This window comes from Homo sapiens, chromosome 20 (assembly GCF_000001405.40).
Source record: "Homo sapiens chromosome 20, GRCh38.p14 Primary Assembly".
Taxonomy (NCBI): domain Eukaryota; kingdom Metazoa; phylum Chordata; class Mammalia; order Primates; family Hominidae; genus Homo; species Homo sapiens.
Window position 1 is genome coordinate 50,005,252 of NC_000020.11, and position 486,522 is coordinate 50,491,773.

The 486,522-nt window shown below is 50.5% G+C and overlaps 5 protein-coding genes, 13 long non-coding RNA genes and 2 pseudogenes across 47 annotated transcripts, besides 68 other annotated features; 8 read left to right on the forward strand and 12 right to left on the reverse strand.

Annotated features, from left to right (window-relative positions):
* Window positions 10,533–11,260: an enhancer, noted in NCBI's record as "H3K27ac-H3K4me1 hESC enhancer chr20:48632321-48633048 (GRCh37/hg19 assembly coordinates)". NCBI's record gives its function as "activates a minimal SCP1, AML or CMV promoter by ChIP-STARR-seq in naive and primed H9 embryonic stem cells {active_cell/tissue: H9 hESC(naive and primed)}" and the evidence as "EXISTENCE:reporter gene assay evidence [ECO:0000049][PMID:30033119]".
* Window positions 22,087–22,926: an enhancer, noted in NCBI's record as "H3K4me1 hESC enhancer chr20:48643875-48644714 (GRCh37/hg19 assembly coordinates)". NCBI's record gives its function as "activates a minimal SCP1, AML or CMV promoter by ChIP-STARR-seq in naive H9 embryonic stem cells {active_cell/tissue: H9 hESC(naive)}" and the evidence as "EXISTENCE:reporter gene assay evidence [ECO:0000049][PMID:30033119]".
* Window positions 22,927–23,764: an enhancer, noted in NCBI's record as "H3K4me1 hESC enhancer chr20:48644715-48645552 (GRCh37/hg19 assembly coordinates)". NCBI's record gives its function as "activates a minimal SCP1, AML or CMV promoter by ChIP-STARR-seq in primed H9 embryonic stem cells {active_cell/tissue: H9 hESC(primed)}" and the evidence as "EXISTENCE:reporter gene assay evidence [ECO:0000049][PMID:30033119]".
* Window positions 23,840–25,226, reverse strand: SCREEM1 (SNAI1 cis-regulatory eRNA expressed in monocytes 1). Of its 2 annotated transcripts, none has more exons than XR_936829.1 (3): window positions 25,101–25,226; window positions 24,463–24,741; window positions 23,840–24,190 (listed from the first exon to the last, which is right to left on the reverse strand). It is a non-coding gene; the product is annotated as an SNAI1 cis-regulatory eRNA expressed in monocytes 1 (long non-coding RNA). The 2 variants fall into 2 exon arrangements; XR_936828.1 differs by having other exon boundaries at window positions 24,986–25,226.
* Window positions 24,604–25,441: an enhancer, noted in NCBI's record as "H3K4me1 hESC enhancer chr20:48646392-48647229 (GRCh37/hg19 assembly coordinates)". NCBI's record gives its function as "activates a minimal SCP1, AML or CMV promoter by ChIP-STARR-seq in naive H9 embryonic stem cells {active_cell/tissue: H9 hESC(naive)}" and the evidence as "EXISTENCE:reporter gene assay evidence [ECO:0000049][PMID:30033119]".
* Window positions 35,456–36,378, reverse strand: TRERNA1 (translation regulatory long non-coding RNA 1). Its single transcript, NR_051976.1, has 2 exons — window positions 36,126–36,378; window positions 35,456–35,798 (listed from the first exon to the last, which is right to left on the reverse strand). It is a non-coding gene; the product is annotated as a translation regulatory long non-coding RNA 1 (long non-coding RNA).
* Window positions 36,144–36,343: an enhancer, noted in NCBI's record as "active region_18081". NCBI's record gives its function as "activates an Ori minimal core promoter by ATAC-STARR-seq in GM12878 lymphoblastoid cells {active_cell/tissue: GM12878}" and the evidence as "EXISTENCE:reporter gene assay evidence [ECO:0000049][PMID:35858748]".
* Window positions 38,321–39,268: an enhancer, noted in NCBI's record as "H3K4me1 hESC enhancer chr20:48660109-48661056 (GRCh37/hg19 assembly coordinates)". NCBI's record gives its function as "activates a minimal SCP1, AML or CMV promoter by ChIP-STARR-seq in naive and primed H9 embryonic stem cells {active_cell/tissue: H9 hESC(naive and primed)}" and the evidence as "EXISTENCE:reporter gene assay evidence [ECO:0000049][PMID:30033119]".
* Window positions 44,496–45,290: an enhancer, noted in NCBI's record as "H3K27ac-H3K4me1 hESC enhancer chr20:48666284-48667078 (GRCh37/hg19 assembly coordinates)". NCBI's record gives its function as "activates a minimal SCP1, AML or CMV promoter by ChIP-STARR-seq in naive H9 embryonic stem cells {active_cell/tissue: H9 hESC(naive)}" and the evidence as "EXISTENCE:reporter gene assay evidence [ECO:0000049][PMID:30033119]".
* On the reverse strand, window positions 47,764–52,313 carry LOC105372655 (uncharacterized). 2 transcript variants are annotated; one of them, XR_936832.2, is made up of 4 exons: window positions 51,817–52,313; window positions 49,106–49,308; window positions 48,331–48,775; window positions 47,764–47,850 (listed from the first exon to the last, which is right to left on the reverse strand). It is a non-coding gene; the product is annotated as an uncharacterized LOC105372655 (long non-coding RNA). The 2 variants fall into 2 exon arrangements; XR_936831.2 differs by lacking the exon at window positions 47,764–47,850 and having other exon boundaries at window positions 47,981–48,775.
* Window positions 49,355–49,940: an enhancer, noted in NCBI's record as "H3K27ac-H3K4me1 hESC enhancer chr20:48671143-48671728 (GRCh37/hg19 assembly coordinates)". NCBI's record gives its function as "activates a minimal SCP1, AML or CMV promoter by ChIP-STARR-seq in naive H9 embryonic stem cells {active_cell/tissue: H9 hESC(naive)}" and the evidence as "EXISTENCE:reporter gene assay evidence [ECO:0000049][PMID:30033119]".
* Window positions 51,638–51,727: an enhancer, noted in NCBI's record as "active region_18082". NCBI's record gives its function as "activates an Ori minimal core promoter by ATAC-STARR-seq in GM12878 lymphoblastoid cells {active_cell/tissue: GM12878}" and the evidence as "EXISTENCE:reporter gene assay evidence [ECO:0000049][PMID:35858748]".
* Window positions 59,710–59,887: a silencer, noted in NCBI's record as "fragment chr20:48681498-48681675 (GRCh37/hg19 assembly coordinates)". NCBI's record gives its function as "represses an EF-1alpha promoter that drives an FKBP-Casp9 reporter gene in an ReSE screen in K562 erythroleukemia cells {active_cell/tissue: K562}" and the evidence as "EXISTENCE:reporter gene assay evidence [ECO:0000049][PMID:32094911]".
* Window positions 66,069–66,308: a silencer, noted in NCBI's record as "silent region_13012". NCBI's record gives its function as "represses an Ori minimal core promoter by ATAC-STARR-seq in GM12878 lymphoblastoid cells {active_cell/tissue: GM12878}" and the evidence as "EXISTENCE:reporter gene assay evidence [ECO:0000049][PMID:35858748]".
* Window positions 67,805–68,314: an enhancer, noted in NCBI's record as "H3K27ac-H3K4me1 hESC enhancer chr20:48689593-48690102 (GRCh37/hg19 assembly coordinates)". NCBI's record gives its function as "activates a minimal SCP1, AML or CMV promoter by ChIP-STARR-seq in naive H9 embryonic stem cells {active_cell/tissue: H9 hESC(naive)}" and the evidence as "EXISTENCE:reporter gene assay evidence [ECO:0000049][PMID:30033119]".
* Window positions 68,315–68,824: an enhancer, noted in NCBI's record as "H3K27ac-H3K4me1 hESC enhancer chr20:48690103-48690612 (GRCh37/hg19 assembly coordinates)". NCBI's record gives its function as "activates a minimal SCP1, AML or CMV promoter by ChIP-STARR-seq in naive H9 embryonic stem cells {active_cell/tissue: H9 hESC(naive)}" and the evidence as "EXISTENCE:reporter gene assay evidence [ECO:0000049][PMID:30033119]".
* On the reverse strand, window positions 75,873–110,706 carry UBE2V1 (ubiquitin conjugating enzyme E2 V1). 19 transcript variants are annotated; one of them, NM_001257393.2, is made up of 5 exons: window positions 110,579–110,706; window positions 110,234–110,370; window positions 91,421–91,569; window positions 78,878–79,003; window positions 75,873–77,663 (listed from the first exon to the last, which is right to left on the reverse strand). In NM_001257393.2, exons 2-5 carry the CDS (start codon window positions 110,322–110,324, stop codon window positions 77,517–77,519), a joined length of 513 nt encoding a protein of 170 aa, NP_001244322.1. In that variant the 5' UTR covers window positions 110,325–110,370; window positions 110,579–110,706; the 3' UTR covers window positions 75,873–77,516. The 19 variants fall into 19 exon arrangements, 17 of the variants coding, with proteins under 17 accessions (NP_001244322.1, NP_954595.1, NP_001269504.1 ...); NM_199144.3 differs by having other exon boundaries at window positions 110,448–110,706; NM_001282575.3 differs by adding an exon at window positions 91,232–91,283 and having other exon boundaries at window positions 110,234–110,706.
* PEDS1-UBE2V1 (PEDS1-UBE2V1 readthrough) lies at window positions 75,873–148,472 on the reverse strand. Its single transcript, NM_199203.3, has 8 exons — window positions 148,266–148,472; window positions 138,251–138,370; window positions 125,605–125,696; window positions 124,295–124,439; window positions 122,724–122,936; window positions 91,421–91,569; window positions 78,878–79,003; window positions 75,873–77,663 (listed from the first exon to the last, which is right to left on the reverse strand). The coding sequence occupies exons 1-8, from the start codon at window positions 148,384–148,386 to the stop codon at window positions 77,517–77,519; spliced, it is 1,113 nt and encodes a 370-aa protein (NP_954673.2). The 5' UTR covers window positions 148,387–148,472; the 3' UTR covers window positions 75,873–77,516.
* Window positions 94,011–94,674: an enhancer, noted in NCBI's record as "NANOG-H3K4me1 hESC enhancer chr20:48715799-48716462 (GRCh37/hg19 assembly coordinates)". NCBI's record gives its function as "activates a minimal SCP1, AML or CMV promoter by ChIP-STARR-seq in naive H9 embryonic stem cells {active_cell/tissue: H9 hESC(naive)}" and the evidence as "EXISTENCE:reporter gene assay evidence [ECO:0000049][PMID:30033119]".
* Window positions 107,427–107,966: a silencer, noted in NCBI's record as "silent region_13013". NCBI's record gives its function as "represses an Ori minimal core promoter by ATAC-STARR-seq in GM12878 lymphoblastoid cells {active_cell/tissue: GM12878}" and the evidence as "EXISTENCE:reporter gene assay evidence [ECO:0000049][PMID:35858748]".
* Window positions 108,137–108,246: an enhancer, noted in NCBI's record as "active region_18083". NCBI's record gives its function as "activates an Ori minimal core promoter by ATAC-STARR-seq in GM12878 lymphoblastoid cells {active_cell/tissue: GM12878}" and the evidence as "EXISTENCE:reporter gene assay evidence [ECO:0000049][PMID:35858748]".
* Window positions 108,251–108,818: an enhancer, noted in NCBI's record as "H3K27ac hESC enhancer chr20:48730039-48730606 (GRCh37/hg19 assembly coordinates)". NCBI's record gives its function as "activates a minimal SCP1, AML or CMV promoter by ChIP-STARR-seq in naive and primed H9 embryonic stem cells {active_cell/tissue: H9 hESC(naive and primed)}" and the evidence as "EXISTENCE:reporter gene assay evidence [ECO:0000049][PMID:30033119]".
* Window positions 110,670–110,826: a silencer, noted in NCBI's record as "fragment chr20:48732458-48732614 (GRCh37/hg19 assembly coordinates)". NCBI's record gives its function as "represses an EF-1alpha promoter that drives an FKBP-Casp9 reporter gene in an ReSE screen in K562 erythroleukemia cells {active_cell/tissue: K562}" and the evidence as "EXISTENCE:reporter gene assay evidence [ECO:0000049][PMID:32094911]".
* On the reverse strand, window positions 113,003–148,472 carry PEDS1 (plasmanylethanolamine desaturase 1). Of its 3 annotated transcripts, NR_027889.2 has the most exons (7): window positions 148,266–148,472; window positions 145,961–146,064; window positions 138,251–138,370; window positions 125,605–125,696; window positions 124,295–124,439; window positions 122,724–122,936; window positions 113,003–119,928 (listed from the first exon to the last, which is right to left on the reverse strand). NR_027889.2 is itself a non-coding variant. In NM_001162505.2 (6 exons), exons 1-6 carry the CDS (start codon window positions 148,384–148,386, stop codon window positions 119,807–119,809), a joined length of 804 nt encoding a protein of 267 aa, NP_001155977.2. In that variant the 5' UTR covers window positions 148,387–148,472; the 3' UTR covers window positions 113,003–119,806. The 3 variants fall into 3 exon arrangements, 2 of the variants coding, with proteins under 2 accessions (NP_001155977.2, NP_954580.2); NM_001162505.2 differs by lacking the exon at window positions 145,961–146,064 and having other exon boundaries at window positions 125,614–125,696; NM_199129.4 differs by lacking the exon at window positions 145,961–146,064.
* Window positions 133,094–133,781: an enhancer, noted in NCBI's record as "H3K27ac-H3K4me1 hESC enhancer chr20:48754882-48755569 (GRCh37/hg19 assembly coordinates)". NCBI's record gives its function as "activates a minimal SCP1, AML or CMV promoter by ChIP-STARR-seq in naive H9 embryonic stem cells {active_cell/tissue: H9 hESC(naive)}" and the evidence as "EXISTENCE:reporter gene assay evidence [ECO:0000049][PMID:30033119]".
* On the forward strand, window positions 138,478–138,642 carry LOC124904927 (putative uncharacterized protein CCDC28A-AS1; the record flags this gene model as incomplete). The annotated part of the gene is made up of 1 exon (XM_047440630.1): window positions 138,478–138,642. A coding segment is annotated over one exon (165 nt), but the record flags the coding sequence as incomplete, so codon positions are not given.
* Window positions 138,487–139,122: an enhancer, noted in NCBI's record as "H3K27ac-H3K4me1 hESC enhancer chr20:48760275-48760910 (GRCh37/hg19 assembly coordinates)". NCBI's record gives its function as "activates a minimal SCP1, AML or CMV promoter by ChIP-STARR-seq in primed H9 embryonic stem cells {active_cell/tissue: H9 hESC(primed)}" and the evidence as "EXISTENCE:reporter gene assay evidence [ECO:0000049][PMID:30033119]".
* Window positions 148,226–148,905: a silencer, noted in NCBI's record as "silent region_13014". NCBI's record gives its function as "represses an Ori minimal core promoter by ATAC-STARR-seq in GM12878 lymphoblastoid cells {active_cell/tissue: GM12878}" and the evidence as "EXISTENCE:reporter gene assay evidence [ECO:0000049][PMID:35858748]".
* On the reverse strand, window positions 157,516–160,949 carry LINC01275 (long intergenic non-protein coding RNA 1275). 4 transcript variants are annotated; one of them, NR_183899.1, is made up of 2 exons: window positions 160,779–160,949; window positions 157,516–157,844 (listed from the first exon to the last, which is right to left on the reverse strand). It is a non-coding gene; the product is annotated as a long intergenic non-protein coding RNA 1275 (long non-coding RNA). The 4 variants fall into 4 exon arrangements; NR_183897.1 differs by lacking the exon at window positions 157,516–157,844 and adding an exon at window positions 158,084–158,782; NR_183896.1 differs by lacking the exon at window positions 157,516–157,844 and adding an exon at window positions 158,084–158,872.
* Window positions 160,291–161,490: an enhancer, noted in NCBI's record as "P300/CBP strongly-dependent group 1 enhancer chr20:48782079-48783278 (GRCh37/hg19 assembly coordinates)". NCBI's record gives its function as "activates an origin of replication core promoter dependent on BRD2, BRD4, P300/CBP, MED14 and CDK7 cofactors, with strong dependence on P300/CBP, by STARR-seq in HCT116 cells {active_cell/tissue: HCT116}" and the evidence as "EXISTENCE:reporter gene assay evidence [ECO:0000049][PMID:35650434]".
* Window positions 167,017–167,518: an enhancer, noted in NCBI's record as "H3K27ac-H3K4me1 hESC enhancer chr20:48788805-48789306 (GRCh37/hg19 assembly coordinates)". NCBI's record gives its function as "activates a minimal SCP1, AML or CMV promoter by ChIP-STARR-seq in primed H9 embryonic stem cells {active_cell/tissue: H9 hESC(primed)}" and the evidence as "EXISTENCE:reporter gene assay evidence [ECO:0000049][PMID:30033119]".
* LINC01273 (long intergenic non-protein coding RNA 1273) lies at window positions 167,319–171,420 on the forward strand. Its single transcript, NR_109943.1, has 3 exons — window positions 167,319–167,537; window positions 167,672–167,766; window positions 171,030–171,420. It is a non-coding gene; the product is annotated as a long intergenic non-protein coding RNA 1273 (long non-coding RNA).
* Window positions 173,919–174,418: an enhancer, noted in NCBI's record as "H3K4me1 hESC enhancer chr20:48795707-48796206 (GRCh37/hg19 assembly coordinates)". NCBI's record gives its function as "activates a minimal SCP1, AML or CMV promoter by ChIP-STARR-seq in primed H9 embryonic stem cells {active_cell/tissue: H9 hESC(primed)}" and the evidence as "EXISTENCE:reporter gene assay evidence [ECO:0000049][PMID:30033119]".
* CEBPB-AS1 (CEBPB antisense RNA 1) lies at window positions 179,352–186,818 on the reverse strand. Its single transcript, NR_125739.1, has 7 exons — window positions 186,413–186,818; window positions 186,017–186,171; window positions 184,747–185,034; window positions 184,205–184,310; window positions 183,292–183,376; window positions 181,762–181,876; window positions 179,352–181,169 (listed from the first exon to the last, which is right to left on the reverse strand). It is a non-coding gene; the product is annotated as a CEBPB antisense RNA 1 (long non-coding RNA).
* Window positions 181,344–181,433: an enhancer, noted in NCBI's record as "active region_18084". NCBI's record gives its function as "activates an Ori minimal core promoter by ATAC-STARR-seq in GM12878 lymphoblastoid cells {active_cell/tissue: GM12878}" and the evidence as "EXISTENCE:reporter gene assay evidence [ECO:0000049][PMID:35858748]".
* Window positions 185,112–185,521: a silencer, noted in NCBI's record as "silent region_13015". NCBI's record gives its function as "represses an Ori minimal core promoter by ATAC-STARR-seq in GM12878 lymphoblastoid cells {active_cell/tissue: GM12878}" and the evidence as "EXISTENCE:reporter gene assay evidence [ECO:0000049][PMID:35858748]".
* CEBPB (CCAAT enhancer binding protein beta) lies at window positions 185,332–187,439 on the forward strand. 3 transcript variants are annotated; one of them, NM_001285878.1, is made up of 1 exon: window positions 185,332–187,439. In NM_001285878.1, exon 1 carries the CDS (start codon window positions 185,852–185,854, stop codon window positions 186,818–186,820), a length of 969 nt encoding a protein of 322 aa, NP_001272807.1. In that variant the 5' UTR covers window positions 185,332–185,851; the 3' UTR covers window positions 186,821–187,439. The 3 variants fall into 2 exon arrangements, with proteins under 3 accessions (NP_001272807.1, NP_001272808.1, NP_005185.2); NM_005194.4 differs by having other exon boundaries at window positions 185,579–187,417.
* Window positions 185,481–185,775: a silencer, noted in NCBI's record as "tiled region #92; HepG2 Repressive non-DNase unmatched - State 1:Tss". NCBI's record gives its function as "represses a minimal TATA promoter and a strong SV40 promoter by Sharpr-MPRA in HepG2 cells {active_cell/tissue: HepG2}" and the evidence as "EXISTENCE:reporter gene assay evidence [ECO:0000049][PMID:27701403]".
* Window positions 185,481–185,811: a biological region, named in NCBI's record as "Sharpr-MPRA regulatory region 92".
* Window positions 185,602–185,811: a silencer, noted in NCBI's record as "silent region_13016". NCBI's record gives its function as "represses an Ori minimal core promoter by ATAC-STARR-seq in GM12878 lymphoblastoid cells {active_cell/tissue: GM12878}" and the evidence as "EXISTENCE:reporter gene assay evidence [ECO:0000049][PMID:35858748]".
* Window positions 185,952–186,391: a silencer, noted in NCBI's record as "silent region_13017". NCBI's record gives its function as "represses an Ori minimal core promoter by ATAC-STARR-seq in GM12878 lymphoblastoid cells {active_cell/tissue: GM12878}" and the evidence as "EXISTENCE:reporter gene assay evidence [ECO:0000049][PMID:35858748]".
* Window positions 186,812–186,921: a silencer, noted in NCBI's record as "silent region_13018". NCBI's record gives its function as "represses an Ori minimal core promoter by ATAC-STARR-seq in GM12878 lymphoblastoid cells {active_cell/tissue: GM12878}" and the evidence as "EXISTENCE:reporter gene assay evidence [ECO:0000049][PMID:35858748]".
* Window positions 188,286–188,847: an enhancer, noted in NCBI's record as "H3K4me1 hESC enhancer chr20:48810074-48810635 (GRCh37/hg19 assembly coordinates)". NCBI's record gives its function as "activates a minimal SCP1, AML or CMV promoter by ChIP-STARR-seq in naive H9 embryonic stem cells {active_cell/tissue: H9 hESC(naive)}" and the evidence as "EXISTENCE:reporter gene assay evidence [ECO:0000049][PMID:30033119]".
* Window positions 192,687–193,204: an enhancer, noted in NCBI's record as "H3K4me1 hESC enhancer chr20:48814475-48814992 (GRCh37/hg19 assembly coordinates)". NCBI's record gives its function as "activates a minimal SCP1, AML or CMV promoter by ChIP-STARR-seq in primed H9 embryonic stem cells {active_cell/tissue: H9 hESC(primed)}" and the evidence as "EXISTENCE:reporter gene assay evidence [ECO:0000049][PMID:30033119]".
* Window positions 193,205–193,720: an enhancer, noted in NCBI's record as "H3K4me1 hESC enhancer chr20:48814993-48815508 (GRCh37/hg19 assembly coordinates)". NCBI's record gives its function as "activates a minimal SCP1, AML or CMV promoter by ChIP-STARR-seq in primed H9 embryonic stem cells {active_cell/tissue: H9 hESC(primed)}" and the evidence as "EXISTENCE:reporter gene assay evidence [ECO:0000049][PMID:30033119]".
* Window positions 218,946–219,446: an enhancer, noted in NCBI's record as "H3K4me1 hESC enhancer chr20:48840734-48841234 (GRCh37/hg19 assembly coordinates)". NCBI's record gives its function as "activates a minimal SCP1, AML or CMV promoter by ChIP-STARR-seq in primed H9 embryonic stem cells {active_cell/tissue: H9 hESC(primed)}" and the evidence as "EXISTENCE:reporter gene assay evidence [ECO:0000049][PMID:30033119]".
* Window positions 219,447–219,947: an enhancer, noted in NCBI's record as "H3K4me1 hESC enhancer chr20:48841235-48841735 (GRCh37/hg19 assembly coordinates)". NCBI's record gives its function as "activates a minimal SCP1, AML or CMV promoter by ChIP-STARR-seq in primed H9 embryonic stem cells {active_cell/tissue: H9 hESC(primed)}" and the evidence as "EXISTENCE:reporter gene assay evidence [ECO:0000049][PMID:30033119]".
* Window positions 221,301–221,595: an enhancer, noted in NCBI's record as "tiled region #4966; K562 Activating DNase matched - State 8:EnhW". NCBI's record gives its function as "activates a minimal TATA promoter and a strong SV40 promoter by Sharpr-MPRA in K562 cells {active_cell/tissue: K562}" and the evidence as "EXISTENCE:reporter gene assay evidence [ECO:0000049][PMID:27701403]".
* LOC107985386 (uncharacterized) lies at window positions 233,203–242,240 on the reverse strand. Its single transcript, XR_001754718.2, has 3 exons — window positions 242,143–242,240; window positions 237,442–237,596; window positions 233,203–233,474 (listed from the first exon to the last, which is right to left on the reverse strand). It is a non-coding gene; the product is annotated as an uncharacterized LOC107985386 (long non-coding RNA).
* A 5,182-nt stretch (window positions 242,241–247,422) lies between these two features.
* On the forward strand, window positions 247,423–258,995 carry LOC105372656 (uncharacterized). The gene is made up of 3 exons (XR_936835.3): window positions 247,423–248,356; window positions 253,107–253,215; window positions 258,951–258,995. It is a non-coding gene; the product is annotated as an uncharacterized LOC105372656 (long non-coding RNA).
* Window positions 256,967–257,167: a silencer, noted in NCBI's record as "peak4248 fragment used in MPRA reporter construct". NCBI's record gives its function as "represses an SCP1 promoter by STARR-seq MPRAs in K562 erythroleukemia cells {active_cell/tissue: K562}" and the evidence as "EXISTENCE:reporter gene assay evidence [ECO:0000049][PMID:32103011]".
* Window positions 258,996–262,226: 3,231 nt separating the features above from the next.
* PELATON (plaque enriched lncRNA in atherosclerotic and inflammatory bowel macrophage regulation) lies at window positions 262,227–274,537 on the forward strand. 2 transcript variants are annotated; one of them, NR_170991.1, is made up of 4 exons: window positions 262,227–262,412; window positions 270,395–270,484; window positions 272,240–272,362; window positions 272,926–274,537. It is a non-coding gene; the product is annotated as a plaque enriched lncRNA in atherosclerotic and inflammatory bowel macrophage regulation (long non-coding RNA). The 2 variants fall into 2 exon arrangements; NR_170992.1 differs by having other exon boundaries at window positions 270,400–270,484.
* Window positions 269,375–269,876: an enhancer, noted in NCBI's record as "H3K4me1 hESC enhancer chr20:48891163-48891664 (GRCh37/hg19 assembly coordinates)". NCBI's record gives its function as "activates a minimal SCP1, AML or CMV promoter by ChIP-STARR-seq in primed H9 embryonic stem cells {active_cell/tissue: H9 hESC(primed)}" and the evidence as "EXISTENCE:reporter gene assay evidence [ECO:0000049][PMID:30033119]".
* Window positions 269,877–270,376: an enhancer, noted in NCBI's record as "H3K4me1 hESC enhancer chr20:48891665-48892164 (GRCh37/hg19 assembly coordinates)". NCBI's record gives its function as "activates a minimal SCP1, AML or CMV promoter by ChIP-STARR-seq in primed H9 embryonic stem cells {active_cell/tissue: H9 hESC(primed)}" and the evidence as "EXISTENCE:reporter gene assay evidence [ECO:0000049][PMID:30033119]".
* Window positions 272,221–272,758: an enhancer, noted in NCBI's record as "H3K27ac-H3K4me1 hESC enhancer chr20:48894009-48894546 (GRCh37/hg19 assembly coordinates)". NCBI's record gives its function as "activates a minimal SCP1, AML or CMV promoter by ChIP-STARR-seq in primed H9 embryonic stem cells {active_cell/tissue: H9 hESC(primed)}" and the evidence as "EXISTENCE:reporter gene assay evidence [ECO:0000049][PMID:30033119]".
* Window positions 273,761–274,055: an enhancer, noted in NCBI's record as "tiled region #10045; K562 Activating DNase unmatched - State 5:Enh". NCBI's record gives its function as "activates a minimal TATA promoter and a strong SV40 promoter by Sharpr-MPRA in K562 cells {active_cell/tissue: K562}" and the evidence as "EXISTENCE:reporter gene assay evidence [ECO:0000049][PMID:27701403]".
* Window positions 280,616–280,665: a silencer, noted in NCBI's record as "silent region_13019". NCBI's record gives its function as "represses an Ori minimal core promoter by ATAC-STARR-seq in GM12878 lymphoblastoid cells {active_cell/tissue: GM12878}" and the evidence as "EXISTENCE:reporter gene assay evidence [ECO:0000049][PMID:35858748]".
* Window positions 287,022–287,758: an enhancer, noted in NCBI's record as "H3K27ac-H3K4me1 hESC enhancer chr20:48908810-48909546 (GRCh37/hg19 assembly coordinates)". NCBI's record gives its function as "activates a minimal SCP1, AML or CMV promoter by ChIP-STARR-seq in naive and primed H9 embryonic stem cells {active_cell/tissue: H9 hESC(naive and primed)}" and the evidence as "EXISTENCE:reporter gene assay evidence [ECO:0000049][PMID:30033119]".
* Window positions 287,469–309,668, forward strand: LINC01270 (long intergenic non-protein coding RNA 1270). Its single transcript, NR_034124.1, has 5 exons — window positions 287,469–287,579; window positions 292,905–293,162; window positions 306,554–306,763; window positions 307,101–307,179; window positions 308,049–309,668. It is a non-coding gene; the product is annotated as a long intergenic non-protein coding RNA 1270 (long non-coding RNA).
* Window positions 288,872–289,372: an enhancer, noted in NCBI's record as "H3K4me1 hESC enhancer chr20:48910660-48911160 (GRCh37/hg19 assembly coordinates)". NCBI's record gives its function as "activates a minimal SCP1, AML or CMV promoter by ChIP-STARR-seq in primed H9 embryonic stem cells {active_cell/tissue: H9 hESC(primed)}" and the evidence as "EXISTENCE:reporter gene assay evidence [ECO:0000049][PMID:30033119]".
* Window positions 299,729–300,504: an enhancer, noted in NCBI's record as "H3K4me1 hESC enhancer chr20:48921517-48922292 (GRCh37/hg19 assembly coordinates)". NCBI's record gives its function as "activates a minimal SCP1, AML or CMV promoter by ChIP-STARR-seq in naive H9 embryonic stem cells {active_cell/tissue: H9 hESC(naive)}" and the evidence as "EXISTENCE:reporter gene assay evidence [ECO:0000049][PMID:30033119]".
* Window positions 300,801–301,095: a silencer, noted in NCBI's record as "tiled region #5066; HepG2 Repressive DNase unmatched - State 1:Tss". NCBI's record gives its function as "represses a minimal TATA promoter and a strong SV40 promoter by Sharpr-MPRA in HepG2 cells {active_cell/tissue: HepG2}" and the evidence as "EXISTENCE:reporter gene assay evidence [ECO:0000049][PMID:27701403]".
* Window positions 303,283–303,794: an enhancer, noted in NCBI's record as "H3K4me1 hESC enhancer chr20:48925071-48925582 (GRCh37/hg19 assembly coordinates)". NCBI's record gives its function as "activates a minimal SCP1, AML or CMV promoter by ChIP-STARR-seq in primed H9 embryonic stem cells {active_cell/tissue: H9 hESC(primed)}" and the evidence as "EXISTENCE:reporter gene assay evidence [ECO:0000049][PMID:30033119]".
* Window positions 303,795–304,305: an enhancer, noted in NCBI's record as "H3K4me1 hESC enhancer chr20:48925583-48926093 (GRCh37/hg19 assembly coordinates)". NCBI's record gives its function as "activates a minimal SCP1, AML or CMV promoter by ChIP-STARR-seq in primed H9 embryonic stem cells {active_cell/tissue: H9 hESC(primed)}" and the evidence as "EXISTENCE:reporter gene assay evidence [ECO:0000049][PMID:30033119]".
* LINC01271 (long intergenic non-protein coding RNA 1271) lies at window positions 305,460–316,091 on the reverse strand. The gene is made up of 3 exons (NR_109950.1): window positions 315,824–316,091; window positions 307,663–309,105; window positions 305,460–305,998 (listed from the first exon to the last, which is right to left on the reverse strand). It is a non-coding gene; the product is annotated as a long intergenic non-protein coding RNA 1271 (long non-coding RNA).
* Window positions 315,673–316,257: an enhancer, noted in NCBI's record as "H3K27ac-H3K4me1 hESC enhancer chr20:48937461-48938045 (GRCh37/hg19 assembly coordinates)". NCBI's record gives its function as "activates a minimal SCP1, AML or CMV promoter by ChIP-STARR-seq in primed H9 embryonic stem cells {active_cell/tissue: H9 hESC(primed)}" and the evidence as "EXISTENCE:reporter gene assay evidence [ECO:0000049][PMID:30033119]".
* Window positions 316,258–316,843: an enhancer, noted in NCBI's record as "H3K27ac-H3K4me1 hESC enhancer chr20:48938046-48938631 (GRCh37/hg19 assembly coordinates)". NCBI's record gives its function as "activates a minimal SCP1, AML or CMV promoter by ChIP-STARR-seq in naive H9 embryonic stem cells {active_cell/tissue: H9 hESC(naive)}" and the evidence as "EXISTENCE:reporter gene assay evidence [ECO:0000049][PMID:30033119]".
* Window positions 316,844–317,428: an enhancer, noted in NCBI's record as "H3K27ac-H3K4me1 hESC enhancer chr20:48938632-48939216 (GRCh37/hg19 assembly coordinates)". NCBI's record gives its function as "activates a minimal SCP1, AML or CMV promoter by ChIP-STARR-seq in naive H9 embryonic stem cells {active_cell/tissue: H9 hESC(naive)}" and the evidence as "EXISTENCE:reporter gene assay evidence [ECO:0000049][PMID:30033119]".
* Window positions 333,863–334,062: an enhancer, noted in NCBI's record as "active region_18085". NCBI's record gives its function as "activates an Ori minimal core promoter by ATAC-STARR-seq in GM12878 lymphoblastoid cells {active_cell/tissue: GM12878}" and the evidence as "EXISTENCE:reporter gene assay evidence [ECO:0000049][PMID:35858748]".
* Window positions 345,204–345,253: an enhancer, noted in NCBI's record as "active region_18086". NCBI's record gives its function as "activates an Ori minimal core promoter by ATAC-STARR-seq in GM12878 lymphoblastoid cells {active_cell/tissue: GM12878}" and the evidence as "EXISTENCE:reporter gene assay evidence [ECO:0000049][PMID:35858748]".
* On the forward strand, window positions 345,447–363,615 carry LOC105372657 (uncharacterized). Of its 2 annotated transcripts, none has more exons than XR_936836.3 (3): window positions 345,447–345,759; window positions 359,080–359,230; window positions 362,184–363,615. It is a non-coding gene; the product is annotated as an uncharacterized LOC105372657 (long non-coding RNA). The 2 variants fall into 2 exon arrangements; XR_936837.3 differs by having other exon boundaries at window positions 359,094–359,230.
* Window positions 350,074–350,286: a silencer, noted in NCBI's record as "fragment chr20:48971862-48972074 (GRCh37/hg19 assembly coordinates)". NCBI's record gives its function as "represses an EF-1alpha promoter that drives an FKBP-Casp9 reporter gene in an ReSE screen in HepG2 liver carcinoma cells {active_cell/tissue: HepG2}" and the evidence as "EXISTENCE:reporter gene assay evidence [ECO:0000049][PMID:32094911]".
* Window positions 366,928–367,128: a silencer, noted in NCBI's record as "peak4249 fragment used in MPRA reporter construct". NCBI's record gives its function as "represses an SCP1 promoter by STARR-seq MPRAs in K562 erythroleukemia cells {active_cell/tissue: K562}" and the evidence as "EXISTENCE:reporter gene assay evidence [ECO:0000049][PMID:32103011]".
* Window positions 368,286–368,786: an enhancer, noted in NCBI's record as "H3K27ac hESC enhancer chr20:48990074-48990574 (GRCh37/hg19 assembly coordinates)". NCBI's record gives its function as "activates a minimal SCP1, AML or CMV promoter by ChIP-STARR-seq in primed H9 embryonic stem cells {active_cell/tissue: H9 hESC(primed)}" and the evidence as "EXISTENCE:reporter gene assay evidence [ECO:0000049][PMID:30033119]".
* Window positions 373,817–374,245: a silencer, noted in NCBI's record as "fragment chr20:48995605-48996033 (GRCh37/hg19 assembly coordinates)". NCBI's record gives its function as "represses an EF-1alpha promoter that drives an FKBP-Casp9 reporter gene in an ReSE screen in phorbol 12-myristate 13-acetate-treated (for megakaryocytic differentiation) K562 erythroleukemia cells {active_cell/tissue: K562(+PMA)}" and the evidence as "EXISTENCE:reporter gene assay evidence [ECO:0000049][PMID:32094911]".
* On the reverse strand, window positions 380,375–382,419 carry LOC124904928 (uncharacterized). Its single transcript, XR_007067641.1, has 2 exons — window positions 382,173–382,419; window positions 380,375–381,276 (listed from the first exon to the last, which is right to left on the reverse strand). It is a non-coding gene; the product is annotated as an uncharacterized LOC124904928 (long non-coding RNA).
* Window positions 407,881–408,175: a silencer, noted in NCBI's record as "tiled region #2765; HepG2 Repressive DNase matched - State 5:Enh". NCBI's record gives its function as "represses a minimal TATA promoter and a strong SV40 promoter by Sharpr-MPRA in HepG2 cells {active_cell/tissue: HepG2}" and the evidence as "EXISTENCE:reporter gene assay evidence [ECO:0000049][PMID:27701403]".
* Window positions 412,608–412,808: a silencer, noted in NCBI's record as "peak4252 fragment used in MPRA reporter construct". NCBI's record gives its function as "represses an SCP1 promoter by STARR-seq MPRAs in K562 erythroleukemia cells {active_cell/tissue: K562}" and the evidence as "EXISTENCE:reporter gene assay evidence [ECO:0000049][PMID:32103011]".
* Window positions 423,939–424,232, reverse strand: RN7SL636P (RNA, 7SL, cytoplasmic 636, pseudogene; annotated as a pseudogene).
* Window positions 430,381–430,675: a silencer, noted in NCBI's record as "tiled region #10608; K562 Repressive non-DNase unmatched - State 7:EnhWF". NCBI's record gives its function as "represses a minimal TATA promoter and a strong SV40 promoter by Sharpr-MPRA in K562 cells {active_cell/tissue: K562}" and the evidence as "EXISTENCE:reporter gene assay evidence [ECO:0000049][PMID:27701403]".
* Window positions 434,579–435,778: an enhancer, noted in NCBI's record as "P300/CBP strongly-dependent group 1 enhancer chr20:49056367-49057566 (GRCh37/hg19 assembly coordinates)". NCBI's record gives its function as "activates an origin of replication core promoter dependent on BRD2, BRD4, P300/CBP, MED14 and CDK7 cofactors, with strong dependence on P300/CBP, by STARR-seq in HCT116 cells {active_cell/tissue: HCT116}" and the evidence as "EXISTENCE:reporter gene assay evidence [ECO:0000049][PMID:35650434]".
* Window positions 443,273–444,238: an enhancer, noted in NCBI's record as "H3K27ac-H3K4me1 hESC enhancer chr20:49065061-49066026 (GRCh37/hg19 assembly coordinates)". NCBI's record gives its function as "activates a minimal SCP1, AML or CMV promoter by ChIP-STARR-seq in primed H9 embryonic stem cells {active_cell/tissue: H9 hESC(primed)}" and the evidence as "EXISTENCE:reporter gene assay evidence [ECO:0000049][PMID:30033119]".
* Window positions 452,462–452,990: an enhancer, noted in NCBI's record as "H3K4me1 hESC enhancer chr20:49074250-49074778 (GRCh37/hg19 assembly coordinates)". NCBI's record gives its function as "activates a minimal SCP1, AML or CMV promoter by ChIP-STARR-seq in naive H9 embryonic stem cells {active_cell/tissue: H9 hESC(naive)}" and the evidence as "EXISTENCE:reporter gene assay evidence [ECO:0000049][PMID:30033119]".
* Window positions 454,940–455,440: an enhancer, noted in NCBI's record as "H3K4me1 hESC enhancer chr20:49076728-49077228 (GRCh37/hg19 assembly coordinates)". NCBI's record gives its function as "activates a minimal SCP1, AML or CMV promoter by ChIP-STARR-seq in primed H9 embryonic stem cells {active_cell/tissue: H9 hESC(primed)}" and the evidence as "EXISTENCE:reporter gene assay evidence [ECO:0000049][PMID:30033119]".
* Window positions 455,652–455,771: a silencer, noted in NCBI's record as "silent region_13020". NCBI's record gives its function as "represses an Ori minimal core promoter by ATAC-STARR-seq in GM12878 lymphoblastoid cells {active_cell/tissue: GM12878}" and the evidence as "EXISTENCE:reporter gene assay evidence [ECO:0000049][PMID:35858748]".
* Window positions 474,442–474,854, forward strand: COX6CP2 (cytochrome c oxidase subunit 6C pseudogene 2; annotated as a pseudogene).
* Window positions 478,531–478,580: an enhancer, noted in NCBI's record as "active region_18087". NCBI's record gives its function as "activates an Ori minimal core promoter by ATAC-STARR-seq in GM12878 lymphoblastoid cells {active_cell/tissue: GM12878}" and the evidence as "EXISTENCE:reporter gene assay evidence [ECO:0000049][PMID:35858748]".
* Window positions 478,621–478,730: an enhancer, noted in NCBI's record as "active region_18088". NCBI's record gives its function as "activates an Ori minimal core promoter by ATAC-STARR-seq in GM12878 lymphoblastoid cells {active_cell/tissue: GM12878}" and the evidence as "EXISTENCE:reporter gene assay evidence [ECO:0000049][PMID:35858748]".

The window sequence follows — 486,522 nt, forward strand, 5'->3', positions numbered from 1 at the left end:
AGCAACTGGTTCTGGAGCCCAGGAATAGGTTCTTCCTGCAGCCCTCCAGAGAAGCACAGAGCTGTTACTATCATACCCCCATTCAGACAGATGAGGAGGCCCAAGTCCCAGAGGAAGGAGGGATTTGCCCAAGGTCATTCCAGGTGATAATGGCTGAGCAGGGATTCGAACCCATTTCTCAGGGAAGGGAGTGATGTTGCCTGGGAAGAGTGCAGGGTGCTATGGGAGAGCCACGGGGGGCACGAGCTTAGTCAGGGACTTGGGGATATTAGGCGGAGCCTTCCCAGAGATGGAAGAAGTAGGAGTTACCCAGGCAAAGATAACTGGAAGAGGGGGAGGAAGTTGCAGGCAGAGAGCATGACAAGTGCCAAGGCCCTGGGGTGGGGAAATGTTTGGGGTATTGAAGAAATGGCAAGAGGTCAGTGTGGCTGGGGGAGAGAGGTAGGAGGAAGGCGGGCAGGGGCTGGCATCCCCTAGGCCTCATAGGCCACAGCCAAAGGCCAGGCATTTGGATTTTATTCTAAGCTGTGGGAAGCCACCAGGGGATTTTATGCGGAGGAGTGACTTCCCTCTGGCTGCGTGTGGGAAATAGGCTGTGGGGACTGAAGGAAGTGGGAGGCCGGGGAGGAGGCACCTGCAGCTTGTGGCTTTCCCTGGCAGGTCAGAGAGGAAGAAGGGGTGGGAGCTGTCTTTGTGGATGGGCTGGGTGGGGTTGGAGAGTGAGTGAATGCAAGGACCAGGCTGGAGGAGGGTTGCAGCCCTCATGAAAGGGTGGGGGGATGGTGGCACCAAGACTGGGTGCCCAGGGGAAGAGACAGGGAGGAAAACGTAGAAATGCATTTTTCTTCTTTTTTTTTTTTTGAGACGGAGTCTCGCTCTGTAGCCCAGGCTGGAGTGCAATGGCACGATCACAGCTCACTGCAACCTCTGCCTCCTGGGTTCAAGTGACTCTCCTGCCTCAGCCTCCAGAGTAGCCGAGATTACAGGCGCCCGCCACCTTGACCAGCTAATTTTTGTATTTTAGTAGAGACAAGGTTTCACCATGTTGGCCAGGCTGGTCTCGAACTTCTGACCTCAGGTGATCCACCCACCTCAGCCTCTCAAAGTGGTGGGATTACAGGCGTGAGTCACTGCGTCCAGCTGCATTTCTTTTTTTTTTTTCTTTTTTTTGAGACAGAGTTTCGCTCTGTTGCCCAGGCTGGAGTGCAGTGACACAATCTCAGCTGAGTGCAACCTCTACCTCCCGGGTTCAGGCGATTCTCCTGACTCAGCCTCCCAAGTAGCTGGGATGACAGATGTGCCCCACCCTACCCAGCTAATTTTTATATTTTTGGTAGAGACAGGGGCTGGTCTTGAACTCCTTACCTCAAGTGATCCACCCACCTTGGCCTCCCAAAGTGCTGGGATTACAGGTGTGAGCCACTGTGTCCAGCAAAGGCTTTTTAGAAAAATAAAAACATAAAGGCCCAAGGGACAAGAAAGAATTCCTCTAAGTACAGGGTCTTCCACAATCTATCTATCTATCTATCTATCTATCTATCTATCTATCTATCTATTTTTTTTTTTTTTTTTTAGAAATGGGATCTTACCCTGTTATCCAGGCTGGAGTACAGTGGCACAATCATGGCTCACTGCAGCCTCAAACTTCTGGGCTTAAGCTATCTTCCTGCCTCAGCCTCCTGAGACTACAGGCATGTGCCACCACCCCTGGCTAATTTTTTAAAATTGTATTTTAGAGATGGGGTCTTTGTATGTTGCCCAGGCTGGTCTTGAACTCCTAGACTCAAGTGATCCTCCCACCTCAGCCTCCCAAGTAGCTGGGATTATAGGCCCCAGCCACTGTGCCTGGCTCAGAGTATTTTTAAGCATAAATACAGACGTGTTAACACTTGTGTCTGGTGGCCTCTGTGGAGGAAACTTGGGGTTTGTTTCAGGGCGGGAAGGAGACTGACTTGTTACATTTTTTTCTTTCTTGAACTGTCTGGATTAAAAAAAAAACTTTAACGAAAGCATGACAATATAAAAGATGCAAATCAGAAGTGTCCATCCCCAAAAATAAAAAAGACCAGAAGTGTTCATCTCAATGCCTGTTTTCAACGTGAACCCATTTCTGTGATCAGCACCTAGATCAAGAAACAAAACATTTCAGTCCCACACAAATTAGCTTCTTTTTAATTATTATTATTTATTTTGATTTTTGATTTTTTTAGAGACAGGATCTTGCTCTGTTGCCCAGGCTGGGGTGCAGTGGTGCAATCATAGCTTATTGCAGCCTTGAACTCCTGAACTCAAGTGATTCTCCTGCCTGAGCCTCCCATGTAGCTGGGACTACAGGCACACACCACCATACCTGGCTAATTTATTTTTCATAGATACAGGGTCTTGATATGTTGCCCAGGCTAGTTTCAAACTCCTGGGTTCAAGCAATCCTACCACCTCAACCTCCCAAGGGGCCACCACGTCTGGCTTTGATAAGTTTTTTTTTGTTTGTTTTTTGTTTTTGAGACAGGATCTCGCTTGGTTGCCCAGGCTGGAGTGCAGTGGCTGGATCATAGCTCACTGCAGCCTTAACCTCCTGGGCTTAAGTGATCCTCCCATCTCAGCCTCCCAAACTGCTGGGATTACAGGCGTGAGCCACCGTGCCCGGCCAAGAAAAGGATATTTTTATTGCATGCATCTTCACATAGAGATGAGCCACCAGGAAGAATCCTACCAATGGGTGTGGAGGTGGGCATTGTTCTCAAACTCTTCCTCTCTTTTGTCCCTCCCTTGCTGCCCCGGACAGTCCCTGTGCTCAAGGATAGGGGATCAGAGGTGAATCAGACCTGACCTTGCCCGGTCACAGCAATGTACCAGCAGGAGAGACCCTGGTTCAACTCTCAGCTTGGCTACTGACCTGCTAGGGGGTCTCTTAACCTCTTGGTTCACCCTCTTAACCTCTTGGAGCGTCAGTGCCCTCAGCTGGAAAAGGAACATTCCACAGATTCCTGGACTGGCAGAGTGGTTGAAAGGGATAGAAAGAAAGAAAGCATGAGAGGTACCTATAGTAAATGATGAAGGAATGATAGCTAAGCATGGTCTTTCCACAGGGCCTTTGTGCATTCTATTTCTGCTTCTTGGAACACTCTTCCAGGAAGATGCTTTAATGAGGGGACTTCCAGCAGCATCACCAGTGGCAACAGGACAGCAGGGCCTGGCCGGCAGGGTCTAGCTGTCCACAGGACTCCATCCCTCAAAAAGACCTTCTGGCCAGGCATGGTGGCTGATGCCTGTAATCCCAGCACCTTGGGAGGCCAAGGCAGGAGAATCGCTTGAGTCCAGGAACAAAAACAGGCTGGATTCGGTGGCTCAAGCCTGTAATCCCAGCACTTTGGGAAGCCAAGGTGGGTGGATTACTTGAGATCAGGAGTTCGAGACCAGCCTGGCCAACATGGAAAAACCCCGTCTTTACTAAAACTACAAAAATTAGCTGGGCGGGGTGGCAGGTGCCTGTAATCCCAGCTACTCGGGTGGCTAGGGTAGGAGAATTGCTTGAACCTAGGAGGCGGAGGTTGCAGTGAGCCAAGATCCAGCCACTGCACTCCAGCCTGGGTGACAGAGCAAGACTCCATCTAAAAAAAAAAAAAAAAAAAAAAAAAAGGGCCGAGCACGGTGGCTCACGCCTGTAATCCCAGCACTTTGGGAGGCTGAGGCGGGTGGATCACGAGGTCAGGAGTTTAAGACCAACCTGGCCAAGATGGTGAAACCCCAACTCTACTAAAAATACAAAAATTAGCTGGGCGCAGTGGCAGGCACCTGTAATCCCAACTACTCGGTAGGCTGAGGCAGGAGAATCGCTTGAACTCGGGGGGCGGAGCTTGCAGTGAGCCGACATCGCGCCACTGCACTCCAGCCTGGGCGACAGAGTGAGACTCCATCTCAAAAAAAAAAAAAAAAAAAATTAGCCAGGTGGCGCATGCCTACAGTCCCAACTACTCAGGAAGCTGAGACAGGAGAATGGCTTGAGCCTGGGAGGTGGAGGTTGCAGTCAGCAGAGATGGTGCCACTGCACTCCAGCCTGGTGGGCAGAGCAAAACTCTGGCTCCAAAAATAAAATAAAATAAAACGAAAAATAAAAGAAACAAAAACAAAATACCTTCCCTGACCATCCCAGGAGCCATTTCATGCCCACCACCGTCACTTCCCAACCCCCTTCCCTGCATTATTCCCCCCGCCCCGCCCCCCCCCGCCCCTGCACTCACTGGCACCTGACACTTTATTTCAGGGGTTTCTTTGCCAATGTCTGGTTCCCCCCGATGGAATGTCAGCCCCAGGAGGGCAGGGAGGTTTGCATCTGTTCACTGCAATACTCCAAGCCCTAGAGCAGTGCCTGGCACGAAGCAGAGGCTCCACAACGAAGCTGGGCTGGGAGCCCGACTCATTGTAATTGCCCCATTCCTCCTGCACAACCTTGGACAACTTCTTCCAACCCCTGAGCCTCCTCTACCCTCCTGCAAAGGCTCAGAGAAGGCTTTGCCACCCAGGTCGACTAGGAGGGTGCCATGGGTTCTGAAGCCCCTCCGCACCCTTAGCAGGGCCCAGCGCAGGCTGGCTGCGATGTTTGCTCTTTGTCTTTACGGTGTTTCTGAACTTGGAGTTCTGGAGGCTGCGCCTGCCGGGCCGAGGAGGGGGCCCTTTCTGCAGCCGCAGGCGGAGGCCCCTCGCAGCCCGGGCGCCCCTCCAGGCCGCGGCCCCGGCGAGACGAATGCAGCACACGGCCGCCTTTATGGGGCCCGCAGACAGCGCGTCGCCAGGCTAACCCTGCGTGGAAAATTCGGAGGTGGAAGGCGAGGCGCCTTATTGAGGGGGCCGGCAGCGGCGGCGGCGGCGGCGAGGGGGCGGCGGGGGCTGTGCGGCCCGGGCCGGAAACGTGAGCCGGGCTGGGGGCGGCGACCACCCCCGCGCATTCCCCGGCCCTCCCGGGACCACCGCGCGCCCCGGCCGGCAGGTGGAGGAGCAGGAGGCGCCCTCACCGTCCCCGCCCTGGGAGGACGCCTTCAGGGCCAAGCTCCCCTGGCCTCGTTGACCTCCTCCGCTGAATAGGCCCTTCCCTTTTGGGGCGGCAGGACTAAATTGCGGCCTGGGGCCCAGGACACGGGAGCAACCAGCGACACCGGTCACTTACGGATGCTGTTAACACGATGGTCCGCCCCATGGACCACAAATTGAGGCTGAGACACTCAGGAGACGGTGGCACACTCAGATGCCAGGGCCGTGCCCCATGGCCTAAGGGGACACCTGAACCACACTAGAAATTGGAGCGGCCCCTGAAAGTGGAGGTCATTAATAAGATCAAAGTTAAGGGCCCAGGACCTGCAGGTGCCCAGCCCGGAGCTGCCATGGTGGGGCTGGAGCCACCCCGAGGTACCTCTCTGAACCTCAGTTTTCTCATCTGTCAAGTGCGGATGGGCCAGGCACTGTGTCAGAAGCCCAACGAAGAACAGAGGGCAGGAGCCACTAGCTTCTTGACTCCTGGGTTTCCATCCCAGGCAAGGCAACAGACGGATGCCCCTGGCAGAGGGACATAGAAACAAAAAGTCAAGCCCGGCCCAGTGGCTCAGGCCTGTAATCCCAGCACTTTAGGAGGCCGATGCAGGAGGATTGCTTAAGCCCAGGAGTTCAAGACCAGCCTGGGCAACATAGCGAGATCCTCTCTCTACAAGACATTTAAAAATTAGCTGGGCATGGTGGCACGCATCTGTAGTCCCAGCTACTCGGGAGACTGAAGTGGAAGGATTGCTCGAGTTTGGGAGGTTGAGGCTGCAATGAGCTGTGATCATGCCACTGTACTCCAGCCTGGGAGACAGAGCGAGACCCTGCTTCAAAAAAGAAAGAAAGAGCCGGGCGCAGTGGCTCACGCCTATAATCCCAACACTTTGGGAGGCCGAGGTGGGTGGATCACCTGAGGTCAGGAGTTTGAGACCAGCCTCCTCAACATGGTGAAACCCTGTCTGTACTAAAAATACAAAAAATTAGCCGGGCATGGTGATGTGCACCTGTAATCCCAGTCACCAGGAGGCTGAGACAGGAGAATCGCTTGAACCCAGAAGGCAGAGGTTGCAGTGAGCCGAGATCGCGCCACTGCACTCCAGCCTGGGCGACAGAGCGAGATTCTGTCTCAAAAAAGAAAGAAAGAAAGAGCCTGGCACAGTGGCTCACACCTGTACTCCTAGCACTTTGGGAAGCCAAGGCAGGCAGATCACAAGGTCAGGAGTTCGAGACCAGCCTGGCTAATATGGTGAAACCCCGTCTCTACCAAAAATACAAAAATTAGCCAGGCATGGTGGCAGGCACCTGTAGTTCGAGCTACTCGGGAGGCTGAGGCAGGAGAATCACTTGAACTCAGGAGGCAGAGGTTGCAGTGAGCCGAGATTGTGCCACTGCACTCCAGCCTGGGTGATAGAGTGAGACTGTCTCAAAAAAAAGAGAGAGAGAGGAGCGAGGAGGGGAGGGGAGGGAAGGGAAGGGAAGGGAAGGGAAAAGCTGCACAGGTTGCATATATAATTAACACCCTGGGTCCTTGGATTGGAAGGAGAGAGGAGGCATGAGAGGATGACTGGAGGAAGGGGAAGGCAGGTGACCCTCCAGGATATGGGACTTGGGGAAGGGGCAAACCCCTAATTTCTTTTTTTTCCTTTTCTTTTTTATTTTTATTTTTTTTTTTTAGATGGAGTCTTGGTCTGTTGCCCAGGCTGGAGTGCAGTGGCACAATCTCGGCTCACTGCAGCCTCGGCCTCCTGGGTTCAAGTGATTCTCCTGCCTCAGCCTCCCAAGTAGCTGGGACTACAAGGACCCCCCACCATGCCCGGTTAATTTTTGTAGTTTTAGTAGAGACGGGGGTTTCACCATGTTCGGCCAGGCTGATCTCGAACTCGTGATCTCAGGTGATCCTCCCACCTTGGCATCCCAAAGTGTTGGGATCATAGGCATGAGCCATCACACCTGGCCCAAAGGACCAATTTCAGACTCAGACTCAGAGAAGGCAGAAGTGAAGCTCAGGGTAGCCAGGTGTTGATTTTTGCATTTGCCGTTCCCTCTTCCTGGAACACTTTCTTACCCCTGTTGTCTCTGCAGCTGTTTCCCTCACTTCCGCTAGGCTGGGGCTTGAAGATCGCCTCTTTAAAGAAGCTTTCTCAGACCATGTGTCTAAGCCCTGCTGCCTTGGCCCTTCTCTTTGCCCCTGGCAAAGATACTTATTTCTTTTTATTATCTTGCATGCCTTTGGTTCACTTGTTTCTTGTCTGTCTCCTCCACCTGCCAGTGAGCTCAGTGAGGGTGGGACTTCGTTCACAGCTATAGCCTCTGCCCCCAACCCAGCACACAGTAGGTGCTCAAGAAATGCTCAAGCAGTGAATGAATGAATGGACAAAGCCAGGCCGTGGAAGACAAAGAAAGCCTCAGCTTTCTTTCTGGTGACTTGGTTTCTGGCTAGCAGAGGACAGGTTTCCTGAGTTACAGATAAGCAGAAGGTCAGGTGAATCAACGATAAGGGATGATAAGGCTCCAGGACCCACCGGCTGTTCCTGCCTCCTGGGGCCCCACAGAGGAAGCTCATTTTCAGCTTACTGCAGAACCTCCAGCAGAGCCGGGGCCTGGGAGCTGGGAGCCTACTCTGACTGCCACTGCTGCGGGGTGAGAATTCTCACACATTGTAAACGCTGCCCTGGCTCCTTTCTGGCTGGGGCAGCCAGGTGGACCTGCCCTGGGCTGGACAGGAGGTTTCCAGGTCCCCAGGATGGATGGTGTGTGTGACGGGGCCTCCCAGACCCCAGGATCCTCTTCCTGGGGGCGGGGCTTGGGCACTGGGTTCCCACAGATAGAATAGCTTAGAGCTCAAGGGTGAGCCAGCTGCCTGGGTTCAAATCCTGGCTCAGCCATTTAGAATTGGGCAAGCTATTCCAGCTGTACTGTGGTCCTCACTGTAAAAAGCTATAATAGTAGAAGTGTGTAAGAATACAGTACCTGGGCCTAGTTCGGGGCTCTGATCAGCTCCTGTGCCATAGATCCCTTTTTTATTATACATTTAGATTCATGTGTGTGTGTGTGTGTGTGTATATATATATATATATATATATTTTTTTTTTTTTTGAGACAGAGTCTCGCTCTGTTGCCCAGGCTGGAGTGCAGTGGGGCAATCTCAGCTCACCACAACCTCCACCTCCCGGGTTCAAGCAATTCTCCTGCCTCAGCCTCCTGAGTAGCTGGAACGACAGGCACGCACCACCATGCCTGGCTAAATTTTAGTAGAGATGGAGTTTCACCATGTTGGCCAGGCTAGTCTCAAACTCCTGACCTCGTGATCCGCCCACCTCAGCCTCCCAAAGTGCTGGGATTATAGGCATGAGCCACCACGCCCAGCCTTAGATTTACCTTTATAAATGAAATTGTATAGCATTAAAGTAAAACATTATATTAAACTAAAGTCATTAAAATATTTAATAGCTGAATGTTTGATATGGTGACAGCTGTGCTTTTTGGTTTTTGTTTATTTATTTATTTTTGAAACAGGCACTTACTCTGTTGCCCAGGCTGGAGTGCAGTGGAATGATTATGGCTCACTGCAGCCTCCACCACCCAGGCCCAAGCAATCCTCCCACCTCAGCTCCCTGAGTAGCTGGGACCAGAGGCCCACACCACCACACCCAGATAATTTTTTGTATTTTTGGTAGAGACAGGGTTCACCATGTTGCCCAGGCTGGCCTCAAACTCCTCAGCCTCCCAAAGTGCTGGGATTACAGGCGCAAGCCACCATGCCCAGCCAACTATGGTAATTTTGAAATCAGGAAGAGGACGAATGCTCTTTCTATGACACTGTAAAGAGACATGGACAAAGGATTTCTGATTGACAAAGCCACCGTCCAGCTACTGCCACTGTGGTTTCCCACGTCTGCTCGTAAGGGAAGGAAATGCCAAATTCCAGTTGGCGGTTAGTGAAAATCAGGACATCCCTTTTTTTCCCCCAGTCCAAGTTCACAGATCCCTGAATTCTCTTCGAGGGCCCTGGAGGTGGTGGTGAGTGATAGGATCTCACTGGGGATGGTGCAGGTGCCCAGAAGGAGGGGAGTCAGATGGGGGCTCCCTCAGGGGTTTGAGCTGGAGTGCTGAGTGCCCAGTGTAGGTGGCCTGGGTTGGAATCGGTCTCTGCCCACACTCCCTGGAGACCTCGGCCAGTGGCTGCTGGTCTCCAGGCCTCCTCTGAGGAATGGCCTCCTCGGCCTCTAGGGTTGAATAAGGAGGAGGTGGGACAGCGTGTGGCCTGTGTTGGCACAGGGGTCTGGGCTCTTGATAGAGGGGTTGGGGGAGAGGCCGTCCTGTGCCTTGGAGGGGGCCCCTTCCCCATCCAATGGCCTCTCCGAGGTCTGGGCCTGTGTGGAAGTCACCGTTTTGTGTTTGTGTCATCTGGGTAAGCTGGTGTGTCTTTGTGTGTTGGGGTGGATGTGTGTGTGTGTGTGCAGGTGTGAGTGTAGGGGCACATCTAGGAAGGGTGTCAGGCAGTGTGAGTCAGCGTGTTGTGTGTGGCTGTGTGTGTGAGCAGGGGTCCGTTCTGAGAGTGCGTTGTGTACGTGTGTGTCAGGGTTTGGTATGGCGTTCACTGGTGTGTGTGTGTGAGTTGAAAGTCTCTGGTGTTAGTTGATGGGAGTGAATGTGAGACTGTGGGTGTATTTGGGGACGTGGGGGGTGGACTGATGTGTGTGTGTGAGCACACATGCAGCAGGGTTGGTGGGCGGTGTCCAGTGTGTGTCTGTGTGAACGTGTGTGGCCCTGTCACCGCCGGCTCCAGGCCCAGCCACATAAACTTCACACCCCTGCGGGCGGGCTCCAGCGGCCCCGCAGCAGCCGCGTAGGGCAATGGGAAGCAGATGGGCCAGGAAGGAGGCCATATGGGGCTGGGGGTGGGGGCGCATTCCTCCCTCCCAGGGCCGCCAGGAAGCCCCCTGCCTGCCGGCCCCCCCATCGGGGTGGGAGCTAGAACTGACACAGTAACAAATGTCCTGTAGCCAGCGTGGAGTCAGCGTGGAGCCGGCATGGAGGCAGCCCCCGCCCCACAGCGGGGGGTAGAGAGAGAGAGTATAAATGAGGGGGATCCAGGAGATGCCGGCGGGGAAGATGCTGCCCTGATAAGCCACACCTGACCCCACGGCTGTGCACCCTTGGGCGCCGCACATACCCCCTCCGGGCCCATTTCCTTGGCAGGGTGGCTGTTGGGGATGGAATATAGGGACGTTCCCCCCACCCCCCACCGCGCCCCCTCGTCCCCTCCCCCCCTCCCCCCGCCTCCGTTTCCAGACCAGGGTAGGACCCTAACTCCAGAAACCCTGGTAGATGTCAACAGCAACAGGGTAAGGAGCTGCTAACCTGGAACTTGACTGCATTCCGGCGCTGGGGAGTGGCGAAGAGGTGGGCTCTGGAGCCAGGTCTGCCTGGGTTCCAGTCCGTGCTCTGACACTTCCTGACTGTGTAACTATCATCTGGCAAGTCACCTCCTCTGTGTCTCAGTTTCTTCTCTGTAAAGTGGAGGTAATAATAAGAGCACCTCCCTCCCCGCAGGCGGTGATGAAGGAAGTGCTTGCTCATCCTAGGCCAATCCCAGGTTTTGGCCAGGCTTGGGGCTTCGTAAATGTTAGCTACAAGCACCAGCTCCTGGGGGCTTCCCACACCCCCAGGAGGTTGCCTGGACGTACTTTGCAGAGGAGACCAGAGAGGTCAGGTACTCGCCAGTTCACACAGGGTTTAAGGGGCAGAGATGGGTTCAAACCCAGGCCTTCCATCCCCGGCGCCTGCTCTCCTCACCACTCCTCAGGGAGCATGGCTGGCGCCTCCCTTCCCACCCTCTCCAGCTCCGCCCCTGCCCTGTCTAGGGTGAGCTGCTGGGCTGTTTCTTGTCACATCCAGATGAGAGCAGAGGCTGGGGCCCTCTTCCAGCTGAGACAAGGTCCAGGAGGTCGCTGGAAAGGCGGCAGGCTCCTCCCACTGTAACCCTGGCCCCGACGGTGGGAGCCAGCCCTGACTTTCAGGCCCTAATTAGATTTAGGCAGCTCTGGGTGCAGACCCTGGCTCCCCTCTCCCTGCTGTGTGACCCAGGGCAAGGGCCTGGAGCACTCAGAGCCTCAGGGGTATCCGGGGACAGGGTAGCAGGGACTCAGCCATGGGGAAACGGCAGCGACTGTTCTTGCAGCGAGTGTCTGATGAACGGCCCCTATTAGTTCCCCCCTCGTGGAGGTCGAGATCAGGCAGGGCCGGAGTGGAGGGAAGGGCTTAGAAGCAGAGCTTGCTCTGGGTGGCTTTGGCCTGGTCTGTTCACCTCCTCCAAGGCTCCCTTTCCTGTTTCCCAAAGCAACATCATCAGGCAGGTTTGTCGGGAGGCTTAACAGGATCATGTGAAAGCACTTGGCACATGCTAGGTGCTCAACCAGTGCTGTGTTGGCTTCTCTGTCTCTCTCTCTCTCTTTCTCTCTCTCTCTCTTTTTTTTTTTTTTTTTAATTGAGACAGGGTCTCACACTGTCACCCAGGCTGGAGTGCAATGGTGTGATCATAGCTTACTGCAACCCCCACCTCCCAGGTTCAAGGGATCCTCCTGCCTCAGTCTCCTGAGTAGCTGAGATTACAGGCATGGGCCACCACGCCCAGCTAATTTTTGTATTTTTATTTTATTTTATTTTTTGGAGACAGAGTCTCGCTCTGTCGCTCAAGGTGGAGTATAGTGGCAAAATCTCAGCTCACTGCAACCTCCACCTCCCTGGTTCAAGCAATTCTCCTGCCTCAGCCTCCCAAGTAGCTGGGACTACAGGCACCCGCCACCATGCTTGGCTAATTTTTGTATTTTTAGTAGAGACGGGGTTTCGCCATGTTGTCCAGGCTGGTCTGGAACTCCTGACCTCAAGCGATCCACCCACCGCCACCTCCGAAAGTCCTGAGATTACAGGCCTGAGCCACCGTGCCCAGCCAGTGGCTTCTCTCCTATTCTTGTCCCTTGTGGGCCCTTGTAGGGACATCTGTTTTAAGTTCCCACCCAGCATGGACTCTCCTTTCTCTGTGCCTCAGTCCAAGGGTTTTGGGTGGGGCATGCACTCAGTACTGACCAATCAGGACAACTGCATCCTCTCAGCCAATGAGAGACAGGCCTGGGATTTTTGCTGGACCCATGGGGAAAGAGGCACTTCGTTTCTATTGGGGTTGCTAAATGGGCTGGGTGGAATCCTGGACTTGGGGGTTCATCCTGCCTTGTTGAGGAGAGGCTTGGCTGAGTGGAGGCTGCAAAGATGGAGAGGAGGCAAGTCCCACGGATGAAATGTGAATGCCCAGATGCAATCATGCCTGGGACTGTTGTTGATTCCTGCTTTGTGGGAGAGAAACTGAGGCCAAATCCAAGGTCACAGAGCCAGGAAGGGGGCAGAACTGGGATTTGAACCCAGGCCGACTGGCGCCAGTGGCTGTGTCCTTAACCTCCAGACTCTACAGAGGCCTTTGGTATAAATCCCTCCCTGTAGCCTGAAATCCTCACCCAGCCTAGTTTTTGAGCTCAGCTATTTCTGAGCTTCCCAAGGGAGAATGTTTTCTGCCTCTGGCAGAAAAATCGGGAGAAAATGAAAGCCCTGTGGTCTGGCTGCAAACTCAATTTGGGCAAGCTTGGGACAAATGAAAATTCTTTCCTTCTTTCGTTCTTCCTCTTTCTCTCTTTCTCCTCTTTCTTTCTTTCTCCCCCTCCCTACCTCCTCCTTTCCTTCCTCTCTTCCTCCATCCATCCCTTCCTTCCTCTCTCTTCCTTCCCTTCTCCCTCCTTCCTTCCCTCCCTCCCTCCCTCCATTCCTACTCCTTCCCTCTATCCTTCCTCCTAACCCCTTCCTCACTCTCCTTCCTGTCTGAAATAAACCAGAGCTTACTCCAGCCCATCTCACATCCTGGTCCTGCTCTCACCTCTGCCTGGATGACTTGCATCTCTGCCCAGTTCCAAGCCTAGTTGGCCATGTTGGGCCCCAGTACAGCCATCACCAGTGACACCTATTAAAATGCAGATCCCTGGCAGGGCGCAGTGGCACATGTCTGTAACCCCAGAACTTTGGGAGGCTGAGGCGGATGGATCACCTGAGGTCAGGAGTTTGAGACTAGCCTGGCCAACATGGTGAAACCCCATCTCTATGAGAAATACAAAAAATTAGCCGGGTGTGGTGGCACATTCCTGTGATCCCAGCTACTTGGGAGGCTGAGGCAGGAGAATTGCTTGAATCCAGGAGGCAAAGGTTGCAGTGAGCCAAGATTGTGCCATTGCACTCCAGCCTGGGCAACAAGAGCGAAACTCCGTCTCAAAAAAAATAAATAAAATGCAGATCCTGGGGCCCCACACCAGCAGATGCATATTTGTGCGTTTGGGGCAAAGGCAGAGGAGATGAACACCCAGTGGACATTCAGATGCAGGTGGTTCTTGGGACACTGGGTGTCTAGGGTCTTGTAGGGCCTGGAAGACCAAGGTTAAAGGTTGTGCTTAGGGGCCAGCCATGATGGTTCATGTCTGTAATCCCAGCACTTTGGGAGGTCAAGGCGGGTGGATCACCTGAGGTCAGGAGTTCAAGACCAGCCTGGCCAATATAGTAAAATCCCATCTCTACTAAAAATACAAAAAATTAGCCTGGCGTGGTGGCAGATCTCTGTAATCCCAGCTACTCGAGAGGCTGAGGCAGGAGAATTATTTGAACTCGGGAGGCTGAGGCAGGAGAATTGCTTGAACCTGGGAGGCGGAGGTTGCAGTGAGCCAAGGTTGTGCCACTGCACTCCACCCTGGGCAACAAGAGCAAAACTTCATCTCAGAAAATAAAAGAAACTGAGTTTCAGAGTGGTCAAGCTTCTTGCCCGAGACCACACAGCTGGTGGGTGGCAGAGCTGGGACTTGAACCCAGGCATCTGGCTCCAGACTCTGTGCTCTTACTGGTACTGTAGGAAGCTTTAGTTTTGCTTATTTTATTCACTGCTGCATCTCCAGTGCCTGCCTTGTGCTGGGTCTTAATAAAGATTTGTTGAATGAATGAATGGATGGATGGATGAATAGATTGCTCATTGAAGGGAGTTGACTCAATTAGTAGGTGTTCTGCAATTGCTCTTTCTCTCCTAAATATGTTGTCTAGGCTGGTCTCGAGCTCCTGACCTCAAGCCATCCACCCACCTCGACCTCCCAGAGTGCTGGGATTACAGGCGTGAGCCACCGTGCCTGGCCGGGAGATCTTAGAGCAGTGCTAATCCTGTAGCAGAGTCCTGGCCTTCTCTTTCCACTCTGTGTAGCAGGGATAGTAGCAATCCCACTGCTCAGGGCTGTCATGACTTAAGTGAGACAGTGCCAGGGCTGTGCCCAGCACAGGAGTATATGCTCCATGAGCCGTAACAGGTTTGATCAGTTTCCCAGGCTCTTCTTTACTCTGATTTCCTTGTCTGATCCTATCTCCCTCTCAGGCCAAACAGGGCCACACATGGTGCCAGGCACACAGTAGTTGCTCAGGGAAGAAGGATAGCTACATGAGCGCTTGCTGTGCGCTAGGCTCTTTTTAAACACTCATGATCTGATCTACTTCTTCCAACAGCCAACAAGGAATGGACCCAGTGTTTGGCCCAGCAGACCCTCCATAAATGTTTGTTGAGTGACTGAATGAAACAGCGCTGGCTACATTGGCAGAGTGCCTGGCACAAGCTCTGCCAGCCTCCTACCTGCTGCCAGCTCACAGACAGGCCTGGGTTTCTACATCTGCCAGCGCTGCCAGGAGATGAACTGGCCTTGGGGGAGGTAGTTCCCGGCTGTGGAGCCCGAGGGAGCAAAGCTGCAAAGGAGGATTTTCCTCCACGCAGTTCAGCCTGGGCTGAGTAATTGCTCACTGGGTCTTGGTCCAGCGGCGGCCAGGGCAGGTAGGCATGGGGCTGCAGGAGTCACCAGTTGATAGCCAAGCCTGGAGTTCTGCCAGCCACAGCTCTAGGGCCCCTGGATGACAGCAGCATCCCGGAGATGCCACCATGAGCTCAGAGGGGTCCCATCACTTCTCTGAGCCTCAGTCTCTTGGTTGGCAGTTGCCCCAGCTCCATGGGGCTGTGTGAGATTTGAAGGGGTCCTGTATGTGAGGCTGGGACAGGTGTTATGATTGTGTGGAGGGCAGAAGCTGCCTGGAAGTGTGAAAAGGCCTCGACCTCAGATGCAGACAGGCCTGGAGGGCCTTGGGTGAGTCATTTCCCTCTGCAAGCCTCGGCTTCCTCCAGCCTGCTGTCATGAGCCAAAGAAAGGAGAAAGATGGTTCTCAAAAGCAGGAACTTTTGAACCATAAGTGAGAAAAGAGTAATAACCGTAGTAATAATGCCTATAAAAAAGGGCTTTCAATCACTCATTCATTTGTTTTTGTTTTTCTTGTTGTTGTTTTTGTGAGACAGAGTCTCACTCTGTCACCCAGGCTGGAGCACAGTGGCGCAATCTTGGCTCACTGCAACTTCCGCCTCCTGGGTTCAAGCAATTCTCCTGCCTCAGCCTCCCAAGCAGCCAGGACTACAGGCATGCACCACCACACCCGCTAATTTTTGTATTTTTAGTAGAGATGGGCTTTCACCATGTTGGCCAGGCTGGTCTCAAACTCCTGAACTCAGGTGATCCGCCTGCCTCGGCCTTCCAAAGTGCCGAGATTACAGGTGTGAGCCACCGCGCCTGGCCTATGAGAGTCCATTTTTATGTTCTCCATATTGTCGCTTGATGCTGTTTCTCCAGCTGCCTTTTTGGTGTCAGATTCACAAAGAAATATTGGCAATCTTAAAATTTACATTGATTCAATTGATTAAAGTGCCAGAGGACCAAAACATATGTTAGAGTATTTTTGAGTTTTCTCATCTGTCACACTTCTGTTCTTTGCCATATGTGAGTTTAATTCTTTAATATATTCACTAAAATGTTTTGTTTAATGTATCATGATTTTGAACTTATACTCTCTATTTGGGATGGGATAAGCTTCTCACTTGTCACTGATAGATCCATAAGTCTACAGGATCTCTGAATTCCAACAATACTTGGACTTATGTCCCTGGAGTGGACCCTGAAGTTCTATAACTAGGATGTGGTTAGGCCATTTGGAATTAAATGCTCTTTTGTTTTGTAGAAAATATTGATGTGTTAACTTTGTATGCAGTTTTTAAATGGTTTAGAATATTAGTAACTTGCTTTCATACATATTTTATGAAACAAAGTTCATTTTATAGTGAAGAATTCTTTGACTTGTGTGGTTTGGGTGAGAAACCAGTTTTCCTTCATTAAAAAAAATTGTTAAGTTTCCCTAAAATTCTATTTATTAAAAATAAAACTATCAAATTTTACTTAAAGTAAAAAACCTTACATATCTCAATTATATGGTATCAGTGTCCAGTATTTTGGACCTAGTAGACCATATTAGAGTTTACAATAGGGAAGGAAGGAGATACTGCCATTTCTTCAATCACTCATTCATTTTTGTATTCCTTCAGCCAGTACACTTTAGCTTCATTCATTCATTCATTCATTTAGAGAACATTATCGAACATTTATTTCCTGCCAGACTAGGATAGTCAGATTTAGCAAAAACAGGCTGGGCACAGTGGCTCACACCTGTAATCCCAACAGTTTGGGAGGCCGAGGCGGGCGGATCATTTGAGGTCAGGAGTTTGAGACCAGCCTGGCCAACATGGTGAAACCCCGTCTCTACTAAAAATACAAAAATTAGCCAGGTGCCATGGCTCATGTCTGTAATCCCGGCACTTTGGAAGCTGAGGCAGGTGGATCACCTGAGGTCAGGAATTCGAGATCAGTCTCGCCAACATGGCGGAACCCCGTCTCTATTAGAAATACAAAAATTAGATCATGAGGTCAGGAGATCGAGACCATCCTGGCTAACACAGTGAAACCCCGCCTCTACTAAAAATACAAAAAATTAGCCGGGCGTGGTGGCGGGCGCCTGTAGTCCCAGCTACTCAGGAGGCTGAGGCAGGAGAATGGCGTGAACCCGGGAGGCGGAGCTTGCAGTGAGCCAAGATCGCGCCACTGCACTCCAGCCTGGGCGACAGAGCAAGACTCCGTCTCAAAAAAAAAAAAAAAAAAAAAAAAAAAGAAATACAAAAATTAGCTGGGCATGGTGGCATGTGCCTGTAATCCCAGCTACTCGGGAGACTGAGGCAAGAGAATTGCTCGAGCCTGGGAGGTGGAGGTTGCAGTGAGCTGAGATGGCGCCACTGCACTCCAGCCTGGGCGACAGAGCGAGAGTCCATCTCAAAACAACAACAACAACAACAACAAAAGATTTAGCAAAAACAAAAACAAGAAGATCTGGCGAAGCATAGTGGCTCACGCCTATAATGTCAGCATTTTGAGAGGCTGAGGGGGGCAGATCACTTAAGCCCAGGAGTTCAAGACCAGCCTATCAGCCTGGGGAATATGGCGGAACTCCATCTCTACAAAAAAAAAAAAAAAATACAAAAATTTACCAGGCGTGGTGATTTGTAGCTGTAGTTCCAGCTACTCGGGAGGCTGAGATTGGAGGATCGCTTGAGCCTAGAAGATGGAGGCTGCAGTGAGCCATGATTGCGCCATTGTATTCCAGCCTGGGTAACAGAGCAAGATCCAGTGTCAAAACAAAACAAAACCCAACAAGATCAACAACAACAAACCCCAGAATGCCTAGTTAAATTTGAATTTCAGATAAACAACAAACACTTTTTTGGTAGAACTATGTCCCATACTCTATCTCTTAGTGCAAGTGTGTCCTATGCAACACTTGGGCAAGCCCGTGGGAGGTGTTTTGCCCGTGCAACCCCATTTCTTGCTCACATAGCCCTGAGAGGCGAGAATTATTGCCCGTGAGGAAATGGAGGCTCAGAGAAGTGTGTCCTTCTGCTCAGGCTCATGTGGACGGGCATTCTGGCTGAGCTGGGGGCTTCGGTAGAGTCCCAGTGTCATGGGCACTCTGTCACCCCTGCTCACTTCCTGGATGGCAGTTTCGGGAACAGAGAGCCCGTCTTGGCAGCCACCTGACACTTTCCCCTGCCCCAGCCCTCACCTGTTGGGGAAAGTCCCTATGGGTCACCCACAACTGGAGGCTGGTGTAGCCAGGATGCAGGCTAGGGAGTGGAGTGGGCAGAAATCCTAAGCTGTGCGGCGGAGGGGGCATCAGAGGGAAGGAGATAGGTGGGGCAGTGGTCCCCAAACCTACTTTGGCCACATAGCTTCCTGCCTGCCCCACAGCCCCTGGTCAATAATCGGCCTTGCTGACACTCCAGGTGGGGCCTGGGCAGAGAGAGGGCCCCTGGAGTCACCCCTCTCCCCACCTGTGTGTCGTTGGGGGAAGTCTTGGCCCCCCTCAGGGCCTGAGCCTCCACCTGTCTACAAAGAAGCATTCATTCATTCACTTATTCACACATTTATTCACTCATGTATTTGTGCTTTACTTCTATAGATATTTCTTGAGCACCTGTTACGTGTTGGGTTCTAGGCATGAGGCACAGGGATATGCCAGAAAATGAGACAGACTGAAAGCCTCGCTCTCATAGAGCGAGGTCTATGGTCTGATGGGGGAGACAGATCATAGAGACATAAGGAAGATAATTGTGGGTGGGAAAAGTGCTAAGATGGAAACAAGGCAGGGGAAGGTGATGGAGTGTGACTGAGACCGGGCAGTCTGGGAGGGCATCCCTGAGGAGGTGATATTTGAGCAGAGACCCAGATGGTAAGAAGGAGCCTGGCTGGGCGTGGTGGCTCATGCTTGTAACCCCAGCACTTTGGGAGGCTGGGGTGGGCAGATTATGAGGTCAGGATTTCAAGACCAGCCTGGCCAACACAGTGAAACCCCGTCTCTACTAAAAATACAAAAATTAGCTGGGCGTGGTGGCAGGCGCCTGTAATCCCAGTTACTCAGGAGGCTGAGGCAGGAGAATCGCATGAACCCAGGAGGCAGAAGTTGCAATGAGCTGAGACTGTGCCACTGCACTCCAACCTGGCGACAGAGCGAGACTCCATCTCAAAAAAAAAAAAGAGAAGGAGCCTGTCCAGGGGATGCGTAGAAAGGGAGCCTGGTGGGGCTGAGGTGGGAGAGGGGGGTGGGGGTGCATCACCTGGAGCTTCGAAGGTCGCAGTTAGAGATCCACTTGGCTCCTCCTTTGCTTTGTTCAGACTCTGTGTCACCTCCTCTGAGGAGCCTTCCCTGATGACCCTGGCTAAACCAGGCCCTTCTTTACCCCTTACCCTTATCTGTAGATGGCATCATAGTATCTGTTTATTGGGTGTGTGGGGATATCTTGTCTTTCTTCCTCCACAGTTACAAGGCCAGCTGGGTAGAGTTATCATGAGATGCCTATTGACTCCCCCGTGGTGCAGAAAATGTGGCCACAAGGATCCCAGCATGGGTGCTGTTGATGGATGGCAGGGAAAATCAGTGCCGTGTTTTATGGATTGCAGTTTTGACTCAACTTAAGCCTCAGAAGCCAACTCTGGAACCCAAGCCTTGAGCCCCAAAAGATTCCCCCAAAATCACAGTGACAATCATGGCTTTCACTGGATGCTTGCTGCATGGCACGCACTGCTACGCAACCTTTCAACATGTGCGATTCACTGGTATTTAGTACATGTGCAGTATTGTGCAACCACTGCCTAGATCCAGAACATTTCCACCACCCCGAAAGGAAACCCTGGACTCACGAGCCATCACTTCCCATCCCTCCAACACCCCAGCCCCTAGAAACCACTCACTTAGTTTCCATCTGTGTGAATTTGCCTTTCCATATTAATGGAATCATGTACTATGTGGCCTTTCACATGTTCACCCATGCTGTAGTGCATATATGGTATGTAGCATGTAGGTACACATTTTATTTCTGCATCAGTTGATGGCCATTTCAGTTTCGGTTGCCTCCACTTTCTGGCTATCATGAATAGTGCTGCAATGAACATCTGTGTACGAGTTTTTTGTTGGTTTATTTTGAGACGGAGTCTCGCTCTGTTGCCCAGGCTGGAGTGGGGTGGCGGGATCTTGGCTCACTGCAACCTCTGCCTCCCAAGTTCAAGCGATTCTTGTGCCTCACCCTCCTGAGTAGCTGGTACTACAGGTGTGCGCCACCATGCCTGGCTAATTTTAATACAAAAAATAATTTTTGTATTTTTAATAGAGACGGGGCTTCACGATGTTGGCCAGGCTGGTCTCAAACTCCTGACCTCAAGTTGATCCACCTGCCTCGGCCTCCCAAAGTGCCAGGATTACAGGCGTGACCCACTGTGCCCGGCCTGTGTATAAGTTTTTGTTTGAATATCTATCTTCAGTTCTTTGGAGATATACCCAGGAGTGGAATTACTGGATCATATGGTAATTCTGTTTAATTTATTGAGGAACTACCACCTAAGCACTTCAAATATATAAATAGAGATGGGATCTCACTATGTTGCTCAGGCTGGTCTTGAACGCCTGGGCTCAAGCGATCTTCCTTCCGTCTCAGCCTTCAAAGTGTTGGGATTGCAGGTGTGAACCATTGTGCTCAGCTGACCTAAGCACCTTTTAAAGCACTCATGATCCTGGGGAACGCTCACAACAAGGCAATGAGGGAGGCTCTGTGCTGCCCCCATTCTGCAGATGAGGAAACTGAGGCTCAGAAAGCAGAATTCATGAGCCAAGGTTACACTGGTGAGAAATGATGATGTCAGGCCTGTTGGATTCCAAACCAACTTGAACCTAAAGCTGAGAAGGAAGAGTGTGAGAAAAAAGAGAGATTATGAGAGCAGTAACAAGGGTGACTTCGGTCCACACTTAGCCTCTTGAGTTGCCATCTGTGGAAAAGGTGAGGAAAGAGGTAAAAGTCAGTGTTTCTCTATCAAACTTGCATGGATTCCCACCCCCTCCTGCTCCGTCCTGGCTGAGTGAGGTTGGGCAAGCTGGTTCACCTCTCTGTGCCTCAGTTTCCCCAGTGAATGGTGCTAAGGAGAAAAACTCCCTCAAATGGTGAGGATAAGAATGAAATAAGGCCAGGCGTGGTGGCTCATGCCTGTAATCCCAGCACTTTGGGAGGCCGAGGCGGATGGATCACTTGAGGTCAGGAGTTCAAGGCGAGCCTGGCCAACATGATGAAACTCTGTCTCTACTAAAAATACAAAAATTAGCTGGGCATGGTGGCAGGTACCTGTAATCCCAGCTACTTGGGAGGCTGAGACAGGAGAATCACTTGAACCTGGAGGCGGAGGTTGCAGTGAGCCAAGATCATAGCCGCTGCACTCCAGCCGGAGAGGCAGAGCAAGACTCTACCTCAAAAAAAAAAAAAAAAAAAAAAAATTTAATAAGGCTGGCCTGCTGCTATGGTTATCAATGTTGTTATTATCCTTTTCTACACAAGGGTCCCCCCAGCCCCAGAATCCCATGCTCTTGTTTCGGGTGCAGCTCTGGGGCAAAAGGGAGTCAGGGACCCCCAGAATCTTCTCCCCAGGGTTGGAAATGTTGGGTGGCCCAGAAGTAGAAGTAGTGTCTACTTCAAAAGTCCCATGTCCATGCTACAACTGAATGTTCCAGATCAGAAAACAGCACATAGTTTTCCAGAAATGCTGGGACCTTATCTCCTCAGGAGTGAGAGTAGCCTGGACCCATTAATTCACCAGAAACACATTGTATTTTAGGCCAGAAACAATAATAACTGTGGCCTGTTAAGTGGATGTCAGAGAATAAAAATCTAATCTGAATTTGTAACTCTGTCAGAAGGAATGGGGTGACCGAGAATTCCACAGGCGAGTTTTCAACATGGACACAGGGTGGGGGGTCCCTGAGCCTCTCTGCTGAGGTTTTGCACAGATCAGGGCTTGTGGAGAACAATGGGGACATTCTTTGAGCACTTGCTGTGTGCCAAGGCACAAAACAACCCTGGGAGGCTGTACTGTTAGAAGTTCCGTTGTTCAGATGGGAAACTGAGGCCCAGAGAGGTGGAGACGGTTGCCCAGAGTTGAACAGCTAAGAAGCGGCTGAGATGGGGCTTGAACCCAGACAGTCAGGATCTGACTGGAGCCCAAACTCTGAACCACGTGTGTCTTTCTCAGGGAAGTCTGGAAAAATGTGGTTTAGTGTTCTGCACAATGAAGTAACTTGTTCAACTGAGGTCACTGGCTGATGGTGGGAGTCACTGATGGAGGAAATGGGGAGAGGGCCCAGGACCCCCCAGGAAGTGTCCCCTGTCTCCTTTGCTGGGTATTTTCCTTCCCTGACTCTTGGCCTGTTTCTTTCTTGGTGAGTGTATGTGGGGTGGGGTTAGTGAGAAAGGGAGACCCCAGCTCTGGCGTTGCGGGAGTGTTAGGATCCAAGGCCAGGCCTGCAGCCCTGGGTCCCTCCTGCCTGGGAGGTACCTGGGGAAGTCTGCAGCCTGTCTACACTGGTGAAGCCTCAGCCCCAACCAGCCCCCTGCCCTGCACTTGCCAACTGGGCACCGCCACTGTCGGCACCACATCCCCAGGGTGTGTAACAAGTGTCACAGCCTCACCCAGCCTCAGTTTCCTCCCCTGGAAAATGGGGATAGCCACGACACGTGGTGGGGAAGGTTATATTTACATGACCTGGGCTGTTACTCTTATTCCTGCCTCCAGTAAGAAGCCACGTGGAGTGTCTGCCATGCTGAGGAGAGGGCACCCCTGGCCGGAGCCCAGCTGGATGTCAGGCCTGAGGCTGGATGTCAGGCCAAAGCTGGCTCCAGCCCAGCAGCCTGACACGAAGGGGAGGGAGGCCTGAGTCGGCCAGACTCCTGAGTCACTGTTTCCCGGCTCTGCCAGGCCAGGCGGGAAAAGGGGGAGCGGGGCGGAGGGAGGGGAAGGGGATAATCTGGGGGAGGGAGGGAGTGGAGAGTGAGACACCAGTTGTAACCATTGTTGGGTGGGACAGACAGAAAGCCACCTGCCAGGGGGGCAAGGAGATTCTGGGGTGTCAGAGTGGGGTCCTTGCACTTCCCTGCATTATAGGCTGCAAACTCCTCCCTCCCTCGCCACCAACACATACACACACACACACACACACACACACACACACACACACACACACACTGCACTCAGCTTCACAGCTTTCCTTCTCTTTCTTGAGTGTGTTGACCAGGTTCCAGCCTCAGGGCCTTTGCACTGGCTGTGTTTTCTGCCTGGAACACTTCAAGGTTCTTTCTCAAATCTCAGGCTTCAGCTTAAATGTCACCTCTTCAGTGAAGCTGTCCAGGCTGGAGTGCAGTGGTGCCATCATGGCTCACTGCAGCCCCAACCTCCCCGGGCTCTGGTGATCCTCCCACGTCAGCCCCTCGAGTAGCTGGGACCGCAGGCGTGCACCATCATGCCCTGCTAATTTTTGTATTTTTCTGTAGAGATGGGGTTTTGCTGTGTTGCCCAGGCTGGTCTCGAACTCCTGAGCTCAAGTGATCCACCAGCCTTGGCCTCCCAAAGTGCTGCGATTGCAAGCCTGAGCCACCACACTGGGGCCTGCCTGAGCTTTCTTTTTCTTGAGACAGAGTCTCGCTTTGTCGCCCAGGCCAGAGTGCAGTGGTGCAATCTCGGCTCACTACAAGCTCCGCCTCCCAGGTTCACCACCCGGGTTCACACCATTCTCCTGTCTCAGCCTCCCAAGTAGCTGGGACTATAGGCACCCGCCACCATGCCCGGCTAATTTTTTGTATTTTTTTAGTAGAGACGGGGTTTCACTGTGTTAGCCAGGATGGTCTCCATCTCCTGACCTCGTGATCCGCCCGCCTCAGCCTCCCAAAATGCTGGGATTACAGGCGTGAGCCACCACGCCCGGCACCTGCCTGAGCTTTAAGTGTGCTCTTCCTACTCCCCCTCCCAATTCCTTTAGTTCATCCATTCATTCATTTATTTGCCCGGAAGGTATTGCGCACCTCCTTCGGGCAGGGCCCTGCTTTAAACAGTGAACAGAGTAGACAACCTGCCTGCCCTCATGGAGCCATCACTCCACCCAAGGAGATGGCACAATGAGCACACCGCACACTGGGCTGGAACAGGTGTCTCTGGAGGAGCCAGGCACAGGTGGGGGAGCCAGGCGCAGCTGGGGGAGTCAGGACATAGCGCGGGGGCTTTCCCTGTTGGAGGGGGTTGAGTACGGTGTCTCAGAAAGTGATGCCAGGGAGATCTGCAGGACGAATCGAAGGAAGCCATGTGGGTGTCTGCGGAGAGAGAGTTCCAGGCAGAGGGAACAGCCAGTGTGAAGGCCCTGAGGCAGGGGTGTGGTGGGCAGAGTCAAGGAGCAGGCAGGAGGCCAGTCGGGTGGGAGCAGAGTGGGCGAGGCCAGGAGGTGAGGCCAGCAAGGGGACGGGGCGGGCAGGTGGGGCAGGCAATGAGGAGGATGTGGCTTTTGCCTTGAGCCCCTGGAGGGTCCTGAGCAGAGGGGCTGCAGAGACATGGTCAAGTTCCAGGTGGGGTTAGGGCGAGAACTGACCTTCCAGGCAGACAGGCAGGGTCCCCCCACCTTGCCCCTGCCCTGAGATGAAGCGCCAGCCTTGGATCAGGACCCTGTCCAGAGGTGGGCCAGGGCTCTCAAGCCAGACTCGAGTCTGCACTGGGTAGGGACAGCTTCCCACGGCCAGCCTTCCCCGTGGAGGATTGCTTGCGGGGGAGGGGTCCCCTAAGTCTCTTCTCTTTCTCCCTCTCTTTCGTAACCATCAGCCTAGCCAGACCTTTGGTCAGGCCTGGTGGAGAGAGTGTTCTCTGTCATCATCTGGCCATGGGAAAGGTGAAGTAAAAGCCACCAGTGACGGAGAGAAGCAGCCTGTGGCCAGCCCAGCACCACCCTCACCCCACGCACCCGTAGGCTGAGTGCCTCATCCCTTGGCCATGGTCCCCCAACCTCCAACATAATCAGGCCCGTGGGAGCCTGGCCAGAACTGTGGCCAGTGACTCAGCAGGAATCACCCCAGACAGGAGCCAGAGCCCCGGTGTCCAGACCAGAAACCACCCCTGACCTGTTCGGCTGGGCAGGAACAGGGACAGAGCAGGCGGAAAAGCTCTCAGCCCAGGATAGCCGGGGGAGAGGGGCGTGGGAAGACCCCTGTCCAGATGCAGTTCGTGGCCACCCACCCTGATGGTGTCTGCTGAGGTCCAGATCGTAGTTTTAGGAGGGGGTTCGTGGCTGTTCTGCCCAATTCTGTTGAAGCCCTGAGCATCAGCCTGGCTTTGATGGGTTATACTGGGCTGTTGTGGTGTAGCTTGTCTATTCCATTGCATTGTTTCTGTTCTATTGTGTGTTCTGGTCTGTTCTAGAACCTACCAATCCTTTCTATTCTATTGTGTTTATTCATTCAGCAGATACTTACTGACCACCCCTGTGTGCCAGGCAGTCTTCCAGATGCTCGGGTCACAACTTTGTTTATTTATTTATTTATTTATTTATTTTGTGACGGAATCTCACTCACTCTGTTGCCTAGGCTGGAGTGCAGTGGCGCGATCTCGGCTCACTGCATGGAGTTACAACTTTGGATGAAATGAGACCTCTGCCCCAGGGCGTTCATGGGGAGACCAGCAACTGATAAATATCAGGTAGTGGTAAGAGCTGAGAACAGCAGCAGCAGCATCAAAGCAGAGAGCCACAGAAGGAGCGAGGCGCAGGCTGCGTTCACAGTGCGGGGAGCAGGGTCAGGAGCAGCCGCAGCCTCACTGGCAAGATGACAGTCTTTTTTTTTTTTTTTTTTTTTGAGATGGAGTCTCACTCTGTCACCCAGGCTGCAGTGCAGTGTTGCAATCTCGGCTCACTGCAACCTCTGCCTCCCGAGTTCAAGTGATTCTCCTGCTTCAGCCTCCGGAGTAGCTGGGATTACAGGTGCGTGCCACCACACCCGGTTAATTTTTGTATTTTTAGTAGAGATGGGGTTTCACCATGTTGGCCAGGCTGGTCTTGAACTCCTGACCTTAAGTGATCCACCCGCCTCGGCCTCCCAAAGTGCTGGGATTACAGATGTGAGCCACCGCAGCCAGCCAAGATGACAGTCTTGAGCAGAGTCGGGAAGGAGCTGAGGGAGGGAGGCACACAGATATCAAGGGGTCAAGAAAAGCATTCTAGGCAGAGAGAACAGCAAGTACAAAGGCCTGAGGCTGGAATGTGCCTAGTGTGTTCCAGGACTGGCCAGGAGGCCAGTGTGGCAGCCAAGGGGAGCAGTAGGGAAGATGGGGTGTGTGGGGACATGGCTTGGAGGAGGTTAAAGCCAGGTGGGAGAGAGCAAGAGGGACAGAGCTCTCCACGGTCCTCCTGGGGTGTGGGGCCAGCTGGATGGCCTTGGATAGGGGGTACGCGTGTGAGTGTGTGTCTGTGATGTGGACAGATGCATGTGGGTCCGCGTGTGGTGTTGTGCATCCCTGTGTGTCTGTGTGCGCCCATCCATGCACCTGCATTATGTGTCTCTGATTCAGGCAGTTAGTGCTTCTGTATTTGTAGGTGCCTGTGGGTATCTGCAGTGTATTGTGGGTGTGTGTTGTGTGTCTGGAATTTGGTGTGACTGTATAGGAGCAGGTCTGTGTGTGTCACGTCTTTTTTTGGCAGGTGCCTGGACGTGTGTGTGGAGTGTTGTTTGTCTGCCATGTATTTTGTGCATGTGTGGGGGTGTGTGTGTGCATTAGTCTATGTTCCTGTGATTGTGGCATGGTGACAAGTTTTGGGGTTCCTGGGGGTGCAAAGGCATGGGAAGGAGCCTTCCTGCAGACCCACCCCAGGCCAGCAGCAGCCCCTCCCCATGGCAGCAGATACACACTCACTCTGATGCCCCGGGAGGAGGCTGGGCAAGCAGCCCCAGAGCAGCAGGCAGCATCAGGTGGAGAATGAGGGTGGGAGCTCAGTTCAGCCACCTTTTCTAGGCATTTCAGGGCCTGTCAGAAGCTCCCATGGAAGATGTGGAGGTTGGGGAGCAGTAGACATTCACAGGCCTGGGAATGGGGGTGCTTGAGTATCTGGGGCACCCACGGGAAACTCTGGCCTCCTTGGGCTTAATGGGTGGAGCCGGGTTTTTGCACACACGTGGTGGGGGCGACTACATGTACTGAGCTCATGCCAGAGTATGAGAGGAGACAGTGCCCGACGTATGCACAGATGAACACATGTATGGAAGGATAAGTATGTGTTCAAGGGTGGACACATGTGAACACAGACACTTGTATGTAGGGACAAACATTTGCGTGCAGGGACAGACACACACATCCAAATAGACACACAGGTGCAGGAGCAGACACTTATGTACACAAATGGATGTGAGTGTACATGGATAGACACACATGATTGTCCTTTGTGGGCCCCAGAACCTCTCCTGCACACACTTGCACACACATGCACACTGACTCACATGCACTCACGTGTGTGCAGGGCCTGGTCTACCATGCACACCATGCATATAGGGTCCCTATGCATACAGAAAATCCCCAAATGGGCCTGGCATGGTGGCTCATGCCTGTAATCCCAGTGCTTTGGGAGGCCAAGGCGGGTGGATCACCTGAGGTCAGGAGTTGGAGACCAGCCTTGCCAATGTGGTGAAAACTCATCTCTACTAAAAATACAAAAATTAAGCTAGGTGTGGTGGCAGGTGCCTGTAATCCCAGCTACTCCGGAGGCTGAGGCAGGAGAATTGCTTGAACCCGAGAGGTGGAGATTGCAGTGAGCCGAGATGACGCCATTGCACTCCAGCCTTGGTGACGGAGCAAGACTCTGTCTCTCCCCCAAAAAAAGAAAGTCCCCAAATGTAATGTGTGCCTCTCATCCTCAGTATCAGGAGAGTGCTGAGAGCACACACGGCTGACATTCTCTGTGTGGGGAGCCAGCACATGGCCCTGGGAGCCAGGCCTGGCTGCCTTTTGGCCTTTGTGATCGGGTCCTGTACTGTGCGCTTTACTTTCTGTGCCTTGGTCTCCTCATTTCTTAGCGAGGACTGAAGCTGTTAACCCATGCCAAGTGCTTGGCTTTACATCAAATAGTAAAAGTTACTCTTACTCCTGTCTGGTGCCAGCCTAGGCTCATATTACAGACAAGAGGCCTGGGGCAGTGGCTCATGCCTATAATCCCAGCACTTTGGGAGGCCAAAGCGAGAGGGTCACTTGAGCCCAGGAGTTCAAAACTAGCCTGGGCAACATAGCAAGACCCCATTTCTACAAAAAATTTTTTAAAAAAATTAGCCGGGCATGGTGGTGTGTGCCTGTAGTCTCAGCTATTCGGGAGGCTGAGGTGGGAGTATCACTTGAGCCTGGGAGGTTGAGGCTGTAATGAGCTATGGTCATGCCACTGCACTCCGGTCTGGGCAACAGAGGGAGATCCTGTTTCAAAACAAACAAACAAACAAAACTGGGCCCAGAAAGAGTAAGGTCCTTGCCTGGGACCGCACAGCCAGAAAATGGCAGATTCAAGATTCAAGTACCCTGAAAGTCTTCTGTGCCCAGAAATACACACACAGGGCCCACACATCCACTTGGAAGGATACCCAGGACTGTGCATGCACTTACAGCCAGGACCGTGGCCACAGAAAGGCCCTGGGGTCAGCAGAGGCTGGAATGGTCAGTGGGAATGTTCCCTCCCAGCCAGGGCTTGCAAATTCCAGAACCTCCAGTGATAGCTTTCGGGAGCCTAGATTCTTCCTACTCTAACCTCTGCCTAAAATTCCATTTCTTCTTCTTTTCCTTGCTTTAAGCAAGGGTCAGATGATTCCAATGCCTGCAGATGCTAGGCAGGTACTTAAATAAGTTAAGGGTGAAGCAATAGGGGTTGGTGGAGACTGTGATGGGTGTGATTCATTGCCACGTAGGAAAGCCGGCCCGCTGCTGTGGGAAAACGGGAAGTCAGAATTGTAATAGAATTTTTTTTTTTAAAGTGACTGAGTCTTGCTCTGTCACCAGGCTGGAGTACAGTAGTGAGATCATAGTCCACTGCAGGCTGGAATTCCTGGGCTCAAAGGATCCTCCCCTCTCAGCCTCCTGAGTAGCTGAGTAGGTGCAAGCCACCACGCCCAGCTAATTTTTGCATTTTTAGTAGAGACAGGGTTTCACCATGTTGGCCAGGCTGATCTCCAACTCCTGGCCTCAAGTGATCTGCCCACCTCAGCCTCCCAAAGTGCTGGGATTACAGAAGTGAGCCACTGTGTCCGGCCCACACCTGGCTATTAAATTTTTTTTTTTTTTTTTTTTTTTTTTAGAGCCAGAGTCTCTCCATGTTGCCCTGGCTGGTTTTGAACTCCTGCGCTCAAGCGATCCTCCTGCCTCAGCCTCCCACAGTGCTGGGATTATAGGTGTGAGCCCCTGCTCCCAGGCTGATTTTGTGGGCAAGAAATTCCAGTTGTTTCTAACTCTGTGGGGGTCAAACAAGTCTCCTCTGTCCCTCTGTGGGTCTGGTTGGTCCGAGCACCCCCCGTTTGTAGTCTCTGCCTGTTCACTGAGGCCAGAGGCTGGGTGCTTGCTGTGTGCCCTAGGGAAGGGCCTGGGCTTCTCTGTGTTCAATTTCCTCATGGCCAGACCCTGGGGAGGACACACATGGTAGAGAGCTGAGACTCTCCAGGGGAGAGCCAGACCTGGACAGCAGAGGAAGGACCGTCATGCCTGAAAAAGTCATTTCTCTCCTCATCCCTACTCTGCCCGTCTCCTGCTATCCGCAGGGAACTTAATGGAGAAAACACCCTGCCAGTGCCTGTTTTCCTTTCCATCCTGCGGTGGGTGCCAGCTCCAGATGAGTGACTCAGGGCTTCCCATGGCAGCAGATAAACACTCGCTCTGATGCCCCGGGAGGAGGCCGGGCAAGCAGCCCCAGAGCAGCAGGCAGCATCAGGTGGAGAATGAGGGTGGGGGCTCAGCTCAGCCACCTTTTCTAGGCCTTTCAGGGCCTGTCAGAAGCTCCCATGGAAGATGTGGAGGTTGGGGAGCAGTAGACATTCACAGGCCTGGGAATGGGGGTGCTTGAGTATCTGGGGCACCCACGGGAAACTCTGGCCTCCTTAGGCTTAATGGGTGGAGCCGGGTGGATAGAGGGGTAGGGTGTCAGAATTGGCTTAAGAATTTCAGAGTGGGCCGGGCATTGTGGCTCACGCCTGTAATCCCAGCACTTTGGGAGGCTGAGGCAGGTGGATCACGAGGCCAGGAGATCGAGACCATCCTGGCTAACACGGTGAAACCCCGTCTGTACTAAAAATACAAAAAATTAGCCAGGCATGCTGGCAAGCGCCTGTAGTCCCAGCTAATCGGGAGGCTGAGGCAGGAGAATGGCGTGAACCTGAGAGGCAGAGCTTGCAGTGAGCCGAGATCGCACCATTGTACTCCAGCCTGGGCAACAGAGCGAGACTCCGTCTCAGAAAAAAAAAAAAAAAAAATTTCAGAGTGAGGCAGGTCCCAGCAGGCCAGGGTCATTATGGCAGCCTTCCTGGAGGAGGGGGCTGAAAGTAGCTCTGTGGCTGCTAGCCTTGAAGTCAGGATACCTGGGCTCACACTAGATGGTTGGAAAGCATGAAGGCAGTGACTATGTCATCTCAGTCACTTGTGTCCTCAGCTCCCAGACCAGAGTCTGGTATACAGCAGGCACTCAATAAAGATCTATAGGCCAGGCATGGTGGCTCACGCCTATATTCCCAGCACTTTGGGAGGCCAAGGCAGGAGGATTGCTTGCTGCCAGGAGTTTGAGACCAAGCCCAGGCAACATAGCCTGTCTCTCCAGAATAAAAAACAAACAAAAACATTTAGCCGGGTGTGGTGGCACTCACCCATAGTGCCAGCTCCTCAGAAGGCTGATGGGGAAGGATCCCTTGAGTTCAAGGCTGCAGTAAGCTATGATGGCACCACTGCACTCCAGCCTGGGTGAGAGAGTGAGACTCTGCCTCTAAAAAAGTAATAATTAAAAAAATATTTGTAGGCCAGGCGTGGTGGCTTATGCCTGTAATCCCAGCACTTTAGGAAGCCGAGGCGGTTGGATTACTTGAGGTCAGGAGTTCGAGACCACCCTGGCAAGCATGGTGAAACCCCATCTCTACTAAAAATACAAAAATTAACCAGGCGTGGTGGTGGGCACCTGTAGTCCCAGCTACTCAGGAGGCTGAGATATGAGAATCGCTTGAACCCAGGAGGACCTTGTCTCAAAAACAAACAAAAAAAAGATTTGTAAAATGAGATGACAGAAAATAATAGCTTTAGGGAACACTCACCCTGGGCTAAGAACCGTGAACAACCCTATGAGGTAGGTGTTATTATTATCTTCTATTTTATACATGAGGAAACTGAGGCACAGAGAGGTTAAGTAATATGCCCAAGGTCATACAGCTAGCAAGTGACAACCAGGGTTCAAACCCAGGCCTGTCTGCAAAGCCCAGGGCATATCACTTCCTGAATGGTTCGATGTCTGTCACTCCCACGGGGCGGTGAGGGCCATAAACGCTGGGCTTATCTGTTTTGGTCCCTGCTCATCTATTTTGGCCTGGCATATAGTAGATGCTTAATAAATACTTGTTGAATAAATTACAAAAGTCCTTTGGGTCCTCAGACAAGTCACTTCTCTCCAAGCTTTGGTTTCCCCATCTATGCAATGGGCATACTCTAAGTACCAACCTCATTGTGTTGTTTTGACAAAGAAATGAAAGAGTGGAGGAGGATTGTGGCTCTGTAGGAAAAGTTCCAGAGTCAGCCAGACTGGGTTCAGGTCTACACTGCCTACCCTTCCAGCTGTGTGACCTTAGACAAGTTCCCCACCCTCTCTGAGCTGCAGTTTTCTTATCTGTGTGATGGAACAGTTTGGAGGCTGGGAATCTGGGTTCTCTCGGGCCCCTGTCAAGCTCTGCCTCGGGTAACGACTGGCCCTGGAGCCTCCACCCCTCAGATCTCAGGGGCACTAAAGCTTCTGAGGAGGTGGCTTCTGGACTCATCTCAGACGGGGCAACTCACCCCAGCAGGCAGGCAGAGAGGATGGCTCTCTTTGGGCCTGACCTAGGGCTAAGAACCTTCTTGTTGGAGTGGGACAGGGCCTGAGCTCAGAGTTCCAGCTGCCTAGCAGGTTTGAGCTTGCACTGGGTTAAGCAACGCCCTACCCCACTCCACCTCCAACGAGGGAGATGGGAGCTCTTTTGAACCAAGCACCTGCTGAGTGCCAGGCTCCTGCTCTGAAACCCCTCAACCTCCCTCTCCTGTGAGGTGGGGGCCAGGGCCATGCCCATTTCACAGACAGAAAAACAGGTTCCCAGAGGAACCTCACCCAAGATCATAGATCCCAGCTCCTCCAGCTCTGAGCTGTCTCCTCTGCCTGACCCTTCTTAGATCGAGGAGGGAGATGGGTGAGAACGTTCTCTCCAGAGAAGGAAGGAGTCTGATGACTCCACAGCAGGCAGGAATGGCAGCTCCAACTCTCTTTAGGGGTCTGTGTCATTTTGCAGCCTTAGGAGCAGCTTAATACCATTTTCAGATGAGAAAACAGCCCATCTTCTTCTGCGGGGTGAGCGCTCCTTCTCCTTACACTCCCTCTCTCCCTCCCCCTTCCCTCCGAGCCCTGAGTAATCTGCCCCTATCTCTTGCTGTTCCTCAGACATACTGGGCGCACTTCCACCCCAGGGCCTTTGCTTATACAGGTCCAGCTGCCTGGGACGCCCTTTCTCCTCTTCTCCTGGTGGCTCCTTCTCTTCCTTCAGGTCTCAGCTCAAACCTCATCTCTTCGGAGATCCCTCAGCAGCCCTAAAGCGCCCCCAGCTCAGCCCCCTGTTAAGTTTTCTTTCATGTCCTGGTCGTATCTAATGTGATCTCACTGGTTGCTTCCTTTGCTGGTTTCTTCTCTGTCTCCCCACTGGAAAGTGGGCTCCCTGAGACTGGGTCTGTCCATCCCGTTCATGCTGTGTCCCCAGACCTAGCCCAGTGTTTGGCAAGTCCGTGTCTGCTGCAGGAGTCTTCTGAATGAACTTGGGCATAGCTAAATGCCTGGCAAAGTCTCTAGTGACATCAGCTGCCCGAGGGGAGACAAGTTGGAAGAATAGGGAAATCACACAAACTTGGGTTCAAATCCTGCTTGCTGTGTTACCTTAGGCAAGTGCCCTGTGCCCTCTCTGTTTTGTTTTGTTTTCTTTTTCTGGAGACAGGGTCTCACTGTATTGTCCAGGCTGGTCTGGAACTCCTAGGCTCAAGAGATCATCCTACCTCGACTTCCCAAATTGCTGGGATTACAGGGGTGAGCCACCGTGCCCGGTTGCTCTGCCCTCTCTGCTTCTGGACTTCCATTTCCTCGGCTAGATTGAGGGATGACCACAGTGACTATCTCCAGGATTGTTGGAAAACCTAGAGATTCGATGAGAATGGGAACCAGCCAGCCCCAAGTGGTGCCCATATACTGTCATCCCTGCCACCCTCTTCACCTTCCCAGCCCCGAAGTTCCCCAGCTGGCAGGGATGAGTGGAGAGGCCCCTGTCAATGGTGTCTGTGCTGAACAAGTCCCATTTGCTGCTGCCTCCTCCCCAGGCCAGAATAAACGTGCACCTGCCCCAGGTCACAGAGCACACAGCAGGGAGCCGAGGGGGTGGGGCAGGGAGCTGAGGGCTGGAGCAGGGCTCCTGGTGTCTCTGAGGACAAAACAGTCCATTGTGGCCCTGTGGGTATTGAGGGAATCACAGGGCCTGAATGGAGGCGGGTGAGGAGGCAGGGCAGGTGTGGGAGCAGGTGTCCACGGTCATCCCACGGCATCGCCCCTGGGGGGAAGTGCCCCCCTATGCGTGCCCTGGAACCGGCCTGGCTGGTCGGACACCTGTCCCCTGCAGCTTCTTGTCAGGAGACAACATAGGCGTGAGCCAGGCCCCAGGGGTGGGGTGGGATGAGGGAGTGGGGGGTGGGATGAGGGAGTGGGGGGTGGGATGAGGGAGTGGGGGGTGGGGAAGTAGAAGATGGGAAGGATGGGACTGGGGGACAGAGACTCTGGGGTCTAGGGCAGAGAGACCCAGGATAGAATCCCAGCCCTGCTCCTTCAGGCTGGGAACACTGGACAAGTCACCTCTTTAAGCCTGTTTCCTCATTCACAAAGTGGGGCTGAAACTCCCCTCTGTGCCCCAGTGAATTTTCCAGGCACACGCATGGGGCGGGGTATGGGGGGCTTTGATGATTTGGGGCCTCAGTCTGCCCACAGCCTCCCTCCCAGAAAGGGTTCATCATTCTTTTACTGAAGAAACACTTAATTTAGAAAAGGCCGGGCGCGATGGCTCACGCCTGTAATCCCAGCACTTTGGGAGGTCAAGGTGGGAGGATCGTGTAAGTCCAGGAGTTCGAGACCAGCCTGGGCAACACAGCAAACCCCATCCCTACTAAAAATACAAGAAATTAGCAGGCATGGTGGCATATCCCTATAGTCCCAGCTATTTGGGAGGCTGAGGCAGGAGAATTGCTTGAACCCCAGAGGCAGAGGTTGCAGTGATCCAAGATGGCGCCACTGCACTCCAGCCTGGGCAACAGTGTGAGCACCTGTCTCAAAACCAAAACAAAAACACACTCTTATTGAGCTCCTACTGTGTGCCAGAACCATGCTAGGTGCTGGGGACACAAAAGTGAGTGGGACAGACAAGTTTCCCTTACTGGGGAAGAAGACAGAACATCCAAAGGATAAAGAATGAGCAAGAGAATTCCAGACAGTGATGCGGGCACCAGGAATTAAATTGAAGTTGTGCTGGAGGGTGACTCCACAGTGTGGTCAAGGAGGGCTCTCTGAGGAGGGACCTGAAGCCCCGAGGAGGAGAAGCAGAAAAGAGGAGCAGGTGGGGAGACCTGGGGGTGGGCTGCAGGCTTCAGGCAAAGGCCTGTGGTAGGACTGAGCTTGCATTTGCACTTGCAGAGGAAGTGCGGGGAGCACCCCAGCCCAGGAGGTATCTGGCCCGAGGGGACCCTCTCAGCCTACCCCTGCCCCTCCCTGTCCCCGGAGGCTGAGGCTAAGAGGCAAGGTGCGGGCCAGGCTGGAGGAAATGGGGCCAAGACCCGTCTGGCCAGCAGACTCTCCTGGGACTGCTAATATCCCAAGTGCTGGTGACAAGACACAGCCCCGGGTGGCAGGGGGCTGGGGGCCTGAGACTCCGTAAACAGCCCTGGCTCGTAAAGCTGATCAAAGCAGCAGGCCTGTCCCAGCCCTGGCCACTTCCTGCAGGGCCCAGAGCCCTGGCCTGTGGGAGATCCTGGGAAGGGCCTCTCAGCAGAGGCTGCTTTGGGGTCTCTAGGCACTGGGGGCAGGGGCAGGGGCAGGGCCAGGTCCCCGAGCCTGTCCTGGCTTCGGTTTTCCCTCTTGTTTTGCAATGAAGACTGGCTGGAACCTCTGAGAAGCCTGTTTCACTGCATGTCTTTGACAAAAGCTTGGCCTCTGGAACCGGAGGTCTGGGGGTTTGAATCCCAGTCCTGCTACGGTGTGACCTCAGGCAGTGACACCCGCACCTCCCCTACCGCCCAAAACTGTCCTTAGCTCTAAAATGAGGATAATGATGGTACCTATTTCAACAGCCTTAGACTGTGAAATTTTATTGATATGATTTCTAATTATAGTTCATTAATTATCTAATGACAACAGTGACAGTAGCAGGCATCCTGGTGGAAAAGGCATCCCAGGTTGCAGGACTGGCTGAGGTTTGTGGAGCCAACGGCAAGGATTGTTGGGAAGGTCCCGGCTCCCATGTGCTCCTCCTGGGCCAGGTCTGGGCAAAGAGAGGCCCCGAGGTGGAGGATTTCCAGGCGGAGTGGAGGTTGCCAGGGCTACAGCCCCTGGCCTGACGTGAAGTAGCTTTTCCCAGGCCTGGCTCCAAGACCCCAGGGGTCTCACTCTCTCAAATCGGCCTGAGAAGATTTGAGGATGAAAACAGACCCAGGACTCGGCCAAGTCTCCCCTCCCTGTTACCCACTCAGCCTGGCCCCACCCTCTCACGCCCGGACTGTTGCGGTGGCCTCCTGGGCTCCCTGCCTCCCATTCAGTCCCCTTCGGTCCCCTTTTGGCCACAGAAGCTAAGTCAGACAGACCCTGTCCCTCTGCTCAGAGCCCTCCAGGGTTCCCACCCCACTCACAAAGCCTGAGCCCTCCCACAGCCCACAGGCCCAACCAGCCAAGGCGGAGTAGGCCTGTCACCTCCCAACGCCTCCCTGTCACTCACTGAGATACCGCCTCACCACGTAAAACCACCACGGCCCGCATGCCAGCTGCCTCTCCCGGCCTGGTGTTTTCATTTTCTTTAGCACTGGTTCCCTTCTGACGCCTGGTATAAAATCCCTGTTCATCTTCTCCGTCTCTGCCACAGGAGAGTCAGCACCATGAGGGCAGGGATTTTTGTTTTTGTTTTCTTCCATTTTGTTCCCAGCCATATCTATACCCAGTTCCTAAAACTGGAGGCACTTAATAGGTGTCTGTGGGAGGCAGGAACGGGTCCTCACCAGCTCTAGGGGCAGGTACTATCGTTATTTCCACTTTACGAAGGAGGAAGTGAAATTGAGCAAGACCTCACACAGCTGGGAAGCGGAAAGTCAGTGCCTTGATGATCATGATGATGATGATGATAACAACAGCTAAGATATATTAAGCACCTACTGTGTGCCAGGCACCGTTCTGGGTGCTGGAACAATAGCAAAAGAAAAACACCAGGTGCGGCCGGCAAGGTGGTGTGTGCTTATAATTCCAGCATTTTGAAAAGCCGAGGCAGGCAGATCACTTGAGCCCAGGAGTTTAAGACCAGCCTGGCCAACATGGTGAAACCCCGTCTCTACTAAAAATACAAAAATTAGGCTGGGCGCAATGGCTCACACCTGTAATCCCAGCACTTTGGGAGGCCGAGGAGGGAGGATTACCTAAGGTCGGGAGTTCGAGACCAGCCTGGCCAACATGGAGAAACCCCCATCTCTACTAAAAATACAAAATTAGCTGGGTGTGGTGGCGCATGCCTGTAATCCCAGCTACGAGGGAGGCTGAGGCCGGAGAATCGCTTGAACCTAGGAGGCGGAGGCTGCAGTGAGCTGAGATCGTGCCATCGCTCTGAGCGACAAGAGCAAAACTCCGTCTGAAAACAAAACAAAATAAAACAAAAAACAGCACGAAAATTAACCTGGTGTGGTGGCACATGCCTGTAATCCTAGCTGCTCAGGAGGCTGAGGCAGGAGAATTGCTTGAACCTGGGAGGCAGAGGCTGCAGTGAGCCAAGATTGTGCCAAGGAAGAAAAGGAAAAGAAGAAAAATACCAGGTGCATTGTAAGTACGTTACAGCAGATAACTCTTGGAATCCTCAGTGGGGCCCTCTGTGGAGGGGACTATTACTGTCCCCATTTCACAGATGTGGAAACAGAGGCCCAGAGGGATTAAGTAACCGGTCTCTAACAACAACAGCTCCAACAGCAGCCCCCATGTACTGAGCTGTGCTCTGGGCCCTGGCATTCACCCGGTATCCCTCACCTTTCCTACGCTTTTGGTTATCCTCTACAGCAAAGAACCCAGCCTCTGGAGAAGCAGTAAGTCCCAGCCCATTTCCCAGGCTCTTCTGCCCCCTGGGCACACCTGGTACCAGGCATGGACAGGCCCAAACACCGAGGCCATTGCACATTTGCTGCCTCAGAGGGACTCACCTTGGTGTCTCAGTTTCCCAAGACTCTTCGGGGTCTGGGGCCCATGGAACGGGTAAGCAGTTCTTTCTCATTCACACCTGGGACCCCTGCTGTCCCCAGGGAGGGCCTGAGGAAGTGTTGGCCACTCTGCTGTGTGACCTTGGACAAACTGCTGTGCCTCTCTGATCTTCCAGGCTCAACCAACTCCATGGGGTGGTGGCTTGCTGAGAAAACTGTGGGCTAGGATCTGTGAGCCAGGGTCTGGGAGGAGTGAGGACCATTCATAGAAAGCCTGGCAACTGGGAGCACCTGCATCCTGCCTGGGAGGACCACGTGGAGGGAGCAGAGCCACCTTCACCCCTGTCTCGGGCCTGTTTTCCCTTCCCGCTCTGCCCTGTACTTTGCAAGCCCCCAAGAGATGGGGTTGGGTCCTGTCCACTGCTCCCCCTCCCTGTTTTGGCCACACTTTCTCACTAGGAAAGAAAATGACCAGGAGGCCACATTCTCCAGGCCCCCAAAGCCTGCACCAGGGTCTCTCCCAATCCACATCATTCCACCTTTTCCCGCTGCCACTCCACCTCTGTGACCCCTTCTCCTGTCACTCAGTCCTTGCAATAACTAAGGATTCAGCCAGGGTTATGGCTCTGCCTCTTTTTTTTTTTTTTTTTTTTAGACGGAGTCTCGCTCTGTCGCCCAGGCTGGAGTGCAGTGGCACAATCTTGGCTCACTGTAAGCTCCGCCTCCCAGGTTCACATCATTCTCCTGCCTCAGCCTCCCGAGTAGCTGGGACTACAGGCGCCTGCCACCATGCCCAGCTAATTTTTTGTATTTTTAGTAGAGACAGGGTTTCACTGTGTTAGCTAGGATGGTCTCGATCTCCTAACCTTGTGATCTGCCCGCCTCAGCCTCCCAAAGTGTGGGGATTATAGGCGTGAGCCACCGCGCCCGGCCGGCTCTGCCTCTTTTGCCGATTGGGAGACAAGTGCAAAGAGGTACCTGGCATGGTTCTGAGTCCAGGGAAAGACAGGACGCCATCCCCAGAGGGCCATGGTGATCTCTCCAGAGGCCAGCCCTCCCCACTGTGCCCTTGCTTGGGGCAATAATGGCTCAGCTGATGGACCACGCGCGGTGTGCACTGTCCCCCATTTTAAGAAAGAGGGAACTGGGCTTCAGAGGGGACAGCCACCTGCCCGAGGTCACCCAGCCAGGAGGTGGCAGTGCCTGTCTGATGCAGAGCCTGTGAGTATGGTGGGCAGGGGAGAATGAGGCCCAGCGAGAGGAACGGCCCTGCCCAAGGTCATGCCACCGCTACCAGGGCGCAGACCCCCCAGGCTGGGCCAGTGCTGAGAGCACTGGAATCCCAGGCAGAGTCTTCCCATGACCCTGGGTGGGGGTGGGGGCTGGCCTGGCATTTCCTGTTTGGGCAGGACCCAGGGCATGGCCTGAGTGGGGAGATAGGGAGACTTCCTACGGCCCCTCCCCGCTCAGGAACTAGCCCAGGATGCAGTGCGGGGCAGGGTTGGGGCCCGTGTCCTGGGTCCCAGGCCAGCTCTCCCCTTGATATCCTGGTGGTCTTGTTCTCGTCCCCCAACCCCACCTCAGAGTCTCCACATCCTTGGATTTCTCCATTCTGGGAGTTCACCATTCAATGAACAGATCCAGTTCCAGGTCTTTAGGAGAGCCTGAAGCCATGACCTTGGACAATCACCTCCCCTCTTTCAGCCTCAGTTGCCTCCTCTGTCAAACAGGGTGATTGATTGTGAGGATGAAATGAGAAGTCGCCTGCCCAGCACTTCGGGAACCCCACTGCCCCAAGGGAGAAAGTCACCAAGGTCCTGACAATGACCTCATGTGCTTCCCAGACACAGACCCGAGGCCACAGAGGTTGGGGGACCTATGTGAGGACACACAGCCAGCTGAGGCCTCTCCACTGCCATTTCCTGGGACACAGCCATGAAGTACCAAGAGGGTGCACTATTGTGTCCAGTGCACTGAGTTCACCCCAGCCATGCTGCTCACTGGCTGTGAGTGGCACTGGGAAGGTCACCTTACCTCTCTGAGCCTCAGTTTTCTCTTCTTCAAAATAGGAAGAAAACTAACCTGATGGCAGAACTTAATGAGCCGATTAAGTGCACAAGCCACCAGTGGCAGAGTCTGGCACCTGGTAATTCATGGTCTCCCCAGAGGAGGAGGCTGTGGTCCGCTGTCTCGGGTCCCTTCGGGTGGGATGAAGGGCCCCCAGCTGGGAAGGGTCGAGTCCAGCTGAGGTTATTGGGACAGCCAGGAGCAGTGGCTGACCCATGCTCTATGTAAGCAGGACCAAGCTCGTCTGCACCTCAACACTCCACAGCGTCTGCCCTGTCAATGCTCTGGGGTATAGGCCCTGCTGACCTCTCCCACCTTATTCCCCCACCACACTCCTTTGCTAGCACCATTCTCTAACCACGAAGCCCGCTTTGTGTTCCTCCATTCTACAAGCTCATTCCAGCCTCAAGATCTTTGTAGCTAAAGGTCTCTCTCCCTAGGTCACACACCCCCACCCCCATATTTCCCCTATTTTATTTTTTATTTGTATGTATTTATTTATTTTGAGACGGAGTCTCGCTCTATCACCTAGGCTGGAGTGCAGTGGCATGATCTCGGCTCACCACAACCTCTGCCTCCCAGGTTCAAGCCATTCTCCTGCCTCAGCCTCCCAAGTAGCTGGGATTACAGGTGCATGCCACCACGCCAGGCTAATTTTTATATTTTCAGTAGAGATGGGGTTTCACCAAGTTGGTCAGGCTGGTCTTGAACTCCTGACCTCGTGATCCACCCGCCTCAGCCTCCCAAAGTGCTGGGATTACAGGCGTGAGCCACCTTGCCCGGCTCCCCTATTTTATTTTTATCTTCTATCATTGGAATCTAAAACAGGACCTAGAATAATTTAGGCACTAAATAAATGAAAGGCAATGAATAAATGAATGCATTCTGATTTTGAATCTAATGAGTCTTTGTTTTTTAATAGACCCATTTAACTCATTTACATTTATTGTTTAAATGGATATGTTTGGTATTGTGTGATTCTGTATTGTGTTTTCTGTTAATTGACTGATTGAATGAATAGATGAATGAATGAGTGAGTGAAGCAAAGTAAATTTCAGGTTGCTGGGGTGGGCTGAAGATTGGAGCTTTCCTGGGCTATCCAGGGTGAAAAGAGCAATGGCATTGACCCTAGACCCCTCACTTTTGCAATTATTTATTCCACAGCCCTTGATCCCCCAGATGAAGGATCTGTCCATTCTTCTCATCTCCAGCCTCTCCAATGTAACCTTCATCCTGTCCCTCCCAAACCACCTCCCCACACAGGGAGCATCAGGCTTATGATTCTGGGTTGTAAGTTAGATTCTCATTCCCATGCCTGCTCCCCCATTAACTGGTGGTGTGGCCTTGATTTACCTGAGTCTTCATTTCCTCACTTGTAAAATGGGATCATAGTATTTGCTTCCTACTATGACTGTTGAAAGGATTACATGGAACAACTTGGGTCAAAGGGCTTAGCACAGTGCCTGGCTTAGAGAAAGCACTCAGCAAGCTAAGATTTCATTATTATTGTTGTTGTACCTCAGTTTCCTTCCATTGTAAATGAAGCTGATTTTCACTTCCTTTCAGGCACCTTAGGATCCCTAGCCTCAAAATCTGGAGCTGGGGAATCTGTCCAACCCACCTTCTCACTGTGTTCTCTACCCTCAGCTCCCAGAGAGGGAATTTCTGGGGACTCTAGGGGATCCTCAGAGGCCTGACCTGCCACCAGGAGGTGGGGAGAGAAGACAGCACAAAAAATGTGAAAGCTTCTTCAGGGACTGGGTGTGGTGGCTCACACCTGTAATCCCAGCACTTTGGGAGGCCAGGGCAGGAGGATTACCTGAGGATAGGAATTTGGGACCAGCCTGGGCAACATAGTGAGACCCCATCTTTACAAAAAGCTAAAAAAAAAAAAAAAGAGCTTCTTCATGCCATCTCTGTGGCCACATCAGCATTATCCCCACACACAGATGAGGAAACTGGGACTGCACTCGCTCATTTAATTCCACAGACACACCCCCCTGAGCACCTACTGTGTGCCAAACTGTGCCAGGCCACAGGGCAGGCAGACCAGGCCTCTCTCCCCCAGGGCTCATGGCCCATCAGGGAAGACAGGAAATAGCAAGTCAGCCCGGGAGGATTTAAATCAAGCGCCTTGCCCAGCCCTTCAAAGCCTCCTAGAGAATTTTCCAGCATCCCTGCCTGGTGGGCGGCCCTGCTCCCTTGCTCCCTTTTCTCAAAAGAGAAAGCCCGAGGCCAGAGAGGGGCGTTCCCAGCCTGGCTGGAGTCACAGCTTCCGAGGGGTGGTGACAGTCTTCCTGCCTTTGCCCCAGCTGGTGTCCCTGCCGGGAATACTCTTCTCCTGGTGGGCTGCCAGCAGATCCTGCCCAGTGCTGGGACACTGCCGGGCGTCACTTCCTCTGGGACCTTCCTGGCTGAGAGGGCAAGGCGCTGACACTCTTGCTCAGCGCCAGAGGGTTTCCTCTTTCATAATGAGTTTCCTACTCACTAGGAAGGTCTGCGTCCCTTGAGACTCTGAGCTTCACGAGGGGCACAGGCTTTGCCATCTTCCTGGCACCTCTCACCTGCCCAAGCAAGATGGGAACGAGGCGCTGCTGGGTCCCTTTCTCAGGAAGACGCCCCTACCTCCGCTCCAGGCGTGGATGGCACTGAAGGCCTCTCCCTGCATCTTCTCCTGCTTCAATTCTGCACTTGGTTTATGGAGTTATTTCTTTTGATTTTTCTTAAGACCTTAAGTGCTTTTTTTTTTATTCTTCTTGCCCAGGCTGCAGTGCAGTGGCATGATCTCAACTCACTGCAATCTCTGCCGCCTGGTTTCAAGTGATTCTCCTGCCTCAGCCCCCCAAGTAGCTGGGATTACAGGCACCCGCCACCACACCCAGCTAATTTTTGTAGTTTTAGTAGAGACGGGGTTTCACCATGTTGGCCAGGCTGGTCTCGAACTCCTGACCTCAGGTGATCCAGCCGCCTTGGCCTCCCAAAGTGCTAGGATTACAGGCATGAGCCACCGCACTCGGCCAAGTACTTTATTTTTTTAATTTAAATTTTTGTAAAGACAGGGTCTTGCTATGTTGCCCAGGCTGATCTCAAACTCCTGGCCTCAAGCAATCTTCCCACTTCAGCCTCCCAAAGCACTGGGATTACAGCCATGAGCCACTGTGCCCAGCCTGTGGGGTCATTTCGTTGTCTAACTCCCTTTCTAGAATGTTGTCTCTGTGAGGACAGGACTTTTGTCTGTTTGGGGCACCACTGTGTCCCCAGTGCCTAGCATGGTGCTTGGCACATAGGTGCTTAATAACTATCTGTGGAAGGAAGGGAAGAAGAGAGGGAGAGAGGAAGAAAAGAAGAAGAGGAGGGAGGGAGAAAGAAGAAGGGAAGGAGACAGGGAAGGGGAGGTTGCCATTTATTTGTCCAGTTTTTCATTTGTTCATTCCACAAATACTTATTGAGCACCAATTGTGTGCTAGTTCTGGGGAGAGAATGGTGCCAGACACAGACACGATCCTGCCGGCAAGGCACTGACTTTCTGGTTAGTGAGAACCAGTCAGGTTCAGTGGCGGAAAGTGTGGGGAGGCAAGGTAAGGTGGGCGAGGGGCTGCAGACAGCATGTCGGGGGCACCTGGGCCAGGCTGCTGGCAGGAGGGCTCAGCTGGCAGGGACAGGCCCCGGCTCCCCCTACCCCCAGCTGGCAGATGCACAGGGCTGTGGTAGCTGTGGGCAGCCCGGTTGCCAAATGCCACCACAGCTGCGTCACTGAGAGCTGGGAGGGCCCCAAGGCTGAGGGGGCTGGGAGGGGCCCCCACACCCAGGCTGGCTCCAGCCCCGAAGCAGATAGAACTGGTCAAAGGCCTGCCCCGTGCCCACTGTTCCCCACTCTATGTGATGTGGCTACATGGCTACTTCCTGTTCTGGACCATTTTCAATTTGCAAAAAAAAAATGGTGCAAAAAATGTGTTAAAAATAAAATGAAAAAGAAAGAAATGGTACTTGAGCCTCTGTACATGTTCCTACCTCCAAGAGAGAAGTTAACCGTGGCAGTGACCGTGGGATGCTCCTGGCATCCTTCTGATCTCAGCCCCTCCCCGCCCCCTCCAGAGGCGACATCATCCCGAACCTGGCATCCATGACTCTGTGTGTGATTTCATAGTGTAACTTTCCTGGGTCTACTTTAGTGTGTCCCTGGGCAAATCACTCATCTTCTGTGAGCCTCAGTTTCCTCAACTGCAGGATGGGGATAATAGTCCCCACGTCGGAAGAGTCTTGAAAATTAAATGAGTGCGTCTGTGTAAAGCTCTTTGATGGGCACCTGGCACTACATAAGCATTCGCCAGTGTTGCTGCTGGACACCCAGAACAGGGGGCAGACAGGTGTCACTTGTGTCAAGAATATAACTTTTTTTTTTTTTTTTCTGAGACAGAGTCTCATACTATTGTCCAGGTTGGAGTGCAGTGATGCAATCACAGCCCACTGAAGCCATGACCTCCTGGGCTTCCTGCCTCAGCCTCTCAAGCAGCTAAAACCACAGGTGTGCACCACCATGTCCAGCCAATTTTTTATAGAGACAAGGTCTCGCTATGTTGCCCAAGCTGGTCTCGAACTCCTGAGCTCAGGTGATCCTCCTGCCTCAGCCTCCCAAAGTGCTGGGATTAGAGGCATGAGCCACTGCACTTGGCCAAGAACCCAACCTCTTAAACAAGCTCATGCGCGGCGGTGCCAGGATTCACACCAGTGGCTGGCTGCAGAGTGGCATTACAGAGGAGCTGGGTGTTAGCTCTGGTTTATTCTGTTTCACTTCCTGTCAGATTTGTCTCCCTGATCAGTTCTGAAAAACCAGGGTCAGTGCCTGGCTGGTTCTCTGCTGTCACCCCTGCCCCAGCCCTGGAGACTCCAAGGATGGGTTTGTGGAGTGAACGAAGGGGACTCAGTTTCCTCATCTGTGTGATGGGTCTTACAGGCCGTAGGAAGGCGAGAGTGCCCAATGTGAAGTAGATGCTTTATAAACCCTTGTTTGTTTCTTCCTCTTCCAGCTGGACCTCCTCCCCCTCCCCCAGGTCTGGGCCTGGACCCCACTACCTTCAGGGCAGCCATCATGCTGACAGAGCCCTCCGAGGCAGTCAGACTGGGCTCGTCACTGACTCACTCATTCTTTCATATAATCATATATTCATGCACACTCGCATTCAACAACTGTTTTGAGCTGTGGCTCATGCCTCTAATCCCAGCACTTTGGGAGGCCAAGGTGGGCAGATCACTTGGGGCCAGAAGTTCAAGGCAAGCCTGGCCAACATGGAAGAACCCCGTCTCTACGAAAAATACAAGATTTAGCTGGGTGTGGTGGTGGGCGCCTGTAATACCAGCTACTTGGGAGGCTGAGGCACGAGAATTGCTTGAGAATCGCTTGAACTTGGGAGGCAGAGGTTGCTGTGAGCCAAGATTGTACCACTGCACTCCAGCCTGGGTGACAGAGTGAGATCTGTCTCAAAAAAAAACACACAAATGTTTTGAGCACCCACTATGCGCCAGGCTCTGCTCTAGGCTCTGGGGACATGGACGTGAATAACACAGGCCAAAATCTCTGTCATGGTGGGGCTGACACCTGTCTGGGGAGACAACCATCAGACAATGGTTGTGGCACTGGGTGACCCAAGTCAGAGGGAAGGGAGGGGAGGGAGAGGGGGCTGGGCCTTATCCTGAGGGTGATGGGGGCACATGAGTTGGCAGAGGCCAGACTTGATATACGTTCTTCATGCTTCACTCTGGCCCCAGCAGAAGCGTGTGCTGGAGTGAGGCTTAGCACAGATAGAGGTATCCGCAAACCCTGCCGTGTCAGACCTGGTCTGAGTTCCCTAGGAACAGGCCCATGATGTGGGAGCCGGGGCTTCCACTGTCCCACTGTCCTCGCAGGGGATGGGATCAGGTGTCAGCACCTCCCCATGGAGTACAGTTGGGCAATGGCCTTGGGCCTGAGGGCTGTTCAGTCCTGTGACCAGCCAGGCCCCTTCTGGGAATGGAACCACACCCCAACCCCCAGGCGATGACGTCCCACCAGGGTGTTCCCCACACAGTTCCCACCAGCCCCAGATGAAAACAACTCAATGCTGCATCCACCACCCAAGGCCTCATCAAATCCACCAGGATCCATCCAGACGGCAGAATATTCTGGAGTCTCGGACAGGCAGGATGGGGCGGAGTTTTGGACCACAGGCCTGGCCTGAACCTGAGTTCTCCAGTCACTGCTGTGTGGAGTTGGGAAGGTGCCTTGCTTCTCTGTGCTTCTGTTTCCTTATCCTCAAAATGGGGATGATGATAACAACAGACCCTCGGCCAGGCATGGTGGCTCCCACCTGTAATCCCAGCACTTTGGAGGCTGAGGTGGGCGGATCACCTGAGGTCAGGAGTTCAAGACCAGCCTGGCCAACATTGTGAAAACCCATCTCTACAAATAATTAAAAAAAAAAAAATTAGCTAGGCATAGTGGTGCATGCCTGTAATCCTAGCTACTTAGGAGGCTGAGTGAGGCAAGAGAATAGCTTGAACCTGGGAGGCAGAGGTTGCAGTGAGCCGAGATCAAGCCACTGTACTCCAGCCTGGGCAACAGAGCGAAACTTTGTTTCAAAAACAAACAAACAAAACACAACAGGCCTGGCACAGTGGCTCACGCCTGTAATCCCAGCACTTTGGGAGGCCGAGGTGGGCAGATCACAAGGTCAGGAGTTCGAGGCCACCCTGGCCGACATGGTGAAACCCCATCTCTACTAAAAATACAAAAATTAGCCGGGTGTGGTGGCGGGCGCCTGTAATCCCAGCTACTCGGGAGGCTGAGGCAGAAGAATCGCTTGAACCCAGGAGGCAGAGGTTGTAGTGAGCCAAGATCGCACCACTGCACTCCAGCCTGGTGACAGAGCAAGACTCCACCTCAAAAAATAAATAAATAAATAAATAAATAAATAAACAAACCACAACAGACTCTCATGATAGGTTCACTTCACCCTGGGTTAATGAGTTAATCCATATAAAGCAGCGGTCTCCAACCTTTTTAGCACCAGGGACCGGTTTCGTGGAAGACAATCTGAAAGGGGCTGGGGGTTGTGTGGGGGGTTGTGTGTTGTGCATATCTCTCGTATATGCAATCTGCAATAGGGTTCGCACTTCTCTGAGAATCTAATGATGTGGGTGATCTGACAGGAGGCGGAGTTCAGGCGGTAATGCTCGCTTGTCTGCTGCTCACCTCCTGCTGTGCAGCCCGGTTCCTAACAGGCCACGAATGGGTACCTGTCTCCAGTCCAGGAGTTGGGGACCCCGATATAAAGCCTCAGACTGTGTCTGATACAGACTAAGCCCTAGAGAAACTTTGCTGTTGCTATGATTATTATTGACATTATTGATATTATTGACATTATCATTAGGTCGGGCACGGTGGCTCACACCTGTAATCCCAGCACTTTGGGAGGCTGAGGCAGGAGGATCCTTTGAGCCCAGGAGTTAGAGGCCGGCCTGGGCAACACAGCGAGACCTCGTCTCTAGAAAAATAAAAAAACAAAAAATTAGCTGGGTGTGGTGGCATGCACCTGTAGTCCCAGCTACACAGGAGGCTGAGGCAGGAGGATCACTTGAATCTAAGAGGTCGAGGCTGCAGTGAGCTATGATTGTGCCACTGCATTCCACCCTGGGTGACACAGTGAGACTCTGCCTCTTAAATAAATAATAATTAATTTAAAAATAAAAGCATTAGCAGTAGTAGTAGTAGTAGTAGTAGTAGTAGTAGTAGTAGAAGTATGGATTAATCCAAGGGGGAAAAAAGGAGGGAGTGGGACTGAGGTAAAGCAAGCTGCTACTTGGAGAAAAAGGTAAAGAAGATGACCAGATAGATGCGTGTGTAGATGTTCACACCATCTCCAGAGACCCAAGAGACTGGCGGCAGTGGTGGAGGGAGTGGGGACCTGAGGGAGGGGAAAGGACACCGACTTTCCACCCTTTGTCCCCTTCCACGCTGTTTGGGTTGTTCCTTTTTTTCTGTGCACTTGTGTGGATATTCAAAACCAAACACTACAGAAAGAAATTCTGCAAGAGGTTTCCTTCCTTAGCGAAAGCCCCAAATCGTCCCTCTCAGCCCCGCCCCCTCCCACCCCCACATCCCGGCCTGTGGGTGGCCCAGTCTGGTCTCCCACCTCTGCTGGTGTTCTGCGCTCCTGGCCTTGGAGCAGGTCCGAGCTGGAATGCCCTGCAAGAAAGGGGGCTCCTCAGAGTCCCTCAGAGTGGCCCTGGCTCTGGGCAGCCAGGGGTGTGGGGCTTTGGGGAGGGGGGTCCCGGCTGACTGATGAGAACTCCAAATGCTCCCCAGCCCCGGCTGCTAATCACTTCCAGATTGGCCGGGTCAGGGCCAGGGCCGCCGCCGCCTGGCTCCATAAACAGCCCGTCGCTCCAGATGGCGGCTGGCTCCAGCCTGGCGAGCAGGTTCATGGGGGACTGGGGGGTGGCAGCAGGTGGAGGACCCCCACCTCACTAGCCGCCTCAGCTGCCACACCTCCACACCGCCCTGAGTTGGGGACCCTGGGCCAGAAGGGGTGGCAGAAACTGAACCCATTGCTCAGAGGAGGGAAACTGAGGCCCGGAAGGGGCAACGTGGGTGGTGGTCAAGGTGGGGGGAAGACAGAGATGTAAGGGGGGTGCTCCTTGAGGGTTGATGCTGGGTTCACTTTACCTCTGTGAATCCAGCACACCATGAGGATGCCGTAAAGACCCGAGGAGGGAGGGAAGGGGGGCATCATTGCCAGCTGGGTTTAAATTCTGGCTCCAGCTTTTACTCCCTGAGTGAATAAATTATTTCCACCCCCAGCCTCAGTTTTCTCATCTGTAAAATGGGGATGGCTGGAGTACAGGATTGCTGGAAGATTCAATGATTCGGCTCCTGCAGACAGTTTGCACTCCACACACGGCGCAGGCGCTGAACACAGCTTCTCCCTCTTCCTTTTCCGGAAACTCCTTCTATTCCTGCTTCTCCTGCCGCCGGAGAGCACAGTGGCCTCCTCCAGGAAGCCACCTTGACTTTTACTCAGACCTCTCCCTTTGTGCCAGGCACTGTGCTTTTCCCACAGCCTCTCTCACAGGGTCTCTCCTCGACACAACTGGCACCTGACGCTCTTGTCCTTTTGAAAACAAGGAAACAGAGGGTCAGGGAAGTAACTGGTACCTAGTGCTGTTAGGGCCCCGCCCCTTGCAGATGAGGAGACAAAGGGCCAGGGAGGCAGTGGGATGGATATGTTGAGGTCGCCAGGAAAAGACAGCCTGATGTGCACCTGGAGCTGTCTCTGAAGGTCTCACAGAACCTGGCACAGCGTCAGGTAACCCGGCTGCCTCTCCTGCCACACCCACCAACCCCAGAGCCCACACCTTGGCACAGAAGGAAGAGATCCAGGCTGGTGCTGGGTCGTAATATCCCAGGGAAAGGGGTAAGGAGCCTTGACCTGCTCCCATACCTGCCTGTCTCCAAACTGGGCTGGATCCTGGCTGGGTGGCCGCTGGGTGGTAGCCTTGTCCCAGGACACCCGGCAGCAGGACAAGGTGGGGGAGCCAGTTGCTCTGTGAGTTCCCCTCAGGACCATCCCTTCCTGCTCCGCTGAGCAGAGACACAGCTCCCCGAGGCCTGAGTCCCCATTTTTCACCATCTTTATCCTCGTTCCTGGCACAGAAAAGCCTCAGTATCACTTTGTCGAATGTGGTATTGAGTGCATGGGTGAGGCACTCCTCCAAGCAACTTACTACAGTAACTTTTTAAATGTTTACATAGCCCTCTGAGAAGGGGACTATTATTATTGCCCGTTCACAGATGAGGAAATGGAGGCTCAGAGAGGTTAAGTGACTTACTGGAAGTCACACAGCTGGAGCTAGGATTTGAACTCAGGTCTCCTAGCTCCAGCGTGCACATTCTTGCCCACATGTCTCTGCTCCCAGGGTAGCAGTGAGCCTGAAATACGTGCAGTGCCTGGCAGGTAGTAGGTGCTTTTCCAAGCCCTTCTTTTGCTTCACTCAGCCTTGAGGTCAGCGGCCCGTTCTGCCCTGTGCCTGGGAGGAATGTTCGTGGTGGCCCCAGCCTGGATCCGAGAAGAAAGGCAGCCTTGTGGGCGAAAGGTGAGCGGCTGGGTGGGCGCGGGCGTGTTTATCCAGGGCCGGCGTGTGGCTCGGGGTGGCGCCGCTGTCAGCCGCGCCGGCTGCCCCAGGCCTGTGCTGGCCTCCAGATGTGAGCTGGCTCCAGCCGGCCGGGCCCCCCCACCCCACGCACAGAGGGGCTTTATCAAAAGCGGCTGTGAGGAGGCCCAGGAGGCCGCCTGGCTCCAGCCTGCTGGCTCTGAGCCCCGGGCCTGCAGAAGCCAGGCCAGTCGCACTTGTGCTCTTGTGCCCTGGTCTTCGTGTGCTCCACGGCCCAGCTCCTCTGTTCTCCTCGAGTCCCCTGGGGGCCCAGGCGAGGGACAGCCCCTTTGCCAGGAAACTGAAGCTGCAGGAGCAGTCCGGGAGGGGTAACAATGCCAGAACCCTCCTGCAGCGTTTATTTTTCTGCATTCCAGGGGGGTAGAGGTAACCCACACGGAACAAAAGTGCAAAATTCATCAAAATTCAGAGAGTGCTCAGTGAGACATCAAAGTGTAGACACTCGTGGGAAGGAGAAATTGCAGATTCAGAGAGCCAGTTCTTAGCGGGGAGGAGAGTAACTGGGGTTGGGGGGTTTGCAGGGGCTATGTTTTCTCTGCGGTATTTTCTTTTTTAGGTGGGGGTGGGGGTGTTATTCTTTTTCTTTTTCTTCTTTGGAGACAGGATCTCGCTTTGTCATCCAGGCTGGAGTGCAGTGGCGCCATCGCTGGCTCACTGCAGCCCTTGACCTACTGGGCTCCAGCAGTCCTCCCACCTCAGCCTCGCGAGTGGCTGGGACTCCGGGCACGCACCACCACGCCCAGATAATTTTTTAAAAATAGAGACAGGGTTTTGCCATGTTGCCCAGGCTGGTCTTGAACTCCTGAGTTCAAGCAATCCTCCTGCCTTGGCCTCCCAAAGTGCTAGGATTACAGGCGGGAGCCACCACGCCTGGCCTCCAGGGATGCTATTCTGTATATTTTATTCAGTGGCCTGAACTATTTTGTAATAATAAATCATAATAACTGGGAAAAAAAACAGAGAAAAAACCTGAGACATCCACCTGCTCCCGACCCTCAGCCCTACTCCTGTTAAAAATGGCTTCTAATGCTTTCTAGAGATTGTCTGAACACCCACAAGAAAATCCACATACATTCTCTGTCCTCTTTTGTTTTTGGTTTTATAAATAGTATCAAAATATAGTCTGAGCACAGTGGCTCACGCCTATAAACCCAGCACTTTGGGAGGCCAAGGTGGACGGATCCCCTGAGGTCAGGAGTTTGAGACCAGCCTGGCCAACATGGTGAAAACCCATCTCTACTAAAAATGCAAAAATTAGTCGGGCATGGTGGTGAGCACCTGTAATCCCAGCTGCTTGGGAGGCTGAGGCAGGATAATTGCTTGAACCCGAGAGGTGGAGGCTGCAGTAAGCTGAGATCACGCCACTGCATTCCAGACAGAATGAGACTCTATCTCAAAAAAAAAAAAAAACAAAAATGCTGCTCTGCACCTGGCTTTTTTCACTTAGCAGTATACTCCGGCCCTCTCTGCAACTGTCCTTGTTTGCAGCTGTGTGGTATTCCACCATGGGAATGCACCACGTCCAGTTTTCCAGGCCCCTGTTGATGATGATGTAGGTTGCTGCCTGAGGTTCACTACTACAGACCACACTGACTACGGGCACCCGGTGTCCGAGTCTTCGAGGACTCAGGCAGGTGCTGTCTAGACTCTGATGGTCAATTCTTAGAGGTAGAGCTGTGCAGGGTAGACACTTTTCCTCTTCTGAGAGCCATTGCTAATTTGCTTTCCCCAAAGTGTGTGTCCCTGTGTTGTCCCACCAGCACTGCGGCTGAAAGGGAAACTGAGGCACAGGGACAGTTGGCTGTTCAGAAGGGTGAGAGAAAACAGCTTCATAAGGAATCTCTACTAAAACAACATGCTTTCTCGGTTTCGTTTCTTTCTGATTGCAAAAGTGAAACATGTCCATTGAACAAACTTTAGAAAATACAGAGAATTGCAAAGTTAGAAAAGAAGGCCTCCTCCCTCCTCCCCACATACCTACCTCTAGTGGCTGGACAAAGACGAGGGTTTGGGCCGCAGGGCAAGCTGCCTGGTGTCCTTGCTATCCCCATGCCTGACTTGCTGTGTGGCCCCAGGCAAGTCTCAGCCTCTCTGGACCCCTGTGTCCTCATCTGTAACTGGGAATCCAAGGGTGCCAGACTCGAAAGGCTGTTGTAAGGATCAGGTGAGATCACGTGGGTACAGGAGTGGCCCAGCACAAAAGGTTTCATAAGAGGAGGCTATGATAGGTCTTCCTCCTGCCCCTCCGCTTGTGCGGCTGAATCCAGGATTTTTCCCTTGACTTGCCCCGCACAGTGAGGCCTGGCATTTTCTTCCCGCTCCCCATGCTGGCACGTGACACAGCCCCGGGCACATGGGAGGAACGTGATAAATGCTAATGGATGGCCCGGGAACGCCCTGTCCTCCACCAAGGTCCTGAAGTCTGAGCAGTGGTTGGTGACGGAAGACCTGGATGCGAAAAGCCGACCACCAGAGTCAAGACCCAGAGAAAACAGCAGGTGCCTGAGGCAAGGAAGCCGGGATTCCCAGACTCTGGCAGCCTGGCCCCAGCTGTCCCAGAGGGCACCCCGCCAGCCCCTGGGTCCACTCCACCCAGGGTCCAGCCCTGACTGCGCCAATGGCAGCAAAGATGGCAGGGACCCCAAGGGCAACTTCCCAACCACCAGCAGCATTTAGGGAGCACCAACTGTGTACCCCACTCTGGACTGGGCAGCATAGAGATTGTACCGCAGTGAATTCCTGGGGACCAGGGGTGGTGACTTCATTGTCTTCCTGTCCCTAGAGCCCAGCACTGGCTACTCATGGATTCAAACATTTATGGTGCACCTACTGTGTACCAGTGACTATGCTGAGTGCATCTGCCTGCCAAGAGAGGGAATTTCTGGACCATATATTTAGGGAGGGGAGGAAGACAGTGCACTTTCTTTTTTTTTTTTTAATCTTTTGTTGTTGTTGTTGTTGAGATGGAGTCTCACTTTGTCGCCCAGGCTGGAGTGCAGTGGCACAATCTCGGCTCACTGCAACCTCTGCCTCCTGGGTTCAAGTGATTCTCCTGCCTCAGCCTCCAAAGTAGCTGGGATTACAGGCGCCTGCCAACATGCTTGGCTAATTTTTATGTTTTTAGTAGAGACAGGGTTTCTCCATGTTGACCAGGCCAGTCTCGAACTCCTGACCTCAGGTGATCCACCCGCCTCGGCCCCCCAAAGTGCTGGGATTACAGATGTGAGCCGCCACGCCCGGCCGAGAGTGCACTTTTCTATCAAAGTTTTTTTTTTTTTTTTTTTTAACTGAAAGCAGTCTTTTCGTAAGTAAATAAACATAAAGAATTCCCAAGTTAAGCCGGGAGCGGTGGCTCATCCCTGTAATTCTAGCGCTTTGGGAGGCCAAGATGGGAGGATTGCTTGAGCCTGGGAGTTTGAGACCAGCCTGGGCAACATAGAGAGACACCATCTCTACAAAAAAAATCAAAACATTAGCTGGGTATGGTGGCGCCTGTCTGAAGTCCCAGTTACTCGGGAGGCTCAAGTGGGAGAGTTGCTTGAGCCTGGGAGGTCGAGGCTGTAGTGAGCTGTGATTGCACCATTCCAGCTTAAGCCACAGAGCGAGACCCTGTCTTTAAAAAAATAAAAAATTCCCAAGTTAGAAAAAAAGACAACCCTACCACCTACCAGTGATAGGAGGAAGTTCGGGGGCCTTGGGAGCGCCAGAGGAAGCACCTGACATAGACTGTAGGGCCAGGAGAGGCTTCCAGGAGGAAGTGAGTTCCAGGCAACGACCCCAGGAAGCATGAGAGGGAAGTTGGGTGGAGGGAAATAGGCCTTTGGGAGGCCGCTGCCCAGGCCTGGCAAGGCAGGCTGGGTGACTGGGTGCTGATGGTCTCACCCATCCCAGCCCAGCCGAAGGTGAGGGCTCTGTCCGATGCTTCTTGGCAGAGCTTATTGCAGTTGTAACGAAAGCATCACTTCTGTAATTATGTTTCTGTCTTCCTCCCTCCCACCCCACCTCTGAACTGGAGCTCTATGAGGGCAGAGCCCGTCCTGTCTGCCTCATCCACCATACTGTCCCCTGGGCCTGGAGCACACAGTAGGTGCTTATGGTGGATGACCTTCTGTTCCCCTGAAGTTCATGTCTACCAGGAACCTCAGAATGTGACCATATTTGGAAGTAGGGGCATTGGCTGATTAATTAGATAGGGATCTCCAGATAAGATCACACTGGAGTTGCGGTGGGCCCGAAGTCCAATGCCTGGTGGCCTTGTAAGAAGAGGAGTGGGAAGGCCAGGCATGGTGGCTCACACCTGTAGTCCCAGCACTTTGGGAGGCTGAGGCTGGTGGATCACTTGAGGCCAGGAGTTCGAGACTAGCCTGGCCAACATGGTGAAAGCCCATCTCTACTGAAAATACAAAAATTACCTGGGCGTGGTGTTGCACACCTGTAATTCCAGGTACTCGGGAGGCTGAGGCAAGCGAATCACTTGAACCTGGGAGGCGGAGGCTGCAGTGAGTCATGATCACGCCACTGCACTCCAGCCTGGGTGACAGAGCAAGACTCTGTCTCAAAAAAAAAAAAAAAAAAAAAAGAAGAAGAAGAAGAAGAGGAGGAGGATACACAGAGAGGCACAGAGGAGAAGGCCGTGTGAAGACAGAGGCAGGAACTGGAGAGATGCGGCCACAAGCCCAGGGGTGCCGAGGAACCCTGGGGAACACCAGGAGCTGGAATAAGGTGAAGGCGGGTAATTGCCCGGAGCCTTCAGAGGGGCGCACCCTGCTGATGCCCTGACTTCAGACTTCTGGCCTCCAGAACTGTGGGAGGACATATTTCTCTGTCTCTCTCTCTCCTTTTTTTTTTTTTTTTTTTGAGACAGAGTCGCCCAGGCTGGAGGCGCCTCCTCCCGGGTTCACGCCATTCACGCCATTCTCCTGCCTCAGCCTCCTGAGTAGCTGGGACTACAGGCGCCCGCCACCACGCCCAGCTAATTTTTTTCGTATTTTTAGTAGAGACGGGGTTTCACCATGTTAGCCAGGATGGTCTCGATCTCCTGACCTCGTGATCCGCCCGCCTTGGCTTCCCAAAGTGCTGGGATTACAGGCGTGAGCCACCGCGCCCGGCCTTTTTTTTTTTTTTTTTTTTTTTGAGACATGGTCTTGCTTTGTCGCCCAGGCTGGAGTGCATTGGTGCAATCTCAGCTCACTGCAGCCTCGACCTCTCCAGGCTCAAGTGATCCTCCCACCTCAGCCTTCCTAGTAGCTGGGGCTCCAGACACGAACCACCACGCCCAGCTGATTTTTGTATTTTTTGTAGAGATGGGGGTCTCGCCATGTTGCCCAGGCTAATACTTCTCTTTTTCTAAGCCACCACGTTTATGGCAGCCCTGGAAGACTCGTTCGGATTTTGCTGTGTGAATAAATGTGTGAATGAATGAATGAATGAGAGAAGGAATGAATGGAGAGCTCCTTTGAGTTGTGCAGGGCCCGCGGGGTGTGGCCAGATGTCTGCCTAAGGGCCATAGGGAGCTATGGCAGGGTCCCAGCCGGGAGCTGGTTGGGTCTTCCTAGTAGCTGGGACTCCAGACATGCACCACCACGCCCAGCTGATTTTTGTATTTTTTGTAGAGATGGGGTCTCGCCATGTTGCCCGGGCTGATACTTCTCTTTTTCTAAGCCACCACGTTTGTGGCGGCCCTGGAAGACTCGTTTCGGGGCATTTCAGGGCTGTTGTTCAGGCTGTGTTGGGGGCTGGATGCTGTCCAGCCAGTGAGGTGGGGGCTGTGAAGAGCTGTTGAGGGCCCGGCCTCAAGGAGGTAACCAGGAAATCAGGTTCTGTGGAACCCCTAATCCCAGAAGCCCATGTCCACACCCAACGTGGACACCCACAGCCGAGATTTCGGGGGTCTCTCCCCTTCTGGTGCCTTGCAGATAAGTTAGAGCCAATGTTTATCCCCGAGTTCTGAATGCACCTCAGAAGGTCCACCCAAGTGAGTCTCATCACCTTCGGCTACAGCCCAGAGCTCAGGCAGTTGGGAGGGAAGTTCTCCACCTGTCTGCCCTTCGTCCCTCTTGCTGTGACTCTGGAAGTCGGGAGGCAGCAGGATGCAGGGGAAAGAGCCTAGATCCTGACTCTGCCCAGTGACTGGAGTGACTGTTCCTCACTAAGCCCCATTTTCCCCATCTGTAATTGGGGAAAAGTCATCTGGCTTTGTAGAAGCTGTTGTGGAGAGTGGAGGCCAACATGGGCTGGCAGAACACCCAGCACATAGTAGGTGCTTCCTAGGAGAAGTGGGCCCTGGGTCCCCTCTCCAGGCACAGCCCTGAGTCTTAAAGGGAGACTCTGGCTTTCCCAACCTCAGATCTTTTGAAAGCCCTGACACCTTCCCTGTGGCCTGTCCAGTGGCCCCACAAGGCCACCCTATCCCCCAAGGAGCTTGACAACCTCGGAGGGAGTAAGACTTGAATTTCATGCTCATAAAATGACTGGAATCAAAGCAGGGCTTATGACATGGAGCTGTTTTGAAGTTGGCCCAGGGCAGGAGGGGCGTGAAATTCCTGGCTGTTTTGGCCCCTCTTCAGAGAAACTGGGGCCCCTGGCAGGATGTCTGGGGCCCAGGCAGGAGGTTAATGGCTGGCTACCTGAGGTACCTGCCATTTTAGCAATGATCCAAATGCCAACATAGACTTTTGGGGAAAAAATTCTAAGTTTTAGAGAAGACAAATGGGAAAACTCAATTGAAAACCCCCCCCTTATCTGGGGCTGGAGACGGTGAGGACCCAATGGTTGCAGTGTGGGAACTTGGGCCCTGTAGCTAGGCTTCCCATCCCTGCCTTGCCACTTACTTGCTGTGTGACGTTGGGCATATTGCCTAGCCTCTCTGTGCCTCAGTTTCCTTCTCTGTTGAGTGGGCCTAATACCAGTCCTTTCGTCAAAGGCTTGTGGTGAGGGTGACCACATTGACGTCTCCTGCCCTGCTGGCCCAGTCTCTGGGCATCACAAGCTCAGTCACTGATGCTGTTACTAGCATTTTTTTTTTTTTTGAGATGGGGTCTTGCTATGTTGCCCAGGCTGGTCTTAAACTCCTGACCTCAAGTGAACCTCCCACCTTAGCCTCCCAAAGTGCTGGGATTATAGGTGTGAGCCACTGCACCTGGACCAGTTACCAGTATTTTTCCTATAGATATGAACAGCTTCTCCTGAATTGAGGGCTACCTGTGAACCAGCCCCTTCATAGGCCTCCTCTCACCAAATCTTCCTACAGCTGCATGAGGCAAGCCATGCACCCCCCGAGGCAGATGATCAGTGATGTCTGGACACTTGCCCGGGGCACACAGCCGGTGAGAGGCAGGGCCAGAATTCCAGCGCCAGTCCTTCTGGTGGCTCAGTCCACATTCTTGGTCACTTTCCTTTAGGAAATACGGAAAGGCGAGGAGAGGAAAGATATGTCCCCACACCCATACAGGGAGAGCAGGGTTGCTTTTCTTTGATTTTTTTTTTTTTTTTGAGTCAGGGTCTTGCTCTGTTGCCCAGACTGGAGTATAGTGGCATGATCATAGCTCACTGCAGCCTCGAATTCCTGGACTCAAGTGATCCTCTGATCCTCCCACCTCAGCCTCCCAAAGTGCTGAGATTACAGGCGTGAGCCACCGTGCCTCATGAGAACAGGGTTTCTCAATGTCGGCCACATTCTGGGCCCAGTGTGTCTCTGCGTGGGGGCTGCCTGTCCTGTCCACCGTGGGATGCTTAGCAGCATCCTGGGCTTCTGCCTACAGATTGGGAGGCCCCCCAGAGTGTGACAACCCAAAATGTCTCCTCCACGTGTCCCAGAGAGGGGCAACCCCTGCCTGAGAACTGGGCTGGAGTACTGGGGTTGAAATGGTGGAGTGTTTTCTTCTGGATTTTTTCTCTAACTACACACACTGGGGAAATACAGACACACACTGGGGAAAACAGGCATTTCATTGCATGCCTTGCATTTTCTCTTTATTTTTTAATTTTTAAAAATGTTTGTCGACCTGGCCCAGACGTGGTGGCTCACACCTGCAATCCCAGTGCTTTGGGAGACAGAGGCAGGCAGATCATCTGAGGTCAGGAGTTTGAGACCAGCCTGGCCAGCGTGGCGAAACTCCTTCTCTACTAAAAATACAAAAATTAGCCAGGCTTGGTGGTGCGTGCCTATAATCCCAGCTACTTGGGAGGCTGAGGCAGGATAATCACTTGAGAGGTGGAGGTTGCAGTGAGCCGAGATCGCGCCACTGCACTCCAGCCTGGGCGACAGAGCAAGACTCCGTCTCAAAACAACAACAACAACAACGACGTTTGTTGACCTGTCAGCAGGAAGAAATTTTAAAATTGTTTATTTATTTACATACCTATTTAGCATTTTCTCATAAAAAATACAGCTGGGTGACATCACACATGCATTGAACTTAGGCGAATCCATGTTCTTGGGCTGGGATGAAGGAGAGAGAGCAGTACCATGAGTGATAATGGGGTGATGCTGGCATCCGTGACCTGAGCCAGGAGCTGTCACAGGTCCATTGGCTGGGGCTTTCCCCTGTCTTTGCCCTTGTACAGATGGGGAAACTGAGGCTCAGAGACTGGACAGGGTTCCAGAATTCCAGGGGTAAACCTCTGGAACCCAGTGTGGCTCCATAACCAGGGCTGCAGATGTCGTCCCCTCTGGGTCAGGCCCCCCGGTGGCTCCTCAGGGTACCCCCTGTCTGGACCACTTCTGCACCAGGGGCCCCCAAGAGCAGGATAAGGAATCAAGAGGGGTTGAGCAGGTGGGAAGGAAGTGAGGGGTTGGGCCCAGTGGCTTACGCCTTTAATCCCAGCACTTTGGGAGGCCAAGACGGAGGACTACCTGAGCTCAGGAGTTCAAGACCAGCCTGGACAACACAGCAAGACCCCATCTCTACAAAAAATGCAAAATTAGCCAGGCATGGTGGCATGAGCCTGTGGTCTCAGCTACTTGGGAGGCTGAGGTGGGAGCATCACTTGGGCCCGGGAGGTCGAGGCTGCAGTGAGCAGTGATCACGCCACTGCACTCCAGCCTGGGCAACAGAGCAAGACCCCCATTTTTTTTTCTTCAGATGGAGTCTTACTCTGCCACCCAGGCTGGAGTGCAGTGGGGCGATCTCGGCTCACTGCAACCTCCACCTCTTGGGTTCAAGCGATTCTCCTGCCTCAGCCTCCCGAGTAGCTGGGATTACAGGCGTGCACCACCAGGCCTGGCTAATTTTTGTTTTTTTAGTAGGGACGGAGTTTCACCATGTTGGCCAGGCTGGTCTCAAATTCCTGACCTCATGTGATCTGCCTGCCTCAGCCTCCCAAAGTGCTGGGACTACAGGCGTGAGCTACTCAGGAGGCTGAGGCAGGAGAGTGGCGTGAACCGGGGAGGCGGAGCTTGCAGTGAGCTGAGATCGCGCCACTGCACTCCAGCCTGGGCGACAGAGCGAGACTCTGTCTCAAAAAATAAATTAATAAAAAATAAATTTTTAAAGGAAGGGAGAGAGGCAGGGTGAGAGGAAGAGGCCCTGCACCCGCCGTCCCCTGCAGCAGCCACTGCAGGGAGGACTCTGCTGAAGGAGGCCCAGGGGCTGCAGGGCCAGGGCCCAAGGCTGACAGCTCCCTCCCAGGCACACACAGAGGGGCCGCTCATTCCCATTACACAAATAAGGACACCCCTGATGTGGGAGAGTGATGGCTCCCAGGTTGTCTACCCAAGTGGGCCATGTCTGCAGGAGGCGGACCTTTCGCTAATCTGAACAAAGGCCTCCCTTTCTCCTTCCATCCAGAGGTGGGGTTGTTTGCCTAAAGTCACACAGCAGTAAATCACGGGCTGGGATTTAAATACAGACTGCCTGCTCAGGAATCCTTGTTTTACCCATTCAGTATCTTATATGGCTTGTGGACATGCATATGTGTGTTTGGACACACACCTACACACCCCCACACACACACAAACACGCACACACACAGTGGCAGCTGCTCCCCCAGACTCAAGAACCCCTGCATCTGTCTCCAGGGCCCTCCGAGACCTGGGGCCGCAACAGTTGTGTCTGGTTTGCAGCCCAGCTGAGAGCGGATAATCCCAAATCTCTCAGACTCCATTCCAGCCCCCATCAGCCCACTCCCCAGCTGTGCATCTTTGGGCAAATGGAGCCCCTCTCTGAGCCTCAGGGTCTTTGCCACCCCAGCACCCCCGCACACCAGGACTTTACTAGGGGTTCTGTGAGCTGAGGCTGCTTTGTGATTTATCTGAGCAGAGCTTCAGTGGGACACAGAGACCACCACACGCAGCTGGTGTCCATGCAGCCTGGCCGGCTGGTAGGGCTCAGTGGCCTCCCAGGGTCCCTGTTTGGCCAGGCTTCAGGGTCTGGTGTGTATGATTTCATAGGAAGCAATGACCTTGGGCAAAAATGTCACAGGGCATCAGCCTAATGGATTCGGCCTGGCTGACAGTGAGCAGGAGGGTTGGAGTCCTCCTCCTGGGGCTGGGTTCTTCAGGGTGGGGGAACTCAGGGATCTGGGTCATTGCCTGTGGTCAGGGTGAGGAGACAGAGGCCCAGGGGCCAGCAGCCTTCCCAGGGTCACCCAGCACTGCCTGACCTCTTCCACCACCTTGGGGCCTTTGGGAAGGACAGGGTCGGTGGGGGTAGAGGAACCTGCAGGGGCCAACAGACCTTCTCCTGGCAAGTCATTGATGCCTCAGTTTCCTCTTCTGTAAGATCGGTTTGATTAATAGTTCCGATCTCAGGGCTGGGGGAGAGTCCATGAATTGCTTTATAATGAGCTCAGCATAGAGAAGGTGCTCATTACGTCTTTTTTTTTTTTTTTCTTTTTGAGATGGAGTCTCACTTTGTTGCCCAGGCTGGAGTGCAGTGGTGCGATCTTGGCTCACTACAACCTCTGCCTCCCAGATTCAAGCGATTCTCCTTCCTCAGCCTCCTGAGTAGCTGGGATTACAGGCATGCGCCACCACACCCGGCTAACTTTTGTATTTTTAGTAGAGATGGGGTTTCGCCATGTTGGCCAGGCTGATCTCAAACTCCTGACCTTAGGTGATCTGCCTGTCTTGGCCTCCCAAAGTGCTGGGATTACAGGCGTGAGCCACTGCGCCCGGCCGCTCGTTAAGTCTTGACTGTCATTCTTGGTTTGCCTCACATCTCTGACCCCATCTGGAACGCTCTGTACTTAGCACTGGTTGCTGGGTGCTGCCAGTCCTGGGTTCAGATCCCAGCTCTGGTGGGTCACCCTGAGCTAGTGACAGAGACTCTTGGAGCCTCAGTGTCCTCATCTGTGAAATGGGGCCACCAACACTACCAAGGAATGGTTGGGAGCAAAGTGAGATGGTGGCTGTGAGGCACTTCAGGCACCTCAGCTCATCAGGGTAAGTAAAGTCCTCTGTTGACCTTGCCAGGCTAGAAGTAGCTAATTTATCGTCATGGTGGGTGGCAGAGGGGCAGCTAAGGCCACTGGCTCAAGGTCACAGGGATCAGAGTGGAATCTCACTTTGTGGCTCAAAGCTGTGTGATCTTGGGCAAGCCACTTGGCCTTTCTGGGCCTCAGTTTCATCCTGTTGACATCAGAAGACCCCAGGACCATACAGTGGAGGGCTGAGTGTAACTTGGCATCCAGTCAGTGATGTGTTTTGCACCCAATGCCTGGCACAGTGCTGCACCCACCAGGAGAGGTGGGAGGGTGATGGCTCCCAGGTCGTCTGCCCAGGTGGGCCGTGCCTGCCGGAGGGGAGACTTTTCCTAATCTGAACAAAGGCCTCCTTTCTTCCATCCACACCCTCCCTGGGAGTACAGCCTCACACCTTAAACTCCATTTCCACAGGGGCCACTCTGGTGCCTGTCCCCAGGTCACTCTGGACTGGCCAGCCTCCTTGAGCCCCTGATCTGAGGGTCTCACAGGCATCGTAGTTTAACACACTCCCACCCAGCACCGGAAGGCCCCCACAAACTGGCTCTTCCTGAGCCTCCCCTGGGCTAGGCCAAAACCTGGGAGTCCCCCAGCTCCTTTCCCCCTCTTACCCTCTCACTTCTGAGTCCTGTGGGCTCCCTGGTCTGAGCGTTCTGCATTGCATGGAAGTCTAAGAGGCCACAGGAAAGGCATGCATTCCGGAATCAAGGAAATGCGGGAGCTGGAGTCTCATTCTGTTGCTATGTTGCTCAGGCTGGTCTTGAACTCCTGGCCTCAAGTGATCCTCTCACCTCGGCCTCCCAAAGTGCTGGCATTATAGGCACGAGCCACTGTGCCCGGCCACTGATCAGTTCTTACCTCTTCTGGAACACCAGGTCCAGTGCCATCCTCTGCCCCTCTGGTCTACTGCAGTCAACTGCCTGCTTCCAGCAATGCCCCGTGGTCTGTTCTCTGCAGGAAGCTAGAGGGAAGCTAGAGGTAAAAACCTGGAGCACATGCGTCCCTCCTCTGCAATGGTTCCCATCTCCCTTGGAGAAAAAGATGGATCTTTGAAAGGCCCTGTAGGATCTGCCCCACCACTACCCCTCCCCCACCCCATCTCCTAAGCCTCCTCCTCCCTCCCTGACCCTGTACTCTGCTCCAGCCACACTGGCCTCCTGGTTGTTTCTCCAACAAATTAGGCATGCTCCTGCCTCACGGCATTTGCACTGGCTGCTTCCTCTGCAGGACACATTCTTCCCCCAGATGTCCACATGCCTCACTCCCTCACCTCCTGCAGGTCTTTGCTCAAATGCCACTTCTCAAGCATCAGGCACCTGCCCCCATTCCAATTTTCAATGGCACCTCTGCCCCACCCCATCCCCTATCCCCCTCCCTGCCTTGTTTCCCTCTATAGCATTTATCACCATCTCATCTTCTACATGGTTTACTTTTTCATCTGTTTACTGTTTCTCCCTAGTCCTTTGCCCTGACTGTCACCATTCCCAGAACATCCATTTCACGAGGGCCGCGTTTTCTGACTATTTTGTTCCCCGCTGTGTCTGCTGGGCCTAGGGCAGTGCTGGGCACACGGTAGCTGCTCATTAAATATCTGTGGAATGGGCAGCTCTGGAGTGTGGATACCAACATGCCCCTGGTGAAGCGGGAGCTCTAGGATTTGGAATCAGCCTGTAAGCTGTAGAGGGCAGTGCCCTTTGGATGGCACAGCCAGGTAGGCATGTTCCCAGCAGGGGTTTGTGGGAAACGGCTGTGGAGGGTCCTGGTGTCTACAGTCAGATTCCCAGGGCAGGATGCTGACAGATGGGCCATGGCACGATGGGGAGGCCAGGTGGTGTGGCTGGGTCCGGCTTTAAGCCTCTGGCCACCGTGTCAGGTTTGTAAAGCAAAGGGTCAGGAAGGCACCAAGGGCAGTGTGGCCGGAAGTGAACGGCCCAGGCTTCTGGGAAGAAAAAGAATTACATTCCAAGGAACCCATGGCTTGGGCGCCTGAGCCACTGGGGGCAGGGAAGAGTATGAAAGAGGCAGGGCTGGCGTGGGCAGATGGTGGCCTTGCCTGAGGTTCAGAGTGGTCAGGTCTGTAGGTCAGGGTGACCCTGGAGAGCTGGGATTTGGACCAGGTCAGGGGAAGTGTCCCCCAGATTGTGAATGGCTGGGGCGTGGCAGCCAGTCCACAGCTCCTGCTGCTGTTGGGAGGGGAGACCCCCACTCTGGGCTGGGGTGCAGCTCAGGGAGCCCCGGAGCTGACTGAGCCACTTCCTTGTGCCAGGCGGTGTCCATGTCCACCCCCAGGGCGAGATGTGGGCAACCAAGCCAAGAGAGGGGGCTGCCAAGGCCACAAGCTCATCCATGTGTCCATTTATCCATCTGTCCATTTATCCATCTGTCCATTTATCCATCTGTTTACAGAGTGTCTATTGCATGCCATGTGCTGCAGACTCTTTTTTGAGACAGAGTCTAGCTCTGTTACCCAGGCTGGAGTGTAGTGGCATGATCTCGGCTCAGTGCAACCTCCACCTCCCAGGTTCAAGCGATTCTCCTGCCTCAGCCTCCTGAGTAGCTGGGATTACAGGTGCCCACCACCATGCTCAGCTAATTTTTGCATTTTTAGTAGAGACAGGGTTTCGCCATGTTGGCCAGGCTGGTCTCGAACTCCTGACCTCAGGTGATCCACCTGCCTCGGCCTCCCAAAGTGCTGGGATCACAGGTGTGAGCCACTGCGCCCAGCCCCTGTGCTGTGGACTTAATGTGATAATGTGACTTGCATCTTACCGCCCAGGGCCTCTGCTCTTGCTGTTCTCTTGGCCTGGAACAATACCTACCAGACTCCAGGGCTGGCAGCTCCTCCTCACTTGGGGTCACCTCCTCCAAGAGGCCCCCTGCCCACTGCTGCCTGCCTGCCCTCTGTTCCTTTACTTGGGTATGTGCTGAACGCCTGGAAAAGAACCTAGTGCATTTCCTTCTTTGTCTGTTGTCTAACTCCCCCATTCAAATATCAGCTCCACGAAGGGAGGGTTTTGTCTCATCACTGCATGTCCCTACACACGGTATTTGGCACACAGTAAACACTCAATGAATGCTTGTTGAATGAATGAATGGACAAATGAACAAATGGAAGCTCTACTGGGGAAGCTCAGGGATGGAGACTGGCTCCTAACCCAGAGGGAGGGGATGTCCTGGGTAGCGCAGTCCTGGAAGATGCAGTCACTGGTAAACTGAAGCCTAAAGAAGCTCAGGCAGGCAGGTGAAGAAACCAGGGGGATGGTTTTGTTTCAAAACACCTTCCTCCAAGGGAGGAAGAGGTGAGCTACCTCCAAGGTTGCTCAGAGGTGGAAACTGTGATTAAAAATAAAAAAGGCGGCCAGGCATGGTGGCTCATGCCTGTAATCTCAGCACTTTGGGAGGCCAAGGTGGGCGGATCACCTGAGGTCAGGAGTTTGAGACCAGCCTGGGCAATATGGTGAAACCCCATCTCTACTAAAAATACAAAAAGTAGCCGGGTGTGGTGGTGCACACCTGTAGTCCCAGCTACTTGGGAGGCTGAGGTAGAAGAATCGCTTGAACCCGGGAGGTGGAGGTAGCAGAGAGCCGAGATAGCGCCACTGGACTTTAGCCTGGCGACAGAGCAAGACTCCATCTCAAAATAAATAAATAAACAAATAAGGCTAGAAGTGGTGGCTCACGCCTGTAATTCCAGCACTTTGGGAGGCCAAGACGGGAGGATCGCTTGAGGCCAAGGGTTCAAGACCAGCCTGGGCAATATAATGAGACCCTGGCTCTACAAAAACAAACAAAGCCTTTAATTCATTGCTACCATAAAAATCGAGACATTTCACTACATCCTGATGTCCCTGTCTCTCTTGAAGACTTGGAAGATTTGGCCATGTGGGCCAGCATTCTAGAGGCAAAGGTGGTCAGTCCTGTGTTCTCCACAGCCCCTATCAGGTCCTTGAGGTATGTGAGCTTCAAAGCCTTGTATTCACAGCATGACCCCCACTACCCCCACCTGCTGGGTGACCTTGGACAACCCTTTCTGAGTCTCAGCTGGTCCTTGGCAAAAAATGGGTTGGAGGCCAGGCATGGTGGCTTACGCCTGTAATCCCAGCACTTTAGGAGGCCAAGGCAGGAAGATCACTTGAGCCCAGGAGTTTGAGACCAGCCGGGGCAACACAGCGAGACCCTGTCTCTACTAAAAAAAATTTTTTTTTTTTGAGACTGAGTCTCGCTCAGTCACCCAGGCTGCCGTGCGGTGGCGTGATCTCAGCTCACTGCAAGCTCGCCTCCCGGGTTCACGCCATTCTCCTGCCTCAGCCTCCTGAGTAGCTGGGACTACAGGCACCCGCCACCACGTCCGGCTAATTAAAAAAAAAAATATTTTTTAATTGGCCAGTGGCCTGCACCTGTAGTCCCAGCTACTCAGGAGGCTGAGGCAGGAGGATTGCTTGAGGAGGAGGTTGAGGCTGCAATGAGACTTGATCATGCCACTGCACCCCAGCCTGGGTGACAGAGTGAGACCCTGTCTCTAAATGAATAAATAATTAGTTGGGCGTGGTGGCGCCCACTTGTAGTCCCAGCTACCCGGGAGGCTGAGGAAGGAGAATCGCTTGAGGCCAGGAGTTGGAGGCTGCAGTGACCCGTGATCGCATCACTGCACTCCAGCCTGGGCGACAAGAGACCCTGTCGCAAAAAAAAAAAAAAAAAAGAAAGAAAGAAAGAAAGAAAAAGGGTTGGAAGCGCACTGGGGGAAAAAGCTTGCCCACTCCGCTTTGGGAGCCTCCAGCAGGCTCCCGCTGTGCCAAAGGCACACACCCAGATGTCCGGTGGTCCACCCCTGCCCCGGCGGTCACGCCTGTCCCCTCCTCCAGCCCCAGCCTCGGGTCGGCTGAGAGATGACGCGTGGCCCGGCCCAGCCGGAGCGTTGGTCCCTAGAGCGCTAGCGCCCTCTGCTGGCCAAGGGCGGGCGTGCAGGCCCGAGCCAGAACGGGGAAGCCGGGCGCCAGGAGAGCGGGGAGGAGCTTCACTCTTCTGGTCGGTGAGATGGGGAAGAGCAATAGCGAATACATAAGCAGAATACACCGAAAGGAAAGGAAAGAACAATAGCGAAATAACATTTACGGAGGGGTGCTCCGTGCCGAGGACTGCAAGAAGCCCACACCATGTAAAACCACACGTAATCCTTAGAATAACCCGGCGAAATGGCAACGGAAACGCACAGAGAGGTTAAGGAGCCCTCCCGGGGCCACACAGCTGGTAGTGGAAACGGCTGACTCCTGGGCCTGCACTGGCATCCACCGAGGCGGAGAGAGGATGTGAAGGTGTCACCTCCGCTCATTCACTCATGCATGGCCTTCCAGCCAGCCATTCACCCATTCACAAGTATTCACTGAACACCTACTGTATGCCCAACATTGTGTGAGATGGCAGGAACACAGCCGTGAACACAATTGGCCTCATCCCTACCCTCTTGAAGCTGACATTTTAGTGGGGGTGGGAGGGGGCAGATAATAAACATGAATATATCATTAACAGCTGGGCCAGAGGCCAAAGGATAAACCTGTATGCGCTCGCTGATGTTACTCAGGCTCCTACCCCAACATGATTTTTTGCCGCATCTGAGCCCTACCTGTACTTTTACTTGACATTTGCTCCTAGATAATTGGTTTTTACTTAAGTGTATATATATATGTGTATATCTATATCTATATCTATATCTATGTATATGTTTATTTATTTATTGAGACAGAGTCTCGCCGTGTTGCCCAGGCTGGAGTGCAGTGGCACAATCACGGCCCACTGCAACCTCCACCTCTTGGGCTCAAGCGATCCTCCCACCTCAGCCTCCCGAGTAGCTGGGACTACAGGTGTGCAACACCATGCCCAGCTAATTTTTGTATTTTTTGTAGAGAGGGGGTTTTGCCGTGTTGCCCAGGCTGGTCTCAAACTCCTGGACTCAAGTGATCTGCCCACCTTGGCTTCCCAGAGTGCTGGGATTACAGGCATGAACCACTGTGCCAAGACAAAGTTGCTGGGTTTTTTTTGTTGTTTGTTTGTTTTTTGAGATGCAGTCTCACTCTGTCTCCCAGGCTGGAGTGCAGTGGCACAATCTCGGCTCACTGCAACCTCCGTCTTCCAGATTCAAGTGATTCTCCTGCCTCAGCCTCCCTAGTAGCTGGGATTACAGGCACGCACCACCATGGCCAGCTAATTTTTGTATTTTTAGTAGAGTCGGGGTTTCACCATGTTGGCCAGGCTGGTCTCAAACTCCTTGACCTCAAGTGATCTGCCCACCTGGGCCTCCCTAAGTGCTGGGATTACAGGCATGAGCCACCGTGCCCGCCTGCCGAAGGGTATTTTTAAAAGGGAATTTCGGCATGGTGAAACTCTGTCTCTACTAAAAATATAAAAATTAGCCGGGCATGGTGTTGCGCACCTGTAGTCCCAGCTACTTGGGAGGCTGAGGTGGGAGAATCGCTTGAACATGGGAGGCAGAGGCTGCAGTGAGCCGAGATCGCGCCACTGCACTCTGGCCTGGGCCACAGAGCGAGACTCCATCTCAAAAAAAAAAAAGGGGGGGTGGTGGGAAATCTCATATCACCACACCTACCCAACCAGTATCAGTTGTCACCTATCAGACAGCATCCTGGACTGAGGGTGAGGTATTGACATCACTGTTATATTAATCAATGTCCTTGGCATGCCACATCAGTTCCCCTGGTTCCTGGCAGGGGCACTAGAATCTCCCACTGGGAACCCCAAGATGAAGCCAGCCCCAGGGCCAGGCCTAGGGAATGAAGGTGCCATCAGCTTCTGAAGAAGGTGGGTGGCCTCTCCAGGATCCTCCAAGCCACTGTGGCCTGTGCTTTCTCTGGATTCTGCTGGTGACCCTGAAGAATCTGAGGCACAGGCCTTCCCTGGCCAATCAGAAAGCAGTGGCTTCCATCTTAGCTTCCTGCCCACCATGGACAACCCTGGGTCGTGGAACCCCCGTCTGCTCTCTTTCATGGCTGGCAATGGGTGTAAGGGGGACTTGCTCAGATCTGATTCTCAAAATTCCTGCCAGGGAAGGCCAGGCTTCTGAGCCAGTCCATCTGTTGCCCCCTGACCCAGCCACCCAGCTTCCCTGCATGCAGGGCAGAGGGAACAGGAGGCCCCACGGGGCCACTGGGACCCCTCCCTTGTCACTGCCAGTGGCCTCACAGGTCCATGTGACCCACCAAGAGAGGAAGGCCAGGCCCAGCCCTGAGGAGTGATTCATTCATTCAGTTTACACAGTCAGACTTTGTGCTGGACACTGTTTGTTGTTGTTGTTGTTTTGTTCTTTGAGACAGGGTCTCACTCTGTCACCCAGGCTGGAGTGCAATGGTGTGATCTTGGCTCCATGCAACCTCCGCCTCCCGAGTTCAAGTGATTCTCCTGCCTCAGCCTCCGGAGTAGCTGGTATTACAGGTGTGCACCACCACGCCTGGCTAATTTTTGTATTTTTAGTAGAGACGGGGTTTCACTATGTTGGCCAGGCTGGTCATGAACTCCTGGCTTCAGTGATCCTCCCACCTCACCTCCCAAAGTGTTGGGATTACGGACTTAAGCCACCGTGCCCGGCCTAGACACCATTTTTTATTTTATTTACTTATTTATTTATTATTATTATTATTATTATTATTTTGAGACAGAGTTTTGCTCTTGTCTCCCAGGCTGGAGTGCAATGGCGCGATCTCGGTTCACTGCAACATCCGCCTCCTGTGTCCAAGTCATTCTCCTGCCTCAGCCTCCTGAGTAGCTGGGATTACAGGCACCTACCACCACACCCAGCTAATTTTTTGTATTTTTAGTAGAGACAGGGTTTCACCATGATGATCAGGCTGGTCTTGAACTCCTGACCTCAAGTGATGCACCCGCCTCTGCCTCCCAAAGTGCTGGGATTATAGGCGTAAGCCACCACGCCAGGCCTATTATTATTATATTTTGAGACAGAGTCTGGCTCTGTCACGCAGGCTGGTACAATGGCTTGATCTTGGCTCACTGCAACCTCCGCTACCCAGGTTCAAGTGATTCTCCTGTCTCAGCCTCCCGAGTTGCTGGGATTACAAGCACGTGCCACTACGCCCAGCTAATTTTTGTATTGTTAGTAGAGATGGGGTTTCACCATGTTGGCCAGGCTGGTCTCGAACTCCTGATCTCAGGTGATCCACCCACCTTGGCCTCCCAAAATGCTGGGATTACAGGCGTGAGCCACTGTGCCCAGCCTTCAACACTATTTTTAACACTGGGTTCATGGCAGTGAAGAAGCCAGATGAGGCGCCCACCTGCAAGAGGGACAAAGGAATAACTACTGCAATGAATGAGATAGTTAAAATACACTGGGCATGGGAGTCCAAGGCGGGTGGATCATTTGAGGTCAGGAGTTCGAGACCAGCCTGGCCAACATGGTGAAACCCCGTCTACCAAAAATACAAAAATTAGCCGGGCGTGGTGGTGCACGCCTGTAATCCCCAGCTACTCGGTAGGCTGATGCAGGAGAATCGCTTGAACCAGGGATGCAGAAGCTGCAGTGAGCTGGGATCGCAGCACTGCACTCCAGCCTGGGTGACAGAGTGAGATTCTATCTAAAAAAAGAAAAGAAAAAGAAAAAAAAAAGAGGCCAGCTGCAGTGGTTCACGTCTGTCATCCCAGCACTTTAGGAGTCCAAGGCAGGCGGATCGCCTGAGTTCAGGAATTCGAGACCAGTCTGACCAACATGATGAAACTCCATCTCTACTAAAAATACAAAAATTAGCCGGGCATGGTGGCAGGCGCCTGTAATCCCAGCTACTCGGGAGGCTGAGGCAGGAGAATCACTTGAACCCAGGAGGCGTAGGTTGCAGTGAGCCAGGATAGTGCCATTGCACTCCAGTCTGGGCAACAGAGTGAGACTCTGTCTCAAAAATAAAATAAATAAAATAAAATAATAAAATAAAATAAAATATAAAATAAATAAATAAATTAATTAATTAAAATAAATAAAATAAAATAAAATATGCCTGTATCCTTGGATGGAGAAACCTGCTCCTAGAACTGTGTTCTACAGAGGTATGCAAATGCACACACATGCCCTGAGGCCAGCGGGCAGCAGAGCAGCAGAGACCACCTCAGGCCCAGCAGTCCAGGCCTGGCCACCGTGGTGGTGGCCCTTCATGTGCTGGGTGTGCTGCGCTTAACTACGGAGCGGATCCCCAAGGCTGCTCTGCAGGGCACTGGGAAGAATATCCCGGGGAGGAGCTAAGTGGAGATCACATTCCCATTTGCGTAAAAAAGTGGGGGAAGTGCATGAGGGGAGGGGGAAAGAATGCGGAGTGGTGCTGGCTGCACTTGCGTTTGCTCGCGTGCTGCCTGTGCCATCTCAGAGGCTCACACACTGGTGCTTGCCTTGGGAGAACGGGGTCAGAGGTGAGACTTTGCCCTGCACTCTATTCCCTTTATTTTCTTTTTGAGACGGAGTCTCACTGTGTCACCCAGGCTGGAGTGCGGTGGTGCAAGCCCAGTTCACTGCAGCCTCCATCTCCCAGGTTCAAGCGATTCTCCTGCCTCAGCCTCCCGAGTAGCTGGGATTACAGGCGTCTGCCACCATGCCTGGCTAATTTTTGTATTTTTAGTAGAGACGGAGTTTCATCATATTGGTCAGACTGGTCTCGAACTCCTGAACTCAGGTGATCTGCCCGCCTCGGCCTCCTAAAGTGCTGGGATGACAGACGTGAACCACTGCACCCGGCCTCTTTTTTTGTTTGTTTTTCTTTTCTTTGTTTAGACAGAATCTCACTCTGTCACCCAGGCTGGAGTGCAGTGGTGTGATCCCAGCTCACTGCAGCTTCTGCATCCCTGGTTCAAGCAATTCTCCTGCCTCAGCCTACCGAGTAGCTGGGATTACAGGCGTGCACCACCATGCCCGGCTAATTTTTATATTTTTGGTAGACGGGGTTTCACCATGTTGCCCAGCCTGGTCTCAAACTTGTTGGCTCAACGGATCTGCCAGCCTTGGCCTCCGAAAGTGCTAAGATTATAGGCATGAGCCACTGCCTCTGGCCAACTCTGTTAATTGACACATAAATGTAGGGAGACTTCACGTACAAATCTGCCTTCACAGCTTCCTTGGAAAATCAGAAAGATCTGGCATTCACTCAGCCCATGTGCCCAGTACTTAGTAACACCTTCACACTCACCTGTCCCCACCCAGCTGCATAACATCAGACACATATCAGAACCCCAAGGATGTGGCCCGTGTCTTCTTCTCACAGTGACAGGGCCACCAGCAGCAATGAGGTGGCTCTAGCCTAAGGTCTCCTCTCTCCCAAGGTCACCTTGGCCCGTGTGTGACAGCTGACTGCATCTAGCAGGTGACCTTGCCCAGGTCTCACAAGGAAGTCTTTGAGGTTGATCTGTTATCTTCTGGAGCTCAGAGCTCTGTACAATCCACCCACCCCAGCAGCTTGTTTCTTGCAAACTGGAAAGAATGAAGCTTTCACAAGCTGCCTTTTTTTTTTTTTTTTTTTGAGACTGAGTTTCACTCTTGTTGCCCAGACTAGAGTACAATGGCGTGATCTCGGCTCGCCACAACCTCCACCTCCCAGGTTCAAGTGATTCTCCTGCCTCAGCCTCCTGAGTAGCTGGGATTACAGGCATGTGCCACCACACCCAGCTAATTTTGTATTTTTAGTAGAGATGGGATTTCTCCGTGTTGGTCAGGCTGGTCTCAAACTCCCGACCTCAGGTGATCTGCCTGCCTTGGCCTCCCAAAGTGCTGGGATTACAGGCGTGAGCCACTGAGCCCAGCCAAGCTGCCTCTTCTTAAAGGAATTTCCTCCTCTGCCAAGTAAGGAAATCCCTAATGCTGTATCTTGAACTTTGTCATGAGGCTCCGTGATGAAGGAGTGACGTCAAGAAGGGACAGGCCAAGAGAGGGAATGTGACTGTCCCTGGGCTCCCTAAGGTTCTCTGAGGGGAGGTGCAAGAGGCCAGGCAGGGGCCGGGTGCGGTGGCTCATGCCTGCAATCCCAGCACTTTGGGAGGCCGAGGCGGGCGGATCACCTAAGGTTGGGAGTTCGAGACCAGCCTGACCAACATGGAGAAACCCCGTCTCTAATAAAAATACAAAATTAGCCAGGCATGGTGGTGCATGCCTGTAATCTCAGCTACTCGGGAGGCTGAGGCAGGAGAATATCTTGAACCCAGGACGCAGAGGTTGCAGTGAGCCGAGATCATGCCATTGTACTCCAGCCTGGGCAACAAGATTGAAACTCCGTCTAAAAAAAAAGGCCAAGCAGGGATCCACAGGCAGGGTGGAAAGGGGCACAGAGGCAGGGGCCGCTCCGTTTATGTGACGCCATCCACATCGTTATGCAACACCACAGCTAAAGGTGCAGTACAGCCAACAGTGCTCCCACCCAGAGGGCCGGAGAACTTTCTCCAGTGGAGATGCAGTCCAAGGAACTGGCTCTTGCCCCAAGACCAGAGTCAGTCAGAGATCCAGGGCAGTGGGGCCCCATGGCTGGCTTGCTGTTGGTCAGCCAGAAGGGGTGCTTTCTACACCTGCTGTCTCCCCGACCTTTGTCAGGTAACGACAGATGTTTCCCCACACCACAAGTTTCCACACAGTGAAAATTACCAGTGGATGCATCCCCTCCGGTACACAAACCTGGCAGGGGCTGGAGACCAGAGGTGTGACCCAGGGAAACCACCTGGCAAAAGTGGCAACATCTGGCCAGGCGCGGTGGCTCACGGCACTTTGGGAGGCTGAGGGGGGCAGATCATCTGAGGTCAGGAGTTCAAGACCAGCCTGGCCAACATGGTAAAACCCTGTCTCTACTAAAAATACAAAAAATTAGTTTGGCGTGGTGGCGCATGCCTGTAGTCCCAGCTACTCAGAAAGCTGAGGCAGAATTGCTTGAATCCAAGAGGTGGAGGTTGCAGTGAGCCAAGACCACTCCACTGCACTCCAACTTGGGCGACAGAGAGAGATTCCGTCTCGGAAAAAAAACAAAAACAAAAACGTGGCAACATCTGAACCTCAGACAAGCACTTCCTGTGTGCCCTAGGCTTAAACTCTGTCCATAAACTTTAGACCATCTGTAAACCCACCACCAAGGAAGAGCAAATTACACAAACGTGGGACACAGTGCCCACAAGATCACAGATCCAAACAACTGTCTCAGAGGGTTTTGAGTGTTGTTTCACAGGCCTTAAGCCCAGGTCCACCCAGCCCGCATCCCCTCTGGTATATAAACCTGGCAGGGGCTGGGGACCGGAGGTGTGACCCAGGGAAGCCAGGTAAAGTGCACACTCTAGGATTTGAGACAGGATTTGTTTTCCTCTTGGGGGTAACTCAGCACAGAAGAGGCCACCTTTAGATTTAACCACGAATTTGTTCTGGGGTTTTCCAGCAGCATTTTATTATTTATTTATTTTTTGAGACGGAGTCTCACTCTGTCGCCCAGGCTGGAGTGCAGTGGCACGATCTTGGCTCACTGCAAGCTCCACCTCCCGGGTTCACGTCATTCTCCTGCCTCAGCCTCCGGCGTAGCTGGGACTACAGGTGCCCGCCACCACGCCCGGCTAATTTTTTGTATTTTTAGTAGAGATGGGGTTTCACTGTGTTAGCCAGGATGGTCTCGATCTCCTGACCTCGTGATCCACCAGCCTCAGCCTCCCAAAGTGCTGGGATTACGGGTGTGAGCCACCGCGCCCGGCCATTTTATTTTTTAGAGACAGGGTTTCCGTCTGTCGCCCAGGCTGGATGCAGTGGCACCATCATGGCTCACTGCAGCCTCGACCTCTCAGATTCAAGTGATCCTCCCACCTCAGCCTCCTGACTAGCAGGGACTACAGGCGTGCACTACTAACCTTTTTTTTTTTTTTTTTGAGACAGTCTCGCTCTGTCGCCCAGGCTGGAGTGCAGTGGCGCAATCTCGGCTCACTGCAAACTCTGCCTCCCGGGTTCATGCCATTCTCCTGCCTCAGCACCTGCCACCACACCCGGCTAATCTTTTATATTGTTAGTAGAGACAGGGTTTCACCGTGTTAGCCAAGATGGTCTCGATCTCCTGACCTCGTGATCTGCCCGCCTCGGCCTCCCAACATGCTGTGATTACAGGCATAAGCCACCGCGCCCGGCTACACTGGCTAATTTTTTAACTTTTTATAGCGACAGGGGTCTCACTATGTTGCTCAGGCTGGTCTCAAACTCCTGGGCTCAAGTGATCCTCCTGCCTTGGCCTCCCAGTGTTAGGATTACAGGAGTGGGCCACCATATCTGGCCTGAAATAATTTTGGAACCTCTCCTCTCCTCCCTTGGGAGGGCTGACTGAGGATGAAGAACCCACAGCTTTCCCTGGCCCAATGTATGTACTTTCAGAACTGAAGGGCACCAGTCCCTGCAGAGGACTCCAAAGACCATCCAAAGAAATCTGGGCAGGGCTTTCTGGAGGGTGGCCTGTTGGGAAGAACCTGGCCCTTTCCTTACAGCCAGCTCTTCTCACACCTGAGCTGGCCCCAACAGCCAGAGGGAATAGCCTGCTCCTGCCACAGGGCACCAAGATCGTACCTGTATGTAGTTGGGACTACAGCAGAAGTTCAAACTCTGGGTAAAAACTAGACACGTTCCCACTGCATATGCAGTAGATGGTAGACAAATAGTTAATCATCAGATCAAAAAAAAATTTTTTTTAAACATCAGAAATACATGTGACAATCCGATGATTTTTTTTTTTCTCTGAATAGACTACTAAGTCCAGCCAATAAATGGCTTCTAGTGGAGGCTTAATAGCTCAAGACCTGTGAGGCTACTTAAATCAAAGGAAGAACGCTTTTTTAAACTACCATCTTGGGCTGGGCACGGTGGCTCACGCCTGTAATTCCAGCACTTTGGGAAGCCAAGGTGGGTGGATCACCTGAGGTCAGGAGTTCAAGACCAGCCTGGGCACCATAGTGAAACCCCCATCTCTACCAAAACTACAAAAAATTAGCTGGGTGTGGTGGCGGGTGCCTGTAATCCCAGCTATTCGGGAGGCTAAAGCAGAATTGCTTGAATCTGGGAAGTGGAGGTTGCAGTGAGCTGAGATCGCGCCATTGCACTCCAGCCTGGGCAACAAGAGCAAAACTCTGTCTCAAAACAAAACAAAACAAAAACCTACCATCTTTAGGACAGGGGTTGGCAAACTATGATCCATGGGCCAAATCTAGCCCACTGACTGATTCTGTATGGCTTTTAGCATGAAGAATTATTTTTACAGATGAACATTTGCAAGAGGCTTGATGACAGGGAACACTAATGAGTCCCAGTTAAACAACATGTTATCTCCTAAAAGAACTCCAGTCCTCACGTTAGTGGGCCAGTAGCATTATAAATAAACTGAATTCCACTTTGAATTTCACCAATTAAAAATTTGGGAAATCTGTTTTCTCTCAGAATATAAGTACTTACACAATGTCCTTAGATTTTGCCTCTTGGCCTGCAAAGTCTATATATTTACTAATTTAGGCCCTTTTAGAAAGTTTGCCGACCCCTGCTTTAGGATGTCAATTTGAATCCCAAAGCATCTAAAACATTAAATTCTGTCCCTAATATGCCAAGAGGAAGAAAAGTACAGCCTGTTAAATATTAACGCACACTTTTTTTTTATTATATTAAAATCAGGCAATGGTCTGACAATAAAAAGGCTGCTTATGGAATACTGTTATGTTAAACTTCACTTACAGGATGTTAAATCCTTAGAACTAAGGTTTTCCCCCCAGAAAAAGATTAATGGAAACATCAATTGCTTTTCAGACTTGATAGTTGCTGCTTCAAAAGGTGGTTTTACACAAATACTAAATTAAAAAAAAAAAAAAAACCTTTAGTACACAATGAATTGCTTTTATTTCGGTATGCATCCACATTTCAGCATTTAGTGGTCCTGAACAGCAAGTGGAAAGACGCAGCAATTTGCCAGGAGGTCAAGCCCACCAATTTCGGGGATCTGCTGTGCACACCGGGTTCCTTCTTAATCCCTGCTGAGGATCTTGGGAAGCAGCAGCAGCACCAAAACCAAGGCATGCACCGGATTCAAGGTTCTTTTTGTTCCAGTTGTCAGATTCCAAACTAGACCCCAATGGATTGCAAGGATGACCAAATGAAAGCCCTGTTTAAAACTTCTTCAATTTTTAAAAGCAAAAGCAGTTACAGGAAAGTAAAACAATTCAGAGGGATCATGTGTGCTTACAAGTATCTTCATGCGGTCTTTCTCCAAGTTCAACCACCAAGGACTCCGAGAGCTGGCAGGTCTGAGTAACCCTGGTGACTATTCTTTTCACCTTATCAAAACCTGAGCTAAAAACAATGCATCAGCTGATGACAGCAGAGGGTGGCAGGGCTGAGGACCCAATATTCATTTCCCAGGCTGGTGGAGAGTGAGTGAGTATGGTTCCAAAACTAAACAAGGGAGGTCAGAGGCTCTTTCCAACCTTACCTGATGGCTTCTGGCCAAAGCAAGGAAGTGTCATGGAAGGTGTTGGGTGGTGACGGTGCAAAAAGGAACTTGAGGAGGAGGGAGAAAAAGCAGCACCCCTCGATAAAGGTGGGGGAGAGAAGATATGGGGAAAGCCCTGAATTCCTCACCGAAGGCCAATCTCAGAGGGGAGTGGAGGGGTTACAATCTATGCTTCGGCCAAGGGCGGGAGTGGAGGAGCGTGGGGACAGGATGATGGTTTGGAAGGGGCATCACTTAAGACTTAAAGAAACCAGGGGTGCAGGCGAAACACCCCACACACCTAGCAGTAGTCCCACAGGCTGCGACCTGAAACCTTCACATCTACTCTAACAAGCCCCCCAGGCTAGAGGGCTGTTGTTGCAGGGAGGGTGGGAGGCGGGAGGGTAAGGGGAGAAGGCAGAGACCCCAGGCCGTGTAATCAGCAGCAAGGTGATTGTGTGATGTGTCTTTTCACAGTTGAGTTAGATGTGCCCCACCAGTTATGATGGGAATCAATTTAAATAGACTTTCTTGATCCCAGAAGTTCAACTACGTGGACAGTGGTTACACTTGACAGGATGATTTGTTATAGCACAACTTATATATTTCAAATGGACAAAAAATTAGTATCATTTACAGTATCTTAAGATAAATTTCCTTTGAATGGGAGCTTCCTTTCCGGTACTTTGAGGTCTACAAGACGTATCTAGAAAATTTACTACTGTGGAAAATGAAGACTGATTAAATCGAATTGGGGGGAAGGGGAAGGGCCTGTGGTTTTTCTTTTTGATTAATTGCTGTAACACTGTCCTTCGGGCGGCTGAGGGAGTTTCATATTTTCTTTAGACATCATTAGGCGCCGAAGCTCTTGCAGGACAACTTTGATGCTATATGAATTCTGCCATTTTGCTAGCACTGATATGGCTCTTGGGTCCACCTACAACAAGGCAAACAAAAGCAAATTACTCTCAGACTCTCAAACAAAATAGCTATATGCCGGGGTTAAGCTAAGGTGCAAACTGGAGTAAGATGTACTTTTTAAGCTGAACCTGCTGCTAATCCTAATACCTTACATGCGGAATACCTACCTGCTAGAGTCCCTCCCTCCAGTCAGCCTGCCTTTCCCTTTTGTGCCCTGAACCATTACTATCTGGGATAAGGAAACGGTGGTACTGACACTTGGGTGAGACTCAACCCAGCCCTACTTGGCTCTTCAATAATGGCCGCTGCTGGGCTGGCGGCTGCCGGGCTCAGGACCTGTCCTCTTCACTGCGCCCAGGTCAGGGGGACAGATGTGCATGCAGGGCAGTACGGACAGCCAAGGCAAAGGGTGGCCAGGACACCTGCTCCAGTGACAAGGGCCTGCCACAGAGCCAGCACCTCTCAGGTTAAGGCAGCATTTCCCAAAATAAATTCCCCAAAGCACAGGTTGAGCTCTGGGCTCAGGACTTTAGGTGGAACTCAGATTCAGGATTAAACACTAAACACACTGTAACAAAGCTCATCTCTTTTCAATTTTCCAGTCTTCTGAGTATCTCAAAGACGAAGGCTTGGCGTGACGTTAACATGTGTAGCATCCCTTCAACACTTGCTGATCTCCTCTTTGAACAGGAGAGCAGGCCTCAAAGGCTCAAAGCTTTTGGCAAATGACACATGGAGTCAAGATTTATTAACATTGCTCTGTTTTTGTAATATTTACTGTTGCCATTATTGCCCAGTTATGACAACTGAGACAGGTTTTTCATTTATGGTAGTAAAAATAAAAAAGCAAGGCCATTAAAGGAAAAAAATATTACATGCCAGTGGTTCACAAATAAGGCCCAGGGGGGTAAAGGTGTAGCCCTGGGAAAGATCTTCCACGTCTGTGCCTCAGTTTCCTCATCTCTACCTCACTGGGGTGGCATGAGGAAAGAGCTCATATTTCAAAGCGACCAGCACAGAACTAGCCCAGGGTAAGTGCTATATGAGTGATCGCCAGATATAATTGGGAAACAGGCCCCATCCCAAATCTGTGCTCCTATGCACAGTGATACAGTTTATCAACAAATAACCAAAGAACCTAGGAATTGGGCCCAGTCTAAAAGCTCCTGATGTTAAGTACAAAGCAACTGTCAACTCCAAGGAACAAGTGGGACAGAGAAAACAACTTACCACTCCATTAGAACTATTTACTCCATTCATATTAATTTTTGTTACAAATCTTACAAAGGGGGGTGCTTCTGGGTATTTAGGTCCACATTCTATTTTAAGGCTGTATATTCGGTTTTCATAAATTGTCTGGAAAAAAAGAGTACGGAGATGTCACGCAATTACAAACAAAGCATTCAAAAAGGTAGAGCTTGTGAAACCCCATTTATCCCTGACTGTAGAACTGGTACATCTGCTTCCAGCATGGAGTCTACTTGTTCTGTGGTAGGTCAGCAGTTCTATACTAGTTCCTACACTAGTTTATATGACTTCCGGGCCTTGGGGGAATACAAAGAAGATGGAGCATTTAAGCTAGTACCAGTGAAGTTTTTAGTATTAAGTCTAATCAGAGGGACCTGTTTTTATGTTAATTTCTCTACTTTGCAGTCCTTCTCTGGGGAATGGTAAGAGGCATTCTCTATTCTAGGAAGCCGAGTTAAATGTCCACTCACCAGGATCATCAGCCAATCAGTTAAATAACACTATGTGGTATTAAAGCACAGAACAGGTCACTGCTTTAGAGAACCTCAAAATTAAGACAAGACGAGGGAGGGGTGCAGACTCAGAGCTGCTTCCCCCTTCTCCATCACTCCGGGGTTAGGCACTGGGTAAGGGATTTCAACTGGGGTGTTCCATCCCTCCCTGCAGTCTTTTTTTTTTTTTTTGGTAGTCTGACCTGAGAGATTACTGGCATTCAATGGGTGAGGCAGCACAGGGAAAAGCAGTCTTTTTTTTTTTTTTTTTTTTTTGAGACAGAGTTTTGCTCTTGTTGCCCAGGCTGGAGTGCAATGGTGCGATCTCGGCTCACCGCAACCTCCGCCTCCCGGGTTCAAGTGACTCTCCTGTCTCCTGAGTAGCTGGGATTACAGGCATGTGCCACCATGGCCGGGTAATTTTGTATTTTTAGTAGAGACAGGGTTTCTCCATGTTGGTCAGGCTGGTCTCGAACTCCTGACCTCAGCTGATCTGCCCTCTTCGGCCTCCCAAAGTGCTGGGATTACAGGCATGAGCCACCGTACCCAGCCAAAAACCGTCCTTCTTTAAAAGGCTAACTGTGCCTTTGTTGAGAAACACTGAAAAGTCCAACCCCCTATGCCAATAACCTCTTCACTGTACCATCTACCCCATAAGCAGGGAGATGCGCTCTGTTGCCCGGCTGTTCCTTCTGCTTGGAGCGTCCTGCCCCCACCTGAAATGCCTTGCAACCCTGAAGACCCAGCTCAAACACTACCTAGTCCCTAGCTTTCTATCCCATATGAAGTCACACTGCTATCACATGTGTCTGAAGACCACACTGAAGGGTGATGTCTCCCAGTAAAGAGTAACCCCCTCAAAGGCAGGGGCTCCCCTCTCTGTGGGTTCCCCTGTCAGGCATCAGTGCCTTCTCCGGCATCAGTACCCTCTCCGGCATCCGTGCCCTCTCCTCAGGAAAGGAGTCTTGTACTGCATAATTGCTCCCGTGTAAACAGCGGCATCTAGTGGTCTTTGGGGAGAATAAATCAGAGGATGTGATTTAAACCCTTGATTCAGAAGGCATTCATAATATACCCATGGAAACTTTTCTTGTCCACAGGGATCCCAAACTACAACCAAACCAAAACTGTGAATTTCTACCTACCCTCAACCTGCCCTCTTCCTCCTCAGTGAATGACATCAGCATCTACCCAGTTAGCTAAAGCAAAAACTAGCAGGCAACCCAATTCCCCTCTCCCTTACCCTCTACCTGCCAGTGGTCAGAAGGTCCCACTGTTCTACCTCTGAAAGAGACCCCACTGTTCTACCTCTGAAAGAGACCCCATATCCATCCACTTTCCTCCACCACCGTCACCTCTTCTGAACTCCCCCAAGTCTCTTTCTCTCTTGCTCCCGGCACAGCAGCCAGACCAACGTCTTAAAAACAGGAAGCTGTCTCTGCTGGCTTAACCCTCTGATGGCTCCTAGTGACCTGAAGAGGAAGCCAAAGTTCCCAGACTGACCCGGGCAGCCCTAACTGCCTCTTCTTTTACTCTTCTCCCTCCCCTGCCCACCATTCCTCTTCAACCTTGCCAAGTTCTCTCCACCTTGGGGCTCTCACCCCAGCTGCTTCCCCTTGGAAGTGTTCCCGATCCCCTCAGCCCCTCCCAACTGAGGCTCAGTTATGCATCAGACACCCTCACTAAACACAGAAAAAGGAGGGTGGGGGCCTTGACAGGGGCCCTCAACTGAATTGGTACTCAAATGTTTGTTGAATGTTTCTCTTCACACTTTTATATTATAAAATAAACACCTCATTGCAATTAAGGTGTTTCCTCAAAGAAAAAAAAAACCCAGTAAACAGAACAAGTAGGAAGCAAACAAAGGCATGACTCACATACAGATTTATGGAGAATATAACAGATCCATCCTCAGAACCTATCATAGTCTCCATCAACAACTATATACTCAGTGTTGACTGAATAGATCCTGAATGGAGCAAAAATCATGCTCCCTGGTTTTGTCACACAATTCAAGAATGAAATTCCTTACATTTTAAGGAATCAAATTTCTCACCACTGATATTCATCTGGTAATTTCACTGGAAGACAGTAAAAAAAAAAGCCTCAAGTCATCACAGACACACACCTGAAGGGTCATTTAAAAGCCCCAACCTAAGGCCGGGTGAGCTGGCTCACGCCTGTAATCCCAGCACTTCGGGAAGCCGAGACAGGCGGATCACAAGGTCAGTAGATCGAGACCATCCTGGCTAACACGGTGAAACCCTGTCTCTACTAAAAATACAAAACATTAGCCGGGTGTGGTTGTGGGCGCCTATAGTCCCAGCTACTTGTGAGGCTGAGGCAGGAGAATGGCACGAACCCGGGAGGTGGAGCTTGCAGTGAGCCGAGATTGCGCCACTGCACTCCAGCCTGGGCGACAGTGCGAGACTCCATCTCAAAAACAAAAAACAAAAAACAAAAAACCCCAAGCTAAGGCTGGGTGCGGTGGATGACGCCTGTAATCTCGGCATCTGGGGGGGCCGAGGTGGGTGGATAACCTGAGGTCAGGAGTTCGAGACCCATCTGGCCAACATGATGAAACCCTGTCTCTACTAAAAATACAAAAATTAGCCAGGCATATTGGCAGGTGCCTGTAGTCCCAGCTAACCGGGGGGCTGAGACAGGTGAACTGCTTAAACCTGGGAGGTGGAAGTTGCAGTGAGCCGAGACTGCACCACTCCACTCCAGCCTGGGTGACATTGCGACACTTTGTCAAAAAAAAAAAAAAAAAGCCCCAAGCTAGACTTTAATAGAAACCAGGGTTACAGGGTTTCTGGTTTTTTTATTTTGTTCATGAGTGCTCCAGGGACCTGCTAAAAAGGTTTCAGCAAAGGAAATGTGCCTGAAGGAGAATTGCTGGAACATTCTGCGTCTGTGAGAAATACTGCTCTTAAGATTCATTATTTGATCATGAAACAAACACTTTCCACTTTGTTGATATGGCTCATGCTTTGTGGAGCCGTTTGGCAGTGCTCATCAACATGTGAAATGGGCATGCTCAGACCAGCAGGCCCCTTCCTAGCAATTTCCTTCAGAGAGACGCAAACTTGTGCACAAAATGTGAAGCACTGTCTGCAATAGCAAAAATAACTACAATCTACATGTCTCCTTGCAAGGGACTATATGAACATGGCATATTCATATAACCCGGAGACTTCGTAGCCTTCTCAAAGGCCGAGGGACACTCCTTGGGCACACACACACATACGAAAGACTGGCAAAACATGGCACCAGGTATAGACGATACATTGTAGGATATGTATAGCCTATAAAAGCAGACATACACTTTCTTCCAATTCTGGATATATTTGTGTGCACACAGGCTACTTTGTCCATTAGGCACTACAGGCCCAGAGCCTGGAGATTATAAATTTTTCCTGGGCCAAATGCATACATATGAGATAACCCCAGTCTAATCATTAAAAAAAAAAAAAAAAAAAGACAAATTCCAATAGAGAGACAGTCTACAAAATACCTGACCAGTACTCCTCAAAACAGCCAAGGGCATCAAAAACAAGAAAAACCTGAGAAATGTCATTGCCACGAGGAGCCAGAGATATGATGACTAAGTGTAATGTGGTATCTTGGATGGGATTCTGGAACAAAAAACAGATATAAGTAAAAACTAAGAACACCTGAATAAAGTATGGACTTTAGCTAATAATAATGTATCAACGTTGGTTTATTGGTTGTGACAAATGTACCATAATAACATAAGATGCTAGCAACAGGGAAAAGGTAGCACAGGAAGTACTACCTTTGCAACTTTTCTATAAGCCTGTAAGTATTAGAAAATAAAATTTGTTTTAAAAATGTATGAGCTAGGCTAGGCACGGTGGCCCACGCCTGTAATCTCAGCACTTTGGGAGGCCAAGACAGGAGGACTGCGTGAGCCCAGGAGTTCAAGACCAGCCTGGGCAACAAAGTGAGACCCTGTCTCTACAAAAAGTAAAAAAAAATTAGCCAGGTGTGGTGGTGCGCCTGTGGTCTTGGCTACTTCGGAGGCTGAGGCAGGAGGATTACTTGATCCCAGGAGGTCAAGGCTACAGTGAGCTGTGATTGTGTCACTGAACTTCAGCCTGGGTGACAGAATGAGACCCTATCTCAAAAAAAAAAAAAAAAGTATGAGATATGAGAAAAGGAAAAAGGTATTAATTACAAAAATATGCAAGGAAAATTACAAAATCTAAACATACAAAAAGGAAACATTAGGTCAACCAGTCACCTGCTATTCAGTTCCAATCTTACATAGTTATATACAAATTACGTTTAATGTACAATGTGGGTACATGCTATGTTAGAATGCAGATCACAGTAACTGTTGGGGAGAAGAGTGGGGATATGGCAGTTAGGGATAAATCAGGAAAAAAGACTCCACACTAGGTTTTATAACAGAATTTAATATAAGACATTGCTTAAACAGGCGTCAGTGGACTGAAAATGTTCAAAGGGAATCTAAGCTAACACAGATGTAATAACGAAATGAAGCAGGATGGAAACTCTTAAGGGAGGGGGGGATAAGCTGGAGTTTACCAGGGTTGAGTTTACCAGGGTTGGAGGCTAAGGAAGAGGTCTGAAGAGTTGAACTCAGAACTCTGAGGAAGGGGTGCTGCCTGGCTGCTGCTAGAACCTCCAAGGAGGGGGCTTGGCGGGATGTGATGAGGCTGGTTTTGTGAATGTCCCCAGAAAGCTGGAGGTTGAAACACACTGCTGATGCCAGGATGAAGGGCTGTTACCAGGGTGGTACAGACAGAACAAACAGGCAAACTGGATACAGCAAATCCCTTTTCCCTTCCCCATGCCTTTCAGGCTCTCTCTTGTGTCCCTGACTGGTGGAACCTTCAGAGGAAGCCAGCTGACAAAGGAAAAGTGTAGTGTGCAGAGTCCCAGCCCCAGCATCCAAAGCAGAGTGGAGAGAAGTGGGCTTGGAGTTTCCTAGCCAGCAGCAGCAGGCACCTCTCTGCACAGCGACGAGACACAATTATCCTTTGTACAGAGACTCTCCCTCTTCCCACCATTCATGGTATCTTTCTGAGTGAGCACGGGGCCCATCTCTAGGCAATAGTAAGTTTTCACTTCTCTAGTTAGGTTGTAGAATATTTGGGTGGCACTCAAATATTCTTAAGGACTGAATGGTCAAATTAACCACATGATCCTAATAGAAAATAAAAAGTAGGAGGCATTTGACCCTTCACATTTGCTTGCTGTTCCTTTAGGTATCACCCCAGTATGAGCCCCTTACCTCGGCAGCAAGAGCTGGTTCTGGGCTTCAGTGTCTTTTGCACTCCCCCAACCAGGCTTGCCCCTGCCCCGCAGGTGCCAGCAGCAGCAGAGGGGGCACCTTTTCCCCAAGTGCCAGGTTCTGACAGCCCAAGCTTCCTCTGCTGGCCTCCCAAACCCAGAGGGTGGTTACTGTTTCTGCAGCAGTATCTCTGTGTTCTCATATTGTGCCTTCTTTGATTTTTTAGTCCAACATCTATTTGATCAACTTCCTATATTAAATTATCTCTGTTGCCTAGTATTGGGTATCAATCCAAAGGAAATTAAATCAGTATCTCAAAGAGATCATCTGCACTTCCACACTCATTGCAGTTATTCACAATAGCCAATATATGGAAACAACTTAAATGTCCTAGAGAAAATATGGCATATATCACACAATGAAATATTATTCAGCCATAAATAAGAAATCCTGCCAGTCGGAGAATTGCTTGAACCTGGGAGGCGGGGGCTGCAGTGAGCCGAGATGGCGCCACTGCACTCCAGCCTGGGCAACAGTGCGAGACTCTGTCTCAAAAAAAAAAAAAAAAAGAAATCTTGCTAGTCATGACAACATAGATGAGCCTGAAGGACATTATGCTAAGTGAAATCAGCCAGACACAGAAAGACAAAAAGTGTATGATCTCAATTATACATGGAATCTAAAAGTAGAACTCACAGAAGCAGAGAACAGAACAGTGGTTGACAGGGACCAGGGTGTAAGGGGAGATACTGGTCAAAGGGCACAAACTTTCAGTTATGAGTAAGTTCTGGGAATCTAATGTAAAGCATGGTGACTACAGTTAATAATACTGGATTGTTTACTTGAAATTTGGTAAAAGAGTAGATCTTAAGTGTCCTTACCACAGACACACAAGGTAGCTACACGTGGTGATGGATGCGTTGATTAATTTGGTTGTGGTAATCATTACACAATGTATATCAAATCATCACACTGTATACCTTGGATATATACAGCTTTTATTTATCAATTACATCTCAATAAAGCTGGGAAAAAAATTAGCTGGTATGATTTCTCTTTTCCTGACTGACACAGAGTTAAAGCGGGACTAAGTTAACCTCTTATTCTATATACTCTGTATTGTTGGAAAAAAAATTTTTTTTGAGACAAGAGTCTCACTCTGTCACCCAGGTTGGAGTCCAGTGGTATGATCTTGGCCCACTGAAACCTCTGCCTCCTGGGTTCAAGCGATTCTCCCTCCTCAGCCTCTTGAGTAGCTGGGACTACAGGCGTGCATCACTACGCCCAGCTAATTTTTGTATTTTTAGTAGAGATGGGGTTTCAACATGTTGGCCAGGCTGGTCTCGACTCCTGACCTCAAGTGATTCACCTGCCTCGGCCTCCCAAAGCGCTGGGATTACAGGCGTGAATCACCACACCTGGGCTTTTGTCATTAAAAATTTTTACAAGAATATATTCATATTCATTAATCAGTCATATAACTTAAGGCTTTTTTTTTTTTTTTTTTGAGATGGAGTCTCGCTCTTGTTGCAAGCAGTGGCGCGATCTCGGCTTACTGCAACCTCTACCTCCCAGGTTCAAGTGATTCTCCTGCCTCAGCCTCCTGAGTCAGGCATCTGCCACCGCGCCCAGCTAATTTTTATACTTTTTTAGTAGCGACCGGGTTTCGCCATATTGGCCAGGCTGGTCTTGAACTCCTGACCTCAGGTGATCTGCCCGCCTTGGCCTCCCAAAGTGCTGGAATTACAGGCGTGAGTTACCACGCCCCGCCTCAAAGCTTTTAAAAAAGAGATCAGTCAATATGCACTGATATAGAAAGATGTCCACCATCTATTAGGTGAAAAAAAATTAAGTTGTAAAACATTATGCATAGGAAGATCCCATTTTTCTTAAAAAGATATATATTTACGTTTGCATACCCACAGCAAAAGTGGGTAGAACCACACCACACACCAACTTAAGTTTCATTCGATGGTGAGCATAATGAATCAGAGAAAGGATCACTTTTCTTTTACTTCCTACACCCCTGTAATTATGTTCAGTTCCTCTGAAGCATGGGTACCAGTACTCCAGGGTATAAACACACATCCAGGCTCTAATCCACACATAAAACACTTGGCCGGGTGTGGTGGGCTCATGCCTGTAATCCCAGCACTTTGAGAGACCAAGGTGGGCGGATCACCTGAGGTCAGGAGTCTGAGACCAGCCTGGCCAACACGGCAAAAACCTGTCTCTACTAAAAATATAAAAATTAGCCGGGTGTGGTGGTATGTGCCTATAACCCCAGCGACTAGGGAGGCTGAGGCAGGAGAATCGCTTGAACCCGGGAGACAGAGACTGCCGTGAGCTGAAATCACGCCACTGCACTCCACCCTGGGCAACAGAATAAGACTCCATCTCAAAAAAACAGAAAAAACACTATTTTGGAGAACCCCAGAGGCTCAACAGTGCTCCTCGATGAGGGCCATTTTTGCCCCTCTGCTGGGAAGGGGAAGGGAGGATCAAGCGTTGCCTAGACACATTTATGGTTGCTGCAATGGAGACGGGGGTACTGCTGGCTTCTAGTGAGTAGAGGCCAGGGATGCTGCTAAACAGCCTACAACGCACATACCTAGCACTCTCATGACAAAGAAAAGAACCAGCCCTACATGCCACGTCTGAGAAACTCTGCTCTATATAACTTGACTATTGTTAGTACTTCTGTGGTCAAAGTAGAAATATTCCATGTCTAACGCTGTGGACAGCTAGACATTTGCCAGAATTGTGCAAGGAGCAGTTGGCTCAGAAGCTTTGTTTTTAGGTTTGGAGGATTTGCTTTTCTTTAAATAAACAAACAAACAAAAAAGGTGGGGGCACTATTCAAACAGCACACACATATGACTAAAACATTCAAAGAGTACAGAAGGGTATATGGTAAAAAGTAAGTTTCCTTTCCACTCCAGCCCTAGCCAGCCAGCTCCCTTCTGAAGAAGACAACCACTGTCAGCAGCTTCTTTCCCATTCCTCCAGAGGTATTCTAAGCACACAGAAGCAGTGTATGCATGAGCTCTTCCTCTGCACCCAAGGCCCCCCACTCCAACTGGCAGCATACTCTGTCTCCTGTTTTATAATTTACTTTTTCACAATATCATGGAGATCATTCCATTTCAGCACACATAAATCTGTCTCATTGTTCAACAGCTAAACAGGACATAATATGGTATACTCAAAGACAATGATGTTGTTTCCAATATTTTGCTACTACTGACAATGCTGCATGAAATAATTTTGTACACTGCCTTTGGGCAATACATTCAAGAGAAATTGGAAAGTAAATTCCTAGAAGAATTCCTGGATCACATGGTATAGACCTTTGAAATTTTGATGGAAAATGTTCTTTTGAGTAAAACAATAACAAAAACCTAATAGGGAGATGAGTTACTCAAGTGCTCTATTTAGATGCTTTAATAATTATGTGGATATTCGAGTTACACAGCAAATAGCTCATGTGCTAATCATGAAAGATTGGTCACAGGAAGCATCTACACACAGATAGTTCCTTTTATGACTTAGTTTCTGACCTTGGGGAACCAGGATAATAAAAACTACAAGGGTGAAAAGACAATAACAAGTGTTGGTGAGAATGTGGAGAAATGGGAACTTTCGGGCATTGCTAGTAGGAATGTAAAATGGTGCAGCCACTTTGGGAAACAGTTTGGCATTTCCTCCAAATGTTAAACACAGTTACCATATGATCCAGCAATTCCACTCCTAGGTATACACCCAGGGGAATTCAAAAATGTATCTCCGGCAGGGCGCGATGGCTCACACCTGTAATTCCAGCACTTTGGGAGGCCGAGGTGGGTAGATCATGAGGTCAGGAGTTCAAGACCAGCCTGGCTAAGATGGTGAAACCCCGTCTCTACTAAAAATACAAAATTAGCTGGGCGTGGTGGCGGGTACCTGTAATCCCAGCTACTCGGGAGGCTGAGGCAGAGAATTGCTTGAATCCGGGAGGTGGAGGTTGCAGTGAGCCGAGATTGCGCCACTGCACTCCAGCCTGGGAGACAGAGCGAGACTCCAACTCAAAAAAAAAAAAAAAAAAAAAAAAATAATAATAATAATAATAATAAAATATATATATATAAAATATATTATGTATGTTATATATATAATATATATAGGCTTGGAGGATTTGCTTTTATTTAAATAAAAATATATTATATATTATAATTATATATCTTATATATAATTATATGTAATATATATTACATATCATATATGTTATATAAATATACAGTATATATAATATATAACATATGCATTATATAATATATAATGCATTATATAATATATAATGCATTATATAATATATAATGCATTATATAATATATAATTATATATAATATATGTCCATCTTCAAAGGAGGAAAAATTAGGTAGCTAAAAACAACTATGTCCATCTATTCCAGCAGGTGTAGATAAAAAAATAAAAAGAAAATATATGTCCACATACAAACCTGTATATAAATGTTCCTAGAAGCATTATTTATAATAGCCAAAAGGTAGAAACAACCCAAATGTTCATCAACAAATGGAAAAACAAAATATGGCGTATCTGTACAATGGAATATTATTCAGCCATAAGAAGAATAAAAGTATTGATAGATGCTACAATATGCTTGAACCTTGAAAAAATTATGCTGAGTAAAGGAAGCCAGTCACAAAAGGCCACATACTGTAGAATTCCATTTATAATAGATGTTCAGAAAAAGCAAATTCATTGAGCTAGAAAGTAGACTGATGATTGTCAAAGATGGGAAATGGGGGATGTGGGAGGGAGAATGGGGGGTGCCTACCGATGGGTATGGGTTCCTTTTTGAGGTGATGAAAACGTTCTGAAATTAGTGACGGATGCACAACTCTGAATGTAAGACCACCGAACTGTATATTTAAAAGGGTGAATTCTATCCCAATAAAGCTGTTACCAAAAACAAATACATGGAGGACTCCTGGCATACCGTAGCTACGCATTACAACTTCCAAAGCCTCTTTTGGAAAGAGATAAACTGAAATTCAGGGTAGCCCAAGCTGTTTTAGGCAGACAGAATATTTTCAGCAGAATTTACTGATGCATTGTTTTGTGTGTTTTTTTGAAAGTGTACAATTCAGTGGTATTTAGTGTATCGCAATGTTGTACATTGGTTCAATTCTCAGTATTTTAGAACCTGTAAATCAGTAAGTTGATTAACAAATCTACTGAGTACCCCATTCTGAGTCATTTCTAGGTATTCTGGGAAGTAAGGAGGGAAGCACAGTTCTCATCCTCAAGAAACCGAAATCATTCTTAGGAAGAGAAGACATGCAGTGAAGAAGATGTCAGCATATGATGGACCTTCAGAGACAGCAAAGAAAATTATCTCCATGGAGAAACAGGATTTCTAGATTGGGTTTTCCCCGGTATTTAGCAGACGCAGAAAATTCTGGTTTTCACAGGAAAAAAAGGATAAAGAAATGAGTAAAAACAGATCAAATGTATATATTTTTAAAACTCCACAAAACTATAGGGTCACAAAATGACTTAAGAAGCAACATTAAATGGCAAAGCCAATCATTCACCATGAGTGTTGATGACCATCTGAAATGAGCATTAGTGTCCTAACACTTAACGAACATGTCACTTGTCCCTGTTCCAGCCCGGGCCACGCCCTACATGTCTTTCTGCTCTCACAGTGCTAGTGCAGAGTCCTGCACACAATCAAAAGAATGAATGTTGTCATCATCCTTAAACACAAGCAGACACAGGACAGGTCTTGCTACATTCAGGCAGAGGCCCTTACTGCTTGTCTGAAGTGTGTGTCACAGTATGGAAATCAATTTCTTGACTCCTACATCAAGTTACTACTTGATTAGTATCTTCTATAATGGTAACAGATGAAAACTCAAAATGTAAACAAAAGGGAGACACCACAGCACAGTGGTTAAGAGCACAGGCTCTGGAGTCAGATCTGGTTTGGGGGTTACCAGCTATGTGACTTTGGGCAAGAGATCTGACTCCTCTGAGTCTGTCTCCTCATCTGTGAAATGGAATGCAATTGCACCTAACAATGGGGTCTTGTGAGAGTTAAGAGACATTTCTTGAGGGTTTACTATGTGTCCTCAAAAAACGGTTGGCTGGCATTATGAAGACTGGGAACTCTCACAAATCAGGAAGGTCTGAAAGAGGCCACTTTTCCCCATCCTCATTGTCTTCGTCTTCTTTGCAAAGGCCTCTGGGTCTAGTAGTGCCTGGAATAGACCAGGAGCTGACAGGCTTGCCAGGGACCTTTGCTGAATGGCCCAAGGAACTAGGATACAGGTGCACGGCAGACCTGGGAGACAGTGAAGAAAAACCACAACTGGGAAGGCTTTCCAGAGTTAATTTGGAGACTGGCTTCAGGAATGCTGGCTATACCTAGGGCCTAGTTATTTGGTTAGCCCAGAGATTGTTCTGAACGACATCTGATGGTGCAATGACTTCACACCTCACTGTCTACATTGTCATATAAATTCACACTATGAGTCTAAACAGGTTTTTGCTTACCATTTAGAGGGGTTAAACAGCATCAGAGGAGGTTCAAATATATAAACTGAAACTGGTCAAAAAAGAATAGCCACATTTCAGAAAATATACCATTGGTGAGCTTTTTTTCCGTGATAAGGCTAATATTTTTTAAAAGGAGGCACAGTGAATTTAAGACATTGACATTTATAGCCGTAGCTCGACGCTTACTCTTGGAGGCCCAATTATCATCCCTGTCCATCTTGTAAGTGTCATGTCTTCGTCATCTTCTAGACCCCAGCTAACTGTGCCATCTCCTACTCCTTTCTGGCCTTCTTCGAGTTCTTCCAACAGTCGGAAATTGCGAGGGACTTTTACTCCTAAAATAAATGGAAAGAAATTCAAGATACCAGCAACTCCAGGGGAACTTGTAAGCCTAGAGCTAGCTGCTCATTATCTCTCCCTGGGAATCAAGATGCTAACATGCAAAAAAATCACGGAAAGTTATCACACCTCAAACTTGCTACTTATAAAGCTATCAGTATCAACCAGCACAACCAGAGGGAAGGGGCACATGGTTCTCTGACAGGTGAAGTGACTAGGGCTAGATAACCAAACTTAGAAAGATACCCCACCCCTACCCCTTGGACAAACCTCCTAAGGGGCTTACATGTCTAAATGTCTATGAATTGGGGTCAACTAGTATGAGATGAAAACCATCAATATCAGGTGCTAACAAAAGTACCTTGGAAGACAAGAGGCTAAGACTACGCTTATTTGTTGGCATGACTCTCAAACAACCTTTAGGAGGAATAGTCACCATGGATATGGGAAATAAAAATGGTATCCTCTTAATCAACTAAGAGTCAACTGAAGGCACCAAGGATAAAATATTCTATTGTTTTTCAATTATTTAAGTGATAGTTTCTCTTTTAACTTACAAAAAAGCTAAAAGGGAATAGCTGGTTCTCAATTGTTTTCCAAAAATCCCAAAGCCTGGCAAGTAGCTCTTGAAAGCAACGCATGAAAACACCTCACAGGTTCAAGCCACAGTACCGGGTTCAGGCTGAGGCTTGAGCCATTTCTAGGTGTCTTCCAGAACAGAACCTAGGTACTGGGGCCAGACAAGGGAGGGGGCTATGGGAGGAGAGAGAGATGGACTTTCCTTCTGTGCTTGGGGAACAAATCATCTCTCCTAGGGTTGCACTCCCAACCAATCCTGACTGTCTCTCCTTCCTCCATTTTCCCTGGCATATGCACTATTTTCTCTGGAAAAAACTCAGGATCCAGTCAAGTTTCAAGTTCTCTGCCTTGAATGCTGAGCTCTCAATTGGCCAGACTCTCAGAGACAAACAGGACTAACCATGTGACTGTGAAGAGAGGCTCACTGGAGGGACCCCAGATTGTGGGAGGTGTTGCCAGTATATGTATTTCCCAAAGTGTAGGACACACGCCATTAATTCAATTGGAATAAATATTTGAGTACTTAGTATACATCGGGGACTTTTCTAAGCACTGAAGAACAAGCAGTGAATAAAACAAAAATGCCTGCAGCTTACATTCTAGTAGAAGACATATAATGGACAAAAATGAATATGTAAATTATACAGTATGACAGATCCTGGTGTTCCGGAGGAGGGAGTAATACGGGAGGGGCTATACTTTTAAATGGAGGGATAAAGGAAAAGTGTTATTGCAATCAGGTGTCATAACTAAAGACCTAAAGAAGGTGAGAGGGCATGATTTATGGATAGCTGAGGAGAAAGTCTTTGAGACAGAGCAAACAAGTGCAAAGGCCCTAAAATAGAGGCTGCTTAGGGTGTCAAAGGACAGCAAGGAGGCCAATTTAGCTCAAACCAAGTGAGGAAGATGAGAGAGCAAGAGGAGATTAAGGATGCCAACTGTTACTGAGTGACATGATCTGTCTTGTTTTTAATAGGATCCCTCAGACTGCTGTGTGAGGATGAGAGTGAAGGGAGCAAGGGCAGAAGCAGCTAGGAGGCTACTGCAATAATCCTAGCAAAAGATAATACCCGTTTGGACCAGGGTGATAGCAGGAAAGTAGTGAGGAGTGGCGTAATTCTAGGCATTTCAGAGGTCTGAGCTGTGGAGATTTGCTATCAGGTTGCCTGTGAGGTGTGAGAGACAAGAGTCAACTACAGCTCCCAGGTTTTTGGTCCAAGCAACTGAAGGACAGAGTTGGTAGTGGTATGTTAGAGGACTTTCGGTGGTATGTGATTGAACACTTCGTTTTACAGTCACGTATTTATGTTTAAGAATAACTTATTTAGGGTAAGTAATATACTAACTTCCCATTTATAATAATGGTAAAAGTTTCCTTTAAAATAAATGTAAGCAAAAGAGTCAGTTGATTACAAGAAAAATATTAAATAGTACTACATATGGTATTTGAAAGGAAACAGCAAAACCTGCAAGCATACTTGAACTGCTTGTTTGGAAAACACTGGCATTTTCATCTGCACAGCAGCCAACTGGATTATTCAGCTATACTGGATTAAGTCTCCTGTAGCAAACATAAAACTGAAAGATAGTGGTGACATTATAGGCAAAAAGCCAGACAACACAACTATTGTTCAGAAAGGGTTCAATCTAAATCTTTAATAATCCTAATTAGGCTAGCGGGGGAAAAGTCACTACATTACTACTGGTTAATTTACAAGCCTGCACTAATAAAAATGAACATCAAAAGAATCATATTGATAGGAAGGCTGATGACTGAGGTACTTGTTCACAGATCGTGCTATGGGCTGGGCTGAACTGTGTTCCCCTCAAATTTATATACTTAAGTCCTAACTCCCAGTACCTCAGAATGTGACAAAACCTGCTGACACCTTGATCTTGGGCTTCTGGTCTCTAGAGCTGTGAGAAATTTGTTGTTTAAGCCCCACCCAGTCTATGGTATTTTGTTATGACAGCACTAGCAAACTCATATAGATGATAAGTGACATCTTAAGGAGCTTTATAGAGTTGGTAAGGATACAGAACAAGATGTTAACAGCTGTTATCTCTGGGTAAAAGAATTATGGATGATTCCCCCTACTTTCTCTATTTCCTGATTTTTTTACAACAATCCCATGTTATTTGCATAACAAAAAACCAATTAGGAACCATTTCAACTGCACCCCCACGCAAGGACCTACCCAGGGCCTGTGCGACTGTCATTCCTGCTGTCCAGAAGGCTCCTTCCCCTAGGAATCCATAAGCCAAGCTCCCTCAGCTTCTTTAGGGCTTTGGTTGTCCAGCACTTCATCTCAATAAGGATCAAGGGTTCTTCTCTGAGTAGGAATCTCACTTAACGGCATTCCTTAAGTGACTAACTTTTAATGGACAATGATTTTAATGTTACTAAAACTTGGTCAGCTGGGTATGGCAGCTCACACCTGTAATCCCAGCACTTTGAGAGGCCAAGACAATCGTCTGAGGCCAGGAGTTCGAGATCAGCCTGGGCAACATGGAGAAATCTCATGTCTACAAAAAAATACAAGAATTAGCTGGGCATGGTGGTGCCCACCTGTAGTCCTAGTTACTCAGGAGGCTGAGAGGGGAGGGTCACTTGAGCCAGGAAGGCGGAGGTTGCAGTGAGGCGAGACTGCACCACTGCACTCCAGCCTGGGCGACAGAGTGAGACCCTGTCTCAAAAACCAAAAATAAACAAAAAATAATAAATAAATTAGCTGGGTGTGGTGGTGCACACCTGTAGTCCCAGCTGCTTAGGAGGCTGAGACAGGAGGACTGCTTGAGCCTGGAAGGTCAAGTCTGTAGTGAGCTATGATCACGCCACTGCATTCCAGCCTGGGCAACAGAGCAAGAACCTGTCTCTATTTAAAAAAAAAAAAAAAAAAAAGACGGGGCGCGGTGGCTCACACCTGTAATTCCAGCACTTTGGGAGGCCGAGGTGGGTGGATCATGAGGTCAAGAGTTCAAGATCAGCCTGGCTAGTATGATGAAACTCCGTCTCTACTAAAAATACAAAATTAGCCGGGCGTGGTGGTGTGCACCTGTAGTCCCAGCTACTCGGGAGGCTGAGGCAGAAAAATTGCTTGAACCCTGGAGGCAGAGGTTGCAGTGAGCTGAGGTTGCACCACTGCACTCCAGCCTGAGTGACAGAGCAAGACTCCATCTCCAAAAAAAAAAAAGTGTTAAGACTGTCAAATAAATGGCAAAGTATAACAGCTTCTACAGTTAAGCCCTTCATTACTGAATGGAAGCTGTATTACACAAGTGACCTCTATTTTGAGTTGCTCTTTTTGGCAAGACAAAAAAATGTGTTAGTTTCTTATGTCAGGTATTTAAATGTCAGCTGGACTATTTATAGTAGGACTATTCCTCTTGCAAACTTAAGCAAAGAACTTCTCTATGGCTGAAAGGTTACCTTTTCACCTAACAATCAGATCTGATTAGGAAATCCTAACATTCAAATATCACAAGCTTGTTGCTATTAGTTTCAAAACAGTGAATTCAAGTTATAATTTTCTGATATTTAATTTTTACTTGTGAAGTAGGGCAAAATATATTAGTAATTAATCCTATACTTCCAACATACATTTCTACTGGATTAGATATTCGATTACTTAAAAACAAGTGTGCAAAGCCCACACATACAACTGAACCAAAGAAATAAGTCAGGTCAATTTATTTTAGGCTAGGATTTGGAACAGGAATTGAGACCCACAGAGGGAAAGGTCAGCTTTCTTTTGTTCCTGCATTATAGGACAATTTGATTCTGACTCAAGTTGTAAAGCCAGCACCAGAAACAGTTTAATAAATGAAAAACTTTGGACTGGCCAATATCTATCTGTATTGCAACTAGGAGTTGTGATATACATATAAATATCTATAACTGCTATCTACTGAACAATTACAATAAACATTTATTTCATTTGAACAGCAGTTCTCAAACCTTTTGCTCTCAAGAATGCTTTATACTCTCAAAATCATTGAAGACCTCAAAGAACTTTTTTTTTTTTTTTTTTTGAGACAAAGTCTCGCTCTTGTTCCCTAGGCTGGAGTGCAATGACGCAATCTCAGCTCACTGCAACCTCTGCCTCCTAGGTTCAAGCAATTCTCATGATGTTTAATGTGTATAGAACTGGACTTCACATTTATAAGCAAAAAAAAAAAAAAAAAAAAAAAAATTTTACACATTTCAGGACCACAGTGAAAAAAAGTTTGCTTGGCTTTTTACCTGCTTGTCAAAATTTCCCTATACATAAATTATCAGTAACATATAGGCACACACACCTTCTCTCAGTGTGATAGTTATCCAATACCTATCCAGCACTTTGCTAGACAATCTAGGGGCTATGAACAAAATAAAAACTGGGGTCTCCCTAACACAGTCTAAGGTGTCAGTGTGGAAACAAGATATACACAAAGGGCAATGAAATAAAACCATATCAAAGCACGAGAAACAGAACCTACCAGAGGACACTGTTACTTAGCCTTTGAGGGCTCACAGCCTTCTCTGAAATCTGACAAAAGATGAAGAGGTTGGAGCCATGTTACTACTGGACTTTACCTTAAGGGTAATCGGGGGGAGCTGCAAAAGGCTCAGAGTAGGGCAAGAGATAAGGCATATCCAAGTCTCCTAGGTAATGATCAGCTTTGGGGTGTGCTACTGCTAACGTCTCAGGATATAGAGCCAGAAGCATTTGCCTAGAGCAAACACTGTGACCGAACATGTGGCATCAAACTTCTTATAGGCCTGCGTGATGGGAAGTAGAAGAGATGTAGAAGATAGGGTAATTAATTCAACAGCTCATATTCATTTGCATGACTGTGGTGGTAGTTCAAAAAACAACAACAACAAAAAACAAAAAAACTGGCCTGTACCCAGTACTTCAGATAAATACCTGTTGAAAATTTTTTAAATCGAGTAAAAAAGGACAAAAGGTCTGCAAACCTCATTTTCTAAAAAACAAACACAAAAGCAACCTTGTATGCATCCTTGCATGTTCATTGTACTCTCACCAATGATCTTGGGGTGTCATGACCCAGAATCACTAACGTAAGGATACCTGGTCTACCACTCTGTTTTTAAAAGACAGGTCAGAGTAATGGATATATTACCTCCCACATGCGCTACCATGCCTGACTAATTTTGTATTTTTAGTAGAGACGGGGTTTTTCCATGTTGGTCAGGCTGGTCTCGAACTCCCGACCTCAGGTGATCCGCTGGCCTCAGCTTCCCAAAGTGCTGGGATTACAGGTGTGAGCCACCGTGCTCGGCCGACGATCCTCTTAAAGGTAAACTAGGTGCCCTCGCTCTCCTACCAGAAGCCTACTCTTGGCCTCCCGTTGCACCCGCAATCCACCCAAACTTGTCACCTGGCCGAGAGAGCCCCACCTGCTTCGCCAACATCATTTTGTGCCACTCTGCCTTGCTCCCCCATCCTCCTCCAGCTACACCAGTCCTTCTCTAAGTTTCTGAAGAGGCATCCTTACATCCCGCCTTTGTATTTGTGAGTCCCTCACCCTGGAATTCTCTGTCCCAGAGCTGTGAATGGCTGACTGGTTCCCTTGTCCTCAACCAAGGGTCTAACTGTCCATTCCCTTATCTTGCCTTATTTTTCTTCATAGTACTCATTGCCACTCGACATTGTAAATATATTCATTTTCACTTTATTGGTTGTTTCTTGTCTGTCTCCCATCTGAACATAAGCTCCATGAGAGTAAAACTTCATCTGTTTTGTTCACTGCTGAATCTCCAATGTGTCAGGGTGTTTTGCCCTCTAGAGTAAGCACCCAAATACTTATTGAAAGAATTAATGAATGACTAGGTATTAGCTAGGAACAGTATTTCAGAATGAACAACGCTCAATGTCACAAAATTCTAATCTGGTTTATTTTTGAAAATACAAGAGAGAAACATTCACAGCACCATTATCTGGGAGTCTAACATTATAAGGATTATTAAAGGGGCTTAGTATGAATTTTAAAGCCTAAGAACAGTTATATATTAAGAGGCAGAGTCCCACTCTGTTACCCAGGCTGGAGTGCAGTGGTGTGATTTTGGCTCGCTGCAACCTCGGTCTCCTGTGTTGAAGTGTTTCTTGCACCTCAGCCTCCCAAGTAGCTGGGATTACAGGCGCCTGCCACCACGCCCAGCTAATTTTTGCATTTTCAGTAGAGACGGGGTTTTACCATGTTGGCTAGGCTGGTCTCAAACTCCTGGCCTCAAGTGATCTGCCCGCCTTGGCCTCCCAAGGTGCTGGGATTACAGGCATCAGCCATTGCACCCGGCCTGACTATAATAATTTTAAAAGCTATAAAGCTTAATTAGAAGCCAGGCAGTCAGGAGAGGCCCTCTCAGAGACCCCGGTCCCGGTCCCAAACACCTTTACTTCCACACAGGCATGTGTGGTATGTTTTCTTTACATTTGATTTTCTTCCTTTTTTATTGTCTGACTCACTCTCTAAGTTTCTCAAGTCAGAGCTGTGACTCATTCAATCCCGCCTCCCCAGAATCTGGTATGCTGTCTGGCATATAATGATACTCAATATCAATAAATGTTTGCTGGTTGAAGAAATGGCAGTATCAGGCCAGGCGTGGTGGCTCATGCCTGTAATCCCAGCACTTTGGAAGGCTGAGACAGGCGGATCACGAGGTCAGGAGATCGAGATCATCCTGGCCAACGTGGTGAAACCCTGTCTCTACTAAAAATACAAAAATTAGCTGGGCGTGGTGGTGCGCGCCTGTAATCCCAGCTACTCGAGAGGCTGAGGCAGGAGAATTGCTTGAACCTGGGAGGCGGAGGTTACAGTGAGCCGAGATCGCGCCACGGCACTCCAGCCTGGCAATAGGGCCAGACTCCGTCTCAAAAAAAAAAAAAAAAAAGGCAGTATTTCCTATTGTAAACTCTAATCTACTGGGTCCAAAATATTGGACACTGTTGCCATATAATTAACATACCTGGCTGGGCGCGGTGGCTCACGCCTATAATCCCAGCACTTTGGGAGGCCGAGGCGGGCGGATCACGAGGTCAGGAGATCGAGACCATCCTGGCTAACACGGTGAAACCCCGTCTCTACTAAAAATACAAAAAATTAGCCGGGCAAGGTGGCGGCTGCCTGTAGTCCCAGCTACTCGGGAGGCTGAGGCAAGAGAATGGCGTGAACCCCAGGGGGCGGAGCCTGCAGTGAGCCGAGATTGCGCCACTGCACTCCAGCCAGGGCGACAGTGAGACTCTGGCACAAAAAAAAAAAAAAAAAAAAAATTAACATACCTAAGGTTTTTTATTTTGAGATAAGTAAAATTTGGTAACCATTTCTAATTTATTTTTAGAGATGGAGTCTCACTCTGTCACCCAGGCTGGAGTGCAATGGCGCAATCTCGGCTCACTTCAACCTTCACCTTCTGGGTTCAAGCGATTCTCCCGCCTCAGCCTCCCGAGTGGCTGGGATTACAGGCACGCGCCACGACACCCAGTTAATTCTCATATGTTTAGTAGAGACGGGGTTTCACCATGTTGGCCAGGCTGGTCTCAGACTCCTGACCTCAAGTGATCCACCTGCCTCAGCCTCCCAAAGTGCTGGGATTACAGGCATGAGCCACCACACCCAGCCTAGTTTTATTTTTAATAAATGAGAATTTTAGGAAAACTTACCATTTTTTTTAAAATAAGGGAAAACTGGTTTCTCACCCAAATCACATAAGTCAAAGAATTCTTCACTATAAAATGAACTTTGTTTCATAAAGTATGTATGAAAGCAAGTTACTAATATTTCAAACCATTTAAAAACTGCATACAAAGTTACATCAATATTTTCTACAAAACAAAAGAGCATTTAATTCCAAATGGCCTAATCACACCCTAGTTATAGAATTCAGGGTCTACTCCAGGGACATAAGTCCAAATATGGTTGGAATTCAGAGATCCTGCAGACTTCAGGATGTATCAGTGACAAGCGAAAAGCTCATCCTATCCTAAATAGAGTTTAAATTCAAAATCACGGTACATTAAACAAAACATTTTAGTGAATATATTAAAAAATTAAACGTACATATGCCAAAGAACAGAAGCACAACAGATGAGAAAACCCAAGAATACTCTAACATATGTTTTGGTCCTCTAGCACTTTAATCAATTGAATCAACATAAAATTTTAGGATTCCCAATATTTCTGTGTGAATCTGACACCAAAAAGGCAGCTGGAGAAACAGCATCAAGTGACAATATGGAAGACATAAAAATGGACTCTTACAGGCCAGGCGCAGTGGCTCACACCTGTAATCTCAGTACTTTGAGAGGCCGAGGTGGGAGTTTGAGACCAGCCTGGCCAACATGGTGAAACCCCATCTCTATTAAAAATACAAAAATTAGCCAGTTGTGGTGGCACATGCCTGCAATCCCAGCTAATTGGGAGGCTGAGGCATGACAATCACTTGAACCCGGGAGGTGGAGGTTTCAGTGAGCTGCGATCATGCCACTGCAGCCCAGCCTGGGCAACAGAGACTCGTCAAAAAAAACAAAAAACAAAAAAACAAAAAAACAAAAAACAAACAAACAAAAGGACTCTTATAATCTTGCAAAACCAAGAGAACTACAGGCTCTATAATAGCTAGGAAGTACACTAGGAAAATCTATAGCTAATGATAAGTATAATCAAATAGACTATGACTATTAAAAAGTGAATTATGAAAATGCTAAAAAAAAAAACTTCATCAAGGTGCTAAAATATCACAGTAATCCAAGACTTTTTGAAGAAAATATTTGTTCCTATTATTTCAGAATTATTCTTTCCAGAAGGCTTTTTCCTGGACCTGTGTCAGTATCAAAAGTCAGCCGGTTATTCTCTTAGCTAAATATAAACTGAAAAGACAGCAGTTGCAGGATATTACAAAGAAAATATGGCAACCAGGTTGAAAAAGCATGAATATTTGATAGAGCTTTACACCATGCCACAGTAAAACATTTAATGCAGTAATCTGAAACACAGCAACATATTAATATATTTGTGGTACAAAAAGGATTCTGAAGTCGTTTAAAACATCTTTTGGGAAAATCATGGCCACCAAGCAGCAGCTACCACAGCATGTCAATCTTGGAAAACCCTGGCCTAGGTCTTGAATTAAAATGGTAGAGCTGGCTGGGCGTGGTGGCTCACACCTGTAATCCCAACACTTTGGGAGGCAGAGATGGGTGGATCACCTGAGGTCGGGAGTTCGAGAACAGCCTGACCAAGATGGAGAAACCCCGTCTCCACTAAAAATACAAAATTAGCTGGGCGTGGTGGCGCATGCCTGTAATCGAGCTACTCAGGGGGCTGAGGCAGGAGAATCACTTGAACCTGAACCTGGGAGGCAGAGGTTGCGGTGAGCCAAGATAGCACCATTGCACTCCAGCCTGGGCAACAAGAGTGAAACTCTGTTTCAAAACCAAAAACAACAACAACAACAACAACAACAACAACAAAAAAAAAAAAACAAAAAAAAGGTAGAACCTCAGAGGTTTCTCCTGAAAAGAAAGCTGCTAGTTAAAAATGGTTTGGTTGCCCATTCAGGGAAGACAGTGAACTGAGCTAGGAATCTGATGCTGCTCCCACTTCAGAAAATGAGGAGGTATGGAAGGTGATGCACTGGGATTCAACGTCCCTGAAAACTGGACATAGAGCCATAAGCAAGTAACTTTTATTTCTGAGCAACCGCCCAAGTGTAGTCTGGCTGTCTAGTTAGCCTGCCCAGGAGATCTGTTCTTCTCCTTCTCTAGAGCAATGGTTCTCCAAGTTAGTCCCCAGACCTCATCGCAAACTCGCTAGAAATGTACATTCTCAGGTCTTCAGCCCAGAATTCCTGAATCTGAAACTCCAAGGTTGGGCCTAAGAATCTGACAAGCCCTCCAGGACTCTGAGGTATACTAGTTTGAGATCCATTGCTCTAGGGGAATTCTAGGGAAAGAATTAGTAGCAAGCTGTCATTCTTTACAGTCCAGCCACGTGACAACAGCTAGTGACAGAATGCAAGACCCTGTGTTCTGCTGCTAGGGTCAGTGACCAAGACCAAGCATCAGATTTTCTTTGACAAAGGGGGAAACAAGATGTGGGAAATGAGTCAGGACAACTGGAGAAGGGGAGGATGGTTAATTCTACGATCAAGTACCTCTATAAATACCACCAAATAAGGATAAGAGTTTCAGTTTTTTGAAAGGCTGAATAGCCACTTTTGCTTCTGCCCTATCGGATACATTGTTTCTCCACAAATTGTCAAATGTATCCATTTGGCTACATCAAAGAGATTCTGAATTAACTCACTGCAACATTCACAAATATTTACTGAGTACCTACTATTTTGTCCAGAACTGTGCTGGTGCTAGGGACACAACAGAAGTTGAGATAGAATCTTGCCCTAGTGAAAAGGCATAGAAAATATGCAACGAAACAACACTTCAGGTAAGGTTAAGTGCTTTAGAGAAACAGAACAAAACAAGAAGCTGTGACAATGACTAAAAAACTATTGAATGGAGTGCTCAGGGACGGCCTTTCTGGGTAGCTGCGACCTGAAGAACAGCAGTCAGGCCCATGAAGATCTGGGGACAGAGCAAGATCAGAGGTGTGTGACACCACATGAAGTCAAGGCGGCAGGGCCTTGTGGGCCATGGAAAAGGGATGGGTTATTCTGTAATAAGAGCAGTGGGAAGGGCTTGCTGAAGGGGAGTGGCAGTTTCTATTTTACGTCTGTGAAAGATCATTCTGTCTCCTGTATAGAAAATGGAAAGGGCAAGACTGAAAGCAAGAGGCTTTTTCCATCTTCCAGGCAAGAGAAAGACGGTTCTGGTTAGATTAGGATGACAAGAGTGGAGACAGAAAGGAGGATTTGGCATTTAGTTTGGGGTTACACCTACTGGACTTGTGACAGGGTGGATGTGAAGATGAGGAAAGACTACTACTTGAGAGGTCACTGCCATCTACCCATGAATAAGCTAATCAGCCAAGGCAGAAATAACAGACATGCCAATGGCTGAAGATGCTTGCGAGGCCTACCTCAGAGAATAAGAAATGGGGGCTGGAAGAACGATCATCCGGCCAAGAGCACGTGTCCTGAAGCAACACCATCCCAGAGCACCCAGGCTCTGCACCTCAGGCTAGTCACTCCTCTCCTGGCCTGTTTCCTCACCTTCACAATCGATACCTGCCTCAATGGGCTGTTGTGACAAGTGAGATAATGTAGTTAATACAGTGTCTAGCACTTAGTAAACCCAAGAGTGCAACTTAAAAAGAAGTCTGATGGCTTGCATGTAAATAAGGATGAGGTACTACTTTGTACCTGCCATGATGGGGCTCCAAGCCCAAGAGGTGTGAGTCATTCAGTATAAAATATAAGCAAGAGCTTCCTGAAAAAAGGACCTCACTCTCCTTGGACAGCACATAACCCAGAAGAGGACAAACAGTGGCCAGAGATGCTATAAAAAGGGTTCCTGAAACGGGTAGCAGTAGACACTTCTTACTAAAGCCCTTTCTCTCTCCAAGATTAAACACTCCAAGACTTAGGAAGAACATATCCCTAAATCCATGCCTTTTCCATTTCCTGCAGGCTGGTGAGGGAACAGGAGTTAAAAATGCCTGGGCTCTAGTCCGAGCATCACCAGTCTCCCTTGGCTTTTGGCTCCTCCCTCAGTAATGTGGGTGGATACTGCCCCTGGCTGGTGACCAGGCTGTGGAGAGTTAGATGAGACAACATCACAGGTAAGTCGAAGTCTATGGGACACTCTAAAGCACTATCCACAATACAACAGTAATAGTATTCAAACATTTACTTTGCCAAATGTGCTGCTCTGAACTTCACTGTGCCCCTTCAAAATTAAGCAGAGGATTCCTGACTTCATATTTTGTATTCTACTTTTACCAAATTACTGCAGAGCTACAATTTGTGGGGAGGTGGGAGGGATAGAGATATGAAGAGAAAAGAGAATGTGGTGGGGGAAATAGAGTGGTTTTCAGTTAACATGAAGGGGGAAAATCATGATCATCAAAATTAACCTTGGTAATCCCTTAAGAAAATAATAGCTTGCAGCCCGGCACGGTGACTTACGCCTGTAATCCCAGGACTTTGGGAGGCTGAGACGGGCGGATCATGAGGTCAGGAGTTTGAGACCAGACTGACCAACATGGTGAAACCCTGTCTCTACTAAAAATACAAAAATTAGCCAGGCGTGGTGGCGCGTGCCTGTGATCCCAGCTACTCAGGAGGCTGAGGCAGGAGAATCGCTTGAACCTGGGAAGCAGAGGTTACAGTGAGCCAAGATCACGCCACTGCACTCCAGCCAGGTGACAGGGCGAAACTCCGTCTCAAAAAAAAAAAAAAAAAAAAAGCTTGCACTAGCCCAACAAAGCCAGTTTCCCCTCCATCACTGGAGCAGGCTGCTATTTCTTTGGCTGAGCACAATATGAAGCTGTTCTTTGAATGTAGGGCCCATGTTGTACAAAAGGCACTTAATTACAATTGGCATAAGATGCTCACACAGTGAGACATACAGGAACTGAGAAGAACTAAGGGACTGTGAGTTTTCATCCATTTCCAGCTCTCTCTGGGGAAGACTCTTGAATGGAAGGGAAGACTAATCTCTGCTGCCCACATGGTTAAGTTTTTATAAGCTGAATGTGCATATGAGGCCACTCCGATGTATGCAAATTTAAAATCATGCCCCACCAGGGCTTACCCCTCTGGCACTCATTTTCTGATTAAATGTCAGGGAAGCTCGTGGGCTGCTGAGTGAGAGGAAGGGCCTGGCAACCAAGGGCCACTATTTGATGTGCTGCAATCCTGGCCAAGGCAGGAGGAAGTCACCCGTCATAACATGGGGATTCTGAGGATCTGTGGTGGGCTTTTCACAGTTCCACCCTCTAAGACATATGTAGATATCACACATTGCAGAACCAAAGGAAGTGGGAAGGTGGTGTAGCCAAATGCTGAAAGCAGTGACCATAAAAAACTAAGTTCAGCCCTTACAGGAACTCAAAGGCTTCACAGCTGTTTCCTGGCAACCGGAGGCACAGATTAATCAAGAGCCTCACTCTAAACCTGACTAAGGAAGGCCTCTGGGCCCTGACCACACCTGGAAGACTTCTCAGGGTTAGAAAGCAGAGAGGCCTGTACACTCATTTTAGTTTACCCCAAGTAAGGTCTGCTTTACTCTTAGCACCCTGCACTCTTTTCACTGCCTAGGGACGAAGGTCAGATCTTATCATACTCCTCTTTTTAAGACTCTTATTCATTCATTCAACAAATATTTACTGAATGCCTACTTCATACCAGACACTTGTTTGATGGCTTCCCCTCATACCATCTCAAATCCAAAGCCATGTCTCTCCAACTCATCTCCTTAACAAGCCTTGCTTGCACATGAAGGCCTTTTATCCTGTTATTTCAACATGCCAAGCAGAGTCCCACCACAGGGCCTTTGCACTAACAGCCCACTCTCTCTCCTGCCTGTGACACTGTAGGGTTAGCTCTTTCCATTATTTGACTCAGCTGAAATGTCACTTTCCTGACCACCTCTCCAGACACTATCACATCACACAATTTCCTCCATAGCACTTACTGCTATCTGAAATTGTCTTATTTACTCCTTAACAGCCTTCTCTCCCTGACTTGAATGGAAGCTCCCGAAGGATACAGACTATGTCCATTTTGTTTGCTATCCACGATGGGACATAATAGGCCCTCAGTAAATATCTGTTGAATAAACAGACAAAAGAATTTTGGGAAGTCCATTTTAGGGCACCTCAAAGCCTGTCCTATGTTATCTAAACCATGCCAAGTGCTCTTGTATTCCACTAGACAGCAGCTGACATTTTATCTGATCACCATAGCCATTTATGAAGCACTCACTTTTTAACTGTCAGGGTCTGGAGAAGTTAGAACCGGGCAGCTGTTAACCCAGATTGTAGGTAGCCAACCGAGTGACTGCAAGCAGGGCTGAGCTGCAACAGCACCTTATTGCTGGCTACCACCAGCACACTGGGCCCCTTCGTTTATTACGACCCGGTAGGAGTGTTATTCTGGTGAGAAGTTTTACCCAGCAGTCTGGCCTGACTCAGAATCTCTCTTCTGGGAGTGCCTGGGGCAGCGTCATGGTAAATGAATTGACTCAGCACTGTTCCAGCTGAAACCAAAATCGAGTAAAAGGATTCATGGTCTCCGCTATTCTGCAAGAAGACCCCACTGTTTTAAACTCAAAAGGCAGCAGCTTGTGGTGGGTCACTTCAGTCAGATCCCCCACATTCAATTTCTTTTATTCCCACCCCAACCATCAGGCAAGTATGGCTCCTTGAGACCGCAGAGTAGCAACATTTATAAAGAATTCCCCTCACCCTATTTCCCATGGATCACCAATTCCTTCCCAACACTGCCGCTGCTGTGGCCTTAAATATGCCAATGATTGCTGTACTCAGGCTGGTGTCCCTGCAGCCCCACAGTGGGGAACACTGTGGCCCTGTTTGCTTCCTCCATCAGAGAGGTAACCCATTTTCACCCCATCTGAGAGAACCTCCTTGGCCAACTTCACTGCCAGGCACCTGAGGGTGCAGCCTCACCCAAGAGTTCCCATTTCATCTATTCACCTCCCTACTCCCATCAGCCAGTGGGGAACTTCTGAGCTGAACCCACATATCTGTCCCAATTATTAAAGGAGTCGATGAGAGTGAGCGTCTCCACAGAAGAGACACTTCTAGGATATGCTTCCCTCACTCAATTCAAAAAGAGGAGACTTTTCTCCTTTACAGGAAACATCTCCGGAACCCGACCTTTTCCACTCCCTCATTTCAGGGGCTTCCCTCAGTTGAATCCCCACTCCCAAAGAGACATCCTCGGGGCTCCCAATTCATCTGTTCTCCCTCATCCAATATCAGAGGCTTCCACCAACTGCCCCACTCGGACCTTGTCCCCTGAAACCTAACTTGAAGCAATCCATCTGTATCCTCGAACAGGAGACTGGTAATGATGGGGTCATTTCACTATCACCGCTATTAGGTCCCTCTGGCATCTGAATCCTTTTCCCTCCTCTCACTTATCATGCGGAGACCCCCTTCATTCTCCCCAAAAGCAGCTGCTCCAAGGCTCCTCCTTTCTAGTCAACATAGCTATTTCCTCAGCTAACCCCATCTCTAAAACTAACGCCGGAGCCGTTCCCTCAACCGATAGGGGATCCTCTCAAGTCACCCCCTCAGGATCCCGTTTCTTCCATCCAGCCTGAAGGGCTTCTCTGATGTCCCCTCCAGACATCCCAAGGCCCCTCTCAGCCGCACCCCTGGCACCCAGTATGGGACTTCCATCCGCTGTGGGGCGCCTCCTCTAGGGGACCTCTAGATCGCCCCTTAAGAGTCGCCAGCCCCGGTATCCTCAGGAGTGCCTCGGAGCTCGCTCCTCGCCCACTCCGGCTCCCCCAGACAGCACAGAGGGCCCTCACGCCTCCCGGGGGAGCCTCAGGGCCTCGCCGCGCCGCCCACAGGCCCCTCAGCCCCCCGCCCGTGCTTCCGGCCACCGCCTGCTCCTCCTCCCCCGGTCAGGCCGCGCCGGTGGCTGCCGCGGAGCCCAGCAGACAGAGGCGGCGCGGGGACCCTGGCTCCGCTGCAGGAGGCTTTGAGGGTCCCCGGCCCCCGGCCCAAGCCCATGCCCCCTCGGCCGGCCGGGCCCGGCGCCCCCGCTCACCCGAGCCCGTGGTGGCTGCCATCTTGCGTCGCTCTTGCTTGAAGGCCGGCCCCTTCTTCACCCCCCCCTTACCCGTCCCCCGGCCCTGATGCGCAGGCGCGCGCGCACGCACATACGCCGCCGCTGACGCCCGCCCCGGAGACCTGCACGACCCGTGGCCTGGAAGGCTCTTTTCCTTCCCTTTTAGAGAAAGGAAATATCTGCGTGCTCGAGGGCCCAGCAACCTGCAAGTCCCCACACATCGGGTGCGAGGGAGGTTGTGATGTGCTTAGTGAGAAGGGCAGGGGTGACTAGGCTTGGGAAGGCGCGATTGTGAAAGAAAAAGAAAATATAGCTTCAAACAAAAGCGCCGAATTCGCTTGGGGCTTTTTCCTGTCTAGTTCCTATCTAGATCCTCACCACATCTCCGCAAGGTCAGAATTAATGTGAAAAATGCAGCCGAGAGAGATCAAGCGATTTATCTAAACTCAGCTGTTAAGTGGCAGAGACAGGCAGAATTTTAACCTCCAGGTTCAAATTTTTTGAATCATCACCCTCCAGGTCAGATGATCTGGCTCCTAGGATTGATGCTCCCCGGCCAGAGAAGGCTTGGAGTGGGTGCAGCTAAATGATTTAGGGGCATTAAGGTGGCAGGGAAAGCATTTGCTAACCATCTACCCAATTCATTCATTCATTCATTCATTCATTCGTTCATTCATTCATTCAACCAAACAAACAAACATTAAGCACCTACTATGTACCAGACACTGTGCTAGGCGCTGGGGATGGATAGACATCTCTGAAGAAGCAAATCCCTGCTTTCAGGGACTTACATTCTAGTCGTAGACAGCAAGTAAATAAACAGGAAACTATAATTCTGATAGGGTAGAGATAAACCAAGACAAGAGCAGCAGAGGATGGTCAGGAAGGGCCTCCTAAGGTGGTCATATTTCAGCAGAGACCGTAACAATGAGGAGGTAGAGGGAACAGCTTGTGCAAAGGCCCTTGGGAAATATTTTTGCAAATAAATAAACCCAAGAAGGTACTCCTCCTTTATTATAAATTGTCTGAGAAGCCCTTATATGGATGTAGACACTGAGGCTGAGAGAGGTGAAGGGACTGGCTTAAGGTCACAGAGCAAAATACTGGCAGAAGGACCAGGACTCTAAACATAGAGGGACAAGGAAGCTGGAAGCCCTCACCCAGCACATCCAATTCATCACCTTTGTCTGATAGCAGTGCCTACTCTGCATCTCTCCACTCCGTTCACTTCTCCACTCAGGGCAAGCTGCCTTTATCTCCCACTTGGAAGACCCCAGCAGCTTCCATTCTCTCCCCTATGGCCCATTCTCCATATAGACCAACATCTGCTCAAAACACCCTCCAGCTAAAGCCTTCAGTGGCTCCCCATTCCCTCTGGATAAAATACAAACTTTACAAGTTGAGCGACCATAGAATTATCACCTAATGAGGACACACATCAGATTAAAAGGGGACTTATTATAATCTCACCAGGACAAGTGGAAACCAGGGCTCTCCAGGGCAAAGCAGGATGCCTGGACACCCTGTGCACCAGGCTCTGCACCCAGGGCAGGGACGAGGATGGGGTGGTCAGATTTAACGGGGCTTTCACTCAGGTCCTGACTCCGCACTTGCACAGCGCTGCAGGTGAGTGACTCCTTAAAATCTGCACCCTAGGGCAGGGCATGGTGGCTCACACCTGTAATCCCAGCACTTTGGGAGGCCGAGGTGGGCAGATCACCTGAGGTCAGGAGTTCCAGACCAGCCTGGTCAACATGGTGAAACCTCGTCTCTACTAAAAATACAAAAATTAGCGGGGCGTGGTAGCACACACCTGTAATCCCAGCTACTCGGGAGGCTGAGGCAGGAAAATCGAGCGAACCCGGGAGGCAGAGGTTGCAGTGAGCTGAGATTGCACCATTGCATTCCAGCCTGGGCAACAGAGAGAGATTCAGTCTCAAAAAAAAAAAAAAAATCTGCACCCTAGGTACCCCACTTGCCTCACCATAGCCTTGGCACAGCCTGCGCCTCTGAGACTTTCTGTACCTCTGCGGCGACACTGGCCCTTTGCAAGCCCCCTGGAACACATGCCCTCTCCCACTTCAGGGGCTTTGCCTGTGCTGTTCCCACTCTTCAGTTCTCAGATCCAGCACCATCCCCTCAGGGAAGCCTTCCTCGATTCCTCCAACCACATCAAATTCAGCTATAATTAGCTCTCAAAGTGCCAGCACTGGCTACAGGTGAAGCAACTTGACTTTTCGTGTATCACGTGATACAAGTTTGCTTTGGGGAGCACAGAAAATACTTGCCCTGGACTTGGGGTCACTGTAAAGCATCAGTAGCAAGTGGAAGCATTTGGGTTCCTAAGGTGGACTCACCTTTGCAGTGAAATTTTCTAGGTTCAAGTCTTCCTTCATCACTCAGTTTGCTTTGTGACTTCAGGTAAGACGCTTGAACCTCTCCTGGCATCAGTTTCCCCTTCTATGAGGATAGTAGTATCAACCTCATAGGATTGCTGTGGAGATAAAATGCTTTCCTAAAACCCCTTGGGCACAGGGAAGAGGAAGGGACACTAGAAGAGCTCATAATTACCAAGCCGTTACATCCAACTTTTAATCCTCACAACTCGATGCAGCAACTCCTGTGAATATCCCCATTTTTAGAGATGAGAAAACTGAGACTCAGAGCTAACAGGTGGAGAGGATGAGGATTAAAACACAAGCCTTTTATCTATGGTGCCCGTAAATGTTTACTCGCATGGATTCCTTGGCTCTTGTAGGAAACTTCTTGCAAGTAAAATTGACAATAATAATTCCCGTGCCGAGCTCATCGCAGGAAGAGGTTAGGCGGGACAGCCCGAGGCATGCTGGTTGTTGTAGTCTAGCGTTGGCGCAGTGCCTGATGGGAGTTGTAGTACGTCCCGCGCACACGCTCCCTCGAAGAGTTTCTGCCCCATTCCTGGACGTCACAGCCGGTCCCCAGAGCAGGATTCCTTCCGGCGCCTGCGCCTGATCACCGCTCTGCGCTTGAGCTGATAAACTCAGCTGATGGGATAAGAGTCTTGTTTTATCGGATTTTGGGGAAGATTAAAATGGTTAATAGAACTAGAGAATTTAGAAGAGGGCTTGGCACTAAGTGCAATATAAGTATTAGCTGCTATTATTACCTAATCCTCAATGAACCTTGCAAAGTAGCTGTTACCATTTCCATTTGTGAGATGAGAAAACTGAGACTTAGAGGAGTTAGATGGCTTTTCCAAGGTCACACAACAAGGAAGGAGTAAAATCAGTTTTGGAATCCAGTTCTCTTTACCCTGTGTCACCCGCTGGCTCTCCCGTGATGAGGGAGGTGGAGCCTGGGAGGTTTTGAGCTAAATGTGGGCAGGTTTGCCTTTTTACAAAGTGCATCGTGCTGCCATGAGGAGACAGGGCGAGGACACCCAATTGGGCAGCAGCAATATTGGTAGCAGGGAACCCAGAGAGAAGGTGTATTGGGCATGTTTACCGCCATTCCAGTCGCCATGGCCCCACATGGCAAGGTGGGTGTTTGGAAACTTTCCCTCCCCTCATAAAAGCTGAAGAGAAGGTTGGGCGCCCTGGTTCACACCTGTAATCCCAACACTTTGGGAGGCCGAGGCGGGCGGATCACCTGAGGTCAAGATTTCGAGACCACCCTGGCCACAATGGCAAAACCCCGTCTCTACTGAAAATACAAAAATTAGCCGAGCTTGGTGGCTCAGGCCTGTAATACCAGCTACCCGGGAGGCTGAGGCACGAGAATCGCTTGAACCTGGGAGGCAGAGGTTGCAGTGAGCCAAGATCGTGCCATTGCACTCCAGTCTGAGCGACAGAGCGAGACTGTCTCAAACAAAAAAGCTGAAGAAAAAGCCTATTTTTGTCCCCTTTCCTCCTTCCTACAATATGAGGTTGTAATGGTTAGAATTAGAATCCTGGGTGATGTGGCTGAGCTGCTGAAGGAATTGCAGGGCTGCCCAACTGCAGACATCTGAAGACATGAGATAATGTGCCTGTTGCTTAAGTTGTTCTTAAAGGTAGGTTTTTGTTACCTACCACCAAAAAGCATACCTAATAGATACAGGAAGCTGACGCAGTGGTTCGGTTGAGAGGCATGTAGACCTGACAGATCCACAATGTCCATTCGTGAACTCTCTTTTCAAGTGGGAAAACACTAGGGCTGGTTTGGAATCTCTGGGATGTAAAAGGCATGAGTAGTTTGAAAAAGTATATTCAAAAGGTGAAAAAACAAAAATTATATAATGTTATCCACAACCTTCAATTTCCTATTTATAGTTAAGGAACCCCCCCAACCTCGTGCTACAGTTTTTGTAGCATAAGCTGCAGAAAGTAAAGCTGACAAACTGTCGACAGGAAGGACTGTGGACTTGCAGAAGACAGAGAGGAGAAGGGATGTGTGGTTAACAGAGTGTGTGATGAGGCCGGGCATGGTGGCTCACACCTGTAATCCCAGCACTTAGGGAGGCCAAGGCCGGTGGATCACCTGAGGTCAGGAATTCGAGACCAGCCTGGCCAACATGGTGAAACCCCATCTCTACTGAAAATAGAAAAATTAGCCGAGCATGGTGGCTCATGCCTGTAATCCCAGCTACCCGGGAGGCTGAGGCAGGAGAATCACTTGAACCTGGGAGGCAGAGGTTGCTGCAGCATTGCACTCCAGGTTGGGCAACAAAGCGAAACTCCATCTAAAAACAAACAAACAAACAAACAAACAAACAAACAGGATGTGTGATGCATTTGCTAGTGAAATTCTATGGCATTTATGTGGAGTCATGGCTCCCTGAGGTGTGTCTAGCCATGGCGCTGAGACATCTTATTTAATGTCTGATGTAGTTTCCGAAATATACAGTCAAAAAGCGGTGGGGATGGGTGGGCAGGGGGTCTTGGTGTACTTCATTAACTCACTCTATCAATGGACATCTAAGTTGTTTCCATTGGCTTCTTCTGATACAATTTTTGTAATGTCTTAATTTTGTATTATATGTTACTTCTGTGGTCAAGGAAAAAGGAATGAAAACTGGGGTTTGGGGCAGGGAGGTGGGGGGACAAAAAGGATGTTTCCTTAACGTATAAAGAGCCCTTGAAACTCATTAAGAAAAAATAACTCAAAGATGACAGTTACAGCAAATATTTATTGAGCATTTGCCATATTCCAGGAACATGGTATTTTGCATATAATAATGTATTTAATCTTCACACCTATCCTATGAGGTAGGTACCATTATTATTCCCATTTTGCAGGTGAGGAAACTGAGACACAGAACGGTTAAGTAACTTGCCCAAAGTCACAAGCTTGTAAGTGGCAGAACTGGGATTTGAACCCTACACTCTTAACCAATGCTACCCTCCCTTCCAAGAAAAATAGGAAAAGGACATGAACAGATGAGGAAATGCAAATGCATTTTAAACTCACAGTAAGATACCCAATCTCACAAAACATATTGTATTTCAGTGATTTGAAGCTATACGTTTTTACTTTTTTTTTGTTTTTTTTTTGAGACAGAGTCTCGCTGTGTCGCCCAGGCTGGAGTTCAGTGGCGCGATCTCAGTTCACTGCAACCTCCGCCTCCTGGGTTCAAGCAATTCTCCTGCCTCAGCCTCCCAAGTAGCTGGGATTACAGGCACCCGCCACCACACCCAGCTAATTATTTCTTTTGTATTTTTGGTAGAGACGGGGTTTCACTATGTTGGCCAGGCTGGTCTTGAATTCCTGACCTCGTGATCCGCCCAAAGTGCTGGGATTACAGGCGTGAGCTACCACACCCAGCCACATTTTTACATGTGAACTTCTGAAATCAGGATGCATCTTAGAATCAGTGACATCTTAGAATCAATGAAATACAGTAAGAGGAATGCAAATTAAAACCACCTATCAGATTGGCAAAGAACAAAACATTTGATAACACGCTGTGTTGGCAAGGGTGTGAGGAAACAGGGACTCTGAAAACTTGTGAACTTAAACCGGCATGGCCTCTGGAAGACAATTTGGTATGCACTATCAAAATTTAAAACACACTCGTGGTTCAAGCCTGTAATCCCAGCAGTTTGGGAGTCTGAGGCAGGAGGATTGCTTGAGCACAGGAGTTTGAGACGAGTCTGGGCAACAAAGCAAGACCCCCGTCTCTAAAAATAATAAAAAAAAATTAGCTCAGCATGGTGGCATGCACCTGTAGTCCCAACTACTTGGGATGGGAGGCTGAGAGAGGATAGCTTGAGCCCAGGAGGCAGAGGCTGTAGTGAGCTGGGATTGCACCACTGCACTCTAGCCCAGGTAATAGAGCAAGACTTTGTCTCAAAAAAAAAAAAAAAAAAAAGTCAAGTCCATTCCATCCTGAAGGTGGAACACTATGCAGCTGTAAAAAATAATAATGGTTTGTGAACATTAATGATAACACTATCTCCAAAATATATTAAGTGAAAAAAGGCAAGGTGCAGAACTGTGTGCATAATATCCTACATATTGTGTGAAAAGGAGTGGGGCAGACATACCCCTCTGCCTACATAAGGCATTGCAAGTGTCTTGTCAAAATGATGGCCTCTAAGGAGGGGAACTGAGTACCTGAGGGAACATGAATGGGGAGCAATTTACCCTTCATTCTAGACTAGGGAGAGGTTGGTAACTTTTCTCTGTAAAGGGCCAGATCGTAAATATTTTAGGCTGTGTGGACCACGTGGTCTCCGATGCAACGACTCAATTCTGCCACTGCAGTGCAAAAGCAGCCTCGGACAATATGTAAATGAGGGGCATGGCTGTGTGCCAATTCAGCTTTACAAACTGGAATTTGAATTTTCTGTGTTAGGAAATATTGTTCCCCCTCCCCCAGCCATTTAAAAAATGCTCGTGGCTGACATGGTGGCTCACACCTGTAATCCCAGTGCTTCAGGAGGTTGAGGTGGGAGGATCACTTGAGGCCAGGAGTTTGAGACTACCCTGGGCAACATAGCGAGACCCCATCTCTAAAAAAAAAAAAAAATTAGCTGGATGTGGTGGTGTCCATCTGTAGTCCTAGCTACTCAGGAGGCTGAGGTGGGAGGATCACTTGAGCCCAGGAGTCTGAGGTTACAGTGAGCTGTGATTGTGCCACTGCACTCCAGCCTGGACAACAGAGCAAGACCCTGTCTCTAAAAAACAAACAAACAAACAAACAAACAAACAACCCACAAAAGCTTCTGAGCTATAGAAAAGCAAGTGGCTGGATTTGGCCCACTGTCCAGGGTCAGCTTATCCATACTCTAGCCCTGTTTATATTATTTGATATGAGCCACTGTACCCGGCGTGATTCTTATTCTTTACCTATGCAAGCATTACCTATTGCTTATATAGCAATATATATATTGCTATATATATATATATACCCATATATATATGTGGGTAGCTTGAAAAATATTTTTGGTTTATCAAAGGAGGGTTGGCTGGGCGCGGTGGTTCATGCCTGTAATCCCAACACTTAGGAAGGCTGAGGTGGGCCGATCGCTTGAGCTCAGGCGTTCGAGACCAGCCTGGGCAACATGGTGAAACCCCATCTCTACAAAAAATACAAAAAGAAACTAGCTGGGGGTGGTGGCACATGTCTGTCGTTCCCGCTATTCAAGAGGCTGAAATGGGAGGATTGCTTGAGCCTGGGAGGTTGAGTCTGCAGTGAGCGCAGATCATGCCACTGTGTTCCAGCCTGGGTGACAGAGCAAGACCCCGTCTCCAGGAAAAAAAAAAGGCGGGGTGATGGAGTTTCAGTTGGGGGCAGGCGCCCAAAGGTATGTGCCCAGGCCCCTTCTAAAGAACAGTGAGCACACAGGGGTATGCAAGTTCACTACAGCTCCCCCGGTTGAGCTGGAAATCCATGTTTGCCCTGCATGCCACTACCCTGTGCCACCACCAGACAGCAGCACATGCCTACCTGAAACCAAGCCATCCCACAGCAGCTGGGAGGGAGGCTGCAGGCAGTTGGCCTATGCACTCATTTTGTTTTGCCCACAGTACGTTTTAAACACGGAGCCAGCATTTTTAAAGTTTAGATTTCTGGCTCCTGTTTAACCAGCTGCTGTGAGTAGCAGCTGCCCTTTAGGCCTGATGTCTCCAGGTCATCCCAGTCCCCAGCGTCAGCGGCCCTTTCTCAGGCATGCTGCAGTTGCCTCATAGTGGACACATTTCTCACGTGCCACCTGTCTCACCTCCCTCTCCACAATGGGAGCGTTAAAGCACAGGGGCTTTGGGTCAGACGCTGGCTCAAATCCTGATTCTGCCACCTACCAGCTGTGTGACCTTGGGCATATTACATGACCTCTGTGCCTCAGTTTCCCCATCTGCAAATGGTGCAAAGAGTACTCACTTCTCAGAGCTGCAGGGACTGCTTGACAGGACCCATGCCAGAGCTCTCTGCACAGTCTGGTGCAAAGTTAAGTGCTCAGTAATATTAAGTAGCATTTTCCCCTGTCTGGCCCTCATAGGCACTTGTTTGCAAGTCCCTGATCTCACAAGTGGCCCCAACACTCTCAGACCCAATGCAGCGCACCTTCTGGTTTTGAGAAGGATTTTTTTCCAGCCCCCAGAATTCAGAAGTGAAATGGTCTGAGTCTGAGGGCTGCTCTACCCTTACTACCTGTGGGACCTTGGGGGAGTCACTTTACCTCTCTGGACTCAGGCTGAGGGTTTTTTTTCTGTCGGCTCCAGGGGAACTGACACAGATTGGTGGGGCCTGGAAACCAACACCACAGTGGTGAGGCTACTCCTATGGCCTCTAAAGAATTTAGCTGCCTGTCCCATCCACCATTGACTTCTTTTTGTAGTAATGCCTTAGGAAGAGGTGATCACAACCCTGCAAATCCAGATGGACATTTTTCAGCCCTGGGCAACCAGAGCATTTCACCCCACTGGCCAATGTGATTGGTTCAGGGATGGGCACGTGACCCAGTCCAGACCAATGAGAGCCTGCCCTGGGACTTCCACTGCAACTACTGGGAATGCACTTTCCACTGAGATTGCTGAGCTGGTCTAGTAAGTCTCAACTCAAAGAGAAAAACAGAGCTTAGAGAGACCACGTTTTGATGAATCATGTGAGCCCCTGGGTCCTGCCAAACCTTAATTCAGAACACCTGTAGACTTTTCCGTTTTATGAGCTAATACGATTATTTTAGCTGTTTACTTTAAATTTCTGTCATTTATGAGTTGTCGAATTCTAACACCCTTCCTTGTGTGGTCCCCTCAGGCATAGTCACAAATCAAAAGTCTAGTTGGCAAAGGAAAATGGCATTATGGGTCACGTTTTAAAAAATAAATGTCATGGCTGGACGCAGTGGCTCATGCCTGTAATCCCAACACTTTGGGAGGCCAAGGTGGGTGGATCACCTGAAGTCAAGAGTTGGAGACCAGCCTGGCCAACATGCTGAAACCCCATCTCTACTAAAAATACGAAAATTAGCCGGGCATGGTGGTGGGCGCCTGTAATCCCAGCTACTCAGAAATGTCATTATCTGTGACTGCTCTGGAGTCCTTTAGGCATTTCCCTGTCCCCAACAGGCTTTCTTTTTTCTGGCTAATATTGCAGAAACTATCTAGCCTAGACTAGCTATTGACTATGTCTGTAGCGTTCACTACAGAATCGCAGTACCTAGTTCATAGGAGATGCCTTATAATTACTTATTCAACAAATAAACAAGTTACTAATTGGTCTATAATGTCCTGACCCGGTGCAGTGGCTCATACCTAAAATTCCAGCACTTTGGAAGGCCAAGGCGGATCACTTGAGGCCAGGAGTTCAAGACCAACCTGGACAACATAGTGAGACCCCATTTCTTTAAAAAAAAAAAAAAATAGCCAAGCCAGGTGTGGCGGCATGTGCTAGTCCCAGCCACTCATGAGGATCGTTTGTGTCCAGGAGTTCAAGGTTGCTGTGAGCTATTACACCTCACCTCTGCACTTTAGCCTGGGTGACAGAGCATGACCCTGTCTCTAAAAACATAGTAATAAATACAAATAAATAAAATGACCAGCAGGTCCCCACTCACCTCAGCCTATGAGTCTCTGTATACCAAATCCATGTTTTCCCAACCTTGTCTTCCATTTTTCCTTAGCTCACTCTAGTCCAGCCACAGTGGCTGCCTCACCATCTCTTAAAATCCCAAGCTTGTTCTTTTTTTTTTTTTCTAAGCGAAGTCTCGCTCTTATCCCCCAGGTTTGAGTGCAATGGCTCGATCTCGGCTCACTGCAACCTTCACCTCCCGGGTTCAAATGATTCTCCTGCCTCTGCCTCCCAAGTAGCTGGGATAAAGTCGTCTGCCACCACGCCTGGCTAATTTTTGTAAATTTTAGTAGAGACAGGGTTTCACCATGTTGGCCAGGCTGGTCTAGAACTCCTGACCTCAGGTGATCTGTCCGCCTCAGCCTCCCAAAGTGCTGGGATTACTGGCGTGAGCCACTGTGCGTGGCCCCAAGCTTGTTCTTGCCTCAGGGCCTGTGTACTTGCTGTCCCATCAAGAGGCCTCTTCCCTCACTTCTTTCGTGTCTGACCTCCTCTCCTCCCCCAGGTCTCAGCTCAGAGGCCCTTCATGACCACCCTGCCAAAGCAGCACCGACCCTGCTTTTCCGCTGTGGTTCTGTCCTGTTTGATTTTCTTCACAAATCACCACCTGAATTTCCATGTGCATTTATTTGTTTATTGACTCTTTTCCCAGGAGGTCAGCTCCACCAGGATAGGTCTTTGTTGGTTCTTTCACCGCTGTACCTGTGTACAGGACAGAGCCTGGCACACACCAGGTGCCAGTGAATATTTGCTGAAGGAAGTCACAAATAGGGATCAGCCATCATTACTTTATCATCATGATCAACAGGAAAGACCACTGTCCTCACCCAATCCCCTCCAAAAGGCTTTGGAGCAGATGTCAACATTAATTCACTGTCTCAGGTGACAGCTCTCATCCTGAGGCCAGGGTTGGGGGGAGCTGGGAATGGGGCGAGAGTGGGGCCTCACGTCCCAGGCTCCTTGATACCCCCCACCCCACCCAGCCAGGAAACACCACGAGGCAGCCAAGGTTAAGTAGACTCTTGCTGCTTTGTTATAAATATATTATGTACATCCAAAACATGACATTAAAATATTACTCCGTGTTACAGAAAAGATATTAAGGCTTTCTATTATTTACATTAAACAAGCAAGCACCTTTAAAAAAAAACAAAACAAAAAAGCCCTACTCTTCCTTCTCTGACATACTCTGGCCAGAGGGGATACCGTGTCCTCTTCCAAATGACCAAGATGCTCTGCAGGGGCTGTGCCCTGTGAAGACATCTTGGTATTGGAAACATCAGCTCTGGCAGGGTGGGGGCAGCAGAGAAGTAGGGGTCTAGACTTGAGCAGGAGGTTCCAGCCTCTTCTGGCCGGCTACCCTCAGACCCCTGCTGAGCTTCACCATCCTTGGGGGACAGGCTAGGCTGAAGGTGGTGGCTGGGGCTGTCCACCTGCCCAGCCTCCCGGGGTCAGTATGCAGGGCTGTGGCAGAACAATGCTCCACGACGCTTAGGTGTGCCTGGGGGCTCCCCAGACCACTGGGGCCAGACAAGGAGGGAAAGAGGCAACTCACTGGCCCCAACGCCAGCCACACTGAAGGGCTGCCCAGCGGGGCAGGGACGGCAGGCGTGCAGGGAGTGGGTAAACCTCCTCTCTACCAGGGGAGGCTGGCAGAGTCAGGCTTGCAGATAGAGCAACTCAGGTGGCTGAGGAGGGGCCGAGGAAAAAAAAAAAAAAGAAATGAAAAATCAGTGGCTCAAGTATTCTGTGTCATGAGGGGTGGGCTGGGGTACCTGGGCCCAGCCCAGGAGATGTCCTCTCCATCTGGAGGGGCCAGCTCAAAGAGGCTGGAATTTGGCAGATGGCTTCGGTTTGGGGGCTAGGGAAGGTTGGCAACCAGGTAGCAGGCTCGGAGAAGTTATTTGATCTTCTGGGCCCATTTCATGTCATCTGCCCGAGGCTTCTCGCCCGTCAGGCCCTGGATGAGGTCCTCCAGGCGTCGCCAGAAGCCTATCTTCTCCAGAGGGTAGTTGAGCCAGCCTGCAGTAGAAATGGCAGCGGGAGTTTGAATGGGAGAGAGTAGTCAAGGGGACATTGGAAGAGAGCTGACCTTCACTGGGCTGGAGGGGCCCAATGAGGAGTGAGTCAGTACAGGATAGGACACAGGGACCGGCCAAGGAACTGGAAGTGGGGGCCTCCCACCAATGGGCCTGGGGCCACTCAGGCCTCCAACCCCCATATTCCTCTACTTTCTTACTATATACCAGGCACTTACTTATATTTGAGCACTTACTATATACCAGGCACTGTGGTGGCCTTATCACTCAGCTCAAATGCTACCTCTGCCAGGAAGCCTTCCCTGATCATCCACTTAAGCAGCACCCCAGGTTTCTCACATTACCCTTTATCTATCTATCTATCTATCTATCTATCTATCTATCTATCTATCTATCATTTATCTATCTATTTATTTGAGACAGAGTCTCACTCTGTGGCCAGGCTGGAGTGCAGTGGGGCGATCTCGGCTCACTGCAACCTCCACCTCCCGGGTTCAAGTGACTCTCCTGCCTCAGCCTCCGAGTAGCTGAGACTACAGGTGCACACCACCATGCCCAGCTAAGTTTTGTATTTTTAGTAGAGACTAGGTTTCACCATGTTGGCCAGGATGGTCTCGATCTCTTGACCTCGTGATCCACCCGCCTCGGCCTCCCAAACTGCTGGGATTACAGGCATGAACCACTGAGCCTGGCTCTATTTACAATTTTTTTAATGCAGATGGGGTCTTGTCTTATATAGGCTGGTCTTGAACTCCTGGGCTCAAGCAATCCTCTCGCCTTGGCTTCCTAAAGTGCTGGGATTACACGCGTGAACCACCATGACAGGCCACCCTCTTTCATTTCTTTATAGCCTTTATGATAACCTGTAACCATCTTCGTTAATTCTCTATTTTCCTGTTCTGTGTTTGTTCACCCCCCAATCCCCAACTGGAACGTTATCCCCAAAATGCAAAACACCATGTTCTTTCACTGCTGATCCTCAGTGCTTAGAATACAGCCAGGCGCAGAGTAGGTGCTGAATAAATATTGCTCACAATCTTACAGCCTTCCAGCTCACCATGAGGTAGATACTAATATCAGTCCCATTTTCCACATGAGCACACTGAGGCTTAGAGAAGAGTTTCCCAATTAGCAGGTGGCCAAACCAGGATTGGAACTCAGCCCTGCCTAAGTAGTTAACCCATCTCCTAAATAGCCTGAATTCTAATCCCTCCACCTGCCTTCCAAGGAGCACAAATTGAGGACATGAAAAAGAATGTTTTTTTGTGGTTCTCAGTTCTGTTTCCAGAAAGACCTAAAAAAAAATAGTAGCTGTAATTTATCAAGTACCTACTATATGCCAAACACCGCATTTGCCATTCCCACTATGGCCCTAAGAAGGTGATATATGAAGGAGGCGGCTGCAGCCCTATTTTGTAAGGAGAAAAGCGGTCCCCAGGGAGGTTTGTGAGTTGCCTAAAGGCACATGTGGAGAAGCTGAGAGTTAGGCCTGAGTTAGACTTGACAGCACCTGATACACTTAACCTTGAAAGCAGCCCAGCTGGCTCCAGAGAAACTCCCAGTTCACCTCACCTCTTTCGCACTGGCTGCTAACTGAGCATGGCACGTGGGCCTCCTTTCCCTTCCTCCACTGCACTGGGCATGTTCCTGCCTCTGGCCTGCTGCTTCCTGTTACCTTTGCTCTAATCTGTGCTCATCTATCTTCAGGGCCCTCCCACACTTCTCTCCTCCCTCTTCAGTTGCTCTGCCCCCTTCTCTCCTCCCTCTTCCACTGCTCTGCCCGCTTCTCCCTCTTCCATTGCTCTGCCTCAACTCCAGTCAGGAGCCTCTTTGCCATTCCGGAAACACACCAAGCAAGCAAAGGCCAGCCTCAGGGCCTTCGCACCTACTGTTCCTGCTGCCTAGAGTGCCTCCCACAGAGGTCTGCACGGCTTTGTCCCTCAGCTCCTCGGGGTCTTTGTTCAAGTGTCACCTTCCCTGACCACCCGATTTAAGAGGCAAAGCCCCCACTTCCTTCTCCCACCCCTGCTTTATTTTCCTCCATAGCAGTTAGCACCATTAGCCACGCTACACATTTTATTCATTCGTTCCAGCTCCCTCACTAGATGGTGAGTGCCACAAGGGCAAGGATCCGTGTTTTCTGGTTTTTTTTTTTTTTTTTTTTTTTTTGAGACAGTCTCTGTCACCTAGGCTGGAGTGCAGTGGTGCGATTTCAGCTTACTGCAACCTCCACCTCCCAGGTTCAAGCAATTCTCTTGCCTCAGCCTCCCGAGTAGCTGGGATTACAGGTGCCTGCCACCAAGCCCAATTAATTTTTTTTCGTATTTTTAGTAGAGATGGGGTTTCACCATGTTGGCCAGGCTGGTCTCCAACTCCTGACCTCAAGTGATCCACCCGCCTTGGCCTCCCAAAGTGCTGGGATTCCAGGCATGAGCCACTGCGCCCAGCTGATTCATGCTATTTTGTTTGCTGCAGGAGCCTACGCCCAAAGCACCATGGCATGTGGTAGGTGCTCAATAAATACGGGATGATGGGTGGCTGGAATCACAACGCCATGAAGTCGAGGGAGAGGGCTTTGTCAGTCTCATTTACTGTGTCCTCAGCACCTAGAATAGTGCCTGGCACACAGTAGGTGCTCAATAAATGCATGACCTGAGAGACTGTTCCCAGAGGGCAAGGACTGTGTGACCTCCTGCTGTGATCTCTGCCCTCCTGACCTCGAAGATGGTGCAGTGGCTGGGGTGGGGAAAGCCCATTCCACGCCACTGGTGGCCGCACCTGTGGTGATGCAGAAGTAGGTCTCGTGGGGTGAGACGTGGTGGATGCGATGGTGTTTACGTGGCAGGATGACATGCCAGTCCTGCAGGAGGGTGACCCAGCGTGGCAGCCCAAAGTACGTGTGCGACCACTTGTGGATCTGGTTGGTGAAGGTGCCGAAGATGATCAGGCAGAAGACGAAGCACTCCCAGGGGTATAGCTGCTCCAGGGCTTCTGCAGGTTGGGGAGAGGGGGGGCCGGCACAGCTGTCACTCGGGACGGGGAACCCACCCCAAATGGCCCTCACCACCTGCTCCTGGGCGGCTCCTGAGCTGGGCAAGCACCCAGGATTCTCTTCCACCCCCTGCAGGGCCGCAGGCAAGCTCAGGTGCTGCCCTGGGCTTCAGGCTTTCCTCCTGCTCAGGAAGCAGGCGTAATGGTGTAATAGGATAATGGCATAAGCATGGCAATGGCTGGGAATGTAGACCGGAGTCAGCTGGAGCTGGGTTCCGATCTCTGCCGACATTTCTTGGCAGTATGGGCTGGATCGGTGACTCTGCCTCTAAGAAGCTTAATTTCCCCATCAGGAAAATGGGAATGATGCCTTCACCCAGGTTCCCTAGAAGCGGAGCCTGAAACAGGTTCTTGTGCATGTGATTTATCAAGGGAGCCTCTTCAGGAAAAAACCTCGAAGGGAGGGAGGGAAGCAAGACACGGCAGGGGAAGAGCAGAGCAAAGATGGGGTGGGTGGCGTCCTGTCTCAGTCTGTTCCTGCAAGGAGCTCTGAGGTGTTAACGGCTCTTTAGAATTAGACCCACTCAGAGGCAAAGGGACTAGCGTCGGAGGCGTTTCAGTCACTGGCTCCAGCCTTATCCCAAGGAGACAGGTGGGACCTCCCCTCCATCCCTGGAGAAGCTGGGAGCTGTCAGCAGCCACCACTCACAGAAGCAGGGGCTGGGTGCACCCCCAGGGAAGGGGATGGGCAGGGTGCCATAGCACCCACTACACTACACGTCCTCACCACCTCTACCCACCGGAGGCTGCCTGAAGAACAAATGGGTGTTAAGGTGCTGGAACAGGACCGGGCCCCAACCTACCTCCACCTGACAGATAAGGCAACTGAGGCTCAGAGTGGTGAAATCACTTACTTTGGGACCAGTCCCTCTAAAAATAGGCAGGCCCTGTTTTCACAGCCTAGACATTTTCCACTAGGCCACGGTAGCAAAACCCCAGAAGCCCTGCCAGGCAGGTAACACAAATGAACAAGGTGGGTTGGGTGCAGGGAAGCAAGGAATAGTGGGGACGGTGGTAAACTGGAAAGACGCGTCCTGTCAAAGGCAGTGGCTGCAGCTCAGCTCCCACCCAGTGAGGCCAGGTGGGAACATGGACCCAGGGGGGCCAGAGCAGATTGTGCAAGAGAAGCTGGAAACCTCCATCTTCATGTCAGGTTTCCTGATTTTACATGAAGACAATGAATGAAAACTCTTTTAAAATACCATAAGGAGCCAAACACATAAGCCCCAGAAGGCTCCTGGGGGTCGGCCTCTGCCCCCAAGGCCCCCTCCCAGCCCACCACTAGCTGGGTGTCTCACCAGGGCTGTGGGTGCGGAACTTGTAGGCCATGTTTAGCAGCGGCAGCAGTGTCACCAGGCAGTTGTCCCCGTTGGTCTCGATGAAGTCGTGCCGTGTGATAGCTGTCGGGTCAATGTGGTGCTCCCGGAAGGGTCGGATGAAAGCCTGGAGTTGAGGGGGACACAGCCCCAGCAGTCAGCCTAAGGTGGTCAGCTGCTCTCCACAGCCCCCTAAACACATTCACCCTGGGCTCACCTCCCGCCTTTGATCCTAAGTTTCCTCCACCCGGGATGCTTGAACATTCCCACCTGGCCCACTGCCAGACACAGACCCCATCCAGCCTTTGGGGAGATGAGCCGAAATGACCCTGGAAGGGCTTTGGGTTGGCACTGTCTGCCTCTGGGCCTCAGTCTCCCTACCTGTGCTGTAAGGGGGCTTGGAGACAACCTCCGCCCTTCCTCCCCACCCCAAGGCAGTTGAGGAGGTCCCTCTAAGTAAAAGGTGGGACCCTCTGGACCCCCTGCACCTGCTGGGGTAACAGCCTCCCCTCCTTAGTCCAGGCTCTTCTGACAAGGCTGACCTCGCCCCGGGCTGAGAAAGAACACGTGACCAGGCCTGGCCAATCATAGCATCTCCTCCCTCTAGCCAGTGACTGCCTGAGGGCCCAGCACGTGACCCAATCTGGGCCAATGGGAGTGAGCCGTGGGACTTCAGTTGGCGGAAACTACAGGGAAGGAGAAATGCTGTTCTCCTGGAAGGAGAAGGACAGTTCTCTTTTCTTGGGAGCTGGAAGGATGGATCTCTGGGCGGTGAGAAAGCACACTGGCCACCTTATGAGGGGAAAGTAGAGATAGAGATGGAAGAAGACTGGGCCTGAAGAATGTGGTCTGTCGGTCCTACTGGATGCAGCCATTCCTTAATTTGGCTCTAACCCTGAAATCTTCAGTTACATGAATCAGTACCCTTGTTTGCCTAAGCCAGTTTAGATTTTCTGTCAAAACCAAAAAAGTGACTAATACAGGATAAAATGCAGTTAAAACAGCAAGAAGCAGCAGGGGAGACAATGGAAAAGCAAGACACCCCCAAATTCAGGGGTTCTGATGAGGCAGGCACATATCTAAACTCTTGGACCATCCCAAGCCTGATGCTTTTGCTTCCAAAATCCCAAGGGACTCCTGTTCTAGTCTTGCAGCACAGGGGTGAGGGACAGGCTGCAATGATGGTTCCCATCTTTCAGATAGGGAAACAGTCTTAGAGAAGAAAGGGGACTCACTCAAGGCCATACAGCCCAACCTCCTTCTTGAGGACATGGTTAGGTCAACATACTCACCTTCCCCACAATGGGCAGCTCCACAGAGCCCCATGTGTCAGCACCCCAGTGTACCAGGCCAGACAAGAAGTCAGCAATGAGAGCCCCTGCAACTGTGGACAAGAGGGTGAGTGAAGGGACATCCCTGCACCCCCCCAATCAGAATCACTCATTCATTTACTCACTTGCCCGCTCATTCATTTGTTAGGAGGGGAAGGTGTCCCTTCTTCTCTAGTTGGGATGTTTTCTTCCCTGAAGATGGAGCCTCAGGCTTAACACTCCTCCTGCCTGTTACTTGCTGTGCTCGGGGAGATGCCAAGACTCATGTGCTTGGAGAGTCTGGAGAGCATAAACTGGGCATGCTCAGATCAGCTCAACCTTTCCCTATTAGGAGCAGGCTGTGCCCTTCTCTCTGCCCCATATAAGGAAAGCCTGCTCTGCACCAGTGCTGCCTGGAACTGCAGCAATGTCCTTCTGGGTTTGGTGTTAGAAAGAAAGTACCTCGGCCAGGTGCGGTGGCTCATGCTTTGTAATCCCAGCACTTTGGGAGGCTGAGGCAGGCGGATCACTTGAGGTCAGGAGTTCGAGAATAGCCTGACCAATATGGTGAAACCCCGTCTCTACTAAAATCACAAAAATTAGCCAGGTGTGGTGGCATGCGCCTGTAGTCTCAACTACTCGGGAAGCTGAGGCAGGAGAATCACTTGAACTCGGGAGGCGGAGGTTGCAGTGAGCTGAGATCACACCACTGCACTCCAGCGTGGGTGACAGAGTGAGACTCCGTCTCAAAAAAAAAAAAAGAAAGTACCTTACCTGCAGATAGAAGCCTCGCTGCTCCACCCCCACCCCTCCAGCTTTTATCAGCAATAAACATGATCATTTGGTCTCCAGCAGCCTTTTCCTTGTTTCTGTTCTCAATCTGTTCGGAACTTGAGCAGGGTTCCCTCAGACTCCAACACCATTCACTCACTTGAGGGTTCAGTAGATTTGGACTCAAATTCCAGTGCTGGCACTCACTAGCTGTGACGCTGCACATGTTATTTAGCCTCTCTGTGCCCAGTTTCCTCTTGTAAAATGGGAATGATGCGACTGGGCGCCGTGGCTCACACCTGTAATCCCAGCACTTTGGGAGGCCGAGGTGGGCGGATCACCTGAGGTCAGGAGTTCGAGACTAGCCTGGCCAACATGGTGAAACCCCATCTGTACTAAAAATACAAAAATTAGCCGGGTGTGGTGGCACACACCTATAATCCCAGCTACTCAGGAGGCTGAAGCAGGAGAATGGCTTGAGCCCGGGAGATGGTGGTTGCAGTGAGTCGAGATCATGCACTGCACTCCTGCCTGGCCAACAGAGTGAGACTCTGTCTTGAAAAAATAAATAAATAAAAGGGAATGATGCTAACATTTACGAGCACTTTCTCAATGCCAAGCACAAATGCTTTACAGGCTAGATCTTGATGAATTCTCACCATTTGTTTTAAGTTGGTAGCTTTTTTATTCCCACTTTATAGAGGTGGAAACTGAGGCTTCCACCCCTGCTGCCTCCCATCACTCTCCTCTTTCGCTGCAGCCCAGGCCTACTTTATCTCCTTTCCCTTGCATGCCTCTGGGTCTTTGCATTTGCTGTTCCCTCTGCCTGGAACATTCTTTCCTAAGATGCAACACAGCTCACTCCCTCACCTCTTCAGATGTTTACTCAAATGTCCTCCCTGGACACCTGATGGAAAATTGCAACCACCTCATCTTCCAGCATTTCCGATCTCCTATGTATATTGTTCTCCAAGCACTCGGCACCTCTGACTGCTCTTGTGCTGGTTTATTTTCTCCCCCAACAAGGAGGTTGGCTCCACCATGGCCAGGGCTTTAGTCTGGCTTGTGGCTGCATCCCAGCTCTTGGCACCTATTCAGAACTCAGTAGAGCACTACTAAGTGCAGTGTTTGGCACATAGTAAGCCCTCAGGCCATATTACTGTTGCTGTCATTGAGTCAATCAACTAAGCCACACTCCACAAAGGCCTCCTGTGTGATAAGCTCTAGGGACAGAAACATGTCAGACACTGAACACATGTCTATGGGGAAACGCTGTAAAGTCCAGCAGAGGACAAAGGCAGCTGTGAGTGATGACACGTGTGGCCCCCTGGCTCATGGGGCTTCAGACAAACCCCTTCCCAGACTCGGTTTGTCTGTGTCAACTGGTTGTCCAAGATTCTGAGTTCTGCTGGTGCCCTCAACCCCTTGGTGACAGGGGACCAGGGTCTTGGGGGTACTGTGGAGACTGCAGAAAAGCCCCTGGATGCCTCCTGGGTGAGTGAGACTTGTGGTTGAAGGGACAAAAGTAAGCACGCAAGTCACTGTGAATGTGCAATCCTGACGTCCAGGCCTGGGGTGAGGGGCAGCCACTGGATGCCGACTTTCCAGAGGCCCTGTGGTATCCATCACAGGTGCCAAGCACGGGAGGGGTGGTGGGGGTGGGGGCAGCACAGCTTCATGCAGGCACCTGCAAGTTCCTGGGGATAAGGGCGGAAGGGCAGGTGGGGACAGGTGGCAGCTACACCTCCTGGCACACAGACGCCTAAGGACAGGCTGAAGGGTGTCACTGCACAGTGGCTGGGCTGAGGTAAAGGGGTTGGGACTCAGCAAGGCCCCAGAGCCTGTGCACCCAGTGGCCCTGCTCTGGTCTGGGCAGTCTTGCCCATTTGTGATGGGGAGGGTGGACCCAGGCCAGGGGCAGGGGCGGGGATGTAGAAGGCGAGGGAGGTGGAAGCCCCAGAAGGGCTTCTGGATTTTCTGTTCCTCTACACAGCACCCCACCCCCACTCCAGATCCCCTGTGCTGGCTCCTCCTCGGCCTTCTTGCTCAGAGCGAAGGTCAGCCAACCCTTCTGGCTAAAGCCATCCTTCCGGGCAGTTGCTCTCGCTCACATCTCCCTGCTTCATTTCTTTCATGGCACTTGTCATCCCCTGAGATGGCCTCATTTGTCATCCCTTCTTGGATGAAGAAAGAGGCCTGGAGAAGTTGAACCACTGCCTCCCAGTCAAGTGGCCTGGAAATGGCAGCTGTGGGATGGGAAGAGGCCTGTCGACCTGCCTCCAAAACCAGCACCCTTTTGTGTCCTTAAACTGCACTGCAGCAGGTCCATGGCATTATTAGAGCTCCTACTGCATACTTTGGGATGCTGTGTATGCACTGCCTCTGTCTACCAGCAGGGACAAAAGGCCATGTGGCCAAGAGCTATGACAGAACTAGATCAAGTGTTGGGGGCCTCAGCTCTTGCTACCATATTGCTGTGTGACACTGTGCCTACTCTAGGCCTCAGCATCTTTACTTGCTTAATGAGGTCAACTGAGGTATCTCGAGGTCCTGTCCCCATAGCTCGGACTAATGACATCTCTAAATGCTGCCTTCAGGCTGGGCTGGAGCACAGTGCAGAGCTGCAGAGCTGGCACCATTGCACTCCTCCCAGCACTTTGGGATGCCAAGGTGGGCAGATCACCTGAGGTCAGGAGTTTAAGACTAGCCTGGCCAACATGGTGAAACCTTGTCTCTACAAAAAACACAAAAAATTAGCCAGGGATGGTGGTGGGCACCTGTAATCCCAGCTACTCAGGAGGCTGAGGCAGGAGAATGGCTTGAACCTGGGAGGCGGAGGTTGCGGTGAGCCGAGATTTCGCCATTGCACTCCAGGCTAGGCAACAAGAGCAAAACTCTGTCTCAAAAATAAATGAATGAATGAATGCTGCCTTCATGAAAGAAATAGCTACAGAGGAGAAGTGGCTGGATGTCATAAGGGTGGGGCCTCGCAAGGGATTCAGAGTCCAGGTTCCTTGTTCCCCGAGTTCTGGGCTCCTGATGAGATGGGGACAAGCCCCTTCCCCTCTCTAAACCTTGGCTCATTTTATGTTATAATTGAATATAACCTACAAACAGTAAAGGCCATAGGCCTTACACAGCTCACAGCCTTTTTATGCGTAGACACACCTGTCTGACCAACCCCCAGGTTAAGATAGAGATTCTATACCTACACAGAATATAAGAGGTTGGCAAACTTTCTTTAAAGGGTCAGGCAGGCCGGGCACGGTGGCTCACACCTGTAATCCCAGCACTTTGGGAGGCTGAGGCAGGCGGACCACTGGAGGTCAGGAGTTTGATACCAGTCTGGCCAACATGGTGAAACCCCGTCTTTACTAAAAACACAAAAAAATCAGCTGGGTGTGGTGGTGCGGACCTGTAGTCCCAGCTACTCAGGAGGCTGAGGCAGGAGAATCGCTTGAACCTGGGAGGCAGAGGCTACAGTGAGCAGAGCTCGTGCCACTGCACTCCAGCCTGGGCAACAGATGGAGACTCCATCTCAGAAATAAATAAATACATAAATGGACAGTAAATATTTTGGGCTTTGCAGGCCAAGGCAGTCTCCACTGCAGCTCCTCAACTCTGCAGCTGTAGTGTGAAGGCAGACATCAACAGCATTCCCAGAATACCTGTTTACAAGTGTTTTTGGTCCTCAGGCCATAGTGTGCTGACCCCTGATAGAAAGCATTTCCAGGCCGGGCACGGTGGCTCACATCTGTAATTCTAGCACTCTGGGAGGCCGAGGCAAGCGGATCGCCTGAGGTCAGGAGTTTGAGACCAGCCTGACCAACATGGAGAAACCCTGTCTCTACTAAAAATACAAAATTAGCCAGGTGTGGTGGCGCATGCCTGTAATCCCAGTTACTCGGGAGGCTGAGGCAGGAGAATCACTTGAACCCAGAAGGTAGAGGTTGCGGTGAGCTGAGATCACGCCATTGCACTCCAGCCTGGGCAACAAGAGCAAAACTCCATCTCAAAAAAAAAAAAAAAAAAAAAAAAGCATTTCCAGCCCCACAGCTGGCTCCCCTGTCCCACTAAGCTCCCTTCTGACCCTGTTCCATGCAACCATAGAGCTGCCTCCTATCAGCAGAGACTGATTTTGCCTATTCTAGAACTTTATTTAAACGGATTCAGATGGTAGGTGCTCTTTGGAGCCTGGCTTCTTTTACTAGTGTAATGTTTCTAGCGTGGGCCATGCAGTCGTGCGGATCAGCAGTGGTTCACCATTTTTAGGGCTGAGTATCCCACCATCTGGATGTACAATGATGCATTTATCCACCTGGCCATGGTTGGCCATTTGGGCTGTTTCCAGTCTGGGGCTGTTTTGAATCTGCTGCAGTGAATATTGGTGTACAAGTCTATGTGTAGACATCCACCCTCATTTACTTTGGGTTAAGATGTCAACTACTTTTTTTAAAAAAAAAAACCTGATATTTATTGAGCACTTATAACTACCAGGCCCCGTGCCAACGCCTTAAATGTTTTATCTCCTTTAATCCCTGAATGGCATCAAGGCCTCGCTTAGGCCGAATCTTATCTCCTTAATCATTCTAAACACTTAATCCTCACAGATAATGAGAAAGATGAGCATAATAAAAATTATACAGATGAGAAAACAGTAGTTGGGTTAACACTGTGTACTGGGGCTTTGTGAAGTGTTAAGAAGTGCATCACTGGGAGCATAACTTCCCATTCCTTAAGTGTGGGCTGTGTACAGAGACCTCCTTCCAAAAAGAGCACAGTATGAATGAGGACGGAGGCTGGGCGCAGGGCTCACACCTGGAATCCCAGCACTTTGAGAGGCCAAGGCAGATGGATCACTTGAGTTCAGGAGTTCGAGACCAGCATGGCCAACATGGTGAAACCCCATCTCTACTAAAAATTCAAAAATTAGCCGACCATGGTGGTGTAGGCCTGTAATCTCAACTACTTGGGAGGCTGAGGCAGGAGAATCACTTGAACCTGGGAGGAAGAGGTAGCAGTGAGCCAAGATCGTGCCACTACACTCCAGCCTGGGTGACAGAGTGAGACTCTGCCTCAAAAAAAAAAAAAAAAAAAAAGAGGGGAGGAAGGCTGGGCGCATTGGCTCACGCCTATAATCCCAGCACTTTGGGAGGCCACGGTGGGAGGATTGCTTGAGTCCTGGAGTTCAGTACCAGCCTGGGCAACACAGCGAAACCCTGTCTGTATATAAAATAACAAAATTCGCCAGGTGTGGTGGCATGTGCCTGTGGTCCTACTGGAGGCTGAAGTGGGAGGACTGCTTGAGCCTGGGAGGTTGAGGCTCCAGTGAGTCGTGATCGAGTCACTGCACTCCAGCCTGGGTGACAGAGGAAGACTTCATCTCAAAAAAAAAGGCGGGGTGGGGGGAGCAGAGTAACTTTTGTTTGTTGTTTTTTTGAGACAGACTCTCCCACTGTGGCCCAGACTGGAGTGTGGCGGTGCCATTCACAGCTCACTACAGCCTTGAGCTCCCATGCTCAAGCGACCCTCCCACCTCAGACTCGTGAGGAGCTGGGACTACAGCTGTAGAGACAAGGGTCTCACCATGTTGTCCAGGCTGACCAGTGAACTCCTGAGCTCAAGCGACCCACTCACAAATCCTAAAGTGCCTCCCAAAGTGCTGGGATGACAGGCGTGAGCCACCGCACCCAGCCGAGGGTAACTTAACTGTGGAGAACTCTGACATCTGCTACCTTAGTCATGGGATCAGAGTCATCACAGTGATAAGTCATGTTGACAGTCTGTACTTTTGCTATGATGTGATGAAAATGGCACTTCACCTCTGAACTCTTCCTCCTCATAACCCGTAACCCCAGTCTAATCATGAGAAAAACATCAGATAGATACCAACAGAGGGGCAGCCTACAACACACCTGACTAGCACTCCTCAAAACCGTCAAGGTCAGCCAGGCGCGGTGGCTCACTCCTATAATCCCAGCACTTTAGAAGGCCGAGGAGGGTGGATCACAAGGTCCGGAGATTGAGACCATCCTGGCCAACATGGTGAAATTCCATCTCTACTAAAAACGCAAAAATTAGCCGGGCGTGCTGGCGCGCGCTTGTAGTCCCAGCTACTCGGGAGGCTGAGGCAGAAGAATCGCTTGAACCTGGGAGGCGGAGGTTGCAGTGGGCCGAGATTGCGCCACTGCACTCCAGCCTGGCAAGAGTGAGACTCCGTCTCAAAAAACAAACAAACAAAAAAAACTGGACAAGAGGAGCCTAAAGGGACATGACAACTAAAGGCCATGTGATACCCTGGATGGGATCCAGGAACAGAAGAAGGACATTAGGGAAGAACTAAGGCAATCTGAATAAGCCATGGACTCCAGCTCATGATAATGTATCAACACTGGCACACACTGTAACAAATGTGCCCCGCTAATGTAAGATTTAGGATGTGAATAATGGAGGAAACTGCGTGCCCCAGGCATATGGGGACTCTCTGTACTATCTGCCCCATCCTTCTGTAAGTTGAAAACTTGTTCTAAAAAATAAAGTCTGTTTTTCAAAAAGTGGACAATCTCACTTCATGTCCACAGTAACAGGCCCCACCCCATCCTGACCTTCCAGAGGAGGGTAAGAACTCCCCAAGGTCACACGGTGGCAGGGGCAAGGCAGGGCTGCTGGTGAGTAGCCAGAGACTCGCTAGAGTCATTCAGGATGATGCAACCTTAGGGTTAGGGTTAGGGAGACTTCGCACCCAGGTATGGAGAATGGGGACATTTACCTCCCTTAACTATGAGAAGTTAATAAAATGGGCTGCTGGGTAAAGGGCCCGGTGGGTCCCACGACACAGCAAGCATCCCCCCAACGCAGCTCCTGTGAGCTCTCTGCTGAGCCTCAGTCTTGCCATCTGTCCAATGGTCAAGGCCTGGCGCCTGCACGCTGCCCAGCAGGGAGGGATGTCTGCTTTGGACAGAAGTCAGGAATCATCTTAGGAGACCAGGAGCCCTCCCCCTGGCTCCGTGATCTTGCGGCCTCTGCCGGTGGCAGTGACTCCAGGCTGCTGTCTGAGGCTGCTTTAATGGGGGCAGGGGTGGCAGACAGGCACACAGAAGCCTCTTTGTCCCAGCTTTGGGGTGGTGGCAGCTGGCAGCCGGCTCCCCCTGGGGGCAGCTTCGGCTTGGTTACCACCCTTCCCCGCAGAACACTGGGACAAGGAGAGGGATGGGAGACGGCTCACCCCAGGCTACCCTGACTCACGGGGGAACTTGAGGTAGTCGCTGGGCCCGTGCGGGCTTCCATTTCCCCAGAGGTCACCCAGCTGGGACTTCCTCACCCCTCCCTGCCCACCTCAAAGGCCTGGCGTGGAGATGGAAGGCGTGGCTGAGGAGCCAAGTGAATGCACTGAGGGCAAATCCATGGGTTTCGGTCCTGGGTCCCAGTCCTGTCTCTACCGCCTTCCAGCTCAGTCAGATCCAGACTCCACTTCCAGCCACAGGACGGGCCACGACCCGAGCCTGGGACTTCTCTGACCTCATCCCTGACCTCTGGACTCACTGTGCCCTCTGCCCGGAAGGCTTCTCCCAAGGTCCACGAAGGACTCTGCTCCTTTAAGGGCCAACTCACAACCCAAACACTTCCTCCCCCTTCTCCACGTGGAACAAAAGCTCAGGGCTCCTACGGCCTTCACTTGTTCACCCACTCACTCACGACAACGATGTGCGTGTCACAGTGGCTGATGACCTCCACGTGGCTAAATCCAAAGGTCCCTTTACTGGCCACCTTGCTGGTCCACTCGGTGGCTGTTCCCAGTCGACCCCCAAGACTCCTGGAAACACATTCTCCTCTTGGCCCCTGCAAGCCCTCCCTGGTTCTCCCCCGACCTCCCTGGTTCTCCCCCCATCTCCCTGGCAGCGCCATCCCAGCCTCCCTTGCTGGCTCTTCCTCCTCCCCAGCCTGGAAACACGGGAGACTCAGCCCCTGGGGGTGCTCAGCCAGCCTAGGAGATAAGGAGCTTCATCTTGACACAGATGACCCCCGGATTTCTTTCTTTTTTTTTTTTTTTTTCCAGAGGAAGTCTCACTCTGTCGCCCAGGCTAGAGTGCAATGGGGCGATCTTGGCTCACTGCAACCTCTGCCTCCCGTGTTCAATCAATTTCTCCTGTCTCAGCCTCCCCAGTAGCTGGGATTATAGGCGCCTACCACCATGCCCAGCTGATTTTTGTATTTTTAGTGGAGACAGGGTTTCACCGTCCCAAAGTGCTGGGATTACAGGTGTGAACCACCATGCCCGGCCGGACCCCCAGATTGCTATTTCCAGCTGCCTCTCCCTGCCTCCAGACCTAGATTTCCAGTTTCCTGCTCAACACCTCTCCTTAGCTCAACAGCGGCCATCTCAAGCATCTCCCTCAGGCCTGCTCTGCCGATGACCTCTCTCCATCTCTGTGAATGACAGCTTCATCCCTTCCATCTCTCAAGAGAGAAACCTTGGAGTCAAGCTAATTCTCTCTCACCTCCACAGCCAACCTGGAAGCACATTCTGGCAGCTCACCTTTCACAGCTCCTCCAGAATTTGACAACGCATCACCACCTCCACCGCTCCACCCAGGTCTGGGCCACCCTTAGGTCTGGGCTGCCATCTTCACGTGGCTGGACCATGGCAGGCGCCTCCTCCCTGGCTGTCCCCACCCCCAGCCATCTTCCCTGCAGCATCAGATGATGTCAACTCCCTGTGGGAAACTCACCAATGGCTTCTCATGACCCCATATCCAGACCAGGCCCTCATGGCCCCACAACATCTGCTTCCAGTGCCTTGCTGGGCTGCCACAATTTTCCTTTGATCAATTTCCTCCAGCCACAATGGCTTCGCTCTGTTCCCCAAACACACGAGGCACGTGCCAACCTCGGGGCCTTTGCATTTGCTCTTCCCTGTGCCTTGGATGCCCCTCCCCAAGATCTCTGCACGGCCCCTCCCTCACCTCCTTCAGGTCTCTGTGCAAACGTCATCTTTTCAGAGAGGCCTTTCCCGCCTACCCGCTTAGCTTGATTTTGCTTCCCAATGCTGCATCACGTGTGTCTGTGTTTATTAACTCGACATCTTTTCGTGCTTCTGCCTTCCTTGATTTCTGGGACCTGCCTGGGACAGTGGAAGCTCTGGGGAGATAGGGGTAGGGGGCAGGCTCTGCAGGCTGGCACAGTGCCCTTACTGCCTGCATGTTAACACACAAATCGGGGTGGCTATTTAAATCGATTAGGGACTGTGCAAACACCATTATCAGGGGATTGTCTGCTCTCATCAGCCCAGAGAGAAATGTGTGGGATGGGGAAGCTGGTGCTGTGCAGCCTCGAAAGCCAGAGATTTCCTGGGCTGTGGCTGGAAGATCAGATCCCAACCAGGGAAGGGAGATAGTGACCTACCTGGGACATCCACCCTCCCAGCCTGCACAGCACACACCTGGGCTCTGATCCAGCCCATCCTTTACCCCCGTAGAGGCCTGAAACAGCCTGGCCTCCCAATGTTAACTGGAGGCTATACACGCCCTGGTGGGGAAGTCCTCAACTGAGAGCCAGGCAGGTCTGGATTTGCAATCTCAGACTCTGCTGCTGCCTGGGTGAGGACCAATATGTGACTTACTTAGCCTCTCAGATGGTGATGGGAACCTCCTCACTAGGGTAGCACAAAGAGTGAAAAGTGCCCAGCATGGGGCTTGGCACATAGTAGGTGCTCACAAAACATCCGTGATTAAACTGACCAGCGAGGCTGAAGTGAAAGCCTTGATCAGTGGTCTGGCAGGTGCTGTCCCCTCCCCGCCCCTGCTTAGTCACTGGTTTTCTCAGCACTTAGGCACACCTGCATTTTGCCTTCACAACAGCCCTAGGAGGCAGGTACTGCCAGCAGCCTCATTTACACTGTGGTAAATGAGGCTGAGAGATGCAATGTGGCCCAAGGCCACAGAGCCAGGAGGTGGTAGAGCTGGGACTTAAACCCAGGTTTGTAGAGGCCTGCTCGTAACCATCCCCAGATGAGGCTGCAAAGCTCAGACTGTATTCCTGCCCTTGAATATGGGGCTTGAGGCAGAGAGGCTGGGGGTGCAGGTCTCTCCCATCCCTGGGGGCAGGGGACATGCCTGGCTCCTGCCTGGGCTTCCCAGCAATGGATGGGTTCATCTCTCTCCCCTCCAGCTGGTCCGGCCCCCGTCCCCAGCATATACCAACCCCACCCCAGACCCAGATGGCTCAATTAGCTGGCCTGAGCACTATTGGCTTAGGTGGCTAGAACGCTTTTAATGAGATTGTGGGAGTTGAACCCTTAGGAAGGGCCAGGCAGGACCAAGGGCACAGCCGCCCCCTTCAGTCTTGGAGCCGGGGATGGGGAGGGGAAGGGTGGTGCATGGAGAGGAAGGAAACTGAGTCATCCAGGGCCTGGGAGTGGAGATAGTGTATTAACAACTATGTTGTACTCTGCCTTGAAGTGTGACTCTGGACTAGTCCCTTCTCTGAGCCTCAGTTCCCTCATCTGGAAAATGATGACAACCTTAGCGTAAGAAGTGACCGATGGAAAACACCAGGAGGTACTAATAAACAACAGCTCTCTCATTTATTCATTCATCAATTCAAAAAATACTGAGCACCGGCTGTGTGCCAGGCCTGAGGCTTGAGCTAGGGACACAGCAGTGAATGAAACAGACAAAAATCTCTGCTCTCAGAGAGCTGGCATTTGAGTTGGGAGAGATGTTGGGAGAGATAGATGATAAACAAATAAAGACACTGTGGACACAGTGTTAACAACAGAAAAGGGGGATAGTGTGTGACAGGCCTGCTATTTTGAGACGGAGTCTCGCTCTGCTGCCTGGGCTGAAGTGCTGTGGCGTGATCTTGGCTCACTGCAACCTCCGCCTCCTGGGTTCAAATGATTCTCCTGCCCCAGCCTCCCAAGTAGCTGGGACCTACAGGCGCCTGCCACCACGGCCGGCTAATTTTTGTATTTTTAGTAGAGATGGGGTTTCACCACGTTGGCCAGGCTGGTCTCGAACTCCTGACCTCAAGTCATCCGCCCCCCCCCCCCCGCCCCAACGGCCTCCCACAGTGCTGGGACTACAGGCATGAGCCACCACACCTGGCTGGGGCTGCTATGTTTTGTGGGGCAATCACACCTCCTCTGCTGAGAGGAGGTGACCTCTCAGCAGACACCTGGAGTGAGCCATGTAGGTGAGAGTTCTAGGCACAGAGAATGGCACATGCAAAAGCCCTGAAGTAGGAATGTATCTGAGAGCAGGTGACAGACGCACAGTCAGGGGGCCAGCGTGGCAGGTGCAGGGTGACCTAGCATGAGGGTGGCTAGAGGAAGCTGGGGCAGGTACACTGAGGAGCCGGTGTTCTATTCAGCTGCAGATGTATGCAGATGAGAGTGGGGGAGTGGCATGATCTGCCTGGGGCTCTAGCAGGATCCAGCTAGCCATGTGGAGACTGGACGGTGCAGGGCAAAGGTGAAGGCAGGGAGACCAGGAAGAAGGCTCCTGAAACAGCCCAGGCGGGAGAGGATGGTGGCTGGACAAGCGTGGGGACCATGAAGGTACAGAGCCATGGCTGTACTCCTCATGCAGTTTGAAAGTAGAGTTAACAGCATTTGCTGATGGTTTGGATGTGCAATGCAAGAGGAAGAGAGGAACTGAGGATCATGTTTAGGTTTTGGGCCCAAGTGACAGGCTGCAGGGAGGTGCTGCTGACTGCAATAGGGAGGTGGGGTACTCAAGGCACATACTGGACTCAAGCACACACATCCATGCATGTGGACACACACACGCGCCAGTTACCCGGTGGGTCCCTGGCCCCTAGGGAAGTTGAGGCAGGCAGCAGTGCCTCGGGCACTCACCAACACCGAGTATGACGAGGGGTGTGTCCTCCCAGCGGGCCAGCAGCAGGAGATGGACCAGGTTGTGGGCGATGAGGCTGAAGCACAGGATCACAGAGCACCACTCCTGGAGGCGCTTGCCTGCAGGGAGCAGAGGCGAGAGGTAAAGGCTGGAAGGTCAAGGCCAGGCAGAGTGTGGCCCCATGGGAACTTTTCTTTTCTTTTTTTTTTTTCTGAGACAGAGTCTCACTCTATCACCCAGGCTGGAGTGCAGTGGTGCCATCTCGGCTCACTGCAACCTCCACCTCCCAGGTTCAATCGATTCTCCTGCCTCAGCCTCCCGAGTAGCTGGGATTATAGGCACCCGCCACCATGCCCGGCTAATTTTTATATTTTTTAGTAGAGATGGGGTTTCACCATATTGGCCAGGCTGGTCTTGAACTCCTGACCTTGTGATCCGCCCACCTTGGCCTCCCAAAGTGCTGGGATTACAGGTGTGAGCCACCGCACCTGGCCAGGAGCTTTTCAACTTTGTTTAATGCATCTATATTGCCAACCACAAGCTGAGCTTACAGACTCCCGCAAAGGAGTCTGTACCCATTTCACAGATGACGTCACTGAGGCCCTCACCAAGGTCAAACAGTCAGGGCTGGATGCATTAAACCAAGGATGGGGCCCTTCAGAGAGTGGCCCAATTCTCTGACAGACCAATTCTTTGACAGACAGGACCAGAACTCTGGTCTCCTGGGCCCCTCTGGGCTCTCTCTGGAGACACCTAAGGGAACTTTAATGAGCTTCTTTTTCTTTTTTTAAAGTAGAATCTTTGTGGCTTCACTTGTCCCCTTTTGCAGGTAACTATTTGGAGGCAGAGGCTACAAACAACCTTTAATCCTGGTGGCTCACACCCTGCCCAGCCTCCCTCAAGCAGGCTCCAGACAATGAGTCAGGAATTCATGGACAAATAGGGCTCTGGGGCAGTGGGGCTTCTAAAAGTATGGCGTGTGGGCCAGGGAGGCAGAGCTTCTGATTCCCAAGAGGAGCCAGAAGTCAGGCTTTGGGTGTGCAATCTGTTTCAGTGTTGCCACATAGTTTTCACAGACACACGAGCCCAGACAAGCTGATTCACTCGCTGCAGCTTTGTTTGTGGTGTCAAAACTTGGGAAATAACCTAAGTGGCCATTGCCTGGGGATTGGCCAAATGAATTCAGTCCACATCATCTCTGCAGCCAGGAAAACACCTGGGCAGTTGTCTATAAGTGGACGTGGAGAGATGTCCAGGACATCTAGGTAAGTGCAAAAAGCAAAGTGCCAAATAGCAGCCATTTATGTTAAAAAAAAATCTATATAGTTAAGACCGGCTTTTCCCTTATTTCCTTTTAAAGTACTAGCATATTACATTGTTTTCTTTTAATTGTAAATTAAAATAAAAAAATAAAAGGGGGCCATGCATGGTGGCTCACACCTGTAATCCCAGCACTTTGGGAGGCCGAGGCAGGAGGATCATTTGAGACTAGGAGTTCGAGACCAGCCTGGCCAACATGGTGAAACCCCATCTCTACTAAAAATACAAAAATTAGCCAGGCATGTGGCGGGTACCTGTAATCCCAGCTATTCGGGAGGCTGAGGCAAGAGAATCACTTGAATCTGGGAGGTGGAGATTGCAGGGAGCTGAGATGGCACCACTGCACTCCAGCCTGGGCGGCAGAGTGAGACTCCATCTCAAAAAATAAAAACTAAAATAAAAATAAAAATAAAATAAATAAAAGGGGTTAGGCCCAGTGGCTTACTCCTGTAATCCAAGCACCCTGGGAAGCTGAGGCGAGAGGATTGCTTGAGCCCAGGAGTTCAAGACCAGCTTGGGCAACATAGCAAAACCCTGTCTCTATTAATAAACAAAACAAAACAAAAAATTTTAAACATTAAAGGAAATAAGGCCGGGTGCAGTGTTTCACACCTGTAATCCCAGCACCTTGGGAGGCCGAGGCAGGCAGATCACCTGAGGTCAGGAGTTTGAGACCAGCCAGGCCAACGTGGCGAAACCCCATCTCTACTAAAAATACAAAAACTAGCCAGGTGTGGTGGCAGGCGCCTGTAGTCCCAGCTACTCGGGAGAGGCAGGAGAATCGCTTGAACCCAGAAGGCGGAGGTTACAGTGAGCTGAGATCACGCCATTGCACTCCAGCCTGGGTGACAAGAGTAAAACTCCATCTCAAGAAAAAAAAAAATTAAAGGAAATAAAAACACCATGTGGGTGACATAGAACATGTGACTAGGGTATGCCCCAGGCAGCTGCTCCATAAGGCACAGAAGACCTTTAATGACAACAATTTTATCATGGGTGTTTAAAATATACTGAGCAGTTACTACATATCAGGCGCCTGCTGAAGTGATGTCCTTTTGCAGATGAGAAAACTGACCATCAGAGTGGTCAAGGAAGTAGCCCAAAGCCACCCAACTAGTCAGCAGAGACCAGAATTCCATGGCCAGAGGTCTGGCTCCTAAGATCCCGCTCTCGCCCCGCTCTATCCTGTTCCTGCTGCCCCTGGTCCCTCCCTCTATTCCCCATCACCCTATCACCTTGACGACATTCTGGGTCAGGAGCCCAGGCCCCCACTTAAGCAGCGGGGCCAGGCAGGTCCCTGTGAAGGGGTCAGGGCCAGAGCAGGTGAGAAGGGCTCCTCCTGTGTCCACCCTCTCTTCTTTTTAGGACTCTGTGCATGCTGTTCTCTTCACTCCCTGTGCACCTGACACTGTTCCTGCAGATCTCACCCTGGAAACCTCCATCTCCAGGAAGCCATCCATGATGCCTCCTCTGACCCCACACTCCCCCCACACGAGGCCCATTGCTCATGCCTGTGGCCTTGTCTACGTTTGTCTTTCCCTACCTAAATGTGAAGTCGGGAGGCCCAGAACCATGTCTGGCTCACTCACCAGGGCCCTGACACTCAGTAAATGCTTGCAGAATGAGCAAATTCCCAACCACAATCCTAACGGACAACTCCATGGCTTTGTCTCTGGGTGCCGCTCACCGACATACCTTGGGAAGGAAGTACTGGGTTCCCCATTTGTCATGATAGGGAAACTGAGGCTCAGGGAGAGAGAAGGCCTTCTCCAGGTCACACAACAGCAAGCTGCTCCTGACCTACCCTGACCCAGAACCAGGACAGCTGCCCTCCCCTGCCCCTTGAAAAGACCAAGGCTCAGAAGGGGAACGGAACACACCAGGGTTACATGCCCTTGGCTCCTTTTGTGCAGAAGAAGACCGTGAAGCCCAGGAAGGAGAAGGACCTCAACAGAGGTCACATAGCAGAGGTCACAGGGGCCTAGATCTCCTGGTTCCCCAATTCTCAGGCGAGGGCTGTTTCTCTTGAGCCACGCAGCACCCCCACTGCCCCAGCAGCCGCCCCAGCCTGGGGATCACCATGATCAGGCCCAGCAAGGCCTTCCCCTTTCTGATTCTTGTTTGTAGCCAAGGCCCAGGGCTCAGAAGCAGAAAACCCCGAGTGGGTGGGGTGGGAGGACACGGAGAGGCGGTGAGAAGGAAAGAACAAGTGAACCTTCCCGATCGACCTGCCTGCCTGCCCCACAGCATGCAGGGACAGGAAGTGGGCAGAGCCAACTGCAACATGATCAAATAACAGTTACCCTAACAATGGCTGACACACACTGAAGCCTGTCATGCGCTGGGGTGTGGCCCATATCGGAGAGGTTGCAAACTGACTCCCTCTGACATGTTTTGCCCTCAGTTTTAAAAAGTGAGCTAAATTTGAAAATCACGTAAAATTCCTAGTTTCCTGCTTCCCTCAACAACACAGGGCTCTGGCCACCCTAGGCCTAAACAATAAGTAATAGCTGCCCCCATCCAATGGGATATGAGCTCCAGGTTCACCCTGGTCCTCTCCCTTCCCTGGGGTCTCACACTGGGTGGCCAGATTTGGTGGCAGCCCTGGCTGGGCCCCTGCAGTCATCTGAGTTTTTGAGTCTGAGGCACAGTCTCTCATTCAAGTATCAGCCCGTCAAGGAAGGAACTGAGTGATCTCATTTCCTAGACAAGGAAACTGAGGTTCAGAGCTGGGTTTGGATCCCAGACACATCAATGAGACATGTTAGCCTGGACGTTCGGGGCAGTCCTGAAACCAAAGATGATCCAGCTCTCTCCCCACGCCATGGAGAACGTCCTCCAAATCTGAATATTTTTCCATCTAAACTCCATCTCTCTTTGGCCTCTGGAAGCTGGATCCTTCTGCAGACCAAATACCTTAATTCTCATCCATAAAGAATGCATACACAATGGCCGGGTGTGGTGGCTCATGCCTGTAATCCCAGCATTTTGGGAGGCCGAGGTGGGCAGATCACGAGGTCAAGAGTTCGAGATCAGCCTGGCTAACATGAACATGGTGAAACCCCGTCTCTAAGAATACAAAAATTAGCCAGGTGTGGTGGTGTGCACCTGTAATCTCCTAGCTACTCGGGAGGGTGCACCTGTAATCTCCTAGCTACTCGGGAGGCTGAGGCAGGAGAATCACGTGAACCCAGGAGGCAGAGGTTGCAGTGAGCCGAGATCGTGCCACTGTACTCCAGCCTGGGCGACAGAGCAAGACTCCGTCTCCAGGGGGAGAAAACATACACAACTTAAGTAGCTTTCACTGAGCAACTGGAACATGCCAGATACAGGGCTAAGATGATCTCAGCACCCCTCACCACCTCCTGGAGCTAGGGACCCTCTGTCCCATCCTTCAGAGAGAGAAGCTGGGCCTGGAGAGGTCAAGGCACTTGTCCAAAGTCACTTGAGGGTCACCAAAGTCACAGCATGGATCATCAGCCTGGCAGGGCCTGTGGGGTCAACTGGCCTAAACTGTATCACTTAACAGATGAGCAGACTGAGGTGGGGACAGGGAGGGTGGCTGCTCAGGACACAGGAGGCCCGGGCTGTCTTCTGGCTGTAGTGCTGAGGTCCTGCTATCAGAGCCAGCCCCTGGCTTGGCAGGGTTTGAAGATCTGAGCCAAAAGCAGTAGCCACTTATTGGCCTGAGGAAGGGGCTGGCCTCGTGTGGTAGGTATGGGGAGCTAGGAAGAGCAGGGGAGGCCTGGGGTCATGCCTTTGTCATCCTGCTTTCCAGGGGACAGGCTGCAGTCAAAGGCTTGGTGGGCCCAACTCTTCTGGTTCCAGGCAGAGACAAGCCCCAAATAAGCTGGACTTCTGAGGACCCCTGGCCTCCAGCAGACCCTCAGCCTCAGGGAGATGGGGGACAAGAGGTAGAGAGAAGGTGGGGATGAGAGATGGACAGAGGGACAAATAAGAGATGAGAGACAAATAAGGAATCAGAGCCATGGGAAGATGAGAAACAGGCTGAGTGCCGCGGCTCATGCCTGTAATCCCAGCACTTTAGGAGGCAAAGGTAGGAGGATCACTTGAGGTCAGGAGTTGGAGACCAGCCTGGGCAACATAACTAGATCCTGCCTCTACAAAAATAAAAATAAAAATTAGCTGGGCGTGGTGGCTCACACCTGCAATCTCGGCACTTTGGAGGCTGAGGCGGGAGGATCATTTGAGCTCAGAAGTTTTGGGTTGCAGTGAGCTGCAATCGCTCCATCACACTCCAGCCTAGGTAACAGAGCAAAACCTTGTCTCAAAAACAAACAAACAAAAAAACCGAAAGAAACAAAGATGAGAAACAGAGACAAAAGGAGCAAAAAACAGAAAGCCCATCTGGGGGACTGAACCCCTGGGTTCAGCTTTGGGAGTACAGGCCAGGACTCTCACCCAGTACTCCTGACACCCTCCACCTTTCCCTTCCCCCTGTGCCAAGAGCCTCTGTAATCCCCAGGGCAGGGGGCACCCACAGTTGGCCTGGGTGGGGTACAGGTGGATCAAGGACCGTGAGGCTGCACCCATGAAGCCTGGGGCACCTGAGAAGTAGCACACACATGGCCAGATTTCAGCTGGGACCTCCTGGGAAGCTGGACACCCGCCTCACCCTCTGGCCTGCCAAGCTGGCCAGGCCCTTCACAAACCCTGACATCTGGCATGAGGTGGGCTGCTGCTGGGAAACTCAGCCCAGAACAGGACAGAACGGCTCCTGGGTCCTGCAGGACCAGGGCTCAACCTCTGGGCCAGACACTTGGGGCCTGCGAAATCAGGCTGTGGCCGCCTCCCTGCTGCACCTGTCACCATTCCCTCAGCCCCATGCTGCTCTGGTCCAACTACTCACAGCTCCCTACACACAGAGGCCCATTCTCTGCCACCTGCCCTGCACACATGCTGTTCTGATGATCCGGAATACTCGCCCCCACCTCCCACACACTCACCCCTGGCTGGCTGACTTCCATAGTGAAGAGTAAGAACACAGAACCTAGCGCACCCCCACCCGGCCCAGTCCCGGGTTCCAGGCCTAGCCCTACTGCTGCCCGGTGCCCCGCCGTATGACCTCAGGCAGCCTCTCCCATTTTCTAAGCCTCAGGAAATGTTCCAACAAAAGTGGACTGGGTGCTCATGAGGGGCCAAGCACTTTAATCAAACCAAATAGGTTCAGTCCCTGTCCTGCTGGCCTTCCCATCAGGTGAGGGCAGATGCGGGCCTAACCCCGATCAGGGTGAGCTTTAGGAAGAGCATGCCTGGGGTGGGGGTTGGGAGGGGTTGCAGCCTCCTCCTCTGTGAATGCAGTTAATATCAAGGTACAGCTCACACGGTTGTAGTGGGGATGCACGGAGAGCAGGTGAGGAAAATGCCAGCACAGTGAGGCTCAATCACTCGGCTATGTTGATTGCCATGATTATGGCTGTCAACTGTCACAGTGCCAAACCACCTCCAGCCCCAGTAATCTCAAACATTCTGCTCCTAGAACCCAGGAACTTCTTCTACTCTTCCCTCCAGCCTACATGTGTCCTCCATATTCCCTAAACATGCCTGGCAAGCTCCCACCTCAGGGTCTCTGCATTTGTTGTTTCCCTGGTCTGGACCAACCCTTCTTCAAATATCCTCAAGGCTCCCTCCCTCCAGTCCTTCCTCCCTTCAGGCCTCACTTCGAATGTCACCTGCTCAGGGAAGCCTTCACTGCCCCCTCCCTAAAATGTCATTCCTGTCCCCAACATTTCAGATCCCCCTCTCCTGCTATGTATTTGCTCCACAGCGCTTGCCACCACTGGGCACGTGAGACAGTTATTTGTCAAGTTTATGGCCCGGCTATTTACTAAAATGCCAGCTCCGTTTTTTTCTTTTTCTTTTTTTTTGAGACAGAGTCTCGCTCTGTCATCCAGGCTGGAATGCAGTGGTGTGGTATTGGCTCACTGCAACAACCTCCGCCTCCTGGGTTCAAGAGATTATCCTGCCTCAGCCTCCTGAGTAGGTGGGATTACAGGGGCCTGCCACCATGCCCAGCTAATTTCTGTATTTTTAGTAGAGTCGGGGTTTCGCCATGTTGGCCAGGCTGGTCTCGAACTCCTGACCTCAAGTGATCCACCCACCTCGGCCTCCCAAAGTGCTAGGATTACGGGTGTGAGCCACCGCGCCCGGCCAGCTCCATTTTTTTCTGTCTTGTTCACCATTCTGCCCCCAGAGCCTAGAACATGGACTAGAACATAGGTGTTCAATATGCACTGAGCCTGGTCTCTCACTTTTTCAGGCCCAGAGAGGTCAAATACTTCCCCAAGATCACACAGTGAGCAGATAGAAGCAGAGAGGCCAGTGGAAAGGAAGTTGGAGAAACCAGTTTGGCAAGTCTCCTCCCCTACCTCCAGGTCTGGAGGAGATAAAGGGCCTTGATTGCAGATTTGGGGCACCAGGCTGTCTGCAGACTCTGATTCAGGCATGGCTGTTCTTCAGAGAGTGAAGGGCACTTGGGGAAACCAGAAATGGACAAATATGCAATTGATCGTGGTGGAGTGGGGAAACAGCAATCCCTGGGGAGGCTCAGAATGCCTGGGAATGATTTGGGCTGTCTGAAAGTAGGTAGGGTTCACAGGAGCAGGCAGAGCTGGACACTAAAGAGGGAGGCCCTTGAATCCTTATCCCCAATTCCCAGGTGGGGAGTTTGAGGACCAGAGAGGTGAGGCGGATCCCCCACAGCAAAGGTCAGACTACTGTTAACAACAGGGAGGCGCCAGGCACAGTGGCTCACGCCTGTAATCCCAGCACTGTGGGAGGCCGAGGTGGGCGGATCACAAGGTCAAGAGATCGAGACCACCCTGGCTAACACAGTGAAACCCCATCTCTACTGAAAATACAGAAAATTAGCCGGGCATGGTGGCGGGCGCCTGTAGTCCCAGCTACTCAGGAGGCTGAGGCAGGAGAATGGCGTGAACCCGGGAGGAGGAGCTTGCAGTGAGCCGAGATCACGCCACTGCACTCCAGCCTGGGCAACAGAGTGAGACTCCATCTCAAAACAAATAAAACAAAACAAAACAAAAAACAACAAAAAAACCCACACAACAACAGGGAGTGCCTACTGAATGCCAGTGGACGATCTCATTTCCACTTCCTAACACGAAGGGGCAGATAAACTTTAACTTGCAAGGAAACCAAGGGGAAACAGAGACGGAAAGTGGCTTGGACCAGGTCATACAGCTGAATAACAGAGTCAGGATGTTAACCCTGGCCTACCCCCAGGAGAGCAGGAGGTTTTAAGTCCATAGGCTGGGTGTCTTGGGTATAGGCCTGAAGAAACCATAGCGGCATGGACCAGGTGCCCAAGTCAGGTGTGAAAAATCACATACAGAGAATGGAGTGGTCTAGGACCCAGTGAGGAAATGCAAATGGTCCGTGGCCATGCCGCCTTTTAAGGAAGAGACGGCATGGAACCCAGGCCAGTGAGGGCAGAAAGCTAAGGTGCTAGTGACCCCAGGCCCACTCCAGGCAAGGGCTGCATGTGGTGCTTGGTGGCTGCCCCACAGAAAAAGGAAGGATGTCAGGATATTTGACAAACAAAGCTTCATTCCATGGTGACACCCAGGTAGAGGTGCCTCCCAGTCACCTGAACCAGGAGTTCTCAAAGGCACTTCCTTAACTCCTGGGGATATAGGGCCCTCCTGAGGCCAAACAGTAAAATTCCTAGGGCTCACGTAGGAGTCACAAAAGTGGGTGTAGGGGGGGTGCTTGCTGGAGCATATACAGTGAGCAAAGCAGGAAGAAGCTAGGGAGAAACCGTGGCCTGAGGGAAAGGGACAGAGAGGGAGAGGTGAACTCCAACTTATGATCTGGTCTGGGGAATATGGGGGTTCCAGTCCCAAGTCCTAAGGAAGGGGCCAATACATGGATGTGAGGGAGGGGCAAGAGCTAGAGTTGGGGCTTATGTACAGGGGAGCTTACAGTGGGGTACATTCAGTCCCCTCACTGCCTGGGATCCAGGAATATGGGGCAAGGACTGATGCTCACCACTGGAGGGTTGGGGAGAGGATATCGGTCTGTAGCCACTGAAGCTATCACTAGGATGGGGTTTTGGGGGAAGGGTGTGGGGGGTACCGTGCAGCTGGAAGCCCCTGAGTTAGGGTTCCCTGGGCAGAGGGGCTGACATTCCCAGGTTAGGGAGGTGAGGTCATTGTTTGCAGCCCAGGGCCTGGGCTAGGGCACAGAGGAGGTACTAGGATGTAGATTCCAGATCTGGGGAACCCAGGATGAGGTGTGACTTTTAGGGGCCTGAGGGCAGTGCTTACAGCTGAAGGGCAGCTTTGGGCTTGGACCGGGTCCTGGGGGGATGAGGGGGTGGGGTTCTAAGTCTAGGAGCACTCTTCACAACCGAGAATGCCCCGGGGCTAGGATTCCGTATCTGCGGGTCCGATGGGAGCTCCGTTTGTCGCCCAGGGAGCTCATGGTAATTTCTTGATCTGGGGAGTGTCTCTGCAGCCAGGAAACCCCGGGGCCAAGGTTCTGGCTTGGGTTCGGAAGGGACACTGGGGTGGGGTCCCCGAACTTGCTATTTGCAAGTTAGACACCCGGGCTGGAGTTCCGCATCTGGGCCCGAGGTTGGGACTCCAGTCTGGGGTCGCTGTCCGCAGCCGGGGCTGGTGACCGCAGGCCTGGAGGGGGGCCCAGAGGTCTTACCTGGCGAGTAGAGCGCAGCCAGCTCGCGGGCCCCGGCGTGCTGCGCGCCCCAGCGGCAACAAGACGCCTCGTCCTCGTCCAGCTCCAGCTGCTGGCCCGGCCAGTTCTCGGCGCCCGCCATGGCCACTCGCCCGATCGGCCCGGTGCGCTCTGCTGGCGGCGGCGGCGGCAGGGCCGCGGAACCGCGGCGAGATCACGCCGCCCAATGACCGCCCAGCGCCGGGCGCGGCGGCGGCGCGGGCGGGGTCCTCGCCCGGCCGCGCGTCACAGCCAATCGGGGCTCGCGCCGGAGCCGCGCAGGCCAATCGGACGTCGCTGAGCCGCAGCCAACCGCCGCGAGCCGGAGGCTGGGACGCAGCTGGACGCAGCTGGGCGCGGAAGCTTGGGGCGGAGGCGCGTGCCCGCCTTCCCAGCTCAGCCCCGGCAGGGCTCCCGGCTCCAGCCCACTGGGAGCTCGCGGCGCGTCGCCGCCCAGCTAGGCTTCGGTTCACGGGCCCATGCAATGGGCCGAGGCAGGGCCCAGAAATGGGCATTTCTTGAGCCGGCAGCGTTAAGCGCCCACTGTGTGCAAGGAACGCGAGGGCAGGGCGCCGGGCTGGGGCCGAGGCCAGGAAGCATTTGGCGGGTGCTCTGTACGATGCTCCCTAGCGAGGCCGATGGAGAGTGGGCTGGTTTATCAAGCCCTACTGTGTGCAGAGGTTTCGGGTGCCATGTGTTCATCAGCTGTGTGCCAGCTCTGTGCTGTGCGCCCAAAGAGGAGAAACGTCGAGCCTGCCCCGCATCCTCCCCAGCTCATGTTCTCCCGGTGGCGAGGACAGTAAACTAATGAAAATGACAACTAGGGTCACTATGAGATTTGCTGAGCGCTTAATATCTGTCAGGTGCTGGACCAAGAGCTAGACGAGCAACATTTATTTGACTCTTAAACACCAATGGTATTGCCTCCTCAGAGAGCCCCACCACCACCACCCTGCTCAAAGGTGCCCCCTCCTCCAGTCACTGTGACATCACCCTGTTTTGTCTTCACAGCGCTTCTGGTGGGGATTGAGCTTGCAGTCCCTGTCTCTCCTATCAGAGAGCAAGCTCCTGAGGGCAGAGAACAGCTTTGTTTACAGCAGGGCCCCCGTGCCAGGATCGGGGCTGGAACATGGTAGAAGCTCAATAAATGCTTGATGAATGAATTAAGGCTCAGCCAGATGCGTCTAATACTTCGGCAGATAAATGACAGCAGCAGGGATTTACCCCAGGTCTAACCGACAACAAAGTATGCAATAATTTCTCATAGAAATTCCATACAGGCAGCCGGGCGCGGTGGCTCACGCCGGTAATCCCAGCACTTTGGGAGGCCAAGGCGGGCGGATCATGAGGTCAGGAGATCGAGACCATCCTGGCTAACACGGTGAAACCCCGTCTCTACTAAAAATACAAAAAATTAGCTGGGCGCGGTGGCGGGCGCCTGTAGTCCCAGCTACTCGGGAGGCTGAGACAGGAGAATGGCGTGAACCCGGGAGGCGGAGCTTGCAGTGAGCCGAGATCGCGCCACTGCACTCCAGCCTGGGCGACAGAGGGAGACTCCGTCTCAAAAAAAAAAAAAAAAAATTCCATACAGGCTGGACGCGGTGGCTCAGGCCTGTAATCCCAGCACTTTGGGAGGCCGAGGCCAGTGGATCACCTAAGGCCAGGAGTTTGAGACCAGCCTGGACAACATGGTAAAACCTTGTCTCTACTAAAAATACAAAAATTAGGCAAGCTACTTATCCCAGATACTTGGAAGGCTGAGGCAGGAGAATCACTTGAACCTGGGAGGTGGAGGTTGCAGTGAGCCGAGATGGCGCCACTGCACTCCAACCTGGGTGACAAGAGTGAGACTTGGTCTCAAAAAAAAAAAAAATCCATACAGTGAGATCACATAGGAGCCTCCCTAGAGGCTGTGGAAGGTCCTGAAAGGTGCTGGGGGAGCAGAGAGGGAAGGTAAGATCCCCTTCCAGAATCCAGGTTCTCTGAGGGTTTAAGTCCTGGATTCCTGCACTACCAGTCACCCCAGGGCTGTTTCCTGAGTGTTCCTACCATAGACAGCCACTGTCCCCACCCAGGCCTATGCTCCCTCCGTTTCTTTCCCACACCTGCTCCCAGGAAGGAAAAGCCACCTTCCAGTGGCAGGGATGGGTTGCAACCCAAGTCCTGGTGAATTCCGGTGAAGCTGGCTGGTTTTGCATCAGTATTAACAGCACAGTTAATCCAACAGTTGGATTTTTTAACCCAGGAGCTTAAGGCTTGGGTGGGGGGCGGCGGACGGGGGGGGGGGGGCGCGGTTGGTGGCTTTGGTGGGGGCTGGATGTCAGATTTCAGGTAAATACCTTCTAAAGCTCTCTGCTCGTATCCCACAGCCTCCAAACAGGGTAGGGTGGCTGGTTACTGCTGCTGTCCAGAGACCCTCACAGTGGCCAGCACCAGATGGTTGATGGACAGACTGCCTGAGATAACTCATTCCTTCATTCATTCACTGAACATGTTTATTAAACACCAACCTGTCCCAGGGAAACAGCAGGGAATGTGACAGAATCCCTGCTTTCTTGGGAGGTGGGGGTGAAGGTTAGGGAAGTCCTGTTTAAGAAGGTGACATTGGATCCAAGACCTAAAGGATATGGGGGAGACAGTTACTTAAAATGAGCTGGGAAGTCCCTTCCCTGTGGGGTTTTGAGTAGAGGAATGACATGATCTGACTTTTTTTTTTTTTTTTTTTTTTTTTTGAGACGGAGTCTCGCTCTGTCGCCCAGGCCGGACTGCGGACTGCAGTGGCGCAATCTCGGCTCACTGCAAGCTCCGCTTCCCGGGTTCACGCCATTCTCCTGCCTCAGCCTCCCGAGTAGCTGGGACTACAGGCGCCCGCCACCGCGCCCGGCTAATTTTTTGTATTTTTAGTAGAGACGGGGTTTCACCTTGTTAGCCAGGATGGTCTCGATCTCCTGACCTCATGATCCACCCGCCTCGGCCTCCCAAAGTGCTGGGATTACAGGCGTGAGCCACCGCGCCCGGCCGACTTTTTTTTTTTTTTGAGACGGAGTCTCACTCTGTCGCCAGGCTGGAGTGCAGTGGCACAATCTCGTCTCACTGCAACCTCTGCCCCCCGGGTTCAAGCGATCCTCCTGCCTCAGCATCCTGAGTAGCTGGGACTACAGGCACGCGCCACCACACCCAGCTAATTTTTGTATTTTTAGTAGAGACCGGGTTTCACCGTGTTGGCCAGGATGGTCTCGGTCTCTTGACCTCGTGATCTGCCCACCTCAGCCTTCCAAAGTGCTGGGATTACAGGCGTGAGCCACCCCACCCGCCTTTTTTTTTTTTTTTTTTTTTTGAGACAGGGTCTCACTCTGTCACCTGGGCTGGAGTGCAGCAGTGGCACAATCTTGGCTCACTGCAGCCTTGACTTCCCAGGCTTAAGGGATTCTCCCACCTCAGTCTCCCAAGTAGCTGGGACTACAGGTGCTCGCCACCATGCCTGGCTAACTTTTGTATTGTTGGTAGAGATGGGGTTTTGCCATGTTGCCCAGGCTGGTCTCAAACTCCTGGGCTAAAGCCATCCTCCCACCTCAGCTTCCCAAAGTGCTGGGATTATAGGCATGAGCCACTGTGCCCAGCCTATATCTTTTGTTTCATGAGATATAAATCTTTTTTTTTTTTTTTTTGAGACAGAGTCTCGCTCTGTCACCCAGGCTGGAGTGCAGTGGCGTGATCTCGGCTCACTGCAAACTTTGCCTTCCGGTTTCAAGCGATTCTCCTGCCTCAGCCTCCTGAGTAGCTGAAATTACAGGCGCCCACAATCCCTGGCTGATTTTTGTATTTTTAGTAGAGATGGGGTTTCACCATGTTGGCCAGGCTGGTCTCGAACTCCTGACCTCGTGATCCGTCCGTGTTGGCCTCCCAAAGTGCTGAGATTACAGGCATGAGCCACCATGCCCCACCAAGAGATATAAATTTCATACCTTTTAAAGTATAAAGTGAACCATATTAAATTCCGTGGTTTTTAGTATATTCACACAGTTGTGTAATCATCACGACTATCTAGTTCCAGAACATTTTAAGTACCCCCAAAAGAAACCCCATATCCATTAGCAGTTACTCCCTCACTTCCCTCTTTCCCCAGCCCCTGGTAACCATTAATCTACTTTCTGCTTCTAAGGACTTGCTTCTACTGGACATTTCAATATAATGGAATCATATAATCTATAATTATATGAAGCCTTTTTTGTCTGGCTTCTTTCACTTAGCATAATGTTTTCAAGGTTCATCCATGTTGTAGCACATGTCAGAACTGCACTTTTTTATTCTTCCAGTAGCTCAGATTACAGGCATGCGCCATCACGCCCAGCTAATTTTTTTGTATTTAGTAGAGACGGGGTTTCACCATGTTAGTCAGGCTGATTGTGAACTCCTGACCTCAGGTGATACACCTGCCTCGGCCTCCCAAAGTGCTGGGATTACAGGCATGCGCCACCGCGCCCGGCCACGTATATCTTTTTTGGAGAAATATCTATTAAAATCCTTTGCCTTGGCCGGATGTGGTGGCTCATGCCTGTAATCCCAGCTACTTGGGAGACTGAGGCAGGAGAATCATTTGATCCTGGGAGGCGAGTGATCCGAGTGAGCTGAGACCACGCCATTGCACTCTAGCCTGGGCAGCAAGAGCGAAACTCCATATCAAAAACAAACAAACAAAAAATCAAATCCTTTGCCTTTTTTCAAATTCAGTTATTGGTATTTTTCTTGAATTGTAAGAGTTCTTGATATAGTATGGCTATTAATCCCTTATCATATATAGGATTTACGACAATTTTCTCTCATTCTGTTGGTTGTCTTTTAACTTCCTTGATAATGTTCTTTGACATACACTTTTTTTTTTTTTTTTTAAATAGGGTCTCATTCTTTTGTCCAGGCTGGAGTGCAGTGGTGTGATCATGGCTCACTGCAGCCTTGAACTCTTGGGTTCAGGTGATTCTCCCACCTCAGTCATCCAAGTAGCTGGGATTACAGGCAGATTACAGGCATGGGCCACCACACTCAGTTAATTTTTTGTATTTTTTTTTTTTGAGTGGAGTCTTACTCTGTTGCCCTGGCTGGAGCGCAGTGGTGTGATCCCAGCTCACTACAACCTCCGCCTCTTGGGTTCAAGCGATTCTCCTGCCTCAGCCTCTCAAATAGCTGGGATTACAGATGTGCTCCACCACACCAGCTAATTTTTTATATTTTTAGTAGAGATGAGGTTTCACCATGTTGGTCAGGCTAGTCTCGAACTCCTGACCTCATGTGATCCAACCACCTTGGCCTCCCAAAGTGCTGGGATTACAGGCGTGAGCCACGGCACCCAGCCCAGACTTCCCTTTTTAAAAAAATTTTTTCTTCCTCACAGGGTCTCTGTATTTGTCTCCCTGGCTGGAATGCAGTGGCACCATCATGGCTCACTGTAGCCTCAACCTCTTAGGCTCAAACAATCCTCCTACCTCAGCCTCCCAAGTAGCTTGGATCACAGGCACACACCACCATGCCTGGCTAATTTATTTTTTGTAGAGATGGGGTCTCACTATGTTGCCCAGGCTGGTCTTGAACTCCTGGGCTCAAGCAAACCTCCTACTTCAGCCTCCCAAAGTGCTGGGATTACAGGCGTGAGCCACTGCGCTTGGCCTCCGAGTGGTACATTTGTTAATTGATAAACCTATATTGACACTCCATTATCACCCAAAGTCAATAGCTGGCATTACGATTCACTCTTGGTGTACATTCTGTGGGCTTGGGCAAATGTGTAATGACATGGATCCACCATCATAGTTATCAGACAGAGTAGTTTCACTGCCCTAAAAATCCTCTATTGCAGATGTATTTTAATGATTTGGCTGAATATGTGGGCTGCTAAGAAGTGGGCTTTGAGCCCACAGGAATTTAAAAAAAACCCAGGCCATAGCCTGGCAGAAGGACCAGGGGGCCTCAGAGAGTATACCAGGCTGTGAGAAGAGCCTCAGAGGCAAGCAGGGATGGCCATGTGGTCAGGATGTCGGGGGCTCCTGAGAGGCTGTGTGTGCCCAGCAGAGCCACCTGTTCCCTGATCCAGTCACTGAGCACATCTCCTCACCCCCAGCAGGGCTTCCTACCCAGCAGAAAGTGCCCCAGGCAGTGCTCTGGCCCTGTTGCGGGCTTTAGGCCAACACCCTCAGTGTGTCCACCTCCTGACAAGGGACAAGAGTGTGGACAGGAAGGCTTCCTTCCCTGGGGGTGGGGGGTGTCCTGGAGGGACTGATCAGAACCAGATGTTGCCTGTCTGGACTGTGGCACAGCTGTCCCCAAACTTCCTCTTTTCCACAAAAGGTTCTTTTCGAAACATGTGAGACATGGGCATGTGGATATCTGTTCCTGGCTGCCGACATCCATTCCTGCTCCTTCATAGAAATAATACCCTGAATTGGCTGGGTACGGTGGCTCACGCCTGTAATCCCAGCACTTTGGGAGGCCAAGGCAGGCGGATCATGAGGTCAGGACATCGAGACCATGCTGGCTAACATGGTGAAACCCCGTCCCTACTAAAAATACAAAAAAAGTAGCCGGGTGTGGTGGCACGTGCCTGTAGTCCCAGCTACTCGGGAGGCTGGGGCAGGAGAATCGCTGAACCCGGGAGGTGTAGGTTGCAGTGAGCCAAGATCACACTCCAGCCTGGGTGACAGAGTGAGACTCCATCTCAAAAAAGAAAAAAAAAAATGCCCTGAAGTTTTGGAGGAATCTCTCTTGCTGCCCCTGTTCTCAGCCCCTGAATTTAGCACAAGCCAAGCTACATTGTCCAGTCCCCTGGGATGCAGTGATTGGTTCAGGGATGAGCATGTGACTTCAGATGGTCTATGACAGTGGACTTCAGGATCCTGGTATGGAATTGGGATGTGAATAAGAAAGCAAGTCTCATCAGAATCTGCTGGCAGCCATGGGGGCATCATCCTCAGGGTGAGTGCAACATTAGAGGAAGCAAAAAGGAGAGACCAAGAGAAACCAGGTCCTTGCTGAGACCTTTAAGTGCCTGGATCAAGCTTCACCTGAAAGCAGCCCTACCTTTCCAGTCAGACAGACTTAGGTTAAGTCTCAGCTCCACCACTTGTGTGCTGTGTGACCATGGGCAAATTATTTACTCTCTCAGGATGTCAGTTTCCTCCTGTAAAAATGGGGATCCTAGCAGAGTGCCAGCTTCATAGGGTTGTTATGAAGATAAGTTAATACATACATAGTTGTTAGAAGAGTGCCTGGTATATTGTAAACCCTCAATAAATTTTATTTTATTTTATTTTTTTGAGACAGAGTCTCACTCTGTCATCCGGGCTGGAGTGCAATGGCTCGATCTCGGCTCACTGCAACCTCCGCCTCTGGGGTACAAGTGATTCTCCTGCCTCAGCCTCTCAAGTAGCTGGGATTACAGGTGCCTGTCACCACGCCCAGCTAATTTTTGTATTCTTAGTAGAGATGGGGTTTTGCCATGTTGGCCAGGCTGGTCTCAAACTCCTGACCTCAAGTGACCCACCTGCCTCGGCCTCCCAAAGTGCTGGGATTATAGGTGTGAGCCACTACACCCGCCTTCAATAAATTTTAGCTATTACTGTTAGCACTGAGCCACTGGAACAAACCTTACCTGAACTGAAACTTTCCTTTGAACTTCACTGATATAGGAATCCAGTGGATTCTGTTTTTGTTTGTTTGTTTGTTTGTTTTTTGAGATGGAGTTTTGCTCTTGTTGCTTAGGTTGGAGTGCAATGGTGTGATCTCGGCTCACGGCAACCTCTGCCTCCTGGGTTCAAGCGATTCTCCTGCCTCAGCCTCCTGACTAGCTGGGATTACAGGCATGCACCACCACGCCCAGCTAATTTTGTATTTTTTAGTAGAGACGGGGTTTCTCCATGTTGTTCAGGCTGGTCTTGAACTCCTGACCTCAGGTGATCCACCTGCCTTGGCCTCCCAAAGTGCTAGGATTACAGGCATGAGCCACCGTGCCTGGCCTGGATTCTGTTTTTATTTTGCTATATTTTTTCTTGCTTGCAGAGTGTGGGGCCTGAGATCAGGGAAGGATCAGCGAGAAAGGTGTGGGGAACTGTGTTTGAAGGTGGCTATTGCTCTGTGGCAGGCAGTTTGCATACAACTTGCTATTTGGCCCCATTTTCCAGAAAAGGAAACTGAGGTTCAGAGAAGTTAAGTTGTCCAATGTTTCGTTTTTTTTTTTTTTTTTTTTTGAGATGGAGTCTTGCTCTGCCACCCAGGCTGGAACGCAGTGGCGTGATCTTGGCTCACTGCAACCTCCGCCTCTGGGGTTCATGCCATTCTCTTGCCTCAGCCTCCCAAGTAGCTGGGACGACAGGCGCCCACCACCACACCCGGCTAATTTTTTTGTATGTTTAGTAGGGACGGGGTTTCACCGTGTTAGCCATGATGGTCTCAATCTCCTGACCTCGTGATCCGCCCGCCTCGGCCTCCCAAGGTGCTGGGATTACAGGTGTGAGCCACTGCACCTGGCCAACTTCTCCAGTGTTTTTACCAAGGAGAAAAGGTAAGGTAAGGTGCCGGGTGTGGTGGCTCACACCTGTAATCCCAGCACTTTGGGAGGCCGAGGCGGGTGGATTACTTGAGGCCAGGAGTTCGAGACCAGCCTGGCTAACATGGGAAACCCCATCTCTACTAAAAACACAAAAATTAGCTGGGCGTGGTGGCACGTGCCTGTGCCTGTAATCTCAACTACTGGGGAGGCTGTGGCAGGAGAATGGCTTGAACCCGGGAGGCGGAGGTTGCAGTGAGCCGAGATCACACCACTGCACTCCAGCCTGGGCGACAGAGCAAGACTCCGTCTCAAAAAACAAAACAAAACAAAGATAAGGGAGGGAAGCTGGACACTGGGTATGGCAAGAGTAAACGCCAGGAGATGTGACTGTACCTGGTGTGCATGCAGGGAATGGGAGTCATTAGGAATCCAGAGGAATTAGCGGGGAATAAAAGGCCAGGAGGCCAGGAAGGGCGGAGTCCAGCTCCGTATCGGTGGTGGTTGAAGCTATCTTTGTGTTATGGCCACATCAGGGGTTCCCTTGCATCAATCTTCTTATCTGTGAGGGGGACATAGAGGTGCATTTGTTTGGATTAGATTTGACTATAAGCCACAGATATCCCAAAGTTATAGTGGCTTAAACATGGCAGACACACACACACACACACACACTACACACACACACACACACACGAACATGGCAGACATTTCTTTTCCTTTCACATAGGTATAGGGGACCAGAGGTAGTGTGGCAGAATCCACAATCACCAGGCCCCTTCTATCTGGTCACTCCACCATCTGGTCGGTCAACCAACAGGTGGCTTCCACCTCAGGGCCCAAGAAGGTTGCTCATGCTGCAGCCGTTTTGTCATATTCCAGCCAGCAGGAAGGGGCAAAGAAGGCAACACTTCCCTGCTTTGATCCCACTGGTTAGAACTTGGTCTTAGTCACATGGCACTCTCTGCTGTACAGGAGGCTGGAGAATGCAGTTGTCCTCTGCGGAGACCAACTTAAAAGCTGGGGTTCTATTAATAATAAGAAAGGAAAATGATATTATTAATAGTTGATACTCGGAAGCTTCTGCCACACACATGGCAGGCACGAGTCCTTCTTTTTGGCCTCCAGTGTATGAACTGCTTTCCTAGGCTCTCTAGCCATTGTGGTGTTCCTGAGAGTTCCCCAATTATTTCCCTAGTAGATTACTTGTTTCTTGCCTGTCATCGTGAGCCCTCATAGTGAATGGCATAGGGGACAAGATCAGAAATGCCTGATCAACAATAACGGTGAGCATTTATTGAGCACGTACTGCACGCCAGGCCATGTTATAACCTTACTTCAGCCTCCCGAGTAGCTGGGATTACAGGCATGCGCCACCACGCCTGGCTAACTTTGTATTTTTAGTAGAGACGGGGTTTCTCCATGTTGGTCAGGCTGGTCTCGAACTCCCAACCTCCGGTGACCCGCTCGCTTCGGCCTCCCAAAGTGCTGGGATTACAGGCCTGAGAGCCACCGCACCCGGCCGGACCTGGTTCATTTTAAAATTGTTGTCTTAATCTTAGTTGCTTAACTGCTTGCAATTCTGTGTGTTGGCTGGTGGTTCCTCTGTGGGCTTCCCCTGGGCTTGTGCATGCGGCTGCTTCTGGCTTTCAGCTGTGCTGGCTGGGCTAAGGTGGCCTCATTCATGGTGACATGGGATTCAGATGGGATCCAGATGGGATTCAGATAGCAGCTGATTGTTGGCTGGGGCACCTCTGTACTGCATCTGGGCTCTCATCATCCAGAAGGTTAGACTGGCTTCTGTACGTGGTGTTTTCAGCACAGCATCCAGGAGCCCTAGGCCCAGATGTCCCATAAAGTCTCTTTCTCCCATTTATTCTATCTCAAAGCAAGTCAAACACCAGCCCAGGGCTTCCAGGAAACTGCTCCTCGCTCCTTGTTGGCCCACAGACTTCATTTGTACTCACTAGCAGAGGGATAAGATTACTCTTTGACTCATCCGGCCCTCCAAGGCAGGGCAGGGAATGGGGTCACTTACCTAAGGCACCTGGGTTGCCTGGGGAAGGGGGCAAGTGCAGGGAGAGGGTGGTTACAGAGGGACACAATAGACAATAGGACCATCACCACCCACTGTTTATGTTCGGTGGAATTTCTTTCCAGGCATTTTACAAATATACGCAAGAGATCTTCCTGCCTGCCACACTTATACTGAGAACCTTTTTCTGGAAGCCTCTTGGGACTGTGCCCTAATTGTGTCTAGATCCAGGGCACAATCATACAATGATGTTTTTCCTTTTCCTGGGAGCAGGTGGGAATGACAGATTAAAACTTGCTTTAAAAACTAGAACAAAACATAGGTGAGTTTCTAAAAAAATGCCTTTAAAAATAATAATTCAATTTTTTTTCAAATTTACAGAAAGTTGCAAGAATAGTACAATAAACTCTCAATACCCTAATTATCAACATTTTGCTACACGTGATTTATCCTTCTTTCTCTCCATGTGTACCATTTTTTCGGAACCATTTGAGAGTCAGTTACAGACATAATGCCTTTTTACCCTAAATTCTTCAGTGTGTATTTCTTAAGAACAAAGACATTATCTTATAGGAACTCTATAGTTTTTAAAATCAGAAAATGTCACATTGGTGCAATGCTATAATTTAACTTCTTTTCTTTCTTTTCTTTTTTTTTTTTTTTTTTTGAGATGGAGTTTCGCTCTTGTTGCCCAGGCTGGAGTGCAATGGCGTGATCTTGGCTCACCGCTACCTCCGCCTCCCAGGTTAAAGCAATTCTCCTGCCTCAGCCTCCCGAGTAGCTGGGACTACAGGCACACGCCACCACACCCAGTTAATTTTTGTATTTTTTTTTTTTAGTAGAGATGGGGTTCACCATGTTGGCCAGGATGGTCTCGATCTCCTGACCTCGTCATCTGTCTGCCTCGGCCTCCCAAAGCAGTGGGATTACAGGTGTGAGTCACTGCGCCTGGCCTATAATTTAATTTCTATCGTTCAGATTCAAATCTCGTTATTTATCCCAATTAGGAACTGAGACCCTTTTTTTTTTCTCTGAGTCTGCTTGCAAGGGACATCTCTTATTCTTAAACTAGTGACTATCAATGTCATTGCACCCCTTCTAGGGAGGTAAAATGTCCTTCTGCCCAAAGAGAAGAAAGTCAATAACACATAAAACCTGTTTAAAGAATCTGTGCTTAGAAATCCTCCTCGTAGGCCAGGCGCGGTGGCTCATGCCTGTAATCCCAGCACTTTGGGAGGCCGAGGCAGGTGGATCACCTGAGGTCAGGAGTTCAAGACTAGCCTGGGCAACATGGTGAAACCCCGTCTTTACTAAAAATACAAAAATTGGCTGGGCGCGGTGGCGCATGCCTATAATCCTGGCTACTCGGGAGGCTGAGGCAGGAGAATCACTTGAGCACAGGAGGCAGAGGTTGCAGAGAGCTGAGACTGCGCCACTGCACTCCAGCTTGCGCGACACAGCGAGACTCTGTCTAAAAAAAAAAAGAAAAGAAAAAGAAATCCTCCTCATCCTCATAGGCTCTGTACAGTTACAGCAATGGTTCTCAGTTGGGGGTGATTTTGACTCCCAGGGGACATTTGGCAATGTCTGGAGAAATTTTTGGTTGTCACAACTGGAGGTGGTGATTTACTGGCATCTATTGGGTAGAAGCCACGGATGCTGCTAAACATCCTACAGAGGACGGTTCCCCCGCTGCCTGACAACAAAGAATGACCCAGTCCAGGATGTCAATGGGGCCAAGGTTAGAAATCCTGACCTGTAAGTAAACTGAAGAGGCATGCCTTTTTCTGTTGCAATGGAGCTCCCGTGGATCTACAATTCACCCCAGCAATTCCATTTCCCCCCACCTATGTCACAAAATCCCACCTCTGTAGGCACAGGGAGGTCCAGCCAAGTGTGTTTAGGATCGCTGGAAACTGGAACCAACCTGCATGCCCGTTAGGAGGAGACAGATCAAGCACGTAGTCACGCTGCGCTGTGTTGCTTCCCTCCGCTTCTTTTGCTCCTGGGTAAATAGGGCGGGGGAGGTGAGATTGGAAGGATGCCAGGAATCTTGGGCCCAGCTGCTGCTTTATGACTTAGGGATATAACTGCTTCTGACTCATGCGTGCTTGGCTCTTTGTGATTATGTGCTGAGACACGTCAGCGGGAGGCTGCCCCGGAATGTCTCCCCATGCGAATCGAGGGTGGGGCCTCTGCTGAGTCACCTCTGGCTCCTAGAAGCCTGGCTCAGGGTCAGCTCATTTGAAAAGCGGCTGCCTTTTCTTCTTTTCTCTTCTCTTCTCTTTTTTTTTCTCTCTCTCTTTCATTCACATTATAGCTTGAGTCAGAACTTCATTCCTTTTTAAGGCTGAAGGACCACATTTTGCTTGTTTGTTCATGTGATCGATGATGATGGACACTTAGGTTGTTTCCACTTTTTAGCTATCGTAAACACTGTTGCTAATGGAATATGGGTGTACAAATATTTCTTCAAGATCTTGCTTTCAATTCTTTTGGGTATATACCCAGAAGTGGAACTGCTGCATCATATGGTAATTTCTGTGTTTAATTTGTTGAAGAACTGCCATACTGTTTTCCAGGTTGGCTGTTCCATTTTTAAATTTTATTTATTTATTTATTGTTTATTTGTTTATTTTTTTGAGACGGAGTTTTGCTCTTGTTGTCCAGGCTGGAGTGCAGTGGCGTGATCTTGGCTTATTGCAACCTCCGCCTCCCAGGTTCAAGCCATTCTCCTGCCTCAGGTACCCAAGTAGCTGGGATTACAGGTGTGCGCCACCATGCCCAGCTAATTTTTGTATTCTAGTAGAGACAAGGTTTCACCATGTTGGCCAGGCTGATCTTGAACTCTTGACCTCAAGTGATCCACCTGCCTCAGCCTCCCAAAGTGCTAGGATTATAGGCGTGAGCCTCCACGTCCGGCCTGGCTGTTCCATTTTATATTCCAACAGTGCACAAGGGTTCCAATTTCTCTACATCATCACCAACACTTATTATTATTATTATTATTTTGGAGATGGAGTTTTGCTTTGTCACCCAGGCTGGAGTGCGGTGGCGCTATCTCAGTTCACTGCAACCTCCGCCTCCCAGGTTCAAGCAAATCTCCTGCCTCAGCCTCCCGAGTAGCTGGGACTACAGGTGAGTGCCACCACGCCCGGCTGATTTTTTGTATTTTTAGCAGAGGTGGGGTTTCACCTTGTTGGCCAGGCTGGTCTTGAACTCCTGACCTCAGGTGATCTGCCCACCTTGGCCTCCCAAAGTGATGGGATTACAGGCAGGAGCCACCAAGCCTGGCCTGTTTTGTAGTTTTCATTGTACAAGTTTTTCACTTTTTGGATTAATTCCTAAGGATTTTCTTCTTTTTGATATTATTGTAAATGAAATTGTTTTTATAATTTTTGTTTCAGATCACTCACTGTCAGTGTAGAGAAAAGTAACTGATTTTTGTGTGCTGACTTTGTATCTTGCTACTTTGCTGCATTCATTTATTAATTCTAACAGTTTTTTCTTAGTTTGTGAAATCTTTAGGGTTTCTACATATAAGATCATATCATTGGAGAGCAGAGATTATTTTACTTCTTCCTTTCCGTTTGGATGCCTTTGATTTCTTTTTCTTTTTTTTTTTGAGATGGAGTCTCACTCTTTCGCCCAGGCTGGAGTGCAGTGGCTCGATCTCGGCTCACTGCAAGCTCCACCTCCCGGGTTCACGCCATTCTCCTGCCTCAGCCTCTCGAGTAGCTGGGACTACAGGCACCCGCCACCGCGCCCAGCTAATTTTTCTGTATTTTTAGTAGAGACGGGGTTTCACCGTATTAGCCAGGATGGTCTCGATCTCCTGACCTCGTGATCCACCCGCGTCGGCCTCCCAAAGTGCTGGGATTACAGGCGTGAGCCACTGCGCCTGGCCTGATTTCTTTTTCATTCCTAATTGCTCTGGCTAGAACTACCAGTACTATGTTGACTAGAAGTCAACATAGGGTTTTTTTTTTTTTGAGACAGGGTCTCACTCTGTCACCCAGGCTGGAGTGCAGTGGTGCGATCTCAGCTCACTGCAACCTCCACCTCCCGGGTTCAAGCGATCCACCCAGCCTCCCAAGTAGCTGGGACAACAGGCACCTGCCGCCACGCTTGGTTAATTTTTTTTTGTAGAGATGAGGTTTCACCATGTTGCCCAGGCTGGTCTTGAACTCTTGAGCTCAAGTGGTCCGCCCACCTTGGACTCCCAAAGTGCTGGGATTACAGGCATGTGCCACTGTGTCCAGCCTTGGGCAGCCATTTTGGACCATAAGATGAAAACTGCCAGTTGTCTTCAACAAAAAGAGCGCAAGATAGCAAAAGACTGGGTTCCTGACACCGTAAAGCAACTATGCAGCTCTGGATCACTTTCATTCAGATTAATATGAGAGAGGAAAACAAACTACTTTTTGACTAGGAGGCAGTTGTTATTTGAACCTTTCTTACAGCATGGAGCCTGTATCCCACCATTGTAGTTTGTCTAATGAATAAATGGATGATTGAATAACCAAAGAAGCAGTCAGATCCAGGCCCCCATACAGATTCATGCACAAAGACTCTGCCTTAGCCTAGGTGGGAGCAACGTCCAGGTGCAGTAGAAATATTCATGGCTGGAGGCTAGTTCTTTCTGACACAGGGTCTCGCTCTGTTGCCCAGGCTGGAGTGCAGTGGTGTGATCACGGCTCACTGCTGCCTTGACCTCTTGGGCTCCAGCAGTCCTCTCACCTCAGCCTCCTGAGTAGCTGGAACTACAGATGTGTGCCACCACAGCTGGAGATATATATATGTATTTTTTATAGAGACATGGTCTCACTATGTTGCCCAGGCTGATCTCAAACTCCAGGATTCAAGTGATCTGCCCACCTTGGTCTCCAAAAGTGCTAGGACTGCAGGTGTGTACCACCGTGCCTGGCTGATTTTTTTTCTGTATTTTTTTTAACGACAAGGTCTCACTCTACCAGGCTGGTCTCGAACTCTTTGGCTCAAGTGATTTGCCCACCTTGGCCTTCCAAAGTGCTGGGATTACAGGTGTAAGCCACCGCGCCTGGCCCAGAGGAGCTAGTACTACTAGTTCTAAATCTGGCCTTTCCACTAGCTAGCTGTGTGCCCCTGAGCCACCCATGTGCCCTCTCTGGGTCTCACATTTCTCAGTTGTAAACCCGGCTTAGCAAATCTTTAAATCTATGCAATTTAAAGTTATTTTTGCTCTTTTGCAATTGCATTTCTAGGAATCCATTCCCAGGGAAATTCTCACCACATAGCACATGAACACAGGTGCCAGGATGCAGCTGCACCTTCCTTTGTGGAGCAAAAACTTGGAAATATCCTTAAAAGTGATTAAGTAAATCAGAGTATGAACTGTGCTCTGGAGTGCAAGACCGCGGACTATGGCTTTCTGGATTCTCTGGTGACACCTGCTGGCACAAAGGGATACTGCAGCCCAGCTTGGTTACGTATTGGGAATTTCTAGAAGAAGAGAGGTTCGGGGCAATTGTGTGAGGGTGGTTTGGGAAGGCACAGAGCAGGGAGAGATTTGGAAGGAAGGTCAAGGCAAGGAGGTGGCCTGGGTGTGGAGGTTGCAAGCATAGACTTGGGTTCAAATTCCAGCTTCACTACTTACTAGCTGGGTGAGCCTGGGTGGATTTGGGACTTTCTCTGAGCCTCACTTTCTTCTTCTGTAAAATAAGGATTCTGGGCCAGGTGCGGTGGCTCATGCCTTTAATCCCAGAACTTTGGGAGGCTGAGGCGGGCAGATCACAAGGTCAAGAGTTCGAGACCAGCCTGGCCAACATGGTGAAACCCCATCTCTACTAAGAATACAAAAATTAGCTGGGTGTGGTGGCGTGTGCCTGTAATCCCAGCTACTCGGGAGGCTGAGGCAAGAGAATCACTTGAACCTGGGAGGCAGAGGTTGCAGTGAGCTGAGATCACGCCACTGCACTCCAGCCTGGGAGACAGAGCAAGACTCTGTCTCAAAAAAAATAAAATAAAATAAGGATCCTAAGGCCCGTGTTACAGATTATTGGTGAGGGCTGGGTGAAAGAACTAATTTATTTAATAATTTATTGAAACAACATTTCAATAAAGATGTCAGTGACTGACAATCTCATCTAGGTGCCAGGGATACAGCAGGGGATGAGGCCTGGGTCCTGCCCTCCTGGAGCTTACAGTCTAGTGCAGAGAACACAACAAACCAATAAGCATGCATGTGATATAATCTCAGGTATTATTTTTATTTATTTATTTATTTTTGAGACAGAGTCTCAGTTTGTCACCCAGGTTGGAGTGCACTGGTGCCATCTCAGTCACTGCAGCCTCCACCTCCTGGGTTCCAGTGATTCTCATGCCTTGGCCTGCCAAGTAGCTGGGACTACAGGTACACACCACCATGTCGGCTAACTTTTGTATTTTAGTAGTCGGCTAATTTTTGTATTTTAGTAGAGATGGGGTTTTTCCATGTCGCCCAGGCTAGTCTCGAACTCCTGGCCTCAAGTAATTTACCCACCTCGGCCTCCCAGTGGCGGGATTACAGGCGTGAACCACCGTATCCAGCCTAATTTCAGGTATTTATGACACTACAAACGAAAATAAAGCAGGAGGCGTGCTGGTGTGGGTGGAGGCATTGTTACAAGTGGGGTGTGTGAGGAGGGCATCTCTGAGGAGGCTTGAGCAGAGCCAGAGGAGCCGTGTCGTGTGTGTGTATGGAATGCATGAGAAATGCTAGTGGAAGAGCCTCACACATAGGAAAGGGCCAATAAATGGTGGGTCATCATCTTATTACACACAGCAGAGGGAACGAAAGGAAGAGGGATTGGAATCCGTTTCCCAGGGTCTGCGGCAGTCACAGAGAGTGACAGAAGATTCCCTGGGCTGGCAGGTGGAGCAGCAGCCCTGCTCATGGTGTGGGGGGTGGGGAGCCCTGGACCTGAGGAGACCCAGCTCTGGGTGGCCTTGGGTGAGCCACTCTCTGGGCCTCAGTTTCCTCATTTGGAAAACAGGGCCGATAATGCCCACCTTGTGAAACTGGGGGGTGTCACAGGCTGAATGATGACCTCCTCCAAATAATTATGTTGAGATTCTAACCCCCAGTACCTCAGAATGTTACTGTATTTGGAAATAAGGCCTTTAAAGGGGTAATTAAGTGGCCAGGCACAGCGGCTCACGCCTGTAATCCCAGCACTTTGGGAGGTGGAGGTGGGCAGATTACTTGAGGTCAGGAATTCGAGACCAGCCTGGCCAACATGGTGAAACCCTATCTCTAGGAAAAATACAAAAATTAGCTGGGCATGGTGGTGAACATCTGTAATCCTAGCTACCCGGCAGGCTGAGGCAGGAGAATTGCTGGAAGCCGGGAGGCGGGAGTTGCAGTGAGCCGAGATCCCGCCACTGCACTCCAGCCTGGGTCACAGAGTGAAGCTCCCTCTTGAAAAAAAAAAAAAGGTAATTAAGTAAAAATGAGGTCATTAGGGTGGACCCTAATCCAATATAATCGTTGTCTTCATAGGAAGAGGAAATGTGGACACAGACACAAACAGAGGGAGGGCCATGTGAGCCCAGAGCAAGAAGGCGGCCATCTACAAGCCCCGGAGCGAGGCTGCGGGAGAAGCCAGCCCCGCTCACACCTTGACAACAATCTCTGTTGATTAAACCACACAGTCTGCAGTCCTCTATTACGGTGAGCCCTGCCAGCTGAGATGGGGTTGACGTGGGAATACAGCTGGGCACACAGGAGGCCCTCAGTGGAGGCTGGTTTCTTTGGCCCAGTGCCACATGGAGCCCGTCCACTGGCTGAGCTGGGGGCCTGATTGTGGCCACTCAACGTCTCTGTAAAGCTCAGGGTCTGCCTTGAGATCCTGCACTTACCACGGAGTGGCCCTGCCTTGGGGACCCATCTCACCTCACTTCTGCCCTCCTTTCTGGTTCATGACTCAGCCATCCACTAACCTCCCGTGGTAGCACTGTGGCCACTCTGTAAACGACAGCACCACTGGTGTCTCATTGGGGGCCAGTCTGGAAGAGGGAGACCACCCTAGGCATTTCAGACAGAAGGGATGGAATACAGGCATTGCTTACACAGAGGACGGACGAGCCGAGATGCAGAAAGGCCAGGTGAAGCATTGGCCACAGCTGGAGGCGCTCCACCCTAGGCCAGCGGGACAGAAGGAAGCTGGGTCCGAGAAGCCAGGGCTTGGAGCCACAGTGGGGGCTGCCTGGTAGGAGTTGACCAGGGAGGGAGGGTCTGTCGGGCGGGGGCGGGGGCTCTTTGCCTTCCGATCCAAGCTCCGCCCTCTGCAGCTCTGCTCTGTGTATCCCAGAGCTGACCCTGCGGCGCCTTTCCCAGGCTCGCGTCCGGTGAGTTCCTATTGGCCAACGGGAGGCCCCGGTCGGGGAGCGCCCCGGGACAGGCCCCTGTGCCTCCCGCTTTGCGGAGTGACGCAGGCCCTGGGCTACAGCAACCTTACCAGCCCCTCCAGCTTAGAGGTGGCAGTGGCTCTCTGCGGCTGCGATTTCTTTCTCGGAGCGTCCTCCCCATCCCGTTCGGCCTCTGCCTCCACCGTCGTCTCTGTAACCCGTTCCCTGTGGGAGAGTCTCTGTTGCGGTGTTCAGGGGTTTCGGTTTTCTGGCTGAACAGTGATTAACGCGAGGGAAGGCGCTGACGGCAAGGTGGCAGGTGACCAGCCCAGCAGGCCGCCCAGCCCTTCCCTTCCTACAGACAGAAGCACTGAGGCCTGCAGAGGGGACAGGCAGGTGGGCGTGGGGGATCGGGGGCAGCCCTGGAGTCAGACAGGCCTTGTTTTGTCCCAGGAAGAACATTCCAACACAGACCACAACACCTATGGACCTGGAAAACATTGTGCTCAGTGAAAGAAGCCAGACACAGAAGGACAATGTTGTATGAGGTACCTGGGATGGGCAGATTCTGAGAGATGGAAAATAGAATAGAGATTACCTGGAGAGAGGGGGGAATTGTTGAATGAGGACAGAGTTTGTGTTGGGGATGATGGAAAAGTTTTGGATACAGAGAGTTATGACGAGTATACAGCATTGTGAATTTTTTTTCTTTTCTTTGTTTTTTGTGACAAGGTCTTATTCTGTTGCCCAGGCTGGACTGCAGTGGTGCAATCCTAGCTCACTGCAGCTTCGACCTCCCGTGCTCAAGTGATTTTCCCACCTCAGCCTCCCGAGTAGCTGGGACTACAGGTGCGTGCCACCACGCCTGGCTGATTTTTCTTGTATTTTTTTGTAGAGATGGGGGTATCGCTATGTTGCCCAGGCTGGTCTTGAACACTTGGGCTCAAGTAATTCTCCCGCCTTGGCCTCCCAAAGTGCTGGGATTACAGGTGTGAGCCACTGTGCCTAGTGTGAATGCATTTAATGCCACTGAATTGTACACTTAATAATGGTGAAAAATATAAATATTCTGTTAAATATTTTACCACAATAAAAAAATGTGTGACAGTTGTCAGAATCAAAATGGTGTCACTAATGTTTTTTTTTTTTTTTTTTTTTTTTTTTTTGAGATGGAGTCTCGCTCTGTTGCCCAGGAGGGAGTGCAGTGGTGCGATCTCGGCTCACTGCAAGCTCCGCCTCCCAGCTTCACACCATTCTCCTGCCTCAGCCTCTTGGAGTAGCTGGGACTGCAGGCACCCGCCACCACGCCCAGCTAATTTTTTGCATTTTTAGTAGAGACGGGGTTTCATCGTGGTCTCGATCTCCTGACCTCGTAATCCGCCCTCCTCAGCCTCCCAAAGTGCTGGGATTACAAACGTGAGCCACCGCGCCTGGCCTGGTGTCACTAATGTTAAGAAAACCTTCACAAATAGAGGCAGACCATGAAGAGAGGGGTCTCATTCTTATATGCCTGATAAAGAAAGACTTTAAGAACTACAACCCTTGGCGGGGTGCAGTGGCTCATGTTTGTAATCCCAGCACTTTGGGAAGCTGAGGCAGGTGGAATACCTGGGGTCATGAGTTCGAGACCAGCCTGGCCAAAATGGTGTAACACTGTCTCTATTAAAAATACAAAAAAAATTAGCCAGGCGTGGTGGCAGGCGCCTGTAATCCCAGCTACTCAGGAGACTGAGTCAGGAGAATCGCTTGAACCTGGGAGGTGAAGGTTGCAGTGAGCAGAGATAGCACCACTGCATTCCAGCCTGGGCAACAGAGTGAGACTCTGTCTCAAAAAATTAAAAAAAAAAAAAAAAAAGAAGCCGGGTGCGGTGGCTCACGCCTGTAATCCCAGCACTTTGGGAGGCCAAGGTGGATGGATCACATGAGGTTGAGAGTTTGAGACCAGCCTGACCAACATGGAGAAACCCCGCCTCTACTAAAAATACAAAATTAGCCAGGTGTGGTGGTGCATGCCTGTAATCCCAGCTACTCGGGAGGCTGAGACAGGAGAATCGCTTGAACCCGGGAGATGGAGGTTGCGATGAGCTGATAGTGTCATTGCACTCCAGCCCAGGCAACAAGAGCAAAACTCTGTCTCAAAAAAGAAAATATTTATTTTTAGAGACAAGGTCTTGCTCTGTCACCGAGGCTGGAGTGCAGTCATAGCTCACTGGAGCCTTGAAGTCCTGGGCTCAGGCAGTCCTCCTGCCTCACCTCCCAAGTATCTGAGACTACAGGCAGGCACCACTATGTCCAGTTAATTTTTAAATTTTTTCATAGAGATGGAGTCTCACTATGTTGCACAGGCTGGTCAGTCTAGACAATTTTAAATTAAATATGTAACTCACATTAACAGGTCACATTATTTATTTATTTATTTATTTATTTATTGACACAGGGTCTCGCTCTGTTGTCCAAGCTGGAGTACAGTGGCACAATTTCGGCTCACAGCAACCTCTGCCTCCCGGGTTCAAGCGATTCCCCTGTCTCCGCCTCCCGAGTAGCTGGGATTACAGGCGCCCACCACCACGCCCGGCTAATTTTTGTATTTTTAGTAGGGACAGGGTTTCACCATGTTGGCCAGGCTGGTCTTGAACTCCTGGCCTCGTGATCCACCCGCCTTGGCCTCTCAAAGTGCTGGGATTACAGGCATGAGCCACCATGCCCAACCGCAGACATCTTTTTGTTTTGTTTTTTTTTCTTTTTTTTTTTCTTTGGAGATGGTGTCTCGCTCTGTTGCCCAGGAGGGAGTGCAGTGGCATGATACCTGCTCACTATAGCCTCGAACTCCTGGATTCAAGCGATCCTCCCACCTCAGCCTCCTGAGTAGCTGGGCCTACAAATGTGCAACACCACGCCTGGCTAATTAAAAAGGTGACAGAGAGACCCTGTCTCAAAAAGCAAACAAACAAAAAACGACACATGTGCGTGTGTGTGTGTGTGTGTGTGTGTCTGTGGAGAGAGAGAGAGAGAAAGAAGGAGAATATGATACATCAAATGTAGTAAAATGAAAACATTTGGGAAATATTTGAAGTATTTGTAACTTTTCTCTAAGTCTGAAAGTATTTCAAAATTAAAAAAAAATTTAAAAGGTGAATAGTGCCAGGTGTGTTGGTGCACGCCTGAAATCCCAGCACTTTGGGAGGCCAAGGCAGGTAGATCACCTGAGGTCAGGAGTTCGAGACCAGCCTGGCCAACATGGAGAAACTCCGTGTCTACTAAAAATACAAAAATTAGCCAGGCATGGTGGTGGGCACTTGTAGTCCCAGCTACTCGGGAGGCTGAGGCACGAGAATTGCTTGAATCTAGGAGGTGGAGGTTGCAGTGAGCTGAGATTGCACCACTGCACTCCAGCCTGGGCGACAGAGCAAGACTCTGTCTCAAAAAAAAAAAAAAAAAAAAATGGTGAATAGTACCAAGCGGTGGTGGAAGATATGGGATATAAAACCCTTGGGCACAGCTGGTGTGAGTGGAGACGGGACAGCCTTTCTGTAGAGCACCTGGTACTTAGTCAAATTAGTCCCCCCATCCCCTACAACCTACTCTCAAGCCAAAGTCCCAGAGACATCCTCACACCAGCCCTAGAGGGTGCAAGGAGGTGGCAGCTCACCTTATCTGTGGTGGGGCAGGTTGGGGGTCACTTGGGTGTCTACCCCAGGGACTGGGCGGCTGAGACTGGGGACTGCTCATAGAAAGGACCGTGGATGAGCCACAGCTACAAAACCCTTCACACAAGTGTTCATGCCACAAAGTAGCCACATGTGTTTTGCAGGGACACATTCCAGCAAAAAGACACAAAGTGACAGAATGGCTGCCTTTGAGTGGGGGTGAGAAGAGGTGGATGGCAGGTACCAGAAGAGAAGGGAATAAATATATGAAGAAATACAACCCCCTCGGGCAGTGCCTGGCACAGCATAAATGCCCAGGAAAAAGAGGCCCAGTTGCTTACGTTCCCGGCGACAGGGCCGGGACCAGCGCCGGCTTCCTGGTGAAGGAGGCCACCCTTTCCTCTTGAGGGGTCTGAGTATGCATGTCAGCACCCGGTGGGCACCCAGCACCCAGCTGACCAGGGGCCTTCACCTCTGTGGGGGTTACCGGCCTGGCCCTGAGAACTGGATGAAAGCTGGAATAATTCTTTCTGTAATAAAGCAAACGCAACCACGTTCAACCTTTCCCTTCATTTCAGAGGCTTCCCGCACCTGATGCCTCCCACAGCCTCAGGCTGAGTCCCCAGGTGCTCCAGTGGGGGTGGCAAAGCTGAGCACTGAGTTGGTTTCCATAGTTTTCATCATTAAAATGTTTAAATGACTAGGCCGAGCACAGTGGCTTCTCAGCATTTTGGGAAGCCGAGGTAGGCAGATCGCTTGAGCCCATGAGTTTGAGACCAGCCTGGGAAACATGGCAAAATCCTGTCTCTACAAAATGCAAAAAAATTAGCCAGGTGTGGTGGTGTGTGCCTGTAGTCCCAGCTACTTGGGAGGCTGAAATGTGAGGATTGCTTGAGCCTGGGGAGGCTGAGATTGCAGTGAGCCGTGATTGTGCCACTGCACTCTAGCCTGGGTGACAGAGTGGCAGACCCTGTCTCCAAAAAAAAAAAAAAAAAAATTAGCCTGGCATGGTGGTGCGTGCCTGTGGTCCCAGCTACTTGGGAGGCAGAGGAGGGAAGGGCACCTGAGTCTGGGGGTGTTGAGGCTGCAGTGAGCTGTGATGGTGCCGACGTACTTGAGCCTGGGCTACAGAGATCTTATCTAAAGAAAAGCCTAAATGAATGTGTGGTGAGGAGCAGGCTTGAGTTATTTTCATGATGAGCTCCTCAGGATAGATTCTCAAAAGTGGCATTGGTGGGGCTCTACCTCTGTTTATTCATTAATCTGTTTTATTTTTATATTTATTTATTTATTTCAGTTATTTTTTTGAGATGGAGTTTCACTCTGTCACCCAGGCTGGAGTGCAGTGGCACGATCTCGGTTCACTGCAACATCCCTCTCCCAGGTTCAAGCAATTCTCCTACCTCAGCCTCACAAGTAACTGGGATTACAGGCGTGCGCCACCACATTCAGCTAATTTTTAGTAGAGACGCAGTTTCACCATGTTGGCCAGGCTGGTCTTGAACTCCTGACCTCAAGTGATCCACCCGCCTTGGCCTCCCAAAGTGCTGGGATTACAGGTGGCAGTCACCATGGCTGGCTTGTTTTATTTTTAACATTTAATTGGGTAAGCTGCAGATACCCCTCAAGATGTCAGTGTGCATGTCAAGATGTCAGTGTGCACGTCATTAACTAGAGTCAAATATTTGTTTCTCTGTCTGTAAAGCTTACATTTGGTGAACTGCACCTTTAGGTGTACTTTTGATTATTATTATTATTTTTTTGAGATGGAGTTTTGCTCTGTCACCAAGGCTGAGTCTAGTGTTGCGATCTCTGCTCACTGCAACCTCTGCCTCCAGGGTTCAAGTGATTCTTCTGCCTCAGCCTCCTGAGCAGTTGGGATTACAGGCGCCTGCCACTGCACCAGGCTAATTTTTGTATTTTTAGTAGAGATGGGGTTTCACCATGTTGGCCAGGCTGGTCTTGAGCTCCTGACCTCAAGTGATTCACCCGCCCCAGCCTCCCAAAGTGCTGGGATTACAGGGGTGAGCCACTGCGCCCAGCCACTTTTGATTACTTTTGACAAATGCATCCACCTGCACTGCCCAAACTCCCTCCAAGATGTTAAACATGCAGTGGGTTGAATTGTGTCCCCCAAGAAGATATGTTCAAGTCCTAACCCCTGGGACCTGTGAATGTGACCTTATTTGGAAATAGGGGCTTGCAGATGAACCCAACTTAAGATGAGATCATTCTGGATTGTGGGGGCTCTAAATCCAATGACTGGTGTTTATATAAGAGAAAGGAGAGGGAGATTTGGAGGTGAACACACAGAGGGAAGAAGGCACTGGAAGAAGGCCGTTGGAAGATTAAGGCAGAGATTGGGGTGAGGCAGCTAGAGCCAAGGAACATGGTGGATGGCGGGCAAGCACCATGGAAGAGGCAAGGAGGGATTCTTCCCCAGAGCCTCCAGAGGGAGCAGGACCCTGGTTTCAGGGGAGAATAAATTTCTGTTGTTTTGGGTTTGTGGTATCTTATCATGGCGGCCTTAGGAAACTCACACGAAACACACACCATCACCCCAGCGAGCACCCTTGTCCCCTCCTCAGTTGTGCTCTCCCCCAACTGGCAACCACCGTGCTGATATTTTCCTCATGGGTGAGTTCTGCCTGTTCTAGAGCTCTAAACAGATGGGATCACACAGGAAGTTCTTGGCATCTGGCATCTTTCACTCAAACAAGATTTCAGAGATTGTTGCAGCTATCAGTGCTGGCACGCCTATAATTAAAGTCCATTTACTTGAAGAGGAAGTAAATTTTGAATTTGAGGAGGGGAGTAGGCAGTAAGCTTTCTTTTTTTTTTTTTTTTTGAGACCGAGTTTCACTCTTTTTGCCCAGGCTGGAGTGCAATGGTGCGATCTCGGCTCACCGCAACCTCTGCCTCCCGGGTTCAAGCGATTCTCCTGCCTCAGCCTCCCAAGTAGCTGGGATTATAGGCATGCACCACCACACCGGGCTAATTTTTGTATTTTTAATATTTTTGTATTTTGTATTTTTAGTAGAGACGGGGGTTTCACCATGTTGGTCAGGCTGGTCTCGAACTCCTGACCTCAGGTGATCTGCCCGCCTGGGCCTCCCAAAATGCTGGGATTACAGGCGTGAGCCACCGCGCCTGGCCTGTAAGCTTTCTCTTTAAAGCTGGGCTTGAGGCCCCCTCTCCCGGGGGTCTCTGGCCCTCAGGAACCCCAGTCTGAAGCTGTTTCCCAGTTCAGAGGTTGCAGAGATCGGAGGCGGGGCTCCCGCGCCACCTTGTGGCCATTCTAGGCAGCGCAACCCATGATGCCTGTGGCGGGGCGTGGGGGTGGGGTGGGGTGGGTTGGGGAAGGTGGGTTGGGCAAATGTGTATTTTCCTGGTTTGGGCCCTCAAGTCACTGAGCACCTACTCAGCACCTGCATGATTCCACTGTATGTGTGTGTGGACAGAGATGACCAAGATTGCGCAGACCCTAGAGGGGTTCCCAGGAGAGGGAGACTACACAACACTAACTCCAGTAGGGTGGATGGAGTGAGGCCCAGAGGCCTGAAGTCCAGCTGGAGCCTGGAGGAGGGGAGAGTAACGGACTTGGGCATTCAGGGAACGTTTCCCTGGGCATTTCGACAGCTGGGGATGGAAAGGAAGACTGTTACAGGCAGGGGAACAGCACAACCAAGGTGTGGAAGCAGGACCGGGCAACATTCTGGACCCAACCAATCATAAGGTCATACGTGTCCATGGCAAACATTTTTTTTTTTTCTTTTTAGAGACAAGGTCTTGCTCCATCACCCAGGCTGGAGTGCAGTGACACAGTCATGGCTCACTGCAGCCTTGACCTCTCGGGCCCAAGAGATCCTCCTGCCTCAATCTCCTGAATGTCTGGGACTGCAGATGCGCACCACCATACCTGGCTAATTTTGGATTTTTTTGTATAGACGGGGGGGTCTCGCTATGTTGACCGGCTTGTCTTGAACTCCTGGCCTCAAGTGATCCTCCTGCTTTGGCCTCTCAAAGTGCTGGGATTATAGGCGTGAGCCACCACGCTAGGCCCCATGGTGAATTGAGTTTTTTTTTTTTTTGAGACAGGGTCTTGTTCTGTTGCCCAGGCTGGAGTGCAGTGGCTCAATCTTGGCTCACTGCAGCCTCTGCTCCCCTTCCTGGGCTCAAGTGATTCTCCTGCCTCAGCCTCCTGAGTAGCTGGGATTACAGGGTCGTGCCACTGCGCCTGGCTAATTTTTGTATTTTTAGTAGAGATAGGGTTTCACCATGTTGGCCAGGCCGGTCTTGAACTCCTGACCTGAAATGATCCACCCGCCTCGGCCTCCCAAAGTGCTGGGATTACAGGCGTGAGCCACCGCGCCTGGCTGGCTTAAGTCTTAAGCAGCAGCTTCCACTTTTGTGTTCTGGGGGAGGCCAGCAGCTGTGTAAGAAGTCTGTGCTGGTTGCAAAAAGTGCAAGGTTTAAAAAAAAAAAAAAAAAAAAAAAAGACTGTGCTGAGGAGACCACATGGAAAGGGCAAGAGAGGCCAGGAGGAGAGGCTACTTGAAGGGACAACTTGCAGCATGTGCAGAGGCCACATGGGGAGAAAGAAACTGCCAGAGGGAGCACTGAGGAATGAACTAAGGCAGCAGACACATGGTCCAGCCAGCCATCCGCCACTCGGGCCAGCCGTGAGGTGCCACACGTGGAGCACAGAAGCCACTGTGGACGCTTGGAGCAGAGATAAGCCGTCCCCTCATGCTCTGTCCTAATTCCTCACCTACAGGATCGTGAGCAAATATACTGGTGGTTATTTTAAGCCCTTAAAAAACAGAATTACTGGCCGGGCGTGGTAGCTCACACCTGTAATCCCAACACTTTGGGCGGCCGAGGTGGGTGGATCACTTGAGGTCAGGAGTTCAAGACTAGCCTGGCCTACATGGCAAAACCCTGTCTCTACTAAAAATACAAAAATTTTTTATTTTGTATTTTTAGGGCGTGGTGGCACACACCTGTAATCCAGCTATTTGGGAGGCTAAGGCATGAGAGCTGCTTGAACCTGGGAAGTGGAATTTGCAGTGAGCTGAGATCTGAGATCATGCCACTGCACTCCAGCCTGGGCAACAAAGTGAGACTCTGTTTTGAAAAAAAAAAAAAAAAAAGGCATTACTATATAATCCAGTAACCCCACCACTGGGTATATATCCCATGGAAATGAATCTAGTGTGTTGAAGAAATATCTGCGCTTGCACATATCCTATGGAAATGAATCTAGTATGTTGAAGAAATATCTGCGCTTGCACGGTTATTGCAGCGTTATTCACTAAGTTTTGAGGTGCAGTGTTACATGGTGGCAGCCAGAACCCCCGGCCCTGGGCTACTACTGTTGCTGGTTTCTTATGACCCTTCCAGCATGAGCCTCTGCATCCTCAAATACATGAAGCTGGGTGCGGTGGCGCACGTCTGCAGTCCCAGCTACTCAGGAGGCTGAGGTGGGAGGATCGCCAGACCCAGGAATTTGTGTGCTATGATCTCCCTGTGAACAGCCACTGCAGTCCAGCCTGGGTGATACAGTGAGACCCTGTTTCTAAACAGATAAACAAACCAAAAAGAATACGTGAGTACATTTCCACTCCTCCCCTCATTTATGTGGGGTTCGCACACCACACATCCGGCCTGCTCTTGGCTTTTATTTTTTTTCCAATTAATGATAGATCTTGGAGATTGTTCTAGATGTGTACTGTTCAATATAGTAGTCGCTAGTCCAGGAGGTGATTTAAATGTATTTTAAAAGATTAAATTTTTATGTATTTTTTAAAAGTAGAGCACTCCTCCTGCCTCAGCCTCCCAAGTAGCTGGGACTACAGGCACACACCACCATGACCGGCTAATTTTTTTTTTTTTTTTTTTAAGATGGAGTCTCACTCTGTTGCCCAGGCTGGAGTGCAGTGGCATGATCTCGGCTCACTGCAACCTCTGCTGCCCGGGTTCAAGTGATTCTCTTGCCTCAGCCTCCTGAGTAGCTGGGATTATAGGCACCTGCCACTGTGCCTGGCTAATTTTTGTGGGTTTTTTTTTTTAGTAGAGATGGGGTTTCACCATCTTGGCCAGGCTGGTCTTGAACTCCTGACCTCATGATCCACCCGCCTTGGCCTCCCAAAGTGCTGGGATTACAGGTGTGAGCCACTGCACCCAGCCTTAATTTAAATTTAAATACAATTCAATAAAATTAAAAATTCAGTTCCTCAAGTACACTAGCCACATTTCAGGAATTCAATAGACACACATGGCTGATAGCTGCCGTATGATACAACCCAGATAGAGAACATGTCCATCATTCTAGAAGGTTCTCTTGGACAGTGCTGGTCTAAGTCCTCTCCCATGGAGCTACCTCATTCTTCTTAGTGTTCTTTGGTAATGACAGCCACTGACGTTACCTCACAAGCTTTTGCTATTGCAAAGCATTTGCTGTTCTCCATTTTTCTTTAAGCAAATGTGAGTGTCTTGGTGGCATAAATGCCTTGCATTTCTGGGTCCAGTGACATTTCCCATTTTGTTTTTTTCCTTTTTTTATATTTTGTTTTATTATTTTTTAAATTATACTTTAAGTTTTAGGGTACATGTGCACAATGTGCAGGTTAGTTACATATGTATACATGTGCCATGTTGGTGTGCTGCACCCAGTAACTCGTCATTTAACATTAGGTATATCTCCAAATGCTATCCCTACCCCCTTCCCCCACCCCACAACAGGCCCCGGTGTGTGATGTTCCCCTTCCTGTGTCCATGTGTTCTCATTGTTCAATTTCCACCTATGAGTGAGAATATGCCGTGTTTGGTTTTTTTTGTCCTTGCGATAGTTTGCTGAGAATGATGGTTTCCAGCTTCATCCATGTCACTACAAAGGACATGAACTCTCATTTTTTATGGCTGCGACATTTCCCATTTTGATGGGCATGGCCAGATTAGAACTGGAGGTTACGCCACTTCGCACAAAGACTGAAGCTGTAAGAGTGCCTGTTTTTCCACACCATCAACACTGCGTGTCATTCACATTTTAAAAACGTTTTAGCTAATGGCAAAGGTTTTCAAGACAAACGTGACTTTACCAGGCCCCTGCCCTGCCTGTTGCCTCTCAAGTCACAATGCCAGTGGACATCTTTCTCTGTCCACAGGTGAAGATCCATCTTTTGTTTGTTTGTTAGAAATGAGAGGCCGGGCGTGGTGGCTCATGCCTGTAATCCCAGCACTTTGGGAGGCCGAGGCGGGTGGATCAGGAGGTCAGGAGATCGAGACCACGGTGAAACTCCGTCTCTACTAAAAATACAAAAAATTAGCTGGGCGCAGTGGCGGGCGCCTGTAGTCCCAGCTACTTGGGAGGCTGAGGCAGAATGGCGTGAACCAGGAAGGCGGAGCTTGCAGTGAGCCGAGATCGCGCCACTGCACTCCAGCCTGGGCGACAGAGCGAGACTCCGTCTCAAAAAAAAAAAAAAAAAAAAAAAAAAAAAGAGATCTTACTGTATTGCCCAGGCTGGTCTTGAACTCCTGGGCTCAAGGGATCCTCCTGCCTCGGCCTCCCAAAGTGCTGGGATTACAGGTGTGAACCACTGCGCCTGGCCCACGTTGGCCTTTTTTTTCAAATTGTAAAATACGCAGAACATAAAACTTACCATATTAACCATTTTAAGTGCACAGTTTGGTGCCATTAAGGACATTCACGCTGTTGGGTAATCGTCACCACCATCCATCTCCAGAACTCTTTCCATCTTCCCAAAGATGGAACTCTATATCCATTAAACAAGAACTTCCTCCTACCTCAGCTCCTGGCAACCACTGTTCTATTTTCTGTCTTTATGAATCTGACTACTCAAGGCACTTCATGTAAGTGGTATCATGCAGTATTTGTCCTTTTGTGACTGGCTTATTTCACTTAGCACAATATCCTTAAGGTTCATCCGTGTTGTAGCCTGTGTCAGAATCTCCTTACTTTTTAAGGCTAAATAACATTCTATTGTACAGACACATCACATTTTGTCCATTCGTCCATCGATGGACACGGGTGGCTTCCACCTCTTTTTTTTTTTTTTTTTTTTTTTTTAAGTCGGCGTCTTGCTCTGTCACCTAGGCTGGAGTGCAGTGGTGCGATCTCAGCTCACTGCAACCTCTACCTCCCAGGTTCAAGCGATTCTCCTGTCTCAGCCTCCCAAGTAGCAGGGATTACAGGCACCCGCCACCACACCCAGCTAATTGCTTCCACCTTTTGGCTATTGTGAAGAAGGCTGCTATGAACGTGAGTGTACAAATATCTCTTCAAGATCTTGCTTTCAATTCGTTTGGATACACACCCAGAAATAAAATTGCTGGGTCATTTGGTAATTCTATTTTTAATTTTTTGAGGAACAGCCATACCATTTCCCACAGTAGCTACACAAGCATTCCAGTTTCTACACATCCTTCCCAACGCAGCAGCCAGCCTAATGGGCGTAAGGTGGTATCTCATTGTGTTTTATTCCTTTTATTTTTAGTTGACACATAATTGTACATGTTCATGGGTTACAAAATGATATTTCAATACATGTATACAACGTGTAATAATCAAATCTGGGTAATTAGGATATCCATTACCTCAAGCGTTTATCATTTCTTTGTGTCGGGAACATTCAAAATCCTCTCTTCTCATTGCGTTTTGTTTGTTTTTTAGATGGAGTCTCACTCAGTTGCCCAGGCTGGGGTGCAGTGGCGTGATCTTGGCTTGCTGCAACCTCCACCTCCCAGGTTCAAGTGATTCTCCTGCCTCAGCCTCCCAAGTAGCTGGGACTATACGCACGTACCATCACGCCCAGCTAATTTTTGTATTTTTAGTAGAGACGGGGTTTCACCGTGTCGGCCAGGCTGGTCTCCAACTCTTGACCTCAGGTGATCCACCAAAGTGTTGCGCCTCATTGCAGTTTTGGTTTGTATTTCCTTAATGGTTAGTGATGTTGAGTATCTTATCATGTGATTATTAGCCATTCACAGTTTTCTCTGGAGAAATGTTTATTCAAGTCCTTTGCCCATTTTTAATTGAGTTGTTTTTATTGCTGTTGAGTTGTAACAGTTCTTTATGTATTCTGGATATGAACCCCTTATCAGATATATGATTTGCAAATATTTTCTCCCATTCCATGTTTCCATGTTCCATTTTTTTTTTTTTGGAGGCAGAGTCTTGCTTTGTCACCCAGGTTGGAGTGCAGAGGCACAATTTCGGCTCACTGCAACCTCCGCCTCCCGGGTTCAAGTGATTCTCATGTCTCAGCCTCCTGAATAGCTGGGATTACAGATGCACGCCACCATGCCTGGCCATTTTTTTTTTTTTAATTTTTAGTAGAGATGGGGTTTCACCATGTTGGCCAGGCTGGTCTCAGACTCCTGACCTCAAGTAATCCACCCACCTCGGCCTCCCAAAGTGCTAGGATTGCAGGCATGAGCCGCTGTGCCTGGCCAGCCCCCACTATTTCTATGACACAAATTCCTGCTACTCTCCGTCATCACCACAACTACGTGCTCCTACCTCAGGGCCTTTGCACTTGCTGTTCCCTTTGTGTGGTCCAAGGTCCCCCAGATACCTGCTTCACCACATTCAGGTTTTTGCTTAAATGTCACCTCAGTGAGGTCTTCCCTGACTACTCTAACATAAAGTTAAAATCAACTCCCCCAGCTTGGGCAATATAATGAGACCTGATCTCTACAAAACATTAAAAAATCAGCTGGGTGTGGTGGCATGCCCCTGTGGTCCCAGCTACTTGGGAGGTTGAGGTGGGAGGATCACCTGAGCCCAAGAAGCAGAGGCTGCAGTGAGCAGAGATCGTGCCACTGCACTCCAGCAGTGAGACCCTGTCTCAAAAAACAAACAAACAAAAAACCCCAGAAAACAAAAAATCAAATCTCCCAGAACTCCTGCTCTGCTCCCCTGCTGTATTTTCCTCCATAGTGCTGACCAGAATCTAATACAATCTATACTTTAATCATTGATCTTGTTTAGTGCTTGTCTTCCCCCAGGAGAATTTCAGCTCCACGAGAACAGGAATTGCTTGTCTTGTCCATGAATGTGTCTTTAGGGCCAGAATTACAGCATGTGCCAAGGAACATTCGATAAATGTGAAGGTTGAGCACTGTTTTCTGTTCGTTGGACACTCTGGTTCCTCTCGGCGGCCTGCTGATGCCCTGTGTGCATCTATCACATCCATGGCACCGGCCTTTCCTGATCCCAGAGCAAGGGCGCCCAGCGGATCTTCACGCATGTGAATGGCTCCTGCAGTCCCAGAACCTGCCACCTGGGGGCAGTATATACTCAGGCAAGTTTCACTACCGGTCCTGAGCACCTCCCGTCTCCAAAATCCTGGATCTCAGAACCTCGGAGCCTGGCAGCCCTTGGGGATCTATCTCTGCCAGCCCCACTTGGCAGATGGGGAAACTGAGGCCTCAGAGAGGAGGCATGATGGGGAAAATCTCAAACATTGGAATCAGGGAATCTGGCTTTTAAGTCTGGCTCTTGTACCCATTCACAAGGGTACAAGGGGGATTTGGAGGGGGAAGTAGGAAGTTCTAATCCTCTTCGGGCCTCAGTTTCCCCATCTGCCTGCTTTGTGGGGTGAAAGGGACATCTGATTAACTCTAATGTGTCGGGGAAGGCCAGCAGTGAGGGGTAACAGCAGGCCCAGAATCCCAGATAGAATATTATCACCTCATTTTATATACCAGGGACTGAGGCCCAGAGGGGACACCAGACACGGCCGGAGAGCCACAGCATGGAAGGCACAGGGCAGCATGAAAGGCCATCCCCCTGCCATCCCCCTGCCCCACGCCCACTAGAGACACCCCCCCATTCATGTTCTGATGGTTCACCTCTCCGCCATATTTTCCCACCTGCTGGCTGATTTCTAAGCCCTTTTGCAGAACACTCTCTGTCAAAGCAGCCACGTGGATCTCCCCTTGGCAAATCGCCTCAGTTTTCTCCTCTTGAAAATGGGATAGGGAAAAGCTGCAGAGATGGGGAGGAGGAATTGTGAAAAGCAGTTTGGGGGCAGAGGAGGACGTGTGTCCCAGGTAGGAAAGTGCCTGTTCCCTCCCCGCCCCCGCCTGGCTCCTGCCCACCACCATGTGGCCACGTGGGCCCAGCCCACAGCTTCAGGTTTTAAAAGAGGAGCTGGAAATTTGAATTTTGATGTGAAATCTCCTGATTTTTAAATGTTGGCAATAAATTCACTTAAACACACACACATCAAGCAAAACGCTATGGGGTCAAATTGAACACATCTGTGGTCTCGATTTGGCCACTGGCTGCCAGTTTGAGATCCTTTCCGGCTCTAGGTTCTGAGGGCAGGTGACTGGGAGAGGTGGCGCCAGGGGGATCCTGGTTTCCTGTGCCCACACAGCCACTCACGTACTCTGGGCCTCTGGGCCGTGGTGGTTCAAGCTCCCACCATCCCCACTTCTTGGGGAAAGGCTGAACAGTACTGGGGTGGGGGTGGGGGAGCAGCAGGCGGGGCCTGTTGAGCAAGAGCCTTGTAAAAACAAGGGCTTACGTCATCCTAGCTTGCAGCTTCCCTGCAGGACACCTGGGTCGGCACCGGGGTGGGACCTGCGCTGAGAAGGGATGGGTCATCCCCAGCAGGGGGTGGAGGGTGGGGAAGGGTGGCAAGCATGTTCCACCCCAGAGGCCAGAGGGCCTAGACCCCTGCTGGGGCTGAGTCTGGTCTTTGGGGGCTGGCCTGCAAGGTCCGAGTAACACCTTAACGCACTGTGTGACCCCAGGTCTACCCTTCTCTGTGCCTCAGTTCTTCTATCCAGAAGATGGGACTCACATTGCCAGGCCTGTTATGACAAACCCAAGAGGGAAAGTCAGACTGGAAAGATTTTATTCCTTCTCATCCTTTCATGTGACCTGGAGCAGACACACTTAGCTCTTCTGGGCCTCAGTTTCCTCATCTATAAAGTGGAGATAATGATAAGACTGTGGCCTGGCGCAGCGGCTCACACCTGTAATCTCAGCACTTTGGGAGGCTGAGGCAAGAGGGCCACTTGAGGCCAGGCGTTCGAGAAAAGCCTGAGCAACAGAGTGAGACATATCCATCTCTACAAAACATTGAAAAATATGAAAAAAGAAGAAGAAAAAAGACCTGCCTCCTACAAATTATCAGTAGGATTAAATGAGTTAATACATGCAAAGAGCTTGGAATGTGGTTCAGAGAAGGTGGAAGTTTGGCCTAAGAACACACAGCAAATCCTCCAATTAGCTTCAGTTCCCCCATATCTCCCTGCATCTCTTCAGAATCCAGAAAGGGAACGTGGGCGAGTGCTTTGGTTCAGAGAGGGGAGCCATTTTGCCTAAGGTCACACAGCCCAGCTAACGAGGAACCTCTCCTTCTTCTCAGCCTCCTCCATTTATTCACTCACCATTCATCGAGCACCTTCTATGTACCAGGCTCTGTTCTAGGCACCAGGGACACAGTAGTGAAGGCCGTGGGGACAGACAGCAAGACTGGCAGGCAAGATAATTCTGATTATAATGAGAATGGTGACGGAAATGAAGCAGGGGTGTGAGAGGAGTGACTGAGGGCCTAGACTTCCCATGGGAAGGTCAGGGAGGGTTTCCCGGAGGAGGCAGCTTTTGGGCTGAGACCTGAGGAGCTGCCTTGGGCAGAGGTGGGGTGACAGTGTTCTTGGTGCACAGGGAACAGCAAATGCATTCCTTCACTGGTAAATGTTGAGCGTGCTGTGCTCAGGAGTCCCTCGTGGGCCAGCCCTCCCCAAGTGGCAGCCTGCAGGGAGACTGAGGTAGACAGCTAGGATAATGGTGGCTGGCGATAGGGAAGGAAATTCACTAGCAGGTGGGACAGGGAGGGCCTCTCAGAAGCCGTGGCCTCTAGCTCAGCCCTGAGTGTCCCATTTTGCAGTGAGGAAGGGCTGGCCGGGTGGCCCTAGGGAAGCTGCCGCACCCCTCTGGGCCTTGATCCCTCCCCAACCCAGAGGCTGCTGGGAAGACCCAGAAAGCCAGCAGGCTGGGCCAGTGTTTTATCCCCTCCCTCCCTGCCTCCTACCCACCAAGGGTGCCCAGAGATGTCATTTCTCCAGCTCTTGGGGGCGGAGGTCACCCCAGCTCAGCAGATAACACCAAAGGTTGAGCAATGCCCGCCTGCCCGCTGGGGCCAGGGCTGGGGTCAGTGGGCTGGGGATCAGCCCCGGGCAGGCTGGGAGCTCCTGCCTAGGTGGCCTGGGCTAGGAGTGGCAGAGAGGTGGGCCCAGGGAGCTGCCCCAATGGCCTAGGAATGGGTCCGGGAGGGCAAAGGGCCCTCTAACCTGAGCCTACCCAGCAGAGGCGGGCAAGTGGTCAGAAGGCCTTGGGCCTGTGTTCAAGTCCAGGCGGGCCGTTGTCGCTTTCCCGTCTGTGAAATGGCAGCAGCAAAAGCATCTTCCTGGTGGGGTGAAAAAAGTTGAACCTCGGGGTGCAGGCCCACCGTAAGCACAGGGCAGGGACTTGGTAAAAACTTATCTTTCTCTTTCCTTCTCTTTCCTGCATACCACCCCCTCCCGTGAGGCCTCGCTTAAGTCCCTCCCTAGCAACTTCAGAAACAGAAGTTTTTGGCCTCTGGGACTGGCAATAGGTCTTAGGGCTCAGATGAGGGCATTTCATTTGGGATGAATGGGGGACATGCGGCCATGTGACCTTGGTATGCCACGCCATGCTCTCTCTGGGCCTCCACTGGCACAATCCGTGGGGGTCCCGTTCTCTCTGATGTGCAGCCCACAACGTAAGCCTTAGGTTTGGGAGTCTGGTGGGAACAATGCCACCACCACTGACAGTAGCGACACCCTTCATGGATTGCAGCTGGGAGAAGTGAAGTGACTCACCCAAGGTCACACAGTGTGGCAGGGCCGAGCACCCCCCGCCCCTGCCCCATCCCAGGGCCCAGGTCGGGTGGCGCAGCGCGGGGCAAGAGAAGACCCGGGCGTGTCCAAGCCTCGAGCAGGCGGCAGGTGTGGTGGGCGGGGCTAGGGGCGGGGCTCCGTGGACCAGGGTCCAGCCCCAAGCGGGGCGCGATCCTGCCCGGTCGCGCCGACCCCCGGGGTCCTCATATTGTCTGTGGCTTAAGAGGGGAGTCGTCACAGGCGTCAAGTCTTCTTTCTAAAGCCGGGGACCTGGGGAGGAGGTGGGAGTTTACGGGAGGAAGGGCCACGGAGATGGGTCGCTTCTCCTGGAGCTAGAGCTGCGGGCTGGGGTCTCCAGGGTTCGGCCCGGGGAGCCGACCCTGGTCGGCCGTCGGGGCTCTGCTCGGCCCTCCTGAAACCTCCGCCTCCTCCAGCAGGGGGCGGGCCGGGGCCGCGTCTCGGGGGGAAGGCGATCAGGTCGCCCCCTCCTCCGATTCCCCCGCCTTCCAGGACAGCCTCCAGCCCAGAGGGGCGGTCCGGGGGCGGGGTCGCACCGCCCCCTCTCGCTCCCAATCCCGGGGCGGCCGGGCGGGGGTGGGCAGGGGGCGTGAGGCCGCCCCTGCGTCCCGGGGGCCCCCCGAAAACGCGCTCCGGGTGCCCGGTCCCTCCGCTGCGCCCTGCCGCCGTCCTCCCGGGGGTCTCGGGCGGCCGCGGCCGTGTCCTTCGCGTCCCGGCGGCGCGGCGGGAGGGGCCGGCGTGACGCAGCGGTTGCTACGGGCCGCCCTTATAAATAACCGGGCTCAGGAGAAACTTTAGCGAGTCAGAGCCGCGCACGGGACTGGGAAGGGGACCCACCCGAGGGTCCAGCCACCAGCCCCCTCACTAATAGCGGCCACCCCGGCAGCGGCGGCAGCAGCAGCAGCGACGCAGCGGCGACAGCTCAGAGCAGGGAGGCCGCGCCACCTGCGGGCCGGCCGGAGCGGGCAGCCCCAGGCCCCCTCCCCGGGCACCCGCGTTCATGCAACGCCTGGTGGCCTGGGACCCAGCATGTCTCCCCCTGCCGCCGCCGCCGCCTGCCTTTAAATCCATGGAAGTGGCCAACTTCTACTACGAGGCGGACTGCTTGGCTGCTGCGTACGGCGGCAAGGCGGCCCCCGCGGCGCCCCCCGCGGCCAGACCCGGGCCGCGCCCCCCCGCCGGCGAGCTGGGCAGCATCGGCGACCACGAGCGCGCCATCGACTTCAGCCCGTACCTGGAGCCGCTGGGCGCGCCGCAGGCCCCGGCGCCCGCCACGGCCACGGACACCTTCGAGGCGGCTCCGCCCGCGCCCGCCCCCGCGCCCGCCTCCTCCGGGCAGCACCACGACTTCCTCTCCGACCTCTTCTCCGACGACTACGGGGGCAAGAACTGCAAGAAGCCGGCCGAGTACGGCTACGTGAGCCTGGGGCGCCTGGGGGCCGCCAAGGGCGCGCTGCACCCCGGCTGCTTCGCGCCCCTGCACCCACCGCCCCCGCCGCCGCCGCCGCCCGCCGAGCTCAAGGCGGAGCCGGGCTTCGAGCCCGCGGACTGCAAGCGGAAGGAGGAGGCCGGGGCGCCGGGCGGCGGCGCAGGCATGGCGGCGGGCTTCCCGTACGCGCTGCGCGCTTACCTCGGCTACCAGGCGGTGCCGAGCGGCAGCAGCGGGAGCCTCTCCACGTCCTCCTCGTCCAGCCCGCCCGGCACGCCGAGCCCCGCTGACGCCAAGGCGCCCCCGACCGCCTGCTACGCGGGGGCCGCGCCGGCGCCCTCGCAGGTCAAGAGCAAGGCCAAGAAGACCGTGGACAAGCACAGCGACGAGTACAAGATCCGGCGCGAGCGCAACAACATCGCCGTGCGCAAGAGCCGCGACAAGGCCAAGATGCGCAACCTGGAGACGCAGCACAAGGTCCTGGAGCTCACGGCCGAGAACGAGCGGCTGCAGAAGAAGGTGGAGCAGCTGTCGCGCGAGCTCAGCACCCTGCGGAACTTGTTCAAGCAGCTGCCCGAGCCCCTGCTCGCCTCCTCCGGCCACTGCTAGCGCGGCCCCCGCGCGCGTCCCCCTGCCGGCCGGGGCTGAGACTCCGGGGAGCGCCCGCGCCCGCGCCCTCGCCCCCGCCCCCGGCGGCGCCGGCAAAACTTTGGCACTGGGGCACTTGGCAGCGCGGGGAGCCCGTCGGTAATTTTAATATTTTATTATATATATATATCTATATTTTTGTCCAAACCAACCGCACATGCAGATGGGGCTCCCGCCCGTGGTGTTATTTAAAGAAGAAACGTCTATGTGTACAGATGAATGATAAACTCTCTGCTTCTCCCTCTGCCCCTCTCCAGGCGCCGGCGGGCGGGCCGGTTTCGAAGTTGATGCAATCGGTTTAAACATGGCTGAACGCGTGTGTACACGGGACTGACGCAACCCACGTGTAACTGTCAGCCGGGCCCTGAGTAATCGCTTAAAGATGTTCCTACGGGCTTGTTGCTGTTGATGTTTTGTTTTGTTTTGTTTTTTGGTCTTTTTTTGTATTATAAAAAATAATCTATTTCTATGAGAAAAGAGGCGTCTGTATATTTTGGGAATCTTTTCCGTTTCAAGCATTAAGAACACTTTTAATAAACTTTTTTTTGAGAATGGTTACAAAGCCTTTTGGGGGCAGTAATTGGCTTTTGTTTTTTATTTTTTTACTTTATTTTGGATTTGTAGGATTTTGTTTTTGCGTTTCTGGTGTGTAGGGGGTTGTGTGTGGGGGGCTGCTGTTATTTTTGGAGGTTTTGGTGGTTGGGTGGGGGTGTTGCAGCTGGTTTTTCTGCCTCCTCTGCTACTCCCCCTCCCACACACACAGGGTCTGCTTGAGATGGGGTTCCAGCCCCGGGGGAAAGGGGAGAAGAGTAATGGGTCAGGCATTCAGGCTGACTCAGAGCCCCTAGGCGCCGGGACGGGTGGCTGGGAACCCTGCTTGAGAAGAGATTCCGGAGCCTCTGGCTGGTCCCGAGTGTCAGGCTTGGGTTTGGAAGGGCTGGGAGGTCTGTGACCCCTGCCCTGTGTTTGGGGACTAGGTAGGCAGGCCTGTGACTGTAGGAGGAGGGGGTTCAGGTCTTGGTCCTGCTGAGCCCGAGTCAGGGCAGATGCTTTTGGTCAGTGTAGTGGGGTGGGTTGTTTAAAACACAGTTTGTGTATACATGTGTATTTTAAAGAGGGGAGCCTGGGTGTGTGGGCGAGTCTGTGTTTGTGTGTCCCTGGCCAGCAGGAGGGGAGAGGCCAGGCCAGGTGGAGAGAGGTGGGGGAGGGGTTCCCACACTTTGATTACCTTTCCTGAGGATGGGAGGCTCATCACTTGCTCTCTTTGCCCAGACTTGGACACTGAGCCCACCTCACCTGCCTGCTCAAGGTGGCTGAGCCCAGGCACAAACGTGGGGCTGCTAGCCCTGATTCCCTGGGACAGGCTCCTCTTCCCTGCCCACTGATCCCTTTGCCCCTTCCGGCTTCTCACCGCACCCCCTACTCCCATCCAGCCCTGGATGGCATTCCTGAGAGTTGAGGATGTAGATGGATGTGAGTGGATACATGTACAGCGTCCCACAGTGCCTGGCACGCAAGAAGTGTTATATAAGCGCTTGCTCTTGTTATTATTTTTTGCTGGGAAGCTGCTGGCATTTGGCACCCCAGTCTCCAGTGCAGCGCCAGTGTGGCCAGTACTTGCCAGGGGCCGGCATCTGGTAAACACTGGACCTGCCCCATCCCATTTAGACCTCACAATAACCTTTGGGAAGGTGGGGATTGTTATGACGCCTGTTTTTAGAGGTGGGGAGCAGCTTTGGGCTGTCCGATCCCTATGGGCAAGACACTGGTTGGGGGTTGCCCTGCCCTGAGGAATTCAGGGGCAGCAGGCATCGTAGCCTGGTTTGCCAAGGACCTGGGGCGGTCTGGGATCTCAGGAGCAGTTGCTGATACCGTGGTTCGCGAATGGGAAATGCTTTGCCCCTCCTTTTCCTTTTGGGGGCCTGGTTGTGCTTTCCCTGTGGGAGCCTGGGATGTGGGGAACAGACAGCGACACTCATCCCCCACCGCCACAAAGCGGAGGATTCCTATAAGCTCCACCTCCCTAATGCCAGTGTCTCCTGATGGTGGCTCGAGGGCTATGCAGATTGCTGGACACAGATAACCTCACTTCAACCTGGGACCTGCAGCGTGGCCCTGACCACGTCCCCTCCCAGCCCTGGGCAACTGGACAACTGGCCGGGCATGCCTTCAAAGCCTCGAAGTCAGTTCAGTCCCAAGCCCCACTGGTCTCGATGGTTTCTGTCAGTAGCAGCGACAGCAATGTGGGCTTGACCTCAAGGATTTACTTGCTGAAGGCAGAGGCTGAGGGGCTGGACCTAGGGAAGGAGGGAGGTGGAGAGGGTCGAAATTGAGGAACAAATCTCAAATCCCTGCTCCCTCCTTTGTCACCAAGAGTTGGCTGGTGGCCACTGCTCACCCAAATGAGGTGAGAGGGAAGCAGCCTGGCCAGACGGTGCCCCTCTTCCGCCCCCGTCTGCCCCACAGCTTCGCTTCTGTTTCCCCAGTGCTGTCCTGGAACCAGCGTTGAGTCAGTTCTTCACACACTCACATCTTGCTCTCATCCACAGTACCCCACAGAAGGTGCTAGACCCATTTCTAAAAGCACACATTGAGGTCCACAGAAGTGAGGTTTGTGCTCAAGGTGGGCTAGGTGGAGCAGGTTACAAAACCATCCGACTCCCAAGTCTATGGGGAAAGTTTGGGGCTGGGAGCCTGGTTTGTAATCCCAGTTCCTGTTTAAAATCCCAGGCTCTTCTTGGAGGGCTCCTTGCCTGACCTCAAGTTCAGGCACTCCAAGCCCCAGAACTGCAAACATCAGTTTCACAGTTTGGAAGCAACAGAAAGTGAATTTGAACCTGAACCCCTTGGGCTGCCTCTAAGGAGGGCTGGGAGAAGCAGTTCACAGGTTGAGGGCTTTGACGGTGGCTTGGTATGGGAGCACTGTGGACGGAGCTGTGCCCAAAGGACTTGGGGAGATGTCATAGTTAGGGCAACACCAACCCCACAGTTCACCAAGCTGCAAGGGTGAAGGGCTCGCAGGGAGGAACCAGTCCATTCCGACATCCAGAAACAGGAGGGGGTGGGATGGGGTGAGGCGAGCCCAGGAGGCCAGGGACGAGCCTTGAGGAATCATGATAATAGCAGGTGTGAGACAAGGGCTTAGATGTGCAAAGCACCACTCCAAGCCCTTGGCACAGAGGGAGGTGCTGGGTCCTTAGATATGTGGGAGAAAGCCGGTCATGTTAACCACAGACCCATTTAGTGTGTTTGACCACTGAGGCTAGCTGGGAGGTGGGAGCCTGGAACCCCAACTAATGTTTGCTCAGGACAAGAGAGTTCACAAAACAAGACACATTCACACCTCATAATCTTATGCAATTGTCCCACGGCCTGGTGATTTTAGCAAGGAGATAAGTGGATGTCAGAAATGAACGCTCGAGACACTGCTGGGTGCCGGTTCCACACTGACACTGTGCTCCTTGGTTTAATCAACTCATTAGCCTTTTGGAGGCTGCAGCTTTTGTTACTAGCATTTTGCTGCTGTGCAAACCAGCTTAGAGAGGTGAACTGACCTGTCTTAAGTTTGCACAGCTAAGAATGGCAGAAGCTGGAGTGGGAGTGAGAAGGGGAACTGCTCCTTCTGAACACCTGAAGAATATTTCCCTGCAGGCTGGGCGAGGTGGCTCACGCCTGTAATTCCAACATTTTGGGAGGCTGAGGACGGCAGATCATTTGAGGTCAGGAGTTTGAGACCAACCCCGGGCAAAATGGTCTCTACTAAAAAAATACAAAAATTAGCCTAGTGTGGCGGTGGGTGCCTGTAGTCCCAGCTACTCAGGAGGCTGAGACATGAGTATCACTTGAATCACAGAGGCGGAGGTTGCAGTGAGCCAAGGTCGCACCACTGCACTCCAACCTGGGCGACAGAGCGAGCGTGCCTCTGTCTCAAAAAAAAAAAAAAAGAATATTCCCCTGCCTTCCAAGTTTTGTCCAGACCTCTCTGAGACTGTTTTCTCCCAGTTTCTCAGTCGTTTTTTTGCCCAGTTATATTTTTCATTTATTTGACAAACATTTATTGAGCACCCGCTGTGTGCTAGGCCCCTTACTGGGTGTTGGGGACATGTGGTGGCCAAGATGGAGGTGATAATTTTCAGGGAGACACAGATGCTAAGTATCCAGTGACTGGAACAAGATAATGGCAGATGGAGTCAAGGGCTCTGCAGGAAGGAAAGTGGGGCAGAGGTGAGTGGGAGCGGTCCTGCGAGGCCCCTCCTAGGAAGTGGCATCTGAGCAGAGACCCCTGAGCCCAGGGAGTCAGGAGTATGGTGGGCTGCAGTTTACTGGATGCTCACTTTGCACCTGCTGGTGTCCTGCATGCCTTATTCTTAAAATCCCAATGATGTAGGTGCTTTTTTTTTTTTTTTTTTTTTTAAAGGAGTCTCACTCTGTCACCCAGGCTGTAGTGCAGTGGCATGATCCCGGCTCACTGCAAGATCCGCCTCCTGGATTCAAGCACTTCTCCTGCTTCAGCTTCCCAAGTAGCTGGCATTACAGGCTTGCTCCACCATGCCCGGCTAATTTTTGTGTTTTTCATAAAGATGGGGTTTCACCATGTTGGCCAGGCTGGTCTCGAACTCCTGACCTCAAGTAATCTGCCCATCTCAGTCTCCCAAAATGCTGGGATTACAGGCCTGAGCCACTGCACCCGGCCATGGGTGCTACTTATTACTCCCCCTCCCCAGATGGGGAAAATGAGGCACAGAAAGGTGAAGTCACCGGTCCAAGAGCTGGTGAGTGGCTGATGTGAGGTTTGAATTCTCACCTTGCATTTGAACCTGAGAGGCCTTCTCTGCCTGTTTTCCCCCATGGCCCTGAGCCTCTCCTTTGCTGTTTTCCTGTCCTGCCCTTCCACCCCCTCCTGAGTTCTTTCTCAGCTTGGCCAATCTCCTGCGTGGCCTGTGATGGCGTCCCAGCAGTCCCCGCTCCCTGTGGGATTTTTGATGGTGCATTGGCCGGGGCAGGGTAGTGAGGGAGGCCTGGGCTGGGCAGACCCAGGAGAGGCCAGAGTGGGCTGGGGAAGCCAGGGGCTTTCTGGGCTGGTGGTGTTAGCCCCTCCCAGGTGTCTTCCGAGACAGAAAGGAAAGAGTTCCATTTTACAGAGAGGAGACCCGAGGCTCTGAGAGGGGACAGTTCCTGTCCCAAGAGCAGCAAGGTTGGGATTTGAATCCAGGCCTGCCTGAGCCCCAAGCTCAGCCACTTTTCTGTCTGGTTGACTGCTCTGGGGAAGAGACACGGGAAGAACACAATTAGACACCTCTGAGGGGTAGGATGCTTGAGCAAAAGAGCTCTGGGCCTTGTCCCTTGGTTGCAGAGTGACCTTGGTTGAGGCACTTAGCCTTGCTGAACCTGGGCTTCCTCACCTGTGAGCACGGAGTACAGATATCACCCAGTGTCGAGCAAGCACCCATTGTGAGCCCAAGATGGTCCCTGACCCCCGGAGCTGTCATTGTGGTAGAGGAGACAATGTGTGGCTAGCAGATTGGCAAGCCCATTGCAGATTGTGATAAAGGCCCTGAAGAAAATAAGGTGGGGGAAGTGGAGGAGGGTGATTGGGGGGGAACGCGTAGGGAGCCTTCCAGGCTGGGGGAACAGCACACGCAAGGGCCCCGAGGCAGGGCCCAGCTCCGTGTGAGGAGAAGAGCCTGGAGCCAGCATGGCTGGAGCAGAGGCAGCAAGGGGAGGAGTGGGGAAGAAGAGGACAGGGGTGGGGCAGGGTGGGGGCACAGGGCTCCTCATGCAGGGGTGGAGTAGGGGAGGGGAGGATGGGGGCACAGGGTTCCTCATGCAGGGGTGGAGCGGGGGAGGGGAGGATAGGGGCACAGGGTTCCTCATGCAGGGGTGGAATGGGGGAGGGGAGGATGGGGGCACAGGGTTCCTCATGCATGGGTGGAGTGGGGGAGGGAAGGATGGGGGGGCACAGGGTTCCTCATGCAGGGGTGGAGTGGGGGAGGGAAGAATATGGGGGCACAGGGCTCCGCATGCAGGGGTGGAGTGGGGGAGGGGAGGATGGGGGCACAGGGTTCCTCATGCATGGGTGGAATGGGGGAGGGAAGGATGGGGAGGGCACAGTGTTCCTCATGCAGGGCTGGAGTGGGGGAGGGGAGGATGGAGAAAGCGGGGAGGGGTAGGCCACATCTTTCATGCAGGGTGTTGGAGGCTGGGCGGGCTGTGAGGTGGCTTTGAGGATGAGAGAGTGGGTGTCCCTGCCAGGTGTGGCACCCAGAAAGGCCTTGACAAGCCTGTGGAGGGAATGAAATAGGCTCCTGGGCCTTCGGGATGAGGTAAAGTGCAGTCGGTGAAGGGCACAGGGAGGCCTGCCCGGGCCCAGGAGACCTCGTAGGCGAGGAGCCTGTGACCCAGGGCCTGGAGCCACGGGGAGCAGTTCATCGGGCAGGAATGAGGGGAGGGCTCACCAGGAGGGGCGCTGGAGGAGCCAGGGCCGGGAGCCAAGAGAGGGAGAGTTCTTTGGGTAGCCCTGACTGCAGGGGAGAGGGCACCAACCCTTGTGGGGAGAGAGGCAAGGCTGGAGAGGGAGGGGTCTTCAGGGTGGGATTGGTGAGGGACTGGGGACAGGCAGGAGACAGGACCTCTGCGGGGGTGTTTGCTTTTTATTTGATTTCCCAAGTAATGCATGATTGTGATGGGAGGATCAGAGACTGCAGAGTATAAATAAAAGAAGGAAATAAAGAGCACTACTCAGAAATAAACCCATTAACACTTGCTGTGTGGCCTTGGGCAAGTTACTTCACCTCTCTGTGCCTCCATTTTCTTGTTTATTAAGTGGAATAATTAATAGTACCTGCCTCATAAGGTTGTTGTGAAGCTTAAGTGAGATAACACAACAAATTTAAAGCAGTGCCACACACAGTAGGTATTAGCTGTCATCATTATTCATATCATCATTACCATTTTGGTGGGTTAGGAGCTTAGATGCTAGAATTGGAATGCTGGTGTTCTGAATTCAACATTTTCTTTTTTTTTTTTCCCCCTTGAGACGAAGTCTTGCTCTGTCATCCAGGCTGGAGTGCAGTTGCGTGATCTCAGCTCACCGCAATATCCGCCTCCTGGGTTCAAGCAATTCTCCTGCCTCAACCTCCTAAGTAGCTGGGATTACAGGTGCCCGCCACCACACCCGGCTAATTTTTGTATTTTTGGTAGAGATTGGGTTTCACCATGTTGTCCAGGCTGGTCTCGAACTGACCTCGTGATCTGCCCGCCTCAGCCTCCCAAAGCGCTGGGATTATAGGCGTGAGCCACCGCGCCTGGCCCAAATCCACCATTTTCTAGCTCTGTAGTTTGAGGCAAGTGAATGCATCTTGCTGGACCTCAGTTCCCCCATCTGTAATAAGAAGATCATAAAATTCCTCACAGTGTTTTGCAAAGATTTGACAGGTTAACTCACACAGGGTAAGTTGTTAACTTCCAGAATTTTCATTCCATGTGTATTTTTCCTCATTGTGGCTAAAGTGGCCGATCCAATACTCATTCCTCTCCCTCTTTCTTACCAATGAGATCCTTCTATTTTGGGGGGGCAAGTACCCTACTAAGAGACTACAGTTTCCAGCTTCTCTTGCAGCTAGGGATGACCAGTGAGATTAAATAGAAGCTGTAGGTGGGACTTCTGGGAAAGCTCTTTAAAGGGGGTTGACTCGGCTGTGAGGCACATTCCCTTTTGTGTTCCTTCTCTGCCACCTCCCAGCCCCTGCTTCTTTCTACTTCCTGCCTGGAACTCAGATGTGATGGCCAGAGCTCCAGGGGCCATCCTGAATCATGAGGCAAACTCTGAAGCATGGAAGCCACATGCTGAGGATGGTGAATCCGAAAGACAAAAGGCACTGGGGTTCTTGATGGTGGTAGAACAGCCGCACCAGTCTTTACCTGCTTTGCTCTGGGCTTGTTTACATGAGAGAAAGAAATCTCTGCTTACTGAGGTCTCTGTCGTTTGGGCTTCCTGTTACTGGCAGCTGAGTCTATTTCTAACTGATATATTTGCCAGAACGGAATCAACCTGTGTGAGCTCTTTCACGACCTGCATTTTTTCATCATGCACCAGTGCTTCCTTGTTACGGACACTATTGCACATGAGCACAGAAATGCACGCTTTGCTTAGGAAAAAGAATTTCCATCAGATGTGGTGGAAGGATTTCTTTTTATTCATTTTAATTACAGAAGTAATGCACAAAGACCTCCTGTCATGAAAATATCCTGCCTGTCCTCAAGTGTCTCTCTCTCATGACTCTGAAATTTCAGTGTGCCTCAGCCCAGGCTTGAACCAAGCCCTTGAAATGGACAGAAATTTCTCTGCTGACCTCAGTGAGCTCCGCATTTTGTAGCCCTAGCCTGCATATGTGATCCACTAAGGGACTCCTCCGTTTGGAAACAGAGATGGTCAGGTCCTGCTGCAGCTCACAGAGCCTGTTGGCAGCTGCGCTGGGACCAGATGCCCCATGCCACCCTGAATAACCCTTCTGACCCATGCTGCCCGCCACCACCTGCTCCACTGAGGCCTTGGCCTGCCAGGGCTGGGAGGCACCTTTGCCAGCCTTCCTGGGGCCAGCCCAGCTGAGATCTCTGGGAGGTGAGTCTGGAGGCCAGGGAGCCGGGCCGGGTGAACTTTTATTTTTATAGCTGTCATCAGATCCCTGCCCTAGCCCTGGAGCCCTGGCAGGGACAGGGGTGGCCAAGGAGGAGGAAGACTCCTCAGAGAGGCTGGTGGGTGGGAGTCAGCAGGCTGTGGAGGAGAGAGAACTGGGGTGGGGGTCAGGGCAGCCTGGGGCACCTGACTCCAGCCAGGCCTCAGTCCTCTCATGCCACATGGCACCAGTCATCAAGCTCGCCTGGCTGACCCTCTTGTGGGGTGGTGAGGGACAAAGGGACAACAGGGACCCTTTCCTGCTTTTATTCTTGCAGGTCAGATGCAGAGCTAATTATGCTTTCCAGTTCTTAGGACACGATTGTCATCAGTCCTTGCAAAGCCTGCATTGCGCTTTAGTCTATTTTCCCGTGCATCACATTTTTTTCTCTTTCTTTCTTAGTGAAATATACACACACAGCAATGTGCACATAACACAGATATACAGCTCTGTGAATTTTCCTGGTGTTGACCCACCAGTGTCCAGATCAAGAAGAGATCATTCCAGCACCCCTGAAGCCTTTTGTGTCCCTTCTAGCCACCCCTCTTCCACACCTAAGGGTAATCATTATTCTGATTTCTAACAGCAAACATTAATTTTGCCTGTTTCTATGCTTTTATAGAAATGAAATCACACAATAGATGCTGTTTATGTCTGGCTTCTTTTATTAAGTATTGTAACTAACATTCATTCAAGTTGTTGTGTGTATCAGTATTTATGCCTTTTTATTACTGAGCAAAATGACATTACATGGACACACCACAATGGATTTACCCATTCGATCCCTCATGGACATTCAGGTTGTTACCAGTTTTGAGCTCTTTAGAATTGGGCTGAGATGAATATTTGAGGGATCATGTCTTTTTTTTTTTTTTTTTTTTTTCTTGAGACAGACTTGTGCTGTCTCCCAGGCTGGAGTGCAGTGGTGCAATATTGGCTCACTGCAGCCTCTGTCTCCCAGGTTCAAGTGATTCTCGTGCTCAGCCTCCCGAGTAGCTGGGATTACAGGTGCCCACCACCACACCTGGCTAATTTTTTGTAATTTTAGTAGAGATGGGCTTCCACCATGTTTGCCAGGCTGGTCTCGAACTCCTGACTTCAGGTGATCCACTCGCCTTGGCCTTTCAAACTGCTGGGATTACAGGCGTGAGCCACCGCACCCAGCGAGGGGACATGTCTTTTGATGAACATATTCACATATTTCACTTAGAAGTGGCTTGCTAAGCCATCAGAAATCTAAAAATATATGTTTTAATTCCTGTTAATGGTATTGAAACTTAGCTCTCATTCTGTTTTTTACTTTTTTACTGTGTATTTTTAAAAAACTTTTTAGTTTGAGAAACGTCTCAAATTGGTTCTCTTGAATTATTTGAGAATAAATTGCTGACCTGTTGCCCTATCACCCCTTAATGTTTTGATACATAGTTTCTACAAACCAGGGCATTTTCCTAGATAGCTACAATATAACCATCATAATCAGGAAATTAACAGGATACACCATGACTGTCTACCAAGACCCATTCAGGTTTCACCAGTTGCCCTGATAACATCCAGTAAGGGAATCCAGTTTGGGATCATACTTTGTGTTTATTTTTAATTTTATTTTATTTTGAGACAGGGTCTCACTCTGTCACCCAGGCTGGAGTACAGTGGTGTGATCATAGCTCACTGCAGCCCCAACTACCTGGGCTCAAGCGATCCTCCCACTTCAGCCTCCTGAGTAGCTAGAACTACAGGCATGTGCCACCCTGCCTGGCAAATTTTTGTATTTTTTGTAGACACAGGGTTTCACTATGTTGCCCAGGCTGGTCTGGAACTCCTGGGCTCAAGCAATTCTCCCACCCTGGCCTCCCAGAGTGTTGGGATTACAGGCATGAGCCACCGCGCCCGGCCACATGTTTTGTTTAGTTCCACATCTCTCTAGTTGCCTTGAAGGTAGAACAGTTCCTTAGTCTTTCCTTGACCTTCATGACCTTGACACTTTTGAGGATACAGGGCAGCTGTTGTACAGCATTACAGCATGTCTTTCCCTGTGGGTTTGTCTGATGCTTCATTGTGGTGAGATTCAGGTTCTGCAGCTCTGGCAGAAAAATCAAAGAAGCGATGTTATGTTCTTCTCCTCGTCCCATTGCTGATGGTGCACTCTTTGATGACTTGATTGAGGAGATAGCTGCCAGACTTCGCATCTGTAGGGTTACTTTCCCCGCTCTTTGTAGTTAATCAGCATTTGAGAGGAGGCACGCTGAAACTGTGTGAATTTCTTGAATGTCATCAGACTTTCAATTATTCATTTATTTCTGTCAGTATAGATTCATAGTTTTCTATTTTATTCAGTGGGTTGTGGTATATCATCATCATTGTTAACTTATTTATATGCTTAAATTGTCCCAGATTTGGCTCCTGGGAGCCACTTTTAACTAGCTTCTGTGTCACCATCATTCTTTGAGCATTTTCTTACTTTCTGGCACAGTGAGGTACTATAAGCTCATCTGGTATTTTTTCTGCCCCCAGCTCTGGAATCAGCCACTTCTCCCAGGAGCCCTGGTTCCTTTTAGTAGAGAATGGAATTTAGAAGCCAAAATCTCAGGACAAAGTGCTCATTGCTGTTGGGGTGTCTCCACTGCCTGACTCTCTCAGTGGACAGAGTTAAGGACTGTATATATGTATATATAGAGACACATATTTACAGCTGTGTTATTTCTGTATCTAACTATTATCTGTCTATCATCTATCATCTATTTAGAAAAATGAGTGTACACTGATAACTGCAGTTCCCATTCAGCATCACAGAGTTTATTCTAATTTTCTCTTTCCATATTTGAAACTCTCTTTTCCATCAGTGAGAAAATAGGCTTCCATTATTCTTAATATATTTGTTTATTTGACCCATCCCCTATATGTAACCAGTTTGCTGTCACTGTCCCCCCACCTCTGTTCCATGATTGGTCACCCTCCTTACCCTGTTCAGTCTCTGGCCCCACACTATGCCACCCTTCTTATGGATGGCCTCAGATCAACTTCACCATGGCCTCTATACATTTTTCCTTTCAATTTGAATACATAATATGTGCTCATTGTTCAAAATTCAAAAGGTGTGAATGGATTTGCAATGAAAAGTCTGTCTCCCTCCCACTCCTGCCCCCACATTCCCAGATCCCTCTCCCAGAGGTTACTGAAGTTTCCAGCAGCTTTTTCTTATTTCAAATGGTCTATGTGAGTGCACCCAAACACACACACACACACACACGATATTTATGCACACTGTAGCACATTTTTTACACTGACCTGTGCTTTGCTTTTCTCACTCAACAATGTATCTTGGAGCTTGTTCATATCAGTACTATAGAGCTGCCACATTCCTTTTAATGGTTGTATAATATTCCATTGGATGGATGTACCATAATTATTTAACCAGTCTCTTTCTGATGGACATTTAGATTGTTTCCAGTCTTTTTCTATTTCACACAATGCTGCAACAGACAATTCTATCCAATAGGTCACATTTTACATGAGTGCAGCATATATTCCTGGAAGAATAGGCTTGAGAGATGCCTCCAGGTTGCTCTGTGTCCCTCTGATTCATTACTTTTTATGCTGATGCATAACATTCCTCTGTATGTATCTGCCACATTTTAAGGAACCACTGCCCTTGTGGTGGACAATGATTTTGCCTCTAAGTCCCCACAGCCATAAACACTGTTCTGACAAGCATTGTTGAATGTACCTCTGTCACAGGGCAGGTTGTGTGGATACTGAAATGGAGTTTGGAGTGCAAGATGTTTGTGGGGGTCAACACCTGAGAAATGGAGGGGGTGCAAGAAGGACTGGGCAGATGAAGTCATCCAGCAGCGATGCAGGCCTGCAGAGCCCTGAGCAGTCTTGGGAGCACCGGAGAGGAACTTGCTTGTTGGGTGCCCTGTGTTGGGCAAAATGGCCAGACCTTTACACCCTGCCTTGGTCTGTCTGGCTTTCGGGCTGCCCTGGGAAGGATGGCTGGGGCGAGATGGCTCTCTGCAGCTGGGACAGCTGTTGGTGGCTGGAGTTCATCACCTCATCATACTCCCTGCAGCTGGTTCTCCCCTGAAGGAGACCTAGGTGGTACATCTTTGTGTTTATCAGCCCCCTAATGGTCTTCTCAGAGTGCCTCTGGTGTATTTACCCAGGAGCGGGATTGCAGAGTCTTAATGTCACTAATAGGGCCAGATATCCCTGGTCTCAGCCACCCCACAAGGATCAGAGATCTGCATTTTTGAGGTAGTGAGATTGTGATCATGGAATGAACTGAGGCTGACTCTCTAAGGCCCCCTGCCCTATGCCGGGCCGTTCCTCCTCATCGTCCCTCGTTCCTTCGTGATCTCCCTATAGGGCTCATGAGTTGGATGGATGTGAGTCTAAATCTCAGCTTTGTCACTTAGATGTTTGACCTGGAGTTAGTGACCTCTTCTTCCTGAGCCTCAGTTTCCTCATCTATGCAATAGGTCTTGTCACATCCTTGACTTTTGTGCATTGTGGGTCTTGGTGAAAAGTAAGCCCTCAGTACATGACAGACCATATATCAGGAACACAGCATCACTTCTGCTGTATCCCTGCAAATATATATCAGACACGGAGACCGAATCTAATCACGGGAAACATCCGAGAGATCTGAAGTGAGGAGCACTTTGGGAGGCCAAGGTGGGTGGATCACAAGGATAAGAGATAGAGACCTGGCCAACATGGTGAAACCATCTCTACTAAAAATACAAAAATTAGCCAGGCATGGTGGCCTGCACCTATAGTCCCAGCTACTTGGGAGGCTGAGGCAGGAGAATTGCTTGAACCCGGGAGGCGGAGGTTGCAGTGAGCTGAGCCTAGATTGCACCACAGCACTCCAGCCTGGCAACAGAGCGAGATTCCGTCTCAAAAAAAAAAAAAAAAAAAAAAATAGCTGGCCTGCATCCTCGAACATGTCAAGGTCATGTGGGTCAAGGAGAGACTGAGAAAGGAACTGTTTCAGGCCAAAAGAGCCTATATACAACTAAAGGAAGCTACATGCGTGCGATCTTGGGACATGATAGGGTCCCCATCACATTAGGGCCCCAGGTCTTTGTGTTTCTAAGGCTGGAGCTCGAGCTACCTCAGGCTCAGGATGGGGGACACTTCCCCTTAAGCAATGAGAAGGAGAGAGGCTGACTTGGAGAGAACAGGGAGTCAGGGAGCTTGGGCTGGATTGTTATTCCCCAAGAAGAGTTGCAACTGGACTTTCGCTTCAGTAATGTTTAAAAGAAAAATGCTAATCTAGATAGGGACTGCCATTCATTCATTCATTCATTCATTTATATTCCTCTTAACAACTTGTGACTTTGGGCATGTGGCTTAACTTCTCGGTTCCTCAGTTTCCTGTTTACAAAATAATGATGGTAATAATAGTACCTATCTCACAAGATGTGGAGAGGATTAATGGAGATGATAGGTGCAAAGTGCTTAGAATACTGCCTGGCATATAGTAAATGCTCAATAAATATCAATTATCATCACAAGGAATTTACTCCACAATTCATTTACTGAGAATGTGCAACATGCCAGAGTTAGTTGTCACTCTCCACCTGGAACTAGAACCACGGAAAACCTTAGATCCCATAAAACCAGAGCCTAGCAAAGATGACAGGATCTTAGTGTGTCACTACCCTGCCCATCAGTCTGGCTGCCAATGATGGTTTAAGATCCCACGCCCCCTACAATTTGAGCCCAAGGCCTCCTCCTGACAGCCATGTGAATGCCCCACGCCTCAGTTCCCCAGATGTTGTGACAGCCTCAAACACTCTCCAACGGCACTGATTTGAACCCTTGTAAACGCAGAAAAAAACAAGTCTTAGGCGGCAAAACCCCATTTGTGCAATGTGGACTCCCTTCCTCAAGTCCTGGGTGATGCTGAAGGGTCTGAATCTGCCTTTTCTTTCCCGCCTGTTGGGCCCTGGTAGAAAGTAGCAGCTGGGCCAGGGTTGGTGGCTCACGCCTGTAATCCCAGCACTTTGAGAGGCCAAGGCAGGTGGATCACTGGAGGTCAGGAGTTTGAGACCAGACTGGCCAACATGGCAAAACCCCGTCTCTACTAAAAATACAAAAATTAGCTGGGTGTGGAGGCACGCACCTGTAATCCCAGCTACTTGGGAGGCTGAGGCAGGAGAATGGGTTGAACCCAGGAGGCGGAGGTCGCATGAGCCGAGATCACGCCACTGCACTCCAGCCTGGGTGACAGAGCAAGACTCTGTCCCAAAAAAAGAAAAGAAACTTCAGGATATCCTTCAGCTATATTGTTTATATTTTTCCCCACTTTGTCTTTTCCCCCATTTGTATTTTTTTCTTTTGCCTGAATTATTTGAGAGGCAGCTGTAGACATGACATCACTTTATCCCCAAACCCTCCAGGCATGAGCCACCATGCCCAGCCCATGCACACTATAGATTAATGTTAAAAGCATTATGCTGAGGGAAAGAAGCCAGACACAAAAGACGACTTTCTGTGTGATTCCTCTGATATGAAGTTCAAGAACAGGTAAGATGAATCTAGAAGGCACAAAAGTGGTTCCTTCTGTGGGGTAGAGGAGTCATTGCCTGCAGTGGGACATGAGGAAGACTTCTGGGATCTGCAAAATTCCTATGTTTTACCCCAGGTGGTAGTTCCATGAATTTATCCATATATAAGAATTCAGGCCAGGCATAGTGGCTCACACCTGTAACCCCAGCACTTTGGGAGGCCGAGGTGGGAGGATCACTTGAGCCCAGGAGTTCCAGACCAGCCTGGGCAATGTAGGGAGACACAGTCTCTACAAAAAATAAATAATATTAGCTAGATATGGTGGTATACACCTGTAGTCCCAGTTACTCAGGAGGCTGAGGTGGGAGGATCGCTTGAACCCAGGAAGTCAAGGCTGTAGTGAGCCATGGTTGTGGCACTGCACTCCAGCCTGAGTGACAGAGCAAGACCCTGTCTCAACAACAACAACAACAACAACAACAACAAAGAAGAGTTCATTGAGCTGTCTGTTTATGCGCTTTACTGTACATATGTTAAACGCCAGCATCAAAGTAGAAACCTAAAATCAATGAACTCATGCTGCACATTGAACATAGGAGAGTCAGGTGGGCAGGGAGTAGGGATTGGGGTGAAAGGGAATAAATGAATACAACTAGAGGGCAGCCTGTGTGGGCAATCATGATAACATGTTGCGAATTGAGGCATCAGATAACGTCACCCTGCACACCTGAGGTTCAAAAAGAAAAGCCAAAAAAGACCCAGGAGCTCAGAGGGGGAGTGTACCTTGTCTGAGGTCACACAGCTGGTGGGTGGCAGAGGCAGGATTTGAACCTGGGTCTGAGGAACCCCAGAGTGTGCTCCTTACCCAGTGCTCTGGCCTGGACTCTCCGGGCTGGACAGCTCTGCTGTGCTCCCAGAGGTCCCTAGGGTCTGGCAGGGGATGGCGAAATGACTGCTTGGCAAAGACCATTGCAGCTCAGAGCTCACAGCTCCAAGTCGGGAGGGGAGTCAGTGGAGCAAAGGGTGGCTCCCATCCCTGGAGCCTTCCCTCCCTGGCCTAGGGTGGCTCTGCCACCCTCCGTCCACCTCCCGCCGGCCTTTGCCTTCCTTCCTGGGCCAGCGTGTGGACTCTGGAGCCCTGCAGGGTTGGGTGTGAATCCCAGTTCTTCTTCTTTCTGGCTCTGCAACCTGGGGTGAGTGGCCTACTTTGTACCTCCGTTTCCACTTTCAGAGCCTGCCTATGACAGCATTTACTTAATAGCATTGGTGAGCAGAGTCGAGGAGTCAAAAGTGTGCAGAACTCAACACCATGCCGGCATGTGCTAATTGTCCAATAATGGCAGCTGCTATTGCTGTTGTTGATGTTATTGCTCCTTGGGAGAGGGGAGCCCCTGTTGCTCTAAGGCCTTACAAACACCAACATGTGAAAACAGCTGGCATGGAATGGAAAGTTCTAGAGAAAGGAGCTTTCTGACTGCCTGAAGGTTATCAGAAAACTTTCTATGCTGGTTTTTGTGAAAGCTCTTGGTAAGCTAGGGTAGAACCAGGGTGGCTTCATGGGAGTACCATCTAGGCAATTCCACAGAGCCCCTTGTTTGGAAGGGCCCCCACTTGGTTTACAGGTCTGCTGTTGTCATCTTGAAATTCTCTCTCTCTTCTTTTTTTTAGATAGAGTCTTGCTCTGTTGTCCAGGCTGGAGTGCAGTGGTGTGATCATGACTCACTGCAGCCTCAACCTCCCAAGCTCAAGTGATCCTCCCGCCTCAGCCTCCTGATTATCTGGGATTACATGCACATGCCACCATGCCCGGGTAATTTTTATTTATTTTTATTTTTATTTTTTGAGACAGAGTCTCACTCTGTTGCCCGGGCTGGAGTGCAGTGGCGCCATCTCTGCTCACTGCAACCTCTGCCTCCTGGGCTCAAGCGATTCTCTTGCCTCCTGAATAGCTGGGATTTCAGACACCCATCACCACGCCTGGCTAATTTTATACATATATATATATATATATATATATATATATATATATATATATATATTTTTTTTTTTTTTTTTTTTTTGTTTTTTTTTGAGACAGAGTCTCACTCTGTCACCAGGCTGGAGTGCAGTGGCAAGATCTCGGCTCACTGCAAACTCCACCTCCCAGGTTCTAAGTGATTCTCCTGCCTCAGCCTCCTGAGTAGCTGGGACTACAGGTGAGTGCCACCATGCCCAGCTAATTTTTGTATTTTTAGTAGAGACAGGGTTTCACCGTATTGGCCAGGATGGTCTTGATCTCTTGACCTTATGATCCACCCGCCTTGTCCTCCCAAAGTGCTGGGATTACAGGCGTGAGCCACCATGCCTGGCCAATTTTTATATCTTTAGTATAGATGGGGTTTCACCATGTTGGCCAGGCTGCGTCTTGAACTCCTGACGTCAAATAATCTGCCCACCTCGGCCTCCCAGAGTGTTGGGTTACAGGCATGAGCCACTGTGCGCAGCAATTTTTATTTTTATTTATTTATTTATTTTGAGACGGAGTTTTGTTCTTGCCCAGGCTGGAGTGCAATGGCACGGTCTTGGCTCACTGCAACCTCCGCCTCCTGGGTTCAAGTGATTCTCCTGTCTTAGCCTCCCAAGTAGCTGGGATTACAGGCGCCTGCCACCACGCCTGGCTAATTTTTTATACTTTTAGTAGAGACGGGGTTTCACCATGTTGGCCAGGCTGACCTCGAACTCCTGACCTCAGGCAGTCCGCCCGCCTCAGCTTCCCAAAGCTCAGGGGTTGGAGGCATGAGCCACTGCCCCCAGCCCTGGTAATTTTTAAAATTTTATTTTTTGTAGATATTGGAGTAGGGAGGAGTCTCTCTATGTTGCTCTGGTTGGTCTTAAACTCTTGGGCTCAAACAACCCTCCTGCCTTACTCTCCCACAGTGTTGGTATTACAAGCATGAGCTGCCGCACCTGGCCTTGAAATTCTTAATGATTTGTGAACGAGGGCCCTGCATCTTGATGTGGCCAGTCCTGGCTGTACTGTGGCATCCGGCATGGTCACCTAGTACTTTCACCTGAGTTGTCTCCTGAGTGCTCAGGAACACTCTTTGAGGGCAGTTGTCCTCATCGTTAACCTCACTGACCTCAGTTTCCTTACCTGGGAAACGGGAGGAAGTGCATTGTGCCAGGCCACAGAGAAACAATGGGTGAACCTTGGTCTTCTGGCCCTCAGATTCTATCAGTGGGAAACTTGGGCAAGTAAGGGCTAGGCATGCCTACGTGTGTGCCCCTGGAGCACAGAGGAGGTTCTCAGTAGCTACAACTTGCTCTTTGATTCCCTGGCTGGCCTCTCTTTTTGCCCTAAATTTTTTTTATTAAAAAAATTTTTTAAGACACAAGGAGACAGGGCATTAGAGGAAAGAGCTAATACATCCAACCCAGGTGATGGGTTGATGGGTGCAGCAAACCACCATGGCACATGTTTACCTATGTAACAAACCTGCACATCCTGCTCATGTACCCCGGAACTTAATAAATAAATAAATAAATAAATAAAGAGACTGAGTCTTGCTATGTTGCCCAGGCTGGAGTACAGTGGCACAATCATAGCTCTTTGCAGCCTCAAACCCCTGGGCTCAAGTGATCCTCCTGCTTGATCCCAAAGTGCTGGGATTATAGGCGTGAACCACCGTGGCTGGCTGTCTTTTTGCCTTTTTACTAAGAAATTTTGATTTAAATTGATAATAGTAATACAGGTATCCATTCTCTTAACACATGATAACATTTCCAATCAAGCTGAAGTCAGTTCTGGACCATCTGGCCAGGGCTGGCTCCTTTTCACTCTGTCAGCGTGGTTTTATAATTTTGGGGTTTGAACTTCCAGATCTTTGTGTATGCATTTCTTTCATCTCTGTGTGAATGTGGCTTTTCCTTCCTTCCTTTCTTTCTGTTATATCTTTTAAAATGTGAACTTTTACAGAAGTCTAAGCAGGGTACAGAAGATACATTTTTACCACCTGAACACACCAGTGTGAGCAGCACTTGGATAAAAAAGCAGAACTTTTTTTTTTTTTTTGAGACAGGGTCTCACTCTGTCACTGTAGACTGGAGTGCAGTGGCGAGATCTCGGCTCACCACAACCTCTGTCTCGCAGGCTCAAGCGATTCTCCTGCCTCAGCCCCCTGAGTAGCTGGGATTACAGGTGTGCACCACTACTGCCCGGCTAATTTTTGTATTTTTAGTAGAGACAGGGTTTCACCATGTTGGCCAGGCTGGTCTTGAACTCCTAACTTCAGATGATCCACCTGCCTTGGCCTCCCAAAGTGCTGGTATTACAGGTGTGAACTACCACACCTGGCCTGAAACAGAACAAACATTTTTAATCACTGAAAAATGTTTCTGTCTAGGACAACTGCTCTCCTGACTTCTAACAGATTACATTGTTTTGCCTGTTCTACAACTTCATATCAATGGAATCATTCAGAGTATTTGCTTTTGTGTCTGGCTTCTTTTGCTCAGTTAAACTTTTAAAGTTCCTCTATGCAGTACTGTACAGCTTCATTCTCACTACTGTGTTGTGTTCCACTGTCCACTGTGTGACTATACCATAGTCCAGTCTACTGTTGGTAGACAGTTGGGTTATTTCAAGGTTTTGGTTGTTGTGAATAAAGCTGCCATGGACATTCTTCTTTGTGTCTTTTTTCTTTTTCTTTTTTTTATTTTATTTTACGAGTTGGGATCCTGCTTTGTTGCCAAGGCTGGAGTGCATTGGTGCTATCACAGCTCACTGCAGCCTTGAACTCCTGGGCTCAAGTGATCCTCTCATCTCAGCCTCCCGAGTAGCTGGGATCATGGCTATGAGCCACTGCACCCAGCTCTTGTTTGTGTCATTTGGTGGATGCCAGCTCTTGTTTCTATCAAGTTTATACCCGAGGCATCATCACTGGACACATCATTCACGTGTGTTGAGTTTCTGCATATTTCCAAACAGTTTCCAAAGCATTTCGCTACTGCTGTCCTCCATATTTCTGGCCCATCTCGCTCCTTTTTTTTTTTTTTTTTTTTTTTTCAGATGGAGTCTTACTCTGTTGCTCAGGCTGGAGTGAGGTGGCACCATCTCAGCTCACTGCAACCTCCGCCTCCTGGGTTCAAGCGATTCTCCTGCCTCAGCCTTCTGAGTACCTGGGACTACAGGTGTGTGTCACCACACCCGGCTAATTTTTTTGTTGTTGTATTTTTAGAAGAGATGGGGTTTTGCCAGGTATCCGGGCTGGTCTCGAACTCCTGACTTCAAGTGATCTGCCTGCCTCAGCCTCCCAAAGTGCTGGGATTACAGGCGTAAGCCACCATGCCTGGCCCCATCCCTTGATTCTGAGTACACCTGGAGAGGTCAGTCTTTTTAATATGAGCTATTTGGCCATGTGTGTAGTAATATCTCATTGTGGTTTCATTTGCATTTCCGGATGATCGTTCTTTTTAATGCCTTGGCGACCTCACACCAGCCATCTCAATGGGACTTGTTCCTGTCCTTCCGTGATGTTCTTGAGAGCCGTCCACATGGTGCGTTTGCCAGTTTCCTCCTTTGGAAGGTGGCAAGGTCTTCCCACTTGATAAGGACGTCTCCTGTGACTTTGCCTCTGCCCCATATTTCTAGTCCATCTCTTTCCTTGACTCTGAGACCTTTCTGTAAGCGGGGACTCCATGATGTTCACACACTTGGTGCCCGGTAAATAAACAGCTAGTAAATGGACTGACGGAAGCAAAGGGGAAGAAAAACAAAAAAAACCCTCCTCCCCCAAACCCCAATTTGGTTAATTGAGGGGTTCCACTGGGGTGATTTTTGGTCAATTGGAGTTTGCTTGTGAAACCGGTAAGAGCATGGACAATCAACCATAAGGTAGCAACACGCACTGAGCCCAGCACTTTCCAGAGAATTATCACACTGTGGATGTCACAAGGATGTTGGGAGGGTCTAGCTGGCCGGTGGGATCAGCTACCCCTCAGGCCTCCGATATTTTCCTGAGGTTCCACAACCGGGAAGTGGCTGGGTAAGGTTCCTAGACCCAGGGCCTCTGATCCTACTTGCCACGATGTTTCCATCTTGTTCTGTGCTGTGTCTGCAACTCACAGCCTGGCACACAAAAGACTCTCAAAGATGTGCTCCAGGAATGACTTTGATGAGCACACACCACACACCAGGTGCTGTGCTAAGCCCGGGGATACAGAAGAGAATAAGGCGGCCCCAAGCCCCACCTTCATGGCGGGTCCATTATTGGGGTGGGGGATACAGGTGGTCCGATGATGAGTGCTAGGGAGGAAAATAAAGAAGGGGAGGGAGAGGAGAGTGTGTGTGTGTTTGTGTGTGTGCATGCAAGAGGGAGAGAATCAGAGAGAGAGTGCGTGAGTGTGAGGAAGAGAAGGATGTTTCACTTAACCACAGAGGTCAGGGAATGCCTGGCTGAGGGAAGGTGCTATTGGGTGGGGTGGGGCGGGGGAGCCATGAGGTCTCTGGGGAAAGAGGGAATGGCATGGCAAGTGCAAAGGCTCTGAGATGGGACCATGCTGTCTATGTTCAAGGGACCGCAAGGAGGCCAGTAGGGGAGGTGCCATTGTGAGTGATGGGGAGAGAAGTAGGATGGGAGCTGGGAGGTGGTGTGTGTGTGTGGCAGGGGTGGGTGGGGTTCTGAGCAGGGCGGGGATATGCCTGACTTCTTCCTCCTAGGGTTACAGGGTGGGTGATGTCGGCCAAGGGGAGGAGAGAACAAAATGAAGCAGTTGGTGGAAAGTATGCAGCCTGTGGTCTGGTACACAGTAAGCACTCAATAAGTAGCAGAGTATGTGTGGGTTTTGGATGAGTGACCGCTAAGCTTTTTTTTTGACACAGGGCCTTGCTATGTCACTTAGGCTGGAGTGCAGAGGCACAATCATAGCACATTGAAGCCTCTACCTCCTGGGCTCAAGTGATCGATCCTCCTGCCTTGACCTTCCGAAGTGCTGGGATTACAGATATGAGCCACCACACCTGGCTGGAGTGACCTGCTAAGTTTTAATGGGATTCCTGGTGGGTTGGGTGATACCTGAGGGGACCTGCCTACTTGGGACTCGCCCCATGGAGGGCTCAGTGACCTCAGATGAGCTGGAGGTGGGGAGGTGGTGGGCAGGCGAATGGGAGGAGGAACTGGTTGGGGGCAGGCACACAGTGTCCCGACTGGGAGGGCAGGCCTTTCCGGGCTCCCCACCAGCTCCCCTCAATCTCTGTGTGTGGTCCACAGGCAGGACCCCCATTTGGGCTCTGTTTATGTGTGATTACAATCTGTGGTCTGTCTCTCCCATAGGTGCTAAGTTCCCTGGACAGGAACCCATCTGTTGTATGGGTGGCTGTGTCCTCAGCTCTTAGAATGGCACTGGGCACATAGCAGGTGCTCAGTGACTACTGGATGGAGGGTGAAGGGTGGGTGATTTTGTCTACGAGCAGAGAGATGGGTAGACGGATGGATGGTTGGATGGCTGGGTGGTGATGTGAGCAGCACTGAGATGGAGGAGAGATGGATGGGTGGGTAGGTGGGTGGGTGGAAAATTGGGTGGGTGGATAGATAAATGGACCAGTAGCTGACAGGAGCCTGGACCAGGGTGGGGTAGAATTCAGTAGAAAACTTCTGGCCCAAGAGTTAGAAGATGGGGGTTCGAGTCCAGTCTTGCTACTGAGTAATAACAAGGTCTGTGGAAACCTGGACTTGTTCTATTGTTGCTCTTTGCCTCTGCTTCCCCATTATTGGTTTTTCAACTTCATTATTCCTTTTATTGTATTGGATAGATCCCCTTTTATTCAATCCCTGGATGTTTCTGAAGCCTCACTGCAAGAACAGAGTGAAAGGGAGCTGCAGAGGAGATGGGGGGCAGGGCCCAGCCCTGGGCAGCCCCCGGGAGTCCTGCAAGCCAGGGGCACAGCTTGAACACTTAGCCTGACTGTTCACCATTTTGCCACAGCTTCCTCCTCTGAGTCTTTCCTCTCCAGGGTTCCTCCAGTGAAGCCTCTGCTTCCAGTGGTTTGGAGCAGTCCCAGAAATCTGCACTGTTAACAAGCCTGCCTCATCGTTCTGAACTTATTTCTGGTTAAGATTCACCGACACCTTCTAGGACTGCTGGATCCTATAGTTCAGCAGCACCATGTGAGTGCGTGTGTGCATGTGTGTGAGCACGTTTGCATGCATGTAGGGGACATGGGGTGGGTGGATGGTTGCAAGGACACTTTCTGTGTTTAATGTGAGATTTTATGTATTAAAACAAGACTGGAAACAACTGCAGTGTTCATGAGTGGGGCCGGTTAAGTGCCATGAGGCCAGTCCGCTCCACTCCTTGGGGGATCCTGCAGGCATTACAAATAAGGGAAAAGGTTCTGATAAGACACGATCTCCAAGACATCCTTACATGAAACAGCAGGTGCAAACGGTGCCTATTGTTTCACCACTTGTGTTAAAACATACATGCAAGAAGAGAAGTGTGGGTATTCGTGGACAATTCTGGAAGAACACACAAGAATCTGAGACCAGGGTGGTCCCTGGGGAGGGAAACTGGGGGGCTGGGGGTGGGAGGGAGAATGATGGCATTTTCTGAATCCCTGCCGGAGTCCTAGGTTCAAATTCTGCCTGTGATCAGCAGCGTGGCTACCCCTAAGCCGGTGGTGAGCACTCTTTGAGCCTGGTTTCCCCGTGTGTAAATGGGGCTGTGTTTGCAGTGTGGGGCTGGGCTGGCGTGCAGGGCCCAGACACTCTGCTCCTGTTTTGGCTTCTGTTTCCCAGGAGGCTCCTGGTCAGGCCTCACCTTCTAGCAGCCCCACTTGGCCCAGGGAGGGTGGGTCCCCGGGGAGGGGGTGGCCCGGTCCAGGGTGGGGCTGAGCTGGAAAAACCGGCAGGTTGGGAGCAGTCTGTGCAGGCACCATCTTCACTCCCCAGCCTGGAGGCTGTGGGGACACTCACTCCCACCCCACGCCCCTGGGAGGCTGGGACCAGAGAGAGAGAGAGAGAGAAAGAGAAAGAGACAGGTAACGAGGGCGATACAGAGAAAGGGAGAGACAAGAAAGGAAAGAGACAGAGGGAGACATTCAGAAGCAGAGATTCAGGCTGAGAGAGACAAAGATTCAGAGTCAGGAGGAAGGGGGCAGTGGAGCTCGGGTGGGGGTGGGGGCAAGGTTGCCTCTGGCCAGGTGCCTGGGACTGGACGAGGCATGGGGGCACTGGGGGGTGGGGTGGGGATGTCCATGCACCCACTGACCATGGGACAGGGGTGCAGGGAGCTGGAGCCCCCCCATCAGGACATCTCCCACACCTCTGAGCTCCAGCTGCAGGTCTGAGTGCTCCTGGGAATCCTCCGGGGCCTCTCACTTCTTGCCCCTCCAGGCCTCCCTGGGGATGTGAACCTGGCAGCTGCCTCTCCAGGGGGCCCTCCCAGAGCAGAGCTGGGAGGGTCTAAAGTGCAGTCGAGCTAATTAGTGTTAGGCACCGAGATAATCGCAGCTTGGAATGTTCCTTAGGAGGTCCTGGTTGGGGCAGGCAGCCTGGGGGCCATGAGGGTGCCTGGGATTGGCCCAGTAGGTCTGCTGGCTCCTAGAACCCTGAGTATTGGAGTGGGAGATTTAGGAAGCCTGGATCTTTGGGTCTTAGGGCTTGCAGTCTCTCAGTCCTCTCCAGGCCATCCTGTGTAGCAGCCAAAGTGACCCACTGGACTCCATTCTGACCATGTCCACCCCAGCCCCTGCCTGAAGCCTTCAGTGGCTCCCCATGGCCCTTAAACTGAAATCCACCTGCCTCTCCTCAGCCTAGGGGAGGCTGGTGATGAGCTCTTGATCCTGCCTCATCACTCTGACTTATTTCTATTTCTGGAACATTCCATACTTGGCCCACCTCAGAACCTTTGCATATGCTGTGTCCCCCAGCATGCCCCCTCATCCAAGAGCTCTCAGGCCTCAGCTATACATCACCTCACTGGGGAGGCCCCTGATTCCTGGCTTGCCTGGTCTCCCTGGATGCACCACGTAGCTCCCACCCCCTGCTTCCCAGGGCTCAGCGCTCTCTGTTCTCATAGTGGCATTCCTCATTCAATGTCTGCTTCCTCCACCCATGGAGTGGCAGCTCCATGAGGGCAGACTCCGGGTCTGCTTAGTCACCGTGGTGTCCCCTAGGACCTGACATGCAGCAGGTACTCCACCAGTGAGCTACTGACCACCAAGGAAGTGGACTGGACATTTCTTGCAGTGTGGACTCCTTCTACGTTATGAAGGGACCCTACTGAGCCCTGGGCTTCCCCTGTGCCCCTCCCACTGCCCCAGCCCCAGCCCCAGCCCCATAAGCTCCTGCGTCTTGAGACTCCACCAGGTGGCCCTGGCTGTGATGTCGCAAGGAATCACTGGCCAGAATCTGGTTGAGATTATCTCCTGGCTGGGCATGGCCCACGTCTCCACGCAGGGCTGGGACCACAGGCCGCCGCCTCAGGGTCCCTAAGTGTCCCACTGTGCCTCTTGTCTTCAGCTGCAGATAACAGCATTGGTCCAAGGTGGCCTTGCCTCAGCTGCAAGTGCCCGTGCTAGGGACGCGCTAGGTGGCCTCAGGGAAGTCCTTGTCTCTCTCTGGGTCTCCAGGTCACACAGAGTAGGGTCCCACCCCACATGGGAAAGCAAAAAACTGGGTAGAAATGGGGTCTCTGGTTGGGAGACCTTGGAGGAAAAATAACAGTGCTTCTCAAGGGGGGGTGAAGTGAGAAAGTGGTTGGTGACACATGAGGGGATCCCCACGTGTCCCCAGCTGGGGGGCACAGACAGTCCAGGGTGACTGACCTGCCCCAAGTTCCCTGAATGCCTGAGGTTTACCAGTGTCCTGGGGCCCAATGAGGCAGGTGTGGAAGTGTCCTCGTAGCATGGTGGAAAGAGTTGGCAAGTGAGGCCTTGAGCCGTTTCTAGGGCACTGATCCCATGGTGCCTCAGTTTCCTTCTTGTGAAGCAGGTACAATAAGAGTTTCTACTTCACGGGGATACTGTCCTGAGCTCACAGAAGGCAATTGATCACTGCCACTATTATTGCCTCCTAAAGTCTTGTCTCACCCTGTCTCCACCTCTCTGTGCCTCCTGCCCCACCTGGCCTGGGTGATTAACCCGAGTGAGTGCAGCAGCCTCCGACTGCTCTCCTGCTCTTAGTCTCAGCCCTACATCTATTCTCCACATGCTGCCAGACAGAGTCTAAGAAACACGGGCTGGCTGAGCGCAGTGGCTCATGCCTGTAATCCCAACACTTCGGGAGGCTGAGGCAGGCAGATCACCTGAGGCCAGGAGTTCGAGACCAGCCTGGCCAAGATGGTGAAACCCCATCTCTATTAAAACTACAAGAATTAGATGGGTGTGATGGCACACGCCTGTAATCCCAGCTACTTGGGAGGCTGAGGCATGAGAATTGCTTGAACCCAGGAGGCAGAGGTTGCAGTGAGCCGAGATTGTGCCACTGCACTCCAGCCTGGGGGACAGAGCGAGAACTTATCTAAACAAACAAACAAACAAAAAAACATGAGCTGGGTCACGCTCCTCCCCTGCTCCACAGCCTCCAGGGCTCCTACTGCCTTCAGAATAAAGATTGGCCTCCTTATCCAGACCCACAGGTGCTGCACAGTGGCGGCCCCCTCCCCTGATCTCTGGCCACTCTCACTGTCACTTGCCCTGCTAGAGCCACCTTGGTTTTCTTTCCATTGCACCCAGCTCCCACCTGCCACAGGGCCTTGGCACACTTTGCTTTCTCTACTGGAACACTTTCGTTTCTCCTCTTCACCTAGTTAATGCCAGATCTCAGATCAGGTGGACCTCTGGTAGCAGGTGCTGTGGGGATTCCCCAGAGCCTCTTTGGTGGGATCTGCATGCATCTTCCTGCTGCCACACAGTGTTGGCTGCTGTGGGCTCCCAGCTGGGGCCCCTTAAAGCTGGAGTCCTGCCTCGCTGAGCAGGAGCTGCCTCCCATCCCCCAAACAGAGGTGGACACAGCCAGTGACCAATGAGACCAGGACTCAGGCCTCTTACTTTGAGGTGGGAGGAGTGTGGTGGTGCAATTCACGTTCCAGAGCTCCCCGGGGGATCAGGCCAAGTGAGACTCAGCGGAGGCCATATCCTGGCTTAGCTCCCACCTTGCCCTGTCCTGCTTCTCGCACCCTTCTCCCAAAAGCATGTCCTCAGTGAATCACGTGCATGCCAGTCCCCAAGTCAGGCTCCTCTTCTGGGCAACCTGACCTAAGATGCCTTCCCTGCCCTCCCTGTCCCCCTTTCTGGTCTCTTCTCCATGGATCTCTCCTTGCAGCCCTGACTATGGCTGTGTTTTTACACTTGCTTGGATGATTATTTGATTGAAATCTGTCCCCCACCCCAGAATGTAAGGCAGGGATCATGTTCCTTCTGTGTTCCCAGCGCCCATCGTGGGCTTGGCACATAGTAGGTGCTCAATCCATATTTGTTGAATGACTGAATGAATCATAGCTGGGTGAGTCAGAGCTGGGCACTATCAAGGCCCCAGTTTCTTCCTATCTCATGGTTCTGCCGTCTCCACTCAGCCCAGCTCCTCATGGTGCCACGATGGCTGCCAAAGCTCCTGCCATCTCTTCCTCATACAGCCAAGCAGGAAAGGCCCTCACATGTCCTGTTAAGAATGAAGAAACCATTCCCAGAAGCCCCTTGGCAGACTTCCCCATCTCACTGGCCACAGATGCATTCCATGTCCAGCCTCTGCCAATTGCTGCAAGTGGGGAAGGGGACCTAATCAGCATCTGTGCCTCGAATGTCGTGGGTGGAGTCCACCCACACCCACTGAGCGGGGATCTGGCTGCCTACGAGCGCAGACCCCTGAACTTGGGTCATTTTGACTATTCCTAGGGCTGTGGGTCCCCCACCTGTCCTTCCTCCCTGGGGAGCCCTTGGGTGGTGGAGGTGAGAAGGGGGCGGTGCTGGGTGAGGGTTTCAAGCAAATGAGGCGGCCAGACACCTTCACCTCAGTAAACATTTACAGAGCCAGGAATGCAGAGGAGGTGGTGAGCCCAGCAGATGAGTGTGTGGGGAAGACACCACCTAGGCCAGAGGTACAGATAGTGAGACAGGGAGACATGGGGGTGAGATGGAGAGACACAGAGAGACACCCTGAAAGAACTGATGTGAGAGACACAGAGGGAAAGAGAGAGGCTGAGAAATAAAGAGGGGAGAGACCCAGAGACAGAGGCTTTGCCGGGCAAGCTTTTGCATCAGGCCTGGAGCAGGCAGAGGCCCTCTTCCAGTGGGCGTGGTGACCGCACCTCGTTCTCTTTGGCTGAAAGTCCCAGGCAAGCCCCTTTTCCAGACTGGGCCTTGGATCCTCCTGTGTCAAATGGAGCTGTGTCCACACACTGGGCCTAACATGGACCTGTGGCCTCCTGTGACCCAGAAACAGCCTTGTGTGGTGGAAGGGAATTGTCACCCCCAGTGGAAGGGGGAGGCAGTGCCCAGGGGCATGGCGAGAGGGTGGAAGGGGGATCTGGACCACGGAGTGCATGTTTCTAAAGCCTGTGTCCTGTCTGTGCCCCACAGGGCCAGTGTGGGGCCAGGAGGGGTGAGGGTGGGGCATGGGGGTACCCTTAGGGGTGGTGCTGGCCGCCAGCTCTGTGTGCCAGTGACGAGTGTTCTGGTCATAAGAATGGCTGCTGGGTTTGAATGCTCCCCAGGTGCCAGGCACCAACCCCACCAGGGTGGTGCTGCTTAATTTCTATTTAGTTTGGACTTCCCATTTACAAACGAGGAAACTACATCTCAGCGTGGCAGCGACTTCCTAACAACGGGGTGTAGGCTTTGGGGTCGGAAAGGTCTGGGTCCGAGTCCCCGCTCCATCCCTGACAGGCTGGGGGACCTAGGCAGTCATTTCCTCCTCCTAAGCATCAGTTTCCCCATTTGTAAAGTGGGGAAATAAGTTTAAGGGTGACATGGGGATCGGATGAGGTGCTGCCAGAGGGTTCTTAGCACAGGGCCGGGTACACAGGAAGCACTGGATGAACGTTAACCGGGCCATTGGATACAAGCTTTTAAGTAATTTAAAATAATTCCTTTAATGGCTCTCCTTATTTTTTTTATTTTTTTTTTAAGGGAAAGAGCTGAGGTCCAGGGAGGGGAAGGGACTTGCCCAAAGTCATTGGCCAGGTGGAGGGTCTGAGGTTTGAACCCTGTGGGCCCTGAGGCCCTCTATACCACCCACGATGGCTCAGGCCTGGATGGCCTGTTTGCGACTCAATCCTCATGGGTTGAGAAGATGCCCATAGCCTGGCCTGATAGCCCTCTGGCCTGACATCAGCTACAACCACCAGTTGGGGCAGTTGCAAAATCCCTCACCCTTTGCCTGTCGATAAAGGGTGCCCATTGCAAAACTCAGCGGAGAAATTATTAAGGGTTGTGTCATCCTGTGGCCAGGCCCTGGGTGCCTCTTTCCTGCCCGGAAGCCTGGGTAGGGCCGACTGCTCACTCTCTCCCTCCATGGCCCTGACCCGAGAGAGAATGGGGTGGGGGTCAGCAGGGAGCTTGCAGGGAATGCGGACGACAGACCCCAGCACTGGGGCCGTCATAGTCCCTGATTCTTAGGAAATGGCAGCTCCATCCTTCTGGGTGCTCAGGCCCAAACCTCGGGTTGTCCCTTCATTTCCTCTCTTGCCCTGCATTCGATAACTGGCCAGGAAATCCTGTCAGCGCCACCTTTAAAACATCCAGAACCTGCGTAGGTTTTCCCCTCCGCTTCCACAGCTGAATTCAAGGCCACCATTCTCTCTCCTGCAGTAGCCTCCTTGCTGCTTTCACTGCTGTCATCGTCACGCCCCACTTCCCCCGTGCAGCCAAAGGGATGCTGTTAGAACCCCACTCAGATCCCATCTTTCCTCTGTTTAGAACCTTCCTTGGCTCCAGCTGCAGAGCAAAACCTGAGGTCTTTCCCAGGATCACAGGGCCCTGTCTGATCTGGCCCCCATGGCCTTTCTGACCTCATCCTCCCTCCTTTCTTACTTGCTCACTCACTCCAGCCACACCGGGCCCCTTGCTATTCCTCCAACACACTGGGCATGACCTAACTAGGGCCTTTGCACTTGCTGTTCCTGCTGCCTGGAATGCAGTTCCTTCAGCTCTTTCCCCCAGCTGGATGTGCCACTTTATTCAGATCTCATCGCAATGTCACCTCCTCAGGGAAGCCTTCCCCGGCTACCTGCTGAACTGTCACCTCCACCATCACTCCAGCCCTTTCATCTTTCTTCCCTACTTGCCATCATGTTATACATCTGTTATTTGTTTGGTCAATGCCTGTCTATCTCTTTAGTATGTCACCTTCCACACTGCAGGGACTGCTGTCTGTGGTGATCACGATGCTTTCTGAGCACTCAGCACAGGGCCCCGCACACAGTAGGGGCTCCACAGAGATTTGTTCAATCAGTGAATGGGCGCGCAGGAGGGGTGGCTGTTGGCCCAGATGATGCTTCAGCAAACATCACAAGTGTCCTTTCTCTGGCTGATGGCTCGAGGCTGGTGCCCAGAACAGGCTGCTGTGGAGACGGCTTCCCTGACCACCCTGTCAAGTAGCTCCGACTGCCCAACCCACACCCATGCTCTCCAGTCCCCTCGCCCCACACTTCCCACAGTCTCAACTTGTTTTGCTTCTGTATTTTTCATGGGCCCCTCCTCCCCCGAGAATGGAGCTCTCTGAGAACAGGGTGTCCTCTGTTGGCCCCACTGTCATCCCCCTGAGTGTCCAGTGCAGGACCCGGCACCCCATGGGAAGTGTTTCATGGCAGGTTGATCAGGGTTTGCATCGGATGCCCCATCTGCCGGGCTAGTTCTGGCTGGGAGGGTGTTAGGAGGAGATGCTGTGCTCGGACCTGCGAAGTCACGGGGGAGATGGGGACCCACTTGGGCCTTAATTATAACACATCCCATAATGATATGGTGTTATAATACGCACACAAAGTGTCCTAATCTGATATTATATCTGGGTTTTGTACAATAGATACAATCGGCTGGCTGCAGTTTGCTAATTCATTCTCGACCTATCTCCACGCTCCACCTAGATGACTATCGGCTTCCTTAATTAAGTGGAAGGCAAGCTCTGCAGGCGATGCTTGCAGTCCCAGCACCGACGAGTCCGGCCTGGCCCTCCCATAAGCTGGGATAATAGCTACTCCCACATGGGGCGAGGCTGGTTCTGCCTTCTTCATCCCAACCTCCTGTCCCAGTCTTGGGCGTGACAGGCCTGCTCCAAGGCCTGGTAAGCCACAAACGCCAACCACCAAGGGCTCAAACCGGCGGCCTGTGGGCCGGGCCGGCCTCGAGATGTGTTGGGTTTGGCCTGCATGGTGCTTTTGCTGCAAGTTAAAATGAGTTGCCAACTATGAAAAATCAGAATGTCGTACACAAACATCCAGATTCCCGGCTTCTCTTGGGAAATGGGAAGATGCAGGGACTCGGGTTCATAGTCCTGGGTGCTGGGGCTGGGGAGTGGCTGTCCCCTCTAGACAGGACATGACCACAGTTGTCTCCTGCCAGTTTCACTTTTATGTCCCTGCCCGATCTTGTAGGCAGTTGAGTTTGCAATCCCTGCTCTGGGCTTTAACAATCAGTTACCCCTTGGCAAGATGGGACAGTGAGGCTCAGAAGAGGCAAGTGACAATGGTCATTGCACAGCGAGCTGGAACTCAGGTCACAATCATTCAACAGGTCTTTATTGAGCTCCCACTGTGTACTAAGCCCTGGAGACAAAGACCACAACAGATATAGTTCTTGCCTTCTGGGGGGTGACAGTCTGTTGTTCCACAGGCATACCATCCACCCTTATTGCTGGAGGCAATAGGATCTGTTAGAGACAGGTCCTTTATGATCCCTCAGAGTAGGTGGAAGCAGATTCCCCATAGCTTCTGGGCCCCATCCAGGCCAGAGAATGGACTCTGAAAGGTGCAAGGGGAGTGGAAGCAGCCATCTTGGAAGGAAGCTCTTGGCAAGTGTTCTTACTAGAGGGGGATGTCCCTAATCTCCTACCTGGGCTCCCAGAGAGCAGGAAGGATGAGCAAGGTGGGCTCAGAGGGGTCGCAGGTGGGGGTGGTGGGGGACAGGAGGGGAACAGAGAAGGCACAGTGGCATCAGCTAGACAGAGCATGGGGACTTTCCCATCCTGGTTGAACCAAGGGTGAATCAATTAGGTCCTTCTAAGACAAGAAGTGGAGGGCAAGATGCTGAAATACCCAAGCTGCCCACCTACTAGTCCAGGAGAAAGGGCTTTGCTCAGCCAGTCTGGGAGGAAGTGTTTGTCCTCTTGCCTCCCACTCCACTGCACCACCCCTGGCCCGGAGGAGAAAGTGCAGCCTGGAACCTCTGTCCCCAGTGCCTCAATGCTGGACCCAGCTTGGGCCATTGCAGACCAGCTGGCCTTCCAGGAGCCACATCTGAAGAGCATCAAGCAGCCCACATGCTCCGTGGCCAGCTCCCCACTGACGCGGGGGGATGAATAACAGTCCCAGCCATCATGTGCATTTGCTAAAAATAAACTGACATACTTTTTGCATTGGGAAACAATGTGGATTCCAAACATTCTCAAAGGGCAGAGAGGGGAAAAAAGGAAGAATGGAAATCAAGTTTTCGAGCTTAGCAATTAATTAGTGCCTGTAAACAAATGACTCATGATCTTTCCTGACTATTTTTCTTTCCATTTTGCGTGGATTTTCGCAGGGACTCAGGGAAGAATGCCAAATGAGCCAAGCTGATAGGCAAGACAGGACCCAGATGGGACTGTCTTGAGGGGGCGTTGTCCAGTTGGAGAGTGTGAGGAAGAGCATCAGGTGGAAGAACAACATGTGCGATGGCTATGAGGACTAAAAGATCTTGGCATGTCCAAGGAACACTGAGGAGGCCCATGTGGCTGGAGTAGAATGGGTGAAGGGGTGAGGTCAGATAGATCCACGGGACTTGGAACATACAGACCCTTAGTGGTGTATTAAGGCATTTATATTTGATCTAGAAGACAGTGGGAGCCATGAGAGGGTTTTAAACCAGGAAAGAACATCATCTGATTTATATAATGGTGTCATGTAAAAAACAGATGATCAGGCCAGACACAGTGGCTCACACTTGTAATCCCAGCATTTTGGGAAGCCGAGGTGGGTGGATCACCTGGGTCATGAGTTCAAGACCAGCCTGGCCAACATAGCGAAACCCTGTCTCTACTAAAAATACAAAAATTAGCTGGGCATGGTGGCAGGCACCTGTAATCCCAGCTACTCAGGAGGCTGAGGCAGGAGAATCACTTGCACCCCGGAGGTGGAGGTTGCAGTGAGTGGAGATCGTGCCATTGCACTCCAGCCTGGGCAACAGAACAAGATTCTGTCTCAAAAAAAAAAAAATCAGAAAAATATATTCTACATGTTCTCTGTTGTTTAGATGCTTCTGATACTTAGATTTCCTCAACAAATGATTATCTAATTGTTATGTTTCTTAGGGGTTTACACATGTAATGTTTGTTTCCTCTCCTTAGAACATCAGCCCTATGATAACAGGGACCTTGTCGGTCTTGTTTACTTCTGTGTCCTCAGTGCCTAGACCACTGCTTTGCACACAGTAGGAGCTCAGCAAGGGCTTTTCAAGAGAATGAACACTCTGTGCAATGTCAGAGGCCTCATTCCACCTTACAGGGCAGGGAGGTCTTCCAAGGCCAGTCTGGATGGTCCCCAGGAGAGGCAGGTTTTATTTAGTTCAAAATAAGAAGAAGTTTTATGGCTGGAACATCGATTCTGCAAGGAATTGAACCCCCTGGTAATGGGGTCATTCCAGCTGGGCCCATGCTATCAGTCCCACAATGGCCCTCTCTGATTTAAGACAGTCTCTGTGCTGCTCATAGAGTCCACTCAAAGATCTATGAGGTTGGCATGTGGCTATGCCCATTGTGCAGACAGAGAAACTGAGGCCAGGGAGTGGTGACATGCTCAAGGTCACATGGTTACAAGTGGAAGAGCCTGGCTTGGAATCCAGGTCTGACTATAAAGTCTGTGTTTTTAACTCCTTCTCTGAGCCATTGACATGGGTTCCAATGCCTGCTCCACCACTTAGATGCCGTGTGACCTGGGGCAAGTCACTTTGCTTTCTGAGCCTCAGTGTTTTGCTCCATTTAATGGGAATGCGGCCCCTTGCCTCTCAGGGCTGCTGGGGGTGGCAGGGAGGTCTGAGCCGGCACACAGATGTTCGAATCACGTGCATCCCTCTTCCCTGCCAAGCTCCTTCCTGGGTCCTTCTGCCACTGGCCCCCGTCCTGGGCTGCCGACCCCGCCTTAGGCCAGAAGCTCCTTGGAGTCCACCCTCCAGTTCTCCCCCCGCCCACTGGGTGTTGAGTCACTCATGCCATGAGCTTCTTGCCCTCTGCCTGTGTTTTCTTCCTCCTTTTCTTGGTAAAACCACTGCCTTTTCTGATTGCTAAAGCTCCTCCTAGGGAGCAGGTGGGTGGCAGGGGAGACCCCACCATCCCACAGAACCGTCTCCACCGCTTCCCCATCCCTCCCACTCTCACCACGCCAGGCTGAGGTCACTGAGCACGAGGCCTGGATGGCAGACATGGTCAAGGTTGGGGGTTTAATTAATCATCAGGGAGCAGGCAGGGCTCTGGCTGGTCCAGGGCCCCTTGTCTGGGTATAGGCTGGTGGGTAGACTAGGGGAGGTCAAAGTAAATATTCTGGGAATGACGTTGCTTGCAGCCCATGGCAAACACAAACATGGAAAAGCCTATGGGGATGTGCAGTAATGGGGATGGGGTGGCAGAGGCGGGGATGGGGTGGCAGAGACAGGGATGAGTCTTGAGAGGCTTCATGGAGGAGGTGTGTCTGGAGCCAGGTTTGTAGATGGGAGATGAAGGACATGGGTGCTGGGGCCAGCTACCCTGGGCTTGAATCTCAGCTCTGCACCTTTCCCACTGTGTGAACTTGGTCAGGTTCATGTCCCTCTCTGAACCTCAGTTTCCTCATTTTGAAAATGGAGATGATTGGCTGGGCATGGTGGCTCACGCCTGTAATCCCAGCACTTTGGAAGGCTGAGGTGGCCAGATCACCTGAGGCCAGGAGTTCGAGACCAGCCTGGCCAATATGGTGAAACCCCATCTCTACTAAATACAAAAATTAGCTGGGCATGGTGGTACACACCTGTAGTCCCAGCTTCTCGGGTGGCTGAGGCACAAGAATCACTTGAACCCAGGAGGCAGAGGTTGCAGTGAGCCGAGATCACGCCACTGCAGTCCAGCCTGGGTGACAGACTAAGACTCTGTCTCAAAAAAAAAAAAAAAAAAAGAAAAGAAAATGGAGATGATAATATTTACATCCCCCTCACAGGGTGTGGTGATGACTGAGAGATGATGCAGATGAAGTATATAGAGCAGGGCCAGGCATATAGCTGGTGCACAATACATGCTAGCTATTTTCATTCTTACTAGTGGCATAGTAGAAAGCACTGGAATTTTAGCTTCAGACAGACCTGGGTGTACATTTCAGTGTTCTGCATCTCCCTGTTCTTGAGCAAGCTCCTCGCCTGTTTGAGCCTCAGTGTTCTCACCTGGACTTGGAGATGGTTTCACTTCATGAGGTTTGTGGTGAGGATGAGGCATGAAATTCCTGTAGATTGCTCAGCACAGTGCTGGGCACACGGTAGGCACTCGCTAAGGAGTGGTTGGCATCCACTGGTCTATGGCCCAGTGGTTAAGGCAAGGGTTTGTATATCAGGCAGACCTGGGTCTGAGTCCTGGCTCTGCCCCCATGGGCTGCCGTGAGGATTATATAGAGCTCTAGATGTAAAGTACCCAGTTTGGTTCCTGGTACCTAACAGGTGTGTGGACAGTGGGAATAAAATCAGGATCTTTGTGACTCTGAAGACCAGTGTTAGGCCACCCCGACATCCTGGGTGGGAAGGTGACTTTCTTCCATTGAAAGGTGGGGAAGGCTCTGGCCCTTTCACGGTAAGGAAACAGTTTCAGAGAGGCGACATCACTAGCCTAGGTGGGCACCTGGGTCTGCTTGTCCGTAGAGCTTGTCTTTCCAAAAGGGGAAATCTCTGGGTTGAGGGTGTCCCATGGGGCCCCTTGAGTGTCACTGTGCATGCTGCTGGAACAGCCTTTTTTTTTAAGAGGGTCTTACTCTGTCACCCAGGCTGGAGTGCAGTGGCGCAACCACAGCTCACTGCCTCCTCAACTTCCTGGGCTCAAGTGATCCTCCCACCTCAGCCTCCCGAGTAGCTTGGGACGACAAGACTGCATCATCCGCCTGGCTAATTTTTAATTTAATTTTTTGTAGAGACAGGGTCTTGCTATGCTGCCTGGGCTGGTCTCGATCAGTGATCCTCCTGCCTCGGCCTCCCACAGTGCTGGGATTACAGGCGTGAGCCTCCACACCCTGCCTGGAACACCCTTTTAGTGGTTAATGAAAGCAGGTGACACATACCGTGAAGAAGGCAACTCTTGGCATGAGGTTCTGGGACCCAGCAGTGTTCAGGGCCCGCCACCCCAGACTGGGGACCAGGGCATGGCTTTGTATGTATGGGAGGTGGCTTGGGGTCTTGGGGTTGGGGCAGACCCCAAGAGGCCTGGCCTGGGCCTTTTTCCCTCTATCCAACCAGCCCCACAGCACTCTGTCCAATTGTTTATTTCTTGTTACTGTTGGGCGTTTTGAGGCATTTCTTCCAACTGTCCAGAATCCGAACCTCCTTCCTATGTGTGGAGAATTTTCTGCTGTATGAGGCAGATGTTCTGTCTCCCACAAAGGAGGCTGTGAACATGAGCCTCAGATTCTGCCCCCTGTGGCCAGAGCATGGACAATTAGCTCGGCCATCTAGGTGCACTGTCCTGGGCCCCTGGGGAGTCCATTCAGGGTCCATCCAGAGGCTTCATTTATGCACGTCACGTCCTTCTCCTGCTCAGAATCCTCCCATAGCTCCCCATTGTCCTCAGGATAGACTTCAACTCCTGCCCGTGTCCCGCAAGATTTGACGTGATGGAGCTCCACTGACCGCCCCTCCTCTCCCTTTCACCCCTCCAACCACAGGAACCTCCCTCAGCTAAAGTCAATATGCCGAGCTGGTACCTGCTTCAGGGCCTGTACGTTTGTTGTTTCTTCTGTTACTATATCTCATTTCACAGGTGAGGAAATGGGGCTGGAGGAGGGGAGAAGGAAACAGGGCGTGGTGGAAGGAGAACTCCAACTGAGGTTGGGCTGGCCTTGGCCTGGGCCTCAGCCTTGTGGTAATCACAATCCACGCCAGAGACTGCCTCCTCCAGGAAGTCAAAACAGATCCTTTTTGTAGACGGATCCCTCTCCTTGCCTCTGCTCAGCCTGACTTAGGCATTCTCTCGGGCATTTGGGTGTGTGTGTGTGGAGGTGACATTGCCCCCACAGGGGTGGAAATTAATTCTTATGGGGTAAAAAACATCTTAATTTTTTTATGTATAAAGCGAAGATAGGCCGGGTGCGGTGGCTCATGCCTGTAATCCCAGCACTTTGGGAGGCCGAGGCAGGTGGATCATTTGAGGTCAGGAGTTCAAGACCAGCCTGGCCAGCATGGTGAAACCCTGTCTCTACTAAAAATACAAAAATTAGCTGGGTGTGGTGGCAGGTGCCTGTAATCCCAGCTACTCGGGAGGCTGAGGCAGGAGAATCGCTTGAACTCAGGAGGCGGAGGTTGCAGTGAGCAGAGGTGGCTCCACTGCACTCCAGCCTGGGTGACAGAGCGAGACTCCATCTCAAAAATAAATAAATAAATAAATAAAAATAAACTCACCTTAACTTGATTTGAATCCACGCAATACCTCAACTGAATTCAACTCAACAGAACTCCACTCATTGTGTTTAGTTGAACTCGACTCAGCTTAATGTGTCTCCACTCAACCCTCCTTTGCTCAGTTTGACACAACCCAGCTCATCAGCACGACTGACATCAGCCCTGCGCCCCTCCACTCAGCAGAGCGCAGTTCAGGTGAAAACTCACCTCTACCTGACTCAACTCAACCCAACTAACTCTGCTTAACTCACCTCACCTCCGCTCAGCTCAGCTGACCTCAGTTCACCTCAGTTTACTTCAGCTCAGCGCCACTCACTGCAATCCCACCCACCTCAGCTCAGCTCAAGTCAATCCTGCTCTGTTGAATGCTCAGCTCAGCTCCACCCAGCTCCTCAACACACCTCATCTCAACTTTTACAAGTTTTTTTTTTTTTTTTTTTTTGAGATGGAGTTTCGCTCTTGTTGCCCAGGCTGAAGGGCAATGGCTCGATCTAGGCTCACTGCAACCTCCGCCTCCCAGGTTCAAGTGATTCTCCTGCCTCAGCCTCCCGAGTAGCTGGGATTACAGGCATGTGCCACCACGCCCGGCTAATTTTGTATTTTTAGTAGAGACAGGGTTTCTCCATGTTAGTCAGGCTGGTCTCGAACTCCCAGCCTCAGGTGATCTGTCCACCTTGGGCTCCCAAAGTGTTGGGATTACAGGCGTGAGCCAACGCACCTGGCCAAGTTTTTATTTATTTGTTACCTTTTTAGAGATAGGGTCTTGCTCTGTCACCCAGGTTGGAGTACAATGGCAAGAACATAGCTCACTGCAGCCTCGACTTCCCGGGCTCAAGGAATCCTCTTGCCTCAGCTTCTTGAGTAGCTGGGACTACAGGTACATGCCACCATGCCTGGTTAATTTTCAAATTTTATTTGTTGTAGGGATAGGGTCTCACTATGTTGTCCAGGCTGGTCTCAAACTCCTAGCCTCAAGTGATTCTCCTGCCTTGGCCTCCTCCCACAGTGCTGGGATTACAGGCTTGAGCCACTGCACCTGGCTAAAGTCAGTTTAAGTTAAGTGTATTCACTCGACTCACCTCAACTCTCTCGACTCACAGTAGACCCCCACTGTGATTGCCACCTGCCTTCCCCAGACAGCCTCCAAGCCTTGCAGAGAAGGAGTTAGCCTCCAGGTGTTCCCAGTTTAGCTGGGGACCCTGACATGTCCTTTCAGCTGGTGCTGTCATATGGGAAACACAGGGCACCGCATGAGCAGTCTGTGGCAGCCCCAGAAAGCCCCAGATGGTTCCCCACAGAAGGAAGAGTCAGCGCAGGCAGAACAGTGGGAGGAAGGGTGTCCTGGGCAGAGGGAACAGCACGTGCAAAGTGGCCGAGGCAGGGTGGATGGAACCCTCTGAGACCCAGAGGTTGCTCCAGCTGGAGGGAGGAGTGGAGAATGAGGATGGTGTAAGTGTGGCCGGGGGACAGGCACAATCCCCCAGGGAGGACCTGGCCTGGACAGGGGGAGACACTGCAGTACTGAGCAGAGAAGTGTCATTTTAAACACCTTCCTGGCTGCTGGGGGACGCATAGAGCTCAGAGGTGAGACTGGACTTATTGTGTAGGGACAGAGCCGAGAAATCCAGCGCTAGGGGGCTGGTGGGGAGCAGACAGGTGGGGAGCTTAAGGAGAGAGTTTAGGAAATTAACCATAAAAATGACCAGAAATTGAGCACTTATTCTGGTCCAGTCCTTGTTTCCTTACCTTACAGGTATCAATGAATTTAATCCTCACAACGATTCCATGAGGTAGGTATTATTATCAACCCTATTTTGTAGATGAGGAAACTGAGGCCCAGAGAGGCCAAGACATCCTAAGGAGCGGAACTGGGACCTGAACACAGGCTTTGGTGCTCCAGAGGCCTCAGGAGCAGCCGGACATCTTATGCAAAATGCCCATGGCAGGTGCCTCCTGGAGGCCGGCCCCTGCCCCCCAGCACACAGTAGGTGCTCAGGGCCTTCTTTCTCTGTTTGTGGGATTTAAATCATCATCACCACTTGAGTTGGGAGTGCCCGTCCACTATTCAAAGGGAGAAACTGAGGCCCAAGGAAGGATTTGAGACACGGGTAGGAACATATTCTACAGACAGGCAGGTGGTATCACTGGGGTCTTCTTCAGCCATTGGGAATTTTTTTTTTTTTTTTTTTTGGAGAAAGAGTCTCGCTCTGTTGCCCAGGCTAGAGTGCAGTGGTATGATCTCGGCTCACTGCAACCTCCGCCTCCTGGGTTCAAGTGATTCTCCTGTCTCAGCCTCCCGAGTAGCTGGGACTACAGGCACACACCCCCGTGTCTGGCTAATTTTTGTATTTTTAGTAGAGGCAGGGTTTCGCCATGTTGGCCAGGCTGGTCTCAAGCTCCTGGCCTCAAGTGATCCACCCACCTGGGCCTCCCAGAGTGCTGGGCAGTGGCAGGGTTACAGGTGTGGGCCACTGTGCCTGGCCATCATTGGGATTTTGATTCAACGTGTGTGCATTGAACGGCCCTGTGTGCTGCTGTGGGGAGAGGATCCCACCTTCGTCCCTCCAATGCTGAGAATTCTCCCGTGGCTGCCCTCCGTCCCGAGGATGCAATCTGGGCTCCTCACTGTGCCCCAAGAAGCTCTGCTGGATCTGCCCCAGCCTCCCCTGCCTCCCTGGCCTCACCTCCCATGACTCTGCCTTCTTGCCCCTGCACCAGCCTCCTCCAGCAGCAGTCTCCCACCCCAGGACCTTTGCACGTGCTGTCCCTCTGCCTGGAACACTCTCCTCATGACAGCCCCATCTCCTCCATGGGTCCTCAACTCTAAAGTTGCCTCACTTCCTCAGTGTGGCCCCCCCGAGCACCTGAACTGAAGCCCCCCAGTTCTTATGTATCACATCACCTCATTGTTTTGCTTTTATTTTTCAATGTTCTGCTTCCTTGCTGGAATTTTCCTGTCTATTTCCTGCCTCCTGCAGGGGACAGAGCTACTGTAGGCAGGATCCCTGTGGGTCTTGTTCCCTGCTGTATCCCACAGCCCAGCACACAGTAGGTGCTTAATAAACATTCGTGGGATGAATGAATGAATGAATGAGTGAAGGAATGGATGGAAAGAGCTTAAAAATGTAGGTGTGGAGAGGAGGACTGGCAGGCCTGGGCCCAGGCTGGGGCTGAGGCCTCCTCTCCTGGGTCTCCCTGCCCGGAGGAGGGGCCCCTGCCAGGGCAGGAGGGTGGGTGTTGGGGGCAGGGAGCAGGGCTGGGCGAGCCTTCTCTGTTCCACTGTTTTCATCCTTTCGGTAATTATGGGCTCAGACACTCCTCGATGCCTTCCCAGAATAATAGCCGGGCCTGTTATCAGTGGCATCTCTGGGACCTTCTCACAAACAGTCATTAATCAAGTCTCACTGCCACCCTGCCCTCCCTCTTGGTTGAAGCCGAGGCACAGAGAGGTAAGGCCATTTTCCTAGTGCCACACAGCTGACGCAGGGAGGATGGGCTGTTTTGCCCTGAACCCTAAGGTGCAGGGTAGGGGCTCCTTCTCCCTGTTCCACGTGGGAGAAGTCTCTGAGCCTGCCATGACTGGGGGGCCCTGCCCCCAATTTCAGGCCCCCAGCCCTCCTTGAGGCCTCAGGGGCCTCCCAAGGTGGCCTCTTAATCATTGCCAGTTAATTAAGGAGGTTAAGCAGCTCCCCGGGGCCGAGGCAGGCCTGCCCAGGGAGAGAGGTGGCAGGGCCCGGACTGCATCTCACACTGAGGCCCCTGCTTCCCAGCCTGAGTCTGGCATGGGCGTTGTGTCTCTGTGGTGCCCATCACCGGACCTGGGGGTCTCTGGGGGAGGCGTGGGGCCTCCGATGGGGCCATAGAGTTCCATTGCTTGGGCAGTGCCCCCTCCCCTTCTTCGGGGGTGTGTGGGAGGTGCTGGCATCACTTAATGAGGCCTCCGCGGCTGCCAAGGAGAGCTGGAGGAGTTGAAACAGGTTCTGGGTGGGGTGAGTTTCGTGGGCTGGGCAGAATCCATGGCTCCATGCCATGTGGGCGCTCCCCAGGGCAGTGGGGGTGGGCAGGTGTGGGACCCCCAAATGGCCCCTGTGTCCAGCCCTCTGCCCTGATGGGTGGGAGCAGAGGAAGCTTGGGAGGGGATTGTGGAGATGACAGAGGATGACAGACAGGAATGGAGGTTCACATCCCACCCTCCTAGGCCCCCCACTGCCCAGCCTGTGGGGACCACACCAAGACCCACCATGCTGGCAGCATCTGGGGCTCCGGAGACATTGCTAATGTGTGCTCTGACACAGACTTGGGCCTCGGTCTTCTGACCTGAGAAATAGGGGTGGTTGGATGGGATAATCTTGGGCTCGGAGCTTTAGTTTCGGAATGACCCATCTATAGCAGAGCTGCCTGACTTGCTGTGCGACCTTAGGCAAGTCGCTTTCTTCCTCTGGGCCTGTGCAGCTCCGGCTGTGACCCCGTGGTGGTGGGGTGGACGCAGTGATCCTTATCTCCGCTGAGGTTGCCAGTGCTTCGCAAGGGGCACCTAGACTGCTTTCTCCAGGATTCTTCCAGCAAGGAAATCATTCAGTGCATCTCTCCCGGCCCTGGGGAAGCACCGAGGCTCTGGATTCAGGCCAGGGAGGTTTAGAAGGAAGCTCCCCAAGGCCAGGCTGTGGGTCCTGGGGTCTGGAGGGCAGCCCTTCTGTGTTACTGAATCCTCGGGGCCACTTCAGGCTCAGGTGAGGCTGGATCAAGGCGGGACCCAGAGCCCATGGGGGCCCCGTGGGTTCTTTGTCTTTCCCACTGTTTTTTCAGGTCACTTTTATGGATATATAATTTATATACAGCACGATTCACCCTTTCGTGGTGTGCAGTTCTATGAATCTTGAGAAACGTATACAGTTGTATAACCAGCACCATCAAGATACACAATATTCCATCACAGCAAAAAGTTCCTTGGTGCCTCCTTTGTTATCAATCCCTTTCCTACTCCCAGCCTCTGGCAACTACCGATCTCCCCCAACTTTTTATTTTGAAAAATTTCAGACTTGGAGAAAAATGCCAAAACTTCACAATGGGCCACCAAGTGTCCCTTCCCCCAGAATCCCCGACTGCGAACACCTGGCCCCATGTGCATTCTTGGTCTTCCTCTGTGTGATTTTTGCTGAGCTGTTTGAGAGTAAGTTGCAGACATCCTTACCCTTCACCCTAATTACTTCAGCGTGTGCCTCCGAAGGACAAGAGTGTTCTCCCACGTAACCATAGTGCCAAGATCACTCCTGAGAAATTTAGCATTGATTCAATTACATTACCTAGTCTCCAGGCCATGTTCAAATGACTTGGACTGCTCCAAAGTGCCCTTTATAACCATTTTTCATCTGTTTTTTTTCTTTATTTTTCCTGGTACCAAGGGTTAGGCCCTGCCTTTGGTGGCACATCTCTTTAGTGTCCTTTTATCTGGGACATGGAACATTCTCCCGGCTCTTGCTTGACTCCTTTTTTTTTTTTTTTTTTTTGAGACGGAGTCTCGCTCTGTTGCCCAGGCTGGAGTGCAGTGGTGCGATCCCGGCTCACTGCATTGCTTGACTTTTTTTAAAAACCACTCTCATGGTTTCCTATACCAGGAACTGCCAGGGGAATTCCCTGGGGATGTGAGTGCCAGGAAACGGGGGCTGCTGACTTGGGGGACATGGGATGTTCTTAGGGTTTTTTCTGAAAAGTCTTGTTTAAAAGTAAAGTGGCAGTAGAAGGAGAGAGAGACTTGGGTTCATTGGCTCAACTTTTAAGAATGCTGAAAATTCAAAGCAAAAAGAGACACTACCCAATTTGCAATTGAGAGGCATCTCTAGTCCTGTGGTTGAGGTTCAAATCCCAGCTCTGCCTCCCCTTGGCTGTGAGCCCTTGGTCAGGTAACTTCACTTCTAGAGCCTCTGTTTCCTCATCTGTGCGATGAGGATAATAGCAGTCTGTCCACCTTGCCCTGTTGTTGTCAGGAAATGAATCAATGCATTTAGTGCGTGAATAGTAGCAACTTCATTTGCTAATTTGCTGATAGTATTTTTAGACATTTCTCTCTATAGTTACAGATATATGTGGGATATACTTACAGAGACAGCTCATGGATATATGTGAATCATGCATTATATAAATTAGGCCATCTTCTTTTCTCTCAATACTTTATCACAAGCATTTTCCTATATCCACAAATGGAGCACTTGCGCATCGTGTATAACTTTAACTCATTTTGTCCATAGATAATACCATGTGGCACCAAATACCAAAGGTACAACAAGCGTGCAGTGAAAAGCCAGTCTCCCTCTTACATTTGTCTTCACCCTCTCAGCTCCTCACTGTGACAGTCTTTTGTGTTGCTTTTCAGAAGGGTTCTGTGAACATGTGGGCAAAAGCATGTATTTGCTTTGCTTTCTTACAGATATCAGAGGACTCTACACACTAGTTCTGTGCCTTGTGATTTTCAGCAACAGTAGATCTTGATGATATCAGTACGTAGAGAGCACCCTCCTTTTTCAAGGCTGTGTGGCGTTCCATGGTGGACACAGAGCAGGATGTAAACAGCCAGTTCCTTAGTGATGGTGGCTTGCAGGCTTTTGCCATGACAAATTGCAACTGTGTTCTTGTGCAAGTATATCCATAGGGTACATCCTAGAAGTGGAATTGCTGCATCAACGGGGATCACGAGGTCAGGAGATCGAGACCATCCTGGGTAACACAGTTAAACCCCATCTCTACTAAAAATACAAAAAAAGAAAAAAATTAGCCAGGCTTGGTGGTGGGTGCCTGTAATCCCAGCTACTTGGGAGGCTGAGGCAGGAGAATGGTGTGAACTCGGGAGGCGGAGCTTGCAGTAAGCTAAGATGGCGCCACTGCACTCCAGCCTGGGCGACAGAGTGAGACTCCTTCTAAAAAAAAAGTTATATATATTTTGAATTTTGACCCACCATCATTTTTATTTTATTTATGATTATTATTATTTTTGAGACCGGGTGTCACTCTGTTGCCCAGGCTGGAATGCTGTGGCACAATCTTGGCTCACTGCAACCTCTGCCTCCTGGGCTCAAGCCATCTTCCTACCTCAGCTTCCCGAGTAGCTGGACTACAGGTGTGAGCCATCACGCCCAGCCAATTTTTGTATTTTTTGTAGAGATGGGGTTTTGCCATGTTGCCCAGGCTGGTCTTGAACTCCTGAGCTCATGCAATCTGCCCACCTCGGCCTCCCAAAGTGCTGGGATTACAGGCGTGAGCCACTGTGCCGGCTGCCACCATCATTTGTAATAGCTGCACAGATCCTAGTGTATTTAACAGTACCCTACTGGTGGACATTTAGGTGGTTCCAACTTGCCCTTCCTATAAACAATGCCACAATGCACATCTTTGTGCAGCCGCCTTTGTGTGCAGGACAGTCAGCTTATGGGGAATTCCCGGGATCAACAGGAAGTACCAAGAAGGGGAAACTGAACCGCAGGGGCCAGCATGACCCCAAGGCCTGTGGGTATGGATGGTGGCTGGACTGGTTGGATGGGTATGGATGGTGGCTGGACTGGCTAGAGGCTTCTGGGCTCTCCCTGTCCCCGGTGTGGCCAAAGGGTCCTAGAGTACTGGACTCCTCTAGATCCTCACTGCTCAAGGTGTGGCCTGGGAGCCACAGCATTGACCCTACCTGGGAGTCTATTAGAAATGCAGGGTCTGGGTCCCCCCTACCCCAAAACCCTGTTAAATCAGGACCAACATTTTCTTTCTTTCTTTTTTGAGACGGGCTCTCCCTCTGCTGCCCAGGCTGGAGTGCAGTGGCGTGATCTCTGCTCACCGCAACCTCTGCCTCCTGGTTCAAGCAACTCTCCTGCCTCAGCCTCCCGAGTAACTGAGATTACACGTGCACGTCACCATCCCTGGCTAATTTTTGTATTTTTAGTAGAGACAGGTTTCGCCATGTTGGCCAGGCTGGTCTCAAACTCCTGATCTCAAGTGATCCACCTGCCTCAGCCTCCCAACCAAAGTGCTGGGATTACAGGCATGAGCCACAGCGCCCAGCCTAGGATGGACATTTTTACAAGTCTGCAAGGGATTCACCAGCACAGCTGAAAATGAGAAGAGCTGCCCTAAAACAAACCTAGACACTCCAAGACTGGAGAGAATGGCTCAGCCTTGGGTCTGGGGCGGGCCTGAGGTCACACCTGGCTTCACCGCCTGCTGGCTGTGTGATGGAATGCAAGCCGGCCAACCTCTCTGTGCCTCGGTTTTCTCATCTTTAAAACAAGGAATGAGAGGATCCCTCCTCTCACAGGGAGGTTGTGAGAATCAAGCATGATCGTTCACAGAAAAGCGTTTAGCACAGTGTCCGCACTTAGCAAATGCTCACCCAACCCTGTGATTTTGATGGTTATGGAGGCTCACGTTACGGAAGGCGATGCGGGAGTCAGATCTGTCTGAGTTTTGGTTTCTGCTCTCTCCATCTCTGTCACTGTCACTCTCCCCGTGTCTCTCCAGCCCTGTTGTCTCTTCATATCCGCTTATTTCTCTCTGTTCCGCCACCGCCCGCTTCCTCTGTCTCGGTCTCCTTCTTCCTGTCTCTCAGGGTCTTTGTCCTCATTTCCACCTGGCCATAGGAGCTTTGCAAGCATCTGTGAAAATGCTAAACATCGGGAAAAATGGAGCTAACTACAATGATAAAAGTGCAAACTAAAAATTAACAATACTAGAAAAGCAAAACTATACTATTATAAAAACTCAAAAACAGTAACAAAAATTATGTTTTTGGTAGGTCGTGGGGCTTTTCCAGCCCATTTGATGGGTAGTGGCTTGGAGCTGCAGGGCTGCGGGGCCCTGCTGGGGGTTGCCTCTCTTTCCTGTTTTTTTTTTTTTTTTTTTTGAGACAGCGTATCATTCTGTCACCCAGGCTGGAGTGCAATAGCGCAATCTCTACTCACTGCAACCTCTGACTCCCAGGTTCAAGCGATTCTCCTGCCTCAGCCTCCCGAGTAGCTGGTACTACAGGCCTGCACCACCACACCAGCTAATTTTTGTATTTTTAGTGGAGATGGGGTTTCACCATGTTGGCCAGGCTGGTCTCGAACTCCTGACCTCAAGTGATCTACCCGCCTTGGCCTACCAAAGTGCTGGGATTACAGGCGTGAGCCACCACGCCCAGCCTCTTTCCTGTTTCTTTGGACCCCTTGCAGCCTTGAACCTAAACAGAGCTGAGTGATTCAGTGGAGATCTGGCCTCAGCTGGTCACTGATCCCCTTCTCTGTCCTTTCCTCACTGCATGGCCCTGGGAAGGCACAGCCACTGATCTATGTTCTTCCAACTCATTTACTAAGTGCCTACAACACCAGGCCCTGGGACACAACACCGAACAAGATAGACACAATCTCCGCCTTTTGGTGCTTATGTTCTAGGACGGTGTGCATGTGACAGATGATATGGATATGAGTGAATAAACATGCGGAACAATTGTATGGTGCTAAGTTGTGGTTGTGTGATAGAGAAAGGCGTGGGGCTGCTTTGCACTGGGGATGAGGGTGGGGATCTGGGAGGATGACTCTGGCCGAATTTAGAGACTAGAATGATGAGAAGGAGCTGGGCCTGGGAATAGCTGGAAGAAGGACATTCCAGGCAGAGGGAACTGCAAGTGCAAAGGCTCTGAGGCAGGGACAAACTTGGGGGTCAGTCATGATTGGGAGATCTTGGAGGAGGAAAAGATCTCAAGAGAAAGACAGTCTTTCTTTGCTGAGTGTCTCAAGCAAGTTACTTGCCCTCTCTAAGCCTTAGTTTCCCCCTGTGTAAAATGGGAATGTTAAAGACACAATCCCAAGAGATGAGTGAGTTTTAAATCCAGTGGTGGGCCAGAATTTCTATACTGGAGGGTCTTAGGGGATGGTTGGGCTATGGGGTGATTTGTCTTGAATTTGTGGGCTTAGCAGCACTACTCTTTTTACTTGGTTTACTTGGGCGGCTTTGGGGGGTGATGATGGAGATTATTTGTGGTTGCAAGTGATGCCCCAATTTCCCCATGGCCGAGCCCCTGATTTCAGGAGTTAATAGCCTACAGCACTCGGCACAGTGCCTGGCACAGAGCAAGTAGACAGGAATGGGGAGGGCATTCCAGGTGGGAGGAAAGGCGTGGAGATGGGAATGTTTAAGGCGTGTTAGGGGAAGAGTGAGGAGACCAGCCTGGCTGGTGGGGACGGGTGAGTGAGAGGCTGGAAAGACGGGTTGAGGACCAGGATGAGACCTCGAATGGCATGCAAAGGAGGGTGGCCACAGCCCGGAGGCAGGAGGAAGCCACTGTGAGCTCTGGAGCAGGAGAAGCCGTGGAAATAGGCTTTGTTTCTGGTTTGATTCTCAATATTTTTAATGTTTTACTATTCAAAAAAATTTAAAGGATAAGAACAGAAGTTTCCACGCAGCTATCACTCAACTGCCTGGAAACTTATGTTCTTCTGTGTTCTTTTCTTCCTTAAAAGGAACCACCCCAATATAGGGGATCCCCCCATATCCCTGCCCAGAAGGATCTCTCTTAGAAGTCACTGCAACCTGTGAGCTGAGATTGCACCACCGCACTCCAGTCTGGGCGACGGAGCAAGACTCCGTCTCAAAAAACAAAACAAAACAAAACAAAAAACAAAAAATAAACAACAAAAAAACCAGTCACTGCAACCTGGATTTGATGCTCGTGATTTCCCTGTGTGTCTTTATCCTTCTCTTGTTGGTTTGATGAAGGTATCCACCTGGTTTGATGGAGGTGTAAATGCACACAGTAAAACACACAGATCTTTTTTTTTTTTTTTTTGAGACGGAGTCTCGTCCTGTCGCCCAGGATAGAGTGCAGTGGCACGATTTTGGCTCATTGCAACCTCTGCCTCCCAGGTTCAAGCGATTCTCCTGCCTCAGCCTCCTGAGTACCTGGGACTACAGGCCCGTGCCACCACGCCTGGCTATTTTTTTGTATTTTTAGTAGAGAAGGGGTTTCACTGTGTTAGCCAGGATGGTCTCCATCTCCTGACCTCGAAATGCACAAATCTTAATTGTAGTTTGATGGTCATGGGATCACACCAGATCAAGATGTAGAACATTCCTAGCCTCCAGGGGCTCCCTTCAAAGGTAACTACTGGTCTGATTCCTATTACGATAGATTGGTTTTGCCTATTCTTGAACTTCATATAAGTGAGCCCATTCAGTCTGTGCTCTTTTGTATCAGGCACTTTCACTTAAACTCATCCAATGAGGTCTATCCAAGTTTTGTGTCTGTTTTCACGGCTGTGGAGTATTCCATTGTCTAACTAGACCACAGTTTGTTGAATCACCCTATGGTCAACAGAGATGGGGGTTGTTTCCAGTTTCCACTATTTTGAATAGTGCTGCTGTGAACCTTCTCTTACACATCCGACAGTAGACATAAGCAGGCATTTCCCTTAGTCTATATCCAGGAATGGAATTGCTAGATGATGAGATATGCACATGCTTGGTTTTTGTAGCTATGGCCAGTTTCCCAAAGCAGTTGTAGGACATCTTTAGACTTTTACACACACACACACACACACACACACACACACACACACACACACAGACACACAGACACACGTGGAATCCCTGAGGGATTCGGGGAGCTGCTTTGGGTTGTGGGTGGGATTGTACAGATGGCGTCCCTTGTACATTTGCTTCTGCATCCTGCTTTTTTTCCACCCGATGTTCTGTTCTGGAGTTCCGTCCCCGTTGGCGGAGTGGCTTGGGTGCATCTATTGGTTGTCCCTGTGGGCTTTGTCGTGGGGACAGACCACAGTGCTCTTCCTCAGGCTTCTGCTCCTGGACATTTAGCTTATTCCCGACTGGGACTCTCTTTTTGGCTTTTCATGAATATCCGTTATGCGTTGGGTGAGGCCAGCTAGGACTGGCCGAGGTGCAGGGTGGACATTGGGTCTATCGTGGTGGGAGATGGGGACGAGGGGCTGGTGGCACAGATGGTTTCAAGGGACTTTTAGGGAACTTGGTTATGGTGGGGGAAGAAAGAAACAAGACGGGGGCCTTGGGGGCCAGAAGCCCAGGTTTAAATCCCTGGTCCCCCCTCCTAGCTGTGTGACCTTGGGCATGTGACTTTGCGGCTTGGAGCCTCAGTTACCTCATCTGTAATTTGGGAACATCAACCCTGCCTGATAAGACGGTTGTGAGGGTTGAGTGAGCACAGACATTCAGTGGACCTGGCTAGGATTTGAACCCCTTTATTAACTGATTGACCTCGGGCAAGTTGCTTCACCTGAACCTCAGTTTCCTCATCTGTAAAATGGGGATGATAATAATACCTGCCTCCCAGCAATTTTATGATGATGAAATGAGATTTCGGACATAAAGCACTTACTAGATGCTCAATACCTGGCGGTCTCTTGTTATTATTACTATTGCGGTTGACTTCTCTGCCTTTCCCTCCAGAAGGTGGGTGGCTAAACAGCAGGAATTGGTCTTTTGTCCCCACCTTCCTCCTGTGGCTCCCACACAGGACAGAGGTGAGGGTCATCTGCATCCAGGGTGTAGACCTCGAGTGAGCCCTGCCCGGCTGGGAGCCTCAGTTCTCTCCTGTAACAGGGGCTCATGGCAGTGCCTACCTGACCAGGTGGCTTCCCAAGGGGCACACGATCTTGTTGGGGAGAAGAGCTGGTCAGGAGGGACCTGTGGACGGGAGACATTTTCCGAGCAATGTTGTGGCTGATGCCATCTGGGGGTCCTCCCAGAGATGGGCGGGGGATGTTGGGCTGAGCCCCTGAGGAAGGAAGACATGGCGTGGGAGTGTAAGAAGGGAGAAGAGGAATGATTCCAGCCCTGCTGACCTCCTGAGGGGAGGTTTCAGCTGCAGGGATGCCAGAGCCGCTTGCTGCAGCGGGGACACTCAGGCCACAGCGAGAGGAAGGCTGGAGTCCTGGGTTCCCAACTTGCCGCTGATGTCCTTGTGCTGTGTGACCCTGGGTGCCTGTCACTCTTACCCTGTGCCTTGGCCTTCGTTCATTGTGAGAATCTCAGACTTGCTCTCTCTTCTGCTGGGTTTCCCGGCCCCCGCAGACCCCCTGGCCTGGCCCCTCTGCCCTCATGGAGGCCGAGGCCAGGGCCCAGGGCCAGGGCTGCGCACCTTGACAACGCGCCCACGCCGGGCACAAAGGCCCATTGTTCGGGCCCACGTTGGCGGGGAAGCGGGCGGGGAGCAGCCGCCTTTCACCCAACCCGCTTGTGGTCGGCGGGGACTGAGGAGCGATTCACAGAGGCCCCCGCCCCCTGTCCGGGCATCCAGCCAGGATGCCTCCCAGGCAGGCACCCTTGCCAAGCTGGGCCTGTGCTACCCAGAACTGGGCCTCAGTTTCCCCAGCTGAGAAAAGGGAAGCAGAGCAGCTCTGATAGTGGGGTAGAGCTTGCTGTTTGGCCTCATTGCCCTGAGATCCACTGCTCTGTGCCTTCCCCAGGCACAGATCAGCTGCCCCTGACATGCCAGAGGAGGCCACGGGATCTGGGGCTTTGGGGCCTGACAAGTCTGGGTTTGGATTCATGCTGGATGATTTTGGGTGAGTCTGTTCAGCTCATGAGCCTTTGTTCTCCCGCCTGTAAAAGGGGGCTTGGAGTCCATGATCCTCAGAGGTAAAATGAGAGAAATGACACCTCAGGGCGGCATTCATTCATTCATTCATTCATTCATTCATTCATTCATTCCAAAAGGTGTACTGGCTGTCAACTCTGTACAGGACCAGCTATAGAATGTTCAGTGTCGTGTGCAAAATTAAACGTGATGGTCCTTGTTCAAAATTAAGAATTTCAAGAGGTAACGGCATTAATCCAAGCATGGGGCCCTGTGTGAAGGCATGCGTTGCAGGTCTGTGAGGCTCACTCTGCCTGTGTGCCAGCCGTTATCCCAGGCACCAGGACCAGGCACTGGGCCCCACTAATGAGAGAGGGAAAAATTTCTGTTGTCATGGAGCTCATAACCTGGCAGGGGGACCTAGAGTCCCTGAACCTTCCCAAGGCCAGGTGCCCCAGGAGGCCTGCTCCTCCTGGGCCTGCTGACCAGGCCAGCGGGGTGAGCGGAGGCACCCAAGCTTCCTTCGAGGCTCCGATGTCAGTGACCACCACATCTGGCTGGGCACCCACAATAATAATGGCTTACATTTGCATAAGACTCTGCCCGGGCTGATCCAGGACCCTTTCTCGGATGAACTCAGCATCTTCGTGGCAACCCTATGAGGAAGGCGAGGCAGCATGGCTCACCCTTTGTATGGATGGAGAAACTGAGGCTCAGGCTCACTGGACCATTCAGCCAGCAAATGGCAGAGGCAGGATTTGAACCCAGGCTGTCTGGTGCCAGGGTCTTCATTTCCTCATTCCATCCTCTGTGGATGGGGACAGCGGTGAGCGAGGTGGTTTATGCTGGCAACAGAGGCCCTGCTGGGGATTGAGGCTGGGAAGGGTGCGGGTGTGCTGGTGGCCCGCCAGCTGCCACCTGGGTTGGCCCTGCTGTGTGGCCCTGAGTCACAGCGCTGTGTCCTGGGAAGCTGGTTGTGCTCCGGGCACCCGTGGGGCCTGAGTCACAGCAGAGCACACCCTACCTTCCTGCCTACCTCCCACCTGGGCCCAGGGACAGGCAGGCCCTCTGAGCAGGTTCTTAGGCAGGCAGTCACATCTCTGCCCAACGTCAGGGGCAAGAAAGAGGCACCTGTGTGTGGCTCCAGAAGCACATTCCTGCTTCCTGTCACTGAGCCCAAATCCATCCTTCCAAGCTACCCTTTGGATGGATTAGCTGGCAGGTAAAGTACTGAGCTCCCCGTCACTGGGAGCATTCAAAGCAGGATAGCCTGTCAGGGGTGCTGAGAAGTGTTCCTGAATCAGGTAGGGCCTGCTGCTGGAGTATGTGAATTCCAATGCCCTAAACATGTGCTTATGTGCTAATTTTTGAATAGCTATGGTGAGCAAATGCTACAAAATCCAAAAGTAGAAAGGGGTATGGAATGAAAGGCAATTCCTCACTCTCTCCTTTCCCCAGCCTCTGACTCCCCCTCCTTAGAGGCAGCCACTGTTAACCTGCTATTTTGGCCAGAGTTAATTTATGTACATACAAACAAATATCTATGTTGTCCTTGCCTCCCTCCCACCCTTCCACACAAATGGTAGCCAATATGTTTCTTACAGTGTTCTGCTCCTCATTTTTTTTTTTTTTTAATTATTTGACAACTTATCCTGGAGACTGTTCTAGATCAGCACACAGAGCTGCCTCATTCTTCTTACCTAGCCACATGGTATTCTGGCCCCTTCCCTTTTAAAATCTATAACTGATTTGATTAAAGGAATTTTCAACCCTGAATTCTACATATTGGGATCTGCACTGTCCTTTGCTCTGGTGGTGGCCTGAGAACATTTTCAAAATTTGGCTGGAGACTATAAGCTCTTTCCACATCCGTGGGGATTTTTGTGTTCTGTTTTTAGTTGACTAAGGCGAGGGCAGCTTTTCATTCACAGCTCTCCACGCCAGGCAGGCACTGGTAATCCACTGGTGAGCCCCACGGGCATCAGCTCATCTGCCGACAGTGTGGCCAGGCTGTGGGAGGAGTATGTGGTGGCAGGGAGCCCAGAAGAAAGGGCTTCCTGTGTTTGTTTAAGTAAGGGGTTAGTGATGGCTCCTCAGAGGTGGGACTATTTGGGCAGGGCCTTAAGGGATGCATAGGAGTTCCTACGAGGAGAAGTATGGAGATGGGCTTGCCAGACAGAGGAAACTGCATGATAAGCGAAACTGCCTGGTAGATGCAGAAACTCCTACCAGCATCCACTTACTGAACACCTACTAAGTGCCAGGCACTGTACTACGTACTTTACAAGTCATTGCTGCATTTCAACTCTTGACAGTTGTAGGCTATTACTAGTCCCATTTTACAGATAGGTTAGTTGAGGTTAGATAGGTTAGAAAAGCCCAGTAACTTGCTCACAGCAACACAGCTACAAATATCGAAGCCTGGGTTTGAACCCAGGCGACTTGGGCTCTTGGCCATTCTACTATCCCACAAGGGTCAAAGGGTAGATGGCGAGGTCCCGAATGCTAGATCTTGACCTTTCAACCTTCCCAGCTCGGGTCCTGCCCCTGCTCAGAGGCCCTTAGTTGTTCCCCACTACTCCAGGACTCATCGGCCTGAGCTGCCCTCTCCCTCCAGCCAGGGTGGGCACCTGGGGCAGCATCAGCCTTTCTGGGTCTGGCTGGGTGTGCTGGGTGCTGCAGGAGGAGCCACACATGGTACTAATGGAGCCAGGGAGCAATTAGGGGGGCATATACCCTGGCCTGTGCCCACTGACCGGTTTTGGATGTAGTTGGAGATGGAACTGGCCCTCTAGGCTTTGTCCCCTGGAGGCCTAGGGACTCTGTCTTCAGGGCAGTGCTGGCTGTCACTTTGGCCCAGCCCCTCTGGCTTCCTGGTTGTGAGCAGCCTCTGGACCCAGAGAACTGTTCTCCCGTGTACCCTGTTGGGCACTGGGCCTGGGGCTTTTTAAACCTCATGGATTCTGCAACGTGGGAATTCATCCCTCCATTTGGCAGATGAAAAAAAGAAGGTTCAGAAAGGTGAAACGACTTGTTCAAGGCCACACAGCGAGGAAAGGGCAGAGCCAGGACAGGAATCCAGACCCTGAGTTTGACTCATAACCACCCTCCACTCCTGCCTCCGTGCAAGAGGATTTTCCAACCTGTCTGCTGCTTGGCAGGGGCTTAATCAACCTCCCTCTCTCTCTCTCTCTCCTGGTCTTCAGGAAAGGGGCAATGAGCCCATTGCCACGGGGTACGGCGGAGCTTGGATGCTGCACCCAGGACTGAAAGGGGGACCTGTGGGCGGCCTCTGCCTCTCCCCGCGCAGCGTCAGGACACAGGCCCACATTCCCTCCTGGCTTCTCCCTGAAGGGAGAGAGAATAATAGTTGGTTCAAATGTCAGGCCTGCTCCGTGCTGGTGGGGAGACTGGTTGAGCAGGTCCGCAGGAGGGACGGAGGGAGGAAATTATTAATAATTGCAAAGCAACCAGCCACACTACAGGCCTTGAGTTGTGTCTGCGTTTGTCTTTGGAGGTGTGGAGTTGGGGGTGCTGATCCTGGGGACCCAGCCCAGGGGTCAGGACAGCCTGGGGACCAGCTGCAGCTTCCCAGAAGCCTGTGTGGGTAGGGGAGATGATGGGGGCACAGAGTCAGCCACCTACCCCTGGCAAGGTGGGACACATCCCAGCCTCCCCATCTTCCACTGACTCAGGGAAGGATCTGTCAACATCTAGGGGAGGGAGGAAAGAGCCTACTACGTACCTTCAGGAAGCTTCTCATTAGGTGATGGATTTAATCCTCACAACAACCAGATGAGGTTGGCCTTGCTATTATCTCCAGTTGGGGAAACTGAAGCACAGAGGGTCTAAGGGTCTAATTGTACAGATTTGAATCCAGGAGGTCTGAGTGCAGCTGGATAGTCCTTTGCTGGGATGGGAGGATCCCCATTCCCTGGGAACAGCCACACCCATTCCCAGAACATCACCACGATCCCTGCTGCCTTCCCTTGGAGGACAGGAGTTGGTGTGAAGCTTCTCTGAGCCTCAGTTCCCTCATCTATGGAATAGGAGCCAGAGTTCCTCCCTCCAGGGTCAGAAGGCAGCTAGCTGATAAGGGGAGCAGGTAAGGAGGTGAAGGGTCGGTTTGCTGGCTGCTGCCTCCACCTCCCTTCCAGAACCAGTCACCAGTGACAGTCCCTTCATCAAGACCCTTTCTTTCCTCCCTTCTCCAGCACCCACGGTGAGGTCTGACCAACAGCCGCAACCATAGTGGCGCTTTGCTGAGTCTTCCTTGAGCTCCCTGTGTGCCTAACGCAGAGCTTCTCCCCTCCCCGGGGCTTTGGAAAATCTGCTCTGAAATGTCTTGTGAGTGATCAGTTTACGCTTCAACAGGAAAATGAGTTGAATGGTGGAACTTGAGGCAGGGTTTTGGGGAATGGACAGTGGGAGTTCTGGGAGTCTAGAGCCAGCCTCTGGGCTTGGGGTTAGCAGGGCCGAGGCATGCCCAGATCGCATGCCATCAAGCCCCAGGACCAGCCGCATCTGTGGGGTACCTCCAGGGCGTCCCCCTCCTTGGCCTGCCCTGATGGGCTGATAAGACCTAGCCTCGGAGGAGGAGGCAGCTGTAATTACAGGCCTTAGTGGTGGCGGGCAGGCAAGTCATGAGGTGGGGGTGACTCAGACGATTGCTCCACGGACAGGGTGGAGGCGGGGGCCACCCATCTGCCCCTCACCCAGCTGGCCTGAGATGGGTCTGGGCACCCAGGGAGCGGCCCGGCCAGGGTCCCATCCTTGGGCCTGTGACCCAGGCCCCTGTGCCACTTGGCATCCACGAAGCTGGCATTGCACTGGACTTGGGACTGGCTGGGTTTTCCCCTTTCTTCGTCCCAGGCAATAGCTTCTGGGAAGTAGGAGTCAGTGCTCAGAGGCACCAATGGGAGGATCATCAGGACTGGACCGAGAGAGCCGCAGACTCGGGGGAGAGTACCGGGAGTCCCAGACCACAGAAAGACAGAACCTCAGCCATGTGCAGACTCTGAGAACCAGCAGATGACGGTTTCTAGAACCAAATATTTTCAGGTTCAAGGATTCAGGGACTAGTAGATCTGTAGAATTATCGATTTATAAGATCACGGACCTGGTTGCAATTGGTTCCAGAGAATTCATATATCCATTGAGATAGAGATTTAAAAAAAAATCACAGCAGCTGATGAGTTCAGGAGTAAATTACCTTGGTGTCTTCAACTTGCTCCCACATGGATCAGGCAAGAAAAGCCCCCCCAAAAGTAGAAATATGCATCTTTCTCATTTAACCTAGCTAGAGGGAAGGCCCGCAGACTGAAGAATTAACAACTGGTAAATTGAGGCAATCATTGTACTAATCATTTGACTGTCTATGGGCTTAAAAATTGTCAAAATAAAAAGCCAGGAAATAGTAATAAAGAAAAGGAAATGTGGGTCAGGCATGGTGGCTCACGCCTGTAATTCCAGCACTTTAGGAGGCTGAGGCGGTAGGATCGCGTGAGCCCAGGAGATTGAGACCAGCCTGAGCAATATATTGAGACCTCGTTTCTATGGGAAGAAAAAAAAAAGCAAAAGAAAATGAAATGTGAATACCAACCAGGACATTACAAATTATGCAACTTGGTAATCTATAATATTATGACTTTCCAAATCTATGCATCTGTTATTCTCTTCATTCACTCATTGTATATTTTATTTATACACTTTTGCAGAGTACCTACGTGGTCACAAGGAGAAACTGTTCTAAGGCTTTACAAATGTTAACTCGTTTAATTCTTATGACATTTCTAAGGGCATTATGAATAGTAACTCATTGAATTCTTACAACTGGATGAGGTAGGTGCTGTTATGATGCACGTTTTACAGATAAGGAAACTGAGGCAGTGAGAGGTGGAGTAACTTGCTTAAACGGTGCTCACTGTGTTATTAAGCCTCTACTGTGTACCAGGTGCTGTGCTAGACAGAGCAGTGAACAGGACAGACTTTGTCCACACCCTGGGGGAACTTGGCAGAGGAGACAGATAATAAACAAGCATGATTGTTTATAAGTTCAAAGCGGAAAATAAGCCTGCTGCTTTGATGGAAGGTGGGGGTATGGGGTCCCCAAGATTGAGCGAACAGGTGAGGCTCTTCTGAAAAGGTGGCCTTTTGCTGAGACCTGAAGTACGAGGAGAACCCTGGATTTGAGAGACATGACTGTCATTTGCCTGGGCTGTGCCCTCTGCCTGGACTGCCCTCCTGCTTCCGGCTTCTCTATGCCAACCTTGCCTTCACTGGTCCAGGTCTGGCTGGGCGGCACCTCCTCTGGAGGTGGGAGGTGAACTGGGGGCTTCCCCAGCCCCAGAGGGAATCTGTCCTCCCCCTGGTCTTTTCTATCCTCCTGGTTCCCAGAGCAGACCTTAAATAAGGGAAGCCTCCATGTGACTCAGCGGCACCACCTGTGCCAGGCTCTGTGCTGGGATCTCACCCAACCCCGAGTGGGGAGCATAGTTTTCTCCTGGGGAGGAGATAGAGGCTCAGAGAGGTTAAGAGACTTGCCCAAGGATGCACAGCTAACAAGTGTTCAAAGGAAAATCCACACTCAGGACTACAGGCTGTCTTTTGGTGACTGGTTTACCTGCTCACCTGCCTGCCTACCCTGGGCACCTCTCGAGGGCAGGTCCTGGGTGCTGGAGTCAGTTCTGTGTACCAGCATCGCCCAGCCCTGGGTCTGGCCTACATGGGATGATTTTCCCTTCACCAGGCTGAGAGCATGAGACATGAAGGACTAGGCCAGGGCCCTGGGGGCTAGCTCTACCCCAAGGGGAAGGTGGACACGGGCCTGAGCCCCTAGGCTCCCAGACAGACCCTGTGCTGGCTCCCGCCCTCTGTCCCCCTTCTTCCCTGGCCCAAACTGGCATGGTGCCTTCCCTGGCTCTCTTAGGCTGCTCTGCCCAGGGCTGAGAGGGATGCAGGGGCCCAGATCCCTATCCCCAGCAGACAATAACCTCTGGGGCCACTGAGCAGATGGGGAAACTGAGTCTCAGCTGAGTCAAGCCTGACACAGTGGGGGTGGGGTCAGGGTCCAGGAATCTTGTGGGTTCACAAGCACAGGCACAGAGGCGGGAGGCATGTGCACATGGACACGCTTGCTGTGTACATGAGGCTGATGTGAGCCAATGAGGACACACCATTGGTGCAGATGGCACTGGGAACACAGCCGCCCACACACGCCCATGTGCACACGTGTGCATAAACAACCGTGAGTGCCTTCCTGGTTTAAATCCCACTCTACTTCTTAGTCTTGCTGAGATACCGCACTTCCCTGGGCCTCAGTGTTCAGATCTAGGAAATGGGGGCATAGATTGAAGCCTGGGTAGGCTCGAGCCTGGTTTAGCCATCCTGGCCCCTTTTCTGCATGGGGCCCGGGGACCTGCCCTGGAGGTTTGAGGAGAGGGTTCAGTGCGGTGGTCTTCCCCATGCCGCAGTGGACATTGGGAGCCCCCTTGGGGCAAATGGCCTGTGTCACTCACCACTGGGCTGGCCCGGACTCTGCTCCCCAGGCTGGTTCCTGGCACTGACTGGCATAAGGCCAGGCTGCCTGGGTACTCAGCTCCCATGCTGGCCACAGGGGCTCCACCAGGCGTTGGGACAGAGAGGTGTCTAGAAAGTTCTGCCTTAGACAAGGGGTGCCTGTGTGCATGAGGGGCAGGCTCCGCTCAGCTCCCCTCCCCGTGACTCTCTTGCTGGGGGACTTCGTAGGGTGGAAGGAGCCCAACACCAGCGTCCCCAGGCTGGATTCAAGGCCAGCTCCACGCTCTGGGGCTCTGAGGCCTGGGAGCCTCGGTCTTCTCATGTGCAAAATGAAGAGCATCAACCCACCTGCCGCAGGGACAAAACAACAGCATAGTGGCTGGCACACAGTAGGTGCTCAACAAATGCCAGCTGTCTAGCTGCAGACTACGGTCACAGTTTCATTCATTCATCCACTCATTTTGTTATTTATGTATTTGAGACCGGGTCTTGCTCTGTCATCCAGGCTGGAGTGTAGTGGCGTGATCACGGCTCGTTGCAGCCTCGACCTCCCAGGCTCAAGCAATCCTCCCACACTTAGCCTCCCGAGTAGCTGGGATTACAGGCGTGTGCCAACACACCTGGCTAATTTTTCGCATACAAAATCCCTTCTCGACGAAAAATACTCCTGGGCTCAAGCGAACTCCTGGGCTCAAGCGATCCACCCTCCTTGGCCTCCCAAAGTGCTGGGATTACAGGCATGAGCCAGTGTGCTTGGCCCCATCATTGATTTAACCTGTATTTATTGAGACCCTACTATGTGTCAGGCCCTGAGGGGAGTGTTGGGATCACATCACAGAACAAAGCGGACAGAATCCCCGCCTTCCCAGAGCTGACAGTCTAGTGGGAGAGATGGGCATTGAATGAGTAAACAGCATCATTTGAGATTGTGGTAAAGGAAATGAAGCAGAGAGCTGGGATGCGGGGTGACCAGCAGGACAGCCAGGGAGGGCCTCCAAGAAGCAGGCATGACCTAAGAGAAGGGTGCTGGGGGTGGATGAGTGGTAAAGGTAAGGGCCCTGAGGTGGGAACAAGCTAGGTGGGTCAAAGAACAGTAGGGAGGCCACCGTGGCTGGAATAGGGAGAGTGAAAGGGAGAGGGCTGGAGAGAAGGGGAGGGAGTGGACCCTGCGGGGCTTCGAAGGCAGGAGTGAGGAATTTGAATTTCATTCCAAGGGTAATTATTATGAACAAAGACCAAAGTTATGAATGACTACGAGACACAAAATGCAAACTCACTGTGATTCACTTCCAGCCCAGAACTTGGGCACTTTGGATCAGGAAACTTAAAGAAAAGCACCTGCACACACAACTTCTCTGTGGCTAGTTTTGTTTATTTCTTGTAGAGATGGGGTCTCACTACATTACCCAGGCTGGTCTCGAACTCCTGGACTCAAGCAATACTCCCACTTTAGCCTCAAGTGCTGGGATGACAGATGTGAACCACTGGCCAGGCTATGACGTTCATTTTAGAAAGAAATACAAAGGTAACAGGCCTTTGCCATTTGTTGAATGTAAATTCAGAGCGTTACACACAAATGCGAGTTTGTTAGTTGCAAAGGCAGTCACGGTCTCTGACTTCAGTGCTGGTTGTGAGAGTGAGGTGAGCTGGGGAGGGGGCATGATATCACCAGCCCGGATTTCAACAGTGCAATGCCAATTGGGGAAGGCTTGGGAGATCAGCTGGTCCACCCCACTGACTCCCAGATGAGGAAACTGAGGTCCAGACGAGGGGAAGTGAGTGGCCAAAGGTGACACTGTGAGTCAGAGGCAGATGCGGGACTTGAACCCAGGTCCCCTGACTCCTAACCCAGACTTTCTGAGAAATGAGTGTCTTGCCACGTGCTTCCCCTTTGCCCTTTCCTCCTGGACAGTGTCAGCTGTCCTTGGGGCCAGGAAGGAGACATGGAGGCCAGGGGTTTCTGGTGGACCCCACCACAGGGCTTCTCATCTGAGGCACCGCTGGGATGTTAAGCCGGATGGTGCTTTGAGGTAGAGGCTGCCCTGTGCTAGGCCTTCAGGCCATTTTTCAGACAGGATCGGGACTTGGAGACCAGGGCCCAGGGATGCCGCTTGAGGTGACAGAACTGGAAAAGATGAAGGGAAGAAAGGAATGTAACCCACATTGAATAATGAAGCCTGACGCTTTAACCCTACAATGGCCATTGCTGGATGTTGACGTAAACAATAGGTGTCTACAGGATGAATTAGCCAAACGACAACTCCGGTGTGAGCAGAACGGGCTCATTGGGTCAAGACACAATTCCACCACAGAACGGGTTTCACAAAGGACCATGTCCCATCAACTCAGCAATGAAACCATCGTGGTCTGGAAACCTGAGATCAGGACCCACAGAATGACTGGCGGAATGACAGACCAAATGTGGAAGATGTTCCAACCAGGTGTGAAAAAGTCATTCTGTGAATTATGAGAGTGTGGGAAAAACATACTCACTGGAAAAAAAATCCAGTTGTTAAGATAGATTGTTTATTTATTTATTTATTTTTATTTTTTTGAGACAGAGTCTCTCTCTGTTTCCCAGGCTGGAGTACGGTGGTGTGATCTTAGCTCACTGTAACCTCCGCCTCCTGGGTTCAAGCAATTCTCCTGCCTCAGCCTCTCGAGTAGGTAGGACTACAGGCGCAGTGCCACCATGCCTGGCTAATTTTTGTGTTTTTAGTAGAGACGGGGTTTTGCCATGTTGGCCAGACTGGTCTCAAACTCCTGATCTCAGGTGATCTACCTGCCTCAGCCTCCCAAACTGTTGGGATTACAGGCGTGAGCCACTGCCCCCAACCAAAATAGAGTTTATTTATTTATTTTTTCTTTTGGGATGGAGTCTAGCTCTGTCATCCAGGCTGGAGTGCAGTGGCGTGATCTCAACTCACTGCAACCTCTGCCTCCCAGGTTCAAGTGGTTCTCCTGCCTCAGCCTCCCAAGTAGCTGGGATTACAGGCACAAGCCACCGCGCCCGGCTAATTTTTGTATTATAAGTAGAGATGGGGTTTCACCATTTTGACCAGGCTGGTCTCGAACTCCTGACGTCAAGTGATCCACCCGCCTCAGCCTCCCAAAGTGTTGGGATTACAGGCATGAGCCACCGTGCTCGGCCGATAGACTTTATTTTTAAGAGAAGTTTTAAATGTACAGAATAACTGAAAAGATTGTACCTTATGACCAGTTTCTCCTATTATTCATGTGTCACATTAATTTGGTAGGTTTGTTACCATTTTTAAATTTTAAGTCTTTTGAGGCAGGGTCTTCCTCTGTTGCTGAGGTTGGAGTGGCACAATCATAGCGCACCGTAGCCTTGAGCTCCTGGGCTCGAGTAATCTTCCCATTTTAGCCTCCCAAGTAGCTGAAACTATAGGCATGGGCTGCCATGCTCAGCTGACTTTTGTATTTTTTTTTGTAAAGACAGGGTCTTGCTATGTTGTCCAGGCTGGTCTCAAACTCCTGGCTTCAAGGGATCCCAAGTACTGGGATGACAGGCATGAGCCACTGCGCTCCACCTTTATGTTATAATTAATGCACCAGCGTTGATACATTGTCGTGAGCTAGAGTCCCATAGCTTATTCCGACTGCCTTAATCTTTCCCTAATGTCCTTCTTCTGTCCCCGGAGTCCATCTAGGGTATCACGTGACATTTAATTGTCATGTCCCTTTAGGCTTCTCTTGTCATAACAATTTCTCAGACTTCCCTTGTTTTTGATGACCTTGACGGTTTTGAGGAGTTCTGGTCAGGTATTTTGTAGGATATCCCTCTATTGGAATTTGTTTTTTTTTTGTATGACCACATTAGGGTTATAGGTTTGGGGGAAGAAGATCTCAGAGGTAAAATGTCATTTTATCACAGCGTATCAAGTGTACTTACTGTTAATGTGACTTCCAACTGTTGCTGTTGACATTGATCACCTAGCCTGAGTAGTATTTGTGAAGTTTCTCCACCATCAAGTTGCTATTTTTTCCTTTTTCCACACTGTACTCTTTGGCAAGACGCTGCTGTGTGCAGCCTGCGCCTGAGGTGTGAGGAGTTATCTCCCCTCCTTTCCACTGGAGCATCTATGTAAATTATTTGGAATTTTTCTGCATGAGAGATTTGCCTCTTCATTCCTATCCATTTATTCAATATTTTATTTATATCAGTACAGACTCACGGATATTTACTTTATTTATACTTTGGGTTATAATCCAAGGTTGCTTTATTTATTTTCTTGCTCAAATTCTGCTAACTTTGGCCATTGGGAGCTCTTTCAACTGGCTCCTGCCCCCTTCCACAGACCCCTATCAGTGTAGTTTTCTTGAAGTCCTTTCATATTTTCTGGCACTACAAGTTGTTCCACATTCAACTTATATATTTCCTGCTGCAGTCTTAGAATCAGCCATTTCTCTAAAGAGTCCTGGTTCTTTTTATTAGAGAACGGTATAAGAAACCAAGATCTGGGTGCCGGGTGTGCTCATGGCTGCTGGGGTATCATTTCTTTTAGCCCTTTTCAGCTGATGGAGCAAAGAAATATCTGTGTGTATACTAACCTGTGTATAAACACACAGTTATCAATATTTCCATGTGTAACTAGTTATATTCATGTTTAGCTAAACATGAGTTTATATTGATGTCTCCAGAATCCATTATATGTGATGAATTTAATCAATTAATTTTTTTTTAAATATAGGGTCTTGCTTTCTTACTCAGGCTGGAGTGCAGTGGCATGATCACAGCTCACCGCAGCCTCCAACTCCTAGGCTCAAGCAATCCTCCCACCTCAGCCTCCTGAATAGCTAGTACTACAGGCAAGCACTACCACATCTGGCTGATTTTAAAATATTTTTGTAGTGATGGAGTCTCACTATGTTGCCCAGGCTGGTCTCTAACTCCTCGCCTCAAGTGATCTTTCTGCCTTGGCCTCCCAAAGTCCTGGGATTACAAGTGTGAGCCACTATGCCTATCCTATAATATGATTTGAAATAGTGGTGCAACACTAAATTCATAACCTTATTTATTACTACCTGAACACTTATTATCTGACAAGTACTTTCTAAGTGCTCACCACACATGATCTCCTTTGGACTGCATGACAGCTCTAGACACTGGTTCTCTGTTCATCCCCATTTTACAGATGAGGAAATGCAGACACAGATAAGCTATATATCTTGCCCAAAGTTTCTCTTCTAATAAGTGGTGAAGTAGAATTCAAACCCAGGTTCAGTCGTGTCAAACATTAAAATGTATCTATATTTCACATTAAATAGAATTCATATACAGCTAAGAGAAAAAGGTCACCTTATGGTTGACTGGTTGACGTAGTATTATAATCACAGTATTTCGCTTCGATGTTCTGATTTCCCTGGGAGCCAATAAATTTGTGTTTTAATTCTCAAAGTTTTCTGCCTGAGGCTGTGTTGTTGCTAATGGCCAGTGGATGAAAGAGCTCTTAGGCTGTTCCCAGTCCGTCCAGCTGCCATGTTGACTCACCGTCAGTCCCTCCCTCCAGCTAGCCCCCATGGGAAATTCACAAGGAAGCAGGGTCTTCTGGGGAAAATGTCCCAGGCAGCTCAGATCCCCGGAGGGTCAATGAGGGAGGGACAGGATGTGTAAGGGGAGGAAGTGGGGGGTGCGAGAACGGCCTTGGTGCTCTGCCCCCTAGGTGTTCCCAGTGTGAATCTGGTCTGACCTGCTGTGCTTCTTCTGCCCGGGCTTCTTGAAGGAGGCCTACCCTGACCCCAAGAGTGGCCTCTGGGTGACCCAACCAAAGGCCCCTCCTGCTTCTTCTCACATAAGGTCCCCTCCTCTCAAACCCAAGGCCCAGCCTCTTCCACCTCCTCCAGGAAGCCTTCTCTGTCTACCCCACTCTCAATAATATCCTTGTTCCCCGAAATAAATATCAATCCTGGACCAAACGTCTCACACTAGCAGCCCTCAGATGTACTTTTTAGGCCTGTATCATGTTTTCTAAACTTTTAATTTGACTCCCAGCATTGAAAAGCAAGAGATTTCACCTAAAAATGTGAACACACACCCTCTCTTACAAATGTGGAAAGCCTGGCATCCCCTGGCCCTCGTTCCTTCTGGTGAGCCCAGCCCTGCGCCTGGCACACAGCCTGGGTGCACCAGCCACAGCCTTCTTGGAGCACTGGCTTCAGAGGCACGCAGGCCCGATTTGCCCTTCCTGGCCATGGGACATGGCAAAAAATGCTTCTTGTGCAGCCTCAATTTCCCCATTTGGAACCAGGGCTTAAAACAAAACCTCCTTCATGGGGTTGTTGGGAAGAAGAAATGAACTAATAGGTGGAGCGGGCTTAGCACGGGCCAGGCATTCAGAAGCCTGGATTAATGATATTTCGTTTTCTTGTTTTCCTTTTTGTTTTCTTGCTTTGGTATCTCTCATTTCCTCATGGTCCTATCCTTCCCCACTCAGTCTGTCTGTTCGTCCATCCATCTGCCATTCTACAAATGCCTACTGTGTTCCGGGCACATGGAGGATCCAGTTGTTCCCCTCGGAAAACCCCTCTTCCTGGTCTGCCTGAGCAGAGAGCCATTTCATCCACACATGCATTCATTCACTCATTCATTCAAATGCTCACTGAATACCGACTGTGTGCCAGGAATTGTTCGGAACATCAAGGAAACAGCACTGAACGAAACAGACAAAAATCTCTGCTGTCCTGGGGCTGATGTTCTACTGGTGGCAGACAGACCATAAACCAATTATAATGTGAGGTAGCACTAAGTGCTGGGAAGAAAAATCACAGATGTGGCGGGGGCAGCTGCTTGGTCAGGAAGGCCTCTCTATGAGCAGGGAGGGGGCCGTGTGGCTGGCTCCAGGATAAGAACATTCCACGAAGAGGGAACCAGTGCAAAGGCCCTGAGGCGGGTGCGGGCCTGGAGTGTTTGGGGGCAGAGCGTGAGTGGAGGGGTGTGAGTTACGTATTTCCGTGATGTTAGAATTCCTCTCCTCCCTGTCATTCTCTTCCCCCTCCTCTGCTTTCTCTCTCTCTCTCATTTTTTTTAAAACAATGAGTCTCTTAATTTTGTTATCAGATACACAAGGACAATTCATAAAAATAGAAATAATATCTGGGAAGCGGTGGGCATGCCATTGGCACACAGGAGTGGCGATGGCTATTCTTACCATTTCTTCTCATTTCTGGCAGGAATGAATCACTTACTTCCAACGTTTCCTAAAGAGGCAATGGGCTCCTGGGCCCTTTCTCACTCGGGAGGGCCTTTCCTCTGCCCCATCATTCTGAGGGTTTCTGGAAGGTGAGTGCGTAAGATGTGTGTGTCTGTGTGTGTGTGTCTGTGTCTGTGTGTGTGTCTTGCCAAAGAAGGGTGCTGTTGCCTCTTCCCCTTCGCTCCCCTCATCTCCTCTTTTCTATCTTCTGCCCCTTTGGTGGAAAGAAGCATCCAAGCGTGGGGAGCCTTGTTTCGGGGCCACTGAGAACTTGCTGAGCTGAGCTTGCTGAAGCTTACGATAGCGAGGCCAGGGTGGGATGTGGCTCATTGTGTCAGAAAAGAGGTTCATAGAACTCTTGAGAATGGGAGTCCTAGAAATAGGGCCCTAGGCCCATCTGAAGTCTTCTCACTTGTCCCCAGAGCTTCAGGCTCCTTCCTGTCCCCCCACCTTCCTGGATGCTGCCTGGTCTAGCCCCATCATCCTGCCTGCGCCATTGCAGTCACCTCCTGCCTGGGGCCCCTGCTTCTGCCCTGGGCCACCCTGCCTGTTCCTCACACGCAGCCAGAGGACCCTGCCAGAACCAACTCAGACCCTGTCCCACCCCTGCTCAGAGCCCTCCCAGGGATCCCACCCCACTCAGAGGCCCTGTGAGGTCCTGCGAGGCCCTGCGTGTTGGCTCCTATCTCCTCTCTGAGCTCACCTCTCCCACTCACCGCCTTGCCCTCTGCCCCCTTGCCCAGCCACACTGGCCTCCCTGCTACGTGACAGGCTCCTACTCTAGCTTTTGGACCCTACTGCACCCCTCCCACCCCAGGGACCTCTGCCCCTCCTCTTGGGGTCAGCTGGGCAGCCTGCCCTGTACTCCCTAACCCCCTCCAACCCCAGGAGTGGGGCTTCTTGATGCCAGCCTCCAAGCCCTTTATCACGTGTCCATGGGCAGTGTTCTGAGGTGTCAGCCCTAGAAAGGTTGGCTGGATCTGGGTGCACTGTGGTGCCCCAGTGCCTGGAACAGTGTTGGCTGCCTGGAACAGTATTGGTGCACAATATGCAGTAGGCATTCAATTAGTGCTTGCTGAATGAGGGAGCCTCAGCGTTTTAAAATCAGACCTTGAAAACGTTGCAAAGTTCTTAGAATCCCAGGCTTGAAGAATTGGAGACTGGGAGGCAGTGAGGCTGGGTGAGTCTGGAAGGCTGCGGGCCCATCTGCCCCATCCTGGTCGGCTGTGTGTGTGTCTCTCTTTTTGAATCTGTCTCTGTCTTTTTCTCTCTCTGTCACTGTCTCTTTCTGTCTCTGTCTTGTTTACCTCCTTCTCATTGTTTCTCTGTGTGTTGTCTGTCTCTGTTTCTGTCTCTCTCTTTTCTCTGCCTCTTCTCTCCTCTCCTCTCCCCACAGCTTCCTTCCCTGCCCCCCTCCTCCTTTCTTCCTCTCCTGTCTCCTCCCATCCTCTCCCCTTCTCCTTTCCTCTCTCTCTTTCCACTGTTTTTTCTCTTCCTTTCTCCCCACTGTCCCTCTCTGTATCTCTCGTTTCTCTGTCTCGGTCATCCGTGTGTCTCTCCTCCTTGCTGTCATCTTCTGTCCCTGCCTCCATGGGCACCCAGCCAGCTTCTGCTGTGGAGCGTTTTTCTGCCTCTCTGTCCTCCATCTGCCCCACCCAGGGGCCCTATCCAATTGTCACAAAGGCTAGCCCATGGCCAGTCCTGTGAGGGGCTGGTGCTGGGCGTGGAAGCTCTTCTTGACCTTCTTACTTGTGGCATGACTCGAAAAGTTGCGAACCTTTCTGCTCTCTGAGCTCTGATTTCCTTGTCTAGCCAAAGAGAATAACAATTTCTGGTACTTCCTTGATTTCTATGCTAAGTACATTTATTATTTCACTGGCTCGTGGTGAAGCTTGGAGAAGTTTATGGGTGGGGAACCTCACCAACAAAACCTCCATGGCAGCAGAAGCAGGCCTTGCCAGGAGCTGACCATGTGCTGACCTGGGCTGGGCATGTTCCCTGGCTGGGGCATGGCCGCTGTCTGTCCTGGGCTCAGCACACAGTGGTCTCTTTCTGCCCAGCCAGGCCTCCTTTCAGAAACTTGAACTCATTAGGCTGCCTCCAGCCACAGGGCCTTTGCAGGGGCTGTTCCTTCTGTCTGGGATGCTCTTCCTTCTATCTTTGACCTGGTTAAACTGGGGCCTTCTTATTCTTCTGATTTGGGCTCAAACATCCCCTCTTCCAGGAAGCCCTCCCTGATGACACCCCCCCAAGTCAGGTCACCTTGTTAACCACTTTCTATCCCTTACCACAGTTATAATTATTTATTTGCTCTCAGTCCCCACAGGGCTCCCCACCCCATCTTCTGGGCTTAAGGCTCCCCAGGAGGGAAGTTGAGAGGTCCAGGCCCATGAGTCAGCAGAGCTTGGCTTCCCCTCTTAGCACTTTCTTTGGGGCGGTTGGGGCCTGGCCTCCTCCAAGGGGGACTAAATTCAGGGGTGACTAGGTGGTGGGGAGGTGGCCAAGTCCTCTCTCCGCCCCCTACCCCAGCTGCCCAGCATCAGACAACTTCTCTCTGCTTCTGTGCCAACACCTGCCTGAGCCACTGTTGACACACTCACCTCCCCCACCCCAGCTCCATTGCCACCTTCTCCTGGGGAAGCCAGAGGGAGCTTTTCATAATCTAAATCTGACCTCCAACGGCCGTGCTCCAAACCCTTCCATGGCTCCCCGTTACTCTCTGAATAAAGCCCCAGCCCCTCAGCCGGCCTCCACGCCCTCTGTGGCCTGGCCTGGCCTCTTCCCCTTCATGTCCCAGCAGCCCCCAGCTCCCAGCAGCTCCCTGCCCCCAGGTCTTCGTGCTTGTTGTCCCACCAAATGGATGAAAGCCACCTGTTCACTCCCTCACCTCCTTCAAGCCCAGACATCACCTTCCTAGCGAGGCCTTCCCTGACAGCGCTTCTTAAAATTGCAGACTCCCCACCATCTTTCCCCTGCTTCCCTCCTTTATTTCTCCCTAGAACCCCAGCCTCTGGGAATAGGCCATAGAGTTTATGGATTCATTTTGTTTTTCGTCTGTCTCCCAGACTAGAATGTCAGTTCCCCACGGGCAGGTGCCATTGTTTCTCCTCTTCCTTACTGTGTCCTAAGGAAGGAGTGAGCGAGGCCTGTGTGGCTGTGGGGTCAGATGGGCTTGGGTTCAAGTTCTGGCTCATTCACTGCCTCACTTTCTCTCCTTAAGAGCTGAGTAAACTCTTGTGTGTAAAGTGTCTAGTGCCTACACGTGTCTAGAGGAAAAAAAGCCAAAATGAGAACTCGTCACTCATGATTTCGGGGAGATGGGTGATGCTGCTTAGGCCTGGCCACACCCTGGTGTTGTTACCCGGCCATTGAAAAGTATGACCCGCAGCCCTCCCAGGACCCTTCTGTTTCGTTTGTTTGCTTTTAAGTATTATTTGTTACACAAGCATTTTTTTCCCTCTAGATTTTATTTTTAATGAAAAAATTCAAGGGAAATTAGTGTATGTAATATTCCACCCTTGTTTTAAACAGGAGGTGGAAGATACATGTGTATGTTTTTAAATTGAGGAAAAATTCACATAACATAAAAGTAACCATTTAAATGAACCATTGGCCATTTTAAAGTGAACAATTCAGTGGCATTTAGTTCATTCATAATGTAGTACAACCATCACCTCTATCTAGTTCCAAAACATTTTGTCCCCTCCCCTCCCCTCCCCTCCCCTCCCCTCCCCTCATCTCTCCTCTCCTCCCCTTCCCTTCCCTTCTTTTTTATTTTCCAGTCTCATTCTGTTGCCCAGGCTGGAGTACAGTGGTGTGATCTCAGCTTAGGGCAGCCTCAACCTCCCCAGGCTCAGGTGATCCTCCCACCTCAGCCTCCTAGATAGCTGGGACTAAATGCACATGCTGCCACGCCCAGCTAATTTTTTGTATTTTTTGTAGAGGTGCGGTTTTGTCATGCTGCCCAGGCTGGTCTCAAACTCCTGGGCTCAAGTGATCTGCCTGCCTCGGCCTCCCAAAGTGCTGGGATTACAGGCATGAGTCACTGTGCTAGGCCCCAAAACATTTTCAATCACCCAAAGGAGACCATGTACCCATTAAACAGTCACTCCTCATTCCTGCCTCCCCCCAGTTCCTGGCAACCGTCAGTCTTCTTTCTGTCTCTATGGGTTTATCTATACTGGAGACTTCATATAAACAGTATCATACAATATATGACCTTTTGTGTCTAACTTCTTTCAATTAGCCTAATGTTTTTGAGGTTCTTCCACGTTGTGGCATGCATCAGTACTTCATTTTTTTTTAATTTTTAATTTTAATTTTTTTGAGATGGAGTCTCACTCTGTCGCCCAGGCTGGAGTGCAGTGGGATGATCTCAGCTCACTGCAACCTCCATCTCCCGGGTTCAAGTGATTCTCCTGCCTCAGCCTCCCGAGTAGCTGGGATTACAGGCATGTGCCACCACGTCTAGCTAATTTTTGTATTTTTAGTAGAGACGGGGTTTCACCATGTTGGCCAGGCTGGTCTCGAACTCCTGACCTCGGGTGATCACCTGCCCTGACCTCCCAAAGTACTGGGATTACGGGCGTGAGCCACTGCGCCCCACCAGTACTTCATTTTTAAAAAATGATCAAATACTGTTGTATGGCTAGATCACATTTTGCATATCTATTCATCGACTGATGGACAGTTGGGTTGTTTCCACCTTTTGGCTACTGTGACTAGTGCTGCTATGGTAATTGGTATACAAGGGCTTGTTTCGTGTGTGTGTGTGTGTGTGTGTGTGTGTATGTGTGTGTATATATATATATATTTTTTTTTTTTTTTTTTTGAGAGACTGTCTCGCTCTGTCACCCAGGCTGGAGTGCAGTGGCATGATCTCGGCTCACTGCAACCTCTGCCTCCCGGGTTCAAGCGATTCCTGTGCCTCAGCCTCCTGAATAGCTGGGATTACAGACGTGCGACACCATGCCCAGCTAATTTTTGTATTTTTGGTAGAGGACTGGGTTTCACCATGTTGGCCAGGCTGGTCTCAAGCTTCTGGCCACAAGTGATCCGCCCACCTCAGCCTCCCAAAATGCTGGGATTACAGGTATGGGCCACCGCTCCTGGCCTTGTGTGGGTATTCTTGAGTGAAAAATACAAGATGCAGAAAAGGATGCCCAATGTGATTCTGATTTGTAAAAGGAATGACAGATAAAGAAACCCTTTGTCCGGGCAGACAGTCTGTATGGGATTTTCATTCTTACAGAAAAATAGGTAAGAATCCATTCTCAATGGTCACCAAGGGAAAAAAAGAAGGCTTTTGCAGAAAAGTAAAAATGAAAAACCACAACAGTGCACACACAGTGGCTCCATGCGGGCATGTGAGACACACTAGACTGAGTGATTGTATGTGCAGATGTGAAAAAAACAGCAAACAACAAAATCAGCCCCGAAACTAGTCTCTCTAGGAGGGGCTGGGCAGGAGCCTGGTCAGATGGAGAAACTGAAGTTGGGAAGAGGGGAGGGAACTCCTAGGAGAGAGTGATCTCCAAAAACTGCTCCCCACCCCTCCTTTTTAACTCCCTCCCCAAATACCAGGTCCCATTGGAGCCAAATTTCCTCAGTGTTTTGGAATCTCAGACCCGCAGGCAGGAGACAGATTCTTCCCCATGGAGGATGCGGTTGGGTTTTTAAGCTCCTGTAGATTGAGCACTTACTACCTGCTAAGTGTTTCACCTACCTTATGGCCTGAGTCCTCTCCCAGCCCCTGAGGAAAAGCTATTGTTCCCTTATTTATTTATTGTTATTGTTACTTTTTATTTATTTACTTATTTTTTAGATGGAGTCCCGCTCTGTTGCCCATGCTGGAGTGCAGTGTCGCGATCTGGGTTCGCTGCAACCTCCGCCTCCCAGGTTCAAGTGATTCTCCTGCCTCAGCCTCCTGAGTAGCTACGATTACAGGTGCCCACCACCACGCCTGGCTAATTTTGTCTTTTTAGCAGAGACAGCGTTTCACCATGTTGGTCAGGCTGGTCTCAAACTCCTGACCTCAAGTGATCTTCCCACCTCGGCCTCCCAAAGTGCTGGGATTACAGGCGTGAGCTGCCGTGCTCAGCTGCTCCCCCATTTTTTTCGTTCAGGAAAGCAAAGTTCAGAGAGGAGTAGGTTTCTGTGCAGGGCGTGTGGCAGAGCTGGACTTGAACTCAGGGCGGAATCCTTAGCCATGGTGCCCCCTGCCACATGGTTCGGCTTTCCTTCATCTCTGCTCCCCAAGATGCCTGGCTCCAGCTGAAGATCCAGGGTTCCCAGGTTCCTCTTCTGGGGACAGGTCCTCCTTCAGCCTGACCTGAGCTCTGCCACTTCCACCGGCATGAACTGTAGCAACAATTTGGCTACCCGGGCCTCATTCTCTCCATCTGGAAAATGGGCACAGCATGTGCCTTTCTGCACAGTGAGGTCATGAAGGATTGATGAGGCAACACGCAAGGAGCGTAAGCCTAGGGCCTGGCACCCAGGAGGCCACCCCAGTGGGCCCTGCTGGGTTTCCGATTTCCCCTGTGACACCTCCTGGGGGCCGGATCCCCAGCGGGAGGAGGGATGAGGCCTGGGGGGCCTGGCTCTGGCACAATGCAGAGCATTGAGCTCATGCCAGCCTTGGCTTTGGGTTTGGACAAATACAGTAATCTGGGCAGGACTCACACAAAGACCTGGGGGCCAGGTCAGGCGAGGGGCGTCAGGTTACCCCTGTGGGCTGCAGCCACACAGGCGGCTTGGGGGGTGTATTTTTTTTCCCTAAAGATTATCATTAAATGAGCCCTCACCGAGGCCTCAGCAGGCAGGTTTCATTACAGGAAAAACTGAGGTATAGGGGTTTGCAGGCCTAACGGGACACGCTGTCACTGTGATAGGAACAGCATTAGCAATAATAACAGCTGTCCTTCCGGACTGGTTCCCAAGGGCTAGGCCCTAGGTGAATAATAAGCCTTTTCTCGATCCTTTCTGCAGCCCGAGAGGAAAGCCCCATGCTATCCCCATTTCATAGATGGGAAAACTGAGGCTTGAGGACACTTTGCGGCCTCCAAGGGCTGTTCTCTTCATTCCTCCAGCAGAGTGGATATGAGACGGTGCAGGGTCTGGAATGTCTGGGCAGAAGGAAGAGCTGGAGCAAAGGCCTGGAGGCTGGAGAGCGCTGTCGGGGGGCAAGTGGGGCAGTGTCCCACTGCGGGGTTTCATCTCAGCTCTGCCATGTCTTGGCTACGTGACCTCTGACACCCTACTGGGCCTCTTTGATCCCAGACTCACCTGTAGAATGGGTGTGTGAGAAGAAAACCTTCTGGAGCGGGGTGTTGAGGAGAGAACAGTGCCTGACACATCATAATAATAATGCTGAATAGATGTTATTTTCATTCCTAACCACTTCCTCCAGGAAGCCCATCCTGACCTCTAGCTCCCAAAGTCACCTGGACTTCCTCCATCACAGACCTTGCCACAGTGTGAGAAACTGCCTCATCCACACACCAGCTTCTCACCTCCACCCAGACCCTCTGATTGGGACTCCCCTGAAGACTGTGTCCCCAGAGCCCAGAAAGAGTCCAGCACAGAGCAGCTGAGGGGGCAGGTGCTGGTGAACAGTGTCAATGAGCCCCTGCTACTCACCAAGCCCTTCACACACGGGTCCTTCATTTAATGTCTTTCTTCTCCTAGATAGAACCTTGGCTTTGCCAAGACCGGTATAGTTGCTGCTCAAGAAATATGTGAGGAAATTGTTGAGATGAACCAGCACTCAGGGGAAGGGAGGCTTTCTGAGGCTGGGGCCTTAGCAGGTGGAGCTCCTGGGATAATAATAATAAGAAAGATGCCTGGACGCGGTGACTCACACCTGGAATCCCAGCAATTTGGGAGGCTAAGGCAGGCAGATCACTTCAGGCCAGGAGTTCAAGACCAGCCTGGTCAACATGGTGAAACCTGGTCTCTACTAAAAATACAAAAAATTAGCTGGGCCTGGTGGTGTGAGCCTATAGTCCTAGCTTCTCGGGAGGCTGAGGCTGGAGGGTCAATGATTGAACCTGGGAGGTGGAGCTTGTAGTGAGCCGAGATCGCGCCACTGCCACTGCACTCCAGGCTGGGCAACACAGTGAGACTCTGCCTCCAAAAAGAAAGACAACAATAATCATTAGTCTTTACTCTGCTCCAGGCACCAGGCTGAGTCTTCTCAGTTCATCTCCCCAGCAGATTAGTTCTATTATTGTTTCCATTTCACAGATGGGAAAATCAAGGCACAGGGAGGGGAGGTGGCTTACTCCAGGTCACACAGTTAGTGAGAGGCAGAGGCAGGATCAAAGCCAAGCCTGTTTGACTGAGGAGCCCGCCCCGAGACCTTAACCACACAACCCCTCCCTAGAAGGAAGGTGCCACTACTGGACACATTTTGGAGATGGAAACCAAGGCTAAGAGAGTCAGGATGGCCTGCCCATGTCTGGACACAGAAACTGAGGTTAAGCAGGAGATGCCCGAGGCGGGGTCCCTGTCTCCTAGGCCAGCACCCTGAAGAAGGGGTGGGAGACAACCCCCCACCCCCCAAGCTGTCCCCTGCTTGTTGGAGTTTCTGGTCAATACCCTGGCCTCTGTTACCCAGCCCAGCACCCAAGACGCTGCCTCTTCCGCCTGCCTGGAGTCTCGGGTGCCTTCACAATCGGATTCTCTGTCTCTGCAGCTGCTTTCCATTTGAGCCCTTTGTGCTGAAAATAAAAAAAATGAAAAGAAAACTTGGCACCACCCCTCTGCTTTGCTTCCTGGGGAGGAAGGAGGATCCCAGCTACTTCTTTCCCTCATTCTGGGGCCCAGAGATACCCACAGCCTGCCCGAGGTCACACAGCAGGGTTGGAGCCGGGACCCTGGCCTTAGACTCCCCTTCCAGTGCTCTACCCACTCTGGCCACTGCCTCTGATGTTCCTGGCTCTTCCTCTAGGCCCGTGAGGAGCAGAGAAATTAGGATGAATGTTCCCGAGCCCTACCACATGCTGGGCACTCTGCCATCCTGGGCTCACGAAACCCTCATGACAGCCCTGTGAGGTCCCGTCATCCCATTTAACCAACAAGGAAGCTGAGGCTCAGAGAGGGGAAGCGCCCAAGGTCACACAGCTGGGATGTGGCAGAGCTGGGGTTCCAGCTCCTGTTCCCATTGCTGGACAGCTGCCACATCTGGCACCCAATTTAGGACCCCGCGGGGAGGCCCAAGCCCCGGGGGTGGCGGGGGATCCTAGAGGAAAGTGGCAAGGCCAGGACCCTGGAGCAGAGCCAGGTAGGAACAATGGGTTCTCAGAGACCAAGGTGGCAGGGCGGGGCGGCTGCTGAGCAGGGGCGGCAGGGCGAGGTGGCGGGCGGGGCCCAGGAGACTTCATGCTCCCGCCTCCTACTCCAGCTCCCTGTTTGGGATCTGGGGACGCTCCAAGCACCTCAGCTTCTCAACCTGGACAGACCCACGGCTCCAGCAGGAGGCAGGGCCAGCCCTGTGTATAACCATAAATATAATGGGCAATAATCAGATTTCACGCTTACCGAGCCCTACTACAGGCCAGACACTGGGTCAAGGGTCCTTCCTGGGTCATCACAATCAGCCTAGGAGGTGCAATTAGGATTAGTGGCTTTTTACAGATGCGGAAACAGAGGTCCAGGGAGCTACTCAGCACCTGCTGTGCCAGGACAAAGAACTTTGGGAAGTGGGGCCCTCAGAGGGTGGGTACCCTGTTCCCAGAGGCAGGAAAGTTGAGGTGGACTGGACTCAGTGGGGCTCAGTGGGACACCGTGGGGAGTCAGTGCTCTCTGGGGGCGAGATGAATTAGAGGGAGCCCTTTTGGTTTTTTAGAATCTGAACATGGGGCGGGGGAAGCAGAGATGTGGGGAGCAGATGAAGCCTCCCTGGCACTGCTGGGAGGATTAAAGGACTTGATGGACACCCAGGGCTTGGAAATGTACCTGGTAGAGAGTAGGTGCTCAGGGAACAACTCCTGTTTGCAGAAACAGCAACTCACACTTAGGGAGCCTGCTGTGCATCTGAACCCCGTGCTTGGGTGTTTCTGACCCCCTTCCAGCTCTCATCCCTCCTCTCTCCATTTTCTCCCCTGTCTCAGGTTCATTCCTATGTTTCCTCTTGCCCCAATTAGGCCATCTTCTATGACTGCAACAGTAAAAATATTAATTAAATCTTATAACATGAAGTCTAACGTGGGGCCATTCCAGTGTTCCAGGGCAGGCTCCCTGCGCTCTAGGTAGGCATCTCTTCACTTCTCTTTCTTCATGGGCCCCAGTGCCTGCTGTGGCTCAAGACATCACGTCCCACATGATCACATCCTAACTAGGAAGAGATGAACAGAAAAGGGGACTTTCTCCTCCAGGATCTCACTTTTTTTTTTTTTTTTTTTTTTGAGACAGAGTCTTGCTCTGTTGCCCAGGCTGGAGTGCAATGGCACGATCTCGGCTTACTGCAACCTCCGCCTCCTGGGTTCAAGCGATTCTCCTACCTCAGCCTCCCACATAGCTGGGATTACAGGCGTGGGCCACCACTCCCAGCTAATTTTTTGTATTTTTAGTAGAGATGAATTTTCACCATGTTGGCCAGGCTGGTCTCAAACTCCTGACTTCAGGTGATCCACCCACCTCAGCCTCCCAAAAGTGCTAGGATTACAGGCGTGAGCCACCGTGCCCAGCCAACAATTTTTCTTACATGTCCCAGTGGATGTCCCCTGGTGTCTCATGGAATGATGGGCTCACATGTCCACATTTGAACCAGAAAGGAATTCCCGTGGCTGACTCAGGCCAATTAGGGTTCAGCCTGTCTGGCTGCTCCAAAGAGATGTGGGCTCCGAAGGTGATGGGGGCACGGCTGGGCTGGCCACCAGCTGGAGTCTCACTGACGGCCTAAGTGGCACAGTGGGCCTGGGTTTGCTCGGCCTTCTCTGGCTGGTCCTCTTGGCAGCGTCTGCCCCCTGGGTAACTGCCCCCTCCTTGAGCACAGTCTTCCCCAGCCTCTTGATGGCGGCTTGCTGGTCTCGCTGGTTCTCCTCTTACTTCCCTGCCCGTTCCTCCTTGGGCCTTGAAAACGACCCCTCTCCTGCCTTCATCTGACCCTTGCCCCGTGAGCTCAGCTGTGCGGGGTCCCTCGTGCCTTTATGCGGGCTCTGTCAGTCTGTCCATGGGTGTCCCAGGGGCGCACCCCACTGGGAGACATGGATGTCTTTCCCAGCTGAGAAGACAGCACTGCCACCCACCCAGTGGGCCAGGCCTCAGACCCCAGAGTTGTCCTTAACTCCTCTCTCTCTAACCCCAACATTCAATCCTCAGCAAATTCCATCGGCTCTGCCTGTGGACTGAATCCAGAACTCGACAAGTCTTCCCTCCTCTGTCTGGTCATTGCTCGCCTGCCTGGGCAGAATCTCCGCCCTGGACTCCCCACCCACCCCACACAGCCCTCCACACTCAGCCAGAGGGCTCCTGTTGGAACCCAAGTCAGGTCACACCATTGCCTCACTCCAAACCCTACTCCTACCTCCCTCAGAGAGAAAGACAGTCCCTGCTCTGGTCCCAAGGACAGCCCTGCATGGCCTTCCCCCTCCCCACCTCCCCTCCCCTCTTCCCTGCCCGCAGTGACCTCCCTCCTCCTGCTAGAACACATAGAGCTTTGCCCCACCTCTCCTGGGTGCTCTTTTTCTGGATCTTTCCATGATCAGCCCCATCCCCTCACTCGGGCCTGTGCACCTCAGAGAGGCCTCCCAGACCATCCCTGAAAGTAGCCCTGCCCACCCCTACCACACCTGCCAAAGGTCAGCTTCGGCAAGTGGGGACTGTGTCTTATTCAGCATGGGGCCAGCACAGGGCAGTGCGCAGAACGCAGCAGCTGGCGCCGGGCTCCGTGGGTCCTCCCACAGATGCAGTCCATAGGGATGGTGTCTGGGTCCCAAGGTGACCCCTGGGCTGAGGTCACCACCTTTCCTCTTCCAGGATCACTGCCTGGATGACGGTGGGTGTCCCAGTGGTGGGGAGAGCAGCTCCGAGCCTCCATCATGCCCAGAGCAATGGGCACTGGAGCCTGGAACCTTCTTTCCGTATCACAGAACCTCCAGGAGTCTGGAAGGAGACAGTTGCAAGGAATGGAATTTAGGAACTTTTGGTCCATGCTCGGTGTTCCCTTTGGGGGTATCTTGTCCGATGGTTATTGTTTTTGTTTCCCCTTTTCCTGAGCTGTGGTGCCTATTGTTCAAACAGAGGACCCCAAGCGATGGCCTGCCTCACTCAGGCGCAAGCACCCGAGCTGTCTGGCAAGGTGGCAATCCACCACGGCCAACTTCCCCTTGGGGATTCCGCAGGAAGGACGTGGCCCCTCCAACCGAGGCGGATGTACGGTCTCTCCATAGATTCCGCCTGCGTAATCCCATGGCCGCTTCAGCTGGGTCTCATGGGGCCACCCTGTGGCCTGCGTTCAAGGACCACATCGTAGCAACAGGTCTGCGTTAAAGCTGGAATCGCACCCAGCAGACTCGGCCTGGGGGGATCCACCAGCCCACATCTCGCTCTCCCGATACAGCCACCTGGCAATTGGCTCTTCTCTCTCCAAGGCTGTATTTGTTCTTTTTGCTGAGTGTGTGCAGGTGAATTCTCGTTAGTTAAAGCGCCTGCGCGGTGGCCGCCCTGAATACAAAAAAGATCAAGGGGATGCTGTCCTGGTAGGTATAAGGAGTGGGGGCCCCCCACCTTTACCACTTCTCCAGGTGACCCGAGGGTCTGTCCTTAGAATACCACCAGGCTCAGTGGAACCCAGTTTGAAAGCCCACGATCGAGGTCTGTCCCTTTGGTCTCCATCTGGGAAAGTGAGGCGAGAGATGAGGGAGGGGGCATTTTGAGGACCAGAAATGTCGTGGCAGAAACAGCCAGCCTGGAGAAGGGAGTCTGGGCAGGGCAGGACCCAAAGGCTCGAGCAGGATGTGTCTGGTGAGGTTGTCTGGGGGAAGTGACTTGCCTGTCCCCTTCGTTCATTCTTCAACATTCATTCATTCATTCATTCATTCAACACACAATGAAGCACCCACTGAGCTGGGGGTGACAATGATCCCTGCCTACAAGAAGCTCCCAGGCCGGTGGGGGACATGAACACCCTTCAAAATGTCAATTTGTGGCTGTGACAAGTACAAGGTGATCTGAGGGTCAGTAAAGGGGGAAGGAGGTTGATGTGGTTAGGGTGTTCGGGAAAGCTTCCTAGAAGCTGAGCTGGGAACTGAAGGGTGAGTAGAGGCCAGGCAGATGAGAAAGGGAGGAACGAATATTCCAGCAAGTGGACACAGCACATGCAAGGGCCCTGCTGTGAAATGGAGCAGAGTAGGAGAGGCTAATAGGCTCGCAGCTCCACGTGGCGGACAGTTCGCAGTGAGGGGCAGATGTGGAGAGGAAGGTGAGGTGGGGGCTGGACAGGCTCCCAGTGAAAGCAGCCCAGTCTCTATGCCAAAGGCAGAGGGGTTCTTGGGAGGATCTGAGCCAGCAGCACCAGCTTCTTCCTGAATACTCCAGGGCTTGGGGCCAGGGGTGGTCATCTGGACTCGATCCTCAGTGGGATAGGAGACAGGGTCACCTGGCACTTCCGCCCACCTCTGCCTTCCTGGTCTGGGTATAACAATCACTGTCTCTTCGTCTTTCATGATTTATCTCACTGAACCCCCACCCACAGACCAACACCTGCAGGTGCCAGGGGTTGAACCCACTTGTCAGATGGGGAAACTGAGTCTGTGAGATGTTCTCATGGCCCCACCCACTTCCTTCTGCTCAGAGAAAAGAGGAACGGGGAACTGATGCCCCTGGTCAGCTGGGAAGAGTCTGGGCAGGGAATGGGGAGGGTGGGGCCCTCGGGGGCCTGCATTCGGGATGGGCAGGGGCCCTGCTTCCGTTTAACCACAGCCCTGTGACATGCCCCAAAAGGGAAGCAGCAGCCGCCTGTCCTCACCCCTCCGTGCCCTAGGGAGGGGGCTGGGGATGCCCAGGGGTGGGGAGCAGGAGTCTGGGGAGGCCTCACCCTCCCACCCCAGGCCTCGAGTCTGGGTTCTTACAGAACTCTGGGGTCAGCTGAACCCAGCTGGTGACCTCCATCAAGTCCCAAGAAGACCTTGGCTTCCTATTCTGTAAATGGAGGATCAGTCTCTCTGGAATGTTCTCAGATTAGCACACAGTGGGTCCTCACTGAATGGCTAGCCAGCAGTTGTTGGTTGAATAAGCTAAAAGTGTTTTTCTCCCTGAAAGGAGTAGCCAATTAGATAAGGAACCCATGTATATGACATTCCACAAATATTTATTGAGCACCTATTAGATTTCAGGCATTGTCCTGGTACTGTGGAGCAATGAACAAACAAGACAAAAATGCCCCCGTCACCTTTGGAGCCCACATCTCTTTGGAGCTGCCCTGCCTTTCCTGGTTTGTGGCAGACATCACTAATTGATCATCTTTCCTGCTGCAACCAGAATTCTCTCCAACACCGTGCACCACTCAGAGACTGACATATGGTGGGGAACAGCCTGTCATCCCCAGGGAGGGATGGCACGTGGGGACTTGGAAGGTCTCAGTGAGAATCTTCTAGCTGATTTAAGCAGCTTCCTCTCAGTCTCTTTCAACAAATATTTATTGAGCACCTACTTTGTGTCCAGTACTGTGCCAGGCATTGGGGATACAGCAGTGACCAGGGTGGACATTACCCTTACCCTCGTGGAGCTGATGTTCTGGTGAGAAAGACAAGTAAACAAATAAGCAGACACTTCCAGACACAGATACTACAAACACATGCCAGAGGCATATGGTGGAGGGTGACAGGGAAGGAGTCTGGGGTAGGTTGGGGTTGGGGGTTCTGGAGGGAGGGTATTTATTGAGACCTCACTGAGATGCAGCCACCAAAGGAAAATATGGGGGAAGGTGTCACAGGCAGCACAGCAAAGGCATAGGCCCGGAGTGGGGAATGAGGTTGATAGATTTAAGGGACAGGAAGGAAATAGTGTTGCTGGCGGGGCATGAATGTAGGGGAGAGAAGCAGGAGAGGGTGGTGGAGACCAGGCTGGGGCCATACATCCAGGGCTCGGGGCCAGGGGTGGGCTCTGAATCACATCTCCAATGGGATGGGCAGTCACTGGAGGGTCAAAGCAGGGAAGAGACTTGGGCGGGATCCCATTTCAGATCCCTCTGGCTGTGTGAAGCAGGGACACCCAGCCGGAGATGGCCGCAGATGTCCAGGCGAGCGAGGATGGCAACTTGGACGGGGGCGATGCCAGTGAATGTGGGGAGAGATGGCCAGGCCTGGCGGGAGGCCCAGGGCTCTGCATTCAGTTTCATTTTTCCTTTTACACAATCCCCCCCGGCCCCGGGCACTCTGGGTCACTGGACTTTCCCTGGCACTGCCGGTGGGGCCCACAACCTGCTGGCAATCTGGCCTCTCCGAGTCCCAGCTGGTTCCCTGCCCTGTCCTGGACCCTTCCTCTCCAGGAACAGGCCCAGCTCCAGTTCCTCTGTCACTGTTTCCCACCACCTCCTGCCCCAGGTCTGCCTGGGCCCTGCTGATCTCCTAATTCTGCCTCTGCTCCAGCACCCCCTGCTCCAGCCCTGCTGGCTGCCTGGGAGCCGGCAGATGCTTCCTCTGAGCTGCCTTTTCCAGATCAAGTTTGCATCCAAGGAAGCGAGCCTGAGACTCCCAGCCAGCTGGGGGAGACAAGTTCGAGGGAAGTACCCCAAGGTAGCTTGCCAGAGGGCAGCCTCGCTCTTGGGCAGATTTTTCCTCTGGTCCAGTTTGTTGTTGGATGGAGCAGGCAGATCTACCTTCCCCACTGACTCAGGCCTTGGGTGCTCGGATGGAGACTGTGGCCGAAGAGCTGTGTTGAGCAGGGCTCTGAGGCTGCATCTATGATACTAGGAAGGAGACTCATTATTGATTAGTGATGCCTGCTGTGGACCCAGGATGGAGGATAGGGGCCACGCTGGCCTCATAGGTGTGTCTGCGGCACCCAGTAGGTCCTCAGGTCTGCACTCCCCTGTTGTACCTCTAAATCTTCAAGTATAACAAATGCTGTTTGAAAATACCTTATGATGGTGGGCCGAGGTGGGAGGATCGCTTGAGGCCGGGAGTTCCAGACCAGGCTGGGCAACAGAGTGAGAACCCATCTCTAGAGGGGAAAAAAAAAGAACTAGCTGAGTGTAGTGGTGCACGCCTGTAGTCCCAGTTACTTGAGAGGCTGAGGTGGGAGAATTGCTTGAGCCCAGGAGATTGAGGCTGAAGTGGGCTATGACTGTGCCACTCCACTCCAGCCTGGGCAACAGGGCAAGACCCCCCATCTGTCTTAAAAAAAAAAAAAGGAGAAAAAGAGAGAGAGAAAATACCCCATGGCCTTGGTTTCCTTATCTGTGAAATGGGGATGATGATGACAAGCCCCCAGAGGGCTTCCCCGCACCCTGGCAGTGACTGACACAGAGGCCCTGAGAGCTGCGTGTTCCAGAGTCATGCAGCTGGTACATGGCCGAGCTGGTGGGGTTTGAACCCTGGGTGCCTGAGTCAGGGAGAACAGGCGGAACAGTTGGGCCAGGGAGGGGAAGGTGCTGCCCAGAGCTCCCAGTGACCTTGGACCCCACTTCTCCTTTCTGCCCAGTGTGCTCGGCACACAGGAAGCCTGGCGGGGCCTCCCTTGCCCATCCTGTCTGCAGCCGGGTGGACACGGGGTCCCGGCGTCACCCACCGCCACCCAGGCCTCCTCCTTCCTGTGTTGTGCAAGACGAGGCGTCCCCTGTGTGGAATGGGCAGGCAGCTCTGGCGATGGGTGGACGGGTGAATGGGGGCCTCTCAGGCGGGGTCACTGCCCGCGGTTACCTCTAGCAGGCCTGGCCTAAGCCTCCGCCCCTTCCTCCTCCTTCTCCTCCTCCTCTGTTTCCCCAAAGTTCAGGCAGCCTTAAGCAAGAGGCTGTGGGACCCAGGAAACTGGGGAGGTTGTCCAGCCACCATCTTGTCCCCACAGAGCAGACCTAGGCTTGCGCAGTCTTGGAGAGGTCCTAAACAACAACAACAACAAAACTATAATAATAATGATAATAGCTGTTATAGTGGAGTGGCTTCTATGCACCAGGCATGCTCTCATTTAACCACAAATACATAAAACGCACCTCCTATGTGCCACGTGTGATTCTCAGACCTTTACCTCATGTCCCATCGAATCCCCGGCAACCCTTGTGAAACAGTTTTTTTTTTGTTTTTTTTTAATGATTCCTTTCTTCAGAGTAGAAAACTGAGGCTCTGAGAGATGAAGCTACTTGCCAAGGTCACGCAGCACAGTCACATCCTACTGAACATCATCCTGTTCTCTGGGGTGAGTGCTGTCCTGGAAGTTGGGGGGCTCAGAAGCTGTTGGTGCCCACCTGGGAGGTCGCCCTTGCAGCTGCTATCCTGAATCTCTTGCCCAAGGGCTTCCTCTGGCCACAAGAGTGTGGGAAGCAAGTGAGAGACCCCTGCCAGTAGAGGTGGGGTCTGTTTGTCCCCCCACTCAGCTTCCTTGCTTCTGGCTCAGGGGACAGTGGGAAGGTACTTTCTGCGAGTTGTCCCAGAGGCCTCTAGGGGGTTGGGCTCCTGTTGCCCACTGAGGAGACCTGCTCATCTACCTTCCTTGTGTCACTTCCTCACTCCTTCCCAGTGTTTCTAGAATCACCTCCCAAATATCCCACTTGCACCCAAAACCTTGTCTTGGGTCAGCTTCTGGGAGCCGACCTAAGCCAGCAGCTATAATGCTCAGGGCTTAAGAGCTTTGGAATCAGATGGACCTGAGTGTGAATCCCGCCCCTGCCACTTAACCTGAGTGTGAACTTGGGAGCCTGCCCCACCTCTCGGAACCTCAGTTCCTCCATCTATGAAAAGGGAACTTACGTGCAGAAAACCAAGTGACTATGAGGGGGATGGGGCAGTGTGAGATGACGGGACCAGAGCACGTTCCTGGCTGCAGAGGCCACAAGTCACGCTGTCTCTGAGAGGTATGGGGACAGGGGCGCAGAGGAAGAATGATCGCGAGTCCTCAGCCCTGTTTGGCTGACGGGGGACAGGGATGGGTGGGAAAGAGGTACAGCGTTTTTCCACCTTCCCCACCCATCACCCCTGAGATTCCAAATGAACATCGGGACCAACCCCGGGAGCCCAGCGGATGTTCAGGGTAGGGCAAAGAACAGGTGCCAAGTTTGCTCCCTGGGGTGTGAGACTGGGCAGCCTCAAGAGCTGCATTGGTAGGACTTTCACCAGGTAGACAGCAGGCACCTCGCCCCTGCAGATCACAGCTTCCAGGGCCACCTGTCCACAGAATCCCTTCACTGATCTGTGCTTGAGGCAGGGGTGTGTGGACTGGGAGTCCTTCTTTTACTCTGGGTGGGGCCTCATGCTCAGAGGGAGCTCTGTCTACCCCCACCACAAACCTGCAGTTTCCCTGCTACAGCGATGGCAACCTCAGCCACCTGGCTGCCCAGGCCCCCAACCTGGGTTCTCCCTCTTGTTCCCATGGTCAGCCCATCAGCAAACTCATCCACATGTCCAAGGGTCCACCCCCACTACCCTGCCCTGCCCTGGTCCAGCTAGGATGTTTGCAGTCGTCTCCTCATTGGTCTCCCTGCCTCCTCTCTCGCCTTCCTAAGCCAGAGGAATTCTGTAAGAGCTCAAGTTAGATCCTATCCCTTCTCTGCTCAGAACCCTCTATGGCTCCCAACTCACTCAGAGCAGAAGCCCACAGGGCCTGCAGGATCTCTGCCCTGGCCCCGCCTGACCTCACTGCCTCTCCCTTCTCTGTTCACCCACAGCCACGGTGGCCTCATCTCTCTGCCATAAACTTGCCAATTATCCTGCTGCTGCCTCATTGACTTCGCACCCACTCTTCCCTCTGGAACAGAGGACACTCTCGCCAGCTCTCCCCATGGCGGATCCTTGTCTAGGGTCAGGCCTCTGCTCCAAAGTCACCCCTGGGGACACCTTCTCTGACCAGCCCCTCATTCCTATGGCCTCATGCTGTTTTTATTTCTTCCTAGGACTTAGCACGTATCCTAGAAATTAACCTGCTGGTATATCCTGTTTCTTGTCTGTCTCTTTCCAGTGGAATGTCACCATCGCCCAGGTGGGGATTTTTGTGTGTTTTGTTCACTGCTGTACACCCAGCCCCCAGCACAGCGCCTGTCCAGGACAAGTGCCCAGTAAACACTTGGGAAGCAATGCAAGCGTGCGTGCATGGATAAGTATTTCTTTGGCAGATGAGGGGGCTAAGGTTCAGAGAAGGCCCTGGGGGTCTCAGACTCATAGCCCAGTGCTCTTTCTGCTGACACGCCCTGGTCTCTGGGGCAGTTTGTTGCCTGTTCAGCAACAAAGAGGGTGTGCCTCGTTAGGGGTCCTGCGTGCGAATCGCAGTCCCTGCGTGTCTTGGCTGGAGGTCACCACCCTCTCTGCTCCAGGGCCTGTAATTACCACTTACCCTGGTCAATGGGTCCGAGAGATTACCCTTGTAGGCAGGGCTGTGGCCAGGGTGCTCACCTGGCCCCCAGCAGGTCCCATGGGCACTGTCTGGCCGGGCTTCATGGCTGACATTCCAGGTACATTTCTAGCCCTGGGCTGCCATGGGCAGAGGGTGGGGAGAGGGTCGTGGGCTTCAGGCTGGACAAACCAGTCAGCCTTCCCAGCTGGGCCGCCTGACCACCCACTTCCTGTGGGGCTCCTTGAGGCCTGGAGGGTGGAGGGGGTCTCTGTTCAACCCCCACCCATGCCCTCTTCCCTTCTCTCCCTCGGCAGGTCCTCCCAGCAGCTCCTGCAAACAGACCCCCGACCCAAGCCCTTCCTTCTGCCTCCACTGCCACCACTGCTGCTCATCTCTGCTGGCACAGAAGTCTCTTCCCTGGTCTTCCAGAAATCCCCTCTCCACACTCAGCCAGAGGGAGCTATTAAAACTGTGGGCCAGCCCACATCAGTCCACAGCAAAGTCCTCTCTAAGGGATCTCTGTTGCTTGGAGAATAAACCCTCGGATTCCTTCCTTGGCTCTCGGGGCCTCCTCTCTGACCTCCCTCTGTCTCCTCTCCCAGCCTTCCTCCTCACTCACCCTCCAGCCATGCTGGCTTCCTCCTTGCTCCTGAAACAGCCTGAGGCCCACACTGCCCCGGGCCCTTTGCACTGGCTGTTTCCTCTGCCTGGAACACTTCTCCTAGGCATCCACAGGGCTCCCTCCCACAACTCCTTCGGGTGCCCACATGGGAAGCCATCCCTGACCACCCCCCCGACTTCCTTCTGAGCAAGGTAGGGTCTTTCTACCTAGTCATGAGGGCAGGGATTTTTGTCTGTTGTGTTCTCTGTGTGCCCCCAGTGCCATCCCAGTGCCTGGCAGATGGTAAGTGCTCGACACACATTGGCTGACTGCCTGAATGAACAACTCTATGAGCCGATGGCAGATAAGGACACTGAGGTCCTCTGGGGTAGGTGACCAGCCCAAGGCCACACAGCTGGTCTGAGATTAGGCCAGGAGAGGAGCCCGGGTTGGTCACATCCTGGAGTTGGCGTCTTGGAAACTGCATCAGGAGAATAACAAAGATGAGACGCAGGCTCTAACAAGTGGATACCAGTGACTCTCGCCCCGCCAGCCCCAGCCCTGCAGCCTTGGGCCCTTCCAGGAGTCATGGTCTGCCTGCCTGGGGCATTCCAGGCTTCGACCCAGGTCCTGCACTTTCTATTTTGAGCCTCTTAGTCCTGAGGACTGTGTGTTCCCAGCAGGCGGCGCGGGCCAGAGGCTGAGCCTGGGTGTGGCTGTCACCCTATCTGGGGCCAGAGACCCAGATTCCCGGGCCCTTAACCTGTTGGCTGCTGAGGGCTCTGGCATAAGCCCTGTTCCCTGCTTGATTGTCTCCCCTTCAAGCCCCTGCCCTGGTATCGTATCGGCCCATCTCACCTTGGATTATATCCCTGTTTGGCCCCATTTGAATCCTGGCTCTGCCCCTTTCCAGCAATGTGACCTTGGGCAAGTCACTTCATCTCTCTGGGTCTCAGTTTCTTCATCTGGGAAATGGGGACAATAAGAGTACCTGTCTCTGGCCATGTGTGGTGACTCATGCCTGTAACCCCAGCGCTTTGGGAAGCCGAGGCGAGAGAATTGCTTGAGACCAGGAGTTTGAGATCAGCCCTGGGCAACATAGTGAGACCCCTGTCTCTACAAAATTCTAAAAAAATTAGCCGGGTGTGGTGGTGTGTGCCTGTAGTCCCAGCTATTCTAGAGGCTGAGGCGGGAGGATTGCTTGAGCCCAGGAGTTTGAGGCTGCAGTGAGCTATGATTATGCCCCTGCACATCAGCCTGGGTGATAGATTGAGGCCCCATCTCTAAAAATAACAATACTAATAATAAATAAAAATGAAAATGAGTACCTGTCTTCTGGGGTTGCAGAGGAGATTCAATGTGATGAAATTGATGAGAGTGCCCTGCAGGGAGCCGGAAACTCAGGGAGCATCGATAATGAGTCCCCCACCATCAGCAGCTGGCTTAAATATAAAAACTGTCATGGCCTCTGGAGAAATGACAAGAATTCGAAGGAGCTTCCCTGCACTGGCCACCCTACACCCTACACCCTTACTTCCTCCCCTCAACTTGCCTGGATTTATCGACCCCCACTACCCCACTGGTTGCCTTCTCTCCACCTGGCACATTTCGTATGAATTTGCTTGTTGGTTCTTGCCTATCTCCCCAGTAGAACATTAGCTCCTTCAGGACAGGGACTTTTGTCTACCTTATGCACCTAGTGCAATGCCTGGCACACAGTCGGTGCTTAATAAATGTTTCTTAAAAGAACCAATAAATGAATAGTGACCTCTCCGGGGAGAGGAGCCCTGAGCTCACCTCCTGCCCCCAGCCCAGGGCTCTTAGGTGCTTGTTGGTGTCAGGCCCAGGCCCCCCTCTCATCAAGCAGCCAATAAAACTGCCCTGGTTGGCGTTCTCATTTCACAGATGGAGAGACTGAGCCCAGAGAGGGAGAGTCACCTGTCTGATGTCACACAGAGGTCAGCATCTGGGCTGGGATTCCAGCCCAGGACCATGTGGGGTGGGGGGCAGTGGATCAATCTTTTCCTGGAGGGAGTCAATGGTGATGGTGGGAATGGGTCAGGGGTGCTGGCAAGGAGGGTCCAAGGCCCCCAGGAGGGAGGGAGGCATGGGAGATGAGTTTGTCCCTCTTGAGTTCTGTCTCTCTCTGTGTCTCTCTGTTTCTGCCTCTTTCTGTCTCCTTGTATTTCTCAGTCCCTGTCTTCGTCTATACCTCTTTCTCTCTTCCTTGTGTATCTGACCCACTGCCCAGGAGGGGATGCAGGCAGAGACCCCTGGCTTGGGTCCTGGAGTTGGGGCCCACGAGGGGATTGACATCTGGGGTTGAGCTGGGAATCTGAAGCCAGACCCTGCAGCCAGGGACAGCATTCCAGTCTCGGCTCCACACTCCAGGGATAGCCTTGGAACGCCAGGCAGTTCAGAGAGCCTGAGGTCTGGTCTTGGAGACCTGGGTTCCAATCCCAGCTTTGCCACATTCCAGCCATGTGGCCTTGGGCCCTTAGCCTTTGTTCCTGTAAAATGGGACCACTGAGAGCCCGATCTCAGGGTTTTATGAGGAGGAACGATGAGAGGGCTGTGCTGGGCTTCCTGAAGCCCTGTGTGGCCTGGAAAGCACTCAATAGATGATAACTCAGTGTAATGATTTCTTCTAGCAGATGGGGAAAGCGAGAGTTAAAGAGGCCCGATCATTTCACTCACTCATTCCTCAAACGTTATTAAGCACCTGCTATGCACCAGGTGCTTTGTTTTGTATCCATTAACTCAGGGTTCAGCAAACTACAGCCTCCAGGCCAAATCTGGTTCACAGCCTGTTTTTATAAATAAAGTTTTATTGGCACACAGTATGCCCATTCATTTACATATTGTCCACAGCTGCCTTTACCCTACAACTGCAATGTTGAGCAGTTGTGAGAGAGACCTTAAAACCCACAAAGCTGAACATATGAACTCTCTGGACATTTACAGTAAAGTTTGCTAATCCCTGGATTAGCCCATTACAACCCTGGAGGAAGGACATGTCATAAGCTTGATTTTATGGATTAGGAACTGAGGTCCGAGCGCAGTGTCTGCCACAAGGTTGGGTCTCCATACGTAATATCTGGGTCTTATTCCTCCTCTTCTGCCCCATGGGGAGCTGCCAACTCCTGTTCCCTTTCCCTATCCTGCATGGATCATAAGTGGATAATTTGAATCCCGCAGAGGAAGGAATGCTGTTTGAAGGTCAGGTCAATGGAAAGAGTCCTATTTTCAGGTCAATTTGGACCTTGCCAAAGCCTCTTCCTTCTGGTGACCTTAGCTGAGAGGTCTGCCACTAGCAGGTGCTTCATGAACAGTTGCTGAACAAGTGGTGTGCATCATGCTCCCGCTGTGAACTTCAGCTTGCTTGAAGGCGGATTCCTCCAGGTAATTGCAGGAGACCCCACGGCCGGCCACACACCACCGTTGGGATGAAAGATGGCCTCGAGCCATCGGTGGGAGAACACCCTGGGCAGGGAGATGCTTTCTAGAGCTCCACGGAAGTGGGGGAGGGGATCTCACTGCCCGCCAAGCATGCCCTGGAGTCTTTGTCCCTTCCTCCCTCATGCTGGAGGCCTGCAGGTACCTGGCTTGAGACGTTGCCTGGCCCTCAAAACACCCAGGTTCCCCCCAAGCTCCTCCCCAGCCTCCTCCCTGCTGACCTTGGGGAGCTCCCGGTTTGCCCTCAGCCCTTTTCTGGAGGCCCCAGAATCACCAAGAGGTAATCCTGCCTGCTGCCTGGAGGAGGCGATGTGGGAGACTCAGGAACCTGGGGTGTCCCCCAGCCAGGGGGCGGGCGTTGTGATCCGGCGCTGCTGAGCACTGCAGTGCCTTCCCTGATGGCCTTGTGTGCCGCTCCCTGACCCTCCCGTAGAGCAGCCTTCCCATACTGCTGGGTGACACTTGCGTAAATCATTTCACCTCTTGGCTCTGTAAAACGGGACTGGGGTGGTCCCTACCCCTTCAGGGTGTCGTGAGAATGAAAGGCATCAAGTGGGCAAAGCGCTTGGCATGGCCCTGAACCATGGTGGGCATTTGTCACACACGCTCATGGACTTATTCCTGGGTCCCTAGGATACCCTGGAGCTCCTCCCCAGGTTGGACCTGCTGCTAGCATGAGAGGGAAGAAGGGGGACACAGACACCAAAGACAGTTCTCGTCCTCATCTAAATGCTGGCGACTTCCAAGGGCACCTCCCCAAGGCCTCCCCTGAGCCTAGACTCAGGGGTCTCCACCCACCTGTCTCTGTCCCTGCTGGGATGACCAGGAGAAGCCTCAAACCCAGGTTGGCCAGGACTCCATTCCTGATCTGCCCCCCGAAGCCAGTCCTGCCTCTACTGATGGCTCCTGCATCCTCCAGGTGGTCCCCCAAACCTGGGAGTCTCCCCTGCCTTCTTCTTCTCACTTGCTCCCACATCTGATCGCTCATCACATCCTGTCGACTCCACCTTCAAGGTAGACCCGGAGTCTGCCCTCGTCTCCCCACCTCCACGGCCCCCGCTTCGGCCACGGCCACCAGCACCACCGCCTGGACTGGTGCAGTCACTTCCTCCTGGCTTCCTTTTCTCCCTCAGCCCCTCACAGTCTGTTCTCCACACACGACCAGAGGGACCTGTCAGAAGGGACCTATACCTTCCAGCACAGACCCTCCCAGGGATCCCAGCTCTCTGAGTGAAAGCTCCCTGTGGCCCGTGAGGCCGGGTGCGACCCTGGCCCCCCAGCAAACCCTCCACTTGTCTGATGACCTCGCTGCCTCTCTCCCTCGCGTACTCCCTTCCAGCCCTGATAGCTTCCTGCTGTTCCTCAAGAAGCCCTGGGTCTTTCCACCTCAAGGTCTTTGCAGGTCCCTGGAGCCCTTGTCCACCATGGATGTCCACGGCTCCCTCACCTCCTTCAGGTCTGAGCTCGGATGCCACTCTCGACAGCCACCTTCTCTGACCCTTCCCCTGGCTTAAGTAGCCTCTGCCTGCTCGACAATCTCTCCCTCTACGCCCCTGACCATCCCGTGTTCTTTTTTCATAGGGGGAGGGGAAAGGCACTCCCAGGAGAGTGGACAGTGTGGGCCAGGGCCTGGACGTGTGGGCAGCAAGAGGGTGGGTGAGGGGAGAGTGGTGGAGCCTGGGTGGCTGAGCTTCAGGGGGAGGCATCCTCCAGGCAGGAGTGAGCAGGCCAGGGTCACCCTGACTCCGTCAGCCACTGGTTGTGTGACTTCAGGGAGCTCTCTCTGGACCCAAGAACCTGCAACTGCTGTTGGAGACCCACTAAGTGGACCTGTCATCTGACAGAGGGGGAAACTGAGTCTCCAAAGCTGCTGCTGTGACCTGCTGAAAGGGTCAGCCCAGGGATAGGGACAAACCAGGGGCTTCTAGCAGTCACTTGCACCTCAGTGTGAGTGAGCTCCCTGGATTCTTGGCTGTCTGGTAGCCCCTAGACCCCATGGGGCTTGGGAGGCAGAGTGATGGCAGGGCTGAGCCTGGGGTGGAGTCAGGGCTGTGTCAAGTCCCGGCCCAGCCTCTGTCCCGGCCCCTGGCTCCCTGCAGGGTGCTGGATTGCACAATCATACCACCCACAGCTGTGACCAAGGCAGGTGACACACGCTTTCTGGGAGCCACCCTTGGGCCGTGCAGCCTCGTCACACACACAGGGCCACCGATGGCATGGATGCACCCCGGCACATCCTGACTGCGAGGAGTGACTGCTCCTCACACTGCCACTTCCGGGCTGTGTGACTCTGGGCAAGTCACTTCCCCTCTCTGAGCCTCTTTTCCTCTTCTGTAAGAGGAGGTAATATAGTGCCTGCTCCCCTGGCTGTTGGAGGGATTGACTCTGCCCCCGCCATGCTGGCCCTCTGGCTGGTCCTCAAATGCACCGGGCATGCCCCACCCAGGGCCTCCACCTGCGCCCTTCCCTTTGCTTGGGCCGGCCCTTGCACCTCCTTCAAGTCTCTGCTCAAACGTCGCAGCTCATGAGGCCTTTCCTGCCCCTGACACTCCCTCCTTACTGAATTCCTCCCTGCATCTCTCAGTGCTACCTGACTCATCATGGTTCCTGCTTGTTTTGTCTACCCGCTCCTGGGTGGCAGCTCCATCTTTGTCTCTCTTGGTCATCACTGTGTCCCCAGATCCCAACAAAGCACCTCGTACAAGAAAGTGCTCAGTCCATAGTTGCAGAATAAATGAATGAATGAATGAATGAATGAATGAATGGAAAGTGCTTAGCTCCACGCCCGACCCTTAGTAAGCACCTGAAACCCAATGCCGTGTGGTGGTGTTAGCTTTGGCTCCCGATTTCTAGCCCCATCCAATCCCACCCTCATCAGCCCGGCGCCCGTGCTTTCTCTGCCTGGCCAGCTTCCTGCTGCCTGCACAGTCTCCTCCCTGGGTCAGGACGACCTCTGAGGGAATCGTGGGCCTGCACGGCTGGCTCCCTCTGGCTCTGCCTCCAGCTCCTCTTACATCTCCCGGGGGCAGAGGCTTCTGGGAAACAGGCTTTGAAGCTCCCCTGGGTCAGACCCGCTGGGGCCTTCCTTAGGCATTGCCTGATGTGACCCCATTAGTGAACAAATGGGGACAGTGAGACCTAGAGAGGGGCAGCCATGTCCGATGTCAGGCTTCGGGGCTCCCAAAACATCCAGGGAAGCTTCCAGGACTCTGGCTTCTTTGTTGTTTTTGGAACAGAGCTGAGCTCAGGTGCCTGTTTTCTAGATGACAAAACTGAACCCCGTTACAGGCTTTGGAGCCAGGTTTGAATCTCAGTCCTCTTACTTCCTGGCTGTGTGATCGAGGTTTGTCACTTGGTCCCTCTGAGGCTCAGCTTCCTTGTCTGCAAAATGGCACCCTAATGGTACCCAACTCACGGAGGTGTTTGGGGGGACAAGGTCAGCCATCCTGCAGGCAGGTGGGGTCTCTGGCCTCTCCCACGGGGTCCTGGGACTCCTGGCTCCGGAACCCCCAAGGCCCAGCCCCTCCAGGGCCCGCATGGTTCCCTCCTTGCTGGGATAATTTACAGTCCCAGGGCCATAGCTGCTGTTGCTTTATTTTTTTCCCTTCCCCGACTTCTCCCTTCCTCACCCTGGCCTCACTTCTCCAGAACCAGCTTGTTTTTGTTTTCTGTTTTTACGGCTCCATAAATGAGTCACGGGTCTGATTTGATTTAATTTCGTTGTAATTGTTATCTTTTCAAGCTTGTTTTTTTCCACTCGGTTACTCACGAGACCACAAAAACCTAAACAGGACGGGGCCTTCCCCAGCCCGGCCTCCTGGTCCCCCGGGACTCCGGGCCAGGGTCAGCAGCTCCTGGAGACTGAGGTGGGGTCTGTGGAGCTTCTGTGGGGAGGGACTTGGTGTCCCCAGCAGGACTGGGTATCCCGAGTCCCGGGCTGCAGCTCTGTTGCTGGACAGCCTTGAGAGAATTGTTCGAGCTTTCTGATTTCCCCAGCATCCTCCTTAGCAGGCTTTAGAACAGGGAACCAAAACCCAGGCACCTCTGGGCCAGAAGGTGAAAGGATGAGTAAGGTGGCCTGGTGCTGGCTCCGGTGAACTGGAGAGAACAGGCTCTCCTCAGGGGACGGTGGCCTCTGAGCCAGCAGGCGGCCCGGATCTTCCCATTTAGTAAGAGAAGCCAGAAGTCTGAGATTGTATGTGAAAAGTCCTGATTTTTAAATGTTGGCCAACGAGTCAAATTAAAAACAAATAAACAAAACCTGACTCTGTGGATATCTGTGGCCCCGTGGGCCACCTCTGGTCTAGAAGGTTCCAATTCTAGCTGCGGCAGCCGTGTTCTCAGTCCTTCCACCCTTCTGCCTGAGCAGTCCCCTCTGCCTGAAACTCTCTCCTTCTTCCTCCTCATCTCAGTCACTCTCATTCTCTGAACCTCGGTGTGTCTCCTGTTCGCAGCTCAGAAGAGATGACATCTGCTTCATCCATGTTCGCCTTCCCAAGGCGCCTAGTTGTTCCCAATTCACTTTTGTTTCTATGCTTTCTCTTCCATGGAGGGTCTGTCTTGTTTGAGACCGCCTTCGTAGTGGGGGAAATTAGCCCCTTAGTTGTTAAAAGTCATAACACATATCCTGCCTGTCTTATCATTCATTTCTAAAATGGGGCACGATACTTCTTTGGTCATTTAAAAACCGAAGACGCGAGGCCGACGCCTCCAGGGATGTGCGCTGGGCGGTAGGAGCCAGGTGTGGGGCCAAGGAGTGGGGGCGGAGGAGGAAGCCAGGTCCCCAGCCAGGGGGCTGAGGGCTGCTCCTCCAAAGCTTGGGTATGGACATGTGACCAGGGCCCACCAATCACATGCAGCCATGCCAGATTTATGAATCAGAAGTTGGAAATGTTGGGGGCTGATTGCTTAGGACTCCGTTCTGGGGTGGGTGGGGCTGCAGCCCGGCTATTTTTCCAGAAGCTGCAGTGGGCCAGTTCTGGGGGCAGTGACCAGGGCTCAGCGGTGGCCACAGTGCAGATGGAATCATTTTGCAGAAATGACCCTCCCCGTGATTATGTCAGGAATGTCAAGTACAATGAAAAGAACACTGCATTGTGCAGTCATGCAATTTGGTTTAAATATGTTTAAATGTATCCACGCTTGCTTTAGTGTGTTCATTCTAAGAATCTGTGTGCACCACAGCAATTATATGATAATTGTGTTAGGTCAAAGAGAAAATCAATTTATTTTCACAATTTTTATCCCCCACGTGGCAAGACAGTGACCTAGTCAAATCTCTCTAAGGTCATTCTTTTTTTTTTTTTTAAGACAGAGTCTTGCTCTGTTGCCCAGGCTGGAGTGCAGTGGCACAATCTCGGCTCACTGCAAGCTCCGCCTCACGGGTTCACGCCATTCTCCTGCCTCAGCCTCCCAAGTAGCTGGCACTACAGGCGCATGCCGCCACGCCGGGCTAATTTTTTTTTTGTATTTTTAGTAGAGACGGGGTTTCACTGTGTTAGCCAGGATGGTCTCGATCTCCTGACCTCGTGATCTGGCTGCCTCAGCCTCCCAAAGTGCTGGGATTACAGGCATGAGCCACTGCGTCCGGCCATTCTCTAAGGTCATTCTTCATTATGATGCTTTGGCTCTGGTTCTTGGTGAATAACTCACTTTACATGGCTTTTTCCTGAGCCAAATTGTCCATCTTTATTTTCTGAGCTGTGGCCGGAGGTCTCCAGAAGCCCCCTCCCAGCGCCTCCCTGGGTGTGTCTCATGCTGCAAAGGGCATGGCGATCTGCAGGCTGGTGCTGCACTCCTGGAGTCCTGATGGCTGTGAAGCCCTGGGACCCATGCAAGCTGAGCTCTGTCACCCACCACCACCTGTGGCCTCAGCCTTCCCAAACTCCTGGCTCAGCCCCTGCCTCACCTTCTCTTTCACCTACTTGTCATCCCCTCTTTAAGCGAGGCCTTGGGTGAGACCCCTGGGCAATGCTCTGGGCCTCAAATGGAAGCTCCATGGATGCTTCAGATGCTTCAGATCATGGAGTCCTGGAACTACTGAATTTTTTCCTCCAGGACGAAGGAATCACCAGCCCTCAGCAGACTAAACCTTTGCAACTCTAAAATTCAAATGCACAGGAGACCTGGTAGACCAAGTCATGTGCTTGTTTGGGAAGCATTTATTGAGCATCTAGTATGTGCTAAAGTACTAGGGAGACAGCAGGAAACAAAATGGACTAACCCTTTGACTTTATGGCTCTTAGGTTTTGGGAGGGGGAGACAGCAAAGAAATGACAAATAAGTGAAAGACATAGCATGTCCCATAGTGAGACCACTGGGAAAAGGGGCTGAGTCTGCAGGAATTGAAGGGGCTGGCCACACAGATGTCTGGGACAGAGCATTCCAGATCGTAGGAAAAGCAGATGCAAAGGCCCTGAGGTTGGAACAAGCTTGCATTGTGGGGGAAAGTGAAGGAGAGCCAGAGATCATCCAGGCCCTGAGGGCCTCAGGAGGAGGAGGAGTTTGAATTTTATTGCAAGTGAGGCGGGAGCATTGGAGGGCTCTGGGCACAGGAGGGAGATGGCCTGACTCAGGTTCTAACACCAGGTTCCTCAGCTTCGGCACCATTAACATTTGGGGCTGGATGCTGCTCTGTAGTGGGGTCGTCTTGTGCAGTGTAGGATGTTAAGCAGCGTCCCCGGCCTCTGCCCACTGGAGAGGTTGCCAGTCGCACCTCCTCCCCAAACCCAGCTGTGACAACTAAAATTATTTCCAGACATTGCGGAATGTGTCCTGGGTGCAGGATCTCTCTGGCTGCAAATGGGGCAAGTGGACTGTGGGGGGCCAGGATGTTGTGATGAGAGCAGAGAACCCAGCAGAGATGACTCCCCTAGTCTAGGACAAAAGGAGGGCGATGGCAGCAGAGGTGGGAGAAGGGACTGGATTCTGTTTGGAAGGCAAAGCCAGCAGGATTTGTTGGATTGGGCGAGGGAGATGTTGGAGTGGATAGGTGGATGCAGGCGCTATCGTTTGCTGAGATGGGGAACTGGTTTGAGGGGCCAACTTCATAGGTCTAGGGCAGGGCCCAGAACCTGGCGTGGTCACAACCTGGCCTCAGGGGGTGCTGAGTTTTTCACACTGTGCTTCAAAGAATTTAAGTGTCCAGAGGATGTACACTGGGGAAGGGTCTCTTCTACCGGTGCAGATGGGAACAAGTGGGCAGGCGGCCTTTCCTTGCCAGCAGACCAGGAGACTCTAAGATGCTTTTTCAAGGGAGTCAGAGGATCAGCCTCATTGGAGGACTGGTTCCAAAAGGCAGCCTCACAGCCAGGCGCGATAGCTCATGCCTGTAATCCCAGCACTCTGGGAGGCTGAGATGGGAGGATTGTGTGAGCCTAAGAGTTAGAGACTAGCCTGGGCAACATGGCGAAACCCTGTCTCTAAAAGAAAATAAATAAATAATAATAAAAATTAGAATAAAATAAAAGAAGGGATTCTGAGACTGAAAAAAGCCAAACTCAGGTGCTGCCAGGGCTGGGCAAGCAGCACTCATGGTGAAGTGGTGGGAGAGGGGTGCAGGCCTGTCTAAAGGGGTGGACGCTGCTCAGTTTCTGCCAGTGTCGCCCCGTGGGAAGCCGGGACTGACAGTTTTTCATGAGAAGCTGTAAATCTAGATCGGGGTGTCCAACCTTTTGGCTTCCCTGGGCCACACATAAAATACACTAACACTAACGATAGCTGATGAGCTAAAAAGAAAAAATCGCAAACAAAATCTCATGTTTTAAGAAACATTATGAATTTGTGTGGGGCCGTATTCATAGCCATCCTGGGCCACATGTGGCCTGTTGTTCGCGGGTTGGACAAGCTTGATCTAGATTGCTATATGAAACCTGTTGATATTTAAATGTTAGGGCAAATATCAGGCCAGGTTTGGCCTGAAGGCCGTGAGTTTGAGGCCTCTGTGATACTGCAGCCCTTCTATTTTGCAGGTAAGGAGCTGGCGGGGAGAGTTAGCACAGCTGCCTCCGAGCCTGGCAGATGGTCCTGGATCGGGGCTGGACGGGGTGACTTGGAGAGGTGGTGCTTGGACTCAACTGTGAAGAAGGGTCAGATTCCCACAAAAAAGAGGAGAGGGCATTGCAGGGGGCGGAGGAGTGTGAGCGAGCATGTGTGGCGGGAATATGGAAGACTGTTTTCCAGGTGGAGGGAGGTAAGAAGACGGGGAACTGGAAAAAGAGTTGAAGGAGACGGGTTGATGAGGATGATGGGGAATACACGGACACGGAAGGTCAGACTGGACCCAAAAGAGGGTTGGAAAAATCACCCAAACACTTCAATAATATTAGTAACTTCACTTCTGAAATTGTGTGGCAACAAGCAGCGCGTTTATTTTACCACTTACTTCGGGTTCTTGGCAACCCTGCGTACACCAGGGAACGCTTGCCCAACAAGAAACATTCTCACTCGCAGATTGTTTACAAACGCCTCGAAAATTTTTGTAATATTTTTGTAAATATTAAATTAGAAATTTAATATAGAATTATAAAGTGTGAGTGGGTTAATTAAAGATTTTAAAATTTCAACTTAGCAGGTTTTTCTTTTTCTTTTTTTTGAGACAGGGTCGCGCCTAGCAGGCTGGAGTGCAGTGGTACAATCTCAGCTCACTGCAACCTCCACATCCCGGGTTCAAGTGATTCTCCCACATCGGCCTCCTGAGTAGCTGGGACTACAGGCATGCACCACCACACCTGGCTAAGTTTTGTATTTTTTGATAGAGACAGGGTTTCACCATGTTGGCCAGGCTGGTCTCCAACTCCTGACTGCAAGTGATCCACCTGCCTCGGCCTCCCAAAGTGCTGGGATTACAGTAGTGAGCCACCACACCTGGCCAGCAGATTTCTTTAAGTATTTTAGAGGCAATATTTTTTCCCCAAAATCTCCCTTGTGCAAATTTTCTACCTCACAGCTGCCAAAATTTGAGGTGGTGGACAAAAATAGTTGATATATAATGATAGAAAGACGTAAGTGAGGTATATATATAGAGAGAGTCTAGAAAGAGTTCGCTTTCAAAGGGGAGGATCAGGGCAGTCTCCCTGGAGGAGGAGGTTTTGAATACGTGCGTTGAAGGGTGGGTGAAATCCAGACCAGGCAGGTGGGTTAGGGAAAGTGAGGGCATGCCGGGTGAAGGGCCCTGTGTGTGCACAAGGGTGAGGTGGGAATGATGAGTGTGAGAGTTTGTACCAAGGGGGCTGGGGCTGGGGTGCCAAGAACCAAAGAGCCATGATAAGGCCTGTCTGGGGCTCAGCCAAACTGGGGAGTAGTACACGAGAAGAGGAATGGGGAGCCCTAGAGGGTTTTAAGTAGGGGAGGAACGTGGAGTCCATAGCAAGGCAGAGTGGCTGGTGGGGAGGTGGGGAGGATGCCATGGCAACCATTCACGCCAAGCCTCAGCCCCGACCCTCAAGGAGGCAGGCAAGGCTGAGCTTCCCTTTCCAGATTGTTTGTGGGTGCAAAAGGGCAGCAAAGAATGTGGGTGCCTTGTCCTTCTGCCCATGGTCTAGTGTCCTTCCCCTCACCCCAGTCCCAGTGGAGCCATCATAGGTGAAATATAAGAACAAGTCACCTGCGTTCAGTGGCTGCAGAATACCTGGCCTCGCACAGAAGGCTGCGGGGATTTCTGCTCATTCATTCTTCCCACCTGCCGCATGAGGGAGGTGCTATGTCCATTTTACAGAGGACACTGAGTCCCAGAGAGGCTAAGCGGCATGCCCGAGGTTACACAGCCAAGAAGGGGCACAGCAAGATTCAACCCAAAAGTCTGCACTCCAGCCACTGCCCTATCATGACACTCACGAGCTCCCACCAAGTCTGGCTCCAGTGTTTCCAGTACCATAATCATCCCCATTTACCAGATGGGTAAACTGAGGCTCTGAGAGGTGGAGTCACTTGCCTGAGGCCATACAGCAGGAAGGGTAAAAGTAAAGATTTGAATCCCTGGGTCTAGTCGACTCTGGAGCCTGCTGTTCTCCCACCATACACCTCAGCTGCTCGCCCTCCTGGGCATCTGTTTCCTCATCTGATGAACAGGGGTGACGGCGATGCCTCCCTGGCAAGGTCCGCAGAGGATCCCGGGTGGTGTATGTCAATCACCCAGCTCAGTGCCTGGCACTCAGTGGATGCTTTAAACGTGATGCCTGTGTTTATTCGTATAAAGGTGGCTGAATATTAAATGGGTGGATTTATGGAAGGCACTTATGGTAATGCCCTGTACATAATAGATGCTCAAGAAACACTAGAAGCAGTTACTATGATTATAGGATCGACCACAGGGGACAGCCCAGTAACCCCTCAAAGTTGCTTCCTTCCCAAGTTGCCTTCCATTTATTTCTCCCTTCATCCAACACACTGGCCTTAGGGTCCAGGTTAGGATTTGGGGGCTTGGGGGGCTTAGGTTACAATTTGAGGTGATTTGTCCCCCCCTGCCCATCAGTCAGAGTGATGCTGAGAGCACTGGATGATAAGACCAGAATTCTAGGTCCGCGCCCCGGACCTGCTGTGTGATCTCTGGCAACTGCCTTGCCCTCTCTGGGCCTTGGTTTCTCCTTTCATCTGCAGAGCCTGGGCCAGGCTGCCCTGGGAGGTGCCAGCCCCGAATGGGGCCGGGGGCAGTTCCTGTGTCCCCTTGGCCACCAGCCTCCATCTCCTGCCTCTTGAGCTGCAGGCCCGCCCGGCTCAGCTGTGACGACGAACCAGCCAATCTGTTTACTGAACTGGCTGACCCCTTCCGGGAACTCGGCCCAAGCTTCCCAGAACTCGGGTATTAATGACCCGGAGCCACATGACGGAGCATGACACAGCACTTTTGGGCACAAGGCAGGGCCCAGAGGGGTGCGTGGGGGCCGCAGCCCAGCCCCCAAGCCCCGCCAGCGGGTGAGTCACCTGGGCCCCCTGCAGCTTCCTGATCCCGGCCACTCAGCTGTCCTCCCCACCCCCAGGATATCCCCAGTTGTCAGGGCTGCCCTGGGACCCCTCGACCTTTGCACTAGGGACTTAGCAGCCGTCTTGGGTGATCAGGGCTGCCTTCTGGGATTACAGATGGGGACAGTGAGGCCTGCAGGACTGGAGTGAATGAACAGTGAGCTCTGAGTAAACGTCCACTGTGCGGGAGGCACTGTGCAAATACGTCACGTTAGTCTCGCAGCGATGCAACACAGTGGCGTAGTTTAATCCCCATATGATAGATGGGGAAACTGAGGCTCAGAGCGGGAATGAATTCTCCCAAGGGCATGCAACAAGAGCACTCTGTTTGACTGGAAATAATTTCCTTTCGTCTCCTCAGCAGCCGACAAGGGAGGTGCCATGTGGACTGTTTCACAGCTGGAGAAACTGAGGCACAGAGGGGCTGAGTCACCTGCCTAACGCACTGAGCAGTCTGGCTCCAGGACCTGTGCTCTGAACCAGCACCTGGCACATAGCTGGCACCGACATGGTCTCCGTGCACTGCCATGGATGAGAGCAATGCTGGCTGCGGTGTCGGGCGGAGCTGGGTTCCAATGCTGACTTCACCTTTCTCAGGCTGCACAGCCTGGAGCACGTGGCTGCACCCTACCGTGCGTCAGTTTCCTCACCTGTGAAGGGTGATCGTGGTGGTCCTGATCTTGCAGAACTGCAGTGAGGGCTGTGAGTGTGGGGTGTCTCAACTGCACCTGGACACGCAGAAGGCACTCTGTGAACACTGACTTTCATTGGCCCAGGCCTCTGAATCCATGACAGTTCAATCTCTGAACCCCACAGCTTCCTCCTTCACCCTTTGCCGCCCCAGGGCAAGGTGAGGGCGGTGGTTTTTATGGGCCTGGGAACCAGACAGGCTCGGGCTCAGAGGGGGCGCCTGCTGCTGGCGGGAGTGGGGCCTCCTGGTTCCCACTCCCTGATTTTGGGCTGGGGGCCGGTGGTGGGCAGGGGTGGGGCAGCACTTTGATGTTCTTCCCTTCATTCCACCACCACTGCTTGAGCACCTACTGTATGCCAGGCTCCAGGGGACCCAGCAGTGAACAAGGTCTCTGCCCTCACTATGGTGGAGGAGAGGATGGAGGAGATAAACATCGGTGAGCAAATGCTTGAAGAGGCGAGAGGATTTCACCAGAGAGAAGGGCCGTGATGGGAATCAGCAGGGGTGTTTGGGAGCTGAGTGGGTCAGAGAGGGCTTTTCTGAGGCGGTGATGTGGAGCAGATGCCTGAAGGAGAAGAAGGACCAGACCTGGGGAAGAGATTTCCAGCAGAGGGAAACTCACCACAGCACGTGCAAAGGCCCTGAGGGTGGGAATGGGTTTGGGAAGTTCCAGGAAAGGCAAGGAGGCTGAAGGGGTGTGAGGAGGGGACAGCAGCAGGACATGGTGCTGGAGGGCCAGCAGGGGTTGGACCATGCAGGGCTTGGTGGGCTGAGTGAGCAGCCGCGGCTGGGACTTGGGCAGGAGCCTATGTGAGAGATGGCAAGACTGCCTGAGATCGCATTCAGAACTTCTACCCATCTCACAGATGAGCTCAGTGAGGCCCGAGCCAGCTTCCCCTAGAAGGTCAGTGGCTGGACAGGCATGAGAATCGAGGGAGTTCAACTCCCCCGGAGAAGCCAGAAGCCAGAACACAGGCCGTGGAGGAGAGGGTCCCACATTCATCCCTGCAGCCCCGAGAGCTGTGGGCTGTGGGGCTGCCTGGATGGCTTCCTGGCGGAGGAGGTGACCTCCAAGCTGTGGCTGGGGCAGAAGGGCTGGGAGAGCGTTCCCAGTAGGGGAAGCAGCACACAGACAGGCCCAGAGGTGGCGGTGAGGTGCAGGCGTTGTCTGGGAAATTCATCACTGCTTGGGAGTCAGGAAAGTGACCGGGTGAGGAAGTGTTATTGTCAGGGTCTCCCTTTCAGAAGGCCTTGGGGCCAAGGGGAGGAGCTGGAATTGCCTTCCACCGCGTGCAGACCCCAGGCTGGATCCCAGGACTGCCCAGGGACAGGCACACGTCTGCCCTCATGTGGCCCACAGTCCAGGGGCAGGGACTGTCTGGAGAGATTAGGGCCATGGGGGGCAGGAGGGCGGAGGGGCAGACCTCCCATCCTAGTTCCAATCTCAGTGCTGTGACACACTCCCTGTGTGACTTGGGGCAAGTCACTTTACCTCTCTGAGCCTCTGTGTCCTCATCCATAAATACCACCTGGAAAGATATTCTCAGAACTCAGTGAGATCATTCGCTCATTCGTCCACTCATTTATTCCTTGGATTTTTTTTAGCGCTTCCTATATGCCAGGTCCTGGGCTGGGTGCTGGGGACACAGCAGTGACAAAAATCCCTGCCCTTGTAGGGCTGATGGAAGAGGTAGTGTAAAGCAGTGAGTGGTTAAGAACACAGACATTGGAGCCAGGGGCCTTGGGTTAACTCCTGGCCCACTGCTTATTTGCTGTGTGGTTTTGGGTGAGACACTTTACCTCTTTGCATCCTACCTGTAAGATGCCACGTCATAGGATTGCTGAAAGGACAAATGAGTTAATATATGTAATGTGTTTAGCACACAGCCTGGTACATAGTAGGTGCTCAATTGTGCTTGAATGAGCTGAGATGTGCAATAAGCAAACAGAAGAGGGGTGAGTGGATGAGACAGTGTCTGACAGTGGGAAGTAAAAGTGACCAGCTCTTAGCAACAAGTAGGCATACAGTAGGTGCTCAATAAGTGTTTCTCCTCCTTTGTCTCCTTCCGAGTCCATCTTGGACCTTAGCCCATAGGGGACTTAAGGGCCTGAGGTTTGGAATCTGCGTGGAAGGCGGGAAGTCGTCTTTGCTGATCCAGAAACCCAGAGCTGAGCTTTGGGGTTGGCAAGAGCAGAGACGCCCCCAGCACCCCTGCCCCTCACGCTCCCTGCACCCTGTCCCCAGCATCATGTGCAGCCTGGGTGGCTGCGGCGAGCTGGGGCCTGCCCAACGGGTCCCCAGTAATGACACTCATTACACAGGTGTCTGGCAGCGGGGGGAAGCGAAGGCCCCAGGGGCCGCATTCACATGGCACCCAGCCAGCCCACCCCAGGCCCTTCCTCGTCCTTTATAAGTCTGGTGCCCAGGGCAGGCGGGCAGGCTGGGGAGAGGAGCTGGCGAAGGGCCAGCTGGCGCCCAGTGAAAGGAGGGAAAGTTGAGAGGTCTGGGTGCCAAGCACTGGTGTGGAGGCCAGGGGAGGTGGGCACGGGGGGCGCGTGTGTGTGCACACGTGTGTGTCAGGGTGTTTTGGAGGGGGCGGGATGCAGTGAATCTGTGTCCAGGTCTATGCATCCCCCTGGCCTGTGTGTGGAGATGAGAGGGTCTGTGTAGATGAAGCATTGATGGTCCCCCAGGTGGGTGCAAAATCTCCCATGCCCGTTTCATTTGTTCTTTAACCTACACTGTGAGGTGGGTACCAGGCTGGGTCCAGCCTGGACCTGGTGATGTCAGAGCCAGTCCCAGGGCAGCCCTAGACTCTGCCGTCTAAGAGCTCCAAATCCAGGGACAGACAGACGCCAGGCAGAGGATCAGGACATCCCAGTGAAGACTTTGATGGAGAAAAACAAGGCAGGGGGCTGACAGGGATCAATAGGATGGGGTCAGAGGCCTCACTGGAAGGTGAGCTTGGCTGGAGGCCTGGAGGACGAGCCGCCATGGCAAGATCTGCAGGAAGAGAGTTCTGGGCAGGAGGAATGGCAAGTGCAAAGGCCTCGATGCAGGGCTCAGCTTGGCCTGTGTGAAGGGGCGAGTGAGGAGGGGACTGGGGGCCGGGGCAGGTCCAGAGCTCATGGCCAAAGTCAGGAGTGTGCATCTTCTGAGCGCAGTGGGAAGGTTGGCACATGGTAGGTACACAGATGGGGGCTCCACTGGGGTGAATGGGTTTGATGAGAGCCGGGACCGGGCCCTCTGGGTGTGGGAACGATTGGCTTTCAGAGCTACAGACAGGAACGTGGGCTGCTCAATTGTATTTGAACCTATTCTCCTGGGTTCAAACCCCTCCTGGATCCTGGAACCTGTTATTAAGCCGGCTGCACCCCAGGGCACCGGCCTTTATATCCAGACAGGGCCCTGGCCCCCAAGACGGGGGTGGACGGGTGATACTGGTGAACCCCATGCCTGCCCCACCCCCTGCCAGGCCCCTCGGCAGGGCCAAGTCTGCTTCTGAGAGCAATGAGCATCTCTCCTTTTACAGATGGGGAAACTGAAGCCCAGAGAAGGAATGGGTATGTCCTGGGTTCTTGTGGCAGAGTGCTGGGGGCAGCACCCAGAAAGCCTCCGTCACAGCTCATATCTCTTCCTACTTCATCCCCGCCCACAGCGGGCTCCTCCTAATAGGACTCTGGCAGGGTAGCAGCTGGTGTCCAGGCAGAGCTAGAGGGAAGAGCTGGGTCCAATTTGAGAAGCCTCTGTTAATTGGGTCCTATAGGAAGAACTGTTAACACTGTGAGTTTCCCATCACCAGAGGTGTGCAAATAGACCTGGATAACAGCCCTTCACCTGCTTAGAGATTACAGAGAGGTTCAGGCGGATGGGAGACCACTTGCCTTCTAGCTGTGTGATTCCACAGGACCTCGGAACAATCCTTAGCTCAAGCCTCAGTTTTCCCGACTGTAAAATTGTTTTTTGTAATAATCAGAGTGACCTCATTAAAAGGACAACTTTGTTGATAAAATTCTCCTGCATTTATCCAGGCCTCGCTTGGTTCCCCAGTGCTAAGAGACAGCTCTAGCCCTCACCATGGCCCGCACATCCTGTAGCCCTGGTCCCTGGGGCCTTCCCTCCCACCCCCTGATTCTCCCCTTCCTCTCTCTGCTGCAACCACAGACTTCCTCCCTGTTGTTCCTCTCCTACCTCAGGGCGTTTGCAGATGCTGTGAGCATTGGATGTCGGGCGGAGGGCTTTCCCTAATTTCAATCTCCCACCAGTCCTATCAGGTAAATAGGAGATCCATTTTACAGATGAGGAAACTGAGTCTCAGAGAGCTGAAGTTAAAGACACACAGCTTTTTGTGAATCCACTGAGTCAGGATTTGAGCTCAGGCCATCTGGAATCTAACACCACTCTCTTTTCTTCATTCCTTATGTGACTTGTTTTCATTTTCAAAACTTTGCTCAACAGTTGCCTTCTCCAGGAAGCCTTCCCTGACTACCCTCTCCATCCACCCTCCCATGACCTTCCTGAGTTTCACCTTTGCTGCACTGCTCACACTGTCTCTCAATTATCTCCCTTTTTTTCTTCTCAACAGCTTTACTGGGGTGTAACAAACACACGATAAACTGCGCATATTCCAGTGTTCATGTGGATGAGTTTGGACATATGCACACACTTCCGAAACCACCAGCACAATCAAGACAGCAGACATATCCATCGCCCCCAAGGGTGTCCTTGTGTCTTTTTGTCATTCATCCCTCCCGGCCGCCCCATCCACACTCCCATCGCCTGCCGACTGTGGCTGATCTGCTTTCTGCGGCTGTGGATTAGTTTGCGTTCTCTACAATTTTCTGTAAGTGGAATCATGTGGTGTATTCTTTACTGGGCTTCTTTTCCTCAACATTATGATTTTGAGAGTTACCCACGTTCCTGTGACCATTCTCTTTTTTTATGTATCTGCCCTGTCCCCCTCAGACTGTGAGTTCCATGGGGCGAGGACTTTGTCATATTTACCTCTGCGTCCCCAGCACTCAGCACAGGGCTGGGCACACAGGAAGTGCCTAATAAGTGTTGACTGACGGGAAGGAGGATGAGGACATGCCCAAATGGGGGAACAGCGGGCACATTTGCATGGCAGTGAGGAGCCCAAAGCCGGATTAAGAAAAAACAGCCCCTGGAATCATCTGGAGGCCTCGTGGCCCCATCAGATAAGCATATCTGCTCATCCCCATGGCTGTCTCTGAGGAGCAAAGATCTGGATTGCACAAGGGCTGGGCCTGGGCTGAGGAGGCGCTAGTGGTCCCTTTATCTTGCGTGGGCATTCGGCGCTGTGTTCTAGAACTGCACAGCCCACGCACCCCGGCAGGCAGAGGCCTGGGCTCCGGCAGCGGGTGGGCAGGTGGGAGGCAGGAAGAAGTGGCCACCCAGCCCTCCCCAAACCAGTTGGACTCCTTTGCAGAGATTACTGCAGGCGCTTTGGGAGCTGGCTAAGGGAGAGTGGGAGGCAGGAGGAAAAAGCAGGAGGAGGGGAGGAATCATTTAATGAGCAAATATTATAGGGAATTTCCAGTTCATGCCCCATCAGGCTGGGCAGGAACACAGTGGGATTACTCAGGCGGTTTCCAGGTACCAGCCTCAACCTCGAAGGTTCAGTGTGGCTCAGATGCCTCTAGGTCTTCATCGCTGGCTAGAAACCCAACTAGCCAGGGTGAGAAAGTGGCGGTGAGTTACATCCTGAGACAAAGCCTGCAACCAAAGTCGAGTCTAAGCATGCGCTTCCTGCATCAATCTTTGCTGAGATGACCTTATTGCCCATTTCCCAGACAGAAAAACTGAGGCTGGGAGTTGTGGCATTGGCTAAGGCCACACAGGGGTCACTGCGCAGTAGGGACAGCTTAAAAGCCAAGGCCATTTTGGAGTGACTCCTTCAACAAGGGCCACATTCTTTTGATAAATACTTATTGGGCACCTACTGTGTGCCACACACTATGCTCAGCTCTGCAGGTTAAAAAAAAAAATGGAGGCCGGTCACGGTGGCTGACGCCGGTAATCCCAGCACTTTGGGAGGCCGAGGAGGGCAGATCACGAGGTCAGGAGATCGAGACCATCCTGGCCAACATGGTGAAACCCCGTCTCTACTAAAATACAAAAAATTAACTGGGCATAGTGGCACGCACCTGTAGTTCCAGATACTTGGGAGGCTGAGGCAGGAGAATCTCTTGACCCCGGGAGGCGGAGGTTGCAGTGAGCCGAGATCGCACCACTGCACTCCAGCCTGCTGACAGAGCAAGACTCCGTCTGAAGAAAAAAAACGTGGAGTCTTTGGGCATATATTGTGCATTGCATCTTATCTACAGATGAACACAATTTTTGAGGTCAGAGATGTTTTGTGGAACTTTGTTTTCTTCTTTGTGGAAACAAGAAGTTTGGACCAGACTAGCATTTCCCAAATCTATTTTATCATTTATCCATTTTGAGGACACAGATCTGAGGGACACAGAGTCTCTGGGGGTACTAATAGGAGTGACAAGGGGGAAAGTGTTCCATTAGCCATTGGGTTTGGGAATTCCTGGGTGAACATTTGCCACAGGTGTTCTCAGTCTTGGATGCTCCAAAGAGCTCAATGAGCATCTAGGTGGTTAGGTCCTGTGAGTTACCCTCTGGGATATCTAAGGGAGTTTGTTCACTGTTTTTCTGACTTCATGAGTCCTGTTTGGATGCTGCTTCCTCCAAGGAGCCTTCTCTGAATCCCTAGAAGGACCTGAGTCCCCTTCTGTGAAGGCACCTGCCTGGAGCTCCCTTTGACTTCTGAATATTTTCCATCTTGGGTTGTAGCTGTCTGTTTCCATCACTTGATTGTGAGCTTCTCAAGGGCAGGGCCAGCCGTGATTCACTTCTTGGTTCTGGTATAGAGAACAGAATGGGTGGATGGAGCATTTAATGGGTGAAAAGATGAGTGATGACTTGATGGATGGGTGGATAGTCAAATGGATAATTTAATGGCTGGGTACATGTGTGGAGATAAGGGAACTGTTTATGAATGGATAAAATGGATGAAGAAATAGATCAATGAAAGAATAGATGAATCAATGAATGAGATAATTAACAATTGAATTAATGGATGAGTGAACACATGAATGAAGAAATTAGTGGATAAATGGAGAGATGGATGATGGATGGTTGAATAAATAAACAAGTGCTGGATTTTAAATTGTGTGATGGATGGAGCGGGTGATTTCATTGTTGAATACTGTGAATTACTGATGGATGAATGAATAGATAAATATATAATTAAATGAATGAATTAATACATAAAGTGATGGATGACTTAATAGATGGCTAGATGAATAAACAGATAAAGGGATAAATGGGTAGATGGATTGGTGATTCCATGAGTGAATGGGTGGGTGTATGGATGGGCAAATGGTTGGATGGATAGATGAAAGAGTGGGTGGATGGATGAGTGAGTGGACAGAAGAATGGGTAAATGGATAGATGAATGGATGGGTGGGTGGGTGGATAGGAGAATGGATAGGTAGATAAATGAATGGATTGGTGGGTAGGAGGGTGGATAATAGAATAGATGGATGGGTAGGATGGATGGATGGATGGATGGATAGGAGAATGGATAGGTAGAAAAATGAATGGATTGGTGGGTGGGAGGGTGGATAATAGAATAGATGGATGGGTAGGTGGATAGATGGATGGGTAGGTGGATAGATGGATGGATGAGTGGGTGGACGGATAGGCGAATGGATGGGTAGATAAATGAATAGATTGGTGGGTAGGAGGGTGGATAAGAGAATAGATGGATGGATAGGTGGATGGATGGATGGAAAGATGGATGGATGGTTAGATTGATTGGTGGATGAATAGATGAATGGGTGGATGAGTGGATGGGGAAATAGGATGGAGGAGTACATGGATGGTGGATGAGAGAATGAATGGATGGATAGGTAAGTTGGATGGATATACAGGTGAATGCATGCTATGTCATAAGATCGGAACTGAGGTCAGGAGGCAGGAAAATTCCTGTGTTCCTCCCTGATGCAGCAGTATCAAGTTTTTGAAGTTTGAAAGCTTAGTGAAAACTTTGAGTCAAATCTCCAGAAAATTGCATATAGACACAAAATGTTAGCAACTTTATGGGAGTGGTGGTCATGGAGCCTAAGAGCCACCTACAGACCCAAGGTGAGGAATCCCAGTGCAGTCTTATGTATTATTTTTACTCTCTGAGCCCTGATCTTGGAGAGGAACCCAGGCCCAGTGGAGGGAAGGCAGCTGAGATGGGGACAGGTAGTTTCCTAAAGGAGAAGACACTTATGTATTCATTCATTCATTGCACAACATTGCTGTGACCTTTCTGGATGCCTGGGAGAAGATAAAGGTGCCTCTCATAAGTGGCAAGTGTTTGGAGCTTGAAGTCAGACAGATTGCATTTTTAATCTCATCTCTGATATGTACTGGCTGGGTGACCTTGGGAAACTTACTTCACCTCTATAGACCTTCTCTTCTTCATGTATAAATAGGGACAGCAATAATGCCTACCCTATTGGGTTGTGAATATGTCAACAGGTATGTAAAACATGTAGCCCAGTGCTCAGTGCATAGTAAATGCTCAATAAATGTCAGTTCTTCTTTTTCTTCTTGCATGACTACTGTTGTCTTGCACTGGGCCTATGCAAGATGCTGCTGAGCCCGAGATATCCAAGGCATCATCCTGGCCTTTTGAAGTGTCCGCAGTCCATCAGGGAACACAGACAAGTAAGCAGAGGTTTCCATTCGCACAGGGTGTTGGGGCTGAGATAGGGAATCCTAAGACCTCATGTTCAGGGTCATCTGATCCTCAGCATCCATTCCTATTAATATCTCTTTCTAGCAAGAGGCTGCAGAGACTGGAAGGCTACACGCCGCATTCCCCAGCCTTCTTTGCAGCAGGGGCTCTGAACGCTCTGCAGGTCCCGCCAGGCAGATGCCTTCCTGTGAGAGTCAGGAAGTGGGGGCCGCCTTGTTTTTTCCTGGGCTCTCTTTCTGCTGGTGAGCATGGTCATGGGATGGATTTTCTTGCAGCAACCTTGGCGTCCGGTTACCACTCTTGGGGAGTCTAGAGGTAGGGGTGGTGGTGGTGGCTTCCTCATCTCCAGATGGCTGGATGGTGCTGTGATACGTTCTCAAAGTCTACAGCTCCTCTGTGGCCTCCTGATTCCCCACCATCCTGAGTGGCTGGCAGCTCTCCTGAAGGTCCAGTTCTGCTGTGTGGTGCTGGTGCCTCTCCAGCCCTTCTAGCAATGTTGTGAGTGTTCAATTCCCTGTGTTGGATCCTTTCTGCTTAAAATGCCTGGAAGGAATGCTGTCTCTAAAATCCAAAACAAACACAAAATTTGGAAGGGTTTCTGGTTGCCATAACTGTAGTTTGACTCACACATGGTGGGAGGCGGGGAGCACTGTAGGACCTCAGCAGGTACCTAAACCAGACTTAGGGGGTCAGAGAAGGTTTACGAAGCTCATGACATGTAAACTGAATCCTGAAGGGCATATATGGAGTAGTCAGACAAAGAGTTGAGTGGGAAGAACACACCAGGCAGAAGGAATAGCCCGTGCACGGCTGGGCACAGTGGCTCACACCTGTAATCCCAGCACTTTGGGAGGCCGAGGCGGGCAGATCACCTGAGGTCACGAGTTTGAGATCAGCCTGGCCAACATGGTGAAACCCCATCTCTACTAAAAATAAAAAAATTAGCTGGGCTGTGGTGGTGCATGCCTGTACTCCCAGCTATTCGAGAGGTTGAGGCAGGAGAATCTCTTGAACCCGGGAGGTGGAGGTTGCAGTTAGCCAAGATCGTGCCATTGCACTCCAGCCTGGGCAACAGAGTGAGACCCAATCTCAAAAAAAAAAAAAAAAAAAAAAGGAACAGCCTATGCAAAGGTTCAGAGATCAGAAAAGACATCGTGGAGAAGTGGGTAGTTCGGGCTGGCTGGAACATACAAATTGTAAGGGAGAGGTCAGAGGCTTTAAGGCTGGCCAAGGTGCTACACTTCCTTTGAAAATAATGGGGAGCTTCTGATAGTAAACAGCAGAAAATAGTAGGTGTCTTTCAGGCTCCTGCAGGAGGCTGAATTTGAGGGAGAGGAAGTATCGTTGCAGGGAAAGTAGCGAGGTGGCAAGGAATTGCAGCCACCTGAGTGAGAGGTGATGAGATTGACCTGGCATGGCAGCCTCAGAGGAGGGGAGGGTGGATGGATTTGAGGGAGGTTGAGGACGAGACTCCCAGGCTTTGGTGACCAATTGGGTTGGAGGCATGGCGGCGGGAGGCTTTATGGATGATGCTCATGTTTCTGGCTTTGGACGCTGAACAGTTGTGCAGCCTTCCAAAAGAAGGGAGACAGGCAGAGGGACAGTTTGGGGGAAGTTGCTGAACTTGCTTTGGGCATACTGATTTGGAGGATGCCTGGGGGCCATCCAGGAGGAGGCATCGGGGAAGTGTACAGACATGTGGTCAGAGGCTGAGACAACAGATTGGATATGGACAACCACCCACGACTTTGGAGAAAATGAGTGAAATATTCATTCAACAAATAGCACAGGGGAGCCTGAGACACACTATCTGTTCATGTCTGAATACCTGGCAGTGGGCCAAGGGCCTGGCTGCTTGTTCAATAAGCCAGGAGGAAGCGCTGGAGCAAGACTTGGAGGGTGGGCTGGGTTCTACCAGGAAGAGACAGGATGAGGGCCCAGTGGTCAAGTGCGTGAGGCCTGGGTTTAAGTCCAGCTCCTCTGTGTGTTGATTGCAGGGGCCTGGGCCAGATGTTTTCCCTCCCTGAGCCTGTTTCATCTGAAAATTGGTTATAAGGGACATGGTGAAGCTTCAAAGTTGTGCTTGTGGAAGCAGGTAGCTTGGAGCATGGAGCGGACTTTTGGGGGACAACTTGGGACACAGAGAGTCACCCACTTCCTGGTGTGGCAGAGCCACGGGGGATGGGGAGAGAGAAATTAGGATCCGCCTGAAAAACATCCACAGCTGTGTCCCATGTGAGAAAGGAGACCTCGGCTCCCGCCCAGGCTCCCTTTCACCCCCCAGCCTGCTGGAGCTGGCGGGCGGGGGAATCATCTCCATGGAGTGGAGGAGGGGACCAGATGACAGAAAACTTCTCCACGTCCCTTGGAGCTGCTGGAGCTGGGTCCTGGCCACCGTCCCAACCCATAGCTCCTGACTCGGGGTCAGGCTGAGATTTGCTCCTTCTCTGCCTGCTCCATTCAGCTGCAGCGAACAGAGGCTGCAAACTGGAGGCCTCAGGGGCCCAATCTGGCGCCCAAGCCTGTGGGGCTTTCCTCAGCCCACATAGAATTTTTAAATGAATGAAGCCAATATTTAAGAATCTGTGGGTACTACATAAAAACCTGTGTTTTGATTCCCTCTGGAAAATCAGGGCACGGAGCATCCGATCATATTGGGCCCTGTTCTCTAGGGACCACCATCAACCGGAGCTGAGAGGTGACTGTCTTCAGACAAGGCATGTGCCCCAGTCCCCACCACTCCCTCTTGTCTCTCTGATGCTGAGGCCAAGGAATAGTAGCTATTTATCATCTTACCCCAGCCCACTCTGCTCATTTTAAATTCCTGCCTGGTCCCTGGTGACACAGTTTTCAACCCCAGAGCCAGTCTCTTTTTCCTCTAAAACCACCCAGACTTTGGCCCTGGTTCTAGGCCTGAATTGGCTTCCCAAGAACCCCAGTCTCTGAGCTCCTCAGGGTCATGGTTTACCTTTCCTTCTGCCCCACAAGGCCCAGCACCACCCCCGGGGGACGATGACGGGCTGAGACTTGGCTGGTGTTGGGGGGCCGGCTGGGCCTGTGGGAGGCAGACCCACATGTGCTCTGAGATGTGTCAGCTGGGCCTGGTCACACTCTCTGCGGCTCATCCCTGAGGCATGTGGAACCAGGCGCTGTGCTCGTGGCCCAGCCAGGGTGGTAGGCGGGGCCAGGCCCGGGACATGGTGTATGTCAAGGCCACGCACAACAGGCCTGATGTTCCAGCCGCAAACACATTGGTTGGAAAGAGGAAAGGAGGAGGGAGAGGCAGAGCCGCTTTAAAGACAGTACCCAAAATACAGAGGCAGAAAGAGCCGAACTCACACTGTAAGTTGCTGTGTGACCTTGGGCACGTCACCTCACCTCTCTGAGCCTCTAGCTTAAGATAGAACTAAGGACAGACCCCAGCTTGCAGCCTCGTGGGCATATGCAGTGGTACAGTGGCTGATGTGGGGCCTAATGCCTAGAAGGGCAGCCTGGAATGGAGGCAAAAATCACAGACTTTGGGGCCAGATGAGGTTGCCACTTGTGAGCTGGGTGACCCTGGGCAGGTCGCTTCTCCATCTGCATCCCCAGGGAAGGTCCTCACCAAGTTATTCTGCCAAAAAAAGAATCCATTCACCGAACAAATATTTATTGGGCAATTCCTGTGGGTCAGGCGCTGGGGACATGGCAGGACATAGGACGGTCAAAGGTCTCTGCCCCCGTGGAGTTCACACTTGTGGAGAGAGCAGGCAATACACAAGATAAATAAGTTGCATATTGCATTTGAGAAGATCCATGCTAGGGAGAGAAATGAAGCAGGAAAAGGAGATGGGATTTCAATGGGCGGGGCAGGAACAGCCTGGTGAGCAGGTGACAGCTGACAACGATCTGTAGGAGGTGAGGGAGGGAGCCGCGGGGAGGGGAGAGTGTTCCAGGCAGTGGGAACGGTGCACAGGCCCTGAGTGGGGGCTGTGGCTGTTGTGTTTGGGGTGTAGCAAAGAGGCCAGTGTGTGGAACAGGGTGAGCGAGGGAGAGAGACTAGGAGGACGTGAGGGCCAAGAGGCCGTGGGGGGCGGATCCTGCAGGGCCACGTGGGCTGTTAAAGGACTTTGGCTTTTTCTCTGCAGGACATGGGAGTCATGGAGGGTTCTGAGCATAGAAGGGACGTGGTCTGACTTCAGTTTTCATGGATCCCTCTGGCTGCAGTGGAGAATGGGCTGGAGGGGCCAGGGCCAGGACAGAGGCAGGGGGGATAGTGGGGAGGTGATGGCAATAGTCCACCCTCTGTTTAGTGATCCTGGTCCTTCCCCGCTCTAAAGCCTTCCTGACTTCCCATCGCCTCTGGACAAAGCTCAAACTCCTTAGCGTGACATTCAAGGCCCGCTTACCTGACTCTAGCTGCTCCCTGCCCCGGCTCCTCACTCTCCACAGCATCCCAACCAGATATCCTTCCTTCCCTGCTCCACATGCGGTCCACCTTTGCCCGTGCTGTTTCCTCTGCCAGGAATGCCCTTCCTGTCCCCCTTTGTGACCCAGTTCATGTAAGGCTGAGTCCCACAAGCTAGGAGATAGAAAAGGAAGGAATAGAGGAAAGGCTGTTCCTGGGGAGGGTCAGGGAGGGCCAGGTTTCGGCTCCCCTCTTCTTCCTGGAATTCATCCTCCATGGCCTCCGCAGCTGAGGGCAGGCTCAGGAGCTGGGAGTGGGGCTGTAGCCCACACGACCATGCTGTGTGACCTTGGGCAAGTCACCCACCCTCTCTGGGCCTTGGCTTTTCTGCTCTGTAAAATGGGGAGGATCCTGGAGCTCCTCATGGTGGTTCTGTGCACCCAAGGGCTGTGGCAACTGTGGGAATAATGGCATCCTGGGGAAGACATAACTGCACTTCCTTGCCCAGCCACGACAGGCCAGCTCAGGGTGGCCCTGAGCTGATGCTAGGGGTAGCTTGCAGGAGGGGTGCCCTCTGAAGCCCTGAGCATCTCCAGTTCAGTCACCCCTGAGTGACCTGAGCACCTACAGTGTGTCCAGCCCCAGCACTGTGCTTGAGCACGGACAGAGGCCAGACAGCCTGGTTTCAAATCCCAGCTCTGTCACTTCCTAGCTGTGTGATCTGGGCAAGTAATGTAACCCAGCTGGGCCTTGGTTTCTCACCTGTGACATGGGGACAGTAAGAGTGCTCTCCTCCTGGGAAGCTCAAAGAAGCCAGTGTGCTCCTATAAATACCATGCTCAGTGCGTGGAGGAAGCAGCTTATCAAGGCCAACTAGCATTTTTTTTATTATTATTATTATTATTATTATTATCACCACTGTCATTTCCTGGCTTTGTGGCCTCAGGCATCACTTGCTTCACTGTGCCTCAGTTTTCTCCTCTGTGAGATGGGGTAATAGTCCCACCTTCGAAGAGTTGCCATGAGGACTGAGCCTGACGCATGTAAATGAGCCTGGAGCAGAGTAGGTACTCTGTGATTTTTGTTTGTTTGTTTGTTTGAGATAGGGTCTCGCTCTGTTGCCCAGGCTGGAGTGTGGTGGCAAGATCTTGGCTCACTGCAACCTCTGCCTCCCAGGTTCAAGCGATTCTCCCACCTCAGCCTCCCAGGTAGCTGGGACTACAGGCGTGCGCCACCATGGGCGGCTAATTTTTGTATTTGTAGTGGAGACGGGGTTTCACCATGTTGGCCAGGCTGGTCTTAAAACTCCTGACCTCAAGTGATCTGCCCGCCTCGGCCTCCCAAAGTGCTGGGATTACAGGCGTGAGCCACCGCGCCTGGCCTCAGTCTGTAATTTCTTAAGAAAAACATTTCAAATGCAGAATTTATTTTATTCACTACCATAAGTCATCACTGATATATGAATAGTCCCTATGAAATCCTTTGTTATTCCTCTAGTCAGACAAATGCTCGTTTGGTTTAATCTGACTTAACAAATTAACGAGATGAGGAAGAAAATTCCAGGCCTTGGGACATTCACTGAAGCCCAACCAGGCACCAAGAGACACATGTCCTTCTAGTCCTTCTAATGAAGAGTGGAGGAAGATCAACACGATCCTTATTTACACTTCAAGTCATTATGACTCTGCAGCTGGGTGACCTTGGGCAAGTCCCTTCCCTTCTCAGACCCTGAGTCTCTTCTTTCCTAAAATAAGTGTGATAGCTTCCTACCTGCCCTGTCTAGCTCACAGGATTATGGTCTGGCTCCAAGACATCACGGCTATCATTTATTAAGTCCCTCCTGTATGCAAAGTCCCTCTTCCTGACCACCCTGCCTCCTTCCAGGAGGGAACTGGATGCTGCTTGTTTTCAGGACAGGACAGTGAGGCTGGGGAGGTGGCGGAGGATGCTGCCCAGGGAGAGGAGGAAGTAGGGGGCTGGGGCTGGCTGGGCTGACGCAGCTGTGATGTCAGACACCCGCCACAGGCAGCCGGCCCAGTGCTAACTGTGCGCTCTCTGCTGGTCTGGCCTGGCGCCTGCCCCCTCCTCCCCCCGCCACCCCCCTTAACCCCTTCCCGGCCTCCTCTTCCCAGACGGCCATCCCCCAGGCCCAGCCTTGCCCACAAGATTCCCAGATTTCACAACTGGGGCTGGCGCTGAATCATGTACAGTAAGTCCGGGGAGAGAAACTCCCGGCTGCCTGGCGTCCCCGGGACAGGACAGCTGCCAAGCCTGCCCTCCCTCCCAGGGGCCCACCGGCAGCCAGGGATCATCCCCTCTGGGCCCCTGACCAGCTAGGGGGTGATGGGCGAGACACACAACCTCCCTTGGCTGTGCCAGGGATCAAGGGACCGTGTGGTTTCCAGGGAACCTTCAGGCTCTGGAGGGATAGGGGCAGGCCAGGGTGGTGGGAGAGGGGTCGAAGTGGCCTTGTATTCAACCACGGCCTGCCACCAAATCACTGGTGACCTGGAGCAGTCCCTAACTGTAACTCTAAGTTACGGTTTCCTTATCTGGAAAGTGGGGATAATCACAGCCCTGACCTCACAGGTGGCTGGAAGGACTCTGAGAAGATCTGTGTACAGTGCTTACCGCAGGAAGCGCCCAATAAATATTATTATTATTGTTGTGACGTCGAGCTGGTCATGACACGCTTTAAGACCCTGGAGAAATCATCCAGTTCTTTGGAGGACGTCTCCCCTGAAACACCCACCCCTCCCGCTGTGATACAAATTACATCTTATCTTTTCAAAACTTCTTCAGTACATCAGCAAACATTTATTGAGCACCACTGTGTTCCGTGCCTGCTACCAGGTCCTGGAGATACAGCAGTGGACAAAACAGAAAGACATTTAAAAGCCCTCTGTTCTCGTGGAGCCTGTATTCTAGCTGAGGAGAATCAGACATTTGAGGTCATTTCAGTAAGTGAGCAGGGCTCCAAAGGAAATAAAGCAGAAGGTGCGATGGAGAGAGCCTGGGAGGTCCCCTCTGATGGGGTGACATTTGAACAGAAGCCCCAACAAAGAGGAGAAGCCCACGTGCAAAGGCAGGGGGTGGGAAACGGTGCTCCAGGCAGAGGGAACCGCAGGTGCTAAGGCCAGGCTGTGGGATCCTCTTGTTGAAGGCTCAGCAAGGGCAGTGTGGCTGGAGCAGAGGGAGTGAGTGAGGGGCAGAGGGGTGGGAGGTGAGCTTAGTGGGGCCCCCACCCTGGAGCAGCTCTCCTAATGCCAGGCTCTTCCTGAAAGTGGCCACCTGGTGCCTGACTTCTACCTGTAGGGGCAGCCACCTGACAAGGGCCCAGCTTCTTCCCATCCGGGGTCCCAAGGCCCCGGAGCTGCCTGCTCACAGTAGAAAGCCTCATTCCCAGGAACCCCACGGAGGGCCAGGCTCCCCGCCCCTGCCCTTTGCTCAGGCTGCCGCTGGGACTCCCCTGCCCCTCCCGGAGGATGTGACCCTCCCTGCCTCTCAGCCGCTCAGAGTGTGGGCATCTGCATCTCGGAGTCTCAGTGTGCCCACCTGTGAGATGGGCACCATGTTGCCTCAGGGAGGGAGTAAAAGGAGGAAGGGAGCTCTGGCCTTAGTATCTGTCCCCTGAACCCTGGAAGAAGGAAAACATCGGGGCTCACTGGGGACCAGGCTGTGCGTTCATAGCTGGACGGAGAGCTCAGGCGTGTGTATGTGCGTGTGTGCATGTGTGTGCATCTGCGTGTGTGTGCATGTGTGTGTGTGCACGTATGGGGTGGGGGAGACGGGGGTGGCATCAAGACCCAGGAGCCACAAGAGTGAGGAAGAGGGAAGGGGTGGGCTTCCAGGGACAGGGGGCAGTCAGAGCCTGGTTCTGGCGCCCAAGTGGGGATTGGGGCAGGGGGAATAAGAGGCCTGCCCTCCCTCCTGGGGGCCCAGCGGCAGCCAGGGATGATTTCCTGGGATGTTTTAAAAATCATTTATTTCTAGAAAAGTCTTTCATCATTTCCCTTCAGGTCACGGAGGCTGAGATGGCTGACGGGGTAGGTGGCTGTGGCCTGATGTGTCACTTTTGGCCTCAAACTGAGGCAATGGGGACGAAGTGGCTGCGAGGCGCAGTATCTGGCATATGTGTGAGAAACAACCACAGTGCCCTGGGGAGGGGCCACGTCCTCACCCCGCACCGCCAGGGTCTCAGCGTGTCTCCCAAAGGTCATGTGGGCCTTTAAGAGGTGGTTGGGTCCTGAGAGCTCTGCCCTTATGAATGGATTAGTATCATTATTGCAGGAGTGGCTTCATGATGGAGAGAGTGGATTTGTCATGAAAGTGAGTTCGGCCATTCCTTGCTGTCTCACGTGCCACCTCTTGCCATGGGATGCCCTCGCCATGGGATGACAGCAAGAAGGCCCTTGCTTGAGTGAGCCCCTCCATCTTCGGCTCTCCGGCCTCCAGGACTGTTAGAAATACATCTCTGTTCTTTGTAAATTACCCAGGCTGTAGTACTCTGTTATAGCAACACAAAACAGACTAAGACACTACTATGTAGATGAAGAAACAGGCCCAAGAGGTGAGGAGTGTTGTCCAGGTCTTCTGGCCAGAGGAGCGGCAGAGATGGGATTTCAACCCTGGGACTGTGTGGCTTGTGACCACTCCTAGCTTCAGCCCTGCCCGGTGCTGAGGGGTTTGGGGCCAGAACGATGGCCAGATGTTTGGGCACACTGGGCCCTACCCACCTGGAAAGAGGCTGGCCTGGGGTTGAATGAGAACCAGAAGTGACTCAGGCTAGGACCCCTCTGCACCCTCCCTCAGGCCGTGGGTAATTACCTGCCCAGGTTAATAGCGCCCACTTCCCGCCACCTTTCATCAAGGCTCCTGGAGCTGCCAGGCAGTAATTAACCCTCACAGCACCCTTCTGAAGTCAGCACTGGAGGCAGACGTGTGATGAAACACGTTTATTACAGGTAGGTAAACTGAGGCAGAACCCATTGCAGCCTGGGAGCCTAGCCTGTTGTTCCCCTGTGACTCAGCAGCTCAATCAATCTCTGCTTTCTTCCCACAGGAAGCACCAGTTAGCCCAGATGCTTCTCATCTTTGGAGTTGAGCTGCAGGCTGGAGACCTGGAAGGCCCTCGCAGCGCCTGCTCCCATCCTCTCACCTCACGAAAGCGCAGGAATGTGGGTTTGGAGCCAATGAAAAGTACTGGAATCTGGCTCTGCTCTGTGACCCTGGACAAGTCACTGCCCCTCTCTGGGCTTCAGTTTCCTCCTTGGTAACACAGAATGATTATACCTACCCCTTGGGTTTGTTGACCTGAATCTACCCCTCAGTCATTGCCTTTCCTTCTTGCTGCAGCCACACTGGCCCCTTGACAGTTCCTTGAACACAACAAGCCCTTTCCCACCTCAGGGCCTTTGCATGTGCAGTGCCAGATGCCTGGAATGTCCTTCCTTCCAATCTCCCCATGGCCGGCTCATTCTCATCTTTCTTGGCTCAAATGTTACCTCCCCAACCTAGACAGCACCGCTGCCACCTCTTCACCCCGTCTTACTCTTCTTCAAGCACTTCTGGAGGTATCTTGCTATTTATCTTGTTTATATCTTTTTCAGCTCCATGAGGGCAGGGGATTTTGTCTGTTTCATTCACAATGTGTTCCCAGAGCTCAGCACAGTGTCAGGCACACACTAGGTGAGTAAGAAACAATTGCTTCCTCTACCTCTTCCCCTGCTAGCCCCAAGTTCAGCTAACTGGCTGTGTGACCCTGGGGATTGCTTTTCACCTCTCTGGTCCCTTATTCTCCCTTGTGGACAAAGGATGGCCTGGGCATGAGTTTCTTCAAGGACTCGGGTAGCAGTGAAATCCCTGGGACCCTAGCCTCAGTACCTCCCCAGGCAATGGGGTAGAGAGCAAGAAGGCAGGTGAGCAAGGACCAGCCTCCGCCACGCAGACACCCTCTTTCCGGCTTCTCTGTCCTCCTACTTTGCCCTGGGTTTGTGGACTTACTCTGGGCAGATCTCCACGACCAACCACCCCCTCCCTTGGCATGTCTGTCAGCACCCTTGGGGGAAAGAATTTGGAAAGGGGAGGGAGAAAAAGAAAGCAGGGTGCGAGGGGCTGGTTCCCACACCTGTGTAAATAATTTGTCATCTTAAAATGCTCAAGTATGCTCACCTTTAATGCCTGGTTCTTGGGCTTATTTTCCTTGGCAAGGCCCCCACGGGAGTGGAATTTCGGCCAAAGGGAGCCCAGTTGTCATCTTCTAAACATGTTCCCAGGCCGGGGGCCGGGGAGGGCTCTGGCTGATGCTCCACTTCCGTCCCCAGAAGTGCTGGAACGTTCCTGGGATCTAGGGAGCTGACTCCAGTCCTGGAAGCTGTCCCAGAATTCTGGAATGTTGGAATTCAAACGGCCTCCTGCCCATTTTCCGGAGGAGGAACATAAGACCCAGAGAGGGGAAGGGGTTGGCCTGAGGTCATACAATGTGCAGAGACGAGCTAGAGTTTGCTGGGAGAAGGTGCGGGTGTGTGGACAAGTCAGCATCTATCTCCCATTTTCAGGTAACAGCACCTCGACTTCCTACTGAAGAACCCCCTCTTCCCTTTTCTCAGTCCATGAGGCTGGGGGTGCCCAGAGGCCTCTGTCTCCAGGGGTGGACATGTGACCGGGTCTTGCTCTAGTGATTGGTCCAGGGATGGGCACATGACTGAGCCTGCCCAATGAAACTTGATCTTGGGACTTCAGGGTTGGCCATGATTTGTGAAGGAGATGCCATTTTCCATTGGATGGACAGTGAGCAAGTGAACGCTTAGAGAAGAAGAGGACAAAACAAGGGAAAAGCCTGCCTGACAGGAAGCAGCACAGAGCTGGACAGGCTTTGAACTCCTGGATCCCACTGTACCTGAAATTAGGCACCTTCAACTTTCTAGTTATGTGAGCCACTGTCTTTCCCATTTTTGGCTGAAAACAGTTGGGACTGGCTTTCTGTCCCTTGCATACAGAAGGTGCTGACTGACCCCTGCCCCATGGAAGAAGATACTCCAGGCAGAGGAAATAGTGTGTATAGACACCCCTAAGCGAATGCCAAGCGGGGCACTCATGTACCAAGAAGAAGGAGGAGGAGGCACCTGGGAGCTGAGCTTAAGAGTTAGTCGGGTGGTCAAGGTGGGAGAAGGGGGTATCTTTAGCAGAGGGAACAACCATTGCAAAAGCTTGGAGGGGTGACTAGTTAGTGAAGATCAACTGTGTGCTGAGCTCGTGTTGGGTGGCAAGGGACACAGACGAAAAGGGCACGGTGGAACCCAGCTACTTCTCACCTGCTCCAGCGCAGTGCAGGCTTGTCTGCTTTTGGAGCCGAGCCTGGACACCTCCGTGTCCTTCCCCCGGCAGAGTGCTGCCAGCACGCTGTCTCAGACTCTCCAGCATCTCCTGGTTGATGTGCATCATGGGGACCACACAAGATTATTTTATAGGCTGCACAGGCAAAGCATAAAATCACCTCGGGTCACATAGCGAGAGTTATTCTCTCTGCAAATTCTTTACAGTCTTTCCTTTATATCCAGAAGAGTCTCTGTGTGGTGCTAACTTGCCTCGAAGACCAAATAATTGCTAGTCTCCCTTTGTGAAAAGGAGAGCAGGTGTCAGGCTCATTCATGTCTCAGGCACACAATTGTATCTAGCTAGACTTTTCAAAATGTCCTATAGAGCTGCAGCACATATGAATGAGGTGTCCAGCTGGTCCCAAACCTGTAATCGGCACCCCAGTGAGCAGACTGGACATCCCCACCCCCACAGCTGCCCTTTCTCCCCTCCACTCATGTTCCCTCTAGGGCCACCACGATCCCGACTTGTATCACCACAGATGAGTTTCACATGTTTTTGAATTTTACATCTTATCTGTTTTCTGTTCCTATACAAGTTTGCCTTTTTTGAATTCCATATAAGTGGGATTCTACAATGTGTTATCTCAATTTGAGTCTGTTTTTTTTTTCCTGCTCAGCATGATGTTTTTGAGATGCATATATGCGGTTTTGTGTATCTGTAGATGGTTCTTTTTTATTGCAGAATAATGTTCCAGGGTATGGATGTACCAAAGCTTGTTCATCCATTCACCAGCTGAGGGATATTTGGACTGTTTCCAGTTTTCAGCCATTATAAATAAAGCCACTAGAAACATTTGCAAACAGGTTTTTATGTGAACATAAATTTTTGTTTATCTTGGGTAAATTTCTAGGAGTGGAATTGCTGGGCCAGGTGGCCAAGTGTATGTTTCACTTTATCAGAAACCGCTGAGCTGTTTTCCAAGGTGTCTGTACCATTTTTCATCCCTACCAGCAATGTATGAAAGTGTCAGTTGCTTCGTATTCTCACCAGCACTTGGTGGTGTTAGTTTTTTGTGTGTGTACATGTGTTTTACTTTTAGTCATTCAAATAGGTGATAATAGTATCTCATTGTGGTGTTAGTTTGCATTTCCCTAATGACTAATGATGTTGAACATCTTTGTATGTGTTTCTTTGCCATCCGTATATTTTCTTTGGTGTAGTATCTGTTCAAACTTTATGTCAGTTAAAAAAAAAGACCCAATTGTTTTCTTCTTAATAGATTTGGAGAGTTCTTTATATATATTCTGGATACTAGTCAAGCCTTTGTGAAATATGTGATTTGCAAATATTTTCTCCTGTTCTGTGGCTTGTCTTTTTATTCTTTCAATAGGTAGACTTTAATAACATCGTTTTGTTTTCTTTTTAAGTATTTTTCTGGTTATCTTTGATTTGTGGCATGTATTCTTTGGTTTTTCAATTTTAGTGATAACACCAAATGTTTTCTTTTAAAATGAATTTATTTAAGTAAAAACGTCAGTAAATTTGAAGAAACACATTAAATAAGGAATAGTAGAAGTGGACAGTAGACAGCATAAAAATCGTGAAGGCAGTTTCCAATTTGCATAACCAAAGTGTGGGCAGCTCCGATTCGTTCGTCAACAAATACTGATGGAGCCCCCACTGTCCACCAGGCTCTGAGCCAGGTGCTGGGGACACAGCACCAAGCGAGATAGTTGTTTGCTCTTTTAATGCTGGTTTTTCTCCAGTGAGTCTCTCTTCATCTTTCAAAAGCCAATTTGAATGACCCTTCCTTCATCCAGACCTTCCCTGGAATGTTTGTCACACTCTACTGCAAATTTCTATTTCTGTATCTCCCAGGCAAGGGGCATGTCGGGCAGCCTCTGGTAGGGTTGTAGAGAGCTTGGTGCATAGATATCTCAATAAATAGCCTCTCACATAGTACAAGCTATGATGAGGTGCTGAAGACCAGTTGCTGATTCAATTGGTTGAAACTAGCCAGGCCTGATGAAGGGGCCTGAGGACCTTCCCTGCTGCAGTCTGGCTGACCCCAAGCAAACCAAAGTCTCTCCCCTTGGCCTCCCCTCCCACATAAAGATACCAAGAGAAAAAGCCTCCCAAACCCACTGCCTTCAGCCTCTGCTATTTGCTTCCCATCCAGTGCCCATGGATGCCTTTCCTGCAAGACACAGTATTCACACAGACACTTACCAGGCATCTTTGTTCTGACCTGCCCCAGGACCACCACTTTCACCTTGGCCTCTTACCACCATTCCCCTGTTCCTCCACTCCAGCACACCAGCCAGTGTTTGCCCCTCCAACATGCCCAGCTCATTCCCACCCCTGGGCCTTTGCACTAGCTCTTCCCTAGTTCTTTGCCTTCTCTAGCTCTCCACATTCAGTTCTGAACTTCACTGACCCTCCTCAGAGGCTCTCTAGGCTATGCTACCAAAGCCCTCTCTCCTCTTTTTTTTTTTTTTTTTTTTTTTTTTTTTGAGACAGGGTCTTACTCTGTCACCTAGGCTGGAGTGCAGTGGTATAATCATAGCTCACTGCAGCCTCCATCTCCCAGGCTCAAGTGATCCTCCTGCCTCAGCCTCCTGAATAGCTGAGACTACAGGTGTGTGCCATCATGCCCAGCTATATACATATATTTTTAAAGTAGGGATATACTCACTCACTGAGCTCAGTATGTAGCTCAGGCTGGTCTCAAACTCCTGAGCTCAAACAATCCTCCCACCTCGGCCCTCCAAGTGCTAGGATTACAGGCGTGAGCCACTGTGCTCAGACACCCCATGTATTTTTGATCCCTTCATTCTGTTTCTGTCCTTTGTAGCATGGAATGCTCTCATTTCCGAGTTTATTTGTGTGTTTGTTTGTTTCTCGCCGTGTCCCCTGTTGGAGTGGCAGTTCCATGAGGGATTTGGGTCTGTCCTTCTCTCTATCTCCCCAGTGCCTAGCACAGTGTTCAGCACACAGTCGGTACTCAATCAGAATTTGTTGAATCTATGAGTGAATGAATGAATGAGCTCATGAGCTCTCCCTTCTCCAGATGCACTCACGGCAAAGTTGAACCCATCTATCTGCCCATGCGTCAGGCTAGTTGTCCTGTGGGCCCCTCCTGGGTGGGTACTGAGGGATGCCCACTGGGTCCAGCCAGGCCTGTGTCTTGTCAGCTGCCCAGGCTAAGGGACTTTCCATTGTCCTTGGAGTTGGCCTGTGGAAAGTTGTTCTCAGGACCTCGTGAGCCTGGGGCCATGGATGGGGCTAAAGGTAACTGCAAGGTATAGGGACCCGGCGTGAAATTCCATCAGTTAACACTGTAAGTGAGGCTTTCCAGCTCCCTTTCGTCCTCCCTGTGATGCCAAGGGGAGGGAGAAACTCCACGTGGGGCTTGTGTGTCTTGAGCACCTTCCTACCACCTGCTTTTTCTTCGGAAGAAACAGAGCAGATCCCAAGTACAAGCCGTCATCGGCAATAGTAGCTGGCTTTGTTTCACTTTTTTGTATATTTCACCAATTGTCTTCCATTTGCAGCAAGTGCCTTAGATTGGGTGCCTGCAAGCAGACCTTAACAGAATAAACTGAAGGCAAGTAGCCTATTTGGGAGATGCCTCCAGAAAGCACTGGTAGGGAAGTGAGATCAGGGAGGAAGGGCTGCCAATCTCAAGAGCGCTACCAAGCCAGTAACCACTTAGGCAGCTGGGGCTCGGTCCTGCTGTGGCACGCTGGGAGCCCATGTAGTAACGGAGTTAGCCCCCCAGGGGCGGAGATCGGGTGGTCAGGGAGCTGGGGAAGGGACATGTCAGCTCCTGCCTATCATTGCTTGACAGCTGCCGCTTGGAGTGTTAGTTCCCAGCACATCCAGCCTGCCCCATGAGCAAAGCTCACAGGTGAAGGGGACAGGTGCTGCAGGTGGAATCCTGTCTGTGTTCACCGGAGAAAAGGGAGAGGAGGTATGGGCAGGGCACAGACAACAAAGGCCTCACAGTCAACACTGGTTCCTCATTTAAAGCCAGGATAAAATGAGTTCATTTAAAATTAAGTTTTCGCAAACATTTAAAAAGCGAATTGATGGAAAGAGTAGGTAATACCTGCAGGTGAAATGTGAACATGGCAAATGCTGCTATTTTTCAAGGCGTCCAAAGCCTTTAATAGGCAAACAGTGTTCTTCACGACCCACAAGAATGGCGTGTTTGGGGCGGTGAAAACACTCTCCCTTTCCTCCCAGCATGCCAGGCTCATGCTCACTCCTAACACTGCCCAGGACCCCTGGGAGTCCTGGAAATGGGCCATGAGGCTTGGAGGCAGAAGCCCTGTGTGACTTGGGGTTTGTCCCTTAACATCTCTGGGCCTGTCTGTTAAAAGGGGATGTTCTCAAGTCACATAAAAGAGTAAATGTGCAAAAATAGTCAAAGCAATGCTGAAAGAAGAACTAAGAGAGAGGACTTGTCCGTCCAGACATTAGAATATATGACAAAGGCATAGAAATAAAACAGTTTGGTATTGGCATCTAAGTGGACAAATACATCACGGGAACAGAATAGCATCCAGGAATTAACCCGGCTATCACCTGGCCTACCTCCACTCATAGATGTGAAAGGATTTAGAAAAGGGAAGAGATTGGCAGGCATGGGATTCTCTGGATTATGTTATGTCTGGGCTGGTGAAGAAGCTTCCAACAGGCTCCCCATCTGCAGCCCTCCCCTCTAACCTACCAGCCATGGCACCAGGGACACTCACTGTCATGAGCTGCACTCACCCCCGCTCTGCTCTGGAAATATCAGAGCCTCCCACGCAAGATGGGTTAGACCACAGTTGTCACCATTCCTCCTTTTGCACTTCTCTTTGATTCTTCTGATTAACCCAAGGAGAAAGTCTCAGGCGGGCGCGGCTGGACTTGAATACCTCTCCCACGTTTGCTCGTCTCCCTTTATGAGGCAGAGCTGGCCTTAAGCTCAGGGCCTTCAGCAGGCAGGAGAATGGAGCAAGAATTTGGTAACGTTCTTTTGTGATTGTTGTTTTAAGGTTACTTTCTCTTTACAGAAATGAAAAGTTGTTTCCTCCTTCTGATAGTAACACAAATTTTCCTTTTAAAATAATTTTTTCTAATCCATATTACAATGAGAATGAACCTCCAAAACATGATGCTAAGTGAAAAAAGCCAGACACAGAGGTCTTTTTTTTTTTTTTTTTTTTTTTTTGAGACAGGTTCTTGCTCTGTTGCCCAGGCTGGAGTGCAGTGGTGTGATCTCGGCTCATTGCAACATCTGCCTCCCAGGCTCAATGATTCTCTCACCTCAGCCTCCCCAGTAGCTGGTACTACAGGTGCGTGCCACCACACCTGGCTAATTTTTGTATTTTTTGTAGAGGCAGGGTCTCCCTATTTTGCACAGGCTGGTCTCAAACTCCTGGGCTGAAGAAATCCTTCCGCCTCAGTCTCCCAAAGTGCTGGGACTACAGGCGTGGGCCACCATGCCTGGCCAGAAGGTCACATATTGTATGATTCCCTTTCCAGGAAATCTCCAAAATAGGTACATCCATTGAGACCAGTGAAGAATGGTGGTTGTTAGGGGAATGGGGAGCGGCTGCTTTATGGTCACAGGGTCTCCTTTTGGGGTGATGAAAATGTTTTGTGATTAGCTAGAGGTGATGGTTGCAGAACACAATGCAAAAATGCCACCGAAATGTTCACTTTAAAATGCTTAATATGATGCTATGTGAACTTCGTCTCAGTAAGTTATTTTTTTAAAAAACCAGTGGAGTAAACCAAAAAATCAATTTACTTAAGAAAAGGTATGAATGGCTTTAAAGATGGCTTTTAAGTGACGTGTGGGAGACAGTGGCTAAGGGGATGATTCTCACCCATCGTGAGCCTGGGACCATGGATGGGGCCAGAGGTAGCTGCAAGGTACAGGGACCCGGCGTGAAATTCCATCAGTTAACACTGTAGGTGAGGCTTTCCAGCTCCCTTTCGTCCTCCCTGTGATGCCAAGGGGAGGGAGAAACTCCACGTGGGGCTTGTGTGTCTTGAACACACATTGGCTTATACCTTGCTCAGGCCTGGAAGGCCCTCTGCTCACTGACGGAATCCTATGCATCCCTGGGAACCCAGCTCAAGCCTCACCTCTACGGGAAGCCCTTCCTGATTACACAGGTGGTCAGGCGGGGTCAGTCCTGCAGCCCTTCAGACCCGGTTGTGAATCCCAGTCTTGCCACTTACTAGTGGGAGGAGTCTCTTAACTTAGACATATTGTTTGACTAAGAGGGCCTCAGTTTCCTTATCTGGAAAATGGGGGCTTATGATAGCTCTTATCTCACTAGGTTGAGCTCCTACATAGAAAGTTTTAGGACAGAACCTGGGGAGATGTAGCTGCCCTTCATTCACACTTCAGTCTGACACTGATCACATCACAGTTGCATTCCTTTTCCTCCTGTCTCCTACACTGTGGGCAAGGGCTCAGCCTTTGTGATCTCTGTATCATGTTGCTGTACAGAACTCACACACAGTAGGCACCCAAGAAGGGCGGGTTGGCTGACGTGCAGAGGAACTCCCAGAATTCCACCTCTTCTCTCACCTCCACGGTCCCCACCCTGGTCCAGACCCTGCATGGCTTACCTGGACTATTGTGGTCTCCTCCTCCCTGGTTTCCTGGCTTCTGTCCTGAATCCTCCACCTCCAATCCATTCCCCACATGCAGCCAGAGAGATCCCGTGAGAATCTAAGTCAGATCTCGTCCCTTCTCTGCCTGGAAACTTCCCACAGCTCTCACCTTGCTTAGAGGAAAAGCCAAAGTCCTTCCCGTGGCTCATCCACTGTGGGACATGCCCCAGGTCCTCTCTGCTCTCTGTTCCTCCTCCCCAAGGCCTCATCCCTACGACAGTCTCCTTGTTGTTGCTCCGACACTCCAGGCTCCACCTCAGAACCTCGCATCTGCCGTTCTGGTTTCCTGGAGCACCCATTACCCCACACGGCCCGCTGCTCACTTCCTCACCTCCTCCAGGCCTCTGCTCAAATAGCACCTGCTAGGGAAGCTTCCCCCTGCTTCCCAGGTTTTGCTGGACTCCAAAGCTCTTTTCTTCCCAGAGGCAAAGCCCTTGGCTGGGGTCCTGGGCCCAGCCCGGTGACTCAGGCGGAGAAGATGCTCCCAGGCCTCCCGCTGGATTTGGGGCCCAGGGTCAGCCATGGGGGTAGGCGGTACCTAGGCTGTACCTGGCGCAGAGGCCTCTGCCTGCCCCTGCCGTGGGAGGCAGCCCTGCCCTGCACACACGGGCTTCCAGGCTGCGGGTGGGAAAGCCCCACATCCTCCTCTGCTTACCTGACTCCAGCTGACTCAGACCCCCAGCCCTGGCCAGAGGGGAGCCGCAGCTGCTCCGCCCCTTGATGGGAAGCAGAGCTGTGGCTGTGAGGGCCTGGCTGGGCCAGACACTGACTCACCTCTCTCTATCCCGCCCCTGCGCTGGGAGCCACGCCTCCCTCTGGCCAGAACCTCTTGGCCTTCTGCTGTGGGAGCTGCCCCAGGCGGAGTCTTCCCGAGGGGTGCCTTCTTCTGCCTCTGGGGGCCTTTCTGTTCCTTCAAGGCCCAGTTTGAGGGCCATCTCCTGCTAGGAAACATCAAATGCCCTCTGGCCAGAAGGGGAAAAGGATATGGGAGAGGTAAAATAATGATAATAATACCAGCAACAGTAATGAAAACAACTGTTATACAAGAATAATAGCAGCTAGCCATGCTCACTGTGTGCCAGGCACTGTGCTAAACACTTCACATTTTAACTCATTCAATCCTCACAATAGTCCTATGAGGTAGGAACTCTCATTTCCCAAGGCACAGAGTGGTCAGTATCCAGCCCAAGGCTACCAGCCAGCCAGTGGGAGGAAGGGATGTGAATCTAGGCAGCTGGACATTGAGTCGCATTCTCACCCCCAGCTCTGAGAACCGAGTGGAGGCCCCCGAGGCTGGAACGCAGGGAGCTGGGAGGGAGGGGAGCCAGGTCCTGGGCTCTGTTCCAGTGCCCGTCCCCACAGTGGGATTTTAAGTCTCCCCAGGCAGAGGCCAGCCCCCTCTCTCCAGGGGAAGAACCTCCCAGAGGGAGGGCCCTGCCGCAGCACAGGCTGGTGCTTGTTCCCTCCATTGGAGTGGAGCTCAGAGCAGAGGGTCTGGGCAGTCTACCAACATTGCCCAGCCCCAAGTGATGCCAGCCCCTGCTCTGGGCAGCCACCAAACAGGAATTCACACAGGTAGGGCAGGGACCATGGCGTGGGCACTTAACCCATTCACCCTGCCAGCCACACTGTGAAGTGGGGACAGTACAAACATCCGTTTTACAGAGGAGGAGACTAAGGCTCAGGGTGGCAGGACTTGCTCAAGGCCACAGAGGCAGAACATGGTAGGAGCGAATTCAAACCCAGGATTGTTCTGATGCCACACGGTCAGAGTCCCTTCTACTGGGTGGTGACACAGCATCTCAGTGAAGAACAGGGCAGGGTGGGAAGGAGACGCAGGAAAAAGCCTGGAGCCTCAGTTCACATCACCCTCTCCCTCTGGCCTTCCACTAACCTGAACTCACCAGTCCATCTTTTCATTCCTTTACCCATACCTCCACCTACCTACTCATCCACACATTCATCCGCCATCCAAACATCTCTCCATCTGTCCTTCCATTATTCCATCTATCCTTTCCATCCAACTCTCAGCCATCCCTCCACCCATCAAGACTTCCCTCCACCTGTCCTTCTATTCATCCACCCATCCATTCTTCTATTCCTCCTGCCTTCTATCTATTCAACCTTCCATTCATCCATCTGTCCATCAGTTCAAATATCATCTATCCACCTCTCCTTCCTTCCAACCTCCAATCCATCCATCCAACCGTCCGCCCACCCATTCATCCATCCACTCATCCACCCACACATCCATCCATCCATTCATCCGCCCACCCACCCACTCATCCTCACATCCATCTACACATCCATTCATCCATACAGCCCACAAATGTCTATTTGAATGACAGCTGTGATGCCCAAGCCTTGGGGTTGCCGTGCCTTGAGCCAGGAGAAACATGCCTAATTAGGTTTCTGTTTATTTGTTGTTCCAAGAAGGCTAATTGTGGGCTTTGTAAACAGCCCTTTGATGGCTGAGGAGTTACTTTAGGAGGACAGTTAAATAAACAATCACTGGGTAGAAAACAGTTAGTGCTGGTACACGGCGGGTCCGGAGTCATGGCCTGCCTTACAGAGGAGGGGTGAGACTGAGTTCCAGACAGTGCAGAGCTTTGAGTCAGAGTGATGGGAATGCTGGCAGTAACAGCTCATCTGTGTTGGGTGCCTACTGTGTGCCAGATGCTGTGCCAAGGGGCCCTCACAGCAACTCCAGGTGATGGCAACCATTATGGCACCAATTTATGGGTAGGGAGACTGAGGCTGGGGAAGAGGAAGCTGTGTGTCCAGGTTCGCATGTCTGAGAAGTAGCACAGCCATGACACTGATCTAGACCTGTCTCTGTGCAATAATAATGATAATAATAACAAATAATTACATGGTACTTACTATGTGCCCGGCACTGTTCTAAGAGCCTTCTTTACCTGTACCCTATGAGGTCAGAACTAAACATCATCCCTGTTTTACAGATGAGAAAACTGAGGTTGGAGACATGAAGCAACTTGCTGAGAATTTGTAAAAATTAATTATCTGGGCCTAAAGTCTTACTCTTGATCATGTTATTCAGTGGAATGCACTTTCTATGCATTTAACTCAGATCCAGCCATACATGATCTGCCAGACAGTTTTAAAAAAATAATTGTTCTTGTACTTTATATCTCTAAAAATACTACAAAATTATAACTTATGTGTTTTTTATTACTTGCTGCTGAGGTTGGTAAAATGTTTCTGTAAAGAGCCAGATAATAAATGTTTTAGGATTTGTGGGCCAGACCCTCTTTATTGCAACTACTTAACTCTGCCGTGGTGCAGGAAAACAGCCACAGACTGTATGTCAGTGAATGTCTGTGACAGTGTGCCAATAAAACTTTATTTACAAAAACAGGTGGTGGGTCAGGTTGGGCTCAAAGGCTGTAGCTTGCCAGCCCCTGACTTTGCAGTACGCATGTATTTGTATTTACCAAACCATGTTCTCTGCCCTTTTATGAATGAGATAAAAGCTTTTCAAGCATGATTTCAACCAGGCCATTTCACCTCCAGGCCATTTGCTCACCACATGCCCTATACACTGTTTAGCAGTTTGCCCACTATTGGCAATTTTGGAAGGAATTTGCAAATTACTTGAATTAACCTGATTTCTTCATTTGCAATATCAGTAAATTAATGACACCTGTGAGGGGCACTCAACTTGGCCGTCACCCCAGCAGGGACACTGAGGTTGCTTCACTCCAAATCTGTAAACTTTAAGCTTGATAAAAAAAATTGAAAAGTGAAAGTGAGGAGTTCTGTGGCTGGGGTTCTATTACTGTTTTCTATTGGTGACAAGAACAAGGAAATGAAAGGATGATATGGGAGGGGTATTACAAAATGTACTCAGGGCTAGTGGGAAGAGAACGGAGTAGTGTCAGAAAGATCCCTTTTCCCCGTTATCCCCACCTTCTTCCCATCAGTGTTCATTTCCCAACCTCAGAAAAGTTGTGAGCCTGGGTAAAACAGTATGTGGCCACTCCAGAGTTAAAAGACAAATGGTAACCTAGGTAAAAATATTTGAAACATAAATGTAGACAATGAATTTATTTCCACAATATATAAAGAGTTCCTGCAGAACAATAAGAAAAAAACCACAAACCCACTAGAATAATGGGTAGTGGATGTGAATAGGCAATTTACATAAAATACAGATGGCAAATAAACATGAAAGATGTTCAACCATGCTGGTAATCAGGCAAATGCAAATTAAAACAACAATGCGAGAACATTTCCCATGCCTCAGGTTGACATGAATGAGATTGGTGATGTAAAGTGTTAAGGAGACTGGGAAACGGTCACACCGATATACTGCCGGTGGCAGTGTAAATTGAAACAGCCTCTCCGGAAGACAATTTTCACAGTAGCCAGTAAAACTGTAAGTTCACATTTTTGGGGGAAACACTGCAGTTCCTTGATGTGGCATCTCCCTTAGTGAAACATCCACACACAGGCACAGGGAGTATGGTCAAGATGGTCACTGGGAGCAACCTAAATATCCATCAGTTGAGGAAGGGTTAAACACCCTGCAGTGGTCTGAGGCTCCCCATCTTTTGAAGCACAGTCTGCACACCTCCATCACTGATGTTGAACCTGCTAGGTGCTCACTCTTCCAAGCATCCCTTGCAGCTAGGGGGTGGTCACGTGACCCAGGTGCCACCGATCAGACGTGCTCACTGAGACCTGGAAGCAGGGATAGTTCAGGGGCAGCAGAGAGGGCCCACCGATCCAGTGTTGTGTGTGATTTGGGGTACTGTCCCTGCTGACCTTAAGCCTGGTTCTGCAATCCTCCCAGGCTCCTCAAATCCCTTATTTTATTTTGAACTTTCACTGAAGTATAGCACACATAGAGAAAAATGCATAGGTCGTAAGCGATAACTTCATGAGCCTTCATAAGTGAGTACACTTGTGTAACCAGCCCTTCATCAAGAAACAGAATATTCCAGTTCCCTTAAGCTTCCCTTAATGCCCTCTTCCAGTCACGACTTCCCCGAGGCTAACCAAGGCGAGTTGTGTCTATTTCTAGTGCTTTATATAAATGGAATCAAATGATGTGTGCTTGTTTGTGTCTGGCCTCTTTCCCTTAATGTTCAAGTCTTTGAGATTCACCCATGCTGTTGAGTGTGGTTGCAGATCTTTCATTCTCATTGTTAGGCAAAATTCCATAGTTGGAGCAGTGTCTGAGTGTGTCTCTGTTCTTTCATTCATTCTTCTACTGATGGACATTTGGGTACTTTCTAGTTAGGGGAGATTTATGAATAGGGCTGCTATGAATATTTATATGTGTCCTTCTTGGTGAAAATCTGTCTGCACTACTATTGAGTGTAGTCCTCTCATTGGGTCTTATGGCAAGTGTATGTTTCACCTTATTAAGTTGCCAGTGTCTTCTGAAGTGCTTGCACCATTTTGCATTTCTACCAGTCATGTATGAGGGTTTTTTCTAAATGCTCCGTATTTTCATCCACTCTTGGTATTTTCCATATTTTTCATTTTAGCCATTCTAGTGGGTGTACAGTGGTTATCTCATCAAAGTTTTCATTTGCATTTCCCTGCTGAGCAAGGATGTTGATCACCTCTGTGTGTTTATTGATCCTTTGGGTATCCCCTTTTGTGAAATGCCTACTCGAGTCTTGGCCATTTTTGTTTATTGGATTGATTGTTCTTCCCCTCATAAAGTACTTTGAATAGACTGCTTCTCTGTTTAAATTACTGTATCAGCCAGGGCTTTCCAGAGAAACAAAACCTAACAGGATGCGTGTGTGTATATCTATTTATATTTAATTCAATTTTTAAAGGGATTGACTCATGCAATTGTAGAAGCTGGCAAATGTGAAATTTGTAGGGCAAGCCGGCAGACTGGGGACTCAGGCAAGACTTCTATGATACACACTTAAGGCAGAATTCCTTCTACCAAAAACTTGGATTTTGCTCTCAAGGCCTTGAACTGATTGAATGAGGCCCACACACATTATCGAGCCCATCTACAAAATATCTTTTATTTTTATTTGTATTTATTTATTTATTTTTTTGAGATGGAGTCTCACTCTGTTGCCCAGGTTGGAATGCAGTGGTGCAATCTCAGCTCCCTGTAACCCCCACTTCCCGGGTTCAAGTGATTCTCATGCCTCAGCCTCCCGAGTAGCTGGGATTACAGGCGTCCCCCACCATGCCGGGCTAATTTTTTGGTGTTTTTAGTAGAGATGGGGTTTCGCCATGTTGGCCAGGCTGGTCTCGACTTCCTGACTCAAGTGATCTGCCTTCCTTGACCTCCCAAAGTGTTGAGATTACAGGTGTGAGCCACCATGCGTGGCTCAGAATATCTTTTTTTTTTTTTTTTTTTTTTTTGAGACAGAGTCTTGCTGGGTTGCCCAGGTTGGAATGCAGTGGTGCAATCTCAGCTCACTGCAACCTCCGCCCCTCAGGTTCAAGTGATTCTCCTGCCTCAGCCTCCCAAGTAGCTGGGACTACAGGTGCCTGCCACCATGCCTGGCAAATTTTTTTTTTGTATTTTTAGTAGAGATGGGGTTTCACTATGTTGGCCAGGTTGGTCTCGAACTCCTGACCTCATGATCCGCCCGCCTTGGCCTCTCAAAGTGCTGGGATTACAGGTGTAAGCCACCAGCCCAGCACAGAATATCTTTATAGCAACATCTAGACTCATGTTTGACCAAACAACTGGACACTGTAACCTGGTCAAGTTGACACGTAAAATTTAACTACCACAATTACCCAGAGCTGTTTATGTTGCTCTCAACTCTTAGCTCTATCTAATCTACTGTGAACATACATGCACACTCACACACATGCACACACTACCAACAACAGTGGTAGACATTTCATTGTAAGTGCACAGAAGTAAATATGGAAGGATGCTAAACTCATTACATGACCCCCTTGGGGAATGTCCAGGATGGACATCAAAGGGGATTTTAACTACAAGCTGTAACTGTAAAAAATATTTTTAAGAATATAATAATGGGTTAATTGTATAATTAAAATTAATATTTAAGTGGCAAAACTTTTAAAAGAAAACCAAAGGAGTCGTTAAGTCCCCATTATTCATTCAGCAAATATTTACTGAGCACCTACTTTGCAATAGTTGTTGGAGACACTGGATAAGACAGATCCAGTCTCTATCTTGGTGGAGCTGACATCATAGTCGAGAAGACAGGCAATAAAGAAGCAAACAGGGAAATAGCAGATGATTTCAGAAAGTGTTCAGGAGTATTCTGAAAGCAAGCAAGCCATGTGCAGGGGCACAGTATGAATGGGGACAGGGTTATGTTGGTGTGGGAAGTCAGGGAAGGCCTCCCTGCAGTGATATTTGAGCTGAGCCCTGAAAGAGGAGAAGGAGCTGGAAGAGCACACTGAAAGAGGACAAGGAGCTGGAAGAGTGGGGACCAACTCGGTACATGCAAAGGTCCTGTATTAGTCCATTCTCACACTGCTAATAAAGACATACCCAAGATTTGGTAATTTACAAAGAAAAAGAACTTTAATGGACTTACAGTTCCACTTATAGGTCTGGGGAGGCCTCACAATCATGGCAGAAGGTGAAGGAGGAGAAAAGGCACGTCTTACATGGTGGCAGGCAAGAGATCATTGCAGGGGAACTGCCCTTTATAAAACCATCAGCTCTCTTGAGACTTATTCACTATCATGAGAACCGAATGGGAAAGACCCAACCCCATGATTCAATTACCTCCCACGGAATCCCTCCCACTACACATGGGGATTATGGGAGCTACAAATCAAGATGAGATATGGATGGGGACACAGCCAAATCATATCAGGTCCTGAGGCAGGAATGGACCAGATGAGCTGGGATGAGAACCCAAGCAAGCTTCTGACTTGGAAACCGAGGCTCAGAGAGGGATACACACAACTCAAGGCCACAGCACTGGACGTGGTATAACTGAACGAGAATCCAGCTGTGTGCTGGTGCAGAGCTGCCTGTACAGGAAGGAGGCCTCTGAGCTGCTCAAAGGGCTCTATCTGCACTCCCCCACAGAAATCCCCTTATGATCAGAGCCAAACATTGGAGACCCAGCCCCCAGGCTTGTGCCAGCCTTGCCCTGCCAGCCAAGGCCAGTATCCCCACTGAGGGGCATCTGAGGGCTCTGTACACTTTGCCTCTGAGTTGAGGATCAATAGAAGCTACCACTGCTGTTTTACCTAATTATATAACAGTGGCCAGGGAGGAAGGTGTCAGGGATAGACGCTTTACCGGCACCATCCCATCAAATCCTGCTAAGAACTCCATGAAGGGGTATTATTATTCCCATTTTGCAGTTGGGAACACTGAGACTCAGAGAGATCAAATGCCTTGACTTCAGAATCTGTATTTTTTTTTTTTTTTGAGACAGGGTCTGGCTCTGTTGCCCAGGCTGGAGTGCAGTGACATGATCTCAGCTCACTGCAATCTCTACCTCCTGGGCTCAAGCCATCCTCCCACCTCAGCCTCCTGAGTAGCTGGGATTACAGATACATACCACCTAACCAGGCTAATTTTTGCTTTTTTTTTTTTTTTTTTTTTTTGTGGAGAGGGTGTTTCTCCATGTTGCCCAGGCTGGTCTCAAACTCCTGAGCTCAAGAGATCTGCCTGCCTCAGCCTCCCAAAGTGCTAGGATTATAGGCATGAGCTACTGCGCCTGCCCAGAGCCTGCATTCTTTACCTTTACAGTCTAGACCCTGCTCCTATAGATCCCCAGGAAAGAGCAAGACCATCTTTTTTAAATGCCAGAGCCTCAGATAGGAAAGGATGATCTCACCCAGGACTTCATTATACAGATAAGAAGACCAAGGTCCAAAGAAGGAGAGGAACCATCCTCTGACTATACAGAGCTGGGTCTCCTGCTCCCAGAGCCCCTCCAGCTTTACCCCCTGCTCCCCTCCCCTTCCTTCCATTCATGATGACCTCACTGGTCTCTAGGCTGTCGCTCCAACATGCTGAGCTCAATCCTGCCTCAGGGCCCTTGTACTTATTCCCCTGCCAGATCTAGCCTATCATTTCTTGTCTTCATTGACCACTCCATCTATAGTGGCTCTGCGTGTTGCTTTCCTACCTAGGTTTATTTTTATTCCTAGCATTTATCACCTTCTGTCATTATATTACGTATTTATATAGTTTCTTTTTGTCCACTACCTGCCTAGAATATTAGAACCATGAGAGCAGAGACTTTGTTCACAGCTGTATCCCCAGTGCCCAACCCAGGGCCTGGCCTCCATGATGCTCAATATGTGCTTGTGGGATGGATAGATGGGTGGATGAATGGATGGATGAATAAATGGGTGGAGAAATGGATGTATGATATGAGGGAGGAAGGGTGGGATAGATGGATGAATGGATGGGTAGATTAATGAGTGGATGGATAGATGGATGGATGAATGAATGGATGGATGGATGGATGGATGGATGGATGGATAGATGGTTGGATGGATGTTTGGATGGAGGGGTGGGTGGATAGATGAGTGGATGGATGGATGGATGGATGGATGGATGGATGGATGGATGGACAGCTGAATGGACGGATAGATGGTTGGATGGATATTTGGATGGACGGGTGGGTGGATAGATGGGTGGGTGGATGGATGGAGGGAATGAGGAGTGGATAGATGGATGAATGGATGGGTAGATGGGTGGGTGGATGAATGGATCAAGGGAGTGAGAGAGGGAAGGGATGGATGGATAGATGGATAGAAGGGTATACTAATGGGTGGATGAAAGGGTTGACGGATGGAAGGAATGATGGGCGGATGGGTGGGTGAGTGGATGGGTAGATGGGTGGGTGGATAGATGGTGGGCGGATGGACATTTCTCCCAGCGTCGCTTCCCATCCCTGTGCTGTGGGTCTCTCACGTGGCTGCCCTGACTTGCCTCCCCTGGCCCCAAGCCCGAGCAGGGAGCTCTGGGGGCTTCCACATGATTGGGCAGGATTTCTATTTCTCACCCTCCTCTGAGGCTGGGCAGACAAAAGCCTTTGTTCTTCCTCCCTGCCTGGCCCTGCTCCAGCCAGGGTGGGAAGTTGCTGGCAAGTCAGCAACTTAACTTTGCTGCAACTGAACTGAACTTTGAGGCGTAACCTGTCAAGCGAGCCCCGGAGGCTTCTGCGGTCCACAGGGGAGGGGCATGATGGAGGCATGGTGGGGAGCACCATGGCCAGGCACAGAGATGATCCCTATCTGGGTGGACCCCCAAGTCTCCCAGAGTAGATTCATTTTTTGAAGCAAGGAGGGGAAGCTAATAGATGAAGCTGGCTCTGGGCTCTCTGTGGACAGCTGGGGACGGTGTTTCTTTTTGTCCTCCAGAGTTGTTCTGCAGGGTGAGGGGTAAGAAAGGGGGCCGCTACTAAGTGCTCACGGTGGTCCTGTGAGGGGGTGTCACGGTCACCATTGCACAGAGGGGAAAACTGAGGCTCAAAGAGACTAAGTAACACGCCCCCAGGATCACCCGGCTAGAGTATGGAAGGCAAGGTATGGACCTGGACAGTGTGGCTCAGATAAAAATTTCTCATGTCCCATGTCACCCCGTCACACTTGGCATAAGAGCCACAGTTCTTCCCTAACACTGCCTTGCTGGATGAACTCAGGTAAGCCTCTTTCCCTCTCCGGGTCTTAGTTTCTCTCCTCTGTAAAATGAGAGGCTTGGCTGGGCCCTAATTTAGATATTGCAGGATTCTCTGGGTTACTGGGATCACTGGGTTCAACTTCCATAATAATATGAAGTCTCAAAGAAATTCTCAAATTCTCTCACAGTCCTGTGGCCACACCCGGGACCCACAGGCCCATTAGACAGAGCAGCAAACTAAGACCCTGACTGGCACCATCATTTCCTCCAGAGCCCTAGAGTGTGATGGGATCGCTGTGTCTCCGCCTGAACCCTGTCTGGAGTTCCAGGTGTCCGCTTTCCCCCAAGGCTGGGCACTGCACGGGAGAGAGAGTCAGAGAAAGCAGAATCTTGGGCAGGCGCTGCTGACCCATTGGGTGGGAGGTCTAAGAATCAAGGCTGCAGGATGGGGGATGAGGTGGGGGGGCCCTTTTCTCTGGAGTGGGACCCTCCCTTGGAAGCCAAACTGAATGGTCAACCATTACTCTGCTGGGCTGTCACTAACCACTCAAAACCAGTGGCCACTTGCCAATCTTCTGTCTTTGTCCAGGGCAGAATTGAATCTTGTTCAAATAAACTCAAAGGCCAGGTAGTTCACTGAAGCAATGACTGGAGAATTTGGCACTCTCCAGCCTGCCAGCCCTACCCAAACATCCTCAAGGTATCTGCATAACCAGCTCATTGCCCTGCCTACTCCAACCAGAGAATGTGGGAAGAAGCCCAGGACCTCTGTGCGGTGGTGGAGGCCCGCTTGGCTGCTCCTGACCTGTGTCTCTGGCCTCTTCAGCCTTTCCTCCAAATTCCACTCTGTGCACAAGCTGCTGGTCACCTCCCTGCACATGCTGTGTGGCTTCTGGCCTCGGGACCTCTGCACATGCAGTCTCCTCCACTGAGTTCTCCCAGAAACAGGCCCTCAGACACGAATTTGAGTGCAAGGAGTATATTTTGGGTGGTGATCTCAGGAAGCACCCATAGCAGGTTGGGTAATCAAAATAGGGAAGAAAGAAAATAAAATAAATGTTATTAAACCAATCACCGCTGTGGGCAACTAGACCTCAGACCCACCAGGGAACTCTGGGAGACAGCGAAGAGCATGCGCTTCAGTCATTCCAACCCAGTTGCAAGGGAAGAGATCATGTATCTTCCGACTTCCCCCAGTCGTGAGCTGCGGGCTAATTCCAGGGGCTAGTTCCAACTCTCTGGAACTTCTAGCTGAGCGTGCACCCATGGCCAAATGAAAGCACTTAAGCAGACATCTGCAGTGAGCGAGAGTGGGCATCTGTCTAGGGGACGCGGGCCGGGCAGCAACAGCATCTGCTACAAATGTTTCCTGGTTCCTGACCTTTTGCAACCTGACTCCTACCTACTCTTCAAAGCCCATCTCAGATGTCACCCCCTCGGGGAAGCCTTCCCTGACCCTCCTAAATCAGTCAATCACTTCATGAGTTTCTAATATCTGCATGAATCACAGTGGATTGTAATTGCCTGTCCCACAGGGGAGTGAACAACTTAAGGTCAAAGGTTTTACATCTTGGGCGTTAAGAACATGCATGTCACGCAGTCTTGAGTTCTGCTCTCCTGGCCCCTCTGAACAAACTGTGGTCTCCTATCTGTCCCCAGGGCCTGGTTGTTATTGGGCCCTCAGTGAACGTCCAGATAAAGGGATTGGAATGGCAATTTCAGCTCATTGACTTTTCCTCTTTCCCCTGAACTTTCCTGGTATTTCCATGATGGATGTTGTGGTTCAGCTAATGGGTCCCGATTCTAAATCCTCTTCAGAATCACTAGGATAGCATTTAAAAAACTTTGGGGGCTGGAGCCCCATCCCCCTGAGATTCAGATTCCGTTACTGGGATCACTGGCTTCACCTTTCATAATAATATGAAGTCTCAAAGAAATTCCCAAATTCTCAACCGGACAAGGGCATGCAGGGAGTGAGTTTGTCATGAAGTCCTACGGGGAGAGGGCCAGAGGGCAGGCAGCCTGGAGTCCATGCTGGGAGACAAATGTGGAGGAAGCAGAAATTAGAAATTAAAAGAAATGAACTGGACATATGGGCAGCCACATGGTTAGAGCTTAAAAACAAACATAGAAAAAAGGGAACATGGTGGAGCAATGTTTTATTACAATACGATGTAAATGGCTGAGAACCACAATGAGACTGTGCCGTCCTTAGGAAGGGGCTGTCAGACTCAGCTGCCCACTAGATTTGCCTGGTAACCCTTAAAGATTCCTATGCCCATGCCTACCCCCAAAGCCACTGCAGTGGAATCTCTGGGGCGAGATCCAGTATTTTTAAAATGCGAAGTCTGGGCTGAGAACTGCAGAACACGGGAGAACAGCTATCTCAATTCTTTGTCCTCAGAGGGGAATTCATCCTGTAATAATGTTACAAGGGTAAATGGAAAACCAACTATATGCCAGGCACTGTGCTCAGAGCTTTGCACACATTACCTACCCTTGTGGGGAGAGTTCTTTTATAATCCCTACTTCATAGATGGGGAAACTGAGGCACAGAGTGGTGAAGTCGGTGACCAAGGACTCACAGCTATTCAGTAGCAGAGCAGGCTTGTCCTCAGTACCCGGGGCTGCAAGTCTGGCAAAGGAGTCCTTGGCACCTCCCTCCTGTGTGCTCCAAAATTGCTCTCTCTGACGCCCTTTGACTCACTTGGTTCAGCAACCGCAAGGAGTTGTTGTTTCCCATAAATTCCTCATGGTCTTTTTTTTTTTTTTTTTTTAAACCTCAGCGCACAGGCAAACCCCACATCATGAAGGCTGATCGGCTTTTGAAGGCGAGACCTTCATTCTAAAGGTCACAGCTGTATGAGCCGTGTTTATTAGAGCTTATTTTAAATTGCTCCCTCAACCCTGTGAAAGGCGGGAAGTCTTAAAATTACTTCTCCCCAAAACTGGCGCCACCCAACCCTGGAAGTTCTCTGACTTGTTTCATAAGGAATTATTAATTATGATTTGTTTTTATAATTGTCCACTTGGAGTCTTGGATGACACACGCTCAGACTTGCCCATCCTTTTTTAAAAGAAGGAATCAAAAGTTCATGGAAATCAGTTATATTTAATGAGTGGAATTACTTGGGCTCAGTCCTGGATTAACTGTGTGACCTTGGGCAAACCCCTTCCCTCTCTGAGCCTCTGTTTTTCTAGCTGTAGGAGGAAGAGTGTGGATTAATATCTCTCATAGGATTTAGAATATGTATTTCCTGCCAGTCGCCATGGCTCACGCCTGTTATCCCAGCACTTTGGGAGGCCGAGGTGGGAGGATCATTTGAGGCCAGGAGTTTGAGAGAAGCCTGGCCAACATGGGGAAACCCTGTCTCTACTAAAAATGCAAAACTTAGCCAGGCGTGTTGGCGCATGCCTGTAATCCTAGCTACTTGGGAGGCTGAGGCACAGGAATCATTTGAACCTGGGAGGCAAAAGTTTCAGTGAACCGAGATCATGTCACTACACTCCAGCCTGGGCAACAGAGCAAGACCTTGTCTCAAAAAACAAACAAACAAACAAAATATGTATATGTGTGTGTGTGTGTGTATATATATATATATACACACACACACACACACACACACACATATGTATATTTCCCAGACCATAAATATGCCAGGGGTATATGAAGAGGTTTTAAGTTGTACATGGATGGACATTTTATAAGTTGTATTTTTTATTTCAATTCTTAAAATTTCATAGTATTACAACATTTCATTTGTAAATGCAGACATTTCTTATTGTTAGGATGGTCAATGAGGAGGAGGAGCTCTGCTTCATGCAGTCAGTCACTCAGGAATCTGACAGATGGGGGCTCAGTCATCTGCAACAGGTAGCTTCCAAGGTCTCCCTGAGGATCAACATCCAGCCAGCTGCCAGAAGAGGTGATAGAGGAGAAACCCATGCTCAACCAGCTCAGCCGAGAATGACGTACACATCAGTTCCCCTCACATTTCACTGGATAGAATTTATCACATGGTTCCACCTAGATGCAAAGGCAGTTGGGAAATGTAGTCTCCTGGGTGGGTGACTGCTTACCTACAACACTTAGGAGGAGGAGTATGAGTCTTTGGTGGATCCTTGGTCATCTCTGTCTCAGTATTCTCTTTTTATTTTTATTTTATTTTACTTTATTTATTTATTTTTTGAGACAGAATCTTGCTCTGACTCCCAGGCTGGCATGCAGATAGTACCATCTCAGCTCACTGCAACCTCAGCCTCCTGGTTTAAGCACTTCCCCCTGCCTCAGGCTCCTCAGTAGCTGGGATTACAGAGGTGCACCACCAGTTAATTTTTGTGTTTTTAGTAGAGACGAAGTTTCGCCATGTTGGCCAGGCTAGTCTCAAACTCCTGACCTCAAGTGATCCACCCACCCTGGCCTTCCAAAGTGCTGGGATTACAGACGTGAGCCACCACACCTGGCCAGTAAGTTGGCAGCAGTGGGATTCAAACCCATGCCTCTGAAGAGACTGGAGTCTTAATACAGTGCCTTAGACCGCTCGGCCACCCTACCTCCGTGGAAAATATTATTCTCTCTTTAAATAAATAAGTTGAAGGACAGAGATTTGCCACCTCACTTCTCAATGAATTAAAATACAATATACAATTTTCTATAGGTGGGAGGGCTCATTTGATGCAATGCTAAGGTTTACTGTTCAGCTGTGGTAATCAAGACAGTCTGGTTGGCAGAGGGACAGATGCATGCAACAGTGGAACAGAGTAGAGAACCCAAGAATAGACACGCACAAATGTGCCCAAAAGATTTTTGACAAAGATGCAAAAGCAGTTCAATGGAAGATAAAAAGCCTTTTCAACAGATCGTGCTGGGGCAATTTGACATCCACACGCAAGAAACAAAGCACATTGACCTAAACCTCACACGTTATACAAAACTTCACTCAAAATGGATCATAGACTTAAAGATAAAACATAAAGCTATAAAACATTTAGAAAAAAGCAGGAGAAAATCAGTCTTCAGAATCTAAGGCTAGGCAAAGAATTACTAGATGTGAAAACCAAAAGCACAATTCATAAAAGGAAAAAAATTGATAAATCGGACCTCATCAAAGTTGAAAACTTTTAACCCATGAGAGGCCCAATTAAGAGGAGGAAAAGACAAGCTACAGATTAGGAGAATATATTTGCAAACTGCATATCTGACAAAGAACTAGTACCTAGAATTCTTAAAACTTGACGGAATTCTCGAGAACTCTCAAAAGTCAGCAGTTAAAAAAATCCAAATAGAAAATGAGCAAAAGACACAAACAAATATTTCACTGAAAAGAACATGCAGATGGAAATAAACACATGAAAAAATGTTCAACATCATTAGCCATTAGGGAAATGCAAATTAAGGCCACAATCGGATATTGCTACACACCTATCAGAATGACCAAAATAAAAAACGATGGGAACTTTCGCATTCAATCACTGGTGAGGAATGGAGACACTAGAACACTCATACATTCCTGATGGGAATGTAAAACGGTACCGTATTCTGGAAAACAGTTTTTTAAAAACTGCCTTATGACTTGGCAGTTGCAATCCTGGACATAAAAATGAAAACTTATGTTTGTGCAAAAACTTATGCTCAAATCTTCATAGCAGCTCTCTTCATAATAGGCAAAAACTGGTAAACCACCCGGAAGCCTGTCTATGGTTTTTTTTAACTAAAAAAAGCTGTGTTATATCCATACTATGGACTGCTACTTGCAATACAAAGGAATAAAATATTGATAACACACAATTTGAATAAATCTTCAGAGAATTATGCTGAGTGAAAAAAACCAGTCCTCAAAGGTTACATAAACTATATGATTCCATTTATGTAACATTCTTGAAACCACACAATTATAGAAATGGAGAACAGATTAGTGGTTGCCATGGCTCGGGGGCAGGGTTGGGGGTGGGAGATGGGTTTGGTTATACAAGGGCAATGAGGGATCCTCGTGGTGATAGAAATGTCTGTATCTTGACTATATCACTGTCAATATCTTTATTGTGACTGTTAACATTGGGGGAAACTGGAAAGGGTATATGGACTCTCTCTGTTTATTTCTTACAACTGCATGTAAATCTATAATAATCTCAAAAGAATACATTTTAAAAAGAATATATTATACAATTTTCTATACCCAGACACTACTAAATATAATTATATCTTTGGTAACACAGACACACTGTTCTCAGATAACGGAAGTAGTGCGGTGATTATGTGTGTGACTTGACAATGGGATGGGCTGGGTTCAAATCTCAGCTACCAGTCCCTTCACCTCCTTGGGCCTCAGTTTCCACACCTGCAGGTGCTGAGCAATGAGAGGAACTGTCTCGTGGGGTTGCTGGGGGGACACGATGACGTGATTCATGAGACATGCAGAGCACAATGCTCACTTGCAGTGGCTGCCCAGTAAATGAAATTGCCACTTTTCCGGGCTGTAGAAAAGGCTACAGGTAGAGGCAGGCAGAGGATTGGACCCGAGAGCATCCTCTGAGAGCTCTAGATTGGGATCATGTCTCACCAGCCAGGGGGTTTGTTTTGACTTCTTTCTTGCAGGGAAGTGTCTGCTGAGTGGTCCATTCCACTCCCCTGAGTTTGGCCTGGTCGCTTCTTGTCTGCCCTCTGGACCCCGGTGGGTGCAAACTTTCATGGGTGTCTCTCCACCTGGAGCCTGTGGTTGGGACTGCTCAGGTGGGGACACAGCCTGGGGGGTGATCCTCTGTAAGGCAAAATGGAGCAGGAGTGGAACCCATGCCTACTGCATACCTATTGTGTGCCTTGTGACTTACGTGCTGCAGCTCACGGAATTCTCCCAACAACTTTGAGCAGTAGGTGCTATAATCACTCCTGCGTGATCCAGAGAAAACCGAGACTTGGTGAGGGGAATGGACTTGTCCAAGGTTGTGCAACTAGTAGGTGGCAGAGCTGAGATCTGAGCCCTGGTCTGTCTGATTTAAATCCAGAATCATTTTCACTGTTGATAATAACCTCACCACTTATTAAGTATCTACTAGAGTAATCAATATGCTAGCTCTTTCCATTGAGGTATGATCACCTTTCCATTTTAGAGAAGAGGAAATAGGGGTTAGGCAAGGTGCATTGCCAAGATGGACAACAGCTCTCAAAAAACAGCCAACCTTGCAGCCAACGGGCAGCTTTCTTGTGTGCCCCCAACCCCACCTGTAGCTCCAGCCCAGCTCAGCCAAGATCACTCAAGCTTTGGGACTTTTAAATGCTGAGTCAGCAAACAGCCCCTACCTTGAGATACTCTGCCTAGGCAGACTGTGGTTGTTTGCACTTCAGCTTCAGGCCTCCAGGGTCAGCTGAGATAGCAAGACCTTCCCCTGGGGGCTGGATGGGGTCATTGGGAGCCACTGAGAGACCCTTTCCCCACTTGGCCTGGCAGACAGAGTGGCAGTTGGAAGAGGCTCGAGGTGGCTGTGGTGGTAACAACTTCCTTTTGAGTAATAACATTTACTGAAAAGCAATTCTGCTTTTAGCACCAGAAGTTCACCATCCTTGCAAGCAGGCGCCTAAGAATACCTTCATTCAACCACAGTTCAGAGATTCACAGACTTCCTTTTGCACTCCCTCCAGGAGAGTTTCACATTTGGTGTTGAGGGAAAACCAAATACCACAATTATTGGAGGGGGTGGGAGGGGTGTTGAGAGGGAGGTGATGCGAAGGAGGCCAGGTGGCATCAACCACAGCCCCCAAGGCCTCACAGGCAGCCTCTGGGCAGCGGCTCAGCCTCTCGCCCTCAGTTACTGGAAAGACAGCGGACGAGCTCATAATGAAACCGACAGGCTGACAATTTATCTTCCTTTTACAAGAAAAAGAAAGTGATTGTCCTTCAAACAAGCATGACTTTGGAAGCCAGGGACTTACCCTGGCCACTCTGCAAATTAGAGACAGAGCCAGGCTGCTCCAGAGGCCCCGAGCCCCTGCCTGTCACCCCCAATTAGCGCTGGAGTTCTTTAGGCTCGTTTTTTCTATTGCCCAAAATCCAGTCTACTGGGGCATAATGGGGACTTATGGAAAGAAAAAAATCCAATCTGCACTTGGGAGGGGATAGCCTTAAATGTTAGGCACTCACCGCAGGCAGCTGGGGGTGGCTGAGGGCAAGGGAGAAGGCATGGGTGGGGAAGGAGGGGATGTGCCAGGCAGAGCCAGGAGGCTCCAAAAAGCAGCTCTAAAAAGCTCTCCCCCTCCCAGCAATCCAGCCTCCTGACTCACGCCAGACACAGAGGCAGCTGATGGGATGGGAAGAGGCTGGCTTTGGGAGCCACAGGGATGTGGGGGCAAACTCCAGCTCTGCCACTTGCTGGCTGTGTGACCTTGGGTGGGTAACTTCACCTCTCTGAGACTCAGTTTCCTCACCTTTAAGATGAGGATGAGTATAGGAGGTCAGGACATGACCTTCCTGTGCTCAAAACCCTCCCACGGCTCCCACCTCACTTGGCAGAAAGTCAAAGATCTCTGTGGCCTACCAGGCCCTACAAGATCTTTCCCATGCTTCCCTTATAACCTCATCTCTCTCTCTCTGTCTCTTTTTTTTTTTTTTTTTTTAAGACAGGGTCTCACTTTGTCACCCAGGCTGGAGTGCAGTGGTGCCAACACATCTCACTACAGCCTCAACCTCCTGGGCTCAAGTCATCCTCTCACCTCAGCCTCCCAGATAGGTAGGACTACAGACACATGCCTCCACGGCCAGCTAATTTTTGTATTTTTTGTAGTAGAGATGGGGTTTTGCCATGTTGCCCAGGCTGGTCTCGAACTCCTGAGCTCAAGTGATCTGCCCACCTTGGCCTTCCAAAGTGCTTGGGATTACAGGTGTGAGTCACCGCGCCTGGCCCATCTCCTCTTACTCACTCTCTCTGGTTCCCTCTACCCCTGCCACACTGGGCTCCTCTTTGTTCCTCCAACATGCTAAGCACACGCCTACCTCGGGGCTTTTGCACACACTGTTTCCGCTGCCTTCAGCATCCTTCCTCCAGATAGCCACAGGGCTTCTTCCCTCTCCTGATCTGGGTGTCTGCTTAAATGACCCCGGGGGTCCTGCTCTGACCCCCGGCCCTTCCAAATTGCTCCCCTGGCCTTACCTCTTCACCCTGCGTGAATGTTTTCCCATAACACTGACCACTACTTGACACAATAATTTAGGGGGTTCATAACTCCCCATTGGCCAGACTGTAAGCTCCCAGCAGGCAGAGGCCAGTTCTCCACTGTCCTCCATTAAATCTCAGAGCCTGGCACATAGGGGGCACTCATCCAGCATTGAATGAACAGATGCAGGGTTTTGTGGTGAGAAGGGAAGAAGGACGTGTGTGGCGGGTTCAGCACCAGCCCAGGGTGCGTGCTCACTGTCACTTCTTCTCTCCTCTGCCCAGCACCAGCCCCATGTCATGTGCTTGTTGAATTCCTACAATGGAAGGATGCATTTTACAGATGCAGGAATGAGACCACAGAGCCCAAGCGACTGTCTCAGCCCGCAGCGGGGCAAGGCTTTGAATTCTGGTCTGCGGGTCTCTTGGCCTCCAGGACAATGGTGACAGTGTCCAGTCTGACTTGGGGTCTGGGTGAGAGAAATGGCTGGTGGGGCCATCAGACTCTTGAGAAGAGGCCCTGGCTTTGAGGATCTCCAGCCGACATCTGGGCTTAGGACTGGGGTTCACGCCCCGTCCTCCTGTCCCACAGTCCCACATTCTGCCCCAAAGCAGAATGCAAGCCCCATCAAGGAGGCTCAGGGTTTCCAGAGAGGGGCTTCCTCAACTTTCTGTTGCTGGAAAGTTCTGTCCCAGAAAGGGCAGACGCTTGAGGAGCTCCTGGATCCGGCAGAAGGCTCTGAGACTAGGAGACCCCTGGTGTCCTCGCTCCCCGGCACCCCGCCAGTTCTCGAATACAAGGGACTTTCCAGAGAAGTCAGCCTCCTGGCTGCCTCCAAGCCTGCCCAGGCCTGCAGGCCCAGGTCTCCATGAAGCTCAGTCCTGCCTCGGTTTCCCTGTTTTTAATTTCTTGGAGAGGCCAAGGAGTTTGGAGGTGAACAGCCTCATACGAGCACTAATTTCCCCTAGGCCTGGGGCATAGGAATTTTGGAGCCATAAACAGGCTTCTCACAGCCCCCATGATGAGTCCTCCCCACACTCCATCCACCCTGGACTCTGGGCTGAGCTGGGCAAGGAGCTGGTCTGGGGTGGGCTGGGTGTTGCCTGTGGGTGCGGCTCAGAGCTGGGGGCGCTACCTCTGCCCTTCTGTCCCCCATCAGAGCTGCCCCAGCTGTATGAGAACCCCTCCCACAATGGCTACAACAGAGGGCACGCAAGTGAGACGCCAGGAAGAACTGCTTCAGCTTCGTTATCCTCAAAGGTGTTCGTACCCATCAAGCCTCCTAGAGCAGACCTCCATGACAGCTGCCCATGGGACAGGTCCACTCTGGAGATATGTTTAGTTTGGTCCTTAAAGTATTTTTTTTTAATGTGAATCAATTGCCAACATCTGACATGCCAGGAGATTTCACATAAAGTCCTTTTCTCTGGCTTCTCTTGAAAAATGGGAAGATGTGGCCATACTGGGCCCACATTCCTACTGGACACAGGAGGCCTGGGAGTGGGGTTGCGGGAGGCCCTTTCTTAGTGGCACATAGTAGGTACTTTCCTGTTCACCCAGTCCCTGCATGCCCCACTTTCCTCATATCATTTCCTTGCCAGGGTCTTGAAGTATGAGTAGGAGTGCGCCAGAAAAGGGCAGTGGAAAAGCGTTCCAGCAAAGGGGAACAGCGTGAGTCGGTGAGATGCATCTGTTCAAGATTCACTCGACAAATATGTATTGATACTTACTGTATACACAGGGACATACAGCAAGAAACCAAACAAATCAAAATCTCTGCCCTCTGGTTCTCAGCTAGAGGTGGTTTTGTTCCCCATGGGACACTTGGTTATGTCTGGAGATGTGTGTGGTTGTCACAGCTGGGTGGAGGGAGGGTGCTATCAGCATCTAGTGGGGAGAGGCCAAGGAGGCTGCTGAACCAATCCTACAAAGCCCAGGGCAGCCTTCAGGTGCAGAATGATCTGGCCCCAAATGTCAGTCAAGCCAAGGTCGAGGGACCCTGGTCCGGGGGCACAGACACCAAATAGGACAAGCCAATGAACTCAAACCGTGAAGCCAGCAGCTGATGAGCACTTTCGGATTAAATGAGCCGGAGCATGGTGAGAGGGATGCAGAGGGGTGTGGCTGCTCAAACAGGTGCCGTCTGCACAGGGGCAGGTCCTGAAAAGATTGTGGCACTGCTGGCAGGGTGGCCCTGGCATTGTAGGTGTTCACTGAGTGGCACTTTCTTTTTTCCACCCTGCCTAATCTTCATGACGTCCTTGCTGTGGAGCAGGGATCTGTGTTCCTGACCGGGCATCGCAAGCCGTTAAGAGGCTGACCCAGGGCTCCTGACCACTCAGTCAGTGTCCTTGTGCTGCCTGGAGGTAGTGATGGTCTCTGAATTGCCTCCTGTCATTCAGTCAGTCAACAAACATCTAACAGGAGCCCATTGGGGCATAGGGGGAGGGAGCAACTTAGGGTGAACTGCTCAGCTTACAACATGTGGTAGGTACGCAGGAAAGACTGGTGAAAGGAATGAAAAGAAAGAATAAGTGAATAAGCAAGCCTCAGGCCATTAAGACAATGATCATGGCCAGCATTGATTGAGTGCCTACTGTGTGGCAGGCTCATCCTAAACCCTCCATGTGAGAGTCTTACAGAAGGAACACCTCTGAAAGGGGGGCCAACGACCATCCCCACTTTCAAGGTGAGAAGACTGAGGGGAAGAGAGGTGATGTCAACTGCCCGAGGCCTAGCAAGAGAATGGCAAGGCTGTCGCCGGAGCCTGGGCCTACCAGATCCCAGGGTGCACCTGCTGCCTCAGTGTTGTGTATGCTGTGGCTCAAATCGTTATGCCACCGGCCCTGTGAGGGAGGTGCTAGCATTATCCCATGTTACAGATGAGGAAACCAAGTCTCAGAGACAGGAAGTGACTTGCCCAAGGTCACACGGCATGTGTGTTTGAATCTAGATTTCACGTTTTCAGCCACCAAACCCTGCCCCTCGTAAGCCCTGGCCGCTCTGTGAGGAGGATGCGTAAGTCCCAAGGGGTTGGGGAGGGAAAGTGGGCCAGGGAGCTAAGCCCTCCAGGGTCTGCAGGACCAGGCAGGAGGCTCTGAAGGAGGCAGGGTCCCTGGTGGGCAGATGGGAGCAGGTGGGCCTGGGGAGCCGCCAGCCTTCCGCCCCCACGTGCAGGCATGCCCGCCAGGAGGGCCTGTGGAGAGGCCGCCCCGCGGTGTGTGCCAGGCTGACAATGGCTCCTTGTGTCTGTGCCGACGGTGGGAGAGGGGAGGTATTGTTTGCCAGGACACCTTCCCGCCAAGGCTGGCTGCAGGCGGTCCTTGTCCTAGGACGCTTGGCACGGGGCTGTTCCGGGCGCCAGAGGGAAGTGTGTGTGTGCATGTGTGTGGCTGGGTGTTCTGGGCCACGTTGGTGCTGGCTGCGGCTCCCTGGGTGTGCCTGTGCACGTGTGTGTGGGGTGAGGGCATGTGTGTCTATCTGAGTGTGCCCATGCACGTCTTGCACACCCATGGCCAGTGTGTCTGAATAGTCTTGTGGCTTGGGGCTTCCATGTGTCTCCCTGGGCGTGGCTGTGGCTGTGACTTTACGTCTGGCACCGTGTGTCTCTCTGTACCTCTGGACCACGTGTGGCTCTGAGCACCTTTGGTTTGCGTGCCCATGTATGTCTCAGCCTGTCCCTCTGCTTGTGTCTCCATCTCCCTCGGGGTCTGTCTGTGGAGCATCTTGATCCCAAGGGGGCAAGAAAGCCTCTGTTTCAGAGTGCGGGCTGAGTTCCATTCGTGGCTGATAGGTGAGGGAGGGGGCTTCAGGCAGAGGGAATGGTGGGTGCCCAAGCTGGGGGGCAGGATGGAGTTGGCAGATCTGCAAGAGCAGCCAGGAGGCTGGGTGGCCGCAGTGAAGTGAGTGGAGGTGAGAGGACACCAGGGGCCACCTGCAGGCCAGAGTCCAAAGTGAGGGGCAGCCATCAGAGGATCTGGATGGGACCATGACATGGTCTGTTTCATGGCAACGCCTTTGGCTGCAGGTGAAAAATGGGTTGTAGGGCAAGCCTGAGAGGTGTTGGGAGTCGCTGTGGCCAGTGTTAGGAAGCAGTTCCACAGCGCCACCTCAAGGAACCCCCACTCCATGGCAGGGGTTGCAACTTCCCCATTTTGCAGAGGTGGAAACTGAGGCCCAGGGAGGAGAAATGCCTCCCAAGGCCTGCAGCCTGGGAGCTGGCCCAATGCTAAAGCCAACCCTCCACCTCCTCCATCTTGGCTGCCTGCTCCTCTGCAAGTCGCTCTGCATCTTGAGGCTCTGGTGACGCCTGTGCTAAAGTCAGAGAACCTGGAGTCCTCGTCAGGTCAGGAACCAGGACTCTGGAGCCAGATGACTTGGGTTCGAATCCTGCCTCTGTAGCTGTGTGACCTTGGGCAAATCACTTAGCCTCTCTGCACCCCAGTGACCTCATTGGCCAAATGGGAGTGCTTGTTCATCATTACCTCCAAAGTGCTGTGCCACTAGATCCCACCTGTGACAGCCGCATCTCCTATCCCTGCTTTATTTTTCTCCAAAACACTCATCACCTTCTAGCATACTACATCTTGTATTTACTTCCGATGACACTGGAGTGTCCGTTCCACGGCATTTTGGGTTTTTTGTTCATGAGTAGTGTCTAGAACAGGGTCCTGCACATAGTTGGTGCTCAGGACTATTTTGTTGCAAGAACCAGGTAATACATGTGACATATGGGAACACAGCCTGGCACGTAGTGGGTGGAATGGAGGTGTCTGCTGTTGTCATTAAGTTGGGAGTAGGCACTTGGAAGCAGGACAGCCCAGTCAATCCTGATTAGGAATGGGTGTCCCATCTCCTTTTCTGCACATCCTTCTTGCCTTCAGGACCTGCTCAGCCCACTCTGGGCCAGACATCTTTTATATTGGTCTCTGAAAATAGGGAGACTCTGGCAGGTGCTATGAGCTGCTGGTTTCAAGCCTTATGAGGGATCAGTGACCCGGTTTCCCCACCTGACCACAGCTGATCCAGAGGCTTCGATGGTCTCTGCTCTCTCAGGACTCTCCTCTGTATATTCCCCTATATATATATTCCCCCTGACCACCCCACTGCCCCAGATCTTCCCAGTCCCTCTGTCGGTAAATACAGTTGGCAGCTCTGGCAAAAATGTCCTGCCAATGGTACAACGAGTCGTTGGTGAATATTTAGGAAGCCCAGCGGGTTTGTCAAGGAAGCAGCTTCCTGAGCATAAATATTTCTAAGAAAGAATGAAAGGAGGGGCCTCGGCCTCAGAGATCAGTGGGTGGTGTGCTGACCTCCCAAGGTCATCATGTCCAGTCCTCTGCTGCATGGTCATTGCTTCTGGTGTCCCATTGGCACCTGGCATCCTGGTTTCCTGAGAAGGGTCAGGAGCTGCAGGGGGAATCCAGGCCCAGGCGGAGAACAACCTGCTCTGTCCTCTCACTTCCTTCCTGCTTTTCTTCCAGACTCCCATCCCTGGCTGGGACATGCTGCAGTTGTCAGCAGCTGCACAGGAGAAGCAGGTTGGGGGCTGACCAGGGTAGCCATGGCTTCCTTGAGGACCCACTGTGGTGTGGGGGCTTTGCTCAGCGTAACTGGATAAACTTGGTATCGGCCCTCCCCTCCTGCAGCTGCCAAGGTTCAGGCCTCTTCTCCCATTCCTCTCTCCACCCCACATTTATTGAGCACCTACTATGTGCCCAGCCCTCGGAGACAATGAAAAGACCTCTGCCCTACCTTTGCCCTGGTTCTGATGTCCAGTATCTGTCCTGGGACAGTTGTGACAGCTGCTCAATTGTCCCTTTCAGTCTCTCCCTGTCCCAGCCCTTCCCCTTCCACAACGGCTGAGTTCATCTTCAGAAAGTGCAACTCCAGATCTTGCTTCTGCTCTGCTCTAAAACCATCAATGGCTCCCCGCTGCGACCTGGAGAAAGTCCAAACGGCCCGGCTGGGTGAGCCTGGTCCTGCTCCATCTACCCCAACTGCCCTCTGCAGCTTCGTTCCCCACGTCGCCAGCCACGAGGATGACCCCTAGTTTTTCGAACACACCTGGCCCCTCCCACCTCCTTACCCTTGCTCAAGCCATTCCTGCCAGCCCAGTGCCCTTTCTCAGCCAACCTCTCGTGTCTGTAGCCTTTTGTTTGTTTCTTTCTTTCAGGACACATCACACAGTGCTTTGAATTGCACTTATTTATATCTTCTTTTCCTCCCAGAGGGCAGGAAGTTGCCAGATTCATTTCTGGGCTTGGCGCCAGGCTCAAAGTAGGTCCTTGTTAGATTCGCTGGCTGAGCTGGTGAGGATGCTGTATTTGCGCGGGTCTGGGGCCACCCAGCACATGTGTCCCTTCTTCTGGAGACCACGTTGAGTTTCCCCTGTGGTGCCTCCACCCCCTTGGTCTTGTGAATTAGGAGAGTTGACCCCATCCATCCTCAGGGCTGCAGGCCTGGCCAGTCAGGCCCCTGGCCACATGGATTGGTTCAGGGGTAAGCACACGATCCAATCAGGGCCAAGAAATTAAACCGGCGACTTTGGAATGGGAAAGACGTTGCCGCCTTGAGGTGGCTGAGCTCGTTGTAGGATGTCAGCCTGGAGCAGCTGAGGCACTGTGCCACCCTGAGAAACAGAGACCGCCTGAGAATGCCAGTGACATGGGGCAAAGCAGAGCCAAGAGGCGCAGACAGCCCCCAGACGAAAATCGTCAGCGGTGCTCCTGGATCCAGCTGTATCTGAAGCAGACATGGCTCTCTCATTCTCCCTTTTTAAAACCCACCTTGGGTTGGGTTTCCATTGCCTGCAGCTACAAGAAATCCTGACAAATAGCTGAGCCTTCTGAATATACATCTCATCACCTTACTGTCCGCACTGCCATGACCCCATGCGAAATTCTCTCATGAGGAACCCCTTTGAATATCCAAAGCTGGGGGAGGCGTCTCTTCCTCCACAGAGCTAGTTTCTTTTCTCACTCATGGGCAATATGAGCAATGATCGCTGGTTCTGGTTGCCTCAAGCTCCTTTTGGAATAAGGAAAAGAGCAAGTGGAATAACCTAAAGGACTAAAATGGGCTCGAGTTCCCAGGGGCTAAGGCTGGGCCCTCAGCCCCACTACTGTTCAGCATGGACAGGCACACAGCAGATGCTTCTCGGCCATTCACTGCTTGACAGTGCAAGGCAAGCTTTCTCAACCTGGGCCCTCGGGCATTCTGGACTGGCTGCTTCTCTGTGAAATACGCCAGGTTTGGTTAGGAGCGAGTTGCCCAGTCTGTGTTCTACTGACATTTAGTGCCAAATAACTCCTGGTTGGGGGCTGTCCCATGCATTGCAGGACTTGTTTAGCAGTGTCCCTGGCCTCACTACCCGCTAGATGCCAGTAGCACCTCCTTCCCTGAGTTGTGACAGCCACACATATCTCCAGACGTTGCCAAACATTCCTTGCAGGGCAAAATCACCCCCTGGTTGAGAATATCTGCTGTAAGCAAAGTGTGTCTCACAGGACCTGGCACATAGCAAGTGCTCAATAAATATCAGCAAAGATGGTTCGGTGACGATGATGCTAAAGATGATCACTGAGGAAATTTGGGGCCTCAGTGAGATCCAGATTTGGCTGACTTAAGTGGGAAGGAAATTTATTAGAGGAACATGAGTGAGCTTACAGAATTTATGAGAAAGCGGAAGAGTCAGTTCAAAACAACCCAGAAACGGAGGCAGTTCAGTAGGTCCCGACAGCAAGAAGCAGATATGCTGATAGCGGCAATGAGCTATTCCCGTTTCAGCCATCCCCCCACTTCCTCCTTCCTAACAGAACCTATTTTGCTCATTTTGCACAAGAAATCCCTGCCCCCACCCCTCCCATGGGCTCCAGGAAGATGGGCCTCAGCCAAGCCTCAGGGGACTGATTCCCGTTGCTCTAAGTCAGCCACAGTGTCCCCCACCCCAACAAGGCCAGTGATTGATTTAGGCTGGACATGGAATGTGATTTTAGCCAATGAGATGTGTTGAGAAATTTGTTAGAGGCTTCTGGGAAAGGTTTCCTTGCTCTTCGAGATAGAGGTTTATTTCACTTTGTATAATCCAGGTTTTCTTCTTTTTGAAGGCTGAATAATGTTCTGTGGTTTTTTTTTTTTTTTTTTTTTTTTTTTTTTTGAGACAGTTTCGCTCTTGTTGCCCAGGCTGGAGTGCAATGGCGCGATCTTGGCTCACTGCAACCTCTACCTCCCGGGTTCAAGCAGGCCCCATATGTGTGGCCTGTGCAGAAAGAGACTGGCAGCCTGGAGGGGTGAGACCTGGGTGGAAATGAAGAATTCAACCAAAGCAAGTAAAGAAACTGCCAGAAGCTTGAGCCCCCGAGAAGCTCCCGATGTCTGGGGGTAATCCCAGGATCTCCATCTTTTTTTTTTTTTGAGACGGAGTTTCGCTCTTGTTGCCCAGGCTAGAGTGCAATGGCACGATCTCGGCTCACTGCAACCTCTGCCTCCCGGGTTCAAGCAATTCTCATGTCTCAGCCTCCTGAGTAGCTGGGACTACAGGCGTCTGCCACCACACCCAGCTAATTTTTGTATTTTTAGTGGAGACGAGGTTTCACCGTGTTGGACAGGCTGGTCTCAAACTCCTGACCTCAAATGATCCACCGGCCTCAGCCTCCCAAAGTGCTGGGATTACAGGCGTGAGCCACCACACCCGGCCGGATCTCCATCTTTTAAAAAACATGACTTTCTTCTCTGGGCAGGTGGGAGGCTGAGGGACACCTCAGCGTTAAGCCAAAAACAGCCGAGGCAGCATTCATGCCTCCTCCTTCCAAAGGCCCCCATGTCTCCAGGGGTTGGGAGCCTCCAGCTCTAGGCTGCGGGGATCCCCTCTGCCATTCAGGCCCAGCCCCTCTACACTGGGCCCTGAGCATGTACCTGGCTCCCCCAGTGTACCCGAGGGCCTTGCTGTCACCGGATGGATTGAGCAACTCAACCGAGTGTGCATTTTCCAGCTCAGGCTAACCACCATTCAGTCACTTCCCCTCACGTTCATAGACCAGTTGGTTCCTTGTCATTTCTCAGGGGACACCATGACCCTTCTTGTGAACTCTCCATGATGCAGGCGAGAATCTGAGTCACCCAGAGCTAGCAACCTGATTCACCTTTGTCCCCCAAACCCCTGGCCTGGCTCTCAGATGAAAACAAATAATAATAATAATAATGAATATAGCCACTAATTCCTACAGTGTCCTGAGAGCTTTACAGGTACCTGCACTGACTTTCAGGTAGGTACATGCTTGTCCCCATTTCCTAGATGAGGAGACTGAGTCCCAGAGAAGGTGAGTAACTTGCTTATAAGGGAAGAAGGAGTCGTGATCTGAAGCTAAGCAATAGGGTGGATACATTCAAGCATGTTTGGTTAGACATTTAGCAAAACACCTTTGCTGAAAAAAAAGTTTTGAAAAAAAGTTATGAAAAAAAAAGATTGGAAACTCTATTTTTAAATGTATCACCAGCTTGGGAGGCCAAGGTGGGCGGATCACCTGAGGTCAGGAATTCGAGACCAGCCTGGCCAACATGGTGAAACCCCGTCTCTACTAAAAATACAAAAAAAAAAAAAAAAAATTAGCCAGGCGTGGTGGCAGACACCTGTAATCCCAGTTACTCCAGAGGCTGAAGCAGGAGAATCACTTGTACCCAGGAGATGGAGGTTGCGGTGAGCTGAGATCACACCATTGCACTCCAGCCTGGGCAAGAAGAGTGAAACTCCGTCTCAAAAAAATAAAAATAAAAATAAATAAATGTATCACCAGCTCCATCCATTCATCAGACACATGTTTCCATAGTAGATACCTTGTGCCTGGAAGGTTCTTCTTACGAGGGACATGGGAGTGAACAAACAGGTAAGGTCCCCTCCCCCCTGGAACTTGTAGTCCAGTGAACACAATCAATCCATTTAGGACTTGAACATTTGAAATTGAGACTTCCCTGTACCTATAATTATCAGAACTGTATGAGATCCTGAGGTGGAAAGATGGTGACTTCTGTGGGCTTTTTTGCTCAAACACAATTCTTTAAGAAAGAGACCTGCATCTCGGGCTGCCCACCGCAGTGTGAGGATGTGAGAAAGACCCAGGGACCTCACAGACCATGTGATGTCACAGAAGGCACAGGACTGCCAGGTGCAGTGGGTCACACTGTAATCCCAGCACTTTGGGAGGCAAACATGGGGGTGTCGCTTGAGGTCAGGAGTTCAAGACCAGCCTGAGCAACACAGCAAGACTCTGTCTCTGCAAAAAACCAAAAACCAAAACCACAGGGCGGGGAGGTCAGACCAGCTGCCTGGAATCCCAGCCCAGACCCTCACCAGCATGTGACCCAGGACGGGCCACGTGCTGTCTCCTCAGGAAGCCTCAATTTTCTCATCTGGAGACAGGGACAATGAATCCCTTCCAGGATCACTGTGAAAAGACAGGTTGAGCATCTCTAATTCGCAAATCTGAAATCCGAAATGCTCCCAAATCTGAAACTTTCTGAGTGCGGACCTGATGCCGTAAGTGAAAGCCCGCGGTTTTCTGTTGTCGCTGTTGTTTCACGGCTGAGCCCCCTATCTGCTGATATCGCTGTTCTGCTTGGTCGCCCTGAACTCCTTATTTTCCCACTGTATTAATGCTATGTCATACTTTTTACCATGGAGTACTTATGTGTGAGTAAGTGTGAGACAATGATTGCTTATTGATAGCATATAAATTCAGAGTCAGGAATAAGGGTGATGCCAAACAACCACAGATTGTCCACGTGGGTAACTGAGATAGGTGTGGGACGCCTTTCTTTCTGTTGGTGCGATGCACACAAAATTTGTTTCATGCACAAAATTATTAAAAATTATGTACAATTGCATTCAGGCTGTGTGTATAAGGTTTGTATGAAACATAAGTAAAGGTCATGTTCAGATTTGGGTCCCATCCCTAAGATATCTCATTGTGTATATGCAAATATTCCAAAATTTGGAAAATATAAAAATCCAAAAGACTTCTGGTCCTAAGCATTTTGGATAAGGGATCCCTTAGACGGTACCCTGTGTCAATGTGGGATATACTATGTAGGAAAATGTATTCGTGGTTCAACCCCCAGTCGGCCTGAGGGAAAGTCGATTCCAGAAAGGCCAAGTGATGAAAGTTCTTCATCTTTGTGGACCTCATCTGGGCTCAAACACATATTACAGACCTCAGTGTCAAAGGAGCCCTGAAGTCCCTTCAACAAGGGTTGGCTGGGTGAGGACTGTGGCGGCCTGGAGGGTAGCTGCGACTCAGCCTCCACGGGGAACGCATCCCAGTCATGCCAAAAAGCCATCTTCCTCAAGAGAAGCCAGAGATCCAGATTTTGATAGAAACTCTCCCAATTTTTAGGCCAGGCGCAGTGGCTCACACCTGCCAGCACTTTCGGAGGCTAAGGCGGGCAGATCACCTGCGGTCAGGAGTTCAAGACCAGCCTAGCCAACACGGTGAAACCCTGTCTCTACTAAAAATACAAAAAAAAAAAAAAAAATTAGCCAGGTGTGGTGGCCTGTGATCCCAGCTATTCGGGAGGCTGAGGCAGGGGAATCCCTTGAATCCAGGAGGCAGAGGTTGCAGTGAGCTGAGATCATGCCACTGCACTCCTGCCTGGACAACAGAGAGAGACTGAGTCTCAAAAAAATAAAAATAAAAAAATAAGAAACTGTCCCAGTTTTTAAACGTTTGCCACTAATGACGGCAAAGCATTGGCCTGCCACCTTGCACCTTCTGGGATGGCAAATGATCAAAAACACAGACACTAGCAAATGTTGGTGGGGGTGTGAGCAGCTAGAACTCTCATATCTTGCTGGCGGGATTGTAAAGAGGTACAGCCGATTTGGAAAACAGTCCAGCAGTTCCCCAAAAGTGTAGATTGAGTTACCACATGACCCAGACATTCCACTTCTAGGTATATACCCAAGAGATACAGAAGTATATGTCTGCGCAAAAACTTACACACAAATGTTCACAGCAGCACAATTCATTACAGCTGCACAGTGAAAACAGCTCCAATGGCCATCACTGGATGAATGGGTGAACCCCATGTGGTGGGTCCATACAATGGGATATTAGTTGGCAATAAAAATAATGAACGACAAACTCATGCTACAGTGTGAATGAACCTCGAAAACGTGGTGCTGAGTGAAAGAAGCCAGACACAAAAGGCCACATAGGGCACGATTCCATTCCTAGGAAATGCCCAGAAGTGGCAGATCTGTAGAAACAGCAAGTAGATTGGTGGTTTGGGGAGGCTGGGATGAGGGCATATGGGGAGTAGGCATGGGATACGGGGCGTTTTGGGGAGGTGGTGAAAATGTTCTAAAATTGATTGTGGTGATGGTTGCACAACTCTGTGAATGTACTTAAAACCATTGAATTGTACATTTTTACAGCGCGAATTTTATGGTAGGTGAATTATATTTTGATAGAGCTGTTAAAATACAAAAGTGCTGGCCTAACAGAGCCCCTTGGTGGGTTAGAGTCAACCACTGGCCACGCTTTTTCCATTCCTTGATTCCAGAGGTTATCCTCAGTTATCCGGAAACTTCAGCCACCTGGAACACCGGTTCCTGCGCATGAGGCGGGACTGTCCCAGAAGGCAGAGTTTCCCCATGGGGCCCAGCAGTGACAGAGAAACACCCTGGAATGGGAGGTGAGGGGTGTTGCTGCTGACACTTGCCTTTTTGCTTTTTTGTAAAAATCAGCCATTAAATGTAGGCAGAGAAAGGCTCTGTAGGTAACTTCTAGCCCCAGACAAGAAGGAAGTGGAGTGGGTGAGCTGGTGGGAAAACAGTGGTGGGCAGAGGCCAGGTGAGGCCGTGCAGATCCTGGGTGGCCTGAGAGGAGGTTCAGCAGGACAAGCGCTGACCTGAACGCTGGCTGGTTTTGCCCCTTCGCCCATCAGCCAGTGGCTTAGCAGCTACTGCATGTCAGGCACTGTGCTGGGTGGTGGGAGAATGTCACATGGGAGCGTCTTAGGAACATCCACACAGGGGAAGGAGCTGGAGAGAATCTGGGAAGACCTCTCCGGGGAGGTGACATTTCAGCTGAGACTTGAATGAAGTGACATCCGGGGCAGGGGATCTGCGTGGGGGACAGGAACTGCAAGTGCACAGGCTGTAGCGTGCCTGGCCCCAGAGAAAGAGGCTGCGGAGCTGCAGCCAAGGGGAAGAGGGAGACAGGGTCGGTTAGGAGGTCAGGGAAACCACGAGGGAGGTCCCAGACCAGGCAGGGCCTTGCGGGCTGTTGTGAGGACTTTGACTTTGCTCTAAAAGAGCTGGGAGCCATGCAAAGCTCTGAGCAGAGAGTCCTGACCTGACCTCGGTTCTAATAGTAGCCCTCCAGCCCAAGGGGAGAATGGGTTGGGGTAGGGGCGGAGCAGGGAGGCCAGGTGACTGCGGGAGGCCAGAGGGGAGCAGGGAACAATGGCTGGTCCAGGGTGGTGCAGGATGAGGTGGGAGAAGATAGTCGTTGTTTTCTCTCACTGCACAATGTACCTGCTGTGCAGAGATACAGGGCAGGTGAAACCGGAGATTCCACACATATATTAGACACACACACGCACACACACATACACTCTCATATATGTCCTGTGTAGATATGGATCCTATGCACATATTTCACACACACTCATATATGTCCACATAGATGTAGATTCTATATGTATATTATACACACACATATATATTCTACCTTCATATAGGTTCTACACATATATTACACACATTTATATTTTGCATACATATAGATTTGGCACATATATTAGACACACATTCGATATTCATATAGATTACCTATAGAATACCTACTTATTTGCATTCTATTTGTATGTGTGGATTCGAGACATATTATACACACACATATAGACTGCATACATAGAGATTTGACACATGTACTATACACACACACTCATAGACTCTACATACACATAGATTTGTCACACATATTATAAACCAAGTTGACCCTGAGTTCTGGCAGCCAGGGTCTGTGAACTTGGCTCTTGGAAGGGGCTCAGCTCTGGAGTTAGGGAGTGCAGGATCTGCTGCTTAGAGCTGTGGGATTCAGGCTTTGCTTCTCTGAACCTCATTTTCCTCATCTTTAAAATGGGATGACAATACCTGCCTTGCAGGGTTGTTGGGAAGTCTTGGTGAGATCACCATTTATGCAAAGCAGCTGATCTGCTCGGGAAGACTATTTAATAGCAGTCATCACACTAATAACGAGGTGTGTTTTGGGGCCAAGCAAACCCCACGGAGCACCTTCCTGGAACACAGGTGTGCACCACGCCTACACGCCCTCTCTCCTGCTCAGCCAGAATGGGAAAAGGAGTAGGCCTGGGGCCTCTGTTTGGGAAGGATGGACCAAGAACTCCAATGGAAACCTATGAGTCAGCAACAGGCATAAAACAGTTAATGGGTGCGCCGCTTCAGCTACAGTAATGATGGGGAGATGGAAGCCTAGATAACATCCAGAAGGCAGGTGGATTAGTCAGGGCTGTCTCAGTTGCAAGGAACAAAAATCCAACTAAAACCAGTTTAGGTGAAAGATAATTTATTGGGTCACATAAAAAAATTCCAGGGAGGCTTGCTTCAGGCATAGCTAGATCCAGGTGTTTGAATGATATTGTTTTCCACGTCTCTCTGGAAGACTGAGTTAATCAATATATATGAAGCACCAACTACCACACCTAATGCTCAGTAAATACTAGCTATCATTTTATTACTACAACTGCTGCTGCTACTGCCACTGTGACTACGACTCCCACTGATACTAATATGACCCTATCAGCCCAGCGACCCAGAGGGAAGCTCCAGCACTCTTTCTCAACCATTCCTATCAAAGCCCCCAGACTGGCTCTCATTGGCTGTGACTGGATCATGTGGCCATCTCTCACCCTGCCCCGTGGCCCATGGCCAGGTCCTCAGTCACAACGACATCCTTGAAGCTGGGGGTGGGTCAGCTTTGCTCAAACTCCATGGACTGAGAGTGATAGAGCGAGACTCCTTAATGGAATATCAGAAAGACAGAGAGTGGAGACTGGCCAGGTCCAGCCATCCTTCATGTGGGCCCTGGCGGGGCCATCTCTGCTGCCTGCCTGTCCCCCACATGGAGGTTGGCTGTGCCTGTCCAGTCATCCTCTTACATGCTAGGTAGTCTCCCATCCTTCCCATCACTTGGGAGTCCTGAGGCCTAGAATTTTCCACAATGTTACTTTCATTGCACAAGAGGCCTCTGGAGTTGAACGGACTTAGGTTTGATACTCAGTTTCATTGCTTAGTTAGCTTCACCTCCCTGTGCCTCAGTTTCCCCCATTTGTGAAATGTGGATAATGATTCTCACTTCCTTAATTCAGCAGATATTTTATGGAACACTATTTCTGGTACTTAGTGGCTACCACCTGCTTTAACACTTTCATTTTGACTCGCAACAACCCTGAGAGTTCAATATAACCATCCATTTTTACACATGAGGAAACTGAGGCACAGAGAGGCACAGTCACTTGTCCAAGGTCCCCTACCAAGAAGGAGAGGCAGAGCTGGGATTTGAACCCAGGGGTGATCAAGCTCAATGGCTGTCCATGTCGCCCGTGCTTCACCTGAGGAGGCTGGCGAGGTGTATCCTCTTTCACCTGCCTCAGTTTTCCTCATCTGTGAAACGGCCTCATGGCTTTGGAGCAAACAGAATGACAGATAAAAGGGACAAATGACACAGGGCTCTCCATTTGTTTAACAAGTACTTATTGAGAACCTACTGTGTGCAGGGCACCAAGCCAGGCTGTGGAGAAAACAGAAGCGGGTGACAGGATGGGAGAGGTTCCAGAAGCCGCTAGGAGGAGAAGGCAGTTGAGCTGTGACCTGGGGCAGGTGGATGGGCCTCCCTGGGAAGATCTGGGTGTGGGAAGCGCCTGCCAGGCAGGGGGCACCTCAAGTGCAAAGGCCCTGAGGTGTGGACAGGTGAGAGAAGACCAGGACAAGCCCCGCTGTTGCCGTCGTCTGGAAACCAAGGCACAAAGAGAGGAGGGGACGGAGCCAAGGCCACGCAGCTGGCAGAGGTGGAGCTGGGATGTTAGGGGAGGAACAGAGGTCACGACCTCTGCAAGCTTCATCCCCCACCCCTCACCCCCAGCCAGAATCTTCCAGAGGGGTGGCCTCCCCTTCCTGAGCCACCCCAGCTGTTGCGGAGGCTGCTGCTGTCCTGGTTCCCTTGTTTAATTACAAACAACATTTTTCGCCCTCACTTAATTATGCAACAGACGCCCGTGGATCTGCCACCATCTGGCCCCACTTTCTGGCTTGAGACGACGAGTCGCAGTGACTTCGAGGGCTGAGAGGGGAGCAAGCGGGAGGCACCTCGGCCAGGAGGGCACCGAGCTTGGCATGGCCTCAGCTCTGTGATGTACCTGGCCACATCTCTGAGTCCTCATCTGCAGAATTGGGACAATTGAGGGCTGGCGCAAGGGTCTGTGAGACAAGAGCTGCTTGGCAAAGAGGAGCCCTCAGCCCTAAAGGGGGCCTCGAGGGGCCAGGATGCCATCCCCGGGAGGCAGAGTTAGCCCCTCCTGTGTCTCAAAAGTAGAGTAGAGAGGGTTCAATTCCACCTTCCGGCAAGCTGCGTGGGCAGCAGAGTTCCCATTCCGCAGATGGGAAGAATGAGGCTCCAAGAGGCTCAGGGACTTGCCTGAGGCCCTGGCATCTGAGTGTGGGAGTGGGTTCATGGCTCCAAAGTCCTCCATTTCCACATGAGTGTCTTGCAAACTGCAATTTTTCTTGGGCTGTCAGTTATGAGGGGAACAGCCCTCCCCTGGTTTATCCCCCGGGAGCTTGGTGTGGGGCTCTGTGTGTGGCCCTGCGTCAGCTATGAAGTCCTGGTTGATTTGAAGCCAAAACTGGCCCTTCCAGCTGGGGAGGGGAGCAAGTGTGAATTATTTTCAATGCCCTAATTAATAATAATAGTAATATTCACTGACAATTACTAAATACTGACTATGCACCAGGTACTTTCCATGAATTATCTCATTTTCAAATGATCACCAGCCTTCTGAGGGAGGCGCTGCTGTGCCCACCCCACCGGTGAGGAGCCCAAGGCACTGAACACGGGGTTGCGTAGGTAGGATTCGAACCCAGGCCCTGCAGACAGCAGAGACTGGCGCTGCTGAGAGTCGACTGTGGAACACGGGGCTTTTTCTGGCTCTGTCCTTTTCTGGCCTTTCTTTAAGAGGCAGCACCAGCAGCTGGATTCCACTTTGAGTTGCAGTGTGTCCTGGGGTTGGAACTCTGGGAAAATCCCAACAGCAAGCATCCCGGGCTGCCTCCTGCAGGTGCATGGGTTGAAGACATCTATGCAGAGGCTGGACTTGTCCAGGAAGGGGTGGGAGGCATAGATATCAGGGCCTTCGGCCCCCCAGGAGCCATGAGGTGCAAAGAGATGCCTGCAAGGCCCCTTGCCTAGGCTGCCTCGCCAGCTAGAAGCTTCTGAGCCACTCTCCAGTCCTCTGCTTATCATTCCCATCAAACTCATGAGCTGGGCCTGGCGGACACACCCCCTCAACACCTCACTCCAGCTCCTGGCCTGACCTGGCCCCAGCCTCGCCTCCTCCTCATCTCCCTGCACCGCCCTCACCCCTAGGATCCATTCTCCACACAGGATTAGGGGGAGCCTGCTAGGACCCAAGGCTGACAGTGCCCCTCCCTTGGTGAAACACTTTTGAGGGCTCCCCACTGCTCTTGGACTAACCCCCTAAGTCTTGTTGCAGCCTCCGTGGCCTTGCATGGTGTCTCTCAGTAATCTCTGCACTTGCCGGCCTCCCCTCTGTCTCCAGAACCTACTCAGACAGTTTCCACCTCAGGACCTTTGCATTCTCTGTGCCCTTTGCCTCGACTTCTCTGCCACTGGATCATACAGCCGTATCATCCTAGTCCACACTGTGGCCAGAGCAAGCTTCCTGAACCCTGCATCTCAGCAGGTCCTCTGCTGCCTAAGTCTTCTCTTGGGCTGAACACCCCATCCCCAAATCCAAAGCCCTGGATGGGGCTGAGGCTGCCTGCGCCCCCTCCAGCCTCCTCTCCTGAGCTTCTTTTAGTGCCCCCAAAGGCCTGCCTTTGTGCCAGGGTTTCTCAGCCTCGGGCTGGACCATTCTCCATTGCAGGGCTGTCCTGTGCTCTGAAGGACACTAAGCAGCGTCCAAGGCCTTGGTCCACTGGATGCCAGCAGCACCTTCCCCAGTTGTGAAAACTAACATCTCCAGACCACCAAATGTTCCCGGGGAGAACAAAATCACCGCAGTCGGGACCCCCTGGGCGAGGCTTTTGTCCCTGCTGTGCTCTCTTTTGGGGACACTCCCCACCAGCCCTCTGCACCCACCCTGCTCAGCCCTCTGTGTATTTCACAACCCTTAGATGCCACCTGCGAGGAACCTTCCCAGCCCAGGCAGGTCAGGAGGCTTCTGGGTGCTCCCACAATGCCTTATACTCATCATCGGAGACCTGATGATGCCATCTTGTAATTGTCAGGGGGCATGTTGGCCCACCCCTCACCCCGCCCCTGGGGATGTCAGCTCCACAAGGGCGGGCTCCATGTCTGCTCTGTCCTCCACCGCGTGACACGCACAAGCACCGAGCACAGGGCCTGGCGCGAAGGGGATGCTCAGTTCACATTTCACCATCTCTCCACTTGTCTCTGCCTCTGTCCTCATTCATCACAAACACACCCCAAGTCCACACATGTGTGGGTGCCGCGAGTGCTGACAAGAATCAGACGTGGTTCCTGCCCTCAGCCCACTCACACTAGCGGGCAACACAACACAGTAGGGGAGCCACAGGGGACCTGGCAGCTCCAAAGAGGCATCTGATCCAAACTATGGGGAAGAAGGGAGGGTCAAGATGGGCTTCCTGGGGGAGGTGACGTCTGGATGACTGAAAGGATGAAAAGGAGGATCAGCAAAAATAGTGCCAGGATACGGGGTACCCAACGTAGTGAATGTCCTAAATGCCACTGACTTGTTCACTTTAAAATGTTTAATCGCATGTCACATGAATTTCACCTCAATTATTACAAATAAAAAAATAGTGCAAATAGAGGGACTAGAATGTGTAAATGTCTGGTGGACAGAAACTGAAGGTCATTTCACTGGAGCTGCAGGTCAAAGGAGCAGATATTGGAAGTGGTGATGAGACAGGAGAGCTGGCCAGGGGCCCTGTGGCCACAGAGAGGAGTCTGGGCTTTTTCTTGAGTGAGTGGGAGTCACAGAAGGTCGTAGGCAGAGGAAGGAATGTGGAGAAGAGAGTGGGTGAGGCTGGAAGCAGGAAGAGCAGAGAAGGGGCGATGGCCACAGTCCACGGGTGAGAGGGAGGAGCCTGGCCCAGGGCTTGGCCAGGGAGGTGAGGAGATGTGGTTGGATATAGGAGATATTTAGGGCATAAACCCGACAGTTACGATGGTGTAGATGTGGAAGGTGAGAGGGGAGCATCACGGACAATGTCCGTGTTGCCTCAGTCAGGAACCCATCCAGGACCTGCCCCCATGTCCCCCAAGAGCCTTCTATGCGGGGGCAGGTGCAGGGACCCAGCTCTGTGCTTCCCTCCTCAGGGGCTCTGCCTCCCCCAAGGCTCTGTAAGGGGTGGTCTTGGCACTCCCATGACCTTCTGTGTGACCTCTGGCTAATCTCTTGGCCTCTCTGGGCCTGTTTCTGGGGCATCTTTGTCTACTCTTCCGGGAGGAGTGAGAGGCACTCCGCCCAGGCAGAGGACCTTGAAGAACCTGTCCTGCAGGGTGAGGCCCTCACCCGCCCCTCCTGGGGTACTCAGCAGGTGAGGGGACACCTGGTGCACAGCCTGGGCAAGAGACCCAGCTCCACCACGCCCTGCACGGCTGACTGGCCTCTGCTCACCTGAGGGACGCTGGGGTCCAATCCTCCAATCCCAGGGGCTGTGCCCCCAGGCCCAGCCTGGGATTCTGAGCCTCACACTCTGGCCAGGCCTGGGGGATGAACACCCTCCGTCAGCAGCCTGGGGTCAAGGGCATGAGGGCTGGAGCCAGGGCCTTGGGGCAAATCCCAGCTCTGCCCCTTCCTGCTGAGCTGCCTTACGCAAGTGACTCAACCTCTCTGATGCCCAAAGAAAGAGATCTGTCATGGAGGCTACATCCCACACAAGTGGGGCTTTTCCACACGGGGTGGGTATGAGTCCCGGTTCACACACTGGCACTGTGGAGTTTCTTTGTGTTTTCACAAATGGAACTGATTTTCCATCTTGTGTCGTGGTTATGCCAGGCTGGAGGAGGCTTCATCTGACGGTGATTCCCACCCTCGCCACCACCCCACTCCACTTTTCCTGGGAAGGCTCTGGGTCCCCTGGCCTTTCATGAGGCCAAGGTGTTGGGGATAGGAATGAGGACAGAGGCACTGGTGTTGGGTGTCGTCTTCCCACCAGGCATTGCCTGACACAGGCTGGTCCCCCCCCTGAGGCCCTGCGTGGTTCTGTGCCTGCCCCTTCTCCATTGCCCCTGGTCCTGGGGGTCATTTGGCTGCTTCCTGGCTACTTCAAGGGCTGGTTGGAGGCTGCCTTTCCAGAATCCTGGAAAAGCTGCTTCTACCTGAGGTTCTGGGCCTCACTGGGCTCAGCCCCAGGCTGGGGGCCACCCCTGACACCCCGTCTCTGTACCTATCCTGCGACCCTGGCTCTGATTCTGGGTGGGGGAACCTTGCTCTCTGCAAGACGTGAGTTCTTCCTGCTCTTCTCAACTTTTGAAACTCAAAAGCCAGGAAGCCTCCTGGGATCCCCGTACTTGGTGTCCCCGCCCTTCCCGGAGGCACTGAGTACAGACTTACAGTGGGGAAGGACGGAAGGGAGAAAGGAAGAGAGCAGGGGCCTAGGTGGGTGCAGGGCAGGGAAGAGAGGCCAGTTCTGCAGCCTCCCCAGACAGTGGCCCTCGGGATCCCTTTACATTTTAAAAAACTGCTGAGAACCCCAAGGAGCTCTTCTTGCTTGTGTGGATTCTATCAGTCGATACTCACGTTAGAAATGAAAACTAAGAAATGTATAACATATTTATTTATTCACTCAAATGTAATAATAAATCCATTACATGAACATAACATTTTTTATAATAAATACCTATGCATTTTAAAATGGACAAATTTAATGAGAAAAGTGGCATTTGTTGGATTGTGGATATTTCTGCATCTCTCTGTAACAGCTGGCCTCTGGGGGACAGCGGGTCCTCACACTTGCTTCTGCAGTGGATCTGCTGTGAGACTTTGTTTAGGATGAAGTACCTGAGAAAACCTGGCTTCCAAAGGCACATCGTTGGAAAAAGGGAGGATATTGTCACATTGTGAAATACATGTATATTGAGACGGAGTCTCACTCTGTCGCCCAGGCTGGAGTGCAGTGGCGTAATCTAGGCTCACTGCAGCCTCCGGCTCCTGGGTTCAAGTGATTCTCCTGCCTCAGCCTCCCGAGTAGCTGGGATTACAGACATCTGCTGCCATGCCCGGCTAATTTTGGTATTTTTAGTAGAAATGGAGTTTCACCATGTTGGCCAGGCTGGTCTCTAACTCCCGACCTCAGGTGATTTGCCTGCCTCGGCCTCCCAGAGTGCTGGGATTACACGCATGAGCCACTACACCCAGCCATGAATAGTCTTTAATGCTACACAAAAACTAATCAGTGGTAATGTCTTAAATTCAGATGCAATGTGGAATCTAAACATCTATCAATGAACTTTTCAAACTCTTTACACTCATGTGAGAATGAGAGTAAACAGGGCAAATAATCCTACGAACCCCTTAATGGGTCTTGGGGACCCCTAGGGATCTTCGGACCACACTTTTAGAACTGTTGTGTTCTCTACAATGGACACGAACTCATCATTTTTTATGGCTGCATAGTATTCCATGGTGTATATGTGCCACATTTTCTTAATCCAGTCTATCATTGTTGGACATTTGGGTTGGTTCCAAGTCTTCGCTATTGTGAATAGTGCCGCAATAAACATACGTGTGCATGTGTCTTTATAGCAGCATGATTTATAATCCTTTGGGTATATACCCAGTAATGGGATTGCTGGGTCAAACGGTATTTCTAGGGACATGGATGAAGCTGGAAACCATCATTCTCAGCAAACTATCGCAAGGACAAAAAACCAAACACCGCATGTTCTCACTCATAGGTGGGAATTGAACAGTGAGAACACATGGACACAGGAAGGGGAACATCACACATCAGGCCTGTTGTGAGGTGGGGGGAGTGGGGAGGGATAGCATTTGGAGGTATACCTAATGTTAAATGATGAGTTACTGGGTGCAGCACACCAACATGGCACATGTATACATATGTAACTAACCTGCACGTTGTGCACATGTACCCTAAAACTTAAAGTACAATAATAAAAAAAAAAAAGAACTGTTGTGTTCTCAAAGAGAAGTATCCCAGCAGTCAGAAAGCTGCTGGTTGACCCCCACCAGGGACATACCAGGGTATGATGAAGAATGCAGGTTCAATTCCCATTTCTGCTGCTTCCTGGCTGTGTGTCTCTGGGGAGGTCACTGCTTCTCTAAGTCTCAATGTCTTCATTTCTAAAACGGTGATAAGAAGACCTACCTTACAGGCTTGTGGTCAGGACCCATGAAAAGCAGGATGTGAATGCAAAGCCCTTGCTCATATGTGTTCCTTTCTGCCACAGGGCCTTTGCGCGGGCTGTTCCCTCCATCTGAAACCCCTTCCCTCCCGGTTTTGCCAAGGGAACTCCTTTCCCTTTAGCTCTTGGCTTAAGTGCTTCTTCCTCCAAGAAGCCTTCCCTGACTTCCCTGGAACGTCTGTTAGAAACCCCTAGAGCATGATCAAAGCTTTATATTTTTCAGGGTTATAGGTGATTATCTGTCTCCCACCAATCCCTAAGCCTGGGTTGACTTTTGCCCTCTGCCGTAGGAGCTTGTGTGGAATGAATGCTGTTGAAAGAATATTGGTGATAAAGTGCCATCTTTGCTGATATCTTGGTTTTTCCATCCTTGGAATGAAAAAGCTGGGCTTTGACAAGGGGTCCCTCCCCAACCCCCACCTTCTCTGCCAGCAGCTGGACTGCACCAAGCAGGGGCAGGTGGAGGGGGGCTCATGCTCTGAAGCTGCAGGGGTTCTCTCGGGGGACCCAGCCCTGCCTGAGCCCCCTTTATGTGGGGTACCCCGGAGGCCTCTGGGGTCATGCTCCCCATCTCGCAGCTCTTTCCTTTCTGCACATGGTACCTGCCCTGCCCTAGAGCAATCTCTCAAGCATCCAGGCTGGCAGACGCCCTTCTCCCTCCCCTACTCTCCCTTCAGATGGGCTCAGTCAAGGATTTCTTCTCTGCAACCCCAAGCCGACTGTATCTCTGTGTCCCTGCCATCATGGCACATATCCCATACCCTCATCTTCCCCAACCAGGCAGCACGTTCCTCAAAGGCCAGGATTGTGTCTTCATCATCTTCGTCCCCCTGGGATCAGACAGTGGGCCTGGTGTCCAGTAAGTGTCCAATACATATTTGCTAAAATGACACGAATGCAGGACTCTGGGAGAGGTTCCTCTTATCGAAGGAGGTTGTACAAGTTAGCTTTGGGCTGCAAGGAATAGAAACTCAGCTCACACTGATTTAAAGCATAAAAGGCACTTACTGGCTTGTATTAATGAAAAGCCTAGTAGAAGGGTGAGCTTCAGGGTTGGTTTGATCAGAGCTTCAACTCTTTTCCTCTGCGATTTACCCAGTTCTGCTTCCGTGTGTTGTTTTTGTTTGTTTGTTTGTTTGTTTGTTTCCTCTGGCTGGTTTTCTTCACGGCGTTGAAACAAGCATGACTGTTCCAGGTCTCGTTCTGTCCAGATGAAGATCTCTTCGAGTGGCTACTTGGAATGCACTCCAGAGGCCCCTGACATTGATTCTTCTCTAGACTCAAACTAACCTAGTTACATGTCCGCCCTCGAACCAGCGGCTGCAGCCGAAGGTGAGATTTGGAAAATTAGCTTAGATTTGGTGTCAGGAAGGCGATCAGCTCCCCAAAAAGGGGGACCACACGAGAGAAGTGTGGCAATCCCCTCAAAATACGAGTAGTTACCAAGAGAAGAGAAAGTGGGCAAGACCGTCAAAGCATCCACTCGAGGAGTTTAATTATATTCAAACCCATAGCAAAAAAAGAAGCTGTTTTTTGAGCAAAAACCAACCCAGGGAAAACTTTGCTAAACGTCCAGATATTTCACCAGAACCTTCTGTCAAACATAAGAAGATAACAGATTTCTGTACTCTCTGACTGAATTTTGCTGACCAAATCCAAAGTCAGTTCACAGAGCCACAGATGACTTTACTGAATTTTTTTAAAAATGTGTTTGTTTTTCCGATTATGATAACAATACATGCTTGTTGTTAAAATATTTAAATAATGCAGAAAAGCATTTAAAATAGTAGTTCTCAACCAAGGGTGGTTTTGTCCCCCAGGAGACATGTGGCAATATCTGGATACATTTTTGGTTGTTAGGATAGGGGGTAGGGGTTAGCTCCTGGCATCTAGTGGGGAGAGGCCAGGGATGCCACTAGACATCCCACAGCGCCCAGGACAGTCCCCCGCAATGAAAATTATCTGACCCAAAATGTCAATAGTGTCAAGGTTGAGAAACCCTGATTTAAAGGAATGTAAAAATTACCCCAAATCCTACTGTCCAGAAATAAACACTGCCGACATTTTGGCAAACATCATTTAGAATACTCTTTTTAATATATGCCCATTGCACACACAACTTAATACAAATGAGATTATGCACATGAAAATGCTTTTCTCTACAATGTCATGGCTGTCTCTCTGTATTGCTGTTTTTGTTTGTTTGTTTTTTGAGACAGAGTCTCGCTCTGGTACCCAGGCTGGAGTGTAGTGGCATGATCTCGGCTCACTGCAGCCTCCGCCTCCCAGGTTCAAGCCATTCTCCTGCCTCAGCCTCCCGAGTAGCTGGGATTACAGGCGCCCGTCACCACGCCCGGCTAATTTTTGAATTTTTAGTAGAGATGGGGTTTTGCCATGTTCGTCAGGCTGGTCTCAAACTCCTGCCCTTGTGATCCACCCGCCTTGGCCTTCCAAAGTGCTGGGATTACAAGTGTGAGCCACCACACCCGGCCCTCTATATTGCCATTTTAATGAGTATTTTTAATACAGCTTAACACAATGTTTTATATTTATTTAATGCAATTTCATAAATTTTTAATACAGCATTTCATTATATGAGGACTATTGTTTGCTTAATGAATCTTCTGTAGTTTGGCATTTCAGAATTTTTTCCCCCAATTTTTCACTATTATAAACAATGCTGCAATGAACGACCTTCCCCGTAGAGACTACTTGGCCTATTAGAATAAATGCCCCCAAGTTAAATTTCCAGGTTGCTTTAAAATTTCTGCCCAGTGAACAGCATGGTGCTTGTTGCCATTCTGCTCCCAGAGACCCTTGTAGAGTCCGTTCGGGACAGTATGAGAATCCCCATTATCCCATACTCTGCAACACTGAGAGTTGCCAATCTTTTTTGTCTTTTCTAATCTGATAGGCAGAAAATGACATATCATTGTAGCTTATCATTGATAACTGGTGGGGTGGAACTTGTCTTCATACTTTTTTTTCTTTTTTTCTGAGGCAGTGTCTCCCTTTGTCTCCCAGGCTGGAGTGCAGTGGCACCATCTCAGCTCCTACATCAGCCTCCCAAGTAGCTGGGACTACAGGCATATGCCACCACACCTGTCTAATTTTCCTTATTTTTTGTAGAGATGAGATCTTTCTGTGTTACCCAGGCTGGTCTTAAACTCCTGGGCTCAAGCAATCCTTCCACCTCGGCCTCCCAAAGTGCTGGGATTATAGGCATGAGCTGCCTCGCCTGCCAGAATAGTGGGTTTTTAATACGGTGTTTACCTCTTCTTATTGTTTTGCAAGAACTCTTTGTATATTAAGGATAGTAATTCTTTCTAAGAGTCTTATAATTGACTATAAAAGTCTCCCTCCCTCCCTCCTTCCCCTCCCTCCCTCCCTTCCTTCCTTCCTTCCTTCCTTCCTTTTGTTCCCTTCTGCTTTCTAAGGATATGCCTGGTGTTTGGCAAGCATTGCATGAATTACATTAGGAAATAACTTTTGTAACAAACCCATTTAACAACCATTCTTTGTTCCCCGCCTCCTGATAATGCTCAGAGCCACAGCAACAGCCTTTGCCCAACTCCATGTCATTAACCCTTGATCTTTTCCTGCTGAATAGCAGATTGCTTTCCGGGGCTGGCAACACAGTTTCATTTTCACCTTCCTGCTGATGGAACTGCCCTGGCTCTGTGCCAGATGGCTGTTTACATAAGAAATGATTTGATTATATTGCACAGCCAATGGCAGCCTTTCTCAGAATAAAGAAGCCAGAAACATATAATCAAAGCCATTAACTGTGTACAAAGAAACGCAGCCCACTCTAAATTTCCCACCAACCATAATCACAGTTTTCCAGAGAAAAATAAGAACAGGGTTATGGTTCCCTACTAAAAACGTGTTAGGGGAAAGACTTTTAAAAGGAAATTGTGGTATAGCTCAGTTGCACTCTCAGATCAACCCTTGAGCCTTGACTCCAATCCCAGCTCTGTAACTCACTGTCCTTGTGACCTTGGAAAAGTCGTTTACTGCCAAAAGCCTCCGTTTCTTTATTGTAAAATGGCTATAATAGTAATATCAACCTCAGAGGTTTACGAGAGGATTAAGTGAGATAGTGCATAAGAACACTTTCTCAGTCAGAATGTTTTCAGCCGCAAGGAGCAGAACACTTGACTAAAGGAGGGAAAAAAAAGCTAGAGGACTTATAATTTTATTTAACAGGGTTGTTTCATTTGGAGGCATAAAGATGTAACCAGTGATTCACATTCTTTTCTTCTTCCTGCTATGCCATTCTCAGCAATTTATGGACATGTCTCCTCATGGTTTCAAGACAGCTGCTGTGGCTCCAGGCATCACACTGGGACATGATAAAATCAAGCAAAGAGGAGGAGGGCATTTTTTCCCCTGTGTCTCCTTTCATGATGGAGAAAATTGTTCCCAAATTTCCCCCCTGCAGATCTGCAGACTTCTTATTGGCCAAGATGGCGTTACATCTATAATTCCAAACCAGTCACTGATGGAGGAATGAGAATGACTGCAGTTGGCTTGGACCTATAACTCACTCTGAAGCCGGGGCGAGGAATAGCCACCGTCCCTGAGCTCCTGAGTAGATGCACAACCAACAAAACTGAATCCCGTCAGCGAAGGAGTCATGGGTGGGCAACCCGTGCTGTGTCTACCATAAGCACAACTCCTGGTGCTCATGAGGTGCCCCCAAAGGCTGGCATTTGGCAAGCTCAAGACTGGGAGTCCACACAGTGCTCCAGGTGGGAGGATCACAACCGCGATTGGCCAGGGAGTCCCTCTGGGTGCCAGACCCCTGTATGCAAAGCCCCACTCAGCATCTCCACTTGATTGGCTTATGGGAACCTCAAATCCAACACACTATATTTGAACTCATCATATTTCCTCCCCACTGGCCTCCTCTGTTGGTACCCACCTTGCTCAAGCCAGAAGCTGGCTGGTCCTCAGGAGTCCCTGCTTTCCTTCCCCATCTGTGCCCACGTCTCTCCAGCTCTGCCATCATCTTCCACCTGGACACCAACCAAGCCCCCGCTCTCCCTGCTGCTGTGTGGGCATCAACAGCCTATGCTGTTCCCTCTGAACGGAACTCTTCCCGCTCCTGTTTCCCTGTCACCTTGCTCAGGAAAGCTCTTCTGATCCCCCCAAGTTGAATCCCTCATTACAAACCTCACATCCTGACATACATCTCTCCATTGCCCTGATCATACTTCTTATTTACCTGTGTGATTATTTCACTCATGTCTCACCCCACCAGGTTGCAGCTCCATGAGGGTGGGAATTGGGTCTGTTTTGTTCACTGATAACCTTCAGTGCCTGACACATAGTAGGGCCTCAATTTTATTCCTGAATCCCATAAATGAATAAATTCATCCCCTGCCCTGTGGCCAGGGAGATCACTCTAAGAAGCAAATCTAATCACTCCCTCTCCTGCCATAAGCCTTCCATGGCTCCCCTTTACCCACAGGACAAAGTCTAAAGGGCTTAACCTGGCTCTTTCAGGCTCCTCAAAGTGGATTCTGCCACCTCTCCAGCCCCATCTCACCTGCCCCATTGTCCTTTACGGTCCAGCCACCCTCTACTCCTTTAGGTGTCTCAAAGTCTGCATGTTCTCTCCTATCCCTGGATTTGCCTATATGCTATGTTTCTCCCGGAAACTTTGTCTCAAAAAATCTTCATTCTCATTGCCAAGGCTTTAAAATTTGCCTCTTTTGGGGAAGGTTTAGTTCTGTAAGCTCATTCTGGAAATCTGGGTTCCTTCTATCTAGCTGTTGTCATCCTCAGTCCATAGCTTCCAGTCAAGTCCAAAACAGCTGCTATAGCTTCTCCGTCACATCTACGTTCCAGGCAGTGGGGAGAGAGAAAGGGTCATTCCTCTTAAGGGCATGACTCAGAAGCAGTGCTATCACTTCTACTCAATCCCATTGGCTGGAGCTCAGTCATATGACCATGCCTAACTGCAAAGGAGGCCGGGAAATAGAATCACTATCTGCCGATTATGTTAGCATGTTTCCCACTAATGCTCCAAAATTCTCTCAGTATGAGAAAAAAGCTGATGGATGTTGGTGGACACTGATGGTCCTGCCACACTCACCCCCACAGTGCCAGTCATGGACTTATCTCTGCCCAGCCAGACTGTGAGCTCCCTAAGGACAGGGACCATATATGGTGGTCATTGCAGCATCCCCTGCAACTCACAGAGTGCTGGTTGTGACATATGGCAAATCAGAGTGAATTGCAGAGGCCGGAAATACAAGGTGGAGAAACTGAGGCAGGCACCAGTTGAGTTCCACACACATTTTCTGGGTGCTGATTACACATAAGAACCCTGGGCTTGGTCCCGGTGCCTGGGGGGCAGCAACACTTGTCTGGCCTGGCAGTGTCCCCAAAAGCACCCAGTTGGGGGCTGCAAGGCCCCACCCGGTGGGGAAGCTGCAGAAACAGAGCAGAGTCCACAGTCAGAACAGGAGGCGCCACAAGGGCCTACAGGTAAGGCAGGTCCCAGGCCCTCAGCCCACCTGGCCCTGGCCCTGCTGCACTCTTGGCCACTCCCCAACATTATCTGGCCTTGGGCCCAGCCCTGAGCACCTGCCCTTCCCTGCTCTCCCGAGAGGCCTGAGCTGGGGTTCCCCTCCCCTGTCGGCTGCCGTGGGAAAGGCCTTATGGTAGCTCTCAAGGTCCAAGTTCCAGCCTCAACAGCTGCCGTACTTGCTATTCCCTCTGGCCAGACCTCCCTTCCGTGCTGCTCTAGCTTCTCCTGCTCTCAGCTTAGACGGCACCTCCTCACTGTCTCCAAAGACCACCGCCCACCCCGGTGCCTCTCCACCACATTGTGCATCTTGTTGCTTCCCAGCATGGGTCTGTGTGGGGTCGTAGGGGAATCCTGCTCTTGTTCATTCATTTGTTGGCTTCTTTGCTCGCTGTCTCCCCCAGTAGAGACATGGACATTTTCTGTCTTGTTTTCCACTGTATCCAGAGCCTAGCCCAGGGCCTGGCACCTAGTAGGTGTTCAGGTAATATCTATGGACTACCTACATACACACACAGTGAGGAAAGACAAGAGAATTAGCACTCACTGCACTCGTATGACATGCCAGCGCATGCGTTGTTCACTCTGAGGCCCACGACATCATTGCCTGGTTGGAATCATTATCTCCATTTCACAGTGGAGGAAACTGAGACTCAGAGAAATGAAGTGACTCGACCGAGGTTACGCCAATAGGAAGGGCCAAGTCTCAGACGGGGGGGGATATTTATAACGAAATGCAAAGATCTTGGAGGAGGGGGTGGATTCTTGGTTGTACACATCGATCAAAGCTCATCAAACTGTACAGTTGAAATCAGAGGTTCTCAACCAAGCATGGTTTTACCCCCAGGAGACATTCAGCAAAGTGCAGAGACATTTGGTCATCATGGGGGTAAGCAATGCTACTGGCATCTCGTGGGTAGAGGCCAGAGATGCCGCTCAACATCCTACAGTGCCCAGGACAGCCGCCACAGCAAAGAATTATCTGACCCAAAATGTCAGTAGTGCTAGGTTGAGAAACTCTGCTTTGAAGGAATGTAGTTTACTGAACACAAATTATGTACTCCATTTATTAAGGCATAATCAATGCATTTTTTGTAAAATAGAAAAAATAGAAAAGAACTAACATAATTGGAAAAGAAAGGAACCAACTAAGTACAAAACAATGGCCACATAATTTAAAAAGGCAAAGAACAGATCAGAAAATACAAAGAGCCTATATGTAAATGACAAGGGGCTCCACCTTAATACTAATAAGGGAAATTCAAATTATAACAAAAAGCTGGGGGGTTGCCTCATGTCTGTAATCCCAGCTCTTTGGGATGCTGAGTTAGGAGAATCACTTGAAGCCAGGAGTTTGGGAGCAGCCTGGGCAACATAGTGAGACCCCATCTCTACAAAAATTTAAAAATTAGCTAGGTGTGGTGGCGTGAGTCTGTAGTCCCAGCTTCTCAGGAGGCTGAGGCAGGAGGATCGCTTGAGCCCAGGAGTTTGAGGCTGCAGTGAGCTATAGCTAAAAAAAAAATTACAACAAAAATAATCACAATGGGAAAAAATTTTTTTAAATGACAGATGGGGCCAGGCGCGGTGGCTCACACCTGTAATCCCAGCACTTTGGGAGGCCGAGGCAGGCGGATCATGAGGTCAGGAGATTGAGACCATCCTGGCTAACATGGTGAAACCCCGTCTCTACTAAAAATACAAAAATTAGCCGGGCGTGGTGGCGGGCGCCTGTAGTCCCAGCTACTCAGGAGGCTGAGGCAGGAGGATGGCGTGAACCTGGGAGGCGGAGCTTGCAGTGAGCCGAGATCGCGCCATTGCACTCCAGCCTGGGCGACAGAGCAAGACTCCGTCTCAAAAAAAAAAAAAAGACAGCTAGGCTGGTGAGTGTGGGGGAAGTAGGCCCTCTCATCCTCTCCTTTGTGGATGGAGGGAGTGCAAACTGGCAAAGCCCTGGCGGTGGTGTGGTAGCACTTTGCATCATTTGTCTAGCAATCCCAGTTGTGCAGAAATACACATGCGCTCAGAGAGCTGTGTGCGGATGCTCACTGTGGTATTGTTTATAATAGTGAAGTTTAGGCTGGAAAACTAAATATCAATGAAATCAATGAACGTGGAATTAGGTAAATAAACCATGGTGCATTCATGCCATGGAATACTATGTAGCAGATCAAAATGATAAGGCAAATCTCTACACACATAGTTAGGCGGAACAAAAAAAGCGGGCTGCAAAACCACATTTGCAATCTGTTTCGAATCAGGTGGCACAAAAGAAATCCAGGGCCCAGGCCGCTAGCGCTTGCCATCATTCATCACCCCTTCTCCCCACTTTTGAATGGGGCGGCAATGTGCCCAAGTGAAATAAGACCTCCCCAGCCTCCCCTGAAACCACGCGGGTGCAATGTAGTAGCCATGAGACCCAGAGCGCACACACTTTGTCCCTTCCCTGCCCTCTTGCCTTGCTGAGAAGCAACCCTCTTGAGCCAGGAGTTTGAAAGTCACATACCAACATGGGAGACCAGGAAGCTGGTCATTGGTGATGTCCCTGAACAAGCCTACAAGCCCAGACTTGCTCACCTCTAGACTTCTTTTTACACAAGAGAAGTGAACTCCCATTGGGTGAAACCCTGGTGTTTGTTATTTTTTACTTGCAGCCAAGTGCAATTTCAGAGGCAGCAAACTCACTGGGGAGGAGGACGGTTGAGTCTTCTGCAACAGAACTGTATTCAAGTGTCATTTACATAGTTAAGACTTTTCTAAAATAAATCAATACATCAAATAAAGCCTGTCTGGCTAGAGTCTGTGGGACTCTTGCTGTTTCTTTCAAAAAGTGTTTGTTGATTGGCTCAGGTCCCTCTCAACCCAGGCAAAAATGCCAAGGGGAAGATGGAGGGACATCGAGGGGTTTCCCTGTGACCTGCTGAAGGAGAGGTTGGAATGCTGTTTTCTTAGGAAAAGCTCCATTTTCCTGGTAAGAGGACTAGCGCCTGAGTCTCTCACTCCAGGGAGGCTCAGGGGTCAGTCCAACCAGCCCAACCCGGGCTGCCCCTATCATAATTGGTGACCCTCTAGCCTAGACATGCTAGCCTCCAGGCAGTGACCTGGCTGTCTCTCCCACCTGTTTGTCCTCTTCCCAGAAGGAGGATGCTCCCTTTATCTCAGGCCAAAGTACCCCCCTCACCCTCCCAGGGAAGGGGAGGAATGCCACCTGTCATCACGGGATGGGTGAGTCACCTCTTACTGGCTGGAGGCCATAGCCAGCCCAACCTCTCTCTTTTGCCCCCTAGCTCTCCCCTGTGGGTGGGGAACGATGGGAATATCACCCTAAAAATCGTGACAGCAACAGCTGCCATCTCTGTGGCATGGAACCTGTCACTGGAAGCTTGAGTGCACAGCCCTGGGTTCCAAGCCCAGCTCTCATGTTCTAACCTGGTGATCTGGGGGGAGTCACCCCTTCCTGATCCCCATTTATGCATTTGGCAAACGTTTATTATGCAAGCACTCTGAACCGGGCAGGGGGTGCTGAGGATGCCACAACGAACACCCCGAAACAATCCTGCCCTGTGGAACCCATTAGGTAGAGACGTTCAAAACTAACAATAATGATAATGTTAATAAATTTTAAAATTCCGAGTGTCAATTGGTGATGATGTCACAGAGAGAAGGGGCGAGGAGTGCTGGTGCAGAGGTCTTGTTCATGTAAGCAGGTGGTCTAGGACGCCCTGAGATACTTTGAAAATGGAGGAAAGGGCTGGGTGTGGTGGCTCACACCTGTAGTCCCAGCACTTTGGGAGGCCAAGGAAGTCAGATCACCTGAGGTCAGGAGTTTGAGACCATCCTAGCCAACATGGCGAAACCCTGTCTCTACTAAAAATACAAAAATTAGCTGGGCGTGGTGGTGAATGCCTGTAATCCCAGCTACTCGGGAGGCTGAGGCAGGAGAATTGCTTGAACCCAGGAGGCGGAGATTGCAGTAAGCCAAGATCATGCTACTGCACTCCAGCCTGGTGTCTCAAAAAAAGAAAGAAAAAAGACAAAGAAAAAATAAAATGGGGGGAAGACCTGGAGGAGGTGAGAGAGGGAGGCTTGTGGTTCTCTCAGGGCACAGAGTCTCAGGAAGAGAGAACAGCAAGTACAAAGGTCCTGAGGCTGCCGTGTGACTGATGTGTTCCAGGAGCAGGGAGGAGGCCAGTGTGGCTGGAAGGAAGATGCCAGAAAGGCAGAGTGGGGGTGTACTACCACACGGGATTTAGGGACACTGCCAGGACCTTGTCTTTGACTGTGGGTGACATGGGAGCCAGAGGAGGGTGTTGAGCAGAGGAGAGATGTGATCCGACTTCCTTTGGGTAGCAAGACAATGATGGAATGGGGGAGGTAGTTCGGAAGCCATGGCAACAATCCAAGCACACACACTCATGCCAGGGCGGGGCTGCGGACCTTGGAGGGTGGTAGGATCCTGGATGCAGGCTGTGGATGGGAGGTGGTGGGGCAGAGGCTAGAGAAAGAGAAGAGTCAATGAGGACACTCAGGTGTTTGGCCTGAGCCCCTGGAAGGAGAGAGGTGCCACTTTCAGAGGCAAAGACGATGCAGGAGAGGTAGGATCCTGCTGGAGGAGGCGTTTGGTTTCTTACCTGGGATGTCCGAGATGCCTGTTAGGCATATTGAGTCGTAGCTGGATATTCAAGACTGAGTTCAAGGCAGGAAATGTATGGTTAGAGGCTTTTAGCTTGGAGATAGTATTTAGAGACTCAGTTTCTTTGTCTGTAAGGTGGAGATTAAACAGCATCTGCTTTGCAAGGTTGCTGTGAGCCTGGGTTGAGGACTGAGAGTTCATGGGCAGGTAGCAAAGTGCAGGTAAATGTCAGCTCCGTTACTTCCACACCCAGCTCACTCAATCCTCATGAGGTCGTTATTATTGCCATCAGCTTTAATTTTACAGGGAGTGGAGGTTCAGAGAGGTTAAGTGACTGGTCCAAGGTCACATAGCCTGAAAACAGCGCAGCCAGGATCCAAGGCTGAATCTAGAGTCTTGTTCTTGGCTTTCTACCCTGCTGCCTCCTCCCTGCTCTCCCAGCACCAGGCCCTTGGATCTTGAACTGATCAGACTTGAGGGGCTCCCAGTTGGGAAGGGAGACAACCGTGAGTGGAAATGCCTCCAGGCAGACAGGACCTGAGCCTGCCCCACTAGGGGGCAAATTAGAAGGGGGGCCAGTGAGGCAGCACAGCCATGTGGTTAAGGGAAGCACTGTGATGCCAGACCACCTGGGTCCAATTTGGCTCTATCCTCACTAGGTGTGTGATCCTGGAGATGTGACTCATGTTTATTTGTGCCTCAGTTTCTGCTGCTGTGAAATGGGATAATACAGGTTATTGGGAGGACTGAATGAGTTGGTCCATGCAAAGTGCTTAGAACAGGACCAGAAACTCAATAGGCGCTCCAGCTCACTTTCCACCAAACGTGTGCCCCCAGGGCCTGGGGCCACCTGCCATGTCTTTGGGTCCACATCTGTCCCTTGCTCAAGGTTCACATCTTGCCTTGGCTGCTGTGAGCTATGTGTTTTTGGGTTTCTCACCCAACTTCCCTGCACTCACACTTCCTTTGACCCCAAAGTGGGAACCATATCTACCAGTGGTGAGGATCAACATGCACAGTGCCTGCAGAGGACACTGGATTGTAACTGTGACAGGCCTCAAGTGGGTGCTCAGTGTGCACAAATGTTCATGACAGCTGGAAACCCAGATGTCCTCCTGCAGTGGAACGCTACTCAGTCACAAAAAGGAACAAGTGCGTGATATTTGCAACAATGCAATACATCTTGCAGGCATTGTGTTGAGACCAAAAAGAACGCTCCTGGTTTTTGAAACTCTAGATGAAACACAACTAAACTTTGGTGACAGCAAGCAGATCAGTGGCTCCCTCGGCTGGGCCAGGGATGGGGAGTTTGGAAAGGGATATAGGGAACTTCGTTTTAGAAATGTTTTGAATGTTGTTTTGGGTGTTTGATTCATTGGAATTCATCAGACTAAACCCGTAAGACCTGTGCATTGATTGCATGTTCATCATATCCCACTTTTAAAAATTTTTATTTTTATTTAATTTTATTTTTTGAGACAAAGTCTCACTGTGTCGCCCAGGCTGGAGTGGAGTGGCACAATTACAGCTCACTGCAGCCTTGACCTTCCCAGGTTCAGGCGATCGTCCCACCTCAGCCTCCTGAGTAGCTGGAAACACAGACGTACATCACCATGCCCAGCTAATTTTTCTACTTTTTGTAGAGATGGGGTCTCACTATGTTGCCCAGGGTGGTCTCAAACTCCTGGGCTCAAGTGATCCTCTGGCTTCTGCCTCCCAAATTGCTGGGATTACAGGCGTGAGCCACCGTGCCCGGCCCCCAATTATTTTAAAAAGCAACAAAAAAGTTTGTCGTTGTCATCATCATAAATTTGTTCTTATTTCTCTGACTGTTCTATGGCACCAAGTGCCCCCTTAGCCCCCTCTTTTGAGGCCAGCAGAGACCCAGAGCTAAGTTTGGGGTGACTTTTCCCTACCTCTGGTCCATCAAAGGTCTCTGCCACATAAGGCAGATGAGCTGGCACTGTAGAAAGAGCCCTCAGACCCAGGTCCAAACCTGACTCTGGCTCTGCCTCGTCCTTGCTGGCTGCCCCTGAGTGGGTCATTTAAGCCTCAGTTTCCTCATCTGTTAAATGGGGCTAATAGTGGCGCCCCTGCTTGTGAGGTGGTTGCCAGGATTCATGGAGATTCTTAGAGATAAGAGGTGTGCAGGGCCGTGGATATTGGAGGCTCACAGAAACAAAACAGAACAAAGCAAAAACCCCCAAAGGAAAAAAAAACCCAAAACCAAAATAAGGCGAAGCAGCTGGGAGAGGGTGGGGGTGACTGAGCGCAGCGGCCTGGCGCCAGAGTGCCGGGCATCAGGTCCTGCTCCTGGGCCATCGCCGTCACCTCTCTGTGCCTCAGTTTCTGCATTTGTAAAGCAAGGATGATACCAGCACCCAGCCCACAGGCTGTGTGAGGGCTGATTGAGTCACTCATGGAGACAGAGCAGTGCGTGGTGCCTGGTGCATGCGGCTGTTATACTGAGGGTTGGGAAGGGGAGGAGCGCACCACCTCGGGGGTAACTCAGAGAGCCCAGTCCTTCTTGAATTGCTGCCTGGCCCAGGCCATGGTGTCCCAGCAGGTGAAGGGGTGGGCAGTCCAGCTGCCAGCCCTGTCAGATGCAGCCGCAGGGGCTGTGGCTCACCAAGGCCCGGGGCCTGTCCTGGGCTCCTCACTTGGCTCTCGTGGCTGGGACAGATTGCTTCCTTCCTCTCTCCTGGGTGCCAGGTAGGCCCAGAAACCACCTGATGTCAGCAAGGCCTGGCCACCCACTGGTGGGGAGGAAGTGGGCGGGTGCCCAGGGACAGATGAGCCGGGCAGACGTGCCCTGAGGCAGCACAGTCAGGGCTGACGTGGGCATTATGCACCTCGGGGCTTTCAGAGCTGGCTCCGGTCCCGTTTGCCCACATCAAGCAGGTCAGAGTGGAGAGGGCCAGGGGCGCTGGGGTCAAGGCATGCACTGACCAGGCGTCTGTCCCCACTCCTCAAAACACAGCCAGGAGATGAGCGCACTGGGGTGGTGGCCTGTGGAAGAGGGGCAGGGTCTGTGTCCAGATGTGGCCGGAGGGTGGGGTCGACTGTGTGCGGTACGTGTGTATGGAGGTGACTGTGTGTCTGGCATGTGAATGTAAGATTTTAGGAAGGTGAGTGAGCTTGTGCACAGGTGTGTGTGTGTGCACGTGTGTGGCTAAGCATGTGTGAGTGAGTAGGCATCTGTGTGCCGTGTGTGGGAGCCGGGCAGGGGGCAGCGTGTATGGCTGAGTGTGCCAGCACATTGCTGAGCATGTACTCGTGTGCGTCTGGGTGTGTGAATGACAAAATAAGTGTATATGGTTAATTACATGAGTGTGTGAGTGAGTGTGGGGAGGGGATGTGTGTATCCTTGATTGTGGGAGTCAGAGTGTGTGTATGTGTGTGTGTGTATGTACATGCGCTGTTGTGAAGAGTTCTGCAAGAACCCCTCCCCTTTTTTAAATTTTATTTTTTGAGATGGAGTCTTGCTCTGTTGCCCAGGCTGGAGCACAGTGGTGCGACCTTGGCTCACTGCAACCTCTGCATCCCGGCTTCAAGCAATTCTCCTGCCTCAGCCTCCCGGGAAGCTGGGATTACACACGCGCAACACCACGCCCCGATAATTTTTGTATTTTTTTTTTAGTAGAGACGGGGTTTCACCATGTTGGCCAGGCTGGTCTTGAACTCCTGAACTCAGGTGATCCACCCGCCTGGGCCTCCCAAAGTGCTGGGATTACAGGTGTGAGCCACCGTGCCCAGCCAAGAAACCCCTTTTGCATACAGAGCTTTGCTCCTTTGCACGAAAATGCTTATGAACAGGTGGGGTCAGCTGGTGGATGTGTTTAAAATTTTGACAGAAATGGCCAAGGAGCTCTTTAGAAAGGGCAGAGGGGAGCGGTGATATCCAAGTTGATCCCTGACCAGTCAGAACAGGTGTCAGCTGCAAATACCCAAGCCAGCTGAGCCAGCCCTGGTCACTCCAACTTCTGCTCCCACCAGCAGCATCCAAGAAGGCTTGACCTTGAGTCATTCTCAGGCCATCCCCAAAGCAAACAGTGAATGGTGAGCTTTATAATAACAAAGTCAACATATTATAATCTCATGGGCCGTCAGTTACAATGGCAAACATTCATTCATTCATTCATTCACCAATATTCACTGAGCACCTACTATGCCCCAGGCACAGTTTCTGGTGCTGGGGATGCAGCCAAGAACAAGACGGACAAAAATTCCTTTGCTGGTGGCGCTGGTGGGAACAAGCAGACGACAAAATAAGTGAACAGCCTGTGGAGAGGGTTAATTGGTGGTAAGTGCTGTAGATAAAAATAAAGCAGGAACAGTAGATCCAGAACGCCAGGTGGGTTTGCAGTTTTAAAAAGACTGGTCAGTTGGGGCTCCAAGGGAAGCAGGCGTTTGGGTGAAGACCTGAAGGAGGTGAGGGCCAAGCCACATGGATCTCTAGCGGAAAAGCAAAGCAACCCCCAGGCAGAGGCCACGGCAAGCGCAAAGGGCCGGCGACAGCACACACTTGGCCAGTTCAAGGAACAGAGAAGGGGCCAGTGTGGATTTAGTAGCTTTTTAAAAACTAATGATAAAAGCAAATGGTGCTTGTGGAACCACCACACAGAAAAACGAATACAAGAGAAATTGAAAGTCCACAGTCGCTGAAGGGTGGGGGCAGGGGAGATGGACTAAGGATCCGGGTGTCTGGGGTACAGTTCACTTGATAATCAAAGCAATTTTCCGTTTTGACAAGGCAACGCCAAAATAGCGCAGCTGCATCCAAACCTCCCAGCCGCAGCGAAACACCCGGCGTTTTTACACTCGTACCCCAGCCCGACCCTGAGCCAGGCACGTAGTAGGCGCTCGGTCTGCTTCTACATCCTCCCAGCTCCCTGGGTCCTGAGGGGGCGAGGAAAGATGAGTGCAAACCCCCCAAGGTACAGACTGACTTATCCCCAGATCCCCACAGGCCGCCAGCCAGGCCCCCAGCGGCCCCGGAATGACAGCGTCGTCTCTTCCTCCTCCTGCTTTTATGAGCTGTGAAGGAGGCTTGTCTCGCGTTGCACAATTGCCCCTTAATTGCTATTTCCTCTCAGTTATGAATTATGTCATGGATATGGCCGCTCACGTTATTAAACTTCCACACAGGCCTTATCGTCTGGAGTCCGGCCAGCAACCCAGCCTGACCTACTTTCCCACCGGATTTCAAAACCGCCTCCCTTGTCCTCTCGTTGGACTTTTCCTAAGGAGAGTCTACTGTGCCCAAAAACTTGACGCTAAAAATAAAAACTAGAACGGAGAAGGGGGGCCACAGCTGGCCCCACCGAAGGCCTGAGGCTCGGAGAAGTCCCTGGTGACTGGGGCCAAACCCCTCCCTTCCTAGAAGCTTCCTCAGAAAACCTGTCCTTGCGATGCAGGGTTCCCAGCAGGACAGGCAGGGACACCAGCCATAGTCCCAGGTCCCCTGCGTGATCAGATCCCACTCTCGCCTTTCTCGGTCATGGCCGGGATGACTGACTTTGGAGGCAGGCAAACCTGGGTTCAAACCTTAGCTCTGACACTGACTAGCCCATTCATTCATTCATTCATTCACTCCAGGTATTGACTGTCTCCTGAGTGCTGGCCCTGTGCTGGGCAGTGGGGAAATATCTGAGAACGAGGCAGACACAGTCGCTGCCCTCATAGAACTTTTAATCTAGTAGGCAGAGATGGGCACAAAACACAAATTCTGAAATTAGGGCAATGAAGAAAATAAGACAGTGCGGTAGGTTTGAGAACAGCAGGGCTGCCCGTTTGAGACAGTCAGGGAGAACTCTCTGTGCGGAGGGGTCATTTAAGCAAAGACCCCAGTCATGAGAAGAGCCGGATCCAGGAAGCCAGCCCTAATGAGGGAGGGGCTCAGGAGGTGCCTCGCATGCAGGATAGAAGGAGGCGCTTGCTCTCAGTCTCAGCCACGCGCAGGTTGGCATTTGAGAGTGAGAGCCTCCTGAAAGCTTCACCCTGGGGATCTCACTTGCCCCAACCTAGTCCTGGGCCTGCTGGGAAGGAAAGGCATCTAAGCAAAGGGCGCAGCGAATGCAAAGGCCCTGCAGTGGGATGAGCCTGGCGCTCTGGTGCAGAGAGAGCCAGGGAAGAGTGCAGTGCAGGGATGGGGACGTGGGTGAAGCTGGAGAGGTGGGGGTGCAGACCACAGAGGGCCTCGAAGGCCATGCTGAGGATTTGGTAAGGGAGAAGCTCTATTGTGAGGGCAGAGCTGGCAATCCTCGTGGGTGAGGTGATATTTGCCGGGGAGGTAGGGAAGACTCAGGGTGCATTTCTAGGCCGGATGACTTCTTGATTGATGTAGGAGAGATTAGCAAGTGCTTCATTTCTCAGTCTTTAATATTCTTCATCTGGGAAGTGGGAATAATAACATCAACCTCCCCAGAGAAGGTACCATACTTAGCACAGTGATTTACCTGGGTCACCCAGGAAGTTCGTGGCTCAGCCAGGACTGGAACCCAGGCCCTGCTCTCCAGGATGATCGCAACAGGCAGGGGCTGGATCTTGGCATGAGATTCTCCAGCGATGCCACCTCCCGGCCAAACAGGCCTCAGCAGCAGGGGCTGGATTTTTTTCTTTCTGAATTGTGCTTATGCGTGGGGCTGTTTATCTAACTTGGCTGAAGTTTGAGTCCTGGGTCTGTAAACATACCCTTTTAATTATTATACAAATGGTACATGTTCGTGGAATAAAAATTTGAAAATGAAAATAAGCAAGAAGAAAAAGAACGAGAGAGAAAGAGGGAGGAAGGAGGGAAGGAAGGAAGGAAGGAAGGAGGGAGGGAGGGAGGGAGGGGAGGGAGGGAGGAAGGAAGGAAGGAAGGATCTAAATCAACACATGTACACCTAGATGCATTATATAAGGACCTTCATTGCAGCATCCTTTGACATAACAAAAGCCTCCAAACAATGTGAATATCCAAGATTAGGGGCCTTCGTAGCTGCATGAATTAAAGAGTATTTCAATCCTGTGCTGAGACTGAAGTGAATAAAGCAGATATCGCTGTACTGATTTGAAACAACAGCCAAGATGTAATATTAGCCTAGAAAAATGAGATGAAAAACAGTGATTATAGAATGCTACAAAGTGTGTGTGGGTGTGTGTCTGTGTGTGTGTGTGTGTGTGTGTCTGTGTGTGCGTGTGTGTGTTTGTGTGTGTGTCTCTGTGTGTGTGTGTCTGTGTGTCTGTGTGTGTGTGTCTCTGTGTGTCTGTGTGTGTGTGTCTGTGTGTGTCTTAAGGAGAGAGTGAGGAATGTGTTTACCTATTTGCTGGTAGATGCTCAGGTTTCCTGACTTTCGCGTGGTAAAAATGGCAAGTCAGAGATGGGAGGAAGGATGATATTTTGCCTGTCCGTTTGCACTGTTGAAAGGAAAACTTGTGGCTTCTGTTTTTGTTTTTGTTTTGCCATGTGCGTGCCTGTCTTCTGTGCAACATTTTAGCAATATTTGAAAAATCAGAGACTTTTCGAAAGGCCCTGAGATAATCTAGGCTGGCGTTTCCTGAAAGTTCCCCCAAATCCCAGGATTCCAGCAAGGTGCCTGTAGGCCATGGGGCTTGGGGTGGAGCTGCAGGCAGCCTGACCCTCCTTACTCAGAGATGTTTCTCTTTCATCTTTTTTTTATAGGTTGGACAAGTAAAGGTTCAGTTGTAAAAGGGTTTTGCCTGCTTTGAAACGAAATTTTTGAAAAACTTTGATCTTGAATAATCTCTTCATTCTACCGATGAGGAGACAGGAACCCAGAAAGGAGAAAAAAAGGATCGTCTCAGCATCAGGCTGACCTGGGTTTCAGTCTAGCTTTGGCTGCGTGCCTTGGATAGTAAATTTTCCTCCTTGAACCTTGGCTTCTTCCTCCAGGGAGAAAAACCTACCTGAAGGTGATTAGTACACAGATATCAAAAGTGGAAGTAGACCCTGAGTCCTTAGCTAAGGACTAGAACGATCGTGGCAGAAACGTGCACAGGAAATCATGTGGCCTCTGTCTCACCAGCGGGTGTTCCAGGAATGGCAAAAGTGTTCCCTTTTCCCCATTTCACTCAAGTCTAGAATCAGGCATATCTCAGTTTGTTAGAAGTCAGCTCACTACAAAACCCAGGTATTCCCTGGGACACATGCAACTGCAAGGGGCAGGGAAACTCAACTCAAATGACTTTATCATTAAGGAAGTGTGTCTTCCTGTACATTCAGAAAACCCAGAGATGGCATGGCGGCTCTGACAGGCATGCATTCAGCTTCGAGGAACACAGACCCTGACCCCTGGCAGCATTTATTTATATTGTCCCCTGCTACAAGAAATCCAGAGGCATCCAGAGCTGATGGGGTGACTCAGGGGTGCTACCAGGGGTTCAGGTTCTTTCCCAGTTTTGTTGTTGTTGTTGTTATTGTTTTGAGACAGAGTCTCACTCTATCGCCCAGGCTGGAGGGCAATGGTGTGATCTTGGCTCACTGCAACCTCTGCCTCCTGTGCTCAAGCAATTCTCCTGCCTCAGCCTCCCGAGTAGTTGAGAGTACAGGCGCCCGCCACCACGCCTGGCTAAGTTTTGTATTTTTGGTAGAGACGTGGTTTTGCCATGTTGGCGAGGCTGGTCTTGAACTCCTGACCTCAAGTGATCTGCCCGTCTCAGCCTCCCAAAGTGCTGGGATTACAGGCATGAGCCGCCGCACCTGGTCACTTTCCCAGTTTTTGCTTAGCCATCTCGAACATGTGGCTTCTGTCCTCATGGTTGGCCATAATTGCAGCATGACCATTCCACCCTCAGCTCATGTCCACATTACAGGCTGGAAGAGGGGACAAGGGCAGAGCAGTGTGTCCACCATGTTTGTCTCTTTTCAGAAAGCTCTTCTGGGGGCCCCACTGGGAAAATTTGGCTTTCATATCATTGGTCATGCTGGATCACGTGGCCATTCCTGGCTGCAAGGCAGTCTAGGGGAGTGAGTGCGTTTTGCTGGCTCATTGCCATCCCAATAAAGTCAGGGTTCTGTCAACAAGGAAGAAAAGGAGCGAGGGCATTGGGCAGGCACTGAGCAGTGTCTGCCCCAGTAGTTCAAGAATTGTTGATACAATGGCTGAAAGACATCTTCCAAAACCTGTGTTCTCTTTCTGTTTGCATTCTACCATCCTCAGTGTGTGGGCTTCCATCCTGAGACTTGTTTTATCCCCTCAGTTTCAGGAGGGGGTCCCTTCCTTGAAGGCATGTGCTGATGCCCCCTCAAAAAAAAGTGTTCTCCCACCTAGGGAGGAGAGTTGAAAAGAGCTGTGGTTGGGCAGTTGACAATGTCTGCTCCACCTCTATTCACCGGAACTTCTTCTGTTCCATCCTCTTTTCAGTTCAGCTCACTGCGATTTCATTTCCATCTCACAGCGTGGATCAGTCACCTATGCCTACAAGAATGCTGCCTGAGAAACCACCCCCAACCTGTTATTCTCTTGAATAGGGAGTTGGCTGCAGGTTGGTGGACCTTGGCTGGACCCATTAATATATTTCCTGTTCAGCTGGAGTTCTGCTGTCTTGGCTGGGCTGGCTCTGCTCTGCCTCACGGGTCCCTCGCCCTTTTCCTGGGACCAATGGGCCATTCTGGGCATGGCTGCTGATAGTGGGGGCACAGGCACAACAGCCACGTGGAAACATGCAAGAGATCTCTTTTTTTCTTTTTTTGAGATGCAGTCTCACTCTGTCACCCAGGCTGGAGTGCAGTGGCGTGATCTCAACTCACTGCAACCTTCGCCTCCTGGGTTCAAGCAATTCTCCTGCCTCAGCCTCCCGAGTAGCTGGGATTACAGGTGTGTGCCATCATGCTCAGCTAATTATTTTGTCTCTCTTTCTTTCTTTTTCTTTCCCTTTCTTTCTTTCTTTCTTTCTTTCTTTCTTTCTTTCTTTCTTTCTTTCTTTCTTTCTTTCCTTTCCTTCCTTCCTTCCTTCTTTTTTTTTTTTTTTGAGATGGAGTCTTGCTCTGTCACCCAGGCTGGAGTGCAATGGCGCGGATCTCTGCTCACTGCAGCCTCTGCCTCCTGGGTTCAAGCGATTCTCCTGCCTCAGCCTCCTGAGTAGCTGGGATTACAGGTGTGCATCACCACACCCAGCTAATTTTTTGTATTTTTAGTAGAGATGGGGTTTCTCCACGTTGGCCAGGCTGGTCTCGAACTCCTGACCTCGTTATCTGCCTGCCTCAGCCTCCCAAAGTGCTGGGATTACAGATGTGAGCCACTGCGCCCCGCCCAATTGTTTTATATTTTTAGTAGAGCTGGGGTTTCACTATGTTGGCCAGGCTGGTATCAAACTCCTGACTTGTGACCCGCTGCCTCAGCCTCCCAAAGTGCTGGGATTACAGGCATGAGCCACCACGCCCAGCCACATTCAAGAGATCTTAAAGCTTGGTCTCAAAATGACACACTGTCACTTTCATCTCATGCTATTGGCAAAAGCAAGTCCCATGGCCGAACTGAAGTCAAGGCTGGGCAAATACACTCCATCCCTTTTGTGGGAGGAACCACAGTCACATGGGCGACTGTCTTCCTTATCATCACTGTTTGCTGATGTTCCTCCGATCTCTCTGACTTTGTTTTGGTCTCATATATGGGTTCCTCTTCTCTCTCCCTTCAAACACTGTGGGGCCCTAAGCGTTCCATGCCAGCTCTTCTCTTCTGTCTCTATGTGTGGTCTCTGGGCCATCCCAACCATTCTCTAGTTTTCAGTCACCACGTTGGCACTAAAGACCCCCAAATCCATTAGTGGGCTCTCTCCTGAGTCCAGTTGCCAACTGGGCAGGCCACCTGAACATCTCACAGAACTCCCAGATCTTTCTCCTGCTTTGACCTCAGCACCCTCAGCCTCAGCCCCACCTCAAACTCCCTCCTCCTTTATTCCCATGGCACACAACCCCCTCCATGCAGCTGCCCAATCTGGGAACCTGGATGTCAGCAAGCCCACCTGTCTCCATGGTCCGTTCATGCTACAGCTGATGCTGATCATGACCACTGGCTGAGTACTTCCTGTGCGCCAAGGACAGGGCTAAGCCTCATCCCAATATTTTCTGATTTAATTCCTGAAACACCCGCCCCCCTCCCCCCACCCTCCGAGGAGGGGGGCACTGATATCAAGTTGTCTGTATTCCATATGGCACATGCCCTCATGGGACAGGTGGCTTCTTTCAGAAGCTGCAGTGATCTCTCCCAAACCAATTGGTTCTGTCAATCCCCAGTGAAAAATCCTTAAGAATCCTCATTGTCCCAGAGACCTGGGCTAAACCCCTTGGTCTGAAGCGGTCAGGTCCAAGATTCTTTCATTTATTCACACACAAAAGGAAATGATTGCGCTCACTCCATAAGCCAGTCAGCCTCTGGGCGCTGGAGAAACATGAGAGGCCCTGGGAACTTAGGCCCAACGGCAAGAGAGAAAATAATAAATATCTAACATGTCAGGTAGTGACGAACAGATATGAAGACAAATAAGGCAAGGCGAGGGGAGACTTATTTGAGAAGGGTCACTATTTCAGGAGGGAATTCAGGGTCAGCCTCTCTGCTAAGAAGGGATTGCAATGAAGTAAGGGGGTGGCAAGTGCAAAGGCACTGGGGTAGAAAGGGGCTTGGTGGCCGCCTGTGCAATGAGTGTGAGAGGTGGAAGAGGCTACAATATGGGCGTGGCTTCCTCCCTGAGTGAAGTAGGGAGCCATGGGAGGGTTTTGAGCAGAGGAGGGCCCTGCCCTGACTTTGATTTTTACAGAATCCCTCTGGCTACTTGTGGATAACAGTCTTCATGGGGGCCAGGAAGCGGAGAAGTCTGCTGCAGGAAGCGAGGTTTTGCAGGCCTCATGACACTTAGATCACAGAGAGGATTCAGGGGTTTGAGTGACATTCTCAAAAGACACAGGAAAACCAAACAGGATTTTCGGGTTAACCAGAAGCTGCCAGAAGATGGACGGTGCCCAGCATGCCCTGCCCCCAGGCACCCTGGTCCATGGGCCTTTTGTGCAGCATCCTCGGCGGGTGTGGACGCTGTGGTGCTGGTGTTGCTGGTGGGTTTTCCCCTGTGCCTGCCTCTTGGCTGTTGAGGACAGTGCTGGGGAGGATGTGAGCACTTAGCACCCCAGCGTGGTCCGGGCGATGGTGGCCCAGCTCCCGCCAAAGACGCTGACTTCTTTGAACCCGAGAACAAACATTGACGTTCTTAGTTCTGCAAAAAAAAAAAAAAAAAAGCCCTGCGTCCATGCACGCTGTATCCCCCCATCACCAAACTCACTTATCTCGCTGCACAATCCTTCAAAGCACAACACAATGTATTTATGTCTGTGGTTTAGGTTCCCAAAACCTGTGACATCAGATAAGTACGATGTTCACAAAAACAAACATCGCAGAAAGGGAAAAAAACGACCAAAAAGAAGCAGCTGGTTTCAGCCTCGACTTCCTCTCCCAAGAAAAAGGGGCTCTATCTGGCTGAGGTTTCACTGTATTCAGGCTGGGGGGTCAGAGGAATGCCGTCCTGCCCTCTGTCCAACTGCTCGCATCTCAGCCTTTGATGTGTGACTCTCTGAGGCTGAAAAATCTCACCTGCAAAATGGAAATGCCAATCTCCACCTCTTGGGACTCATAAAAATAATAATAAAATGATAATAAAAATATACCAATAATTGCTCATCTTTGGATCAATTGTGTTCCATAGGTCATTTCCTTAGCAAATCCTCACATCGGCCTGTGTTTTGCCTTCACGTGGGGTGGCTACTGAGAACATCTCCAGTTGACACATGGGGAAACTGAGGCTTCAAGTAGGAAAAATAGGCAGTTATAAAACACTGCATGGCTACTTTTGGTTTTTAGAAAATGCAAACATGTAATATATAAATTAAATAAATAAATAACAAAATATAAAAATATAATTAGGCAAAAAAGTTTGGCCGGTTAAATGCCCAAAAGCCACAGTGCTTTCCTGAGTATCAGAGTGACCATTGAGACAGGAGTCCCACCGCTGTCTCCTTCTCGTCATTCCCGTCTCGGCAAAATGTCACCTCTGCTGAGAGGTCGTCCCCAAGCTCTTGCCTAAGGTGGCCCTCCGGTCCCTCTTATTCCACTCACCTTATCTCTTTCTGCCCTGACCGTCGCTGGAATGCGCCGTATTTTTTCATCTGTTTCTGGGCTTATCGCCTGTGTTCCCCGCTAGAGCTTCAGACCCAGGAAAGCAGGAACTTCACCCCGTCCCCAGAGCCTTGCCCAGTGCCTGGCACTAGTGGATCTCAATACATATTCCTGGACCAACGGAAGGTGTTTTCTTATTTTTAAAAAATGTACTTTGCACACTGGGCAAGGTGGCTCACACCTGTAATCCCAGCACTTTGGGTGGATGAGGCGGGAGGATCGCTTGAGTCTAGGAGTTCAACACCCATCTGGGCAACATAGTGAGACCCTATCTCTATAAAAAAAAAAAAATTAAAGTATTAGCAGGGCGTGGTGATACCTGCCTGTAGTTCCAGCTACTCCGGAGGCTGAAGTGGGAGGACTGCTTGAACCCAAGAGGTCGAGGCTGCAGTGAGCCGTAATCATGCCACTGCACTCCAGCCTTGGTGACAGCTAGACCTTGTCTCAAAAATAAAAATACAAAGTGAAAAAATTGCTTTGCTTTTTCAAAAGCAAAGCACACCATATGAGTTGTTTTTAATTGTTGTTTTAAGTGCTGGTCAAAAATGAGCTGGCAGGAGCCTCAGCAGGAAGGCACAGCCTCGGCGGGCTTATCTGGCTGAGTGTGAAGGAAGTGGGCACACTGGCTTCCCACAGAGTGGGTCAAGCAGCGAACATCCCAGAGTTTCCCAGCCCAGTCTGCCCCCAGTTCTCTGGCGCTGGAGATCTTCCCGCCTGGGACAGGGTTATCTTTGAATGACAGCGTGTTCAGTCTCCCCCATGGGGTGAGGCTGCCCTGAATCTCAGGGAGCAACAGGGATCCCCTGGGCCAAACACAGCCCCCAGGAGATGTTGCTTGGCCCATGCAGTTCAAACAGCTTGGAATTTTGGCATTATTTTAAAAATCAAGATATTTTGGAAGAAAACTTTGAAAATCCTCCCAAAGGGCACCAAATAAGATGAGAATAATTGGATGGGAAGATTTCACATCCTTAAGATGACCATTCTGCCAACATACATAAAACTTAATGCAATTTAAAGTAGCGACCCACAAGGTTTTTTTAGTTGGATAAAACAATCTTTGAGTTCACAAAGAAAAAAGTACAAAATGAAAGAACAATGAGAAGGATCAGGACAAAGATAATATTTCAACTCACTGGGAAAATGGAATATTTAATCCAGGACCCCAGCCGAGCCCACTATCAGCAAAAAACAAAAATGGACTCCCATCTTCTACTACAAATCCAGGGAGTTCACATAAAACACCTGGCTTGTCCAAAAGTCCCGACCACACTGGGCCCTTATTTTTGCAAGGCAGCAATGGATTGATGCTGAGTTGCATCTCGGGGACTCTCCACTTCACCACAGTCTCCACCATTCCCTACTGCATCCCACCTGACTGCCTTCAATCATCTGTGTGTCTTGCTTGGGTGTTCGTAGCCTCTGAACTCACTACACAACAGAAGGACTCAGGGAACCTTTGAAGTTGGATTTCTGCTGTTAGCCACCTTTGTACTGTTCTCATTTTGCATAGTGGAAATGTGTATTTAGAGGAGGGATGTGGCTTCAGGCATGATTAAGAGCATGATTAAGTTGGTCCACCTGGGCCGGGCGCGGTGGCTCAGGCCTGCAATTCCAATGCTTTGGAAGGCTAAGGTGGGAGGAATGCCTGAGGCCAGGAGTTCAAGACCAGCCTGGGTGACAGAGCGAGACCCTGCCTCTAAAAAAGAAAAAAGAAAGAAAGAAAAAGAGCATGGAGCTAGAAGCTAGAGAGGCTTGAGCAACCTGTGAAGAGCGACTTCCCCGCTCAGTGCCTCAGTTTCCTCCTCTGCCACATGGGGATAATAAGAGCTGTCACACATCATGTTAGTTGCAGAGATTTGTGCCATTCTGCAAAATTCTTAGCCCGGGGCCCAGTGCAGTGTCGGTGCCAGGGAAACAGTGGTGATGACAAAACCCTCCCTTTACATCTACGGCTTTTAGTTCTCAGGCTTCTAAGGGAGGAAAGAAAAAGGAAGAAACGAAGGGAGGAGGGGTGCAGAGCGGAGCATTTGCTTTTACCTTTGATCTCCTTTTGCCAAAAAGGAGGGGAGAAAGTAAATAAACAGGCCTGGCCTCCTTTGATTCCAGCGCCTGCCCGGCACAGAGCTCCAGAGCTGATAAGAACCAGCCAAGTTCTAACTGGGCAACTCCACCCTCCTGACCAGGCCTTCCCTTGGCATTTGGAATCCAGGACGCCAAAGCCCTCCCCTGCACCCTACTGTCAGCATGCACCGTTAATGCCCTTCTCGCCTTCCCAACCATGGGAGAAAAGATGGAGAGAACTTCCCCACTGTGGAACCCCACACAAAACAATTGGGCGGGTTTGGAGACAAGAAAAGGGTCTTAGAAAGCGGCTTCCGAATACATTAGAAACCCAGTCCCCCATCCCAGGAAGAAGCCCCCACACTGGGGACTTGCAGGAAAACAAAATGCTCAGGGATTTGTCTTGGCAATGAATTAAGCAGAAGGCTGGTGAAGTTCTCGGCGCAGAGCAGAACCACCCCTCCCACCCCCCAGTGGTTGGTGGAGAGAAGCCGTGTGGCACGGTGGGTAATGGTATAGCTTTGAACCCATTCGTTTATGGTTGTGTGACTTTGGGCAAGTGACTCGGCCCTGTCGAACTTCAGTTTCTCATCAGCCCTGGCACTGGGCTCATGGGATTGTTAAAGGTTAACTGAGGTTGTGCCCATCGGGTGCCTGGCGCATACATAGCAGGTGCTTGTGCTTGGACACTGTGATTATAAAATGGCTTAGGGAGTCCCAGGATGGCCTCAGGAGGAGAGACAAAAAAAAAAAAATGCTCAGGCCTCATGTCCGGAAAGATGAAAGAGGATCAGTTTGAAATCTCTAAAGGCACCAAGGGCCATGCAGTGGCCAAGGTCAGGCACCGGGTCTGCTTGAAGTTGACAGGAGGTAAATTCAGGACAAAGTTTAGCATACACAGAAGACATTCCTTCCACATTCCCCCCAGGTAGGCCCTAGCTGATGGCTCTAAGAGCTTCCCCAGGACCTCTGCTAAATAGCTCAGAGCTAAGGCAGAGGGCCTGGGAGAAGAGGCAGAGGTGAGGGGTCCCTCCCACCCCTGCCTCCTCCTGGCTGTGTGACCTGTGTGCCTGGCCTCAGTTTCTCCACCTGTAAAATGAGGCCATAATAACACCAACCCTGTAGGTTTTGAGGATAGAACACATGGCATTCTGCTGGTGCTCAATGAATGAACAAAAGTCACAAACCACAGCTACTTCCAGGATGAGGCTGTGGAAGCGGTTGTCAGCAGGGAAAGAACTGACTGCTCTTGACTCCTTTCTTAGGAAGTCCAGGCTCAATTCCACATCCACGCCCCGTCCACCTACCCTGGAGGCAGGGCCTCGCTCTGCTTCGCACATTCGCAAGTCCCCAGGGCCTGGCATAGAGCAAGTATTTGTTCAATGAATGCATGAGCCTGGATACTCTGTGGAGTCAACCTCCACTGAGAGCAAAGGGAGGCCCAGAGAGGCCAGGTAACTTGCCCGAGGCCTCACAGCCCCCTGCCTGCCTGAAGGCAGAGCTGGAACTGGGGCTGAGCTGAGCCTGGTCTGCACCCCTACTTGCTCTGGGCCTTCCCCTCGGGGAAGCCTGCTGTCCCCCACCTGAACACACCCTGCCCAGGCTTCCCCCACCCAGCAGAGCAGGCACAAGGAGCTCCTCAGGTGGAAGGAGCTCCTCCTTCCACGAGTGTTCCAGACGCTCACTGACCTCTGCAGGGACTGGCCTTCCCCTCTCTCCCTGGTAGGCTGAAGGCCACCAGCTTGCCACCTGCAGGCCTCGTCTGGCTTCAGACGAGTTCCGTTATGACCTGCACTGTGTGGTTTTGTATAACCTGCACTGCATGGGTTTCCTTCATCATTTTGAATCATTTGCCAACATTTAAAAATTGGCGATTTCGTATAAAACCCAGAATTTCCAGCTTCTTTCGGAAAGTCGGCCTCTCTGGCCACCAGGCCTGCTTTTTTCTGGCTCTGGTCAGCAGGAGCTTCGTCCTAGGCCTCTTCACTCCCCTCGCTCTGACCTGGTGGTCCTCACTCAACCCTGGGCCTACTCTCCCAGGCTTACAGCCTCCTTACATAAAGGCCCAGGCCTGCCCGGAGACCAGGCCACTCGCTCCCCCGCCACCGTGCGGTGCCTCCTCCGTTCACCCTCAGCCCGGGCACTCCCAGGGAAAGCCAAAAAGGCAGGATTGGAGCCAAACTCTAGGTGTCCAGTAGACAGAATAATGACCCCCCAAAGGTGCCCACCTCCTAATCCCCAGAGCCTGTGAACATGTGACCTTACATGGCAAAGGGACTTTGTAGGTGTGATTCAATTCAGGGTCTTGAGATGGGAAGATGAGCCTGGCTTATCCAGTGGACCCAAGGCAGTCACCAGGGGCCTTATGAGAGGGAGGCGGGAGGGTCAGGCCCAGAGGGCCCACTTCGACTCCAGTGGGAGCAGAGGTGGGAGCGGTGCAAGCCAGTGAGTGCCATTGGCCTCAAGACAAGGCATGGATTCTCCCCTGAAGCCTCCAGAAGGAACTCCATACTGCCTGCACCTTGATTTTCCCCTCGTAAGACCCACTTTGGCTTTCTGACTTTCAGAACAGTAAGGTCATGAAAGTGTGTCATTTTCAGTTTGGTGTAATCTGTTACAGCAGCAATAGGAAACATCCCAGGGTTTGAACCCAGGCTTGGCCACTCCCTGGCTATATGCCCTGGGGCAGGTGACATAGTACTGAGCCTGGGTTTTCCCGTCTGAAAAGGGGGTGAGCAGAGACTTCTGTTAGGTGGGGGCTGTGTGTGGGGGTGAAGTCGATGGCACAGGTAAGGTGTGGGGCAGAGCCCTGACAGCTCACGCGCTAGACGCCACCATGGTTAGCATCGCCCTCTTACTTCCTCTCACTTCTCTCACTGTCACTGAAACCAACTCAGAGCAGGCTTTTGAATCTGCCCACTGCTGCCCAAGATAAAGACGAAACTTCCTACTTAGGATCCTACACAATCTGCCTTCCCTAATAATAATAACAGTAATGATTAAAACAATAATGTCCACTAGCACTGATGAAGCACTTGGCAAGAGCCAGATATTAACTACGTATTAAACTCATTTAGGCCAGGTGCAGTGGCTCACACTCATCCCAGTGCTTTAGGAGGCAAGGTGGGAGAATCGCTTGAGGCCAGGAGTTCAAGACCAGCCTGGGCAACATAGCAAGACCCCCAATCCCTACAAAAAATAAAAAATTTGCCATGTGTGGTGGCATGTACCTATAGTCCCAGCTACTCAGGAGGCAGAGATGGAAAGGATTGCTTGAGCCCTGGAGGTTGAGGCTGCAGTGAGCTGAGATATCACCACTGCACTCCAGCCTGGGTGACAGAGTGAGTGAGACCCAGACTCAAAAAAACACACACAAAAAATTATTTAGGCCAGATGCAGTGGCTCTTGCCTGTAATTCCAGCACCTTGGGAGGCTGAGGTAGAAAGATCGCCTAAGGCTAGGAGTTTGAGACCTGACTGGGCAACAGAGTGAGACCTCATCTCTCCAAAAAAATTAAAAATTAGCCAGGCATGGTGGTGTGCACCTGTAGTCCCAGCTATTCAGTGGGCTAAGGCAGGCAGATCGCTTGAGCTCAGGAGTTGGGAGGCTGCAGTGAGCTATGATCAAGCCACTGCACTCCAACCGGGGTGACAGAGTGAGACTCTGTTTCTAAAATAAATAAATAATAACTTCGAAAATTCACTTAATGCTCACGACAATCCTATCACTTGCCCTATTTTTCTGATAGGTAAACTGAGGCCCAAAAGATTAAGTCACTTGCCCAGGATCCCCTGGCAGGCTGGTAGCTAGCTGGGATTTGAACCCACGTGGTTGGGTCTTGGAGCCTGGATGCTAACCATGGGGCCGTGCTGCCTGTATATATGAGCAGACCAGGGAATAACACTCAGGGCCCCAGGGAGTGGCCAGAGACTCAGTGATCATGGCCTCCCCTCCATACACTGCCTGTCCTGGGTACAATCCTGGACCCGAGAGATCTGAGGGTCGTGGCTCCTCCTGGTACACAGTTTGTACCCACAAGTGTGTTTATTTTGCAAAACAGTTTCCAGCAGTGCCCACTCTCTGCCGGACACCTGGTTTCCAGAAAAAATGCAGACCCCTCCACTGTACTTAAGATGGTGGAGACAGGCCGGGTGTGGTGGCTCACGCCTGTAATCCCAGCACTTTGGGAGGCCGAGGCAGGCGGATCACCTGAGGTCACGAGTTCGAGATCAGCCTGGCCAACATGGCGAAACCCTGTCTCTACTAAAAATACAAAATTAGCCGGGCGTGGCAGTGGGCGCCTGTAATCCCAGCTACTCAGGAATCACTTGCACCTGGGAGGCGGAGGTTGCAGTGAGTTGAGATCGCGCCATTGCACTCCAGCCTGGGCGACAGAGCAAGACTCTGTCTCAAAACAACAACAACAACAATAAAAGATTGTGGAAACAGATGAGTGCCTAGGCTGTCACAGCCCAGTGAGGGACGGCAGGGGCCTGGGGGCAGGGGGAGGTCGGGGGAAGCTCCCTGAGGCAGGGCCATCTGAGGAGAAGCCCAAGGAAGCTGACGCTGGCATCCTTGAACAGCTGAGCTGAGTGCCGCAAGGAGGATCCGCCCAGGAAGGCCCCGGTGAGAGGAAGCCCGTGTGCTTGGAGAGGTGGATGTGGTCACAGGTGGCTGGAGTGCTGGAGAGAGTGGAAACGTCAAGAGGTCGGCCTGGGCTCGGCCACTTACTGTGTGACCTTGGGCAAACTTCACCGCTTTTCTGAGCCTCAGTGTCCGCATCTGTAAAATGGGAATAGGATAGCAGGGTACCTCCTGGGGTGGTTCTGAGGATGCGACGCGTCACTGCGTGTGAAGGTCAGCGCCTGGCATCGGGAAGGGCTGCATTGGTGTGAGTCGGTCTTGTTGCTGTGATTATGATGAATACGAAGCATCGCGTTGTCAGCCTGCACGCCACCTCCCCTTCCAATCAGCTCCTCAGATGCAGAAGCCGTGAAGCTCCCACAAGTTCATGGGGACAACCCGTGTGAGACCAGTGAGGACCCCCTGCCTGTGGGGAGGGATGTCTTCCCAAGAAGTTTCATGTCTGCCATCCCAGACCCGGGATCCAGGCCGGCGTCTACACTCCCTGGGGTTCCCAGCTTCAGGCAGCTTAGCCCTCTGCCCGGTGTTTGCTCTCCGTGTCCCTCCTGTCCTTTTGTGTATGACACGTGTCCTTCCCCCGCTCCCTTGAGCTCCTTCCTCATCTTCACCAATACGATTTGTCAGTCACTCTCAATGCCCAAGTTCCTCTTTTTCAAGCACGTTAACAATACGAATTGCTGAGAGTTTTTGAGCACTTGCTATGTGCCTGATACTTTCATTCATTTATTCATTCAGCAAGTAGCCTGAACACATCTTGTGTGCATTGGAGATCTTCAGAAATAACAGACAAAGGTCCTTGCACTCCCTGCTGGGCTTAACATCTTGCGGGTGGGGAGTGGAGACGATCATAAAGAAACCGGCAAAGTCTACAAACTATTCTTTGTACACATAAACTCCCTGAATCACAATAATAACCTTATGAAAGGTTTTCCCCTATTTTTCAGGTGAGAAAAACCAAGGCTCAGAGAGAAGGACTTGCCTAAAGTCACACAGCTATGAAATGTCCGAACTGGGATTCAAACCCACACCTGTCAGACTCCAGAGCCTGTGCTCCTTCTCTCCCCGGCAGCCTGTCTACTAAGATGTTGGCCCAGCTCCACATACAGTCATCTGCCTCGCCAGCAGCACATTTCAGAAGCTCCACAATGTCTGAGGTCGGGGGTGTCGGTGCCCAGGGGCACAGCTCACTCCCACAAGGCCCCGGGCAGGGTGAGCTCTGCCCTCCCTTCCAGCAGCCTCTGACCAGGAAGGCCAAGTACACGGTCAGTCTCTGGCCAGAGCCTGCGGGAACAGGACGTCCTGGTCCTCCTGCCCTGGTGGGGCCCAGCAAGCTATTTTTGGGCACGTTTATTGATGGGACACGGGTGCCCAGCTGGACTCCTGATTCAAGAGGAAGGCCCCAGGCTGGCCCAGGGTGGTTCTGCTTCTCCAGGCCCTTGGCTGCCTTGGGACAGCAACCATCTGCTACACCCCATGTCAAGGGTGTAGCCTGAGCTGGCTGGCTCCAGGAAGAGCAAGGGTCCCCACGAGTGTGGATAGATTTTGGGGGGGGGTCACACAGACTACAACTATTTCCCAAAATTCTGGAGCCTGATTAATTCATAGGCAGGCAGAACACAGAATGAGTATGACAACAGGTTTTGAGGTTAGACTTGAGTTCAAACCCCCGCTGTGTCCTCTGCTAGCAAATTTACCGTGGGCAAGCCAGGCCAACTCCTGGAAGCTCCGTTTCCCTGCCTGTGAAATAATAACAATCCTTACTCACGGGGAGGGAATGAAGCTTGAATTAGATAGCCCCCACAGCTCAAAGCCTGGCATACAGTAAGTACTCAATAATGAATAATAACTTTGCAAATAATGATTGACAGCTGACATTTATTGGGAGTTTAGCAGGTGTGAGGCAGTGGGCTAAATTATTGACATTTTAAAAAATCTCACTTCACCCCCCCCAACGATTCCTGGGGGAAGGTGAATGATGCACTTACAGGTGCCATTATCGTTCCCTTTTACAGATAAGAAAACAGTTCACAAAGAGGAATGATTTGCCCGATATCACCCAGCAGATGTGTGGCAGAAAAACCCGCTGGATGCGTGGCAGAAAAACCCGCCTTTGAACTCCGGCCCTAAGAGAGGACAGGGCCAGGCTGCAGAGCTGTGCCTCACGCCCTCCTTTCCCTCCCACAAGGACTGGTTACAAAGACCCCGTCAACACCTAAGTCCACGCCGTATCGTGCACCCCTCAGTCACCCCCTGTCCCAGAAGGTAACCTCCTGGGCCTTCCTGTTGATGGAAATTCAGACACCAACATCCCTGAATATTCCCTTGACCCTTCTTCCTGCCATTGGGGTTATTTTGTTTTCCTGGTTCATCGGCAAGAAATCTGCAAGAAACTGGCTGGGTTGGCAAAGGCTCTGGGCTAACTTGGAGGCCGCTATGCTGTGTATGCTGGGGTGGGTGCTGGGGGCCTGGCGGGCAGGGGAGGGCAGAGGCTCGCATGCCGGGGCACCTCAAGGCCCAAAGTCAATGCAGTGTTTCCTTGGTAAAGTGCCCTCCTGGCCTGCACCTGCTTACAATTCAACGCAGTGCCCTGAGGGTACATTGCAGCCTCCTTTGGCTGAAAGAAGCAGCCTTTTGTGATCTATCCTCTGCCTTTGTAGCCTTCTTTCCCACCACTGGATCCCCTCCAAAAAGAACGTGCTTTGCCCTGCTTCCAGGCCTTTGGCCCTGCTGTGCCCTCCTCCTGGACCACCTTTCCTCCATGGTTCTCTTACCACGTGCTTCTTCTCCTGGTACTTCAGGACTCCTACACTGTGAGGCCCTCCCAGAATCCCCCCAGCCCCCTACTTGGGGTTGCCACTGCGACAGAGGGACATTGCTTCCAGAACTACGTTGTACTCTAGACTACAAAGCCCAGCTGGTGAGCTGACACCTCCATGTAGGTTTCACGCAGGCCCCTAACTTCACAAAGCGGAATACTCCATTTATTTCCCTCCTGAAACCCCAGCCCTGCCCACCTGTCTTCCCAGCTCAGGAAACAGTGCTGCCCTGTTCAGACCAGGTCCTGGTGGCCCCTTGGTTCCTGTTTCCCTCACCCCACACATCCCAAATCTTGCTGACTTGACTGCCAAATACATCCCAAATCCATGCCCTTGTTGCCACTTTCACAGCTACCACCGAGGTGCAGGCTTGCCACTGTCCTTGCCCACCTGAACCGTGGCAGTGAGCTCCTCCTCCCTGGTCTCCTGGCTTCCAGCTTTGCTCCACTCAATCCACACAGTCAGAGGAAATATTTCAAAAGACAAACCAGCTGGGCGCAGTGGCTCACGCCTAATACCAGCACTTTGGGAGGCCGAGGCGGGTGGATCACCTGAGGTCAGGAGTTCGAGACCAGCCTGGCCAACATGGCGAAACCCCGTCTCTACTAAAAATACAAATAATTAGCCAGGCTTTGTGGCTTGTGCCTATAATCCCAGCTACTCGGGAGGCTAAGGGAGGAGAATCGCTTGAACCCTGAGGCGAAGGTTGCAGTGAGCTGAGACGGCGCCATTGCAGTCCAGCCTGGGCCACAAGACTGAGGCTCCATCTCAAAAAAAAAAAAAAGAAAGAAAGAAAAAAGAAAAAAAAATCTGGTTTACTGCTAAATGTTTAATGACACCTTCTCAACAAGGGGGAGCCCTGATTTTTACATGTATCCATTTCGGTGGTGTAAATAGTCCCACCATGGTCCATTTGGAGCTACCAGTGTGACTTACTGAGCATGGCATTGGGAAGAACTTGTTGTACTATTTCCACCGTGGGATATGGCATATGATATGATACAACACAACAGACGTCAATCACTTCAACAACACAGAGAACAGTGAAATGGTGAGAAAGTGGTGATCTGTGAGCAGTTGTTACCTTTGTTTTTGTTGTAACTTATTTAACTGGAAGTTCGTGCAATTTAATTCTTAGCGATGGCTGTGTGTGACAACTAGCTTGCAGAATTCGTGAGCCAGTAGGAGGTGGTGCCAGCAACCCCACTGGTTGAAAGCGACACGAGGGCAAGGATGTTTCCACATTGTTCCCGGCCGTTTCCTGGGGCCTGGAACAGTAGAAGGAGCTCAGGGTAGGTGTTCAGGCCGCATTTGTTGACTATTTTATAGTGCACCTGTTTGCATCAGAGAGCACAAACTGTTTGCCTCAACTTGACTTCATGGGCTGAGTCCAGCCCACAAGCAGGTGTCATTTGGCTCTCAGAATGTTTTGGACATTTTTACAAAATTTATTGCCAACGTTTAAAAGTCAAGGGTTTTGTTTTTTTTTTTTATGAAATCTCACATAAACCTAGATGTGTAGCTTCTCCTGGAAAATCAGAAGCTCTGGACCCGACTCCCTTATGACAACAGAGGCTGGAGCGGAGGGGCGCGCAGCCAGCCCCTTCAGACTGGGCATGGGCTCGCCAGTTTCCGCAGGCCCCACCCCTACCCGCAGTCTCACACCACGCCCACTTCATTCGTTCACGTAACCTGCTGGGCCTGCGGATATTTAAGTTGCAACTGCCATCTTCGCCTCCATCTTAGCACTTGTCACAGTGTGGGCCCGTCACAGTGTCCCTGCCAGACAGTGAGCACCTTGGGGACAGGCTCTGTGAGGGAGCCCCCCGGGGTCCCCACTCCTGGTACATAGTAGGTCCACAGGTTCTGGAACTAGATGAAATGTTTGTTGTCCAGTGAATGCCAGCCCCCACCCAGCTATCCGAATTGGGGCACGCACTAAACTCAAGCCCCGACCGGAATGTGACAAAGAGGTTGGCCGAGGCCAGGGTTTAAAAATACCCCAGGGCTGGTCAGCTGCGAGGTGCTTGGAGGTGTTGAAACAACCAGGCCAACGCTGGCTGGAGGCCAGTGCACCCACTTTGCTCTGTGTGATGTGGGCTAATGGGAGGGGTCACTAGCAGGTCCTGGCGTGCGGGGGTGGGGAGTGGGAGGAGTAGGTGCAGCCCCCTCCCCCACAGCCCTGCTTGGGAAAGGTCAGAGATGTTTATAAACAGCATGGGGTGACATGACATAATTTCACATAAAGGGTTACCAGGCAGGGCATGGACACAGGGCGGCCTCCTCTGATGTTTCCACGCCGCGGTCTCCTGGCATCAAGAAAGCCGGGATGCTGCTAGCACTGTGGTCTCCCCACGGCCTTCAGAACCATGGCCCAGCCCGCTGGAGCCAGGCTTAAAAATAACGCTCCCAGCACAGTCTCCTGGGGGACAGCCAGCATGGGGGCTGGACAGGGAAGGAACAAGCTCTGCTGGAGCGCCCACTGGATGCCAGGCACGTCAGAGGCATGAGCTCATGGAGCTGCACACAGGCCTTGGGAGGGAGGGACTGTCATCCAGATGGGGAAACTGAGGCTCAGGAGTGGTGCCACTGGCTCAGTGTTTCCCAGCAAGTGGCAATGCTGCCATGCCAATCCATGAGACAAGAGTGACAAGAAGGCAGGCTCTGTGTCACGCCGCTGTTCCCGAGTCCCTGGCACAGCGTTTGGCCTTAGCAAGCCTCAGGAGGCAGCTCCCATGGAACTTGTCCAGGATCGAAACCCGCTCTCCCACCACAGCTTGTCTCCGTCAAGGGCAGCCCATCCTTCCAGATGCTCAGGGCGGATACCAGGGCATCATCCTCAACTCCTCTTTTTCTCTCACCCCCACACCTGGTGCTTGCTGCTCCATCCAAACACAGCCGCCCCTCCCTGCCCTGGCCCAGCCCCACCTCTCTCACCTGACCCCTGCAGGAGCCTCCTTCCTGGTCTCCTGCTTCCACCCTCACCCTAACAGTCTTGCCTCCATCAGTGTCCAAGGTAACACACTAGACTCGTATCATCCATCACCTGAATGTATTAGGATGCAACAGTGAATAGAACACACATGTCCCCGTCAGCGTGGAGCTGACATTACGGAATGGGGGAGGAAGGGGGCATCAGCCTTCACAGGTAAATTAAATAGATCATGTTTCCAATGGCAGTGAGTACTAAGGAGAAAAATAAGCCGGGGAAGGAGGAGGGGAACATCAGAGAGGAATAAATCTAAATAGGGAGTGGGGGTGCAGGGCAGGAAAGGTCTCACTGAGCAAATATTTGAGTACGGCTTGAAAGAGATGAGGGATTGGGCAATGGGGATTTCCAGAGGAAGGGCATTCTTGGTAGAGGAAACAGCAAGTGCAAAGGCCCGAGGCCGGACCGTGCCTGGCATGAGCGAGGATGGCAGAGAAGAGGCCAGTGTGGCTGCAGCAGAATGAGTGAGGGGCAGCGTGGGAGGAAGTGAGTTCAGAGGGGTGAAGGGCAGCGCCCATAGAACCTTGCACGTCGAAGGAAAGACTTAGCTTTCCTCTGGGGTAGGTGAGAGCCATGGAGGGTTCTGAACAGAAGAGGGCACAGTCTGACTTCGTTTCTGAAAGAATCTCTCCAGCTGGGTGTAGAGGATGGGCTGTCAGGAGCCAGGGGGAAGGGGACAGTCAGGGTGACTGCAGTGGTTCATGCAGAAGAGAATGGTGAATGGGCCCAAGGGGTGGCTGTGGAGGTGAAGAGGCGGGGAGAACGGATCTTGGACTCCTGATCTGTTCTAAGGTGGAGCTGCTGGGGCATATGCTGCTGGACTAGATGCGATCAATAGAAATCAAGAAGCCAAGGATGTTTGGGTTTCTGCTAACACAGGAACAGAAAACCAAACACTGCATGTTCTCACTTATAAGTGGGAGCTGAACGATGAGAACACATGGACACAGGGAGGGGAACAACACTGGGGCCTGTTGTGGGGGTGGGGAGGGAGAGCATCATGATAAATAGCGAATGCTTGCCGAGCTTAATAGCTAGGGGATGGGTTGATGGGTGCAGCAAACCGCGATGGCACATGTTCACCTATGTGACAAACCTGCACGGCCTGCATATGTACCCCGGAACTTAAAATCTAAAAATAAAAGCCAAGGATGGCTCCAAGGTTCCAGATAGAGCAGCCGGAAGGATGGAGCTTCTGCCTTACAGAGATGACCAAGCACCAAGCTGGGCTCTGGGAAGGATGGGAGTGAGGCGGCGGCCCTTCCCCGGGGGGCACCGGATCCTGTGTGAAGGTCATCCTCAATACAGTGGGCTTTGCTTTATGAAATTCCCTGCTGATTCACATCAGGATTCTTCTCCAGCTCCTCCTTCCCATCCCTGTCCCTGAGTCCCTTGTAAATTTTGCAGGAGCCACCAGGTCCCTCCTCCCCTCGATTCCTGAAGAGCAACAAACGCTTCTATAGCACTCATGTGCCTGGCAGGATCCTAGCCCTTTACTTAAACTTTGTGAACTCATCTGATCATCACAGCAGTTCCAGGAGCTGGGGACTCTTATTACACTTATTTCATAAATGGAGAAAAAAGGCCCAGAGAGGTTAAGTCACTTGTCCAGGATCACACAGCTCCAAGTGGTAGAGGCAGGATATGATCCCAGGCAGTCAGGCCTAGGCCTCATGCTGTTAACCACTACACTTACTATCTCACCCTTGGCTATGAGGAGTCAAACTGGGCTTGAGAGATTGGGTGAGGGGAGAGGGCTTCAGCCACCCCTTCCACATAAAAGAAACAGTTGCCGTTTTCTGAGTACCTCTCCTGTGCCTAGTTCTATACCCAGGCTTCCTCTATTCTGCATATCAACAGAAGGGGTATCACAAGGATTGTACCCATTCTACAGATAAGAAAACCAAGGCTCAGAGAGGGGAAAAGCCATGTCCACAGTTACAGCCAGGACTGAGAATGTGGAACTCTGGGACTCCAGACCCCATTCTGTCCCCTCCTCCACACTGCCTGTGCTTGTCACCCGCTTCCTGCCTTGGTGGTGAGGGGGGTGCTCAGGGGTCAATGGCCGCACTGCATTTTCTTCTTGCTGGAAGCAGAAGGAGGACAGGAGAAGTGACACATTGCACAGCTGCACGGATTCCCGCTCTCAGGGCTCGTAGATTTTGTCTGGCACAATCAACATGTCTGAGGCCAGCTCTGGGCCAGGTGCTGGAGAGACCGAGATAGGAACACAGAGTGGAGGGTGAGAAAGATGGAGGCCCTAGGTGGCTTTGATGAGATAGACAGTGGTGGGGTTGTTACAGAAGTTCAGAGAAGCCGCTCAGAGGAGCAGGTGCACATGAACCTTGTGTCCTGGCAGCTTCTTCACTTCTCTGGATCTCAGTTTCCATCTCTGTGACACGGGGTGGTCATACCTGCCACCCCATCTCACAGAGCTGGTCAGGACTAAAGGTGAGCGCCAAGGGGGCATGCACTATCTCCACCTTGCCCTCTGCTGTCTTCCAGGACAGAAAGAGCACAGGCCCCAGCTTGTTGTAGGCATTCTGGGGACCTGGCACACAGGAGGTGCTCAGGGCCTGCTGGACGTATGGAAATAAAGAAATAAACTTCTTTGGGACTTATTTTCTTCCCCCATAAAGTGAATTATTTCCATGCACCCATGCACTTTACAAAGACATAGACCCTCTCAACCACCTGGCAAGGCGAGTACTAAGATCATCTTTGCTTAACAGGTAAGAAAAACGGACACCTAGAGAAGCTACGAGATTTCACCAAGGTCCTAGAGCTAAGAAGGGATGGAGCTAGCATTTGAATTTCACTCCCTCTGCCTCCTCAGCATTCACAGAACTAATTGCAGAACTAAACTAATAACAGCTTGTGTTTTGTGGAGCATTTATTACATGCCATGCGTTATTCCAGACACTTCACATATATTAACTAATATTAGTATCTACCTCAAATGTGTGGGAGAGATGATATTTCCTTCCCATTTTACCCATAAAGAAAGAGGTTAAGGGGCAGGAGCAGTGGCTTAGGCTTGTAGTCCCAGCACTTTGGGAGGCCAGGTGTTCGAGACCAGCCTGGGGAACATAGCAAGACCCCCATCTCTACAAAAAACAAAAAATTAGCTGGGTGTGCTGGATCATACCTATAGTCCCAGCTGCTTGGGACGCTGAAGTGGGAGGATTGCTTGAGCCCAGGAGGTCAAGGCTGCAGTGAGCTGTGATTGTGCCACTGCATTCCAGCCTTGTCTCAAAGTAAAATTTAAAAAAAAGAAAGAGGTTGGCCAGGTGCGGTGGCTCATGCCTATAATCCCAGTACTTTGGGAGGCCAAGGCAGGTGGATCACCTGAGATCAGGAGTTCAAGACCAGCCTGACCAACCAACATGGCAAAATCCTGTCTCTACTAAAAATACAAAAATTAGCTGGGCATGGTGGCAGGCTTCTGTAGTCCCAGCTACTCGGGAGGCTGAGGCAGGAGAATCACTTGAACCCGGGAGGCGGAGGTTGCAGTGAGCTGAGATTGTGCCACTGCACTCTAGCATGGGCGACAGAGCAAGACTCAGTCTCAAAAAAGAAAAAAAAAAAGTAAATAAATAAATAAATAAATGAAAAAGAAAAAAGAAAGAGGTTAAGTAACTTGTGCAAAGTCACAAGTAATTTGCAAAGCCAGGATTCAAACTCAGGCAGTCTGGCTCCAGAGTCCATGGTCTTAAATCACAACACCCTGCAGGAGAGGGTTGGCAATGTCATCCCAGGCACAGAGTCTGGCACACGGGGAGCACTTATTGGATTGTGAAAACCTAGCAAACCACGAACAGACAAGCAGGGCTTTCCTATTCTGAACCACACTGAGGTCTCCCTTAAGAATTCACTTATTTCCATTTCTTCCTGTGAGTCCCACTTGACAGAGAAGAAGCTGCCCACAGACCATTTTCCCCCTTCTTCCCCCTCCCTCTAGGAAAATTCTGGGCAGCATCCACCAGGTCACAGCTGCCAGCCAGAGGACTGGCTAGAGCAGAGTTTGGCCAGGTTATCGGGTTTCGTGGTCAGCCACCTTCGCCCCTGACCAGAGCTGTCTTTCCAAAACAGAACATTCAGTCACTGCCTGTCCCTGCGCCCAGCTGTCCTTGTGCCCCGACCTTGCTCTCTGCCCACCGGCCCAGGGTTTTTCCTCGTATTCTTGTCTCTTACTGATATCTTGCAAAGATGACCGGAGCAGAGGAAAGAAAGTCAGGGAGCAGCCTGAGAGAAACGATGAGGAGACAGAGACAGAGAAAGAAGAGACAGAGAAAGAGGTGACAGATGGACAGAGGAGAAAGAGGAGACAAGAAAGACAGAGAAAGAGGAGACAGAGGCGACAGACGGACAGAGAAAGACAGAGAAAGAAGAGACAGAAAGACAGAGAAAGAGGAGACAGAGATGGAGAGACAGAGCTGGAGAGAAAGACAGAGACAGGAGGGCCCTGCAGGTGCCATCTGCCCTCCAAAGCTGTCTCGAGGGCAGGGTTTGTAACCTTGCATCTCCACCCAATGCATCTTGACCTCCCAAGGCTGCAGCATCTTCTCCCAACAGCCCCCATCCTGCCACCAGCCCAGCAGGTCCTAAGAGACCTCGTTTTCCTTCCCCCCTCACCTCCATGCACAATCCCTCACCTAACTAACTCCTCCTTATCTCCCTTCCTCCAGGAAGCCCTCCTTGCCCCCACAGCCCCTCTATGTACCCTGATTACACCTCCCTCATACTTTGTGGTTCATTGATAGGTTCGCCTCCTCCACTGGAATGGCAGCTCCTCGAGGGCAGGGTCTGGATCGGTCTGGCTCGCCCTGCATCCCTGCACTCAGCCCAGTGCCTGACTCATAGTAGGTGCTCAATAAATGTTGGTTGAAGGAAGGATTAAGCCAGCTGCTATGTGTCAGCTCCTTGGAGAATCCTTCCCTGGTATGGCTTACAACTGTTTGGACTTCATCGTGTGATTATTTGATTTAGGGTCTGCGTGGCCTCTGGTCCGAAGAAGGCAGGATCTGAGTCTGCTGCATTCACCCTTGTCTTCCCAGCACCTGGAACAGTGCCTGGCACAGAGTAGGTGCTTCAGTATTGGTTGAATGAATGAATGGATGCATGAGCAAATGAATTAACCATTAGCCCTCTGGAGGTTTTGAATCATATTTTTTAACCCATTTGAAGCAGTTCAAATGTTCCCCATTGCCTTTCAAATCAGACCCCAAGTCCTGTCAAGACCTAGGAGGCTCTGCAAGATCTGGCCCCTGCCACGTCTCCAGCCTCTGCCCTTCTCCCGCCACCCCTACAGGCACCGATGTCTCTAGGGTGCCCGGCGTGGTAGCAGTTCTCATCCCCCTCCACACCCCACCATAAGTCATGTCAACAGAGCTGGGTTGGTTTATTTGTTTTTTTCTATGAACAAGACTGCCTAGAAAAATGGAGCACTTTTGCACAAACAACCTCAATGTCACCCATGGACCTTGGTCACTGTGGGACAGTCTCCAAGGTTTGGCCGGCCAGCTTCCCAGGGCACTGACCTGAGAAAGGGTTTGCGCCCTGGTCGCTCCGTCCATCTCCCACCCGACCCTCTAAAGGGCTGGCTGGCTGGGTGGGAGGGGTGTCCTTGGAGCCCCTGAGTCTGACCTTCATGTTCTGCAGGAAGCCAGGGGAGGGGACCCAATGGAGTGGACCCCACCACATCCTTTAGGCTCAGACCAGGCCTTACACCCTCCAGAAAGCTGCCTTGGCCACTTTCCTGGCATCTCTGGACTCCTGTTCTCACCCTAATTGCATCTCATATCATGCTTGGCTGAAATTCTCTACTGGACAGTTTCTTCCACTGGACTGTGCTCCAAGTGCTTAAGGCCAAGTCTTTTCTATCTTGGTGTCCCCAGAGCCCAGATCTGGCCTATGAGGGTCATCAGCAAACATGCAGTGAATGAACAAAGGATTATTGAACAAGCGCTTCCTGCCTTAGTGCATGCTGACCTCTGTCTTTCTTACTAGGATGGGGTCCCAAGGACCTTGTCTCTTTTATCTTTGCTCCTCAGTGTCTAACACTGCTTGACACATCAGTGGCACCATGAAACATGTGTGGAATAAACAAACAAGGCCTTCCTACCATCCATCATATCTGCCTCTCCTCCTGGACTGGGAGCACTATGAGGTCAAGGACCAAGCCTTATTTATTTCTAGCTCCTCTGAGTCTAGCACTGGACCTGGTACAAAAGAGATGCTTGGTAGGTACTTACTGGATGGATGGATGGATGGATGGATGGATGGATGGATGGATGGATGGAGTTGAAACTGATGGATCAATGGAGGAATGAATGGAAGGTTGGACAGAGTAAATGAATAGAATGGGCGGATGGAAGTGCAGGTGGGTGGATGGATGGCAGATGGGTGAATGAAAGGCTGGATAGATAAATACTACAGTCCAGGTCGTGAACGTGGGAAATATTGCTTTCTACCCCCCCCACACAAAAGCCACCATTTTAGAAGAGCTAAAATCATTTTAGAACAGCTAAAATGAGGCCAGAGAATGACTCAGCTAGAGTTTCTATGAGAGATATTTAAAAGAAAAAAAAATGTGAGAAAGACGGGTCTCGGAGGCTCTGAACTTCTTAAGCAAAACCCTGTAAGTTGGCCGTGCTCTCTTGCAGCGTTTATGTGATATTTTATGGAGGGCCTGCCATATTTAGTGCCCTTGGGTTTGGTCTGGAAGTTGAACGAAATTTCAGATGTGGACCCTGACCCCAGGTTGCTCAGAGTCAGATATATGCCCATTCATCCTCAATGCGTCTTCTTGTCGGGGTGTCCAAAGAACAAAGGTTTGGGAAACAAACACAGATTTGTATCCTGACTTCTTTTCTGTGTGACCTCAAGCAAGTATCTTGGCTTCTCTGAACCCTGGTTTGCTCATCCTGCTTTGCAGGGTTGTTGCAATCACACAACAAGCCCATGCTTATCAAATGCTGAGCCCAGGCTGGGATTGCTGTTGATGATTGGTAAACACTAAACTGGGCCTCAGTGTGCGAAGCTGCTGACTTGCTGTGTGATGTTGTCGGAATGTCGGGACTTTTCTGTTCCTTCATTTCAGCTCAGTGGCATTCATCCTTAACAAGGGCCGTGAACTAAAGAAGAGCTCAAGCTGGGGAACCCAGTAGACCTGGGTTTGGGATCCTTTGCTCCCCGGCTGCATGGTTTCAGACAAGCCACCGTGTCTGTCTGAACCTCAGTTCCTGCATCTACACTGCAGACCTCCTTGCTGTTTCTCAAGCACAGCTGTCACCCCTGCACCCAAGCTCTCCTTTGGCAAGAGAGCCATAGAAAGTGAGTTCCTGGCATCCACCTTGGGGACGTGTGGGCTTCTAAATGCGGTGCACCTTGAGGCACTCCAGAGCAAAGAGGGGTGCAGAGGGATCTGGAAGGGCAAACAGAAGACACCTGTCTTCTCACCCTGTCTGGAAGAGGACCCCCATTCCATGTGGTCCCACTAGCCTACTGATTTATGTTGCCAATAGTTTATACCACATGGCTTTATAGAACATGTTTATTCAGCGGGGCACGGTGGCTCGCACGTGGAATCCCAGCACTTTGGGAGGCCGGGGCAGATCGCTTGAGGCCGGGAGTTTGAGACCAGCCTGGGCAACGTGGTGAAACCCCATCACTACTCAAATTACAAAAATTAGCCAGGCATGGTGGCACATACCTGTAATCCCAGCTACTCAGGAGGCTGAGGCAGGAGAATTGCTTGAACCCAGGAGGTGGAGGTTGCAGTGAGCCGAGATCGTGCCGCTGTACCCCAGCCTGGGTGACAGAGTGAGACCCTGTCTCAAAACAACAACAACAAAAGAACGTGTGTATTCATTTATTTTTCCTAGTCTAACTCCCCACCTGATACTCCTGTCCGCTCCATGAGAGGAGAGTTTCTGTGCATTTTTTTTTTTTGAGATGGAGTCTCACTCTGTCACTCAGGCTGGAGTGCAATGGCACGGTCTCTGCTCACTGCAATCTCCGCCTCCAGGGTTCAAGTGATTCTCCAGCCTCAGCCTCCCAAGTACCTGGGACCACAGGCACGTGCCACTACACCTGGCTAATTTTTGTATTTTTAGTAGAGATGGGGTTTCACCATGTTGGCCAGGCTGGTCTCGAACTCCTGACCTGTTAATCTGCCCCCCCTCGGCCTCCCGAAGTGCTGAGATTACAGGCGTGAGCCACCGCGCCCGGTCTACGTTTCTGTATGTCTTGATTGCTTTTTCATCCTCGGGTTCTAAAGCCTAGACAGGCACATGGTCTTTGTTAAGTAAATGTGTTGAATAAATGCATGTATGAATGGATTAGCACATAAAGAAATGAATGCATGAATGGATAGGTGCATGAATAGCTGGGCCCAACAGAATCAGTTAAGAGGCTTAACCACACACACACTCACACACACACACAGACACAAGCACACGCACACACAAACACACACACCTACATACACATACAGAGGTGCTTGAGCCCTGCTCCAAAAATAAAAATAAGAATCAACCCTTAATGATCACTTACTCATTAAGTATACCAGGCGCCACGTTTAGCCTGTGATGTAGGGCATTTCACTGAATCCTCATGACCACCCTCTGCGGTAGGGACTAATGCTATACTTTTTTCATATGTCAACCCTGAGGCTCAGAGAGGTAAAGTCACTGACCCCAGGTCACACAGCCAAGAGGTGGAGGAGCCAAAATTGAATTCAAGATCTATTTGATTCCAGAACCATGCCTGACCTTACTGGGCCAGCGGGGTCACCTCTGAATCAAGATTTTTAGGATTCCCCAGGTGATTCTGATGCACAGCCAGGTTGAGAACTCCTGGGCCAGAGCATTGAGGTTTGGGGGAGTCTGCTGGCTTTGGGACCAGCTGATCCAGCCCCTGTGCTGCCTCGCAGCCTGGTTCCTTATCTCTGACACAGGCGTGATGGCAGCGCCTACCTCAGGGGATTTCAGGAGGACCTAATGAATTAATCCACACAACGTGTTAAGCAGAACACAGTAAGCACTTCTCACAGCTCCCCTGGGTGCAGACAGATGCATTCCCAACCTCCTAGTGCAGTGCCTGGGACAAGCTGGAAAGGGCATCTCAGCAGCATTCGAGAGGCTATCGCATCTAAGAGTGAACGGGAATGCTATAGTAATTCCATCCCCCAGAAAAACATCTTGCAGAAATACTCGCACACGTCCACAGAGTTGTGTGCCCTACAGACCACGACAGTGTGGCTTGTGATAGCAAAAGCCAGGAAGCAGGCCCAATAGACATGTTTAGGGCAGGGCTCTCCACTTCAGCAAGGTGGACGTTTGGGGTCACATAATTCCCTGTTGTGGGGGCTGTCCTGGGCGTTGTGGGATGTTTAGCAGAATCCCTGGCTTCTACCATCTAGATGCCAGCAGCATGTCACTACTCCAAGTTGTGATGACAGAATATGTCTCCAAAATCGCTGAATGTCCCCAGCATTGCTGAATGTCCCCTGGAGGAAAAAAAAAAAATCACCCCATCCAAGTGGAGAAGTTTGTGACATGCCCAAGGAGATGGAACTCATATTTCAGCAAAGCTGTGACTTTATCCTGCACTAAGTCCCAGGTCACACTTTTCCTATTTGCTTTTTGTGGATTCCTTAGACTTTGCTCCATTCACAATCATGTGTTCTATGACTAGAGATAATTTCATTTCTTCTTTTCCCATCTGGCTGCCTTGGCACGTTTGAGGACAGAACTTGCACAACACAAATTGTAGCTCAAGTGGATTATGTAATCTGCACAGGGATGCTTTTTCGGGAAGTTAACTTTGTTCAAATATTGAAAATTCGTAAAATAGAAGAATATGAATTTTTTTAATGGGACCACCCACAGAGGGCAATTTTCTCACAGTTTGCTCGTCTGAGTAGCTTTCTCCATTTTGAAATTTTATTATAAAGTTGCAATCACACTGTATGTACAATTTCAAATCCTGTTAGTCTCAAAGTCTTCAAAATCATACTTCTCGTGTTATTACAAAATTTTCTTTGACGTTCTCTTTAATTGTTGTCTATTGTTTCTCTCTTATCCTCTGATCTTCTCTAATCCTTAATAATGAAAATTGCAGGCTGAGCATGGTGGCTCACGCCTGTAATCCCAGCACTTTGGGAGGCTGAGGTGAGCGGATCACCTGAGGTCAGGAGTTCAAGACCAGCCTGGCCAACATGGAGAAGCCCTGTCTCTACAAAAAATACAAAAAAAGCCAGATGTGGTGGTGCATGCCTATAATCCCAGGTACTCAAGAAGCTGAGGCAGGAGAATCGCTTGAACCCAGGAATTGGAGGTTGTGGTGAGCCAAGATGGCACCATTGCACTCCTGCCTAGGCAACAAGAATGAAACTCCATCTCTGAAAAAATAAATAAATAATGGAAATTGCAAGCTTTCGCTGGGCACGTGACCACCCAGAAGAAAATCTACACTTCCCAGCCTCTCTTGCAGCTAGGTGTCCATGTGGCCAATGGGATATAAGTAACGTCTAAGTAATGTCTGTGGGAAGGGGTGCCTCTACTTTGTCCCATCCTCCTTGCTGGCTGGAGTGCAGATGTGATGGCCGGAACCTGAGTGGCCATCTTGGGACAAGGCGGAGCAATGAGAGAAAAGGACGCTGAGTCCCCAGTGAATTTGTACAGCCACCCTACTAGTCCTAGACTGCCACCTCCACGCATCTTTTAGGTAAGAAGCAAATTTCTGGCTGGGCGTGGTGGCTCATGCCTGTAATTCCAGCACTTTGGGAGGCCGAGGTGGGCAGATCACGAGGTTAGGATTTTGAGACCAGCCTGACCAACATGGTGAAACCCCGTCTCTACTAAAAATACAAAAATTAGCTGGGCGTGGTGGCAGGCGCCTGTATTCCCAGCTACTCGGGAGCCTGAGGCAGGAGAATCACTTGAACCCCTGGAGGCAGAGGTTGCAGTGAGCTGCGATCCTGCCGTTGTACTCCAGCCTGGGCGACAGAGCAAGACTCCATCTCAAAAAAAATAAAAAAAATTTCATTTGAGCCCCTGTTATTCTGGCTTTTCTAACATTCAAAGGTGAACCTAATCCTAAGTATTACACTAATATTTTGTGCAGAAGGTGTCTCTAACATCCTTTTAGGAAACATTTCCTGATTAACTTAAACATTCCCTGCTTATTGGGCATTTAAGTAGATTCTGATTCCTCACTATTCTTGTCAATTCTTTTTTTTTTTTTTTTTTTTGAGATGGAGTCTCACTCTGCTGCCCAGGCTGCAGTATAGCAGTATGATCTCGGCTCACTGCAATCTGTGCCTCCTGGGTTCAAGCGATTCTCCTGCCTCAGCCTCCGGAGTAGCCGGTATTACAGGCGCCTGCCACCATGCCTGGCTAATTTTTGTATTTTTAGTGGAGACAAGGTTTCACCATGTTGGCCGAGCTGGTCTCGAACTCCTGGCTTCAAGTGATCTGCCCACCTTGGCCTCCCAAAGTGCTGGGATTACAGGCGTGAGCCACCACGCCCAGCCTTACTCTTGTCAATTCTGTCGTGAATGTCTTTGTCCACTGTCACTATTCATGATTATTTCCTTAGTACAGAATCCCAGAAGAAGGGTTTGGGGGTCAAAGAACATGAACATTCTTAAAGCTGTCAGTGCCTGTCACCCAACTGCCTTCCAAAATGGTTCAGCTGACATAATGCCCTCCTCCTCCAGCAGGGGATGTGAGGACCCATTTTGGGACCAGGGTAAAGATGACAACATTCCACATCATTCCCTCCAGCAGCTGAAAATGAGTCCGAGATAGTCATTTTTGGATAGTTCTTAAATACAACATATGGATGAGCAGTCATTAACCACGAAGCTTAGGAGACCTAGTGTGATCTAGTGTCAATCTGGGTTTCTTAGTTGCGAGGGACAGAATGCACCCCTCTGGCTAGTTTACACAGAAAAGGAGTTTATCAAAGGTTATTAGGTGGTTCATAGGACCCTCAGGGGAGTTCCTGAGTCAGGACTGGGGGCAACACAGCTAGGAATGAGGCTGGAATTTGATGGAGAGCTGCCCCAGTGAGCCCCACTTCTACTCAAGGACGCCCCCACTGCATCCTCCAGACCCAGGTTCTCTTTCCCACCTCTTTTGTCCTGTTGTTCTCTTTTAATTGGAAGCCTCTCACAGGGGAGCCCACTTCACACTCCCGCACCCGGGAGGCTCAGGGAGGCTAGGAAAGCAAGTTTTCTGGCAATTCCTTTGAGAGATGTGATCTACTAAGGTAGGAAATTCCCTGAAGGGTGACCGCAGGGTGTGGGCCAGAAAGTAGGGCAAAGGTCAGCTCCTTCGGCAAAGACGGCTGGGCTTGTGGGAAGAATCCAAAAAGGTTTCTAGCAACACCTTCTCCATTTCTCCTCCACTGAGGGCAAGAGAACAGCAGAGAGAAGTAAATGACAAAAGTGTCATTCCCATTTGTGTCACCCTTGGGGTTCACCCAACTCTGCAGAGGCTAAGTTAGAGTGGGGACCTTGAGATCTGTCCTCGCTTCACCAACCTGAGGCCAGCAAGCCAACGCGGATGTCTCTATCTGATGGATGTGTGTCTCCTGGACCCCTGACCACATCCTTCAAGGAGACGTTTGTGAAGGATGTGTTTGCCTTGTCCACTGTTGCACTGAACAACACCAGCATCCGGACAAGCCCTGGCACACAGTAGGTGCTCAATAGATAAATCTCGAATGAATAAATGATGGCACTGGACTCTCTGCCTTGGAAGAAACCTTGGAGTCTAGAGTTACCATGGATTGACTCAACCAGTATTTCCTGAGCACCTACCATGCTCCAGGCCCTATTTTAGGTGCTGCGGATACTGCAGGAAAGAAAAGAAAGTCCCAGTCCCTGTCTTCAGAGTGAAGGAGATGGGCAATCCATTTTAAAACGCCAAAAATATTCATATAACACAGCACAACACAACATAACATCATATAATCTGATCTAATACAATACCAAGTAAAATGTTTTACAAGGAAATGTAAAACTGGATAAGTGATTTGGAGATGCTCATTTAGAAAAATAATTGAGGAAGGCCTCTCTGAGAAGGTGATGTTCAAGCAGAGATCTGCGGTAGGAAGGGAGTGAGCTGAGCAAATATGGGAGGGAAGTGTATTCTGGGCAGAGAGAGCAGCCGGCACAAAGGCCCTGAGGCAGGAATGAATGAGCTTGGCGTGTGCCCTTTGTGGTGAGGCGGTCAGTGAGGCAAGGGTTACACCAAGTTTCCCAACTTCAGCAAATCTACAGAACCCTTAACTGGCGGAAACAGGAGGTAGGGAGGGATGAGTTCTTCACTCTTAAGCTTCTCTGGGAAAACATGATGTCAGGGACAGACAGTAAATCTTGACTTGTCCCAGAAAACAATGGGCCCATGTAACCAGTGAAGTGTTAGCCTGAAAGTAACCGGCCAAAGGGCTGGGGTGTGGGTGGGTCATATGGAATTTGTTAACAGATCTGCATTAGAAAAAGAGCTTCCCAGTTGGGGGCAGCAGAAGCTTCTGGCTAACATCAAAAAGATGTTTATTGTGGTGATTCTGTGCAGACATGAAAAATGGAGATTCGCCACACAGAGATGTGGAAAGATGTCCCCAATACGTTAAGTGAAAAAATAGGCCACAGGATAGTATTATATATTGTACAATCCCTTTTGAAAATTCACTAGTCATTTATTCAGAAAATATTCATTATGGACCTAATGTGGTGTGGAAGACCCAGACGCGGTCTTGCCTGCCTCCTGGAACTGACCGCACAGTGGGGAAGGCAGATGACGATCAGATCAGTACACAAACATATCATCCAAACCTTTGATCAGCACTAAGGAAAGATACCTGGTGCTACCAGAATGTGCACACACATCAAGTGATGGAAAAAGCCTGCGAGGATGTGCTCCAAAATGTCAAAGTGGTAGTAAGGTTTCAGGAGATTCCACTTTCCTTTTTTGTTTGTTTTTTGGGATGGGGTCTTACTCTGTCACCCAGGCTGGAGTGCAGTGGCATGATCATGGCTCACTGCAGCCTCGACCTCCTGGGCTCAAGCCATCCTCCCACCTTAGCCTCCCGAGTAGCTGGGACCACAGGCGTGCACCAGCACACCCGGCTAACTTCTTTTTTTCTTTTTTTAATTTTGTAGAGATGAAGGTCTTGCTATGTTGACCAGGCTGATCTTGAACTCCTGGGATCAAGTAATCCTCCTGTTTCAGCCTCTCAAAGTGCTGGGATTACAGGCATGCGTTACCACACCTGGCTTGATTCCACTTTTCTTATGCTCCTCTTTCTTTTGATTGTCTGTAGGTTCTGATTTTTTAAAATAAATGTCATGATTTATAATCGAGTGAATAAAAAAAAAACTCAAAATGAATAGGAGCAGGAGAGCTGGAACTCACGGGTCTGCAGAGGACTTAGACCCAGGGAAGGAAGAATACACAAGAAACCAATCAACAGAGGCTGGAGTAGGAGGTATCCTCACTTCTCCCTGGATACCTTTTGAACCTTTTGAATATGTAAGTATTCAAATAATAGTAATAAGCAAAGGTATTTTAAAATGAAACTTTGAGTCAAGTTTTATTTTCGTGAAAAATGAAAAAACAGACAACAGTAGGATCTCAATTTAAATACGCGAGCTGAGCTGAATTCCCGTGCACATCTTAGAGTGGTTCTCTCTGGGTCACCTTTTTAGTTTTCTTCTTTGTACTTTTCTGTGTCTCCTATATTTAAAATAAGAAGAATAAAAAAAGACGAGAAAAAAAGACTACCGAATATAGACCATTTACCACGGGCAAGATCCCATTCTGGGTGCTTTACAAACATGCTTTTGCTTCATCCCCATGACCTTCTCATTCCTTACTTTCATTTGACAGATGAGGAAACTGAGGCTCAGAGCACAAAGTCACCGGCCAGGGTCACCCGGCCGGATTTGACCCGCGTTGATCAGATCCTAAAGTCTGTCTCTAAACTAGAAAGCTCAAGTACCCTTGGTATGTCCTTCAAGGAAACGACTTTGCTTTGAAAATCAGGGGGAAAAAATAAACAAACCAAACAAGAAATATGACATTTTTTTAAACCACTTATTTAAGCTCTGATGGGACCTGAGACCAGCCGAGCTTGGGGAGGGTTTCTCGGCAGGGCACTGTTTGTGTTGTGGGTGGGGCTGTCCTGCCTGGCAGTCCCCCATGGCACATCCCTGCCTGCTCGTCAGCCATGTTCCCCTGTCACTGTGACACTCAGATCCCCCATCTCTGCCAGCCTCCCCTCCTTGAAGACTGCTGGCCTAGACACTGCAGTGACACTGAATTCCTGCTGGGGCCTCGCTCCTGTTGTCCTGTGAGCCACTGTGGGTTGACACCCCCTGCAGACCTGAGAAGCAGGTGCCTCAATGGCTTTGTTTTACAAGGAGACTCAGAGAGGGCTGGGTGACTTGTCACACAGCCAAGACTTGGCCCCATGCAATACTGCCTACCCTCTGGGACCAAGTCTTTTGTGGTTGTGGGGTCGAAGCAGGGGAAGGGAAAGGCGAGTGGCCTGCAGCCCCAGGCTCAGAGGGAAGGCAGCCACAAAGCGCGGTCCACTCTCCAGCCAGCTGAGCTAGGCCGGGAGAAGTGAAGCTTTGCTGCCAGGCTGGGTAGGCCAGGCCGGGCGGCGGGCAGGCGGCCACTACAGTGGGGACCGGGAAGTCGAGCACTCCCTCTCGCCTGCCCGGCAGTGTCCCATGGCCGCCCGCCAGGCCCCGCCTGACGTCAGGGTCTGACCAGGGACATAATGTGCTGGCGTGGGGACAAGGGCTGACTGCAGAGAGACAGAGCCGCAAGGCGGGGCGGCCAGGGGAGGCGGGCAGGCAGAGGAGGAGAGAGAGAAAGGGAGAGAGAGAAACAGGCAGAGTGAGAGAGAGAGAGCGAGAGACAGGGGATGGGAAAGAGAAACACAAACAGATGGAGAGAGAAGGAAACAGAGGGAGGGAGAGAGACCGAGAAAGTGAAAAAGAGAAACAGACAGAAAAGAGACACAGAGAAGGAGAAAAACACAACTAGGAAGATGTTCAGGGAAAGCTGGAGAGACAGCAAGAGCCAGAGAGACAGCAAGAGCCAGAGAGAGGAAAGTGGAGGTGCTGGGGGGGAAATGACAGAGAGAGGAGGCCTAGCAGGGGCTGTGCGGTTAAGGGCAGGTGCTTGGGAGACCCCAGACCTGGGCTGGGGCTTTGACTCTGCCCCTGTGAGCTGTTGACTCACCTCTGAGAGCCTCCACTCCTTACCTGGTGCAATGGGAGTCTGAGTAACAGGGCTTCGCTCATCTGGGGAGGGGACAGAGCCCCTTTCCATGATGCGAGAGGGAGAACAGGAGTCAGATCTGTGTAAAGTACTTTGGCAGAGCCCTGCATGTAGTAAGTGCTCAATAAATTGGAGGTGAAAATTGAGAAAGAGTTGGGAAGTGGGAAATGGAATGCCAGAGTGTGAGTGGATGGGGGTCGCCCCCATGGACAGAAACTCTCGCTCCACAGCACTCCCTTCCCTGTAGCCTTGGAACAACCCCCTTCCTGTCCCTGCATGGCTTCAGCTTGAGGCCACCAGCACAGACCTTGGCCTGGCCTTGCCTGTCTTGGGGCCCAACCCCCTGCTTATGGGTTCAAGAAGGCCATGATCCCAAGGCCATCGCGTCACCAAAGCCAAGCAAGGCCAGACCCTGGTCACTTCTGGCTTTCCAGCCTCGTCACCCCTCAGCCGCTTAATTGTTAAATGGCCTGGCAGGGCTGAGGGACTGAGCCAGCCGCCTGTCTGGGTGGGGGCAGCCGTTCCCGCATGTCCTCCATTAGTGCAGGGGCACACACGCCAGAGGCCTCAGGTAGCACTTGCTGAGGTGAGGATGCAAAGATCCCTTTCTCTAGCTCCCACTATTCCCAGAAGCCTTCATCAGCCTCAGCCTCGGCCTCAAATTCTCACTGTGTGCCAGGCATGCTTCTGAGCGCTTCACAGGATTAATCTACTTAATCCTCCTGACAGCCCCAAGAGATGAAGTGCTAACATTATCTCATTTTACAGATGAAGACGCTGAGGCTCAGAGAGCTGGAGTCACTGGTCCAAGCCCACCTGCTAAGGAGTGGCAGGGCCAGGCAGCCACTTAACCACAGAGCAGCTACGATTCCCTGCACAACTTGAGCAGCAGCCTGTGCCGGGTGGCAACACAAGCGCCCGGATCATCTGACCAGGGAGCAGTCCTTGGCTGGGAGTGATTTTGCCCCCACAGGAGATATTAGGCTATATGTGGGGACATTTGGGGTTGTCACAACTGGAGAGAAGTTACTGGCATCTGATGGGTGGAGGCCAGGGATGCTGTTCAGTGCCCTACAGTGCACAAGACAACCCCCATAGCAGAGAATTATCCAGCTCCAAATGTCAGTAGCACCAAAGTTAAGAACCTTCTATAAGGTAAATTCTATTACAATCTCCATGTTATAAATGTGGAAACTGAGGCACAGAGAGAGGGTGGGACTATAAGGTAAGTTCTGTTACAATCTCCATGTTATAGATGTGGAAACTGAGGCACAGAGAGAGGGTGCCACTTGCACAAGAAGCCCACTTCATGCCCTGCTCTTCCATAAGACCCCACTGCCAATCTGCATTAAGACACCCCTGCCTCCATTCGAGGCCTTCTGAGTCCTCACTTGCTCAGTACAGACAATGCTTCGCATCCTCTCAATATATGAAGGTCATCTTAGTCATTGACAGAAAAAAAAGATCAAGCCACAAAGTCACTGGGAATGTACGAATGCCTTAAAATGAATTTATATTTTATTCATGGCAGCATTGAGGGACATTTGAAATAAACCAAATATGGATTCATGGAGCAAGTATTTTCTGAGCACCTACTAAGTGCCAGGCCCTGTCCATGGTGCTGGAGATACAGCCGAGAACCAGACAGATCCAGCCCCTCCTGGGTCTTTAGGAGGTGACAGTCTGGTGGGGAAGGCAGATGATAGACAAGAAAACAAACACACAACCAAGGTCACTTTTGACTGTGTGAAATGCAACTGTGGGGCAGGAGAAGGGCCGTTCTAGGGAGGGTGATGTCCAACAGGGCCTCTCTGAGAAGATGAGACCCAAAGGAAGAGAAAGGTCCAGTCTTAGGAAGAGGCAGGAATGAAAAGTTCCAGGCAACAGAGCACGTGCAGTGGCTCACATCTGTAATCCCAACACTTTGGGAGGCTGAGGCAGGTGGATCACCTGAGGTCAGGAGTTCGAGACCAGCCTGGCCAACATGGTGAAATCCCCTCTCTACTAAAAATACAAAAATTAGCCAGGCGTGGTGGCGCACACTTGTAATCCCAGCTACTTGGGAGGTTGAAGCAGGAGAATTGCTTGAACCTGGGAGGCAGAGGTTGCAGTGAGCTGAGATTGTGCCACTGCACTCCAGCCTGGGTGACACTTCTGAGCTTCTGAGCACTTTTTTTTTGAGACGGAGCAAAGCTCCGTCTCAAAAAAAAGAAAGAAAGGAAAAGGAAAGGAAAGGAAAGGGGATGGAAGGGAGGGGGGAGGAGAGGAGAGGAGAAGAAAGGGAAAAGGGGAAAGGAAAGGGGAAAGGAAAGGGGAACAGGAAAGGGAAGAGAACAAGAAGAGAAGAGAAAAAAGAAAAGAGAAGAAAAGAAAAGAAGACCTGGCACGGTGGCTCACGCCTGTAATCCCAGCACTTTGGGAGGCCGAGGCAGGCGGATCACAAGGTCAGGAGTTTGAGACCAGCCTGGCCAACATAGTGAAACCCATCTCTACTAAAAATACAAAAATTAGCCGGGCGTGGTGGCGGGCGCCTGTAGTCCCAGCTACTCGGGAGGCTGAGGCAGTAGAATCGCTTGAACCCGGGAGGCAGAGGTTGCAGTGAGCCGAGATCACACCACTGCACTCCAGCCTGGGCAACAGAGCAAGACTCTGTCTCAAAAAGAAAAAAGAAAAAGAAAAGAAAAGAAATGAAATGAAAAGTCCCAGGTATAGGGAACAGCATGTGCCAAGGCTCTGACGCAAGTGTTTGCCTGGAGTGTTGAAGTACAAGCAGGAGGCCAGTGACTGGAGCCAAGTGAGGCAGGAGAGAAGAAGATGAGATGGGGAAGTCACAAGTGAAGAGATGTGTGATACCATGTGACCACTATAAGGGCTTTGCATGTAGGAGGTGGGAGCCATAGCAAGGTTTTGAGGAGGAGGCACAGGGTCTGATTCAGGTTCTATTAGGATCATCTTGAATGCTTTGGTTAGCTGAATAGTGGCCTTCCAAAGATGTTCATGTCTTAATTCCCCGAATCTGTGAGTGTTACTTTATGTGGCAAAAGGAACTTGGCAGCTGTGATTCAGTGAAGGCTCTGAAGATGGGAGGATTATCTTGGATCACCCAGGTGGGGCCAATTAATCACAGGAGTCCTTATACCACGAGGCAGATGGAGACCTGCCTACAGAGGAGGAGAAGGCAAAGAGGAGAGAGAATGACAGAAACAGAGACTGCAGTGATGTGCTTTGAGAGTGGAGGGTGGGGCCATAAGCCAAGGGCCATGAGCATCCACTAGAAGCTGAAACAGACAAGGAGACAGATTCTCTCCTGGAGCCTCCAGAAGGAAGTGGTCCCACCAACACTTCGACTTCTCACCTCCAGAACTTTAAGAGGATAAATATGTGTTGTTTTCAGCCACTAAGTTAGTGGTCATTTGTTTTGGCGACAAGAGGAACTGAGTGTGATGCAGTGGGGAGGATAGACTGTAGGAGGGTGAGGGTGGGAGCAGGAGGACCCATGTGGAGAGGCTACTGCGATTGTCCAGGCAGGAAAGAATGGCAGATGAAGAGAAGCGGATGCCTCACTCGGCCATCGCTGGGCTGGTGCCTAGGACACGGAGCTGGCCACTGCATGGTTCTTGTTTTGAAGAAGACTCCAGCTAGAAGAGGCTCAAGAACAGTTCTGGGAAATGGGAAGGATGGGCTTAGCTGGGCTAGAACCTCATGTCGGTCAGGTCTCTGTCCCAGTGTCCCCTGCAGGGTGGTGTCCTGACCATCCCGGCCCCGGGAACCCTCCCAGGGCTCCCGCTCCCTCACTCAGCTTCAGTTTGCTGTGTGTGTCCCATCATCATCCCGTGTGCTACACCTCTGTCTGTTTCTCCATTGTCTGGACCCAAATGAGGAAGGACTTTGCCTATCCTGCTCACTGCGCATCTCCAGCACCCAGAAACGGCCTGGCACAAAGATGTGCTCAGCACATACGTATTGGGTGAATGAACCAACAAATGAACCCCCATTTTCCAACCAGGAAAATGGTTGAAAACTATACCAGGAAGGTGACTTACTCAGCACCACACAGTGGCTAACTACAGATCCAGGATTTGAACCCAGAACGGACTCCAAAGTTTGCACTAAGTAGCCTACTTCCTTGTAACACCAATGACACTGCCTGTGTTCCAGAAATTCCTACTTTGTGGGAGTAGTGCTGTATCCTTCTTGAGGGGTCAGACACTCGAAACACAGCACCTCGGGGAACCTACAGGACAACTGACCTGCTCGAGGCTATTATTAGATGAGGAAACCGAGGTTCAGAGGGGTTGGGGTCTTCCCTGAGGTGCACAGCCAGCCGGCGGCAGAGCCTAGAGCTGGGACTCAACCCTTGTTGGATCCCATAGCTGGGGGTCTCTCTCATATTTTCCACCTTGCTCTGGGTCCCAGAGAAATAAGAAAGACTCTCCTGCCCTAAGAGGCAGAGTAGGTGTAGATCACACTGCCCAATGTCCGGGCTGAGCCTGGAGGAAGCCCAGCAACACCTCAAGCTGGAAACTTCTGAAAAATGAGGCTGGGGGGTTAGGATCTAGGGCCCTGGGGTGAAACCCCAGCTTTGCCCCTCCCCTGCTGTGTGGCCTCAAGCAAGTGATCTCCTCTCTCTGGCCCAGGTCTCCTCTAATAACTCCAACCAAAATTCTGGACAGAGTTGATAAAGCCCTATAGACTACATTTTAAAATCAAAACACCCAGCCGGGCCTGGTGGCTCACGCCTGTAATCCCAGCACTTTGGGTGGCTGAGGTGGGCAGATCACCTGAGGCCAGGAGTTTGAGGCCAGCCTGGCCAACATGGCAAAACCCCATCTCTACTAAAAATACAGAAACTAGCCAGGTGTGGTGGCGGGTGCTTGTAATCCCAGCTACTTGGGAGGCTGAGGCAGGAGAATCACTTGAACCCAGGACGCAGAGGTTGCAGTGAGCCAAAATCGCACCATTGTGCTCCAGTCTGGGCGACAAAGCGAGACTCCACCTCAAAAAATTAATAAATAATAATAAAATAAATAAACAAAAAAGTAATAAATAAATAAAAATACAAATAAATTTTAAAAATTAAAAGACCCAGTGTGTATTCTAGCTGACATTTTATATCAGATTGTACTGCCTGGGGACATACAAATGTAGTCATAATAAAATGTAGTAAACCAAATTTGGAAAAAATTAAGAAATAAAAGAGGAGTTTCTTTTCCTCTCATGTGAATGAAGTCCAGATGTAGGCAGTTTGGGATGGATTTGGTAACTCTATGAAGCTCTCAGTATCTCAGCTTCTTCCTGGACACCAGTCTGCCATCTCTAGGTGTGGGCCCCACTTTCTCATGATCCAAGATGAAGGCCACTGCACCGGCCTTCACGTCTGCCTTCCAGAATGACAGGATGGAGAAGGAAGGATGATGAGTAAAAGGCAGGCATCAACTAAATCTCTAGGAAACAGTCCAGAAACCTGTCACACTACTAATTTCAACCCCTTGGCCAGAGCTCAGGCACATGGCTGCACCTAGCTGCAAGGGAAGCTAGGAAGGTCTGTGTTTATTCTGCACAGCCATGAACTCAGCTAAAAGCCAATCAAATATTTGTAAATAAACAAAACAATTTTAGATAGTGATGTATCCTGGGAAAGAACAAAACAGGGTAATCTCTTGGACAATGAGGGTGGGAAAATGCCTCCCTCAGGAGGCAGCACAGCTGAGATATAAATGATAATAAGGCCTGAGGGACAAGCATTCCAAACACGAGGAACAGAAAAGCAAGCTGCCTTGAGGCAGAAACAAGCCTGGTATTGTAAAGAAACAGAAAGGCCAGCATGGCTGGAACTGGGACAGGGATGCAGTGGGAGGCGGGCACAGCTGGTAGGAAAGGAGGTCAGAGAGTTCAGCAGGTTAGATCCTGGGAGAAACGGGAAGGCCAAGGGAAAAATCTGGATTTTTTTTTTCTCCTCTAAGTACAGTGAGGCAATATTAGAGGGTTGGGCTGATATGCTATCACTAATGGAGAGAATGCCGAGCTCCCCTGGCTCCTGGAGGATTTGCCATAACCCTTCTGAGCACTTCATTCACTCACCAATTCATTCCTCTCATAAATATTCATTGCTGACCTGCTCTGTGCCAGGTACTGACTTACGGCAGCAGAAATGACTCCTCCAGTCCCCACCCTCAGGAAAAGAAGAGACAGACTGAGCAAACACAAAAGCCTATAAATACAGCTCCCAGATGGCTGCCAGTGGTTTGGAGGGAAGGTAAATGGGGCCACAAGAGGACCTGAGTTCACCTGGGGATGGGAGGGGGTTTCCCACTGGTGGTGATGTTTGAGCTGAAATTGGAATGATAAGGACACTTTGTCTTGTGGTCTGGAGACGGAGAGAACATTCCAGGTAGAGGGAACAGTTTGTGCAAAGGGCTGGAGGCAGGAAGAGAGCTGCATATATCCAGAAACTCACCAGGCTCTGGCCTGGCAAGAGTTGAGAAGGGTGAGAGAGAAGGTGTCTCAAGATGGCCCTGGAGAGGTGAGCAGAAGTCAGATCACAGAAAGCCTGGAAGGGGCCAGGCGTGGGGTCTCACGCCTATAATCCCAGCACTTTGGGAGGCCGAGGTGGGCGAATCACTTGAGATCAGGAGTTCAAGGCCAGACTGGCTAACATGGTGAAACCTCGTGTCCACTAAAAATACAAAAATTAGCTAAGTGTGGTGGCACATGCCTATAATCCCAGACACTTGGGAGGCTGAGGCAGGAGAATTGTTTGAACCCAGGATGGGGAGGCTGCAGTGAGCCGAGATCACGCCACTGCACTCCAGCCTGGGCGACACAGACAGACTCCATCTCTAAATAAATAAATAAATAAATAAATAAATAAATAAATGAAAGTCTGGAAGGAGGGTGGGGCTCTCGTGTTCTGGGAGGATGATTTATGAAGAACTTTGACCCCAAATCCCTGGGAGGGGCCTGTGGCCAATCCCAGACAAGCAGGGCCTGGCTCTCCTTGGACAGTGTTTACAAGCTCGCTGATGACTCGGCCTTCTGCCTTCCTGCGGTTTGCTAATCACTGGGTGCTATGTGCCGGGATGTTCTCCTGCTCCTCAGCCCTGAGAGCACACTCTGACTCATGCCTCCTACCCCAGCCACCCCCTCCCATCACCACCAAGGCTGCCATCTCCCCCCGTGACCCCCAAGGCCCCACAGAATCACACGACCCTGGCACCAGGAAGTGCACCTGTGTCTCCAATCAGAACTGCCCATTTCACAGAGGAAGAAACTAAGGTCCCATGAGAAAAGCCTTTCCCCAAGTCTCACCCCAAGACAGGAATAGCACCAGGGCCCGGTCCCAGGTCTCCTAACACCTGGTCCTAATTTTTCCCACTGTTTAATGACAGAAGAGAGAAAATGAGAAGAAAGGAAGCAGGAAGAGGTGGAGGAGAAAGCAAGGAGGGAGTGAGGAGAGGGAGGGAAGGGGAGCTGGAAAAGCAGTGTTCAAATCCCCAACTCCTAAGTGAGCCCTGGGAGGGGAGGGGAGAGGATTCGTGTTTGTTGGGCACCCACTACACGCCAGGTGCCTCGACTGTGTCAGCTCCTTCAGCAGAATCCTCACAGGAGAATGGATACAATTACTTACTCTAAATGCTTTGGAAAACAGAGAAGCTGTGCAACCCATCTACCATCACACAGCAGTTACCTGGCAGAGAGGAGAATGGAACCCAGGTCTGGCTGCAATTCCTAACCCTAAGCACACTCCAGGCCCCAGGCTGCCTCCAGCCCAGCCTCTGCTCCGCTCCTCTTTTTGAGGCAGTTGCAGCCTCCACTTCCAGAGCCGATCAGCAGAGGCTTTCCCCCGGCTGCCCACAAGCCAGCAGACGGATTTCCTTTGGCCCACAGGGCATTTTAATTAAATTTGAGCTAATGTTCATAAATCAAGAGATTTCACATAAAAATTCAGATTTCTACCTCCCTTAAAACACTGTAAGATTTCACTGGGCTAAATCCACATTCCCACCTGGCAACCGTCAGCTGGGGACAGGGGTATTTGAAGTGGACACACCAGTTCCCCCACACTCCCCAACTCTCCCTGCTGCCTCCCTGGTCCTGAGGCTGAATGTCGGGTGCCATTCATCAAAATGCATACACTGTTGTTTTCTGAGAGCAGGGACGTATTTCTCTGTAACTGTATCTCTTTCAAAAAGAAGAAAACAAGTGCTAATCCAAAAGGGGTCAAGTTTCATGAAAAATGGGGGAATGTCTAATTCTTTGCGGAACCAAGAGATACTCCTTCATGCTTATTATGCAGACGAAGTGTGCCTGAGCCCTCACACCACTGCTTAGCTTCCTAAAATATTTTTTTTTGTGTGTATCTGAAATTCTAATTTAACTGGGCATCCTGTATTTTATCTGGTAACCCTCTCTAGACTAGTCACCTTGCTGGGTGAGTGATCTTGATTGAGCAAGTCATTTAAGTTTTCTGGGTTTCAGGTTGTTCCTCATAGACAGGGTTAATAACAGCATGAGAGGTTGAGGTAGGAGGATCCTTTGAGGCCAGGAGTTTGAGACCAACCTGGGCAACATAGCGAGATTCCCCATCTCTACAAAAAAAAAAATTTTTTTTTTTTTTTTTTAATTAGCCAGGTGTGGTGGCTCATTCCTATAATCCTAGCTACAGGGGAGGCTGAGGCAGGAGGATTGCTTGAGCCTAGGAGTTTAAGGCTGCAGCGAGCTGGGATTACACCACTGCAGTCCAGCCTGGGTAACACAGCAAGACCCTGTCTCTAAATAATAATAAATAACAAGAGGACCTGATGAGATATTACACATTAAGAGCTTAGGACAGAGCCTGGCTCACTGTACATGCTCAGTAAACGTCAGCTGCTGGGGCAGATGACACCAGCTGCTTGCCCAACACCCATTCCCTTGTTCCTCACTAACTGAACCCTGGTTAATGGCAGCCATAGTGCCTGGCCCCAGGGGATGAATGTGATTGGTCTAGTCAAGCATGCCACACCCATTCCAAGCTGCCAGTGATTGGACCAAGGTGAGCATGTGACCTGACTCTAGCCAATGAGGTACAACAAGAAGTCAGCGGGGATGAGTGCTCCAGGGAGACTTTCTCTCCCTAAGGAGTTGGCACTACTGCCGCTGTTCCTCCCTTTTTGTTTTGGACACATCCATTGGGAAAAAGGGATACAGGATCCCAGCCCCCATCTTAAGACAGTGAGCATGGCCAAGGTCTAGGCTGGAGGACTCCTGGGCTGACAATGCCAAACTTCGTTTTAAGTAAATGATGGATGTCGTTATGGCCGAAGCCATTTGCTAATTGGCTCTATATTAGCCGAAGCTAATTGGCTCTATACTGTGGCAGCCCAGTTATGTTACTGACTAGCTCTGTGCCTCAGTTTCCCTATATGGAGAATGGAGGGAACGATAGTATCCGCTACATAGGGTTGTTGTAAAGTTATTCAATGAGTTAGCGTAAATGAAGTGCTAATTACTCTACCTGGCAAGTTATACTCACCATATAATTGTTAGTCATTATAATTCTTCTGTTATTTGCATCCAAGTCTTTCTAAACTGATACAGTCAAAAATTCCCTGAAAGCTGTGAATTCTGAAGTTTGATAATACATCAAAGAATCCAAGCCCCAAAATATAAGCAAATGTGCCTGTTTAAGGTGAGTCAATGTCAAAGATTCATTCAAGAAGTTTCCTTATATTTCATTCACCCTGCAAAGGATCTAAGCAGATTCAACAGGCTGTTCGTCAGCTCCCAAGAAGGGGAGGTGGGAGATGGGCGTGTCAGCCAATCCTAGAAATAAGAGATAGTCCCATCATTTGGAATTTTGGGTAGAAACTGCAGGACCAAAATATGGTAGCCTGAGCATAAGTGTATTAGTTAGCAATGCCTTCTGCTGAAAGCTTCAGAATGCCCCAGTCACAGTGGGCTAAACAGTAAAGGCATTCTATTATTTCGCAGACAACACTTTGAAAGTTGATGGCTTCAGGGTCAAAAAAGCATCTCAGCAATGTCATTCAGCATCCAGCTACTTTCAGCCTTCATATTTAGCCATTCTGTGTTGGCTTTTTATCATTAGCCTTGTGGCCCCACAGTAACAATATAGTTGCCACAGCCCCAAGCATCACATCCCTTAATGAAGTTCAAGATAGGAGTGTTGGGTGGTGAGTTAAAAAGAAAACAATCTCGGCCAGGCGCAGTGGCTTACGCCTGTAATCCCAGCACTTTGGGAGGCTGAGGCAGGGGGATCACCTGAGGTCAGGAGTCCAAGACCATCCTGGCCAACGTGGTGAAACCCCGTCTCTACTAAAAATACAAAAATTAGCTGGGCATGGTGGCACACACCTGTAGTCCCAGCTACTCGGGAGGCTGAGGCAGGAGAATCGCTTGAACCCGGGAGGCGGAGGTTGCAGTGAGCCGAGATTGTGCCATTGCACTTCAGCCTGGCGACTGAGCAAGAGTCCATCTAAAAACAAACAAACAAACAAAAAAACACAAAACTCTCCCCTTGAGCTTTTTTTTTAGAGAGATTTTTGTTGTTGTTTTGGTTTGGTTTTTTTAGATAAAGACAAGTTCTCACTATGCTGCCCAGGCTGGTCTCAAACTCCTGAGCTCAAATGATCTTCCCACCTCGGCCTCCCAAAGTTTTAGGATTACAGGCATGAGCCACCATGCTTGGCCTCTCCTTGAGCTCTTTTAATCTGGAAAGAAAATCTTTCCCATGATCTCCCTGAAAGGACTTCCCTTCACATTTCATTGGCCAGAACTGGTCATATCTCTGCTCCACGCTGCAAAGGAGGCTGGAAAAGGGAAGTGGGATAGTGTGACTGGCACAGCCCAATCTTAATCCCTCTCCCCTGGCTGGACCTATCACCTCCCACCCCCAAACAAAATCAGGGCTCTGCTGTTGAGGACTGAGGGTCCAGCTATTAGGCAGCCAGTAAAGGGTGTCACCATAGTGTAAACCTCTGCTTCTTCCAGAAATCTCACTGACAGGGTAAAAGGGCACAAACACACAGGGCAGAGAACAGGCAGAGGAAGAGATGATGCCACTGGGTTATAAAAGCTGGACAGCAGATGATGGGTGAGGGAACCCACTGAGTTGGCCAGAGAAAACTGGCAGCAAGTGCCTGCAGGAAGGTTGGGCGAGGCAGAGGCAGGTACATGGCACCCCAGAGCCCTGAAAGGACCGAGACCTCTGCAGGGAGCACTGAAACCTGAGGGGTGAGATGAAAGTCCCCAAGGACCCTCATCCCCCTTCACGCTCATGGAAGAGTCCAAGGTGAAGCAGTTGAACCAGGGATGCCCTGACCACAGGAATGGGGGTTCTACACAGAAAACAAATGTAAATCTGTCTACTGAACAATGAGATCTGCAGACTCCTTCTCCCACCTCGCCCTCAGGAACAGCTGCCTAGGACAGGAGATAAAGACTTTCCTATCTTGGGAAGCACCCCTGACTGAAGACAAAAGAGAAAGCTCCCGGAAGATAATGATTTGGAGTTCCCCAACAAAGGACCACGGCCCTACCCAGGCACCCCACCATGTGACAGGCCCTGCCCAGACACACGGAGCATGCAAAGGTGATTAATTGCCTCACACTCAAATATCACAGAACATGAGACATTTGAGAACTGCTAACACGAGACACAAACAGGAAAAGGTCCTGGGGAGATGCCAGTGCTCCTTGGCTGGGGACCTAGTCTTGGATCTGTCAGAAGCTGGCTGTGTGGCCTCGGCAAAGTCCTGTCCCCTCTCTGGGCCTCAGTTTCCGTGTAGTTGAGGAGAATCTTTCTGGCCGGGAACTTGCCTCAACATATCTCCTACTGGGGCATGTGAGTCCTTTGCTCTGCTTGAGAAATTATCCTGAAAACCATTGGGTTATTTTGTGGATCTCACCTGGATGACCTAAAGGGTGTGGATTTCAAGGGCAGAAGAAAACTTATCAGTCCTCACGGTGCATGAAATTCCAGCATGCTCCTCTAAAGGGGACCCTTGAAACAAATAAATTTCAATGGATGATACTCAAAGGATGTGTGGGAAGAGCGTGGCTAGAGAAGGCTGGCTTTGAGCACTTAAATGTTGCCTGGCACTTTACACACATTGTCTTATTTCCTTACTCTCTTTGTGACCTTGAGGAACCACTTAACTATGCTGTGCCTTAGTTTCCCTATCTGTGAAATGGAATGTGGTTGAGACTGTTAGTTGTCCCTAAGTATCTTCCCCTAGTTCCATAGTAATGAACTTGTAGCTGAGCATAGGACTGTCTCAATAAAAAGTACATTTCCCAGCCTCCCTTGCAGTCAGATGTACCCATGTGACCAAGTTCTGGCCAACGGGATGTGACTGTAAGCTATGTGGCTGATTTCCAGGTTGTACTTTATTTTATTTTATTTTATTTTATTAGTTAATTAATTTATTTATTTTTGAGAGGGAGTCTTGCTCTGTCACCAGGCTGGAGTGCAGTGGCACAATCTCGGCTCAGTGCGACCTCCACCTCCTGGGTTCAAGTGATTCTCCTGCCTCAGCCTCCCAAGTAGCTGGGATTATAGGCACACACCACCATACCCAGCTAATTTTTATATTTTTAGTAGAGACGGGGGGGTTCACCTGACTAGGATGGTCTCGATCTCCTGACCTCATGATCCCCCCACCTGAGCCTGCCAAAGTGCTGAGATTACAGGCATGAGCCACTGCACCCAGCCTGTACTTTATTTTTTTAATTATTAATTTTAATTTTTTTAGAGATGAGGTCTTGCTATGTTACTCAGGCTGGTCTCGAACTCCTGGCCTTAAGTGACCCTCCCACCTTGGCCTAGAGTTACAGAGGTGAACCACCATGCCCAGCCAGGCTGTATTTTTTTTTTTTTTTTTTTAGAGACAGGGTCTCACTTTGTTGCCCAGGCTGGAGTGTTCTGGCTATTTACGGGAGTGATTCCACTACTGGATCAGCACGGGAGTTTTGACCTTTCCGATCTGGGCCATTTCAGCCCTCCTTAGGCAACCTGGTGGTTCCCCTCTCCCAGGGAGATCACCATGTTGATACTGAGCTTAGTGTAGGCACCCGATTGACACAGCGCACTACAACCCAGAACTCTTGGACTCAAGTGATTCTCCCGCCTCAGCCTCCCGAGTAGCTGGGACTTCTGGCTCACACCACTGTGCCCAGCCTAGGTTGTACCTTAAAGGGAAAGGGTATGCCATTCCCCCTTTCCTTTTCCCACTGGCTGGAATGTGGAATGTGACACCCTAAGGAGGGGAAAATAGCAAGTTAGCAGCCCGGGCATGGGCAGTGGGTGTCTGCACTGTCAGCCCCAGCCTAACACACTGGGTGTGAAGCCTCAATGTGTTGAGACATGTAAATCACTTACCACGGGGCTTGGAACAAAGTTGGCATTCTGAAATTGTGAGCTGTTTTATTATTACCATCAACGTTATGATTATAATCATCACTCCAAATGGGCCTGTGCAAGAAGGCCTCTTAAGGCCCATTTTTCAGATGAGAAAATGGAGCTCAGAGAGGTTAAGCCCCTGCCCAAATGATCCCAGGGGGAGGGTAGCAGAACCAGATCTGCCAATCTGGGGAAGGAGTAAAGAGAAGCAGTAGAGGGTGGAAGGGGGAGCAGTCCCAAGTCCCCATGCCAGCCCCATGCAAGTCCCCATGCCAGCCCATACCAGCCCTGTCTGGTTGGTTTAAGGGGTTTTCTTCAGCGGGTCTAGTGCAGTGGGTCTTAACCAGGGACACTTTTGTACCCTGGGCGACATTTGACAATGCCCGGAGGCATTTTTTTTTCTTTTTGCTTTTTCTTTTTTTTTTTTTGAGACAGGGTCCCGTTGTCTCCCAGGCTGGAGTGTAGTGGGCGATCTCGGCTTACTGCAACCTCCACCTCCTGGGTTCAAGCGATTCTCGTGCCTTAGCCTCCTGAGTAGCTGGGATTACAGGCGCCCGCCACCACGCCCAGCTAATTTTTGTATTTTTAGTAGAGACAGGGTTTCACCATGTTGGCTAGGCTAGTCTCAAACTCCTGACCTCAAGCGATCCGCCCACCTCGGCCTCCCAAAGTGCTGGGATTACAGGCGTGAGCCACCGTGCCCAGCCCTGCATTTTCAATCACCGCGACTGGGAGAGGAAGCCAACCGCCGGCCCTAGTGGGTGGCAGCCAGGAATGCTGCTCGGTACCCTACAGCGCACAACACGGCCCTTGCCAGAAAGAATCAACAGGGCTGTGGGCGAGGAGCCCTGGTCTCACGAGAGGTTGCCCACCCCTCACCTGGTGCCCCAGGAGGTGGGAGGCTTCGCGGGCTCCAGGTCTTGGGCAGGATTCTCTGATTTCTTCCCCTGGAAGGCGTCTCTCTGCCCTCACCGCATCTTCCTATCACTCGCCCTCTCTGTCCACACAGGCCCATTTGTGGGGCAAGGGATTTTCATCAAGAGGAATCTCTAACCTCAGCCCATCCCTGCAACTCACCCCTGCCGCCTGCCCCGCTCCCGAGGCCGGGAACAAGCCCCAACAGTTCAGCCTTCCTCCCCACCCACCCGTTGCCAGCAAGGCCAGTTTCCGGGTGGTGGGTGGAGGGCATGGTGCCATCTGAATACGGTCCAGTTCTCCCCGGTGGGGGAGGGAGAGAAGGGTTTTGCTCCTGGAATGCAGGGCCCACACCATCAGAGCTGCCCATCTGTCTGTCTATCCGTCCATGTGAGACAAGAGCGGGGACTGTTGAGGGAACTACTTCCAAATTTCTCCTCCCTCAATTCCCAGGAGGTGGTGAGCCCCAGCCTTCTAGGATGGCAGGCCAGGCTTCCAGAACCTTCCATCTCAGCCACACAAAACCAAGAGACTGAAGCGAAAGGTAACCCCCTGAGGAACTCCCGGGATTTGTGAAAAATTCAAGAGGGAGTGGCGCCTGGGCCTGATCCGCATCCAGAGGCTGTTCTGTTGGTGAGCAGTGGCTCATTTACTGAAGTACAGACTGCACCCTGTGGCCGCGGCAGCCACGCCCCTCTGCACCCACCAGTCCTGTTCACTGGCCTAGGCTTCAGGCCGCCAGCACCTCCATCTTTTTGCCAAGGGCTTTCTCTGGCCACCACACCCCACTGAGCCCATGCAGGACAAGCGGAGTACCTGAGAGATCATGCCCCTGGCAGCTGCCCTTAACCAACCACTGACAGGAGGTGATGGAGGAAGACGCCGGTTTCCTTGCCCCTTGGTGGAAATAGCCTGGAGGCATGTTTACACTGGCTCCCAGAGTTCCCCAGTGGAATCGAGCCCCAGTTGCCCAGACCAGTAACTTGCTCAAAAATGTCCCCTGTGTGTGTCTTCTCATCTGTGTCTCATGTCCCCACTCCCTTACTCCCTTACTTCCTAAGACTACCACCCAAACAAATCACTTGAATCCTTGCCTCGGTGTCTGCTTCTGGGGGCACCCAGCCTAAGACCAACACAGTCTAAGAGGCAGACACAGATATTTGCAGATCAGGATGAATGTGGCTGCCCCCTCTAGCAACTCACAATCAGATGGAAAGCCCAACACCACTCAGTCACACAGACGCAGAATTGCAAATGGGGAGAAGGCTGAGACTGTGAAGCAACAGAGAACCTTGTTGTTAAAACCCTCCAATGGGCTGAGCATGACGGCTCACGCCTGTAATCCCAGCACTTTGGGAGGCCAGGGTGGGCGGATCACCTGAGGTCAGGAGTTTGAGACCAGCCTGGCCAACATGGTGAAACCCCATCTCTACTTAAAATACAAAAATTAGCCGGGTGTGGTGGTGCACACCTGTAGTCCCAGCTACTCAGGAGGCTGAGGTAGGAGAATCGCTTGAACCTGGGAGGCAGAGGTTGCAGTGAGCTGAGATCGTGCCACTATACTCCAGCCTGGGTGACAGAGCAAGACTCCATCTCAAACAAACAAACAAATAAATAAAACCCTTCAGGCAGGGCATGGTGACTTATGCCTGTAATCCCAGCACTTTGGGAGACCTGAGGTCAGGAGTTCGGGACCTGCCTGGCCAACATGGTGAAACCCTGTCTCTACTAAAAATACAAAAATTAGCCAGGCGTGGTGACATGTGCCTGTAATCCCAGCTACTCAGGAGGCTGAGGCAGGAGAATCACTTGAACCTGGGAGGCAGAGGTTTCAGTGAGTCGAGATCGTGCCACTGCACTCCAGCCTGGGCAACAGAGTGAGACTCTGTCTCAAAAAATAAATAAATAAATAAATAAATAAATAAATAAAAATAAATTTTTAAAAACTCTCCATAGGCCACCCTCCCCTCCCAGGCCAAAATTCAGGTCCTCTAGGTCCTGAACCATCTGCCACCCCTTCCCTTTCCTGTGCTCACCTCTCCCCATCCTGCTCCAGCCATAATGGGCTGCTGGCTGTTTCTCAGTTGTGCTGTACGTGTTCCTGCTTCAGGACCTTTGCACTTGCTATTCCCTCTCCTCAGATGCTTTTCCCTAGATCTCCCCATGGCCGGCTCCTCCTTCTAGTTCAAATCTTGGTTCACATGTCACCTCCTCATGGGGTCACCTCAGCACCCATCCCCCACCACCTCCCACCAGTCACTTTCTAACCATGTCACCCTGGTATATTGACTTCATAGCCCATATCACAGCCGGAAGTTATATTGCTTACTTATGTGTTGAATGATCCCCAAAGATGGGCTCTGTGAATATGAGCAGAGGCTGTGTCCCCGGTGCCTGGAACAAAACCTGGAACAGAGTAGGAGCCCTATGGCTGTTTGCTGGAGAAGTCATTCAATGTTTAAGTGATGAGAGGGAAAATGAATGAATGAATCATAGAAAGACATTTAACAGGGGGACCCAACCTTGTCTGGAAAATCAGGGAAGGCTTCCCTGAGGAGGTGACATGGAGCTGAGATATGAATGGAGATGGGGTATTAACTGAGCCAAAGGGACAGGAAGAGCTACTCAGGCAGAGGGAAGAGCACATGGAAATGTCCAGAGGATCCCAGAGGACACACCAGGACTGTGCAGGGGACAAGCCAGCTGTAGCCGAAGGTTTTCCTTAATATTTTTGAACCTATTATGTGTCCAGCTCACGGATACATGGAGAACAAAGCAGGCAAGTTGCTGTGCCCCTGGAGCTCCCAATCTGGTGGGGAGGACAGACACTCACCAAAGAGTGGGCCAACATTTAGTCCCAAAGTTTCAGTTGCCCTTGCACAGCCTCCTCTTACAGTACACTGTTGATGCTTGCTTTCCAGAATACGCCACTGAGATGCTGTGTAGAAACACACTTGGCATGAACACACACACACATACACATACACAATAAGTGAAGAATTCCCTGGATTTCCCACCAAAAGAGATCAGAAAAGACATTCAGAGTAGCTCCTTTTTGTTGTTAATAATTTAATTAATCACCCTCTACCAATGTGATCACCATTAGCACAGAGCTATAATTTCCTGAGTTCAAGAAAGAAGGGAGCAGCTATGCCAATTGTATGACAATGTGTCCTCCCATAGAAAATTTAACCGCCACCACCCCGCCGCCACCACTAGTCTGACAACAGCCAAAGCCAGGCCCAGTCACCTAGTGGGTTCTATATGAAGTGCTGGGATGGAGCCAGGTTTTATCTCTCGGCCTCCCAGTTCCGGGCTCGTGTTTTGTCCCTCCCAGCAGTCAGAAAAAGGCTCCAGCTGGACGCTCAAGCCTCCCCTCCCCTCCCCTGCAGGGCCACAGTAGAATTGGTCCCACTCCATTTGCATTTCCTACCGGGCTCCTAAAGCCTTTTGAGTTTTTGACCCCAGGATGTCATGGCAGGAGGGTCACAGTTAGATACCTGTCAGGGAATTCTTCATTTGTGTGTGTGTGTGTGTGTGTGTGTGTGTGTGTGTGTGCTGAGACAGCGTTTCTCCATGTTGGCCAGGCTGGTCTCGAACTCCTGACCTCAGGTGATCCACCCGCCTCGGCCTCCCAAAGTGCTGGGGTTACTAGATGTGAGCCACCACACCCCACCAAAAGTTATAAATTTATGCAAATAAATATATACAATTTTTATTTGTCCAGTTAAAAAATATATGCAAGTTTTTGTCAATTAAAAAAATTTCATGAGGGGAGGGGGTTGGGCGATCAGGGAAAGATGTCTAGACAGGCTCCTAGAGGTGAGAGAAACTCCATGTTAGAGGGAAACATAGGGCTATGGGAACTCCTAACAAGACCCCTTAACCCAGCCTGGGAAATCACAGAATCCTTCCTGGAGGAGGAGGCCTTTTCACTCATTCTTAAAGGGTAAAGTCAGCTAGAGCAGGGTCAAAAACCTTTTCTGTAAAGGGCTAGATAGTAAATATTTATGCTTCATGAGTTCCTGTCACAACTATGATTACAGATCTAAAGCAGCCATAGATAAAACTGAAATAGATGTGGCTGTGTTCCAATAAAACTTTATTGACAAAAACCACACGCTGAGCCAGATTTGGCCCCCAGGCCATAGTTTACTGACCTCTGAGCTAAACAATGGAAAAGGAGAAAGCAAGCAAAGGAAGTCACTTGAGCAAAAGCTGGAGGTGTAAAAGAGCAGAGAATTAGGAAAGAGCCACGTTGTGGTTTTCCTTCTCCCTGAGGCACAGAAGGAGTTGTCTATGTTTACACAAAGACTTGGGCTCTGACGCAAGCTGAGTGCAGGATTCCAAATTCACCCCATCGACAAGTATTTATTGAGTGCCTACTAGGTGCCAGGCACTGTTCTAGGCACTGCAATGACACAGCAATGAACAAGAGACTTTCTCCTGTGGAAGACAAACACTAAGCACACACAAGTGAACAAGCGAGCCAAAAAAAATACAGCTTCCTCACCTGCTGTGTGACCTTGAAGATGTTCCTTAACCTCTCTGTGCCCCAGGAGGATAATATGATCAGAGTGCAGGCCCAGCACACAGTGGCTGTTCTATAAATATAGCTGCTGTTATTATTGTAAGTCAATATGCAAATAAATACACATTAAAAAAAAAAAAAAAAGGCCAGGCATGGTGGCTCATGCCTGTAATCCCAGCTACTCAGGAGGCTGAGATGGGAGGCCGAGGCCAGAGGACCACTTGAGCCTGGGAGGCAGAGGTTGCAGTGAGCAAGACTGCACCACTGCAACAGAGAAAGACCCTGTCTCAAAAAACAAAAACAAAACCGTGACACAGGTAGTACCCAGGAACCGGGCAGGTGCATGAGATGAGGGTGGGGGGTCGACTTTGGATCAGGTAGTCCGGGAGGGCCTCTGAGGAAGTGGCAGTCAAAGACGCCCTGGATCGCATTCTGTGAGCCAATATCCTAGAATTAGAGTTTGCAGCCCCATGCCCTGCAGACTCGCAAGAGCAGTTAATTAAAAATACCTGCCTCTCTGGAGCACAGGAAGGTGTCTTCTCTAATTAGTGTGTGAGTGTAAAGTGCTTTGAAATCCAAGGATAAAAGGGGAGTGAGGGGTGAGGCTCTGGTCACAGGGCCAGGGTGTCCCACTGGGAAGCGATCCATGAACCCGAAGAGCTAGACTCAGAGAGCCATGCTCGTGCTCACGGGCCTGCCGGAGCCGACCCTCTCTCAGGTTCCAAGTGGAGTTTAGGGCAGCGGGAGATGCGCCCACCTAGGGCAGGCTGAGAGGAGCAGAGCACGGATGTTGGAGCCAGACTCCGAGGTCATGTGCTTAAAGCCGTGGACCCAGCACGTGGCAGCTAGCGGTGCCAAGTTGGTATTAGCTGTTTCCCGTCTTGTTACATGATCGCTTTTGTGTTCTTGTTTTTGCTGTTGTTGTTACCTGCCATTTACTAGCCGGGTGACCCTGGGTAAGTTACTGACCCTCTCTGAACCATGATTTTCTTCTCTGAGCCTCAGTGTTCTCTTCTTTAAAGTGGGACACTTGCAGCCCAGCAGTGCCGGGTGCAGGCAACACGTGTGGCACAGAGCAGAACAAACACCACTCTGCCCAGTCAGCCATTGCCTTGTGCCAAGCACTGCCTCAAGCATATTGTATGCGTTCACTCATTTAATCCTCACAGACATTATTCCCACTTCCTGGACAAGGACCTCAGAGCCACCAGGAATAGCCATGCACTGCCCAGCTCCAGGGGGCCCCAATCACACAGACCATGACATGAACAGCAGCCCTGAGGCTGTAAAACACAGACAGGTTAAGTTTTTCACCCAAGGCCACACAGCTAGTACTTGGCAGAACTGGGATTAGATCCCAGACTGCCTGGCTCCGGAGCTGGGCTCCTGACCCTGGGTCAGCGCTGGTCCTTGTCAAGGAGACTAAAGTAACAGAGGGTTTCTGAGATGTAGAGAAATTGGTTCTCCCTTTGCCCAGGCAAGCAGGCAGCAAGTCTCAATCTGCCGATCTCTCGTTTCTCTCTAGCCTAAGAACCTGTATGTTTCTGGGGATTTTTTGATGTTTTGTTGTTGTTGCCTCCTAATTTTATAAGAGCAAGTCTTGTATGTTTTGGTTTGTAGGGCATACTGCCATCCTGGGAGGCTTCTGAATATGCCACGACATCAGGCCTCAGATTGGCGCTGAGGAAGCGCTAATAATCACGTCCCCGTAATCCCATGCTCAAGGCCTTCACTTGACAGGCTCAGAGAGGCAAAGTGACCCGCCCAAGGTCACACAGCTAGGAAGTGGCAGAGCTGAAATAGGACTTCTAGACTCCAGCTTCTTTCTTAATTCCCACATCTGATGTCTCAAACTGGTGGCCCATGGGCCAAATGCAGCCTGTAGAATGTTTGATTTGGCCTGCGTGACGTTTTTGTAAAATTAGAATTTATCATCAGTATGTAAAGAAACGGATATTTCCAGGAATAGTATTCAAAATATTTAACCAGACTGGCCTGGGCATCGACCATTCAGAGTGGCTGCTGGTGGGATAGCAGAAGCCAATGGCTACTGCAAAAAGACGCCATAAAAAATATCAGATCTGGAAAATGCAAAACCATGGAGACAATAAAAAGATAGGTGGCTTCCGGGAGTGAGAGGGAGGAAGAGATGTCTAGGTAGGGCATAGAGGACTTTCTAGGGCAGTGATATGATGACAATGGTGGATTCCTGTCATTACACATTTGTCCAAACCCATAGGATGTACAACACCAAGAGTGAGCCCTAAAGCAAATTATGGACCTTGAGTGACAATGATGCATCCATGTAGTTCATCAATTGTATCAAATGTACCACCCTGGTGGGCAATGTTGATAATAGTGGAGGCTGTGCCTGTGTCGGGGGAGGGGGTAGGTAAAACATCTCTGTACCTTTCTCTCCATTTTGCTGTGAGCCTAAAGTTTCTTTTAAAAATAAAGGCATTTGGCCGGGCGCAGTGGCTCACGCCTGTAATCCCAGCACTTTGGGAGGCCGAGGCGGGCGGATCACGAGGTCAGGAGATTGAGATCATCCTGGCTAACACAGTGAAACCCCATCTCCACTAAAAATACAAAAAATTAGCCGGGCGTGGTGGCAGCCAGCTGTAGTCCCAGCTACTCGGGAGGCTGAGGCAGGAGAATGGTGTGAACCCAGGAGGCGGAGCTTGCAGTGAGCTGAGATTGCACCACTGCACTCCAGCCTGGGCTACAGAGCGAGAGACTCTGTCTCAAAAAAATAAATAAATAAATAAATAATAAAGGCATCCTAAGTCACAGGATGAGATAAGAGGTCAGCACAAAGTACAGGTCATAAAGACCTTGCTGATAAAACAGACTGCAGTAAAGGAGCTGGCCAAACCCACCAAAACCAAAATGGCCACGAGAGTGACCTCTGGTCATCTTCACTGCTACACTCCCATTAGCACCATGACAGTTTACTAATGCCATGGCAATGTCAGGAAGTTACCCTATATGGTCTAAAATGGGAAGGCATGAATAATCTACCCCTTGTTTAGCATATGATCAAGAAATAACCATAAAAATGAGCAACCAGGCCGGGCGCAGTGGCTCATGCCTGTAATCCCAGCACTTTGGGAGGCCAAGGCAGGCAGATCACCTGAGGTCGGGTGTTCAAGACCAGCCTGACCAACATGAAGAAACCCTGTCTCTACTATAAATACAAAATTAGCTGGGCGTGGTGGCATATGCCTGTAATCCCAGTTACTGGGGAGGCTGAGGCAGAAGAATCGCTTGAACCCGGGAGGTGGAGGTTGTGGTGAGCCAAGATCTCGCCACTGTACTCCAGCCTTGGGCAATAAGAGCAAAACTCTATCACCAAAAAAAAAAAAAAGGCAATCAGCAGCCCTCGGGGCTGCTCTGTCTATGGAGTAGCCATTCTTTTATTCCTTTATTTTCTTAATAAACTTGCTCTTACTTCACACACAAAAAAATAATAAATAAAACTTACTTTTGGCCGGGTGTAGTGCTCACACCTGTAACCCCGGCACTTTGGGAGGCCACGACAGGTGGATCACTTGAGGTCGGGAGTTCAAAACCAGCCTGGCCAACATGGTCTCTACTAAAAATACAAAAATTAGCCGTGCTTGGTGGTGCGCACCTGTAATGACAGCTACTAGCAGGGGCTGAGGCAAGAGAATTGCTTGAACCTGGGAGGTGGAGGTTGCAGTGAGCTGAGATGGCGCCACTGCACTCCATCCTGGGCAACAGAGCGAGACTCCATCTAAAAAAAAATAAAATAAAGTATATGTTTTAAAAATTCAGAAGGTTTGGCTACATGGCTCCCACATTTTTACAGGACCATGATGGCTGCAGTGAGTTCCAGGTGCCTCCATAGATAAAGCGTGTGTGCCCGAGCCTGTCGGTCCCCTGAGACTGCCTCCCTCTGTAGCATCAGCCAGCCAGTCCCCGCAGGCACCTGAGCAATGACTCAGGCATGAAGGGGATTCTTTGGAAGTTCCTGGTGAGAAAGAGAACCGGGTGAAAGTGTGGCCTGCAGGAGTGGCCAATGAGGAGCAAAGAGGAGGGTGACACCCGCCTGTGTCAGCTCCTGCTCATCATCTCCCCAGTGGGAGCCTCCTGTGCACTTTCCACAGGACCGAGTGAGCCACTCTTGATTCACCCTTCCTCTGCCCAGGCCTGCAGTGGGCGGGTGCCCACCGTGGTACACAGCCCATGAAGCAGCCACCCTCTGCCACTGAGGCTTGGCAGTCTGAATGGATGCCAGCCTATGAGATTAGAAGGAAAATGGGCAGGATGTGAAAAATCAGAAGCTGCCTGACTACTCCTGGGAAATTGTTCCTGAGACCATGCCCTTCCTGCGTCTACTTGTAGCATCGCTCTTTCACTGACAAGCATGTATCGAGTACTAGGCAAGTCCAAAGGAGGTCTTGAAGTAGATACAGCAGGACAGGCAAGAGGCTGGTTCCATGGCCAGCTGCTGTTTGTACCTGACCAATGTTCCTCCCCCATGTTCCGGTAACAGCACCCTTCCACCACTATCACTCCATGTGCCTCCCCAACCAGAGGAGGTGGATGAATGAGGCCTGGGAAGTCAGCATATTCCATCCCCCCGGCCCCAGGGATTGGTCTGAGATGGGTATGTGACCCAAGTCTGGCCAATCACAGTCAACCCCTAGACATGTGCTGAGGCTACACAGAAAGTCAGCTTCTGCTCACTTGGCTTGTCGATCTGGCAGAATGGAAGCTGGGGGATACTGGGGACTATTTTTGCCACCACATAAGGTGACCCTAACTGACACGGAGGAAAACAGAACCAAGAAGTGGAAACAGCATGATTCCTAAACAACAGATGCACACCTGGATCCAGCCATTCCTGAAGCTGAAGGTCTTTTCATTTAAATGAACCAAAACATTCACAGAAACACACACTATTTTTTTTCTTAAGTCACTTTGAGTTGGGTTTGTTTCTGTCACTTTCAACCAAAAGACCCTGACTATACAAGTGGATGTATAGCTGTTTCCAGGCTGGAAAACAAACAGCTATGGCAAAAGCAGACCATGAGACATCCATGTAAAATCTGGGAGTTGAGGGCTGGGTGCAGTGGCTCACACCTGTAATCCCAGCACTTTGGGAGTCTGAGGCAGGTGGATCGGTTGAGGTCAGGAGTTCAAGGCCAGCCTGGGCAACATGGCAAAACCCTGTCTCTACTAAAAACACAGAAATTTGCTGGGCGTGGTGGCATGCACCTGTAATCCCAGCTACTGGGGAGGCTGAGGCACAAGAATGGAGAATTGCCTCCCTCTGAACTTTTTATTTGGTGCTATAAATAAACCCTTTCAGGTCTGAGCGGCAGTCAGGTGGATTTCCAGTTACTTGCAGCTGAATGCATTTCTACCTGTCACTCCTCCTCAGGACCATAGGTTGCTCTGGATTCCCACCACACACGTGGAGATACTGAGGTCTGGAATGCAGAGAAAACTTCCCCAGTGTCACGTGGTGGAGTCATGAGTTTACTGACTCACTACCCAGTGCTCTTTCCGCTCAAGACAACCTCGTGGTCCGTTCCTTTCATTCGGGCTGCTGTATGCATGGCCAACAGCTGCTTTGTAAATTAAACACTTCCCATGGAGGCAGTGATGATGATGACCTTGCCCCTGAATCTTTCCAGCCTCTTACGTAAATCGCCCCTGGGTCACTGTCTCCATGCCTTTGGACCCAGGACAGCTTCCCCACATCCTTTAAAACGATGAGATAACCACATGTAAACCCAGTGCTCCTGGAAAGGTGTGAGTCATGCATCACGGAACAGAAGGTTCACAGCCAGGAGTCCGCCTATCATGCTTGTCATCCAGCCTTCCAGGCTTGCGTGGAGCTTGTTCACTGCAAAGCTGATTCATCTGCAGCTTGTGGTCAGCTCTGACACTCAGATCATTTTCTGCTCATCTTGTGCCTGGCTAGTGACCTTTAATTAGGTGCTGTCAACTTCCTGTCTTCCTGTCTCTGTCCATGTTGTCTTTCCCCCTATTTTAAAAGGACTGTATGAATACTAAAGACATGATGATGATGATAGCAGTTAGCACTTACTATATTCTAAATGCTCTATATAAATTTAAAAGTTGTTTCTCAAAAGCCATTGTCTGAGATAACTAGTATTACTATTGCAGTTTTATGGATTGGAAAACAAGGGCTTAGAAAAGTGAAGTCACTTTCCTTGGGTAACAGAGCCAGGAGTATTTGGTGGAGCTGGAATATGAACATGAGTGTGTTGGACCCTGGAGTGCAGCTCGAAAACACAAAGCCAGTTGAGTCTGTTAAGCTAGCTTCAGAGGCTCCACTACAGCAGTTTAGACTCTAATTACATTTACTGTTTGTTTAAAAGACTTCTGGACAGACTGGAGACCTCATGGTGTATTTGTCATCTTAAGGTTGTCATAAAGGACCCACAGTCTTTGCACTTTCCCTCTCCTCCGTCAACAGCAAGTCAGCAACTTGTCCTCAGTCTGGTCTTCACATCACAGATGGCTGCCACAGCTCACGCATCACCTCTTCACACAACAATGTCCAAAGCAGGCAGAGAAGGAAAGGGGCAAATAGGTTTCTCTTTATGTGCCTCTTTCTTGTCATAGAGTAAACTCTTTCCCAGAAGCCCCCAGATTAGTTTCCCTTTGGACAAAACTGGGTCACGTGACCACCTCTGAGCCAATCGCAGGTCCAGGAGAACAGGGTGGCTATGACTGGGTAAAGCAAATGCAGTTTTTCCCCTAGGACTAGGCACATGGCCAGCTGCAGAAAGTCAGGGTTTTCTCAGCAGGAAAGGAGAGGGGAATGGCAGTTGACAAGGCAACCCGCAGTGTCTGATACCCCAGCATTTAAAAATGTTTAGCACAGACACCCACGTTGATTTGCAATATGATTGTAGGTGGTACATGAAGTTGTGGTTGCGTGTTTTTAAATAATTTTAGTATTTATTAAGTATTTAAATGCATTTGAAAAAAACATATAGGCCAGGTGTGGTGGCTCACACCTGTAATTCTAGCACTTTGGGAGACCAAGACTGGCGGATCACTTGAGGTCAGGAGTTCGAGACCAGCCCGGCCAACATGATGAAAACCCATCTCTACTAAAAATACAAAAATTAGCCAGGCGTGGTGGTGGTGTCTGTAGTTCCAGCTACTCAGGAGGTTGAGGCAGGAGAATCACTTGAACCTGTGAGGTGGGGGTGGAATGAGTCCAGATCGTGCTACTGCACTCCAGCCTGGGTGACAAAGCGAGACTCTGTCTCAGGAAAAAAAAAGAACCAAAACCATATATATGGCTATCTCATCAATCAGAACCACAACAACTATAAAACAACTATATTTAAGGTTTTTTGCAAAAAAAAAAGTTAAAGAAAATATTAAGTAAATAATAGATCATTTGCTTCAAGATTTGGCAAATGTAAGGATAGGAAACGCTGTTCTATGTTATCCTGCTTGGCCTTTTTTCCAACTTCTCAGAGGCGTTCTGCCTTCAAACTCCCTCTTGAGGAAAATAAACACCCACAAAGATTTTTGCATCATCTGCAAATATGATTCAAATAAAGCCTTGAGCTCAAATATAATCCAGGCTTCCTCAGCTGGGAAGGACAGGCATCTCGAGTCCAAGCCTTTCCTGGTATTTCACCTCTGTCTTCATGGTTTTATGGGGTTTTATTGGGTCTGTCCCTCCTCTGGAAAGCCACCACAAATCCGATTTCTGAGAGAACAAGATATAAATAATAAACAGAATGACTCCTTGAGATTTCTTGTCCTTGTGAGGAATTTTCAAACGTTCCTAAGACATGAAATCTTTTCGTTTAAACAAGAGTTTGGGAGTCCGTCATGAGAACTGGATAAATAATGGCCCAGTGACACAGGGACATATGTCAGAGCCTTTGTTCAAAGAAATAAAGTAGCTCAATATGTGCCGATAGCAAAAGGCGCCTGGGATCTATCGTGATGCGAGAACAGCAAGGTACAGAACAATATGTGCGAGGTACAGAACCATATCTGCAGACTTTTTCTGTAAAGGGCTGCATAGAAAATCCTTTGGGCATTGCAAGCCGTACTGTCTCTGTTGCAGCTGCTCAGCTCTGCCATCGTGGCATGAAAGCAATCATAGATAGCGCACAAAGCAGCTGGGCTGTGTATCAATAAAACTTTATCTATGGACACAGATGTACATTGCATATAATTTTTGTGTGTCATAAAGCATTCTTCTTTCTTTTTTTTTTTTTTTTGAGACAGAGTCTCACTGTGTATCACAGGCTGGAGTGCAGTGGCGTGATCTTGGCTCACTGCAACCTCCGCCTCCTGGGTTCAAGTAATTCTCGTGCTTCAGCCTCCCGAGTAGCTGGGACTATAGGCATGCAGCCACCACACCCAGCTAATTTTTGCATTTTTAGTAGAGACAGGGTTTCGCCATGTTGGCCGGGCTGGTCTCAAACTCCTGACCTCAAGTGATTTGCCTGCCTCGGCCTCCTAAAGCGCTGGGATTACAGGTGTGAGCCACTACACCTGGCCTCAATTTTGTTTTGTTTTGAGACGGGGTCTCACTCTGTCACCCAGGCCAGAGTGCAGCTGTACCATCACAGCTCACTGCAGCCTCAACCTCCCTGGGCTCAGGTGATCCTCCTGCCTCAGCCTCCTGTGTAGCTGGGACTATAGGCATGTGCCACCACCCCCAGCCAATTTTTGTATTTTTTGTAGAGATGGAGTCTCCTTATGTTGCCCAGGCTGGGCTCAAACTGCTAGGCTCAAGTGATCTGCCCGCCTCAGCCTTCCAAAGTGTTGAGACTATAGGCATGAGACACCGTGCCTGGCCTTTCTTTCAAATTTTAAAAATCATTTAAAAATGTAAAAACCAGCCGGGCATGGTGGCTCATGCCTGTAATCCCAGCACTTTGGGAGGCTGAGGTGGGTGGATCTCCTGAGTTCAGGAGTTTGAGACCAGCCTGACCAACATGGTGAAACCCCGTCTCTACTAAATACAAAAAATTAGCTGGGTGTTGGGGTGCATGCCTGTAATCCCAGCTACTTGTGAGGCTGAGGCAGGAGAATCACTTGAACCCAGGAAGGGGAGGTTGCAGTGAGCCCAGATTGCGCCATTGTACTCCAGCCTTGGTAACAGGAGTGAAATTCTGTGTCAAAAAAAAAAAGTAAAAACCATTCGTAGCTTGCAGGCCATACAGAATAGTGAGACAGATTTGGCTTGAGGACGATAATTTGCCAATCCATCTATAAACCTCTGATGCATAACAAAATTGTAGAGAAACACCAGAAGTATAGAGAGGCATGCTACACGTGCGTGTGTGCACGTGCGTGTGTGTGTGTGTGTGTGTGTCTGTGTGTGTACAGCTGGCTCTCCATACCCATGGGTTCCACCCATCCGTAGATTCAACCAGTCATGGATCAAAAACATTCAAAGACGCTGGGCGTGGTGGCTGTAATCCCAGCACTTTGGGAGGCCGATGCTGGTGGATCATGAGGTCAGGGGTTCAAGACCAGCCTGGGCAACATGGTGAAACCCCGTCTCTACTAAAAATACACGGTGGCATGTGCCTGTAATTTCAGCTACTTGGGAGGCTGAGGCAGGAGAATTGCTTGAACCGGGACCCGGGAGGCAGAGGTTGCAGTGAGCCGAGCTCCAGCCTGGGCTACAGAGCGAGACTCTGTCTAAAAAAAAAAAAAAAAAAATCAAAGAGGCCGGGCACAGTGGCTCATGCCCGTAATCCCAGCACTTTGGGAGACCAAAGTGGTGGATCACCTGAGGTTAGGAGTTCGAGACCAGCTTGGCCAACATGGTGAAACCCCATCTCTACCAAAAATATAAAAAATTAGTCAGTGTGGTGGCACACGCCTGTAATCCCAGCTATTCAGGAGGCTCAGGCAGGAGAATCACTTGAACCTGGGAGGCAGAGGTTGCAGTGAGCCGAGAGCTTGCCACTGCACTCCAGCCTGGGTGACCGAGTAAGACTGTCTCAAAAAAAAAAAAAAAAATATATATATATATATATTCAAAGAAGAAATGTGTCTGTACTAAGCATGTACAGACTTTTTCTTGTCATTATTCACTAAACAATACATTAAAACCACTATTTACATTGGATTTACATTGCATTACATATTATAAATAATCTAGAGATGATTTGAAGTGTACAGGGGGATGTGCCTAAGTTATATACAAATGTTACTTTATTTTACATAAGGGACTCAAGCATCTAAAGATTGTGATATCTGTGGAAGGTCCTAGAATCAATCCCCAAGGATACCAGGGACAACTGGAGAGAGAAGCGGGGAGAGAGAGACAGATATTTGTTTATATCTCTAAAAGGACACACTAACAACTGGCAACAAGAGGTGCTTCTGAAGAGGGGAACTGGGAAATGTCAGAGGAAATGAGAAGGAAGATATTTTGCACGACATGGCCTTTTACACTGCTTGAGTTTTTCTCCACATGCTTGTGTTACTTTTACAAAGCAGAAAACATTTGCCAAAGGATTACTATGCCACAGACAATAAAAATGAGACGCTATAAACAAATATACACAGTCATGCATCACATAATGACATTGGTCAATGATGGACCACATATACGACCGTGGTCCTGTAAGACTGTAAGGCGGTATTTGTACTGTATGCTCTCTACGTTTAGGTATGTTTAGAGACAGATACTTCCCATTGTGTTACCATTGCCTACAGCAGGGGTCCCCAACCCTCCAAGGTACCAGTCCGTGGCCTATTAGGAACTGGGCTGCACGGCAGGAGGTGAGTGACAGGTGAGTGAGCAAAGCTTCATCTGTATTGACAGCCACTTCCCATCACTCGCATTACCACCTGAGCTCCACCTCCTGTCAGACTGGTGGTGCCATTAGATTCTCATAGGAGCTCGAACCCTATTGTGAACTGCCCATGTGAGGGATCTTGATTGTGTGCTTCTTATGAGAATCTAACGCCTGATGATCTGTCGCTGTCTCCCATCACCCTCAGATGGGATCGTCTAGTTGCAGGAAAACAAGCTTAGGGCTCTCACTGATTCTACGTGAAGGTGAGTTGTATAATTATTTCGTTATATATTACACTGTAATAATTGTAGAAATAAAGCACACAATAAATGTAATGCACCTGAATCGTCCCGGAACCATCCCCCTCACACTGGTTTTTGGAAAAAAATTTCTTCCACGAAACCGGTCCCTGGTGCCAAAAAGGTTGGGGACCGCTGGCCTACAGTTTTCAGTACAGTCACGTGCTGTACAGGTTTGCAGCCCGGGAGCCACAGGCTCCACCGTGTAGCCTGGGTGTGTAGTAGGCTATGCCATCTAGGCTTGTGTGAGTACACTCCGATGTTCTCGTCATGACGAAATCACCTAACAACACACTTCTCAAAACATAGCCCTGTCATTAAGGGACGCGTGACTTCACAGGCAATCACAGCACAACTTCAGCGGGTGCCGTTCATTGGGCCATTTGTAGAATGGAGCCATTGGAGTTGTGAGGGCACACCCCATGTGGCAGCCCTGTTGGTAACAAAACTAACACCAAGAGTTTCTATGAAGTGAAATTTGTGAGTAAATATTAAAGAAGTAGGGTCGGAGTGGAAGTTGTGGGAGGGGAATAAAATCTCACTCTTTCCGTTTTATGCTATTCCTTATCAGGACCACAATAAAGCCAATCTTCTGCCAATATTTACTTTTGATTTTTTTCTCCAGAGTGGAAGAAAAATGCCCAGGCCTGGCAGGAATAGGAGAGTAGGATTGAAAGTTGAAACAAGAGCAGGAAGCTCACCCGGAAATAAAATCATTTCCAGAACCTCACAATGAAAATGACACTTATTTCACAGAAACACTCAAAGGCTGACTCCACTTACGAGACTCCTCTCTTGTAACCCCAGTCAGCTTTCCCAGATATCTTGGGATTCCATGAAACCCACTGCAAGCATTTTGACCCAGGTTGGAGGCCTCAAACAGCAGTCTCCCACCTAAGAACATGGAAGATGTGGATTTTTGGTCAGCAGTGGTTTCAAAATCAAGACATTTCATGTAAATGCAGGAGTTTCTGGCTTCCCTTGAAACTCTTGGCTCTCTGGCCGCCCTGAGCCCACATTCCCACGTGGAAACTTCAGGCTGCCGTCAAACGGTAGTTGCTCCTTCCAGATGGGGCAAGGGCTCCCCGTTTGCCACAGTCCCCACCACTCCCTGTCGCCCTCCATCAGGACCACTTCACTCAATTCTTTTTTTCATTTGTACTTCATTCACTCAACCAAGATTTATTGAGCACTTACTATGTGCCAGAAAGCTGCAAACAAAACTGACACAAATTCCTCCTTCATGCAACTTATATTCTGGCTGGTGAGGCAATGAAGAAAAAGAAGGAAAAGCATAAATTCCAGAGGGTGGTAAGTTCTGCTGACAGTGAAAATAGTGCTGCAAAGGTGGAGAAGGCATGCTGGGTGTGGTCAAGGAAGGCCTTAGGAGGAAGGTACATTTGAGCAAAGATCTGAAGCTGGTAAGGACAGCAAGCCTTCAGGATATCTGTGGAAAGAACAGTCCAGCCAGCAAGAACAGCAAGTGCAAAGGTCCTGGGGCAGGACTGCTCCTTGTGTGTCTGTGAAGCAGCAAGAAGGCCAGTGCAGCTGGAGAAGAGTGAGTGAGGGGAAGGGGGTGGAAATGAGGTCAGAGAGGGGATGAGGTATCAATCTTGCAGGGCCTCATAGGATCTTTGGCTTTTACTCTAAGTGAGGTGGGAGCCGTGGAGGATTCTGAGCAGAGGCAATGTGGTTGTATGGGTGATAGACTCCCTCTAGCTACATGTGGAGACTGGACTGTGTGTGCGAAGCGGGTGGGGTGGGATGGAGGAGAAAGGTGGAAGCTAAGAGGCCAGCAAGGACCCACTGCAGTGGTCCGGGTGCAGGGTGGCAGTGGCAGGACAGGGCGGTGGCTATGGAGGTGGTGACAAGAGGTTGGAGTCTGGACATACTGTGTTTCCCGGCTCTTTTTTTTTTTTTTTTTTTTTGAGACAGAGTTTCGATCTTGTTGCCCAGGCTGGAGTGCAATGGCACGATCTCGGCTCACCAAAACCTCCCTCTCCCAGGTTCAAGTGATTCTCCTGCCTCAGCCTCCTGAGTAGCTGGGATTACAGGCATGCGCCACCATGCCTGGCTAATTTTTGTAGTTTTAGTAGAGATGGAGTTTCTCCATGTTGGTCAGGCTGGTCTCGAACCCCTGACCTCAAGTGATCCTCCCGCCTTGACCTCCCAAAGTGCTGGGATTACAGGCATGAGCCACCGTGCCTGGCCTTCTTCTTCTTTTTTTTCTTTTTTGAGACGGAGTCTTACTGTGATGCCCAGGCTGGAGTGCAATGGTGCAATCTTGGCTCACTGCAAACTCCCCTTCCCAAGTTCAAGCGATTTTTCTGCCTCAGCCTCCCAAGAAGCTGGGACTACAGGTGTGCACCACCATACCTGGCTAATTTTTGTATTTTTAATAGAGGCGGGGTTTCACCATATTGGCCAGGCTGATCTCAAACTCCTGACCTCAGGTGATCCTCTGGCCTTGGCCTCCCAAAGTGCTGGGATTACAGGCCTGAGCCAACATGCCTGGCCTGTTTCCCAACTCCTTTTGGCACTTAGGAGAAACTCCCCTCACTCACTCTCCTCCAGCCACATTGTGCTTGCATGATCCAACCTCAGGGCCTTTGCACTTGCTGTTCCCTCTGCCCTGCACACGCCGCCCCCAGATATTCCCAAGGCTTCCTCCCTCCCTTCTCAGGGCTAAAGCTGCTGAAACAGCCCACATTCCTGACATTCTCCTCCCTTGCTCTGCTGGGTTGGTCACTACAGTGAACTTCCTGGCCTCAATATACAGGAGACGTTTTTTCTTGTTGTTGAGTTGTCTATCTCCTGCCGTAGGGCATCAGCTTGAGGAGGGAACCAGTGATGTCTCTTTTTTTTTTTTAAACAGAGTCTCACTCTGTTGCCCAGGCTGGAGTGAAGTGGCACAATCTTGGCTCACTGCAACCTCCACCTCCTGGGTTCAAGTGCTTTAGCCTCCTGAGTAACTGGGATTACAGGTGTAAGCCACCACACCTGGCAATTTTTTTTTTTTTTAGTAGACATGGGGTTTCACCATGTTGGCCCGGCTGGTCTCGAACTCCTGGCCTCAAGCGATCTGCCCACCTAACCCTCCCAAAGTGCTGAGATTACAGGCATGAGCCACCGCGCCTGGCCAGCAATGATTTCTCTCGTTCACTGCTGTATCCCCGAGTCTAACTATGCCTGGAGCAGAGTAGTCCATCAGTGGGACTTGTAGAAAGAATGAGAGAAGGCGTCAGAGATTGATTTTGTTTCTGCCACTCATTAGTGTATGACCTGTGCAAATGGCTCCTCCCTCCATCCCCAGTATCCTCTTCTATAAAATGGGTCTCTCTACATAACCTCTGTAGGGCTGTTGTGAGAATCTGGGAAGCCTACGGCAAAAAGCCTTTAGCACCATTCAGGGATCTTCGAAGCTGTCCGTGTTAGGTGTTGCTATGAACCTTAGGAGGGAATGAGAGGATAGCTGGAAGAGAGTCACCCCCGCAGAGGCCAAGAAGGAAGAGAGAAACACGTTTGTCCTAAGATGGGACAAGGCTGTTTTTTCCAGTATTTTCAGTAAGAAAACGAAAGAGCATCCAAGAATCTCAGGGCACAGTCCAGGCTGCAAGCTTCTTGGCTGTCTGGCCTCTGCCCATCTTTCCTGCTCTCTGCTCCAGCCTATAGCTCCCTTCCCCGCAGCCCTGTGAGCCCCTCAGTGGCCCCAGGATCCTCTGCTCCTCTGCTCCTCTGGGAATCCAGTCCCCTCCGGCTGAATGCCTCACCTTCCCCTGGGGTCTACCACTCAGCCCTCTGCAGCCAGCCCAGCTCCTGTGTGGAATTCCCTGGTGGCTGGTATGAGGGGGTGCCCAGCATCCCCTCCTCATCCTGTGACAGTGGATAAGGGCCAGCTGTTAGCATCATTGTTGTTATTACTATTACACAAACGCTTCCAATGGATCCACACCACCTAAGCAGCGCCAGGAAGCCAGGGAAATGCCAGAAGCAATAACAGTCAGCAACTATGTAGTACCTACTGTGTACTGTGCTGTATTGCACATAGGCACCGTTCCAAGCCCTTCGTGCTATTAACTCATTTGATTGTCACAGTGTATGAGGCAGGTACTATGTTAACTCCATTTTACAGATAATGAAACAGATCTAGAGTGGTTAAGTAACTAACCACTGAGAAAGCTAGATTCAAATTTGTGGGTTGGCTCTAAAACCTGTTGTTTTAATTAACTCTACACACTGCTGCCTTATGGCATTTTATTGTTTGAAATAATAACATTTCCTGAGCACTCACTATGTGCCAGCTACTAGGCTCAGAATTACCTTTCTTCACCCTGAAAGACCCTATGAGTTCATTTGATTATTAAATAGTCCCATTTTACAGAAGAAGAAACTGAGGCATAGAAAGATAGTGCCTCACACAGTGTGGCAAATTGTGTTTTCTGTTTTTTTTTTTTTTTTTTTCTTGCTCTGTTGCCCAGGCTGGAGTCCAGTGGCAAGATCATAGCTCACTGCAGCCTCCTGGGCTCAAGCCATCTTCCTGCCTCGGCCTCCCAAAATGCTGGAATTACAGGGAGTGCACCCAGCTGCGCATCGTGTTGTCTTAAGATGCTTACAGCATCATCTCTCATCCTCATGATCTGTTTCTGCTTCTTTTTTTTTGTAAAAAAAAACCCCCCCAGCTTTATTGAGATATAATTCACATACCATAAAACTCACCCTTTTAAAGTACACAATCCAGTGGGTTTTGGTGTATTCACAGAGTTGTGCAATCATCACCACTACCTAATTTTAGAACACTTGCATTGCCCCCGAAAGGAACCTCACACCCATTAGCAGTCACTCCCCCTTCCCACCATGTTGTGAGGAAACCCAAACCAGCCCAAGTGAAGAGACCACACGAAGAAGTCACACACAGGTGTCTTTCTGATGGCCCAGCTGCGGTAGCAGCTGCCAGACACGCAAGTGAAGACTCTCCGACCGAGGCCAGCACCCCAGCCACCAAGTCGCCCTCAGCCTTCAGGCTGTCCCAGCCGAGGCCCCAGACACTGTGGAGCAGAGACAAGCTGTCCTGCTGTGCCCTGTCTGCATTCCTGACCACAGGATCTGAGAGATATCATTCCAGGCGAGTAGAATGGCTGCTTTACACCGCTGTGTTCTGGGGTGGGTTTGTTATGCAGGAGGAGTAACCGAGCCACAGCTGGTAAGGGGCAATGCTCGGGTTTGAACCCGAGTCCTTCTGGCTTTGAGGCTGCCCCTTAAACCACATATAGGCTGGATGATCCCCTGGATGTGGAGGAGTCGGCACTCCCTTTCTTGTGCAATCGACTCAGTGCATCGGGGTGACGTGCCCTTTCTCTAGCTGACCTTCTGGAAGCACATAAACGGAGACAGAAATGCTTTCTTTTTGTTTTGCCAGTTTATTGCTGCTGCTGCTGCTGCAGTTCTTATTTAGTATATATGAATTCTTGTTCTTATTTTTTGCTAGTTAGAGTAAGGCTGGGCGTGGTGACCCTCAGCTGTAATCCCAGCACCTTGGGAGGCCAAGGTGGGCAGATCATTTGAATCCCAGAGTTTGAAACCAGCCTGAGCATCGTGGTGAAACCCCATCTCTACAAAACAAATACAAAAATTAGCCGGGCACGGTGGCATGTGCCTGTAGTCCTAGCTACTTGGGAGGCTGAGGTGAGAGGATGGCTTGAGTCTGGGAGGCGGAGGTTGCAGTGAGCCAAGATTGCGGCATTACACTCCAGTCTGGCCGACAGAGTGAGAGCCTATCTCTCAAAGAAAGAAAGAGAAAGAAAGAAAGAAAGAAAGAAAAAGAAAGAAGGAAGGAAGGAAGGAAGGAAGGAAGGAAGGAAGGAAGGAAAGGAAGGAAGGAAGGAAGGAAGGAAGGAAGGAAGGAAGGAAGGAAGAAAGGTTAGAATAAATAGATAAGAAACACAAAAAATCCACCTGCCATCCCCACTACGCAGGAAAAACCTCCACATAACACTTGAATCTTGTAGAATTGTATCTACCAGGCATTTAACTCACGCAATTTCACTGGGCATCAGTGGGCCAAAAAGGGTGATGGGGAGAGTGACAATCTTTATTTTTTCGTTTCTTTTCTTTTTCTTTTTTTTTTTTTTTGAGAGAGTCTTGCTCTGTTGGCCAGGCTGCAGTGCAGTGGTGCAATCTTGGTTTACTGAAACCTCTGCCTCCCGAGTTTGAGTGATTCTCCTGCCTCAGCCTCCAGAGTAGCTGGGATTACAAGTGAGCACCATCACGCCTGGCTAATTTTTGTATTTTTAGTAGAGATGGGGTTTCACCATGTTGGCCAGGCAGATCTCAAACTCCTGGCCTCAAGTTACCTGCCCGCCTCAGCCTCCCAAAGTGCTGGGATTTACAGGCGTGAGCCACCAAGCCCGGCTGAGAATGACAATTTTCATATGGCAAGTGAGTGTAGCTGGCAGGTCCTATTTTTTGTTCAACATGGCCCCAAACACAAGATGACCCCTCTCCATCCAGGGGCTATTTGGATTTGCTAAGTGTTTATAATGCACCACGGTTGAGAGGAAATTTAACATATTTTTCAGGATCATTTTTGATTCTGCATAAAAAGAGACCTTTTTTATCCCTTCCAAAAATGGGATTGAGCTATGCAGATGGTTTTGTACCTGACTTTTTCACGTAACAACGTACTTTGAACTGCTTTTGGGCAAGTGGCTTTCTCCTGGCCTTCATGGGAAGGAAGCGCTCTGGGAGTCCACCTGCGCTCTTGCTGAGTGGCAGTCAAAGTCGACTGGAACTCTACAAGCTGTGCAGTCAGGATGCTGAGCAAAAGAAGCCAGATGGGAAGAGCACACACTGTGTGCTTCCCTTTATAGAAAGTTCAAAACCAGCAAAAGTCATCTATGGGGTTAGAATTCAGGACAGCCATTAACCTTGGGGGTGGTGGTGGGGAGGATTTACCAGGAGAGACATCAAGGGGGCTTCTGGAATGTCCTGTGTACATCTGGGTGCTCATTCCACGAATGTGTCCACTTGGCGAGAATTCACTGAGCTCTTTATGTATAATGTGTGTACTTTTCCTTGCAATTAAAACACACATACAAACACACGCAGATGCATGCGTGCGCGCGCGCGCGCGCACACACACACACACACACACACACACACACACACACACACACACAGTGTTCTTAGAGCGCAGGCTGTCCTGTCTGGAAATACATGTTTAATGCTTTTGCCACATATGGGCAGAGGTGAGTGTTGAGAGGACTGGGTATGAAGTTGGGAACCCAAGTCTGAATCCTGGTTCAGCCATCATTAAATGTGTGACCTTGGGCAAGTTACTTAACCTCTCTGAGCCTCAGTTTCCTCATCTGGACTCTGTACCAAGCCCACAAGATCACAGAAGCAGCCACTGCTCGCCTCTCCATCTGGCTCTTCCGTTCTTCTCTGGCTGTCTCTCTAAGCCCACACCACACTGGCCACCATTCTTGTTCCTATCACAGCAAAGCTCAATGTGGCCTCAGGGCTTTTGCCCTAGCTATTCCTGCTGCCTGGAATTACCCTTTCCCTGATTTTCTTGTGGTTGGTTCCTTTTCCTCCTTCATGTCTCAGTTCAAAGGTTACCTTCTCAGAGAGGAGAGCCCCTCACTGACCACTATCCACACCAGCCATCATCAGTTCCATTCCCTGGCCTCAGTTTCTTCCCAGTGCCTCTTAGGTTCTGAAATGGTCATATTTGTTTCTTGCATTGTTGTTGCTCTTTACTTGTTATCTGCTTGGCACTCCCTCTAGACCCATGGACTCTAGGACATGAGGAATCATGATTGTCTTGTTCATTGCTACACCTCCATCACATAAAACAATGTGTATTTGTTCAATTAACCAATCAATCTATACAGCGATCTGATTCTACTTTATGGAATTCTCGGGAAGTTTCGAAAGTACGTTTTAAACAGCCAGGTTTATAAGAATGAGGAAACTTTGAAAGCTCTGTTTGAATGTGGTTAACTCTACTGAGAAGAATCTAGATAGGCCCAAGATGCTTCGTGAGCTGCGTCTTCCATAATTTCATCTACACTGAAAGTCACTATACCGCTTGCAACCACCCGCCCCCCACCTCCACCTTTTGCTATTTGCACCTTTTGTTATTGGCCATTTGGCTGGAACAAAGTCACTAATATTCTTAGTAGTTTATTTCTATATATAGAGATTTTCTTTTTTTTTTTTTTTGAGACGGAGTCTTACTCTGTTACCTAGGCTGGAGTGCAGTGGCATGATCTCGGCTCACTGCAATCTCTGTCTCCCAGGTTCAAGAGATTCTCCTACCTCAGCTTCCTTAGTAGCTGGGATTATAGGCATACACCACCGAGCCCTGCTAATGTTTGTATTTTTAGTAGAGATGGGGTTTCACCATGTTGGTTAGGCTGGTCTCAAACTCCTGACCTCAGGTAATCTGCCCACCTTGGCCTCCCAAAGTGTTGGGATTACAGGTGTGAGCCCCCACGCCTGGCCAACATGGTTTTAAGATGGTCAAAAGGTACAGAGTGTACAAAGAGAAGTCTGTCTCCCTCTGACTACTGCTCTAGAGCCGATTAGTGTTTCCAGGTACCTAGTAAGCGCTTCCAGAACTGTTCTGTGCAGAAACAGGCATGTGGGCTATATCTTCATCTTTCCCGTTTACACAGAAAGGATCTAGTTCAATACACTGCTTTATATCTTTGCTTTTTCTTTTTTCTTCTTTATAATTGATCTTGGAGCTGTTTCCATACCACACATTGTATGTGTATGTTTTAGTTGCACAGAAAGGTGTACGCATCAAGAGCTCAGAGAGTAACTGGTCTCTCTCTCTCCTTCTCTCTCTCTCTCTTCTTTTAAGACGAAGATTTGCTCTTGTCACCCAGGGTGGAGTGCAGTGGCCTGATCTCGGCTCATTGCAACCTCTGCCTCCCAGGTTCAAGTGATTCTCCTACCTCAGCCTCTTGAGTAGCTGGCATTACAGGCGTGCACCACCACGCCCAGCTAATTTTTGTACTTTTAGTAGAGGCAGGGTTTCACCATGTTGGCCAGGCTGGTCTCAAACTCCTGACCTCAGGTGATCTGTCCACCTCTGCCTCCCAAAATGCTGGGATTACAGGTGTGAGCCACCGTGTCTGGCCATTTTTTTTTTTTTTTTTGAGACAGGGTTTTGCTCTGTTACCCAGGCTGGAGTGCAGTGGCATGATCTTAGATCACTGCAGCCTCTAAGTCCCGGGTTCAAGAAATCCTCCCACTTCAGCCTCCCTACTAGCTGCGACTACAGTCATTCTTTTTAAAAACCATAGAATACTGACGGACACCTCAGGCAGCTCTGGTCTTTTGCTTCTGCAGGCAGTGCTGCAGTGATGGTCCTTGGATGCACCTTTGGGCCCAGGAAAATCACTGATTCCTTTTGAATCTGGTAAAGCAACCCGAGAGTTTACCCCTCCCCAACCTCATCTTCACCCCTCGGCCCATCCCGCCCTTGCTGGTGTTTGTGTTTTGGCCTTTTAAAGACTTTTTCAAAATTGACTTTGGCTTCTTGGCCTGAACTCTGAAGTGTTTGAGCTGATAAGATAGCAGGCTTGGCTGTGGGGGCCAGGGGTAAACAGTGACCCCGGGGCCCTCAGCCCCAGTAAGGGAGGGGCCACAGCCCCAAGTCTCTCCTGTCTCCAGCTGTGGGAGCAGGCGGTGTGGCTGGAGGAGGAAGCTGAATTGCGTTGGGCTCCAGATGGGTTTGGGAACCGGAAGGAAGTGGGAAGCTGGCCCCACACAGACCCACTTCTCTGGGCCTTTGAGAACAGTGCCAAGAGGCGCAACATGGGCTCAGTATTTGCCGGGGCCTCTCCTAAACCAAACAGGACGCCACGGGCAAGTTGGAGCAAAGTCCTGGCAAACCTGAAGACACATCCCGTGGAGCCCCAAGGAGCCGAGGGTCACAGGAGGGGCCCTGCCTCCAAGGCCGTGGCAGACAGAACTGGCACCATCTCCACACAGCGTCACCGAGTGATGTCCAGTCGTCTCAGGCCGGGGATTGTAACTGCCCCGCTCTGATCTAGGCCACAGAAGTGAACAAATCAGTTTGGATTCCCACCCTCTAGAACTTTCTTCAGTTGAGGAGGGAAGAGAGAGGATAAATAGGCAAAAACTGGCCAGGGTGCAGGGGACTACAATGGAGAATGGCCAGGCTGTGGGGGCAGAGCAGGGGCACTGCTCACCCTGGAGGGGGAAGGCCTCCCCAGTCATGCCTCGTCCCAGCTTAAAATGCTTTGGGGCCTGCCATGGTTTCTCAGGGCTCCTGGGACCATGGCCTCTGCGTGATCTTCCCTGCCCACCTCTACCAGCAGGGTCAGTGGTGCCAGCTTGGCAACACTTGGTGCCCATGTCTACCTGGGGTCCCTGCATGGCTGCTCCCTCTGCTGGCAGCGCCCTCACCTCCCACCTCCCACTCAGCTCTCAGCTCTCAGCTGAGATGTCACCTTCTCGTCCAGGAAGCCTTCCTTGATGTCCCTGGATGGTCTTGGGGCTATCACATGCTCCTGTACATTCCTCATCCCTGCTTCAGTCACTCTGGGGTTACTTGTTTGCGGGTGGCCCAAGGTAGCCCAGCATGGCCAGAACCCAGCCCTGTGGATGACCCTGCTGGATTCAAATGCTAGCTCCGCCTCTTAGCTGTGCAACCTTGGGCCTCAGTTTTGCCATCTGGAAAAAGGGCATAGTGATGGCATCTACCTCACAGGGTGGTTGTGAGGAAGAAGCAGTTTAATACAAGTACTTAGAAAGACATCTGGCACCAACTTTGCACTCAGTAAATGTTGGCTGTGCCATTACACTTGTTCTCTCTCCCACAGAACACAGCAGGTGCTCACTTCACATTTGCATGCTAAATCAGTGCAGCCCTTCAAATATGCTCATGAAAATGAGCAATGGGGGGGAAGGCTTAGTTAATTCAGATGCTCCTCGACTTGGGATGGGGCTGCAGCCTGATAAACCCACTGCAAGTTGAAAATATCATTAAGTCAAAAGTGCATTTAGTGCACCCAACCTACGGAACATCATCATAGCTTCGCCTCGCCTCCCTTAAAGGTGCTCGAAACGTTTACACTCACCTACGTTGGGCAAAATCATCTAACACAAAGCCTATTTTATAATAAAGTGTTGAGTATTTCATGTAAAATTATTGTACTCTGTATTGCTAAACTGATAAAAGATTAAAGTTCAAAATTCCAAGTATGATTTCTATCAAATGCCTATCTCTTTCGTACCATAATAAACACGAAAAGTCCTAAAATGAACCATTGTTAGTCGAGGATCATCTGCAACGGAAAAATTTTTTTAAAACACAACAGTAAAGAGTGATTTACAACTATGTAACACACACACACACACACACACACACACACACACACACACACACACAGTCCAATACCCTGGCTTGGGGAAAAGAAAGAAACAGACCGTTTAGTGTGGTTTTGTTAGAAGGATGGGACAAAAAAATAATTTTTCTTCTTTCTTGTTTGATGTGTTTTTTTCTACTCTTCTTTAATAAGCATGGTTTCAATTTAAATGGGAAAAAAAATAACAAAGAATCTAGAGAAGGAACCCGCAAGCCCTTTCTGTTCCATAGAGTTTTCCCACAAACTGGGGCAGGGGGTGGGGTAGGTGGGGTGTGGCGGGGTGGACAGAGAAAGAGCTGCCCTTTAGAAGTTAAGCAAGAGCAGGAAAACCATCGTGTGCCGGGCGGGGGTAGGGTGTCAGCTTGACCAGGGGAAGTTGTGGCAACTAATAACAAAGCAACTCCTCTCCCAACTCTGGGCATGGCAAGACATGCCCCCACTCCCCAGACCCCAAGATGGAGCTAGCAACCCTGCCTAATGCCACGGCCCTGTGTTTCCCTGCAGCGTAACACGTGTCGCACGGCAGCGTCTGTAAAGAAAGGGCCTTGTCCGGGCGCGGTGGCTCACGCCTGTAATCCCAGCACTTTGGGAGGCCGAGACAGACGGATCATGAGGTCAGGAGAATGAGACCATCCTGGCTAACACGGTGAAACCCCGTCTCTACTAAAAATACAAAAAAATTAGCCGGGCATGATGGCGGGCGCCTGTAGTCCCAGCTACTCAGGAGGCTGAGGGAGAATGGCGTGAACCCAGGAGGCGGAGCTTGCAGTGAGCCGAGATCGTGGCACTGCACTCCAGCCTGGGCGACAGAGCGAGACTCTGCCTCAAAAAAAAAAAAAAAAGGGCCTCACCACCTGCCCCCTACTCGCGTATGTTACCTCGCCTCACCTGCCTAACCCTGAAGACCTGCCTGCAAGCAGTAAGGTACTACTGTTAGCCCCATTTCACAGACGGGGAAACTGAGGCTCAAAAGGTGTAATAATTTGCCCAAGGTTGCCCAGTTGATCAATGACAGAGTCTGAACTTAATACCATTTGGGCTGGATGTGGTGGCTCAGGCCTATAATCCCAAAGTTTTGGGAGGCCAAGTCGTGAGGATTGCTTGAGTCCAGGAGTTCAAGACCAACTTGGGCAACATAGTGATAGCTCATCTCTACAAAAATTAAAAAATTAGCTGGGCATGGTGGCATGCACCTATACTCCCAGCTACTCAAGAGGCTAAAGCAGGAGGATCTCTTGAGCCCTGGAGGTTGAAGCTGCTGTGAGTCATGATGGTGCCACTGCACTCCAGTCTGGGTGACAGTGAGATACACACACACACACACACACACGCAGATTTTAACACCATTTGGTTTTATCCTTGTCTGTGATGTCTGTGATTTGTCATCTTTTTTTCCATTTCCACTAAAGTAGATGTTAACAAATGGAAGGCTGGAAGAATGGATGGATGAATGGGTGGGTGGATGATAAATGGGTGGATGGATGGATGGAAGGAAGGATGGATGGATGGATGGATGGATGGATGAATGGGTGAGTGGATGATAAATGGGTGGATGGATGGATGGAAGGATGGATGGATGGATGGATGGGTGAGAGATGGATAATGAGTGGAGGGATGGATGAATGGATGGATGGGTGGGTGGATGGAAGGATGGATGGATGGGTGAGAGATGGATGATGGATGGAGGGATGGATGAATGGATGGATGGGTGGATGAATGGATGGGTCGGTGGATGGATGGAAGGATGAACAGATGGATGGAAGGATGGATGGATGGATGGAAGGAAGGATGGATGGATGGATGGATGAGAGATAGATGATGGCTGGAGAGATGGATGAACAGATAGATGGGTGGATGGATGAATGGATGGATGGTTGGGTGGGTGAAGGATGGATGATGGATGGAGGGATGAATGAACAGATGGGCAAATTAATGAATTAGTGGATGACTGGGTGGGTGGAATGCATGCATAAAATAAATGGGTGACTGAATACAAAAAGAACTAACTAAATAAATAATGATGAAAGGCAGAGGGCACTAAGAGGGTTTCACCTTTCAGGGTTTGTTCCTGGACATTGAATGTGCCCTTTGGAAAGATTGCAAACTGGCAGTTATCAGGGTAAATTGGGCTGCAGACATATTTTGTTTGATCTTCACAGGGTTTTTAATTTTTTGAATTGTCATTATTTTAAAATTAGGAAATTTCACATTAAAAATCTAGATTTCTGATTTCTCCTGCAAAATTGGGCCGGCACCCATACCAGGAAATAATATACCAGGACTGACGGGGCTGAGCCTCTGAGTGCTCACGGTCCCCACTGCTCCACAATGCAGTCCTGCTATTGGGGTTGTGTCCACTGCCATTTATCATGGCAGTTTGGGCTGGTGTTTTTCTCAGTACCATTACAAGGAAAATGAAAAATCTCTTACAGGTGGCTCTTGGTCAAAAGTGGAAAATGAACTTAGGTAAAGAGGAAATTGGGAGAGAAGTATTTCTTTGTGGCCATGGAGAACACTCCTGTGGATTCGATGGACCAGCAATGCATCTTGCCTGAGTGGTTAGGGGCACAGATGCTAGAGCCTGATGGCCTGGGTTCAACCCCCGGCTGTGCTACATACCGGCTGTGTGGCCTCGTGCAAGTCACTGAACGTTTCTGGCCTCAGTTTCCTCATGTGTAAAGCAGAGGTGGTGTCAGTCCCCACCTCATAGAGTGTCAATGATTTTCTCTCCGTGGGGCTCTCTAGGTGTGAGCTGCTATTATCTTACACAGGGCTGGCTCCCGTCATGTGTGTGATCTGCCTACCCTGAGCGTCCACAGCAGCGGTTCTCAACCAAGGTCAACTGTGCCCCCCAGGGGACATTTGGCAATGTCTAGAGACATCTGGGGTTGTCACAACTTGGGTGGGGAGGGGCTACCAACATCTTATGGGTAGAGGCCAGGGAGACTGTGAACAGCCTGCAAGGCTCAGGACAGATCAGCAAAAGATTCTGCTGCCCCGTGTACTCCGCCCCGTGTACTACGTGCTGAGGCTGAGGAACCCGGATCTACAGGAGTCCAAGTCCCCAGAGGGGCTGAGCTATGGCCAGATATCTAGGAGTCCCTGAAGGCTGCCAGAGGTGATTCCCTCTAGACGTGGCAGGAGCCATTCCCTCTGGCCTGAGCCACCTCAGCCCTCAGGATCATCAGGCCCCAAGTAGTGCCCCGTCCCAGGGTGCCTGGCCCCAGCCTGCTCCCAGCCCCATACAACAGGCAAGAAATGTGTCTGTCCCTAGCGCCTCCTGGTGGCCCAGCCCTAAACTACATGACTCTTCCCAGCCCAGGGTGGTGGGAGGGGAGGATGAGGACGTACCTTCCGGGTGTTTAATCCAGACTAGTTGGGAATGTGGGAATTTAAGGTCATGGAAGGCGGTAGCCAATGTTTCAAAGACAAATTGACATAGGTTTGAATCTCAGATCTTCCACTGACCATCTGGGAGGCCTTGGACACATCCCATGACTCTCCTGGGCCTCAGTTTCCTCATCTGGAATGGGGATGATGTTATTTATGTCACAGTTTCGTTGGGAGGATTAAATTAAGTGCATAAACAGATGAAACATACGAGATGCTTAGGATTAAATTAAGTGCATAAACAGATGAAACATACGAGATGCTTAGGATTAAATTAAGTGCATAAACAGATGAAACATACGAGATGCTTCACAAGCCTCCTCTCGGATACTTGTTATTGCTGTGTTCATAGCAATTCATAGCCACTTGTGTTTGATGAATTTCCAGTGTACTCAGAGTGATTTTTTTCACTGACTATCAACAAATAATTTTGCTGCAAAGAAATACAGATATGGGAAAGGATGCACAATATATTATCAAATGACCACAGGCCTCAGAAACATTGTATACAAACACTCTATCTGTGTGTGTGTGTGTGTGTGTGTGTGTGTGTGTGTGTGTGTGTGTGTGCGCGCGCGCGCGCAGAGAGAGAGAGAGAATCTTGGTTGTTAACCAGCCTGGAGTGAACACGACTCACTGCAGCCTCCACCTCCTAAGCTCAAGCAATCCTCCCACCTCAACCTTCCAAGTAGTTGGGACTACAGGCACCTGCCATCATATTTAGTAGAGACAGGGTTTTACCATGTTGCCCAGACTGGTTTCAAACTCCTGGACTCAAGTGATCCTCCAACCTTGGCCTCCTAAAGTACTTGGATTACAGGTGTGAGCCACTGCACCCGGCCTGATATATCTATATTTTAAAAATATGTACTTTCATAACATGTATGAGAAACAAATACCTCATTTTCTTAGTATATAAAAATCCCTAGCAGATCAACAAAAAGACAATTATCCAAGAGAAAAATAGACTAACAATTTGAATGCTTTGCCACCAGAAAAGAAATATAAACAGTCTTTGAACGTATTTTTTAAATGTCCAATCTAACATATAAACAATGAATATGTAGATTAGAACTATGGTGAACACCTTTTTCCCCTATCGGCAAGGCCAAGATCAAGAAGTCCAATCATACTTGGCCTTGGCTAGGACGTGGGGAAACCAGAGCTCACGGAGGTTGCCGGTGCAAATGACGATTGGTAGGTACAACCTTAGAGAGCATTTAGACAACCAGCGTCAAAATGTTTAAACGCACCTGCCCTATGACTGGGCGATTCAGTTGCTAAGAATGTATCCATCAGAAATAGCTCTGAATACATGGAAAGACTTCTGTGAAAGGGATACTAATTGCAGCATTGTTTGTTGCAGAAAAACCCTGGAAATACCTCCGTGACTATCACCAGAAAACTTGTTAGATAAATTATTATATTCAGACAATGGAATGTGCAAAGAATGCTCTCCTAGTGCTGATCTGGAAAGATCTGCCAAGGTACATTGCTAAGTTGAAAAAAACAAAATCCCAGTGCAGAACAGGGTGTGTGGTGTGCTTCTATTTAGAGAAATGAGTACAGGAATCCACGCACATATTTGCTTATCTGTGTTCTGGATGTCTCTGTAATGATCCCCAAGAAATGATAACCAGAATGGATTCTGGGGAGGGAAGCTTGGAGTTTTAAAGCTGGGGATGGGGGTTAAGGATTAGAGGGAGAAGACCCACTGTAAATCTTTTGGTATCTTTTGAATTTTTGCATATGAATACAATCCCTTGTTAGTTTTTAAAAATGGAACTTTTTAATGCATTGATAGATGACAGAGAGAAAAATGCCTTGAAGGATATGCTCCAACGTGTCAATAGCACTTATCTCTGGGTGGCTGATGTGAATTAGAAGCGACTTTTATTTTGTTCTTTTTTTATTATTTCTCTAATCAATTATTTATTTTGAGACAAGATCTTGCTCTATCACCCAGGCTGGAGTGCAGTGATGCGATCACCACTCATTGAAACCTCTGCCTCCTGGGCTTAAGTGATCCTCCCAGCTTAGCCTCCTGAGTGGCTGGGACTATAGGCACTTGCCACCATGCCTGGCTGATTTTTTATTTTTAATTAAATTTTTTTTTGTAAAGACGAAGTCTCACTAAGTTGCCCAAGCTGGTTTTGAACTCCTGGGCTCAAACGATCCCTCTGTTTCAGCTTCCCAAAGTGCTAGGATTACAGGTGTGAGCCACTGTGCCCGGTCTGTTCTTTTTAAAAAATACAGAGACAGGGTCTCACTTTGTCACCTAGGCTAGAGTACAGTGGCATAATCATAGCACCCTGCAGCCTTGATCTTCTAGGCTCAAGTGATCCTCCAGCTTCAGCCTCCCAAGTAGCTGGGACCACAGGCATGCACCACCACTTCTGGCTATATTTTGTTCTTTTTACTTAGATTTTCTAATTTAAAAAAATAATTACCAGCCGGGTGTGGTGGCCCATGCCTGTAAATCCTAGCACTCTAGGAGGCCGAGGCAGGAGGATCATTTGAGCCCAGGAGTTTGAGACCAGCCTGGGCAACATAGTGAAACCGCGTCTTTACTAAAAATACAAAAAAAAAAAAAAATTAGCTGGGTGTGGTGGTGCTCACCTGTAGTCCCAGCTACTCAGAAGGCTGAGGCAGGAGAATCACTTGAACCTGGGAGGCAGAGGTTACAGTGAGCCCAGATCACACCACTGCACTCCAGCCTGGGCAACAGAGCGAGACTCCGTCTTAAAATAAAATAAAATAAAATAAAATAAATAATTATCAAGGTATATTCAGATAATTTTTTTAAAAATTAAGTAAGTAAACACCTCAGTGTTCTCTTGGTAGTCAGGGGAAAACTAACTTCTACATGAAAAAAAGAAAAGACCAAAAACACATACACTTCTCTAAACAGGCAGATTATTTTCATTGCCAAGGACATTACAGAGACTGAGGAGTGGGTTGGAAATATATTCTATGAAAAATCGAGAATTAATACAACTGTCCTACCATGCACTTTCTGGGCATCAAAACGCCAAGCTTCTAACTCAGACCTGAGTTCAAACTCTGACTGCCACTTACTAGCTGGGCAAGTTGCTCCTACGCCGTTGGCCTCAGTTTCCTCATCTGTAGTCTGAGACCACATTGCTGCTGGCAGGCTCGAGTGAGATCATGCCTGTGAAGTACTTGGCTCAGGCGTACTCAGAGACCCAGTTCAAACAGGGAACAGGCAGAAATTCTGCACCCCGCAAGGGTGACAGGGCGGAGGGAGGACAGGAGGGGCCGCTTTGCCGGACTGGGGATCAGTGTGCAACTAGCTGGGCCCGGAGTCCCCCACAAACCGGCCAGCTCAGAGGTTCTTCCGACAGTTTGGAGAGAGTGACACCAAGTGGCCAAGTCTGAAACTACACCTTCAAGCCGGAGGGTTAGAGCCTCTCCCCGACCCCTCCAGCTGCGGTCCTGAGCCAGGCACTGAACTTCCCTGAATCTGAGTTTTTTCAGCTGCGAAATGGAGGTAATCCTGCCTACCTGGCAGAGCGGAGGTGGGAATTAAATGAGGTAACCCGCAGAGATTCTCTCCAGGACCGCCATGTTGCACAACTTCAGGGGCCCCATTCATGAAACTGTGCAACATAGCGGCACCCCTAACAGGTGGCTGTCATTATCATCCCTCCCTCAGACACTGAGTTTCCTTCTCTACTCCCCTAGAGCGATTCTGAAGCTGGGTCTTCCAAAGTATAGAACAAATACCAGTGGGATTCGTGGGGAGATCTTGGTGGGCACAGCACCCCAGTATCAAATAACATTTCATTCTCTGTCAATCATTCTGATGGCATCTAGGCGGCAGTCTCAGTTTGATAGGAACATGACATTAACGCCTTTCTAACACTTACCTGCCTCCCTTCCGAACTTTCTGTTTGAGAGTGGGCCTCAGACTTAGTGCCTTCAGAAGGCAAAATTATTTGGCTAGAATTTAATAAAGTTACATGTTTTCATAATATTTACTTTTTGTGGTCACCTTCTATTGAGAGCAAGTGGTGCTGGTTTTCCCTTTACAGTAGATGTGGTAGATTGTATTATTGTCAAAGTATTTATCCCATTGGCAATTCCCTGGTGACCCTCCCGGCTGAAGTCAGGCTTGGCTGTGTGACTTCCTTTGGGCAACAGAGTGTGAGCTAAGCTTTCGAGAAGCGGCTTTGTCATGTGGTTTATCTCTGCTGTGAGAATGGCCTGCCCCAGGAATGGGCTGCACCTTTAACCTGGATCAGAGTAAAGATGACATACGGCCCAGAGCTGCAGTGACCCACAACCAACAAGTAATGAGAAAATAACTGAGGATTCATATTCTCAATATGAATAAGAAATCGACCTTTGTCATTAACAAGCTCCTGAGATGCTGGGGCTGTTTGTTATTGCAGTAAAACATAGCTCGAGTTGGCTGATGCAGTAGAGTTATTAAGTTTCCTTTAAAAATAAATATACTGGGCCGGGTGCAGTGGCTCACGCTTGTAATCCCAGCACTTTGGGAGGCTGAGGTGGGTGGATCACGAGGTCAGGAGTTCAAGACCATCTTGGCCAATATGGTGAAACCCTGTCTCTACTAAAAATACAAAAATTAGCTGGGTGTGATGGCACGCGCTTGTACTCCCAGCTACTCAGGAGGCTGAGACAGGAGAATCGCTTGAACCCAGGAGGCGGAGGCTGTAGTGAGCCGAGATTGTGCCACTGCACTCCAGCCTGGGTGACAGAGCAAGACTCTGTCTCAAAAAATAATAAATAAATAAATAAACTGGCCTGGTGCAGTGGCTCACGCCTGTAATCCTAGCACTTTGGGAGGCCGAGGCGGGTAGATTACTTGAGGTCAGGAGTTTGAGACCAGTCTGGCCAACATGGTGAAACCCATCTCTACTAAAAAAAAAAAAAAATTAGCCAGGCATGATGGTGCACGCTTGTAGTCCCAGCTACTAGGGAGGATGAGGTGGGAGGATAGCTTGAACTCAGGAGGCGGAGGTTGCAGTGATGAGTTGAGATTGTGCCACTGCACTCCAGCCTGGGCAACAGAGCGAGCCTCTGTCTAAAATAATAATAAATAAATAAATAAATATACTGGCCTGATGCAGTGGCTCTCGCCTGCAATCCCAGCACTTTGGGAGGCCAAGGCGGATGGATTACCCGAGGTCAGGAGTTTGAGACCAGCCTGGACAACATGTCATAGCCCCTGCATACTCCTGCCCTCCTTATCCTGTTTGGTTTTTGCTGCTGTTATTGTTGTTGTTTGTTTTTTGTTTGGTTGGTTTTTTGAGACAGAGTCTCGCTCTGTAGCCCAGGCTGGAGTGCAGTGGCACGATCTCAGCTCACGGCAAGTTCCACCTCCTGGGTTCAAGCAATTCCTCTGCCTCAGCCTCCAGAGTAGCTGCGATTACAGGAGTCTGCCACCATGCCCAGCTAATTTTTTGTATTTTTAGTAGACATGGGATTGTACCATGTTGGTCAGGCTGGTCTTGAATTCCTGACCTCAAGTCATCCCCCCGCCTCAGCCTCCCAAAGTGCTGGGATTACAGGCATGAGCCATCACACCCAGCCTTTGCTGTTGTTTTGTTTTGTTTTTTGCTCCGTATCACCTATCATCTTTTGACCATATTTCACATTTATGTGTTTATTTTCTGTATCCCTGTCCCCATTAGAACGTCAACTCCCTCCTTAAAGGCAAGGATTTTGTGGGTTTTGTTTTGTTTTGTTTTGTTTTCCACTTTATAGCCCAGTGCCTAGAACACTGCCTGGCACATAATAGGTGCTCAGTAAGTATTTGCTGAATGAAGGAATGAGTACATGATGGCAAAAGGTAGACAACAACGGCTCCAGGCCCATGCTGCACGAGCTTCAAGTCCAGCTGAAACACTTCTCTTTCAGCTGGGCGCGGTAGCTCATGCCTATAATCCCAGCACTTTGGGAGGCTGAGGCTGGCAGATCACTTGAGGTCAGGAGTTCAAAACCAGCCTGATCAACATGGTGAAACCCTGTCTCTACTAAAAATACAAAAAAATTAGCCAGGCATGGTGGCAGGTGCCTGCAATCCCAGCTACTTGGGAGGCTGTGGCACAAGAATAGCTTGAGCCTGGGAGGCAGAGGTTGCAGTGAGCCGAGATCGCTCCACTGCAGTCCAGCCTGGGCAACAGAGCAAGACTCCGCCTCAAAAGCAAAAAACAAAAAAACTTCTCTTTCCCAGTGTTCTGGAAAAAGTACAGAATTGAATCCTTGGAGTGGAGCACACTGATTGTCCAGGCCTGGGTCGGATGCCTGTATTTAAATCCAGAAGTAGGCTCAGCCCCATCTAAACCATGTGAGCTGACACTGAGCCAGGAGTCTTCTCTACAAAAACTGTGATGCTGTTACAGGGGCAGAGGAAATGGGAGCCAGGTAGGTAAAAACAATCGTCACCCACCACAAGAAGGAGGCTTATTCACCCAGCTGAGTGCCTAGGACTTAGTATGGGTCCCACGAATAAGTTTGTTCACTTTCCTTGTTTCCTTATTTGGAATCAAGTTGTATTCAGGTGGTGGCGGGGGCAGGGATAGTCTGTTAATACCGAAGATAGGACTAGAATAAGGGGCAGGCGATTCAGGCCCTCCCTGGACACCAACATATCTATGGAATTAAAATACTGCTGAAAAAAAGTAGATGCTTAGAGCCAAAAGAAATCTTGGTTTTTCTACATGTAACTTCTTACATAATCAGCAAAATATTAATTAACCTCTCTTCTGACACTGACAAAGACACCCTTGAGAAGAAATTTAAAAAGAAACGTTGTTGGCTTGAATCTATTGCTGTTGATTAGTTTGTGACCCCACATGTGCTTATTGCATTATACAACCATAAGGCATATCACAAACCCCAAGACCAGCCAAGTGGGCCTCCTGAAATTGGCAGTCATGGTCAGCTAAAATTCTGAAACCATATGGCATAGTGCTGTTATTGGGAATGAGTAATCTATTTTGTTCCAGAATCTAAATTCTAAGCTCTGTAATAATGCCTCCAGTTGTAGAGTCTGAGAGTTGTCCCCAGTATCAGTTTTTCCCTTCTATAGAGGTAAATGCTCCGTGGAAACACATGGCTGGTTGCAGTAAAGACTACATTTCCCAGCCTCCCTTGCAGCAAGAAGCGGCCATGTGACTGAGGTATGGCCAATGAGATGTGAGCAGAACATGGGACAGCAAACAAGGTGATCAGCCATTTGGACCTCTGGATGGGGTCCACATGCTGGTGAGAATGGGACAACAAGTTAGGGGCCCAAGCCTCTGACAACTTTCTGGTACAGAGCCACCGCCCAGCTCAGACATCCCTGTGAAAAACAAATAAACGCTTATCATATTTCAGTCTCTTATTTTATGTCTCTGGGCCCCACAGACGAAATTATGTTCTAATAATACACCTCTAAAGAAGTTGGCCTGGCATACATAAATAAAGCTCTTCCTCCTTCTTCTTTTCTTCTTTTTCTTCCTCCTCCTCCTCCTCCTCTTCCTTCTTTCTTCTTCTCCTTCTCTTCCTTCTTCTCCTTCTCCTCCTCCTTCTCCTTCTCCTTCTCCTTCTTCTCCTCCTTCTCCTCCTCCTCTTCCTCCTCCTTCTTCTCTTCTTCTTGATTCTTCTTCTTTTGGTTTGTTGGTTTTTTTGAAACAGAGTCTTGCTTGACACCCAGGCCTGAGTCCATTGGTGTGATCATAGCTCACTGCAGCCTTGAACTCCTTGGCTCAAGTGATCCACCTTGGCCTCTTGAGTAGCTGAGACTATAGGTGTGCACCACCATGCCTGGCTAATTTTCTTTGTAAAATTTTCTTTAGAGATGTAGTCTCACTGTGTTTCCCAGGCTGGTCTCAAACTCCTGGACTCAAGTGATCCTCCCTCCTTGGCTTCCCAAAGTGCCTGGGATTACAGATATGATCCACCGCACTTGGCCTTCTTTTTTTTTTTTCTTTAACGGAAGTATACAAGTTTGATTCACTTATATCAGTTTATTCCTGTTCAACAAATACTTAAGACCATCTAAAGATGCCTGCCAAGGAGGCCCCTATGTTATAGCGGCATTAAAAAAAATAACAAAAACTGGGCCAGGCACGATGGCTCACATCTGTAATCTCAGCACTTTGGGAAGCCAAGGTGGGAGGATTGCTTGAGCCCAGGAGTTCAAGACCAGCCTGGACAATATAACGAGACCTCATCTCTATTAAAAACAAATAAATAAATGAAACCTACTCTTTGGCACCTTTAACTTAAGTCCTCCAGGGAGCTGGTTTCCAAAGCTGGCTGACTATCAGCAGCATATGGGGAGTCTTTTTAAAATAGATTCCTGGACCTTGGCCAGTTCATTTGAAAAGCAGGATATTGGAAATCTGTAATTTTAAAAACACTCCCCTTCCTACCAGCTGTGTGACTTTGAGCAAGTCATTTAATTTCCGAGTGCTGCCATTGCCTCATCAGTGAAATGGGGACAATAATCGTACCTACCACATAGGTCTGTTGTGGGCATGAATTTATTTCATATGTGCAAAGCACTGAGCATAGTGCCTGGAACAGAGCAAGATCTCTGTGTGTGAGTTATCATTATGTCTGTTGGTGGGAGTATAGATTAATGCAAACTGGCCCGGTGCAATGGCTCACACCTGTAATCCCAGCACTTTAGGAGGCCAAGGTGGGAGGATAACTTCAGCCCAGGAGTTCGAGACCAGCCTGGGCAACATAGCTAGACCTCGTCTTTACAAAAAATTAAAAAAAAAAAAAAAATAGCCAGATGTGGTGGTGCATGTGTGTGGTCCCAGCTACTTGGGAGCCTGAAGTGGGAGGATCACTTGAGTCTAGGAGGTCAAGGCTAAAGTGAGCTGTGATTGTGCCACTGCACTCCAGCCTGGGTGACAGGGTGAAACCCTGTCTCAAACAACGTAAAACAAACAAAAAAAATGATGCAAACTTTCTGGAGGACAGTTTGTGCTATCTACCAAAGTATTAAATATGTACCCAGCAACATGGTAGCTCATCCAGGGCACAAGAATGATCATTACAGCTTACATTTATTCAACAAGTATTTATTGAGCACCTACTACAGTACTTTAGTCAGAATAAAATAGGCTATACTGCAGGGACAAAGCCAGCGTTGCAGTGACTTAATACAGCAAAGGTTCATTTCTTGCTTTTGCATTATGATACAAATTGAGTACTTTTCTCCATCTGGAACAGGCTGATGCAGGTGAATCCCAAAATCAGGGCTCAGCCTGGGAGGGTTCTTGGCTTCACTCAGGAAAGAATTCAAGAGTGAGCCAACAGTGAAAGAAAGCAAGTTTATTAGAGCAGCAGTGTGCAGCAGAGGGGCTGCTCCGTAGACAGAGCAGGGCTACTCCATAGGCAGAGCAGCCCAGAACAGCAGCAAAGACCACAGCCCAGAGCAGTAGTCCTTGCAGACCAGGGCTACCGATATTTATACCCACTCTTAATTATATGCTAATGAAGGGGCGGGTTATTCAGAATTTTCTAGAAAAGTGGCAGAGGGTTCCCAGAACTATATAAGGTAACTTCCAGGTCATTGCCATGGCATTTGCAGACTGTCCTGGTGCTGGTGGGAGTGTCTTTATGCTATGAGCAGTGAGGGCAACTAGAGGTCACTTTTGTCACCATCTGCTTGTTTCAGCGAGTTTCTTTACTGCATCCTGTTTTGATCAGCAGGGCTGTGATTTGTGCTTGGAAAATAAGTCCTACTGATCTCCTACCTCACCTTCTTTATCTGGAAAAGGAAGTCTTAGAGATGAACACTGTAGGCAAAGAGAGAGCTAGAAGGTAACATGGAATTTTTCAACGGCCAGACCTGAAAGTAGCTTCCATCACTTTTGCATATCCCATTGGGCATAAATGAGCCATGTACTTTCAACCTTACTGCAAGGAAGGCTGGGAAAGGTAGAGGAGCATGTAGATATTGAGTGAGGGGTGTCTTTGTGACATCTACTATGTTCAAAGACAGTGCTAGGAGCTGGGGCAGTCATGGGGGAGCAAGACCAACAAGGTTCCTGCCCTCATAGGTCCTCCCTTCTAATGAGGGAGATAGACAATAAACCTCTGCTCTAAACATGATCCCAGATATATGTCATTTTGCACTTGAGCAAGAATATCTGATGGATACATTTTCAGAATCTGTGGCTGCTGCGTCAAAGGGTATATATATTTGTCATTTCAACAGATATGGTCAAATTGTCCTCCATAGGACTGTGCCAATTTCCACCTCCACCATCAAGGTACAAAAGTGCTTTTTTTTGCCTGCAGGCTTGCCAACACAGTGTGTTATCAGACTTTTGGATTTTTGCCAATCTGATAGGCGAGAAATGATCTCTGTGTACTTTTAATTTGCATTTTTCTTATTATAAAGGAAGTTGAACATCCTTTCACATGTTTATGAGCTATTTGTATTTCCTTTTCTGTGTACTTGTGTGTACATATCCCTCATCCATTTTCCTCTGAGTCATTGATTGAGGATATTACTAAATGAAAAAGTGAAGGGACAGAACAGAATGCATAGTAGAATCATTTTTGTAAATGAAAAGTGAAACAATATGTTGGCATATACATATAAATATACTCGCATAGGCATAAAAATTTTCTAGAAGCAGCCAGGCGCGGTGGCTCACGCCTGTAATCCCAGCACTTTGGGAGGCCAAGGTGGGTGGATCACTTGAAGCCAGGAGTTCAAGACCAGCCTGGCCAACATGGTGAAACCCTGTTCCTACTAAAAATACAAAATTAGCTGGGCATGGTGGTGCGCACCTGTAATCCCAGCTACTCAGGAGGCTGAGTCAGGAGAATCACTTGAGCCCAGGAGGCGGAGGTTGCAGTGAGCTGAGATTGCGCCATTGCACTCCAGCCTGGGTAACAAGAGCAAAACTCCACCTCAAAAAAAAAAAAAAAAGAAGGTGTAAACAACTACAGATGTCCACCATGAACACCTCCTGTGTGCAAGGCACTGTGGAAGCTGCTGGGAATACAATGGTGAACAAGATGTGTGTGGTCCCTGCCCTCAAGGAGCTAACATCTTAGAGGGTGAGAGAAGAAGGGCAAATTAACAAATGTTTTAGGTCAGGCGCGGTAGCTCACACCTGTAATCCGAGCACTTTGGGAGGCCTAGGTGGGTGGATTGCTTGAGCCCAGGAGTTCGAGAATAGCCTGGCAAAATGGCAAAACCCCATCTCTACAAAAAATACAAAAATTGGCCAGGCATGGTGATGCATGCCTATAGTCCCAGGTACTGGGGAGGCTGAGGTGGGAGAATCACTTGAGCCCAAGAAGTTGAGGCTGCAGTGAGCCATGATCATGCCACTGCACTCCAGCCTGGGCATCAGAGCGAGATCCTGTCTCAAAAGAAAAGAAAAGACCAACAAATCAGTGGGAAAATGGTCAAAAAAAGATCAAAAAGAGGAAAAAGCAAATGGCTCTTAAGCATACCAAAAGATGCTCAGTTTTGGCCAGGCACAGTGGCTCACGCCAGCACTTTGGGAGGCCGAGGAGGGCGGATCACCCGAGGTTGGGAGTTCAAGACCAGCCTGACCAACATAGAGAAGCCCTGTCTCTACTAAAAATACAAAATTAGCCAGGTGTAGTGGTGCATGCTTGTAATCCCAGCTACTTGGGAGGCTGAGGCAGGAGAGTCGCTTGAACCCGGGAGGCGGAGGTTCCAGTGAGCCAAGGTCACACCATTGCACTCCTGCCTGGGCAACAAGAGTGAAACTCCGACTAAAAAAAAAAAAGCTCAATTGCATGTATAAAAAGAGAAATGAGATACCATTTCCTACCACCACCCCGCCCCCACCATTGCACTGGTTTAACCAAAGTCTCAAATTGACAATCCACTGTGTTGGTAAGGGTGTCAGAAAATGAGCACACGCAAACTGATGCGACTCCACATGAAGAGGACTTTGGCATTATTCATTAAGTTTAAAATGACCATAGCTGTTACCAAGGCAATTCTGCTTTTAGGAGTTCATCCTACAGATTTATTCACACACAGCATGGACGCATAACATTTTAAGGGAATGGGGAGGAACAGAATATATATTCACATTTGCTTGTACATGCATAAACCATCTTAGAAAGATATGCAATGGACTAATAACTGATTGTGGGAAGGAACAGCATATGCAAAAGGCCCCAAGCTGAAAAAGAGGTTGGTGTATTTCAGGAACTAAGAGTGTGCCTGGGAAGGATGACATGTGACAAGTGGTGGCCTGAGGCTGCTGAGCCTTGTAGATCACCACTTAGGAGTCTGGTCTTGAGTCCAAATGCAGTGGGAAGACATTCAAAAGAAGATGATCTGATTTCCATTTTAAAAGCATCTTGCTGCCATTTGGAGAAACTACTGGAGGAAGGCAAGACGCAAGTCAGGAGACTGATTAGCAGGCTGGACAGTTCCCTGAGGGAGGGACAGGGAGCGGGTGGCTGCACCTGAGAGGTGGCAGTGGTGAAAACGAGCAGGCAGATTGAAGACAGTTTGAAATTGCAATGGATGAGTTGGATGTGGCCCAGGAGGGGTAACAGAGCAGACTCAAGGAAGACTCAAGGCTGAATTCTGGCTTACGTGGCCACATGGGTGGCTATGGAGGCTACTGGGCTGGGAAGGCTAGAGAAAGGGGCCCAGATTTCGCTTGGGTACCCCAGGGTGGGGTGTGTTAAGGTTGAGAAGTCAATAAACATCTGAGTGGCAACTTCCCCCTCTCTCTCCACTTCCCCAACCCCGCCTAGGGTCATGGTGAGGGTGGGGAGTGGGAAAAGGGCAGGGCATAAAAATAAAAAATAAAACGCCAGGCACGATGGCTCACACCTGTAATCCCAGCACTTTGGGAGGCTGAGGTGGGCAGATCACTTGAGGCCAGGAGTTTGAGACCAGCCTGGGCAATGTGATGAAACTGTCTCTAGTAAAAATACAAAAATTAGCTGGGCGTAGTGGTGTATGCCTGTAATCCCAGCTACTAGGGAGGCTGAGGCAGAAGAATTGCTTGAACCCGGGAGACAGAGGCTGCAGTGAGCCGAGATCGTGCCACTGCACTCCAGCCTGGGCAACAGAGCAAGACTCTGTCTCAAAAATAAAATAAATAAAATAAAATAAAATAAAATAAAATAAATAAAATAAAAATGTTCATAGCAGCTTTATTCATAATAACTCAAAACTGGAAGTGGCCCAAGTGTTCAACAGCAGAATGGATAAATGTTTACTATCCACAGCAGAATGGATAAATGGATAAATGTTTACTATATATATATATGTATGTGTATATATGTATGTATACATACAAATATATTACAAATATACAAATATATTATTTAATCTATAATCTGGGAAGTCTACTAAAATAGTCTAAATATATTATTAGTATACATTATTTTAGTGTGCATATGTATATATATACACACATATATTAAAAGAATGAAAATGAACAAACTACTGATACAGCCCACACAAATGAATCTCACAGACATTCTGTTGCGCAACAGAAGCCAGACACCAAGGAGTACATATTGTCTAATGCCATTTATTCATTTTATTTATTTATTTATTGAGATGAAGTCTTGTTCTGTTGCCCAGGCTGGAGTGCAGTGGCGCGATGTCGGCTCACTGCAACCTCTGCCTCCCAGGTTCAAGCAATTCTCCTGCCTCAGCCTCCCAAGTAGCTGGGGCTACAGGCACGTGCCACCACGCCCAGCTAATTTTTTGTATTTTTAGTAGAGACAGGGTTTCACTGTGTTGGCCAGGATGGTCTCGATCTCCTGACCTCGTGATCCGCCCACCTCAGCTTCCCAAAGTGCTGGGATTACAGGCGTGAGCCACCGTGCTCGGCTGTCTAATGCCATTTATATGGACTTGTAGAATCAGCAAATCTAACTCGTGATGAAAGTAAAAACTGAGAAACCAAGTTTCCTGGAAGCACAAAAGGCAAGGCAAGATCTATTTTGAAGCAAGCTCAGAGTGGCAGCAGATTATGTAGGGGCCACAAGGCAGCCTTTAAGCTGCACCTCAAAAATAGCATCTGTCCCCTGGATATTTTAAGAGTGTCCTCTGCAGGGCATGGCAGGAGCCAGAGGCCTGTTTGGGCATCTCCAAGCGTGCACCTAAAGAATGTATCATCTGGCCGGGCACGGTGGCTCATGCCTATAATCCCAGCACTTTGGGAGGCCAAGGCGGGTGGATCACCTGAGGCCGGGAGTTCAAGACAAGCCTGGCCAACATGGTGAAACCCCGTCTCTACTAAAAATACAAAAATTAGCCAGGCAAGGTGGTGCATGCCTGTAATCCCGGCTGCTGGGGAGGCTGAGGCAGTAGAATCACTTGAACCCAGGAAGTGAAGTTTGCAGTGAGCTAAAAAAAAAAAAAAAAAAAAAGGAATGTATCACCCCGCCTCCCCTTGACCCTGAGCACCACCCGGCTCCAAAGCTGTGTCAGCAGCAATATAAAAGGTGCAGAGATAAAGAGAGACATTTAATTAGAAGATGATTTGGGAATCATCTTCTAATTTAGGAACCAAGCTGCAAAATATCTTTCTCCCTTAATGGCACAAATGGGGAATTTGGACTTTGAACCTTTTCTCTTGTCAGGCCACCAAAAACGTCTTCCTGTATTAATAGAAGGCAAATGTAAGGATTCAGGGCCAGGAGGGCTGTGGGCTGTGGGTCTTAGATTGTCTAGAGTCAGAACATTAAGAACATGAGAGCCCTTTCTGGACCTCTTTGTTTATGCGGGGCTTCTGCTGGGGCTTATAATCACCTCATCACTGCTGCTATTTTTGCAGTAATTATTAAGTACTTTAATACGTGCACAGGGCATGTGCAGTCCTTCAATTACACTGCTCCTGCCTCATTGTCGGGAGGCGAGTTGGAATTGTTCTCCTTGTTTTGCACAAAAGAAAGCAAAGGCCTGGGTGAATGAACAAGTTCAGGGTCAAAAATGAGTCAGCACAAGGGAGATGGCAGGAGGTGGGTGGGAACCCGGCAGTCCCTAGTTCCCGCCCAGCTTGAAGTGCTAGCAGGTCTAAATTCAAGGCATGTGCCACATCCTTGAAGAAGTGATCGACGGCCGGGCGTGGTGGCTCACGCCTGTAATCCTAGCACTTTAGGAGGCCGAGGCAGGAGGATTGCTTGAGCCTAGAAGTTCGAAATCAGCCTGGGCAACATAGTGAGACCCTCTCTAAAAAAAATAAAAATAGGCCACGGATGGTGGCTCACACCTGTAATCCCAGCACTTTGGGAGGCCGAGGCAGGCAGATCACTTGAGGTCAGGAGTTCAAGACTAGCCTGGCCAACATGGCAAAATCCCATCTCTACTAAAAATACAAAAATTAGCTGGGTGTGCTGGCGCATGCCTGTAATCCCAGATACTCGGGAGGCTGAGGCAGGAGAATTGCTTGAACCCGGGAGGCAGAGATTGCAGTGAGCTAAGATTGTGCCACTGCACTCCAGCCTGGGCCACAGAACAAGACTCTGTCTGAAAAAAAGAAAAAAAAATCACCTGGTTCATAGTAAGATGTCATTGTTAATTTTGGAAGGTGTGCTAATAGCATGGTGGTTTCAGAAAAAAAAAAAAAAAGAACAACTTAGTATCAACTACTGGTGAAGTGACAAAAGGCTTACGATGAAATTGACAAAATGAATGTGGATAATTGCTGAAGGTGGATACTGGAGAGTTAGTTATATGACTCTATTTTTCTAGATGATGTTTGAAATTTTCCATAGTACATGTTTTGAAATTGTATAGACTAAATGTTGCAAACTTGTATCTTATGGGTAAAATGCTGCTCACAAAAATCCTGTACCTCCTTTAGATGGGTCCTTGGCTCTCAGTGTGCCACAGTCCCCACCCTTCCCTATTATAGCCTGACACTGTTCATCATCACTCTTGGGTCACTGTTTTTGTTTAAGTAGAATTAAAAGGAAACTGAATGAGTTCTCTTGGGGCAAGACTGTTATTTGCCATCCATATGTCCAACCTCTACTTCTTTCTTACTTATAGAAACTCCTACACTATTGGCAATGAATTTTGAAATAACATTTCCCAGTTTCTCTTGAAGCTAAGAATTGCCCAGTGTTTCTCAGTCAGAGGTGATTTTGTCCCCCAGAGGACATCTGGCAAAGTCTTGGAAGACAGTTTTGGTTACCACAACAGGGGCAGGGAGGGAGGCAGGGAGTGCTCTACTGATATCTGGTGGGTGGGTAGAGGTCAGGGTACTGCTAGACAGCCCTCCAATCCCCAGGTCTCCCTCCCACAACAAAGAATTATGCAGTCCAAAATGTCAGTAGTGCCCGATTGAATGGCCAATGCATGATAAGTGGAAGTTGATGTTGGGGTTTCCAAGAAAGCCCTTTGGTGTCTTGCCAATCTTCCTAGAATATAAACATGATGGCTGGAGTTTGAGCAGCCATTCTGTGACCTTGAGGAGGGAGGTTCTATGCTAAAGATGGAAGGAAATGGGATCCCCGAAAACATCATAGAATTGCCATATCTGTTCTTTGGAATGCAGATTTTCAGACATGGTTTTATGTGAAAGAAATAAATCTCTAATATGTTTAAGTCACTGAAATCAAGTCTCTGTTACTGTCAGCCAAGTGCAGTTTCTAAATGATTTGTCTCTGTGCCCAGTTCTCTATGCTAATGGAGAAAGGAAAGATAGACTAAGAGGGCCATATGTTTAAAGAAAAAAAAAAAAAAAAGGCCTGGGACATGCTGGCTCTTGCCTATAATCCCAGCACTTCGGGAGGCCGAGGCGGGCAGATCACCTGAGGCTGGGAGTTTGAGACCAGCCTGACCAACATGGAGAAACCCCGTCTCTACTAAAAATGCAAAATTAGCTGGGCATGGTGGCGCATGCCTGTAATCCCAGCTACTCGGGAGGCTGACGCAGGAGAATCGCTTGAACCAGGACCCGGGAGGCAGAGGTTGCAGTGAGCTGAGATCGCGCCATTGCACTCCAGCCTGGGTGACAAGAGTGAAACTCCGTCTCAAAAAAGAAAAGAAAAAGAAACGAGAAAATACGTTTCTTCACAACAATGAAACAGTTCATTGCCTTCATTTATGTCACTTCTTGATCCCTGTAGGCATTTGAGTTTGCAACTCCTGGACTGGTCCTTAACCAAAAAGATGAGGAAACTGAGGTCCTCAGCAGGTTAATGATGAGTTAGGAGTGAATCCACAACCTGGTCCCTCTCCCCGCATTTCTAAGGTACCAAGGCCTACGCACTGGCGAAGAATATGGTTTCTGCAGCCAGACAGACGTTGGTTCAAACACTGGTACTGACACAGGAAAAGTTCCCTTATCCTCCTCGAAGGGCATGCGATGGGGGTGTGGCTCACTTCCTCAGTGCTTCGCTGCTCAAAACCCCTAGGGGGAGCAGGCAGACGGGCAGGGTGTGGGACTCTGGCCACGCAGCGTCTAGGCGTGAATGTTTACAGCTCCTGAGGCCCCAGTGGGCGTGTGTTCCAGGGTGCTCTTTTCGTTTAACCGTCCATAGACAGCTTGTGTTAGCTCAATTAGACCCCTTGCCTTATCTCAAGGACAGAGGGCTATCTGTATCCTGGGGTTTCTTGCCTTGGCGTACCTGAAGAACTGGATCACACGTAGGCTTGGAGAATGAACGCAAGGTTTTATTGAGTGGAGGTAGCTCTCAGCAGATGGGGGAGCCAAAGGGGATGGAGTGGGAAGGCGATTTTCCCCTGGACCTGGGCCGCTGAGTGGCCCAGGCTCTCCTCCCACCACCCCAGCCAAACTCCAAGTTGTTCCACCGGTCGATGGCCTGCTGGCATCTGCCGGTGCCTGATGGTGTGCTCTCATGCCAGTTCCTTCTTCTCCAGGTCTAGTTGCTTGTGTCTTTTTTTTTTTTTTTTTTTTTTGAGATTTAGTCTCACTCTGTTACTCAAGCTGGAGTGCAGTGGCATGATCTGGGCTCACTGCAACCTCTGCCTCCTGGGTTCAAGTGATTCTAGTGCCTCAGCTGGGACTACAGGCACCTGCCACCACGCCCGCCTAATTTTTTTGTATCTTTTTTTTTTTTTTTTTTTTTTTTTTTTTTTAGTAAAGATGGGGTTTCACCATGTTGGCCAGGCTGGTCTCAAACTCCTGACCTCAAGTGATCTGCCCACCTTGGCCTCCCAAAGTGCTGGGATTACAGGCGTGAGCCACCGCACCTGGCCGTCGCTTGTGTCTTCTTCCACCAGTGCGTTCTTCTTGGCATCCAGCCACTTGTGTCTCTGCCTGCTAGGGTCTGGGGGTTTCTATAGGCATAGGATGGGGGCGTGGCAAGCCAGGGTGGTCTTGGGAAATGCAACATTCGTGCAGGAAAACAGAAATGCCTGTCCTCACGTAGGTCCGTGGGCACAGGCCCAGGGGTGAAGCCCTACCCAGGGACCACGCCCTTCCCTTCCCAGCACTTCCCTGCCCCCACTCCCGTATCAGTACCACCAATTACTAGCTCTGTGGCTTTATGCAGCTCACTTAGCTTCTCTGTCTCTCAGTTTCTGATGCGTAAAACAAGGATGACAATAAAGGCACCTATTGCCTAGGGCCATTAGGTGGATTCACATCAGTCCGTGCCCTGGCAGGAGGAGAGTTTTATGAATGGACTGTCTATAAAATGTAGGTGGGGACCGTCCATTTCTCCAACAGCTGGGAAGGATGTTGGTGTTGAAGTTTACACACCTATCAAGGACAGTAACTACCATGGCTTCTGGTGCTTTGACAAAACCTCCAATGCATAGCCTTCTGGTTAAGCGTCTGTGATTTCATATTATTGGAGCATTCATGGTATCCCTGGTGGTTGCAGCTTTCTACAAGATTGCTATGGCCGAACCAAGAAAGAAGGCATACGCAGATTTCTACAGAAATTATGATTCCATAAAAGATTTTGAGATGAGGAAGGCTGGTATCTTTCAGAGTACAAAGTGATCTTGGAATATGAAGAATTTCTTTGAGTTGAAATATCTAGAAGTTTGTCACTGACTTGTGTTCCTGAACTATGAAACATGAATGAATATGTCAGCTAAGAAATAGTTTCTCTTGGTCAGGCGTGGTGGCTCATGCCTGTTATCCCAGCACTTTGGGAAGCTGAGGCGGGCAGATCGCTTGAGATCAGGAGTTCGAGACCAGTCTGGCCAACATGGTGAAACCCCATCTCTACTAAAAATACAAAATTAGCTGGGCATGGTGGGCATGCCTGTAATCCCAGCTTCTTGGGAGGCCGAGGCAGAAGAATTGCTTGAACCTGGGAGGTGGAGGTTGCAGTGAGCTGAGATCGCAGCACCGCCCTGCAGCCTGGGCAACAGAGCCAGACTGTCTGAAAAAAAAAAAAAAAAAGGAAAAGAAAAAAGAAAGAAAGAAAGAAAGAGTTTCTTGACTAGGTGTGGTGGCTCATTCCTGTAATCCTAGCATTTTGGGAGGCCAAGGTGGGCAGATCACGAGGTCAGGAGTTCGAGACCAGCCAGGCCAACATGGTGAAACCCCATCTCTACTAAAAATACGAGAAATAATTAGCCAGGTGTGGTGGCGTGCGCCTGTAATCCCAGCTACTCAGGAGGCTGAGGCAGGAGAATCACTTGAACCTGGGAGGCGGAGGTTGCAGTGAGCCGAGATTGTGCCATCATTGCACTCCAGCCTGGGCAATGGAGCAAGACTGTTTCAAAAAAAAAAAAAAGAAAGAAAAAAAAGAAAAAAGAAATAGTTTCTCTTGATAAATAAACAATTAACAACAACAATAACAAAATGTAGGTGGGATTTACAGAACCCAGGGATGCTGCATCACTCCAGCGATAGTAACAAAGGGAGTTTATCACAGCTAGATAGTAACAGAGGGGTCCTTAGCACCCCCACATAGTAACAGTGGCCTGGAGGAGCAAAGGAAGAAGTGGTCTCCAGGTCCAGAGAGAGGGAGCTCTACAGAGAGGCTACCTGACAGAAGCTGTGTCATCCTTCAGTCAAGGGACACAGTAGACCATGGTGACCCAACAGGAGAGCTGGGGGAATAAACAGCTCCTCTGGAATTGAGATGTTCAGTTAGCCAAGTGCATTTGTTAGCTGCCCAACCACTCTAAGCTCACGAGGAGCAAGAGAAAGCATGCCTTCTTAGTAGCTACTAAACAAATCCTGAGATGAACTCTGATTGAACCAATCTGTGCCACATACCCATCTCTAAGCCAATCATCGTAGTTTTTTTGTTTGTTTGTTTGTTTGAGACGGAGTCTCGCTCTGTCACCCAGGCTGCAGTGCAGTGGTGCAATCTTGGCTCACTGCAACCTCCACCTCCCAGGTTCAAGCAATTTTCCTGCCTCAGCCTCCCAAGTAGCTGGGATTACAGGCTCCCGCCACCATACCCGGCTAATTTTAGTATTTTTAGTAGAGACGGGGTTTCACCATGTTGTCCAGGCTGGTCTCGAACTCCTGACCTCAGGTCATCCCCCCGCCTCAGCCTCCCAAAGCACTGGATTACAGGCGTGAGCCACTGTACCTAGCCAATCATCATAGTTATTGTACCTCCACTGCTCTGGTTCGTTGGTGCTAAGTCACATGCTCCTTGTTGGGTTACAGGCTCAAGGGAACTTCCTGATGGAGCGAACTTCCAGAAGGGGTGGTTCCCAAATGGAAACTCAGGTTACTTGGCATGGAAGAGAGTGCCGTAGATTCAGGGTGGCCCCAAATCAGCAAACATTCATTATATTCACGTTATAAAATGAAAGAACATTCAGAAAACAGCATAAAGTAGCATGATACCATTGGTAGGCACTGTGGGATTTCCCATCAGCCATCCTCAAAACTTATTTTTGGCAAATGAAAGTGTTGGACTAGGGTAACTCTTCCCTGCCAACATTCAACATGTGTGACTATCCCCAGAAAGTAACTACGTAGGAACAAGAACATGAGATGCTCCCAGCTGGAGCCCCAAGGGCCATTTCCAAAGCTACCAACAGAGCGTCCTCTGTGTTTCAGTAAGGGTAACTTTCTGCAAAATACAACAAAGATGTTCATGTGAAATAAAGGGGGTGATTTATGTATGAAAAGGTGGGGTGTGAGCCTTGTGAATACCATGGGAAGATGAGGTCCTTCCACTCAGGGAATAGGAGCCCCGTGGTTTGGCCCCAGATGGTAAACAGGAGTGCTGTTTAGTTGAAGAACAGCATGTCCCATTCTGTTCTTTTGGGGAGATTTAAAGCAAGACCGTTTGCAATTGGATCTAATTGATAAGTGTCTTAGTTTGGAATCCCCTGTTGGCACACCTCATATCTTAGTTTAGATTCTCTAGATACAGACCCTGAGACAAAGACTCAAGGACACATCACTTCTTTGGAAGGCAAAAGAAATACGAGTAGAGAAGAAAAGAGACCCAGGGAAAGGAGGACAACCAATATTAAGCAAGTTATCAAGACAGTTACTGCCCTAGGCAAGTGAAGCTTAATTCCACCTGTGTAGAACACATGTCTCAGAGTTATCTTACCTGAAGGATCAGCAACTCCATCTTGGAAGCTAATCCGCCATGTTGGCTTCTGATTAACCCCTGTTCCAAGAAGGCCTCTAAGATTTCTAGTTTATCTATTATTCCTTGTGTAAGAGCAGGTTCTGACTCTATATCCTGTCCTTAGGTCAAACAACCTTGATGTTATCTTACTTCAACTGTTCTACACATCCCTTCTGAACCACCCCTCTCCTATGGTATAGAAGCCCTGGGTCTGGGAGATAATGGAGTGGGGATCCACCATCTTGTCTGGCCACCGCAGGAGACACAGACGTGGCATCTGTTTCTAAGTTTCTATTAAAAGTTTCTTTCTAAGGAACTGAGTATGTCAGCATCATCTCTTCAGCCTCTCAGCTTCCTTGGACTTTGGGGTAAGTTTGCATAGACCTGCCCACTGCAAAACAATCAGGAAGCTGGGGTATTTATACACCACCTCTATCCATTCCTTGGTTGAAGGCAGCTGGAAAGAAGAGAAGGAATATTCATTCTCCAACCTCCTTTAGGCTGCTTGACTCTGACAACCAGAAGAAAAAACCCAAAAAACTCATAGAAAAAGATGCACATACTACCAGTTAGAAGTTGGGCAGTTGGCCAGGCGCAGTGGCTCATGCCTGTAATCCCAGCACTTTGGGAGGCTGAGGAGGGCGGATCACCTGAAGTCAGGAGTTCAAGACCAGCCTAGTCAACATGGTGAAACAAAATACAAAAATTAGCCGGGCGTGACGGTGGGTGCCTGTAATCCCAGGTACTTGGGAGGCTGAGGCAGGAGAATTGCTTGAACCCGGGAGGCAGAGGTTGTAGTGAGCCAAGATCATGCCACTGCACTCCAGTCTGGGCAACAGGGCAAGACTCTGTCTCAAAAACAAACAAACAAACAAAAAAAAGAGCTAGTTACCTTTATGGGCAACTGGGGCACAGTCCCAGAGGGGCCCTCAGGGGATGATGTGGAGTATACCGCAAGATTGTCTCAGGAAGGGTTGGGGAAACTGTGCTGTTTATCCGCAATGACCACTCTCAGCGGTTGAAGGTGGTGCCCGGGGCCAGCAACTCCAGTACACTTCCCTTCCCACACATGTGACCTGCCATGCGCACATGAAGCACACAGGCTCTGGGCAGAGAGATGCGGGTGCCGGAGGTTGGGTATACGTCACCAGCATTTATAGAACTGTCCATCTAGCTTCAGGCAGCTCTCTTGAGTGGGCTGAGGAGGATGAGTGAGCACTGATGCTGGCCAGGAAACTTAGGAGAAGGAGGGGAAAGGAAGAAAGGAACAAAACTAACATTTATAAAGTGCAGGGTAGTTGCCAGCCATTAGCACAGTTACTTTCGTTTTCTGATTCCCATTGTACAGTTGAGAAAAACGAGCTCAGAGAGGGAAAGTGACTTGCTCTTGACTATGTGACAGTTAAGTGCTGGAATTCCAGCTCAGATTGAGTCTACAAAGACAGTGTTCTCTATCTCCCTCTTCCTTTTCTCCTTGTCCTCCTCTTCTCTGCTTTTCTCTCCCTCTCCCTCCTCCCCACCACCTTGTTTATTTTTTTTCCAAATAATATTTAGAGTTACCAAGACAGAAGTCAAGAGGAAAGCTTTCTGGTGTCCTTAAAGATGTGCTTTATGAAAGATAGTTTTCATTTGCTCTTTTATTCATTTGACACATTTATTAAGCACCTATGATACGCAATATATAGAAAACAAGACAGACACAATCCTTGCCCCTTAGGCTTTATACTCTAGCAGGAAAAGGAGGCATTAAACAGCTAAATACACATGGCGAGGAGGGGGTAAGGGAAGCCTAGATGGGGAAGTGGGGGAGTGAGATGGGAACAGGAAGGCAGCCATAAAAAGCAATTAGTTGATTACGTTGTGATACAGGTTTCTCAACCTCCGCATTAGTGAAATTTTGACTGGATCATTCCTGTAGGCTGTTCTGGGCATTGTAGGATATTTAGCAGCGTCTCTGGCCTCTACCCACTAGATGCCAGTAGCATTCTTACCCTGGTTTTGACAACCAAAAATGTTTCCAGACATTGTCAAATGGCCCCTGGGGGGCAAAATCACTCCCAGTTGAGAACCACTGTGGTAAATAAGAAAGGCAGATACGAAAACATGTAACAAGGAAACAGAATCTAGGCATACCCACAAGGAAGTGCCTTTAGGACGAGATCCATGTGACAATAGGCATTAGCCAGGCAGAAAGCAGGAATGGCATCCTAAGTAGAGTAGACAGCATGTGCAAAGGCCCTGTAGCCAGACCTGAAAGGATACTGGAGAACAGAGAGTGGCCTGGTGAAATGGGCAGGGCTCAGTTCACACAGGGCCTTAGAGTCTGAGTTATAAATTTTAGCCTTTATCCATGGTCACTTTTCCTTTTTTTTTTTTTTTTTTTTGACACAGTTTCAGTCTTGTTGCCCAGGCTAGAGTGCAATTGTGCAATCTCAGCTCACTGCAACCTCCGCCTCCCAGGTTCAAGCAATTCTCCTGCCTCAGCCTCCCGAGTAGGGATGTGCCACCATGCCTGGCTAATTTTGTATTTTTAGTAGAGACGGGGGTTTCTCCATGTTGGCCAGGCTAGTTTCAAACTCCTGACCTCAGGTGATCTGCCCACCTCGGCCTCCCAAAGTGCTGGGATTACAGGCGTGAGCCACCATGCCCAGCCACTTTTACTTTTAAAATTCATTTCAGCATGGTTAAAATAATAAAAATAAACTAAATGACAACAGACAACATCAAGTGCTGACTAAGATGCAGAGCAACTGGAACTCCCATACACTGGTGGAAATGCACAACGGTAGAGCTTCTTTGGTTGTTTTTTTTTTTCTTTCTTTCTTTCTTTCCTTCCTTCCTTCCTTCCTTCCTTTCCTCTTTCTTTCTTTCTCTCTCTCTTTCTTTCTTTCTTTCTTTCTTTCTTTCTTTCTTTCTTTCTTTCTTTCTTTTTTTGAGACAGAGTCTTGCTCTGTTGCCCAGGTTGAGGTGCAGTGACACAATCTCGGCTCACTGGAACCTCCACCTCCTGGGTACAAGGGATTCTCGTGCCTCAGCCTCCTACAGTACAGCTTCTTTGGAAACAGTTTGGCAGGTTTGTTTGTTTGTTTGTAAAGTTAAACCTACGGTTATCATACAACTCACCAATCCTGGCCAGGCATAGTGGCTTATGCCTATAATCCCAGCACTTTGGGAGGCCAAGATGGGAGGATTGCTTGAGGTCAGGAGTTTGAGACCAGCCTGGTCAACACAGTAAGACCCCGTTTCTATAAAAATAAATAAATAAATAAATAAATAAATAAAGTAAAAATCCCACTTTTAGAAATATACCCAAATGAAATAAAAACTGTTTATTTAATAAAAACACAAAAACCTGTACAAGAACGTTTATAGTGGCTTTATTCATAAAGGCCAAAATATGGGAAACCATCTAAATGCCCCTCTACTGAGGAAAGATTGAACAAACGGCAGTACATCTGTACAATGGAATACTACTCACGAGTAACAAGATGAGAACTCTTTTTTTTTTTGAGATGGAGTTTCGTTCTTATCACCCAGGCTGGAGTGCAGCAGCATGATCTTGGCTCACTGCAACCTCCACCTCCCGTTTGCAAGCAATTCTCCTGCCTCAGCCTCCCGAATAGCTGGGATTACAGGTGCCCGCCACCACGCCCAGCTAATTTTTCTATTTTTAGTAGAGACAGGGTTTCACCATGTTGACCAGGGTGGTTTTGAGCTCCTGACCTCGGGTGATCCACCTGCCTTGGCCTCCAAAGTGTGGGGATGAGAGGCATGAGCCATCGCGCCCAGGTGAGAACTCTTAATACACACGATGATGTAGATGAACCTCCAAAGCATCATGCTGAATTATAGAAGCCAGACTCAGAGGGTACATGTTATATGATTCCATTTATATAGTCTTTTGAAAAAGGGACAACTATAGGAACAGAAAACAGTTAAGTGGTTGCCAAAGGCTGGGAGTGGGCACAAGGGTAGACTACAAAGGGTCCCCAGGAAATTGGGAAGACAATTAATAGAATGGTTCTAAACCTTGACTGTGGTGGTGGTTAGATGACTGTGCATTTGTCAAAAAATACAGAACCCAGTCAGCCAGGTGCGGTGGCTTATACCTGTAATCCCAGCACTTTGGGAGGCTGAACTGGGCAAATCGCTTGAGCCGAGACCAGCCTAGGCAACATAATGAGGCCCCATCTCTACAAAAAATAGAAAAAATTAGTTAAGCTTGGTGGCGCCTGCCTGTAGTGCAGTCCCAGTTACTTGGGACGCTGAGGTGGGAGGATCGCTTGAGCCTAGGTGGTTGAGGCTGCAGTGAACCAAGACTGCACCACTGCACTCCAGCCTGGGCAACAAAGCGAGACCCTGTCTCAAAAAAAAAGAAAAAAGAAAAAAAATCACAGAACTGTATACTAGATAGGATAGATTTTACTGCAGGTAAATAATGCCTTTATTTTTTGAAAGTAAAAAGTTATTATAATGAAGACTCTACAGTAGGTCTATCAGTTGCACATTTGGGGGGAAATCAAGCTGGGTTCTGGTTCAAGGAAAAAATTAAGAAAGGTAAGAAGAAAAAGAAAATAAATTTTAAAATCTAAAAAGAAAAAGAAAATAGTCCGCGTGTGGTGACTCAGGCCTGTAATCTCAGCACTTTGGGAGGCTGAGGCAGGCGGATCACCTGAGGTCAGGAGTTCGAGACCAGCCTGGCCAACATGGTGAAACCCTGTCTCTACTAAAAGTACAAAAATTAGCCGGGTGTGGTGGCCGGCGCCTGTAATCCCAGCTACTCGAGAGGCTTAGGCAGGAGAATTGCTTGAACTCAGGAGGCAGAGGTTGTAGTGAGCCGAGATTACACCACTGCACTCCAGCCTGGGTGACAGGGCAAGACTCTGTTTCAAAAAAAAAAAAAAAAAGATAAAGAAAAAGAAAATAAATCAAGCTTGGTAAGAACTATGAGGTAAATCTTGACTCCCGGGGGGACTCGGGTAACAGGAAGCTAGATGGTGGTCATGCTCACCATTTGAACCACATGTACCTATGAGCAAACGAAAGAAAGATAAGGCAATGCAGACATTTGGTGCTGGTTGACAGGAATGACTGTTTTCCAGCACATACAAAAAAGATTGTTCCAAACAGGTAAATGCAAAAGCACTCTGGGGAAACAGTGCTGGGTTCCACACTTATCTTCGTGAGCTCAGCTCATGGATAGACCAACCTGCAGGAGGAGGAGAAACCTCAACTGAGCAGAAAATAATCCTCAGACTCTTGGCCATCTTCAGAGTAGACATGTGTTTAATCTTGACTCCATTTCAGGAGCTTTGCAGATTTTCTATAAATGTATCATGAAAATTCAATCTCAAAAACAGGAGGTTGACATAACAGTGAAAATTCAGTAGATCTTCAAAGCTACATCTGGCCCATCCAAACCCCAGATCAAACTTGGATTTCATCTTTTTAAATGAAACTCTTTGGTGTCAATATCAATAAAGACTGTCTAAGCCTGGCACGGTAGCTCATGCCTGTAATTCCAGCACTTTGGGAGGCCAAGGCAGGTGGATCACTCACTTAAGGTCAGGAGTTTGAGCCCAGCCTGGCTAACATGGTGAAACCCCATCTCTACTAAAAACACAAAAATTATCGTGGTGTGGTGTCGGGTGCCTGTAATCCCAGCTACTGGGGAGGACGAGGCACGAGAATCTCTTGATCCGGGGAGGTGGAGGTTGCAGTGAGCCGAGATCATGCCATTGCACTCCAGCCTGGGCAACAGAGCAAGGCTCTGGCTCAAAAAAAAAAAAAAAACACACACACAAAAAAACAAAAAAACTGTCTGGTGAGTCAATGACCCTTGCAATTTCAAAACTGCGGTTTTCATCTGATGGCTGGTGGGACTTCCACAGAACTCACAATGTTAATTCCAGAAAAAAACAATGAAAAAAAATAGCAAATGACAGAGGCATAGACCAATGTCTGTATGTTTATATGAGTCCCGATAAATCCGATATAAGTGGTGTTTTTAAGTACAACCATAAATAGTACGGCTAGCACGTGTCCCTCTGGCTCTGCAAGTAGCAGCTGTGAGGCCAGAGGAAGTCCCTTCATCTCTCTGAGTACCAGCGCTCTCATTTCTGAAATGCAGATGGTAATAGGACCTGTCCCTCAGGGCAGCCGTGAAAATTAAATAAGATGATGTGTGTAAAATGCTCAATAAGGTGATATCTTAGTTTTCTATTGCTGCTGTAAGAAATTACCATAAATTTAGTGACCGAAAGCAACACAAATTTATTATCTTATAGTTCTGGAGTCCAGAAGTCCAAAAATGGGTCTTGTGGAGCTAAACTCAAGGTGTTGGCAGAGCTGCCTTGCTTCTGTGGAAGAATCTGTTTCCCTGCCATTTCCAGCTTCTAAAGGCCGCTCGCATTCCTTGACTCGTGGTTGGTCCATCCTTCATCTTTAAAGCCAGTGGCATAGCATCTTCCAGTCTCTCTCTGACCCTGCTGCCTTCCTCACATGGCCTTCTCTGACTTTGACCCTCTTGCTTCCCTTTTATAAGGACCCCTGTGATTATACTGGGCCCACTGTGCTAACCTAGGGTAACCCCCCACCACCCATCTCAAGATCCATATTTTAATCACACCTCTAAAGCCCCTTTTGCCATATAAAGTAACATTCACAGGTTCAAGGGATTAGGGCACAGACATCTTTGGGGGAGACCATTATTCAGTCTAGGTAGCTCTTATATCTTGCTGGTTGTAAAGACGCTATGGCCATGTAGAATAATAATGATGACATAAAAGTAAAGAAAAAAGAGATGCTCTCAAACTGCTGGATTGAAAGCTTGCATGAGAATAAAATACTGGAAGAATACACAACTAAATGCTGATTGTGATTAGAGTTAAATCCGTGTAACCAGGGGTGTTTGTTTTTTTTCCAATTTTTCATGATGCTTTTTTATTACTTTTATAATAAAAATATTTTTAACTAAAATATTAGTAATACAGTGGATGTTCATCCCCTCCAAATCTCATGTGGAAATGTGATCCCCAGTGTTGGAGGTGGGGCCTGGTGGGAGGTGTTTGGGTTATGGGTGCAGATCCCTCATGGATGGCTTGGGGCCCTCCCCATGGTAATGGCTGAATTCTCACTCAGTTCGTTCACTCAAGAGCTGGTTGTTTAAAAGAGCCTGGCATCTCTCTTGCTTCTTCTCTCACCATGCGACATGCCTTCTCCGGCTTCACCTCCTGCAGTGAGTAAATGCTGGCACTGTGCTTTCTGTGCAGCCTGCAGAACCATGAGCCAGCCAGGTAAACCTTTCCTTTATAAACAACTACCCAGCCTCAGGTATTCCTTTTTTTTTTTTTTTTTTTTTTTGAGGCAGGGCCTCACTCTGTCCCCCAGGCTGGAGCAGTGGTGCGATTGTGGCTTATGCAACCTCCACCTCCCAGGCTCAAACAATCCTCCCACCTCAGCCTCCTGAGTAGCTGGGACTTACTGGTGCATGCCACCTGTATTTTGTATTTTTAGTAGCTACTTTTTGTATTTTTAGTAGAGAAAGGGTTTCACCATGTTGGCCAGGCTTGTCTCGAACTCCTAACCTCAAGTGATCTGCCCCCTTCAGCCTCCCAAAGTGCTGGGATTACAGGAGTGAGCTACCCCGCCCAACTAATTTTTGTATTTTTTGAAGAGATGCGGTTTCACCATGTTGCCCAGGCTAGGTTTTCCTTTATAGCAATGCAAAATGAACTAATACAATTAGTAAATATGAAAATAGAAATATCTTTATTTTATATGTATATTATATTGATGTATTTTTCTGGTTATCAATTGCTGCATGACAAACTACCTCAAAACCTAGTGGCTTAAGCCAGGTGTGGTGGCTCACGCCTGTAATCCCAGCACTTTGGGAGCCGAGGTGGGCGGATCGCGAGGTCAGGAGATCGAGACCACCCTGGTTAACACGGTGAAACCCCGTCTCTACTAAAAATACAAAAAATTAGCTGGGCGTGGTGGCGGGTGCCTGTAGTCCCAGCTACTCGGGAGGCTGAGGCAGGAGAATGGCGTGAACCTGGGAGGCGGAGCCTGCAGTGAGCCGAGATCATGCCACTGCACTCCAGCCTGGGCAACAGACGTAAACACCGTCTCAAAAAAAAAAAAAAAAAAAAAAAAACCTAGTGGCTAGTGGCTTAAAAACAACAATTATTTATACCACTCACAGTTCTATGGGTTGACAGCTTAGCTGAGTGGCTCTCACATGGGGGTCTCTCATGCAGTTGGCTACTGGAGCAGGAAGTCCAGAACTGACCCAGCATCATTTCCACTATTTTCTATTGGTCAAAACAGTCACAAGGTCAAGCCCAGGCCAAATTCAAGGGGGCTGAGGATTAGACCCCCTATCTCAAGGAGGAGTGGCACACACATATGGGGAGGGAAGGAATTGATGACAGTCATCTCTAAAGTCAAGCTACCAGGCTGGCCAACACAGTGAAAGCCTGTCTCTACTAAAAATACAAGAATTAGCTGGGTATGGTGGCACATGCCTGTGATCCCAGCTACTCGGGAGGCTGAGGCAGAAGAATCACTTGAACCCGGGAGGTGGAGGTTGCAGTGAGTCAAGATCGTGCCACTGCCCTCCAGCCTTGGCAACAGAGCAAGACTCCATCTCCAAAAATATACACAAAAATAATAAAGTCAAGCTAATATATATCATACTGTCCCTCTCCCCACCCCTCCCCCATATCATTCCAGGATGTCTCCCTCTTCTTTGTAAGGAATGTCACTGAGGAAGTTCATCCCAGTTGAGGTGGGCTTTTTTGTTGTTGTTGCTTGTTTAACATCCGTTCCACTTCCCATGCCAGTATCCCAAGCTTCCTGTGGAGGAGCTTCAGGTCAACCACAGTGCCTTGTCCTCTACTATTCTGTAAATGGGTATGTAACCCAGGCCAAGCCAAACAAACCCTCTCTGAAATTTCAATCTCAAACAGAATGACAAAAAAAAGTTCTGAAAGAAAGTTTGCAGTGGAAACTGTGGATGACTCTCACCAGGCTATTATATCCCAGGAGCAGGGATGTGCCTGATTTGTCTAAGCCAAGGTTTCTCAATATCAGGACTGTTGATATTTGGGGAGAGTTCATTCTTTTCTGTGTGCAAGGGATGGGAAGGAGCTGTCCTGTCCATTATAGGATATATAGATGCAGCCCCAGATTCTACCCACGAGATGCCACTAGCACCTC

Coding starts and splice junctions, on each gene's coding strand:
- PEDS1 (NM_199129.4), bottom strand. CDS start 148,386: ATGGCGGGCGCCGAGAACTGGCCGGGCCAGCAGCTGGAGCTGGACGAG. Junction 125,697..138,250: donor CCTCGTCATACTCGGTGTTG/GTGAGTGCCCGA, acceptor TCTTGTCCACAG/TTGCAGGGGCTCTCATTGCT. Junction 122,937..124,294: donor GTTCCGCACCCACAGCCCTG/GTGAGACACCCA, acceptor CCCAACCTGCAG/AAGCCCTGGAGCAGCTATAC.
- CEBPB (NM_005194.4), top strand. CDS start 185,783: ATGCAACGCCTGGTGGCCTGGGACCCAGCATGTCTCCCCCTGCCGCCG.
- UBE2V1 (NM_001257393.2), bottom strand. CDS start 110,324: ATGCCAGGAGAGGTTCAAGCGTCTTACCTGAAGTCACAAAGCAAACTG. Junction 91,570..110,233: donor TAGAAAATTTCACTGCAAAG/GTGAGTCCACCT, acceptor CATTTATTTTAG/GAGTAAAAGTCCCTCGCAAT. Junction 77,664..78,877: donor TAAATAGTTCTAATGGAGTG/GTAAGTTGTTTT, acceptor GCCTTGTTGTAG/GTGGACCCAAGAGCCATATC.
- PEDS1-UBE2V1 (NM_199203.3), bottom strand. CDS start 148,386: ATGGCGGGCGCCGAGAACTGGCCGGGCCAGCAGCTGGAGCTGGACGAG. Junction 122,937..124,294: donor GTTCCGCACCCACAGCCCTG/GTGAGACACCCA, acceptor CCCAACCTGCAG/AAGCCCTGGAGCAGCTATAC. Junction 91,570..122,723: donor CTACTTCTGCATCACCACAG/GTGCGGCCACCA, acceptor CATTTATTTTAG/GAGTAAAAGTCCCTCGCAAT.